At 39.3% G+C, this 576716-nt stretch overlaps 8 protein-coding genes across 19 annotated transcripts; 5 read left to right on the top strand and 3 right to left on the bottom strand.

The window, feature by feature from the left end:
* The first annotated feature begins 171902 nt into the window (after positions 1 to 171902).
* DCBLD2 (discoidin, CUB and LCCL domain containing 2) lies at positions 171903 to 215350 on the top strand. Its single transcript, XM_054076370.1, has 15 exons — positions 171903 to 172147; positions 190612 to 190839; positions 195123 to 195260; positions 197824 to 197875; positions 199213 to 199285; positions 202173 to 202306; positions 202718 to 202758; positions 204105 to 204320; positions 205956 to 206080; positions 209289 to 209436; positions 209800 to 209973; positions 210911 to 211004; positions 211375 to 211424; positions 213087 to 213224; positions 214264 to 215350. The coding sequence occupies exons 1-15, from the start codon at positions 172039 to 172041 to the stop codon at positions 214704 to 214706; spliced, it is 2163 nt and encodes a 720-aa protein (XP_053932345.1). The 5' UTR covers positions 171903 to 172038; the 3' UTR covers positions 214707 to 215350.
* Positions 215351 to 215494: 144 nt separating this feature from the next.
* LOC104055778 (cell cycle control protein 50C) lies at positions 215495 to 241401 on the bottom strand. 3 transcript variants are annotated; one of them, XR_008451705.1, is made up of 9 exons: positions 240486 to 241401; positions 239563 to 239673; positions 238192 to 238293; positions 236734 to 236824; positions 235839 to 235976; positions 234620 to 234829; positions 232051 to 233548; positions 223729 to 223806; positions 215495 to 219128 (listed from the first exon to the last, which is right to left on the bottom strand). XR_008451705.1 is itself a non-coding variant. In XM_009556953.2 (7 exons), exons 1-7 carry the CDS (start codon positions 240696 to 240698, stop codon positions 233361 to 233363), a joined length of 1053 nt encoding a protein of 350 aa, XP_009555248.1. In that variant the 5' UTR covers positions 240699 to 241401; the 3' UTR covers positions 228343 to 233360. The 3 variants fall into 3 exon arrangements, 1 of the variants encoding a protein (XP_009555248.1); XR_008451695.1 differs by having other exon boundaries at positions 215495 to 223806; XM_009556953.2 differs by lacking the exons at positions 215495 to 219128; positions 223729 to 223806 and having other exon boundaries at positions 228343 to 233548.
* A 130-nt stretch (positions 241402 to 241531) lies between these two features.
* On the bottom strand, positions 241532 to 481421 carry CMSS1 (cms1 ribosomal small subunit homolog). 5 transcript variants are annotated; one of them, XM_054077009.1, is made up of 10 exons: positions 481296 to 481414; positions 261178 to 261278; positions 256380 to 256451; positions 253321 to 253450; positions 250401 to 250460; positions 249606 to 249708; positions 248104 to 248164; positions 247147 to 247234; positions 245479 to 245567; positions 241532 to 242082 (listed from the first exon to the last, which is right to left on the bottom strand). In XM_054077009.1, exons 1-10 carry the CDS (start codon positions 481342 to 481344, stop codon positions 241999 to 242001), a joined length of 837 nt encoding a protein of 278 aa, XP_053932984.1. In that variant the 5' UTR covers positions 481345 to 481414; the 3' UTR covers positions 241532 to 241998. The 5 variants fall into 5 exon arrangements, with proteins under 5 accessions (XP_053932984.1, XP_009555247.1, XP_053932906.1 ...); XM_009556952.2 differs by lacking the exon at positions 481296 to 481414 and adding an exon at positions 273797 to 274026; XM_054076931.1 differs by having other exon boundaries at positions 241533 to 242082; positions 481284 to 481421.
* FILIP1L (filamin A interacting protein 1 like) lies at positions 395772 to 479174 on the top strand. 4 transcript variants are annotated; one of them, XM_054076085.1, is made up of 6 exons: positions 395772 to 396053; positions 398601 to 398774; positions 406167 to 406345; positions 459536 to 462287; positions 475667 to 475851; positions 477342 to 477360. In XM_054076085.1, exons 1-6 carry the CDS (start codon positions 395787 to 395789, stop codon positions 477343 to 477345), a joined length of 3561 nt encoding a protein of 1186 aa, XP_053932060.1. In that variant the 5' UTR covers positions 395772 to 395786; the 3' UTR covers positions 477346 to 477360. The 4 variants fall into 4 exon arrangements, with proteins under 4 accessions (XP_053932060.1, XP_053931988.1, XP_053932119.1 ...); XM_054076013.1 differs by lacking the exon at positions 477342 to 477360 and adding an exon at positions 477125 to 477230; XM_054076144.1 differs by lacking the exons at positions 395772 to 396053; positions 398601 to 398774; positions 406167 to 406345 and adding an exon at positions 442806 to 442980 and having other exon boundaries at positions 477125 to 479174.
* A 2453-nt stretch (positions 481422 to 483874) lies between the features above and the next one.
* TBC1D23 (TBC1 domain family member 23) lies at positions 483875 to 519674 on the top strand. Of its 2 annotated transcripts, XM_054076492.1 has the most exons (19): positions 483875 to 484018; positions 491036 to 491147; positions 491374 to 491479; positions 494447 to 494648; positions 497702 to 497825; positions 499994 to 500118; positions 500220 to 500263; positions 501127 to 501230; positions 501925 to 502047; positions 503104 to 503196; positions 505947 to 506117; positions 506333 to 506375; positions 507084 to 507193; positions 507861 to 508003; positions 509161 to 509205; positions 512574 to 512662; positions 515386 to 515521; positions 516687 to 516881; positions 517904 to 519674. In XM_054076492.1, the coding sequence occupies exons 1-19, from the start codon at positions 483981 to 483983 to the stop codon at positions 517983 to 517985; spliced, it is 2085 nt and encodes a 694-aa protein (XP_053932467.1). In that variant the 5' UTR covers positions 483875 to 483980; the 3' UTR covers positions 517986 to 519674. The 2 variants fall into 2 exon arrangements, with proteins under 2 accessions (XP_053932467.1, XP_053932550.1); XM_054076575.1 differs by lacking the exon at positions 509161 to 509205.
* Positions 519675 to 522562: 2888 nt separating this feature from the next.
* NIT2 (nitrilase family member 2) lies at positions 522563 to 535440 on the top strand. The gene is made up of 10 exons (XM_054063150.1): positions 522563 to 522599; positions 524770 to 524888; positions 527766 to 527886; positions 528005 to 528093; positions 529659 to 529752; positions 530701 to 530775; positions 531219 to 531297; positions 531949 to 532047; positions 533288 to 533343; positions 533727 to 535440. Exons 1-10 carry the CDS (start codon positions 522572 to 522574, stop codon positions 533813 to 533815), a joined length of 849 nt encoding a protein of 282 aa, XP_053919125.1. The 5' UTR covers positions 522563 to 522571; the 3' UTR covers positions 533816 to 535440.
* Positions 535441 to 535578: 138 nt separating this feature from the next.
* On the bottom strand, positions 535579 to 560091 carry TOMM70 (translocase of outer mitochondrial membrane 70). The gene is made up of 12 exons (XM_054063138.1): positions 559732 to 560091; positions 551180 to 551353; positions 549779 to 549905; positions 547881 to 547990; positions 545369 to 545517; positions 544020 to 544227; positions 543580 to 543714; positions 542321 to 542428; positions 541564 to 541680; positions 540587 to 540684; positions 539947 to 540069; positions 535579 to 538985 (listed from the first exon to the last, which is right to left on the bottom strand). The coding sequence occupies exons 1-12, from the start codon at positions 559993 to 559995 to the stop codon at positions 538832 to 538834; spliced, it is 1767 nt and encodes a 588-aa protein (XP_053919113.1). The 5' UTR covers positions 559996 to 560091; the 3' UTR covers positions 535579 to 538831.
* A 3460-nt stretch (positions 560092 to 563551) lies between these two features.
* On the top strand, positions 563552 to 575204 carry LNP1 (leukemia NUP98 fusion partner 1). 2 transcript variants are annotated; one of them, XM_054056872.1, is made up of 3 exons: positions 563552 to 563815; positions 570439 to 570684; positions 572744 to 575204. In XM_054056872.1, the coding sequence occupies exons 1-3, from the start codon at positions 563666 to 563668 to the stop codon at positions 572942 to 572944; spliced, it is 597 nt and encodes a 198-aa protein (XP_053912847.1). In that variant the 5' UTR covers positions 563552 to 563665; the 3' UTR covers positions 572945 to 575204. The 2 variants fall into 2 exon arrangements, with proteins under 2 accessions (XP_053912847.1, XP_009555244.2); XM_009556949.2 differs by having other exon boundaries at positions 563554 to 563815; positions 572741 to 575182.
* Positions 575205 to 576716: the final 1512 nt, after the last annotated feature.

The following is a 576716-nucleotide window of genomic DNA, read 5'->3' as shown; positions in this document are numbered from 1 at the left end:
TGGATTCTTGGATCAAATTCCAGGGAAGGTTCATGATCCTAGGAGAAAATTCTCTATCTGGCTTCTGTTTTCCTTCTTGAGTTTGTATGCAGCTTCTGTTTCAATTCCCTGAACTCCCTTCTCTTCAGTGTTTAATTTTCCTTGTGAAGATATATTTTCTTCTTGAAGAATGATTTAAATGCTAATAAATAATATATTTATAATTAAAATCCACATGTATGGAAATACTTTTATAGGCAGAATACATGTTGCCAAGATCTGAGTGCCCTTGTCGCTGAAATCAGTGGAAGTGGAGCATTCGGTGCTTTTCCTGTCCCTTGAACTAACATTAGACCTTTCATCAGCATGGGTCAGGTCTTTTGCCATGAAACTTTAAACACATACTTCTCATTGGATCAGTGGGTAAATGTTAACATAGCCTAAGTTTCCAATATCTGTTATAGTGGGATCCTCTCAAAACAAAGTTCTTGGTCAGGTAGCATCATAGACAATCACATGGATTTTTCATGCTCTTTAATGGGCTCCATAATGCTGTAATTTTTGAGACTGGATCCTTAGCTTGACACTTGTGATCAATTCAAAATACTCACTAATGTCTTTTCTTTAGACAGAATAATCTGTCCTTTTCTGTCTGTTGCTTCACCTATAAATTAGTGCTGCATGCTGAGGGCTGAACAGATTTTCAGGGGATATCTGGAGTCTCTGCTAGAAAGTTCTACCTGTAAATTAGCATGATTAAGATCTTTCCTCGAAATTAAAGATTGTGTTGGAAGTTCTTACTTGCTAGGATGACAGATGGGAATGGAATGATTCCCACTAATTTGAGATGGCTGGTAACAAAGCCTGACAACTTGAGTTATTGCTTTCAGTTGTTCAGTGATTCTTTAACGTGCTGTTTTCCCAGGGAAGTTCACCAATGACAATAACCCCAGCAGTTCTTACTGTTTACTGGCTGACTTTATGAAAGCCACAACCTCCAAAACTTCTGAAGCAATTCCAGGACTGTTTGCTCATACCAGCAGCTATACCAGGTTTGACTGCTCAGCACCCTTTGCCCACAAGGAAGTAGACGTGGCATCTCAGGACACAGTTTAGTAGGCATGGTGGTTTTGGGCTGACAGTTGGACTTTATGATCCTAGAGGTCTTTTGGAAACTTAAAGATTCTATGATTCTATATAGTACCAGGGGCTGAGTGGAATACGAGCCAGCATCAGATGCTGAATAAAGATGACTGAAATTTTCTTCCATCTCTGTCCTGAGAGGAAAGGATTGGGTTCTGGCATTTTCCCATGGCAGTATTTTATCTTTGATTTTGTACTGAAAATAGTGTATTTCTTCATACTCTAGACACCAGTTTTAAAAATTCATTATTGAAGCAAACCTCTGCCTTTGACATGGTTTGTGCCAGTGTTAAAAGTTTGTTAAATTCAATCCTGATTATTAAACCAATGAAAAATCCATACTAGCACTATTCCATTATGCGCTGCTGAAGGTAGCTGGGTATTTTATCTCTGGGTCTAAGGCACAATCTATGACAAATACAAACCAAGAACAAGCTTGCAAGAAAAACACTGCAGCTTTCATCAAGCACAGGCCAAAACGTTTCTTTGGCCACAGGTTTACAAACCTCTCTATTCAGAACCTTGTAGCCTGTGAATGGAAAACAAGGTGAGAAATTTTATCCAAAGTGAGCCAGACAGGAACTCCTGCTACTTTTAGCTGTAAAGTGGCAGCTGAAGCATCTTTCATTATCATGCAGCACCTGACATAGTGCTCTTCCACTTGACCTTCTTCTCAATATTTTTTGTATGGGTGACAACCTGCTGTTTCTCAGTATATTACAAGCAAAGGCAATAGCAAGTGACTTAAATTTAGGTGTTTTAGAAATGCAAATTGTCTTGATTTTCTAGTAAGTAGAAGAACAGGAGCATAAATATCAGATCATCTTTGTCTATGCAGAGAAAGAAGATGGACAAAGGCAAGACTCTCTACCTGTGAGAGCTATCAGGACAGCCTCCTTGCTTTAAGTTATAGATTCTAATGCTCTAGAATCTATACAGCTGTTTCTTTCTTTTCATGGGACCGTCAAGAGATTTAAGTAATTAATCTTTTTTAACAGCATAGGAAAATGGGAAATACAGTATATGCGTTAAATACTGTCATTCAGTCTGTTTGCCAGTGCAAGCAATTTTGAATTTCACCAAATAAATTTCTGCTTTCTTTCTTCACATTTAAGGTAGCATGTTTTGTGTTTGTGGGAGTCCTAGATTCCAAAATCCACTGGCTTTTTTTCTCTTCCTTTTGACTTGCAGGATATATTCATTGAAATGAAGTTTTAGAGGAATTAAAATCTGCCCATATAAGGAATTGTATGCAAACCCATAAGGGAAACATATAAAGCATAACCATTTGTCAAAGAAATCAAATCTGTTGTCTTGGAAGGCACTTTGAGTTTACTCCTTTTGGCCTTAGATTTTACTTCTCACAAAAGTCAAAAAGCTTTATCATTTGATGGAATTGGGTGATTTGGATTTGGACAATCTGAAATGAGCAGTTAAAATCATTAGCTGCACTTTCATGTCTTAGGTTGGCACCTTAAACAGCATCAGGTTGACGTCCCTAAGGGATGAAATTGCTACTCTGCTCCTTTTGCTTTCTCTATGTCATCTGGATTTTCATTGCATTGCTTGTAGGATGCTGAACCTATTTAAAACACTTCGAGGAGGTTAGTAACTTTGATTACAAAGTCCTCAGTAAGCAATCAGTCAATTTTACTGCAGCATCCTTACATTTTTACACAGGGGCTCAACATAATAAAGATTAAAATAGTATCAATGTAGAATGCATGTCTGAGTGCCTGAACAGATAGTCTGAATATACAACTATCTTGAGACTGAAGTTGAAGGTAAAGGAAGACAATCAGGGATCTTTTCTGCCTGTATGATTTTCTTTTTGGTAAAAAGCCTATTCTTTTAAACTGTGAGTATTCAAGAAGCTTGCAAACATATTAATAGTTCCTGATGATCTTTGATTGCTACTTTGTCTCTTGAGCTGAGGCTGAATTTATTTTTCAGTTACCATAAAATTTGATTTTATAAACTACCTCATGAACATTACAAAATAAAGAGTAGGGTATTTAAAATTATTTCCTATAATTTGTACAGGTAGCATAATATTCTGAGAATGTTACAAAATGCTGATTCCAATATAAGCTGGTAATATCACTAGGTAAAGATTGTTACTCATAATTCACTTGTATGGAAAGCTATACCAAAGAGGTTGTACCGCTTCCTCTTCAATCTGTTCAATTCCAAACTTTTCAGACTGATATTCAGAAGCACTGAAGAATGACATCTCCAGTTCAAGTTAGTATTGAGAGTGATGAACACTTTATTATTATCAGAATTATTTACATTCTGGCTATTCCTATGTTTGTGCCTCAAAGCAAGCCATTTTACATTGCCTTGTAATCCAAAGGGCTGACTGTCTATCCTTGGAGGATCCATGCTCCTCATCTTGGTTGTACTGAATGCAGGGACTAAGAAGTCTCAAAGTGAGACCCCCAAAATGAATGAACACAATATAAGAGAAGGAAAGACATTAAATGACTCACACCAGGGTTCACTGTAATTATGGTTAGAATCAAGACAGCTAACCAGGAAATTATCACTCTTTATATTGTGATTGCTGTAATTTCTCTCCCCACATGAAGCCAAATAGAATCTTTGTCAGCAAAGGCCTTTATAGGTACATACTTTGTATCTGAGGCTGATAGCATGTCTTTAAAGCATGCCAGAAATGTGCCATCTGATCTGCTTTCTCTGTATGATCTAGAACATCCAGAAATATTCTTCATGTTAGATATGTCAAAGCAAATGATGATGCTGAGCAAACTCAAAATTCTGTACACAGAATCAAATAAAAAGTAGCCAAAGATCCCATGTAAGAATAGACTTTCAGCCATTCATCTATTTTGCTTTGCAGCCCTTATACCATCCCTCCTGGGAGATAATGTAGGAAATGTACTATCAAGTAGTAGAATCAGAAAAAGTCAGAAAGCTGCACAAATACTTATAAGAAATACTGATAAAATGTTGCCTTACTTAGTATTTCTGTGGATGCATTCATAAGCAAGAAGTGTGGGATTGGAGTGATTGGATTCTGTAGGAAATGACAGGAGAAAGAATATTACTTTTTTAAGATCACTTGCTTTACATTGTTTTGGCGCAGGAGAGTGGTGGGTTTTTTTGTTTGGTTTTGTTTGTTTTTTGGTTTGTTGGTTGTGGTTTTTTTTTCTTTTTTTTGTTTTGTTTGAGAGGCAAAGAAAAGAATTATGGTAGACACAGCACCATTTTAGAAGGCTGTATGGATTTCAGACTGGCTTCTGTCCAGCCTGTTCAGAGAACAAGCAGAATGACATTGCATCAGTCTGCACCCACTGGGGTAGATATGTTCTGTATGGTGTTTTTAAGTGTGTGTGTGCATGTGTGTTATGTAAGGATGAAAGTCTTGGCCAATATTCTTGTATGCATCTTCCACTGCATAAATAATTTTGACAGCTTTGTTGAATAAATCAGGGTTGACTTTATATGTACAGTCCTTGAACACTTTTCAAATGCTTTCATATAAATCTCTTCTATTTCACAACCTGTTCCTGATTTCTTATGAAGCCATTTGGCTCTAGTGAAAGCTACACTCAGTGTCTGTAGATGCAAGGTATCTCTTCAGTATTAGGGAACGGCAGCAATACTTATCCGCAGCACTACTAGACCTTCTGCAAATGAGGTATCCTTTATATTATCACACTGTTACTAAGGATGAGGGTGCATCTTTTCTTCAAACCAGAGAAAAACTGCAGGAATTTGATTATATGGCTCTGTACAAAAGAAATCTGCAATGAGATATATCACTACATCAGGTATTTTACTATATGTGATTTTAAATTGAATGCCATTTTCCTATATGTGTGAGTTTGTTGCAGCTGTCATTTAAAATTCTTTTATAGACAGAAAACTGAGAGAATACAGAGAGCTGTATGTACCTTAGCTAAAGCATCTGTGCTGTAGTGTCATCTCACAGGGCCTCAGATTTTCCCAAACTTATGCTGGTTATGACAGATGCAAAACTTTCTTTTCTTTGCTCAGTTGTGAATCCATTTGATGAGGTTCAGCTCAAGAAACCAAATCACTTTTGAGAATGGAAAACAATAAATTTTCTATTATTAAAGAAAAATTTTGCAGTCTTCTTGAACATCTGTACTGGAGATGTGGGTGTGAGTAGAATTGGGCATCTAATAGGAAAGTTGTCAGAAAGGGCTTTGAATGGCTTTATGCCTTCGAATGTGCTTAGGAAAAAAGAGCTCTGATTTTCTGTTTGTATATTTTTTTGCCGGGGGGGGGGGGGGGGGGTGAGGGATGTGTGGTACATAAAGAGGAATATTCTGAAAAAGTTATTTTTCTCATAGGTTAAATGCTGTCACTTTGGCATGCTTCAGGTCTGTGAACAGTGCAAAGTTAACCTGCCTTTGAGGGAAAATGAGAGGTTGTTCTCTTTCTGCACACATGATGCCTTCAGGAGGAGCCTAACACATGAAGACTGCTCCACAGAAATTCTTCTTCACCTCATTGTTACACATGGGACTTACAAACAGTCCAAAAGCCTTTTCTCTGCCCCTTTTATGGTAGGGCAAGCCTCCATGAAAAGAATTAGGAAACTGTTGTACTCTCCTGAGTTTGGAGAGAAAAATGCTTTTGACCTTTTGGCTGAGGAGAGAGATGGTGGTTCTTACATTCTCCCCATCCTCATTCTGCAGAATGAGTAGGAATATAAAAAAAAAGGATTCATATTCCTTTCAAGATTCTCCTTAGGATGTTATGACAATCATGAAGGACTACAACATGTTATAACATTAAATTTCTGCCTCTGCACCTCTATAGCATAGTGTACCAGCTATAGAACTTCTAATACATCTTAATGTAGCCTTCACCTATTCTCTGTTGGCTTTCACTCCTGTCACCCATAGAGAGCGACATTCAGTCTTTCAGAGAAACATATACGCTGGTGCTTCTCTAAGCTTTCTAATAACTTGGGATAGCAAAGACACTCCAAAGCATGAGAGATGGCTGCTTAATACAAGAGTTACTTCTATTAAATTTCATACAACTTCCAATTTGACTTCCAATGCGTAAGCCACTGAATGAATGTGTTTCTGGGTTCTTCTAGGGTCAGTTTTTTGAAGCCATACACTTATGTTTGGAAGATTGATTCTCTTGGATTCCAGAACTTTAATCTCAAGAGACATCTGTATTAAAGTAATTTAATATAAGAATCATAGGGGTTATTTACATGGGGAAATTGACCAGCATTGCTGCAGCAGAATGGCTTTGCTTCAAGTGTAACTCCCCCATGTGGAAGTTGTGCTTTGGAAGAAAACTGACTTCATTTGGACATAATTACTCTTACTAATTGTTCCAGAATAGAGTGTCCACAGGAGGGAGTTATGCAGAAATAGCTATAACGGAGTAGTTACAGCTCAGCTGATTACATTCACTGAGTTGGAATGCCTTGTGCAAGCAAGACGTGAGATTTACAAGTGTAAATGAAGTAGTTATGGTCAGCTCTGCTCTCATCGAAAAACTGGGCTACTAGTGTTAGAGGTTTCTCCTGTCAAAAGATCTGAAGTTTCCACAGTTCTGGGAAACTGCATCAATTTTGCTTTGACAGTGTTCTCCAAATAACTCAATGAATTTAAGATAAAATACAAGTTTGTCTATCCCTCATTTCTTTTTACTTTCTAAATCAAATTTAGTTCTGAACATGTAATTTTTGGGTGAAAAATAAGCTATTTATTTTTTCTTACTGCTGGTATTTGTCAGCTCACTGACCCTTCATGTCTCTCGTTACTGCTGAGTTAAAGAATACCTTCTCTGGTAACCCTGGTCACAATATGGCCAGCATTTACCACTAAGAGGGTGGCAGGATATCTGGGTTTTTGGTTGCAGTTTTTTTCCCTTGCAAGGGCAAAGAGGTGTTTGCTGATACCACATTATCTCTGTTTTGTAAAATATATTTCAGACGTTGCTGATACCTGCCTGAATTTCAAATGCCTAAAAAAACCACAACAGAGATGCTAAATTAAAGGAAAATTGTAACTTCTTCCATAAAACCTACAGTTACAAAATAAGTCTTTTGACTCTTCAGAAATCTTAAGGACTTGAGATTTTTTGCAGTTTTGTGCAAGATGTAAAAGAGAGAGTTGTATGTTTTAGTGCTAGCTCTGCAAAAGAATCAGTATGTGGCCTTAGTAGAATCTTTTATGTGTCACCATTTGCTCTCTGTGTGCATGTAAACATGCTACAGACATGCTATAAGGTGTAACCTACAGCTGAAATCATCAGGTGCCATGCCCCTGCAAGTGCGAAATACTACTTTTTACTGCTAAACTTGCAAGTTCTTAAAACAATCATTAAGGGAAGTGGCTTAAGAGTGGGAGCAAAGATGCTGAAACTGTGATTAAGTTCCCTGTGCTGTTGTGGGCAGTAATTAAGCTTACTCCTTCAGTTCTTCAAGAAGGTTCAAATTTAGGTGGTTGCATTGCCATTGAGATGAGTCTGAGGTAATACGTTTCATTTTCCAGGATGTAGCACTGTCCAAACATAGTGATTTATGGTTCGCAGTAACCTGGCTACCTCCAGGACTGCTGGCACAGCAGGCTTGCAGCCATACAGTGTTGACAATAAATACAGAAGTTCCTGCATGAGGATTGCAAAGGATATTAAATAGTCACCCTCACTGAACCTTTCAATTGGGTTTCCAACTTAGAGAAAAGTACTCCTAGCCAGTATACTGGGAAGAAAGGGAGGAAGGAAGGAAGGGAGGAAGGAAGGGAGAAAGGAAGGAAGGAAGGAAGGAAGGAAGGAAGGAAGGAAGGAAGGAAGGAAGGAAGGAAGGAGCGAGCAGAGAAGAGATCTGAAAGTGAAGGAAGAATTTAACTACACTTGGAATAAATGCTAACCCAGTAAAATGAGGTCAGCTGGCTCATTCTTCTGAGTACAGCAACATGGGTATTTCAAAATAGTGACAACTGTTAGCATAGAAAAAAAGAATCATAGAATGGTTTGGGTTGGACTGGACCTTTAAAGGTCCTCTAGTCCACCCCCTGCAGAAAGCAGGGGCATCTTCAACTAGGTCAGGTTGCTCAGACCCCATCTTGAGAGTTTCCAGGGATGAGGCTTCTACTGCCTCTCTGGGCAATCTGTTTCAGTGTTTCACCACCGTCATTGTAAAAGTAGTCTAAATCTACCCTCTTTTATTTTAAAAATAAACCCCTTTGTCCTATCCCAACAAACCCTGCTAAAGAGATTGCCCCATTTTTCTTACAAGCCCCCTTTAAGTACTCAGAGGCCACAATAAAGTCACCTCCAAGCCTTCTTTTCTCCAGACTAAACAACTCAAACTTTCTCAGTCTTTTCTCATAGGAGTGTTTTTTTATCCCTCTGATCATTTTTGTGGTCCTCCTATGGGCCTGCTCTAACAGGTCCAAGTCTTTCTTGTGCTGGAGGCTCCAGAGTCAGACACAGTATTCCAGCTGGGGTCTCACCAGAGCAGAGGGTAGGATCACCTCCCTTGATCTGCCGGCCAGTGTTCTTTTGTTGCAGCCCAGGACAGGGTTGGCCGCCTAGGTTATGAGTGAACATTGCTGGTTCATGTCCAGCTTTTCATCCACCAAGAAGCTGCACTAAATCTAGTGAGAGAGATTCTGTAGTGAAAAGGACAGAACGTGCCAAGATTGAATGTAGCTCTGGAATCACAGAAAACCAGCTAAAACAGATAGTTCCTTTTCCTTCCCTCAACAAATAGACTTTCCTTTTACCTGAGATATTTCCAATGAACAGAAAAATCAGTGGAATCTTCTCCACTCTGCAACAGTTCTTTACATACTGAAATATTGCTATTCCTTCTCCCTTTGTTTTTCTCTTCACTAGAGAAAAATGTTTCAGTTTACTCAGCTGTGTAGATCTGCAGTTGTTTTTGTTGCTCTCTTCCAGACTGTTTTCAGCAAGTTCATACCTCATTCATGAACTACCTTTGAGGATTTACCTGTACCTCACCTAGAGGCTGAAGGGCTACTTCATGCAATCGAAGCACTTTACATATTCTGGTATGATTTTTATTTGCACTAATTTAATGTGAGGAAAGAGAAGTGAGTGCTTTTGCAAATAAACCAAACTTATTCATTCAAATTTGTTATAAGACTCAAAGTGAAAGGGGGGGAAATGGACTAGACCCGGGCTGCTACTGAGGTTAAGAGGAGCTGGGAATAAGGAGTGATTTCTTCCCACAGAAGCAAGGAGTAGAACCAGAAAAATGACAAGAGCAGCAAAGTAAAAGTGAGATTCTCTCGACTAAAGGCAACAGAAAGATCAAGCAACTTTAGATTAAAAATGTTTTGCCATGCCATTAGAGCTACAATTCATTTGTTCCTCTAGCATGAGACCCATAGTATCATAGAACTGTTAATTCAGACAGGACATAACTAACTTGGATTAGGAGATAATAGAGGCGTGCAATACCCATCTGTATCTACAGAGTGACTGTACTATGACTGCTTTTATTCAGATCAGGCTAACTGGAGACAATCTCTCCAAAGTATCCCTGCTTAACTGTGCAATGATTAACAAACTTGTTCTGTCTGGCTTCGTGTGGAAAGAAGCATAAAGTAAAGTGAGGATTTCAGAGGAATCTGAAGACAATCAGATTCCTCTGAACCAAGTGGTAAAAAGGACTTTTTTTCTTTTCTGTTATGGAAGGGATATTCACTTTGCCATCACTTATATGCTTGCATTTTAGCAGAAAAGAGGACACTGTATTATCCACTCTGTGACTTTAGCAAAGCTCTTCAAACGTTATGCTACAGGGTCACTGTGGGTACTTTTGTTCAGCTTACTCTTTCCAAGGGTTTACTGTGGCAGCACACTTTGCTGCCAAAACAGCGTCTCAAGAGATGTAAAGAAAGTATTAAAAATAAAATCTATAGAAGGAGCTCAGGTAGAGCAGAGAAATCTTTTAATATAGCCATGAAGTGCTGATCTGTAACAACTGAGGCTTTGAGCACTGAAAACTTTTAATGCCCTTACTTCTAATCTAGTGCAATTCCTCTGTGGGAAGTGAACTCTTAAATCTGCCTTTAATTCTGACAAGTCGTACTGAGGCATTGAACAGTTTTTTTGTAAAGAAGGACGTCAGACAGTTCTGTTTCTTCAGCCTAGTTATCCAGTTACCGAATTCTGGAATTAGTTGTCTATGTGCACAGTGATATGATACTTTTCAGGCACTGGATAATAACCTCTGCAGAAAGAGCAGAGAACATTATCCCTATGCTCCCTTGTCTCTCATTTCTAAGCATATTTGTAGGAGACTAAAGCCATTACCAAGAGTACAGTGAAGCCCACTAAAATAGGTCACCCATGGCATTCCTGACTGCCCTGTTTCCAACATGTGACATTATGACAGTGTGAAGTATTCTCTGAGGGAGTATTTACTTGAGACTAATTAGTTGGTAAACCAATATGCATTTAACATTTTTCTTCATTAAAATGAGAGACAGGATGTTCATTACAAAGAAAAATGTTTCTTCTAAATTAAAATGAATTGTAAATCAGACCAACTGCTCGACTGCTAGTCTGCTGCAGCTGCTGTGCTGGAAAAGGAGATTCAGTGGGAAGAGTTTTTGAACAGCACTCGGATAGTCAGAATAGTCTCCAAGGATAGGACCTGAAGTACTGCACTGCCCTTGTTTCAGCAGCTGCAACTCATGTTAAATGGTGTCTGTATATTAAGAAGAGAACAGTGGGCACACCATTCATCTGCTTTTCCTTGGACACGGATGCTGACTGACCCTCAGAGTATCCAATTTTCCCCCCGACTCCCTGAGCAACTCAAAAAGCAGTCAGCTCTGTGCTTCCTCAGGCCTCTCACCCCTGAGCTTGCTATCTTCTCTAAATATCCCAGTCCAACACAATAACCTGGGAAATCTGATTTAGTAGTTATAAATCTGCCCAATTAAAAGCTCCAATGTGAAGCTGTCCTCAGAGGGCTGCAAGATCTGATCAAGGGGGTAAAGATTGTTTTTTTCTATCCTCTTAGCTTGGCATGTGAAGCTGTTTCTTAAAGAATTTAAACTATGTAATTGAGGCTCTTTGTTTTGTTTTGTTTTTTTCTTGAAACAGGACTAATATGGAAATTTAAAGATCTAAGTGGTCCTTCTGAAAGTTCCTAGCATTGCTATCAGTATCATTCCTTTTTATAAACAGAACTGTTACAGTTCTAAGAAATAAAGTATTCAAAGAATGCACTCATAAAAGATTACGCATACAATGGAATTTTTTTGCCTCAATGGGAACAGAAGGCTTTGTGAAAAGTGTTTATGTGCAATGAACATAATGTTTAAATCAATTTTTAAGCTGTGGCTAATGAAACACTACCCTTTGAGTAAGGGGCTACAAGGCATGTGTCTTACAGGTGTACAACATATCAGTTCCTGCACAGCATATCAAGGTCCTAGGGGACTGGAGTGTGAAACAACTGTTCAAAAAGAACTATGATATAAGGGGAGGGGAGCAGGGAAACAAAGTGAAATGCAGCTTGGAGTGATGCGAGATTTGTTCCCTTAGCTTGTGTTTTCCGTAGTTTCATCATATGATTTGGCAGTTCTGCAGAGCTGGTGTTAAGTACATCACATGGGAGTGTGACAGAGGTACTTCTGAGCCTTGGATGAGTGGCAGACCTCATTGAAAGTAATTACATGACAGTCCCTATCTGTTCATATTTGTAGTCCAGCTTTTGTTTCTGTTGTGGCCATCAGTCAGTTTCTCCAACCATGTAACTGATCTAACCACACCTTTAAGGGTTTCCTTTAGGGGGCCATGGCTGGTGACACTGTCCCTACTCAGATTTTTCAGTTAATGGGGAGGCTGGGGGCATCCTTCAGCTACATCCTCCCTTCACATACATTATCTGGTGCTAGAAGTCCTCCAGTCTGATACCCTTCACAACTCAACGCCAGCATTGCTCAAACTCGGCAATACAGAAATACGGTCTAGGATGAACTGGTTATTCTGAAGGGTTCAGTGAGTGGTTCAAATTAGTACGTACCTACTAGACTTTGAGTTGCTTCTAAATAATTTCCTTAGAGAATGGTGAAAGTCTGTTTCTGGAGCCGGCTATAGGGTTAATTGCCAGACAATATGGGTTCTTGGTCTTGACTGGGTAACTCTCAAGCCTAGAATTAACTTTCAGCATATGTATGTTAATGTTTCCATTGCAGATAGACTATCCAAAAGATAACTACAAAACATTGTCATCACAAACGTTCTCTTGCACACATATTTGTTCCTATGAACTTTCATGTATTACAAGCAAAATGAGACACAAAAAAAGCCACTAAGTAAATTTACTAGTTCTTTATTCAAGGGAATGTTTAGATTGACTGTTGCACAATAGTTGCCTAGAACTACAGGGAGCTAAGTATCTCTGGTATGAATTTATCTCTGGAATTTCCACTGGTTAGCAGAGCTTGTTACATACTCATTTCAGCTAGGATAACCCACTAAAACATAAGCCACTGGGAAATACTGCATCTAGCTAGACTATTTAACTATCACTTCATCTAGTGAGTCCATTCAGACTGGTGAGACTTGAAAAAATAAAAACATAGAGAGCAAGTGAGAAGTTCCTGGAATGTTACAAGCTGCTGTGTCACTGGGAAAGGCAAAGCAGACAGGCAGACAGGCTTCTCTCCAAAGCTGACACTACAGTGACAAAATTTGATACTTAGTAGGTAGTGAATTGACTGAAGCCATAACTTTGAAGTAAACTTACATTTACAAACAAATGCTGAACATCCTGCTCTGCTTAATTAATTTCTCCTCCTCTTAATTCTTTTATTCTAAGCTTTTTAAGATACGCTTTCTGAACTGTATTCTGTATTTGAAATTTTATGGTCCAGGTGGCTTTATGTTTTGTAGACCTAAGGGCTATTGTACATTTTAAAACTACCTCAGCTGTTTTTATTTTAAAGTGATGGTCCCAATTAGACAATAAAACAGATTGTCTAATTACAGTTTAGAGATGCCACTTGGGATGAGGCAAAGGTTACTCTGTATGCATTAAAAAGAGAGAAATTATCTCATTCTTCTGTCAGCAACAAATCTAGACCTCTCCTGAATCCTCAGAGAAAGAAAATCCTGGTTCCCATGCTGTCCTGTGCACCATGATTCCCAAAGAATGCTGTCTTCTGGCACATACAGCTCCATTAGCCTGCAAATGTATAAGCTGCTGTCTAAAACAAGAAGACACATTTTCCTTAGGGAAAGCTGCCAAACTTGAACCGTCAGAACAGAAAACCTCTACCCTCATCCATCACACGTGGACTTTTGCCATTATCAGTTTTGCCATTATCAGGATTGCATAAGCAAAGTACCCCTTTCTCTTGTCTTCCTTTTCCTCTCCCTTAGAGAGAAAAAGGTCTCTCAGAGCTTTTCAAAAGAGGGGAAAAAAAATGAAACCAAAATGTTAGGGAGCTGTTGAGGAGGTCTAATTCATATTTCCTTACCCACCCTGAAAGGCCTGACCAGGGTGAGAATCAGCCTTAAAATTTACTCATTTCTGGCTGGATTAATGTTTTGGGGCCTGATTCACGCATACACTGAAGTAAACTGAAAAGTTTTCCTTAATTGATCCTGATAAATGAATTAATTAAAGAAGGTTACCTCTCCTGATAGTTTAGGTATTCTTAATATGACAATGTTGCGTGGTAAGCAATAATTTTTTCCTCTGGCAGGCAAAAGTATGTTACCAAAATTGAAACATTACTCATTCTGTTCAAAGCTGAACATGAGAAAAAGGAGATAAACAAAGAAGTAATCCATGCAAACATACCTGCACGTGTCTGTAAAATTAGAACTTAGGGAACGATCCTCTTGTTATAACTGCAAAGTGAATAGATCCAACGAAGTCAGTAAGGTTCTTATGGTGTAAACAAGTGTGGTAACTTTGTCAAGTGTTGTTCCTCATCCTCCCTTCACCCAAGTGCTAGTACTAGTAGCTGTTTCAGTGACCAAATGTTCTATTTTTTTAACCCAAATGTGCATTTTTTTTTTGCCTAATCTTTTAAAAACCACAACTGAGCTACATGGTTTTGGGATGTTATCCGCATAGTGATGGAAGCTCCACCCAAACTCCAAGCCACAGGGGCTGGTGACAGCTCACACATTTTGCTTCCTGGATGTGATCTGGTGGCTTGGGCACCAATCCGATGCTAGTGCTTTCAAGGAGCAGGTTCTAGAGCGGCACACATCCACATGTCTGGAAACACAGGCAGAGCCGTTTCACACTTACCTGCACCTGAGTGCATGAGCATCCTCTCTGATGCTTTAATAGACTCAAAACATTCTGGTTTCAGTGGAGCATAGCAGCTCATCAGGAATAGTTTGCAACTGCTTTTAGGGGAATCAAAATCATACTGTCTTAATTTTCACCGAACATCAGCTACAGGCAGGTTGGCCAGCTTATTAACGCAGTGGGCTGCAAAGGGCTTTAAAAAGGAAGCAGTGCTCTCTGCACTGTGGATACACAGGGCTGTGGAGTCAACTGTTGCCTTTGAAAAGAAACCTTTAATTTCTGGAGCTGCTGTAGTACATCTGTTACACAGCACCAAAGTAACAATTGGAAGGAGAGGTGTCCTGGAGGAAGGCGTGGCTGGTCTAGAAAACATTGACATGTCAGTGGTTCTCACGTCTCCAGTGCCACCCACTGCAGGCTGTGTCAACAATGGGGTTCAAGGAACCTTTCTGACAGAGCCTGCCTTGCACAGACATGAGGTGTGGACAGCATGGACCTATCGAAATGAGGCAGGTTTAATTATCCCAAACACAAGAAGGATATGTAACTGTTGGAATGGGTTCAGAGGAGGGCTACAAAGACGATGGGAGGGCTGGAGCACCTCTGCTATGAGGACGGGCTGAAAGGGTTGGGGTTGTTCAGTCTGGAGAAGAGAAGGCTCTAGTGAGATCTTGTAGTGACATTCCAGTTGCTGAAGGGGCTACAGGAAAGCTGCGCACGGACTTTTTACAAGGGTATGCAGTGATAGGATAAGAGGGAGTGGCTTTAAATTGGAAGGGGAAAGATTTAGATTAAACATTAGGAAGAAATTCTTCACTCTGAGGGTGGTGAGGCACTGGCACAGGTTGCCCAGGGAAGCTGTGGCTGCCCTATCCCTGGAGGTGTTCAAGGCCGGGTTGGATGGGGCTCTGAGCAGCCTGGTCTGGTGGGAGGTGTCCCTGCCCATGGCAGGGGGGTTGGAACTGGGTGATCTTTAAGGTCCCTCCCAACCCAAACCATCCTATGATTCTATGATTTTTTTCTTTCCTCTAGTCTTATACAAATATTTGTCCACGCAGGGAAAAGCTGCCTTTTGTACACGTGGGAGGCATTTTTACCTAAACAGCCCCGCCTGCTACTGACGCAGGGCGGCAGGGAACGACTCGCCGACAGGGCGGCGGGTGGAAGCACCGTCTCCCGCAGCAGGAGCTAAAGAACGCGCTGGGGAGCGGACGTGTCAGGATACTCCGAGAGCCGCCCCAGCAGGTGTCGCCCTCCCCCTCCTCGTCGAGGGCGGCGGGCAGAGGGCGGGGGCGTGCAGCCCCCCTCGCCCCGCAGCGGGGGCTGGGGCGGTGGCAGCGGCCCTTCCAGCAGCGTCCCCGTGTCGGGCCCTGCGGCCGAGGGGCGCGGCGAGTGGCGGGGCGGCCGCGGGCGCTGGGACCCGGCCCTGGCAGGAGAAAGGGCGAGAAGCATCGTCTGCCCTGGGGAGAATTGTTCCGTGTCTAGACAAATTCATAAGGAAGGGGGGTGGGGGGGCGGGGGGGGGAGATGGAGGAAAATAGTGAAGTAACTCTTCAGAATGAGGAGGGCTACAAGGATGCTCGGAGGGCTGGAGGACCTCTGCTATGAGGACAGGCTGAGAGTTGGGGCTGTTCAACCCGGAGAAGGCTCAGAGAACTTACAGCGACCTTCCTGTACCTGAAGGGGCTACAGGAAAGCTGGGGAGGGGCTGTCTGCAAAGGCTTGTGGTGATAAGGCGAGGAGGAACGAATATAAACTGAAGAGGGGCAGATTTAGATTAGACATTAGGAAGAATTTCTTCATGTTGTGGGTGGTGAGGCACAGGCACAGGTTGCCCAGGGAAGCTGTGGCTGCCCCATCCCTGGAGGTGTACAAGGCCAGGTTGGATGGGGACTTGGGCAGCCTGATCCGGTGGGAGGTGTCCCTGCCCATGGCAGGGGATTTGGAACTGGGTGATCGTTAAGGTCCCTTCCAACCCAAACTATTCTATGATTCTATGATTACCTCTAATCTCCTAACACCCTCACCAGTACCATGGGATGCTCAGAGTGGCTTGCGGAGCCACAGGAGCATGGATGGGGCCATGCGTATTCTGCTCCTGCAGTGCCACAGGAGCCAGTGGCTGGAGCTGGAGAAATTTTCAGCTAAACACAATGGTTCCCTGCCATTTAGGAGGTGCACCACAGAAATATGAATATTTCAAGCAAGCTTTTTTTTTTTCCTCCCTGGGGTAGCTTTGAACATGGGGGAAGAGTGGCTTTAGGTAAGGACCTGAGGGTGGAGACCAGGTGCAGATCCTTGTTCTATCTGAACTAAGTCTCTGCTCGGAAACAGAGCAGGAGCACCAAACTGAAATGCCAAAATTAAAAAAAGACAATAAAATTACAAATCCTATTGAGGTTTTACTAAGACTTTTTGATAACTTCTGGTTTTATGAAACATTGCTTGGCTAAAATTATATCTGATACAAATTTTATTATGGCATTCTAGAGGGCTGCCATGAAACGGAATCATTGTGCTGTTGGCTTTCATGGCAATTGATTGCATTTATTCCTAATCATGGTGAGAGGGCTTTGTTTTCTTATCAGGCTGCTATACTTATATATGATCTGTATCTCTTCTATTATTTGCAAGTTGTCATAAAAGCTGAAGTAAATACCGCTTGATTCCTCGACAGTTGGTTATATGCAGTTGGGATACGCTTCATTTCTAACAAATACTGTAATGTATGTATAAAACATTTAAGTTTCACTTTACTATTGGGATCCGAGGCCCGCAGATGTATAAGCATGGTTGAATGTTGCAGGCTCAGTGTGCACTGATTTTACAGTGGCTGATTAGCACCCTATTGGATTTGTTATAAATATCTGAACTTTGCAGAAATGTCTGAGGTATTAAAGTGTCAAAACAACTCAATTTTTCCGTCTTTTGATAATTTTGAACTTGATGGCAAACACAGGTGCAAATGTGTAATTCAACGTCTAATATAGGCCCTCAATTTAATTGAGTCCTCTGGTATGCTTTCGAAAAATGCTCTTCATTGATGGCTTTATCTTTCCTGTAACCATTCATAGATAGGAAATTTGTTAGCACTTTGCACTATTAATTACATGTTCTTATTAATTTCTTCCAAGACTAGAGGTTTTAACAAATTCTGGAGGACCCCTCACAATGAATTCCCATAGGATTAGGAGGAAGTTGCTTCTCTGTGCCTTATAGGGGGCTCAGCTGTAAAATGGGAATAATGATATTTATCTATGAAAGGGGTCAAGACTGGTGGGTGCAAAATGTGGCAAACTTCAAATGTTTAGGAACGGATGAATTGGCCTTGTGCTGTGTAGAGAAATAGAATTAAAACCCCACCCTTTTGTGGTGACTGATCCTGTTTCTCTGAAGCCTTTTGGAATAGAACTGAAGTATTTCACATGTACAGAGATCTACACAAAGGCTGTCCAATCTTGTAAAGTGTCAGATGGAGCAAGCTCAGTAAATACGTGCAAGATTCCAAAAGCACTTTGGAAAATTCTTATTTTCTTTCCACTGGTAACACTGAAATTTTCATATCCCTGCATAAAAATGCTTATAATGCATGAAGTTATTACTATAGGGCATTTCTAAAAAATATTTCCTTCCTCTCAGTACTCCAAAAAGAAAGATTAACTGTATCTATACACACTAATTTTTACCATTGAAGAATTCAGCTCGCATGTTACGAACATCCATTAATCAAAATACCACATAGGAGCATATGTGATCATGATAATAATATTTGGTATTTTCTACAGAGGTTGATTAAATAGATTCTTGCTGCTTCCACACAACTTTTATAGTAAGAACAAGGGAGGCAATGATGGTTTTCAGTTAAAATACAGTTATTTTTTTAATTTACCAAGCTGCCTCTTTCAGCTACTCATAATTTTCACAGATTTCAGACGCAATTACTATGTTCTTGCTTATAGATAAGCGAAAGAAATATCAGGAATTTTTCCACAGAATATATCCACCATTTTTAAGTCACGCAGGTGCTGTCTATTAGAAACTGCAGCCACAATGAAGAACATTTCCACTGCTTTTCCCAAAACATAAAAGTGTGCATCTATCCTAACAGAAGTTTAGCTGTGTATGCTGTAACTTGCCTTTTTTTTTTTTTTTGTGGCACTTACTGAGTCCCAGAACTTTGAAGATAGCTTTAAAACTTAAGACTGCTTGCCTAGATCTTTCAGTACCTTATTATTTGCAAGTAGTGTCAAGAACACAGGATGTCATACCCTTTAGTTGTGTATTTGTACTTATTTTACCTGGCCATGGTTGGCAATTTGCAAGCGAAGGAACAAATGTAGCTCTTTCAATATATATTGCCTACCTCTAATGAATTTTGGTGTTGGTCTTCCTTCTGTAATATTTAGCTCTCATTTTCAGAGTCCAGAGAAATGCTTCTTTGCAATTTAAAGGTTACAGGTTCTTTGAAACTCTTGACATGTTTTCACAAACACTTTAGGAAAGCTGAAAGTCTTGCTGCTGCTGTACTCAATTAGAAGGACAAGAATAAATGTTAGGATGAAAGCTCCCAAGTTCTGTTTCCCACTTGGTTATCATCCAGCCATACAAATATTTCCGCAACACAAAGTAAACAGGCATAACTTTGGGCTGGGTATTAAAACCATTTCACAGGTGGAAGAACTGAAGTTCAGGAAAGGATATGGGTTCACAGGGATATGGGTGAAGAAGGAATCAGCATCTGAAACAGGACGAAGCTCCACTATAAGCAAATATAGTTGTAACCCCAATATGTCAGCTGTTTCTTTACTTCCCAGCAAATTACTTTATCAGTCTCTGCTTTCTTACCCGAAAATGGAAAGAGAAAAAAGAAGTGATTGAAAGATAACACTCAGTTGTTTAATATAAAACTCTTCCTGTGCTTATTAGCTCTTTTATTTGTTGACTATATGAAGATACCTAAGGAAGACTCCGTGGTAAATTGTAAGTTAACGCATTATATAACACAAAATTTAAGTGCACTTAAGTTTCAGTACAGTCCATGTATTTTTCATATGTGGCTCTGTCCTCAAGTTTCAAAGAAATACATGTGTGAGCCAAATTTGAAGAAATTTTTTTTGGAGCCTTCATACTGAGAAACTTATTCAACCTTTCCAGTGTCTTAGAAAACCATGCTTTTGAAAGTTTTTATGTAGGTTCCACTTGTATTGACATTATTAATGTTGTTAATCATCACTTTTCCTTCTGGTCTGAATTAGAATACTGCCCTCTCAGACCCTGCAGATTGCTAACTGCTGAGCTAGAAAGTAACTCCCTTGAACATTTATCCTATTTCTTTGTTTTCCTTCTATTGTCTCTTCAGTGTCTCAAAAAATCTTTTCCAGTATACAATCTCTGCAGGTCCACCTAGTTTGTTCATGGCCAGCAAAAGATGAAGCAGGAACAGTGTACTGAGAAACTTGATTTTGGTCTGTCAGCCTGCTTCTTCTGAATTTTGCTATGTATTGAATATGTATGTGCCAGTTTAGTAGCTCCATGAAAGATTTGGTATCATACGTCTCCTAGGAGACCTGTCATAACCTGTCCCTGCTTCATTTTGGTTGTGCTGCATGTGTAATTTCATAAATAAACATTTATTCACAATGTAAATTTGGCTGAATCATTCTGCATATGTGAATCATTTATTCTTGAACAGAGTAACATTCAGTATTCAGTAACTTAAATATTATATAACCACTTCAAAACTCGCTATTTGAAGGAAAAAAGAAAACACAATTTTCTTCTGGCCTCTTTCCTTCATTTCCGTAGAAACCTTTTCAATTGTGATTCCGCTTTGAAACACAAAAACATTTGCTCCATTTTATTCAACAGAGCTTTAGCCTGTGTTTATCAAAGGCATAGTGGAAAAAAATAACCTTTTACTGCCTTTTGCTTCTGTTATCATTTAGAGCCAACACTGCTCGGAAAGAAGGACTGGAGTTATGTTGTGTCACATGCAGAACCAAAACTGTTTACTAACTTTTCAGCATTTACAACACAGGAGCAAACCCACTGCTAGAGAGTTAGCAAGTGTCACTGAGCCACACTAGGAATATTGGTTTGTATGCCCAGCCTCTCTGGTACTGTCAGCAATACATGAGAAAGTAAATACTTCACATTATTTGCATAGCACGGACTGTATTTGCACAGTCTGTGAATGCTTATGCTCAATCATTGTCACTGTCACTGAATGCAGTACGCATGGAGTTTCATGGAGACACTGGGGTCCATTTTGCAAAACCAACTGCAGTGGCTGCTGTTTGCAGATGTGCATAGTTGCAATTGCACGTTTGCACAGGTGGGGATTTATGTTATGAGAAGAACAATCAGACAAAGTGCTAGACTGTGGAGGGCCTGGTCTGATGTGAGACAGGAAAACTTTTTCAGACGCACAAGCATGTTTCACTCACATGAGCAACAGTGACCTCTGAAGACAGATTTTAGGGTAACAGCAGGAGGGTTTTAAGTATCTGAGTGTTTTAATATACCAGTCTCCATGATTTCTTCTGTTCCCTCCTAGATCTCTCCGAGTACCACCTCCCCACCCCCCCACCCCGGAATGTACAAGGCCTCATGCCTTCATCTTAATTTTGAGTTTTCTCACAGAGCAGCAACCTCTCAATCCATTGAGCATACCTAGCAGGCTCTCCCCTGCTTCTGGTCACTGTTGTTCTTCTCTTGGACTAGCAAATTTGTGACTGAGTGTGAATAAAGTGGGCAGTCTGTTTAAGCTAAACAGCTATTCAGTTCTAACAACAAAGGGACAAAGTGTCACTTTAGAGGAGCAGCATATTAAATTTACACCAGGTTTGTATATAGTTCACCTTTCTAAGGGTCTGATTTTCCTCTTCCCAGGGTTTCTAATAGGTCACCATTTCCCTAATTTCTCATTTAGAAGAGTCTGATTTTTCAGTCACAAGACATAATCCCTCTTATTTTCTTTCAAGGATGCTTCTTGAAAAATTCTTCAATCTCTGGATTCCTGCTCTCCCTACAAGGACTGCTTATCTCTTGGAGAAAAACTCCAATCTGTCTGTTACATGTTCTGTTAAAAAAGGAAAAAAGGCTCCTGCCTTATGTCTCATGTCTATGGTGAAGAGTGTTAATCTAGCCCCATTTTCCTTTTCCAGCCTGACTGTCCTGCTATTTCGTAGTTCAGTGTCTGTATACAGCAAAAAACACTGTAAGTTAGTACATAGGATGTACTAACTTAATCATGGGCAGCTCCAAATCTGTTACAGAGGAGAGGCTTATACTCTGCTTTGAGTCAACCCAAATAAATGAGGAAAGCAAAATGAGATGTTGTTGGTATTCACTCTCAAAAATAAATCAAAGTGAAGGAGGCATAAATACTTTGGTAGAAACATTTTGCAGTTGCTTGGTCTGTGATCTGCCTCTCTGATTCCTTTCAGGTTTTGCATGGGATTTGAAGTATCTAGGTGATTAAAGATCAAGCCTGTCTGAGACTTACAGTGGTTTTATGCATTTAAGTGCTCTCTGGCCACTTTGGGCTATCCTGTTGTGCTAATTTTTTCAGTTCCTACTGGTAGAAAACTGGAATGCGACATCTTCTATGAGTTAAATTGTATCTCTGCCATGGTACTGCTGGGCTCAGAAAAGCACAGTAGACCAGATGCATGTCTAATGTGGCTATGGTCAATGATCCTGAGAATAGGATGTGGTTTGATCCAAAGTGAGAAATATTAGCTTAATTTTCCATCTGCAAAAGAGTTCCACTGTTCTGTTTACATTACTTCTCTGAGCTTTCCTCAGCTTGAACACTTGGAAGACTTTGGAATGGGGTAATTCACCCTCTCCCTTCACAAGATATTTCTATGCAAACTCTCAGGTCTCGGAGAACCCTCTCTGTTCCCTCTTACTTTACCTTTGCAGACCTTGGCGCTCTGCTAACTATTCTTCCTGGCCAAAAAGTTCTGGACGTGGCTCCCACCAGGGCCACTCAACATTGCTGTTGAGTCAACATTGCTGTTGAGTCAGGCAAAAGGCTGAATACGAAACATGTGCTACTCCTGCTCCTTGTTATACAAACTATGCTGCCTGCCTTCCCACTGCCCAGCAGAGCTTTCAGTGCAGCTCCAATTTAATGAAAACATCTGACAAAAAAAATAAATAGTCTCTAACCAACTTTGGACTTCTAAGATGTTCTTTAAGCTGTTCAGTTAGTCCAGAGTCCAGTTTATTTGATCCTCTGCTGTTTCAGTAATATATCTTCTGCTTCTGGAGCCTGATCCAGTTTTGTGTGATCAACCTTGAGAGGCGCTTCATGTGCTTAGCCCAGTGAAGTGACAAAGCTGTCACAAGCAGCATTTGTGTAAGGAAGGGAGAACAAAGTTGTAGTGAAGCAACTTTGCAGGGAAAAGACAAAGTGAAAGTGCCAAGGCTAGAAGGGGCCATGTAGAGTCTGTAGTGAGGGATGGTGGTAGCGGAGTTAAAAAAACACCATAGCATTTTGAACGAAGCACATGAATGGTATAAATATGAACACTGCAGAGAAAGGGAGAGAGCTGTGTGCGAGACTCACAGCCATGAAATTGAGAACACCTTGACTTCTACTACTGTCTGTGTGACCATGGCATAATCTTCTCCTTGTGTCTGAACTATTCAACTATGATTTGGGAGCTTGTCTTATAGGGAGTATTCATATTATTTTGGTATTTGCTAGGTAAGATGTAAGAAAGAAATAGTGAAACCGTATCTTCAGCAAAAGCCTCAGTGAATTTGAGAACTATGCTGGCAAACACAAGAGGTGCTATCCTGTCATTTACAATGTATTTTTTTCATGCAAAAGCAATTGCTTGTACTTACTCTGTGGTGTTCTTTATCAACCTCAGTTATTTTAAAGGTACTATATACATTAATAGCTCAGATTCTGTTAAATAATTTCTGAACTTTGCAGCATTCTTTCTCTAAGCTCATAGGTAGAAAGAAAATCCTTAATATTTTCCATTGTGTCAGGTGGGGTAGACAATTTAAAATCAAAGCTTTCACTATGCCATTACTCCTGCCAACAACTCTGAATGCTGAATGAGCTAAATTTCATATTTAGGAATATTTAGGAGCCAAAATAAATATTTCTACCGCTTACTGCTCAGTGTTAGTCTGATTCCACTCTAAGCTACAGTAAAGATGTTCCTGGAAAAAGCAATCATTGGATGATGGTCATCTTTCAGAAAATATTAGAAAGCTGGATGTATTCTGATCAACAGGGATATAGGATTTAAGTGAAAATAGATAAAAAAGGTTTCTTTTTTTCAAAAGTGTGTGCATACAGATGCTGATGTTCTGGGGAGTATTTATTTCAGCTGATATGAGTTGTCTCACAGGACAGGCAATTAGTCTAGCCCCTTATATTGGCTTTTCATGTGGTCAGCAGAAGATCAACAGTTTCAGAAGGCAATTATTCTACTTAACTTTGGCATCTGTGCTGGGATCTGGTGAATTCCCTGAAGTGTGTGTCTCCCTTCACTGACTACAGAGGAAGCCTATACAATCAGCCAAGTCCAGGCACTTAAGTGACTTAAGTGACTACAGTTATCTATGATAAATCCACCTGGCACGCTAAGTATATACATATACTGCACAAAAAACTTGGAGAGCACAGAGAATGCAAAGGTCTGTGATGTGGTGTGGCACAGAGGATTTATTATTATACACAGCACATAGACAACTCCCTATCAATCGTGGCTTATCTAATAATTATCACATTTCTCAGCTTAGAAGCTTGCCTCCCAAAGCATAGGGATAACTCCTTAACCACATATGCACTCTCAGATGTCAGTAACATATTTTTCATGTACTGTGTGATGTAGAAAATTCATAAGTGTATGTGCTTATGCATTGCCAGTTATGCCCCAGACTCATGCTAAATTACTGTTGGATCTCAGTGCAGCTGTTTCAGAAAACCTGTGTTCAGAACTTCACAAAGTTCTCCACAAACTGCAGTCTGCTGACATGCTGGCTGCCTTTGCAGATACAAAGTCAGTTACACATAATTCTGAGCTAGAGAAAAACTTCCTTCTGAAATAAAATCAAACCAAACTCATGAAGAATTAACCTTATATCTATAAAAAGTCACAGTCTGAATTTCTTGCATCTCTGACTTTCTTACAACTAGAAAAATGTAGCTGGTTCACTCAAATGAGGTATGTGGCTCAGTTTTTCATACAACTGAGAGAAATGGCATTGAGTTATCTGGTGTTTTTCTTCTCACTAGAGATGAAACAATATGATGTGTTTAGTAATCCCAATTTCTTGCTTCAAAATGTCATCAGATCATGTTATCGTGTTTGAAATAATGTCAGGAGCAGCAAGAGGTGCCAGCCCAAAGGGGGTGAAACAGTGAAGATTTTGTAGTAGTTTTAATTTATGTAAAACACTTCCAAGGAAGGCCCAAGGGCAAGATTTAAAGATAAAGGAAAACCAGTAACATTGGCCTAAGAAATCCACAAGTAGTTAGAAAGTAAGACAGAGACAGGAGTTTGAAGAAATGCCTAAGATTCTTTCCACAGCACCCCAAGCAGAGAGCAAGGTGCTGGTTTGTTGGTGTATAGATAATACTCTTCTCAGTGGCTGATTGTGGGGGGTCTCTGGTGAATCTGTCCTCCAGGTATCACCTCAGGGACAGCAACCTATAGTAACTCATTTATATAAAAGATCCAAGAGTTTGCTAAACAGTGGAGATTCATTTAGAGCTCAGTAGAGCAATCCAGGGTGTGAGCTTGTTCTGACTTAGTGGCAGAGAGGAGAGATATGTGGATTCACACACAGTGAAAAGTTCTGAAACTGCAGAAAATTCCCTCGCCTTAGTCTTCAGGTTTTGGAGGGACAACGTATATGTGGTGATCTCCCCTCTGCTGCCCCCTACCCTCTGTCTCTTCCTCGCATTTTGTCCAGACAGTAACTGCACATTATAGGCTCGAAGTTTCGTGTTTTGTTGTTTAGCCATCCTTGAATAGGATTTCCAGTTGTCCTGGAAAAACTTTCTAACAATGGGCAAAATGTTCAGTATGTTTCTTTCTTACATGTATAACTCAGAAGAATCTCAGTAGTTTTCTTTTTTTTTTTCTTTTTTTTTTTTTTACAAAAGGTCTCAAAACCAGTGCCTTTGGTCAAATATCAACCGTGGAAGACTTTGGCCAAAAAGACTAACATTTTATGAAGTTAAGGGATTATCATGGAAATTTCTTCATAACCTATGCTAAGATAGATATTAATAATGTCAATTGTAACATGTCAGTATCACAGGTGTGGTTAGTAGCATTATCTATCTGTCCCTGCTCTTCCTATAATAAAGTCTTGCTTTTCCTTGCTTTCTTAACTTTGTCAAACTTAAATAGTTTGGGCTGAAAATTTCCATGTCAGGTGCTTGCCCAAGGCTGATTATTTTGGAAAACTCAGTTCAGCCATTTCCAAAAATAAGATTAGAGGAAAATATGTTAGTTTTGACCATGTCTAAAAAGCTGTGGCAAATTTTTCCTTCAAAAGCTCTAGAACTCCAGTGCCTTAAAGCATAGATGTAGCATTTTCTGGGGTGATGGGGCTGAAAGCAGAGGAAAACCTTTGTTAGTAATATAACTTTTGTTGTTCCACTCAGCAGTGAGCACTTATGGTCAAGTTGTAAATCTCTAAGAAAGCACATTTTGTATGTGCTCTGAAAAGACCTACTTGAATATAACAGTTTAATATTCCCCAAATCTGTCTCTGTACAGGCCATTTAGCACTTTGGGGTTTGGCAAGACCTTATTTGCAACTACAGAGGTGTGCTATGTTTGATCTAAGTAAGGGCAAGGAAAACAGTGTTGACCCTGTAGGGGGACAAGAGGAAAAGACTCAGAGCAAGACTTCAGGGAATGGACTAGTGAATAAAGAGAAACTGTGCAGCCCTTGCCCTAGATATAAGCAAAATATTTAGGAGAGAAAAGTATGTTTCCTTGCTGCTTATTTTGCCTATGCCAAAGCCCTGAAAGGTTGACAGGTTTCAGAGGATGGTGAAGGAGGAAATGGGATATGCAAGGCAGCATGTGCTTCTCCTGAATATCTTATCTCTCAGTTTCTGCAGGAGCAGGATGTCCTGCTCTTCAGCACTCAGTTGGGCAATTTGACATGAGTCACGCTTTTTTCTTCCCAGGCCAGCCCTGAACAAGCACCGGCATTATCCTTGGAGTGGCAACAGGCAGATTTTGTCAGGGCCCCAAGCATGTCTTCCTCTTTTCTGTGGGTTTGGCTGCTTGGCCTCATGATCTGTGGACACTGCTTTGCTAGTGCCATTTCCACAGGTGGCCTTAAGTGGAGCTCACTTTCCTCAGGAATTCTTTTTAAACTGAGTGTTTTGCCCTTGGTTCTTGCCTGAGCTGCGTTGCAGCTATACCCGTGCCTGACCATGTCACTTGCTCATCCACATCTGCAGACTTGACATCCTGGCTTGACCTCAGACCTGTGTCATCACTATGGACTTGTCTGGCCATCTGGGCTCTTGACAGAACCTGGCTACCATCACCAAATCTGTTCTTCTGTTTGGATGCTATGGGACTGCACCCTTTCTTGGTGAGGGCACTATGCCTGCTTGCCTGTCTATCACTGCAGCTCCTGACTCTTCTTCCTTTATGAAGCAGTACTGTTTTGAGAAATCTTCTGGTGGCTCTGAACATCATGGAGGAAGTTATGAGGAAATAGGACTTATGTAAACACATACAGGGAAAATAGGCAGAGGCTGTGCTACACATAGGCTCTTTGGGAGCCTGGGGTGGTACTAAGAATCTCAATATTCCTTTGCTGTCAACAATTTTCTGTGAAATGTGAAACTTTTATGATACTCCTTTACCATGAAATGGAAATCCTGGCTGAAATGCAAATGCGTCCTTTCCTGCAGAGAATTATTGTTTGTAATGTTCTGCAGATGTATGCTGATGCTGTTATTTTATTGTTGCATGTTGGTTATCCACAATAGGAAAGGTGCTATCAGATATCTATAGAACAATACCTCTGAACTAGGACTGTAAAAAACACATCAGCTTACACGGGGTAGGAAAGTGAACCTGTAGGTAAAGCCTTAATACAGTTTATGCCAATTCAACAGCTGATGCTCAAACACCAGGTTGGAGCTCAGTATGCTAAATACTGTGTGTTCTTGTTCTTGCCTGTGGAAATGCAATCTCAGTAAATAAAACAAAAGATAGGAGAGAAAAGTTGACCACGAGGTGCAAAGACGTGAAATCATCAACATCAAGCAAGCTAAAAAGACAAATTATAATCCAGGTTTTCTGCTTCACATATGGATCACACTGACATCAGTCGAAGATATGAAAAATATCATCATCTGAAATATCTGTGATTTCCAGATGGTCTTTGACCTTTACACTGTCAGTTAGTTATTTTTTGATAAGACAGACTGGCAGTCTGTCTGGGGAGGAGCCAAAAGGGAAGGGATTGGAGAGCGTCTTTACAAATGAAGTCAGGATGCAGACCATAAAAATACATGCTTTTCATTGCTGGGTAACCCCTTTGGCTTGATTTGTCACTTTATTACTGTAGTTTTACACCACTGTAGTCGTGGCAGTAACACTTGCAAAGAATTGGAATTAAGCCTTGGCAGATCAGGAAGGAGTGTTCTGAATGTGGCTAAAATTAACTGCATTTCTGAACACTTATCCTACTCTTTTATGGGTAAAATAGTGTATTTTCATTAAAAAAATTATCATGTTGGCACTTGTTTTACCATTGAAGTAGGTTTTTCAAGTCCTGAACAAGAATGTAAAATGTCACTACTGTATGTCAGCATTCATAAACTTTATTTCAATAGAAACACAATACAGTGTTTATCTCCAATAAATATGGGTGGAGTGCCCAAGGCGTTAGTGTCTGGAGTAAATTCTAATGTTGTACATTCATACTATAGTGCATGAAAGTAATTTCTTTCTGGCAGTATATTAGGTAATTATCTTATGCTGTAACCCTCATTTGATATAAAAAGGTGAAATCTTATTAATAAATCCAGAACACTGTTTGTGTCAACAAGTGCATAACTGATTTTAAAAAAACCCAGTACACTCTTGCTATATGCTATTGTCTTGATCAACCAGCTTTGACATTCAGATGGCCAATGCTTTTCTGAATACTGGCAAAATGGCTGCTTAGGCAGGTAAGTTGTATTTGACAATGTGTCTGTAACTAAAAGAAATAAAACTAGAGGACTGCAGCAGTCTACAGTGGGTGGTGACTTGTAATGTAGGAAGAAGAGAATATGAATTTGTGTAGTGTGACATACACCATTTATAACAGACGTGGAGCATCTTTTCTAATGAGAACACCAGGAAAGATCCATGGTACAGCAAATCACAAATATCTGCTAGTGATACTTTTTTCCAACTTACTGTTATGTATTTACTGTATGTATACTAGCAAAACTACTTCAGGGATTTGTTTTAAAATTGTATTTGCAATTTAAAATGAAAATATTAAGAAATAAATAGAATAGTAGTGAAATTAAAATTCAGAATTAGCTTGAAATTGATGCTTAACCAGATTTTGAATTAGGTAGATTTGGACCACTCAATTTGGAAACAAAACCCCACCAATCACGAAGCCCCTGCCCTCTAGGAAAATTCAAATTTAATTCCATAGCGTCTGGCTGAGGCCCAGACCTATAGTGCAGTTTTTGCCTGTAAGCATGAGGAGAGAAGACCAAAGCTGAGATCCTGTTTTGTTCTGGGGTAATTCAGGTGCAGTAAGAAGAACCACGTATGTACAGCTGCATAACTAAGTGAACAATATGGTTCATAGTCTCCAGAGTGTTAAAAAAAAAGAGGGCAGACTACTGAAAGTTCTCTGTGCTTTCATACTATTGGAATTATATAACATTTAATAATCCCTTCTTTATTCTCAGACTAATTTGTTAGGTCCAGGAATTATTATTTCTTCTTGGCAACAGCAAATCCATCATTCTCTGATTTCCCACCTTGGAAACTGCATTTTTTATTTTATAGTTGGCATCATCCTCAAAAGAAAACAAACAAGCTGCTAGTCAGTGAAAGAAAGGAAAAGAAACATTGAAGAAAGGAAAGGAAAAAAATCTTCAAATTATGTTTAGCCCCATCTGGCCCTAGAAAAATATGGAAATGGGTGATCGAGTACAGTTTCCAGGATGGGCTGCTTTTCAAGGGAAACAAAATCTGGATATTTCTATGTCTAGACCACAGAACAAAAATGCTTTGGTGCTAATTAACCCATCAAAGGCTTACAAGCCCAGAGTGGTGCTGGGGAACATATGTAGGGAAGTTGGCAGATCTAAGCTGCGAAAGGAAGTGTGGGAGGGTGCAGCCTGGGAGTCAGGAGAGCTGGGTTCTTCTACTGCTTATTCTACCCGTGGCTTACCCTTTGTTTTCAGGTGTGTCAGTAGCTCAGCTTGTCTCTGCCGCATTTTTTAAAGTGAGGTTGTGACATTACTCTCCCTCAATGAACTCTCTCATATCATAGAGTCATAGAGTGGTTTGGGTTCTGGAAGAAACTTTTCCTGTTCTAGGAACCCTTAAAGATCATCTAGTTCCACGCCCCTTCTGCCATGGGCAGGGACACCTCCCACTGGATCAGGTTGCTCAGAGTCTCATCTAACCTGTCCTTAAACACCTCTGGGCATGAGGCTGACATGACTTCTGTGGGCAACCTGTGCCAGTGCCTCACCACCCTCACAGGAAAAAAATTCTTCCTAATATCTAACTGAAATCTCCCCTTTTTCAGCTTAAACTCATTACCCCTTGTCCTGTCCCTGCACTCCCTAATAAAGAGCCTCTGACCATTTTTCCTTTAGGTCTCCTTTAAGTACTGGAAGGCTGTTATAAGGTCTCCCTGCAGCCTTCTCTTCTCCAGGCTGAACAACCCCAGCTCTCTCAGCCTGTCCTCATATGGGAGGTGCTCCTGCCCTCCGGTCATCTTTGTGGCCTTCCTGTGGACTTGCTTTAACAGATCCATGTCCTTCCTGTGCTAAGGACTCCAGAACTGCAGTAGTCCAGGTGAAGTCTTCGTAACAGGAGAGGAGATGGGGAGAATCACCTCCCTTGACCTGCTGGTCACATTTCTTTTGGTACAGCCCAGGATATGGTTGGCTTTCTGGGCAGCAAGTGCACGTTGCCAGCTCATATTGAGAAAAGAAAAATGCTATGAAGCAAATGCTAGGTCTCGCTCTTCTACGTGGTATGTAATTTATCTGGCCATTGTCTAAATAGAAATCACAGTCTGTAAGGTTGTATGCTATAGTCAGACGTTAAACAGTCAGTGAGTAAGCACTTCTTCAGGGCTGGTTTAGAGGGATGTATTGATATTAGCCCCTCAGAATTATACTAATTATACTAATTATGCTTTAGGCTGATTTTATGTATAAAGCATTTGTATCATAAGTATGTCCTTAAAAAATACATTCAATATGGATAGAAATGAAAAGGTGGAAACATTATCTCGCCCAGGCAAGTGCTGGCTTTGATTGCTCCCATGCTTCTCAGCCAGTCCCTGCAAGCACCTGCCATTATGTTCCTGCTGGTCGTGAACAGAGTAGAAATCGTTCCCATACAACTGCTTTTGAGTTAAACGAATACCTTCTAGAAGACAGAAAAATCCACATTAGCTGCATCAAAAAGAAATAAAATAAAAATCCAAGCCTGCCTGGGTCTGGGAAGTAAAGCGATCATCTAGCATGTGAGATTTTTACCTTCTGCTCCCTTGTCGGCTCTCTCTAATGCTTTGGCAACCCTCCCACTCCTCTGTTACCGCAGCTGCCAGCTCAGGCCTGGCTACATTAATTTTGCTGTCTGCATTACGCCCTTTCCTATTTGGAAACATATGTTCCTCATCTGTTTACGTGCCACCTTTTTCCTGGATTGCCCTGAGCTTTCACAGTCTGAGGGTTTCAAAAACTGCGAGGGAGGAAAGAGAAGTTGGTGAAGGCTTCTTTGGTGATTGCTAAAGGTAGCTCTGTGTTTGAGCTTCAAAACTTACATGTCCCTACAGGACAGCCTGAGGTGGCTGTGTCACCTGCCTGACAGAGTTGGAGAGGAAAGGAGTAAGGGATAGGGAAATATGAATTAGAGCATGTGGAAGCAAGAGCCAGAATATGTATGGTCTTTTTCAGGCCTCACACAGATCTCTGCTTTCTGGAATCTGACATTTCTACCATGTTTCTAGACATTTAACACCAATAAATAAGTTCAGTATGTTCTCTAGCATCTACCTAGCTGTTGTCTGGGTTGTCACTCAGTGACTGGTGGCTTGAAAAGTGTCCAAATACAACCTTAGCATCCTTCCAGGTTGAGATGACAGCTCAGTGAGAATGCTGGCTTAGATGTTTAAATAAGTATTGATACTTTGAAGTTCTAGATTTGCCTGATAGGATCTCCTGCCATGCTTCTCTCCACCTTTTTTTCTTTTATATTTCCTCTCTTAGTCTCTCCCTATCTTCCTAAAGTTTATTTTTATTCTTCATCCTGCGTCATTTATTGTTGTATTTTCATTCATTTTCATTCTGGATCTTCTCTCCCTTTCTTTGCACCTACATCCACTCTTACCTGTCTTTGTCATTGAATTGCAGAGCTGCACCAAGTAATTGAGGTTGAACAGGCATGGAGGTCTCTAGTCCAGTCTGTGAGTTCAAAGCAGGATCAGCTAGAACTGGCCATGTCCAGTTGGGTTTTGAGTATAACAAAGACCTGAGACTCTGCAGCCTCACTGGGTACCTGTTCCAATATCTGAACACTCTCAGAGTAGAAAAAAACAAACCAAAATTCTTACATTTAAATTGAACTTCCTGTGTTTCAGTTTGTGCCCGTTGCATCTTGTTCTGTCAGTGTGTGGCACGGAGAAGAGTGAGAAGAGTCTCGCTCTGTCTTTTTTGCTCCCTCCCCTCAGGTATTTACATGTATTGATAAGATCCTCCCTTTCTTTTGTTAAGCTCCTCCTCTTTTTTTATTCCATTTGTTGATTATCATACCAAACAGTAGATGGTGAGAGGGCTGCTGCAGTGCAGTGAAAAAGTCCTGAGATGTACTGGCTGACTACAGGAATCGACTGCCTGGAATCATTAGACTGCCTGGGAGAGAAGTGCCCTAATGCTGAGGAGTGTTGTCAGGGGAGGAAACAGGCTGAACATGGGCAGGAGCTCTCTCATGGACCTCTCTGACAGTGCTGACACAGTTGAGCTCAGTATTCAGCTCAGTATTGGCTTGAAGCTGGTGAAAGGCCAGAAGAATGTCTTCTCTGGAGAAAAGGACCTCAAGACAGAAAGGTGTATAGCTTAGAGGGCTTAAAGGGGAATAGGGTCAGGCATCTCAGTTGAGAGGAGAATGGGGCATGGGCTGTTGTTTACGTAGAGTAGGTTACTGCAGCCATCTGGATGGTGGCAGAAATCTAAAGTTCATTTCAGAGGCACAGGAAGAACAGTATCCAGATCCTAGAAAATATTCCTATGCTGACAAAAAACTCAAGGGAGCTTTGATAACAGAACTTTGATAAAGAAATGGCATTACAGGGCATAGGATTCATTGGTGCAACAAGGTTGTCAAACACCAAGCTGCAAAGTTCAGGTTTACCTTAACATCTATTGCTATAGCATATTTCAGTATTTGATTTTCTCTCTTCAAGCTCGTCTCCAGTCTTAAGATGTGAGTGTTATTTACCCTTTCCAAAGAATTTGTAAGTTCATAGGAGTGAAAACCTTTAAATCATACCCTGCTAACACTCATGCCAGGAGTGTGAACAAAGTGTGAACTCCAGGGAGACAGTAATCAGGGTAGTCAAGTCAGCTGACCTTTTAAATCTGGTAAGCAGATTTTTAAAAACATGCTAAGATTTGATAATGTGAAGGAAACTTGTTTGAATTTGGAGCTTTGTTGTAATTTATTTCAATTCCTAAGTCAAGTACAGCATGCCAGCATAGTAAACTAAACCTACATAATGCCAGACTGTCAAATCAATGATTTATAACCCGTGAGATTACAAAATTACAATTAAAGAAAATATGAACTTTGAACAGTCCAGCTGTGAGTTCAGCTTTAGACACTCAGGAAACTAATTTTTATCCTTATCATTTCAAAAGATTTTCTTGTCTAAATTAAAGTGTGTAACTTCATAGTTGAAATTGGAAATATTTTGTTATTCTTTGTAGATACTTTCCATTCTTCTCCGAATATAGTGTGTATGCATTGATAGTACATATATATTCCCAATGTAAACCCTCACAAAGGTAGATCTTCTGTCAAATGAAAATACTAACTTCAGCCTAGATTTCCTTCAGTGGGGATTGTGCTAAAACTGATTTTTAGTTCAATAGCTCAATATTTTAAAAGTCAAGTCTAACTTGAATTTTCTCTTCCTACATAATATGAACAAATGGCTTTTGTAGGTCATATTAACATTTTGGCATTTTAAAAGAGCAGATAAGTGGAGATGAATGACTAGACTTGAGGAATGTGCAAAAAAACAGAGAGGAGACTTTGGGGCTCTGAGATGAAAAATGGGTACCTCTCCCTTCCATTTGGCCTTGTCTTTACCTTTCATAAAAACATTGCATATTGTGGCATTCTGTTAAAGCTGAAATGAAAAGTTCTGTGTGCAGGAAAATATTTATTTTTTCCTGTTCTCCTCTGAAGTAGAGAAAGTAAACAAACAATCAAAACAGCAAAAAAGCCAAGGTTCAGCCTAAGATTTGAAATTTTCCTGTCAAATGAAAAGCAACTATTTAGTCATTCCCCCGACTAGCTTTTTATAATTTGAGTGGAAGTAAGATCCACCAAGCCACAGTAGTTAGTACTAATTTCCCAGTTATGTACAGAGAGCTAATACTTGATTTTGGGTTGATTTGAAGAAGCCCATCATTCCCATAAAATGCCCCATGTCCTGTTAACTTATTTCTTTTTTTCTCTGAAAAAATTCAGTATGCTATAGAATTGTACAGCATAATTCTTATTAATGTTTTGTGTCATTATTTTAAAATGTGGTGCTATATTTTGTAAGAATATATTTCTTCTTCTTCCCAAACACTTTAATATTAAGTAGTCACAGTGAAATTAAGCAGATTCTGTTAAAAAAGAAGTGAATTTGTTTCATATGATGTTGAATAATATCATCTTTTGCTTATGTAGGGTCATTCTGTTAACTAAGTAAAAAGGTGAATGTATTCTTTCACAGAGCAACTGCTTATAAATCTGCTTTAGGGACATATTTGTGTAGGTTTATAGTCACCTGAAAGATGAAAGCACATCACGGAAGAAATTGGAAAAGACAGATTAGAGAGTGCTTAAATAGTTTGGTAAGAGGAATTCTGATTTGGCGATTCCTATTAATTCCATTAGAAACAAATTTCAGTAGAAATAGAAACAGGTAGATTGCGTGGAAAATATATTTTATATATCTGTTTAAACAAAATACAGAATTTTACACGGAAGTCATCATGCTGCTGATTAGTTTTCCACCGTGATTTGTACAAACCAAGAAATTTAGTGGGGAGACTGCTGAACAACATCATCAACTTTGAACATGGACGTGTATCCAAATTCTCACCAAAAGTGTTCAGATCCCACTTTCACACATTTGTTTGGAAGGGTTATTTGTTCAAGCAGTAAGGTAAAACTGTGTGACTTGGGCAACCATCATATTAGGAGGAATGAAAATGTAAATCATCAGTTATTTCAAATATGATGTGATCAGGTTACAGGTCAACCTAATTCATGACATTGAAGGTCTCTACAACCTGTGAACAGACAAAAAGTGCTAACTTAGTTAAATTCGTAATCCATTGTGAATAGTTAAAACATCTGAATAAGACCGATATTTGGCCTCATCTGTGTAGGCTGATAAAATCCTGCTGGAAACCATTGCTGCTTACTCATTGTTTGTAAACATAGGTCATTTGCGAAGTTCTGATTTTCCTCTCTCACACACCTCTCTAATGAGGTGTTGTGGTTACTTTGTGAACTACTGAAACTGAGTAGCCAATTTCTTAGCATTCCAGACTATCTAGTGCTTATATTTCTACCATGTTTTTCTGAGTGCTAATTTCTATATTTTAGTTTTACTTGCAGCCCATCCGTGTACTCTAAGAGTCATTTAAGTCACATCTACATCACTAATGGGGACACATGAAATAGTCTGTAATTAACTTCTTGAGTATCAAAATGCTGTAAGAAGTGTGGTTTGTGTTTTTCAGTTTTTTTGGTTTATAATGTTATTAATTTCCTTTGTGGTGTCTGGCAGATGTTTAGAGGTTCATGCTTTCAGTAGTGTGGTCCAGCCGTTTTGCATCTCACCATATGATGTCCAGCTGTTTCTTTTCCTTACCCTACCATTCACATACCCCATTCATTATCCTTTTGTGATGTAATAAAGTGACACTTGCATTATATGAGCAAAAAATTCACCATGGCAGTGTAAAATCAACATGTTGGAGTTCATAGATAGCAGCCCTGCTGTAAAATGCTTTAAAAATGAGCAAATGTTACAGTGGGATTTCACTACACTGTACTGTTCAGGATCCTCGCTTTTCTGCATGAAAAGCAATCTCTGCCATTTTTTTTCTGGCTTTCTCGGGGTTAAGAGAGAAAGGCAGCATACAAAGGGACTCAAAAGACTAAAGTCAAAATTATGTTTCCAGTCCTGATGCACTCTTAGTCTGTGAGGACCCTCACTGATGTTGCTACCACAGTTCCTGAGACGTTCCTAGTGCAGTGTTGTGGAATCAGCTGTGTTAGGATAGTTCTCTAGTTGTAAAGGAAATTTTAAGCATCTGAATCTAGGTTTTAATTATAATATAAAAAAAGCAAAAATAAATGTTCACTTGTAGAGAAATAAACACTGCAGAGCAAATTCCCAGATAATTATTTATCACTCAGCTTGCTGAATTATACATCAGTGGTTTGCATGGGCATTTCTGCCCTCAAAACATTTGTTTTGGAAAATCTTGCCCCCTTGTGAAGCACAGAAAAACACAGGTCCCTATCCCTCATTATTGCATGTCCTTTGGCATTGCTATTCACATCGCTTGAGTGCCACAGTGTGGCTGGTGCCCTTCTATCATGAAGGAAAATAGTTCTGGCTTCAAATGCTGTAGCACATGTTTTCTCAGTGGTCAAACTACTCTTTCTCTCTCACTCTCTCTTTTGTAGTTGTAGTTTGGGCTTTCTTCATAGCATGTCAGTAACACTGGTATCCTCTGCAAAGCCAAGAATGAGGTCCTGGGTTGCTTGAAGCAGCTAGAAGTTTTGGTTAGATGTCAAAGGATGCATAAAAGGTTTTTTTCCCATAGGGAGGAGTCCTGATAAAGCGTAATTATTTTGTTCCTGTTATGACTGTAGGGCAAGATTCTTTCTGGTCTCCTGTGGGACTGGGATAATGCAATGGAAAAAGCGAAGAAGAATGATGATTTTTTTAAAAAATGTTCGTTCTGTTAATTTTGAAGAGGCAAAAATAGGTACGTGATCAAGCTGAGGAGGTTTGTGCTTGAATTATCAAGGCTTCTGAAGAAAGGACACTGAGGTCTGATAGACCCAGAGATTGTGGGTCTGACGAACACACATGTAACATTTTGCTACTCGTGTGATGCAATGCCATATCTCTGGTTGTCTGTGACCTACTATACCTGTTATATATACCTACTACCCTGCAGAATTTTTGGTAAGCTGAGTTATTAGAAATATCAAGTTGACTGGGTGTGAAGCTGACCTGAACCAGAGAGACATGGGTTTTGTTGAATTCTTTGTGGGGCATTACTGAACTCTTGTGTGTAAAATCTCCAGGTCACTATTTCTAGGTCTGCTAGAGCTCCCATGGAGTATTGTAACAAAATGGACACCAGACACAAAATATCTGTCACGGTTGGATTTTTTTAAAAATCTTAAAGACCTTTATGCAGGTTTTTTTTGTTTTAATTTGGGTTTTGTTTAGTTCTGGGCTTTATTAATCTTCAGATAGGATTTGTAGCTCTTATTTCCAAAATCCAAACTACGTCCTGTAATGATTATTTTTCAAGGTAAGAACCAATAAATTCATAATAAAAATAACAAGCCAAGTACTTTTAATACTCTTTGACTTATAAAAATATGTAAAAAACACATTCATCTTTATGTAACTATACTTAAATGTGGCAGATGTGCAGGGAGTGGTAATGGTATCTTGTCTGACTCTGACTAAACAGTTCATTTCATTTGGACATGGAATAAATGAAAACACTTTTGGCCCAAGATGAAAATGGGTAGAACACTGACTGATCTGTTGCCTCTCCTGCAACAGGATGTTACTAATAAAAAACAACAGTAAGAATTACTCAACATTGCAAATTCACAAATATGGGTTGGATAATCTTAGTTCCCATTAAAATGTGCCCTTGACATCATAACACATTCATTGGAATTCATTGGTAAATAACATACTTACATGTGATTAAAAAAGCCTACAGAAATGTCAGTCTACCTTTCATCATATTTTAGACTTTCCATAATAACATTTTGGCAAGTAAACTCGATTTTTGTCTCCATAATTAATGCACTTTGAGATGATTAAAGGCAGACCAAAATCTCTGATGGAAGTAGTCAAACTTCCCCTGTTTAACTGGCTGGCTCTGTAACACATCAAGGATAGCTCCCAGATCCAGGGTTTCTGTGTTCTGGTGCAGGCTCACAGCACAGGCCTTGACTATCATGGCTTATGCTCACTTCTAGAGTCTACTTGGATGGCCATTTTGATGATATCTGATATACTGAGCCTATAGAACTGTTTTTATTCGCCTTTTCAGCAGTTTGCCAATCATAGCAAAATAAATGTCTGAGTATTCAGAAAGGCCAGTAAATCTTCCTAGAGGTTGTAGGTGTATCACAGACACATATTCCTGCAAGGAGTGCTTCATTCAGACTCTTTAAGGTTGTCTGCTGTTGCAGCAGGACAAGGGAGAAGAATTGCAGAAAGGGTCTGTTACTTAAGAGGTCAACAGCAGGGAAGTTCTGGTGGGCAGACCAGCAACTGCCATTGACCACACAGAACCTGATGAACAAAAGCAACAGGCAATACACTAAGAGAGAAGGGTGCAGAGATGCTAAGAGGGAAGGATGCAGAGACACTTCATAAATCCATAATTCACAAAAACAGTTCAGCACACATTCTAGGCTGACATTCAGGCTAGCTTATTGTATTCAAAACTTTTCCTCTCTCTTCATCCATGCTTTTGTAGGGTTGCATTCAGAACCACCAGTACAAACAGATGGTTAAGGTAATAAAATATCTTGGAGTAAGCTCATCCTGTAAAGGAACTGCTGATGCTTAGTCTCTGAGAGTGTTGAGAGAACAGAAAATTGGTGGGATGATGGGTTAGAGGAAGACACAGGATGCCTGTTGAGTATAGTGCTTCCTATTCAAGTTCTCAGCTGGATGCCATATTAGGAATGTACTTTTTCATTTGGCCAAGAGAGTCAGTCCTTTTTAGTTCTGCAAGTGGTTGTTGGCATGTGAACCTGAAATTGAAAGAAATAAAATGGAAGAAGCCAAGTACTTCATGTAAGATTTGAAAAATAGTGTTAGAGACACGTACCACATTATAGAGTTACAATATTTTTGCAGTATTCTTACAATGCAATAGAGAAAAGTAACTGGCCCCCACAGTTACCAGGTCTGTATCTGTTGTTGGGATTTGGTGGAAGAAGTGCAGTTATACATCAACGACCTGATTCTGCTTCCATTGAAGTCATATGGAGTTTTGCCAATGGCTTTAGTAGGTGAACAACAGGATTTGGGAGCCTATAGGTGAGGAAAAGCCAACATTTGAAAAATTTCCTCAGCATCTTACTGGATAAGTGCCACTATATAAAGGGCAGTGGGTGGCCCAGAGAGGAGGAGTTTCAGAGGGAAGAGATAAAGTGGATTCAAATAATTCCAGGGAAAATGTATTATATAAGAGGAAAGACTAGGCTTTTGAGGGTGTTGCAGGTAGGAATTTACAAAATTTTGATTTATAAGCAATTCAGAATTTATTAAGGTAAGATTGCCAAATTTCTATTAACACTTAGTTATCAATTGATTAGCAAACTGATGAAAAATGATTCAATCTATGTGAGATAATCAAATTGATCAGCGACTTAATCAAATTTGAAAATAATGAGATTCACTCCTGTTTACTACAGGGTGTAGTAAGTACATATTCAAGCACAATGATATGGGGATATAAATGTACACAAAAATATATCAATATTTAGGCATAAGGGACACACCTCCATGGAAGGACATTGTATGTCTGATCTTTTTATTGACTAGTGAGAGTGGAAGGGCCCAATGTGTCAGAAAAAATTTCAATAACGGAGTCTAGGTTTGAGTTTTACATGTGTGGTTTCACAAAGTGTTGATATCAGAGAGACACGCCAAACAAATGAAAACATATTTGGATGGCCAATTGACATTCATGCTGAGGAAACTTTTCAGATGTTGGCTTTTCCTCACCTATAGTTTCCCAAATCCTGTTGTTTCACCTACTAAAGCCATTGGCAAAGCTCCATATGACTTCAATGGAAGAAGAATCAGGTCGTTGATGTATAACTGTACTTCTTCCACCAAGGAGCCAGACCTGAAGTGAGAGTGTAGAAAGAAAGGTGCCTTGGAGACAGGAAAAGCACATTTGTTTATATATCCTTGTTTTAAGAAAAATAACTTTCAGTCCTTGTAGACTAAGTTAGCTGACATTGCTCCTTGGTCTCTTATTAAATTCTTCCAAGAGGGCTGAACATTAGTGCTTTGCATAGCCCTGGCTTCTATCTCAGTATTGACAAATTGCCAAATCAATTTCCTTGTTGTCATTCCCAGGACCATGTGCAAGAGCTGTTGCAAGAATTTGGAAAACTGACATCTTATAATCCTCCTTGCACAGTGGAAAGCAATGCTGTGGTTATCATCCTGAGGAAGGGGCACAGTCAGGGAAGGGGGTATTTGAGAACAAGTAACACATAAACTAGGAACAAAATGGAATAATGAGCTTGACTATTCAGCCATTTCCTTTAATTTCCATTAGGTAGCTTGCTGAGAACATTAAGAATGGTGACATATCAATTTAGGATATATTTTTTTCTATTTGCAAATGAGAATTGCCAAAAAAGATAGATAGCTCAGGAATTTCTCAAGGCCACAATAAATTTTTCTTATCTGTGATCCATAAAGACATCAGGAAGATGCCTGCTGGATACACAAACTATGGTTTCACTAGTCTCCGCATAGTAGTCAGGACACTATAGATAAGGACAGAGAGAGTCTTGTCTTTACAGCACTGCTGTCACCATAAAAAAAAAAAAATCCACTAAATTAATTTCAGATCCTATAGAAGAAATCATGGTATGCATGTAGTTTGCATATCTTAACTGCTACTGCCTTCTTACCTTGATAAAAATGAGCAGTTGTCTACAAATATAGGCATCAACATACTTAAATCTACCCAATACCACCTTGATGGGCATGGCTATAGGTGTGTAGCACAACACGTGCTCTGAGAGTGACTGACTCTTGGAGTACTGGCATTAGGCATATGGAAAGAGACCTGGAAGTGCTGAGTATAACAGTGGCAGCCTTTGAGAAAGCAGAAATACAGAGATACTTGTATAGTGTAGAAGTGTTATATTTGCAGCCCGTAGTAAGGCAGATTTATAGTCAGTTCTGCCATTCTCCTCTCTGAATGCTTAGATGCACTATTCTACACTTACGTCTCATTTTGTAGAAAACATTAAAATATCTTTCATTTCTGCCACCTTTATAGTTCTGTTTTGGGAATCCTAAGAAGAGTGGGTACAAGTTAATATGCTTCATTTTGAGGTGGGTCTGGAACTGTTGTTTTAACAGTCAATGTGGTTAAAAAAACCAAAGCAACATCTTCAGACATGCGGTGAAGGCCGATATCATAGCTTGAATCCTTTATGGTTTCATCCAGGGTTCAGATGGAAAGACTGAGATATGAAATCTAACTCTCTATGGTTTCATTATTTCTTTTAATGCGTTTGATTGATTTCACATTATGTACATCCACTGGTAAGGATTCAAGAGAAGCTAGTCAAAAGACAGAACAGGTACTGGTTCTGCATTAGCTTTCCCAGATTAAACTACTTAGACATAGCAATATATATTACCACTTGCAACAGGAGAGCTCAGAGCACAGGTTATAAACTTTACACTCTTTACAGAAATACTATGTAAGGCCACAAAGCTATGCACTAACAGCAGGAACACCTAATTCACCTTTTATATCCGTTTTCAGCATTCACAGAGAGGGATACAGTGGAGATTTATGTACCAGATGAGCTAAATGAAGTGACAGTCTAATATGTCTGAATGACCTCATGCCTTTCTTTAAACTGGAGGATCATCAAAGACCTCTCTCTGTATCATCTCATTATATTTATCTGTCAAGAATCTTGTCTCATATATATTCATCTGTTTTGTAATGGAAAATCAGTTTGTATGTGGTAAAGAACTTGCATTTTCTTCTTACCAAATTTTTAATACTCAGAATGAAAAGGTATGCACCTCATCTACAAGCTAGGTCTCAACTTATGTTGGGTAGCTGAGCATAAGGAAAAAATTGGAAGGAAGAGAGACTTCTGTTCAACTGCTGTCTCCTTTTGGGATCATTCCAGCAAACACACATTTAAGTGTGTCTATAAACCTACTGTCTCAGAAGACATATCAACACCAATTGCGTTTCAGCCTTTTTTACAACCTGATAATTGTATGTGCATTTTTAGGGACTTATGAAACTATTTCAAGTTGTAGTTGCTGTTTTATATTGCTTAATGGCTTTTCCAATTTGCTCTGGTTAAATCTGATATTAGTGCTGTGTGTGAACTGCAAATGGGAATATACAGATTTCACACTCCGTATACAGCTTGTTAAAGAGCACCTGTTTGCAATACTTACTGCAGTGTCGGGAAAGTCCTATCTTACACCAAAAAATAAGGGAAAAGCTTCTGCTATGAAGTCTCTTAGCTGTCTAGGTTTCGATGCACAATGAGGCCACGCAGCTAAGACAGCGCTGAATATGAGAAGTGTTCTTTGTTCTTTACAAACATACCTCCTTCTGGAAAGCTATTTGCTCCAGGGAGGGTGATAGAGCTTTTGTGATTTTGCCCACAAGTCTACCATACTACTTAAGAACCACAATAGCTGCCTGAGGAGTATGTCCATGAAAGTTACTGATGTGCAGGTATAAAGCCTGGTCAGGAAGAGCTGCTGAGAGAGTGAAGGCCTCACCCTGCCACTCTTGATGATGTCCTGTGCTGAGCACATACTCAGTTCATCTGGCACAGAAGTGGCTGCACAGATACACAACAGATGTCATCAGACCAGAACTGTTCTGACTTCTGCAAGGAGACCAAGATTAGCATCCTAAACCTGGTGAGGTCGGATTGTACGAATGATTGTAGGCTTCTCTCAGTATAGTTCTCTTGCTTTCTGTGAAAGATTCAGCTGTATAAACAAGATTGACTCAGAAATAAACCACAATTCAGAGCCTGCATTTTTTAACACAAGCAAATTTAAATGCTTCTGAATTCTGCTGCTGCATCAGATGTTCTGCAAATGGTACAGAGGGCGATGCTAGACTGAGAATCATTGGCAACTGCTCTCTTGTTAATGGCTCTTTCTGTATATCTATATATGAGGAACTGTGCTATAAACAGCATTCCTTTTATAGAGTAATTGTCTTTACACCAGCAACACTGAACACACATTTATGTACGTGCAGTTTCACACACACAACTCAAGGTGGATTAAAAAAATGTTCAGCGTATAGCTTAAAAAATATATATTATTATTGTGCAAAATGCTAATGAAAGACATCCAGATTAATCAGATTGTCATCTATGGTAGAATAGGAGAATAATTCCAAAATTTTGAAACAAAAAGTTTAATATTCTTCTAACTCACAGTGGCAACATATTTGGAAATATAATTGAATTATTTTTAAAAAATAAAATCTTGGAAACAAAGCCGACAGTGCTTTCGGTCTTAAGGGATTTTTTCCCCCAGTTTGTTTTGCTTCCTGCAATCCATTAAAAAAAAAATGGATTTTGCAATTGTGATTAGTATTTCCAAAAATTAATGTTCTTCCAAAACTCTTTCGGGAACAATGGAAGCTGACAGCAGCATGCCCAGGATACAGCAGCTTGGCATGTTAAAATTAGTTAATATTGATAAGGTCTAATTGTCCACAAAACAGAAGGCAAATTACATTTCACCTAGTCTGGTTTGTACTTTTAAAAATAGTGGAACTAAGAGCATAAATTTTAGGATAGAAAGGCATGGTTTTATTTTAAAAATAAATGTTAGGATGCTTTATCTCAATAGGAGTGTAAACTGTTAATTTTGCCTTGTGTGAAGAGCCTTCTTGTAAAACACTGTGGTAAGGGTGGATGTCTAGCTTTTGTGATCTGCCACCATTTATTCATTTTGAGCAATTGCTTTCAGCACACTGATTTTTTTATCCTTTAGTATAGAGATTTTAATGTAGTTTACACTGTCTCTAAATTTCTTTACCCCCTTTGCAGACTCCAGAGAACCAGATCTGTGACCCTAAGTTTACAGTCTGAAAATAAAGAGATCTAAAGAGTAATTTTCATTACAGTACTCAATGGAACATGCCCGGTATTGAAACAAGAATTTATGTAGTCTTCCTGAAGACACTCTGATGAGATAGTAATGCAAGTACTGCAAATAACACAGTGGTGATCTAGACTGTAGTCTCTTGTACCCTGTTTTTTTATCTGACTCTCCCTTCTTGGTAAGGATTTTGGAGGCATGCATCCACTACATTTCCAGTGGACATCCACACAAATAGAGTATCCAACCACGTGTACGTTTTCTTTGTTTCACGCGTAAAGCATATGAAGTTGAACTCATTGTTTTTGTTGCCTAGGTAACTTCCACATGTATTTTGTTCTGTGGGGTCTGGGAGAAGGAGTTGCTGAGGGAAAAATAGAGGCGATATGGTGTAAATGTGTCTTACAAGGTCATATTGCAAAAAAAAAATTATATATGCCAAACAGCAAGTTCCTTGAAACCATGCTTGGCTTTAAAGCACATTAATATTTTTTTCCTGCAAACTGACTAATATCTGGTCTTACATGAGAGGGGAAAAAAACCCAAAACATGGACCCCAAATTAGTAGCTAAATTTTGCTTTTTAACCTAAAACACTTACTTAGATGCTAAGCCTTCTAACTGTACCCCACCTTCAGTATTTGGCGGAAAACACTGATGAACACTGTGAGTAGGAAGTTTCATGCCAAGCAAGGCAGCCACAGCTTAAGTAAAAAGGAACTTTAGAATGGGATAAGTGAAAACAGACACTAATAATGTTTCAGTCTCTGCTTCAGAGCTGTGTGGTTCTCCAGGAATTGTAAGAAAGATGCTATATATGACCTTACTGCAAATCAAGTACTCTGATTAAATGAGTAGTAACTTCAATAGATTTTTTTTTCCCGTGAGGATTAAAAAGAATCTCATAAAAAAGAAACTTCACACACTTGGTAAGGTGAGGGGAAAGCCTGTCACTTGACTAGAATTAAGAAGACCTTCTACTGGACTTCATAATGGCTTTGATTTTTGCTTTTGTAATGAATTAAGTAAGAGGAAACTTGATTTGGATTTTCCAAGTTGCACTGCCAGAGGCTTATGACAAAAACACACTTTCAGGAACCCATTTGAATGAAATATATTCCACTGGGTCTGTAGGACTTCCATGCTCTGACAGAGAGACTGGCATTTGTTGAATAAATTAGTCTTGATTCTTCCCTGGTCCAATGGAGAAATCTACTTGTAGATCCCATCCTGGGGGATTTAGTGCTTACCTGGATGCCAGCACAAATTAACAAAAGAGTACAGTTTACACTGGAAGATGAATTTACCCTTCTTATTTTAAATTAATTTCCTGCCAAATAGTGCATGGAAGCAGCAAGATTTAATCAATACTGAAGAATAGCAAGGAACACTGGCTAGCGGGTTCTAGGGTCTGTATTACCTATTTGTTGTGAGGCTTATGTTGGCAGAGGTATTTCCCTTGATATAGATTCTAAGTTTCCTTCATCCAGTCAGGAAGCAGACACATATGGCATTATTAGGCACATAGAGTAAGAACAGAAGTAATTTCATTGTCCTAAAGTGCAAACTTTTCTTTCCTTTACTTACTTAAGGTGACAATCCTTCAAATTTTAGGGAAGAGAGAGAGTTTCATTCTCTACTGCAAAATTCACATGACATATCTCATGCACTGGTACTACGCAGCAGATTAGTGCTGCAGTTTTTCAGGAACATCTCTCCACACTAGATGACCAGCATTTGAGAGTAGCCAAGAGCTGCTCAGGTAACTCACGTAAGAATTATTCCTTTGAACAACTTTAACTGAGACCAATAGTTTCTTACTGGATTTTTCTTACTGATCTGGTTTTTATACATCTGCTTTTGTATAGTGAGAGAAAGGATGGTGCCTTGGTTAATGTGGCTGTCCTGTGAGTTAGCCACTTTAATAGTTTTCAGGTGTAGGATTTAGGGATTCACAGTTTTCTTCAGTGGTTTGGGTCAGTGAAGTTTTGCCATTCCACGGGAGCCAGATGATGCACAGAGACTACTTCGGTTTTGTTCCTGCCGACTCCCTTTGTAAGCATGAAGTTCTGTGATAGCTTCAGAGGGAGAAATCAAGTCTCTGAGATGACCCACTCACCACGCCCAATGTGTAGGGAGTGTTACAGTCCTAAGAATGAAGAACATCTACCCAGTGGTTTAATTCCCCAATACCAGTTAGTTGGCTATGTGTCCCGCTGCTTAGGATATGTGCTGTGTCCCAGAACAGAGGCTGTGTTAGAAATAAGATAGATTTTTTTTCTGGAATAGTCCTTTAACACAGGGGTGTTCTTAAAGTGGGTCACCATTCTCTGTGAATGGACAGGACACTCAGTAGATTTCTTTAATGTCAGTAAGCCTCATCTGTTTTTCCTCTTCAGCTGCTGTGTGATGGAGTAATTCTTTGGGTTGGTCCCTTCTGGATGATCCTTCAGCTGTGTTCAGGTTCAGGTTTCCCATGGCACGTGTTCTGGGCTCATACTTCTGTCTGCTTTAAATATTTTTATCTTCTTTTTGCATCAACAAAAAGATAAGGAAACACCTAGGCCTGATAGATACTGGAATTTGTTGCAAATGCATTCCACTTAATACCTAATGCATTTCTAAGGGATTTGTCTGTGAAGATTTTTAGTCGTCTGTGTATCTGATAGCAATTTCCAGTTTCCACGCTCATCTGTTAAGATGGAAATCATTTCTGAGCTGGAGAGTCCTACTTGTAGGTTTTCAATGGCAAATAAGGTGCTTCTGAGCTGACAAACAGCTGGTGCGTTGCCAATTTGTGGTAGTATTTTCTTCCTGACTGAAATTTTCACTTGTGCAGATTACTGCCAGCAATTAAAACTGTCTCACTTATTGAATTCATTTGCTTTTTAAAGTAATGTTTGGCTTGGGATTTCTGAGGTTTTGATCAGACATGTCTTTACTTTGTCATTACTAATCTGTTTTTTTTCTAAGTCTGGACAATCCTTTTCTTACTTACATGTAAATAGAGCTTAGAAAGGCCATATCATCCACAAAAAAATGCATAAAGTGTAGCTGTGATGCTTGTTATGTAGAGTCATTATATATTTTTTATACAGTCTTTTATTGCATGCAAAGGTGTTAAATGCCTCCCTCTTAAATACAAGGTTTCCTAAGAGATCCCTTTACAAGGCTCTATTTTCATTTGAATTAACTTTGCCAAATTTGAATTGTTTATACTGATATTTTCCATGTCTGTCTTAGCCTGAATTTTTTTGTTTTAATGTTTCAGATTAAATGGTACAGATGTTTCCAAGAACAAGATTAAGGAAAATGGCATTGTTTTTCTGCGTTGTTGATTTTTTTCATAAATCCATCAGGAATCTCTAGAGTCTGTCATTCTCTGGAGCAAAGATTTGAAGCATTAGGAGAAGAGGAAGGCCATGAGGAGGAGATGCAGAAGAAATGAGATGGAAACAAGCCCTAAGGGATCAAATGGTCTGTCTAAACAATGCTCTCCTCCTGAATGTTATTTTGAACCCATGAATCCCAAGTGTTTCTTCTCCTTTGCTCTCTGCAATTAGTTTTGAGACATTTTGGAAAATTATTATTACCCTTTTTTAGGGACATACTGATGTCACTTGAGCAGTCTTCATTCTGGCATTTCCTGGTTTGGTTTTTTTTAATGCTTTTGATTATAACTAGTGTGGTTTTAACCTTTTTCCTTTTCTATGAGTATGCATGTAGTTTATATCATAGAATCATAGAATGATTTGGATTGGAAGGGACCATGAAGGTCACCTAGTGCAACCCCCCTGCAGTGAGCAGGGACATCTTCAACTAGATCAGGTTGCTCAGAGACCCACCTGACCTGTCCTCAAATATTTCCAGGGGTGGGGCATCCATCACCTCTGTGGGAACCTTTTTTCAGTGCTTCATCACCCTCAGCAAAAAAATATTTCTTCATAATATCTAGTCTAAACTTCTTTTTCAGTTTAAAACTATTAACCCTCATCCTATTGCTACAGACCCTGCTGAAAAATTTTTGCCTATCTTCCTTACAAGGCCCCTTTAAGTACTGAAAGGCCTGTCTCAGCTTCTCTTCATAAGGGAGGTGTTTCAAACCTTTGATCATTTTGGTGGCCCTCCTCTGGACCTGCTTCAATAGGTCTTTCCTGTGCTGAGAGCTCCAGAGCTGGATGCAGTATTCCAGGTGTGGTAACACCAGAGAAGAGTAGAGGGGGAGAAACACCTCCCTTGACCTGCTGGCAACACTTCTTTTTGATGAAGCCCAGAATATGGTTGGCCTATGAAAGTATTCCAAAAGCAGTTAATACAATGCAAAGTGGGAGAAAGAAATGTACTTCCACAGAGAACTTATATTTTAGTGCAAAGGCTAATGTAACATAAGAAAAACAGTAGTACAGAAAGTGGCAAGGACAATACATAATAAGCATATAAAGTAATTATTAGCTTTTTAATACGAAGCTATTACATAGCTATAGACTCTGCCTAGGGAAGACAGAAGACTGGAAGTAGGGCTTTTATGGGGACTTCTCAGATAGCTCTTACCAGCATAAGAGATTGTGAGGTCATGTTTAAAAACTTTCTAATTCTTGCATCCATCTCTGATAAAAAAAATTGATGTCTTTTTTTAAGCTTTCACTTATGCTGACTTATGCTAAGATAACAAATGTCAGTGCGTATTATTTTCATAGGGGACATTTCCACACACTGAATTTTCAGTCTTTAGAGAATGCACAAAGAGTCATTGTTTCTTTACAGAGAGACTCTGTATCTTGCAACATATTACATATTCTGATCAACAGAATACCGCTAGGTCTGCTGAGCTTGGTATTTTTCCCTGGCAACTCTGAGTGACACACATGGTTCAGTCTTTCACCCTTCCCTAATTAGAGTCTCCTTCCAAAATAAATGTCAAAGCACTAGCCAGGAAAAAAATAAGATGATACATATGGGGAAAACCACCGTGTTCTGCAGTTCGATTTTTAGGACAAATACTGTAATGTAAAAGAAATTTGTCAAAGAAAATTGTTTAACAGATCTGAACAAATCAATAATGCGAAGACAACTCAGGGTACTTTTTTTTCTTACTTTTTTTTTCTTTATTTATTGCTGTTGTATACATCTGCAAACACTTCCTACATCCTTGGCACACATAGTCCCGCATGACTGCAAGGAAGGAAACTGGTGTTTAGAAAACATCTCCTCTTCGTGTAGTCCAGTATATTTCTCAGATTTGCATTGCCACAAAGCATAGCTGAAGATCAGTAAATCTTATATTTTTTGTGGGGAAGATCACAGAAAGAGTCTGGAAGAGTCTGGAAAAGGTTCAGGAAGACATGGAGGCCAGAGTTCACATCCATTGAATACAATTTGTTGAGTCAGATACAGAGGCAGGATCTGCAGGGCTAACACATCACACTGCAACACAAAGTGGTAGTACTATTACTGCAGTGGCAGTAGAGCAGCTATTTTCAAAGTTGCACAGCCTAAGGATAGATTATTTAGATGCAATGAAAATGACAAGCCAGAAAAGAAGGAAGGAAAAAGGCTGGGAAGAAGGCTTGTTGGGAAAGATGAGTCAGAAGACAGGAAGATTGAGGAGATATGGCAATGATTCTGTAATTGTCACAAGAAAAAAAGAGAGCATCATGTAGCTAAGCATGCTGTCATCATCCACTTGCAGAGATAGACCAACTTAACCTTTCCTTTGACACTTCCCAATTTTTGTGTGTTTGACTCTGTTATTAGTTTTACATTATTTTTTAAAATTTTTTTAGATTTTTTAAAATAAACACACATCTAGAATTAATCAAACTTTCAACAGCGTGTGTGGAAGGGTGTATATTGCTTTGGGCTTACGTACTTGTACATGCAAGTCATATTTATAATATGCTTTTTCAAATGGAACATTTGAATGGGCATGAAGTGGCCGAGGTGGAAGATAATGTGATTTGCTGTGATTTCAGCTGGAATGTATCTTTTCTTGTACATCTACATGTTCTTCCCTCTGCTCTGCTAAAGAACAAAATAGGCTGAAGATATATATAAAAAAACCCCTCTAGCGTGGCAAGCAAGGAAAGTTTCTAAGCACAATGATTAGGCATAACTTACCATCTGAAAGAGAAGATAGCTGGGTAAAAAGTGCAATGGGGATATTTTGGAAGTGGAGAAGAAGACAAGCTACTAGCACCAGCCGCCTTGCGTAACCTGCTGTCACTCTCGTCTCACTCTAGTTGAGTAACTAAGTAAAGGCAGAGAGGTAAGAAGAGTTCCTGTTTATCTCCAGATCTGTTCTCTTGCCTGTTTTTCGATAGCTACATGGGCTAAGAATTTAACTCACAGAGTTCAAAATCATAGGGCAGTTTTTGCTTTTAAATCAAATTTACCAATTTGGCAGAGAATGCTGTAAGTCTGTTAAAAGGATCAAGACAAAATGCAAGCCCATTTTCTCCTCCCTTTTCCTTCTGTCTCTTTATTTCTCTTTGAAACTTGCTAAAATGAATACCAGACAGTATCCTTTGACAAACGGGTAGAGCTTCCTGCAGGTCTTTTCAGAAGCAATTTTCAAGTTCTCATGGGAAAATCAAATTGCAAATGAACAACAGACCACATTGAGTCTAGCATTTAAGTGAATTCTTGTCGTTTTGTCTTAACTGTAGCATCTATCAAATACAATAAGCTGTTAAAACAATGTGAAGTGTTTGAAACTGAAATAATTTGTTTACAGGGAATAATTTATGTCTGATTTGTCATAGTGTTCAGGTGCTAGTAATGAGTGAATGAAAACTGGAATTTGCAAAGGGAAATGGGTGCCAAACCCCCATTTTTGTGAGATTTCAATAACTTAAACTCAATTTTAAATTCCCAACCACAGTTCTTAAATATGTTGGTTTAGTCTATAAATGTTGAAAGATACCCCAAAATTTTTAAGAAAGACGTATTCATCCAAAGTGATAAAGAATCTGGGTGTAGGATAGTAACATGAGTTCTGTTCAGATGTTTTTCCCATACACATACACACGCAGGAGAAAGGGCTATCTAAGCCCCAGATTCTTCCCCCATCCAATCCAAGCAGTCCCTGCTCCCTTCTTCCAGATGAAATCACAAGACTTCACATCCAGGCCTTTTTGCCGTCCATCAACTCGTGACAGACAGTCTAGAAAACATTGCGCCCTGAATGTCATGTAAATGTTAGTCTTAATCAGGCAGCCAAATACAATATTGTGCTACAGCTAAAAATGAATTAAAGAACCTGCCACACACGCTTTTAAAATTTCCCTAGAAAGGAAAGTTTAGGGAAAGTTCAAATGCATAGAATAAGTAGCATATAGTCATAACAAGATATGCCTTTTTTTTTTTTTAACTGAAAAATGTGGAAGGGTTAACATCCGAAAGAAATTACACCTGTTTAAATTGTTATGGTAGCAAGGAATCCATTGACACTGGGTTAGAAGGTCTACCTGTCTGCTCTCGGGAACATGGAAACAGCATAAACAAAAAAATACCCCAAACCATCTCCATGGTACAGTATAGGAAACTAAGAAGGCTCGACATCTCAAGGCCCTGTGAAAAAAAGAAAAGGAGCATCAGAGAAAGCAGTTTCCATCATTTCGCTTCCACATTATCAATAACTCTGTTTCACAACAAATGGCCTCAACCACCTTTTCTTTATCCTCTACCATTTGGCACTGATGAATGGTTGGCCTCTTTTATAGTAGAGCTACTACAGTAGCAGCTAAAGCATTCTGCTTCTTCGTGGTCTCTACTGAACTTTGCAAATATCTAAAAGCTATCTTTTAAATAATTATACTATATTCTGAGCAACCCAATGATTACCTGAAGGGACAGGCTTTTTCTTGGTTAGCAATTCCAAGTTCCTGCTCTAAAAAGTGACAGCGAAAATTATGCTGAGGACTTTTATCGTGTCTCATTAATTTCCAAGTTGAAGTTCCAACTGACCAGTTACTTAGAATGGGTTTTCCTTTGTTTCCTATAGTCAGTTCTAAATGCTTGCTTTGTGTGGCATGTGTGACGCTTTACCTGTACTGTGAGTTGTTAGTCCTGTGGTGTGATGGCTTTCACTTGCATTCCTGTCAAATCTACTGGCTGATTTTGGTTTGTTATTATGTTTTCACTTCTTCCTAGTGCATTGACAGGTTGGTGATGTTCAGTATGTTTGTTAACAGCTTTTACTAGCTAGGTGCTAGTAAATTACTGTTCTTTGCAAACACTTTAAGGGGTGGGGATCGACAACTTCGCTCTGGTTGTAATCTGAGGGGTTTTGAGAAGGTTTGTCATTTTTTTCAATATTTAATACGGACTAATATCTTATCCTGTTAGCTGTCTGAATTCATACCCCTTTTTTTTAATGTAGGCATTTAACCAAATAGCTAACCATATCATCTTACAGAGTTTCTTGTAGAGAAAATGATAATCAAGATAGTGATTTCCTTTTGTAAGAAACGTTGGTATCCCTATTTAAACCCCAGCAATTAGGCAATACAGATTTCCTACATGTTATTTACATTTGGAGAAAGCAGCTTGATGATGGTAGGGTACACATTTGATGCAATCCTGCTTATCGATAAAGGGTGTACACAAATCATGTGCATCTGACCATGTTTGAATAAAAGCAGTTACTTGGCCTGTAGTGCCACACCTGTCTTTCTTGCAAGCTGCAATCTAAAAAGCTGGTGCTTTGCCATTCTGTTTATCTCCTTCTTTCTGTTTTTACCTTTGTTCTGTATAGTAGACACTTAAGGACAAACCTATCTCCAAATCCTGATGGTTTCCTTGGTTTTCTTGCTTAATAGAATTACACTGATTTCCTTGCTTTTGCTTGGCCTCTATTAGTTGACTGATTACAGAAAGTTTTGTGATTTCCTTTAAATCACAATTAAGTGAGTATGATATCACTTGATAGTGTATCACTATCAAGCAGTGTCTAATCAACCCCCGATATTCTGGGCAATTGTGAAAGTTTTTGCCTATCAATTTCTTTCTGAAGTTCTGACTGAAAAGTATTTTTAGATTTTCTAAATATTTGGGTTGACTTCCCATGCAATATAAAGAATTTTCCCACTTATACCATCTCTTCAGTATCATTAAATTCCAGGAGGAAAATCAGATTCCAAGCCAGGATCGTTCCAAATAGTTTGTTGCCTTTCAGTCAAAGATTTGTTTTGGGATTTCAGCAGTCAAAGTAGTTAATCATCCAGCTTGCTCAGCCTGGTAATAAACTCACCCTCACTTTTTCTCTGCCTGGTTGTAATGGTGTCAGAGGGACCGTGGCAAATGGTAGGTTTGTTTCCACATGCTTTTAACATGAACTGTTGATACAAAAGGCAATATCTCTGGCAACTAAGTTCAAAACACCTATTTTTTACTGAGAAGTACCTATTTTTTCCTGATGTTGACAATAAAAATACTTATTTTTCACTTGACTCAAGTTCCCTGATGTAAGTAATGTTGATCTTAGGTTGAGAATGTATTGCTGGTTTTAGAGGACAGGTGGTAAAGAGATAAGAAAGCCCACCAGGTATTTATTTGGCAACTCATATTTGAAGTCTCGATAGAGAAATTGACTCCCTGCCTTACTACCTGTGCTCCACCTCTGAATAAGAAATACACTTTTCTAGAGTTTTTAATGTGATGATACAATCATGTGCAGTCATAGCTTTCCTCTACGTATCTTTTGAGTATTTTTACTGTTTATAATTCAGACCTAAAACTCATCCTTCTTTCAGCTGATACATTCAGAGGTTTGCCTTGCATGAGTGATGTAGGAACAAAAGCCAGATTCATCCACCATCTTGGTGGGCACTGGGTGGATTATTCATTCTGTTTTATCATATAGTCCTGTTAGCAGCAATCATGAACCCTCCTTTCCCTCCTAAGATGATTACAAAAAACAGTACTCCAGCAGTGATTCAGAGCTACTATAAGCCTAATGTCTAGTTTATCTGGGCTCACTTATGTGTTCTGGTGTAGGAGCTGGACATTATCTGATTGGCAAAATAAGCTAACCACATTTCATTGCAGGATCCTCATCACCTAATACCTTGACTGTACACAGCAATTGTTAATACACAGTACAAATGAGATTTGTGAACCTCTCTCTTATAGAATCATCTTGGATGCAGTGATATTTTATGTGAGGTTCAGTGTAAAGGACTGTGAAAACTACAGTAGTGCTTTCTTTGGACTTTGAAGAGAACCCAGTTTGTTTGTGAACTTGATTTCCAGGTACAGCATTTATTATAGAGGCCTGTTTCTGATGGCACAAGCACATACTATGAGTCGCATTGAGTGGGCCAAAGATCATCTATAATAATCTCTTAGGAACTGATAGCGAGATGAAAATTGCAGTCTCCAAGACAGAAAAGTCTTGCTGTTACTTAATACGCTTTTAACATAGAAGGACTTTGTTACATGTGAGTCTTTGGCAGCGACTCCTTAACCACCTTTTCCTGAACCTCTCACAGTTGAGAGTTGCTTTCTCAGGCTAAATTACTTATGAACACACAAACATAGTTATTTTGTTAATGCTTTGGATATTAGCGTGAATGATACCATGCCCCTAAGCAAATTTCTCTTCAAATTTTAGACTTGTGAAGGAACAATAAGACCAATGATTTAAAAAGGAGTTATTTATGGTAATTCTTATGTTGTGTCTTTGCAGACCTTGCAGACCTTGCTATTTTTACCAACTAAAATGTGGGGAAATTCTCAAAAGCAGTTTAAAATAATAAACTTGTCTTAAGTCAAGAACAGATCCCATCAACCTATTGGCTCCCACTTCTGTTTTGAAAGGAGCACTGCTGTACCAGCAGCCATTCTTCTGATACAAGTTTCCCATGGGTTTTCACTGTGGGCAATCTGTAAGTTTTGACCAGATCTTAGATAGTAACATTATTGGAATTAACAGCTTCTGAAAGAGTCCTGTGGAACAACATTTATGTGCTTTACATCTTGTATGACAGATTAGCATAAAATCTTGACCTTCTAAGACTAGCTGTTTTCCTCATTTGAGCAGAAGTCACTGAGAAAGGGGAGAGAATGTTAAAAAAAAAAATAAACCCCCATTTCAGACTCCATTGGTTTTTTCAAGAAGTTGAAATATCTATAAGAATTTGGGTAACCATGCATGTACATGGTTTCTTGACTGCAAATCAAAATACCCAGCATCTGTGTGAAGAGTATATGCTTGTCGTGGGGGGCTTTGACACAGAAAGAACCTGCAACTGTGTGTAACATGGTACCTATAGTTTTGCCCCGCAGTGTGGGCTTCCCCATTCAGCTGCTGCGTTGCGCCTTGGACTCCGTCTTCTTGGACTGTAACAGTTTTACTACAAACAGGTCTGACACTGAAATATGCCATGTGGCTGTGTAGGTGCCCTATGCTTGAGGGCCACTAAACAGCTTAACCAAAATGCTTTGCTCACAGAATAATAAACAGATCCCGGAAATGTGAGCATAAAGGATGGTCTCTCCACTAGCTTTGTTATGAGTCCATGCAAGGAAATTCACGTGCATCTGAAGCACTGCAGCCATATTTCTGGATCTAACCCATCACTTATTACCTTGTTGCATCCCTGTTAGCAATAGGGATCAACACATGACCACTACAGGAACCTCAGCAAAATACTACTGAGAAAGTGGAATGTCATCTAGAAAGTGGGATGTCATCTACACTACCAAAACTCTGCCTCCACTTTCTTTCTACCTGGAACAAATGGCATCCTATCACAAGTGGCTCACTGTTCTACTCCAATACAGCTCTCTACAGGACGGCGTTCAAAGTGACTTGCAGATTTTTCTTCGTGTCTGTGGTGCTATATCAGACTTCATACAAAAAAATTGCTGCCCCTAACTGCTAGAGATGCAGACTTAGGACCAGATGGAATCCCTTCATTTCAGCCTGCATCATCAGTGGGGCTCCAGGCTGAACTCTGCCCTCATAGACAGGTACCAACTCTCTTTTCCTTCATCGGATTGAAAATAGGGTCAAGGTACCCAGCTTGTGTAATTACTCCCAGAATGATATACGAAAAAAAAAAAAAAACACAGAAAAATGTGCATGTGCACATGGCACATCTGCTTAGAAATAGGAGACCTATCAAAAGCAAAATCACAGAGTGACAACTTTTAAGCCATTTTCAGCATGGATCTACAATACCCACTCCCCTTGTTTGTTTGAGGATCAGGCCAGGTATGGTGACCAGAGCAGGCTGGGTAGGGGTTTGGATTCCTAAGCTCTTTTCTAGAACTCTAGTCAATCCTCTGGATTCATTTTAAGGCAACAGCAATAGAATCCATGTATTTAACAGAATATTTGGATTAGATCCTAAATGATCTCAGCCAAGTCAATTAGTGTCTTTGCTATGTCTCATCTGTATTTGGTTCAGTAATACTTTTTATAAATGGCATCTAGGAGCTGTGATTAATGATCAGAATGTGTTTTTGAAATTCTTGAATGAAAGCAGCTACATCAATACAATGTTTGTTTTAACGAGTTTATCTTTTTTCCCCCAGTGCCAGTATTTCGTTCATTATAAACTCTTCAGCACAGCATGAAACTTCAATTCCATTAAATTTTATTGAGCAACTTAATAAAAATGAATTATGTTCCAAAAAAGAAAAAAAAAAAAACAAAACCAAAACCAACAAAAATCCCTAAGTATGAGCAGAGAGAATAGTTTTGTAAGCCCTGTTGTTGGTCCATGTAAGGATGCCTGGGTGCGTATGGAGCCCTCCCTAGTTCATTGGTGCAGGGTACCTGTTCTTGATACATGTTAGTCACAAAGAAGAAACTACAGGATATCTTCTTATTTCTTGCACAGCTTGTATTATCACAACATTTTATGTTTGCACAGGCAAACCTGAATTAGAAAGCACTCCTTGTGCCTAAAGCCTGACTGCAGAGAGAGAAGTCAAAGGCAATGAATGTTAAGTGACTTTCTGGCTCAGCTGCGGAGTTCGCCAGAGGAATTGTCAGCATTCCCAGGACATTAATGGCTTTTGCCATGGGAATGTTTTGTGGCTGGGAATTGGCCTGAGGCTACTGAGTCCTCATTAAGCCATCTGGTAGTATGCTGATTAAATTCAAGAGATTTGGTGCCAATAACCTGCAGACAAATAGTAGTGCTCCCAAGTTCAAGCGCAATGCTTACCTTTAGGAAGACTCTATGTCTCCTTACATACTTCAAGAATAATTCTGAGCAAATAACAAAAAGGCGTTTCGTAGGTATGAGCCACTCCTAATTTGGTATAATCTATTTTCCGTATCTAAACAATCTTTCCTCATTGTTGCTTCTCCTAACCTGTAAGGTTGCAGAACTAGTGGGCTTATTTGCTCACAATGATATCCCATGATACTTACAGAGAGGCAGAAACAGCTAAAAATAGTGAGACTCTCTTCTACTTAGCCCCCTAGAAAAATATTTTTATAAGCCCAGGCAGCAAGCTGGAAGGCTTGAAAAGGAAAGCAAGACATACCTCTCTGAATCTGAACAAACCTTAGGAAAGCATGGCTTAAGAAATAGACTACATTTAAGCTTTTATTTTATGTGAATCAATTTGACTATCCAATGTAAAACACATGTCATAATCCATTCAGGTAATAGGAACAAGGAAAAATCCCTTTCTAGGATCTTGCTGCTTTCTCTGCACCCAGATGTGATCCTGGCAAATAATCAGAGACTTGCTTTACATTTTGTTGGTCAGCACTCTGCATCAGTAATGCTGCCAGGGAGCTGCTTTGTTTTCTTCTCATGTTTTCAGTCTGAGACAGAATTATCTGGACCACAAACAACAACAAAAATATCAATTTTATATGAAGTGTTCATAGGTGGCAAAAAAGCATACACAGTGTCTCAGATTATCACTTACTCATGATTTTTGGGTGCTGTGCCCTTATGATGAATGCTATGATTACACTAAGAAGGAAGTAGGAGTTAGAAAACAGGGAGCTAATTTTCTGGGAGTATGCACTGTTTCAAGTTATGTTTCAAGAGTATTAACACTGTCCGGTTAACACCATTGGGGCAATCCACAGTTTCAATAGAGGATAGGGGATGGTGTGATTGAGAGATGCCCTGCAGAGAAGGACCTGGGGTGCTGGTGGATGAGAAGCTCGACATGAGCCGGCAATGTGCGCTCCTAGCAGAGAAGTCCAAATGTACCTTGGGCTGCATCAAAAGAAGCGTGGCCAACAGGTTGATGGATGTGATTCTGCCCCTCTATTCCTCTCTTGTGAGACTTCATCTGGCATAGTGTGTCCAGTTCTGGAACCCTCAACATATGAAGGACATGGAGCTGCTGGAACAGGTCCAGAGGAAGGCTACAAAGATGATCAGAGGGCTGGAGCACCTCCCATACGAGGACAGGCTGAGAGTGTTGGGTTTGTTCAGCCTGGAGAAGAGAAGGCTCCAAGATCTTATAGTGACCTTCCAGTACCTGAAAGCGCTACAGGAAAGCTGGGGAGGGACTTTTTACAAAGGCTTGCAGTGATAGGATGAGGGGCAATGGCTATAAACTGGAGGGGGGCAGATTTAGACTAGACATAAGGAAGAATTTCTTCATGATGAGAGTGGTGAGGCACTGGCACAGGTTGCCCAGGGAAGTTGTGGATGCCCCACCCCTGGAGGTGCTCAAGGCCAGTTTGGATGGGGCCTTGGGCAGCCTGGTCTAGCAGGACCTGTCCAGTTGGAACTGGACAGTCTTTGAGGTCCCTTCCAACTCAAACTATTCTATGATTCTATGATCTAACTTCACTATCTAGCTTAAGTGCTGTACCCATTGGAAGTTTGGTGCCTACAATATGGTGAGAAAGGACCTTTGCTTTGCAGCCCTTTGTATGTGTGGTGACAAAAAAACAATAGGAATTTTTGTAATTTGTTTATTTTAGGTCTTGTTAATTTAGGATTTTCAGTGTTACAGATGGAAGTTACAGTGTTTACAAAATCATGCCTGACTACATGCATGTCAGTTCTGTGAATCCTAGGGTTTTTCTATGTTTTATACAGTGCTTATTGAAAAAACAACCAAACCCAAGCTGTCTCTCAGAATGATACACCATGAATACAGTGAGCAAGAGTACATACGCAGGTTAGAACCCTCATCTTTCAGCCTTCCTTGAGAAAACTTGCTTTTATATAGCTCAGGGAAAGCTGGATAATTGCTTTCCCACCAGGAAAACATAAAACATCATATGCTTCTGTGAAGTTTTGGAAAGCTCCTCTTTCCTATGTGCTTTGTGTTCTGGTCACTGAGGAGCTTATGTAACCAGGCAACATGCCATACTCTGGAATCTGACTGTACCAATGCAGCAAGCAAATGACTGACAGAGTGCAGGCACTGCATTCCGAACCTTATAACACAACCAAAAAATGCAAACCCAACCAAACAACAACCCAAACCCCTGCCTCTATCACAGCATTCTAAGGACATTTTTCGAGAGGACTGTTTTCCAGTAGAGAGAATCGGAACACATATAAAAAGTGCAAATCAGTATATTTTGGTGGAGGCTGAATACAACTTTTATATTTTCTCTTGACCCTGACACTAGTCCTTTCACTAACTCCAGTTGCATACTGGTTTCTTCACCTAGTTTCTTATCTTTTAAACATGAAGGATGCTTTCAGTGGGGTCACTGTAACACTTAGAGGTTTTTTAAGGATAAAATGTATGTGCTGAGTATTGCATATTTAACAGGAAATTAAACTACTAAGTGATCTTAAAATACTTTTGACTGCCTAGAAATAGCTGAGAGTTCCCACTAGGAGAGTATTCCTTAGGTCATGGTTCTTATTTTGATCATGGTACATGTGGAAAAGTCATCATCATGTATTCACAAATGCTGTAATTTGCTGAAGCCGTTGTACTAGTCTGGTATAGTCTGTATTTGGTCATTTAGGATTATTTTCTGCAGTATAGGTTGGTATGGAAGAAGCCTTTTTAACTGGCTGTTCAAAGTGAGGCACCCACATGAGATTGCTCAGAAAAAGCAGCATGTACTTCCTATCATGTTTGGGAAAAGCATAGACTAGAAAAAGCAGAGCTCTAGCCTACCTTTCCAAGAATACTTAACATCAAGTGAAACCTGGAGCTAGAAAAACATTTTAATACCAGCCAGCTTGTTATACACTTAAAGCTGGTATTTTACAGGGCATTAAATATTTTTGTCATATTTGTAGTCATTTTCTCTTGTTGGTGCCAATTCAAACACCTACTTCATTTTCTGATCTTTATTACTTACTTCTGACTAGCTCCCTGTTCATAGCTTTCCTTTCTGCAGCCTGCAGTTCTCAGGGGCATCTTATATTTTACTGATTTTGATTCTTGATATTTCACTGATTTGTTTTCTATAACATCTAGATCCCTTTCAAGTTATTGGTTTCATCTGTCCTTTCTTTCCCTTCTCTTTCTTTCTGGTTTGCAGTCACTTTTCATCACTTCCATTCATTTCTTATGGTTTTTTCTTATCAGCTTTTTGTTCTATTTTTGCCTTATGGAATCTGTATTTATGCCCTAACCTTTCTCATTTAGTATTTTTCAATTCTGTTTAAGGAAAATACAGTCACAAGACAAAGGGCACTTCTGTCTCATACATTCCTTTCCCAGGAGACCGTGATTGTTCCCATCAGTGCAGGACCTGATTTGATCATTGCTGAGGTAAATTATATACCATATTTTCAAGCCCAGTTTTCAGTCTCTGAAGTGGAAGGAACAAATCTCATCTCAAGTATGATTCCTTGTAATGATCTAAGAATTAGTTTGAGATGGTCGTCTTAGATAATTATTCAGTTAGATTAAGGTAGCTAAAAGAAAACAAGTGGAAACTAAGGAGTGATCTAGAGGAGTAAGAGCCAAGAAAGCTGTTGCCAAATAGCTGTTATTTCCCTGGTGTCCACATGAACACTCGCCTTCTAATTTCATTAAGTTTTGGATGGAAACTATTTCGCTACTGTAAAGATTTTGAAGCTGTGGTGCAATCAGATTTTTATTTTAGTCTACTGAAATGGAGAGCTTTGTGTCCCTAATCCTGCCTTCAGAAGGGCCAAAACTTCTAAATTTTTGCTAATTCAGCAAACTTCATCTCTGCTTGTATACTGAAACAGGTGTACTGGAACCCACTCAGTAGCTTCCCTTATTCATGTAAATTTAAGCACACAGACTTGAAAAATTCATCCCAAAGGCTCAATACTAACATTATGAAACCCCCTGGCTTTTCATTCTTTCTCTTAGCCAATGTGTTACAAATTCTTCTGTCTTATAGACAGAAGTGAATACTATAAGGACTCCCTCTTCAAAACCATGCAGAAAGCAGATGCAGCAGCACTCAGCATCACCAGTCTCAGGGACTTTAAACATCAACCGTCTCATTGCAGGATGTGGACAAGCACAGCACAGCCATCACCTTTTGTTGTGTAAGATTATAAGAGCAGAAAGCAAAGAACTCTTCCCTTGTTCTGTTCCTTGACAGAGTGGATAGGAGAAAGAACTCTGCAATACATGAACCCAGCAAGCCTGGCAGTACTGCCACTGTGGCAGTTGTTTTTCCTCAGTGTTGGAGTAATAACCAGAGGGCTAAGAGATGCATGGGAGAGTTAGCAAGAAATATAAAGTTCATCAAGCCCTTATACAATATCCTTGCCAAGACCTGCCTGACAACTTCCAGCCTACACACATACAGCAACGCCTTGTGACACAGGAGAAAAAATATATATGAAAATCCTGTTTCTCGCTTAAAAAAACTTGTTTTAAAAGGGAATATAGGGTATTTGAGAAGACCTGATCTAGGATTGCTGAGCAAAATGTGTCACAGGTGAGTTCCCCTTCTCTTCCTAACTCCTGACTGGGAGCCAGCACACGCTCCTCTGCTACTGCTACATGGCTGCTCCAGCAGAAGCTGCAGGCAGGCAGCCACCCTGTCCTTCTGTTGCACCAGCAAGGGCGTTCTGCATCTCCATATGTTTGGATGAATCTTGTTACAAGTAACTGGAAGTTGTAGTTTTAGCTATCTGAAATGATAACATGTCATGATAACATGTCGTTTTTGTTGCGTTTCCTCTTTCTGGTAAATGTTGTGGGTTTTTTTTAATTTGTTAGTTGAAAAATATACTGATAGCTCTATATAACCATGAGAACTGACTGTCATGATAAGTCCTTCTGCTGCATTTGAGTGTCAGTTACTCAGAGCCTAACACTGCACCAGAACAGCAATGTTTGCGTGTGCAAGCAAATAAGAGAAAATTCTTGTAGATTTATCTAAGAGAAACTGTCTTGTAATTCCTAGCAGAGTGAACGTTATGCTGATAACAAAACCCTCAACGATTAAAGAGTCCTTAGGATATATCTACATAAATAGCTATGTTGTCAGATGTGTCACTTCACCTTCTCTGTATAGCAGGCGTTATACTTCCAAAAATACAGAATCTGGGGTAAGGAAGCATTCAGGTTGGATGAGGAGTTGAAACAGACTCTGGAATTTGAATAATAAATAATACAATACAGGAATAACATCTAGCCCAAGTAAACTTAGTAGAAAGTTTTCACAAGGCTGTTGCAATTGCAGACTTGCTGAGAAGTGGTTTCTTTTCTGTGCCTTCAAACAATAAGAGGGTTTATTAATCGCTCACATATAAATTTATGATGATGGTATTTGCTGTCATTTTTAGGTGTAAGCATCTACACTTATTTCAGTGAGGTACATGTAGCCCGCATATTTAATGCCCAACATTGCCTTTGAAGTATGGAAAATATATTTTTTAAAGGAAATAATTAATTATTTATTTGAGGAAAAAATTGTGAAAAGCATAGTGCTTCTCTTTCTTATAGTATAAAAGTCCTATGATTGGCTTTTTAATGTTGTCATGGGGACAGTGAAATATAACAGCTGGGGTTTTGTTAAGAGCAGAACATAACCACCAAAGTCCAGTTCTTATAAATTTAGTATCAGCCAGACAACTTCAGTTCTTCCTCCCCTGATGATGTATATGCAATTTAGAACTGTTAATGAAATCCCCTGATCAGGCTCTGAAATTTATATGGTTGCCCAATGCAAAGAATGATGATGACTGAAGATATTCATATCTCCCTTTTGCGTGTGTCAGCATATTATTCAGCTGTCACAAGTTATCCAACTATATTTCTTGTAATTCTGCTTATCTGAAAATGTGAAATAATGTTCCAAGAATTCAGAACAACAGTGATTCCCCCTCCATTCCACATGGCCTCAAGACTGATTTACCATCACTAATGTTAAAAGGAGGAGGGAGGAAATGGAACTAAAAATATGTAAGGCAGAAAGTACATGAAAAGGAAAATGTTGCCTATGTTTAGAAAGAATAAAAAAGCTAATGTACATCTCTCTTTGGGCAGTTATTACTGCAGTCTCAGTAATACATGAAACATATTCAGAACTGCAAGGAGTGGAGTTTTATTGGCCGCACTGCAAATGCACATACAAGGACTCACTTATAAATGTCAGAGTCTTTTCTGGGAAATAGCCTACATCTGCAGATATTTTACAGAGAGCTGACAGAAGAAGATTGTTGCTTAAAACTTCATCTATAATATGGAAGCGCCAGATCCTGAAATAAGTGCAACAGTAGACAGAATGCTCTAATTCATGCTGCTCCTCTGTTGTTGAATTCAAGGAAAGATGAATGTACTCACAACTTTAAGATGAACCCTGGTACAGAGTTTATGGGGAGGAAAAAATGCAATTATCTCTGATTTATGTCAAACACTCTGACAAGACTAGGAAAGTGCTTAAGTATTAAGATATTAATGGACATAAAGGATCAAAATTCATAAGTAATTGTAAGAATACTGTTGCATCTGGTTCTGCTTTTAGGCACACAGAAGTTTTCTGTTAAAACATCCCTGGAATACGTGTTTTATAAAGTTTAACCTAAGGCCACGTTTGTATTGACAGAGATACTACACTTGAGACATGCTGAAAGCCCCGCTGACTTGAAGAATATCCTGAATTTCCACTGTCTTAAGTAAGAGAAGGAAATGCTTAGCACCAGGTAGGAAGTAAAAGAGAACAGATTTACTGTAGAAAAAAAAGTAGAAATCTTGAGATACAGAGGGGCTTGTATTCCAATGTCTTGCAAGTCCTTGTGAATTCAAAATGAGGTTTAATTTTTTGTTCCTTAGGTGAAAACTTTCAGGAATATGCCTGTTATCAGGCCCTAAATGAAATATATCTTATGATAATCTGTTTGTATCCGTATGAGATTACACTCTTGGCCTTACATGTCTTCATGATAGTGATGAGCAAAAACAGTGCCAATTATTCCTTTCAATCCGTCTTCATATTTTAATTGAATAGCCTTTGTTAGCAGAAGTGCAATCATTGGGATATAGAGACCTCAAATTATTGAATTTTACTCTTTCTTCCCTTTTCACCCCCTGTGTGTGATACAGGTAGTATCACTGCTGACAATTATAGTAGTTATGGTGTATTGCTCCAGATATTGGAATATCTCCAGGAGGGAAGTTTGCTGCATATCTGATCCTATTCCTAGTAAAGGACGTGGAATTGCACCAGCATAAATACTGATAAAAGTTCTTTCAAATAAGGGCATCTGACAGACGGCAAATATTTCTTTTGTTTATGGAAGGAAGTGAAACTCAAGAGCGAGTTAGGATTTCTGAATCTAGGTTTGGCTGTGTCTTCAAGAATCAGCTCTCACAAAGTATGAATTGTGAACCAGGATTAAAAAGTTGTGCTAGGCTTTAGGAGCCTGGAAGTAAGTAGCATGAAACATATTTATAGCACTGGCAATTAGTCAGCTAATGACAGAATGTGTTTGGGTGTTAATGAAAAACACTCTTTTGTGTGTCCTAGCTAGGATGCAGTTAATCCATCAATACTTCTAGAATTCATCATTCCCATGGAACCAAGTTGCTGAGATCCCAAAGCATAGATAGATTTTCAGAAAGGCAATTACATGGTTGAAACCATGGTGCAGTAAAGAGAGAGCTGCACAAAAAGCCCAGGAGTCTTATGTTAGTGAAAGAAATAAATACATAGTGTAACTACCTACTGAGTGGAAAATTGTTGTTTAAATTATTCAACTGTATGGGTCAGAGAGATGTGATAGTGTGGTAGCTCCTCAGTAGAGGATGGGAACTAGACACAAAGTCTTGACTGACCTTTAAGTTCTGCAAGCCAAGATGAAAGTTTATATATCATGTCAGTTCTTGCAATGAGGTGGGAGGGCAGAGCAGGACAAGAGGACACAGTAGAACTGAATGATGTATCAAAAGCTGAAGTCAGACACTGAGGGAGCACAGGAAGCAGCTGTCTGGCCCTGAGAACAATGTTGGTTTTCTTTTTTTTTTGCCTGCTTTCCTTCACACCAAATGTCAAAGACTGTGAATGTAAGTATTGTTATCTATGGCCATTCCCATGTTCCTGAATGTGCAAGTAAATACTAATTAAGGATAAATGCTTAAGAGCTGAAAATGAACTAGTAATCTTTTAGTTAGTAGTGAGTGCTAAGTAGCTGATACTTTGACTCTTCAAAGTAGAGACAGTGGTGGAAATGTTGCTATTTGTCCTGCAACCTGGCCTCTCACTATTCCTTCCAAACTATCTGTGAGGAAAAAGAACAGACCTATAAATAGACAGGCTGCTTGTGTGTGTCATCATTACTTGATGAAATTAAACAAAGCCTAATCTCACTTAATTCCTGCCACAAAAGGCTTATGGGCGTTTTCCATATGACAGAGTTTATAGTCATGTACATGAAAACTTCCCACCTGATTTTGGGAAGGCAGGTAGCAAGAAACAAGTTTGCTCATTTGTGACCATATGCCACAAAGACACTTCATAAGGAGTCTCCAGGGAGATGATTCACAGCAGCTTAACAGAAACCTTCCTTTGAGCTCCTCAGGCAACTCAAAACGGCGCTGACAGTAATGAATTGTATCACTTCCTATGGGTTGTCACTTCTTCCTGAGAAATCACTCTTTCTGGGTGTTTTTCTCCAGATTTTTCAGGCACACTCTCTTCCACACAATATGTGGTTACTGAAAGCTGTGCTCAGATGGTCTGCAGGGTTTCCCAGGCAGGCATTCCTGAAACTGAACTGGGACTACGCAATAGCTAACTTGAGAGCTCAGCTACAGTTGAAAATAAATTCAGTTCTGTCCTTGACGCTTCCAATTTTAACTTTTACAATCAAGTGGTATAAATTATTTTACCAGAGCCTACCAGCTGGGCCTGTTGTCGTACACCTTTCTAACACTTAAAAAGATAAAATAGAAAGGTAGTAAAGATCCATCAAAAAAGAGCAGGAAACTGTGTTTCTCAGAGCTCCACAGTGTGCAGGTGTGGGAGTGCAGCATACTCTGCCCTGCCCAGTCAGCAACAGATGATAGCTGATGAGGAGGAATGTGTCCTTGGCATTGGATCCAGGCTACTGTTTTAAGTATAACGGTAACTGGCCAGTAGCTGTGACCAGCACCAAAACTACAGCTCTTACCATTTTGGAAGTTACAGAGCAAAAGCAGTGAGTTAGTGGTCTGTGAACAAGATTAATCAAGTCAAGCTGTTCAGTTTAAAAAGAGACTACACTACAAAGTGTCTACACTACAAAGTGACTAACCTCTACATTGTCTGTATTAGGAGCAAACAATTTGTGTTTATCTATGTTTACAGCAGATTATACCACAGGGCAAAATGCAGGACAGACATCTTTCGCACCCTCTCCCCTTGCCCTTGCTTCTCAAATGCCAGATGTGTCCTGACTTTTGCTCCGTGAGGGATGTGTCTGGAGGGGAACCAAAGAGAGCTGGAGCTCTAGCGTTCTGCTGTTCTGGTTCTGCCGTGGGCCAGTGGGGTTGTAAACAAGGGTGGGGAAGGGGAGAGCTTCCTCCAGCCGCCAGTCTACTCTCAGGAAGGTGGGAAGCTGAAGAGCTGAAAACATTACAGCACTGTCTTTTGGAATTGACTGAACATGTGCAAAATCACTGTCCTAATGATAAACACTGTAATAAATACTGGCAGGACATGAATCCAGCCTCTGCAAAGGCTTCTTTTTTTTTTTTTTAATAATTACAAAGGCAGTTCAAATCACATTTTTCTTTATCACATCTTTGAAGTTTGTTTTCATGCACCCCTTTCTAGATTGCCGTATAGTGAAAGAAATGGCTTTTAGAACTGTTTTCTGTAGAACTGTAGTAGACATGAATACCAAACAACTTCACAAAACCACTAAATATTTGGCAACCTTCTAGTCTACTGTAATTTTTAAAAAATGCTCAAGACAAATGTTTATAATGAAGGGGGGGAGAATCCCCAGAATAGAGCTGACAACTAATGGATAATTTCAGCTTTCCTATATAACCCTATTCTATAAGCCATACTTCATAAAGAGTAAATATTCTTCTAATTAAACTTTTCTAAAACCTGACAAAGCTTATGAATTGTGTGTGGATGCTGTTCTGGCTTTTCTGGCATGTTACATACAGGACGTCTGGCCAATTCTCCAGTCTTCTCTAAGATATGCTAGCGATCCAAAATATTTTCACCGGACACCCTGAAGTGGAATCACAAATTTGCCAATTTCCATTGCATGTATCCTCCTTAGAAAACTGAAAATTACAGCCCATAAGCACTGGTGATTTGATTGCTCAATGTCTAAGCTTAACTCACTGGAACAAAATAACAACAAAGACACAGAAGATGATGCCTGCCTGGCTCCTATAAGACAAAATTGTTTAGCACCTCCCCCCCCCCAAAAAAATACCAAAAAAAAGACCAAAAAAAAGAAGTTATGTTATTTGCAGCTTAGAAGTTAGGCCAGAGGGGATTGTTGCTCTTAAATCACTGATGAAGTACAGATCAACAAGTACCAGTAGGCCTTCATCAGTAAAGTTATTGTGTTATTACACTGACATTTCCCTGAACCTGCCCAGGTCTCAAAAGCAAGCAAAAAAGCAGTTCTCAGTGTCTTAACACTGTGTAATTTTCAATTTTCTCGATTCTCTGAGCTCCAAGTCAGCATTTTTTTGAGAAACATATATGGTGGAGGAAAACTTCTCAACAAAGGTCTCATATTTTGATTTCCTTGGACTTTACAGCAAGATGACAAATGCTGTTAAAACTGCCAAATAAAGAAAAAGGTGTGTTATAATCTTACAGATGATAACATAGTTCAGTCTGGGTTTTTATCTTTTATCAAGAACTGTGAGAGCTTAAGCAATGTTATTTCACTAGGCCAGGAAGTCTAGGAAGAACTTCATTAAAATACAGCTGAATGACCTGTTACTTGAACCGGGCTTTGCAAGGAATATTTGGAAGTTCGGCAAGGTAATGATCCTGCAAGTCAGTTCGTTGTTCATTAAATCTGTAGCCTGTAGCTTGAACATGTCTTGTCCTCCAGAAAGGGATAATCTTACCTAGATGCCAAAGAAGGTATATAGTCCTCGTATCATGTGCTCTGGGTCAAGTAAAAGGCATAAACTCCACCCCAACCTATGCTTCCTAAGGAGTTTGTCCTTGCTCGTTCCAAGTTGGGCTATGTGTTCAGGCCACTTCTTCTCACTCCAGAAAATGTTCTGGATGGAAGGAATATGGTAAATGGGAATATGGTTGTGGCTTTAGTAGTGAAACGCATGGGATATATGATGATATGATGCTATGGTAATCTGACTCTGGAGGATAAAGATACAGTCAATATTGCTAGAAACATTCCAGAAAGCTAGTAAACATTAGAGCTAGGCCAGGTCCAGTACTCCGATATAATTGCTGAGAAATAAAAGATACATATTGCTGAAGCACTAGGAGGGACTGTTTTAGGAATGGGTTCAGATTTGTAACTGGGGAGTGAAGCAATAGCTGTTTATGAGAATAACACAATGTAATCAAAGCCCAAAATTGCCCTAAATTCAGACTTGGGCTGAGATATTTTCTCTAAAGTCATGCTTTTACTTTGAAGGTGCTGCAAATCCCTCAGTCAGTGAGAGTTTCAGGAGCTGGATGCTCTAGAGAAATCCCTGCTAGGCAGACCAGCCACAACTTGCAGGAAGTCCTACAAGATGAAATACCTATAGAGCCTAAAGGTTCACCAAGTCAGGAGTGCACTCTCTGGGTTTATGTATGGTAGCAGCCCATATGCCTCTGACATTCTTGAGCTCTTGCACCAACCCAGTTCTTGAAGCCTGAATACTTTTTGTCAGTCCTTCCTCAGTGTAATGTAACCACTCATCAAGAAGCCCTGGCAGGAACTGATAGGGGTGTATGGGTGATTTCCAGTGAATAATATCCAAACATGTTCTGAATAGTAAGCTTTATATATTGACTATTGTGCTTGAAGAGGAATAACATGATGTCTAGCGAGGGAGTGACTGTAAGCCCACGGGCAATCATCCAGAGTTCTAAAGGAAGGCTACCTTTTATAGTACTGTATATCAGTTTATAAATATCATCAGAGGGTTAAGTAACTGCTTACTGACAGGTCATAAAAATAAGGGATCCCTGAAGGGTTCCAGGAGGAGCCTTAGTGATGGGAACATATTATTTTTATTCGTAATTGTGTACAGTCTGCTATAGTACAGCAGCCTCTCCATTTTGTGCAGTATAAAATGGGAGTAGACAGTGTCACTTCCGGCTGTGTCAGCCCAGCAAACACTCTGTGTTCAATAAAGGGCTTCAGTCCTAAAGACTACCAGCTCAGCATGTTTCACTGACAAAAAAATAAGACATCACTTTATCATTGCAAAAGCAATTACTGCCAAAACATGTTCTAGATAACACTAACATGATCTGTGTTCAGGGCAAAAGCAGATGGGTATCCTATGTCCAGCTCAAATTATGGAAGTAAGCATGGACAAATTTTTTATCTAGTCCAGGTGGCCTAGCTCTTTTCCAGCCAGTGAACTGGTGCTCCTTCAGTCTGAGTCTTTGGCCCTGCTACTCTAAGCTAACAGCCTGCAGCTCTCTCTGCACAGCTATCGATGCCTACACAGCAGTGGAGGGTCTTGCCATGCTCCCATTCATAGAATCATAGAATCATAGAATCACCAGGTTGGAAGGGACCCACTGGGTCATCAAGTCCAACCATTCCTAATACTCCCTAAACCATGCCCCTCAGCACCTCATCCACCCATCCCTTAAACACCTCCAGGGAATGTGACTCGACCACCTCCCTGGGCAGCCTATTCCAGTGCCCAATGACCCTTTCTGTGAAAAATTTTTTCCTCATGTCCAGCCTGAACCTCCCCTGGCACATCTTCAGGCCATTCCCCCTTGTCCTGTCCCCTGTCATTTGGGAGAAGAGGCCAGCTCCCTCCTCTCCACAATCTCCTTTCAGGTAGTTGTAGAGAGCAATAAGGTCTCCCCTCAGCCTCCTCTTCTCCAGGCTAAACAACCCCAGCTCTCTCAGCCGCTCCTCGTAAGACATGTTCTCCAGCCCCTTCACCAGCTGCGTTGCTCTTCTCTGGACACGCTCCAGAGCCTCAACATCCTTCTTGTGGTGAGGGGCCCAGAACTGAACACAGTATTTGAGGTGCGGTCTCACCAGTGCTGAGTACAGAGGGAGAATAACCTCCCTGGACCTGCTGGTCACATCGTTTCTGATACAAGCCAAGATGCCATTGGCCTTCCTGGCCACCTGGGCACACTGCTGGCTCATGTTCAGTCAGCTGTCAACCAGCACCCCCAGATCCTTCTCCTCCAGGCAGCTTTCTAGCCAGCCTCTGGGGCTGAGCCTCCTTCTCCTCACTTGACTGCTGCATGCAAGCAGGATCTGTCCACCCAATAAAAACCAAATTATACAGGGGGTCATTACAGACTGCCAGGCTGGAGGTTTGCAGCTGCTATTAAGCATTTCTGTGTCATGGGGAGCTCATGATGCATTTATGAAGGTATTACATAAACAAAAGTAACAGGGATTATTTAATCCAAATTGGATTATTTCTCCCCCAAACTGAAGAACAGGCAGATTGTCCTTTATCTCTTGTGGGTTGTTTCTGTCACCACAGAGCCGCCTGCAGGTCTGTGCCGCAGGTGAGTGCCAGCAGAGCACTGGGCACAGGCAAGGGTGGTGGGTGACAGGCCCTGATGTTGCCTTGGGCGCTGCCATCACCCTGGGTCCCTCCATTGCTCTGGTCTCTGCAGCCACCCCTGAGCCCCACTACAAGCTTTCCCCACTGCTTCCTGGGCTGCCTCCACTTTGGCTGTCACCGTACTCTGCTCAATAGCCATCAAGGGGGAAATTACATATTATGGGAAATCCAGATGAGAGCTGGTGACCCCAAACCACCAAGCGCAGGATTTTAAAGGAGTTTTCAAAAGCCAGAGCTGAAGTTCAACATTTAAATCCGTGTTGAGGCATAAAAATAAACAGGTGTCTGATTTTTAAGAGGTGTGGAACAATTTATGTTTTCCATCCAATTCCCCAGAGGCCGTAAATTCGTTCATTTCCTCTAAAAGTCTGGCAGCCTTTTTATATCTTTAGGAGTGGAGCTACAGTCCCAACAATCCAGGGTAGCCTGAGAGCATCCTTCAAATCTTTGCTGATGAAGGAACTGAGGGCTGAAATCCAGAAAAAAACTGATGTCCCTAGTCTGAAACACAGCAGGAATCTGGGTGCCTGTGTTCAGGAGCAAGACAAAAGGGAGCAACACAAAAAGAAGCAAGCAAAACAATTAAAACAAAAAGTGGGTCCTTTGTATTTGCTTACTTTTCTGGCCTTTCCAGTCTTGTATGGCTTTCCTCATCTTTCCTTCTTGAAGTTTCCACATCACACCTAGATCCTTGAGGGTGAGAGTGCTACTTTGGGAGAAGACAGAAGTGGGCTCAAACCCCCTGAACTGGTGGGGCTTCTCCTTTCTGACCTTGCGTTCCACTCCTTCTGCTGCGAGAGGAAATGAAGCTCTTTTCTCACCTTTGTACCTCTTCTTTTTTTTCTAAAGAAAACAATAGCAGTAACCCCAATTGCCAACAGGAAGTGATCACATGGCTAAAACCATAAGATTTCTGCTGTTCTCACCTTAAGTGGCGAAAATGTAGCTGCTCCTCTCTTTTGATCACTTCTTTAAGTGGTAAGAATTATCATCTCTCCAAAAGAAGACTTGTAGCCACTACTTATATTACTTGTATTCCTGTGTGTTTGACTTTTCACCATTCACTGAGTGAAAAACTCACTTGGGGCCATGAATTCCTGCCCTGAAAACTTGGTGCCTAAAAGTCACATAAGAAACTACACTCCACTGTAGAAGAGATCCTGTGGCTGGGAGTCCTAGCACCTAAATTGTCGCCATCTGAAAGGCAGATGCATAGCCTAAAATGCTTCCCTAGATCCTTTCTGATATCATTTGAGAGAGGCAGAGGCCCCTACTAAGGGCAATTCTGGCCAGTTATCTCAGATACCTTTCTATTGGGAGGATAAATTGACCCCAGTTCATCACTCCTACCACTGACACTATGGAAAATCTAGATGACTAAGTTCGATTAGACACCTAATTTTTGGATGGTTTAAAGTCAACTGCTATAATTCCATTCCCAGTGCCTGGCAGGAACTTCTACTATAATCAAGAAGCCCAAGAAGAACATCTAAAGAAGGCAGACCCACCAGCCTGAAGATGACTGTCAATTGTCACAGTGACAACCATTAAAAAAGCGATGTGCAGATGGAGCTAGGACAATAACTTCCAATCAATACAGCATCTTTCCTTTCATGCCATAGTTCAAGGCAGTAGTGAGGAGTTGAAGTCATCTGCACTTCAAGAAGACACTTGGAAGTCATGTAAATAAAATGGGAAGTGAGGAACCTGTTTTAGGAGGGAAGATTGGAAGAGTTTGGTTGGTTTGGCTGAGCTTAATTTTGACAGTGGAATTCGATTTTTTTCACATACAGAACATTATGGAAGGGGAAGAGTTATCTAAGTTCAATTAGAACATTGGAAGAATGACAAATTGGCATGAAGAGATCAAAAATAAATGCAATATGTTTCTAAACCTTGTTTCGTCCCACAAAATTTAGCATATCTTTTGATGGCATTTGTGCTGCAAACTGGGGAAAGATACCTCTTCCTAAGATACATTACAACTCCTCCCCTATCTGAGTTCCTCTTCCTCCTTCTATCTCTCCTCAACATGCAAATCAATTAAAAGCATTGTATAGTGTAAGAAGCCTGAAAAAAAACCTTCCAAATATATTTGCTACAAGTCTTCTTTTGAACAGATGATTATTCTTACTACTAAAAGAAAGCATTCATGATAGCCTTTGGAGTCATGGGTATAGACCCTAGTGACTGACATACCTGGCATTAGCAATCTTGGTCCAGCAGGAATGTGTACTTATTTTCTTATTGTATATCCAAGGCAAAGGTGATATTTTATTGATAAAATTGCCCCAGCCCAAAGCCAGCTTTAGGATCAGAACTCCTGGGAGGGAGCCTTTCTAGGAGAAGCTGCGATGTTACCTCCTTTGCTAACTAGACTGATCAAGTTGATTTTTGATATTCCCATGGAATCACTGATATTCCCTTTGATATTTTTGTGTTAGACCAAATGTTATCATTAGCCAAGGAAAGCTAGGTCACTTCTTAAATCCTCAGAGCATACTACAGAGCTGTTGGACATTTGGGTTTTTTTTCTTATCAGTAATACTCTTAAACATCTCAGTAGATGAGACTGTTCTCAAAACTAATTGGCAACCTTTTACAGATGATGCCTCTATTTGTTCTTTATTGATTTGGCATTATAGCTGGTGTTTCATTTCTCCTTGTAATCATTAGTAATCTGGAAAGGCAGCTGTTACACATAGTTTATCTGTCCATGCCCCGTGTCAGAGCCAAACTGAGAGATGCTGAGGAATGCTGGTACAATCCCCTTGCTTGTTACGAAGGAGATAGAAGGGAATCAAGGTTGATACAGTTTGCCCAATCAAGGCAACAGAAAAGGAAGTAAGGTGAAAGGGCTTTATCCATTCCTATTAGCTATATATATATTCCTTTCATGATATGTTTCACTAGTTGTGTTTATGTCGAATGGGTTATACTCGAAAGATGTGTGCAGATGAGAAGAGCTGAACAAAGAATAATGTTTACAAGACTTCAAGAAATAAAATTAGAATTAGATTTTTGGAAGGTGAGCAGATTAGGAAAACACATAAATCACATTGACCTTAATTCTGCTTTCGGTGGAGGTGAGGAATAAAATTGAAAATATGCCTTTCTTTGATTTTCCTAAGATGAAAGTTGCTTAGGGCTACACTGCTGAGGAACATTCTCCTGTCTGCTGCCCCCATGTTAATCTAGAGGAACTACAGTTAAATCGTGGAGTTATTCTGACCTCCTGCCAAGAGGATAGTTTGGCCCCAGTAATCATAAATTCTGTAGAGTAGTCAAGGAAGCACAACATGAAGGCACGTGGTAAAAAGTTTGCTAATTAAACACACCAAGGTTTTTATTCTTAAGGGTATGGCTTCAAGGTGGAAGTTGGTGCTGCAGATTATGCAAATGATGGGTCTAGAATCCAGGAACTGCTCCACATGGTGATAACGGCTGAAGCCCACAGGTGTGCCAGATCTGGTTTCCTGCAGGCACTGAGAAATCTGCCCACTGCCTGAGAAGAAAAAGTGTGAGAGCTAGACTGCCAGGTCTCCAGCGAAACCAAGGCAGAGAAAGACCTTAAATGCTGCTGACAGCAGCACCAAAGCTGCTAAACCTTGATTTATTTGAATCAGTGCAGAAGATAAAGAGGTTATATAGCATTCCTCTAGTTTTGTAGCATTTTGAGTTTGGGATCCACTTGCTCTGTTCAGACACAGGTGAAACTCCAAGCTGTGGGATCGTCATTGAGATGGGCCTTTACACCACAGAAGATTTACGAGACTTGCATGATGAATGTGGAAAGATTATGGGTATTATCCACATGCAAAAAAAAAAAAATCAGCCATGGGTATCTCTTGCAAAACTTATTAGTTTGAGTAACAGGTGGCAAATAGTGAAAGTATATTAATTCAGTATTTACATACTTCCATCTCTTAAAAAAAATCAGTTGTACTTTAATAATCCTTCTGCAAGAATGTAATGAATAAAGGGGATGTTACAGGCTATTTTACATTTAGGTTATCTGTCCAGAATATCCTACCATTATGTTGTGTCCAGTGTAGCATTAAGAGTATGATTAATACAAATCCCCTTATACCATAGTGTGGCAGACATAAAATGTGCCAACTTCATTCATGTACGTAACACAGCATTTTGGTGTTAAGTTGAACTTCCCCACAAGACAAGAGAAGGTCTTAGAGCCATCCCAGATATCACTGATGGATTTAACCACTATTCTTGTCTTAAGCCATTTCATGAGGGGCCCAACGGGGCCCCAGTATTTGAACCTCCCACAGCTGCTCTTCCAGCCACCCCATTCATTTCAGGTCTCTCTCAGGCAGGCAATAAGGGAGGATGCTGATACAATGAGCATAGATACAGAGATACTGCATCCTCATGGCCCCTGCTATGTAGAAGGCCTCCTGGATACTGTTCCCAGTCGAGACAGAGAACATTAATCCTTGCTAGGCTTAGCACTGAAGTAGCTGTAGTTTCTAGACACTGTAACTGTTAGCTTGATGTGCTTCCATTCACTGCTTCCCATTTTGCATCATCTGTATCCGGGGATATTGGGTGCTGCGCTAAGTGTAGCATGGCTTTAACTGTTCCCCAAAACTGCAATAAAAATGAAATAATACAACCAATACTTTGATGTTTCTTTCTTACTAAATCCATGAAAACGTGGCTCTTACTAGCACTGGAAATTTTCCCAACAGCCTTCCTCATAAAATGCGATATTTAGTTGACTAACAATGTCTGTATTTAAAAATGCTTTTCAGAAAAATGTGAGAAAGTGGAATGTATTTTCTCATCAGTGCAATTAATTCTCAGATGTCCAGAGGTTACCTCTGTATGCATGAAGCAAGATCATGAGTGGACACCTAAGGAAGCAGGGAATTTGTGCATTTATTGATCAGAATTAAAAAAAAAAAAAAACAACAAACAAACCACTTTTTCTGGTAGGGAAAAAAAGGCTTGAGAGGCAGACAAAGCAAATAATTCCACTCATTCCTTCAGGACAAAATATAGATCAGTGCAGACATTTTGCTGAACGGAAAGTTCTCTAGAAATAATTCAGGTTAATAATTTTGCAGCATTCTCTGCTGTAGAGTCTTCCCAATGCTTGTTGAACTGATTTTTTAGATTGATACTATGAATTATTGATCTTTACAAATTTTATTCTCCATAAGATGCTGCACTGAATTTCTAGGATATTCCACAGCCCAGAGTTTGGCCAGGTATTTTTTCAGCATTGAAAGAGAAAGGATGACAGCTCTGAGAATCTGTACTCCTAACAGGCACAACATACACATGCACAAAGATTTTTGATGTGGCAGCTGGCCACAACAAACTGTGCTGTATCCATCCATTTGTAGAATCTATCCCAAGATACGGAGACAGCAGAGACAGCTCAAGAAATGGGTGGTACACATTGAGGACAAGCCATAATAGACAAGGGTGATAAGTTGATTCAGCAGATGTCTGACACCTCCCTCCCCTTCCTCTGCAGGTAGGATTCCTTTTTAATGCACCATGTTTAAATCAGAAAGGCTTGTTTTGTCAGAGCTTCTTGAATGTGGAGTGATTCTGGTCTCTTACTTTGTCAAGGTACTGTTGGTTTTCTGTTGATATTACTCCCTGCTTAATGACAGTCTGTATGAAATCTTAACCCATGCCATGTGACTTCAGGATTGGGCGAAATGCTTTTGATCTCATTCAGTAGAAACTCACTTCAGAAATAATTTGCACACCTGTATTCTGCAAGATCACACTATCTGTTAGATCCATTTTTACATCTAATGAATGGTTGACAATGTTCCACAGGAGAAAAAATACAACAAATCTGGTTGTATGTCGAAAATAGTACAAGAATCAGTCATGATGTGAAATACAGTTAATATTGGTATGACTTTTACATTACAACTGATAAGAGGATGTCAAGGATAATATCCATGAAAAGGATAAAAATTAAATAATTTTTGTTAACTGTGCTGCTGAAACTTCCACTTAGGAATGCTACTTGTTATAGAGCTCCTAAAGAACTATGAAACCATCTTGTGCCATAACAAAGATATCTATGTTGCGGAAGGAGAAGAAGGTTATTTTACAGGGAGATGTAAGCCCTAGCCCTTCAAAGACTTTCATCTGGAGGAAATCTTGACAAAGTCATCCTGAAAGGCCATCCCAAAATGAAGAGCAAAATCCAGATCTCGCAGTCTCTGTGCCGACACTGTACCTCCCATGTTGCACTTCGTCTGTGCATTTTGAGTAAGTAACTTCTGCCTATTGCCTTGCTGATAACTGGGGACATGAAAACTTGGTAGAGAGAAATTGGTCAAGCAATCACTGCTCCAAACATATTAGAAAAGTGTCTGTACTAAGAGCAGAAGAGCTTGTTAGGACATCTGAAAGAGGTGATGAAGTTGATGTCTTATTCAAGTCAATTCTGGAAGAAAGAATCCTCCCCTGGCAATCACTTTCTTCTTGCTTCCTTCAGGCACAGCAGTTCTCAATTGGTCTCTGGAAGCACTCCACAAAAAGTTTTCCTGTGGTTTAACTGCCACTTCAATTGTCACTTTTGCAAGAGTACAAGAATGAGTGTCTTCTGAATATGACAAAGTGTACTTACATGATGTTAAAATTATAGCTATCATCTCCAGAACTACAGTTTCTATTGCTACTGCTAAGAATGAGTGTAGAAATCCATTGATCAAAAAAGCCACATCTGCTTCTAGCCGATGCTATAAAGGCCACCTATCAAAAATCACTGTCTTTGAAATTCAGCTTCTCTGAAGGGGAGGCAGACAGCAATGCAGTTTCCAGAGGAAGTCCTGTTATCTGTGTAGGCCCTTTTGCCCCCCTTGATTGCTTTAATAAAGCTGGCATTCTTCATGTGACTTTCATGTGACAAATGTCAAATAGCACAATAATACATCTTAATTGTTTTGTATCAGCTAAGCACAAGGGTTTGGGGCAGAACTTGCAGCTTGGTTCGAATATAGCTAAAATTCTGTATTTTCATGCACTAGCTTTAGCTGCTTGTATCAGTCATTAATGGGTTCTCTGTAATATCTTTCTGATTGTTTCCTCTGTCATCTAGCTTTATCGTATTAGCAATACCTAACTTGCGTAGAGCGCTTTAATAAGCAGGCCTTGTGGTCCTTTTCTGAGAGATGAATGTCATTTGCTCTGAGAAATGGACGTATTCTAAGAGTGAGGCAGTTTCACATCAGACGATGAAGATAACAATTCAGTATTCTATTTTAATAAAGTTGGTACCATCCTCTCTGTCCATTGGAAGGAGACAGACTTTCTGTGTGGAAAACACAATAGATGACCTATAACTGAAGATTGCAGTAGAACATATGCATGTGGGACTGTCATGTTAATGTTGATCAAGCAGTACTTGATTCTGTAAGGACATTTCCTTACATTTTAGTGCTTGATTTTTTTGTCCTAAGAGTGTTCTTCCGGGATATTTTTTTAAATCGAAACTTCTATATACTTACTTCATCATGTTTTTCTAGTTTAAATCCAACTCAAGTTAATTATAACAACAATGGGCCTAGACTGTATAAACAAATCTTTGTTCTGATATTAGTGAGTGATAAACCAGCATTCAAAGTAAGATTTAAAACATTGTTTGGCTTTTAGTGCAAAGTACCACTGACAACTAACTACAGACTTCTGAACATTTTCATAGTATGAAGCATCTCTCAATAGAAACTCCAATTCAGGAAAGTATTACAGCATATTCTTAAGTCCCACAGAAGACAAAGCACATACTTTTCTGAAACAGGGCCAGAAAGACTGTCTCATTCCCTCTTGCCCTACCATTCACAATCACATCATGTCTCTGTACCAACTCAAAACACTGCATACATGGAAAAAATTGTGTGTTCCATTACAGGCAGTTATGGGTAAGCAGTTCTGTCCATTCTGAAATAAATTAATCATCCTGTCTACAGTAGTTCTTCATTTCATCTGTTTCTCCCATCTGTTCTCTTCCTTTCTGTCTTCCAGCTCCCTCTGTTTTAACAGAGTTTCTCAGTTCAACTGACATCAGAAGTTGGCTCAGTGTGTGTTTGTAAATTTTATTGTATGTGTCTTAACATGGTTTTCCTCAGGGGGTTGTTTTTTCCTTTTTAAAATCTCTTCCTCTATAAATGAATGCAAGTCTGAGGCCTTATCGTCTCCCTTTTGTGGGAAGTCATAACATTTTCCCTTAAGGGTGGTCAAGTGAGGAAGGCAGTGTTAACAGAAGCCTAACTGATGGAGCCTCTTCGAACTCAATAATCCATTCAGCACCCAGTTTTGTGGGCAAGACCTTCTCAATAGCCAGCCATTCCTATGGAGTAGGATGTGGGGTCTTTGGGAGTCAGGGCTTGGAGGCCTTATGCCCCTCACAACTCCTACTCCAGCACTCCACCCCAGAATGAACTTTGCACAACATCAGGTGCTTTTTATATACTCTTGAGGGTATGGCCAGATGTGGCAGTTTTATTTGTTTTACTTAGATATATATACCCTATTCATGTAGCTCTGAATACAAACACTCATCAAAGTAGATTAAATAGACCAATGCCATCCATAATGAAACAAAGCTTCTAAGTCAGTGTTTTCATGACATTTCTAATTCAAACATTTCTGTATGGCTTAACCCTTAAAATAAGTAACTGGTTTGCTTCTTTTTTTCATCTGCTATGAGGGCATCCTCAATAGAAAGAAAAATGTAGCAAATCAAATATGTCATGATTCTCTTGGAACATGATTTCAAGTTTCTGAAGGTTCACACATTTCTGCTTTGCTTGACTGTTCTTGCTAAAATCCTCCTAGTTTGCTGCACATGCAGAACATTTGAGAATGTTCTATGTTTGTCAAACAACTTTATGTATTCCAGAACCAAGCACACTCTTAGCAGTCGTACGCAAAGTCGTAACTCTTACTGGAGTAGAGTAAGGCTGTTTTCCAGTGCAACTGGAGGATCCATTTCTGTTCTCCATACTGCTGCTGAACAGGGAGAGTAACTCTACTTGAAATCAAGACATTGTTACACAGGAATAATATAAAAATCAGACCTCACTTTCTAGATATAATATTTTTCAGTTTTAACACTAAAATTGTGAAAAAAAATCCTTGAAGGCTGCAATGCTTTCTTTCTTGCCTGATGCCACTGACCTTCTTTTCAGTCAGTCGTCTCTCAATTTGTCCAGTCTCTTGCAGGCACCCGGTACTTTTTTTATTCTGTCATTGGATTCATTACTCTCAACTATTCAGTTTTCTTCCATACTGCTCAGCACATATCCCTTCTGAATTTTCTTCAGTGGGTTTCCTCTCCCATGCTTTTTGTTACTGGCAGTCATGTTATCAACAGAGAGAGAAACAGGCTCATGGCTTGAAGTTCCTATACATAGTGTAGAATAATTTTGAGTTGCCATTACTATCCTGACCCTACTAACCCTGGTTTGACTTGGCAGCGCAGCCCAGCTAGTAATCACTAGGAGTTGGGAGCAATCTAAACATGCACTGTGGGGCAAGAACCCTCAGAGATCATGGCTACTAGAAAATCAAGGGGTTTACTAAGTTTGTGTGAAATGCATCTTTAAAAAAAGCTTTCACAAATACAGCAGGAACTTCTCCTGGCAGGAGCACCCCTTCCCCTGACCAATTTTATATAAATGCTTTAAAGCATTAAACTTTCGCATACAAGAAATGCTATCAATTTTTTATATGTAGACAAACTTATTTTTTCATAACTTTCTTCTCAGAAACACCTGAACTATGACTCTTGAAATCTGCAAACATATGAACAAGAACATCCCAGAGCAAACAGCAGACATGGAAAATTTCTGCTGAACTTGTAAAAGTTTAACTCAGCTATAACAGAATCTTATAACATGAAATGTCACAAACTCTCTTACTAACAACAGAATAATGGTGAAGCAAATCCACTGTTTCTGTGGAGGGTTGATTAGGGAATGAATAATATGACAGGAAAAATGAATGGAAATAAATCAGAGTATTGGAAATAAATTGGTAGGTACCAATAGGTAGCATACACAAGCTATAGGAGTTGTCTAAATGTTTAGAAAGCACCTCAGAGTCTGCTTTTCTTAATATATTCTTTCCAAATCATAAGAAATGTCAGTGTCAGACTTAACCTTTAACCTCATCTTTTCTACAGTAAGAAAAATATAAAGAACACTGGAATGTTGCAAAGTGATGATAAAGTGAGGAATGCTTTCAAACACCCCACTCTTTTCACGGGTAAGGAATAGTATCTTGGGTGATCTTTTGACTTTGTCATTGCAGTCTGATATTTTTGTAAACCAGGCTAATATATGGCAGTTAACTCTGTGGCAGCCACTCCAAATACAGTGGAATAAGATCGCATTCCTCCCATCCATGGCAAAGTAAGCTCTCTATTTGAGGAAAAAATCCCTACCTGCAATTTCTGATGCATTGTAATGTATGGTTTCTTAGTTAAGGGTGATATTACCAGCGTACATCTGCTCCATTACACTGATGAAGTTTTCCGAAACCCTCTCTTGCACTCAGTTTTCTGCATGTATTTCACCTACAGTGGATGCATCGTCTTTTATATTGCTGAAACATGAAGAACATGAAATATGGAGGTTATCCATCCCTGGGGCTGTCAGTCCAGAACCTGCCAAGCCCACTGAATTACCCTGTTTTCTGGGATGTGCTCTTGTCTAGGACTTCACACAGATTCTTGGTTCTTTTTGTTATCTGTCTTCAGTGCAGATAATTAATATAGATGTACATCTGTACAAATGAGATGCTTCAACCTTCTCATTAGACAGTTCATGGGGTAGAATAAAATAACCTGGGACAGCTGTACACCTTCTTTCTCACTTATTCTTGGTAGAGCTATTTGTGTCTTTGGGGAGTGTCAGCTCAGGCTGGTCCCTTCCAACTATTCTGTTCCATCAGCAAAATATGCTCTCTTATCCTATTCTATGTGTTTTACCCCAGATCTTAGAGATTTATTTTAATAGACAAAATAAAGCAGTAACCCAAGACTCTGTGCAAGCAACTATAAATCCAGCTGGACCTCAGGATACACACAGGTGCAACTTTCAGCACTTTCAGCAGTAATGAGTTAGAACAAAAAACAATAGAAAAAAAATATATTTTCTTCTGCTGAAATAGAAAGGAGTAAGTCCCTGTCCACTCAGGGTACAGTCCTTTAGGCAACATTGCCTGTCTGAAAGTTTTTATGAAAGCTGGAGCTTTGCGGTATGCTAAACGCAGAACATTCTGGCAAAAGAGTAGAAAAGCATCTTCCAAAGAAAAGAATGTAGTTATATTTATTTCCCTGAGAATATTTCTCTATGTTTGGGCTTAATTTGTCCTCCAATATACTGTTCCCCAAAAGGCTTAATTTAATTTCATACTGTCTCTTTAACATGAAACAGTGCAGTGCATCATAATGTTTTCCCACTTGCCAAGATTGGCTTTTTCAAATATGCACATTTATTGAACAAGGTAAAAGCAGATTGTTTTCTAGTTGGCAAGCAGACATAGCAGATATGTCTCCAGAAACTCCCTGGTAAATGGCTTGGGCCCTCTGAATCCTGCATGGTCTAGCATCCAAGATGTTGAGGGGAAAGAGAATGACACTCAAAGGAGTATATATCTATGGAAAGAACTTAAAAAAAATGGGTTATTTTTCACTAGATTGATGTGCTACTGACCTAGCCAGACATGACACAATATATTTCAACCCATCTTCAAGCCAAGGCATGCTAATCATCTGCTGATTTATTTATAATATTATTATTTTTTTACATTAGAACATGTTCTCACAAAAGACTGTATGTACTGCATGTAAGTCAGTGTTGGTTTTTTTCCACCATCAACTGGAAAGCTGTTTTTTTTTTGTTAAATATTTTAGTGTCATTTTCAAACTGATCTAATTTTGATGGTAGAGGGATAAGCCTTTTTATTGTGTTTTTTGTTTATAACAAAAAATAAGAAAAGGAGCATCAGGTGGCCTACATAGTAGTGGTTACATACAGTCATTATTAGTGATCGCTATGATTTCAGGAGCTGTTCTTCTTAAGGACTATAGTCTATTTTACCCAAGGAAAAAATGGTCAGGGGAAAGGGCTGTGACCATCACTTTTCTTTAAAACAAAACAAAACAAAAACTAAAACAACCAACCAGAACAAAATAACAACCGACAGTAAATTCAGCATAAGCAAAAATTATCATATTTTTTTCTAGCATTGGTTGGAATTGTTGTTCTTTGTTCTTGTTTCTGCCTGAGGAAGAAATGGCTTCTTGGCAGACAAGCTTTTGGCAGGAGAGTTTTTGTGTATACACTCCTTCTCTTTCACATCCTAAAAGGCCTTGCTTTTAGTTTCATTTACGTTTGAGTTTTACCCTAGCAGGCTAATTTAAAGAAATATATATCTGCTGTTAATGTCACATTTGCATCTATACACCAGGAACAGCGAGCAGCCATTAGTGCAGAATAACTTCTTATTTAAACCAGATTTGCAGCTGCATATTGTCAGTGGACTTCCCTTCTCAGCTTGGTTGTGCTGCAGCGGTGTTTTTCAAAGTGAAGGTCGTAGTCCCCTTGAGGGCTGTGGAAAGGATCAAAGAGTGAGTTGGAAGTTGCAGGAGAAGTGGTGTTAATCACTAGCAGCCCCAGCTGCGGTTCCACTGCTGTTGCTTTGACTGAGGCACTGGTGCAAGCTGTTCTCTCCTCTCCTGCACACCAGCCTCTCTCTGCATAGCTCCACTATGTGCCTGTGGAGCCATACAACCATGAACCAGATCAAGGGGTCGACCTGGCTGATGAAATGCTCTGCCAAGCCAACATGCACTCTGTCACAGTCAGATCTGTTTCCAAGCCCAGTTCACCATACAGACACAAAATACAAAAGTGTATGTTGGCTTTATGCAGGCTGCAGCACAGGTGAAGAACAAGCAGCTCAGCCGAGAGGAGCGCACAAACTGAGAAGAGCAGTTTAAGCAACAGGACCACCAACTGGGAGCATGTAGTGTCTGATTATTCATGGCTGGGGAAAGAGGAGGCTGAAAATACTTGCTGCAGTTTTTAGACTAGCCAGGAAACTACAGGTTGACTTCAATTGCAGACAGTTTTACTGCATGGAAGATGTAAGCATTTAACTTGTTAGTGTGTATTAGCATATATTAACACATACAAGCAGCCATTCTGGGTCATACCTATATTCTTATTAGCACTGTATGCTACCTCCAACATGAATCAAAAAATGTATGAAGAAAGCAGGCATACATAGTACTTTCCCCACATACCTGCCCTGCTGCCAGCCTCTTAGAGCACAGAGGTTTTCTGAGATATATGTGTTTGAATTTAGCAATCTTCACTGGATTTCTCTTCTATGAATTTCTATTTCCCCTTGAACCTATGTAAAATTTTAGTATGTGCAATGCCCAAAGACAGTTTATGCCTTCATGTAGTAATTGCAGAAAATCCTTACTTCTCTTCCCTTGAGGAAATGAGCTGCAGCATACTCATGGAGTCACACCTAGACAGATGAGCCAAAAGAATGGATGGGATTGCCATGGTTCAAAAAGATTAAGGATTAAAGAAAAGTCTTTTTATTCAAAAGAGGTGATATGATCAACGTGCACATTAGTAGTCTCTTCAAGAGACTGTATCCTTTAGCTGGTGGGCATGTGTTTATCTTTACAGACTTCAACAACAGCAAATTGCAGTTGAGCTGAGCCTTGTAAGTGGTCATCTGCTGGCTTGTAACAGTGTCTGCTTTTGCTGCTGGGGGAGGGAACTGAACAGCAAAGAATAATAATTCGTTCCGTGCATAATCATCACAAAAGAAGAAAGCAGGTAACTGATTGGCATACAATGAGTCATTTGTCAGCTAAAGAGTGGCAGAGAGCTCTGGTCATTAATCAAATATTTCAATATCCAGATTTCAGTGTTTGATTTTTGCTCATTGGATCAAAGCCCTGCCACCTTAATTTCTGCCAAAGATCCATCAGACTTTTGTGCTAACCACATGTTGCAAACAAGCTGTACAAATTCTTCATGCTGATGCATTTGTTTCTTTTTAGCAATGACTATTAACTGAGTAGGTACAAGCAGAAAAACTGTCCCATTTACTTTACAGTTCCTATAGGTTATTGATCTGGTTTACCAGACACCGGTTGAGGAGCGTCTTCAGCAGAATGTGTATGAGTTTTCCTTTTGGTAAATTCACATCACAGCCTCCATTCCTAGCAAAAATGTGCCCTTCAGAGTCTCATTTATTTTCTCTTACAGTGTGTATCTAACACTGTCAAAACTAGCAGATCATCCTTGAGGACAGAAGCTGGGAAGGCTCAGAAATAACAGGCTGATGATTTCCAATTGCATCTGAGCTGTGACATGATAGATGTGTATGTACAGTGAGTATCAGAAAAGAAACATGTACCATAACGTGCACATTAAAAGGCTGTGTGGGTTAGCCCTGGCAGGTGGCTCAACCCCACCTGGGCACTCAATAAGTCCCTCTCCCAGTGGGATAGGGAAGAGAATTGGGAAGGCAAAAGTGAGAAAACTTGTGAGTTAGGAGACAGACAATTTAGTAATAAAGACGGTTTGTGTGCAAGCAAAGCAAAACAAGAAATTCATTCACTGCTTCCCATGGTAAGCAGATGCTCAGCCATTTCCAGGAAAGCAGGGTTCCATCGCACGTAACAGTGACTTGGGAAAACAAACGCCATAACTCCTAATGTCCTTCCTTTCTCCTTATTCCCCCAGCTTTATATGCTGAGCTCGACATCATGAAATATATAATATCCCTTTAGTCTTTTGGGATCAGCTGTCCCAACTGTGTCTCCTCTCAACCTCTTGTGTGTCCCCAGCCTACTTGCTGTCGAGGCAGGGTGGGAAACAGAAAGGGCTTCAATGCTGCATAAGGACTGTTCATCAGTAGCTAAAACATGCCTATGTTCTTGATACTGTTTTCATCACAAATCCAAAACACTGTGCCATAGGATGTGCTATGAAGAAAATTAATCCTATCCCAGCCAAAACCTATACAAAAAGCCTATATTTTATCTCTATACTGGGCTGCGAATGTACTGATTTGCACATCATCACTTAGCAGACGTGCAAACTGGGAGGTCAGTACATATCCTAAACATTAAAGAGAAAATAAAACAAAGAAGTGAGTAGCTAGTGTTGGATAAAACCCACAGAAGTATTAAGATATCATCTTCACCACTCTACATTTTATTATCTAAATTAACTAACTGCTTCCTCAGTTTCACCAGTACTTCCTGTCAATATTCAAAGAAAGGCTCCTGGAGGGACTAATCCTGTGCATCAGTGCTCTGAATTGCTCTTGGAAGAGCTGCTCCGTCTGCTCTCATCAGAAGGAGAGCCTGGGAAGGCCTTTGACCTGCTATTTTAGGTGCATAGAATCGGGTGAGATTTTCCCACATTTTCAGGGAGTATACATGACTGAAAATCAGGGAGATTCAGTCTCCATATTAATTTAAGCATCTTCAAAGTTGTATGTGTTTCAAATATCATATATTTGAATTTAATCTGTGTTGTGCTTCTGTACTTAAGAGCTTTCCTGACTCTTCATGTAATTAATATACCAGTTACCTCTGAGTCTTCTTTAGCTAATGATAAGGTGACAGCAGACTAGGGCACTGGATTAGAGCTAAAAAGATACAACTTCTCTCTCCTGCTCTAATTAGGTTAGCTCCTGGCTAACCTAATGGTGGAATATTTGTGTAGGCTATCTGTCATCAATCAAATCTAGAATAACTTAGCTCTATGCCCCACATACCTACTCTGGCTGCATCCTGACTCCCAAAGGTACATGCTGTCAGTCTTCCTTGTAAGAAATGCAAGGAACCGTGGGTGCAAGGAGGTCAGAGCCAGGTCACGAGGCTGAGCAGTCAAGGTACCAGGACTGTGAAGAGTCCCATGAAATGTACCTGATCAGGTATTGACTGCTGCAAGCAGACATGCTATCTATATGCTCACAAACACATTGAGAGCATACACATATTAACACCTTGCTTTTCTTAGCGAGTTGTAATTTCCCCACTGCCTTTATTAGGGTATGAAAAGAAGGTATGCGATTAAACTTGTCTTTTTCATTGGCAACTGTAGTGGCATTTTGTTACTGCTGTGCTCTGTGCCTAGCACAGAGAATGTGTTCAGGAAATATCTGACATACTGGTTTTAGGACTTTCAGCAGCCCTTTGCCTGCTGGATTGCACAGAGAAAATGCCAGCATCCCCTGCTATAGCAAACAGCTGTCTTTTTGGTAAGGACCACATAAGAAAAATGAGGTTTTGTAACATCTGGGACCTTATTCATTAGATTGTGGACTCTGGAGATCAGTGCACTTGAAAGGACACAAATGTAACAAACCTTTTGGATGCTGAAAAATAAAGTCTATGTACTTAAGGTAGATGTAATTTTGTATTTTTACTGCCCTTGGTCATCTCAGTCCTCAAAGACCATATCTAACTTATAAAATTTGAAGAACTTTGAAATTTTTTTCTAATCATACACTTTTGCTTTCAGTCATACAAACCCACATATTTCCCATGTGTTCCATTGCTCTAAACTGCATTTACCTGATGTGTAAGACAGGCTGTAAGCAGGTCTGAACTAATTGCAGATTTCAGAGCTAGATATGAAAGCTTCCCAGCAATCCGTGAGATATTTGATGGCACTCTGAAATCTATGAGAACTTAAAAAAAGAGTTTATGGAAAATGAAATGCTTTCTTGAACTTTTGTAGAAGTTTCTAAACTGTGTTAACTGCTCTGGATCTCTGTTTGAGGTCCATAGTAGCTATAGGTAGGAGAATAAGAAAAAAACTCAGCAAACTTCCAGTATATGTTCCTTTAAAATGCATAACAATCTTAGTTTGAACATGCAGAATACTTGATGGTTGTCCTGATAAGTTGTAGACTTTACCTGTACCTGTTTAAGATCATTTCTATAACTCACAGAAGTCTTGACAACTACTAAATACAGCTGGGAAAATAATGGGCTTTTTTATCCAGTGCCTGTGTGGAGAAAGTTGAAGAGTTTTTATTTAGATAGAGTTTGGAGGGCTTGGGAAAATAGAAACTACATGTGGTTTTGGATCACACCAAATGTTTCATTTACTCTGAAATAAAACATTTGAATTCATTTGTTGTCATTGTTCTTGTTTTTTGACAATTTTTTTGTCCTTCCTTACTTTATAAGGTAGGTCTTTCAAAACGAAAAAGGATATTTTAAAATCAGAAATAAAATGTCAAAGTGGACCACTCTGACTCTCCATAGACAAATATTTCATACAAGGAGAACGGGGAAAATAACTTTTTTGTCTTCATAATTCTTTCAGTTAGTCTTGGCACAAATTTGGGGCTGTTTCACTGCCTCCAAGAGCTCCATTTCTTTTGCCGCGTGTAATGTTTACTGACAAAAAGAAAAGCCCAACTATGTTCAAAATAAACCTGTCCAAATTCATGCCAGGAAAATACTTTTGCCTTAGCACTATGTTCTGAAAACCTGCTCATACAGGTACTATATGCTGTAATGGCATTGACATAGATTCTTTACAGCGGTTGTTTAAATTGCTTCATCTTGATGTACACACGTGTCTCCCTTTGAGCAAATCTGTAGCACTTCTGCACACACAGGTGACCTGCTCCATGCGATGAACCGAAGAGTCTAACCACCTTCTTTGAAAATACAGAAATGGTTGTGCGGGAGAAGACAGCTGCTGTCTTGCACACAGGGTCCACGACGGAGCTTAGCATCATGGCTGATAGTATCAGCTAGCCTGATCCGATACCTACCTATCCACTGAAGTCAATGACTTTGAATTAAATATAGTGAAGGGAAGCAGAGTAGGACAATGCCCCAAAAGAAGCCAGGCTTGGATTAAGGGCAACGGTGAATGTTTTGCATGAGGAATATGGCAGCACTTCTGGGAAGATCCATTCCACAGGAAAATTCTTGGGTGACTGGCACCAGCTTGTTAGGATCACAGTGTCTGCCTATGAGAGGAGAGACCATAGCCCATACAATTAGCTCTTACTGCTGAAACAAACCAGTTCATTTTTATCACTAAATACTGTATCACAAATATTTTTGAAGTCCTGTTCCTATGGTTCAGTTCTTTAAACCACGTCTTAGCTACTTTTTGTGGGCAGTAGGATGAGTCCGCTAAACTCACCATATCCATGCTCTCCCATTTGAAGAGGTTGCTCCATGTGTGGAAGGGAGGGAGTGCGTAGGAAAGACAGGGATTTCTAGAATGCTTATTAGTTTATTAAGCCCTTTTTAAGCATGTGCACACAGGACACCTCTTTCGTCTCTTGTCCCAAGATGTGTTTTTTATGCTTCATTTACAAAGCATTAAAAACTCCCCAGAGAACCAAAAAAGCAGACATCCTTTTTGACTGAAAAAAAAATGGGAAACAATAATACTTTTTCTCAAGTCTGATTATCTTTATTTTACTCACATAATGAAAGGAAAAAACATGTTTTCAAAGGCAATTATTTGGAATTAGACTACATACTGGATGTGTCACTGGTCTGAGATGTAGAAACTTCTGGAGTTATTTGGGAAAACATTACTTTAAAGGGAGTTCCTCAGAAGAAAGCAATTAAATGTCATTTAGAAAAAAAATGCATCTTGTGGCATAGATGATGAAATGCAATTGCAAAATGTATAGCTTTCTCTCCTGGATTTATTTTTTCTGGTTGGACTTTCTCCACAGATCTGGATGTATCCTGGACAGTAACAGCTAATCTTACTGAAATGTGGGAGAGCTTTTAGTGGTTTTGGGTGTGGGAAAACACCTACCAAAAGGACAACTTCTTGCTGCTCAATTCAGAGTTACAAAGTTCTGATCTGACTCAAATTCTCAAAGATGAAAAACAAGTGTATTGAAAGCCCATAAAAATCAATCGTAGCCTTTCTTTTAGTTCATTGACCTTTAGAAATGACTCTGAGGTTGAAATCCTGCCTTCAGTAACTTCAGAGGTTCCTGGATGAGGTCCACTTAGAAGTGTTTACTACCCCTGGAGCATTTCTTCAAAAAGTGGGGAGCTTCCCTATGTTTGCCACATACCAGCCCTATTGGCAAAGTAGAACCAGAACTCAGACAATTTTACATTGGATCAAACGTATTTATTGATGAAAGTACTTTGAGCAATCTTGGTGAACACCTGCATCCATCCTATCAAATTCTTGCAGTTGCTGAGGGTTTTTTTCCCTATGCTTTATTCAGCCTAAGAAATTTCTGCCCTCCTCCCCCATGGGGCTCTCTGCAGGCACAGAAGTCCACACGGCTCCCTGATTCTCACAGGGTCAGCACTCCCAGCTGCCAGCTGGAAAAGTATCATATTTTAAAGGCATTACGCTACTCTGTGACCTGTTTTGTCTCTGTTAGGAGTCGGGGTAAAAACCTGAATACTTTTCATAACAGTCAATTATCTTATAAAATGAGACTGAAACTACATTTTCTTCCTTAGGTTTAAGTAAGATATTGTCTACCATAAACAACTACAGTGGCATGTGTACATTTTTGTGAGGTTCACTCCTTACCACTTCTGTGGTTACTACAGAAACTGTCATTTCTCTGGTTTCAATATTGAAGCTGTACTTCAAAAATGCGTTATGGTACTAAATATGAAAGTAGAAATGTGTCTGCCTCAGCCTTCCATTCACTTCATTGCCACTAGCTGGGACAACAGTTCATATGCTTCAAGTAGTTGTGGTTAAAAATGCCTTTATTTCTATCTAAAGTTACCACCAATAACACAGGGCCCTGTACCAGCACTGTCACAGGGTACAAGTTCGTGGAAGCCATAATAGTAGGATTGTTTCTCTTCCTGCTTGCATGATCATTTTAACCTTAATTATAGCTATTCATTTATTAAAATAAATAACTCAGGAATATAATAAGTTTTAAATTCCAGCTGTTCAAACAGTCTTCTTATTTTCTTTGTGTGCACAGTTTGGTGGGCAATTTATTGTATCCATTTTCCTTTTTTTTTTTTTTTTTTTTTTTCTTACTAAGAAATGAGCAATATATTTTCCAGAGATGCTTGGGAACTATGTATGGAACCACATCTAGTTCAACACAAGGCCATAACAAAAAATTAACTTTACCCTTTTTTTTTTAAGAGCACAAGTGACCTATGACATTTATTGATTTCTGATTGTGACAATGATTTAAAAGTATGCTTGAGACTGCTGCTGTCCCTTCACTTTTCCCCTTGTGAATTACCTGCTTGCCCCTTTCCCTGAACTTGACCTAAACACTTATTAGTGTCCTCTGCGCCTTCTTCCAAAGGGATACTGCTATTTGTCCATGGGATGAACACCGAACTCTGTTTAACAACTTCCTTTGAGTAAAGAAACCCTTTCCTATATGAAGAAGCTGGGTGAGTGTAGATTCAAGGCCAATCTCTCCCCATCCTCCTCCAGTGAAGCCAAACAAGGTCTTCCTAGTTTCCCTTATCTAGAGGAAGAGGCAAGAATGTGTCTCTCCTCCCAAGCTCTGTCAGTCCTGAGAGAACACAGGGAAGGGGAGGCATCTTGCAGCAGCAGAGAGATTCAGCAGTGTTGGTTGGCATCCAGGGATGATTCAGAGTTATGAAACCGTTCTCAGGAGCTGTTTATGATTTTAAACCTTTTTTATACATTATTAACTCACACTGGAAGGACAATAGGATCACTGAATCCAAACGGTGTCTTTAAAAAGGAATTGTCTTTCTTTTGTAGTTGTGTGTTCTTCCTTGTTCTCTTACACATCAAACCAAGCTAATGGCTTTCTTGTGGTGAGTGCTGCAAAAAAATGTAAAGAAGCACAATCCCAGTTGTAAGACGATAAGAGACAAAGGGAACAGTATTTTGCATCTGCTAGGGAAATGGCACGTGGAAATATGAATGTCTTGATTTTCATTAGCAATTAAAGTTGGCAGTACATTTGTCTGGTCTTAAAGTGGATATAGATCACTTTAAAAATCCCACTTTTTTACTGGAATAGCATAAAATGTCCTTGTAAATCCAACCAAGGACAGGGTCTTCTGAGCATTTGTCTTCTGACCACACACACTGCAGAACTACTGTAGTCAAGAAAGTCTGCAACTTCCCTGCATGTTGATAGGTATACATAATCAGGCAGAGTTCATATAAGGACTGCTTCAGCTAGCTTATACACATGAATCTGACTACCTAATTATGACATATAAAATCTTCCCATACCTTAACAGTGTCAAAGCCTATGTAATTCACCTCAAATCACCCTGGAATTCTGAGTCCAATTTGAGAAAGGAGCCAATGAGGTCTGCTTGAGGATTTTGAAAATCAGATGTGTTTCCTTTCAAAAGTAAAAAGAAAATTTTTGTGGAGGTGTGGTTGCTCACAGGACTGCCTTCTCAATCTCTGACACTTTCAATATCCTCTGCATGATGTTCCCTTCACACAGACTGTGTGTCAATTCCAAGTGTGCCATCCAGCTCCAGCATGCTATAAGATGCTCACAGAGGAAAACATACTTATAATAATAAAACATTATTAAGAAAGACAGTGTTCTGTCCCATGAGGGGTACTTGGTGGAAGGAAATAAATTCAGTCTGAAACTATGGCTGAACATTTGCAGACTCCATTACAGAGTCTGTGAAATAGGAGAAATCCCAGCATATTCCTGTTATATTTGTTTTCCTATGTTATGCATCCTGTGATCTAGACAGATCTGAGCCACAGTTCGTGAGGAGTCATACTGGGAGAGAATAGAATAAAGACAAAGAAGAAAAAGAGGCAAAGGGAAGACAAGAAGCTTTCCTAGCTTTTGATGAGGAATGTCTAATGTGAATCGTAAAAGCTGGCCTGTTTTCAGAAATGTTTGCTTGAAGTTCCAAATCCTGATGATGCCTCACAAAAAATCATAGGATCAAAAATATTTTAAGTCTTCTATTTAGAGGCAATTTTGTGCGTGTGTTATGGGGACTGCATTTTAGTTTTTCACCTTGGAATAGAAGTTCCTTTTTCTGCTTATGAAGAACTACTCATACGGAAATGATGTTGGTGCTATAAGCATTGTACTGAAATGCTTGTAACCTAAAACAGAAGCTAAAGTGTCCAGATACCAAGAAGGGCAGAGGGCTTGTCTGTAAAAACTTAGAAAGTTGCTCTAAATAATGTCTAACAAAAGATCTCTTTTCCACTTAGTAAATAAACTAGAATGAAAATAACTGCTGTCCACAGGTATGGCAAGAAAACTGATTCCTGTGACAATGAAGAACAGATGCATGAGAAAACTTTCCTCCCAGGGTTTGCAAACCACTGCTTTAGGGCATCAAAAAGCTTTGCAGCCCAGACTGGTTACTGATGTTCTGCTGAATACCACACACATGCTACCAACCACCAGGGAAGTCGGAGATAAAATGATTTTATCTGAATACCTTCCCCTCACTGCTTTGCACACACCAACACGCATTTCCAGTCCCATGCAGGACTTTTCCAAATTGCAATCACACATTGTGCTTCCCCTGAAATGTGCAAGCCATCTGCCACAACTCTGTCTGGTTTTGAGCCATTTCTTTGTGCACAGGTGGTTATCAGTTTCTCTTGTTATTATTTGCACTTCGAGGTAGGTGATGGGGAGTCCAAGACCACCAACGCCGTCTTTGTCTGACCAGATGCATGCAATTTTTTTCTATAAATAATGGAAGAAGTTTCTGAAAAGCATATTCCTATTTGTATTTCTATTGGATTTTTCATTATTTCTGGCTTTTTTGTTTATTTTTAATGTGTCAATAAATAAGAACACTAAAGTATTCTAAGTATATTATGACAAATGTGCTAATAGCTTCAAAGGAAAAAATCTGGTTTGTAAAAAGGTGTGAAGACAGGGTTTATGAGTCTTTACAAATGTATGCTAATGTTTGTGAATGTTTTTAGAAAATGTTTTCAATTGTGTGGAGTACTACTAAGCAGTACTGTTTTTCCCCTGTGGATAGCTGAAATGGCCTTCATTGATATACGGGAGGTGAAAGGACAGGGTTTTGATTTTTTTTTTTATTTTGGTTTGATTTTGAAGAAAACCCTGCTGAAGAAGTGGCCTTTGTACTCCTTTGACCTACATGAGCTTAGGTCTTGGTCTGCTCTCCCATAAAGAATTCCATAACCAGTAATTCTAATCTCCAAACACTCTTTCTGAACACTGCCTAAAAGCCAAAATATGTCCTTTTGTTTCACATTTGTCTCAGTAGAGCACAGCTGCTCTGTGGGTTGTGAACAGAAAGGTGATCTGGTGCACACTTCCTCTGTGCATGCACATGAATATATGCATCTTCACTACTTTTTTCCTGCAGGATTTATCTGGAACATATTAGAAAAATAGACATGCTATTCTCTCACAAAATGGAAAATACATCAATAATCCAATAACCTGAAGTATTAGTTTGATAGAAGCATCTCTTACTTCCCTTTGAAGGTTACAGGTTTATGTATGTGTGTGAAAATAAGACGTAAAATCAAAGAATCGTAAAACAATTTGGGTTAGAAGGGACCTGTAGAGCAGCACTGATTTAAAAGTTATTTCAGGTTTCTTCTGGACTCATCTGGTCCAGTTTTAAATTCCTTTGAAGACAGAGAACCCACAGGTTCTTTGTGCATGAAATAAAATTTCTTCTCCTGTATTTTAAATGGGAATGTCTATGGCCAGCTTAGCGTTTGCAGTGAATCTAACCTTTTGTATCTATTACTGGAAAAGTACAGATTAGCTCCTCATAGAGTTAATTCAGATTTTTTTTTTTTTTCAGAAGACTTCAGAGCAAGGGAAAGTCAGGCATATCAGTGTTTAATAAATAGTCACACAGGTAGGAAGTCTCTAGACAAAACCTGTAAGCTTATGTACTGCTAGTCAGACAGTCTGATTCTAAAAAATAGCTTTCCAAAAGTCTCTGGAATTTTTAAAGCAAATTGTAATTTGCTTTTCACAAAAAAAATTTAAAGTCCTAAATCCACTTGGGGCCCACTTGCCAGGAATATTTTAGTAAATGAACTTTTTTTGAAAAGAGAAGAAAATTATTCACAGGAAATTAATTTATAAATTTTAGCCAGAAACCTGAATGTGAGTTTTAAGTTTATCCCATGACCATAATGCTCTATCCAAAGGAATAAAATGTTCAATGCTTGCAACAGACAGCAGTGCAAACAAATGACAAACTGAGACTAAGTAACTGGTCAATTCAGGAAGATGGCATCCTTTCTGCAAATACCTTTCAAGCTGGAAAAGCAGCAATGTGTGCCAGGCTCACTACTTCTAACAGTTTCTCACACACCTCTTACATCGATGCCGTCTGGAGAACATGTTGTTTTAGAAAATTGCAAAATCAGGTTGCCTGCTTGGTAGAAGTATCATCCAGTTTCTTAGTGTTTCTTTCTCAGCCTACACTGCACCACTTCTAACAATAATCACTAGGAAAATCTCCACTATGTAAACAAAATTTGCCTCCTGAATGGAAACAATTCCTGTAATGATGTCCAGAAAATAAGTGGATTTTACTCAGTGACCAGTCCCAAATCCAGAATGAATCAAACCACTGTTGTTCACTTTCTTCCAAATGGTTTACAGTGAGAAAAAAAAATGCTTCAAAATATTTGGCAACACTTTCAAATCACAAACGTCAATTCTTTTAAAGTATATGTCTACCAATAAAGCCAAATGCCTTAGGATCATGAATGCAATTTATGGTTGTCTGAGAGACAAGAGGGAAGTGTAACTCATGATTTTGTCCCCTGTCTCATTTGAATTTTTTTTATTTGTCTGCATAAATTTTGAGGAGATAATTTTAAAGTATGAAATCATTTAAGGAAGAGCAGGAAGCACCTCTGCTACTGTGGCAAGACAGAATGTCACCCGCTCCATTGGACAGTTCTGTGAATGAGCATAAAGTAGAATAATACAGTCATAGAATAGTTTGGGTTGGAAGGGACCTTAAAGATCATCTAGTTCCAAACGCCTGCCATGTGCAGGGACACCTCCCACCAGACCAGGCTGCCCAAGGCCCCATCCAACCTGACCTTTAACACTTCCAGGGATGGGGCAGCCACAACTTCCCTGGGCAACCTATGCCAGTGCCTCAGCACTCTTCATGGTGAAGAAATTCTTCCTAATGTCTAGTCTAAATCATGTCCCCTCCAATTTAAAGCTATTCCACTTCATCCTATCACTGTATTTCCTTGTAAAAAGTCCCTTCCCAGCTTTCCTGTAGCCTCTTCAGGTACTAGAAAGCCTCTATGAGATTTCCCCAGAGCCTTCTCTTCTCCATGCTGAGCAACCCCAACTCTCTCAGCCTGTCCTCATTGCAAAGGTGCTTCAGCCCTCTGATCATCTTTGCAGCCCTCTTCTGGACCTATTCCAACAGTTCCATATGCTTCTATGTTGGGTATTCCAGAACTGGACACACTACTCCAGATGAGGTCTCACAAGAGAGGAACAGAGGGGCAGAATCCCCTCCCTCGCTCTGCTGGCCACGCTTCTTTTGAGGCAGCCCAGGATACGGTTGGCCTTCTGGGCTGGGAGTGCACATTGCCAGCTTATGTTGAGCTTCTCATCCACCAGCACCCCCAAGTCCTTCTCTGCAGGGCTGCTCTCAATCCCATCATTCACCATCCTGTATTGATTTTTAACTTATCAGACCTATGATAGTAAATGTTATTCACTTTGTCCTTGGACAAGTGTATTTCTTTCCCATGATGACATAAGAGGAGAAAGAGGAAGCAAAGTTTTCAATCAGGTTACATTTAAGTTGGTTTTTAATTGAGATCTCGAAGACTGTGAATGTTTAAAATACTGAGCGGAGTACAGACATGGGCCTAACAAAGTTACATTAATGCAGATCTAAATGTGTCACACAGTATCATGACTGGGATGTGGCTATGTTTTCTTTCCTGACAGAACTGATAGTACATGGAGGACTTGGCACCCAAGCGTGTAGCAGTGTAGTATCATACACAACTTTGTAAGTGAGGAGTAAACTTCAGCTGAGAGAAAGCGTACAGTGGCATGACGGCATTACCCACACTGGCATCCATCCAGCACATGGATGCTGTAAAATCCATTATAGTATGATGTATCTTGTTTCATTGAACTGATACAGGACTTTGTTATATCGTGCGTGAGTATATAGTATATGAGGATTTGGGGCTTTATGTCTTGTCCATAAACATGCAAGTGTATTTGCAAAAAATAGTGATATTTAAGTAATACCAAAACCTTACTGCTCTTTTTTCTTTCACAAGCAGACAGTTATACTAAAACCATCAAGAGAAGCAACAAAAACAAGAGAAATTTTTGCAGGCGTTTTGCCAGTGGTATTTGTCAATTACAACTCCAACCGTGTTTCTCTGGTCAGAAACAATATGATGTCCTCCTTAATCCAAAATTCAACCCAGAGTAGCTGGCAAAGGGGAACATCATCAGGAGAAAAATAACCTGGGCCACATTTAGGTGCTGACCTTAGATCTGTGAACTACTTATTTAATGAGGATTTAATAAATGATAATGTTTCATTAACAGCATTTCTATGCATTTACATTCTTTATCTCATTAAATTCCCCATAATAACCTCAGCTCTGCCCATGTTATCTCTTGGAAAGCGACAGCATTGCTGTGACCAGTCTGAGGCTATGTATGTTCTCAGTGAGCATATATGTACTCTTTGGCAAGGTTGCTACAGTTGAACTGTATTTATAAGGGAGCATTCTGTTTGACACCAGTTGGAGGAACTTCATTACCTACCTCTCTTTGAAACTTACTTGAAATCAATCACAAAACTCAATTGAGTTTTGTGGGCAGGCAGAGTCATAGAATACACTTTCATATAAGTTTCATTTCCTCACATAACCAGGCAAAACTCCCAAATTTTGTCAGTTTCTGGGCTTTTAAGAAGGAGACTGAATTAAGTTCTAAACATGTCCAGCTGAAGGCATGGCTCAGCATCAGCATATGTACGAAAAGTGCTCTTATTTACAATGGTCTCCAGAGTTATAATGCTAACCCTATAAATGTCCTTTCACATGATCGTGACTCTTCTCTTTTAATTTGAAATTTCCCTGCCTGTGAAATTACAGCAATATAGAGGAGTAGCAGCTCAAGGGCTGATAAGAACAGCTAAGAGGTGAAAAATTCATGGGTTTTCTTACTAAAATGATGAGGAGGTGTATGAGTGGGTGAATGAATTCTTAATGAAAAGATTACCTTTCCTGTTCAGGAAACGTTTAGTATAATGAAATATGGTTCAGGTAGGAGGAACTTTGAGGCTTTTTCATCAATATAATTTTAACAGACTCTAAAAAAATCTAGCCCAGACTAGAAAAATCAGTGTCCTCACATACCCTGAACTGGATGTCTGCATCCAGAACTGCTGAGCTTGGAGTGTGTTGGAAACGTCAGGCATCTTCCACTTTTTCCCCAGACCAAAAAGTTCAAACAGGTTCAGAAAGGCATCAGATCTTCAAAAGTCAGTATCTTTAAGCTGTAAGTTTGCACGTGGCTTGTTTTAAAACCTACTGCTACATCCTACAAAACATAATACGATTGCTGTTACTTCATTGGGTTGTAAAACTTTATCATCTTTCCCAAATCCACATAAGCACTGTTTACTAAGCTACCAGTTCCTACTTCCCAAGACACCAGACACTTGTAAGGAAAATCTACCCTAGATACCAAAGTTTGTAGCTTATTCAGAAGTTTGGGGTTGAAAGATGATGACAAAGGTGCTGTTAGCATAAAAATTACAACGGTTTAACTGTACATTAAGAAGACAGTGGCATCTGTTCAAGGACCACCTCCATTCACGCTACTGTCATTTGCTGTTACTGCACACCCATATGTGCTGAAACTGTCTGTATGTTTGCACTGAGATGATCAATATAAGTTTGGTTACCTGAGGGCTGCCAGGATTGTTTCTGATGATTTGGATGCATAAAGGAGGTCAAGATTGATGTTGACACAGGCTTACCTAATCATGAGTAGGAATAAATCCAGGCCAGCTAACTTCACAAGTGTTCCCTAGGTTTAGCTAGCAAAGTGAAAGTTTTCAGAGTGTTAAAAGTACTCATATGACTACTGCCAGACTCACACTAGTGGTAGAGAACGCACTGCTGGAAAACAGCAGCAGGAAATTCCCTGGCCAAGGAGGTGATATAGCTGACCCCTCTCAAGGAACAGTCTGTAGGACAGGCTGAAAAGGGATGTATCACCTGGATAGCTAACATAGACCATGGGTTGATCCTGAAAACGTCATTGCTTTTAACACCCGATATGATCCAAATCAGGTAGGAGTTTAAGCTAGTTGGTGCCGCAAAGGGGATTACTATTCCTGTTGTTGAGAGGTCAGCTGTCCAATGGCAGTAGTTTTGGATTCATCAACAAATTCGCTAAGTTGTTAGCATCAAAACATTCTACATGTACCTCCTTCTAGGACTGTATTGTCAATCCTTCCAAAATGGTCTTTGCCGCAGTCTGGAGGAAGCTGTAGGAAGCAGAATACAGGCTGAGCATTTTAGCAATAGAAAGATATAGAAAGTGTTGCTTCTTTTGCCAAACTTTCTTGTTTTTCTGTGCTGAATTTAGCTCACTTTTCTTTTGTTTTGACCTCTTTGACATTTTTCTTTAAGGGTTCTGTATTGCATTTCTCTAAGTTGCTGATGCAACGGAAGACTCAAGCAGTCACAGCAAAAATCTAAGGGCTTATTCATCAGGGATGCCAGGTTTTCAAGTTCCAACTTATTCTTCAGTAGTCAACATCTTCGTTAGCTGCAGTTGTGCATCTCTTGGGCTGATGTAGAGAGGCAGCAAACATTCTCATAAAATGAATGTTTCCATTATTTTCAATGCCTACAGAAACTGTGAATGGATGTCATTAAACTTCCAAATCTCCCTGTCTTTTTATAGAGTGATTCTCATCAAAATCTCATGAAAGTTCTATTCACCAAAAATAATAATAGCAATTTTTATTCCTTTTAACACCTCTGTTTCCATACTGCTTCAGAGACTGATAAACTAGATATAATGAGTAACTACAACTGAATTGCAGCCAATTCTGGGATGAAATATAGCAGCTATAAAATGGCAAAAAAATGTTTCAAAATAGGTTAGGTGAGAAAAGAAGGAGTAATAGCATATGTAAGTGAAAATTCAGGGGGAATGTAAGACTACAAAACAGGAATTTGGTCAGTACATACCGTATTTAAAGCCTACACTAAAAATAAAAATTGCAGGAGGAGGGTTAGTGGCTGAATGTTCTTTTGATCCTACAATCAGCTTATTGCCAAGCACGTTCAGTGTGTGATAAAAGTGACTGAAATGTTTGACAAAAATGTGAAACGTTAGGATTTTGTTTCACGTTACCCCTATTATTAGGAAATTATAATTATTTTTACCAGTAAACACTATTCTATGCAAAACAAATAGCTGCCCAGAAAGAGAAGTAGACACAAGTACGATCCATTAAACTCAAGCCAAGAAACACTCTATGGCAGTCAGCACTCTTATTCCCTGTCACATCTCATCCGCAGAGAGGGGGATGTGACACTCACTTATTGACACTAGGGCACCCGGTGTCTTGATGATTTTCTTTATTTTCCCTCAATTTTCTGTAAGGAAGATGAGGTATCCAATCACCCGCAGTTTAATTTGCAACTATTATTGTAAGACAATCCCTCAGTAAACTCTGCCTTGTCTGTATTCTCTTCTATCCGCTCTCATGTTTTCCCTGTAGTATGTTTCAAGCAACATAAACAGCTCTCTATTCAGCCCATAAAAAACTCCCATTTGCGCTGCCACCTCATGGAAGTGCATTGGTTTTAATTCTTTTCAGCACAGTAATATTAATTAATTGGTTAATTAGTTAATTAGTTTGGATAATGTTGACACAACCAGCCCTCAGGCCATGTTGGTCAGGAGGTCTGTTCCAATGGACACAATAAACTTTCCACACCGGTGAAGGAAGCTGGTAATGACAGCTAAATGATGCAAAATCTTGACTTCAAGTTGATATAAGACACGCCGGGGCTGTACATCCACCTCAGTCTACATCTGGTTCAGCAACAGAAGCAGATCTGTACCCCATGCATTTTTCTGAAGTGATCAGGGCACTAAACCCGAGCGAAAGCACAGCCCCAGAGAATGGGGGACTAGGGCTGGGCAGAGCTGCCTGACTCCCACATCCACTCCCCACATGCTTCTGCTGTCTGGGCGAGCCCAGTAGGCAGCCTGTTGGGGAGAATATCAGCAATTCCTATGTTAATGCTCTCTCCTTCTCCTATTCCCTGGGCTGGCATTGTTTCTGGAACCTGGAGAAACCTCCTCAGAGCTGGCTGGGGAGGGAGGGTGAAGAGGAGAACTGCTCTTCTGCTGATGCAGAGTTGAATTTTGCTGCATCTGGGCTGGAAACAGAAAACGAGTCTTTGGCTTTGTTCCTCCCCACCATCAATAAAATCTGATTTTGCATACGTTGCTAGGAAGTCTGGAACTAGCCTTCAGTAGGCAGTCAAGCTTTATGTCTTTTTAAGTCCCTGATGTTGTTTAGCTTTCCTGAAAAAGAGCTGGCTTAGTGTATAGCCTGAAATTCAGATGGATATTCCACGTCATTAAAATTATTTGCTGTTAGTGCAGCTAAAATGCGAGGAAGCTATCTAGCCATTTGACACATATTAGACCTTTCTAATAACCGCTATAACCTCCAAAGCCAGATGTCTCAGACTAAATTATTTAGCAGATGAACATGCATTTCACAGGAAAAGCATGTTATTCAGTCTGTGTTGTAGGTGTGATGGGAAATATGCTGCATTGGTGTCCAGCTAGCACAAAGGCCAACCTCGTTCTCTTTGCGGTGCTGACATTCTTCAGCTTCTTTTCTACTTTTTTTCTGTTTGTTCAGACAATCAGAAGCTTGAAATGATGGAATGATGCCTGTAGCCTCCTGGGTAAACTGGTGCTGTTGGCAGTTGAGTCAAACGTTTCGCTATAGCTTAAGACTCCACCAGAAATCCAAAGAACTCAAATGTCCGTACACTCCAACCCAAGCAGACAGTGAGTAAATGTTTAGTCTGAGGTATTTTATTATCTTGTTTCTCTTCTATTTGAAAACCAACATCTAAGCTGTCATGAATTTCTACTGGAATTTTTTCTGCAGGAGTTGAAAAATATAATGAAGTTATTTTGCTGAAACTGTGTCCTCCTACTCTCAGTGAAAAAATAAAAATTTAAAAATTCGTTAGGTTGAGGAATTGGTAAATTATTGCTATGGACTCTGCTTCTGTGAAATACATGATTTGTGTAAAAAAAAATCCCTCAAGCAGAATATTTTCAGAAAAAGTGGGTTTTTTTTAAATATCATTGAGAATTTTATTCAATATGGACAAGAGAAAACATTCTTCCATGAAATGCTGGAGAGGTTTCAATGTAGTGGGCAGCTGGAATATATTATAGATCAAATTAAAACCTTCTGAATTGGATTTTTCATGGTGGTTGGTGATTATTACTTATTACATTACATGTTAAATTGCCTTTGCACACTCCTGATGATTTAGCTTAAATATTCACTCTTGAGTAGCTGAAAGGTTTAAGCAGTGGAATTGATTCCACTTGGAAAGAGGCTCCCAGACTTCAGCATAAGATACATCTTTCTGGTCAGGTATTTCCTGCCTTTCCTGGCTGGAAGTTTTTCTTACAATGAAATGGCTTGAAAGGAAGATCTCATTGTTATTCATTACAGAGAGATGTGTGGGTGCTATTTTTTAGTTTTACTAGGTGACATAATGATGTCTACCTTAAAATAAATGCTCTTTGAAAACTTCATCTTCACAGACATTTCAGATCAAATCCAGCTGAATCACTGGGCCAGCAGCCACCCCAAATAATTGAGACAATTAATTTCAGGAGAATGACATCAATGTTCATTTTGCCCAGGAAGCAAAAGATTCAAGATTAGTCACCTAAGTTAGGACGTTGAGTTGCTCTTTAGGTTATTTGATTCACTTAAGGTGAATTAATTCAATGCCAGTATAATCTGAGTACTCAGCCACATACCAGTGATGCAGTGGACCAAACATCATATGTTCATCTTCATCTACAGTGCATCTTTGCATTTTAGTCTGAGCTTTCAGATTTGTTTGAATGTATGTATTATCAAGAGATCCAAAAGAGAGAACACTCCTCATTTAGTAGACTGCTGTGACATAGATGCTAGTGAAAATAAAAGACCTTCAGCAGCATATATTGCTGTTGTTACGCTACGTTGTCATTTATCCTATAGTGACTTCAGGACTAGAGATACAGAATTTAAATCACTCATAGCCTTTCGCCTGCTCTTCATCCATCCAAGTTCACTTTGCTGTGAGGCAAGATCTGACAAATGCTTCAGCAGTATTTTTGTTAAGTTTAACTTGTATTTAACAAGTTGGGCAGAACTGCAACAATTTACAATAATGAAGTCTTAAAACAAGCCTGAAAGAATTTTAAAGCTTCTACTAAGGCAGATGATGTCTCTGTCCACCAAAACTTCCCTACGGTATAAGAATAGGCCAGATTAAGAGTATCAGCTTTTTACTTTTATGTTTACAAATAAGATGGTACTTCCTTGTTGCTCAAAGCCTTTAACCCTTTAAATCTTATACCTCTTGTCATTGTACAAAGCTATCTCTATTACTTAACTTAGCAGAAACACGGAGGCTTTGCGACACAGGAGAGTTTTACAGGCAGGGTAGGAAAATTCCCAGGAAAAGTGCTACTCTGATGGTTTGAAAGAGAAAGCTATTTACCTCTTGCCATGTCACATGATGGAGGAGCACATCAATACATTTAAAGAGGGTGCTAAAGCCTTTGTTGTTCCCCTCACAAAGTAAATTTATGCTGCCAGGTTCTGCTGTCAAGATGGATTACATTTCTTTACTGTGCTTCTTTAGGTATTGACCCAAAGGTCTATCAAAACCAGTGGGTCCTCCCATGTGGCCTCCAGGAGAAAGAAAACTTAAAAAAATAATAAGAATTTCTAAGAATTAAAAAACCCCATTGAGAATTTTCTCTTCTTTCCGTACAAACCTGGGCGAATAGTACAAAATCTGTTCTGTGAATCTGCATTCAGAATTGTAATTGATTGTTCAGTACAAAAGCAATCAGGATAGCTGTCTGCCTTCTTCTACCCGGCATATGGACAAGATTTCCAATAAAGCAAGACTTTGTTAGTTCTTCCACTATAATCACACAGGAACTCCAGAAATCTTAATTTCCCCAAACAAACTAGTTGTAATGATTTTCCTTATGATCTTAGAGTTAGAATATATGGCTGTGCATCTGGAAACTTTTTCAACTTATCTCCAAGATCTTAGTACAAATGATGCTAACAGGCGACCAACCAAGGAAATTATGATGCTTGGACTGCGCCTTTGAAAAGGATGTTTTGAGTGATGCATGGCTATAATTTTCCGGATTGCATTCAGATGTCAGAACTGGCAGTTGCTTCCCCAAACAGCAGGTGTTCAAGCTGACAGACAAGATGGTAATAATAAGTAACAGAAAATTTTATGAGGAATTCTATACAGCACAATATCCATGTTTGACTACACGCAGAGTCATTAGGCAGTGAAAGTTTTATTAAATCCACAGACTGAAAATAGCAGTGACTGAATTTGGGAAAACGAGTGAGTGGTATGCATGAATGCTCCATTATTTCGTATTAAAATGACAAAGACTTTCCCAGTGCAATCTCCATTTACTTATCCCAGGGCTGTTCCACGTGAGTACCTTTGTAAGCACCCCTGAGACATCGTCTGTCCTGGCTCCTGGGATTGTCTCACTGCAAACTAAAGTGAAGAAACAGATAACAATAAAGTATGAACTGTGTCCCTAAAATGTTCCAAGGCATAGACATAGGTACTGGAAGCAAATTTACAATTTGATGTATTTTTAACAAGAGCAAGGTTACATGAAGGTGTTTGAAACCTTTTATATTACAGCTCACATAGAAATGCCATGAAATAGTTTAGAAAGACCCATCAGAGTATTTCAATACAAACTTGGCACAACAAACACAAAAGTAGCATTTAAAAGAAAAAAAAATAGTCTGTTTTTAGGATGTCTCTTTTCAGACTGTAGAAAGGATGCAGGACTTGTCCTAAACTGCTGGATGAGCCTTCCAACAAACCTGTGCTCCTATCCTGACACGTACATATTCACTTAAAATATACATTGCTGAAATTTATTCCAGGACAATATTAAGCTAAAAATGTGGGTGATCCAAAGAAAATGTCCTTGCTGTCCAAAACGCCTGTTTTTCCCTCACTTCAAATATTGACATTTGTCTGGGTGCTTCTAGTTGTTTAGGTTGTCCACCGACCAATTTGACTGAGACCAACTTGCCAAGAAATAGGACTTGTCTCAGTAGGAAATTTCATAATCATTACCACTCTGTAGTGTGTTTTCTGTCTCATTTCATTTTTTTATTTTAGTCAATCAATGCAATTTACAAATTAATGAAGCTTGCTGCTTGACCGTGATGCCACACTGTTCTGCTTTCACAGTAATGCTAAGTGCACCATTTTTTCTACATTTGTTTTCCTTTATGTTTAGGTGTGCGTTATTAGACCAATATTGCTCAAAGGTCTGTTCACTGGTATGTTACTTGTGGGTTTTATTTCACTGCTATGTGCTTGGTGACATTAGAAGAAAAGTGTAAAACATCATTACAGATCTATAGTCAAACAGAAAGTAGTTTTTGTTCTAGAAAAACATTTCTTTCAGTCTAGTTTTCACTCTTACAACAGCTGAAAGGTCTTGGCAGAAGGAAAATTCTCATAAAGACTTGCTAATCTTAAAATGTGCCTTTATTTGTCCTTATTGTGTTGTAATTTTTGCCTTATAATTACTTTATAAGTTGCTTTATAATTTCTATAGTTACGTTGTCATTTCAAGGGGCAACTTAATGGCACAGGAGAATAGAGACAGCAAGGGAAAATCTGATTTGATGCCAGAAAAAGGAATTCACAGTGAAGGAGATCAAACACTGGAACAAGATGCCCAAAGAAATAATAAAATCTTCATCCTTGGAAATATTCTAGATTTGGCTGGATATGATCCCAAGCAACCTGGTCTAACTTCAAAGATGGATCTGCTTTTAGCAGGAACTTGGACTATATGACCTCCAGAGGTCCCTTCCAACCTAAATCATACTCAGATTCTGAGAATATTATACTCTTTTGTCAGTAGTTTGTGAAGCAAGTGCTAGTGCACAAAAGCTTATAAAATCTGAAATCTTTAAGTCTAGCAATAAAATTGTAATAGTAAAATTTTCCCTCTGAATAACACAGTGACACAGTGATACAAAATATTTCACTGTGTCACCACAGAATGCATTCATCATGATTTGTACCAGGGACGTCACTGAAGTGTCTCCTTGGTTAAAGAGATCCTTTTTGTTTTTTATGAAAATAAAGGATCAGCTTCCAGCTTCCACTGACTTTGCTGGCACTTTGCCAATTAAAATACCGTGGATGAACATCCTAATGAATGGTTCATCTCACCTCCCAGCAGTGGAAGAATCTTCCCTATTGCTGGTAGTGCTTCTCCTTATCTCATTTTAAATCTCTCAAATGACAGGTTTTCCACTACTGCATTTGCCAATCTAACTGTCAAACAACAGAGAGATCTCAATCTCATGAAGTTTTTCCTAATCACAACCTGTTTTCTCCTCTCATTTCCTGTTAATCTTAATTCTTAATTCTGTCTAACATATTTTGTTAATATGCCTGTCTCACTCCTTTTGTTTAAACATTTCAGCTACATGTAAGTTTTATAATGAACTATGGTTCATCTCATTCTTTTAGCAGCTTATATTTTATCGCCTTCATTTTCCCCGCGTATTGCTCTTCCCGACCGTTTTTTGCTTCTCTGAAGTCTTGCCGTCTTTTTGATTGTTGGACATGTGGAACTGAGCAGCGCCTTCAGAGCCCACATGCACGTAGCCAAGAAGAATTTATTTTTCCCTTGCTCTGTGATGAGGTACCTCTGCAAAAACAGGATAGAAGTGTATTTTGCTTTCCTTTCCTTTCCTGAATTTATATTACATCGTGACTGTAGAAATTTATCATTCACTGTCCCCGTCAGGGTTCCTTCGGCACTGCTGCTTCCCCATGGGAGGCAGTCCCACTGTGTAGGTGTACTCTGGGATGTCAGACATGATCCTGTAAGACAAGTTGTTAAAATTTCTGGGTTCATATTTTTCATTGGAAAAACAGAAATGGAGAATGAATGTAGTGAAATGCTCTATGTGTGCTGAAACCAGCCAAGCCATGAGATCTGGCTCTGGCATAGCCTTCCTTTCAACATGTTTAAAATATTAATAGATGCTACCTACATGCCATGCGAGTGTATGAAAGCACAGACTATGCATACATATCATGTGTTGTGAAAAGGTCATCTGATGCACAAGGGATGAAATGAGAAATAGTTCAAGCATGTGAAGCAAATAAGTGGAGAAAGGCAGAAGGGAGAGGAGGGAGCAGGCCAAGGAAATGATAATTCTGCAATGTAAATACCCTATATAGCTCTCCCACTCAAAGTTCACATGATAAACTAAAAGCTATCCAAATTCTCATTTCCTTTCCTCCTGCCAGGCTCCACTCCATTTGACTCCAACCCTGAGGAGGCCTGCTGAGTGTGTGTCTCTAAGTGTGTGTGCACAAAAAGACCGCTTGTACCTGCTTATCTTTTGGGTATGCTCTTTGTTCAATACTACCGGGAATGTGTTTCTGTTTAGCCAGAAAAATAACATGTTCTATTTCACATCGAACCTCCCTTGAGGGGAAAGCGAACAAATGTGTTTAAATTGCAAGTAGAAAAAGTTCACCAATTCAAAATATTCTGATGGATGTCTAAACTCAAAACAGAATCACGGGAGGTTTGCCCACCAGTATGAAGATGTGGGTCTGAATTACCGGAGGAGGGAGGGCAGTGTGCCAGCAAAGCTCTCCCTTCACTATATCAGGAAAAATCAGGGGCCCTGTGTTGACTGACAATTCTTCAGCCTCTAACAGTAATCTACCCACAGGCAAAAGCACTGTGCATCTACATTTCTACATCACCTGCAGGCAGACTTGCAAACAGGTAAATATTTAGCCCACTCCTTACTGGATGTTACCACTTGAAGTCTGACCTGAGAGACATTCAACCCAATCTCCATCATTTACAGCTCCATCTTTATCTGCTTCTGCGTATCATGAAACTTGACTGTAGAAACTATTAAACAAAACAGCCTTTATTAAGCCTCTAAATAAAAGCTGTGCTGCAATAATAAGCCAGTCATGTCTGTCAAAAGCCTGGGAAAAGATGTACTCTGTTGAAAACAGTACTTTTATTTCCAACTTTTTAACAGAGAACGGCCTCTAAATATTATAACTTATTGCTAGTGTTCCTGGAAATTAACCTTTCTGACTGTTTTTCTTTGGCATCTATTATTCCAGCAAAGAATGATCTTAGTAATTTTATATTATTTCACATTTATTAAAAAAGCAATGTTTATGAATTGGTCAGTGTTTCCAATATATCCCAGTTTGCATCTCCAAAGTTAAAGCAGTATTTTTTTTTTTGGGCACATCTTACGAGCAACACAAATTTTCATTTTATCCTGCCATGTGTTTTCCAGCAAGGTTTGCGCTGAATCCTCTGCTTGTCCTTTGTGCTGAGTGATAGCAAAATGGCTTCTACTCAGTGAGCAAAAGAGTTATGGCCTTTTTGCTCTGTTTGCTCCACATTAAAAGCCCACAAAATGAAGGGACGGATATCACAGAGATGCACTAGTGCTCTAAATCAGGCTACTGGACTCTGCAACAGAAAATATACCAAGCAAGACTTGTAGAAAAACTTGTGCTGATGCTACATCTCTCAGTTTGGGAGTAGAGGAGGGCACCATTAAATACTCTAAATGAACCTGCCTTTCAGCACATACAGATTCTAAAAATGGCCCTCTTTGAAATTATATCAAAGGAGGATTTTCCATTCAAACTTTTTTTTGAACAGCCATTTTTTTCTAAGGCTCTCCTTTGTCTTTACCTGTTCAATATTACTAGTTTGTTCTAATAACCCTTTTCTTCAGCTGTGTAATTTCAACACGTAATATGTAAACATTAAGAGAAAAGATGTCAATGTCTTAATAGGATCTTAAAAAAGATGCTTCCCTCTTTACATCTAAAATGTCTTTGATGCACAAGTAGGCATCGTAGCTATTGACATAGATATGAATAGGCATATATTTTATTTGTGAAACTATAATCTGAAAATACTCATTAGATTTTATTAAGGAGTTATTTTTATCTTCTTGAGAACTTTTTTGGCAAAAGAAGATAATTACGTAGAGTTAAAATCCTATTAGAGCAGGATTTTCTCATACAACGTATACACTATTATCTTTTTCACTAATCTTTTTCTTTTTGCCAAAGGAAGGTGAAGTATCTACAGTTCATTTCAGGGAGTAACAAAGATCAGCTTGTCCCTAAGGTCTGGGATGCTCAGAGTGGCAGAGGCTCCTCAGGGCAGCAGGACAGAGCCTAGTCAGGCCTTGGTCCGTCCCACCATCCCTGGCCAGGAAATAGCCCAGGATTGGGGGCAGGTGGAGGTAGCCCCAGCCCTGGGCATCAGCCACCTCTGTGAGACCTCAGGTCCAAGGTCAAGCTGGAAACCTAAGCCAGTGAGTCGGGGTCAGGATCAGATCTGACGAAGGCAACCAGGACCAGACAGCCCAGTATCACCAGACACATCAATTGTGATGGACAAGCACGAGGACAGGCTATGGGTTAGAGTCTGTGACTGGATCAGTGGTGTCCATGGGCAGGCGCAGGCTGTGATGTGGCTGAGGCCAAGCAGAACTTCAACTTGGAGCAGCTCCCATGGGGAGAGGGATCAGCCATGGCTGAGTCCTCCTCACGATCACCAAAGGAAGGGGTCAGGTCTCGGCTGGGCTACCTGGAAGTCCACTCTGGGTCCCAACAGCCAAATCTACAGGAAAAAGGATGTTGTTATGTTTCTTACATTTCTTTTTAAAAATACTTGTTTTAAAGAAAAGGTACCTGAGGGGTGAGAGGAAGAGGATGAGAGTGGCTGAGTGATGTGGTCAAGCTATAAGTATAGACATTTTTCAAAACTGACAATAAGTAAGATACTAAGATTCTACTTTACTATAGCATAACAAGCTCCATGTAACTTGTTGGATATAGCAGACCCTTTCTCCCCTCTCAGTGTCTGCACTGAATTTCCAATTAGAGCTTTCTTGGATAAACCCAGTAAGATCAATATTAGGGATTTGACTTCCTACCAATGTTTGTAAGGGACATAAATTGTTATTCAGCTGGACTTTTTGTAGCTGAGAAGGCCCATCTTGTTCTTCATAATTTCTTTAGTGCAATATAAAGGATAACCATCAATCCATATAGCTATGAAATGGGGATTTCACACACTGATAGTGAATTTGAAAGGATATTGATAATTTATGACATTAGCAACTTAGTGCTTGTTGTAGCACTTGGCTCTTTGCTGTGCTGAACACCTAACATTACGACTGCCTAAAATACTTAAAGAAAGATCAGGCCCTAAAATAAAACAGAACCCCAGCTGTGCTGTCCCCATCAGCCTCTGTTCTGTCCTTAGAAACAATCTGGCTCGGTCATTCTCAAATTATGTTTTCTCACTTCTCTCTGTTAAAAAATTTTCCATTGTGAACTCAGACAATTTGTTTCAAATTGTCTCTTCTGCCCAGCAATGACCTGTTATACACAGTCTGGCTATTTCATGGGGAGGGAAATTTCTTCTGGAACAGCAAATGTGATCTTCTTTTCACACTCAGTCCCATGTATTTTTTAGCAAATTGGTAGGGGGGGAATAGAAAGAAAACTATTTATTCAGGCTTTTATATTGTGTTACCGATATAGCAAGGGGCCTGGAAAACATAACTCCTGAGAGGTTTGCCAAAAGTATCCTTAAAGAAAACAGTGAAAGCACTAATTATGTTGTATCTTTTTGGAAATAGTGAGGCTTTGTGTTACAGTAATATGGAATCCCTATAGACCTGGAGACCATAATATTATTTATAGTAATAAAATGTAGTTCTCATTTGGCATTTTTTCTGACTTAGTCTCTAAGTGTTTCACAAACCAAATCTCTCATTTCCATTTTGCAGATGGAATAACTGAGACGCTGACTGTAAACTGCCTGCAAAAGATTACACCAAACAATAGCGGTAAAGACTGGGTAAGGATCTGAGACTTGTGGGCACTATCTTTTGCTCAGAGCAGGAAACCACTCTGTCCCTGCAAGGGCACTGACATCACCTTGTGAGAGTACCGAATGGCAGGGGAGATTTTTTTGAGATGGATTTTGGAGAACCAATCTACCGTTCCTCCAGTCAGCCATGTTCTGGAATCAGAACTGGAATCAGAGGGAGATGAATTTTTAATTGTGAGGTTTTTTTAAGAAGCTCTTGTCTTTAGTACACCTTATTTATAGCAGCACCTATTATCAGAGTACTCCTTTGCCTTATCCACATGATTACATCTCTGCTGCTAAAGCCCCTTCTAAACTCTTCTTTGGGATGAAGCAGTGGCTCGGCAGGCTGTTACTGTCTTCACACTTAGAGACAATGCACCAAACCCACTATACTCGCAACTTCTGGCTCACTTACAGAGCCATAATTTTCTAACGTTAAACAGTCAAGATTTGGTCTGTCTAGTTATTGTCTTGCTTCCAGAAGGGCAGATGGTTAACCTCAGAATGCCTTGCTTTTTTCTTCTGGCTGCAAAGTAGACTGAATCTTCACTAAAATGAGAAGCCCAGAGCCCCAGTGGAGTACCAGCTCAGGTTTCGAAATGCTACAGAGAGGAAGATCTTTGAAGCTCTTAAACATCTTGCCTTGTACAGGCAATGCGCAATACATCCCTCCCTCTCTGCTAAAAATAAGTTGTCCCCACTGCATTTTTTTTAAAAAAGGATAATAAAAATGTTCAATGCAAAATAATTGTTACTAATAAAAAACTGCCTCCCTTTTGCTCACTATACTTTGAAAAGTTGCATCCTCCTTTTCAATCTTAAAAGGGGTCATTTTTAAATTACCTCCATGCTAACATATTGCATTTTGGTGTTAATTATATATGGTAAGGTGAATGTTTGTATCAGACTGAGTTGAGTTAAACTCAAGTTTGTCCAGGGTCCTGCAACTAAAAAGTGACTAAAACCAGATGCACAAAGAAAAGCGTTGGAATGGAGCAACTTTACACTAATACACTGTCAGCTTAATCTTGTTTTCCAGCAATCTGCAATTCAGAAAGTATCTGAAGTGAGGATGATACTGTGTTTATGCTCCATCAGAAAAAAAACGGAGCACCAGTTGAGGAGACATTGGGTCTAGGGATAGTGCAGTCACAGGACTAGTACATCCTTTTTCTTTATGCCATGTAGTTTTCTATTTAGCTCACATATTTTTTTTCTGCAGCTCACATAACTCTGTGAATTATTTTTCAAATAAGCCCATTCTTGCTACTTGGCCCTGAGTAGAGAATTTTTATTACAGTGTGAAGAATTTTTCTGATCTCATGTCATCTAACTCAGAAGTATTTTCCCTTTTGTCATATGTCTGCCCATTAGCACTGTTTCCAAAAGATGCCAAAATCAAATTCTGTATGTATCATGTTTAAATCATCATCAAACATCTATTGAAAAAGACAAATCCTAAAGGAAAACAAACATCTTCATTTATTATAAGTTCTTATTAGAATATTCAGGTTTTTTTTCAGAGGGACACTTGCATGTTTTGCCAGTTATGTACTATAATCTGGAATGCTATAGGGGCTCCTTCTTTATTTTCTTCGTAACAATGTCTGCAAGTTGCTGAACTACTAATCTACTGAAATTGAGACAGTATTTTAATTATGTGTTATATTGTTAGCTTCCAGACTCACCTGACCAAAACCAGAATTTAGTGGTAGTGTGTCCTCTATCTAAACAATCTCATTTGACTCATGGTATTCCTTGAAGAAAAATCTCTGTTTGGCTTACATCTGTACGAGTGCCATGTATTACTAGCTTAGAGTTAAGAAGTAAGTGGAACTATGCTTACAGGATAGAAGTTACAATTGTTATTCTCCAGGAGTTAATTTATTGTCATTTTCAGTGATAAATTATGCTTATACACCATTACGGTTAAGTTTTCTCTTGCATGCTCCAACAAGCTAGTATATTAGTATGCATCATTACTTATCCAGTACCAACAACTAAATTTCCACTAAAGCTAAAATGAACATCTATAAGTCTTGAATGATGAAAATCTAAAGGAGACAAACATGTCACAAGACACTGGATTAAAGACTTGGCATCAGAATTACATGGGGAGTTACTCTAGAATTTGAATGAAGAAAGAATATCCTTGACATAGATTTTTGAGATCCTGAAAAAAGTATATTTTGCAGAGCCTCAGAAAGCAATTATTGCTGGGAATAATACAAAATATTTTGATTTCTCTAAGAGAGCTTGCATTGCAGCACACCTAAACGAGAAAATGTTGTTTTCATTGTTGCTAAACACTTGTTGTTCTAATGCATATACAGAAAGGCTGTATCCCATTTGTACTATGGCTGTCCTAATTAACTGAACCAGTGAGGGACTAAGGTGCTCAATGAGTTCATTCTGTCTACTCAAATGGAAACCTCACTGTTCCCCTGCCACTAAAGATCTTATCTCGGCCTTTAGTCCATACGGAAAAAACACATGTATCTTTCTTGTGTCTACTCAGTGAAAGCTGTTTAGAGTGCAACTTGATTTCTCAAATCTTTCATCGTTGCACCTCCCGAGACACATGGCACAGGAGGTAAGAAACAAAAATGTCTGTGCTATATGGTTTATAACCTTGAGGCAGTTACGGGTGCGAAAACATCCTCTCGTATTAATAAGAGACTTTGGTATGGTGTGGTGCTTACAGACATGCTGCTGCTTAGCAGCACAGTGAAACTAAATATATCAGGACTATCATATATAAACAAGACAAATGTCATGCTGCTGGTATAAGACTGAGACACTTGTCCCTGTCTCCCACTCCCCAGCCTCAGATTCTGCAGCTCCTTCTTTTGCCACAGAATATGCCTCCTGTCTTGGCTGTACATGGGATGATGAGCTCTGAACCCAGAGAGAAATGCTGACATACTGTGCTGAGCTTGAGCTGTGCATCCTAGCCAGGCCCCTTGCCTTTTCTTCTGTAAGCCCTATTACATGGTCTAGCACATGCAGCGGCACTGCAGTATACAGGTGCACAGCTCTGGCATGCTGAATGACTTGAGAGAAACAGTCAGAGGCTGCAGCAAGGCCACTCTGGTCCTTTTATTTTGACAATGACTTTGCAATTCTCCTGTTTTCCTTGTGGATTAGCCACCATCCTAGGAAGAATAAAGTTCCTTCCCAGGACAGTCAGATTCTTCTCTAAGGTTCATTCATTTGTCTGGTTTAAAAGATGTTATTGTCCCTGCCACGGGGATACTTTAAGGCTGCCTGGCCATTTGACTCCATAAGAAGGACTTGGGGATTTCCTGCTGCTACAGCTCAGGAAGACTAATGTCTTCCCGACAGATGAAAACGTTAAAAAAACACAAATACAATTATTCTTTCAGTCTTCATTTGGATGCTTTGATTTCAGAAATATTATTTTCATAGCTATTTTATAATATTACTCGTTACCTTCCTGGCTGATTTACACATTGTTCTCCTTTTCACTTATGATGTATTGCTTGCACACAGAGAATTTGTGTGGCCCATGCTTGGAGAACAAGGTCAGATAGCAGGAGTTCCCACATCCAACATCAAGTTTGCCACTGCTATTTATGTGTGGCCTTGGGCAAATTGTTTAGTAGCACTGCATATCAAGCCCCCTATGCAGCTGTAAAAGGAGTAAAACCAGTAAGGTCTACTGTATAGTAGTATTCTGGCTGTGTCTCTAGGACTGCACTGAGCATGCAGTGCCCAGTGCTTTGCAGGAGGTAAGTGGTTTTGACAGTGGCAGTAACAGGAAAAGGGACCCCTACCTCCTGCAACATTGCCACTGTACTGTGAAAGTTGCATTTGCACACTCCAGCAGACACATCCCCCACTGTGTGGTCAGTTGATTTAATCTGAAAATGTAGCAAGGAAATGAGGGTGTAAGATGAAAGTAGAGTAAGTAGGGGTAAGGAGAATGCTGGCCCTCTTCTCACCAGCATCATTCTCCCTAGATGAAATTGAAGAAATGAAGAAAAATGAAGAAAACAAGTTTTGCAGACACTAGCCTCTTAATTTAAATGCCTTCTGTGGTAAGCTTGCTTATAGCTGTTGTTGGATACCTGTGCTCAGGCTTCGCATAATTTTTTCCAGTGGAATAATTCTGTAAGCATAAAATTAGAAATGTTTGTTATTTTTCTTGGAAGATTTTTTTTCATAATAAAACTAAGAAGTTTTCTAACTGCAACATAACCAGAAAACAGATTGGTCTATACAGCCCTGCTGATTTTGTTCACCAGAGTTGCCTTCAAACGAGAGGAGCGTGGTGGAGAGCTGGTCAGTGTTTGGCAAGTTCTCTCAAGCAAGCATCTTCTACTTGAACACAGCAGGTCTTTAACCTTAAGCACAATGGTTTCCATTGTGTATCATCCCAAAGCTCAAATGACTCATGGAAACGAGGAGGTCATTTTATGCATAGAGCATGCAAAGACTATTAAGTAAGCGACTTTCTTTTTTATCCTCAATTTTGAAAGTGTGTTCTTCCTTTTGGTTGTAAATTGTTCTACAGCACTCGGATGTGTATAGCTACTAACCAAAAGTCACTGAGGAATTTCAGTTTTCTCAGCACAAAGATGGCTATAAAATTAGGTTTACAGCTGAATTATTTTCCAAATGAATCAGTCAGCCATTCCCCAGTGCAGTCCATGAAGTCTTACTAAAAAATGTCACCTGTTTGAAAGTGGTAACTTGCTATTTTACCTTGAAACTAAAGAAGAAAGTAAGTATGAATATCTATAGGTGATTTTCTTTTTAAGGAGTTTCCTTCTAACATGATTATCAGAAGAATAGTTTAAGGAAACATTTTCTGTTTTTACATGTTATTCATGCAAAGCAATGTGTTATGATTGGTTTTATTTAATGTCGATCAGAAGGATAAGCCAAGAAGCCAGAGAATGCTCTGTGATGGCTTTCCTACAGGCTGTTTTCTCAGGTGTGGGAAAGACAGTGCTGATGTTTCAAAACCACAATTCCCTGTTTCAGAAAGAACAAAAAAACCAATAGTTACATCAGGTCCCTCTGCTCACATTGCTTATTATCCTGTGGAAGCACCTGTATTTCAAATCTACTCTGTGTGTTATCCCTGAGGTGAAGCCAGGAGAATTATTACTGGCAACATTTTCAAGCCTTAGATGCCTAGATTTAAGCATCTAAATATGTGGCTTGATTTTTGAAGCACTGAACACACATGCACACAGACATACACACATATTTTATTGAAGTCAGATGGAGAAGCTGAGTCAAAAGCATTTTTGAAAATCAGGCCACTTATTTAACTGTCTAAATATGGATTTATGAGCTTAACTTCAGACCCACCCAAGCCCAGTTGTGGGCTCTCACAGATACTCGTATGTTGTCCCAGCACTGTGCCGTATGCACACTTCAGACTGAATAATTTTTAATTCCCATTCCAGAGGCACTCTTCTTCAAACTAGACTGGATGAAAAGATAATTGTTCAGGAGGATGATTTCCATCAATTAAAACAAAGGATTGTTATTATTTTAATTCCATGAAGGAAAGGATATTATCCTTCCTCAGCAGTAACTAGAACCTAAATATTGAAGTCTGACTGTTAGCTTGTGAGAATTAGAAAATCAAACTGATTTGTGGCCCAATTATCTATTTCGCTTCTTATAAATATCACAGTGCTTACTGAAATCAGTGGGGCAGCTTGTAATTATTGCTTATAAAGTGCCAGGGGATCCACAGACAGGCTTTATAGTGCCACTGCAACACTGTAATTACACACTGCTTTCTACTCCAGCCTAGGGATGCAAATGCAAGCTTACACCAGAGGTATGCCAATTGACCACAAAAATCCATTTTACTTAATTTTTCTTAAGTGAAAATAGATGTCAACGAGGTGCAATTCTGAGCAAGCGTTTGTCTAGAGTCCAGGTTCATGCAAAGCTTGGGAGGAGAGAGTTTTCACAATGCCACAGAGTTTTTCTTTCAGACCTTCTTTTGTGTCATAAAAACTTGTGTTGCAGAATCTGTATCAGGAAAATGTAGAAAACTATTTCAATTGCTGCACATCTCTCATACAGTTCATGAACGTTCAGTGAACTGTTTGTATTGCAGCTGACAGCACAAAAATGACAAAATTCACCTGAAGAAAGAATTCCTGGAGTCTTTTTTCCTTCCTCTAGTATCACACTGGCTGCTAATTCTGATCACCAAGCATTACTGTGAAGCATGTCCTTTACTGATGACTTGATTTTGTCCCCTAAGCCTTCCCAGTGCAGAACAAATTATTTTTCTACTTCTCTGTCAGTGGAAAAAATTGTGTGCTTTCAAAAATTAGCATAGTTCATAGTCAAAGGTAGTCCAGAAAACATACATGCACAAGTAGATTTGTCTGTTTTGATTTAGCAAGGTATTTCATGGTTTAGTTTACTCGCTCTGACCATCTTACCTATTATACTTTTCTCCATAGTAGAGTGCTGCCAGCAAGGCTGGAGTAAAAACATAACAAGTCATTGGGAGGTAAAAGCACTCAATCATGTCAAACCTAACATTATTTTGATTCCTAACATTATCTTTTAGAAAGCCATTTCTAAAACATTTGCCTCTGAGCTGGAAAAGACACAAAGACTCTTTTAATAAGCATCTGATAGCAAAGTCAGTTGAAAGATACAAATTCATTGTGGACAAGCATAACTATCTCTCTTCCTTCATGTTATAAAGGTCATAAATGTAAGATTAATTCAGCCCTCTTGAATCTTTACAGAGTACAAAACTGTTATTTGGGATAATATTAGTTAGGTTTGTGCTAGTTAATGGAACAGAATCATGCATGTTCTGTTTCACTAAACAAAGCACAAATTCAGCTGTCATGACTAATTCAGCTGAAGTTTGTTCTCTCCTTTTTTTCCTCTTTCCCTTTACCATGGAGAAGCTGCTCAATACAGAGGGTACCACAGGTCTGAAGCCAGCTGGACTAGAAGTGTTGATCAGATCTGAAATGATTCTTCCTCCCTTCTCAAAGCAACTTTATTTCCTCTGCCTTTTCAGCACCTCATTTACAAAGCGTGGTCTAAAATTACTTGAGTGCTGGAAAAATAAGGGCTAAAATGCAAGAAAGTTTTCCAATGGCTGAGTCCACACAGAAGAGCATCTAAATGAATGTCAACAGCGTTTCATGGACAACTTCCTCAAAATGTCCTAATCTGATTTATAAAAGAGTTCAGGCACTGTCAATTCCATTTTTGTTTCTAAAAATTTCCAGAAACATGCATTTAATATAGGAGTTCCATTGAAACTTAATTTGCTCCACTGCAGGATTGGTTTCCCTGCTATTATTTCCATTGTCTAGTTTATCTTCCTCTTCTGCAGTACTTTGCTTCTTAGATGCTCCTTACCAACTCCACAAACAATAAGGGACAGACTGTGTGGAAAGAGATTATGAGCCACTCTAGTCTCAGAAAAGAAATAGCAGGAGGAACTAATTTTAGCTCTGAGGGTAATAGAAGTAGACAAGCAAGAGAGGAATAGTTCCAAATGAAGAGTGAAACGTTTATGCCAAGACCACAGAGGAAAACTGGGATTTTGTATTTTCCAGACACCTGGTAACAAATGCTTCAGTCAACGGCAGTAGGACATTCCCAGCTCACTTAAATAGCAACAGTGCCAGGGCCAATCTTGTTGGACAAAATATCACAACAGTGTAAAAAGATGCTTTTGACAAATAGAGGAATTGTTCCTCTCCCACATATCTTAGGAGTCTTGAAAACAAAGGGGGAGAAAGAGCAAGTTGTGATATCAAATAATTGGACTAGGGCACAGACAGGTACAAGGTGTTCGGCTGGCTGACTAATAATGACTTTTTGCTTCCAGATATATAAATGCCCTATCCTTTAGCTCCCTACCACAACCCAGTTCCCTCTTTTTTTGCCCAGCTCACTCTCCTTTCAATATCATCACCCTGCTATTTCCACACAGTTGTTCTATCTTTTCCACAAGAATATAGAGATAATAAATATGCTTACCTCCTTGTTTATTAGAAAGCCAGAGATCTTCAAGGAAGTGAGGGAGCATACTTCACACTGAAGGGTTTAGGGGAAGAAGTGGACTTGACAGGATGATTCTGTTGGCACCAGAAACCAAGGGTGACACAATCAGACAGAAACATGGGTACGTGCAGAGCATCAAAGTCAAATTCCTTTGATATTTTTTCAGTCATGCAAACAATTAACATACTGGTGTAAGGTTACCTCTGGTACTTACCATCACATAAACAGGCTGTCTCACAGTCTGGGAATGATCTGGGAATCATCTGAAAAGTAGATCATTTGAAGTAATTGTGCCAATCCTGGGCAGTGAAGCAATAAGAAAACTTAGAAAGGAGGAGTTTGAGCTAGTTACACTATAAAAAAGATATTAAACAATGACCAAAGAATGCATAGGAATTGGAGATCATGTCAGAAGATGACATGCAAGAAAGGCCATTTGGGGTCAGAAACAAATCAACAAGTTTCTAAAATCTGGAAGAGTATAGTAAGCAAAGTATGTTGCTATCTTAACCATAGCAAGATTTTCGGTCCGTGGGTGCTTTCATCCATAAGTATCCCATTAAAATGAAAGAAAATATTACATCACATGTTTTTGGCAGCGGGACATTCAGTCATACAAACCTATGGGCTACATAGGGTACAAAGTCATTTATAACATCAGCAGGACAGGGATTTTTTATGGTGGCTTTCTTATTGATTTTTCTCAAAATATTACAGAATGGAGCATAACTTTTATGTAGAAATTAATACATGCATGCACACAGGCCAGACCATATGAAAAGGTGTTGAACTGATGTAGTGTAACTCAGGATCTGGAGGACAAGGTTGATTACATGTTTCTATGCTCACTATTAGAAGTAGAATTGGTGCCAAATGCCCCACTTACAGGCAGACTAGGACTGCTACAAACACAAAGTAAAAAAAAGCATTACAGGCTTACCAGCTTGAGTTTTCCAAAGGTGCCTTGGACAGAGTGTTAAATTAAATTTTACCCTGCTTCGTTGCCCCCTTATGTCGTGACCGAGTAGAAAGATGCTTCTCACCATTGTTAAAAACTAGGTACTATATGTTCTGTATACAAAACAATGCGCTCTGACTTCTCATCCAATCTCCCCGAATTCCTAGCAGCACACTTAAGGTCTGTCATTTTTTTCTCTGATATTTTCTAACCAATATATTTATAAAAGTCTGGTGCTAAGCAGTATAGTATTGATTATAATCCTGAAAGCAAATATAGGTGAATTGAACTGATTTTTCTTTCACATGTAAAGAAAACTAGAAATCTTGAAATTAAACTATCTATATCAGTAGACCAAGAAAGCCTGTGTTATTTTACTGAATCACCTCACGTAGATTATGCTAGAATTTCTGTATCCATTCGCATATGAATTTCATTTTCCGAAGAAGAGCTCTTATTGAGAAAGAAGAGCTCTTATTGAAAGGCTTCAATTCATACAGGACTTGATCCTTTTCAGAAGTCATTAAGAAGCATATGAATCTGAAATTTCCTTAGTTTCCATAATAGTAGCAACCAAAAACCTCACAAATTGCAAACAGCACCAGTTTCTCTCTATCTTTACCAAATTCAGAGAGGGTTTGCCACTGTTCCCGTACTCTTTTCAGCATCTCTGGGCTGATATCATTGTATGAACCGGTAGCAAGGAAAAGATTTTCTCTATCCTGTAATGCAGCCCAGCATGGTAATGTTGAGGTAAAATATATTTAACTCCCTTTTAACACCAGAGCTTCATCTGCCCTTGGAAATAATTTAGTAAAGGAATTTGATTGATCTGGTTCCATTTAACAGGGTGCTTTGAGGATCACATCCTTTTGAGGGGAAGAGAGATACCAATGTTCAGCATAGACATTGCAGCAGATTGCATGCAGAATTCAGATATATGGCAAATGGAAGTTGTGCAAACGAGCCTAAAATATATCTGCTTGTCAGAAGAAAAGAGACCTTACTCTTTCCAAGTGTGCTTTGTCAATGAAAGAATAGTCAATATTGTTGGTGCTATATGAAAATTTGAAGTTGCTGCCTGTAAAATGTCAAAGTCAATGCCTGTTTGAGAGGACACCAGAAAATCCATATGTTTCACTCTCAGGCTGCATATAAATTTGTTGCCATATTTGTAAAACACATTGCTGATGGTATTTTGTCATCTGTGAACCCTGTAAATACAGGATTACATCCTGGCCCCACCAAAGCTGGAGTTCGGGAGCTTTTGTCATTTACTTAAAGACAGAGCCAGCGCATCAGCAAATCATGACTTACATGTGGTTTTGAGATAGCACAAAACCAGTGCTCACAACAGGAATACAACTGTGTCTCACAATTGCTCCTTATTCAGCTTCTCACGTGGTGAGACCTTATACCATCCCCACTGGTACATCTTCCTGTACTTCCTCCTGCAGAAATTTTTGCGTGCTTTAAAGGTGTCAGGCAAAGGGCTCTGAAACACATTCTCCTCTGACATGGCATTGTTTTAGAAAAGTATAACTGTGTAAGCATGAACAGAATTTGTCCTTATTGACAGGTGATCAGGCCTAGTAGGTAAACTACACTTGAGTTACACTGCACTCCAGTAGAGCCAATGGAGTTACATCAGTGCAGCTGAGAAATTGATAGTCTTTTATCATAGTCATTGTTTTCATCTACTGCTGCCTGCAAGCCACTAGCTATTTCTGCCTGAGAAATGTTCTTTGTTTTCCTCACTGCCTAAACTGTATCCAATGGGCAACACATTTTCCCTCAGATATTTAATATTGATTAGGTAACTGAATTTAAATTTTAGAGGCATGAAAGTTTGGGAACTTCTACAGACATTGAATAAAGTATGTTGTCTCTTCCACAGTCTGCAAACAGCTGGAATCCTCAGCCTGAAAACCTTCTTTGTTTCCTAGCTTTCCATTACACAATTTTGTATCACACATGCAAACTATCCAGGCCTGTGAGGGAGGGACAATCCTTATTTTTGTGAAAGATGTTTGCCATTTTCCATTCTGCACTCTTCAGATCTCCTCTTGTCCAATAAATGCTAAGTCGTTAAAAACATTCCTACTTTTCCCTCTACAGCTATATTTTTAGTACAGTCACTGGGCCAAATTTTGGGTTTGCACCAAATTTAATCCTGTCATGCACAATTAACTTCAGTGAGGTTTCTCTGGGTTTGTACTGGGGCATGACACAAATTTACTTGTTGTTGATCTCTCCCATGGAAGCTGTAGAACAGATAGAGCATGTATTAACCATAGTGCCTGCTAATAACTTTATCAATAGCATTGGTGAACAGCTGTATGTTCCTTTTTTTTTTTTTTTCCTCATATTTGTAAACATAAAGTATGTTAGGTGAAGATTTATAGGGCTTACTTCGCAATCTTTTATTGAGAGTAATTCTTGTCTTGGTATATGACTTCACTGATGGTCCTCTAGTTTTCCACAACTGTACCTATCCAAAACTGGTTTTCAATAGCATGCTGGGCATGTTGTTTATATATGAAATTCTTATGTAATTAAAATGTTGCATAGATAACATTTCCTTCTGAGTATTCATCAGTAGCCTGATCCTAAATCCTTGGAATAATAACAGTGCCTGGTCAACATCTGTCTTATTTTGTCCAAGGTAACAAGGTTCTTTACAACATGTTGGGTTCAGTTAAGGAGTTATTGAATATAGATAGAAATATCTAGGAAACTGAGTGATCCCCACTTCCTAGAGTTATAGGACAATGCTTTCAAACCTGGTAGTAGAATCAAAAGATGAAGTTACAATATGTAGATATTCTTTGTTCTTGCAATTCTACAGTTATAGGATAAGAGAGGGACTGTTTGAAGGTTGCTTTGTCTACCCTTTACCAAGGGCAGGATGAACTACACTGTGCTGTACTGTTTTCTACTGTATTGTACTAGACCAGACTAGACTAGACTATGCTTTCAGCTATTCCTGACAGAAAAAAAATACAGCTTGATACTAAAAACATTCCATGTAACTCTGTTGCTTTCCCATGCCATGTATTCCACTATGAGATAACTTGATGCTTTGAAAAGTTTTCCTGTGTCTCCTCTGAATCTCCTTTTTTTCTGTCCACAGTGCACTGTGGAGAACAGCATATATACCTCCTTTTTTGCAACAACTTCTCACTTTTGGATAGTGTGACTTCAAAACATTTTTTTAATAGAGAGACAAAAACATTGTCATAATCAAGGCATCTTGACTGAAGTGCAGAGCAACCTGAATTCGAAGAACTGCCTTTTGATGACTGTGTCTAATTACACTTAAAAATACCTTGAATAAAAGCATTTATCTGTGCCATGGTTTTTGTCAGCCTTCTGCATGATCTGGAGATTTTACCAACTCTAGATTGACTGGAAGGATTTTTTTTTTTAAGGATAGGCAAATCAGGATCACATGGGCAGTAATGTGCAAAACTGGTATTGAAAACTGCCTTAAAATCATGCATCTGATTAACACAGAGGGAGATAAAAGTACTCCTACAACTAGGGATACTGATTAACTAAAGTATGGCAAATGTTTTTGAATGACACCACCAGAAGGAAATAAGAATAGCATACTCTAATGGTCAGGCTAGTTAAAAGACAAATATCCTAGATCTTAAATCTATTTCCACTGAGGACCCAGGTTGGAGAAAGGGCCCTGAAGTTTTTTTAACATGTGGAAGTAATTTTTCAGAAACACGTTTCCACTAAACCCTTCCCTTTCAGTCTGTGTACACAATCCCTTAATGGAATTGACTGCTCATAGAATAAGTTCAAGCACAGATTTTAAAAGCAAAGGTACTTTGTTATTATTAAGTGGATATGTAGTATTAACACCACATCTGTCTTGCCCTTTCAAGAGTATGAGATGCCTCATTTCAAAGTGACATTTTCAAAAAGACTCTTGCGTTACCTGCTTACATAAGTTTAATTTCTTAAAATTTCCTCCTCTTATATCTAGGTATTCTGTCCTCTCTACCTCTTTACATAGACAGCATTTTTCTTTGTGGAAAGCAGAAATGGGACATCTCTGGATTTTATTTTACTCCAGTGAAGACATGAAGAGCACAGGAGCTCAAATAAATTATAACTTTGAATAATACTAGTTATAAAAGGATGCCAGAGCTTCTTGGCAACTACATTTGTGAGCCAGAGCCAGAGAACCAGAAACTAATGTCTACTAAAAGATGTCAGATTCAATTCTTGCTGCCAATGTCTGGCGAGAAAAATCTGCTCAATAGATAGTTTACCTCATATGACCCAGTTGGCATTCAGAGCAAGGATGCCTAATCATCAGAAAGACAGTGCAGGTAAATTATAAGGAAAGCATGTAGTACTTCCCATATATACTGCTTCTAGCATATTATTGTTCTCTGGATTTTAACACTAGACATTTGCCTATAACAGTACTCTCAGGGCCTTACAAGAACCCCAGTCTGCCCAAAATAGTGAAATATTTGGGATTTGAATCATTGCTGGCAGCGGATGTTAGCCCAGTGGATTACAGAGAGCTTCTGCTCTTCTTCACTGACACTATATCTCTGACTTCATTTTCACAAGGGAGTGGAACTGTAATGTCCTTGTATTTCTGTGAAAAAAAAGTAAATTTTCTCTCTCTTTGGCTTCCGACTTCCAAATGAGACACCTATTTCCTGGTTTACTGTCTCGTGAAAGTGATTTAGATTTCAAAGACTCTTGAAGGGAATTCTTTCTGTCTCCCCAAAGCCACAAGTACCCGGGCAAGAAAGTTGTTTTATTTGCTGCTCTGGTTGAGTCACGTACGTGTAACAATGTTCCTCTAAGGGAAAAGGGCCAGGGAAGGATGTTATCCCACCTTTCATAAATACAGACAAGGCTGATTGTTCTTGTGATACCCAGCCAATGCACAAGTGACACTGTTGCATTTTAATTGATGTCTGCAAAGGTGATGTAGTCTCTGCCTGGTAACTGTGCGCCCTGCTTCCAGAGGCAATGCTGAGTATTGCCACCCAAGGACCAGAGAGTGGGACCCGCCTGGGGCTGGCAGTTTCTGGGTGTGGAGAAGGTCAAGAAAAGAGGGAGCTGGAACCACCTTCCTGTTACGCCACTTTTGCCACAGAAGAAGGTTGGACAGAGATGGCAGTTTAGCCATGCATGAGCCTCAAAGCACAGCACAAGCTGCAAGTGTGCGTCTTTCATTTACCAAAGCACACTGAGCAGAAGGCCTATGGCTGCTTTGTCTTCTCCCAACACTTCATTGACCCAGGCAACTGCCTGTGTGGCCACTGTCACAGCCACTTCTGAAGCTGAACAATCTAAGCCATATATTGAATTGTACAGTGTTATCTTAAAGGTCAGAACACATTATCTCTGTCTAATACATGAAGCAGAGCTAGCCATAATTCAGCTCTTGCTCAAGAAAGATTGCGTGCAAGATTTTGGTGGCCTGTTTAAGCTATTATTGCTTAGCCTAGAAGCAGTTTTGAGTAGATCCTCACCTGTACTGACTGTAATGGAATGGCATGAAAGCAAAAATGGTCAGCAAGTTTATCTGTTTAGTGACTAACTGGCAGTATCAGGAGTTGTATCCCAGAACTGTGGCACAAGCACCAAAGTGACATCTCGGAAAGAATGTCTTAGATAGCCCAATAAATTAGAGATGGTATTTTAAAAATGTAATTTCCCTCAAGCTATATCGAAGTTATTCCCTGTTCAATAGGCTCAGTGTGCACAAATTGTCACAGTTTGGCAAACACATGATACCCACAAAAAGTCTGAAAACAAACTAAGTCCGATCTTCACAACTTACTCCTGAATGGACCTCTATCAGACACTGTTACATTGACAGCTTGATCCTAGAAAGGCAAATCAGATGCAGTTGGATATTTTTAAGAAGTAGATACCTGCACATCTCTCTTGTCCTCCTTGACAAAAGGAGGAAAATAAAGTGCAAAGAAAAATTCCTCGACCCTTGGTAAAGGAACAAGACAAGCAGGCTAAAATTTATGCCTACTTACAATAAAAAGGCCAAATAATGGGAATACCACCTGAATTCCCCGAATAGCATTTCATTAACATTCCAAGACAGATAGACAAAGCCGACAGATAAGATAAGATAAGATAAGATACAATCAAAGCAAGAAAATCATGGCCAAAATGAAGCAGAACTCAAGTTTGACCAGTTAATACTGACTGGCAAAACGTTAATCAAGACCGAATTGCCCAGCACTTGCATTGGTCAGTAAGGTACCTACTCAGGAGATCATTTCTCTATGATGCCCAAAATGTGCTCTTTTTTGGTATCAGCAGCTTCTGTGGTCATCAAGGATGCCAGTCCACATTAGGGCTGCCCAGAACATTTAATCCAGCTGGCTGGAGACACACCATTTAAAAAAACGATAATATTTTCAGTGCTGCTTGCAGTGTTCACTCCTGACAAGATATCTGACTGACTATGCAACTCTCAGATCACAAAGACACAATTTTCGGTTTATAAAATCTGATGAACAAGCTGTCCCCTGGGGTTTGGCGGGACTTACTAACTGCCTAAGATCTGCTGTAACTTTCTCTGCTTGGCCTAAACTCTCTGATATGGGATGGCTGAAAGTTACACAACTAAAAGCCATCTTTAACCACTCAAAAGAGCAGACTTATTTTAGAGACTCTGAAAACTACAGTTCCAGCAGAAGCATATGGGAACAGTTGCCGTGAAAATCAGGCCATTGTCATAAATGAGTGCTTTAGGCACACAGGTCTGGAAAAAAAAGACCAATAAACTGAACGGCGTCATTGGCGTATGACCCACCAGTGGCATTCAGTCAAAAGCTTGGAGATAGCAGTTGGATTTCATTCATTAAGGTTTGCATGCAACTGTTTTTCCCATCTGCTGTTTAAAGAACATTATTGAACAACAGCGAGAACTTTTTTTTTACTTTGGGTTCTGTGCTTTCAGTGCATTTTTCATGAAGCATGTGTTTGGCTAATAGTTGAAATTTCATCTTAGCGGCCTCTTTGATGACATACTTTCTTGAAACAGATGCTTGTGCTGATGGAGTGACATGTTCTGAGGTTAAGTGGGCCCTCCAAGCAATAGCTCTGACTGCCTGCTGCTGGGGTCACTGAACTACTTCAGTGGCTTTATTTTAGCTCCCTGAATGACACCCGTTCTGATGGGTTTAGCCTTCAGCCACATTCTTTTGCTTCCTAAGAGACTTTTCCTGACTTTACCATGCATGCGGAGGACAATGTTCTAATAATGAAGTCCTGACTACTTTCTTTTTATCAGAAACATTGTAATTAACCAAAGCCATGGGTTACATGTAGGTCCGCCTGCCAAAAAAAACAATACACAGCAGCAAGTGAATATTATTAGTCAAATTTTTATAAACCAGAGTGATTTCTTAGTTTGCAGCCATCTCACATGAAGAGATGCATGTATCTCCATTCAGCACTCAAGAAAGCTTGCAGGCAAAGAGTAGTCCAGCTGCCCTGCTCAAAGTCTCCAGTTACTGGTATTCAACTCACTGTTTATCAAGGCCGTACTCTTATATTTTGTGTTTTGTCATTTGATCTCTCAGTGCTTCAGATCCCTCACTGTATAACTTTTTGAGGACTGGGAGGCACCCTAATAATATGTTAGGAAGTACTGTAATTTTACTGCTGTCTCCAAACCCATCTGTCTATGCTTTCGTATCTCCCACTTCTAAGCAAACTTGCTGCTAAGGAATCAAAAGTGTAATTCAGAATCAGCAGTTCTGTCCCTTCAGGGCTTCAAGGAAACGTCACTATTTGCCCTCCAGTTATTTGTCTATTCCTCTTCAAGTTCACCTTTCAGGTTGTGTTGTATGAGAACAAAATGAGAGCAGGTCCATGTAAGTCTCAGGTCCTTGTCATTGTCCCCTTTGTCATAGTGTACAAGTACTTCATAGTCCCTAGAAAATAGTCCCTCCCTTACTTCACTGCTGTAAAGTAGGTAAGACCTAGTACCTCTTCCACAGATTACACTCCCTACCTCTTACGAAGGGTTTTTTGGCAGTAGCTTTAGAGGAGCACTGAAAAAGTTTCCCTGTTTTTCAAAAGAAACAAAAAAAAGAGTACCAGATGAAGTGCATAATCCCCCTTTAAGCTCTGAAGTGAGATTTTAACGGAGTTTAGGTGCCAAGCCCAGGTGCGAAATGTGAATTTGTTAAGCATTCACATCCTCTAGGTTTGCCAAGGAAGGGTCTTTCAGGCTCTAAACCTTTGTTTCTGCATATGCTCAAGACAGGTTCTGATTTGACAAGGCTCATTCACCCCTAGATCTGCTATTCAAGAGTTTAATCTGATGTCTGTGGTAATTCCTACCCCAACTTTCTGCTACAGTCCAATTTAGGTATCATTTGTAAACTAGTTTTGGTAGAATTTACGTATTGCATGTCAAGCCAATTTGTAGTATTAATAATGCTACTGTAGGAGCATTAATGGATCTCCAGGGTTTATTCCTGAACAGTTCATCTGGTTTACCTGAAATTTTTGAAAAAAAAGTGTATTTCTTCTACTCATTGTTGATGTCCAAACACCATTTTGGCTAAAGCAAAACATCTGGATCTCCTGAAGATGTTTACAATAGCTTCTCACCAGAAAAGCATTACTTCTCATAGGGAAAAAACCCAACTGATTAACAGGTATTTACTGGGAACCAGAAACCACCCCATCTGCACCGTAAGAGACATAGTTAGAATACATTTGGAAGACAATGAGCATACAGTTGTAGAAATGGCACGGTTTGAGATCTAGGAGGCATCGGGATTTACATCAATGCTTCAGGAAACTGAAATGAGGGGTTAGAAAAGAAATGGAGACATTATACTCCAGTTGCCTATGTTAAGCAATAAATAAATAATATCTGATATTCAGGTTACCCTATATTTGTTAAGTATGGTGATCAATAAACTACAACTATAGATTAAAGACTCTAGCACTTTGAAATTCACTCCATTAATTTAAAGAATGAGTGGAAAATATTCTTAGTCCCAGCACCTGCTGTTGAATTTTCTTGCTTTTCTGTGGTTTTACTCTTACATTTCCCAATTTTAAAAGAAGTAAAGCATACTAGACACAAGATATTGCCAAATGCCCAAGGTAAATTAACTGGGAAAATATTAAGAAAATTATATGTAAGTTTCCGTAATAGCAAAGAGAATATTCAGTAAACAATATTAAATTAAGAAAGGATTCTGACAAGAAAGATAAAAAGTTCAATGATGTCCCTTTAAAAGAAATGTCAAAAATGTCCACTGACTCCTAACGGGTGGAATCTTTCTGTGTTACTTCAACACAGAATATGGAATATGAATCAATCTTAAATTATGCAGTAGATTAATTACACATTTTTAATGTGAATCAGATCTCTCAGGTTCTAAACTTATAAAAATCACCTTTATTGGCCCCATATGAGAGCTCAGTTCCAAGACCACCCAGTGACATGGCTCTACTTTGAAGGACGGAGGAAACATTTTAGTCTTAAATTCTCATGCAAATGCTGATTCTCAAATTCCTAACTCACAGAATAGGAAGATGGAAACTTACAGTACATTATAATAAAAACTTGTAAGGTTCCCATCTGGGTTTCTGTTTGCTTCTGTGGGATGTGCCCAAAAGGGAACAAAACAGTTCTTATCTTAAAGGGAGTTATCACATATCCACTACTTCCAGATTATGTTGGTGCTTGAGAAGTTGCACTATTGAATCCATTCTGCTATTCTGGAAGGGAAAGACCTAAAATGCGAAAGAAGGCCAGTACCATGTCAAACTACTTAAGAAGTCAAGCAAAATCTGACTGCAGCCAGCAATGTTTGGATTTTTCCTTTGGCTCAGAGAACAAGCTGTAAATCATCCGGCAAATGTGTACTGCACAAGGGGTCAGAGGAAAAACCATCCACCATACTGGGCAGCCACTTCAGTCTCCTTGTGTTGCCGGGTTCCTAAAAAGTGCCCAGAAGCATCTGGTCTGATGTACCAGGTCTCCCTCCTCCTTCTGGACTGGTGGGTTTATGCCCACCTTAGACCCTTGCACATTAAATGTGACATGGAATACTCAGAAAGAACAAGGCTGCACCTCTTATATTGTGGTTTTTATCTGACCTTGAAGGAGATTTTAGAAAACTTGAGAAGGAGAGAGAGCTCCTCACTTCTTTGCTGGTTTAAGTCCAGCCCACAGGCTTAAAAATTAAGTATGTTCCAGCCTTACCCTGATGACAATTTGTCTACTTGCAAGAAGGGAGATAAGATTCTTAGTTCAGTGGAGAGCATAAACTCAGCCCACTTCCACCGCATTCAGCCTCAGTAGAGAAGCCAGCAAAGCAGGAGGTGGTGAGACCTCCCTTGAAAGCACGGCAGCATAGGAAAATTACAGGGCACAGGGAGGGGGGGCTGCCTTTACATTACCCGACCCGTATTTGTGCTGTGAATATGTATTAAAATATACACATGATTTGTGTTGGTGTATTTATCAGTGTCCAAAGCTACAAAAAGTACAGAATTTGTCAGTAACAAAAGGGATGGAGTTTTAACAAATTCAGCCATTCCAAGACACACCATAAAGGGTAGTTTAATGGATGTAGGGAAAATTTTTTTCACTTTCATGTAGCTGTAGCTCTACTGTGTCTGGGGCTGATTTATTACAGGGTAAAGCAAACAAATATAAGGAGAATTCTATGGTGTGCTAACCATGCTGAACTTCACAGCTACCTGCACTCATGACATTTTTAGTGTTTCAATATGGTCTGAGATAGTAGTCATCTGCAAAAAGGATGGAACAGATTTCTCATTTTCCTCTGAATGTGGTATCTACCAACCTAACTATACTGAGAAGAATTTAGATTGCAGCTGGCCCGAATATCTGGCTAATACACCGGCTTCTTGTCCTCACCTTGAGCTTTTTTCTCTCCCGTCAGGCACAGAAAAGCTCAGCAGTCTGCTTAAAAATGAATAAGTCGTGACACCTAGTGGTGAGTACAACCCCGAGAGCTTCCCACAGGCACATTGTTCTCGGTCAGCTTGGAACAGCGTGGGCATGACCCTCCTGATTCTAGGCATCCAGGCAGTCCATCATTTGTTTAACAACTCCATGCAATTTGCGTGTGTCTTGTTGCATCAGACTCCTGTGCCTATCCACAGAAGACCTCACTCTTTAAGGACCAGTGTGCTGCTCCTAGTCATGCTCCTTATTAATTGTGACATTTTGAATAACCATTTATACTGAGATCAGGTTAAGTGCTTTGACTTTGGAGTGAAATGGAGCATGGCAGAATCCTGGAGTGAGACCAAGTGGGAATTTCAGACTCTTTTTCTTGTTGAGTACTTTTTCATCAAGGCTGTTTTTAGAAGGTAACTAAAAAATGTACTGTATGGCATGCAGCAAATTCCTGGCAGGCAGTTTGAACTGACTCAGTTGATGGCAAATTCTTCTGCTTTTGAAGACTACTCGGAGTCTGCCTTGGTCAGCAGCAGTCAAAAAGTACATACTGGCTGTGATACCATGACAAGAAGTCGCACTGAAAAGCAGTAAACCAGTCTAGACATGTGCAAAAAAAAAAAAAGTTATAGGTCCTTTCCAAACAGCGGCAAGCTTTGGAGATGTTGGATTTTTTCATTGTTTTGGGGGGCTTTTAGGGAAGCAGAACATTGTTGAGTTTTGCTAGTGGTAACTAGGCTGCGGTCACCGAGTGGCAAGATTTCTTGACTTGTTGAGCTAGCTGGTTGGGGACCTGCCATTTTTTATCACAAGAATGAGCTTCAGTGCAAGAAATTTCAAGTCAAAACATCACTATGTGTTGTTTGGGAATTTGGGTGCATGCTTCTTGGCATCTGTAAGAGCTGTCAGCAGCGCAGCCTCCCAGTTTCATGTCCATATTTGTGCATGCTATATCAAGCATACTTTCCATTGCCCTCAATGAGACAAATTCCTTTCTCCTCCTCTGTCTTTCAGAAGAGATGCAGGATAAAATTGCAAGTTATAACCTAGACATGGAAACTAAATTACTTGAATATATGTTTTCTTCATCTAAACATTTATTTCACCACGTCTTCGTGTATTATTAACTGTAACTTCCCCAGTTTGCTGTCTTGGGTATAATTAACACTTCTACCACCAGAGCATCTGCATACAAGGCAAATTGACGTGCAAGCATCAGTTCTCTCTAAAATGTTCCAGTTTCCATCCCTTGAATCATTAACATGTGACCTACTCTGTGCCAGTATTAATAACCATTGTTCATGGCTTTCAAACAACTCAAACTATTTAAAAACTAATTCTGTTTACAGTACCTTCCAGAGGAAGTATTTTGTAAAAGTAAACAACTCAAACTGCCTAGTGGCTACCCACAAAATATGCTTATCCAGTAACAAAATTAATAATTTAGAACTAGTTGGCAAGGAATGGACTTACTCTTGGACAAAACATAAAGTGGTGATCAGATCCAGCAACAGGGAGCCCTGGGTTCTCTTTCCACCATACGTTTCCCATGCTGCTCTGACATAGGCAGGCCTAACTGCAGTGGTGTAGACTGCTACAAGCCCCAGTCATCCCAAATTGTGCTGTTTATTACACTAGGATGTAACCTGTGGGGCTGAACTTAAACGACCTGTTCAGCTGTAACTCCTAGAAACACCTGCAGTCATGAGTTGGAGCCCACAGGTGTGCTAGTTTATGCTTTGCTTTTAATTTTCCCCTCTGTAAAATGGAGATGGCCATGAACCGATGCATGCCAAGCTTGTCTAAAGTCCCTGGTGTGGGCCAAGGGCTAATATTACTTCAGTCTTCACTGGCAGTGGTGCCACTGCCATTGCTGAAGAGAAACAACACAAAAAGGAAAAGCAATACTAATGCTGGCAGCCCTATAACCTGAAATATGTAATGGAGTCCTGGACAGAACAAGTGCAACATCTGGCAGAGCAAAAAGTCAGGTTCTGCTAAATCCTTGGATGCCACTTTTTCCATTTTTTATTTGCTGTTGTTGCTTCACACTCCACGCAGCCCCAGAAGAGTCATAAACAGAAGTAAATCTTCCTTCTCCTAGCCTCTTTCTAGGAGAAATAGCTTGACGGGTTTATAAGGGAAGGGAAGTTACACAACACTTCATATGGCTGTGCTAGCCTGTGAGGCAAAGTGTTTTGGAGTGCCAAATAAAAGACATGACTTTGGGCACTAGATCCCCTAACAACGTGTGTGATCATTCTCATGCCAGGCAGGACTGTTTGCTGCAGTTCGTGTTAGACGGACGCACCAGAACCTCCGCTCTCTCTTGTTCTTCCATTTTCATGATTCCCCCACTGACAGATGGGATGCAACTAGAGCTGTGAGGTATAACGTAGCAGTTGAAGACAGCATTGAGGATTAAATATGTGATATTCACTCAAAGAACTTTAAATACTCGGCTAGGATGTGTTTTTTAAGCTTGTCTCTGTACTGAATGCAGATGTGATATGGACAGTGAATCCTCAGTTTATCAGACTCATTCTCATGGCTAAGCTTGCAGTTACAGAATCGCACAATGATTAGGGTGAGAAGGAACCTCTGGAGATCATCTAGTCCAAACCCCTGTTCAAAGCAGGCTAAATTGAAACAGATTGCTCAGGACCATACTTGGCTGGGTCTGAACACCTCCCGGGCAACCTGCCCCAGTCCTGAATCGCCCTTGCAGTAAAAAATTTTTCTGATGTTTAAATGGAATTTCTTGCGTTTCAATTTGCACCCATTGCCTCTTTTCCTTCCACTGGATACAACTGAGAAGAGTCTAGTTCTATTTTCTCTACACCTGCTGTATCAGACATTCATATGTGTTATTAAGAATTCCCTCTGATCCTTCTGTTCCCATGGGTAAACGATCCCAGCCCTCAGCCTCTCCTACCATGTCAGGTGCTCCAATCCTTTTGTAACAATTTGCTGGACTGGCTCTAGTATGCTCACATCCCTCTTGCACTGAGGATCCAAACACTGGACCCAGCACTCCAGAGGTGACCTCGCCAAGGCTAGGTGGAGGGGAAAAATCACCTCCTCCGACCTACTGGCCACTGTCTTCCTTATGCAGCGACAGACACCATTGGTCATCTTTACTGCAAAAGCACATTGCTGGCTTATGTTCAACTTGTTGTCTGCCAGGACACCCAGGTCTGATATCTGACTCCTAGTGGGACCTAAGTGGTTAGTACCAGCTGTAGCTTTCTTCAGCTTCCTAGATTTAATGGCTTGAATGTCTCTCTGACACACAGATGAACACGCCTGGTCTGTTGAACAGCGTGGACTATTTCTGCATCATTGCTATTTAATTATCCAGTAGCACGGAGAGGTCTAAAAAGGCCTCCAGGCTGTTGACAAGTTTAGCAGACTGCATGCAGACTTAACTGCCTAAAGCAAACACAAGCAGCAGCAAGCTGCTGTGTCTTCTGTTGAACCAGGTTAATACCAAACCTCTTGCTATGCCTTAAGATTAAATGGCATTCTAACAATTGCAGAATAGCTTGAACTGAGGGAAGAGCTGCATATCCTACTAATCTGGTTGTTGTCCTTCTTGCGGACCAGACAATGACATGGTCTCTGTATATAGATGGGGTCACTTCTCAGGTCTACATTTCTTACCCCTACAACAGAAAGGAAAATTCGCTTTCCTTAGTAGTGGAGTGAAATCCGTCTATAAAAATACAACAGCCTTCTCTAAACAGCAAGAAAAGTGGACACAGTAGGTTAACACTCAAAAAACAGGAAATACCCGTAACCAACACTCTGTGTCATCACATAACCTAGATTTCAGTTGAGAATTTGGGTGTTGTTTTAGATAACAAAATGCAACATGTGTTCGTCATTAATCTTCTTGAACATTTGTTTGGCCAGAAACTGTCTCTGATCAACCACTATGTAAACAGGTCCATGCTTCAAACAGAAGTGGTAAGATGTTATTCCAAGTACTTACATTATAGGGAATCTCTCCTTAATTCTAACAAGATACATGTAATGACAGCTTCAATACTGCTGGCTGTACTCGGAAGACTTTTATGTTAGTTTAAATTTTAAAATTAAATAAAAATTTATCTTGCATCAAAGGGAAAAAATATTACCTAAAAAATCTACCATTTGTCCCTACTCTGTCTGACGTTTCAATATCAAACATTTTTGTATCTGGCTTGTTAAGAATTGAAAGGCTTCTTCCCTTACCAAATGGCAGATTCTGCATTCATTGCAGCTTGTAGAAGTTTCCATGCACCATCTAATTTTTTACAGGCATAGGATCATATAAAAAAAAAAATTAAAGAAAAGAAACAAGAAAAATAAACTTGTTTTATTTAAGGAAAATAAATGCTACATTGTATTTATCTCAGCTACTTCCAGGCACAAATGGTGTATTTCATTTATGTTTGAAATCATAGTCGCATGAACTATCAAAAATTTTACTTGCAGATTATTGATGGAATAAATTAAAACATGCAATTTCCTGCAAGGTCTTGCTCCCCATAGTTGGTCTCTTCATTCCTTTTTGTTTCAGAACAAAACAAGAACTAGCAAACAGCTTCAGTCATGTCAGTCCAAGGGCAGTGCATGAGCGGGGAGCAAGGCTCTCCCGGAATTGTGATCACCACAGCAACTTATTGGCTGTGAATCTTATCTAAAATTTCTTTGCTTCCATTTCCTCATTTGTAAAATGTAAAATATGTCTAAGAACCCGTCAAAAGCTGTATACTTAATGCTGGGGAAGTTACTTCTTCACAATCAAAAAGAGTTAATGCTCTGATTGCTTGAAGGTTAATCCAAGGCTTTAAACTGTCTGATAGTAATCATGTCCAGATCCCAGGAGCCTCAAGTTTGCAATAAACACAGCCATTAGAAATATTTATCATGGAGTTAGAGCACTGAAGAGGATTAGTCTCAACTATGCCAATTCCAGAACACAGAATCTTAATTGCATTACGTATTTTGGACATTGTCCTGAAATGTTTCCAAAGATTGTAGAGATATAGAACCCTTGAGGTATGGTTTTGTTTTTCTTTTAAATCTGGAATTCAGTTTACTGATGATAATTGTTTTAAAAATTTCTTATAAAGTCTTGCATTCGGTAGCTGGGAAAATGTTACAGAAAAGACTGTGGTCTATCTATTTATATTACATATAGAGTAATAAGGAAAGCACAAAAGCTAGAAGGAACAGAGTAAGGGAAAACAGACAACTGCACTGACTCTTGAAATTTCAAATACCTGGAGGGTTGAGAAGAAAATAGATACATTTTTGTAGGTGGAAAAAGAATTTAGTAGCTTTAGAAAGTTGATAGCTGCTATAAATGACATGGCAGACGATGATGCTTCTTCTCCCTCCCTTTGGTAGAAATGTTCCTCTCAGCAAACATGCTGCAATGCAGCTGCATTTTAATGGTGGCACTGCCAAAGCCAGATCTGCAGATCTGCAGAACTTGCAGCCAGAGAATCAGAAATGCTGACAAACAAAATGAGTTGAAGTCAGAAATCCCTTTCCAATTCCAGAAGTATTGACGCCAGCCCATTTCCATTTGGACTTCTCCCCTGGTATACAGAGGTGAGGTGAGCAGTTATAAGTCTTCAATATAATGATTTTTTTCTGCCAAGTATTGCTTTGCAGGCCCTTCATTTATGCAGTCTGGCCTGCCACAATGCTGTCATGAGAAAGTTTTCATTATAGAGATAATATCCCGTTAGTATCCACAAGTGATTGAGATCCATAGAAGTCTAAATTTATTGTCTGGAGTTGTCAGAAACCACAAAAATCCATCTTAGCCTGTTACATAAACATGTTTTGAAAGCAAAAAGAAATTAGAAGCAGATAGGTTGGCTGGTATATGACAGATAGGTTCTAACAATTGTGATAGTGAGTATTTACAGCTATGGAAGTCATGCAATGATTACAACAGTGAGAAAAATGGGAAGAAATATTTGTAGCTGAAGTTACCAAAATGTGTCTTAAGTAATGTTCATGGAATGTGGTTGGTCATCTTTCATGTTATTTATCTGAGGGTCACTGAACAGAGGCAGAGAAAGACTGACTGGGAAGAGCTAATGTCATCATGGTTGTCATCCTAGTGTATCTCAGAGGGATCCATCATTACAATAACATGCTTCCAATAGAAGGCCCCTCTCGTGCTACAATTTGGATTTTGCTTGGATTTACTCAGTAAGAAAATCTCACCTGGGAGCCCTCATTTATGGAGTCACTTCTTCGGTGCACATTCACTAGCTGAATACCTTTGGGGACAAGGATGTTAAAGGTGCCTGCAAGCAAGGTCTTGAGCAATCTTTTCGTAAAATAGAGCTCAGAATACACACAGCTTCCAGGATGCCTCTTAGGATTTGAAAACAATCTTCCAGTGTTCAATATTCCTAGATTTCAAATATATGTAGAAGTTTAAGAGAGCAAACAGAGACAAACACCTCGAAGTCTGTAGTCAAGATAATTTTGTTTTCATACAGCCAAAATGTAACATCTATATTGTGGGGAGGTTAATGTTTTCTTTACCAAAACCAACTTCAGATTTCCTGTTTTTCCTTACAAGGTGGTATTATTCCCTTCCTCCTCTCAAATCCCGTTTGACCAACTTAGTGGCTTTCTATGATGGGATAACCACAGCAGTGGGCACAGGTAAACCGATGGATGTGATCTATCTGGACTTCTGTAAAGCCTTTGACACAGTCCCCCACAACATCCTTCTCTCTAAATTGGAGAAAGATGGATTTGATGGGTGGACTGTACAGTGGATAAGAAACTGGTTGGATGGACATATTCAAAGAGTAGTGGTCAATGGCTCAAAGTCCAGATGGAGATCCGTGATGAGTGGTGTCCCTCAGGGGTCCATACTGGCACCAGGGCTGTTTAATATCTTCATCAATTATATTGACAGTGAGATTGAGTGCACCCTCAGCAAGTTTGCAGATGACACCAAGCTCAGTGGTGTGGTTGCCACAAACTTCTCTATAATGGAAGGAGAATGACCAGTTACTTTAAATATTCTTGGTTTTCTCTTAAGTGTGATAAATTTTCTTCATATTCTGCTCTATCATGGATAAAATTTCTTAATAAATTACCATGATCTTCATACCAAGCCTACATTTGGAGAATTGTGGAAGTCTGCCAGTTGTTCTAGATGCTACTGTTTCAATAGGTGAGGTCTACAGCACATTTATTAAATTTCTATTAATTTCTCTCTGATTTGTGAAGAAACAAAAAAGAGTTATATAATTTTAGAAGGGGGCTGGATGGAGTATTTACATAAAGTAGTACTGACTGTCCTCCAAAATGTGATGTCAAATGCAGACTGAGCAGACTGGACCTGAAACTGTTCGCAAATGATTGTAACTCAGGTGGAAGTTTGAAATGGTTAGTGCTCAAAGTGGTCTTGGTATGAGAGACACAGTGTGAGAAAAGAATAGGTTTTCTCTTTCATGATGGGAGTTATCTGGGTTTATTTCACTTTTATTTTGTGCACAGTCCTGGCTGTAAAAAAATAAAAACAGTTGATGCTGTCTTACTAAGGAGCTACATCACTGCCCACTTCAGAATATCTTTTGAGTGTTGCAGTTGCCTGAAAGCTGACTATGCATCCAGCTTTTGCAAGTGGGCCTGTCTCTCCAATGGGCCTCTCTCTTAGTGATCCAAATCAAAATCTTGACTCCAGCTGTCCCTGTTTTGGGGACATTTCCATGTTAATATCTGAATTTTACTGTATGATCTTGTCCACAGAGGCAGACAGCCATGTCTGTCTACTGCTCATGCTAGGCACTTTTTTTCAGTTTCCAGGAGCTGTGCCTGTGCTTACAGGGAGCAGCCAGACTGTTCTCAAACTATGTTCAGGGTCACGCTGAGGAAACACCCTCTTGGAAGCTGCCTGGCTTTTTTTCCCTCCATTAGTCTAAAATAAATGTCATTGAAAGTGTCTCATTCCTCTTTGTGTACGCAAAGACCATGGGAACACTTACAAGTCAATCTCTTTTAGATACCACATACAAAATCAGAGGAAATAACAATGTTTGGGTCTTTCAAGAAAATCCAAAGCGTCCAGATTTCTTTGGCAGACATTCCCAATTTGTTTTTCCAGGCTGAGAAGAATGGAAGTACCATTTCCACCTCTTTCCACCTCCCTATCACTCACAAGTACAAGGCTGATGATGCTTGGACACAGAGACCAAATTTAGAAGTTAATGGAAAAACACATCCAGCTGACCCAAAGGGGAACTGCATCTTCTACCTGCTACTGTCTTCCTCTACTTGTTTTATCTGCTTTTTGCAGGTTAAGTGACTCACTACATTCTTCTGCCATTTACTTATCTTCTGTTTTCACTGTGTGCACAGCAAATCTCTGATGCTCGTGGGACTGTTCCAAGTTCAATAAAATTTCATTTTCCAAAGGTTATAAGATTCCTTAAACTTCAGCTGAGATCTGGAGCCAAAGGGGGATCTGGTTTGCTTAAAATCAAAGCTCTACCACAGGCAAGTAACACATACAGTTCATTAATAAAGTTCTCTATCTGAAAGTGTTATTTTCTATGTAGGAAAAGTCCTCTTAACTGACTATAAACTGTTGCTGAAATTTTAGCTGAAATTACACACACAGTCCTGGCTGGCGTAATCAGAAAATATTTGCACAGACATCCATTGTCTTGACCCAGAGACAGAGTTCAAACAAACACTGATGGGAAAATTAAATTAGAAGTACAGGATATTGTCCTTCATTCTCTGCATTCAGGCTACTCAGATGGCAGAATCTGAAATTTATAAGGCATTTTAATTAGTCATAAACAAACTCAGAATGATTCCAAGGTTAGATCTAAAGAGATTTCATACATGAATGTTTAATATTCATAACATTTGCCAGAAGAACAATGTTGAAACTTTGCCTTCATATGCAAAACAAGGAAAGCGGCAGAGGTGTACAGCAGAAGCTTACACAGAGTACCCTATTAACAAGCTTCATGTGCTCTCCTGTGCGGCACTACGGTAATGCAGAAAACAGTTGAAGTGTTTTTCACCAACACTACGGATGATTCTTTTTTTCTCTTTATTTTTTGTATCTCTAGCAGCCTCCATGCATGAAGTTAAATCCAGTATGGCAAAGGAATTTAGCACTACTAAAACCATTTTAGCCCAGTTGGCTGAATGGTAGAGTTGGGGAGAAAAAATTATTTTGGAAAACACGACTCAGGAAATAAATGCTTACATTAACCCTATTTTTTTATTTTGTTTCATCCTAGCTATCAGTATTTCATTTAGTGTTTGGTTTAAATACTTCTTATGACATTTTAATATATACATGCATTTCAAATTAAAAAAAAAGAAAGAACATAAATATTTCTTCTTAAATGTTCAAATGAAACATGCATTAATAGGATGAAATGCTACTTACCAGCCTCACACAGCTCAAAACTGATGTCTTGCTTGCTTTCTTTTCTTTACAGAAAATGATTCTATGCAGTCTCAAAAAGAATCTATAAGTGGATTACAAATTATTATCTTATCCTTCATCAGACCACTGTTAACACCTGCCTCTCTCCAAAATTAACCAGAAGACATAAATCTAATATCCACCCCAAGTCCAGTGCCTATCCTACCCAAAAAGAACTGGCAGCATCACGTTTCTCCAGATCCAGCCATACTGAAATGAACCTTTCTTGGTGTCAGTCTTCACCTCAGTTTTACAAAAACCCATGTTGAGCCTTTGTTTTGTGGCTTACTAGAGAAAGGAAAAAAAAATGTGAAGGCTTCTTCAAATATAAGGAATGCTATGCAAGGACAAGCACACAATCTCTAATGAATGTGCAAATGCTTTTCTAGATATAAGCTGTATAAAGCTTTGTTGGATGGGATTTTTATCTTTAACTTTCTTTACACTTTTACGTGTTGGAAGATACTTTACTTTATCCCCAAAAGCATTGAACAAATTAATAAAATCTTATTCTTTTTTTTTAATCTGTAAAATTCTGCTAAAAGCACTCCCTTTTCTAATCCAGTGCTGACTAAAAACATGTGATTCCAATTAATTTTAATAGGCACTGGAAGAAATTGCAAAGCCATAGCCTATAAAACTAACAGCATGACAAAATAATGTCTCAGACTTAACATAAACGCTCCTCTCTACAGATATATTTCTTCAAGAGCAATTCACTGGAGAAAATATATTCCACAGGTTTTCCTAATCATTTTTCTTTTTTGGTAATGCAAGAAATCATTCCCCAAGGGCAATGCTTTGTTCCCATTCAAGTCAAAGATAAAAATTCTCTTGAGTTTCATGGGAACAAGAATATTCTAAAAATAAAATTGTTCCTCTGATAACCTCTAGTGGGCTTTTTTTTCTGAGAAAGCCAACACAACAAAGATGGCATTTTCGTCAGTTCCATTTCTGTCTTGAGGGTGTAATGTTATTCAGTGCAAACACAGTTTAGGGGTACATGAAAACACTTTGAGTCACCTCATGCATCCTCTGGGTTGCCCTGAGGCTAAATTGTCCCTTTCTGGTGGTACTTTCCAGCTGCTTTTGTGCAGCAGTATAGCTTACAACACCTCCATACAAGTAAGGGAAAAAATGTTTGATAGTCTTACACTGCATCACAGTGGGGCAACTCCTTCTTGGAGTCTTGCAGTTTCTCATAAGTCCTGGTGTGCTGTCATGATTGCTACAGAAGGGGCTGCAAGTCTGTTCATAATCACTGTGAATTCTTCCTGAGCATGGCAAGAAATAGGGCTGCCACGGAGAAAGGTAGAACAAAGTACTAAACTTGTATCCCAGCCACGTATCAAAACTAAAAAAAGAATAAAAAATCATTACATAGATTCAGCAATAGGACCACCAAGGCCACTGTGTCTGAGACTCTAGCTGTAAATTCTTTGGCTCTACACAGAGTCCCACATCAGACTTTGTGACCCAGTACTTCCAGGAGAGACGGTGAAGTTTAAACTTTCCAGATCTCACATTAGGTAAAACAGTGAGCAATCTGTTTGTGATGAATGCTCCCTATGTGCTGTGCCCTTCTGTCTCATCTGCAAGTTTACTCTTGCGGTTAAACAAGGCACTGCAGGATATTTCCTAATGGCTTTTCGAGACTTGTTTGTTGTTCTCCATGAATATATAGTGCTACTGTTACCTTACTCCAGGGAATCACTTAGCTGAATGACCCGCTGGGCTCAGCAAACACCATTTGAATTGGTGTTCCACTGTTCTCTTAGTTATGCAAGTGGAGTGAGGGAGAGGACCACACAAACACAACCCATACCTATCAAAAAGCATTGTTACCCTTTGGAAGCATCTCTGCTTAAATAAATGCTGACCGTTGGGTTGCCTGCTGAGGCAGAATCTGAAAGAGAAGAGTGTTTGCACTATAGTGCTTCATTTTTTCTGTTTTACTTAGGGTGGATTGTGTTTCATAGCTGGATTTTTAAATTAAAGTAGTGAATATGCGGACATCCAGATTACAGCACATATAATTGTGAGAAAAGGCTGTAAAGAAAGATGACAAATACACTTGGGAGAACCACCATAATAATATCACGTGGGTGCGGTAAGGCAAGTAAGGTGCTGCATTAGGTTTCTGAGCACATATGAGGTGAATCATACAATAAAACCTTGAGCAACTCCAGCCCAAACTGGATCCTACTGCAGGAAAAGAGTGCTGGACTCTCTTGGCAATCAGACACCATCCTGAATTCTCATTATTGTCTATATGGAGAAGTACATGGGGAAACTCCAGAAAGAGAGGGACCAGAAGAGTGTGCAACATGGGGAAATGCAGCACTTTGAGAAGAAGGAACTTGACGTGGGCGCTGGCAAGTGAGCAGGAGCCCAGGACAGGGGTCTAGCCAGTGTGAATTGGATGGCGAGTGAGATGAGTGTTTGCAGCTACATGCTAGCTGCAAACAAAGCAGTGAGGGACAGAAAGCTGTCACTCAGGAGGCAGAGGCTAGAGCTTGGGGATCTGTGACACTCAAAGCGGAGTAGCTTCATAGGTGGCAAACAGGGCTGTGATAGACTAAAGGAAGAAGTGGAAGTCTTAAAGTACTTTTATGCAAGGGAAGAAGGGGCATGTGCCACTTCCCCTACTTCTTGTTGAAGCCTCACCCCTACCAGCTGGGCAAATTATTGGAAGAACAAATGCCTCCAGAACTCATAACAACAAGCACCCTATTTTCTGCTCACCAATTTGAGCTCACAGGGCCTAGGGCATCCCTACGTAGTAGCCCACATCCTCCTATCCTCCCAGAAGCCCCTGTTCTTGGAAAAAGAGCTTGGTGAGAGAGCCCCAGTGCTGACCACATACTCTCGTAACCTTCTTATGTCTTGTGGGCACAGTGGAAGGGCAGAAGCCAACAAACATGGTGAGGACTTGGATCCTCAAGGAGGTTATTCTTGGCAAGAATTTCTCCCTGTCTTTTAGGCATCAGAAGCTAAACAACCTTGTGCAAAAAAGCCTGTTGCTGCAAGAGAGACATGAGCCAGCAGTATGTCCAGGTAGCCAAGAAGGCCAATGGCATCTTGGCTTGTATCAGAAACGGTGTGACCAGTAGGTCCAGGGAGGTTATTCTCCCTCTGTACTCGGCACTGGTGAGACCGCACCTTGAGTACTGTGTTCAGTTCTGGGCCCCTCACCACAAGAAGGATATTGAGGCCCTGGAGCGTGTCCAGAGAAGAGCAACGCAGATGGTGAGGGGGCTGGAGAACAAGTCTTATGAGGAGCAGCTGAGAGAGCTGGGGTTGTTTAGCCTGGAGAAGAGGAGGCTGAGGGGAGATTCTGCCTGCACTGTTTCTACGAGGCTGTGGTCCTGCCAGAAACAGCTGTGATGAAGAAGGAAGAGTTGGGCACAGTTAGGAAATGCCGAGTGCTTCCACAATTTTGAATGAGACTACCACAAAGATTGTAGAATCTGTAGTCTCTGGGGACTGTCCCCATGTCCTCTTCCCAGTCCCTTCTTTCCTGTGTACTTTCCGCCCAAGAGGACACAGGGCAGTGGGTAGGCGGAAACCAACATGAGAGTTTCCAGACATTTGACATTTTTTGAGATTTACAGGAAAAGATAGTATGAAATTATTGGCTGCTTTGCTACACAAATCAAAAAGCTAATGCCTGCCACTTAGTTCAGCAATGGTTCTGTGAGACATAATCTCAGTTATTATTTTACCCTAGATTAAATTCTGAACTATATTTATATTCTTTTCCTTACCTTAAGTAAGACTGAATCTCTAGGATCTGAAATTATCATAGTATCGTAGTATCATAGTATCATAGTATAGTTAGGGTTGGAAGGGACCTTAAAGATCATCCAGTTCCAACCTCCCTGCCATGGGCAGGGACATCCTACTAGATCAGGGTGCCCAAGGCCCCATCCAGCCTGGCCTTGAACACCTCCAGGAACAGGGCTTCCACAACTTCCCTGGGCAACCTGTTCCAGTGCCTCACCACTGTCATGCTAAAGAAATTCTTCATGTTTAGTCTAAATCTGCCGCTCTCCAGTTTGTACCCATTCCTCCTGCTCCTGTCCCCACAAATCTTTACGAATAGCCCCTCTCCAGCTTTCCTAAAAAGGGTAGATTTAGACTAGGTATAGGGAAGACTTTTTTTTAAGATGAGGGTGTTGAAACAGTGGAACAGGTTGCCCAGAGATGTGGTAGGAGTCTCGTCCCTGGAAACATTCAGGGTCAGGTTGGATTGGGCTCTGAGCAACCTGATCAAGTCGAAGATGCCCCTGCTTACTGCAGAGGGGGTTGAATTATATGACCTGCAAAGGTCCCTTCCAACCCAAATCATTCTATGATTCTAAAACTGTCTGTCTTTAAGTAGATGAAAGTACCTGTGACATACGATAATAGAGCAGCACTTTTTTGTTGTTAATTTTAGTCATTCTTAAAGTAAACCTCTGGGAGCCCATTTTCAAATGCTCTTTAATATGGCCTCTTGTAAAATTGCAGCTACAATTCAGGCCATTCAAATTCCCATTTAAGTGAAAAACCATGGAATTTTCATTAAAAAGGAAAGGAGAATAAGAATTATTACCAGCGGGAAACATTTTCCTGCATATACAGTAACAGCAGAATACTTCCATTGAGCTGCTGGATTTACTTGAAGCAACTGAAGTCTGAAGAAAAAATCAAGTTTTTAGACACACACAAAAGTTAAATGATAACTATTTTATTTCAATACTGATAATATATTAGTTTGTATAGCTATTACAGCTTTCGTTAAATTTAAAGTTTATTAAAATAGCTCGCATACCATTCAAGCATAGCTTACACATTCTAGAGCAATGTGTGTTCCTCACCAGCAGAGAGCAGCACAAGTCAAACTACTGTCTCAATGCACTGTTGCTCTACATTTTCCTGCCTTTCTTCACTCAACAACTGAAGTCAATGGAAGTTTGCTCCTTATCTTTTTCAAGTGAAATATCTCCTCTCATTACTAAATGTTTTGCAGTGAAGTAAAATTTAAGCACAGGTTTTATCACTGGCAGAAATCTCTAATGATCACTCTACTCACAAAGCTGCTCTTGTACCAGTTTTCTTCCTTACAGCGTATCTCTTAACTGGGAGACCCTTTAACATTTGTCACAGACACAGACAATACAGAAGTTAAATGTGAACCTGGCAGGCAGACGAACATGCTGTGTTGCCTGCAGTTTGCTTTTGTTTAATGTTGCTTTTCTATGGAGTGACCAAGATGGGAATCACAGAACTGCACCAGCCTTAGAAAGCACACAGGAAAACAGGGTCCTGGTCCTAAAACATGTTTTATCTTACCATAAACAAATATGACCCATGTAGGCAGAGAGAGATAATTCTGACAAAGAGATAAGCTGCAGATTCTGCATTGCAGTTCAGAGAGGATAATCATAGGAGGTGGCTGGTCCTTCCTCTCTAGGCAGGGTTTGACCAGCAGAGCTTATTTACCACCTAATTGGTAAGATGCAGTGAATTGTTCTAAACCTCTTATTATTTCAGCTTTTGCAATCATTCAGAGTTGTGTTTTGCAGACTAACCTCACTGCAACATATGATCTGGACTCTGGACTGTCCTTGGCTGCCTTGCCCAGCCTGGCCCTTCTTGCCTCACTTGGGTAGCATTAGGCTAATGAGGCCCCAGCCCTGCTGTTCTTGTCATCATGCTTTGCTCTCAGCTTCCCAGCCTTTACAGAACACCTGGTCTTGGCAGTATCATGACACTCCCCCACCTCACACTAGCTCAGAATCTGCAGAAAAATAATACACAGAAACAGTTAAGTTTTCCTTTGGACATCACCTGGGCAAGTACTCTGTCTCCCTGCTTGCATAAGTCCTATTTGTTTCAGCTTGGGGTTTCTTTAAAAAGTGAATGACAAAGGTTTTTCCAAGTCGGGTTGCTTTAATGAAAAGATAGCTTTTAAAATCATTCTTTTGGTCACATGGACTGTTCTGTGATCCAGAAAATGTCTACTCACATTCTTCAGTATCCAGGAACTCAAAACTACAGTCAACATCTTCTAGGTAAGAAGTAGTTATAGATAAGATGGCTTTCCTAGCTTCAAGTTGTAGTACCACCGCTTTCGCAACTAGGCAGAGCTTTGTTAAGCCTTACAGGAAGTCCAGGTCTGGCCAACAGAATGTGATGTTGCAAATAAAGATTATAAACCATTTTTTTTTCCTGCCAGATAGATCTGTGACTCTGGAGGTAACATCATTCCTCCTTTGTTGTACTTCTCTCCTGAACCACAAGTTAGTTTACTCATGACCTTTTAAAACTGAGTTTTCTGCTCAAAGAGCCTTCAGTTTCCTGAGACATAGGAATGGATTTCCTGTCCCAAGATTTTAAGGACTTTTCAAGGCTTTCCAAGGTTAAGCCTTTTTCCATTCTTACCTGGTAAAAGAATGCATCTGGCTAGTTAGTGTTTCACCTTTACAGCTGCCTTTTGTGTTCCTTGTTAATGCTGGGCCATATCATTCTGTCACTTTGGACTTTTCATATTATTTTCAATTAGTGAGGCATATGAAGACTTCTTAAACCTGCTGCATGTAACATCTACTCCATGGACACTGAGTATTAGGCCTGCCATCTCATAGTGACATCAATCCTTCATTGATGGCTCTGTGGATTCCAGGTTGTTGCTTTTTCATTTGTAGGGGTGTCAGCTATTCCTTAAGAAAATAAGACACAAGTATAACAAATCAAAAAATCCTACTAGTAATTCATTTGCTTAGAAATATATCATCTTAACTTTCATGTTCCAGCCAACATTATCATGTCTCCAGACATTTTTGGCTAGCTTTTCTCCTCTTCAGCCTATGTGCCTCTTTTCTTCTATAATCAGGAAAGAGCAAAAATAATTCATGGCAGGTGGGGTTTACAGACACGACTAAGCATTAAGTTAGAACAAAGCTAAGCATTTTTTTTAAACCATACCAAATTGAATGTGTATATACATGCCAGCTATTTTTCTTTTAAAAAGTACCAGATGGAAAATTAAGAACTACCCAGAATCAAAAATCATAATTAGTTACCATAGAATAGTTTAGGGAATCAGTTACCTTAAGTAAAATAAGGTTTCAGTTCCAGGCTGATCAGAATACTTTTGGAGAATGTTTATGTTAATGACCAACTTCACACAAACCAATGCGCTTTGTGAAAGTGCCATGTGGTGAGTTGCAGGTATTCAGACCAATTCAACACATACAATAGCATAAGTCAAACTATATACCTACTATATACCACAGCAGTTGAATGTACATATTTAGCGCATGCAAACATATTCCAGCAGGACATCGTAGCATTTTGTGGCATGACCAGTCAGTATAATTTTAAAAGACAGTGCACACTATGCATTTGTACATGGAGATGAAGTTTGATACATGCATTTAGTGCAGCCTTTCTGATCACTGGCAAACCTTAGTTTCTCTGGTTGGTCTTTCAGGTGTTTCCAATGACTACTAGTTCTCAGAGCTACCGGTATCTCCTCCTCACATTTTGAGCTGTGTGTCAAGTGTAAGCCCACTTTGCACTTTCTGTAGCCTCTTAAAAGTAATCCTAACAAATCATGATAGATGGCTCACTGTAAGTTATATATCTTCTCAGACCCACTTAGTCCAGTTATCTCTCTTTAGAGAAATAATAAAGAGCTGGGAAGAGCTATAAATGGCTTCAGGGAAGTTTTTGAAACTGTCAGCAGCTAATACACATTCTAAGGTTTGTTTGGGTTTTGCGAAGATAAAGCAATACCTACTCAGCAATTTCCAATGCACTGATTATCCTGCAATGCTAGCAATTCCTCTTGGTCTGTTAAAATAACAGGACACTTTATTTTTAAGATCTGTTGTCTGTGTACAAAAAGAATTTGACTCACTATGAAAATTTACTGGCAATGTTTATTGCATTCAGACTCTGTAGGTTGGGTGGAATAGTTCTGAAGAGATTCCTCTCTCAGCTTTATGTAAATACTGCCTACTCAGAGAGATGGGAGATAGGTTCTTAAAACTGTGAGGGATGATATTACATTTTTATTACAACACATATTCCTGCCCAGTGATGGAATCTAGCCGAGAGGAACATCTGGAAATTGCATAGCCTCCCCATGGCTTTGGTTGTCTCAAGCAAACTCTGGCATATATTGTAATCCTTATCTGATGTTCCTTAGGATATCTGAATTCTTTTGTTTGCAACAGTACTTCATCTCCTCTTTCATGACAGTTAAGCAAAATATAATGGGCCTTTTTTTTCTAGAAAGGAAGAGAAGAATGCCACAAATGAAATGTTAGGCAATATAATGAGCGAGGATAGATACTCAGCAAGTATTTTCCCCTTTATTCCTCTGATGAATGCTTCTGTTCTTCCTTGAGGCCACCAGGCATGGCAGATTTTAGAAGTCTATGATGTTTCTTGGAAATAGCATTCTTGCACAAAAAGGCAAATCTTTTCTATTACAGACAGCTTGATCAAATGCCCAGTAAAGCTAATATTTCTGTGGACTACTTGATCAGACCTGATAATAACATTTTTAGCTTAAAGGAATAAATGCTAATAACTCTTTTTTTTTTATTCAAAGCCATGTACTTTCCTATATAATAAATAAGAATAAAAATCCAGTCTGAGTACAGTCTCGTGTGTTTACCCCAACTGCCAAGCTACAATTTTTGTTACTAAAACAGTCATCTTTTCTTTTTTTCCTTTAATATTAATAGTGTGTTTATTCCTTTACCCTCTTTAAACTCTGCTTGCTCACAGAGTCTTTCCAATAAAGTAAATTACAGGCTGCAGGGAAATCTAGAGAAATATCTGTGTTTTAATACTAGCTGTATGTCATCCAGGATCCCACCGGAGATGACATTATTGCTTTTCAATGGCGAGAGTGGGTCACATGGGAGGTGATGTTTTTATTATAATCAGCTGCAGAGAACTGGTGAGGGTGAGCTCATCTGCAGCTGAGTATGTTTGAACTTTTGTACCTTTCAATACCTTTCTGTGAGCAGTAGAAACTCTCTCCAACTGGGATGTGTTAGAGAGTTAGGTTTCCTGTAAATGTTGAGATCTTAGAAAATGGCCACAGGAAATGAACTTTTCAAAAGGAAAGAAAATTGAACTGGAGAATTACGATATTAATCATTAATGCAAAGTAGCCTCATCTGGGATCAGTATGAAAGGTTTATTAGGGTTTAAACATCTGATTTGATCTTAGTCTTGCATTCATAGAATTACTCAAGAGACTGTTTGAATCTATGTCGTATTACACAAAGCAGATTCCACTTACACTGTGGCCTACCATCATGCTCGGTGTCTCCTGGGAAATGCTAAGGATCCTTAACTCCTATCTGGAGTTTCAAGGATTGGTCTTTACTCACTGCCTCGATAAACACATCACATCTGCTTCCCCGGGATGATTTCCAGACGACATGCATTTCATTGACTTTCTGTGAGAAATAAACGGAAATCTAGTGGCACATCTGGTGGTGCCTTCAAATCAATTTACAGTAGTCAGATAGATTTGAATTGGCACTCCCATGAAGAACCTGTCATGCAGCTCTTTTTGTTCATTTCACTCCACTAACTTGGCTATTAAACAATTGTATTTACCTTAATGCAGGTTTTGTTGGAAAAAAGGATGACGTTTTGCACATGGCTGAGCTTTAAGGCAGCTAATGAAATTAAAGCAAAGAACTCCCAGCACAGTAGGAAACCCAGATAACAGGAACAATCATTTAGTCAGCACATTTCTATTCCCACAGGAGCCAAGGCTAATTATCGGGGCCAGGCTGCATCCAGAGGGGTGAGGAGATGACAGCACAACAGTATTTCTCTGCACAGCTGCTCTAGTCAAATTTATTTACATGTTCTAGAAAAACAATGCTTTTAAAACAGGTTTCTTCCCAGTGCAGGCTGGGAAGTGTAGATAATGGGGCCATGTAGTTGCCCTATCAAGTTTTCACAACAATTTGCAATGTTTGAAAAGCATCTTATGCAGTTTATCCAGTACCATCCATACTGGTCAACTCTGAGTAATTTTGGAAAAGATGTATCAAAGAAGAAAAGAGTTTACAGAAGGAAAAGAGGAAAGCAGATCCAAGTCTGGAAACTGTCTCTTTTTCCTGATTGGTTTTTTTTGCTTGATTTTAAGTAAAAGGAAAATGACATTCCACAGTCATCAAAGCATGTTCTTTTATCACAGCATAGGCTTCGGGTTAATAGCATACTTCTTGATCTTTCTCTATGCTCTTTACGAAACCAGATTATAAAAGGTGAGAAACAGCAGTTTTGTCTAGAGCAGTTCTGAGTTAAAAGCATTATTTTGTGCGTAAGGCACTGGGCCAGATCTTCGAACATCTGGCTCAGTTCCTGCCTTTTCCATAAACTTCCTGTGTGACAAAATATATTTGCACTTCAATTCCCTATCTGCTAGGCAGGGATCATGTTGTTTTATTGCTTTACAGAGGTGGTCAGTTCATGGAGCCTATCTGAGTGCCTGCATGGCCCAGTAGCTTTAACCTGTGGGCAAGGGTTACTTGGTGTTCTGAGTATCCAGTCCCAGCTCTGTCACTGTTTTCTGTGGCTCGAATGCATCTCTCTCAATACTGCCATCAGTAATATGAGAATAATGCTGCTTTCCTACTTCCAATGGCAGTTGTGTGAATAAATTGTTTGCAGTGCTTCCTAGTGCCTAGACAAAGAAATGTGCTGTAAAATCAGAAATTATTTTGATCATAATGCTCATGCACTAAGGTATCTTATGCATAAGAGAGTCCTTTCCCCATCAGTTCTACTGCTTCTCCTCAGAGCTTCTTCCCTCGTTTCCAAAACAAAAAAAAGTTCATTCAGACCTCACACATTATTATCTCTCAGCTGTCACACGTACAAATCCAGCCGCAACATCATGAAAGACCAAGAATGAGTAAATTATGGTTGCAGTCTGATCTTGGCCAGAATGCAGTCAAGATTTTATCTTAACAGTGCCTTTAGTGCCCAGGGAAAGGCACTGACCTGCAGGCTGTCTTCCAGCTTATGCCTAATTGGAATGCTGGCCCTTGGCCAACAGCCCAGAAGAAAATCAATCTGTAACACAGGAGAAATACTTGAGGCAAGTCCTGAAATAGGTGGAGCAGTCACAGGGAAATAACTCTCCTTACCATCCAGTCTGGGCTACATCTTTCCTTCCAAAGATTTTATCATTTCTGTGGCTTCCTGATAATTTTTTTTGGCAAGTTTTACAATCACAGCCTACAAAGCACCAGGAAGATCAGCCCTAGCTGAAAATAATCTGATATGAATTGACAAGTTTCTAAGTTTACTTTTCTGTAAGGAAGCCAATTCTTTGGAACAAATGTTGCAGACATCTCCTTTAGGCTGATAATTCCTGCTGTGGTCTGGTTGAGGAAAATGTTTCAAATTGCTACACAGGACCATTTATTTCCTGAATGTAAATACACTAATTATCTGGTCTTGTCCTTATAGTCCTACGAATCTTTTCTTTCAATCATCCACGGAAGGGCAAGAAAATACATTCTCAAAATTACAGATTCAAATGTTGTAACATGATTTCTTTAAACCGTGTGTTTGTCCTGTAACTGCCTCATTCTAACTGAAGGGATGTGTTTTTCTGTAATGAAGGAATTTTTTTTACACAGTAATGCAGGGCTCAGCAATTCTGCGGAGCACCGAGCAAATGGTGTCAATATCTTCCTTGAGCCAAAAAAACAAAAGGAAAGCAAGCAAGCAAGCAGGCTTTTGAGGAAGGATTCAGCTTTTCATTCCAGGGCTCTTACTCACAGCAATATGCATTCCACAAATCAGCCTGTTCTGATAAAGCAGAGCACGCTCTGCTTGCTCAGGAACTAATATTTTCTAGTAATTTAAATGTGAATACTTGGATTGATGAAATTATAAGCTAGGTGTCTTCAAAGAACACATGAAACATTGGGAAATTGTATGCAGATCCAGTCATACTTTCGCTAGAAGCACACGACATGTTGTGGGGTTTCTCAGGATCTCACCCACTGGATATTCCAAAGTACTTTCAGAGACAAGAAACTCTGAAGGCTTATTTCAGATTTTCCCTCAGCCCTGGGAAAATAACCATTAATATTTTTATTCTTGTGAGCTCTGAGAAGAGGATAATCAGATAATAAAACACAGAACCTGCTTCTGAAAACCAGCACGTGAAGAAAAAAGCAATAAAGAGGGAGTTCCAGAAGCTGGGAATGTTTGAACAAGCAGAGTGTGTATTCAGTGGGAGACAAGAATCCCTTCACACCAGTCTAGAAATGCTTAGTAAACAAGTAAAGGAAAAGTGTTGGCTAGTTCTAGAGTCAACCACTGACTAGGAGCTACCCTCAAGTACCAGGCATAATTTTTAGAAAGCCATGCCTTTCATTAGACTATGCGTTATAGAAAAGGGTTATAATATGCAAACAAGTCTGGGTTTTGCTAGCTATATCAGCTGGTCTAGAAAGAGATTACCTCCTTGTCTCACTCATAGCCACAGGATATTGTAGCTACAGTAGTGCTGTTATGCTTTAATGCTGTTACGGACTCTCTAGACAAAAAGGGTCCAAAGGAACAACTTGTGAAAATCTATGAATTTCCAACAACTTCAGTAGAGTTTTTTAGGTTTATGTGAAGTGAGAATCAGGCCTGTGTTACATATCAAGTCCTTCTTCACGGCTACTGACAAGTCTGGTGTAAGAAAAGGAGAGAGTTTCAGAATTTGTTTTGGAATGATGATCCAAATAGCTTAATAGATTGGAATAAGCAAGGGTGGAGATCACAGTGATGTGAAAATGTGTAAAATGAAAAACTAAAGTAGCATCATGAAAGATCATAAAAAGTGGATCAAATAATAAAGTCTGGTGACAAATATTGTAAACAAACAGGACTTGTACACCTGAAATTCAGTGCAGAGAGCTTCTCCTCAAATACAGGCCAAATTTCCAGATGCTTCCTGATAACATGGGAGGCACTCTGTGCTTGCATGCAATTCATCACTCAGATAGTACATATAGGAAAAAAAAATGATCTAAAGTCCCAAGGCGCTTGACCCTGTATGCAGTTGTCTAGGACCAAAATTATGTACAAAATACTCAGATATTATCAGGGCCTTGTGTATTATCATCATTCCATAGCAATGGAATTTGCTAAAGAATTGTGGTCTTGACTCTTGCTTATTATTAGATACTATATGAAAGGGAATGAGAAGGATTTGGGAAGTTCTCAGGGAAGAGAACTGTGGTGGGCATTTTGAAGACATCTAGTAAATAAGTCCCCTCCCTAAATGAACACAGACTACAGAATGGGAAGATGCACCCATTCTGTGCAGAAGAAGGTGTAAATCACAGTAGTAATTACAATAGCTGTGGTTACAAGGAAAAAAAAGTGGGGGGAGAGCAAAGTGGAGCATAAAGATTGGATAGGTTTCTAGTCTGAGATTTAAAATACCTTTCACGATGCCAGCCATATGTAACCAGTATTGCACTATGCTTTTAATGTTAGCTGTGAGAAGGATGAACTCCTCATTATCTGCAAGGGATGGAAGGTAAATTTGGAAAGGCAAAAATTTCATTTAGAAACAGCACAATAAACCGCATCACTGCAGAATAATTATCTAACTCTGTCTTCTAGCCATATTCATCCCACAAGCCCAGGCTGCCTTCCCTACCACTACAGCTCTGAAAAGTCCCTTCTACTCTAAATCACTAGAATTTCCAGGTTTTGCCATGCAAATGTTGTGACTGCCAATAGCTGAACATGAAAAAGTATGGAGAAGGCATAAAATTAATTTCTAATGAGCAAGAAACTGAAGAGCTTCTTTGGTCTGAGTTATGTTAAATATTTTTTTAGAAACTCTTATTTTTTATAATATAAACAAAACAGCTGTGAGATTTCTAATATGTTATTCCAGAATGTTTCAGACTCGAATTCTTAGCTACACATCAAATATTAATAAGATTATTTTTAACTGAACATGGATATCAATACTAGTAACATAACTGAAATTTGATGACCTATGTCACATTCCAGAATTCTGGAAATAGGCCAGCTTATGCTCTGATGACATTTTACCTGGGGAAAAAAAAGAGGTGCTTTTTAAATTTTTTTCCAAAAGTAATAGCCAAAATACAAATTATACATGTATTGTTTTATAGTCCTAGGTGCATCTCCATAGACTGAAGAGTTCTTTAACAGAGCTGTGAACCCATTTAAGTTGCACTACACAGTTCCCATAGGAAAGTATTGTGAGACCACAACTAAGACTCAAAACTTAGTAAGCTTACATTACTTCTGAGTTGGTATATTTACAATTAAAGGTATCATTTTTCATCTTGTGTCTAACCTGTCAAACAATTACTTTCAATTTAAGCACTGTATCAGATCTTGGGCCCTGAAGTGCCTTTTAATTGCCCTCAGATTTCTTGTTGGGTTTTCGTTACCGCCTACTTGGAAAATCAGTAGTGGATAATAATCCATGGGCCTGACCAGAATTCAAACTTTTCACATCTGTAACCAAGGCCCCAGGTAGGCAGCAGACTCCCTAAGTAATCGGTCCGGTCTGCATATTGGGTCTTCTGTTCCCTTCAGAAGGGAGTCTCCTATGACAATGACCCATCTTTTCTTCTTTACGGAAGTTGTTTTGATTGATGGCTTAAGGTGTCTTAACCTAGAGAAAGTTTCTAGGCTGTGATACCCATTGTCATCATTAAGGTTCAGTTCCACTTGCAGAACTTCATATCTATTTCTTCACTATGAGAGTGGTAAGAACTCGAAGGTTGCCCAGGGAAGCTGTGGATGCCCCATCCTTGGAGGTGTTCAAGGCCAGGTTGGATGGGGCCTTAGGCAGCCTGATCTAGTAGGACATGTCCCTGCCCATGACGGGGTTGAAACTAGATGATCTTTAAGGTCCCTTCCAACCCAAACTGTTCTATGATTCTGTTGTGCAAGGGAACCTGACAGGCTGAGGTTGACACAGGGGAGACACCTGCTGTGCTGGGCAGGAACTTGCTGCCTTTCCCCTCCATCTCCTGAATTTCTCTCTTCAGCTGAATGGAGAGAGGATGGGGAGTCCTCCATTGCATGAGGCATGCCTGCCTGTTGTGTCTGAGACAGGGAGCAGAAGGTGGTGTTTCAGTAGCCAGTCTGCCTCTCACACTCCCTGATGGTCCTCAGCCTGCTCACCTCATCCCTGAGCTCCATCACCAAGCAGATGAGTTCCTCCACCCGAGAACATCTCCCACAGGTGAATTCCCCACTGGTGTCCGATACCAGTGCAAGAGAGGGGCATGCCCTGCAGCATGGCAGCATGCACCCACTGGGGCTCTTTCGGGGAGGCTGCATCAGTCACAGCTGGTGCAGAGCTCGGAGAAACCTTAATTTTCTGCTGAGTGGATACTAGGGTTTCCTTGGTATTTCTGGCCAAGGTCCAGTGCCCTGCCCACACCCTTGCCTGCTCACCCTGCCTGCGTGAACTGCCTCACAAACTGCCTCACTTCACCCTCCTAACACACCTTACACTTTTTTGCCTGCTCCTGTCACCATGATCCTGTTGCTGGTGTTCCTTAGGGGCAATTTAAATCTTGCAGTGATGCCCCGGGGAACTCCCCCTCTGCATCAGCTACCCATGTAGGAGCTGCTGCTGCCAGGATTGAGAAGTCACCTGCCCCTATCTCCCTCCCAGGCTTCCCCTGCTCCAGGGACCGCCTGTCTGCCTTGATCTACCATCCAGCTGCAGAACTTACCATCCCTGCGGCTGATTCTTGCCAATTATGATGGTGACTAGGACATGACATTCCAAGAAATGTTTTATTATTTCATATAAAACTAACTTAATACTTCCTTCTCTCTGTTAGAATTTCTTGCCTCTCAGATGAGAATCACATTTGTCATTCATGTCTTCATCACTCACTTCTCATAGTTGGGCCATCAGCCTAACACACAGGTCATTGTCCCTGGACACTTCCCATTGACAAACTGCCAATTTAAATGAGAAATTCTTATTAGTCTTTGCGTTTTATTGTTGTTCATCACACTTCGATTACTCCTGACTTAAAAATCAATCTTTCTTGTATGATAATCTGTTCCCTTTCCTTATACATTATTTTGCCACTGCACTGAAAATGCTTCCAACTGTGTCATCAACAGATATTATTAACACGTTCCTAATCTTTGTGTCAAGGCCATTCATGAGAATATTGTATAACACTGAGTTCTATGAACAGTCCTAGAGTATGTCTCTCTGTAAGCTTGTTCTCCCTCTCCCTTACTCTCCTTGCCAAACACTCTTGTTATTATTATATTTTGTATTTACTTATTCAGGTGATTCCTATACTATTTGATATCTTCTCCATTTTAATTGATGAAATGTATGAGAATGCTTTACAGAAATCACTGTATTTTCTTTCCCTTAAAAAATCTGATTGTTGTTGAAAAGAATGCCAGATGAATCTATTGTCTTTCACAAACCCAGACTGCATTTTGTCCATTTTTCATTACCTTTAAGCCTTGTACAATATTTTCCTTTACAACATGTTCTAAAGTCTTATATACTATCAAAGTTTACAAGTGCATTGCATTCTTTCTGTATTGTTAAACACAGAAGTAGTGTTTGCTCTATGAGATGGAAAAAGTAACTCCCTTTTTCTTTTGGTGTCTTCAGTATATAATCATTAATTTCTGTTTTTTTAGGATTGCACAGTGATCCACTTTTTTAAAGATTCAAAACTCATGTTTTTCCCTTTTTTTTTTTTTATTTGGTCTTTTTGGCAATTCACAGATTATTACTATTTTTTATGATCCCCAAGGCAAAAAAAAGATTAATTTCCTTTTCCATCTTATCTAAGCTTTTGCTTACTTATAATGCGGTTTTTTCAGCTAAGTACATTCTAATACATTTTTTTCCAACTACTCATACAGTTACAGTCAGACTCCTCATCTAAAAGTGATTTTATTGTCTTGAGATTCAAGTTAAAGAGGGTTTTTGCATCTCCCACTTACAAATTCTCCCAAATTTTCTCAACATTCAGGACTTTGAGTTCTTCAGACCAGCCTAATTCACCAAATGGTTCTTTGTTTTATAAAATTTCTTCTTTTCTCCAACACAGCTTTTTGTTTATTTAAAATAATTTCATTTATATTGATCTGATCCAACTGATCCATCTGATCATCAGATGCAGTTGTTCTTTAGCCAGTTGGAGCAAAGACCACAGTCTTCACTCAGCAGCACTTCACAGTAAATTCTCAGGCTTTTTCCTTCCTCAAGGTGAATGAAAGACACCACAACAGAGAAATCATGCATGTCTTCTATTAGAGCAGCACATCTACCAGTTCCCGTGATGGCAACTCGCTTTACCAAGTCTCTGATTTATAGTGATGAAGAGGCTGATTCATTCAATGCAGACATTTCTTCCCAATGAAAAAATGTTTTTCTCATTTTCTCAAGACACATTGTACCTATTCTAGTGATGCCCACTTTATTCTTTAAGGCTAGAGCCCTATCTCTTGAACAATCCTGATAATTTCCAGTGGAGCAAATTTAGGGCGTGATATTCTGAAAACATAACAGAATCTGACTGTGAATGAAAGACAGTGAAGACTACTGCAGGAAGTGAATTTTTATTGTGTTATGAAGGCATGTGCTAGTAATTGTGGGAAGACATTCAGGTTAAAAAAAAAAAGAGGATATCAGGAAAAAATATACCGAGTCCAAAATACAATACAGTTCAGAGACATATTCCAAAGGGAATCTTGGAAGCAGAATTTGACGAAGAAGTAGAATAGGTTCTGCTGGCAAGTGGAGATTTTTTCCATCTCTGTCTTCCATGTGTCTGTGTTCCCTGCCTCCTCTTTCCCTGACAGATGTTCTACTCCTCATTAAATAAGGAAGTAACAGCACCCTTTACTGACTGTTCCTCAGTTTGCACTCTTAATTTAATCCAGATTTTAGGTACTGCTGCATTGTTTTTCTCCTCTTCCACTGAAATAAATTCCAGCTAATTTATGTCTTTTAGGTACTGTTTTGTCTGTGGCTCAGCAAAGGAGGGGAAGGAGGAAGAAATGCTACCTATCTTTTAGCAGTTCTGTGAATGGAAAATCTTACTTTTAAGGCACAGCTTGTAACCTGTGGGTACGACTCAAAACAAAACTTTTTTTATTCATTGTATGTAATATCACATACTGAAGTTTGAGGCACCAATGGTAGGTCATTTTTGTACAGCTTGTTCCCATATCTCTAATTTCTTTACAGTCTTTCTATGTATTTTATTAGATTTACATGCATCCCCTTTCAAACATTAGGCTGGAGTCATTCTTCAGCTTCCAGGGTTAACTAATCCATCATTAGATGGACCCATACAGATCCATATGAAATGTTTGCATTTAAAGCCAAACCTTCTTACATCAGCTTTTGACATTTTATTCACTTGGACAAGCCGATTAATGGTGTCAGCATTGTACATTTGCTTTGCAATGAATACTAAGCAGATGTTATACTGGCTTGTTGTTGCACAGAGCATAAAGAGGTAAATCCTGCGGGACCTTGCTTTTGTTAGACCGTCAGTTACCAAAAGGTCAAATAGTGTCCCTTAGTCTGTTTCATACATAAATATGGTATTGATTAATCTTAGATATTTTGATTCAGGTCTTCTAGGAGGGGCTTTATATTAGAAGTACAGAGTCAAAACCAGATATGTCAGACTAGGTAAAACATCTGCTGACTGTAAGGGTAATTTTTTCTGTGAGGGCTTTCAGGTTGAACCAGTTGTGAGTTGCTCTCATTATACCTCGCATTTTTTCTCTCAGCAGGCATGCAGGAAAGTTCTCTAAGAAGATGTAACATCTTTTCTGCAAGCTAATGGGACACAACAAAAGAATGTTTCAGGCCCTTTAAGTTTGAAATGGGAACCACTAACTTCAAGCTCCAGACAGAATGAGAAGGGAACAGTTCTTCAAAAATCTGGGTAAGCACCCCTAGGATAAAAAGGAAATGTTAGCAAGAGAAGAGAAGGCTTACATGAGGATTTTCCTTCCACATGGGCTAAACTTCAGAAATAAACTCATTGAAGTAGAACTACACCTGTTCGACAATGTCAGAAGAGAATCAAGAGCACTGATACAGGTTTCAGAAATGAGCCTGTGCCACAAAATATGACTCAACTGAAATCTCCCAAAGTTCAGAAAATCTTCAGGACAAGGGTTCTTGGTCCCTTCTCACATAATTTACAAAAAGGAAACTGTAAACCTACATTATCTGTTGTCTTGGGACAAAGACACTGAACATACTACCCTCCCTGACAGAAACAGAATTATTATCTCCTTATCTTCTGAAAAGCCACTGCAATAATTAATTATATTTATTATACTAATGTAATACTCCTGTGTGTGTGCAATTATTAATATATTAATTTGTTCATTCCCATGTGGGGTGTTCTTCTTTTCCAAAACAATTATTTCTCTATTCTAGCCGGAAAGAGGAAAGAAAATAAAAAGTCTACACATTAATCCTATACAGGTGACTTAACCTAGTTTAGCGAATGAAAGAGATACATATTCACAATGCTGTCAGGTCTTACAGCCAACTCCAGGCTCAGGAACTAGTTCCCAAATGAATCTCTATTAACAACCAGAGTATTCACCCTTCAAATGAGAATATATAAAATAATCTTGATCATTTATGATATTTAAATATTAGTAGCATGATAATGTCATTTTTATGGCTCAAAATGTTGGAATGTAAGCTACTTCAGCCAGAACGGCATGGTTATATTGACACAATTCTGCTAGTCAGAAAAACCTCTTGCTTTTTAGCTGTTCTTGTCCAACAAATTCCTGGGAGCCTGGTTATTTAGCTTAAGCAGAATAGAATGGGTTTAGCTCTGGAGGTACATGGCTCATCCTGTGCTTTTGAAGGGTATGAGTAAGATTTAGTTCAGTATTTCATTCACCTCTCTAAAAAGATAAACAGAAAGACAAAGACTTATAAGTATAACTAGACCATATTCTATATTAAGTATATTTTCCTGACAATTACATGTAGGTTGTTTATATTTCTTTCCCTAAGCACAGATATCTCAGTTACTTGCTTTTTGTTAAAATAATTCCTTCTCTGTTTAACAACCAATGCATTTTAAGCCCGTTCATTTAAACTACTGAGAGTTTACATGCACTAAAAGCATAAGAGTAATAAGGTTTTTCCTTACTGAACACCTTTTATATGGCCACTCTGCTGCTCCTTGTGTAAGCTGGGTCTCAATTCTGACATAAAGTGGTTTCTGACAGAATTCATCTTCTTCCAGATGACTTTATCATTTCCTTTGAATACAAATTTGCAAGCAAGAAAGGTACTGAAAGGTCAAGGGATAGAGAAAAGCACTCTAAACAGAATGGCAGTTGTTCCTTCTGCACTCCAAGTTACTGACTTCCTTGCTGTCATTTGCATAATAGAGGTGATCATCTGGCCTTTATTATGGCATATTGAATGTAAATCAGTTACCGAAACATAAAATACATCCTAGGGGACTCTCTGCACACTGGCATACAAATGAAAGCCCTAGTGCTGCCGAGGGATACCAGAGGTGACAAAAGAAAAATATTAGTGTTGCTGATTGACTCTCCTTGTTGCAACTTGTATGAGAAGCTACAAGAGGATTTCATAGTCTTAGTGAAAGAAATGTTTCTTTTAGTTCATATCCCTTCTGCCATTGCTGTAAAGTTGTTAAAGAGACAGGACTTTATTGAGTACATAACTTGCTGCTAAAACCATCCCCATTTTTAACACTCTCTGGGACTGAATTGGACTCCAACCTGGGAGATTTCTGCTTTCATAGAGATATAACAATGTACCTTGGTCTTATTTTGAGCACCAAACCTGATGAAAAGGCCCTTTTGATCTGCAACATTTTACTGAGCCATTCTGCTTAGAATGTATTTCTGTTTTGACTGGTAAGACACTATTTTCCTTCTGAACACATAAACAGCAGCAGGCTTTTATCCCTAACATTTAGAAAGAAACAGAATAGTATCAACTACCCTCCTACTCAACCTTTTTGACCAGAATTCTCTACTCTTAATTTTTGCTAGAGCAGGCTAGGATGCTATGGCTCCTTTATCAGTTAGCAGAACTACCGCACGTACACACTCAGCCTGGGACTTCCCAGAAAAAAAAGCACACACGTGTGCTGTGCCTCCTTTCAGGAAGTCTTTCCGTTTCTGCTCTAACCTGCTGATGTTCAATACAGTAATCTCATTCCCTTTAAGTCTGGCCATAAAATATCATTTAGTGGACCTTTTTCTTCCCATCTGACTCAACTGGCTGTCCAAGTTCTTCATGACTCTCCACATAAATTTTCACTAACATTTGTATAAGTCACATCTCATTCACAGAAGGAGAGACTGACACTACTAGGTTGCAATCTCATCCAGAAACCAACACCTTTCTCATGAAGTCTTGATTGAAGCACATTGGGGCATGTGTCAACAGAGGAGCTGTGTCATTGCACTTTAAGAGGAGAGTGTGTCATATTTGCTTCGTATATCTGAAAATGGAAGGAGGCTAGGGACCTGTTTATTGCCAGTTATACATTTGAAAAAACACTACGGCCAAAAACACAACACTATTTTAAGAAGATGCAGGGCCATGGAGTGTGAGTCTTTCTTCTACCTTTTGGGTTTACCAAACTTTCTGGTTGATTTGGGCCACCTTTTAAAATCAGTACAACAATCATAGTGCCCAGAAACTTACTCATTTGTAAAAACTTTTATGTGTCTCTTTGTTTTAAATTTGGATTTTGATTCTTTAAACTCTCACAAAGTCATTGCTTGCCAGCACCCAAGTTCTGGCAATGACACAAATCAACACAAATTTCCTGGGTTTTATATTGACTGGCAATGATGTTTTCCTGGGAGAAGCATTAGTCCTATGTATAAAGCTTGGATTTTGTATAAAAAAGCCCCATTTCTTCTTTAAATCTGATTATATGCTCTCATTTTCATATCTGTCTTTATTAGTATAGTACAATATTTCTTTTAAACCTTTTAATATTTTCAGGCTTTCTCCCATTTAAAATTATAATTCTCTGCTATTACAGTTAAATGCTTCAGCTATTTTCTTGAAGCTATTTTTACCTGCAGCTCTAGCACCATTTAGGGCTGTCCATCAACAGCATAGTACTTAAATCTGTACAGATATATAATTGGCTTTTTATCATTGATTGTGTGTTTCTAGAATATATTTTCACACTTCGATTCTCCTCTTTTCATTGCAAATCCATTTTACTCATCACAGTACTGAAGTGATTGCAGCTCAGATCAAATCAGTCTGCTTTGGTGGGACTATAAGCAGTCATACAAAAAAAAAATTAAGCTGCTGTCCAAATAATTTACGTGGAAGAGAGAGAGCTGATACCAATACATTAACGTTCTCACTCACAATTTTAAGAACAAGTCAAGTACAGGCTCTTGAAAAAAATGAATTTATTTGCTACAGAGATCACTAATCTCATCTGGAAAAATAGAGGAGTGACTCTGCTTCTGAAATGGAAACTTTTGTATGAAGTTCTCCCTTTTGAATCTTAGCTTCCAGACATTGTCTTCACAGGTCGCAGACGGTAGACTTATACTCTACGTCGAGTTTACCCCTGAGGCTCCCCTGTAGACAGCATATTATAGTTACAAGCTTAAGTGAGCTCTTCATTGCCACAGAAACTAAATTCATTATTAATATCCTATCCTTGCTTATGTGCTGAATTAATCCTATAGTAATCATGGTCTCCTCCTTAAGTTTTCACTGAGCCCTAAGATTCACTGCATCTAGGGAATTTATACTGCTCAGTACTTCAAAACACTGCTTTTGTTTCAGAGTACCAAACCCATAGTTACAAGACTCAATTCGTATCTAATGTTTTTCTAACTGTTTTTACTTGAGGGATCTTAGTAGTACTGGGCGTTGATCCAATAAACATGAACTTGTTCAAGGGTAAAAGACAGTATGAAATCCTCCCTAGTATTTTCCTTCTCTCTGTTACCATGTTTAAATAAGCAAAAAAATAGCTTATTTTTTTCCCCTAGCACTTATTGTTTCACATATACACTGCAGTTAAAATGTAATAGAAAATTGTTCAGAATTTATGCTACCATTTTTCCCTGATAATGACTTTAGGCACAGTAGAATTAACAGATGTTTCTTACCAAAATAGCCCAGAACTAAATGTTAAGTCTTTATTCTCTTTCAAAACCACAAAATAATCAGCAACCAGATGACTCTGGGTTGTCAAATAAATGTACTTTATGTACAGCCATGAGGCTCCTATTTGACATGAATTAAGAATTAATCTTAGGCAAATATAAAATGATGGTTTTATAAATGTATTTCTGAGGATGAGATTAATTGCATCCGTTGATGTGAATAATGTCCAATAAATATACATTTTACTCTCAAAAGGGGTGAAATCAAATCCATTCTGCAACCGGGACTTCGTTGTTATTCTTAAAAAAATCAGCATAATGAGCAATTAAAATGGGAACAGAGGAACAAATGAAAACAAAGAGAGGACTAGAAGGATTTTTACAATGTAAATAGCTATAACAAAAACTAGAAATCCTGAATGAGATGAAAATTAGTAGCCAAGAGTAGCAAAAGCTAGATCCTAAGGCCTAGATCCTTTAGTACCACACATTTAGCTAATGTCACAGACCATAGTGCAGGATTCTGTAAGTGTTTGCGAGATCATGCACCAATCATTAAGCTTGGCTGGAGGTTAGTAGTAGAAACAGTTAACAAAATAACACTTCAAATATCATGCAAGCTTCTGAAGCTCCAGAGATGTTTCTGTAGAATTCATGATAGCTTAAATTACTCACAAATTTTAATGGGTTTTCTTTGGTTATTTAATTTAAAATAGTACGGAACCATTTATCAAAACGTATTTTCCAAAAAGCAGAATTATAACAAAGGAGAACAAAAACTTTTTCAATTTCTGTTTTAATTCAAATAATTTAACAATTGAAAATAATAAGAAAAGCGTGGAGGGTTGTTCCAGTGTTGTTGTAGTAATTAAATTATAAACCTGTTTTTCAATGAATAATCCCTTCACATACTACGAAGCCTGGACAGTTTCAGAAGTGGAATGTTTTGCCCGTGGAATATGTCAAACCTTTCTGTTGAACTGGGACCATTTATTCATGGGCAGGACACTGTACCTATCCACTCTTAGGTAAAAGGGCTGCTTTCCAAATAAACATAGACATAATAAAGACTTCCCTTAACATTAAAGGATGTTTTTAGAGACATTCTTGTATTGTGGTAAAGAAGTTCGCATTTTCAACATATCTGCTGGATGGTTCATTGTGTCCAGGAATGTTTAATCCAAGACAGCTTCACAAGAATACAGGAAGAACTAAAACAGATCTTCACAAGAATACAGAAGGAACTAAAACAGGTCCCACACACTGGAGTGAACTTTACTCTTGTTAAACTCTTGTAAATGCTGGAAAACATTTTACCTAAAGAAAATTCTGCAATTTAGTTTATATTTGAGTATTATGTGCTTAAACTTACTTGCATACTTAGGTATCATGTCTCTGCAGATTGCATGATGTACCCCATGTACATTTTAGAAAGCAGTTCCACAATTAGAACATCACATATCAGAACTCTCCTACATAGCGTGTTTTCTGGTGCCTTGGAATCAGGGGTTTTCTAGACCAACTCCCTGCTCAAAACAGGTCTAATCAGATCAGGTTGATCAGGGCTGTGTCCAGTGGAATCTCCAGTGGAATAAATGTCCAAAGACAGAGATTCAATAACTTCTCTAGGCAACTTGTTCCAGTATTTGACCACACTCATGGTATTTTTTTTTTCCCTTTTAACTGATGGAATTTACCATGTTGCACATTGTGTCAGTTGTGTCTTGTGCTATCATTGTGCATCTCTGAGAAGAGGCTAGTTCCATCTTCCAATCCTGTCCTGCAGTCAGCTATTTGTAGGCAGCCACAAAGTTTCCCTTTAGCATTCTCTTCTCCGAGCTGAAGATGTCCAGCTCTCTCAGCTTCTTCATGTGCATTGTGTTCTCCAGCCCCTGACTGTTTTGGTGGTCTTCTGACTGAAAGTCTCGCACACATCAATGTTGTTCTTGTAGCGGACGGAGTTCAAAACTGTACACAGTACTCAGATGAAATCTTACAAAAGATCACTTCCCTGGCCTTCTTATTAACACAGCTAAAGATGCTGTTGGCCACCTTTGCTGTGTGGACACAGAGCTGACTCATATTCAAACTGCCCACTAGGATGTCCAAGTCCTTTTCTGCAGAGTTGCTTCCAAACAGTCCCCAGCCTGTACTGTTGCACAGGGCTATTCCATCCCAGATGCAAGACTTTGTATCTTGTTGGATGCAATTGCTCTTGATAGACCCCAGGAAGTTTGCATCAGCCTGTTTCTTCAGGCTATGGAGCTTCTTATGAACAACAGTCCTGCCCTCCAGCTGAATTCAGCTTTTGAAATGCAATAAAAGAATGTAAAAATTAGAGAGCCACAGTGGGAAGGAAGCCCTGTTCATCAGAAGCTTCTCATGGGAAATGAGAGAACCAGATGGAGATGGCAATTCCATTTACCTCTAGAAGTTACCCACAATGGGAAGCAAACATTACAGCAATGCTTAGTTGGCTAAACATTCTCCTATAAGCAGCAAGAAGTTGGTTTCATCTTCAGTCTTACTATTTTGAAAAAATATTTATGCTGATTTCTTAAGACGTGTTGGCAACTTGTCTTATGATACTGGTATCACATAATATTATATTTGTATTTGCTTCCTAAAACATTTTAATTCTCTGTTTTGATTTGATTACAGGGACAGTTCTAAGTCACAAACTAAAATGGAGCCTTTATTATACAGTTCTGTTTCCCCTAGAGGAGATGTCTAGGAACTCTCACGGACTGAAATGTGCAGTACTCCACAGCTGATTTGTTTAAAGTCATTTTGTGCTGAAATATTCTTAGAAGTAGGAATATTCTGAAAGCTAGGGAGACCATCTAGATTTATTTAATTCTTGAGATTTATTTTTTCTTTTGGCATAAACAGTGTGTGTTAAGACAATCATCCAAACATTTGTATTGCTAACGGAACCATCTACCTAATGCTTTTTCTCTGCAGATTCCATAATTTTTTAAGGCTTTTAGGGCATATAAGCTTTCCTAGTTTGTCACCATTTCCATCAGGATGGTATTCCCTTTGCAAAATATGTAACTTAGGGTTCACATAAACCATTTGTGGCCAGGGAATGTGGCTTCAGGACAAACTTCCAAGATAGATTAACCAAATTCAGCCTCTGACTGCTTTTATGAAATCCGCAAATTTTCACAACCCTTTTATAAATCAGCCCTCTCACAGATCCAGATATCCTTTTTACATGAATAAATTAAAACCTTTAGAACAGTTAAATCAAGCTAACAAAACACCTCACACAGCCTTGGCAACAGAAAACACCACAGGAGGAAACCTCTATCAGGTCCACCAGAGACTGTTATTGATTTGTGTGTGCAGGATGTTCAGATGCTCCTGTTAATGCATGGCACTACTAAGCCACAAATTATTCAAGGAGTGATTTTCCAGTACACAACAAATACCACTAATGATTAGTGATCTTAGGAATGTGCTCTCTGTAGTACAGAAAGGATGTTATTGTAGTGATATAACTGCCTCACGTGACCTGTGTCATGAACTTCTGCATCTGGTGAATGGAAGACAAAGGAACGCACATAAATTACTTTTGATTCATCTTCCATTACATGTTGCAGGATGTCTTGGTGACTACTACATCTTACAAGCTGACTTAAAACAGCCTCATGTGAGATATTCTTCCATTGACCTTGCTTGCATTGGAGTTTCTTTGTGTATTGCTAAAAAGGTTTCAAAAGGGGAAAAATATGAAATAGACTAAAATACTCATGTTTAACAGTCCTTAAATATAGGAGAAGCCACCTCCTGGAACCTGTGGCACAACTGTGGGCCAAACAAGTAGAAAATGTGCATCAAAGTTTTTCTCTCTTTAGCCTTGAGCACCCAGATCTAGTCTGGGTTTTTCCATTATTTGGCACATACAGTATGGTTGATATGCTCAAGGAAGGAGAGAGAATGCGCTGCATGTTGCTTTACGAAAGAAAGCCTTAAGAAGCCCTGAGCAGAGATTTGGATGTAGTTCAGTTTTCAGCATCTTAACAAGGAACAGCAAATAGTAAACATCATCTAAATAGTTCTTCACGCAGTTCTGTGGAGTGGGTGAGAATAACTCCTGAGATGATCTTCCTGCCATTTTGGTGTGGTCAGGTCTGGACACCACATGCCAGGAAAGTAGTATCTGTTTCACAGGGCTGTTTGAGAGAGTAAGAGGAGAACAATTTCTTCCTTAAGATACTTTTTACAGTGGAACCACTGGAGCTGGACACCACCAGCACACGGGGTTGACATGCAACAGCCCTTCCACAGCAGAAAGGATGAAGCACTGGCAGAAAGGCCAATCTTTGAAAGCCGTGGAGACCCAAATTGCCTCTGCCTGCAGTGAGAGCACATGTGGCTAGTGGAGGGCTGAGAAAGTTTCAATTCTGAAGCTGAAATATGAAATTATGTCCTTGTGGGTGCCACTCTCACTCTTACCCTCATCCCTCTAACCCTGCTGGGAAGATGCAAAGCTGAGACTGCAGCTGTGGAAGTGTGGACAGGGCAATGTTTCATCAGCATCTGAAAAATACATTAATTTCCTTTACCACTGAAAGACATGTAACAAGGTCCTCCCCTTCATGATGATGAAGATGGCATTACAAAGGTAATTATTTGATCCTACCAGTGCTTAGGGTGATTCCCCCACAAAAAAAAATATGCTTTCTTGACTCAGGACTAATTTGGTACAGTTAACAGCTACCGTAAGTCACAGTATCATAGCATCACAAAATGCTTTGTGTTGGAAGGGACTTTTACAGGTCATCCAGTCCACCCTCACTGCAGGGGCAGGGACACCTTCCACTACATCAGGTTGTTTAGAGCCCCATCCAACAAGACCTTGAATGTTTCGAGGGATGGGGCCTCTGGTACTGCCCTGGGCAACGTATTCCAGTGTTTCACTGCCCTCATTGTAAATAATTCCTTATATCCAGTCTAAATCTACCCTCCCTTAGTTTAAAACCATTACACCTTGTCCAGTCACAGCAAACCCTGCTAAAAAGTCTGTCCCCATCTTCCCTGTAGGTCCCCTTTAAGTATTGGAAGGCTGCTCTAAGATCTCCTTGGGACCCTCTGTTCCCTAGGCTAAACAAGCCCAACTCTCTCAGCCTCACAGATGAGGTGCTCCAGACCTCTGATCATTTTTGTGGCACTCTTCTGGACATGCTCCAACAGCTCCATGTTCTTCTCGTGCTGAGGACTCCAGAGCTGGATGCAGTACTCAGGAGAGTGGTATAGAGGTGCAGAATCATCTCTCACACCCTGCCGGTCAGAGGTCTTTTGATGCATCCCAGGATATGGTTGGCTTTCCGGGCTGCATGCGCGTGTTGCTGGCTCATGTTGATCTTCTCATCAATGAGCATCCTCAAGTCCTTCTCTTGAGGGCTACTCTCAATCCATTCTCTGCCTAGCCTGTAGTTGTGCTTGGGATTGCCCTGACCCAGGTGCGGGACCTTGTATTTGGCCTTGTTGAACTTTGTGGGGTTAGCACAAGCCCATCTTTCTCTCAAGCCCATCCAGGTCCCTCTGGATGGCATCCCTTCTCTTCAGCGTGCTGACTGCACTACACAGCTTGGTGTCATTGGTTTCACTGCATTACCACATTCTTGGCTCCCGCCCAGCTTTTCATTGATTGGTACCCTCAACTTCTTCCTAGTTTATGCAGCTCTATGACAGCAGTTTACCCTTGTTTATTAACAACAGCCATACTTGCATTTCCAAGGAGTTTTGTGGAGTTTTTTTCCAGGCAATTTTGCCTCACTTAAACATTCAACACTCCCCGACTACACTGATATCCAAGAAAAAAATGAAAAGAAGAGAGAATGAATACAAAAAAAGCCCTTGTTAACTGCAATTACTACAGTAAGATATGTGCTACAAGGTTCAGTGCTAAAAGGGGAGCTCCCACCCCTGTACCTTGTGCAATTCTCTCTTTCAAGTGACCTCTTTGTCTGGAAACACTCTTGAAATTAAATATACCTACCTACAGAATAAATACACCTATTCTGCTTCTTGGACAATTATTTGCTTCCCCAACTCTAAGAACCTGAGAGAAAACTATTAATCAAAAAAAGAATAATCAAAATATATCTTTCTATACTATTTTGAAAGAAAAAATTATAGTTTTCTCTTTCAGAGTTCTACATCCTCTCAAAATTAATTCTCCCTATAATGAGAATTCTCATGAGGTTCAACAAAGCCAAGTGCAAGGTCCTACACCTGAGGCGGGGCAATCTGCAGTTTCAGTACACGATGGGGGATGACGTGATTGAGAACTACCCTGTGGAGAAGGACTTGGGGGGTGCTGGTGGATGATCTCAACATGATCTGGCAACGTGCGCTCGCAGCCCTGAAGGCCAACTGTATCCTGTATCAAAAGAAGTGTGGCCAGCAGTTCAAGGGAGGTGATTCTGCCCCTCTATTCTGCTCTTATGAGACCTCATCTGGAGTATTGTGTCCAGTTCTGAAACCTTCAACATAAGAAGGATATGGAGCTGTTGGAACAGGTCCAGAGGAGGGCTACAAAGATGATCAGAGGGCTGCAGAGCCTCCCATACAAGGACAGACTTTGAGAGTTGGGGTTGTTCAGCCTGGAGAAGAGAAGGCTCCAGGGAGACCTTATAGCAACCTTCCAGTACCTGAAAGGGGCTACAGGAAAGGCTATAGGCTTTGAGCAACCTGGTCGGGTGGGACGTGTAGGACATGGCAGGGGGTTTGGAACTTAATGATCTTTAAGGTTCCTTCCAACTCAAGCTACTCTATGATTCTACTTTATGCTCATTCACAGAATTGTCCAACGGAGTGGGTGGCATTCTGGTTTGCCACAGTAGCAGAGATGCTCTTACTTAAATGATTTCATACTTTAAAAGCATGGAATCATAGAATCATGGAATCACCTCCTGAAAAGCTTTCCTGTAAACGTTAAAAGTGGAACAAAGCCTTTATCAGCCTTTATCTTTACTTTGACTTTATTAACATACCATCTCTACTTCAGAAAAAAAACCCCAAACCCTACAATGGTGTTGATGAGATCGAATTTCGAATCCTGTCTTCAGTTCTGGCCTCTCACTACAAGAAGGATGTTGAGGCTCTGGAGTCTGTCCAGAGAAGGGCAACAAAGCTGATGAAGGGGCTGGAGAACAAGTCTTAGGAGGAGCGGCTGAAGGAACTGGGGTTGTTTAGCCTGGAGAAGAGGAGGCTGAGGGGAGACCTCATTGCTCTCTACAACTGCCTGAAAAGAGGTTTAAGAGAGGGGGGAGCTGCCCTTTTCTCCCAAGTGACAGGGGACAGGACAAGGGGGAATGGCCTCAAGTTGTGCCAGGGGAGGTTCAGACTGGACATCACGAAAAGATTTTTCATAGAAAGTCATGAGTCACTGGCAGAGGCTGCCCAGCGAGGGGGTTTAGTCACCAGCCCTGAAGGTGTTTAAAAGACGGGTAGAAGAGGTGCTCAGGGACATGGTTTAGTGGCAGATAGGAATGGTTGGGCTTGATGATCCAAGAGCTCTTTTTCAACCTGGTGATTCTGTGATTCTATGACAACACCCTACTGAAGGAGAGCGAGGGCGGGACGGCGAGGAGGCGAAGCAGACCCTGCCTCCCGCAGGGACCCCGTTCGCCCTGAGCAGGAAGGGGGGTAGGGGGGTGGGGGGGTGGGAGGGGAGGGGGCAGCGCGCAGCCCTCGGGGAGGGGTTGGGCTGGGGGCGGGGAGGGGGTGCAGGAAGCGCGCGGCCCCAGGCGCGGCGCCGCGCCCCCGGAAGCGGTTGGGGCGGCCGCGGGGGCGGGGGGAGCGGCTGGAGGCGCGCGCGGCCCCGAGTGACGGAGCAGGCGCGGCCCCGGCCGCCCCGCAGCCCGCAATGCCCTCGCGCTGCCCGCCACGCCGCGGGGCATGGTGAGCACGGGGCGGCCGCGCCCCGCGGGGACACGGCAGCCGGCCTCGCCGCTCCGCCTCCTCCTCTTCCTCCTGCTGCTCCCGAGGGGCACTGGGGCGCAGAAAGGTGGGTGCGGGAGCGGGCGGGCAGGGAGGGAGAGCAGCCCTCTATTCCTCTCTTGTGAGACCTCATCTGGAGTACTGTGTCCAGTTCTGGAGTCCTCAACATAAGAAGGATATGGAACTGTTGGAACGGGTCCAGAGGAGGGCTACAGAAATGATCAGAGGGCTGGAGCACCTCCCATACAAGACAGGCTGAGAGGGTTGAGGTTGTTCAGCCTGGAGAAGAGAAGGCTCTGGGGACATCGTACCGCGACCTTCCAGTACCTGAAGGGGCTACAGGAAAGCTGGGGAGGGACTGTTCATAAAGGCTTGTGGTGATAGGACGAGGGACAGTGGGGAGAGGGGCAGAGTTGCACTAGACAGAAGGAAGAAATACTTCACGATGAAGAGTGGGAGGCACTGGCACAGGTTGCCCAGGGAAGGTGTGGCTCCCCCATCCCTTGAGGTATTCAAGGCCAGGTTGGATGATTCTATGACACTGCTGCTCGGAACGGGAGCCCCCACCTCCACTCTGCACTCCAGCATGTGACCCAGAGCCTGCCTCCTCCCTGGCCAACAAAGAATGAAAGAAGAGCCCTGATCTGTGAAACTCTGCTTCTGCCCCATGGAATCGTAGGATGGTTTGTGTTGGAAGGGACCTTAAAGCCCATCCAGCTCCAACTATCCTGTCATGGGCACCTCCCACCAGCCCAGGCTGCCCAAGGCCCCATCCAACCTGACCTTGAGCACCTCAGGGATGGAGCATCCACAGCTTCCTTGTGCAACCTATGCCACTGCTTCACCACCCTCAGTGTGAAGAATTTCTTCCTAATGTCTAGTTTAAATCGTCCCCCTTCCAATGTAAAGCCATTCCCCCTCGTCCTATCACTCCATGCCCTTGTAACTGTGGGGTGCTTGCCCTGAGGGGCAGAGTGGGGGTTCCTGCAGGCAGCCCGCACCCCCTCAAGAGTTAGGAGGTTTGCCCAGCATGGTGGCACATTGGGATGGGCATGACCGAGTGGAGACAGGGACTTGGGGGCATAAGCGTGGTCCGAAGTGTGTAGGCGTGTTTGCTGTCTTGGAACAACACCCCATTTATGGGAGTGGCTGCCCGGGCCTCAGGGGACCTCTGGGGTTTCCCTCTGCAGGCTCTGTGTGGAGTGGTGTGAGCCAGGAGGCAGATAAAGAGGGATTCTTGCTGTGCAAATAAATGTAGAGCATGTAGAAACGTAGATAGGGTGTATATGGAGAGTCTGGAATCTGTGATAAGCAGGGTTTGGGTTTTTTTTGTTTGTTTAGAGAAGTCAGCGAGATTTATCCTCTTTGGGTGGAATTACAGATTGGGCTTTAGGACTTTGACAATGACGTGGCACAAGTTGGTCACTTCATGGCAGAAGATCAGAGGATGCCACAGCAGCTGTCACTTTGATCATACCCTTGGGAGAAAGTGGTGGGAGTGAATGTTTTGACAGTATCTTGAAACTTTCAGTTCTGTGATCACAGGGGTTGAGAACAGAAATTTTATGGTTTCCAATTCCACTTGCGTCTTGTGCTGGTCTTGCTTCGTTTTGGAAGCTCAACTCTGTTTTTGCATAGCATTCCCTTTCTGCACATCTAAGAGAGAGATGAAAATATATTTGAATGTCACAAATGCAGTATTTAAACGTACAAAGGAAATTGAAAATATATGCACTGTGCTGTTAAGCATACAATTTATTTTTCAAACGGAAAAACATCAGAGATGTGTCTATAGAGCTAGCTAGTCACGTTGAACTTAACCTTTTGAACTTATTTCCAGCTAATTGCGTTTAATGTTTTTTTAGTATGTTCCTATACACATACAAAATGAATGCTAAAAAGCATTTGGCATACCTGGTTTTGTTTTGTTTTAATTTATAAAGGAGGAGGAGAAGACCCATTTGCTTTTGAGAGGAAATTGGGCAATTTTAGCATTTAGTCTTTTGAAGGTTGTTGCTGGGTGAGTCAGGCAGCAGCGAGGTGTTAGTTCATGCTGTAGGAGCATCACACTCCAAATACTTGTGCTGATTTGACACTTGTCTGACCTTTTGGTGAGCAATCCGAGTTTGTTATTCTAGGAGCAAACTGAAATAGCTGTGGCAGGATGGTGGTGAGAGTAATAATTTTCCTCCAGATTGTTGCATTGGATTGGATCGGTGACTAGGCAGAGGTTTGCTAGAGGGAGTGGGACCACGCTGTAAGAAGTGGGACTACGTGAACAGCAGGGTTTTCAGTATGCTGTTCATTTTACCTTTCTGTACTCTGAGAAACCACTGAAGAGCTCCTACCCAGAATTTCAGTTTGCTGTGTCCCTATAGTTAATGCTTGAAGTTTGTACAGAAGTCTCATTTTTGAGTAGGAGGGGCACCTCTTTATTGACAAGCTTCATTTTATTGGGTAACAAAAAGCAGGGCTTATTTTAGGGTTAGGGTCTCTGGTGGTGTTGAATGTTGTGTTCTTCAGTATGAGAAACTGTTGGAGCTTCTGAGAAAAGTTCTGCTTGCGAGGGTCTGTTTCCTTGCCAAAATACTTTCATTTATCTTATTCCAGAAAAGGTTTGGGAGCCCATATCCTGTATCTTTAAATGCTGGCATAGTTCTAATTTGGATAAGGAGTCCCATACAGAAATGAAACTGCTGTCTTCTTCATGAAGGGTCTGCACAAAACTGTTACTGACTTGTTGTATTAAATATATGCACAGGCTTCTAAGAGAATATGTTGATTGCCAGTGAAAGTAGGCAAGGCTTAGGAAATTCGGCAGTTAAAGTTGCTTCTAAGCTCTTTTATAAATATAAAGTAAGTGATACTATGTCAGAACCTAGCCTCATTCATTACATTAGGGAGACTGATACTCTGTTAATAAGCAGCTATTCATTTTCTTTTTTGCTGTTCAACAGCTCTAAGCCTCACGTACTATGTGGTATTTAAATCTTGTTTTGAAGATAGAGTGTTTTCATTTCTCAGATGCTTTTCTGTAGAGCACCTCCCTAGTATCAACTCATTTAAAAATAACAGTATGGTTTTGGTTAATGTTAAACTTGCTTTGAATATTGGGTGAAACGTTTTGCTCCTGCTCCTCCCCTTCCAGACAGCTGCAAACTGAGGAATGAAAAAGTGCAGGTACTGCTGTGGTGAATGCGCTTTTCACTTAGTAGCCTGCTGTATTATCTTGTAGGATTTGAATGAGATTTTTTTCAGTCTACCCTACTGAAAACTGTTCAGTGTATGTAATTCAGCAATTTTTTGATCAAGGTCTTGAACTTGAGTGTCTTCCTGCCTTGGAAAATATGAACATTTTGTAGAAGGTTGAACGCCTTCAGAAACACTGGAAAAGATTCAACAGAAAAGTACCCTAAGCTGTGTTTTATACGATCTTATGCATAAGGGACTGTCCAGCTCTTGTTATTTTGGAAACAATTCTGTGGTGATTCTAGCTTCTGGTTACAAGGAAATTGATATTTGAAAAATACTTAAAGTGTTTTATTTGTTTTTCATGCATTTAAGGAGGTGTGAATGAAAGCAAGCCAGCACCATGTAAGCTTCCTGCTCTTTGTGGATTTAATTTTGAGAAACAGTGCTCTTAACACATGTTCAGCTATTGACATAAGTTTGGTATGGCCTGTTGGTTAGTTAAGCTTAATTGTTTTTTGAATTTAGAAAAACACAGAGATGGTTGCTTAGCTTTCCTCAAAGCAGAAGCTGAGTAATGTCTCAGTTATTCTGAAGGTTGTAGGGTCTGTGGAACAAGAGCTTTGTTATCATGCATGTGTTTTGGTAGCCATCTGTTGGGATTTGTAGTGGATACTGATTTGTATATAAAACTGGAATAAAGTCTTAATTTAAAAATAAACTTTAGATTCTGAAGTTGATTCCCAAGTGGTTTCAAGCACATTTGTTTGCAACCTTTTCTGTTAAAAAAATAGCTCTAGATGCTTGTTTTTGAATGTGCTTCCCACATTGTGTTCCAAACAAATAGCAGTCCATAAGGCTGTTGTTATATCTCACACCTCATTGAATGAAGTACAAGAAAGTGATTCAACACTGTAACTTAAAAAATGTTTGCTTCACTGTAGTGGAGAAAAATAGTTGTTGAATGTATAGTGTGAGTTACCATGATCTGAAAAGCTCAGTGAAAGAACTGATCATTCCATGTACATTGAACCTAATGAAATGGCTTTCCATGAACTTGTGTTTTGTGACTGATCTGCAATATTGATGGATCCATTGTGTGTTTCCTGTTCCTCTTCAACACATCTGTGTGCTTTCCCCTTCGCCTTGCAGTGTTTCTAGTCTCACCTTTGCTTGTATATCTGGCAAGGCAGTACCTAATGGTTTCTTTAACTGTGGCCAGTCTGGCATTAGGCACGTGCTGATCTGTCAGCCTAACTTCTGCCTTTCTGTAGGACCTGAAATAGCTCGTGGTCATTCAGATGCTGGTGGCTGAAACAAACAACTGCAGCAACTGTTGGGATTTCCTAGCCACTTACTTTATAGGGCTATCTCGGTGGCTTTGTTACTTGTCAAGTGCTGCTGAGTTCAGAAGTACCTGGGACGGGACTAGAACTAGCTGTGTGGTTTTTGTGAACTTTGTTTCCTGAAACTGGTTTCAGACTTAGAAGTAACTGTCCCTTTTGGTCACTAAAATAACCTTCCAGTAACCTCCGAACTTTGAGCCTGAAAGGATCTAACACTGTCCTCCAACTCTAAATTATAAAGAAAAGTGTCTTGATTTGTGGAAAAGGAAACAGACATGGAGAAGGTGGCTCTAGCTACATATCATCTGGGCAAGAGGGAAGGAGAGAGGCTGTAGCTTCTCTCTAGATGTGCAGGAAGAGATTGTTTGCTTCTGGAATAGAGGGCTGACAAGGGTTTCAGCTGCCAAGTTAGCCCATTGCAGATGTGTTTTTCCGGATACAGAAAGCTCCTGGACGTGAATATAAAGCCCTGCCACAAAACCATCTGTATATGAGCAATTGTCCTGTGTTGCCCTTCATACAAGTGTCATTTTCTGCTCTTGCTAAATTAGATTGGGTGGTGTCTGAATGCCCTTTGTATCCATTGTCCTTGTCTGGGCTCAGCTGGGAAGAAAAGAGTCACAGCCAAACCCACAAGGAATTATTTTTATTAAAAAGACTCCTGGATCTTTGGATGAGAGATTTATTATCCCTCAAATTAGCATTAGAATAAGTCTTTTATGACAAGGAGAGCAGTGCTCTGTTGAACTATTTGGTTTTGCTAATAGGACAGTTTTACTTAGAAGTACAGAGTGCTTTGAAGATGCAGTTGTGCAGAATGCGGCTCTTGAGTTCAGGATTACTGCATGTAGACAGGAGTGCTATGGAAAATCTCCTTTATCCTTGTGTTGAGAAGCACAGAATAACTTTTCAAGAATGGCTAGAAGTTCTGTCAGACTTAGCTGACGTGTCTGCTGTTTCAGGTTTTCTGATGCTCTTTTTTAATTCCCAGCATTACACCTTGAGGATGGCTGTGCTCAGGAGGAACAGTGCTTTAGAGAATTGTGTGGAGGAATGCTCTTCCTGGGGAAGAGTGAACTGGTATTGAAAGTAAAAATTTGACCTAATAATAGTGAAAATTCTTTGCTTTTGAAAAAAGGAATCTCAGCGAAGTTATTTTTCCTCCTTCAGTTACCGAGCCTTATTTGAAGTGCTTAAGTGAGTCTGGCGGGCAGAAGGTACGTACGTGTGTTCTGCAGAGCCATTCTGTCTGGGAGGTTGCCTCACAGTACTTCAGCCTTGCTCGTGTTTGGAAGCCTGTTGAGGTTGTGCTAGCCTAGTCTGCTCCTCTAAAGGAAGCAGGAATCACCATTTTGTGTAAACAGTCTTAGAGATCTCATACTTGATCCCAGAATGTATTGCATTTTGCTTTGGATTTAAGCACTACAATGCGTGTTGGTTTTATATATATGTGTGGATGTGTGTGTGTTTATACATGGCTATAAAAATCAAGTATCTGTGCTAGGGTTAAAAAGGTAGCATAAATGTTCTTCCAGAAGCTTGTATGCTGTTACTGTATGCATCTCAACCCAGTGACCTTCTAGCATGTCAGTGCAGTCTTTAGCAAAATTATTTTCTTGCTACTAAGTGGAGATGTTTGGCTTTCAAAATTTGGAGGAATGTTCTCTTATGTTATTCACATAAGAGAAGAATAATCCACCTCCTTTTCTGCAATTCCACCACCTGCTTTATACTCTGGCAAATGATGCATTAGATTTTTAATGTAATCACTGCTGTTCTGTACAGTTTCAGTCATCAGCTAGTTAAGTGCTGCCTTGAATGCATCAGCTTTGATAGCTCAGATAATCATCAGTACAAATGCAGTCCTTGTTGGAATTGTTGCTCCATGTTTTGACAAATGTTTCTACGTTGGTTATTTTATCCGTATTTTGAAAGGTTTTAAAATAAGTTATTGCGTGTCACCCCCACTTTTGTAGCTGCACTCTGTACCTTGGGGAAACAGTTAGGATAACCTAGAATTTGCTTTGTAGTCGAAGGATTTCCCTCTCTGCCTGCGTTTTCTGATTAAGAGTTGCTTTTAGAAAAATTTCTTCAATCAAATGCTGTGCAACATCCATGATCCTTTTTTTAAAGCAAGTAATATAGTTGAAACCATTGTCCAAGAATAGACTGTGGATTTGTTACTAAACTGAGGTTACAAGGGGTGGGGAGTGGAAGCAGTAGTAATGTTAACATAAAGGCCATGTAGCAACTTGTGTTAAAATAGGATCTATAAATTTTTCATTGCTGTTTTTTATACAGAGTGGTGGTTTATTGTCTGTGAAGCCTGTTCGTTAATGTGATAAGACTATGAAATACCGTATTTTGCTGATCTTCATACTTTGCCTTCCATAATTTGAGGCAAACAACTTGAGCTAAGCTATTCATATTCTGTTTGAGCTTGTTACTTTGTACTTGACCACTTTTATGTTATTTGAATTAAAAATTATACTTGAAAATGTGGTATTTATTTGACATTTGGACAGCAGAACAGCATTGATTTTGCAAATGGCTTTTGTATGAAGAATTCTATATCTAGTATTTGAAAAAGAAAATCCCCAGCCCCTGGATGACTAAGAAACCTAACCTGTTTCTTTCTTATCTGCTCTTTCATAAAATCATAGAATGGGTTGAGTTGGAAGGGGCCTTAGAGATCATCCAGTTTCAACCTCCCTGCCATGGACAGGGATGCCTTCCACTGGATCAGGTTACTCAAAGCCGTTCCAGTGCCTCGCCACACTCATAGCAAAAGTTTCTTCCTAATTTTTAATCGAAGTCTCCCCTCTTTCAGCTTAAAATCGTTCTCCCTCATCCTATCTGTGCACTGCCAGATAAAGAGACCCTCCCTAGCTTTCCTGTAGGCCTCCTTTAAGTACTGGAAGGCTGCTATAAGGTATCCCCTGGAGTCTTCTCTTCTCTAGGCTGAACAACCCCAACAGCCTGTCCTCATAAGGGAGGTGCTCCAGCCCTCTGATCATCTTTGTGGTCCTCCTCTGACTTGCTGTAACATCTCCATGTCCTTTCTGTGCTGAGGACTCCAGAACTGAGTGTATTAACTCTAGGTGAGGTCTCATGAGAGTGGAGTACAGGGGCAGAATCACCTACCTCGCCCTGCTGGTCACACTTCTTTTGATGCAGCCCAGGATAGGATTGGCTTTCTGAGCTGCATGTGCATGTTGCTGGCTCATGCTGAGCTTCTCATCAATCAGCACCCTCAAGTCCTTCTCTTCAGGGCTACTCTTGATCCATTCTCTGTCCAGACTGCAATTGTGCTTTGGATTGCCCTGACCCAGGTGCGGGACCTTGCACTTGGCCTTGTTGAACTTCATGAGGTTAGCACAAGCCCACCTCTCAAGCCTGTCCAGGTCCCTCTGGATGGCAATCCTTCTCTCCAGTGTGTCGACCATGCCACACAGCTTGGTGTCATTGGTTTCACTGCATGACCGCTTAGTTTCCCTTGGTGAAGAGCTATAAAAGGATAATTCATTTTCTTGTGGTTGCTAAACTCTTAAAAAATTAATTTAAGGCATATAGTTCATACTTGTTCAGCTACTGTCGTCACAGTTGTTTCAGTCAGCTGCATCCTCGGATGCAAGTGAGCTCATCAGCGACATCAAGATGGGAGGCAGCTTGGGCTGCAGTGATCACACAGTGGTGGAGTTCAAGGTCTTGAGGGATATGGGACAGGCAAGGAGTATAGTCAGGACCCTGTATTTCAGGAAAGCAAACTTCCAGCTCTTCAAGGAGCTGGTCAGTATAACCCCGTGGGATGTAGTCCTCAGGGACATGGGAGCAGAACAGAGCTGGCAAATATTTAAGGGTGCTTTACACAAAGTGCAAGAGTGCTCAATCCCTTGTTGTAGGAAATCAGGCAGAGAAAGGAAAAGACCAGTGTGGCTGAGTCGAAACCTGCTGGTCAAACTGAAGAGCAAGAGGGAACTGCACAAGCGGTGTAAGCAAGGACATGGAACCTTGGAAGAGTTGTGTATGAATCTGGTCAGGAAGGCCAAGACACAGCTAGAGCTGAACTTGGCAAGTGAAGACTAACAAGAAGGTACTACTGGTAAGTCAACCAGAAAAGAATGGTTAAAGAAAGCATACCCCAACTGATGAATGGAAGTGGTGACCTCGTATCAACAGATGAGAAGGCTGAGGTACTCAACAACTTTTTTGCCTGCCTTCACTGACAGCTGCTCTCGTCACCCCTCCTGGATCAATGGACAACAAGAAGGGGACCAGGGGAGCATAGCCCATCCCACTGTATGGAAGGATGAGGCTTGTGATCACCTGAGGAACCTGATCATATATGAACCTCCAGGACCTGATAATATGCATACCAGAGTCCCGAGGGAATTGGCTGTTGTGCTGGCCAATCCACTCTCTATGATATTTGAAAAGTCATGGCAGTCAGGAGAAGCCCCTGGTGACTTGGAAGAAGGGTAACATTGTGTTCATTATTAAAAAAGTTCTGCACCATTGTTACCATAGCATACATAGCTGTTGCATTAGTAAATGTTTTTGTGTAAGCTGAATAAAGTTTGTGAACTTAATTGTGTCATTCTTGGCAACAGTCATATTGAATAATAAGGAGTTCACCCCCATGCTGTAAATAGAGTAAGTGTAAATTTAAAGAATTAAGTTAGAAACAGTTGGTTTGGTGGGTGGTTTTTTGTTATTGTTTTTGGTTTTTTTCTCTCTAAGTGTTTAAAGCATGCTGGCTGTTAGTTAAATTCTCTCTCAATGCACCTTTAAATAAAGTCTGAAAACTTTACGGAAAGTTGAATTTAATGCAGCATCCTAAATTTCCTTTAGTTAGAATCATGACTATCCAATTGTAAGCAGTTGTGGTGTACAAGAAATTATACTTATAGGACCCTTCTTGTCTTCAATAGTGTGGAAACTATCCTTTTGTAAAATGACCTATGAGTTAGGAATAGAGAGGTTCTAACTTGACACTGTTTTTGAGAGGTAAAGTCTGAAGGGGTTTTTGTTTGTTTCTGTGTTGTTTGTTTGGGTTTTTTTTAGAAATATTTGTCCACTGCTTTCTTTATACCAAACTTTTATTTTTCATTGGTAAGACTGCATTGCATTGGTTTTGGTCGTTGTGGTACTTAAAAAAAAAAAAGCAGGAAAATGGGATATGTTCCAGTTTGGTATTTTTTGTTTTGTTCTGTGTGATTATCTCTGGGTTTGTTAACATTTTTCGTTGTTCAGTAAAAGTTTAAATAAGTGTATTACTCTTTATGATGCAAAAATTCAATTCAACTCCAGAAAAATCACTGGAGACAACTTTATTAACCCTATTCTAGAGATTATGCATCATTTACAAACTGAAAAATGAAAATAAAATCAATAGTCAGGTAATCTATATGCTTTATTAAACATCCTCTCCACACTTCATGTCAATTCCCGCTCTAAACCTTCCTCTCAGATTTTCAAGGTTCTTTCCAAATTTACTTGTAATTCAAGGAAGAGGTTTTGTCATCCAAGACTGCAATAGCATCCATCAGAATGAAAATCCTACCAGCTGCTGGTCTTTGAGTCATCAGCCTTGCTGAAATTCGGTGTTTTGTACGTGAACTGCATGGATTCCCTCTTCTAACTTTTCTCCCCCACAGTGGTTCTGATAGAAATACACTGATTTTCTAGGTTCTTTACTTGAAGTGCCGTAGGAGATAACCATGTGATACATCCTTGAGAAATATTCTTAGTGGTGGAAAAGCGACCTTGAAAGGCTTGATACGCTTCTATAAACAGTTGTGAGCAGGTAGCTTTTCTGTTCCAGTTTCCAAAAAGATGATGGTGTAATAGCTTCCCAGAGTGATACTGCCAGTCATATTACACTGATACAGTTGGTCTTGGTCTGGCGTTTAAACAGAGCTTGTAAATGTTTTGTAAAATTATTCCAGATTTGCAAAAGGTTAATTATTTTTCATTCCTCCTCATTTTCTCCTCATATTCATTGCTCCATTTGTGGTTTTCTTAGTCTTAGATTGGGCAGTCCTAAAACATCAAATATTGATTAACTGTAAAGAGAAAATCTTTTCAGGTCTCTCAAGTGCGGTTTCTTGAAGTAGTAGTAGTAATTGTTTTAGCGCCTCGTTGCAGTTTCAGACATTGTCATAGTGGGGATAGAACACTGGACTGCTTTAGCAATTTTGCCACAGTTCTCTTTATACGTCCTATTTTTGCACTTCTAGTTTTATATTAAGGTGAAACTAAAGTGGCATATTAATTAGACTTGGCAAGACAAGCAACTTACATAGCTGACTGGGTGTAAATGTTTTTTATCTAGAGAAACACCACAGAAATGAGGCTGATGAAAGATCCTCAGTATCTTGAGGGGAAAGATGAATTAGGAAAATGAAAGAAACAGAAGGTGAATTACGGTGGTGCAGTTTTTCTTAGATACTTCTCAGCACTAGGAATTTTGACTCTGAAAGGACAGTTAATGCAGTGGTCCAGTGTATCTGTAGAGTTGTGCACTTCTGTTTACCAACAAGTTCACAAAGGTTTTCATAGTTGCCAGCTCTTGTATCTTTAGCAGGACTGTAGCCAGTTAAATCCGTATCTGGCCATTTTAACTTTGCTCTGAAATTTGCACTGTGGTAGAAAGAAGCCACTGGCGTTTAATTTTTCTTTAACAAAGCCATGAGTTTTGTGAAACCAGCAAGCTATGAACCATACTATCAGTTAATTTCTATTATTATGTTATTGTATATAGATGTCAAAACATGTCTGATTATCACAAGGGTGGAAAGAGAGATGCATTAAATTTAATGCTCTTGAACGCTTACATACAAAGTCCAGTGGTGATCATTTTTTATCTTTTTCTCAAGTGCATTTCAAAACATGAAATAAAGCACTTTCATTACTTTATCTCATCTTTTTTAAAGAGCTTTTTTCAAGGTCTTCAGTTCTATAACACAAGGCATACTTTCCTTCTTGCTGTGAAGAAGTTGCAGCAAAGCTGATGGGCAAGTTTAAAGTTCACAGGTAGTTTTTACTGGAGCTTCACATACTACTGACTCCCTACATGCTCTTGCTATTGTTTTGTGATAATTTCGGCACTGATTTATGAACTGGTAACGGGGAAGAGAAAAAGATGACCATAGTGTTAATTTAGTGTGTGAGTTACTGGGATGATTGGAGAATTTTTAGCTTCTTTGTTGACGTGCGTAAGACTTGTGAAATTTCATTCTGTTCTCGTGTGGTGAAGAGTTTGAAGACCTTACCAGAGAGTTGAAGCTTATTCTGACCATGATTGCTGCTTATTCTTGTGGAGTTTTGTGTGACCATCTGTGTGTTATTTTTCATTTCCTTCATCAGCTGTGTTTCTGATGCGTAGCGCTTAGAGCACTGAAGCACAACAGTGTTTATTTTCTTGAAGGTGTTGGTACAGATTGCTAAGTAAATGATATGTCTTGGGAAGCAAGCAAGCTGTGTGTGCCAGACAAAAGGCAACATACAGCATGAGCTGTCACTATAATTCAGCATGGGCAGCAGATCAGGAGGGCTTCTGCATTATGTACCATTGAACGCAGAGCCATCTTACAGAGTCCTCATGTAAAACACTTTTTACCATGGCTAGCCTGTGTTTGTAGGCTGCTTTCGCCTGCATAATATTTAAGTAAGTCATTGCTGCCTTCAGGGACTTACTCACATCATTTCCCTGACAGTGCAAAAGCTCTGCAATGGTCTTACACAACTGATCTTTCGTTTTTCTTCTTTTGAAGTAGTCAGTTTGGCTGGTATGTGATAGTGGAGAAAGCAGATGTCTTACCTGCTCTAATGATGTAATAATTTGAAATAACTTGTTTGAAAATCTTATTGTATTTTGGATGCTAAATTCAGCAAGGCACGTTACTCTCTCGTGCAAAATTCAGTGGCTGAATGTTAAGACTGTTTCCAGAGATGGTGATTGAAAAGCTATGCTTACAGATGAAAATAATAAAGTGCTAATTATTACTAGCCCAGCATGTGGCTAGTCTTGTAAATGAAAACAGTAAAATTTCATTGTAATGACATCTTAAATATTGTACTTTTGCTACAGGAGCAAGAATAAGCCTTTGTCTCCTCACCTCCCCTCCACCTGGCCACGGATGCCATTTTGGAACATTTTGGAAGGGAAATTGCTTATTGTACTTCACCTTTTGTCCTGTTCCTATCTTTGTTAAACCTAAGCCTGTACTTTCATTGCCCTTCTAAGGGTACCCCACAGCAAGTAAATCAATCTGAGCTGAGACAGCCGTAATCCCACCTCCACTCCTTTCCTTGCCCTGCTGCTGGCAGTTGCACAATGAGCTCCCTCAGAGAGGTGAGTTGGTTGAAATCTAACACTGCTGAGGGAAGGCTTAGGGGCACTGGTTTGTCTTTAGACAGCTCAGTTCCTGAAGCCAGTGCTCCTGTGCAGCTGGTCTTCCGAGGGGAGGGATGGTTTCTGCATTTCTGTTTGGGATTCAAAGTAGTTTGAAATGCACACACAGACTGGCAGTGTTGGTGAAGGAAGCAGTTGCTGGTGTTCCCCTACACTCACTCTGTCCTATCCTTCTGTCAGGGAAGGCACTGCTGCATCTGCACACTAAAGTAAATTAGGAGATTGCTCTAGGCTAAAACTAACAGCTATTTTTACCTCAAGTCTCTGGTCTGGTTTACCATGTGGCTGCAGAAGTGTTTACTTCTGGTACCAGGAAGGGTGTGAGAACAAGTGGCCAAAAGCAAGAAGCAGACAAGGCTTGCTTTTGTCTGTGGCTGCACTAATTTAAAGAGCCTTCAAGTGTTTATCGAGCTGTGGCCTCACTTACGTGTGGGGTATGTTATGTTGTGAAACTTCCTTAATGGGATGGAATGCTGAAACCAGTGTGCTGAGGCAAATAGATGGCATAAAGAAGAAGGTGGACTGTGTGTTTGTTAGCTTCAGAAAATGAATTCAGACAGAGAGCAGATTCCTTCCTGAAGAACACAGTTCTGTGGATTTGGGTGGAAGCAGCAATGAGTTTGGAGAACACAAATAAAGGCATTTGAAAATACCTGAAAAAGCTATTCAGAATTTGTCTCTGTTGCCTTAATTCTTCAGTGTTTCTTATGCATGGAATTTTATTGTTGGTTCTGTAAACTCTTATGCCCACACCGAGAAAGGCAAAAAGCAAATGCAGTGTCTTTTAGTGGCAGAGTGATAAAGACGACGGAAATGCAGAGTGCAAGAACTCTGTGTATTTGGAGTTAAAATGAATGCATTAAAATATCTTTTTGCTTACATAACTAAAACACATTCTAAAAGATCTACCTTTGCTTAGTTGAGGAAGATTGAATTGCATTCTGTATGTAGTCACAAACTTACAGAAAATCGTAGCTTACATATGTAAAATCTTCTCAGGAAACCCACTGGTTAAATTGAGTCTGTTCAAAAGGCGGTGCCACATGTTAAAATTGAGATCAGTGTTTTGATGTGCATCAGTTGTGCCTTATAGACTGTAATCTTAAACTGTCTGATGTCTTTATTTTATTATTCTCTATTCTCCAGGTAAGGAATGGGAAAGCATTCTCTAGTCTTAAAGATTAATTTTTAACGTGTTTTGGTAGTGAGAACAAGATCAGCAGTCGCTAACAGCAGCCAGTCTTAGGGGGAAAAATTTTTGATTAATTGACTTCAACAGCTAGAAAGAATAATTAATCTTTTTGTGGTTATTAATAGAGTACTTAGCACCCACTCCTGCATGTGCAGTACCATCTCATTTTATTAAATTTTACATTTTCTTCTCATCCAATACATTTTAGTATGTTTGTGTTGGTTCAAGTTCTGTATTCTGTTGATGTAAAGACCTTAGGTTTGAGAAATTGTTTTAAATCATCTGTATGATTGCATCAGACATCAGTGTGCCATAGCCCACAGTTCATATGTAATCCGTCAGGGTAATTCATCCAGACTGCATTCAAAGTCGCCTGCAGAAGAGATGAATGATTCTCCTGATGACATCATTTTTTTTTCTCTACCAGCTTTTTAAGAGGTGCCTAACTCATGTTTTGGTGAAGAGCCAGGCTTATTAACGTTTGCTGTGAAAATGGACCTCAGGACACATGAAATCCGATGTATATCTGCAGACTTCTCAGCAAATGTCAGGTGCAATACATGTGTGCAAGTGATTATGGTGCTTCTGCAAAGAGCTTGATCTGTTGCATGGATGCCCCCTTCCTGGACGTATTCAAGGCCAGGTTAGATTGGGCTTTAAACAACCTGATCTAGTGAAAGATGTTTGGAACCAGATGATCTCTAAGATCCCTTCCAACCCAAGCCATTCTATGATTCTATTCTGCAAGTGCAGTAGGTCTTTTGTGTGATGGAGAAGGCTGAAAGAAACCAAGAGACCCATTCAGCTGTGTACTGAAAACAGAAGTTGTGGGCCCATTCAGTAATAATTGACTTGGAATTTGACAGTTACCTCTTCTATACCTTCTCAGATATTCCACTCTCATGCACAGAGATTACCAGAAGCAAAAGATTCTGTGGATTTATTTAATGACTTCCAAACGAAGTAGCTAATGCTCTTACGTATGCGCCTGTGGTGCAAACAGTTGTACTTTTCTCTTTTTCTTGGAGAAATTGCTGAGTGTTGCAGATTGCTCCCCTGATACCGGACGTATGTATGTGTGGCTGGGGTTGATTTGTGGTCTTTCTACAACTTTGATAGAAATGGAGCTTACACACAGAGAGTCAAGAGCTATCCTTTTATATCACCAAAAAAATGAAACGAGATTTCATGCAAGTTTCACTCAAAGTGTGGTTTTTAGAAATTTCCAAACAGCTCTTGAATGATGCTGCTGCCCTTGACAGACTATATATTGCATAACAGGCATGCAATGGTAATCTTCAAATTCTTTAGGCATGAAGTGTCTGGCACTTCTGCTATCGCTAAGCTAAGTGAAACACACAACAAAATGAGGGTTGTCGTTCTAAAACAACATCTAAAACATCCAGTCAGAATGAGCTACTTTTGAAAGCTGGCTTCATGGTAAGATGAAACAGCACAACTGTTTTTCCTTTCCATTCCTTTCTAGTATGATTTGACAGCAAGTTCTTTAACGTGGATATATTAGAGGAGTATTTTTCCTTGCATGTTTTCAAGAAAGCCTACAATAAAAGGGAGATTTGAGATTTGCATTTCCATTAAATTGTGAGACAGATTAGAAAGTTCTTCTGTCTAGCTACTGGGAACAAGAGTTACTGTTCCAAGCTACAAGGGGAAATTTGACATTTCTTAGTGACATGTCTTTAAAAAAAAGTTTCTTTTTGATGGTTACTGCATTACAATAACGGGCCCATTAAAATGATAAATTTTAATTAAACTCTCAAATATTCTAGGTCGTGTAAGCAATTTTATATTCCTTAAAGTGCACTGAGAGCAATGTATCTGCTTGTACAGGGGAAAGCTATTATGATTTCGTGGTCAAAGGCCACTATATGAGTGTATGTGCATATTTTCTGTCTGTTAAAGAGTAAACAGTTGCTTACTCCTCGCAGGATAGGAAAAACACGGAAGTGGTTAACTTTCTCATTGTTTTTATTTATCATGTAATGTAAAACTGACTGCTGCCTATGTTGAAAATTAATTATTTATTTCTGCAGTATAAGGAGTTTTGAAGTACTAGCCACAAACTTCACCATGAATAAAGACTTAGTATGTATTTTTTTATTGTTGTTAATATGATAAATTCCATGTATTTTGTTTTGTGTGTGAGTACTTGCTTGTAAAAAGCCAGTTCACTAGCAAAGGATTCAGTATTTTTCTTGACTGTTAAGTGTATTGTGACTAATAAAGAATCTGATGTTTAATAAGCATGCTAACTAATAAACCAAGGCCATGCAGGTTTTGCATGATGAATCTTTCCCTTACTCTTAGGTTTATAAAATGCCTTTGGAAAGAAACTAGGATTAGAATGATACACAAAACATACTGTTTAAGTTACATCTTAAGTGTAACACTGGGCAATTCTGTCTCATGTACTAGAGCAACAGTACTTCAGGAAAGTGATTTATCAGCTGTCACCCGAATGGAAGTAATATTTGTCATGAAATTGAACAAAGTATTTTAAAGCAAATTGCTAAAACTGAATGAGGGAAAAGATGACTAAGCAGTGGCTTTGCAAATAGAACTTTTGATTTTATGTAGGAAAGTATTCCAATCACCTTTTACGAAAGAAGATGCTTTTTTTTTTTTTTTTGCGACTGTTAGCAAGAAAAAAAAGCTGCTGTTTGCATCTGTTTGTGATTCTGTATATAGCGGTAGCTATATACATAGTTTTATAATATAATACTTTAGCTATTGAAACATGCAGCTACCTTTCAGTGCGTTCAGATTATAAATAGAATAGATTTTGTTAGTAGAAACCAGGTGCTTTTGTAAGCAGATTTATCAGACTGAGTTAAGTAGCAGAGTTTGTTTTTCCCACATCAATGCATTAGACTTACTTTTCTGTTCAGTCTTGCATGAAGTACTTAAGAATTCTGAAATTTAGTTAAAATTCTTAAATCTGTGTATGATTTTTGTCCCTAAAGCTTAGCTTACCTTTTCCTGTTTAGCAAAGGAACTACACACAGTAGTGTGCAATATGAAACACTTTCAGACCATCACATCTGTCAATACAAATTACTTTGATTATTGTGAATTTCTGGAGTATGAATCTTGACATAATGTTAACTCTGTTGAAATCACTTGGTAGGAATTTTATACACAGGCATGATTTGAAGGGTAGACATTTCAAAGACATTTCTTAGCAGCAAATCAAATCTCATTTTTGGCTTTGCTATTTTTGCTTACATTACTTTGTTCAAGGTCCTGATTGCACTTTTTAATCTCAGAAGTTCTCTGAACTATCTAGTGTCAAATCCTGAAAATTATAATGTTTTTCCTGGTCTACTCGTTTCATAGGACTAAAATCAATATAGGCTTTTTAGCCTCCAGTGCTATCAAAAACAAATCCGTGATGTTATGAAGCTTATTTTGTGGGGCTTGTGTTATTGCAGGTGTTAATTTTGTTGCCCTTGTGCTAGGAATAGTCTCTTTTGTCTTTATACAGTGATTTAGAAAGAGCCAGCGGTGGTGAATGTTACTTAAAGAGCATTCTTATTTCCAAAACAACACACGAATTCTTACACATCTTGTACTAAATACTGGGGGAAATTCAGGTCTAGCGTTAATTAAATAGATTTTTCAGTTTGGTCTTTATAATTTGGTTTTGGGAATATACAATTTGTGCTATTTTTTTCCTGAGTTAACAAATTTTTAGTATTGTTACTGCTGTTTAAAATTAATACTCAAATGTTGAATAGAGGCCCCCAGGTTGGAGTTACAGTTTAATTTGTTGCAGAAATCCAGAAAAATTAAGCATATGCTCTAAAGAGCTGGAAGGATTAATTATAGCATTAAAAGTGTGATACAGTAGAAAATAATGCACTAGCAGTTTGATCGTGGTCCAGACCTGGCAGTTATTTTCAGCAGAGTATTTGCTCTCCATTGTCTGTCCACTTCTTTCTTATTGTGTTGTGGATACAGCAACAACAGTAAAACTGATGTGCTCTTGTATTATTGACAGGTTTCTCGTTTGAGAACCTGTTTGCTTTTGTGCATTGGTGCTTAGGGAGCATGAAGTAACAGGGACATTTTATGTATTGCTTGTGAAATTTTTTAAGTCATTATGGATGAATTTTTATCTTGTTGAGGAAGTTGCACAAGCTCTCTGGTCACTTATGATGAGAAGTTAAACATTAGGCAAAATTAGTTGAGTGGTATTTTCTCACAATTACCATTTCATCTGCATGCCACTTACCTTGGAGCTTTCTTGCAATGTTATTAAAAATCCAACAGAACTCATACCACTGCTAAAAAACAGGATGACCAAAATCACCAGTGAAGCTTTGAAGATGAACGCACATATCTGACTTATTTTTGTTCTTTTGTAGGTGATGGATGTGGACACACTGTTCTGGGCCCTGAAAGTGGAACTCTTGCTTCGATAAACTACCCACAAACCTCTCCCAATAGCACAGTCTGTGAATGGGAAATTCGAGTAAAGCCTGGGCAGCGAGTTCAGCTCAAATTTGGTGATTTTGATATTGATGACTCAGATTCCTGTCATTCCAGTTACTTAAGAGTTCACAATGGGATTGGCCCCACCAGGACAGAGATAGGTAGGAGCTTCTATAATTGGCATTTGGAAGCTTTTGTTGTCATTATTTGTTGTCTTATATAGATTTGTTGTCTTATATAGAACTTGGAAGATACTGTAGGTACTTTTGTTATTTTTTAAATTTCCCCTTCTTTACCTGCTTTAAGCAGAGTAGCTACTAGGTATATGATGTTAGTTAAGTTCTTTTTTTATAGCCCTAGAAAACTGTTAAAATTCAGTTGGATATTGGGCAGGGTAAGACCTTGCCCAAATACATCATACTGTGCTTTGTACAGTGCAGATTTTGAGGCTTATGAGAAGTGATGAAAAGAAAGAAGTGGTTATTACTTACACGAATCTCAAGTAAAGTAAAGAAAGGAATATTAGTAATTCTGTGATTGGAGTTCTGTGTTTCCTGAGCTTCATATCAAGGAAAACCTGCAAATCTTTGCGAAGTGCTATGTACGCCTCTCAACAGTAGAAAAATGGCCACTGGGGACCAGTTCTAGTAACTTTACTACTGATAATACTGCCAGAAAGCACAGCTAAGGAAAGATTCTCCTGTATGCTGTATGAGTCTTCAGGACAGGGGTTAAGGACAGGTGCAACAGAAACTATATAAAAATAAAAGTGGTAAAGAAAACAGTAATCTAATCTTTTCTCTGGTCACATGCTTGTTTTAAGTATGCTTACCATTGTGTAGATGAATGCCTGCTGTCTTGACAGAATTCCTATATGAATAAGATATATCATGGAAAAACATGATAAATAATTATGATAGCAGAACGTTCTACATTTTGTTCATACATACAGTGATTAGATGCAACACAGATCCTATGATAATCTTTGATCCTTCAGATTCTCAAAGGAAAGAACTCCACTGTAGTATAGGGGGTTTTTTCCCCTCAGATGTTTCCCAGTAGCTAGCAAAGTTCTTATAAGCAGTGAAGGAGGAGTTGCAAAACTCTGAGGATCTTCATTTAAAAAAAAAAAAAAAGAAAAGAAAAAGTAATATACGCATCTTACGTGTAATACCTTCCGGTTTATATGGAATAGCTCTGATCTGAGCTGTTCATCTCAGTGGTATTAAAGGATGCCAGGCTTCATTAGTTAATAGTTATGTAGTCCAAATATTCCCTCTTTTGTGACAATGTCCACAGTTTAATTTTTGTCGTCTTTAAGAGGACAAATTAAACATTCTAACTATAAAGCAGGGTTTTTTTTCAAATAGCTGGGTGCAATCATCTGTTTAAATGTAGGGTTTTAAGACCCTTGTGGTTACTTTGCACAAAACTCAGAATAATTGTTCCTCCTTCACTGAAATCAGTTATTATTGTGCAGATTAATTTTATTTCATTTTCTAAAGCTTTAATCGGGAGAGAGAGAGAGAGAAAGATAGAGATTTACTTCAACAAGATTGTTTTTGTGCAACTCAAATGCCAATCCCACTAGCCAAGTATTTTTATGAAGAGGCTAGTGGGATGTTAGCTACTCTTTTCCAACTGTTGCCTAGGTAAGTGTGTGTGAAAATAAGTATGTGCTTAGAGCCATTGAGCCAGACTTGATCTAAAATAGGAAATGCTGAAGTCCTTATATGGCTAGGAACGTCCAGTTCTGATAAGTCTATTATTCACTTTTACAAGTGGCTTAATGGGTTCGATTAAATTTTCTGCTTCATTTGTTTCTCTGGGCTTTCGGCTGTGCCCAGCTGGTGTAGTAGCACAGTATGTTGAACAAATGTATGTGTTGTTCTGCTCTTACTAAATTAAATCACAGAACAAAGCAGTGGTATTAACAGTGGCAGACACAGATAATGCAGATTATTCAGTGCTCATGTCTGAAGCAACAAACACTGGAGAAATTAAACAGTGACCTGAATTTATTTGGAAGAAATCTGTATTTATCCTGAGTTTTTCCATTCAAGACTGCTGACATGGTCTAACTTTAAAATACTTGTGTTACATAAAATCTGAAGTTCAGCGATACCTACTTAAACCCCAGATGACTTAAAAATTGTCTGATTAGATTAAAAAATGAATTGTTAGTGGGTTAGTTCATTAATAAGCTGAGAAGGTTTCTAGTGAAGCTTTTAAGGTTTAGTTATCATTCCAAGACTTTTGAATAACTAGCAATAAATCTAAAGAAAATTTAAATCTTCAGTGTGAAGTTTGTCTCTAGTTGAAGTAAGATCTATAGGTGTTCTGAATTAGATCCCATCACAGTCCAATCACTATGTATCTACAGTCAGACGTATTTGTTTAGTACGTAGAATGTAAACCCAGATCTATAGGAGCAGAGCAGGTAAGCTGCCCTGGGAATTCCCTCTCCTGCTGTAAAGTTGCTGTACAAAAGCACTTGAGATCCTTCAGTGCATATAGTACAGATACAAGTACAGATAAAATGGTAATTTTACATTGACAGAGGCATCGCAGCACTCAGGTTTTGTCCATTTCTAGTGCCTGATTTTAGAAGGATTGCTAAAAACCTGGCAAGAGGCCAAGGAAGAGTTAGAAAAATGATTTGTAGCCTCAAAAGCGTGTCTTGCCATGAATCATAGTGTACATCAGTCTACAGTTTGTCAAAGGCTGTATCTCCATGGTGCAAGCAGGACTAGATAGTTTATCCAAGCAGGATTTAAATGTCTTGCCCTGTGTATTTGCCTCAAAGAGAGGATAAATGGTGTCTTGAGGACAGTCTGATGTACCCTGAGAGGAGTCTTATGCTGGTCAGTTGTGTAACAAGATCCAGTGCCTGAAAATAAAACTTTTTTAAAAAAAAAAAGAAAGGAAAAGTAGTAGTTGGAATAATTATGCAGTTCATCATAATAAATGCAATTAATCATTGAAACATGACTTGGAGCAAAACATGGGATCAATATGGAGCCTTGGTAAAAGGGAATCTACTCCTTTGTAACTCTTGCTGATAACCAGTTTCAGTAGTGAACTGAGGTAAGGTTATATCTGTATAGTAGTATAAATTTAGTTGAAGTATTATGAAATCTATTTTCTGGGTTTTTTTCATAAGAAAACACCCTGCTTTGTTAAAAAAAAATTTGAATTAGCAACATTTAAAAGGCTCTGAATAATGATGGGAATGTATATATCTAATTTTTTAAAATTTTATTAGTATTTGAGAGTACAGTCCACTTTTTAAAGGAATTTTAAATACACATTGTTTGTTATATTTCTATCTGTTTTGTGTTATATTTGTTAAGAACTGTTCCTGTAGGGCACTGTTATTTCACTCCATTTACTTGAGTATTGTAATTTGCCTTTAGCTGACGGGGAGTCTGGCTTCTTCTATTTTTTTTTTTTGCTGTTTTAAGATATGATAACATATTTGTTATCAAGAAAGCAAGTAAATGAATGGTAAACTAAAACCTGTGCAATGTCATTTGCTGCTGGTGATTATCCGCTTTGATTATCCTCTACAGAATCTTAAATGGGGTTATAGATGCTTTACAACATAGAATGATCAAGGCAGCCTATAGAACAGAAGATAATTTTTTTTTCTTGACATGTTAATAAGCTGATCAGAATTTAATTAAAGTTTCTAGTTAGTAAGACTGGAGAAGCCCATATTGATATGGGTCTGTTTAACAGCCTTTCATCCAGGTCGTGTGACTTGTTAGTAGTTGTACGACTTTGTAGGGTAAATGTTGTCAGTATCTGCAGAATCCAGTATATCAGTTTAAAATGTATTATTTTTGGTCATTTTGGACAGCAGGAGAAGTATTCAGATTCAGAACCTCTGTTAGGTTTTATAGGTGCCACAAAACAGAAAGTGAGACAACTGGCAGTTTATGTTAATAGTACTCGCATATGCTTATACGTCAAGTGCATCAAATCCAAAATTAATAAAAGTAATTGACAAGAAACCATGAAATAGTTGGCAAGGAAGAAGTTGCCCAGCAGGTGAGGGAAGAGAAAGGGTTTTCTTTTCATTTGCTTCTGTAGATGATTCTTGTTGCCTTAACTTGATCCTTTTCCTTAACAGATTTCTGATGGTCTTTGAAGAACTGACTCTAAGGGTTGTTTGTGACTACAGGCGAATGGGATAAAGTCACATTTATTTACAAGTGTTAAGGATATAAGAGAGACTCATCTTTTGACGGTGACAAAAAAATGTGGTACCCATAATGTGCCATTTGTTTTGAATGGGCACTGGCTACATTATTTAGTGTCATGCGGATGTATTTGCTTTTGAATCTACACCAGTAGTAATGTGAGCTTACACTGCAAGTGAAAAAATGTTTATTTACGCGTAATGGTTTTGGTCCATGTCTTCTTCACCTTCTCTCCACAGGGAAATACTGTGGCTTGGGCTTTCAAATGGATGGTTTAATTACTTCAAAAAGTAATGAAGTCACAGTACAGTTTATGAGTGGAATACACACTTCTGGACGTGGATTTCTTGCAGCTTATTCAACCACTGACAAATCAGGTATTTATAATTACTCAGTATTTTTTCTCTGCTGGTAAAATTAGAGCTGTCTAGTAAAAACACAGAACTAACTTATTTATTCCTGTGTTCTCACAAATTAAGTTCTAAAAACGAAGGCTTTTAATACGGTCTTTCTAATACTGCTGCATAGGAGATTGGGACTATTCAGTTACTGTTTTGAATGAGCAAACTGCTTCAGATAAAGGACAAAATGATTCTTTTCAGGTAGTAATCCAGGTCGCAGATAACCTTCATTTGAAAAGTCATAGCAATCAGGAGAAGTCACTGGTGACTGGAAAAAGAGCAGTGTTGTGCCCATTTTTAAAAAGGGTAAAAAGGATGACCCTGGGAACTACAGACCTGTCAGCCTCACCTCTGTGCCTGGGAAGATCATGGAACAGATCCTCCCAAAAGCTATGCTAAAGCACATGGAGGACAAGGAAGTAACTCAAGACAGCCAGCATGGCTTCACCAAGGGCAAGTCCTGCCTGACCAACCTAGTAACTTTCTGTGGTGGGATGGCTACATCAGTGGACACAAGAAAAGCAATGGATCTGATATATCTGGATTTCTGTAAAGCCTTTGCCACAGTGCCCCACAACATCCTTCTCGCTTGATTGGAGAGGTATGGATTTGATGGGTGCACTGTTCGGTGGATAAGGAATTGGTTGGGTGGTCACATTCAAAGAGTAGTGCTCAATGGCTCGTTGTCCACATGGAGATCCGTGACAAGTGGTGTCCCTCAGGGATCTGTACTGGGACCAGTGCTGTTTAATATCTTCATCAGTGATATAGACAGTGAGATCAAGTGCACCCTCAGCAAGTTTGCAAATGACACCAAGCTGAGTGGTGTGGTTGTTACACCAGAAGAATGGGATATCATCCAGAGGGACCTCGACAAGCTGGAGAAGGGGGCCTGTGTGAACCTCATGAGGTTCAACAAAGCCAAGTGCGAGGTCCTACACTTGGGTTGGGGCACTCTGCAGTTTCAGTATGGGCTGGGGGACGATGTGATTGAGAGGAGCCCTGCAGAGAAGGACTTAGAGGTACTGATTGATGAGAAGCTTGACATGAGCTGGCAGTGTGCGCTCAAAGCCCAGAAGGCCAACCATATACTGGACTGCATCAAAAGAAGTACTTGTGGCCAGCAGGGCGAGAAGTGATTCTGCCCATCTACTGTGAGACCTCATCTGGAGTATTGTGTCCAGTTCTGGAGTCCACAGCATAAGAAGGATGTGAAACTGTTGGAATGGGTCCAGAGGAGGGCTATGAGGGTGATCAGAAGGCTGGAGCATCTCTGCAATGACAGGCTGAGAGAGTTAGGATCACTCAGCCTGAAGAAGACCTCTAAGGCTCTGGGGAGGTTCTTTTTACAAGGGCATGTGGTGATAGGATGAGGTGGGATGACTTTAAATTGGAAGAGGGAAGATTTAGATTAGACATTAGGAAGAAACTCTTCACTCTGAGAGTGGCGAGAGAGTGGTGAGACTGGCACAGGGTGCCCAGCGAAATTGTGGCGGCCCCACCCCTGACAGGGTTCAAGGCCAGGCTGAGTGGGCCCTTGACCAGCCTGGTCTGGTGGTAGGTGTCCCTGCTCGTGGCAGGGGAGTTGGAGCTGGATGATCTTTTAAGGTCTCTTCCAACCCAAACCATTCTACAATTCTATGAACTAAAAAATATTCCTGTCAAACTGTATATATTTTATACAGACCAACCTTGTGGAAAATTTTAGTTCAGTAACAGTGTTCTATACTTGGTCAACTCTTTAATTAAATAACTGCCAACTACTTTTTAGGATTTTTTTTCCATTTTTTGTATTTTCCCATTTTTAGTTTTTCTAGTCTCTAAAAGAGGCAGCTGTATTTGTTATGCACCTCCTTCCAGTCATTGTAATGGTGAGTGATACATTTGTTCCACAAGGAAATTGAGGATTGCCCGCAACTGCTTCACAAGGTGAAAGGCTTGAGAAACCCCTTTCTAGAAATAATTCTAAAAAGAGCAGATGAAGAGCTTTCATTTTTATTTTGTGAATCTTTTGATGCTTTTCTCTCTGTATTTTAGACTGTATGTGCTGATACACAGCAGACTGAACATAAAACTTGAGATCTCGGTCATGGATGCCAGTAACATAGCACTGTAATGTTTGTTCCCTGTGTTGCTGGGTTAGAGTACTGTAGGACTTTAAATGCTGAGAACACAGGCCTGTTTAGCTAGCTTATTAATTTAATTTTGTGAAAAGAGCATATGTTTGTGCCTCTGAGTTATGTCAGGTTCTCTGAAGAACAGCTATAAATTTAAATGAAGCTGCACAAAAAAAAGTGTTTCTGTTGTTTCTTTTCTTGTCTGTGTCACACTCTCAGTGGATTTCCCAGTTATTCAGGCAAATTATCAAGGTTCTACTGTAATACAAAATCTGTTGTAAGAAAATTTAGTAGTACCATGTTTTTTTCATTCTGAGACTTTTGGTTAAGCTAGAGAGGCTCAAATGTGTATTTTTTGTGCACTTTAAAAGCATACTTAAACATGTTGTCTTTATCATCCTCTTAACATTTTTTCTTTCCAGACCTAATTACCTGTTTAGACAATGCAAGTCACTTTACCGAACCAGAATTCAAGTAAGACTGATTTTACCCATTTCCTCCGCAGTCTCTTTAATGAAGTCATTTTAATGTTTCTACTTCACTCTGTTACTCATACCAGATGTGGCTTGAAAATTGCTGTCCAGAGAACTTAAGAAACAAACTAATTAGGGTTAAAACTGAAGAATTTCTACGTTTGTGCTCCTCTTCCTTTTCTCTCTCTTATCTCCTTCCCTCCCTGCTCACATTTTTGTTATTTATGTGCTGTATACAGTAGAACCTCGTTAATTTGCACTAATACATTAGGTCGTATTATCTCAATCCCATAGAAAGAGTGTTGCTTTTTAAACACATATTACAGCATGTATGTACCTTAAATACTGAAATTCATGTTACAGTTATTGGCAGAACACTAAACCATGAGATCTGTTAAAACTTACAAATCCGTTTCATGGTTTGGTGTGAATTAATGAGGTTCTGCGTTGACGTAAAGGGCTGTACCTTCTGATGGAGGAAACATGTAATTTCCATGTTTTTTCCTTCTTCATTTCTAGCTAAAGCAAGGATAGTCTTTAAAGCTGCAGGCTATTGTGATGTACTTGAATTTACTTCTTGGAGAACTTCAGCCCTGCTGTCAGGAAACATTTCGAAGTGCAGCCTTTGCCTTTCTCGCTCATTTTCCCAAGTTCTAAAAAATAAAGGTTCTGACCTTACAACATGTGCTGAGTCTCTGAATCCCACTATTTTCGTGCTGCAAAGCTGCTTCAACTGTAGTTGAAATGCAGTGAAAATGTTGAGTTTACTCTAGTCCACTGTTAGATCTTGAAGATTGAATAGGTTTTTTATGTGCAGTATGGCACTTAGAATGTGAACACTAGCTTGTATCAGAGGTGCAGGTGTCTTGCCTTTTGGTTTTAATGAGCTAGTGGTACTATCTGAATTTGGCCGTGTTTTTATGATTAAAGCATTGCCAGGAGCTATTATAAAATGGCATTACTTTTCAGATGCATTATTTAAAGGTGCGAACCAAATAGATATGTAGCTCTCTAGTTTATAAAATAAAACTCATTAATATTGTACTTATAAGACTTTCAGTTTACAGAAACCGTGCAGTATTTATGTTACAAAATGATGTAGTATAGTCAAACTGGAACTGTAGTTTCAGACTTTTTCAAATGTCTCTTAACTTGTGTACTTCTCTTCATGAGTGCTTTTTGTCTAGTTTGATAATTCTTCAGTTAGGATATATCCTTAAATAGTGATATATATGAATGATTACAAGGTATTATAAATAAAAAAATACTGAATATTTTATAACATCATAAAAGTTGTAGTTGCATGCATATTTCACTTGATACTTTGTTCTCTTCCAGTAAGTATTGTCCTGCTGGATGTGTGATTCCTTTTGCTGATGTTTCAGGCACTATTCCCCATGGATACAGAGATGTAAGTAAAAATACAGTAGGCTCATGTGAATTTTTATAAAATGTGCACTGTATAATTAAAAGTCTGTTATAGTTGTTCACAGTAGTTCTGTTGCCTGGGTTTTGGAATTTGTACCTCCTAAAGTGAATAAGATAGTGCTTATTTTTTTGCATGGCTGCTAAATGGCTGGTGCTTCAGATGTTGCCATGTTCAAGAAGTGAAGTAGCGTAATAGAGACTCCAACATTTTTGTAAGGCCCGCTGAGAAGGGTGAATCAATCAAAATATTGTTTTATACTTCCTGTTTTGTTTTTGTTGGTTTTCTCAGGTTGGGAGATTCAGCTTTATAAAGCAAACCAGTTCTTTTAATGGTGTCTTCTTGGTTTTGACACCATAATCCATATCTTGACAGTGGATATCTTATTTTTTTTATTACAAAGTGAGAGATGAAATACTGTTTATGCTCAGCAGTTATAAAACCATTGGCAACGCAGGGTTAATACTACAGCCTTAGTAATTCTATAAACTGGTAATTAAAATCTTTAATAAAGTACTATTTACTTAGAACACTATAAAAACCTGTACACTTTTTTCAGAGGTAAGCTTTTGTAACTGAATTGGCACACCTGCCGTAGGACTGCAGGGTGTTTGCTCTGTTTATTTTAAGTGATTATAATTTTTCTATTGGTCTAGTCAAGAATTACATTAAATCTTTTTGTTTGTCTTAAAATGCTTTTTTAAATAAGCCATTAGCTCTAGCACAGATGAAAGACATTTTTAAAATGTTAGCAAGCAAAGATTTTCAGATTAAATATGAGCCTGAAGTGTGCCTCTGATTTTCTTTCCTCAAATATCTGCCTGCCTAAATAATATTCGATATGTAAAAAAATACGTAACTAATCATCTATATGTAAAAATGTCACCACAGTGTAATTGTGCTCTATGTTCTGTTCCACAGTGAGTCCTCACTAAGTGTCTGCAAGATAATTTTTGTAGCTAGTAAAAACATTAATTTTTTTCTCTGCCTACCGTATTTGCGACATCTGTAAGAATTCTGCTTGTTGGGAGTTGTTTTGCCAAGATCTGGGAAGACTGTTTTACACGGAGGAAAAAGGAAACTTTGGGCTTTATTTTTGTCTTCAGAGCAGTCGAGTTGTGTGTAAAGAAATCAAATTGTCTGGCACTTTAGACAAACTTTTAGGTAGACATTTCTCATCCAAATGATCAGCAGCTGCTTGCTGCTTTAAAAAAGTACCCTAAATCCTGATCCTTCTGCTTTAAAAAAGTACCCTAAATCTTGATCCTTCTGTGTGTGACCCCAGTGTCGACATTCTTTGAGGCGTTGGAGTGCTCACTGCTGACATCTTCTGGTGAGCAGGGAGGTGGGAGCTGTGTCTACTGCAGTATTCCATCCCTTCCTTTCAAGGGAAAGTAGGAAGGGAAAGGGGAGCTGCATGCAGAAGTGAAACATAATTACATTAGCTTAGAAAGCTTTTGGTGTATTTGGGAGGTAGGGAATAGGGTTAGTGTTCTTATATGTGAATATATTGAGGCAAGTTATGTTTGGAAAAGTCTTGATGACCAGGTTTGTTTTGCCAATGAGTTTGAGATTTAGGGGCATTCTGTCCTGCTGCATCATGCAATTATTTCTAAAGAGGCCACAATGGAGAAAGTTGAAAATGTAAGAAAGGAGATCATCCATGAAGCTTTTGTTCTCTGGAAAGGACCTGCTGATTCCTTCTTAAAGAATTGTGGTGAGGCTCTATAGCACCCAGTGGACTAGTTGGCAGAGTAGTGCAGTAAATATGTTTCATAGCAACAGCTAGCAACAGATGTCATTTGGAGAAGTAACTGCTAATAGTAAATGAAAACCTGCAATCATCATCTGTTGTTTATTGACTTGGGCAAGTCCATGCCAGGATACCACAATAGTAATAACAAGCTTAATAGGATTTCTGGAAGGTCTACTGGTAGATATCCAAGTGGTCCTTCACAGACAGCTTGGGCCCACTTGATTTTCATTTTAGAATGTTGATCCCAGTCTGATTGGATATGAGTGAAGAGCTGCAGTATTACAGTGTGTCTGTGTGTAGCTCAGTACTGCGTATTGCAGCTATTACTGTGAATAGCTCTGTCTATGCCTGTTGCACGTTGCGTAGTCTGTAATCCTCCAGGAACCTTGATGCACATCGTGGATGGGTACACAGCTAGCCTGCAAGCCAGGGAAATCAAAGTATCACTGTGACATTTGTTAGCAGTTCTAGGCTAGCGGTCTCACAGAGAGAGAAGAACAGGATGTCCTGCAACAAGAATTTGTGTTAACTGATCTCCATTGACCTGTACAACCTCGGTAATAGTTTGTTAGAGTAAATTGTATTTATGTATTACTGCAGATTTATATGGGTTCAGCCATTTATGTATTAAAAAAACAACTAAACCCCATTGGCTAAAAGTTACTATATCTGCGGTTCATTGCTCCTTAATTGTGAGAAAATGAATAAACGTACTTTCAATGTGCTTTCTATTAAAAGGTTTCCTATGTATTTATCTATTCAACTTCCTTTGTCTAATGTAAAAGATTTACTGTAGGCTGAATTCTGTGTGTCTGGCTTTTTCAGGCTGGTTCACCTCGCTGTTTGTTTGAGATTATTTGTTTACAAGAGTTAAATTCCAAATACATCTGGGCGAGAATGTAGTGAAATGCAGGAGCTTCTTTTTGTGTTTTTATAAACTCAGTAATAAAACAAGGTGAATGGTTTCTAAATAACACAGGTAACAGTTGTATTAAAACGGTTTCTTAATGTAATAGTAGCAAAGACTGTAACTGGGCAATGTTGCATTTACAATATACAGCGTAATATTTAATTTATTTACTACGTAGTATTAAATTTTTCTTTTTCCCCTTCAAGTCATCATCGCTTTGTATGGCTGGTGTTCACGCAGGAGTTGTGTCAAATACTCTGGGTGGCCAAATTAATGTTGTAATCAGCAAGGGCATCACGCACTATGAAGGCTCTCTGGCTAACAATGTCACCTCAAAAGTGTAAGTGTACTTCCTGTGTTCTCATTATCTTTAGCACCTTAGATCTTGTTAGTGTCTCATTGCAGGATTAATTTCGGGTAGTGAAGCTATGTGTTGCATGGACAGGTTCTGTTCTGCAAGGTTCTCACAATGCTCTTTTGCTATGATGTGATGTTTTTTACCAGAAATTCCTAATGTTCTGTGGAAAAAGAATAATGGAACTGCAGCTTTTCAGTTGTGGGGAAAGGAGATTTGTACCGGAAGCACTGCTTCCTGATGACAGAAAGGGTTACTTGATTGTGGAGTCCTTGTTTAGGTATATGTGCATACGTTTCAATGGCAAGCAGTCAGATAAGAAAGTAGATTGAAGACATTTTGTTTCAATTTTCCTCACTGACTAGCATAAAAAGCGTTTTCTTATGTTCTCTGCAGGGGACCATTATCTACAAGTCTCTTCACATTTAAGACAAGCGGTAAGCTTCATCATATGTATTATTACATGTTGATACTTTCATATGAATTTTGTGAGTAGAAATAAGTGTTCAAGTGTCTTATATCTTAATTTTTGTTCTGGTTATAGTTTTTACTTAATTCCTCAGTAATGTATATTTTTGAATTGTTTTACTATATTATTTTGATGATCACTAATCATCATTACATTCATACATGCAGTGACATGTATAAATAAGGATGCAATGTTTAATTCTTATGTCTCATCATGTTATTCAGTTGCTCATAACCATATACGTGTTTGTTGTACTTAATTAAAGCTCTCCCTACATATGTTAAGACATTCTAAACCCTGCTTTCTTAGTCCTACAGGGTGCTTGTCCTGCCAGTTTATACTCATTTGTCTTTCAATATATTTTCCTACTTTTAGTATATAGTAGGCTTTGCTTATCTGCAGAAAGAGATTCTTTCATGTTAGGTTCCTCTTCTGCAATCTGGTTTGAAGTGACTTGACTCCTGTACTTTAAACACACTGCTAAAGCAGAGTTGGGCATTTATGAGTCGCTCTTTGATTATAACAACTGTGCTTTCTAGGTTGTTTTCAGGTTTACTCCTTATACTTTCTTTGTTGCTTGCTGAGAAAGCTAGCAGAAATCCCCAAATTATTCCCAAAATTCTGTCCCCTTTTAGTATTATTTTTCCACATTCTTGCAACTTGATGCTATGTGATAAGTTACTTGTCTCTCTTGCAGAGGAAGGACATCTCTTCTGCTTTGATTTGTAAGTTGTAGGAAATTTAGCGAGAAATTTAGGAGAAGTTTTTTAGCCATCAGCAAAATGTGACATGGGATGAAACTTGTAAGAATAGTAACAAAAAAAATACAACTAATTTCAAAGATGCATTTGAGCTCAAGGCCAGGATCATGATATGGCTTCCTACATTCTTTGCTGCGTTGTTCAAATTAAGGTTGTGATACTGAGGTTGGTTTAAAAAACCAATAAATTACATAGACACACAAAAAAAGAAATGAATGATCAAGTAGTCTGTTTCCCATTCCTGCATCAACCATACATACCGTTAAGCCATTACAGCTTCCCCAGAGCTTCTTTTCTAGTGCTCTCTGTCACTGCTGATTGAGAGGATTTCCACATTGCTCTTGAGCAGGCATAAGTCACATAATACTCAAGACCCCAAGTTTGGTTCAGACATTGCTTTTAGAAAGCAAAAGACAGTGTGTTGGTTGTGTTGTTACAGAGTAAATTCAGATGACAGTTTAATACTTTCACGTCAAGTCTTAAGCACCAAGAAAGTAGAATCATTGTGTAACTTGAATTTTCATTTTGAATCCTCTACTTTTCTGTTGCTCAGGTTGCTATGGGACATTGGGGATGGAATCTGGGGCAATTCCTGATTCCCAGATTACAGCATCATCTGTTCTGGAGAGGTCTAACGAAACAGGACAGGTGAATGTTTGGAAACCTGAAAATGCCAGATTGAAAAGGGTTAGTCCTCCTTGGGCTGCATCTATTAGTGATGAGCATCAGTGGCTGCAGATAGATTTGAATAAAGAAAAGAGAATTACAGGTAAGTGAATCTGATATGGCTTCTAAGCAGCATCATTGAAAAAGTTGGTTACTGACAACTTTTTCTACAGTACTTGGTCTTAGATAAAGTCCATGTGACCTTTAATTACTACTACAGCAATCGGTGGTTCCGTGTCCTAGCTAATATACTGAGAAGCCTGGAATTGAACAGGTGAAGTTTCATTTGTTGGGAAGCATCATCAGAATTTGTTGAAGTGTTTCATATGGTTTTATTGGATCCTTGATGCTTCCATTTTCCTGCTTATTGTCTCACTGGAGATGCAAATCCATACTGAGTCAGTCAGTCCATTGTTACTCCTCATGCAGGTGTACTGACTTATGTTTCTAGGTTTACCCTACTGCCTGCTGTGGCTGTAGTGAATCCAGTAGTGGATATTGGAGCAGTTGCAGTGCAATATGAGATAAGCAGCAGAAGAGTAAATCAGCTGGCAGCCTCCCCTTCACCTCCTTGCTTGAAGTGAAACTTGGATTGAGAGTTAGGGATGGTGGGCCCCTCAGTCTGTTGCTGTTCCCCTCAGCAAATGGACCAAACAGTGCAGACTGATGCAGCAGGAGCCTGGGTTGGGCTCTGCTCCTTCACAGAGATTGTGATGGACCATCCATCATGATCTTAGTCACCATGTTTATTTGGAGAGACAGTTGGAAGTGTTGTTTCCCTGATCCACTCTGGATGGTGTGCTTTGCATTTTGGGAGTTAGGCAAGCTCATTGTTAACTATTACTGTTGATTGCAGTGTAGCTCATGCTGAGCTGATTAATGAAGGTCTGAGGCATTTGCATTTTGGATTTAACCTCAGGGGCATCGTACGTAGTGGCAGTGCAGCTGTTGTATCTTCTGTGCTGATGTTAGTGTTTTTCTAGTTTGACCGAATTGTTCAGAGGTGATTTGCTGTTGTTAATGAGCATGTTTGCAATCTCACTTGAATCAAAACTAAAGTGGCTTTAGGTCTAGGAGAGTTTCAAATAAAAACTAAAATGGCTTAAGGTAGAGTGTTTCGTAGAGCCCCTGGCTTTAACACTATGTTGGAACTTCCTCCTTTGATCAGTTTGAGTGTGTCTGTTTGTTTCAAATCCATGAATTGGTCTCTGTAAACTCAGCTGCACACCCTGCTATCAGCAACTTGGCTTCCTGTCATCAAGCAACTTGAGTTTACCAGCCTTTGTTATTACCTCCCTGGGGGACTATTTGGATTTCACATTACTCCTCTAATTCCTGTGCTGTTAAGCTTTTACGAAACAGCTTTCCTATGTTAGTCGGTCTGCAACGCTGAATTGTCAACTTTAGGTGCTTTTAGGTTGGCAGTACAAAAGCAGGGAAGGATGATGCTGTCTCGGCAGCTGGAGACAAAACTGGGTCATAGTCAAATGAACAGGCTGTTTCCATCAAGAAATGGGGAGAAAGTGCTTAGCAAGGTTATAGTGTTAGAATTAAACTATAAAAGTTAGTAAAATAATTATTAAGTTTCAGTTGCTGTATATGTTTTGGATAAACTTTTCAAAATGTAACTGGATCAGTGGAGACTCCGACTATGTAACTCAGGACTGAAAAGCTGATCTGTTAATTGTAACAAACTGATACCAGTTTTTTGTCTAACTGGGCACCTTTATTTTCACAGGTATTATAACTACTGGATCAAACTTAGCAGAGTACGACTACTATGTCTCAGCCTACAGAATTTTATACAGTGATGATGCACAGAAGTGGACAGTGTACAGAGAACCTGGCATGGATAGAGATAAGGTAAAAGTACGACACGCCTTCTAGATATGTTCTGTGGAGATTTCACAATTGGAAATATGACTAATTTTGGTACGGTGAGGAAACATTAAATAACTTTCCTTTTCATTGTAATTCTGAATCATAAACAGCATCTGTGCAGATGAAAACATGAAAAATTGTGAATATGTAAGGATTTGAACAGTTCTGAAGTTCAGAGATTATTACTATTTGGAGATGGGAATATTCTATACAAGAAACAGCTGTTGCCAGTGGTAGGCTGTCTGGTACTGTGTCCCTTTAAGAACATTCAGATTTCTTTCAAAATAGGTTGTATGTTTCAGAATGGAGGTTTGCATTCTTGTACTGTTGTTGTTACAGAATAAATGTTAGGGGTTGTATAATTTTCCATCTTTTATAATGCTTCTGTCAATATTACTTTTTGACAAAATACTGCTAAGTTTCTTTTATAATAGAGCAGCTCTTGGAGAGGTGTTTTCTTGAAAAACTAAATGGTCTGTTCAGATTTGGAGTGCTTTGCCACACAGAAAAAATACCTACTGTTAGCGGCATGATAAACTTTTCCCTGTGTTACAGTTTTGCAGTATTTAATAGACAGCAAAGCTGCGATTTTTGTCTTATGTGACCTTCCCAGTGGTTCAGATCAGCTTTTCCTAAACAAATGAAAGCATCCTTAGTAACCTGACTTGGAACTAGGATTTCCTTCTTTTTCTTAAAATTCTTTGATGTATTTTACCTTATTTCCATAGGCCCATGGTAGTACATATGTGTAATAGTTAATAGTAACCTAGTAGCTTTCTAGAAATGGGTCTTCAGAATGGTAGCTCATTAGCAGTACTGGTGTTTCTTCTGTTTACTGTGTGCTAAGAATGTTTCAAGGTAGGAGTGTAGTATCCTGTTGATTAAAAGAAAGGCTAGAGTATCTTGTTTATTAAATTAAGGGGGCGTTGAACATTGAACATATTGATTGTAGGAAACTTTACTGAAAGGCGGGGGACTTTACTGGAATGGTCCATCTCCTTGATCCTACATATGAACTAACAAGGCCGTTGGTATGAAGCATTCAAACGGGAGGAGGTGGAGGAGTGGGTGTGGAAACCAAACCCAGCAGCATTTTTTGATGGTTTTTCAGTGCCCTCTTTTGGCCATCAAATAAAATCTCAGCTATCGAGCTGCCTAGAATTAGGTTTTGTATTGAGTTTGGTTATTGTTTTTGAAAACCTTTGCAGCTGAGGCCTTTTAATGTTGAGCTATTGTTTTCTGCAAGTTCATGAAACGAAACAAATTTTGGAGCTTGAAAGTACAGGCAACAGATCTTTTGTTTGCACTTTCTGTATCATTAGGTACAGTGCATGAAGAACCATACATATCCAGGCTGTGCCAGCTGTACTGTAGTGACAGAAAAAAGGATTCAGTGTGGGTGATCTCTGAGGCTTCAAAATAGCAGGTTTTTTCTTATGTTTGACATCATCTCACTTGATACAGTTTTGCTTTTGGATGCATATGCGTGCAGGCTTTTCCCTTTGAGCCTTATGTAATTCCACACGAGACCTACCAGGAGGTGCTATTCCCCATTTTTTTGAAAGACGTTTGAAATTCCTCACATTGTTCAGGAGACTCAAAGCTTTTCCAAGGCTTTCCCGTAGTCCTTTTTGCAGATAGTTTCTAGAGATCTGCAGTACTGAATAATGTTTTTCTTACAGTTTTTACATATGAAAAAGAGAATAAAATGCTTGAATTGGGGAAAAATGACAAATCAAAGTTGCAGTGTTGGAAAGGTTTTGTTTGACAGCACAGAGGCCAGTGGAGACAGTTTGATAGTAAATCTAATATGAAAGCCATTTCTCATCAAAAAACTTGCACAGTACTGAACTTGGACGCAATTTTTTTTGTGCAAAAAATATATATAAAAAAGAATTGCGCTGCAGGTAAAGTTTAGTTACTATCATAATACTTGACATCAAAAGTTTGACTAATAAAAGCCTGGAGTAAAGAACTACTTTAATGTTAAATCTCTCTTGAAGATAATTGTCATTGTTAATGATTTTATTGCCTTTGCTGTTATATGCTCTGCCTCAGAAACCTGAAGCAAGATTAACTTTCAGTGTTGGGCATCTGCTTTTCTTATCTGTAACTTCTGCTTTTGTTGCTTGGGTAGCCAGATGCAGTTTGCAGCTTCTTTTAGTGGTGGTCTGACATGATGGAGCGTAAACAAGGACACAGTACAGCAATTTGGGCTGGGAATATCACCTTAGAGTCACCTCTGTATTTGCTTCTAATTTGCAGCTTTACCAGAACAAATAATTCTCTGGTGAGATCTGTAGCCACAGGCCTGTCAGCTTAAAAAAAAAAAAAATGAGTGAAAAATAAATTTGCCCTAGTTTAGGGGAAAAGTGTCTGTAAATTGGAACCCGTTCATCTGTGTTCTTGCCATGTCTCATTAGATTTTCAACCAGATGAACCAGTTCTGTGTGGTCAAATTTTGAGTTCTTTGTGTGCAAGGACCAGCAGCGAAGGACAAGCTTTAGCTTATTTCTATGAAAGTCTGCACCCTTCACTTCCAGAACTGTGTGGTTCCATATGAGACTCTGAAGAGAGCACACTCACATTCTGAATCTTAATCCTTTTATTTCACATGTGGTTCAGCCCTTGCAGACAGCAACCAGCAGAGGACGGTGTGATTACATACTTGACTGTGTTTCTTAAGGCTTTCTAATAAATGACTACCCAGCAATAGGACAGACTACACTTTTAACTCTTAGGCTGTGTGAAGGCACCACTTAATTCCTGCATTCAGACTGTCACAACTGCTTGCTGTAGATAGTTGAAGAGGAAGTGCAAAATACCAAAAAATGAGTTAGAATTACTCAGTGCCATAAACATGGGAGACATCTTTAACAGCAGGCATTGCCTGCGGACCATCACTAGAATATTACATGGTACCTTTATTCTGATGTAAGTAGTTGTCTGCATATATGTACACACACACACACACCACCCCCCACCACCTCTTTCCTTTATTTTATTTAGTTATTTATTTCATAGGACCGAGTGACTGGAGATATGCAGGTAGCAGCACCATTCTGGGGGGAACTTTTAGGATTCTGCATTGCTTATTTTTCCTAAATGAAACATCAAAATTTATTGTAATTACTTAGTTGTTGTTGCATTTGTATAATGTTTGTCTCCTTCCCCCCCCTTTCTTTTCTAGATATTTCAAGGCAACACTGAATCATACAAGGAAGTTCGCAATAATTTCATTCCACCTATTATTGCACGTTTTATTAGGATTAACCCCTTAAAATGGCACCAGAAAATTGCGATGAAAGTAGAATTGCTAGGATGTCAGTTTAGTATCGGTAAGGCAACTGAAAAACTTTCAACTGTACAAAGACAAGCAGTGAAATCACCTGGTAAAAATTACATTGTGGATATATTTTCAATGAGGAAAAAGAAGTACTTCCTAGCTGCATAAACCTTCTGTAACTGGTACTCCTGAATTTTCTTCAGAGTTGTTACACTTAACCTGGAAAATACATAGTTTAAGTGTAAACAAGGTAATTTGGAAAATAACTGTTTCAATAGACATTATTTATTCTTAGTTATTCTTTTCCTCATTATATAACATGAACAAAAGCTGTAGAGTAAACTGTTCCATCTGTCTCCTGAAAAGGAAACCTGGAAAACTAGCACTTCAGAAAATAAGTTCTTTTCTTCTACAGGCCGTTCTCCTAAAATCACCATGCGGCCGCCACCACCTCAGAACAAGAATGATGCTAAGAATGATGACTTCATTGAAGATTTTGTTCATTCAGTGAAGACTTCGTTGCAGACAGATAAAACAACTTTCACACCTGAAATCAAAAACACAACAGTGACTCCAAGTGTAACCAAAGGTATCAGCAATTAAGCAGTAGAAGTGTTTGAGAACTCCTTACAGTGCTTTCGTAGATATTAAATGTGCTTTCTGAATTTAAATTTTCTCAACACTTTAATGTATTATAGATAATTATCTTTGCTATTTAATGTTTACTAGTTATCATCTACATGATAAAAACCGTACCATTGCACACTGCATGCAGAAACAAAACCAGTCTTCCAAAGTTCCATCTTTCAAAATTTGTTCCAACCAAGTTCAACTTTTAATGACTGAATAAATTTTGTCAGAAGGAGAAGCTGCAGCTTGAGCTTCCCTTCAGAATTCAACAGATGTAACTGCTTTATTATTTAATTTGATAATTTCTTAGGACAAAACACTTGACATAGCCAAACTTTTATGGAGCAGTCACATTGGCATGAAATTCAAAAAACATCACCTGGCATCATGGTTTTGTTTATCAAAGAAAAGTGTCAGAAAGGGGAGCAAGATCAGCAAGAGCTGATGTAGGCATTGGTGAAGTGTCCTTTGGGATGGTCTCATGTCACAGGCAGAGCCAGCGCAGGCTGGTTGTGGTGAACTGTTAAGGTACTGTGGTATTTACTTCTTATAGGAAGTTCCAACTGAAGAGGTTGAATATTCCTGGTCTCTTGTGATTTTCCTTGTTAATTGTAAGATCCATTGTTCTAACAGAAAAATCTTACTTCTATTAAAACATATGTTGATTTTGATGAAAAACCTTGCAAAAAATACCAGCTGTGCATACATGTACAAGAGCTGGGTGTTAATTGCTGTCTGCACTGCGGGAGCATCCAGCGGGGTAGCTTAGCTGGGGGATGAATCTGTGATGGATGCTGTACGTAAAAACTATGTGCTTTACCCGAGTAATTTGCAAACTAAAAACTGATCTATGAGAAGCTCTTCTGTCTGACACCACTTAATTTAATGGCTTTCAGATGTGGCATTGGCAGCAGTTCTGGTTCCAGTGCTGGTGATGGTCTTCACGACTCTGATTCTTATCTTAGTTTGTGCGTGGCATTGGAGAAACCGGTAAATGAATAGATTAATGGAAGTGCTTTAACTGAATGTGAGCCTGGTGTGTGGGAATGAAATGCTGCATGTATCGCTGTGAGCACTTGCACGTCCACACTTGTGGACAGATTTGTTTTCAGAATTGTATTCTCTGTGAGAAAATGTTCACTTGACTAGTGAAGCCAGTGAACACGGCTTTTGGTAACTGTTTTCATTAGAAGTGCTTTTACTGAGAGCTGCTTGCTCCAGGAGCAGCAGACTGACGATGGCAAGTCAGGATACTGGTGCTTATGCTTTAAATTTGAGGAGCAGTTATAGCCAAGGTGATAGTTGCTGAGCATTAATTAATGCATCTTCCAACGATAAAATAACTCCTTTTTTTTCACAGCAAGAAAAAAATGGAGGGAACTTACGACCTGCCTTACTGGGATCGTGCAGGTAACAGAATGGTTTTATAAATTCCTTTACTTTGCTTTTTTTGTTTGATGCGTATTTCAGATAGCAGTAACATAAACAATTTCCACTAGCAGAAAAGCTTTGCTAATGCTAATTGATGCAGGTGTAGCAAGCACTGAATTTCTTTTCTGGATAGACTTAACTTTAACTGCTTCATTCTGGAAATTTTTTTCAGGGATAGAAAATACCTTGTCTGCTCTTAGAGCTTACAGCTTCAGGGTTTTTTTTTAAGTAAGCAAATGATAGAACCTCTTAACAGTACAACGCAAGGGGAAAAATAATTCGAGGAGCATCTTTTTACATTTGATAATAAATGTATTTGGTTCTTTTTTTCTTTTTATCCTGGAAACAAAACTTTTATCTTCGTATACAGGGTCTGTCAAGTTCTTCATTGCCTTAGTAGGCATGTGGGGTTGTTTGCAGCCCATTTTAGGGATATTTTACATCCCATTGTCTTGCTTGAGAGCTGACAATTCCACCAAACAGCACTCAGCGGGTGTCCTGAAAATGCTTGTTCTACAGCATGAATTGCTGCTGCAGCTGCTGGGTTTGTGCTGTCTGTATGATCGTGCTTCACTTCTCTGCCTCTGTGTTGGAAATGTCCACATCTCTGTGTGTGCTTACAGGTAGCTTTAAGTATGCTTTGGCCTTTGAACAAGATACCTTTTAATGACCATACTGTTATTTATCACATGTCCCTTTCTGATAGGTCCCAGCATTCCTGTCTTAGGATATTAGATTCAAAATTTCCTGTGTTTAAATATCAATGATGGATTTGCCAGATTTTTTTCCTGTTTGCTTACATTTAAATGTTTGGTATGTGAGTCTGTTTTAAATGGAAATTTGGCAAAATGCAATATCAAAAGAATGTTGCTACGCTTCTCTCTGGAACCTCTGTCTGTCCCCTTCTAGGGGATACCTCAAATTTTGTCAGTGTTCTCCAGATCGGAAACTCCTGTTTCTTTGGCTTTACCTACAGGATGGTCTGGAATGAAATATGTTAATGGACAGCAAAATTAGAATGGTTCTGGCTGCTGGGGGAAGGGATAGGAGAGAACCTAACAAAACCAACCTTCCTTCTCTCATGAAAACATTCATGACCACAATAATTCCTTTTCTTTTCCACTGAAGTTAAAATCCTCCATATTCAGGTTTTTGCAAAAATTTACTGATCAACCTTTTTCAGCTATGTGAATTAGAAACATGACACTATCAGCCAGAAACCACATTAATGAAACGTATTAGGTTATGGCTGAGATGTCTAAAATTTTATGTAAATATTTGATTTGCAAATTGGAATGTCTGATATTTTAGTATTTTGTGTTGTATTTTATGAGTTTATTAAACCCCAGCACTACTGCTAGTGGACATTCAGGGACAGATCTGGTAGACTGCAGCAGTTCTGCAGGTGTTTGAAGGAGGAGCATTCAGGCAAGTTGATTTGGGTGACAGTAATGTTGTCACTTCTGAATCTTCAGTCTGCCAGAAAATGTTTAAATATCTTGTAACCTTAGTGCCAGGCAAATACTGATAATTAAGGTGTTTATCTGCCACTACAAAATATACAATATGAGGTAAATATATTTTAATAGCTTAAAACACAAATGCAGTCTTGGGTGTCGTTTTTTTAAAATCTCTATGAAGGATGGTGGAAAGGAATGAAGCAGTTTCTCCCGACCAAATCAGCAGAGCATGAAGAAACTCCTGTACGCTACAGCAGCAGTGAAATTAGTCACCTAAGGCCAAGAGAAGTCCCAACAATGCTGCAAACAGAGTCTGCAGGTACATCTTACTGGTTTTGTGGGCCATGGCAAAAAAGTGTCAGGAATTGGTCTACATTTAATTATTTCCTATTTTTTGGGAGGGAACAGAGGAGAAATTTATAGTTCTTTGGGTAAGTGGATTTTTTAAAATGCAGGCTTTTTCAAATCTATTCAAAGAGTATCATAAAAGCCTGTATTAATTGACTTGATATGCTGTGGATGTAAACTTCCCCAAGTTAATGCAGTAAGTAACCGAAAGGTTCTTTACTTGTACTTGTGCTCTTAAATCCCATAAAGGGTTGAAGGATTTTTTTAGGCTATGTTTTCATGCACTGGAAATAATTTCACCCCATTATTTTTATGTACAAATCTGTAATGTGGCACTTGGTTCCCTACATTGACTCTATAGATTAAACCATTCTTTGGTCTAGAAGAGGAGGAGTTACTGGTAACAGCATATGCCCTTTCCTTGTTGAACCAGTCATTAGAGGATGATGACTGACTGTGCCTTTGGTTCTGTGCTTCCATGCTGATGGCAGAAATACGCAGGCATACAGGAATTATACCTCCACAGCAGGCAGAATTACTTGGCTCTTTTTTTGCTGCTTGTCTGTTTTTACCCAGCTAGCCAGGATTCTCACTTCCAGCTTTTGTAACTGTTGAACTAAAACATCTCAGCGTTCATGTGCAGGCTCCCCCCTTACAGAGCAAAGCCTTAGCCCCAAGGACCATGTTGTCTCCAAAGCCACACAGAGCAATTAATTTCATTTAATTCTCATTTTGCAGAAAAGAACATTTAAGAAAAACTTTGTTTTGAGGCAGGTGTACAGGAAAATGGCAGCTCACAAGAGAAGTATAAACATGAGAAACTGGGATGCTGTGGCTATCCCAGTGGCTTTAAATGTTGGCACTGGCGGACAGAGACAGACCACTGGTTTGATCTAGGATAATAATTTCTGTGACACTTGAAACAGGTTGTATTTAATAGGATGCCACTGTAAAAAAAAAAAATCCATTAAGTGTGGTTTTATTTTGTTTTCTTGGGGCTTGCAACACAGAATATGCTCAGCCACTGGTAGGGGGAATTGTCGGCACGCTCCATCAGAGATCAACGTTTAAACCAGAGGAAGGAAAAGAAGCAAGTTACGCTGATTTGGACCCTTACAATTCACCCATGCAAGAAGTTTACCATGCTTACGCTGAACCACTACCTATAACTGGACCAGAATATGCAACTCCAATAATCATGGACATGTCCAGCCATCCCAGCACACCTCTTGGCGTTCCTTCCATTTCCACCTTCAAAGCTGCAGGGAATCAAGCTCCTCCACTGGTTGGAACGTACAATAAACTCTTGTCTAGGACAGACAGCACATCATCAGCACGGGCACTGTACGATACACCAAAGGGGCAACCAGGGCCAGGTGCCACTGAGGAATTGGTGTACCAGGTACCACAGAGTGTGGCCCATTCCACTGGCAGTAAGGATGAACTAAGTTAGCTCACGAGTGAGACAGAATGATGGCTTATTTTTAAAAGCCAGTTCCATAGAGCTGACTGTTTCATTTTTTAACTGCATTGTTTTGATACTGTTAGTCTTAAATAATACAATGTTGAACCAAAATATTTTGTACCGGGGGTCTGGGAAACTAGTAATTCTGCCTTTCCTTAGGCTGTGTCTGTAGGTACAGCTTGTCTCCTGCAAAACCATGGACTTTTATTACTACTGTACAATTGTCTTTCAGACATGAGAGAAGAACTTGTCAAGATTAGCTTCAGTAATTCATAGATGTGAAGGATAAATTGGGAGAAACAGTTTAAAGTATAAAAAGCTAATAACTTCTTGCTAATGGTACTACTTCTGTGGGGAAAAAAACTCCAAAACCTAAAGCTCCTAACTTTCTAAGACCTATTTGTAAGCACTATAGCTTCTAAAATTCATTGTACCCTATAAAATACCTGCACAACATTGGACTTTAAAAACTACTGTCAGGACTGATGGCAAAAAAAAAATTCCCATTAACTTCATGCTATAAAATAGTTTTGAATCTAAATTGTGTTACTTCAGCTTTTGTTCACAGGATTAGGAATCATCAGCTGTATGTTCCTCAGAAGGTTCCTAACATTTTTGTTAGCCTTCCAAAACTAGAATCTGCTGTCAGTGTCCTCAGGCCACTCAGTCTTGTTCCTTCCTAGGGATCCAAGAGGCACAGACTAAGTCATACAAGCAAACTATATGACAACTGCTTTTATCTTTTTCCCTACTAAGTAGTGAAGGCTACTCTGAATAAATGTCTGCCTCGAATTCAGACTTCCCTGATGGTCATTGTGCAAGAAGCACCCAGGTGTTTGAGGTGACTGAATTGCGAAAGGTTCTCCCTGTCCCCTCTGGAGTATCTGTTGTTGTGTGTTAAGATGTGAGCATATACAAAGATAGATATGTATATACTTTTGTGAGTGCTTAAGAAAGCACACATATTCTAATGGTGCACAGTTTGTGTTATACACGCATTTAGCACATATGGTACGTTTTAGCACAACTGAAAAACTTTAGCCTTAGGGCTTTTCTTAGGATTGTTCATATTAGAAGTATAAAAGATTTCAAAACCTTTGCAAGAGAACCAGTACTGTTCCAAAGAGATTAATGGAATTTGTGTCCTTCAAATGTTCCTATGTTCTCTAGTGCAGTCAGTCGTCTATTTGAGATAACATAGACTAGTTGTAGCTAAGGTATTCACGCAATGAAAACAATTTGGCTGTCATTTTTGCCATTTTTTTGTCTTGTTGGCAACAAAGCACAGCGTTTTAACTGAAGTAGTAGAAAATGCTTTATTTTTATTGCAACAGCACTCTTGGGAGGATGCTGAATTAATTTATACACGTGAAGTCCCTTACCTACACATTAGCCCAGTTTTATGGACTTCAGTGATTGTTTGTTTCTATGATGTAAATCACATCAGCCTTGTTTATTGCCCAGGGTCCTTAAACTAGGTGGAGAACATCCAAATTGAAACTAAAATACGGTTCAAGAGGGTTGCCATGTCTTTATACCAGTTCAGTATCCTAACTTATCACTTGAAAATTTGTTTGCACAAAGGCTTTATTTAAACTCAATAATCTAGACTTACTTGTGGCCTGTTCAACACCTAGAATACGTTATTACATACTCTGCACTACCTTAGAGCCCAATTCTACAATTTTTTGACCACTGATTCTCATTCATCGAGAACTAGTATTTTTTGGTTTAGAATTGGGTGTCTAAGCCTAAATGTGAATGTACGTAAGGATGGTATAATAAGACCCATTCATTACAAAGAAATTCCTGCCTATAGTTGTACTTCTGACGTTATTGCAACTTTTTCTGCTTGATCAAGCTAGTCTGCAGTCTTTGTAGTTTTTCTTGAACTGGTGTCTTCTTACCCACTGTAAGCCTTTGTAATTATGACTTCGAAATTATCATTCTGACTGATTTTATTTTAAAGGGGTGGAAGGTTGGTTATTTGTTGGCATCAAGATGTGACACATATTCCAGCTAAGTTGAGAAACCTCTGCATTCTCAATCTGTACAAGTTTAGTATAAGAAAAATTAATCTACCATAAAAATAAATGAATGTATTCAAATCAGTAAAATTAACATGCCTGGATTTAATTTTTACTGTAGGCCAGACATGATAGAACTGTGGATATACTATAGGCTAGGATGGTGTAAGAATTAAACAGTTTCGCTATAGTGGATTATTTTTTTAAGCAACCATAATGCAGTTTCGTTAGCCGAGCAGCATGAGCTGTTGACTAGAATGGAGGGTTTTAAGAATTTAAGTCCCTTTTTGAAAGAAATTGGTCCCAAGCTTTGCTCCCTCCTTTCAACTTTGATCGTGTTATTTGCTAGGGCGAGGAAGATCAGTTTGAACATGCAACACTTGGGTTTAAAGTGTATGCTACAAAAAAACACTGATTCCCAAATGTAAGTTGCATGACACACTTAAGATTAGAATTTTCCCATATACAGTACAAGCAGAGGTACATTTTAATGAGTCTTACGTGTGAAGACATATAGATATAAAATGTATTTCAATCTGTTTTGGCTTGAGTATTCTCCCAGAATGTATGTTCTTACCTCAGCATGTATTGTAGTTGCTCAGTATTTGTATATGTTGCTAGAACTTAGACTGTATAAATAGTGAGGGGGTTTTTATATGTATGTTAAAAAGTGTTTTAAATAAATTGTACATACGTATTACTCAAATGTGTTTGCATTTAACACCTACCTTACGTCTAATTAATTTCTAGTTTAGAAATGCAGGCGTTATTCGTGAGTTACCATACTACAATGAGGGTTATGCCCTGCCTCCTAGAGTGACACCCTACCATTTTCTGGCAGTAGGTGGATGTAGCAACCACCCACAGCGTACCTTTAAGGTCATCGTGTCCAACCATCAATCCAGCCCTGCTAGGTCTACCAGTAGACCATGTCCCCAGGTATGGCACCTACTCATCCTCTAAACACCTCCAGGAATGGTGACTCAACCACCTCCCTGGGCAGCCTGTTCCAATGCTTTACAACCCTTTCAGTAAAGAAATTCCTCCTAATATCCAACCTAAATCTCCCCAAGCGCATCTTGAGACTACTTCCCCTTAGCCTGCCACTGGCTACCAGGGAGAAGAATCTTTTCATAAAAAAGGATTTGTAAAAGCTCCATAATTAGTCAAGGATTTCAGTCAGTGTGAGCAAAACACAGAAGTGCCGCCTCTGTCAAGGCTTCTTTCGACTCTGCTCAGGAAAGGAAAGCAGGTGGAGGCAAATAGGAAAAAAAGTGCGGCAGAACAACTGTGACAACACATGTGTATATTAATAATTTTTAAAAGCTGGTCACACTCCTTGACCTGTCCGTGACTGCGAAACTGTAAAGTTCTGTGTTCAGCAGAGGCTTGTAATATCAACACAGGTGGAACAGTTTAAAAGGTAACCCTTGTTTCAACACTTAAATGACATTTCTTAGCTGCCAAAGTAATGAAAAGCTATCTGTTTTGCATTTTGTGAATTAAAGAGACAAGGAAAAGCTTTTCATAGCCATTATTAGGAACAAATGAGGAATGGCTACAAAGAAAATGGAAGAGAGGGAAATTTAAGTGATGAGGACCTTTAACATAGTTCTTTTTGTAGTTTAGGCTCAAAGGGCAGACAAGTTTCACACATACATACCTATAAGAGGCAATAAAGGAAGTAATTAAGAGCCTGATGCAAATAAACCAGAAAGGCTAGTGATATTTTATGCTCCTTCATACCTCAAAGGTAGAGAAAACAGAGCCTTTTAACGGTCATGTTTGCTCTACCAGGGTAAATGAATTTAAAGGAACGATGAAAATAGGACAACCTACTGGAAAAACTCCTTAGTACAAGTAAAAACTTTAAAACAGGCATATACTGTCATAGGAAATACACTATAAACTGACCAGAAAAAAAATGAACATAGGTCGTTCTTTTCTGATCATCTACATTTCAAATTCTACCATCCAAGCTAAGAAAGGGTGTTGTAAAGATGACAGACTCGGTGGAGAGCAGCAGACAGTTATCACCAGCATGAAAGGCCTACATCACAGGAACACAGGAGGTTTATGATGTCTGTATTTGTTTTGCCTTAACTGACTCTCTCCTTTTGCTCCAGTTCTTTTGAAAATTGATAAGTCTTTCTGCGCTTTAGGGAGCTCAGTGTAATTTACATGGGAACTGAAACAGGAATGTATAATTTACATTCACTGCAGTCCAGCAGGTAACAGTGCCTTAAACAGGAGTGCATACAGACGTGAAAACAGTACCTGTCTTGAACTGGTATTTGATGTATTGTTCCCTCTGTGACAGAGCACTGAAAATTTCTTATTCTCAGGAATCTTGCTGAGATTCAAGATTTGTTCTTAGCTCCTGCTGTGAATGCAAAGTAGTCGTCTATATAAGAACAGCATCATAAAACACACAAAAATGTTAACTTATTTATGCATTTAAAACAGCTATGATAGAATATATTCTGGATTGCATTTGCAGAACAAAAATTAGACTATTCCCCAGACACTCAGGAAAAATACTGCAAACAAGACTGCTATTTTCTTCAGGTTTTATGATGACAATTTTGGAAAAAAAATTATATGGAGAAAAAAATTGCATCCCAAAGGAAGTCCCCAAGCCATCTATATTATAAGGTAGCTTACTCCAATGTCTCTTCCTGCCCAAGACGACTGATTCATTTGGAGCAAAAACTTGCATTTTTCAGTAAAGCTCAAATAAATATTTCCTAACTTTAAGAGATTTCCCAGCCATGGTTTCATGCAACAAGAAAGCATCACACTGGTCCAAAACCTCATTAATGTAAAGGTAGCCAGAACCGAGTTCATAGTTCTCAGCCCACATAAGAGCATTTTAGCTAGAATCCTGGAAAATCATCTTCCTTCAGACAAGTGGGCAAGAAGACCTCATGCTACTTTCCTCAAAGAATTGCTCAGCATCCTGTCTTGAGTCATATCTGGCACAATACACACCATATAACTAAGCATGCACCACATCCTTACAGTAAATAGCATTTGATCCTACTAGATAAATTTCACGATGGTAAATTATTCAAGACAGAATTATTTCAGACATTCAAACACTATTAACAGTTCATTAATCACTAGTGAAGAGCAGCTTTCCCTGACAAACCCTTCAGGTATAGCCCACACAAAAAAGCGAGCTCACCCCTCCCCTGCTCTTGCATCCATTAATTTTCTAAGGGTTCAAGTAAGTGACGCTTTTGTTGAGGACATCCCCTCTCCCAACAGCAGCTACATCCCCAACATAGAGTTAGGTCGATGTAGGGAAGCTCCCATACTGACTTTGGTGGGGTAGGGTCCAACACACCACTGGATTAATTAGATCTCAGAATGCACCCAAAGCAGTTGTATGGCAGGGCTGAAAATAAAACAGGCTCCAAGGAAGCTTGTAACTTAAACCTCTAGAAGTTTGGTTGTTTTGGTGGACGTTGTGTGTGTACGCGCTTGCTAAGTCCCAGTTGGTTTTTATTGTCACTCTTTCTTTCGTGCCTACCTAATATCAGTCCTTCCATTCCTAGTCTAGATGGTCAGCTGCCTAATTATTTTACATTCCTGAAGGTATTTATAAGCAGGTATTGCATGGGGCAGTTGGTTAACATCAAACACTGAAACCAATCTTCCAGCACCGTGGATTTCCAGAATTCTCAGAGTTGTCTTCCAGCCCAGCTTTTTAGTAATCACAGCAAACCACGACGCAGTGTTATTTTGACAGATACCTTCATTTCCCCAAATTAAATGGGATCAAAATCCAGTACTTTGATGTAAAGGAGAAAACCTTAACAAAATTCCAGTTCCAATCAGACGATTATAACCAATGATGTTTCAGTTATATTTTCACAGCAAAATAAAAACAATTGATGCTTCTATGTATATTTTATAGCCTTTTATCAATACAGTAGAAGATGAATCCATGTACACAAAGAACTGGTCTCCTACACAAAGCAAACAAAACCACGCTGATTATTAAACCAAACTTCTCTCATAAAACTAGACCTCCACTGGCAGCATTTCCACTCCAGGCAGTGGCAGATACTAAATTTGTCAGTATCAAGAGACTAAAGTCATTATTTATTATTCCAAAAGTTTTAACGTTTTTTGCATCTGCACCAGATTTTAAACTCATGCAATAATGAAACAAACAGCCACACAATCCAGTATGAATAAAGCTGCCTACAATGAGTTCCCACACAGTTAACCTCAAAGATAACTGGTGATGAATTACTTTGCTGGTAAAAACAAAGAGGGCTACGAGAAAGCTGTTTTCCTGCGGGAACAACACTATTATACTTTAGGTTTTTTTCCTAGGGAAAATTAACTCTTTATGAAACCTCAGATTTCTGCAGGATCTTGGATGCAGCAGATCAACACAGAAGAGTTCCGAGGAGCTGTCTATCGAATTTTATACTATTTTAAGGAGTTTTTGTCTCTTACTTTTTGCATTGTGAGACAAATATGCTGGAAAAGTAGCACTGCAAGCTGTAGGCAATCCAGGAGACTCCTAGAGTGCATTGAGGATAATTTCTTAGTCCAGCTGATAAAGACTCCTACCCAAGGAGATACAACTGGACCTGATGGTCACCAATACAAGCGAACTCATCAGTGACGTTAGGATCGGAGACAACCTGGGCTGCAGTGATCATGCACTGGTGGAGTCCAAGGTCCAGAGGGATATGAGACAGGTGAGGACTATAGCCAGGACACTAAATTTCAGGAAAGCACACTTCCAGCTATTCAAGGAATTACTCGGTAGGACCACCCAGGACATGGTCTTCAGAGGGAGCAGAAGAGAGCTGGAAAATATTTAAGGACGCTTTCCACAAGGCACAAAAGCACTCAGTCCCTGTTTGCAGAAAATCAGGCAGGAAAGGGAAGAGACTGGCATGGCTGAGTTGAGACCTGCTGGTTAAACTAAGAAAGAAGGAACTGCACAGGCAGTGCAAACACAGACAGGGAACCTGGGACATGTATAGAGATGCTGCCTGGTTGTGTAGGGATGAAGTCAGGAAGGCCAAGGTGCAGCTGGAGCTGAACTTGGCAAGGGAAGTGAAGACCAACAAGAAGGGCTTCTACAGGTACGTCAATCAAAAGAGGAAGCTCAAAGAGAACGTATCCCCACTGATGACTGGAAACGGGGATCATGTATCAACTGACGAGGAGAAGTCTGAGGTACTTAACAAATTTTGCCTTAGTCTTCACCAACAACCACTCTCCTCACCCCTCTTGGGTTGTGGGACAGCAAGATAGTGACCAGCGGGGTAGACACCCTCCCTCAGTAGAGGAGGATCAGGTTTGCAAACACCCAAGGAACGTGAACATATATAAGTATGGGAACTGATGAGATGCATCCCACAATCCTGAGGGAATTGGCAGATGTGGTTGCCAAACCACTCTCCATGATATTTGAGAAGTCATGGCAGTCAGGAGAAGTCCCTGGTGACTGGAAGAAGGGTAACGTCATGTCCATTTTTTAAAAGGGTAGAAAAGACAACCCTGAGAACTACAGACCTGTCAGCCTCACCTCTGTGCCTGGGAAGAGCATGGAACAGATCCTCCTAGAAGCTATACAAAAGCACATGGAGGACAGAGAGGTGATTAATGGCAGCCAGCATGGCTTCACCAGGGGCAAGTCCTGTATGACCAACTTGGTGGCTTCCTATGATGGGGTAACCGCAGCAGTGGACATGGGTAAACTGACGGATGTGATTTATCTGGACTTCTGTAAAGCCTTTGACACAGTCTCGCATGACATCCTTCTCTCTAAATTGGAGAGATATGGATTTGATGAGTGGATGGTCCGATGGATAAGAAACTAGCTGGATGGTCGTATTCAAAGAGTAGTGCTCAATGGCTCCAAGTACAGGTGGAGATCCATGACGAGTGGTGTCCCTCAAGGGTCCATACTGGGACCGGTGCTGTTCAATATCTTTATCAATGATATTGACAGTGAGATTGAGTGCACTCTCAGCAAGTTTGTGGATGACATCAAGCTGAGTGTTGCCACATCGGAAGGATGGGATGTCATCCAGAGGGAGCTGGACAGACTGGAGAAGTGGGCCTATGAGAACCTCATGAGGTTCAACAAGGCCAAGTGTTTAAGTCCTGCACCTGGGTTGGGGCAATCCCTGTTTTGTCTGCACAGTGAGGGATGATGTGGTTGAGAGCAGCCCTGCAGAGAAGGACTTGGGGGTGCTGGTGGATGAGAAGCTCAGCATGAGCCCGCAATGTGCACTCGCAGCGCAGAACGCCAACTGTATCCTGGGCTGCATCAAAAGAAGCGTGGCCAGCAGGGTGATTCTGCTCCTCTATTCCTCTCTTATAAGACCTCATCTGGAATACTGTGTCCACTTCTGGAATCCTCAATGCAAGAAGGATATGGAGGTGTTGGAACAGGTCCAGAGGAGGGCTACAAGGATGATCAGAGGGCTGGAGCACCTTCCATACAAGGACAGGCTGAGAGAGCTGAGATTGTTCAGCGTGGAGAAGAGAAGGCTCCGAGGAGACCTTACAGCAACCTTCCTGTACCTGAAAGGGGCTACCAGAAAGCAGGGGAGAGACTGTTCACAAAGGCTTATGGTGATAGGACCAGGGGCAACAGGTATAAACTGGAGAGGGGCAGATTTAGACTATACGTTAAGAAGAACTTCTTCACCATGAGAGTGGTGAGACACTGGCACGGGTTGCCTAGTGAAGCTGTGACTGCCCCATCCCTGGAGGTGTTCAAGGCCAGGTTGGATGGGGCCTTGGGCAGCCTGGTCCGGTGGGATGTCCCTGCTCATGAAAGGGGAGTTGAAACTAGATGATCTTTAAGGTCCCTTCCAATCCTAACTATTCCATGATTCTATGATTCTAAATATTTGACAAAATCACTATTTTCAGGTTCTGCAGTTCAAATACAAATATTTTCAGAAGATCTTCATTCATGTAGTTAAAAAAATGCTCACCTGGCACTCCTTCTTGCCTGTGTTGAGCCTTTGCTTGAGTATAGCCTTAGATGGTTCGCATCTCTTCTAAGCATGAAGCTTCGTATAAAACCAAAGAGAAATTTAATAGTAAAAAAAAAGTTGATTTTCTTGATCTGACCTTTTATCTATAAACACATGCATGGAGAATGTATTTACAACACTTGTTTATATAGTTATGTAGTTCTATTTCAAGATAGTGTTACAAAGTTTTACAAAATAAAACCAAGCTCTTTCTCTCAGATAATTTCTGGTAAAACAGCATCTGAAACCACATTTTTTCTGTACAAATCAATTATGTAAAAATACCACTGTCTTAATCAGGTTTTCTCCAGTGTACTCACAAGCCATGAACCAAAGTTTATTTCTTCATAGCATTGACCAATCCCTGGCAACAAAAGAAGTGGATTCTATTACTAGCCACTGGGCGGTTGATTAGCAAACTAAGATCTTGATCATATAATCTAAATATGCAATGGTAAATACTTAAAAAACACAACCTACTGAGTCAAATTCAAAAGTACCTGAATACCAAATATCAGTTATTTAATATCGATTCAAGAAAAGTAAGATTTTTGCTTTCATATCAAGTAAGTGAGGGATTATTCAGCTCAGAATATTATTTACAGGAAAAAAGAATTTAATACTTCTATTATTACTACAAGACATTACTGTGCATCTTTTTATTAATCTATTTTCAGATGAAAACTGTATTCAAAAGCCCTTAAAATATTTGAACCACAGACCTCCTATTGTTTCTGCTAGAGAGGAAAGTGCAAATGCAAGGATCAAGGCAGCATTTTCCTCTCAAGCGCTTTATTGATCAGTGAGGATCATACATGGTATGCGTGAAGTGAGCTGGAGGGAAGCACACAGTGTTTCAGGCTTGCAAAACATTTCCCCTGATTCTGTTCTATTAAAGAATAGATTGTGCCCAAATGTGCTTCTTTCATAGAAAGGCATCTGGAACACGGATGCAGACATGTTGATTTAGTGAGGTAAACCTCAGCCTAGAAGATACCAGATTAGACATGGTGTATTGGCTGGGAAGCAGCAGTCACATCGTAATATCTTGCATTTGCCTTGGCCTTACTGCCTTGCGTTTAATATTTTTCTAGCTCACGGCTGGCATTGGAAGCTGGGACTAAGCTAGATGAAACCAGTCGAGGTTGTTCTTATGTGACCCATTTTGCCCAGTGCTACATGGGTTTGCTTTCACAGTGGCTCTTTATAACGAGAGGGTCTAAAAAAGCCACCAATAAATGCACAAACAAGCAAAAGAAAGGAATTGTACTCCATTCATACAGACACAGTGCTGAAACAGGTTTGATCACAGAATCACAGAATCATTTGGTTGGAAAAGACCTTTGAGATCATCGAGTCCAACCATACCTGTCCATGACTAAACCATATCTCTGAACACCTTGTCCACCCATCTTTTAAATATCTCTAGGGATCGTGACTCATCCGCTTCCAGTGCTTGACAACCCTTTTGTTGAAGAAATTTTTCCTAATATCTAATCTGAACCTTCCCTGGCACAACCTGAGGTCATTCCCTCTTGTTACTTGGGAGAAGAGACCAGCACCCACCTCGCTAAAACCTCCTTTCAGGTAGTTGTAGAGAGCAATAAGGTCTCCTTTCTTCCTTTTCTCCTGACTAAACAACCCCAGTTCCCTCAGCCGCTCCTCACAAAACTTTTTCTCCAGCCCCTTCACCAGCTTCATTGCCCTTCTCTGGCCACGCTCCAGGATCCCAATGTCTTTCTTATAGTGAGGGGCGCAAAACACCCAGGGTTTGAGGTGCAACCTCATCAATGCTGAGTACAGGGGAAGGATGACTTCCCTGGTCCTGTTGGCCACACCATTTCTGATAAAAGTGAGGATGCCATTGGCTTTCTTGGGTACCTGGTACACTGCTGTTCAGCAGTGTCTCATGTTCAGCTGCTGTCAACCAATACCCCCAGGTCCTTCTCCTCCAGGCAGCTTTCCAGGCACTCTTTCCCAGGCCATAGCGCTGAACAGGGTTGTAGTGTCCCAAGTGCAGGACCCAGCACTTGGCCTTGTAGAACCTCACACCACTGGTTATAGCCCATAGATCCACCCTGTAACACTGATCCAACACTGATCTCTTCTAAGACTATGAGTACCACTGATTCCCATATGGAATACTTATGAGTCTTGGTACACAAGCATTAAGTGTCTGGCACACAACAAGTGCCCCACTGCAGCTTCAAGTGAGACTAATAATTAGACTCATAGAATGCCCTCCACAGGACAGCCCAAACATCCACACTGTGTGCCCAAGGATGTTGGCCAAATGCTTCTGCAATATTGCCAGGTTTGGTGCTGTGACTGTTTCCCTAGGGAGTTGTTCCAGTGCTTCACCGTCCTCTGGGTGAAGAACATTTTCCTAATGTCCAACCTAAACCTCCCCTGGCACATATTCCTGCCATTCCCTTGGGTTCTGTCAGGGAATGGAGCTCAGAAGCACGGCTCCCACCTCTACTCACCTGCCTCCAAGACAATGGCTGAGAAATCCAGTGGCCAGAGCCACAAGTAGGCATCCTCTGAACCTGTGGCACAGAACATTGAGAAGACGCTAATACTGTTTATAGTGATCCCAGGGCCAGTGCCACCGCTTACCCCAGACCAACAGCCGCTCACAGCTGCCAGGCGCGCTGGCAAAGGACACAGGGAGAAAGCAGCAGCTCCAAAGAGCCCTTTCTGGGTCCAGAGGGATGAGGCAATGCTTTCACAAAACTATTCCCTGGGAAATCCCACAGGAAGCATGTCCCTTGGGCCCAGCACCTGCAAGCACCCAGCTTTCCTCAGCCCTGCTGCAACCACAGCCCATCCCTTCACCTCAGTGGAAGGCCAATGGAGCCCTCACGCTCCCCCACCTCCTCGGAGCCCCATTGGCTGCAACGAGCAAAGCTCCTCCCACCTGCTGCTCCCCAATTGGCTCAGCACCAAACCCCACCTGGGTGCTCACCTGGCCATGGCAGCTGGGTGGGTTAGAAATAGCTAATTAACCAAAACACATATACAGTGGCCAAACTGGCGGGATGCAGGAGGATGGGCAAGGGATCTTACTGCCAGAAACACTCACGGGTTGTGCCAGATACACCAGGAGCAGATAAGCTGCAGCTCAGCTCTGAACGGTGGCACCTACAGGACACCTCGTTCCCGGCTTGCAGTATCAGTCAGTCGCACCTCAGGGGAATGAACACATGCCCACAGCACCAGAATTTCTTCAGCCTTTCATCTGATAAAACTGAGCTTGCAGGGAGGGACTAAGAAGATCCCAGTTTCTTTCCCACTGTTACATCCACCCTGTTTAAAAGGTGTAAGTTGGATAAGGCCAACATCCACCAACCACCTTTTCCTAGTCCATAAGAAGTGTTCTTACTCTTAGCGCAGTGAAGTCTAAAGAGCAAATGTGCGAAAGACTTGAATAGAAAATATTTGCCTTTTATGTCAAATCTTAAGGAAATCATGCTCTGCTCGCCTGTACCCCCCTCCCAATAACTTTTGAGTAAGATTTGGCTGAGGAATCCAGCCAATACGTCCATGATGTTACAGTTGTTACAAGTTTTATGAAATCAGAAGTAAACAATACAGTGCAGACAATGCCACAAACACACAACCGGCTATCTCTACATGAGACTGCTTCCTTAAGAGCTACTCGTTTCTCTCTTACAAAAAAGTAAAGCCCACGAGTCAAACAGGAGACAACTCAATTCACTTCAGTATACTCACTGTAAAATTATAACCTCTTCTCCCACGCTCCCCCATGGGAAAGGAACGTGTTTTTCCCCCTAGAACTCAGCATTACTGAATTGAGGTCATTATGGGAAATAACCTTTCAACATCTGAGAACAATTTAAGTTTCACCTGGCACATTCATACTTCATTTCTTTCTAGGGCACGATCCCTATCACTTGTTAAGTAGACACAAGAATTCCTAACCAAACAGGTAAGTTTCAGGACAAATCCCAAATAAAAAAAAAAAAAGTCAGCATATTTGCTTACACCATGTAAGACATTCCATTTCAATTAAAACCCCCCAAAAGCCAAAAATTATGAACATGCCCAAAAGGCTTGTGCTCCGTCTTCTAATTTTCTTATCTCCCTTTGAAAAGCAACTCTTGACCTTTCCAGTTAAGACTTGGCTTTCTACTGGTTGCCTGAGGTGAAGTTACAAACTTGGAAATCTTGAACGATAAATTCCTCAATCTACAGCCTAAACCCCATTGGCAGAATTACAGTTTCTACATCTGTTAAGCAATTCTTGTATTTAATTCACTTTATCAGTAACAAAAATATGCAAAGATAAAATCTTATCCATAGCTCTACTTCTTAGCTCATCAACTTTGTTGAGAATCAATGTATTTTTTTTATTATTAACTGCAAAGCCAGAAATGACAGTGCATGGAGAAAGCTTGTTCGAAGACTTTCTGTGATCACTGCTGGATCTCACATGAGATAGGGCAACAACAAGCTTAAAACATGCAAATTTGACTAATAAGAAGTAGATTTTTTTCCTTTACCAAACTTGGTAAATAAAATCTATGCTTTGTTTTGCTCAGTCAGAACAGGAACAGCTGACACCAAAATTGCATGTGTACACCACTGATGTTTGTCAGTCCCAGGTTCTGATGGCTGATCTCCAGCCATTGCTCATTAGTCATCAGAAGATACTATGAAACACCTTATATGCAGAAACCTATCTGCTTCATGGGCCTTCTAATTCTTGTAAGATGTAGCAGATGACTCACTGATTATTCTTTTATTATTTTGACTTTTAGTGACCTTAATTTACATTAACAATGCTGCAATCAAAGCAACACACTGAGCGCAGAACTGAGGTAAAAAACAAAGCAAGGCCTCTCTCACACAAACCCGATAGTACTTCAAAAGTCATTTACTGTCTAAATTCTGTTTTACACAGAATTCCCAGGATCTGAACCAATACAGATCAGGAAAAGCACTCAAGCCACCGCTTGGTTTGCCCATACGCTGTTTTTCTTATGACTTTATCTAATTTCATCAGCCTCCAAAACAAACTGGACACAGCATTATCTTGATGCTTTGCCTGCTCCTTTACCTCTTCTACGTTTGCATACTTTAACTCTGCAGGCAACTCGGACCACTACAGAGGTCAGAAGCACAGCATCCCATACAGCCAGCCTGGCAGCACACACTGCTTTCAGAAAACACCTGGAAGGGGTCTCAAACTCTTTCTGGATGTCCACAGCTGGATGGCCCAAATGCAGGCTAGCAAAAGCCAGCCCATGCGGGAACTGTAACCTAATTACACAACTTTTAGACACACTCTGCCACCCACCAGGATGAAGCCCCGCCGGCGTGTTTCCTTGGTGTCCAGTGTTCAATCACTGCTTCTGCCCAGCGCTGGGGGACATGGTCCCGTTGTCCTCTGTCACTATGACAGCTGTCTCAGCACACCCACTGTGGGGAGGCGTTATTAACTGCAGATGTTATTATTGTCATAAGCTGTTGTGAAGCCTCTCTCTGCACTGTCAATTAACCGACACATCTCACCTCAGAGGCAGTGACAGTGGCTCAGCACACGTCCCCAAAATGTTAACTCATGACAGCTGGGGCTATGGGCTGATGCTACTTCCTTCCTTTTGTGTTTTAACAGTTGTGGGTTTTTTTACAAAACATCTTCTGGTGTTTTCAGGTTCACAGTCAATAATAATAACATAGTCCACAGAAAGCCCAGGGATTTATATAAGTTATTTGAGAAACTTCAAGATTTTTAACCTAATCTTCATTCCTGAATCCTCCAGTACTATAATAACTGCGTTAACAGACCTGTAAATGGAACAGTTTCTCATTACTCACAGGTGCCATCAAGGGGAAAAAGGAAAATAACTTGGGGTAGCTGGGACTGGCACTAGAAAATCTCATTTTTTCACAAGTTTGTTTTAGTTGTTTCAGTTCAAAAGGGTTCATTTTAGGGGCTTTAATGCAAAGCATGCTCAGTTGCAAATGGTGGTTGAGTGGGAGCATAACTAAATGGATTTCTATCTTATTTGATGCTGCATGTTTGTTAACAGAGTGCACAGTACACACTCATTATATACACAAGTATTTTGATCAGAATATAAGCTTTCCAGGATATAAGCTATTTTGATTTCTTTACCTACAGCAACTACCATTAGATATCATTTAAATATTGCCTTGACTTGCACTAGACCAGAGTCAGCCCTATCATTCTTTTCCTCCCTGTTGGCTATATAGGGAAAGGGAGAAAACTTTTTTCAGGCACTCATGAATGTAAGCAAAAGCCAAACAAGCCCCACTCTTCCTCTGCATCACTTCCAATAGCGTGGGGAGAAAGCAGGACACAGAGCAAACAAAAACTGCTCAACAATCTCTTTCTCGCAAACAGGAGGCCACCAAAGCAAAGGCAGTTGCCCAAGGCACCCTCAGCTCATAACAAAATTGTTCTTGGAATTGAAGGGAATAATGCAATTTGAGAGAACTGAGTCAAAACACCTTAGTTCAAAAAGTACGCACTGCAGTTCAGAGTATGCACTTTCCATTGAAAACCAAGAATTTTTACTTGGTTGCTCCCTAAAATCATACTGGCTTTCCAGATCACGTGTCATGATATACTATCAGCTTAAGCAGCTCAGCCAAATTTCTTTGCCTCCACATCCAAGAGCAGAAAAAATACTTTGCCCCTTCCACCATTCTCACCCCTTAGATGATTAGGTTGGTTTTTTTTCTCAAATCACCTCTGTGTCTCATACTATACTGCTCCCAGATGACGAAGATAACACCTTCTTATAACGTGGCAAACAACCACTTTCTCCTTTTTCAGATCTAAACTTAAATCCAAATTGGTATGCAATCTTTAAATTATGAAAACTTCCCGAGCCCTCCCTTCCCTGAACTGCTGCCTTTGATTTTACTCTGGTATTAGTTTGATTTGTCAGAGGAAGGAGAGGAAGGTTTTTACACTGTAATGGATCATTAAAATGCACAGCACCCCATCCAAAGACAATTATTAATAATCTCTATGCAACACAGCTGTTTATATAAAATAGATGCAGCATGTAACTCATTTTTTTCAGATTCCATACATCTGTGGTCATGTTAATCTGTTTCACATGAAGGACTTATCCTTTTATTTTTAGATGAGATGAGTTAAGCAAATGTCTATGTTTAGAACACAGAAAAAACAACCAAGGCAGACAGATACCGGATGTACATGCATGAAACTGTAAAGCCTGAAAAAGACATGGAAAAATTCTGTAACAGAAGTGCTACTGAAATATCCTGTAACTCCTGTTTCATTTTTCTGTCCCTCTATCTAGATATATGTATATACACCACTAATGAATTTCAGTCTTAAAGGGAGCTGGCAACCAGAAGTAGTACAACAGTTTTTGACATGAAAATAAAGCCCTCTCTTCTACCTCCCTGTAATTCAGAAATGAGATTTAAATTGCATATGTTTTACATAATAATGGGATCTTTTCACCTCCAGATATTTTTGCAGCTGTTAAAACTGAACTACAGAACTCCAGAAGACAAAAATGCTCTCATGTCTAATTGTCATCTTCAAAAATTACAAACGAAAACATACATTAAAAAAAGCCCAGGTCCCAGAAACTTAGATCCCGCCTTGCTCACCTGTATTAGTCCATGTTTACCATACAAACTTAGATTACTAACAGGAAAGTTTCCCATTTATTAAATATCTATTCCCCCAAGTCAGCTTCTTGAAGGACTGGGAATAAAAAAAAAAAAAAAACAAAAAAACCATGGACAAAAAAAAGAGGCTCCTGTGCTCCATTTGGAGCCAGAAATCCTAAGTTCACTTTTGGCAGCAACTCCCATCAAGGCTTTCCAAAGGGCTGCATGAGATTACATTTTCAAAAGGACTTAAAAAGATTTAGGAACATGTCTCATTGTTAAAAGTGATTCATAGTAATGAGCTTAAGCATCACTGAATGTACTGCTTCATGCTCTGTCTTGTCCAGTCCAGTAAGGGCTAGGGTTCTCCCTCAGCTCCTGATGCATCTCAGTGCAAAGGTTTGAAATATTGGAACTCTGTTTCTACAGCTTTGTGATGGAAGTGACTGGCCCCAACCAAGAAAAGCAGATGGGGACAGGCACCTGCAGGTCCCATAAACCACCAATGGAGTTACATTACACTAAGAAGCCAAACTGTGAATCGGAGCAGCACTCCTTCTGCAGCTCAATTAGGCACAATTATGTAGCAGAGATAAAATGGGATAGTACTTCTGTGGCTGCAAACAGACTCACCAGAGGCTCATAAGTGCCTGAGACACTTCTAAAAGCAGATGTGGGTGCTCTTGACAGTGGCACGCAGCCTCCCTGTCCCACATTCCTTTCTCTTCCTTTACAGTGTGATTTCCTTGTATTAGTGCAGAGTGCTTTTTGAGCTGTGGGGAGGTTAGGCACACAGAATATTTATCAAAAGAATTAATTTAAAATGTTTTATTCCATTTGCACTTTTCCAACAGAAAAATGATTTAAGAATGTTTGGATGTACCACAATCTACCTCATCTACATTCGTCAGTGCTGTTCCTACATTTTGTGAGATACTGGAAATAACTTCTAAACGTGTAAAATTGACAAGCTTATTTCTGAGCTGCAGTGTTTACTTTATTAAAATTGACAGATTTTCTGCTGCTTTGTTTCCTACTAACAACAAGTCACCACACCACAAAAATGGGGGCTTGACAAGGCAAGAGACATTACATAACACTGAAACAGTAACAGTGTCAAATTTTGCATGGAAGGGTGAAGTCCACAGGAGTGCAATTGCGGCCTAAGAGCTGCATTAGGAAGATGTTTCTGCCAAAATGTTTAGTATTAAAGGAGTTTTTAATGTAAGTCTTCTTTTAAGTCATTATTTCAAAAATGTCAATCAGTGTTTTGTTGCCCTCCAACTTTGTAGGTTAGACTCAGTACCTAGATAAAAACAATAAATTTGGTTTAATCAAACTCCTAAAAAATGCACTGTGTTCACTCATATATCAAGTATCAAACTGTGATGAATATGCTACACTAAATTTGTTGCTTTTTCAGGACAGCTGAAAAAGATGTGTAAAACGTAAGCCAAGCTATTCAGCCTATGCATGTGACCCACAAACAGATTTTAGCACCAATTTCTACCTGATCAAGCTTTTTGTTGCATCAAGACCTCACCTTTTACGCACCCAAAGCCCCACTTAAGTCAAGAGAAACACTGTCTGAATTAAGGGATGAGTAAGAAATGAATGAGATCCTTGCTTTTGGCCAGACATCAGTATAATATAATTTCTTTGCATTGTAATTCCAACCAACTATGCTATCTGTTGTTTGAAGTTCATCTCACTATAAGCTTCCTAGGAAACAAATTTAGGAGCACACATAAATTAGTAAGAATGAAATGTCGGTTAAGTTTGGTTTTGGATGATGAAAGAGCACTGCCCCTCTGTTTGCTTACTTTCACCAAACCTGTTACTGATAAAGATCCAGAGCTCAGGGGAAAGAATGAGAGGTCTGTGCTGCATATTCTTTGTTCACAGCACACCTCTGCCTTTGTTCAGAAAGCCAGGAAACTTTATTACTTCTGAAAATATGTTTTCTTTTTTCTGAGTTTTAAGTGGATGGCAGCTATGACAAAACCCGTCAGGGTTGCTGCTGTGCCAGAAACCACGTAGGCAATTCCCAGGAATGGGTTGCTTCCTCCACTCCATACCACAGTTGAAAGAATCACATGTTTCCTTCCCTTGAATTTGGTAACAGGGAAATCTGATAGAAAGATGTTAAGGTTTCACTAACAAAGTTTACATTATTTCCAGGAGGAGAAAAAGTAGTGGTAAATGCTCAAAAATCTTTCCAACGGATACTCTGGAGAGCTGTGTTTGCTGCAAAAATCCCTTTCACTTATCCGTGATGTCTCTGCTATGCTGAATCAAAAAATTCAGTAGCAGCTGGTGATAAGAAATCCAGTTATTTAAGATACAGTCTCTATGTGAACATGATTTTCCTTTTTCACATTATAAATTTTAGACTCATAATTTATGTTAACTGCATAAATTTGCTATGAAAACTCAGCTGAAAATGAGGCCTTTGGACAGCTTATGATGATACTCCACATAGAGGGGAAGTGCTCACCTCTACCTGATAATGTTTTTTACTCGGAACGATATAATATACGATTTCAACTTTCATATCTCCATGTGGAAGCTTACAGAGCAGAACTGTGCTACAACATTTAGAACCATAGTTCTACTAGCTGAGGGAGAAGAGAAATTTATAGTCATCTTGACATAACTCCTGCTGACAAAACAAGTGCTTTAGTCAGTGAAGTTCATGCTGTTCAGCGTGAGGGTGTGTTTTCACCAGCACAAAAGTCCCTGTCAGCACACAGCTCAAATGGGCCAAAGGGCTCTGCTGGCACAGGCATCTTGCACAGCTTTCAATGGCAGGGATATCTCTGGCACAATATGCATCACCGTAAGGGTGTCCACACAACTGATTAAGCCACTACTAAACATTTCAGCTAAAACAACAACTTCATCTCTTCAAGTTCCCACTCTTCAGTTTTACTCTTTGCTTAAAGCTCCAGCCAAAAGTATCCTCCTCAGAAGTTGAATCCAAATTCACTCAAATTACTATTTGAGTAACGTGTCTTAACTCCATCTGTATGGGATAAAGAAAATCCACATGTAGTGTTTCATCACTATCAAAACTCTATCTTTTTATGGTGAAGTAGTTTGGGGTGTTTTGCTGTGTTTCTTTGACATTTTACTTCACAAATCCCATCCACGTCCATCTCATTGTAACTACCTAATAGCCTTGCATAATATGAAAGGATACTGTAGGAAATACGAAAAGTGTAATTTCCTGCTGGGAGGCCATCCGCAAACCGCCCTACCCGTTTGACACGACGGTAAAGATTTCTGAATGTAGCAAAGGCTGACACTCGCATCCAGATAATGAAGTCGTCATTTAAATAACCGTTGTTCCTTTCATCTTCTTTGTCTAACATATATACTGGTTTCTGCCAGTAAGGAGGTCTTGCTGTCCCTGAAAGTAAGAAACCAGGAAAGACATACTGTCAGTTAGAACAGTGGTTGGTGACTAACTTCTGGGCCAACTCACAACCAACATGGAATCTGAGATACGAGAGAGAGACACAAGACTCTGTCCAGTAGTGAAAAATTATATACGCTAAATAACACTTTCCACCCAAGCGTCTCCACTCACCTCAAACATGAATGAACAGAATTTAACAGTACTCAGGGGCTGCTACAAATCAGAAACCTGAAGCACAGGAAAAACAAAGTGACTTGCACAAATGAAAATACTGTTTATTCTGGATTCTTGCCTCTTCAGCAAGCAACATGAGGAACTCGCCTTCATATTCACACATTAATTTATTTCCGTATGACCAGAAAGGCACCTTTTTGCAGTCTAATGGCACAGCATGTGATATTTAGAATCTGTCATATGAAAACTACTTAAATAATTAACTCTTGCGTATTGCATTCAGCATAGCACTGCTCTGATCCAGAACAAGGAGCTTTTATCCCTCTTCAATACAAATCAACCATAACAAGGAAACAGCTCTAGGAAACAGCTGTTTGAAAGAATTGGTGATGCTGACAGCCTCATTTGTCTCACAATTGCTTAAGAATCCCGGGAGGCATGAAGAGGGAAAGATGTGACATGCAATTCTCCTTCATTAATGTTTTCAATAGGAAAAAAAAAAAGTGACTGCGTCCTTACTTTCTCAGGACAGATTAAGCATTACAAGCAACTATATAGCTGGATGTTGATGTGGGCTAGCTTCAGCCTTCCAAACTCACTTTCTCCCAATTTCTATGGTCAGTTATAAAAAGAAAAAAAAAAAAAGTGGTATATTGGCTAAATCTGTCTTCTGCTCTCAGTCACCCTTGAAAGTTGCTTCTCCAGCCTGCTTTGGGGAGGTATTTCTCCCAAAGACAATTCATTTCAGAGGGGGAGACCCTCACACACAGGGAAAGAGGTAGGGAAGCCATTGAAAAATTAGGAATATGAGTGGAACCATTCTTACCTGCAAATGCAGAAGAGAGATTGTATGAATTTGGATTGCGAAACTTCACATTTTTATCTGTCCACCAACTGTTTCCAGTCTCCAGCAGTGGTACTTGAATAGCATATGACTTAAGATTGTAAAAAAGATCAATAGTATCTGTAGGGAATACAAGAAACAATATATATTAATAAAAGACAGTCATTCCAATTGCCAGCATGACTTAGAAAAGCCGTCACATTGAAACACCTTTCAAGTGAGTTAAAAAAAAAAAATTGGGAAAGATTGCATCATGACTGTGTATGGAGCACTGTACGCTCCACAAGGAGAATTAAGGTTCCAGAGCCTCAGAACTTCTGAAGATTTTTTAAACACGGAACATTCTCCTACAAATAATGAATCCCCGTGTAAAAATATATGCAACATCTCATGCCCACAAACTCCTACGTGACTTCTTTGCAAATCACTTTTGGAGCTCTCTAGCTAGTTACCAAAGTTATTCTCCTAGCTAGTTTTCCCTACCATTTCTGCCCCTCTATTCCACTCCTGTGAGACATCATCTGGAGTATTGTGTCCAGTTCTGGAATCCTCAACATAAGAACTGCCACTGGCAGGGGTGTTGGAACTAGATGATCTTTAAGGTCCCTTCTAACCCAAGCTATTCTATGATTCCATGATACATTTTTTATATCTTGCTACAAAACATATATTCACACAGCTCCTTAAAACTCAGACACACTCTTTTGTGTAAGTGATCATTCCATGCACAGAATTCCGTGCATGACAGCACTGCCAAACAAAATCTTTCGTGGCAGAAAGACAGAGATCTTGCAATATACAGGACTCAGCTGGATTGGGGTAATGGAATAATTCCAAGTGGAAATTAGTAAGGCAGACATGGAAGATAGCTACTTACCATTGAACATACTGTTGGCAATAGCACCGCAGGGAGCCATGGGCGTCCCATTTCGGTATGTGGCAAAGGGTGCACAGTAGCTCTTCTGAATCTGTATTCAAGGTTACAGAACAGTCAGGCACAGAACCTGGCGGATTTGGATTAGTTTGCTGGTGTTAATAGTCTCTCATTTCATCTTCTGAAAAGTCACTGAATAATTAAGTCTCCAGTACCCTTTGGTCACATTAGAGATATATCCAAATGAATGTATTTGTAGCTGAGGAACACCTTCCATATAGTAGTAAGTAAACTTAAGGTCTTCACCAAATTCTGCTGCAGACTTGCACACTACAGACTACAAAAACTCATTCGGGGATCTGCCATTGTAATGCCGCTACAATTTAAAATGTTCTAGTGAAACCCTAGAACACCTTATTTTTCCTTCTTTTTAATTTTGACCTGGACTGTTTCAGCAGTGGAGAAGAGCAGATGCACTTAGAACTGCAGTTCTGTGCAGGGAAATCTTTATGTATGATAACAGAATATGAAAAACAAAAGCCCATCTCAAATTTATCACATCTCTCCCACCCCAGTTCATGAAAAACTATAAATCTTTAGGTTTAAAAACTAAAACATTTTCAAATAACTCTAATAAGCTGTGTATTTGATCGGCACAAAAGCCAAAAGCAGTTGCACCTGGATGCAAACAAACAAGCTGACTGGAGACCTGGAGAAGCATATGTATGGGCAACATGTCTTGAGAGTTAAAAAAGCAACAGATAATGATAATTATGGCACAATCCTCATATATACCGACAGGACAGCGTGTGGACTCTGTATATTAAGAAATGCTCCTTTTAAGCCAAAGAAAACATGTTCTAAATTTGCAAGTAAAAAAACCTGAATACAATGATTGCATTGTCCAGTTTCTTTAAGCAGGCATGCTGCAGGTGATGCTGTCTATCCTATTTACACTTATAAGTTGTATACTTCAGAATGCCGTGTGATCACTTATTTCACCAAAAAAAGCTTTTCCTGCTCCTTGTCTGCTTCCAAAGCCAGACGGCAAAATGAAAGACTTAGAATAACTTAATTCCCTATCCCTATAATAAAAGCACAGCTTAAAATATTTCTGGGTAATAAGACTGTAAATACTAGAAGGAAAAACTTTCAGTAAATTTATTCAAAAATGACAATATATTTTTACTCATCATCCCTACAAGATGAAGGTTTGAGAATTGCAACACTGACTGACATATTTTATTTAGCCCCTCAATCTTCCTTGCTTATTAACTCATTAGACTTAATGGCCCTAACACTCATAAAAGCAGAGACCAAACCCTGAAATTCTGTGCCTTCTTATTATTCCCTAGAGCCATCTTAAAACACTTACAGTTATGCCTAGTTAGCTCTCCATATGGTCAAAGGTGCACCTGATGGAAATACTGTTAATCTCATAATATGGAGAAGAAAACTTACATTTACATTTCGACCCAACAATTGTGCATCACTTCTTGATATCACATATCGACGGTGGTTTTGATAGAAGTTTTGCAGGCCATAGTACATAAAAACATCATCCTAAAATTCAAGGATAAATCCCTTCAGTAAGGTGAGTTCAAGTAGACAAAGAGAAATCCTATTACTCGCTAAAAAAGAGAGGGGAAGAGAGTACTCAATTCATACTTAAGGGCTGGTAACTACACCCTAAGCAATTACCTCAGCGGACACTGTCTAGAATTTAGTCTTTACTCCAACTTAAAGTTTTAGTATTTTAGCACAAAATTAAATATACTTTAAATCAACAAATGAAACATAAAATAAAAATGCTTCATTATTATTTCAGTCAAGATAGCACAGCTGGCTATGAACCTGCAATGACTAGGAATGATTTCATGGAGTTAGAAACACATTTTCCAAAAAAGAATGTGCACAAAAACCATCATAAAGTACCTGGTAGTTCTTAATTCCTTCAGATTTTTTGAAACAAAAGGCTGCCTCTCCTAATTTATTTGAACCCTCTTGAAAGTTTAGTCCTGTAATTAAAAGGACAATGCCAGGCAGGCAAAGATAAGCAAGAAAGAGGATTATTATAAAAACATTATTCGGCTAAATAAACTTCTCATCTCAAACATCACTGTAATCTGAAGAATTACAGAGTATTTTAACATTCCCTTCAATACTGAATAACCCTAAAGTGACTTTATAATTTAATCGCACTGTAATTTTAACGTATCATTTATGCAGCACTAAGTATAAAACCTCTTTGGCGGCACATGAAGCACTTGAATAGTCTCAGCAACATGACCCAGTAGTTTAGGGCAGGAAATGAAGAATACTTTTCCCAAATGAAACTGCAGAATGACATCGCTAGACTTGAATTATTTCAAGGACCTTGGAGATTAACAGCATAACTCTCATAAAAAAAAGACTACAAAGGCTCACTTATGACAAGCGGTCAGAGCTTCAGATTTCCTTCTCATTTGAGAGCTTCACACTGCAGTAACAACTAACCCTGGGTCAAGGGCAAGGGTTTGCTAGTAACTTAAAGAGAGAAAGCCAGAGAAAAAGTCACCTCCACAATCAAACGCCACTTCCTCCATCCTTATCTTCTCTTTGGACATCTCTCAACCAAAGATAGAGGTAGCTTGATCATGATTATTTTTAACATGTACCAAAATGAATAGGGAAGGCAAAAGTGTAAAATTTTGAGTATTTCATGTTTTTAAAAAGTACAAAGAAAATTGAGTAAGGAGCTCTAGAGAACAGAATTAGTGTTATTGTATCACTGAGGGACATAAGTAACAGGAGGTACTAAGTCACCTGACTTGATTTCTCACATCCACTTACCAATACATCTTCCTTTAGCGTGAAATTAACAGAACAGTGGCATTCCTTACTCCAATTAGAGGAATTTTCACGGAGTTTTGAACAATCTGAGCATTTATCTGAATAATCAATCTGTCAGGGAAGTGAACAAGCAGAGGTATTGTAATAAAGGACACACATAGAGGAAAAGGTTAGTGTTTCAGTCTTCTCAGAGCAGTTTTCTTCTAAGTGACTCTAGACTGCCAAAAACATTGTTAAAATTCAGCAGAGACAGAGAATCAGGACTTGGCCTCACTGAACATTCACAAATTTAATCCCTAGTTTAAAGCTGGTTTAGAGCCTTTTGATGACTCTTGCAGAACCTACACATGTGCTCCTCGGCAAAGGAGTGCTGAGTGAAGAACAATTCTGTACTTTGGTCTGGCTGACCAAGTAATGCTTGACAAATCCCCACATGCATTATAGCCCACCCTTCTTCAATTGCCTGGTTGTAGTGCTGAGTGCTGGCTCCAACCATGGGTCTATTAACACCACCACCGGTCTAATCGACCTTGCCTCCAGCAGGTATTTAAATATAGGGGCTCCATGCACTATACGATTTTGCCCCCGCAAACATGTATGTTCTTCTAATACTAAACACTATCAAAGGGATTATCTTATTTCCCTTCAGAAATACAGAAAACGATGACATTTCGGATATTAGCAGCCAGTGACAGTAATTACCACTCATGTTTCAGACACTACCACCCAGTGCTTGGCTTTTATTGAGGACCAGCTATCTCTGAGGATTTTCATAGGAACACTGGCTACCGGACACATGTCCAAGGCACGAGACCATCGCTATCATCTCTATCCAGAAGCAATAAAAATCAAAGCCTTTTCCCTCCAAATATAGCCCAGCCTCTTCTTCATAGAATATCTAAGAACACCATTCCCAAACAAACCTGGATTTCTCTGACGCTGTTTGCAGACAGTATGAGGCAGACTCCCACAGCAAGGCAGAACGCGCCTATGAGAAAGAAGCTGGAGAGCACACTTGCAATGGTAAGCTGAGGCTTCCAAGCTGGTAGCTTTTGTTGTTTGAATGCAGTGTTATCTGGACATCTGGAAGGATGTGCCTCTCCTTCTTGTGGAAGAAAGCTTGTCTTGTTTTTCATTTTCTTCTTGGTGGGAAGAAGTAAGATACTTGCACTGGAGAGAGTTTAAGCTGAGATACTGTCCTTACTGTTGAGAGACTGTATTGTTTGTTCAAACCTGCATTACGGCCATGAATTACTCATTAACTAGATCTCTCTCTTCCTCCTTTTCTACATTTGTACCTGGATCCTCATGATCAGCTTGTACCAATCAAACAATTGTGTACTTTGGTTAGGGTGCCCAGCTCATGCCTCCTGGAAAAGCTTAAATATATGCTTTTTCCTGCCCTGCAATTCACTAGGATTTGTTGTGTCTTATTCATTTGCAGGGGTACTGCCAGCTATACTGGAATTCGTGTACTTTCAGATGCATTGTTTCTTCTTCCTTTACTGCCCAGCTAGCAGACATGGCACACAATGAAAGCAGCTCTGCTCAAATTGCACTGGATACCACTGGGGAGAACTGCAGGTGCTGAGACAGCATCGGGCAGAAAACATTGCTTTGGAACCAAATCAGTCTTCCTAACCTACTACATCCATTGCTATTGATTCAGGATCAATTAAAGCTGTAAAAACATTACGTGTTCTTCAGCACAAAAAGGCAACTCATTCTCAAAACATCTGATTTACACCAATGCCACTCCAAGAGGCTGATGAATTGTTCACCTCCATCTCTATCCCATCTTGCCCTCTGAAAAAAATGCATCCATTCCCTACCATCCACAATGACAAAAGAATCACACAGAGATCGTTGCCTTTTAATTTAAAAGGAAAAAGAGAAGAATATTCCTTTTTGCACACTTTAATACACTTTAACAGACTTTTTTTTTTTTTTTTTTTTTAGAAAAAAATAATTGCATTTGGCCAGCTCTAGAACAGATGGGTGACAAATACCTTTCTGACAAATTACTGAAATTCATGCAACACTTTCAAGGATCCTGTAAAGCAAGAACTAGATTATCACCCATGAGAGAAATAAAGGTCTCCTTTGGGACAGCAGACAGAAATATCAGAGAATTGGGTTGTACAAAGGCTTTCACACCCAAGTTTGCCCATCTTCAAAGTCTTAGAAGGGATACAGTATTAAATCTGGCAGGTTAATGCAATGTACCTCTAATTTCAGTATCACATTGCTCCTAAATAAAAATCTGTTTTATTATTACAACTCAGAAAAAGTTGCAATATGCTTTCTTTCTGTATTAATAGACATCTAAAAAGTCAACATTCTGAATTCCATCACCCATTAATCTTAATCACTTGCAAATTGCAGACAGGATAGCAGTAAAATGCAGCTGCGAACAACTTCCTTGTTCGTAGAACATTAAAAGAGTCCCAGCTTCACAGATCCCTCTCTGCAGAGCTTTATAATACACATCTCCAGTAGGTCAATTGTTTCTTTCTTTATCTGAAGAAAACAAACAGAAAAAAAGGTATCAAAAGTTACTGATAATGCATTGGCTAAACACCATTATTTATTTACACAGGCACCTCACTACTGGAATAGAAATTAAGGTACAGGTTCCCATACAAGACCCTGAGCTCTACTATATTTCCACTTTGTAATATCTAACACCTGCCCCGCAATCCCAAAGTATAACTACAGATTGCGCAGCCCCATCTAACACGGCTAGAAGCTGTCATCAATAGAGATGATAAAGCATGGCACAGCCAGAGATCCACCCTGGAATGCAAAATCCCTGCGAGACTTTCCAGAGTATCAACAGATACCAAGCAGCCCAAGGGCAGTACTGTGCTGCAACAGTCACAACGTTGTCTATGTCTGAGACACCTGGATGAAAGCAAGCATAAAGGTCAAGTCTACATGTGCTGTATGCAAAGTACTTTGGTTTATTAACACAGATATCGCTGCAGCTTATTGCTTATCTAAATATGAGACAAATGTACTTGAGAGTAAATATTGACTGCATTCTTCAGCATGAATGTAAGTCTCCTTATAGCTTCCTCTTCCCACTTACAAATAACCGATTTGCAAATTTTCTCTCAGGATTATATCCTTCTGTGCCTCCACTCTGCGCAGGGACAAATGATGTGAGAAAGTCTCACCAGTCTCTGTTCAACACTGAATGTGCTATATCAGGGTGAAAACAGTCGTCTTTCTACAGTAAGTCCATTTCTTACAAACCTTTCTACTTTCATGAAACCTGCAACTTAAAACTTTCTCTATTTTCAAACTTACTCAAGGCTTACTCTTTGTATTCTTTACAGACAATACAATATTGGTTTTGGTTGAAAATACTCCATATGAATCTCACAAACAAGTAATGTGAGGTGCTGAGATAGCTCTGTATTGCCATCAACCTCTATATAGAAAGATTTCAAAGCAGGAAATTTGTCCTTTGGTCAGATCATAAAGTATACAATCAAAACCTTTCATGCTTCAGTATAAATCAAGCATGCCAAGGCAGAGTCTGATAAACTCATTTACTCCACAGCTGGTTTCTTTGTGAACCTTCTTTTTATTTCCTTCTCTCCATTGTCTGGGAGGAATGGAGTGAGACAGAAACAGATAAAAATCCAAGAGCATTGACTAATGAGATGTTTAGGCATCTGAGAGTGCATTACATCAGGGCACCATCCATTATGTGGAGGGGATGGGGTACAGGACTGTCATATGGGAGAGTTCATGTGTTTGTAAATTTATATATTTATCAGAATACATCACTATGTAGATAATCCTCTACTGAATATTAGGTGAGCACAAAAACATTGAGTACTGCACACCTTTATTAGAAAATGAAGCTACAGATTTTCCACGACTGGACAAAAAAGTACATGTGCTCACAGCTGTTCTTGCTTTCTGGTGTAATTACAATGAAAAGTGGCAAAAGAGTACCTTAAATGTGCAAAGAAATTATTGATAAGGTGAGGTTTGGATCAGGGCGAGTATGCCTCATTTCCGATGTTAAAGTCACAATTTTGCCTCCACAACTAACGTGGAATGTAAAAAATTAGTATACCTAACTGCCAGTTCTCTAAATTGTGTTATTGGAACTATACCCCCTCTCTTCTTTGAGCAAACTTATTACTAATCTTAGCATGAATTTGACAATTTTTATACAAGCAGGGGAATAAGATCCTCGGGTTACTAACGCTGTATTCCATATGTCAAGCCTCCAAGCTGCCAGATAATCCAATTGATTTCTACTCTGTTAAAATGCCTTATCTCAAAAATATTATTTGGGTATCTTCTGTTACTGACATTCTTCTGTTACTCAGGAATTTGCCTGATACTTGCAGCAGGACAAATAGCTGCAAGATGCTCCACTTATACAGCCCAAGACGTCAAAAACCTCTCTGTATGTTGTGTTACCCGAGTCATGTGTACATTAAGATTTCTCTTTGCATATTTACTGTTCTGTAATCACACATAAATGTCTATTCCTTATGCTAACATTATATATGAAAGTGTAACATGCTCACATGAAGGTGTAGCATGCTTCCTTGGTTTTAACTTGAACTAAAGCCTTAACATTTTGACGTTAAGACAGCCTTGAGATTTTCCCTTAATAAAATATAGCCAGTGTTGCAACTTTTGGCTTATCTTCCTAAACAGACATGCAGAAATGATGTAATGCTACCTTAACAAGGTAGTTCAGGTTTGCAATAGCCCAAAATCAAATATTAGCAACACAATTTTCATTTTAGTCAGGTGGATCACCTACAGTCTAGTGTACGTAGACTTCAAAAATCCACCCCAACACAACCAGTACCTTTTAGAATATTATCCTTGTGCTAATATAGCTGTGAATTACGTTCTCCATTCTTTAAAAATCTTACAGATAACTGCAAGCACCATATAAAAAAGCCACAAGTATTTACCACAAGAGGGAGACTCCTTGCCTCAAAAAGTAGAGTTGGCTCCTTTGCTACTTCATTTCTGCTATGTATTTTTTTCCTTGATGCTTAATTCAAGATTATCGGGAACACACACCTTTGTGTATGTGGGACTGTAAAACACAGCACACTCAAATACACAGATAAGTGCAGAGAAGGATTAAATGAACGATAACTTTTTTCACTTGTGAAGCACCATAGTGTCTATAATGCAAAACAAGACCTTCTTCCTCTGGAGATTCTTCATATTGGCCTGCTTTAAATGTGCAAAAGAATGGAAACACTGTGCAGGAAACTGATCCTACTAAAAATGTCTGGTGGAGGCACCTGTCTTTTCCACTCTCTGCTGGCTAAATACCAGCTGATGCCCCACAGCGTATGGTAAATATTCTTTGTCACAGCAATAAACGTGAAAGCTGAATTACAGAATTGAAAAGAATGGAAAATGATTTTAAGAGGAGTCTACAAATGATCAATAGTTCTACATGGTTTGTACCCTACCTCTTAGCAAAAAAAACCCAAAAAACCAATGCAAACTATCTGTAGATGCACTCACAAGAAGTTACCTTACTCTCAGATGGAGACAAATAAATGCTTCTCCAAAGCTGTATTTCATTTTTGAGGAAACTTTTGCACAAAGTCGTCTTACTAAGAGAACTTCCTGGGAACAGACAGAACAACCATCGAGCACAAACAGGAGAAATTCACAGCACAGCCATAGAAGTCACAGCTGTGAGTTGCAACAAAAAAGGAAAAAAAATCTCCCTCAGGAAATAATTTTGAGACCTGAGAGTATAGACCTACCAGTCAAATATCAACTTCTTTGTGCACCTAGACCCCTGAAGTCAGCCTTGCAGAAAGAAAACCTTACTGACCAAGATCTGGGCACTAGAATCAGAGGCAATGAATACACAGAATATAATATATACAGGTGCTTATACAGTACCTCAGGAATATCCATCATTCTCCTTAGTTTCTGATCTCTCCAGTTCCAATCCAGAATCATATATCTTGTGGAGTTCAAACACAGGCCATCTAAAAAGACAACATATATTTTACTACCAACATAATATGACATGTACTTATCAAAATGATTTTTGGGTTTTACATCCTTTGCTGTCTGTTTCCACGGAAATTAATCTCTGAACACTTAAGTATGACATTTGCTGGTTGGAAAACTAATGCACTGACACTGCAAACTCCCTTAACCACGTAATCCCATGGCTTTTTGGAAGATAAACACAAAAGCAGAACAACTACTGTTGCCAGGTTTGTCAAGAGCTAACATCCTGCCAGAAAATAATTCCTAAAGCTTCCTCTCGATGAAACCACAGGAGCTGAAATTTCCACAGCTGATGAAGAGCTGGTAAGTTACAAGGACTCTAGCCTGAACACTCCTATTAATGGGAACTGACAGTGTTTAGCAATTTACAGGACTGGGTGCTGTGTGAATGTGAGTCAGGTCAGTGGTGCTGCCAAAGACTTCCTTTATCCTCCAAATAAATGGTGGTGAAAGAAGAAAAAGGTCCTTTCTGAACTGGCCCTCCAGCTGTTCCTGTTTTTCCCTGGCCTTCTTCATGATGCCTACAATTTTTCCTGTGAGTTTTGACTCCTTTCCATTCTGTAGTGGCCTGCCACTGCTACGCTAGGTGTCAAAAAAGGACCAGATCTAAAGACAAGAGAATACACCTTGTGTCCCTACATAAGCTGCCTCCACCTAACATGGCAATGTTTTGACATGCTGAGCAGTAATGACTTAATGTCAGTGGAGGGCACAGGAGGTGACAAAATTATGCTATTCCTGTACCCTTTTGGAAGGAGCAGCAGATTCCAACCCACAGCCAGTCCCTGAGCAAGAAATCACAGTCAGAGCAAGGCAGTGTTTAGAAAGAATCACCATATCATCTTGTTCTTTGTTTTTCTTTTCTGTATGTAATGTTTACTGAGTAAGTAAGACTACTAAAAAAATCAGCAAAATAAACGGAGATTTATACAGAATACTTAATTTCATTACAGGCAAATCAGAAATAAAATCAGATCAGCAAGCAGATCTTTCATCCAGCCCTCACAAAAGGTTACACGGACTTTTGCCATTATTTCCTTTTGATTTACTTTCAGTGTTTAGTTTCCTAGAGCTTTAAATCTTACACCATGGTTTTGCAATCTCTTTCAAGTCAGCATAAATCAGTATTTCTGACAAAAGAGGAAATCCCCCATCTCTGTCTACTCATTACCTGATTTTGTGCACATACTGGTTTTGTTTTAATTGGGATCAGTTCTAACAGGGATCAGTTCACTGAGCTGCCAAACAGACTCTTGGGCTAGCAAAAGAAGCAGGAAGGGGAATAAATAGGCAGTGACTGGGGAGGAGGAAGTATCACCTTTCTCTGGTAATATTGATTTATGCCAGCTTAAAGTGATCATAAAATCAACTACTAGAATCTTGACCTCATTTTGACTGATGTAGTAGAAATGGAGAAAAGGAATTGTACAGTTTAGTACCCAGATCCTCAGATTCATGTCAACCTAAGCACTTCAATAACTGAAGTCTCGTTTCTCATGAGACCAAGCATAAGATACCTATGAAGAAAACAAACAGTCCTTGTTCTCCTACCTTGCTCCACTAGCGCTTTTACTCTCCCAGGAGTTCCAACCCCGATGTGGAATACACCTTTCTCCAACATATCAATCTGTTCTTTTATCTGATTTGGACAGAGAAAGAAAATCACAGTAAAGCCACGATTTTTTTAAAATTTCTTCTCAAAGAGATGGACATAAATTCAAGATTGTATAGTATCTCTTTCCAGAACACTACTGAGTAACAAATGCTATTCATCTTTCAAACTCTCAAACTGATATGCTTAGGAGAAAGTTTAAGAAATGTAACAGCCAGCTGGGCATCACACTTCTCTTCAAGTTCAGTCATTTTCAACTTTGAAAATCTGCTACTGCAGCAACTATTTTTGGACGTGAGAACAGTATGCCTCTTTCAGCATTTAAATAATTTGTCTGGAAATATCTGGAAAATTGACAAAATTGAATTAGCTATAAAATCCTTCAAGTTGACGATACTGGAAAAGGGTGAAATAGAGCAAGTGACATTGTGTGTCTGACAGTATTTATATCAAAGGTCAAATGTCCATCCATTACTTCCAACGTCCCCATAATTTGTGCTCTCCAACAGGTATGGATATTGGGTATGCAGGCATCCAACCGCCAGTACGCAAATGTGGGTGCTAGTACAGTTTGCTTCAACAAACCTATGTCTGTGAGCCTTCTATTTAAACAGGCAAAAGCCATATGAATGAACACCTTACAGCAACGTGGAACTTCTTTAAAGTATAGCACAAGCATTAGAATCTACATTCTACGTAGGACTGCACTAGAGCTGCTGGAGATGGTGTTAGGCTAGATTGCCCAAACTCAAACAAAGGGTTACCAAAGTAAGCATTACCTAGAGAAAGGAACATTGTATGAACACCATATGAAAGGTAAATGCTTTAAAAGAAAATGCTATGACTCTAGTTAGTCGTTTAGTTGTTCTATCAAATTTCCCTAGCTGCTGTCTTACCTTTATGTGCTTTGCAAACAACTTGAGAACTCTGCAGTCTCCTTTAAATGCTGTCATTGACCTAGCAATAAAAAAAATTGGAAAAGGAAATGCAAGCATCAGGGCTGGGAGTAAGACCACACAGGAGGAAAGCAAAAGTAACTGGCATTTCTCAGTATGCTTGAGATACACAGTCCCCCAGTGACCCCTGCTTGTACTTTGAACACTATGTACATTCTTGTTTGCTACTTGATCAACAGCGCTCAACAACTGTGCAAACACAATAGCAGATATCAGTAGGGGGCAATATTGTTTAGATAGCTTTTCAGACAATATTTAATAATTGTGGCCTGTGCTTTCACAGCTTAGTTCAAAGGTGACAAATCACCAAATTCTAATACAAAACTATCTCAGTAACTGAGATATAGGCATGAACAAATGTGTGTACAAGCACAGAAGGAAAGAACTGTGTATGGACCAGTTTACATTTTACAGTCTTGCTGCATCATGGCTGCTAGGAAAACCTAAGCTGCCATAGTCTTTACTGCAGAGAATGCCCAAATTTCAGTTTACCGAAACTCATTTGTTGGAAAACCTGACTTGTTTTTCTGACATCCCATTTTGGCACACAGTAATAACTCTATGTTCTGCATTAGTCAGGCAGGAGACGACATATTCAATATTTACTGAATGTCCTTCAAGATAGCTTTCTCTGCATGTGTTTTGCAGTGTGACAAATTTTCAACTTTCTTTTGCACAAAGCTTTTGTGCAAAGGTCTACAAACAAGTATACATATAAACCACCTAAGGGTCAGATAGTAACATCTGCATGCTGGAGCTGCAGGCACATCTGACATATTTATGCTTCTTTCTGTGGCACTTAGTCAAACTTCCCATCTCTTCACCTCATGTTGCACTGACAGATAATCACAGCAAATGGAGTCAGGACTCAAGAGACAACCATGGAATTTGTGAAGTACTCATTAATCCACCAAAGTCATCAAGACTTCTGGAATGAGAATGGGGAGGAGAGGGGATTAGAAAAAAAAGGGACACTGAAAATCATCATCTCCTGCCAGTCTGAGCCAGCTAAGAACATGGATACAGACTTTGAGGCACTCATGCCAGACACACGTGTTGGTACTTGAGGGCCTGGAATGTCATGTCCTTGTTGCCTCTGGTGCAAAGTCCCAATTTCTAGTGGTGGATCATAAAGCTTTATGGGTTTACTCCATTCTAAGGTATAACAGGATGCATGTTTCCTCAAAACTAGTTACACCTTATTTTTGGTTTTGAACAAAAATAACACTTCCATGCAACTGAAGTACTAAGCGTTACTTCAGTGTAAAACCAAACACCACACTCCCACAGTTTAAAGAAGCAAGGGATATTGCATCAGTTTGAGTCAGTGAATTTGTTGGCTTGCAGAGAACAGTGTCCCAGTTTTGCCTTTATGCCTGTGGTTCCAAGACAAAACCTCTGACTGACTGCCAACTTCAGCATAACATTTGCTATCGACATACTTGATGAGTTCCAAGGAACGAAGGGCAGAACTGCAGATAACCAGCATCACCACTGACTTCTTCTCCTTGTGGTTTTTACGGAGTTTGGCCCACTTAGGACAGACTGCAATGAAAAAGCCCACATATACACACAGAGAAAGTACTGCATGCCACAATTTTAAATTATAAGAGTATGGGATGAATGGTAGCCAGCAGCGAGAACACACATGCTGACTCCTATGAGGTCTGGATCTTTGGCAACACTTTTACATTTAGTCCTGACTGAGAAATAGGAAAATGAAATGCCCAAAATAAATAAAATACAGAAATATCACATAACTGAACAAATTAGATAAGCATTAAAAATCAACAGTTTGTAAGGTGACATTGTCTTCATTTGCCACATACGGCAATTTGTATCAGAGAAAAACAATTGAAGAGATACATTTACCAGACCAGAAGTTCTATATAAATTCACATAAGGGAATAAAAATTCTTTTGGTTCATGTCAGCAGAGAGCTGCAGGATTTCTACTGTGAGATAATACATACAACTACTTATGAAGCCACAATAAATTACTGACAAATAATCCCTAGCAATTCAAAGAAAGTCTAAAACATTTTGATACAAAAGAAGTGAGATAATAAAAAAGATCCAGAAAAGCAAGAATTGTCATGAAGGAAAAAAACCAAACCCCTTAAAGTTTTAATATTTCATTAATTAAAAAAAAATTGGAAGTGCAGGCAAAAATGGCAATAATGTTGCATTAACAATGTTTTGCATATAACTTTCATCTCATCCAACATTTTGACTTACTTTCCTTCAGGTATGAAGAAAAACTGTGGGTGAGATCATTGGCTGGCAAAAAACAGGAATCTGAAAACATGAAAGGAAAAAATATTTTTATTGATGTATTTTTAACAGCAAAAGGATGATATGCATTTGCAGCATAACAATTAGTTATACTGACAAAATCAGAACTGTGTTAAAATCCATCATAAATTACCATTTGTGAAACACAGATTAACGTATGCCTGATGTACAAGAAGTTTTATATTGTATAAATCAATGAAGGTAACACCTCTCAACTCAATTGCAGTTCCCTTCTTTTCCCCCTCCATGATAAGCCCTCTTTAAAGAGCTGCATAGGTGTGATTGTATACTTTAAAAAAAGTTTTCATGTGTCTTTGCTACAATCAATCAAAGGTCTTAGCCAAAAGCTCACAGTCAACCTGCTAGAGGGTTCCAACAATCAACCTACCATGGAATACATTTGTAGATCACCCGAACAATTCATACTATGTAAATTCGAAGAACCTACCAATAATTTACCTGTCAATACATTTGTTCCTCTTCATGGCCTTTTATATTGCAGTAATCTACCTAATTTTATCAACCCCAACAGTAACACCCACACTGCATTTCAATGCCTTTCTCTTCCTCCATTTCCCGCTGACTGCTTATCTTTTAACTGATCAGTGCTTTCACCGTAAAGTCTTAAAAGCGTTCTGTGGCAGATATGCAATTTAAGCTTCATATAGAAGCAATGAAGAAAGGCAAAGTTCTAACAGGTTCTTTGGAAGATCTTTTCTTTCTCCAGTTTCTATACAGAAAGTCTAAATTCTCAAAATAGAGATTAAAATTAGATGGTGTGAGAACTTTATTGTTGAGGGTCCTTTGCCTGATGGAACAATAAGCTCCTGCAGAGCTGACTCCAGAGACCATGTATTTGTTATCATTCTGCATGAAGCACAGCACCTCAGTGTGCCTGTTTATGGAAAGAGATGTTTGCTGATATATTTTAGCTAAATTAAGGAGGTTTCCATACAGATGTTCTTCATGGTCACACGGATGGCAGGTTGTGCTAACGCTGGTAGCACCAACCCATGATTTCCATTAGAACAGACAGTGTGACAAACTTGGTTTGTAGCTGATAGTTGGTTGATGTCCTGTCAGTATAGTTTCTTGAGCAAAGCCACTCAATTTAATGGGTGTTGTCTTGCTAAAAACTCTTATTTTGCACTGATCCCTCTTATGAAATCCAGAGATTGACATTTATTGTGACTTGAGCTTCAAAGGGAAGGAATGTGCACAACTGAAGGATCAGCAGCTGACTTACTTTTCATATCATGTTTAAAAGATGCACTTGATGCTAGTGGGAAAGGGCAGGGGCTGCCCTACCATAAGTATTTGGTGGTAATAGGAGAGCTCTTCACACCACCACGGTCCTTTCCTCCCACTGGCAAAATATCTTTGTTGTTGTTTTGCTCTTCTGAATATGTTAAGTTTCATTAATGACTGAACAATTAAAAAGATGGTTTCTAAAGGATATGAGCTTCAGTCGTCGACATTTCACCAATGCTCCAGCAACACTGGAGTATTAACAATAATTTTAAATGAAAGTTTCAGAAAGGGCAGAAAAACACACAGCTCCAGACTGCAGCAAGAGACTCAAATCTGACCTTCTGCACCACGTTAGTTAATAAAAACACACAACTCCAATTTTTGTTATTTGCTTGTTGTTTGCTCAGTGCTTTGACTTGTAAACTCCTTGGCACTCTAAGTCTTCAATTCCCAGCATAAAAAGAAAGAAAAAATATCTCCATCCAACTCAAGAGTAAATCCATATGGAAACTGGTCACTGCAGTAGCCCAAAGGGCTCTTTCGATAAGAAAAAAATCAAAGCAATTTGTAATTTGCTAAAACCCCTAAACATCTAAAAATACTTAACACAAGCTTTTCAAAGCAACCTATATGGGACTTCTTCATGTCATGTTTTCTTGATTCAACAAGAAAGCTGAACTTGCCCCACCGAAACAAAGAAGGATCAACCTAGACTCATGGATATTAAGGAGGAGTATATTTATCTTGAAAGATAGGCTTCAACGTCAAAAAAGAGAAACCAGTGCTGGGCTAAAAGATACTTATATTGGGCACAAGTCACTAAGAGTTCAAGAAGTATCAAAGGTGTACGTAGCTAGTTACCAGGTCATTTACCCTTCAAAAGCACTACCAACAAATAACGGACAGTGCCTGTAAAATAACAGTGCCTCTTTATCTGCAGAGTAAGATGCAGAGAAGTTAAATGTTGCCTTCATCTCTAATGCAACCTACAGTTGATAGAAGCTAACCCTGCTCTGTCCTGTTTTGCTGTTTCTATCACTGGCTTTCAACTGGAGACAGAATATAGGAAACCAAGAGGGTCCTTGCTATGGTTAACACTTGGTCACTTTACACTTGGATCAAAGCTACTACCTCATTTCATGCCACCCTCTGAAAAACATTGCTTTCAACATCTCGTAACAACACCAGAATGGGATCTCATTATTTCTTTGTCTACTCCTATCAGCCCTCCTATTATGCACCTGGATCAACTCAGATAATCCCAGAAACAAAATAGATTCCACTTTCTCAGTCAGCACCTTGGAAGCTATTATTACAAACTGTATCATTTCTACTAGAAAAGTGAGCTCCTGAAATGAACACTTTACAGTTAAAGGACACATTTAAATGATGTTTCTGTTCATTTCTGTAACTCCAAGAAACTTCACATTTATTCCAAAGAAACTAACATCTCTACTTAAACATTAAAAACTAGTGTATGGTATCATAAGGAAAATATTTCCATAAAAAATATAATTGAAGACCTGACTCCCACATCTTTCTTCTGCAGAAAAAGGACTCAACAGTATCATGAAAAAAACATTATTTATCTATTAAATACAGGATAAGTTACCTGACAGCTTCAGTTCCTCTAATTCAATCACTGAACGGTTTTCACCAAAATGTTGTCTGAGCAGATTTTGTAGATCCGCAGGAACACCAGGTTTTGGAGCAGATTTTTCCAGAATATCAGAAATTTTCTTCTAAAAGCCCAAATAAAATGGTTAAGTATGGCATTTCTGTAATTTCTGATTCGCTAACAGCACTGTAAAGCTTTATACAGTTACATTGACTTAATGACAATTTAATCAGAAGAACACCTTAGAAAAGGACAAGATTCCCATTGTCTGTAGTGGAATGCAGAATTCAGACACAAGTTTGGGTACCTTGATGAGCTGGTCCGTGAGCTCAAAGACAAAAAGTCTTGTACACTCACCTGAAATGCTGCTATAGCAAAACCATAACTGAAAGCTGGGTTTGTGAGATTTGCTGTTGTAAAATTGAAAATTCAGCATTTAGTCATAATTTCGTTTATTTTATTATTCTTAGAGCACAAGAGGAATGAAGTGGTTATATAAGTCTTTGTTATATTTTGATTAAAACAGGGTACCTACCTATCTGTTTTGCAAGGAAAGCTATATCCACAGAATACCACAAAGTGTGTTGAAAATGAGTTAAAAGCTCACAAACCCAGAAGTCGAGCAGAAAGAGTTCAGTAGCTGCTTTGTTATTGCAAAATGTATAATATTTTAAACAAAACTACTAATTTTTAGAGCCTGGACATGAGTTCATAATGATTATGTTTCACACTTTAGGAACATTAGCAAATACCAGGTCTGAATTTTCACTGAAGTGCTGCTCATTTTTTTCCCATAAGCAATCACGATAGAATAGCTCAGAGTTCCCATTATCGGAATGATCTGCCAGCATGTAAGAAAACAGCATATTTTCAAGGAGAGAGGCAGCATGGAGAGAATAGCAAGAGTTTGAAGCCTCTCTTCCCACTTGTTCCCACTGAGAAGCGATTACCTTGTGAAAGGCCAGCTCAAGGTTTCTCAGCTGCATAACCTAAACTGAACTTGCCGTCATGAGGATGCACGGCAGCACGAGCCCAGAAGTGAAAACGAGACGTGAGAGAGAGAGAGATGAGGTGGGCCTGGAAGTGTTTTTAGCAGCTTTAGAGGGGTAGTGGCTACTTTCAGTGCAAGTTCAGCAAGCCAAGGTCTAGGACAGTAAAGATCAATGGAAATTTTGAAGAGAGCTATAGCATGGATTTTAATGTAGGGGACATATCTTTCCCCTACTCCATCCCAACACCTACTTCCTCCTTTTCCATTCCCCATCCCTCCTTCTCTCCCTCTTGCCCAGTACACCCCAAAAACTCCTACAGTGGCATCACAAGGGACAGAAGACTGAACAGGGAAGAGCCATTTGGAGGCTGCTGAAGTCGTGAGCAGCCTAGAGCAAAGGCAAAGTAGGCAGCTGCCTCTCTCTGCTGTCTGCCACTTTGGCCACTGCCTGTTCTACCTCTGCTAAAATCCAGCTGTGCGTTTGCAAGACTCCAACTGAATCTTTGACCATGGTATAGCTGGAGATAAAGTGCTTATGCCCTCCTCTCAGTCTACCTTCGGCCTGGTGCAAAGCCCTCTCCAGTCCCTGGAAGACTTTCCAGTGGATGCCTGTCTTTTGGCAGGTTTTTGCACTGCCTGGATCTGTAGCATTCCTTTTCCCAAGATTCACCCCCATTTGGCACTGTTGCATTTTTCTGCTATTATAACAACTGTCTTCCCAAAGAATGATCAGAGGCCATCTGCAGCACACACAGCCTTTGCATGAGGCTCACAACTGGACCTCTTTGTTATTATTCCTATCAACTACAAATGCTCTTCTCCAGCAACCTGTCTTTTAGGTGACCTACATTTGGGAACCTCTGATTTAGCAGACGGAAAGACAGAACTATCCGGCTCATTTTATGTGGTAATTCAGCATAAGGCACTGTTTCACAGGACCATTACGTCATTCACTGGGCCACTTGGTTCCTCCAGGAAAATTATGGCACTCTGGAGAGGAGAAGCCTGATACTAATGAGAAATTCCGCAAGAGCAAAAGTAAGGACACCTGAGCAAACTCTCTTCCTTCAAGGAGGGCTGTGAGGAAATGTTCCTCATACAGGAAGTTTTATTATTTTTCTGCCAATTCATTCCAGATGCTTAAAAACAATGGGGTCTTTCCCTCTCCTTTTTCTTAGTTTTGGAGAGAGCACTTTGGAATTCATAGATCAACCTGATAAATATTTCCTGATGGATTTTTTGACAGGCTGTGTATGTCAACTTAGTGGCCTAGCCCCACTGAAACCAAAGGTGTTAACTTAGCTCCTATTGTTTGCTGGAGAACTGAGGTCTTTTTGTTAGGTCTGGTTCACCAGTCTCTTCTCATGGGATGCTTTTGCTCTGTCAGTAGTGGAACAAGTACCCCAGTCACTTCTGCCAGAGCTGCGTTTAAAGCTAAATCCCACTCTTCCCTCTTCCCATACCCTAGATGATTAAGAGGCCTGACATAATATAAAAAGGCCACCTCTCAGCCTTGTGAAGGAGCCAACTATTTACAGTCTGTCCTGGAAGACAATTAATTTGCCTGGTGCCATATAATTTCCATCTAGGCTGCAGAGTGCATTTGTTGTTGAGGGTATGAAGCATGGCCAGAGGGACAATAAAGAGTATTTATTTATATACTTATGCTAAGAGGAGAAGAGTGAACAAGGGCAACTCTTGGCTCAAAAGAAATTACAGCAGCTGGAGCCTTACCACACTGCTGGAATGGGGCAGATTCTGCAGCAACTGAAATTACTCCTTTCTTTGATGCAGTTCTATCTTCCTGAAGTGCAACGCTTGCAAGTGGGCTGTAGACATGTACAGCCCTCGAGCAGAGTATAGACACAATGCCACAGTTCAGGTTGGGAATGGGTATTTTGAGTGAAGTCAAGAAAGTAGGAATTTCTATTCTTCTCTAAAAGAGGCTGCAACATTATGACCATATTATTTCTCATCATCACAGAGCTGTCCCAATTTTGAATCTTATAATAGCAAGTACAACCATTGCCCAGTCTGCAAACACACTCTAAAACATTCATACCTTCTTTCTCTTCTTTGCCTTTACAGTGGTCTCTTGTTTTTCTTCAGGCTGACTTAAAAAGCACTCCGTAGGCTGCAAAGCACACATTACCAAAAGAGTAAGGAAAAAGATTCAGTATCATATCTGTAATCACCTGGGAGGAAAAAAAAGAGTTAACACAGGCAGGGAAGAGGGTATATAGAAATTGTAATGCTGGGTTAGGGGGAAACCCTCTAACACAAGCATCCTCTTGTGTAGAACTACATATATCTGGAGTAATTTGGAACTGAGATCTCTGTGGTTGTAATCAAGAGGGAAATAAAAGAAAAGGAAGTTGAAATAAATAGGTTGTAGTCACACTTCCATGAAAGGGTGGAAAGCGGGTTTTAAAAAATTAAAAGGATATCATGGAAATTACCGTGCATGATTGTTTTTCTAAACTTTGCCAACGGTGCTCTAAAATAATTGGGGCTAAGGTGAGCATCCAGACGGTGAAAGATGCCATGGAAGTGGGCGAGAATAATTGGAAACAATCATACTCTGGATTTCCTTTGACATTTGTAATGCAAAATTTAGGAAAACTGTTTCAAATTTGTTCTGCCCCATTCTTGCTTTGTCTCCTCATAGCAGACAGGGTCAAATACACACAAGAAAAACACATGGTGCATTTCAGAATAATCTTCATCCAACACGTGTTGCTATTATTAACCCTCTTCTGTGCCTGAGTGAGCAGACTGAATCGGCCCATTTGTAACAGAGTCCCTGTTCACATAAGCTAGGCTTAGGATTTATCCTTAGACACCTAAAATTGCTCAAAACAGAGAAAGCGAGGCACAGGTTTCCCTTGTTTTGAGCACAGCAATTCTCTTTTCTCTTGCCTTCTTAGAGACTTTCACTTCATAGAAATGCAAATTAATCTACGCAGATGGGTTTTAGAGCTTAGTAAGTGACTTAATGAAGAGCAATGGGAAAACAGGCTGAGCTGCAGGAGCTCCTTGATAGCAGGATGCATTTGGCTAGGAAAATAGGCTCCTATGAGAAAATATGGAGAAGTCTCATCACATGGAACATTAAAAGCTCAGGAACAGCAAACCCAGCACTGCTCCCTGGGGAAAGCCTGGAAGAAAAGTATCAGCAGGAAACAGAGACCAGCTGAAAGCCGGAGAAGATGCTCTTTCATTCCCTTGTGAAGGTGGCCTCAGCAGGACCAAGAGGGCCAAAGAAAAGCTAACAGAAACTTAGCATATCTGAGCCTTTCTGAGCCCTCCTTGCACTGTCTCACCCTTAACAGGAGGACACTTCATGGCAACTGGTACTTTATGACCCTGCTCAGCACATTTGTGCCTTTCCAAGCCCGCTCTCCCTATCAGAAGCATTTTGTGGAATCAAATCGTTCATATTGTTTGAGTTAAACTGTTCATATTATGCCTGAATTTCCCTTTTTCTCTTCACTGCCCTAAGTAATTTAGCTATGAAAAGCATCATAACACCACGTTCAACACAAACATATGACCTACTGCTCGCTGCTGCTTTCTGTGTTGTGATGAGACCACAGCCACTACACTTAAGTGCCCCTGAACCCGGTTAAGGTTTGAACTGATACTTATGAACTACCAGAGAAGATCTGCCTGGAAGCCGGCAATAGGGTAGCAAACTGCTCTACAGCCAGGACTGGAATATAATGCAGCCTGGATCAATACCCACTCATGAGAAGTTGTGGTAGGGATTGTACCTTGCCTTAACAGAGATTTGTCCCTGTGATTTTCTCAGGTATAAACAGATATTATCTTCAGTAGAAATCAAGGGAATGACTGTAAATAGAAATGCACTGCAGCTAACAAAATCATTCCAGGGTTAGCATGAACTTTTTGGTTTTATTGTTTGGTTTGTGTCTTTTTAAAAAATCTCTGTCTTGACTCCAGTTCAAATACTTTCAAAGCACCACCATACATTTCTCCATTCCTATCCCTACCACTAGCATTCCCAGATACTGAGACTGAAACAGAGCTATTCTCTGCCTTCAGTTCCTCCTCTACCCTTATGCAATCACACCTCTCCATACATACTCAAAGCCCACTTTCCAGGTGTTTTAATCATAAATTCCAACTTCAGGATCATATTTTATGCAGAAAAGAAGCCTTTGGATTGATTCAGTCAATGGATACTGTCAAGCAATCCAAATGCCAGAAATTCAGGCCAACCTGAATACATTTCCTGCAGTAGAATATGATGGTTCTCTATCACAGAAAGCATTACTGCTCTTTCATCATATTGAAATATGCCACTGATTCACTTCAGGTCCACTTCTCTCTTCATATATATTGTGAACTGGTTTACATAAATCTGCGAAACACTCCCAACTGGTATCTGCATGAGAAAGGAATAAAACCATACCACAGAGCTCAAAAATTTTCTATAACAGAAACAAAATCTTGTCAGTAACAACACTTCATTCAGATGTTTCAAAATACAACCAAATGCCATGGCTTCTTTTTTGAAGGCAGTATGTAATCCTTTCCCTCAACAGCAACAGAAGTACACAGCAGGCTTGTTGTCAAAGCCTTACTTCCTCAGAGAAGCATGTTAAGATTCAAAATTATCTCCTTCACAACAGCATATGTATATTTACGCACAGAATACTATTAGCCCAGCAATAATAAAGTCCACCTTATTTAGACATTAAAAATAATTCCACAAGAAAATGCAAAACTTCATGGCGGTGAATGGCTGTGAACTTACAGGTCTTTGATGATCTGCAGTCTAAAATATCTAGGCATCTATGAAACTGAACTTCTTGACCCTTGTCCAAATGTTATTTGCCTACCTATTCATGGCTCTTTACATGCCACCCTTCAGAATAGGTCATTTGCATGGTTTTCGTCTGCAAGACACATAGCAGACAGCCCACTGGCTTTTGACATGGTGCTCGTGTACTCCCTGTTTTTAAGCTATTTTCACATGGAAGTTCTTAAAAAGCAAAACCCAGGAAATCTGTGCTGAGATGACTGATTTATGAACTTTTAAAATTTATGAACTTACGAATTTTAAAATGTCAATTCCTTGTTTGTTAATCACAGACAGAACATAAAATATTTCCTATATTATATATCCAACAATTTTTTTTTCTTCACATGTTGACAAGTTACTGGAAATTCAAATATAGAGTGAAAACATTCTTTTGCGTGTGTGAAAGTTTCCATTCTAGGTCAGTCATATATTCTGGCTTTCAGAGTTTGTGGCAAAGTAAACACATCAATGTGCCACTCAGATTGGAGGCAAATGATTCATTTACTTGTAAGCCTGAGGACAACCTGTAGACTAGAAACATAAATGTTCATAATTCTGTTTGGTTGTCTCTTGACTGGTTTCAAGGTGTCAAGTCCACTACAGAATAGTTTCCAACCTGTGAATAAGGTAGGGGTGAGTAAAATGGGTTATGGTATGTGTACCAGAACTACAAAACTACTAGCTTTCTGTAAATACATCTGATTTTGCAAATGGTTTGCTCTAGAAGACACGCAATAACACATTGATGACTCTGAGCTCCCATAAAGCATTGCCTTCTGGAGTTTTGTGGATAAACATCAAATTACCCTGATTCCAAAATGCAGACTGATATTCTTTATATGACAGGAAGAGCTGTGGCATATATTCTGCTACAGTAGAGCAGTCCCAGTCCACCTCGGCAGGATAACCTGCATTAGTTAAAATTTCTAAAGTTCTTATGGAAAGGGCAAAGCCAATCCTCCAAAACAAACTGTCTTTAGTTCTAAATGGTTAAGTGAATATAACTGTGATAAAAAGTCGCTCCATAAACATCCTCACCAAGCTGAAGTCCTCAGCATTTGACATACTTGTAAAGCATGTACAAACGCAATACAGGTTTCTCCTGTATTGATCGTCTCTCTCTTTCCCAATCAAAATGCGGAACCCGGTCAGATATTTGGCTCTCTTCATCTTTCATCTCCTTGGAAAGACACCCAAAAGTGTAGTAATTCTTGCTGTGTTGTTTATACTTTTCTGTTACAAAAAAGAACATCCCTGCAAATGGATTTCACTTGGGCAACTGCCCAGGCATCACACAGTGACTTTACTATTGACCAAGGGGTAAAAATCAATATCCATACCCTCAAGGAAAGATAGCTTCCAATGTCATTTTAGTCCTTTGACAGCAATTCAGCCAATTCTCCTATATATTATCAGGAAGTCAGAAGAAATTTACCTTCAAACAAGAGACTTCTTGAAATCAACTGACCTTTAGAGGACTCTTCTTTGCTCGAGCTGAGGTGGTGCTGTCAAAGATGTTGCTGCCTTTTCCTTGCCATACTCTATGTAATGCTGAACACCACACTTCCTAATGGTTTTAAAGGAACCTCTTAGCCATGAAAGGCTATGAAAACATAAATCCATGTACAGCTAAGTTCTTCTTCGCTTGAACCTTATAGTGCGGAAATGCTCACATAGAGGCAATGTACATTTAAATACAGGTTTCAAGACCTTGTGTGGGAAAGGCAAAAAATTCTAGGGGAGGACGCTTGGTAGAATCATCTGGGCTTTTATCATTAGACAGTCACTTTGTAGGAGACCAGCCTGGCAGTCTCAACTCACATAAAACAAGAGTAAAGCTATTATTGAAATGTACTGGAATGCAATCACTTCTAAATAAGGCAAAATAATTTAACAAAACAATCTTATTACATGAACAGATCAGATAAAGAATAAATAAAACTGTCCCTTTACTGAATGAAAACGGACAACGATTCCCTAAGTATTATCCTCTGCCCTGTCTCTGCCCTAGACAACTGCTAAATTTACAAACCTGCTTTCTTTTCTTTGCCGCAGGAGGTTTGGAATCTGAATCTTGACGTGCTGCTGTCCTGTTATCACTTGCTTTCTCAATAGCTTCATCATCTGAAGGATCTAATGAGAAAAAAGCAGAGGTTTTGTTACTGTTTTTCAAATCCATCTCCAATCTCTGCATTCAAAAGCAGGTATAATATCTTCAGCTGAAAAGTTGCCATGATAATACAAACTCGAGATTTGCTACAAATACAGCTGTAACAGAATTTTTCATCATTTTAGAACACCGGTATTTGAAATTTATTCTAAGAAAAGCCCCAGGTTTCCCCTCCTCTACACAGTATTACATCTGGCAGGCAATGTATTTCTTCTTTCTGGAATGCTGCACAGTGGGTGCCAAGTACAGCATCACAGGCAGAAATACCTAATCTTTCCAAAACCTCCCTATAATTAAGCTAAGCAGTGAAAAATGAAAGATGATTTTGATAAACTACACCTCAAGTTGCATGACATCTCTTTGTTACTTCAGAGCAAATAAAACACAATCTCAGATCTGTAACAGTGCATTCACCAAATATAATTACAGATCTGTCTCATTATACCTCAAAACAAGCAATAGCACTGGAACTGAAGACTTATGGCACTATGGTCCACAGGATCACTATAAAAATAGATGTTTCTCCTAAGTTTGCTGATACTTCTTCACAATAAATCACCCTCCTCACTCAAACAAATCTTGCAGATGAAGGAAGGAAGGAAAAAAATATATCAAACCAAACACACAGAAAAATGCACATAAAACCCAGTCCAGTCTCCATGTAAAAGTCCCAAATGCCTTACTAACACCTATTACCTAGAAAAGGAAAAATTACAAGATTGCTGTAATATCATACTGTAGAAGAATATATGCAAATTTTGCTGCACGTACATTTTAATTGCGTGCTTATTACTGGAGTATTTATTAGGCAAAAGCACCATTCCCAGAGTTTAAGCAGAAAATACACAAGACTAGAAAAGGCTTATGTTTTGAAAGAAATGTTTCTACTTATTCTTGTCTTCATCTCTTTTATCTACACAGACACCTTAAGGAAAAAAAATATCCACAGCAACCATTCCCTCTAATAGCGCTATATTAGTGCTATGGTGTTGTATTTGAATACAGAATCTTCTTCTAGGGACTGAATTACTTTTCCCTGATCCTTGCCAAAAGCATTATCATTCATCAAACTGAAAAATTATATTTTTGAATACGGAATATTTCTGCCCAACAGATACTTAGTCATTGTTACAATATCCTGTATTCTGAAGCTGTAAATTGACAGCTTCAAGATTAAGTTCTTTATTTTGAATAAAGAGGAACAGTATGATTTCTTAAGCTTCCCATCCCCAAGTATGGATGATAAAATTACATGTATGCAGTCACTAGTTGTGAGCCAGAGAACATAAGAAAGAGAGAAAATCAACTATGGCTGCTATTTACTAATTCCATGTTGAAATAGGTACTTACCGGAAAAAAGTAAATGAAAGGATATGTGGAAGATATGGCAAAGAATTAAAGAGAAATATAAGTAAAATGATATGAACTGGAAAAAGTAATCTTATTCATCCATAGATGCAACATTATACGTTGTATGAGGACAAGGCTGTGGCTTTTAAAATCCTAATGTGACTGAATGGGTAACAAAAGGGGTACATATTTATGACTGGCTTATTTCATCTTGTAACTCCCACTCCTCTTCCGACCTGGAAAAACTTGTGTAACAGTCAGCAACCTGAAATTGGGTTGTGACAGCTGTTAAGAAAGCTCGAAAAGGAAGAAAATCAGCAAATGTTTTAGCACGTTGGATGTCATTTGTCATGAAATCTTGCTTGATATAGATTAGATTCTTGGCAAAATGCAAAAGCTTTAGAAACAGCAGCAACTGAGAAGAGAATTTGTTTTCTGCCTAGGACAACTAAGAGAATCTTAAGTGAGAGGATTTGATAAACACGTTAATGAAATGAATTCATACCAAAACACACACCAAAAAGAAACGGTGGCACTTGTTCGCATCTCAGTGCAGGATGAAGACATATTCTGAAATCGTAAATGGAAAAGCTCCCACTTTCCAGGTCTAGAGCAAATGCACAAACCTGTGCACCAAATGAACACTGCAGCACAGCTGGCCTATTTGCTTCCTTCTTTTTACAGGCACAGCCACCAAAGCATCAGCTGAACAGACTGTGACCACAAGAGTGCTAGATCCCACATGGGGCGAGGGGCTGGTGGCAGGGGAAGAGCAGGGATGTCACTGCTGGCAGCCCTTCACCACAGGCTAGCTCTAACATTCAGTGAATGTTAGAACCCCTTAAGCTGGTGCTAAGACAGCCTCAGAGGACTTTAAGTAGCCAGCCATTCTGGGATCATTTCTCAAAGGACATGAGCAAAGGAAGTGACAAGTCTAACTCTCAGGCTTACTTGTACACTAGGAAATACATGGCGCTGATCTCCATGAGCTGCCTCCATAGCTATTTTCCCCTCTGTTCTAATGGACAAAATAAGGTAGATTAACTCTTCTTTTGAGCTGCCATATGGATCACAAACGAGAAGAATGAGGAGCCACAGTATAACAGTCACTTCTGCTAGAACATCACTGTTACTGTTTCAGGAGTGTTCATAAATATTGGCTGAAGGTGAAAAGTTTTCTGGGAGTTTATTGGCCACAGAAATAAGAAGGAGAGAGTATTTGTAAGTCCATGGGGCTTTTGTTTGTTGTTTGCTTTTTTAAAAAATTTAATAGAACAATGGTGATATGAGTTTACTTTATTACAAATTTATAATTAATGCACAAAAAAATATATGTCTAGTTCTGTACCGCCTAACAAATGACAGCAGGTTAAACAGGGGAGAGAGAAAGCTAAAGGTCTGGGAGACTAACAAATCTCTTCCTTATCTTACAGTTCAGACATCTGTGTCAACGCACTGAGCTCTTCCTTTCTGTTCTCCTAAGGATGTCCAAGTGCTCCTGCACCATATGCTTACCACTGGACGCCAATCCCTCCTTCCTTGGCCTATTCCACTCCAAAGACACAGAACATTTACGTCCTCCAGCCACTCTGGAATCTCAGATATGGTACGTCATTAGAAGAAGCTGAAAAATTACATCATCTAGCATATTTGTGAAAGCTTAAAAGGTGACTTGGTAACTTAGTGATACCACTACGCATTACCATGGGCTTATTTCCCTCTCTTATCACCCTTTCTCTGGTAGATTTCTCGTGCTGCTTTTTGGAAGAGAAATTTCTGTGTTTGAGAACGCAGCATTGACTTTTGTCTCTTCTGCCCCTATTGCAGAGATACTGAAGGAGTGACAGCTTTTACACATGCCAGCTCTGCAGACATAGGGTCCTAGCTGCAGTCCTGGAGCAATTATATGAATGAAGTACAAAGAAATCAGAACTAACCACCTCTTTGTCCTTCTTGCTCGTCATGCTTGAGCTCTAAGCACCCATTCCAGAGTATATCTGTGCATACCTCACTGAATTGAATTGCTGAGCCACCTCTTTCTTAGCATATTTATTTCATACTGGAAATAAATGAGAACAGCGTAAAGAGATTCAAGGGAAGCTGCCTCTGATCTTTAAGCATTCCTTCTTAAACCCTACTTGGCATGCTCTGAAAGGCCAGCAGCAGTCGTCTAAGTTTTAAATAACCTCTTCTCTTTCTCATAACTAAAAGACACACTACTAGCAATAGCAATCTAAAACTGGACGAATGGTTTCCATGATCTGAAATAGCTGGACAATGCAGCACCTGTTTGCTGCCCATCTGAGTTTTGGAGTGCACTTTGGGATGCAACGACCTTCTCTACTTTTAGTAAGAGAAGGGGGAACCAATGCCCAGCTCTGCACTCAAACATCTATGAAAACAGTTCAAATTTGGGCATCTTTCTGCAGTACCTGACTATCTTTATTTGATACAACAGACAAACTTTTCATCTGTTCCAGAAACAGACACTCATATCTCAGTTGAGACAGCAGCTAGTTTTGAGCTGTTATTGTTTGTGACACTATGTCAACTCCTGTGACGATGAGAGCACTTTGTTGTCCACATGAACATACCACAGTCCAGACTCTGCCAACTATGCTCACACTAAACTTTATACCTTTGTCCGTAAATAGTTACCTTGATGTCAGCGAAGTTATTCACAAAATAAATGATAACTCGATGCGATTAAATGCAGAAGAACTCAGCTCCCAGATCCTGAATGCATCTGTATCACAGCAGCACTGTTTGCCCTGCTTTGAGGTGTCAACCTTCCCAGAAGACTCCTCTCTCCCAGAACAGGGGAGAGCACAAATCCTTTGTTACTATAATAATAAGTTGGCACAAATGCAGAACCTAATTGATTAATACAACATTGACTTTCACCGCCCTTGTGGTACAAATGAGCAGGCAGGCAGGTGCTGACAGAATATGCTGCTGAACGGGTGATGTTGTTCCGTATAGTGATCTTCTGCATCTGCTTTCCTGTGATGCATGGACCTTACGCAACCACAAGGTCAACAAAGACATCTGAATGATCACATAATGTTCTCGATACAGAAACATAAATATGACTTCCACAGCTCTTCATGCTTTTTCCTTTGGTATTACATCAGCACCGTGGCACATACTGATAGGCTTCCCAGTCATTAATTATTTATATTTGATTTTATTTTGAACCACGCCGAAATAGAAAAAGCCACTTATGCTTAATTCACGCACACAAACATATATATGAATAACATTTTCTCATCTGTGATATTGATTACTATTTAAAATCATGCAGCGCAATGGTTTCTACCTTCATTCCAATTTAATATTGATATATAAACGTGTCTGAGTACATCAATATGTATACCAAATATATGCAGTCCTATATTAATGCATAGACATGTCTGAATGTTTATACACATGCATGTAAAAAAAAAGCACATTAATATTTAGATAATTTAACAGGTTCCCTTTCATCATCATGTTTATTAACTGCTATGTTCATAAAGAATGCACATTTGCTTATTTATACTAGTATTTTTGAAGTCAGAGAAGAAGTTAATAATAAAGGAGGTAATGACATGTGCTTTGATGTGAAAGCAATTTTGTTCATATAAAACAGCTAGTACATACAAATTCGTGTTTGCTAAGCTGATTCACCACTACTGAGACTTCTGACCCTCACACGCAATCAATGAAGATTTATAGTGACCACAACATGAATAATTAATTCTTATGAGGACTACAGGTGACAGAAAAAGTGCCACTCTTTTTGGCAGCACATCTCCAAATGCCTCAAACTAAAGAAAAACTACAACTGAAAAGGAACAGAAAATAATCTTAAAATTCCTTGGAAAATGCGACTTGTGGTTTGAGACAGCTTACAACTGAAGTAAAGACAAAGGAAGCTCACAGAAATTATAGCAGGTATGGGAAGTTCATTACAGGAAAAAAACGAAAACAACAGAAGGGAAGTTTTTTTTTTGAGAAAGAAAAGAGGCATAGTGCTTCTTACTCTTCATAACATAGGAACAAGAAATGTGAAATTAAAGAGGAAACTTGTAATAGAAAAATCATTCTATTGCATACATGCCCAAAGGTAACAGAGGCAGTAATTACCACCAGGGTTAGGTTTTAATTTTTTGATCTGGAAGCTAGGTGAGATCAGACACCTGCTTGGTATCCAGAAGACCCTCAGTGACACAGGCCAGTACAGGATAAGTTCATTTCTTCCCACTAAACTAATCTCTGTGATGGAACATGAAGAGAACCTGGCTTATGTGTCCACCAGTGAGATTCCTTGAAATTTTATTTGACATATCTGGCACTGCCCACAGTCAGAGAGAGACACACTGTAGGTCAGAAGAGTCTCTAGGTCTAAAAAGAAAACCCTGCTTTCTTCCTTATGCTCCTATCAAGGCTACATACCAGTACTAAACTAAATTACTTACATGAAAACAAACTTGGTACCTAATTCATTACTACCCTCCAGTCCTCACTTCCCCCCAACCCCCTTACTTCCATCCTCCTCTGACTATTCTAAAATTGCCTGATATTGGGAAAAAGACTGTAAGTAAGTATTTTTAAGTATTTCTGATTTTTAACAAAAACCCTTGTACACTGTGGAAATAGGTTTTATATTTGTTATGTTCTCTTTCTAGTTTTAGATGTGTTACAAGAAAGCATGTGCTTGTCATTACTCTGTAGGTGGGCATACTTCATTCAATTTGGGCATGCTATGATGGATTAAATTCAGGCTGCCTTGCAGCTGTCTTTATTGATCGCTTGATTAAGCAGTACTGATTTGTGTTCATTAATCTGGGGCAAAAATAATTCCCAGGCCTCCCAGCTTTAAATTCAGTAGATTGAAAAATATTTGATACTGAGTAAAGTGCCAAGTGTGTTGGGCACATCGAGATTTTTTTTTTAATTGACATTTTAGATTCCTTTTCTTTGTGAAGAAGGGAAGAGAGAGGAGTCAGGGAAAAGAATAAAACTGAAGTCAGACTTCCTTATTATTCTCATAGTTTTGCCATTAAAAACTGCCCTAATTCTTCAGTGAATCAGATTCAGTAATCTTAATATCAACGTGCTACTTTGAATGTCTCCCATTGCATCTCCCTTGAATGTCCCATCAAGTTCACACAGTACAAGGTCAATTAATTTTCTGTACAATTTAACAGCAGTCAGCAAAATTGGCTCCCAGGTTGCTGTTTAACCTTGCTCAGCTCAGAAGCCTCCCCTTGCCGCCACGGTTGTGTTCATCACAGTAAGTGGGCTAAAAGTAGTGATGACAGAATTTTAACATACCACTATGGTACTGCTCATCAAGGCACCTCAGGCGGGTCCTGCTGTGCTGTCCACCAGTATTCCAAGGAACAGATGATGTGTTTCAAAAGAAACAGGCCTGGCTTGGGGGGCTGATTAACTAAGAAAAAAAGGATTAACCTTTTAAGTGTTTTGGTGCGTTCCAAGCCCAACCTGCTTCCCTAAAAAAAGGGAAAGGTTCTGTGCAGCCGTGGGAGAAGCAGGCATGGAAGCCAGTTGTGCACAGTGGCAACAGGCAAGCAGCAGTTCAATCCAGGTCCTGGACAGATCCCAAACCACTCAGCTGTGTGTCAGCAGCACTGCTAATCCTGAAAGAAGGATCCCTTTGATGTCTACCAGGACAATCCTCTAAATTCCCTCTCTGTAGGTAATGGACAGCTTTGAATTTTCCCATTGAGAAGCCTAACTCAGATAAGCTCAGACACCCTGGAGCCTATGGTGTAAAGCCAACTGGCCAAGCAATAGCTATGAAGATCATTTGAGGATCTCCAGACCAGCCACATGGAATGGCTAAGAATGCAAATTTTATTATTAATGTGCTTCTTCAAACCAGTTGTTGGCTATTTACCATGATAATACTTTAGAAATTGCTCGTAAACAAGATAAAATGTTAGTTACAGAAGTGATCTGTCCTTGGAGAAGGTCACCACATAACCATTGCATCAAAAATAGCAACAACAGTGTCAGTACCCTCTTCATTTCTCAAATTGCTCTGACTAAATTCTGATTCTAAATTAGAATGGGTCCGCTGCCACCCCTAGAAAGATAAATAATTCTCCTCTTCACAAGCATACATCATCTGCAGTTGCATGACTGAGAAATCCAGATGACAGATTACAGAAAAAAATAAATCATGCCCTTACCTCCTTGAATATGGATTAGCTAAATCATTTTAAACAGTACAGTAACTCAAGATTCAGTCTTAAAAATCAGTAAGACAACATACATACTGACAGGAAATTAAAACAAATTTTTAATTGCACCAAAGGACATTACAGCTCTGTGGAACTCTTTGATGCAAGGGAGAATAAGATCATGGCTCAGCACAGTGCTGTTTCAAAACATCGATGAAGTTTTTCACCAGGGTCAGGACTCAAATGAAAGCCTTAAAATATTTGGGTATTTTGATCATTTGTAACTAAAGAGGAAAAACTATCAATGAAGTGGTACCTGTTATTGTCACTAAGAGGTAAGAAGTTGCAAGTGAAGCTCTGCTGCAGATGACTACTAGTTAGTTACTGTCCCTTTCTCCTGGGGAGAAAGCCTGGTGCATTGGAGAACAGAGCTGCCTTCCTGCCTGGGCTGAGATATTTCCATGGTAATTATGTGTGGTGCGGGTGCTTCATCATCCAAAACCAGCCACGGTACCCCAACATCTGGGCACTCTTTTCCCTTCCCATCTCTTATGAACTAAGGACTCTTCCAAAACAGGCCTATTACAGCATAGCATTAGGTTTTCTTATCTGTGAGGATGCCTTGAACTACAGACCTTATCTGTCAAGGTACTTCAAAAAAGGTATTTTAAACTGTACTTGTGAAGCATACCTGAAAGGCATACAAAAGGTAGTTGAGCAAGAACAGACACAATCTTATCAATGAATCAAAAGTGTTTCAATTTTGTCCCTTCCCAGTCCATCCAGCCTAAACCTGTGCCAAGCCAGAGTTTCTTGCAAACAATTTCATATGAATTGCCTGTAATAGTTTTCTAAGTATTGGCAATAGATTGTACTGCAAAGACAATATTCTTAAAATATTTTCATATGATAAATCTGCTGACAGAATATTAAGTTTAGGTTCCTCTTTCTTACACTGAATGACAATTTAAATGAAAATCAGTGCTCACTCAAGCAAAAAAGAACAGGTCTGAATGGAGTGATATTGCATCAATTTTCACTATGCTCTGATACAACAGAAAATTTTTCAGCACACAGACATAACTATCTACCATGCAAAAGATCTCCCACAGAATACTTCTATCAATTACCCTTCCTTGCTCCCTTATTTTTAATACTTAAATATTCAAAATAGGTACTTCCAAACTCATTTTTGACACATCTTTACTTGCTGACTGGGAGTGAACCAAAAAACAAAATAAAGGTCATATCAGAGAGTAAAAAAAGAGGATTTCCTCTGTTCTACATAAGTAAACATAGATGAATAAACTTTACATGACAAAGGTTAGGCACAGCTTGTAGTACAGCTACAACCCAGGACTATTCATAATTTGACTTTTTCATTTTTATATAATGCATTATAATATGGAAACATGTTACAAAAATCACAGAAACTGACTGATCAGGTGTAAAAGTAGTTGGCGACTCTCCTTCTAATGATAAAAACCTTTATTTTCTGCAAGTCAAGGGTTGACCTTGACATTCTATCACTGCCTCAAACAAGGAATAACAGCATCACCAAGATAAGAAGGGAGAACTCAGTATTCATTTAGTTGCTGCAGTTTAAAACCCATGGTACACAAAGGGAAAACACAAAGACCTGACACGTTCTGAATAAGACATGTGCTCTTAATGCTTGCCATGCAACTTAATTTCTTCATGATGGGCCTGCCAAACAAGAGCAACCGAGTGTGAAAATATGATAATACATCAGCAGAGTGGCAAGCCAGTTTTGTTGTTTGCTCTAGCACCTTTCACCAATGACACCAGGAGCAAAGGCTCAGAGAACGTCCACAAATCACTGCAGTCTTCTCATTATTCTTTCTTTTGTCCTCTCAAAAACTATCCTATTTAAAAGACAGGTAGACAAGGTGCTCAGAGACATGGTTTAGTGGTATATAGGAATGGTTGGATTCAATGATCCAAGAGGTCTTCTCCAACCTGGTGATTCTATGATAATTCCAATGCTCTCTTTAAATCTCCGAATTCAAATTAAAAGCATATTCCTAGGAAGACGGGGAAGTGGTAGATCATTTTCTTTCTAAGTAGCCTTAGTTTGGGTTGTTTACAAATCTACTGCATGAACATTACAAAATTAACTACTGAAACTTGTAAAAAGGGCTTCCCCTCTTGACAGATGCCAGGCATTATATACCCTACAGTCACTTTAGAAACCACTGTAAAGGACGTCAGAAATACTGTGCAACAGTTTACAATAGCAAAAGGACAATCTCCAACTCTGAAAAGTAGGGGAATGGGGTAAGCCAGAATACAACTGACTAACTCGGAAATTGGCTGTGACGTTATGGTTCACATATGTCACCTTATAAAATACCCTATGGAATCTTTAAACAACTAGAAGTGCCTAGGATTTAGGGCAAAAATCAGTTTCACAAATACTGATTATAGAATGACCATATGAGGGGGAACCTCACAAAGCTGTCTTGAAACAGCTATCAATCGCAACAGAGACATCTGAGAGAGGATACAGCCTGGGCCCTGGAAACCCAAATCATTCCATAAAACATAAGTTACGAGCCCAGGAAAAGCTAGGATCTAACCAGGGCCATACTCCCTACTACATTTCCAATTCGGTGGTGTGGAAACTTCATGCAAAAGCCATCCTAAAGAAAGCTGCAAAACAAAATACAGTTCTATCCATTTTGAGGAACTAATGCAATCACTCTTAAAGCCTTCTCCCCTCCACTCAGGAAGTTCATAATACCGGGCTTGGCTAAGCAACATTTACTGCCCTTTACACAGAAACAGCATCACTGTATAAAAGTCTCCCCCAAAACGAATATTTCCTCTTCTGTCTCATTTTGTGTCAGAGCAAGGGATCATAGGTCAATTTTACCAGCCTGCCTGGAGCATGATGACAGTTATGCATGGACAAAGTACTATGATTTGTCCAGCCTGCCAGGCCCGTATAGACAGCATACTGACCACTCTGCCTGGACAATACCAGCAATATCACATAGATGAATTAATCTGTCCAGCCTGCTAGGTCAGTATAGGCAGTGTCATTAGCAAACAAGGCGGCTTTTAGAGAAACTTGGGTTCCTCATTCCCCTGTATTTCATTATTCTTCCACACTTTTCAAAGTCATACAGCATATTACTTGTATAAGTAAGAAATCACCTGTTCTCCAAAATCTTCATACAGGAGAAGTTCTCCTGGCAAAATCTGACTATTCCCGTGCTTTAGGACAGATTAAGCACTTCAATTCCTTCTTTTTCTAAGAGCTACTAATCTATTGTGTACGGAAACTGCTCCAGCTGTTTGCTGCATAGGGTAAAGAGTTGGGCTGAGTTGGAACTAGTTGGGTTGGTCTGGGTTGCATCAAGATACCACCCTGGAGCGAAGATAACACAAAGCAATTGGGGTTTAATGATGTTGGTATCACATACATTTAGAATTTCATTACTTACACAGTGCTAGTACATCACTCAACACTAGTCTTTCTGGAGGCAGACTGCTTCCTTTTTCAGGTCCTCTCTTCAGAGTCACACATCAGCATAATTAATTTGTTATAATATTCACTCCTAATAAATATTTATTCTTGTTAATGGGGAAGAAACAGCTAAACTGGGAGTAAAGTGGAACTTGAATTAAACCATAAAACTACTTAATGGGTGGGCTTTAGCCTGCGTCTGACTATTAGGACACTTTGCCCAGGAATGTAGTATGGTCCCAGATGTGATGTCTCCCTTAATACTGTAGGAGATTCATATTTTCCTACTGCTCTCTCACAGTTTTGGGAACCAGCTGTACCTCACAGCTGCAGTTCTTGTTGCAAAGGTAACATAAAGAGTCTGGCTGACCCTGTGGATCAGGTCAATAGATCATAATAAAAATACAAAGTGGAACTTGCCAAAAATAGTACGCTTCAATTAGAAAAAATATATAGCACACTTTGCAAAAACTTGGCAGCCCAAATTATTGTTCACACATACACAGTCTTACTCTACTGACCATTGATATCATTCTCGCCTTTTTGGCTCAAGCATATTTTGCAGACATACACATCTACAGCATAAGGTTATCACACTCCTGATGTTTTCTCAGGCCTTCTCTGAATACTGATAATTGCATGCATGCACATAATATAGCATAGACTTAGATATGTGTCCCCAACAACAAATATTCCCATTGAAGAACAACACCGCAAACAAGCTTTTATCCCAACTCTCCTACATGTCTTCACACAGAACATGAGAGAAGACCCTTTGAGTCACTCGGACTTCTGCAGGTTTTTTTTATTCACGAGTCTTCATATGACACAGTATCAGGTTCCTGTTTGACAGAGTATTAGGTTGACTGTATCAAGTTAAACTCTCCTTCAGGTTAAGAACAAGATACCCTGACATGTTGCCACATAGAGTTAGAGCAGCAAATTCCCCGAATTATAAAACATCTGTTGAAAACCAGTTCCCTATCTAAAGTCCAAGGGTTCTGTTTCTATGCCTCTTATTCTGTTGCTTCCTCCTCTGCATATACTATACATTTCTCTGCAGTTTAGACTCTGATATTGCAGGTTGCCCTTTCAAGCTACTCTAGCATCTCAAATTTACATGGTACCAGAAAATACATTTGTGGATTTAACTCAACTTTGCCAAAAAGCCTTACTATAAGAGTAGTGAAAGGAAGAATAATTCCTTACAAACAGAAGCTTTTAAGACAATACTACACACTCTGCTGCATTAAGGTTTTTTGAGAGAAGGAAAAGTGACAGGCTTTACATCAATGTCAGTGCTCTCTATTTAAGACTAGCAATTACAATTCGATCTTTCATCTGTACAGCTCTTTTGTGAACTGGCATGCAGCTCATTTGTCTAAACGATCAAGTAGAGCACATTACGATTTGATCAGTTGCAACCATATAAAAATAGAGCTCATACCTACACTCACTTGCTGCAAGCAGATGGTTGATTGCTTTTCTGTCCTTTTATGTTGCAGTCCTGTTCCCTTAGATCCTCTCTTTGTAGAGAGTGACATGCTGGGAGGTCAGTTTTCTGACAAGGTCATCTGCCTTCAGAGTATGAAGAGAACTGCACGGAAAGTGGGTTGGGCTATATTTAGAGTTTGGTCCAACTCCGTGCCAAGGTCTCCCCACTGTCTCTCTCTTGCAGCACCATCTCAGGTCTGTTCTTGCAGATTCTCAGCCCACAGAACACACAGGGAGAGAAAAGTCGCTCTGAGCTACTACTGGATCAAGGTTTTTGCAATTTGCTAAAACAAGTGGATCAGGAGCTCAGATGAGAACTCTTTAAATCCCTTACTCTTCTAGTATTTATTTTTCTTTATTCAAGTGGATTTTCCTTTTTCAAGTGAATAAGGAGAGGACACTGCCTGGAATACAGCAAAAAAATAATCTCCCGAGCTAAGGTAAGCTTGCTTTGCTTTTGTATTGTCATCATAATTAGAGAGCAAATGATGATGACTTAGATCAGACATCCTTTTTTCTGCTAGACCAGTTCTGCATGTCAGCATTAATGGGTTTTTTTGATTATGAAATTCTCAATTTCAACCCATCAATTTTCATTATCACTATCTAAAGGAAATGGGAATATAAAAGGATATTAGCCTGTGCAATAGAATATACATTGTCTGATTTTACCCGTTTAAATTAATGTGAAAAACACAGAGCTACATCAATAGACTGATCACTCTGAAAGTAAGAAAAAAAACCAGATGTGTGACTATATACATAATGGTTACATGTACAGATGGGCATTTAGATATGCTGAGTGATGTTTTATTCACATTATTTTATATAATATGTGAAAGTATGGCTTCGGGGTTGCAATATAGGGTTTGCTGCAAATAGCACACATATAAAAAAATAAAAATTAATAGATGAACACATGCTCAAATCCCTTTACAGTTCCAAAGAAGTTGCTGAGCTTCAGTCAGAGTACAGGCAGCATTAAGGATCATAAAGAATTTGGTCTCCTTCACACTGAATGCTTTACACTGGTCCTGCATTGCTTCTCCTTTTAAAACCACATATGGCTGAGCAGTTTTCCTCAGCACCATTTTAAACTGTTGGGCTTCTTAAGGGGGAAAAAGCCTGGACAGAGTACAGCACGGCATGCCCATCTGTAAGGAGATCCTAATACACCTCAGGCCACATGGACATACAATACTGTGTGGACTCCAACATGAGGAGATTGTTGTCACGTAAAGACACTCTGGAGCCATGGATTTAGCACTGGGACACAGACACATGGCTTCCAGCAAGGCAAACACACAGGAATGGTAACCTGAAGAAACAGGGTAAAAAGGACCACTTGACCCAAAGGTCCAAACATCGATGTGACAGGATCAAAATATTCTTCAGAACAGGAACAGCATGGAAAGTCTCAGCAGAAACATCTGAAGAAAGGAAGATGGGTCCTAGATGAACAGTAAGCAAAGGGCAAAAGAGGTCATTAAGTCACTGGGAGTTCATCTAAGCCATGACAACTGGCTGAATTCCTGCACTTAGTTCAGGTCTTCTTAATATATCTGCTAGTTAAACAATGCCATACATCTGGCTGAAAAAGTATGAGATCACAGGTGGCCAAAGTCTTACCTGCTGAAGATAATTTTCATTATGGTTACTCTCAACTCTATATAAGATGATCTTCCTTTCTTTCTGATTTTTGTTTGGTAATTTATGCTCAAGTCATGAGTGTCAAGTTTATTTGGAGGATGTAAAACAATCCATTTCACAGACAATAACTGCACAGCAGTCCTAAGACTCTTTAAAAAATAATAATAAAAACAACATGCCGTGGTGCCACCTTGAGCTGTGACATATGATAATTCAGATTAATCCAGAAGGTTTCTGTTGCAAGAAGTTGAAGAAGAAGCTGTTATAGGCAACAACCTTTTATAAACAGTTGCTATACACAGATAGAAAAAAGAATAAACAAATGGTCAGGTTATGTGGTCAGGTTACGCCTAAATTTATTGCTGAATGAATCAACATAGGTTTTGTGACACTGTGGCACCTATTCTCCACTTTTGTGTGTGAAATTGTTATTTCCACACCAACATTAAAGACACTAGGGAGGTGGGAGGTGACTTAAAGCAAAGCAGTATGAGTGTGACTGTAGCCTTCAAATACAGCATTTACAAAGACCCTCTGGCAAGGAGGCAGGAGCACTGCTGCATCCTAGTGGCAGACTTAGACTGGTGTGTTTTGAAGGAAGGGTCATCACATCTTTCCCAGGGAGGCTGAAGGGAGACCTTATTACTCTCTACAACTACCTGAAAGGAGGTTGTGGAGAGGAGGGAGCTGGCCTCTTCTCCCAAGTGACAGGGGACAGGACAAGGGGGAATAGCCTCAAGCTCCACCAGGGAAGGTTCAGGCTGACATCAGGAAAAAATTTTTCATGGAAAGGGTCATTGGGCACTGGAACAGGCTGCCCAGGGAGGGGGTTGAGTCACTTTCCCTGGAGGTGTTTAAAGGACAGATGGATGAGGTGCTGAGGGGCATGGTTTAGGGATTGATAGGAATGGTTGGACTCGATGATCCGGGAGGTCCTTTCCAACCTAGTGATTCTATGATTCTATGATCCTCCTATTCTCTCCTCTTCATTATAAAGTTCCATTACTAGCATAAGCTGACTTCATCCTGCTAAGGTGCGACCTTCAACGGTCATGATACGCCTATCTTAGTGGGGACTACCACAGAAGGTAAAAAAAGGAGGTTTGGGGGGAAAATTAAAAGGAGGAAAGGATCTTTATTTCCTCCCCTAGTGCAGAAAAGAAGGACTGAAACCCTTTGTTTCTATCAGGAGGGGCTCAAATGGGGTTGAAATCCACACAGGCATGGCAAAATGCATTGACTAACTTCCCGCCACAGGCTGTGGATGAGGAGGAAGATGAGGTTTGGCTGATGATATGGGCTGCCAGTTGGCTAAGTGAAGCTCCAAGAGGACACTCACGAACTCCTCCCATTGGCACTGTCACACTCAGCTGACAGGTGTAAGCAAGGCCAGAGACAGGGGGCTAAATCCAAACAGTGCCAGGGGGATGAATAAGTCCCACGAGCAGTCAGATCCCTACTGCTGCTCACTGTGTTTATGTTCCTGCCCGGGGAATTTCTCCAAACAACAAATGGTGCTGGGATTTTCCTCCCTCCCTGCTATCCCTCAGATAAACTGGACTGATGGAAACAAGCTGGGGAGTTATGGGGAGTCAGAGTCTGCCTCAACTTATCCCAAAACAAGGACCTTTAGCAAGAGACTCTGTTAGATGCTACAGCATCATTGGCACATGGTTCTGTAGCCAGCCAGTGGGACCTCAGACTCAACACCACCTACAGCCATTATCATTGCATAGCTGGTGCTACAGCCATCACCTAGGCAGAGACACCCAAAAGAGGATGGAAGAGACTGTGAGCAGGGCATGTAGTACAGTCAGTCTAAGAGTACTTGGGTACAGTTCTCCCTGTGTATGCCTGCATGAGAGGGCATTTGATGTGAAAATATCATAGAGATTTCTGCATGGAAATTCTCTATCAAAACCTTTCATGATTATTGCCATTAATATACTTTCCAGGAACGAAGTGACAGAGGACGATGTCCCAATATGTGCAGGAAAAATAGATACTCACGGGCACAGAAAAATCACCAAGCTACAGTTAGCAAACAGATAATTAAATAATTGTAGTCATTCTGCTAAAGATTATTTTCCCTTGGGACTTACTGGTAACAGGGAAAGGGAAGGAAATCAAAGTTCATACTCGCAACAAGACACATAGCCCCAAGCTTTGTCTGACCTGCTTTCACAAATCCATCTCCCAAAAATAGGAAGGAAAAAACCCAACAACAACTTTTCCATAGGATGCCCTGCTGCTTTTTGCTCTCTGTGCACCAGAGGTACAGTGGTATCTTGCTACAGAAATCAGTCTGCTCTGGGGTGAGGCATATCCTCAGCAGTCAGCATTTTCTTTCAGTCCGATACAGTTTTGGGACTAATGGAAAGATGTCCTACACTGGTTTTCACATTTTGCATTAGAAAATATCGCTTTCAACTGTGGCAAACTCATTCTTGTCTATCCAAAATGCAATAAAGCTTCATGCTCACATCTAAGTAGAATAAGGCACAGAAAAAAAAGATCTACTTGAAGATCTATGTACTCTACAGGCCTGTGGTACCACACCGCCTCACAGCTGCAATTGCCAGCTCCAAACTGGTGAAAACTGCAGGAACATAGCTTATTTCCGTGATTACTCAGGATTAGTAGAGAACCCACTCACATGAGATAAAGTCCGCTGTGCACAGCCTCTGCATAAAAACAGGAACCTGAGGTCTTCCCAGAGCCCAGAATGGGGAAGCAGAAGGAGCGACCACACCCGACCTCAGACATCGACCACCAGCGCAACTGAGGACATAGCAGATGCAGCCTGCTCTCCCTCGGTCACATCTGCATCTCCCTCTTGCAGTCACACAAATGTACACACACATACACAGTTGCATACCGACAAATTACAAAGTTGCAAGGGGTAGAGATCTACTCTATCCATTAAGAGCAAAACATAGTATTTTAGGCTAAGATCATAGAATCATAGACTCACAGAATCACCACATTGGAAAGGACTCACTGGATCATCGAGTCCAACCGTTCCTATCACTCCATTAAACCACGTCCCTAAGCACTTCATCCACCCGTCCTTTAAACACCTCTAGGGATGGTGACTCAACCACCTCCCTGGGCAGCCTGTTCCAGTGCCCGATGACTTTTTCCATGAAGAATTTTTTTCTGATATCCAGCCTGAACCTCGCCTGGCACAGCTTGAGGCCATTCCCCCTTGTCCTGTCCTCTGTCGCTTGGGAGAAGAGGCCAGCTCCCTCCTCTCCACAACCTCCTTTCAGGGAGTTGTAGACAGTAATAAGGTCTCCCCTCAGCCTCCTCTTCTCCAGGCTAAACAACCCCAGCTCTCTCAGCCGCTCCTCAATAAGACTTGTTCTCCAGCCCCCTCACCCACCATCTTCATTGCTCTTCTCTGGACACGCTCCAGAGCCTCAACGTCCTTCTTGTGGTGAGGGGCCCACAATTGAACACAATACTCAAGGTGTGGTCTCACCAGTGCCGAGTACAGAGGGAGAATAACCTCCCTGGACCTGCTGGTCACACCGTTTCTGATACAAGCCAAGATGCCATTGGCCCTCTTGGCCACCTGGGCACACTGCTGGCTCATGTTCAGTCGGCTGTCAACCAACACCCCCAGGTCCCTCTCCTCCGTGCAGCTCTCCAGCCACTCTTCCCCCAGTCTGTAGCACTGCATAGGGTTGTTGTGCCCCAAGTGCAGGACCCGGCATTTGGCCTTGTTGAACCTCATCCCATTGGTCTCAGCCCAGCGGTCCAGCCTGTTCAGATCCCTTTGCAGAGCCTCCCTACCCTCCAGCAGATCCACACTTCCACCCAGGTGTGGAAGCATCTCCTTTGAAAAATGCATTTATTTTACATGGACTTTCAGTTTCGGGGGATGAAATAGAGAGCAACTATGACAGCTTTGCCTAAAAATGGTGAAGAGTATGAAATAAAAAAATTGGAAGTAGTTTACCTGGAATGTTACAAAACAGTGCACAGGGGTATGAGACAGCATGCATATACCTAGAGCAGCGGTGATTATCTATAACTCGAAATTATGCTTTCAAAAGTGTTAAAAAATTAGAAGACATAAAGCTGCCCACCTGTACAGATTTTTTTTTTCATTTTCAGGAAGCTGTTCCCAACTCCATATTTAGTAGCAGCTACAGATATAAGCTAAAATAGAGTGCTTCAGCCAGGCACGCATTTCTTATGGTAACAGAGATACATGACATGCTCACAGAATCATAGAATAGTTTGTGATGGAAGGGACCTTAAAGATCATCTAGTTCCAATCCCCTGCCATGGGCAGGGACACCTCCCACCAGACCAGGCTGCTCAGAGCCCCACCCAACCTGTCCTTGAACACCTTCAGGGATGGGGCAGCCACAACCTCCCTAGGCAACCTGTGCCAGTGCCTCACCACTCTCATGGTGAAGAAATTCTTCCTTATGTCTAGTCTAAATCTGCCCCTCTCCAGTTTATACCCATTGCCCCTCGTCCTATCACCACAAGCCTCTGTAAACAGTCCCTCCTCAGCTTTCCTGTAGCCCCCTTCACGTACACGCTCCTCAGAGCCTTCTCTACTCCAGGCTGAACAACCCCAACTCTCTCAGCCTGTCCTCATATGGGAGGTGCTCCAGCCCTCTGATCATCTTTGTAGCCCTCCTCTAGACCTGTTCCAACAGTTCCATACTCTTCTTATGTTGAGGATTCCAGAACTGGACACAATACTCCAGATCAGGTCTCACAAGAGAGGAATAAAGACCTTTGCATTCTCAAGGGAGCTCAGCAGGAGCTCGGACCCTGGGAAAGCAATAGCACAGCAATTATAGTATTTTGCTAAAGCAGCTACTCTATGAATGCTGTATGCATGACTTTCTGCTGCTCTGTGACATCTGCCAAGGAAAGGGATTATATGCAAGGATAGATTGTATGAGTATACTTCTTTGAAGATGAAGGCAGTTAACTTTAAAACAATTCCTAATGAAAATCCCACCTATACAACGTGACATAGTCATGCAGAGAGAAATAGTTCAAGCTGGGGTTATACAAAACTCTAACACAAATTTCTTGCCTTCCATTACGTAAGCCTGAATTCTTTCAATCACAGCAAATTCACAGTGGTGACTACTGGGGCCAAAACGCCACAGAAAGTCATCCAGCAACACTGAACTCTTTTGTCTCAAACGTCAGAGAGTGAAAGTGCATACGCACAGCTGCAAAACTGTAAATTAGAATTTTACATAAAATGAACCTTGGGCTAAACACAGTCATGTTAAAATAAATCCTTGGAAGTGAACTCTTCCATTTTTCACTCATAATCAATTTTTTAGTATACTAAACTGTTCCTCAGACATTCACTTGAATGGGACAACAGTGTCCAATCTCTAGCATGCAAATAACATTTAAAAAAAAACCCAGCATTTATAACACTTTATAACACAGTACTCACACAGTTTTCATAATCACTAATAATATCACAGAAAAATAGAAGAGAAAAGGATGAAAAGAATGTAAAATGATCCCCAAATTAATACGAAATGTTTTAGCTACTCTCCCTAAGGAGACAATTTAAAAATCATGTACAAATACAATGCAGAACAGTCAATTCAAATTGAAAATGAGTGGCAGCCATTCTTCCTGTTGCTATGTTTTATTTATTAATGGCTAGAGATGTCATCCAATGCAACTTGATGTGTATCATCCTATGTTCACTCACACAATATCTGACTAAGACAAGGAAATCCCACTTGGGAAGGAAGTGAGGTGGTACAGGACAAGCATGTCAGTATACAAGAAAAAGGAAGGATTGACATGGCGCATCAGGACTTGCATGCTTGAGCACATACTATTGTTATGCTGTTTGTCTCAAGCAGCCGTGACAATTGGCTGCAAGTTCCCTGCTCTTTCACCCACCGACCAGCACTGGCCCACTGAGAAGCCAAAACAGCTCTAAGCTTCTAAATATGGATAAGCAGACAGAGTTTCAAACAATATGACTTCTCAATTCTTTTGCAATGGCAAACTTGAGTCTTGAAGGGGGGAAAATCGAGTGTTTGCTACCTCACCACCAAATTTCAGCTGACCTCCAGCTGTCTGAGGCGGACAATGTAGTCTATGTCAGAGATTTCTTAAGTCTTCCTAGAGAGTGGGTCCTTAACGTGGGCAAAGAATCTCACAAATCTCTTTTGGAGCACTGATCGGCCTTCATTTTAGATACTTCTTCTGCCCTATCACAAATATGCAAGCCAGGTTTCCCATCAAGTTTGCTCCTCACCAGTGAAACAAAAGGAAGAAATGCCAGTTTTCACCAATTAATGCAGGGTATGGAGTGACCAACGGAGAAGGCATGGCTAGCTTCTCTACTCTCCTTTCCTGTGACACGTCACTTAAAAAGAGCTGTTAGCACTGAGGACCTTTTTATTATTAAAAGTGCAAAGCTACAGTATGTAGTGAGCAGTTTCACACCTTACAACTGTCGAGGACATACCACCTATGAGTTGATACGCTGTGTTTTCTTTGCACTTTGTGTACCTACCTACTACACATGGTCAGAGGAGTGAATCCTACAATATTTATTTAGATGGAAAGCAGGTGCATGTATGTGCTTTGTTACATTAGTTTGGGAGTATGCAGTTCTACACCTGGTAGACTGCTTAGCCTTTAGCAAATCACAAGCACTTCCTTCATCTCAGTCTGTCTTACTGCCCAAAACAAGATGCAGAAATACCCCTTAACGGTGCCTACATAACACATGCAAAGTGCTATGGGATTCTTGAATAAAGCGTTGTAGTAGAACAAAATAATAGTTGTTTATTATACTTCAGACAGAAAAGACACGGAAGTCATGCTCTTTAATCCCTTAAAAAGCATCAGTGTCTTTAAAAATTTCTTCTAGAATTCAAATCAGTTGCATTCAGATCATTAAGACAAAAAACAAACTTGGGACTCATTCTATCAGAAAGACAAAGCTCAGTGGGATCCCTTTTAATTTGGAGTTACAGTTCTCCAGTTTCAGTATCAACAGCCACATTCAAAGGCTTCTTCATCATAGCTTTGCTGTTCAGTAGCTTCTGGGAGAGTGTCACTAGAGAATGATAAGAGTTAGCCCTATCGAAAGAGTTTCACTACTGCATCCAGCTCAAGGACAAACCGATGACAGACTATACAAAGCTGGAGTCACAATATAAATGGGATAGAGGAGACAGAAGCAGTGCTTTATCTAGGCCCTGAAGTCTCAACTCTGGAGACAGTCTCATCAGACAGATGTCTTCCGGTATCTCGTACGATTTCACATACTGTGAATACTTCATTTGAGACCCTGTTGGGAAACATAAGTCTCCTCCTGCTTGATTTACTGCAGAATTGCTGATAAGGAAATCCCGCTGTAGCAGAACACTACCCACAGTACAACAGGGGTGAGATAGGCAGCACATCTGCAAAGGGGAGATCAGTGTCTCAGCCAAAGTTATAGAAAACAGCAATTGTAAAATAATCCAAGTCTTAACAGTATGGAAAACAACACATCCTTCAAATCAGAGATACTTTGTCTCTCACTATTTGTCTTTGGCAGCAGGAAAAATGGCCAGATGCAATTAATACTATCAAACAGAGCCTGGGACAGCAAGAAAAAAGAATAAATCCTGGGTACTCTCATGGTAATTTTATCCTTTTGTTTATTTTTTCAAACTGAACTAATTACTTACCTCAGCAGTGGTCAGGACTGGGAGGCTGCACTAGGACTGTAATGAAGGTAAACCCCTGGGGACCAATTTTGATTATAGTGGAGGTTTCAGCTGACTACATTTTAATTAATCGTAGTAGTACAGCACTCCAAATTCCCAGGTATCCCATTTCAACCTGCAGACTAATATGCCTTTTTTAAGAGCATATTTTAACATTGTTCTAATAAATTCTTCAACAGTTCTTTAAAGTCTCAGAGGTAATCTAATTTCTTTTTTTTTATTTTTATTATGGAGGTTTTCAATAGGCATTTCCACTATAAATCACTAAAGTCGTGTGGCTGAGGAATGCCAAAAATAGACTCAGAAACCAAATGCCTCTTCAATACTTGAATTAATTAAAAGCTTAGTGAATTTTCTAATTATAAAGGAAGGTTTTTCATATCGATAAAGCATTTTCATCTAAAATAGATCTCTATTATAATAAAGACAAGACACAGTAGCATTTGGTTAAAAGTTCAGCAGTGTACTAGCATAAGAAAATTAGATATCAGCTGCTATAGAAGAAATACAGAAGTTGTCAATGACAAGAGAAAAGCAGGATGTTCAGAGTTCAACACATGATATAGTGTCTACATTATCTATATCATCCAGGCTTAAGTGAGCCATACTTAGGGACTGACAAAACATGCGTAGTCTGAGAAATATGCAGCAAATAAAGAACCAGACCCCCAAACACGCAAGGTTAGAGCTAACGCATCATAAGACCCAGCAGAGACGGTGTAATTTATATCTTTAAATACACAAAGTACATAAATTTTACTTAGCATTCTTTGCTGCACCTCAAATTCACCAGTGTTTTGTTACTATACGAAAAAGAGAACGTTAAACAGCCCAGGATCCTCCTGATTTCAACCAGGATGCTACAGTCCCCAATACCAGTTAAGTGTAACCTGCAGAGGTGGCTGTACACAGTGGCCCCTACCCAGCAGCAGTAGTAAACACCAAATCTTCCTCCAAGAGAGATATAAAAACCAGAAAAGGACCCAGACATGAAAGGACCAGGGGAAAATCCCGAAGACATCAAGCAGCGAGGGCTAGACTCAAGAGAAGGGCAGAGCACACCACTGAAGCTGGTGGCAGTGGTAGCATGAAAGGGGATGAGGACAACAGCCACGGAACTCTAGCTCTGCACTAGTACACATTTCCATGTCGACCAAGTTGAAAATGCTCTGTTTTCTACCAAAACCAACTCACTTCCCTTCTCAAGAGGGTGAACCACTGCACCAACTGCTCGGTGTGCACGGGACCATGGAGCTGTTCCTTGCATAAGGGAATGGTAGAGGAGGTGACTCCTACTGTTACGGGACACTAAGCCCCTAATTGCTACACCACTAGCAGAGATGCAGCCCATCACTGCCAGCTGCCCACTTTTGTTGCCTACGTCTTTTGAGAACTATGACTTTTTCCCTACAAATGAAAAGGCTGAGGGCAAGAAAAATTAAATTACTTCACATGGTCCTTTACTCCAGTGTATCTGTAAAGCTGTCAAAACCCAAGCCAAAATAAAATAAAATACCGATTCGATTAGCTTTCCAGGGTGAAACTGTTCTGTGTAGGGAGACAAGGACAGCTCACTTCTATGTGAGGTATCTACAGTTCAGTCATCACTACTTCCCTTTAGTTTCTGCGAACAGTACTACAGATCTTCTATTTTACAGTCGCAATTTCTACAAATCTTACAGGAACAATTTTCTACAGTAAATAATCACAGAATTGGGTAAAGGAAATGGCTTTACCTCAGGGGGACGTAAAATTATTCCAGGCTGGAACCCAACTGTTCATGTCTAGTTCTGTACGTGAAACCAACACTTAGAGACTTGGGATTGAAAACCTCAAAGAGGAAAAAGTACCAATTTATTGCCACAAAGACACACAACCTGACTTTTTGATTTCGAGAGGTAGTTTGCAAGCCTGAAGCACTTTTAAATTCAATTCTTTTAATGTTGAATTGCTAACAGAGCACTTAGTTCAGGTTTCAGAAGAGCTCCAGTGATGTATTTAACACCTGCTGGGTACACAGCCACTTACATGGTGTTCAATCCAGAGGGAAAGGAATAGCTGCTATCACTCTCCCTGCCTCAGGTTAAGCACCACGAATGGGAACCCCCCACCAGAAGCATGTGAAAGCACCAGCACTCACACACTGCAGCCTCCAGTGATCTAGAATTCCCCTACTAATTTTCTATTCTTCACTCATAGCTTGTCTTTTAACTGCATCCAAGGATGAACAAAAGTAAATAACACAGCATGCTTTACCTGGAGCTGACCCCAAAAGCCACTTCAAAACAGCAAGCTTGGGCAGATCCTAGCCAGGATCTCTGAACGGAGTCCAAAAGAGCTTGAGCTTACAAAGCCTTATCAGTCCACGACTCTGAACAATACTCTGGTTACTAAGCAAGCTCTTCTGCAATTTCAAGAGTCATTAGTATTCCAAGATGTTTCTGAAGAGCAGTCATTAAGCAAGTAAAGATAAATTAAAGGAGGGTGAGAAGCTGAAGCATGCTGCCCTCTGGCCTATGTGATCTTTACAGAAGTCAGGTTTTCTCAGCTCCCTTTAAGCTTAGAGCCCCAGGAAACATACCCTGGCAGGAGGCCTGCCCTAAAAAAACGTGTTGCAGATAAACCCACAGATGTGCTAAAAATTACCCACCTGTAGCTACTAGCCCTGTGCTGGTGAACATAGGGAGGAAGGCAGCACTATTTCTGAAACTAGGGAAGAAGGGCTTATTCTAGGCAGAGAATTGTTCTCTCTCTCTTCTTGCACCAGTAAGTACCAGCACACCAGTACCCTGCCAGTACGCAGCACCAGTGCTTTATGAACACGTGTAATGGCAACAAAGATGCTCATGACTCCGAACTGTATCTACCACCTGTTTAGTGGTGGAATTGACAGTGTTAGGTTTACAGCTGGACTCCACGATATTAAAGGTCTTTTCTAACCTAAATTGTTCTATGATTAAATGATCAAGAGAATTTGTCCCAAAAAGGAAAGGGACAGATAAAATGCTGCCTTAGTACAGGCATTGGTTTTACTGAGTTTTTTGTTTGTTTTTTTTTTTTTTTAAGTCTAGAGAATCTGCAATCTCCTTTTCCTTAAACTGCTCATGTGCTGTTGGGAGTATAGACTATGCATTTGAAACGACCAAACCACAAGCATGCCTACCAAGTAAACCCTGCAGGGATGAGGGGGAAGCTACATGCACGAGAGTCTTCAAGCTGCCTACACACAGAGCAGCTGCCTGCCACAGGGTCACTGGAAAAATCTGTTCAGCCATTCCGATAGCTTTTAAAAGCAAGGAAAACACAGACAAAAATACAGGGCAATGAGGGGCGGAACACATCTCAGACAAAGCATTTTTGGGTAGCCTCAGGAAATTTCTGGCGTATTTTAACACCATGTAAGATTGGCAGAAATCTTGTGGAGAACAATTTTCATCTCCATCATTTGAGGAAGATTAAGATCACAAATAACTTAATTGCACAGACTAGCCTCAGTAGGAGAGTAATACACAGGGTGCAAGAGAGGTAGGTCAAAAGTCTGCCACCTGTGCTCAACACAGAAAGTGCTTAAGAGATCAAACAATTCTCTTTCTAACCTCCAAATTAAAAATGGGAAGCAGGAGTGACTGCAGAGGATTCTCATTAAAAAAACAGTGTCACTGTCTGGTTCATTAGTCAAGACTTCTGCTAGCATGTACTTCAGGAAGCTCAAAGTACTCTTGTACTCTACTAAACAAGTAGGAAACAAAGTTCCTTCTGCTGTATTCCTGTGTTGAATAAAGGGGTCATTTTTCAAAGACAGTTTTGAAGGGTACAGAGCTACGAGCTGGACGTGATCAGAAGTCCATAGATCTTTCTGCTGCTTTCAACAGTCAACTACAAAGTGCGAGCAACTTGCCTGCAGAACCAAACAGGAGTCAATCTGAATCTGTCTCAGATGGTTCATCTCATTCCTCTCAGGAGGCCCAAAAGATGCAGCTGCTCCTCCTCACTAGCAGTGCTTGCCATGGCATCCCAACAGATTAGGCTCCATTCCCCACGAAGCTATACATTATTAAACTTATCTAAAGCAGACGGTGCTGACGCTCAGCTTCATCAGTGTCTGGAAGAACACCAGCTGTTTCCAGCTCAGCCCAAGTAAAGGGAGAGAATATGTGCATGTATCTAGAGAAAATATTTTTAGAATTCTGTAGGACTCAGAATCCTTCCTCTCTTCTTTTCCCTATGCACTATCACAGAAGTTGCCTAGGATTCATACCCTACTCTATCTCTCTGCATGCCCAGGTGCAACAGACTCCTTTCCACATCTTCTGCTTACAAGACAACTATACCACCTCATCTCAGTCAAAGACCTTGCTCCAACAGTCCATCCACTTGGGTTTTTTTTTGAATGGATTGTTGCAAGACTGTCTTTATCAGACCAACACACAGAGATGCCCAGATTATGTAGCCAATGGAAGATATGGCTGCACAACTCCCAAAGCACAGGAATGGACGCTGTAAAGAAAATTACTGTACTCAGCAATTCCTTAGCTTTTACCTCTTGGAAGTCCTTCATGGGCTTGGTTCTTAGACTCAATAATCTCTATGGTCCTTTTTCTTCATCAGCCTTGGAGCATTACAACCAATACATACCATATAGTTGCTTGTGTTGTAGATTAAAAAGTTCATTTCTACTGAAAGGCAACGAAGTTGAGGAAGAACTTTTTACCTTGAACTAAAGAACTGGTCTGTAAGGGGTACTGGATAAGATTCATATTCATCAGTCCTACTTAGAAGTGGTCACAACCAAATGGAATGGCAAATTACACAAAAACAGGAAGAAATGGATCTTCAGTGACTTACAGACCTTTCAAAGCCTCCAATAATCTCAATGATGCATTAATGGTTGCGTAGACATGGCACAGACTGGTGCAATACAAATACATGGCTCAAAAGGTATATCAAGCTCTTAAAAACCACAGAACATTAAGCACTGTAGCTAATTTTACACCAGAAACTTGTTTCTTGGGGTAGTTTTGAATTTCAGGATGCAGTCCAGCAGTGAGTTAGTTTATGAACAGTCACATCAAGATACATGACACACACATCTTGCATAACCCATACTCTCAAGAAAAATAGGGGTCTCTACTGTGGCAACACTACATGCAAGGAAGTGCTAGTTTCAAATAAAAGCCTTTCACTCCAGGGTAAAAGAGTTTCCAAACAGGTTTTGATCCCCTAAATCATGGACTACAGCTTTGCTACCAGTTAGGAAAGTGTTCAACAATTTGAGATGTTACAGCCAAACTGCTGTATGATCATTCAAGCAACATGAAAGTCTCACATGCAGTCATTTTTACCATAGAAATCGCATACTGTGTTCAGGTCTAATAAACCCACACATGGAAAACACACTAATTCTATCACTATTTCCCACATGTTTACAGCATTAATAAATCCATTAATCTCTAGAATTAATGACTAACAGTGAGAACACGGTAGGTGGTGATTAAAGCAATAGAAATGCCTCATAATACAGAAGTTATTGCCTTTGTGTAGGGAGGCACCGTGTGGTAAGTGAATATTAACTTCAAAGACACAGCTCATTTTACACCGTTGGGCTTTCTGATGAAAGCTGAATTTGGAGCATGTTAGCATGCTCTCCCAAGGTTTTTTTTTTTTAAATCAGTAATTATAATGAAACACTGTGGCTGAATAGTATCACCCTCACCCACCTACATCATCAAAACAAGGTGACATTATTTTTAGTTTATAAAGCTTGTTTTTGGCACAGCAAGTCACCTGTTCTCTCAGGTACTGTTCAGAAAGCACGATTAGTAGAATGAACCATTTATCTCCTCAAGTACTGCACTTTTTATATTGCCTCATTTCCCATGTAGCTCCAGGCGTGGCAAATAACAACTGTCTTAAAGCTGTGATTTTTTCAGGGCTGTTGACAAGGCTCTTTATACATCTTGGAGTAAGCTGACAATTTTGTAGCATGAAGTCCCAGACTTAATCTTGAGTATGAAGTACTTGCAAAAATAAAGATTTCTAAGTAGAAGGCTGAAGCACGTTACATACTCATACGCAAATTCCACAAGGCAAACCTACTCATATATATTTACCTGGCAATTATGTACAAGAGTATCTGACTAGATCCGAAGTCATCCTGTTTATCATTATCACAAAGCAAGACTCCATAAGCGTGTGTATGTCATTAAATTAGCTATAGCCTGTAGGCTTCGCCACACTCGTATCTGGGTTTGATCCTTAGAGTCATCTGTGTATTTCGATTAAGACACATTCAATAGACCTTCATTACAAGGCAATGACAATTTGTTTCCTCCATTACCTGATTTCCAGTTAATCAGTGGTCTTAAGAGTCTAATGTCTCACATACTAATGTAGACTGCTGGAGCCAAGATCTGTCTCTTTACATGGGACAGAAAGCAATTTAAATACACACTAATAGAGTCTGATTTTAATTACATTAGACACAGTATTTGTCCAAGCAAAGGCACAAGGGGAATACATTATAAAACAAACCAAAACAAAACCCCAAAACTTGGCTGTTGAAAGGAAACTATAGTCACATCTCTCATGTAAGAAATGTTGATAACAGTTCAGAGTTGCTGCCAAGGTTATTGTCATCCTGAATATATACTGGCTGTTCAGACACCAGTCACATGATTTAAAGAATAAAAACACTTATTTTTATATAGATCTGTTACTTCATGTAGAAGTAAACAAGTTGTTTGCTTTTTTTGTTGTTTTGTTTTGCTAAAAACAACCACCATTCAGCATGTGTTTAGAAGACTACATATGTTCCAGGAGCCTTTTAATCAATCATAGTAATTTGTAAACCCATTTCAAAAATAAATATTTAGAGGTCATGTAAGCAATGAACTCAAAGAATGGCTTAGATCCAGGCATTGTGTAGACTGAATGATGTGATCCTCCAGACATTTTTCTGCCCATGTGGTGCCATCAAAGAACTTTGGAGCTTTTTTATTTAAACAATGTGCGAAAGGAAGCAAAAAGACATATGAGGAACTGAGAATTTTGAAATGAGACAGGGGTAATGCAAGAGAGGTCATACACCACCACTCAAACATGAGCTAGCAGAAGAGAAGGAATGAGATAAGAAGAAAAGTCAGAGCAGCAGTGGTAGCCAGGTCTTTTCTTGGAAAGAGCTTAAGAATGAAATTGAAATAAAAAACAACCCTCATACTTCTCACACACCAGCTACTCTTTGAATTCTCTTCTTTTTACTAGTTTGGATAAGACTTTTACTAGACAACCTTTTTCAACTGACTACTTAGACCCAGAGGTGCTTGAGGAAAGCACTGAGGGCTCAGCTGTCAGCCCAGCACCAAGTGTGGTTGTTGAAATACACTGTTCAGCTATAATTATCTTTCTTTGACCAAAGAACTTCCTGGGGGTGAAGGAAAAGGAGAAGCAGAAACAACACCTCTCTGTTGAGAAATGACCTCTCACCTCGAACTAGTAGAAAAGTGCTGCCTTTGCTTCAGTTTAGCAAGAGCACAAGAGGCTGAAATACCTCCCTTCCAATTTTGACAGCCAAAGACCTTCTTCCCTAGCCTTGCCACCAACCATGCCAGGTCTCTGTACCAGTTTGTAGCAATATACTTCATTGGGCTACTCTGCTAAATGAGTTGCAGATGCTTCTGTAGTAAATCTTTCCTTAGTCGCGTGCTTCAGAAAAAATGAACTGGAAAAGTCCACTTTGTAGGCTCTGTATCAGCCACAAAAAGCCTGCACAGGACCATGAACTCAATCATCAAGGCCCTCGGGAGAATTCTGCACACTGCTGTCACATCTTGATTTTCCAACTTCATCCACTCAGCTGAAAGGATGTTTAAACCAAACATTTCTGGAGACAAAGAAAATCTCTTTTCATTCTTCTCTCATTATTGAAGTGTCTGAAACCTCCTATTCTCAGAACAACCAAAATAAAAATAAATGCTGGTAGATATGGGGAAATTTTAGCCTCAGAAATGGAATTTCTCACAAGAACTTTTGAAGATGTGGGAAGGGAGATGATTACTGGCTCTCAACTAGAGCAGATGCTAATATGATTCGTCCCCCTTTAATGCTCAATTCCACAAAAGGAGGTGAATCTGTTAGTGAATAGCAGAGTAATTTATCACCACACCCATAAACCTCTCTTCCTACAATTGCCGTACACCTGAATATCTCCTATGAAAGCAACCCCCTGCTCAAGGTGAATGCCATCTAAGGCCCTCCTGTAAACTTGAGCCTTGTTTCAGACCCCAACACGCAGCTTGTGGTTACACAAGCTATCATGCTGGAAGACAGGGTTTATGGGAAATGTCATTGCACTTCCACTCCTGACACAGAATAGTAAGATGGTCCCTCAGCATCCCCAGAGACCCTGAAGGCGCTTTGCATCCCCATCTGAGGCCTGGTGGGGGGATACAGCATCAGGAAGATTAGAGGCTCCCAAAACCCCCACAGCACCCCCAGAGCCACCCAGGACCCCCTCAAATCACAGTCCAACTTAACGGCAAAGCCAGAAACAGTACACAAACCCCACTGATGTGGTAAAACACCAAAAAGCCCACATGTAGCTTTTCTGCTTATTTACTGTACATGTCTCTCCACTTACTTATTTTTCACATGCTGATTATGCAAACATGAACTATGCTCTTCTAACACTTAGGAAGTTTTACACGTAACTGCTTGATACCATCACCAAGTGAACTACCACCAGAGTGGGAATCATACCTTTGAACAGTCTTAGTTCAATTAAAATCCCAACCTTTTATTAAAATATTTCTCTTACATTTACTAGAAATACTACTGTATTTCTCTTCCTTCTGAAAACCCCTTGTGATTAAATAGGACAAATCCCTCCCTACCCTTACTGTTCATAAGGTTGCCTCTCTGAGTACCCACTGCACTGAACTCCCCAAGGTTAAGTTCAAAGCTGGTGGAGGGTCCGGAGCACAAGTTTTATGAGGAACAGCTGAGGGAACTAGGATTGTTTAGCCTGGAAAAAAAGAGCCTGAGGGGAGACCTTATCACACTTTATGACTACTTGAAAGGAGGCTGTAGCGAGGTGGGCGCCGGTGTGTTCTCCCAAGTGAGAATTGACAGGACAAGAGGAAATGGCATCAGGGGAGGTTTAGATTGGATGTTAGGAAAAAATTCTTTACTGAAAGAGTGGTGAAGCATTGGAACAGGCTAGCCAGGCAAGCAGTTGAGTCTCCATCCCTGGAGGTGTTAAAAAAACACGTAGACATGGCACTTTGGGACATGGTTTAGAAGGCATGGTGGTGTTGGGCTGATAGTTGGACTGGATGATCTTTTCCAACCTCAATGATTCAATGATTCTAATTGACCAGTCAGACTCATACAGAAAGAAAGAGAAAGCCATTGATCATCTGCCATAGTGTTAGTGGCACACAGGTAGGGAAGGTCAAACAGGCCAAGAAATAGAACGGCTGTACTCATACACACTGCCTTGCAAGATCCCTGCTTCTCAGGACATCATTAGTGACTCTCTTGTCCCACACAGAGCCCACAGTGTGGTTCCTACTGCTTTATTCCCTTTGCTTTACTTCCTAGAGAAATGCGGCTTATACATGACCACGGTATCTGTGTATATGTGTTTATGTCTCTGTCCTGATCCCAGAGTTTTTGTATCGGCCCACAGTCATTACACCAAGGTTTGACAAAGGGCCGAAGAAAGCAAATTCTTTCAAGTTCTGACAAGTCTTCAGAAAACAGGCAGGGAGGCGATTCTATAATTATCCTCACAGAAAGAGAGTCTGGCATCTGTGATCCCAGAGAGAGGGGAGAATCCCAGCAAATTCCTCAACCATGGGAAAAATTTCAGTTGAAACTCACAGTCAACCACTGGACATAAATTTATAGGAAAGTAGGCATGTTCAACCCCAGTGCTCAGAAAACTACTTGTCTGGCTAGGCAGGCACTGTAAAACAGTAATTTGAATGATTTATTCCATTCTTTCTTCCAACAAATCTCACCCAGCACTGGAACAGGAGGGAGCAAACTGGTGGGTGACACATTTGCTAGCACAGAAAGGATCTTTATAAAAGTAGATTTTGTGTTTTCCAAATTAGGAAGAAAAAAAAAAAAGCTAGTGACAGAGTGTGGCAAGGGACCCCGTTTGTTTCTAAACCTGTCTTTTCAAACACTTTGCAGCATGCTCATACTTTCAATACAGAAAAAGCATCCGTTCTGAAATAAACACCGGGATAGAGCCAACATCCGTGTTTTGGTATAGCGGAGTTTATTTTCTCAAGATCTGTGTATCAGAGCAGAGATATGTATTATGAGTATCTTGATCCCCACCCAGCGCTGGCTGTGGCTGCTTAGGCAAGGAGGGAAAGGGGAAGACTCACTCTTCTTATCACCCCTACTTGTGACCTGAGCTTTAGTTTCTCATGCCTAGTTCAGCATAACAAACCAACCTGGCAATGACCCAATACTCACGCTGTTTACCACTAACCATGCTCATGATGATCCACGGCAGTCACAGAGCAAACACAAGCCACTCACCTGGCAGATCTGCAGGCAGTTGTGGGAAGCACCAAGTGACCTTTTCAGCCAGCAAAAGCTACAGCAGGAAGACAGTGCTTGAACAAACTTTATCACATGATAGAATGCTTCCCCACTGGCACAGTAACGCAAGGGGGAGACTATTTCCCACCAGCAGTTTACTAAATGAGAGTATAGCCTCAGTACAAAAGGAAGCACGAACTTTCAGCCTAAACGAGTTGTGACAGATGACAGTATGCACTCTCTTTTGTCCCTCAAGGAGGAGTTCAGACTGGGCCAGGCACATAGGACATTGCCTGCCACAGCAGCACTCCTCCAAGAACAAGGTTTTTAACAACATAGACATTCCTTGGGATACAGGCAACACGCTACAGAGGACAGCAGACACGTGGCTGCACTGCCCAGCGGTCAGTGAGAACTGAGCTCTGTCACACCTTCTCTTGAACCTTATTCCTGACAGAAACCAAATAGACAGTAGAGCAGGAGAGCTGTGGACTCCCTACAGATATGTCCACCTACCTCACCTGCATCATGTCTCAACACTTAATGCCATCACCCTCACTCCAACCTGCAGATAGCTTCCTTTCTTCTAGAACTGTGAAATGCTATTTTTCACAACTAAAAATTATGTATCTATTCTAGCCCTTCAGGACTTAGTATCTATCTAGAAATATTAAAATGGGATTAATTAAATTTATTTTCTAGTTTCCCAGGTGATGATATGCCAGGGAGAGGGAGTTCAGACCCTCGATGTTAATATACTAACACAAATGCATACTTCCCCCCTCAATGACTCCAGCATAAGAAAAAGCTTTAGGAGCAGATTCTTCACACTATAATCTCCCACAGTGTTTTCATTTGGTTCCTTAAGCACAGTATGAACTGCTTGAATTCATCTGCAGCTAACCTGCAACAAGAACAACAATCTGATATCTGAAGTCTAGGGAAAAGATCAAAATACAACACTTCCTACAACTCTGTGAAACCTGTATTAACTAATCAGGCAAAGACCTCAGTTTAATCTTTTTACCCTGGTTTTCTGTTGCCATAACACTTCCTCAGTTGACAGCCACTTCTTATTTTAGGAGTTTGGGATAAGCGTGTATTTCCTATTGTGCCAGGCTTCAGGCATGCCTGCTGATCTCAAAACAGGCACCACACACCTCTTGCATGGCATGCCTGAGCAAACTGTTGCAGAGAAGCTTTCCTGCCAGGGCTGGGTCATGATACTGGCAGTGAAAGTGGGCTACAGGGGAGTCTGGAGCAAGCCAGATCCCTGATGTAAGAAGTAGTGGACCAGAAAGACACTTGTGAGGTAAGAAGATGGAAGAATGATTCTCCCCAGTAATACTGAGAAATTGAAAAGATTGGAGTTTGGCACAAGGAAATGCACGTGCTTCAAGATTTTATTTTTTCTAAAGAATCCTTGGCTGTTCATGCACTCCTGCATAGCAACGTGAGACTCCCAAGTGGGAAGAAGCTCAACACCACACTTCTTTTTGTCCAGAAGAGCTTGGTTAGCTCACCAGAACAAAGGAATCTATGTAGAAATAAAAACATGTTAAAACATCAATTTAAACTCAGATCAGTTCTCTCTTTTCTGTAAGGCCCTGTGTGGCTGCTCCTGTTAGCGAGGCACTGGAAGGGGTGATATTTCAGGCATATTCTTCAGCAATGCTCTATAATTCCTGACTAAGCAGCAGGCCTGCCAATCACCCACCTTGCTCTGCTTGCGCACAAACCCAAGTTGAGTAACCTGAGGAGACATTAGCAACTCAACACTCACCGCAATTTCACGTACTGGTCTGACCAAGTGGCACAAGCACTTAACCACAGATTTTAACAACACCACACTGTGTATGCTAATTCCTCCTTGATATTCCATGGCAGCTGCCACTGTGAATCGGCACAGACAGCAATGGATTTGGGCTTAACAAGCTGGCTCAATTGCACTTACACTTTTTGGAATGAGGAAGATTATCACTCCTACCTAAATTATACCATGATCCTGACTGCAGTCCGCCAACCTCCTCTGAACCATGAATTACCAGAGTTAATATTCAGCCAGGAATATTGCAGCTGGGACTGCTTGAAAGGCTTGGCTGTTCCCTTCAGGGGAAAACACCAAAGAAGTTATCATTTATACACTACCTGAGAGCCAAACACAACACGAGAGTGACATTTAAAAGAAGTGCTCAGGACATATTTTTCATCATCACTGTCAATCCAAATGCCCCATTACTGCCTCCACCTTATCCCACTCTGCAACAGGTATTAACAGGCTGAAGCGACAGAAACAAGTGGATGATGAAAACGTTCCACGAGCAGACTGGACTATGCTGAACACTGTGTGGGAACGTCAAGTTGGATATTTTCTATACCTTCCAGTTGTTTTCACATGGCACATTAGACTTTCTGATCTTTTTTTTTTAATTAACTATTGTGCTCAAGCTCCCTGGGGCTTCTCTTTTTGCAACAAGGAAGTACTTCACAAGTATTAAAATCAGTTCAAATAAAGTAAAAAAAACAAAGGAAGAAAAAAAGAAAAAAGCCAACAGCCCATCTGATATTTTTTCCTCACAAAAGTATGTATTTTTTCCCCTATATCTTCTGACTCCCTCTGTATCTTCTTTGCTTTAAAAATGTAACAGTAGGAATGGATAGTCCAACAGACCAGAACTTTGGCAACACACCACAAAGTACAAACTTACAGCATTAGGCATCGATATTGTAGGTCGAAAACACTAGCTCTGCTCAGAACTGCTCTTTTCTTGCCTGGTCAAAACCTAAGGGCATCAAATTTCTCATATTTTCAGTGAGTGAGAGGCATGAAAGCCGTCCAAAGCCCAGGTCCAGAGTGATGTGATGTCCTGAGGCAGTGCGGCACAGCAACTGTACAGCAAACAGGTCACAGGAAAATAATTAATTAGATTTCATCCAGAAAGGCCAGGCACTTTGAGAGGCACCCATGGCATTTACAGCTGGCTGGACAAAGGGAGCTGTGGATGACATTTGTTCAGAGCAAGGATTCTACCTACTCATCTAGATTAGGAGCAAGTCTTTTAAACCATCCCATTTAAGAGCAAAGCTTTTGGAGTGATAACTAGCTTTGATGGGTATGCAAATGAAATAATAGGTCTGCCAGCACTGAAGGAACCTGCTAAACCTTAAGACAAGATGCAGAGCAATGCACAGCATTACTTCTAAAACAAAGTCAGTTATTTCTTTCAATTAGTATCTGAAAGTTGCCAATATCAATAACAAAAGTATTCAAGAGAAAAAATAAAGAAGCACAAATATGGGGATTAGTTGGAACATCAGACAGTGTTTTTCTATTATTGTTACTATTTTTAACAGCAAATGGAGTCAGAACATGTTCTCCTAGTGATAATGTAATTTAAGCAATCTATTACTCACTATCATGCTGAATCAACGTTCTGCAAAACCTTAACCTCCATCTCAGGTTCGTCCCCTTATCCAACCCCCAATATGCTCATTCCAAAAATCCACTACATTTAATCCCTGAGTTTATAAAGCAGATAACATAAACACTATTGCATTCAACTCTAGGAAATTACTAGCACAGTACTCTTGAAATCTCCAAGGAAACTCCTGCTGGGATACTATTTAAAACTTCAGTCCCCAAAGCAACATTTCTTAAATGACCTTGAGCCTACAGTTACCTAAGTCGCACCAAAGCTGCTCAGACTTGTTGTTGCTGGCATCAGCTCAAATTCTTTTAAAATACAGTTAAGATGTGCAATAAATAGAGAACGATGAAGTCAGCGCATGAGAAAGATTTTTTAAAGTTACCCATCAGAAAAAGCAAGGCAGACCTTGCATATAAACATGAGCAATCATTTAAAGGGTGCCCTCTTCACTTGCAGCTTACTCAGCCATCATGCTCTTCAAAGTCCTGCATGTCTTAGCTTTCAGCTGTGTTAAGATGCTGTTGACGAAGGACCAAGATGCATGTTAATATGCAATCTGCCAGAGGTGTATGAAAATCAATCCAATTCTCAGATGACAAAATTCCCTACCCTTATTACAGAGTGTAAAAAGTTACCAAATGCCTTCAAGTGGGACATAGTTGCCTGTAACGCCTGCCCCACACTGCAACACCATCAGCTCCAGGTGAACCATACGGGTTCTCCACGCTATCTCCATCTTTCAATAGTGGCTTGGAACCAAGAATGTTAGTATTGAAGAACAAGAGCGGAAGGGCTGAATCCCAAGATAAGTAAACGGCAGGGCTGACCTCATAAGCTGTTCCCTAGAGCATACCACTGGGATCGCATGACGTTCCTGGAAACAGTATATGAAAAACAGACATTGAGGTTTTACCATTCATAGGCAGGAAGTAAACAACATTTAGCAGGAATTAAACACATTTATTATTAAAAGAAATTGAAAACACAAACCCTACATACAAATCATGCTGAGGTTAAAGCAGCACTTAGATCCAGTACGGAAACACAGCAGAAACAGGTCACGGCAAAATCCACACTTGCAGTGCATGCACATGTGCACACTTGTGAAGGTATAGAGAGAATTTCCAGTGCTCTTCAAGAAACATGGCCACTACATTAGAAAAATGAGAACTACAGAAACTCTGAGTTTGGTTCAGATCCACTCCCAGAGAAGTTCATAGAAAAAACAACAACAAAGATCTCCAAACCAAACAACCCACTTCAGTGGGAAGAAAATCAAGCTACTGATGAGTACCTCTGAAAATCTTCCCCATTTTACTAACGTGCTTTGCTGAAAGGAAGCTGTGTGAGGCGTCAAGCATTTCAGGTCTTGCCAACTTGGAGGTCCACCCCATGCAGATAAGCCTCACTCCTGAGCTTCTCTCTTTACACAGGGAAGAAACTGACTTTATATATTAAAGTATAGACTTCAAACATTCTTTAATACTGATGAATATCATTCTGTTCTCACATGCCACAGACTTCCAAGGTAAATTCTTGGAAAATACAAGTTTTGTGAAACATCAACAATACAGAAAAATAGGAGAAGAGACATATGACAGGCCTGGAATTTGATGCTTATCACTGTAGGAAGCCACGATCCTATTAAAATTTCTTCATTTTTTTCTGCTGTGATGATATCAAGGACAAGTATCTGTAGACCTTATTACACAGGCACCTCAGCCGCCTAAGCTGCAGCATTAAGACCGAAAGATGGAGACATCTGGAGTCATTCTCATTTTGTATATTCCACATCAAACTTATGTGGACCACACTGACAATTCATAATAGGAAAAATACAAGTCCTGTACTGGTCCCCTGTCACATCAATTGCTGGGAAACCGATCAAGTTCACCCCAACTAGCACTTAAATAACAGCCCATCGCTCGTTTAGATCAAGTAAAATCAGAACAATGATACTGAACTAGAAGAACATCACAGAGTGATCATTTCAGAGAGAATACTTTAGTAGGCTGTTAAATTTTGCTTAGGTTAAACAGGTTTAGAGAGGCATTCCCCCCTATTCTTTTTTTTTTTTTTTTTTCCCAGTAAGTTGCTCTGAGCAGCTGAGGAAAACTGAAATTGAGGTCAACATTTTCATGTTTTCTCCTTTTAGAGGTAAATTAACTACTAAGGAAGAAATAATTTTAAAAGTACAATACTCTGTGCTTATATAGTGCCTTTTATCAGCAGAACTCAAAGAGCAGCATATACTTTTTAATGCACTCAATCAACTCCAAATCAAGAAACACGGACTAACAAAAGATATGAGCTTTTGGAAAAAAAAAAAAATTTGGTTTTTCAGCACTAAAAAGTCATACTTTTTAGGACCAGAGGAAGATAAACAGCTTTTGATCAGTCTCATCTCATGCAGGTAAAGTCTCATGCCCAAACAAGAAGAAAACTTTTCTTGATGTAGAAAAGCTGCACCACACTGAGATCTGGGCACTGTCCAGATGCCTGGATCCCTTAATTCATAAAAATTTGGAATTATATGAAAAAGCTGATAGGACACAAAATCTCAAGCGGCAAGTACACTACCAGGGCACTGAGAACCACTCAGTCCCAAGTCCACAGATTACAAAACATAAGCATCCACATTAGGTTCTACAAGAGAACAGACACAAAGCCTAGTGCATCCCAAGGCCAATCCACTGCTCTCTTCCCCAGCTTTATAATTCTACATAGAACCAATATAAACACAGCTTAAAGCAGTGTTCTGAAAAATCTGTGTACTTAAACTGATCCATGTCCTAAGAGACAGGCATAAAACATAACAAAAATATTAGCAATTAGTTTTTAGGGACTGTGATCTCACAGATGAGAACGGCACAAATTCAACTTAAGTCAATGGAATTATACCCACTGATATGAGACCACAACACAGCACTCAAAAATACCTTAAATCTTAAAATTCCTAGATGCAATGTCTATGGCCAATGTCTGCATTAAAATAGCTACACGTGCATTACCCTGAAAGGAGGTTTCAATTATTTTTATAGTGAGATAATGTTCCCTTGACTATCTTAAAGTCTTAGTAGCATATAACAATTAAATTTCATTCTTGAGAAGACAATAGATAACATCTGCAACTTTGAATCTACACAAGAATTAGTAATTCTATTTTCTTCACAAGAACTCTGACTATCCCACAATACCATAAGGCTACTGACAAGCTACATATAGGAATTCAAGGGGAAAGCAGAGGGAAGTATTCTCCGAAGCCAAACGCAAACTGGAAGTTTTACACTTTGCCAGTTGCAGGAAAAATGGGAAACAAAACACTTCATTTTGTAATAAAGTATCAGCTAACATACTTAGCAGAAGGAAACCCATTCTTTACCAGCCAAATCTGACTTTCATCCAGTGAACTAAAAATATATCTGCAGAGGTTTGTTAATACGGTTGACCTCAAAATTTGGAACCTCTTCCTTCCAGATGCAAAATAGCTCAAAATTATGCATTTTCAGGGAAGGATCCAAAGGCCCCTCCACCGTCTGTTCCCCACAGAAGTTAATCACCAAGCCTTAGTGAACACAGCCAATCCTAGAGCCTGAGGAAACACTGTTATTCTCACTTTTGGATGGCAAATCGAGCAATTAGTCTCTTCTACGTTTTCTACAATACACTTTACAGCATTGCTATGCAAGGTTTAGTACACTGCATGATGCCACCACTGACCTTTCCCAGTGCTGCTCGCCTATGTTTGGCTTTTAAACTAATCAGAGAAAAGAAAATAGCATGGTCACCAGGGCTGTGCTCAAATGTAGGTTTTTCTTTTCTCCTCCCTTTCCCACTTTTCTTAAGATGAGGTAAAACCAAAACCAACCAAACAAATAAAAAACAACCAAAAAAAAGAGACTACACATACTTAGGTGAAGCACAGAAAAGCTAACTTGTAGGCGGTTATATGAAAAGGTTACTTAAAGCCTGTTTGCCAGAGGAAAACAGAGAGCTGACATATCTTAACCAGCAACATCACTACAGGTGAAGTCAACTGTTCACCTCAGCCATTTAATCCAAACTACAATTTGATTTGTCTGTGTTAGGAGTCGAAGAAAAGACAGTTCACTCTTTTTTTCTAAGTTAAAAAAAGAATTGTTACTGTCCTGTAACTAAGGAGTCTTTGTAATATATCACATTAACGCTTCTCATGCCGTGGCTGTGCATGGGAATCATCAGCCAGGCCCAGTTTCCATCAAGACTGGCAATGCCAGCACCTTCAGGCCTTCTTTTGTACTGTGGGCATGTGACTAAAAGAACTAGTGGATCACAATTGTTTCTCTGAAATGTACAGTCCCACAATTTTCCTAGCATGATCCTGGGGCAAAAAGACAGGAAGTTTAGCTGTTTCTTGACCAAAGAAAGCAAATTTCAGTTACTGGAGAATAGTTTCTTTCTTCTCTAAATGGTCATTCACTTGCATAGTAATTCGGTGAGGATCCACATCAGTATTTCCCTCCCCTGCCCAGCTCACCTTAAATACGCTATCCCATTCTCCAGTAACACAGTGGCCAGCCAGAATCAAATAGCACCTGGCATCCTTTTCAACAGTGTTTAGCAGAGATGTGGATCAGAAATATTGGGACCAGAAATATTCATTTAGAGATGCAACTGGAGGTTATTTGCACTCATGAAAGAGATGAACCCTAACCCCCACCAGCAGCTCAACCCTAGCACACTAATAAGGATGTATGAATGACAATCTGTGATCCAATGCGATCTAAGCTAAGCCAGCAGTATTTAAGCCCCATTTTATGCAGAGTATAGCATTCTCCTACAGTTTAAACCCCTTGGGAGTGGGTGGAGTCAAAAAACATTATACCAGCAATGTGGAAGTTCTTCAGGCAAGGATGGAAAGACCTGAGAACAGAGGAAGAGAGCAAAAGACAGCAGCTTCACTTCCTGATAAATGGAATTTGACATATGCATAAAGGAAGTTAATTCAGGAGAAATGCTGCACCTGGGAAAATGTCTGTGTATCAGGGACATGGCACAGAGTGTGCTGGTCCATAATTACAGTCTCAGTCTCTTCAGCAGTAAGGATAGCCTATCAAAAACATAATCCTTAGGAGCAGACAGCCTTGAACTCTTTTTTTTTTTTTCTTTCGTGAGAACTTTCAAGACCCCATAAAGGTGACAGAGTTATCCTGTGCCTCTCAGAAAGCATCTCCAGATTATTCAGAAACATAACCCATAGTTCTAGATGCAGAGATCAGTTTATGATGCATTTCTGCATGTATATTAGCACAAAAACACACAGTGTAACACAGATTCAGAAAAACAAAATACTCTTACAGATGTGGGGCTGAAGTGACCTCAAAATGAACCTCTCCCAGACGAAATATGCACCCTTCTGAAGTTCCAGATATGAAACTAAGATCCCTGGGTGACTTGGATCTACTTCTGAGATTCACAGAAAACAAATAAGCTTGGCTCTATAACCATGCCTTATGTGGGCTCCAGGCACAAATTTACGCCAATCTCATAAGCTGTCTGACATCCCATGAGGACACCAAATGAGACTGGGCAAGAACAGGAACTTCAAACAAGCTGCAGGACAGTGGTTTACCAAGAATAAGGTGTCTTTGGGACCACAGGCTGCCCAGCCTATGAGCAGGGCACAGGCACTCTGGCCAGAGGAGTCACAGAGAAAGGGGCAGATCTGAATGGGCTCCCACCTGCAGTAAGGCAAGGCTCCAAGTATTGACACAACCCTCATCAAAGACTTCAAAATGGTCACAGTGAACACAAGCCCTTCCTGACTTATACCAACCAAGCATAAGATGGACCTTAAAAAGATTAAGCTACAAGGGACTAGGAATGCAGGCAGATGCAGGTATGTGGGATGGTCTATGGGGAACACAACGTCTGCCAAAAAGAACCAGCCCAGTCATTTCCAGTTAAGTTGCTAAGGTGGAAAAAAACAGCTTTTGCTTTGCTTCTTCTGAGGAGGGAGCCATTGCAAGGCTCTAATTGGCCTCAGTGGGGATCCCCTCATTAGTCATCATGGTTCACTACAAACCAGAGATACTTTCTTTAAATGGCCAAACCACAGTGATGAAACAGATTTCTTTGTGTGAAGCAATCCCTTGCCACAACACAGATACCATCAGCTAGTGTCATCATCCTGCATTTTCTTTTGTGAGCGAAGATGCTCAATCTGACCACTGGCGTGACAAACAGACGGAAAAGGCCTGCTGAGAAGGAAGCTTTGGATAGCTTCTTGGCAATGCACTTTGGCCCTGGGCTCTAAACCCTGACATACCACACGTACGTTGCTTATGCTTTTCACCCAGCAAACAAGGAGGTGCATCTCCTCAGCAACGAATGGAGCTCTTATAGCTTACATCTGGCTTTAACTCTGCCGAGTGACAAACATAAGGCTGGAAACAAGGCTGTCCCACAATAACAGGAACTAAAAACTCCAAAGATGATACAAAAAAAGTTAAAAATCACAAAAAGAAGTGATGCAAATTAGAAAGGCACAAGTAACCTCAAGCAAAGATCAACAAGTCCCAGAGGAGTTTTGGCTTGCCAAGACAAGAGGAGAAGCTGAGCACCATCCACTCCAGGTGCTTGCATACAGAACAGAGGGAGGAAGGCAGTGGTGCACAAGACCCCTCTCTTTGTAGGCACCAGTAGGTCTAAAGCTTCTTCAGTTCCAATAGCAGCTCCAACACACACCAAGGTGGAACGTACAGCCAGCCAGCCATACCAGAGAGTACATTTTTCCCTACAAGATGTAGTTTAGAATTGCAGCTGTCTCATTCTTACCAAATTTAAAAGACTAGTCAGCCTACTAGGACTAATTTCTGTGATGAACTGATAATATATTATCAATGATGTCATCACCTTATACTGTCAAAGATCAATAGCATCAGCAGGATTCTCCATGCACAGGGACACTAAAGCATAGAACTCCTGCAGCTTTTCTTCTGAGATGACCCTTCACAGTAATCCAACATGTGTTTATAGTTACAAAACTCTGTATAATAAACTGGCAGATTATACTCTGTTCTGTAAGAATTTACAGATTTGGGTATTTTTTAATAATTTCAGCATAGCTAGTGAACAGTTCAATGGCCCTCCACCCCTTAGTTATGGGCTACGTTTGTACAGCCCAGTAGAAAAAGCTGCTGTAAAGTGGGCACACACTTTTAAATTTCAAGTAAGTTCATGAGGTCCTGCACTTGATTCTCTAAAGAACCCCTCCAGCCGTTTTGATAATTGGGGATTAGGATGCAGCAGTTTCATCCTCAACCAGAAAAGACACTTTTATTGGTGTGGGGGTGAGGAATGGGGAATGACAAATCATGCAGTCATGAGGAATACGAGACATCTCAAAGACAAAATTAAAATAGATGGACTGCCACCAACAAAGGAAGTGAGTATGGTTACGTAGAAATGAAGCATCAACACAGCTATTACTCAGTGCATTAGCACTGAGCGACTCAGTTTTGTTACGTTATACTTAATTCAGAGGAGTAAGGCAGCTTCTCCATCTGAAAAATTTAATCCAATACAAATCAAAATCCAAAGCAAGTAAATGTAGCAAGCAGTTAAAGATGTCTAAAAAAATCACCAGAAAAAAATGGATGTTTTTCTTATGTGAGCCAAAAATGGAAAGTTTAATGTGTTTTAATTCTGAGGCCGAGCCTTGTTTGCTGATCTGTTTCATTCAAACTACAAATGACAAGTGTATTCAGGCTACAGCAATGTTGGTTATAGCTAACTTTTATTTGTTACAAGGTTGTCTCGCTCTACTTTTAACTTGCATTTGAACTCAGGTGCCTTTGCAGTAAAAAAAAGAGATTGTAAAGTTTGTAGATTGACTTGACTTCCACCTTACACGTAAACAGGAGCTCTTCACAGGTGGCTTACAATAACACCTTCTGATCACTCCTCAGCAACAGCTGTAGAGATCTACCACCAGCTTAGCCACTAAGAAGCAAGAGTTGGTGGGGGGACCCTAGAGTCTAACTGGGGTTTTTGTATCCTGGCTTCAGAGCTGACAGAGACATAGGTCATTATGCAAATGACAGTACACAGCTCTGACCTGCTTTGTTGCAGCTGAAATTCAAATTGCATTACAGTGACATGGCTACGGAAAAGTAAGCACAAAAGCAATAAATCACATTCCTAAGGAAGTAGCAGCCACCTATAGAAATGAACTAGCAGGCTGGCAACATCTTGCATCACCATGCCAGGGGTTTTATGCCATGAAGGCAGGCAAGTGGGTACAGAGCCGAGTAAGCAAACATCTTGTTTATAGTTCAAAAGCTTGAATTATGTGATAGTTCACAAACTTCTTCCTAGTGTGATATTTTAATTTGTTCACCCAGTTAAATGGCTCAGGATGAACCAGTGATACTGTGAAGGAACTACATTGCCATCTGTAAGGAAGGACGGTAATGGCATGGGAGGAACACCCACAAAAGCAGAAAAGAAAGGCCTGTCTTCACAAGCCTATAATTGTACTGCCCTGCATCACTATGTAATCTCTTTTAAAAATGATTGGGTTATTGTTTTCTCCTGAGTCTCTCACCTTGGATCTGCCAACTTTTCCCATCCTTCAGCTGATCCTGATCATTCACACCTCTACCCTATTAGCTCTGCTAAGTCTATGGGGGTCTTTACTGTGCTTTGACTTGTACAGGATTTTTTCTATCAGTGCAAAGAAATCCTAACCAAAGTCTTCAAATAAGGCCAATACATATGCTTAAAGCTAAATACAAAAAATCTGAAAACTGAACAACAGAGCAGTTAGATCAATTACATTTTCTTACAGTGATTAATAATTTTGTGTTTTAAAAGGAAGGACTTAGAGTAAACTGAAGCGTGGGTAAATACTTTGTGATTTTCCAAAGTACAGCATTTCTGAAGCTCTGCCAGTCATGTAAGAGATTGAACACAGCATTATAAAGTGTTCTCACATGTAACCACCGTGACTCTACATTATAGGTTATTTAAAATCTTGTGAGATTCACTTATAATTCCAGGTAAAGTACATTTCTTCAGGTATTTTACTGGTAACTGTCCAAAGCTGTGTTCCAAAAACTGAAGTGCAAAATTCACAGCCTCTAGCTCTGGCAATTTGAATCCTATAAAATAATCAGAAACTTTAATCTTTTACAGAATAGCTGCAATCCCATGTTCTTGCAAACAGCTTTTATATTTTGTTCCCTAAACAATAAAAATATCACAAGAGATGCTAGCAGGTTGGAAGGAGGTCAACAAAACTAGTGTCTGGGGCTTTTTATTTCCTTTCTTTTAAACTCCTTGGGGAGTCTAGCAATCAAAACTTAGCAAAGTGCTTAAGTATGTTGTGTAACAGGATTGTCAGATTCGCTGGCTTCAAACTAAAAAGACTATAAACCAAAATTCCTATTATGGATATTTCTTGATGTTTGGTGGTCTGTCATGCATTCTCACTACAGATAGTCATTTTCATCCTCCTGCTATTAAGATCTCTGATTAAAGAGCATTATCGCAATACTTCCACGAAATTACTGTAATTTGGGAATTTTACTTTTGGAAAAAATGTAGCAGAATAATGAACATGTCCATCAAGTCTAGTCTCTTAATTAATGCCAAAAGTGGAAGGGCTGAATTATTAACCACTTGCTTGCTTTGGCTATTACACTGATAGAATGCCTGCTCCACTTCCTAGTATTTCATCTATGCCAGAAGCCAGAATCTTCCTCTAATTTTGCCCACAAATACCTTTTCAAATGGGCAATGCAGATTCACAAGAAACATCAAAGATAAAGATGTATCCTTTGTAGAAACATCTGAATTAATACTTCACTGCTGATCCAAACAAAGCAAAAGCAGACAAATTTGAAGTGTATTCAGTATTTACTCTTGAGCAATTCTTGGGTGAAGCTTAATAAGCTGGTTTTGATATACAAAGTTCTCTACACCTCTGTCTTAACTACATTAGGAATGCCTCACGGTTTTTTTATACGGTGTCTTGAGATTTCCCATCAGTAGAGACAATCTTTCCAAACCTTTCTTTATCAAACGTTAAATATCTTTTGGAGAACTTTTATGCACACAGTAACCCACCACTGTGGATTATAGCCAGTGGCCAGCAGACAGTTTTGAAACTTTACTGGTATGACAGAGAAGGATCCAGCCCGAGCATCATAAACATCATAAGCCAAACCTTAGTCACATGGAATTCAATGGCAAACTTACTATTGATTATTCAAAAGCCAAAATTTAGTTTCTACTTACAGAACTTATCCATTAAAAAAACACAAAAGGGATCTCGCATTAGACTTCCTCAATATAAGTACTAAGGTTAAGCATTTTACAACATTTTCACAAGCACCTAATGCTGAAAATATGCTTCCAAAATTAAAATTTCACATCCTTCAGTAATCCTTACAAAGTATCCCATCTTCCCACTCTCCTGGTATTTTACAAGCAGGTTATAACATCATAAAACATTACACATGTATATAATTCATCACATGCAGCAGACATAGAATCATAGAATCCTGAGGTTGGAAAAGACCTTTGAGATCATCAAGTCCAACCATACCTGTCCACTAGCTACATCATAACCCTAAGTACTTCCTCTACCCATCTTTTAAATACCTCCAGGGATGGTGACTCAACCACTTCCCTGGGCAGCCTCTGCCAGTGCTTGATAACCCTTTTGGTGAAGAATTTTTTCCCGATGACTAATCTTAACCTCCCCTGACACAGCTTGAGACTTTTTCTTTCCTCCTATCACTTGTCACTTGGGGGAAGAGACCAACAGCCACCTCGCTACAACCTCCTTTCAGACAGTTGTAGAGAGTGAGAAGATCTCCCCTCAGCCTCCTCCTCTCCAGGCTAAACAACCCCAGTTCCCTCAGCTACTTCTCATAAGGGTTGTTCCCAGCCTCTTCATCAGCTTTGTTGCCCTTCTCTGGACACGCTTCAGCACCTCAACATCCTTCTTGTAGTGAGGGGCCTAAAACTGAACACAGGATTTGAGGTGTGGCCTCACCAGTGCTGAGTACAGGGGAAGGATGACTTCCCTGGTCCTGTTGCCGCACTGTTTCTGATACAAGCCAGGACGCCATTTGCCTTCTTGGCCACCTGGGCACAATGCTGGCTCATGCTCAGTTGGTTGTCAATCAACACACCCCCCCCCCCCCCCCGCTCCCTCTCTGCCAGGCAGCTTTCCAGCCACTCTTCCCCAAACCTTCTGCTTCTTGCAAAGAGGGTGAAATCACAAATTCTGTGGCCAGTTTAGTAGTTTTTCCTCTAAATAACTAAGTCAGTCTTGTCCTCCCCAAAATGTAAAGCAGTACTTATATACCTATATATATATATAGTATATACATACCTATATATTACACATCTACATATATAATTTAAACATTATTTCTTAACTCCTCAGAGAAAAGAGTGATATCTAACAAGCTTTATTAAAAAAACAGACAAAATCAAACAAAAAACAACCCCAAAACCCCAAACCAACAAAAGAACTGCATTTGCTTTAGCATGGAAAAAGAGGGGGAAGTAGTCTCAAAAAGTTACAACTGAAGGAAAAAGAAATCTTAAGTGCTTACACATCTGCTGGCATTATAAGCATCTTACTATGAAACTATGCAGTCTCCAGCTTACCTGACATGGCTCCATGAATGCATCTCTCTGCCCTCAGGAGGTACAGTTAGAGATTTTAAAAGCCTCTGAGGACAGTTTAAAATGAATAAAAAAAGTAGAACCATAAAGAAAAAAAAGCCTCAAATAAAATCCCTGATACACAGGGAAAGATGCGAGTTTAATCTCACCAAAGACTGATTTTTAAGCACAGACTGTAATATATTAACTATGAAAATGTTTGATTGGTCTAGAAATTACCAAGGACTTCTTCATTCCTGAATAAAGTGTCTCAGAGTAGGCTAGAAGATGGTCAACTGATGCTCACGTGCCTTCTGCTAAAACCAGCTGGCTCTGCTATGTTTTCATTTGACAAAGGTAAACAGGGAAGGCAAAAGCCGTAAGACATGGAAAGGAATAAACCAGACACTCTCAAATTACCACGTAAAACACTGGCTGACAGGAGAGGGAGTAGGACTTCCATAATGTAGTGAAAATGCCATGTCAGTTAGGAATCTCACGAACATATATCGCCTGTGACTGTTTGTGAAATGTGCTCAGTCTCCACATCAGGTACGAACTTGAAGGAATTAAAACAAACACATTTCACGACTGGTTTTTTCTCATCACTTCCACAATCCTATAAGCACAGAAACATGAGAGATGCACCTGACATCCAAATGTCACCCTTCTTAACTAACACCTCTCATATTGCACCAATTGGTTCAGCAAGGCCTTCTCAGACAAACCTTGCAGGGTTGGTGGAAATAAAAAGCAAGTGGTCAACAAATTGAGAAAAGTAATAAAATGTAGCAATATCAAGTAAAATGCTACTGGGTTTCAGGCTTCTTTTCAGACTACAACCAGACCCCGATTTCTTTAAGTTTTCAAGGACTACGCGTTCTTCTTTAGAGAAAATCTAACCTCACCACTTCCTACGCAGCACTCAAAATCAAAATGAGTGGTTAGTTCCCCTGACTTTGGCTAAGGTAAAGTGCGTTTGATAACAATGCCTATGGACTATAAATCTGTTTGCAGCCACCAACTGGTGGCCATCTTCCTGAACAGGTAACTTTCTTCTATTGAAAGACTCAAAGCTCACATATGAAACTAAATGAATTCCTAAATTCCTGCATGTGGCTGTAATTGCCTCAAAGGGCCTCATATGCATCCATAAAATATATACAATATTTAAATAATCCTATAGTTATAATATATAGGATTTATGATATTTTATTACAGATTCTGAATAGTTATTTGCTTCCAAATGAGGCAAATATTTAATTTGATGTTTCTTTCCATGGCTTTTCCAACAAAAAATTCCAACACTTGATTATTGGCCCTGAAAACTGAGTTTTTCTAGTTCAGCACTGACTTGTCTCTCTTTTATTGAGAGACAACTAACATCAAATATACACTAAAAAAAAAATCAAACAACTAATGAGTGCATAGTTTCACAGGTTTTAACACACCAAAGGCAGAAGAGTTCAGGTGGAATATGAAGAAAAGTTCAGGAATTCCCCAATCAGATGTGCTGCACGGTTTAATTTTGATACTAGTCCATGTTCACAAAAGCCCAGAACTGTCTCAAGTCAACTCCAAACTATGTAGGCAAATTGGGAAAAAATGACCAAAAAAGATTATAACATTAATCAAACTAAGTATATGTAAAAATAAGCTGAAGCACACACATGCCATATTATTCTTTAAAAAACCCCTAGTGGTTGGATTTCTACAAAAGCAGATGCAAGGTTATGGAGCAGCATACTACAATTAAATCAGCTGTTACTCTGCACTCATATTTTTCACAACCGTTTGATGCACCAGAAGGTGTTGGGAGAAGCTGAGGTCTTGCTAGGCCAAAACCCAGATAGCCATCATAGTTAAATGAGAGCTGATAAAATAAACAAGAAGTTAACCCCTTAAATAAGCTGTTGCATGCTCCCTCTCCAGGGATTTCTCAATTCCTATGAAAACAATGTTCCAAATCCAGCTTCCATTGCTAGAATGAAAACAAATGCTACAAAGAGTGTGATGAGACAGAGGTCTTCACACAGCCAACGTGTCAAATGATGGCATCTTACATACTTCTTTTTATGAGGTGTAATAGTTTTAGTACGCCCATAAAGACAGGCTTCAAACTGACACTATTCCAGAGATCACAGGTCACAGACTCCAGGCAATCCATCATCAACATCCTTCAAAAATAGCAGCCAAATTTAACAGTAGCACCCGATGTTATGTTACCAAACACACAGACCTACACTAAAGGTTTCTCACATAGGATACTACACAAAGCCCTAAAAAATGTATGTTATCATAAAATATACTTAGTCACCTCATCTGACCTCACCAAGCAAACACTGGTGAATTTACCTGGCAAGGCATTAAAACCAACGCTGCAGACTCACTGCTTTACAAGCAATGCTTCTTTCTCCTAAAGTAAGATGAAAGCCCTCCTGCTTCCATATTCCCTCCTCCATACAGTTCTTGAAGGTGTTGACTTCTGCTAAAGAAATAAAACTTAAGACTTGGCCACTTATGCTCACTAGAAGATATGAACTTGTCCATCTTCCGCTGCTCCTAGCTTGTCCAAATCCTAATATAAATTGTTTCTGCATCTCCAGATTTCCCCTTTGGTGACACCCAAATAAGTGCCTATTTTCTCCACGCAACTCTGGTTTTCCTGTCTTTTTTATAATTTAACTACAAGAAGTTTTTCAAATGGAGGAAAAGTCAAGTGAGAAACTTGTTTTAGGGTAAGAGAGCTGCTTTTTGGTTTTAACTTTTAAAAAATGTGTGGCACGTGGGTCATGCAAATTAGAAACATTTTAAAATTCAAAGGGAAGTAACCATGACTAACAGATGTTTTTACAAGAGCAGTGGTGAGTAAAAACTAGCCACCAGGCAAATTCTAACAAGCCAAATTGGCTAACAATCAAGGAAAGGACAGGTTGCATCCAGCTGCAAAATAAGCACCATTTTTTTAAAGATTTTTTGGGAATTCATAGACAGATTTTATTTGCATCTTCGGCAATTAATTATTCTAATCATGTCCATCAAGAGGAGGAAGTTGTGTTCTAATATTACTAATCCTCTTATCAAAGTATTTTAGACATTGATTACAGCATTATGAAGAACAGCTAAAATGTGAGGGCATGGGGAAATTAAAAGGATGCCAAAGGCCATCCTTCCATAGGCGGAATGAAAAGGTTAAAAGGATGCACAATAGGATGTAACCACTTAACTGTCAATGCTTAGAAAAGTCAGTTTGCTCATATCACTTTCTTCACCGCCTTTTTATCAATACTACTAGCTCAAGTTCCAGCTGCTCACCAGGTACCATTACAAAATGAAAGAACATACATGGTTACCAGTCTCTAACACCCTTCTATTTGTATGTTCATGATTTATATGATTTCAGGTGGATCTTGTTAGGTGAATTAGGAGAACAGGCCCAATCTGACAGCCCCAAAGAGGCAAGGCTGCTGCAGTTCCACGCTCCAAGGTGCAACCAGTGGCCAGACTGAAGATGTATCTTCAGTGAGCAGAAACACTCTCAGAGCACCTGCTCACACTGCACATATTGCAGCTACATAGTCAGCCACACAGGTATCACATGGCCATTCTCCAGCTGAACAGGATGAGGTCCGCTAGTGAGAATATATATATTTTTATATGTATACACACATACTTATTACATGTGTCTGTGTTCATATATACACACACACACATGCACATGTCCACACACACACGGACAATACAGTGGATGCACAGCTCTCTGGCCTCTAGTCCCACCCCAGTGTCTGGCACTTAGTTTCACTCACTTGAGTGTCCCCAGGCACTGGCAGCCCACAGTCCCAGCCAGCTGCTGGCAGCCACATCCTTGCTTGCTCCAGCTGTCGCACTACAGTTGTTGTATTCAGACCCCCAATTAGACACACAGAATAGAGAGTCACTCACCCAGGAAAGACGTAGAAAGGAACATAGTAAGACAACAACTCCGTCTGTTCTGTCCGGCACAGGACATAGCCAGGCAAGCATACCAGCAGTATTTAGGCACAACTTGCCTGTTTAACATCCATTCCCTCCCAAATCACCTAAATGTCTCCCTTTGCCTGCCTTTGGTTCTTCCCTTAACATCCCATTACAAGTCCTATGCAGTCCCAAAATGCTCTTCCCCCGCATCCCATCATGCGTGCTGTACACCTCAGGAGCGCAACACCCCTCAGTCCAAAAGGACTGATGCTGTCTGGGAAGGGTCCAGACCGGGCATCCCTTCCTCCCAGCCCTTAATTTGGTTTCCTACCTGCCATTGTGCCCCTATACTCCTCTGGGATTGCAGAGGTAGGCCTTTGATGGGCTGATGGCCCCTGAGATGAACCTGGGATGAAACTAGGGCACGGTACTAGCTGGGACCCCATCTGCCACTTTTTGTGCTCACATAACCTAGCAGATCTTCCCATGCAAGAGTGAAAAGGCAACTGAAATGCTCTGCCCCACCAGCAGAACATCTTCCTATTCCTTGATACAATTTAGAGGAAGAATGAAAGGCATCTGTATTAGAAACACAAACAAAACTGCTCAGATCAGAACAAAGAATCCTCACAGAAAGCATGACAAAAATTCCAGCAAAGGTGAATTTCCCAAATTCCAGTATCCCTCTTTTGAGAAGACAATGCATTAAGCATTTGTCTGTGGTAATTTTAAACGTTTAATTTATTACCAGGTAAAGAAATCCATAACTTTCATTTAACATTCCCCCTGACCGAGGGTACCTTCAAGCTGGCCCAACTCAGAGCTTACGAGCTGGGTTTGACACACGGGATCCTTCCAACTGGTCTACAACATAACTTTGGGAGGTGAGAAGGAGTGGCAGCCAGGGCAGCAGACAGGCCTCCTTGGCCAACACAGGCATCCAGAGCCAGGATGGCTAATTCCACTCCTGCCAAAAGTTATTTTTGCTTTCTGACCAAGGACTACATGCAGCTGCCCAGTCACTTGTGCAGAATAGTAAGGCGTTTTGGCCAATTCTTTCCAAGTGTGGTGCTTATGTAAATGTGCCTTTTGCCAAACGTGAATCTGGGAGCTCAGCTGAGTTGACATTAGTGCTTCTTTGAAGTTGTAGAGCAAAACCATCTTTCAGTCTAATGCTTTTCTGGTTTCCACCATTGATTACAGATGCTGCTAAAAATTTACATCACGCATTTACTAAACGCCATCTATACCACTAGCAAGGTGTTCTGCTTAACATACAGTTCAGAAGGCAAGATTTGGAAATACGGGGACACAGAGTTGTACATAAGCAAACAAGCAGCAGCAGCACTATACTGCATTAGCCACACAGGTCCCACGTACTATGGGATACCTGGCTTACCTGTATGACTGTGGGCTACCTTGCTGACCCACAGGGTCCTAGAAAGAGGCAGCCGCAAGTGTCTTCAGATAGTTTACAACCTTCATAACACATCCCTTGAAGTCAATTGAGTTATTGGTTTTCTATACCACTTAATATAATTGTGTATTACTTAAAAAAAAAAACACACCAGAAGATATACAAGCCAAGGAAAGACAACAGAGGCAGATACGAAGGATCCCTCTCTTAACAAAAACAACACAGTGATCAGTTGAAAGTCCCTTTCGTAAATTGTCAGGAAATGGCTGTGATGCATATAATTTTCAAACTAATAAGCATTAAATACACAAAAAAAAAACCAGTTGAAGGAAGGCTGCTATGAAAAGTATTTTACATCAACAATAAACCCCAAATCATGAAAGACTTAAAATGGTCTAGACTACGTGTTCTTACCAAGTACAAGACCTGACTTATGAACTGCAGGTAAATTAAGAACAAAACAATGGCAAGTCTTCAGATTACATGTGCAATGAAAAGTGAGTCATCCAATAAAAGGACACCAGCCCATCTGCGTCCGCTGTGACTGAGTTTAGGTCAATTCTTACTCTCAGTCATGTCAAGTTTCTACTAACTTGAATGGCAGTCGATGATATTGATGATCAGAAAACCAACATCTCAAGTTCAGAAACTTAGCTGTTGAAAACGTATCTAGGGAAAAGTAGCCTCTTCTGCTCATCTCATTATACCTTAAGAGAAAACAACCCACGAGGGCATACCAACGTGAACAGGCATGACAGAAAACACTAGCTCCCTCTTCCTTAAATAGCTTTTGGTTGGCAAAGCGTAAAGGGGTTATTGCAGACTTCTCTGCCCAAATGACTGAGGGATGACTTCAGGTTAGCCAGGTTAAGGAAACAATTGAAAGCAGCAGTTCTATTTTTAGCTATTTTTTAATTTAGAGGTCCCTAAACACTGTCCATCAAGGAGCAAACAAACTAAACAAAGGGGTGGGAGTTTCGGGACCCTCTCTCCCCTGATTAAATTTCAGTGACAGTGTGAGAAAGACAGTCAATTGATGCCACCTCCAATTCAGCCTATGGGTCTGTCACTGCTGTAACTAAGAGGGCAACTGAGATTTTGCTGTTCTCAAAACCAGCATTCTGCAGCAGCAGACAATGCTTCTGCATTTTTCTTACATTCACTGCTAATAAACTGATGAACCAGTCTACTACCCGCTGTTGACTCAGCATCAGCCAAACCCATTTCAGTAATTGCGGGTTTCTTTGCTTTTCACAGGGTTCTCCAAATCTGATCCATATTTCCAGTGTTCCCAGTGACTTTCATGAAAGCCACCAGCAACTCTTAGTGATGCTACTTTAACAACAAAAAAAAAAAAACCCAAAAAGCAAAACAAGGAGTTGCAGGGACAATTTAGTTTGCTTTACTTGGTCTGGCTAAGCATAAAAAAGCAACATAAAAATCCTACTTTAAAAAAGCTATAACATTCTTGCTTCCTTCAAAACCATATTCCACCTGAATTCTGCATGTAGAGGTAATAGTAAGAGAGCCTTTAGACTTAAGACATTTCCAGCATCTCACTACAATTTGTTCTGTAGTAAGCAGACTAAACTCAGTCAGCAGAACTGTCTGATTCGATCCAATGGGTCCTTTCCAACCTTGTGATTCTGTGATTCTGTGAATCAACTAAAGGTTTCATTAAAATAATGTGAACATGTAGCACAGGAAAGGTGGGGCTCAACATTGGTGTCAGTGTGCCTTGGGCTGCTCTACAATTGACTCATTTCCAGATATTCCAACATACTTCAAATTGGGAAACCTTTCAGACTTCTCTAAAGTTATTTCTGTCATAACAAAAAGTAAATGCTGAAGCACTGACATGTTTGATTTCTACCAGCATGATGAAAATCTCCCTATAGGGAGATGAGAGAAAAAAAATAAAAGAGAAATAATTGATTTTGGCTATGGTTGCTGGTGTTTTGCTGCACTTTGCTTTAAGTGAAGCTATATTTTTTTAACAGTGACAGAGCTCAGTAACAACTAATTAGGTATGACTTGAATAGTCAATCTTTGTTAGATTCTCCATCACCTGAAGCCTTTAAATCAATATTGGGCACCTCCTTAGAAGATAAGCTGTAGCTCAGCCAAGTTTATTGAGCTGTATAAAAACCTGCTAGATTAGGCTCTATGGTTTATGTTTGTGTAAGATTGCAACCATGACCTAATGTCTCTAACCTATCCACTAATCTATAAAATACCGAAACCACAAAGGCCCTAGGAGCTACTAACTCTAACGGACACAATGATGGGCATGTAAAACAGACTGCAATAAGAAAGACGAGAAATAATTGAGTGCAGTAACTCCGACCGGGGCAACTTTGGTGAGGTATGGAAAAACACTGCAAGCCCTATTATGCTGCAATTACATTGCTGAAATAAAAATTCACATATTGTAAGAGGACAAACACAACTACAGAATATGTCTGTCTTACCAGTGCCATGGCAACTGTAAGAGAAAACACACACAATGATCTGAAATAGTAGCAACTCTGTCCAATTAAGAACACTGCATATATGGGAACAAGCAAAAGCCCGCTGACCACGTAGCTGGGAATGTTTTGTGTTTCCAGACAGTGTTTCAATGCCTTTACTATTTTTACAAAAAAAAAAAAAAGAAAAAGAAAAAAAGAAAGCATTGGGTTTGTCCCTGATTTTTCAGCCCCTGAGTGCATGAAGTTAACAAACTGAACAGATGCACACTTTAGGGACTTCTCGTAATCCAAACAGTCATGTTTCCATCCACCTTGGAATCTCCCGATAAGTACAAGGTCCCTTAACTAGACCCTGATCCCACAGGGTGACCTAACCCTTACACAAGCACTCCACTCCCTTCCCTCACCGATGAGAGGATGACCTGCTCACGCAAATCAGCTGACAAATTCAAAATTAAACAGCTGAATCTGCTCAGTCAGGGATTAACTGACATTTCAGCCCTGTCTGTCCACAGAGCAGACTTCATAATATTCCCACGCTAATGCCATCAACCACAGTGAATTTTTATGAAATGCTATGCACAATTGGATAGACCTGTAAGAATGGTTTTACAATATTGATTTGAGACTCCTTCCTAAAGAACATCTTGCATGCTATGCTTTCCAACTGTCTATCAGACGTTGCCCCTTATCACTGCTGGCCAATTTCAAAAGAGAGAAAAAGAGTGCTGAAGATACTAAAAATCTGATGAGAAATCAATGCAAAGGGAGGAGATTATAATAGGAGCATATATGGAAAAAAAGTAAACAGATGAACTCTGTGAATATATCTTATTTGGTGGTAACAGCACTACCATTGTTTCTGACTGGACACAGCAGATCCTGGCTGCTGCCTAGTGGAGGTTTCAGTGGGGAGCTGAAACAGTATGAAGCTGAGGTTACTGCAGAGTTGGAGATACCCAAGCAGAAAAGTACACACATTCAGCTAGTAGTACATCTTCAGGAGACAAATTGTTTAGATTTGCTTGCTTAACCATATGTTTTTCTATTAGCAAATGACGACATATGTATGTTCACAAGTTCTCCACATCTGAGAAAAAACCCAAACCAGAAAAACCAGCCTAGTATGACGTATTATTTACCATCTCCTACAATAAATCTAACTGTAACACAAGTACACTTAATCACATACTGCATTAGACATTTAAATGTTGGTTAGCAAGCAAAAATAAGAGCTAATTTATTTTTTTTTCCTTTTAAGAGAGTCATACAAGTGTGAAACTTTGAAAAGCTGACACACGCATATACCCTTCACGTCCTTACCATGATTAAGACAATCAACAGTCTGATTTACAAGTAGGTCAGGATTTTGTGAAAACACAATTAACGTGGAAACCGTTCTGCAGCTCAGTGACCTGCTGGAACCAACTCAATGCAACTTCTATGCACATATATCTTCCCAGTAACGCAAGCCTGTAAGCCACCAAAGAGGAAGGATAAAAAGTAAAAACAACGGGGTTTTTTGCATTTAATAACTAGTAATAGTTGGAATAGCTATTCTCTACCCTGCCCATTTACTTTTAAAAAGCTGTCATTTAAATGTAGCTTCATGCTGTTCTCATGACTACTTGATCCACTTCTGCAATCTGAAAGCATTATCAACTGCTGCTGTTTGAAGCACAAAGAATATTACTTGCACATAATTTATAAAAATGGCTTTTGCTAGTAGAGCAAAGTTTTTAAAGTTTGGGGGAAGAAGCCTTGAGGGTTGTCCCCTTCTGAGAGCTTAAAGTTCTATGAGAGAACCTCAAGGACTGTCAGACTTCTAAAGTGACAACACATTACGAAAAATTTCCTATGTGTTCTGCACATTTGAAGTCAGCCACATTTCACAACTGACATCAGGGTTTTTAATATCAGCTCTAATGAAATATAATTCTCCAATGACATAGCTGTGAAGTACAACACTTTCATTTCACTAGCTGGCAGAAAGGTTTTGGCCTTATTATTATTTCTCACGTAGAGCCAAAAGTGTTCTAGGTCCTGCATGGACATGTCTGCAGACGAGCTCTTTCCCTTGTTTCTGCTGTAGATATCGAGGCCACAGGGTATTCAGCCTAACAGAACAGGTCAGATGCATTTTTACACCACTGCTATGTTAGGATATAAGAATATGAATACAGTATAAGGAATAACTTGCCTTCATGTTACCTACAGTTTCAATTTCACTAAGTCTCTTTGGCTGGGATTGTTTAGTTACTGTTCAGGAGAGTTCCACTGTTTAATAAAAAGCCTGCAGTCAATGAAGAGATTCCAGCTGTCATCAAAACCCTAAGGAGAACAGGGGGCAAGCTGAGGATTAAAAATGATCGTGTTGTTTCTAAATCTGGTTCTTGTTGAGGTCACATTTCTTCTTCTTCTGAGAGAGTGGGCTATTTATCTCAAAGCACAGGTACACGCACAGCTCATAACAGTTTAAGCACACATCAATAAAAATCAGAAAGCTCCCATTTGCAAATGACTGAACTAAGCACGTAAGCTCTTCCTTCCCTAAGCCCCGACAATCCAAGAAGCAGGGATGAGAGAAAGTTAAAGTTGTCCTTCGCTAAGGCCTACATCCCCTTGGATGAGAAGAAATCAGAGCATGGCAGAGAGCAGTCAGAAGGGGAGCTCTGCCTACTCAGAAGCCCCAGAGTGGTGGCAGGAGCACTTGAAATGGGTGCTTTTTTCTGAATTTGTTTTGGGAATGAGCAACACCAACAGCCATGCCCTACTCACCCCCTCACCTATGCATCCTGCCCACTGCACATGCTTCTTTGGGACTCTGATGGTGTTACTTTGGGAAAGAAAGTGCCTCAACTTAGCTGTTCTCAACACACTTACAAGAGTGGAGACCACACATTGTGGTCTGGGACTGAGCAAACAACCCTTATGTCACCCAGTGCTCAAGGATCCTGACACCCACGGGACAACTCTACACACAGATCCAGCTCAAGAAAGAATTTGAAAGGGGTATCTCATGGCACAGTATGCAATGACAAATCTAAGCCTGACCTGACAAATGAAGAAAAGTATCTTATCCTGACAAGTACAAAGGGCCTGATTTGCCTGTTGCTAATCCAAATGCAACATCTCCAAGTGGTCATCATGAGCAGAAAGCAGCAGAGCACAACATCGACATCATGGGGCTGACGCAAACACATTCAACTTGGGTGGGAGAAAGAACAGGAATCAGCATTTGGTACTTTAAACAGAAGTGGAGAGAAAAGCCTCCAAAACCCACAAGGGACAGATGTCTGGCAAGAGTTAACATCAAGGTTCACATGTGGAGTGTTGGCCTCCTATGTAGCTCTTGTGGTAACATCTTGTTGGATCCACAAAATGTGAAAGCAGTAGATCAGTAACAGCTTCCCCTTTGGGCTGGACTCTGATCAAGGTAACTCAGAACCCTTTTTGCATCTTTCTGAAATGCCTAAGGATTTCTTTTTTAATGGTGGTTTGCAGCACCTGAACTGCAACCTAAACACAGTTTGAATTCTTTGTGAATGACAGCCACATATCAGCTTTGTTAGAGGCTTCAGCAGAAGGTAGAAATAAACCACGTTTATTTTTTCTGTTTAGGGGAGCAGGTAAGGAGGGGAAGAGTCTGCCTAATATATTATGGCAAGGCTCGCAGTGGTGGTGGTGGTGGTTGTCTCTTTCTGTACCGCAGTTCACTTCCAAATAGAGATATGTGCAGGATGAAGTAAGTGTTATCCTTCAGTTTCTCTATACCGCTGACAAATATTAGACTGGTCTCCAGCACTGATGGAATACAGAAGAGAAAATACAGTGCTTGACCTTCAAAAAACAGGCAAAATATTTGGTTGTCTCTGAAGGATGCTCTGGGAAAAGGTGGAAGATAAATGGGAGTCTGGTAGTCTTTTCCAGTTCTACGCAAGCAAGCGTAAGTTAGCAACAACACAGATATCCTCACCTCTGAGGGGCTGTTTGAAGTTTGCAGGAGGAGACAGCACAGTACGGGAAAAACTGCCATGCATGTCTGCTCTCTGCAGACCCAAGAGATAATAGTCAGAACACACTAATGCACTTGTTGGAGGCTTTGGCTCAGAAAGGAAAGAATCAAAACCACCTAAGGCTGGCAGTGTGGCCCATCATAAACAGCGCTTGTAATGGAGAACAGTTCGTCACTGGATGCCTGTTACAGACACTGATGGTTTGCTTTTTGCAATGTCATGTAACGATGCTCTGTACTGAGATCTCATACAGCAGCTCCTTAATTTAAGTAGTAATTGCATTTGCTACTAGTGGGAAATGGTCTTCATTGACTATACCAAATAAGCTGTTGTCCCATCAATCATATTTCCATAATCATTCACCAATATTTGTTTTAACGCATTGCCCTTCTTAAGAGCTCTCTTGCCTCCATTAGAGGACAACGTTAAGCCTGAAATCAACAAGTTACTCTTCTCCAAAGACAACATCTCTTTCATCAGGCACTGAAGCAATAAATGGCTTAGGAAGTGGAAAAATTAGCTATCTAGTTGCTAAAACTATCTAGAGCTCCTGTCTGGGAACTCAGAAAATACTATTTCTCACACAGTTCTATAGTCTTAATATGCAAAGTTATACTGAAAGGGTATTAAAACTTCTACATCTTCCAACCACACAAATGGAGCAGTCCCCCCCTACCCTTCCACAGCTTCCTGCCTCAAATATCCTGGCATAAAATGATCAGACAAAATAGATGACTTATGTTTTTATTGGTTCCTCCAGACCATGACGACATTTCCTAAAACACTGAGCCAGGAAACTATTAATGTCTCTGAAAAAGTGGAAAGGGTCAGGCTATTCGAAAGGGCATGTGTTTGCTAAGAAGCCTTTGTTATAGATGTATAGGCCACTCAAGATTAGATTAATAACAACAAAAGTATTTAACTTTCACATAATATTTCTAGCTTTAAGGTATATTACAAATGTATTTGTAACACCTCTATGTTAAGGAACTATTACCCCTCTTCACCTTTTGGAGAATTAAAATAAGGTTAATCAGCTTACCTAACATATTGTAAAATAGTATATCCATTCCAAGATCAGAATTCCCTACAGATCTGTATGTGCTCCCAATCTCAGACTGCTACTGGAGGAAGAAATGGAAGCAGTCTCAACTTATCAACATGAAAAAAAGGAAGACTCGGCAGACCTTCTAGATTTCTCTCAACTGCACTGGCCTGCACTTGGCAGCACAAATCAGGTCAGGCATTTGCAGGTGGGCTCAGAGATTCCTTTTTAAAGCTCTGTGTTTTATACATAAGGACTAAACCAAGACAATGGGTACTCCAAGAAGAGTAGAGCACACTGTTTGCAGGACAGAAAGAGGTATCCTACAGAGGCTCCACAAAATCTTCCAGTTTTCTAGTACATACTACATAAGCGTATACCTCTGTTTTGAGTCCTTTGTCAGTAGGTTTGGGAATTATCAAGGGGAACACAAAAGATTTGCACAAAAGCCTTGGAAATAAGGGTACACCAAAGGCATCACTACTTCATTAACTTGACCCACAAACCCAGTTCTGATCCTAACTGCAGGAGTAGAGTATGAACAAAGGTTCCTAACACAGGAGTGCAAAGCAGATGGAAACCCAACCTGCCTACAGTATATACAAGATGATTACACAGAGAGAGTGCTAAGGCATCCTAAAAGATACACAAGTTACTTTCCTCTTACTGACTCAAGAACTTCACTTATCTGTCATACAGATAAGTGTATTGTATCAAACAATTACAATCCAGCCACCCCACAAACACCACAGGTCCCTCTATTGCATAGTGCCATCTCCTGGGCAAGCAGGACTGGAAAAAACCTCCTCAAACCTCTCTTCTTTCTTGCAACATCCAAGATTCTAGTGTTGTCTGTCTACTGCACTGGCAGGCCATGCATCACCTCTGTTCTCAGGAGGCAGGCTATGAATTCATGGAAAGAAGAGCAGATCATTTACAATACAACGTGAGACTCAGCAGCCCGCTCTTAAGAGAGGCAGCATCAGCACAGGCAAGCACCACACAAATGCACAGGATTAAGTTCACTCTGGGTTGCTGGCTAAACACAAATTAGCAATCAGGGCTTCCTTTCAACATCCAAACAGGAAATGGGAGTGGAGGAAGTGAAAGCTTAATAATTTCTTGCATGTTAACAAGGTACATGAGCCACTCCAATAAAAAGATTTTGCAAAGTGAACTTAAACCTAGCACATTGTTTGCCCCGACGGCAAGCACTTATCTATAAAGCAAAGCTGCGCATCTTGGAAAGAAAACACTGATGCAAATACTTTATTTGGCACAGCTTCATTTTCAGGATAAAAGGACATCAAGCTATGTAACAAACGTGAGGATTCTACCTTACTGTAATCACAAATCTTGAGATTACAATCCCCAAACTAACCAGAGATGGCAAATCTGGTTACAAGATTAGAACGGTAACTTTTTACTTAGAAAAAACTTCTAAATCCATAACAGCCCCTGACAAAGGAGTAAGAAAATCAGACGTAATGTCTTAGCTACATTTCATTCTGCCATCTTTTAGGCTTATTGTCCACATTGGCTCTGTATATCGCACAATATCTGCAACGCCACACAGTACAGGGTCAGGAAAGCTGGGAAAGAAAAGCCCCTGTGGGACAATGACAATTCTAAAAGGCTGCAACTAGCAATGGACTCTCAGGTGTCCATACCAAACGCAGCAAGGAACATCTCCATCTTCAGGCCACCACATCACAGTACCTGGCAAAAGTAAAAAGCCTGGCCCATTATACACTCCTAACTTGGTGTTATCTTTACCACAGGATGAAGAAAAAAAGCTTTATGCAGCTGTTGAGTAACTCTAAATAGAATTCAAGACAGATCAAAGGCCAGTCTCCTGGTTGCCTGGAGATATTAAGACAAATTAGGAATGAAAGTAAGATGACTTACATGGGTAGATGCAGACTGATATTTTGAGGGAACAAAATTGCCCCAGGATTACAAGGTAGAACTCCTTGTTTTTTATAGATACGCCCCAAAAGGAAAAATCTCTTAAAGAAATTCTAACACTCAACAGGACAGAAAGAAATTATATAAATGGACTGCATGGAGACCAGAACAAAGGCAAAGGAATTTGGAAAAAAAACTTAACCCTGCTGTCGATATATCCACTGCACAATCTCCTTATTTCCCAGGCATGCAAACAAGAACAGACATATAACATAGATAGTTACTATGGCCTACAATAAACTGGCTGGAATAAATAAGGAGCTAAAACCATGTGCGTGCAGGCTCTGCATTATGGAGTTTGAAAGTACTTTCCCCCCCGAGTTTTATCAGTTGAGACACATCCAATCGTAGTTCCAATGCAGCATTTACCATGAAGTGCCATCTGCCACAAGCCACCTCAATGTACTTGTCACACTATGCATATGGCTGGAAATGCAGACCTTACTGTGGACTCTGATATTATTGCTCTGAGCAACAAAAAAAAAAAAAAGGGGGGGAGAAAGTCTGTTTTAGACATGAACTGGAAATACTAAAACTCTTTCCAAGACTTATATTGCTCCCTTGCACCCCAAGACTCAGAGTATTGAGTGAGTCCAAACATTTACTCCTGTGGTGTCATTGACCATCTCATCCATTTCTCTCTTAGGATGTTTGTATCCAGGGCAGCAATGCCACTTCCTACAACGTGAGAAAGACTATGACGACTCTGCAGGACTGCCACCTGCTCCGTTCCCAAAATGACAGCATCTGCCAGAACATTCAGGTCTCCTGCCTGTGATGCTCCACCAGGTGAGTTGATCTTCAGTTAACCTCTGTAGTACTAAATGTTTTCCCTAAGCCAGAGGTTTCAAATTTTCCTCCTCTCTCCTCCCAATAAGCAAAGTGAGAGTTTCCAGACAAGGTTACTTTGGTAAGCAGTGCTAAAGAGCTTGTAGCTCTTCAGCAGCTATGAGTGTATCAACAATCCACTGCCAAAAACTGGAGGAGGAATTTGCCTGACAATTGTTAGTGAGAGACAAACTATCATCCATGTCCTCCTTGCCCTAAAGTCATACAGCATCTAAGCTCACATGTTCCATGTAATTAAGTGTCTAAAGGAAGATGCAGTTGTGAACAATTTCTCTGGACCAGACACGAGGTAGCTCTGTAATAATATTAGGAATGATTTTGCCATGAGATGCTCATATTGGATCTCGCCCAAAACCTTTTTATATATTGCATATATTGCTGTTTTGCTGCAATTGCTGTCCCAAAGCAAAGCAAGAACTTTGACAAATATATGCATGAGATCATCCAGACAAGGAGACTATATATTTGCAGAGGTGTGGTAATACTTGACAAAATAGATTCTCTTTCTCAGTCTATCTTCCAAAATAAAGATTTTCTTGGATGATGAACTCAGGGGTTCCCAGAGTTCCATGGAGGGCAACTTAATGGGTGGGAAATCTGGCTAGAGGCTGCGTAACAAAAATCAATCTGCATGACAGCGCAGAACAGCCACTCTTTGAAAATCCCACTGAAGATCATACATAGCAGCTTTCCAAGGCAGTATCTGGGAACCCTTGACTCAGATGCTGAATTCTTGTGAAGAATATAGAGGATCCTCATGGGCTTTAGTCCTCCTCAAAGACACATTTCTGAAGGTACTGGGCTCTGTGTTACACAAGCAGAAGACTAACAAGACATGCAGACATGTAAACATTCCACTTTATAATGTACTTGTAAACACTAGTTAGCTTAAAACAAGTGATAGCCTTTATAGAGAAGTCCTTCAGCTCTAGAAGCAGCTCATGTTATAATCGGGTGGTGGTGGAGTGGAAGGTGCTCTTACTGTTTTAATCTTCAGTAGACTTTTAAACTTCATAGTCCGAAGGCTTGGGAAGGTAATGATAACTTTTAGTATTCTCTAGAACACCACTCTCATTGTGGTTTTGTTAAGTTATTGGCATGATGTAGTTTCTCTGTGCCACAAACATACACACTTCTGCCTTGCACTGTCTCTGCAAGCAAGAGGTAGCCAGAAGGAAAAGTAATAGCTGTAGACACAATGCCCTAAAGGATATCAGCCCCCATTCACATCTCTTCAAGTGGAGGTGGCACCTATAAACTGTACTAAGATTTGAACACACAACTGTGCCAGTCAGATGACAATTCAACCACAGAAAAGTAAGATAATGAATGTTTTAGGATTGCAGGCATTCTCCTGTGCTTACACTCTCTGTGCATATTTTCAATGGCCCTTCATTCCCAGTTGCACATGGATTCACAAAATAAAAGATGCTAGCAACTTGTTCTCCAGTTTGCAGGGGTGGCAGGAAGGCTCACTCAGCTGATATGCCTGCATCTGCTATCAACAAGGCTGCAGCTTACTTAACTTCAGTCAAATTAATGGACAACATCTACCTTAGTCCTTATGTACCAGTAGTTTTAACACTGAATTCCCTTCCACCAACAGAAACTACCTGAAGAACAAATTTTAAGTCTAATATGTCTTTTGTCTCTCTTAGTCTGGCAGGCCTGCCGGTGAACATCTCAAGTTTTGGGCAGGAAAGTACACATTAGGTCATACACTCTTGTCACAATAGATTACAAGGTAGTGCCTGTGGCTGGGAGACTGTGTGACTACAAGAACAGTGCTCTCTTACAGTTGGAGCACCCTTGTTGAAAGGTCTCCTGTCAGTAGCAGGCATGACTGGCTGGCAGAGATCTGGCTTAAATGGAGCAATGTCTATTTTGCTGACCATCCCACATGACAGGTTTGGCCATTTCAGAAATCAAGGCTCATGCCACTTCCAATACCTGCCCAGTCTCCTTACTGAAGAGGAGAAAAGCAGCTGCCTTGTTCTGAAAAACAGGTGCGATCCAGGTAAAGCAGTGGGGGAAAGTAAAGTCAAAGCCTCACGTGATGTTCTCACATTCGCTGCATGGACTCTACCAGCTCTGGTCACCAAGTCAAACAGCTCTCAGAACAATGCTTGGTCACATGAAATAGAAAAGCCCAAGAAATATCACTTGCTTTTAGCTGAAGATCAGAGTGAGGACCTATCACACAGTTGCACAGTTACAGCAAAAGGTGTGCCATGCAACAGGTTTTCTACTGGCACGCTGCATCTGACATGGGGTCTGTTTAAGAAATAGAGTCCTCACTGTTTTCCGTGTTTTATCTTGTTCTGATCACGAGTTAAACAAGCCAGTCAGCCTATTGTTCTTACCACATGGTAAGTAACTAGCTACATGTAAACAAAACAATTAAGCTCCACAAGGAACCTTTTGCCAGTGGAAGTTGAACTAAATGTTGCATTTCGTTTCGGGAATCCAAATATGGTAAATTACTGACAGTTAACTAGGACGACGGGATTATTTGCTACACAGAAAGGGTATGTAGAACAGGCAACACAAACTGGAAAAATACCTTCCTTCCTCTTTACCCTGCCATTAACCATCTCGAGACCTTTCTGGCCTCACTCTAGCTGCCTCTTTCCGAGTATCACCTTAGCATAACAAATTCATGATAATGGCAGAGCAGAGAGATAAACACCATATGTTGGCACAGCTGGCTTGAAGCCCCTTGCTCTTCAGTTGCAAAACCACCAGGCTCCATCGATACTTCTCCAGGAGAACACCTCCTAGCTGTTAACCTCTTAACGTACAGACAATTTATTAGGGGACAGCCCTGCACACAAATACACACCAACTCATTACTTCCTTATTAGCTGTATTTCTGTTGCATCGTAATAATCAAAATTAGTCTGTCAACTTGTTGGACAGAATACACATGGAGGAAGAATTCCTTCTCAAATGCCTAGAGGATCAGAAGCCTGGATACTGTGAAATCAACACACACTCCCAACTCAAAAAAACCCCAACTCTCCCACTGTGAATTTGTACATTTAGCTTTGGAGGCTGAATATTTATATTTTAAATATCCACAAAACACAAGAGTCTTGAATAGGGAAAAAAAAACAAACCCACAAACCAGAAGGATAATTTTTTAAATTTTGCCTTTATTAGCCCCCCAGTGGATTTAATAATGTCTTCTGTTATAGTACCCACTGGAATGTCCACTTTTATATTTTCAAACTGCATGCTTTGCTACTTTGCTATTCCCAGTTACAGATGCGCACCTCAGTTCGCTACTGTGTCTGCCACTGAGCTGAAGCAGGCACAATGACTCAGGGAGGAAACCCAGGAGTACAGCTGGGACAGGACACAGAAGGTTAGGTGCTGAGCCCTGAAACAGATGGGCCCTGAGAAACAGCCTGTATGGTGATGACAGCTTCCAGGGTAAGCTCCTAAGTTTCACATTGAAAATCTAGGAGTTAAAACTACAGTCATGGTGGATCTTCCCATTCCTATTAGTCAGTCTCTCCCAACCAACTCTGTGACATGGCAACTATGCTTGTTCTGCCTAGAAATATCCCAACCTCCTGATGAAGTTAGCAGATAAACTGTAAGTTCGGAAATACAGCTAGACAAGGGTTAAGAAAACAAACTATGGTCTATTTATTGTAGTACTGCAGAACTTGTCTCAATCTCTGATGCAGGGTGAAAGATGCAATTTTGTGCAACAGGCTGGCAAGGACAGCCACTGGGAGGCTGAAATGGCCTGTTATGGTGGTATTCTCCAAATGAAATACAGCCATGGGAGAGTGAGATATAGGCTGTGCAGACCCTCTCTCCAATATATTAACAGAAGCAGCACAACATGCACAAAAAGCCAGAATCCAAAACAATCTTGTTTGGTTCATCCTCTAAAACCTGGGTGTCAAAATGAGAGGGGAAGGAGGGACCAGGACAAAACAGATGGAAATAGTCTTAAATTTCTTCCTGAGCTTCACCCACCATTAGAAATATTGCTGGCCATCAGATTATTGCCGCTTACCTTCTATATTCCTTGCAAATACTTATGGGGGCACGTTCAAAGCTGCCCACATACAATGGAGGATCAGAGCCGTGAACACACAGAAAAACAGTCAACTGGTTTTGAATCTGGAGAAGTTCACATCAAGTGCTGCTTCTCTATCCCTCATCTTCTCACTCTTTGCCCACTGAATACTTCTTCATCTAGCAGAGACACAAAGATCTAGAGCCTTTTCTCAGGACCTATCTCAGGGTGGAACAGAGTGGGAAGTAATTCAGGCCTGGATTCCTTGGAGGCACCTAGGTACGCGGTGAGTTTGGGACTCATCCTATGGGAAGATCAAGGTAACCCAGAGGAGTCAGAAAGCTATGAAGGGCTGGGCTCCGAAGACAAACGTGAAGGGGACAGACCTGAGACAGACTGTAAAGAGTCCGGTTCCTAGCCTCAGCGAGACTGGTGTCGCATCCTTCTCGCAGCCAATACAGGAACGTGGTCTGCAGCTTTCTTCTAACAGTGTGAACGCAATATTAGGAATTCCGATTACGAAGCATTTGAGACCAGAAAGGAAAATTAAAGCTGCTTCCAGACCTATGCAAACACTAGAGAGATATCAAAGCTCAAACTTTCATCAAACAGGCACAACTTCTTACAGTTGATTCTGCTTGTCTTTTGCACGGTTTAGCATCACTCCTTCCCAACACTACATTTCAGAGAAATCTATTGTAGGAGTGCAGGTGTATGGTATTCAGGATGCACTCTCCAAAATGTGCAAATTTAGCAGAAGTGTTCGGTTTACCCTTTAGAACTTACTTAAATATTATATTTCTCTGCCTCTGTACCCTCTTTCAGCATCTCAATCTTAGTACCATTAACCATATGCTCTGTCCTTCTCTGCTTCACCTTCACTCTCTCTGGTTTTCCTCCTGTTCACCAAAACAACTTCTTGCATGTTATTTCCCTATTAAAGCAACAACAATCATAACACTAATCTGATTACACAGGTGTAGCACAGTCAGTATTACTTCTACATTCCTTGTACTTTTCCCTGCATTGACAGCCCACAAGCCCTTTGGGACAAGGCTTGTTCAAATCTGAGCTATGCTTAGCAAAACAGCACTCAGAAGACTTTGTTTGGCTGCTCAGCATGTCCCAGACAACTGCACTTTATCAACACTAGTTGGATAACTTGCCTCTTATACAGTTGCTACCATATTTCTCCTTAGGATTTGAAATTCTAGTTCAACCCATTAATACTGCATCTTCCTCCAGTACAACAGCTGATGAAATTTTTGTCAAGGTCACTTTGCCATCAACTTTAAAGGCACTTGAGCCATTCCACTTTAGCCTCCAAGCAAGAGGCAAAACAGCTGTATCAGGAAAAATTCTTCCAAGGTACATGGCAAAAGGCTCCCAAATCCCATCCTTAAAAAAAAGAAATGAAGCTGAGCGCCTACCAGCCCTTCCCTTTGCACTCAAAGGGCTCAGTAAGCACTTGCATACCATAGTGTTGAGCATGGCAATAAAACCTAGACAGATTTTTTTAAACAAGCAGGACCTGGGCATCCTGTTTCTCACGCACCATCCTCATAACATATGACTGCTGCCAAACATTACAGTATAAATTTCCCACTGAACCTAAGATGCAGTTGACAAATATCCAAAAAAAGAATAAAAATATTTATATCCTAAAACATGTTGACTGGGTAAACAAGATTGTAGCTGTGTCTCTGTTACGTCCTGCTTACCAATGTGCAGGCTGAAGCAGACATAAATGTTTATAGCATCACTGTTGTGCATGCATACATGCTCCGTAGGCTGTCCAACCCACCACTCTGCACAGCAGGACCTAAGCAAGTCCTGGACAGGATGATGGGTGCCCACTTATGCTCAGAATAATATGATGATCCAAGTGCACTCAGCAGATGCTTGTTTCAGCTGGCTGAGAAGCTCAACCATTCTAACACTGTATGCAAATACCACGCACAGCTACAGGTACAACTTTCAACTTTGCTTCACATCCTAAATGCCAGATGGACCTTAATTTTGGCTATAGTATAATGCTTTTCACCAGCCTTCCTAACTGATTTTAGGGAGCCAGTTTACTCTCTCAGATAATTATCTAAAATTTAAATAAAATAACCATGACCAAAAATGGTTGGTTAGTGGTCAGATTTGTGGCTTTTAAGTAATCAGCCTCAATTCTACTCTTCTTCAGCCCTTACTGGAAGCATTTAGAAATCCATCTGTCCATTGCACTGTTGCCAGCCATCTTCCTCTTTACAATACCTGTGTGCTACAATTCGCTGTGGCATTAATGTTAAAAAATAATCACCCATCATATTAGTACCCTGTGTCACATTTGGCCAAAACTGGTATTTATATTTAAAGGCCTTAAATAACTCAACATTTTAGGAACATATTAGGCTTTTTAAGTGTACTTTTAAAACTGACGATCTATGACTAAAGAACTCAAAGCCTACGTATATCCCACCTACCTGTATCTGGAACGATATTCTTCAAAACAATTCAGAATGACAAGTGAAAATCTGTAACCTGTAGAAAGCTCACAATATTTAAATCCCACGCAGAAAGTAACTTCTATGCTTTAACTTTGGCATGCAAACACAGGAAAGAACTATCCAAATAGAGACACCTCCTAAGAGACATTTTTTTCACTTAGCACCTTAAAGAATGCGATGTTCTAACTTTAGGGGAACTCAAATACTTAAAGAGCTATTTTATGACAAGTTGAGCACAAGAGCCCTGTTTCAGGTAAGCAGCTCAGTCCACGACTTGTCCTAGACTGAAGGTCTGACACATCAAGGTAGCAAGATCTCCAAGACCGCCTTGTATTTCCAGCCCAACTATATACTGATATATCATTTTACAGTAAGGGAGAAGACCTGTTTGAAAGCTCGTAACATGTGAAACCTTTTCTGAAATAAGCATTTGCCATTCTAGTGGAAGTACCTCAGATGCATTTATTCTGCAAATTTCTTCTTATAAAATAGCACTATTAATAGGAGACAATTTGCTACCTATTGAACTGTTATAAAGAGACCCAGTAACAAAACTCGGCTAGATGCTACTAAATGTCTACCTAGTTCTAGTTAATTCTTGTGGTTTATTTTGAAAATTGCTGAGTTTTCCTTTTTCTTTTAATTGGTTTGCTCCCTTTTCCTTACTGCCCAAGAGATACAAACACACACACAGGATTTTCCTATCTAGCCATGTGAACAGAGGAATGGCAGAGGATATACTTGAAGAATGCCTGAACTACCACTAAAAGAGAAAAAAAAAATTATTCTTTTTCCCTGGAGGAGTCAAATCCATTACTTGTAACAGGGATATGCAACAAGCATTAAAGCAGATGTATGAACTTTACATTGATGATATGCCGTAGTCCATCACATCTGAGGACATATTGTTACAGGGAATGCTAGTGAGAGCACTTTGATATGGGCCACAGGACTGGCTAACACCAGGTTCATTGCTTGATGTGGCATATTTTTCCTGTTATGTAATGCTTACTGTAGGTATTGTAATGCTACATAGCTGAAAGTCATCAGTAAAGGCTCTCACAAGACCGCACAAAGAAAGCTGATACAATGATAAAGAGACAGTACTTGATTGTTTTTCCTTATGCTCTCTTGAACCTTTTGGTGGCTATTAAATTGGCATGTTCTGATCCAATCTCCTAACCTCACCTGCCACCTTTATGATACCATTTGTCCAATGAATTTAGAAACCAGCTGCTGAGAGCAGGGCTGCAGTCTCATCACCGGTGGAAGGCCATTAAATAAGGAGGGGGGTGCCTCTGCCAGGTCGCTTCACATCATTACATGCTGTACAAGCACCATCTTTTAGAAGATGATTTATTTCAGCACATGCAAATTCCAAAATGGTTAGAAATTAAGACTAAATAGCCAGGGTAACTTCAGGGAAACCTCTCAAAATATGAAACCATATTAGGTGGCCTTTTAGTTACTATGCCGGTTTTAAAGTTTATATGTCATCAGAGCAGACTTGCAAAAATCCGCATGAATGCATTGAATCAAGCTTTTATTAAAACTAGTCAGACATTTTTTACCACCAAAGCCAAGATTTCATTAGGAACCTTTCTCTGGTTACTCTGTTTAACTTTCTAAATTTACAGAACTCTGTCAAAATTACCTCTTAAAGATTTGAGACTGAATTAACTGATACCTTCCCAGGGGCTATTTGTCACCAAGAAAAAGTGCACTAATTTGGATAGTTTAGGCTATTCAGATCTCTTTCCTTTTCTTTTGAGAAACTTCAACTATGCTGACGATGAGAAACAGATGAAAAAGAACTGGTTCCATTCCCAACCTCAGATATTGTAATTGTATTAAATGATTCTTTAATTATTACAAGGAGTACAGTGCAATGCAAATGACAGTTCAGAAAGTAAATAGTTCAATGTCTAAAAATTCGTTCTGTAACTGAAAGACCGCAGAGGTCTAAGAATCCACATAAAGTGGAAAACAAGTTTGATTTATTATTAAAAATTAGTGTGAAATTAAATGACTAAGCACTATTTCAAAGCAGCTGGCTATACAGTTACACCACTAGTTTATTCATAAACTTATTTTCTGGCCAAATACTCCAAATGCAATACAATATCATTATCAACTGCTGAATTTCATGTAGAAGTTTGCCTATCACTTCTTTAAAATAGCACAATGAAGCGATGTTTATCCAGCTTTGCTGGGCAAAATATTATTTTGGAGCCATTTATAATTGCATAATGAAATCATCACGATGGGCCTAAAATTGTAGTATTTTAACAATTGAATACCTAATACTTTGTGAAATAAAATATTTGCATCCTGCAAAGGGAGAGAAAGGAGGCTCAAGTCTGTCCTTAAAACCAAGTTTGTTGCATAATGGAAAAAAAGAATTAATAAATCCACCAGCTGCTCATACCAAACTAAATATTTGTCCATTTTTAACCTGGTCACTCGTGACAGTGCAGAAGCATACACAGCGTGCAAGTTGCAGGCTCAAGACACAAGAAGTTGCACTTTGTCCCATATGGTGGAGAAGGGGCAAGACCTACAAGCAAAACTATTTTGTCAAAGCATGCCCATGCACTCATTGGTTTCAGATGACTCCTCTCCTTGGTTTGCCTCTTGAGGCGCCCTCTGGGCCACTACAAAGGCAAGTTACTTCAAGTAGAGATTTCAGTAAGGTCAACCCAAACATCAAAGGCAGCAACAAAGATGACACACATACAAATATGAAAGAAGGACATAAAAGAAGAGTCTGAAGCAGCTGTCAGAATAGAAGAAGCAAGACTGAGGCTGGGCAGACAGTAAGAAATTAGAGGAAAAAGTACTGGCAGGTTAGTATCAAGCTGAGCAGTGAAAGCAGAAAAGGAAAATTCACTACTGCCCTCCCCTAGAACAGAAAAGCGGTCAAGCTAAGAGGAAGAACTTGGTGAAAGAATGTAACTGTCATTATAGTATTAGTCTTGCCAACGCTCTAAGTCCCTTAAAACAGGCAAAGTCAGTGTCTAAGACAAGAAATGAACAGGAAACATACGCTATTTATCTGGCAGCTGATATTGAGAGTGCACACAGGAAAAAATGACAGAATTCTGTCTCGTATGAATGTAATCAGAGAAGTTGGAAAGCAGTAAAAAGCTGAAGATGTTGCAAGCATATGGGAGAAGAATGCAGAGCTCCCATTGCATGTAGGCAATTAACACAGGTCCAAGGACAAGTTTAAACTAGAGACACTGCAATAGCTTTGTCAAGGTCAAGTATGGGAGCAGTCCAGCTGTGACTACAACAACATGGTACAGTTTATTAACTCAGAAACCATCAACCTTGTTAGTAATCCTCATCTGGCAACAGTGACCATCACTGTACCAAAACATGCAGAACTTTATGCTGTGGGGAATGACCAAAACACCTCCAACCCTGTGAGAATTTTTTTGAACAAAGAAACAGCTCCCAGTTGGGCAGAACTGGAAAATTGCATCTCTTTGTTTCAGCCCAAGAAGTCTGACAACAAACATCAAGAATAAGCCTTAAACAGGGATTTACAAATGTGAACTCTACATATTCAAGGACAAAAAAAAGTTTTGGTTGCAAATGATTCTGAAGTTACTGAAAACAAAGGATACAGCAGCCCTGAGCTACAAAACAAATCAGTGATTTTCTCATTTGTCAGTCAAAAACAAATTAGACTTCAGGTCTGTGACCTAAAATCCTTGTCATAGTTTCTACAACTTCTGTTTTTTCTAGAGTGAAAAATATATCCACCTTGGCATTAAAAGAGGATTGCAATTTAAAGTTAGTACCATAAATTCTGGATCAATGTACTTCAGTCCCAAAGTCCTTTGTTCTTTCTGTTCACTCAGTCCTTCCCCAAGCAATTGTGTGGTGCCTTAACACAGTGGGCTTGTTGGCATGGGAAGCCATTTAGCAGGAGCTTTTCTCAAACCAACCAGCTTCAGTTAAAGAACAAGATCAAATCTTTACACAACAGTGAACACTTCAACAAATTCAGGATGGCAGTCAACTCCAACAATGGCATGAAATATCCATATTTATATATGAAGCCTCCGATCAACGTTTTACCATGTCCAAGTGCTTTAATAAAATCAGTAAACTAGTATATGGAACTTCGTGTCTGGGTAAACGATGCCTGTGTGTAAAATGCAGTAAGCATCTGATCTATGCTACAAACTAAAATAACATCATCAGTCAGTACTGACTTTTGCTGTGCTTGTAGTTCAGGTAAATCCAATCTCTGTTTATCTACCTCATGACTGAGAAGAGATCAAACCCAGCTGAAAATTTAAAGATCAAACAGTATCAGACATAAACAGGAAAGCTAAAGACCTCCATGTGATACTAATATAATTTGTGCCATGGAAGCTAAGAGAGGATTGATTGGTCAAGGCTTGTCTGTGGCTCTGCACAGGCTTTTGTGCATGAGCAACATTTTAATGAACACTGTGCCAATGCCTTAAGCGATTACACAGACATCCTCAGAGCCAGTGCAAGACAAAATTGATATAAAGATGGATCGTGACACCAAATGGGCAGTGTCACAGAGCTAGCAGAAGGCCGAACCATGACCTCAGTTTCAACCCTAACTGGACAGTGTAATACAACTCTATGCATCTTAACACAAAAAAGCAAAAACTATACCAGAATGTAAGCAATGCTTCAACAGATGCTGTATTAAAATAGACCATGGTCTGAGATACATGTGTTCTGCCAGGGAGATAGGGAATGAAATAATCAGCCTGAGGGTACATTCTAGTATTTCTTCAGTAACTTTTGTATGTGAAGTCTAGCATCTTTTCATTGTCTCAACACTCCAGGCAGTTTCCATCATCTATAAAAGGAAAAAAAAACAGCAGTCCCCAAAAAGCATTATTTGAGCCTGTAGCTCTGTTTAACATATAATTAACATGTTGAACTGAAATGAATTAAAAAAAACCCCAAGTAATTTACACTGTGGATGATGTGATACATGCTCAAATATGAAGCATATTGGTAAGCCCTATTTTCTGACGTAAAAGCTTGGTCTGCATAGGAATTCGGACTCCAAGCCTAAATATTTCAGAGATCTATTTAATTACAGAAGAAAGACTTCCTACACCTTCCTGTTATGGGGGCTGAAAAAGTCCCAGTGAACTTCTGCGCTGTTCTGCCTTGGGAGGATTACACATTGCAACCATGTCAGAAATGTGGCAACTGCATTTAGGAGCAGTCCTTGCACCTGAACTCCCTAAAGAATTAAACAGAAAGCATGTTTTCAGCTCCAGTGCAGCCATTCACAGTAGCTTTAAATGGGATGAAAACATCTTGATAGCTTGTTCCTGAGCTGCTATGATGTACCTCAAGCATAAAGTCATTAAAACTTGGTGTTGAGAAATGGACTTCTTGTAATTTTAATTGTTTCTTAATTAGAGAAGAGACTACAATGGATGCGTGGCTTGTAATACTAAGTAACACAAATAGTGTTCATTTCAACAATTGTCTAAATGCATATTTAAACAGTTAGCCAATATATTGCCTCAAATAGCATGTCCAATAAAAAAAAATTCTTTCAAAAGCACTCAAATGCAGTTATAGTAGGAAAGCCATAAAAACCAATTTAAGTGATGCAAGAAGTCTAATCTGAACCAGGTGGATGGATATCAACCGCAGAATGTCTTGATTCTGTGAGTTTATATTGAAAATTGGTGGAGGGATTAAAAAAAAAAAAAAAAAAGAGATGGGACCAAATACTCATCTAATGTCAACTACACCTGTTTTTAGAGTAACACAAGGGCAGAATTCATGACAGTGCAGAAGATGAGGACAGGCCAACAAGTAGAGAGAGTCTCAATGTATTGCTCTAAATTAAGCTTTTGGGAACAATGTCCACCAAAGACACTGCCCTCTTTCTCTCTTCTCCTTCTAACCAAACACTGATGGTGTGAGCGGCAGGACAGGGAGAGATGAGAGACAGCCTAGTGAAGGGAGCTTCCAGTCATTTCCTATTCTCTACTACTGCATAGCAGACATTAATTTTATAAATTGTATTTGATGTACACCACATGATCAAATATATATAAAACATGCATTATTAGTATGCATTTTATCATCACACAAGTTTCCTCTGCTTGTCTCAAAAACTCTCAGTCAACGTAAGCTCCCTCATGCATTCTGTGCTTCCATGCCCAGTTCCAATGATTTGTGTAATGTAAGCTAGAAATTTTCTTTCTCTCATGACCAAGGACTCTATTTCTCCTCTGTTTTCATGCACCTATTCCTATTTTTCCTTAAAAATAAAACAATTGCAACAGACTTTTCCCCCTCCTCACTTTTATCCACATACTAAAGAGGTACCTTCACCTATTACAAGCCAGAGCAAATGATATAGAATTAAAAGACTAAGTGTTCTCCTTTTGGCGTAAATGACAGCTCAACTATTGTAACCTTTGCTGAATAAAGTTGCAGATGCCTCTGTCCATATTTACTTTTTGTTTTGAGAGAGGGATATTTCACCAGCAGTGTCAGGGAAGTCAGCTTTCTTCTAACTTAGAGAGTGAGAAGAACCACAGGACAAACAACAGCTACTAGTGACAACCCATCATGAAGTAATGAAAGTACAAATAAGAGTAAAGACTGGCAAAACCTGGAGTTTGGAGTAGTGAGGAAAGCAAAGCAGGAAAAGAAACAAACTTCAGGACAAAGCACCACAGCTGAAGGGAGACAGAGACACATGGCAATACAGAGCTCTACGGCCCATGGGAGATCAACTCTTGGATTAAATCCCAAAGAAGCTTTCAGAACACATTCAGGTTTGTTCTGAAAACTTGACAGATATATCAGAATTATGAATATTAACAAATATGTTATTGAAGCAGCTGCTTACTTAAGTAAGAGATCGGAAAGGACAGGAGTCAAACCTCTGCTAAGAAAAATAGGATTCTGCAGCAGAGAGAATACTGCAACCTTAAAAAAAATCCCTAGGGATGAAGTGTACAATTTTGTTCTAAATATCTGAAGGGGACCGAAAAAAAAGAAAAGATATGAAGACAAGGCTGTTGCAGCATTTGGAACTGGACAGCAAGCAGAGCCATGATAGTTTTATTCTAGTTTTAGATATGCAGAATTGACTGTAAATAGCGAGGCAATGATGTCCGTTTCATTCTGGAGATTATGATCAGTCAAAGGCTTTATGCTGACTGCCAGCATTTGAATAGTTTTGAGACATTTCAAAAGATTGTGATTCCAGCAGACCTTTCTTTAAAAAAAACCAAAACCAACCAAAAATACAAGCCCCAGAAAAGAACATTCTAGTGGGTGCTTTTAATAGGTGTTGATTACAGTCAGGCTTTGTTTGACAAAGCACTGTTTATTCTGAAAGAAGGAGGACCCAGACAAAATGCTTCATCAATTCACTGCCTCCTGAAAAGATCTTTACTCAGGTTCTTCTTACTTCTTTTTCAAGCTGGATTTACTCAAAACGTTGGGCAGTAAGAGCCTAGAGCTCCTAACTACAATCAAAAGTTGCTAGCTAAATAGGCAAGGCATGGGTGATGCTAAATGGAGACTTGAGAGTCACTCCAGGACAAAGCAATGTCTCAAAAGCTTGTACCTGGATTCTGAGCTGCGAATGGCATTTGTCCTCAGTGTGCCTGGAGACTCATCCAAACTGATGAGGGAACAAACTACTGTGCTCACCTGAGCAGGACCCTCACCATGTACAAGAGGACAGTCACAAGCACTAAGGGAGGTTGTGCTCATGTTTTTGGCCAAGAGGAAGTTATATGAACAAGAGAGGTGTGATTAAGAAAACTTGCACTACCCCAGCATTCTCTCCATGAGCAGTGACAACTGGATGGCTTCAGGATTCTGACCCAAGCCAGACAAAATCATCTGGAAAACTGATGAGACATCACAGCACTTACTTCAGACATGCAGTAGTTAGTTACCAGCTACAGAAATCACAGATTGTTCCTCTTTCCTTTTGTTTTTTTTTTTTTTGGTAGAAAACTGGAAATAGTGACTCACTAGCTCTATATCCTACAAATCCTACCCCCTGCAAGGAAGTTTAATCATTCACAGCCACTCCCATCACATTGCAGTCAGTGGAAAAGGCTTCAGTTTTTAAAGGGAACTTGTGATTTTCATAAAATTTTCTTCTCATACTGAAAAAAACCATGTAAATCTCTCTAGTTTATTATATGCTCCAGCACACCAAGAAGTCTAAGCACAGGGAAATGGATTAAATAAATAGAAATTTTTCTGTTATGACCTAATTTAAGGATCTTAAAAATAATATGACTACTTCAAAAACTGCAAGGCATCAAAAGGCTTAAAAATATTGCAGAGACATGAGAGTGCAAGATATCTGGCAAGTACCGATAGAGTAATGTTTAGCTAGAATGAGAAACAGGAGGCATTCAGACACATGGTTACCATTCACATAAATTTATGACCAGAGCATTCCTGTTACTGTAATACTTTTTGTACCAGGAGCCATATGCAATGACTCGTTCTTTTATGCGTGATGTCCGCTTATGTCATATTGGCAAAAATTAAAGAAAGTTTGAATCTGGAATTTGCTGGCTGCCAGTGTAACGTAAGAGATGAAGGTAGTACAGCTTCTGCTCTTTGTAAAACAACAGCCCTAGAAGAAGGAATGATGCAACTTCTACAAACTTCACAGTATGTGACAAAGGAGATGGCTAGGATACAAAAGTATACCTACTCCATCCTACATGCATTTAACATCAGTCTGGTACATACAGTTCAAACTACACCTTTAAGAAAGCTGCTTAAACTAATGAATGCATTGCTTCCTTGATAACCTTGAAAACTCATTTCTGCATTTGCACTAGCACTGAAACTTCATTAGCATTTTGGTCTATTCCAGAGGACACCTTCAATATGACAATTCCTACCATGCAGTTGATGGTTTTCTCATTCTTTAAACAGAAATTTAAAATGAACAGTTCAAAATAGAGTCTTCAAAGCAGATGCACAATGCCATCTGTATTGCAATTCCCTCATTAGTTTTACAGTTTATATTATCTTCCAAACTACATTCCAGCTAACAGAAGCACTTAGACATCACAGCAGCCTGAGTAATAAAACCCCGAATTATAAATAGTAACAACTTCTCCTTATCAGGCAATAAGTGTCCAGGATCCCAAATACGGTGAAGCAATTCATAAGAGCGAGAAATAATGAGTTGTACAAAAAAAAAATTCCAACTCTTATCACTAACTGGTTTTCCAGAGGGTGTCTGCCTCTACCTGTACACCAAACTCATATCGTTAAAATGTCATGAGAAAAACTCCTCAGTCACACGATGTTCAGCTCAGGCTTTTGATTCCTGGTTCCAATGCCTGACCTCCTCAAATCATTCTTTACTCCTTGGGTTGTAAAGATTCATGGCTCCTCCTAAAAGCATGTACTTCACGGGAGGAAAACTCCTATCTCTAAATCCGTAGGAGATGCCACCGCCATTACTCTAACCCAGGCTTGTTTTAACTCTTGCTGCTCCTTTAAATTCTACTGCACACATCTGCATCTTTCCACCATTTCTTGTATTCCATTGTCCTCTCAGAGGGAATTTGGACAGCCCAATTCAGCGCTGTAAAACCCTAAACTGGGCATCAGCTAGTAGCACATCCAGACAAATGCAACATGCAAGTGCAATATACAGCACTACCACACTTCGGTTTCCCGTGCCCAGGTATGCTCACTCAAAGCTAGGTGAGGTATTTCTGCACATCTTTGCAGTGCAGTATGGAATCAGGGTTTCTAAACAGGAAATAACCTTTCTGTTGTTTGCATAAAGCATCTTGTTTAACATCAAGGCTGCACAAATAAAAAATAATAAACAATAGCATCAAAGACTCTTGTATATTCCTAAAAAAACCACAAGTACACTTAGTTGGCTGTGGAGAGAAATGTTTCCCCTTTGCCTGTGATGAAACAACATGTCAGTGTGGCTCTCTAGAACAAAACACAGGCAGAGGAGTCACAACACATCCCTGGATGAAGCCATGCACAGATTACACAGCCCAGCCCAACACCTATGAAAATTCCAACCTGAAATAGAGACAAGAACACTCCATGTTTTAATAGCTCATTCCTATTTCTTTACTGCACTGTAGCCAGATCCAAAAGCAGCCAGGCCACAGCTGAGGTTAAACCTGGATTGAAGTTTTCTCATAGGTAAGGGTTCTTCAAAGGGAGATGGCTTAAGCAGTCAGAAACATTCTATGCTGTAAGTTAGCGAAAACTTAGAAGTGTTAAGAGCATCACTGTTACAAAGGAAAACAAAACATTTTCACGCAATATACTTCTTCCTCCAGCTACCCCAACCATTGCTTCATCAAGAATGTCTTTCTTCCTAACTCTTTCTACTCAAAACGATACTTTAGAGAATAAAAGTGCATTTTCCAGATAGGACATTTTAGGTTTTTGCTTCTTTGTTTTGTTTGTTTAAAAAAAAAAAAGAAGAATAAAACCTAAATAAAGCCAACAACCACCCCAGAATGACAAAAGCATTCTTGGCAGGAAAGAAAAATTAAGTACCTCACGCATGCAGCAGAAAGATTGTTAGTTGCTTCACTCTGCTGGAATGCTTTACAAAATCACTTACATCCATATGGAACAGAATGTCACAGCAGTTCTTGACACTTCGCCTATATTTTGCAAATATCTCAGTTAAAAGGTCATGTAAATTTTGCTCTCAGTTCTTCAGTGTGCTTTGATCTTTCCATAGTATTTTTGAGGCAATTTTCATACTACAGAGAAAACGGATTTCATTTAAGGGACATGGATTATCATACCAGAAAGAAAAAATGAAAGGAAAGAAATAAGGTTATGTAGCATGGATAATGCTTTCAGAGTTTCCCATGAGGTACACATTTAATTCCACAACATTTTTTACTGTGAGGGTGGTGAGGCACTGGAACAGGTTGTCCAGAGAAGCCCCATCAACGGAGGTATTCAAGGTCATTTGGATGGGTTCTGGAGCAACCTGGTCCAGTCATCCAGTGGGAGGAGTCTCTGCCTGTGTCAGGGGAGGTGGAACTGGATCATCTTTAAGGTCTCTTCCAACCTAAACCATCCTATGATTCCGAACGTCGATGGGATTGAGAAGCCAAATATAACCTAGAGGCTGTTCCGATACTACTTAGGCAGCATGAGAACCTGGAATCCTGCTCATGACATTAGTTACAGACTTCCAAGCAGGGCTCTACGTTACTCAAAGAAAACCTCGGCCACAGACAATCTCCCTGACAATGTGTGTAAAGAATAAGGGGATGCAGTGTTATCTATGTCACTGGATGTTATTGACACCACAAATACACATCATGGTTTGTATTATCTGTATACTTGGGGATTTTCATAACCACAGTTCAATTCTGCTGAAGGCTACAAAATGGGGAACAAATTTTTTAGAGATGAAGGCATTGGGAGACTTTTAAGAGCCTGTACCCTCAATAACTACAATAATCTGAAATTAGTAAGTGAAATAATAAAAATGAATTTTCTGTCCATCTTTCAACATTTGTGGAGATGTGTGCTTATTTTCCATCAGCACCTGAGCAGCTGATCAATGAGAATTTTAGGAGGCTTGTAATGTTGCTGTGTAAGTCATTACCGCACCAAACCTTTAACAGTAGCTCAAGCACACTGTAAACTGACTACAGCACACCAAAAGTCGACTAGAGAGTCAGTATGCATCATTTGGGTAGGACAATATAACACACCATTTGTAACCAATCTCTTGCTGCTTGTGTTATGCAATTAATGCCATTCACATTTAGAAAACAAAAACAAAAGTGAAAAGAAAGGCTTCGCTACCTTTCCTAAATGTGACTACCTCTTTGCTCTGTTTTTATAAAAAGACATTCCTTTTGGTATGGATGACTGATATAGCATTTACAAATTAATAATTCCTAAAAGCTGCTTTGAAGCTACATTTCATGGGGGTTTTTAATTCAATTTCCATATTAGAAGAAAGGATTAGTGTCACTGTTACAGAAATTACTACACATTATTAAAAAGACTTACAGAATTTTGAGTCTGTGCCATTAAAGCACAGAACACTGTTCTGTATGGGAAACACTGTTACTGTACTTATAATAGCTCATAATATGTTCTGAAAAGAAACAAATCAGAAAAAAATCTCAGATCTAATTCATTATGTTCATCTATTTAAAATAATGCATGAAGTACGTTATAATTATTTGCTTTTCCATAAACATGACAGTATTTTGACATCTAAGCGAAAAGTCTGCTCTGATTTATTTGCAGATTAAGTTGTATTTTTGTGCTAAATGCTCAGCCACTTTGCTCCACAGACCAAATCATGACATTTGCTCATATATGGTTATTCTCGGATGCATGGAAAGAAAAAACAACCCCAAACCAAGAAGTTATTCAAGTTAAAAGCTCTCTCCATCTGCCTGGAGTTTTATTAATAACTCATCACCATGGTATCACAGCATCTTAAGGAAAATAAAACAGACAGATAGTTGCTAGGCTCTGCAACCTCTAAGGATAAAAGGGAATATTTCTTGAGGAAGAGTGGGAGAAACTGTTTTGGTCTTGTTTCCTTATCACCCTTGAGGGCGAAGCTAAGGCAAGAGATGGGGTCTCACTGTGTTCTGAAACCTCCAACTATTATGGCCGTCATTCAAATCTGTCATCCATGACCCCGTTCTCTGCACTAGCACTTACATTAAAAAAAAAACACAAGTCCAAACTGTGAAGGGATAAAACCTAAGCAAAACGGAATAAAATGAAGGAATACATTGCATTCGTCGGCACTCCCGTTTAAGTCTGAAAAGGACTCTTCAACCACATCACTGTTGCCCCCATCCATAGTAACCTAAAATGAGCTGTTTGCTGACATGCACTGAACTCTGCCCTACAAAAGGGGCTCCAGCATCAGCACATGGCACAGACTTGCCCTCACCGAGCGCCACAATGTCGTGCTATAAATGTATTTGACATCAGTGGTGGGAATCAGGGAACAGTTCTATGACAGGTCCACCACTGGACCTGTCAATTGCTTCTCACAAGTATTTTCAAAATTACTGACATTAAGAAGTGCAGCCCTTTACGTGTGGCACTCTCCCCATTAATGCTGAGAGGGAGGATGTCCCCACACCTCTGCCAGGTTTAGGCTTCAGGAGGAACAGACAGCCTGTACACATTATTTGCTTCGGTAAGTGAAGTGAGCTCAAACTATGCCATAACAGCTTCAGAATTCTGATACAGAGAAGAATCAAGTTTAAATGCAGTAAAACACATATGGCTGTGGGTTTGTTTGCAGTCCCCGTCACCTGTCAAACAGTATGTACTGCGAGGTTCCTCGTGTCCCACGGCTGTCAAACTTAGCCCAGGAAAGAAATGGACAGCAAAGACAAACCCATAAAAACAACATACAGTCTGGAGATCACAAGAACATGCTTCCTACATAGAAATAATTACAGTATCAACTAAATTCACTCTAAGGTCAAAGAGAAATGCAGTTAGAAGTCACACTTGTACTTGGTATGCTATTCTGCTGAAGTGTCTCCTGAGTAGAAAAACTTCACGCAACCATTATGTTTAGTGCCAGGGAGAGACATCCAGATGTGCAGACTATCCAGTCTACTATCAGTGAGAGGTACAGTGAGTGATTACACCATTTCCTTCCTCCTGTTAAGAGGACAAAGCAAACAGTGTTTAAAAAAAAAAAAAAAAAAAGGATGTAATATAATGTTAACATAGCAAAAGGACTGGGCAGCTCAAGGGGGAAGAGGACAGAAGAAGCACCAGAGAAGTGACCTCTCCATTGATGGGCTAGCATGACACAAAATACCACAAGGTAGCAGCCCTTCACCAGTCTCCCAGAAATGCTGCCATAGCTCAGACTTGCCTCTCAGAAGGACCTTCACTCCTTGCTGTTCATTCTGGTTTTTAAAAGGAAGGAAACTTTCCTTTATCAACTCTTCTTTGCACGTGTTTCACTGCATACTAAAGCAGAAGTCTGTCACCTCCATCAAGTATAAAATGTGGTACTTTGGTCTCTCATGTGGCCTCATGTTAATTTTATTACAGTCACAAGAGATGTTACGCATAGCAGGAGATTGTTCCCCTTGTCCTTCAGTTGCTCGGCTAATTAGCGCAAGCCATAAGAAGCCAGAAAATCTTTACTTTTTGCTGGATAGCTGTAGCTCTGAGAAGGCAATGATGCCTGCAACCTGAAGCAGTGTGCTACTTGAGAGTCTTCCTTTTAGGGTGATAGAGCAGCCGAGGTCAAGGTAAAAAACTCTGGAAACAAACAAGCAATAACCCTGACCAACTCCTGCCTGTCAGGACGGGTGCATTTTGTCTCTGTCTGTACCCAGAACATATACAACTAATTCTATTTTCTAGAACTGCGACTGTTGATTGATGAGTCATCTTTCCTGTAAATTTATTTTTTCAAGTGATTTTGGCATTGTTCCTTGAAATTCCTCTCTGAATATGTAATGGAAATTCTGACCTCACACTCTGGTTTCTTTAACATCACAGATACTGAGATTATTGAGTTTAGGAAGACCCAACACTTGAAAAAAAGATGCAATGAAGAAACCTGTAGCTTAAAGAAAGCAAGCAGTACTAAAACTCTCAAGTAAATATTTAGCTGTATGGCCATTAGGTTATGTTCTTAATAATACAGCAACTCATTTTTTTATAATTCAGAACTCGTGGAGGGGGGAGGTTGCTTTCCTCTTTCCTCTCCCAAAACTGGTCATGTGGCCAAAGTTGATGGCAAGTGAAGTTTGGCATACATGAAAGTTCATTTTTTTCCTTTTACTTAGTGACTCCCCATGTTATGCTTTCAAAATCATACAGCAATTAGTAGTCAGAAAACAAAAAGAAGAAAACTGTAAACTATGAGAGTAGAGAGAAACCAAAACCACCAAATAATTCCTGCACGAGAAAGAACTATTAAATAGTAGCATAACACTTTTCAGACTGTAACCAGCAAATGAAGCACTTCTGAGCTGCCTGTCCTTCCTTCATCTAGGACAAGGTGGAAAGTAGCCCAAATTTCTCAGATATGCTAAGTTCAGAACGTGTGATGAAGAGCTGGCAAATTTTGTGCTGCCTTAGTCCCAAAAGAAAAATTAGATGGATCTTTATAGAAAGAATCAAAGCTGAACACACACGTGAACTACTCTATTTTATCTAAAACACCACTTAATAAATAGCAGATAAACTCCTTGATCCACACACTCAATCTACTATACTCAGTTGGCAGGAAAACCCCTCAGCACTCAGAAAAAGTTGGATGCTGCTAGCACCTGCTGGAGCCTCTAACCAGTAATTACAATCAGCCAATTACAATCATCATGATAAGCTAAATCTAAGAAGTTCCACATTCATGGCTCACAATGGCTAACACTATTTTAAATTAATTGACATTCATACCTATCTTCCAAATATTAAGTGGGATAGCCAAGGGAAATGACAACATGAGCTTCAAATTATGCATTCTTGGAAAAAACTCCAAATGAGATTGCTTAAAAGAGAACACCATTACTGGCTCTGTTAATTCTTCACAGTCATACCAGTGGGCAGCCTATCCAACCCATGTTCAGTTTGTACCACCAACCAGCTTTCAGTTAGTCTGACTTGTACCAGTGTGATGACTGACTGATAAGGTTTAAAAAAAACCAACCTGCGATAAGATGCTACTGAAAAAAAAATATCAATGTGCAATCACATTCCCAGCCCTTGTCGTAACTTTAATCTCCTCCATTTCCTCTCAGTCAGGGGAAAAATCAGCAAAGGAAAAACAAGAACAAGCTCTTTCTACATACTAGTAGTATTTTCCAATTGATTGCGAGAGGCAAGATTTTAAATACTTCCATCCTCATAAATAATATCGCATGTCTAGGGGAATACTCTGTTATCAACACAATCAGTAAAATATCAGAGGTTTGTTATTAGACAGGAAGGAGAAAAGTAGCTGGGCCAAACAATTCTGACACTGAAAATGAGAAGGGCTTGGACACAAGGAAGAGGGGAGATTGTTAACGCGTTTGTCTTCCCAGTGATAGGATTATGTTACGTCTAGAAATGTACCTGGTCTAACTGGGGTAACAATCACTTAAAACATGACAGCTGAAACTATCAGAAACCAAAAACTGAAACACGTCAGAAAGCACTCTAATTTCTGTGAAATATATTCATGTTGACTTCATTTTCATTCTTATTGACTCTCACCCACATGAAAGCCACTAGCAACAGACGTTTGTGGACTGGTGGGAGAGGAACGATATCTCTCCCCCTGTGAGGAAAGGGGAACACAGCCTTGAGACCCTGAGCGTGACCAGAAGAGGCCTTCCTTAAATATACTTAGTACTGAAATGTTCTTCTATTGTTCAGTTACTGAAAATTCCCTTTGCCTTGCACCATTGTTGTATGCAGGATTTGGTCACACTTCGCAACAGGGAAAGCATTGCACTTGTATCCATAAGAAAAAAAAGAGAAAGCACACAAATCAAAACTTCTTACCCTCAAGTTTTCTTTTCTTGAATTTCAGAAGTGATCCTAACCTTAAGTTTACAAATATGAAATATATGGGGTGTGTGTGATCTAAAGAAGTCCAAAAAGAAGTTATCTTTGTAAGACTGCTAGTACAGTTCAGTTAATCTATTATTCTCAATGGTAATTATTTTTTAAAATGTATAAGGATGTAATAATGAATTATTCCAAGCTTGAGAAGTCATTCTCCTGAATTTTTATTCTAAGCCCAAAGATTTTTTTCTAGGTATGTTGCACTACACTATTCTATGTAATGCAGAGGAAAACACAATTAAGACATCAAAAAAGCAAAAGATGTACAGATCCATGTTACCACTATGCTCTGGCTGATACACTGGGTGACTAAGAAAACTGCTTAGCCACATTCCCACCAAAAACTGAAAAGGCTCCAGACTTTGAAAAATTACTATCAGACCAAAAAATGTCTACAGAGCAGTTTGCAATCATCAAAAACAGGGTCCTACAAATGAAAAGTATTACAGCATCTGCTATGTTCTAGCATGACTTTAAAATAAAGAAAAACAGAAAAGAATAACCTTTGCAGTCATGACTAGGCACATATGTTCCAAACAGAAATGAAACTCCTGTTTCTTGGGTATAGCTCTTTGATTTTTTTCATTACTTATACTTGATAAAGACTAGGTCTAGAAACAAGAAGACTAAATCAGAAGTTGGTACATACAGGATCATACAAAAGCTGTTGGCATACTTCACAAACTGCCTGCACAACAGTATTCTTGGAAAGAGGCAGTATCTATTACTGGATTTAATTCCTATAGCTGGAAGTCAAATTTCAAGGTATCAAAACCACTCTTCAAGATTTAATCATCTTTCTAAAGTAAGAGATACAAAGAAAGAAGCACTTTTCATAAAAGGGCGAGATGCACATGGGAAAAAAAACCCGTGCCAGCTCAGGATGCAACAAAGCACACACAAACCCTTAATTTGACAGATGGAATGAGAAGCCCCCTTGCTTTTAATCTGCACACGAAAAATCAAGATATGTTGTATTTATTTGCAGAAAGAGTGGGTGTCACCATCTGAAAGGAACCGAGCAGATATTTTTTTATTCTCCTGCTCAGGCTTGTTGGTAGGATTTGGATCAACGCACAAAGAAACCAAATGCCACCGTTTCCTAGCAAAATGCTTGTTCCATCCAAACGACTGATCCTCGTGATGAAGGCAGTGGCAGAGTTTGTATTAGCTTCTTCCGCAATGTATCAGTTCCAAGTGCGAAGATTCAGCAGTAGGAACAACAAGAACTTTAATGCAGATGGAGGCTCAAGCTGTAAGTGTATAACAACTTATCGATAAAAGCAAATCCTGTTTTATAGCAGACACTGGCCAGTGCTACTGCCAGCAATTAATTATAGTTATGAACAATGTTAGCTAAAACAAGCATATGGTGGACAAAAACGACAATATGATTAGTCATGTGCAGGAACCTAAGAGACAAAGACACAAATCATAGTTTTGTCTTTAATATCTACATCAGGTAGAGGTACTCTGGTTTCCAAGAGCCTAACTAAAGGAACCAACTGACATTATTCATAGTTTTACAGGATCGCTTCTCCTTTTGATACTTATGCTTTAAACCAAGCAAACATACCAGTAAAAATTAAGAAAATGGGATTATGAAGTGTAAAATAAGGGTATATATAGTACATTTTCCTTGTTTATGCTCCTCATCTGCTTCTGAGCTAAAGAATCACATAAAACAAAGGAACAAACACAGTCATTGATTACTGAAGTACCTCCTCAAACCAACCTAAAGTCAAAACCAATCTAACATTGTTTCCAAATGTGTAGCATAACCAAAGCAAAATCCTACTGTATTTCCCAATTAAAAATAATGAAAAAAAAACAAACTATACCCTTCAATTAAATCTGTAAATCTAAATGGACAGACAATGCGAATAGCAAATCTCCCGCCACATGTGAAATTCATGATTGGTGTAAACAATGAAAAGCATCAGAATGCCTAGCACCCATTGACTTCTCCAAGCATTCATCCATACTGCATGTCTGGCAGCAGTTTCAAAGAAAATCTGGATTAAATAACATGATTCAGATGTGAAAAGACTGACAATAAACAGCATTTTAGTACCGCTCAGTCATAAAACAGCAAGCTTTAGTACTGCATGTCCACATTAGGAAAAATGAAACTATTTCTTCCGAGGACAACACGCTGGGTTTTTGACCCATGAGCCCTGCAATAAAAAACAAGGGAAATTTGTTTTTCTGATTTGCCTTGTTCAACCAACATTTAAAAGCAGACATAGATAATCAAATATAGCTTTAAAAAAATCCTAACTTCTATTTTAAAATCTTACAAGAATAATATTTTTGAATTAATTACCTACTTTTGTGCTTTTTAATAAAGCTGCTTTATGATTTTTTTTCTTAAAGAATAACACTCACAGAAGAACTTCAAACAAAGATATAAAAGGCTTATCTCGAAGACAACAAAGTGGATGTGATGATCTCTGATCAATGCAAAAGCCATTCACTGCAAGCATGTCATAATGCCAACAAAAATGATTGGCCTACCCATGGCAAATGGCAGCTACAGGGTTCTGGGAAGAAAGCAAGAGACACAATAATCTCTTCCACATAAGGGCCTTCCTTATCTCCCTGCAGGAAAGAGTCTTTTGCTAGCTTCCATAACCACCAATTCTTCTAGAGAATGAATAAAAGAACAAACACTGTAATTGGACTCATCACATTTCTGGAGATTTCTAGGCTATGGAGGACAGATGAACTTCTCCTGCTGTAAAAGAAACTTCTCAAAAGCGAGCATACATCACAACATGCCACTAGCAGATGGTGATTATAAAATGTGTCTGAGGGTGGCTTGAGTGTGCTTAGTCATACTGCTCACAAGAAAAGACAGATTACTGTGGATATATTGACATAGTTATGCATAATTTCCAAAACTCAAAGCTGGAAATAGATTTCAGTATAGAAAAATCTATATGGCAGAACTACCAAAGCCAGCAAGAAATGGCCAAAAAAAAAAAAAAAGTGTTACTGTATGCTTGCCTTGCTCCTCTAATCTTTCTGTGGCTAACAGCTATAGCCAGAGATGAGATACAGAGCTAGATGGACACTAGTGAGGTACATTACGTCTGTTCGTCCGTGCTCAGAAGTCAGATATAAAAAAGCGATAGCCTTTCTTAGACAGTTTACTCATGTTACTGATGGTGTGATCTTTTCATTACTTACTTATCTAATGGCAGTTTCTTTACTGTTAATGGATGTGGTTTACTTAAATGTTTTCCACTACAGATACAGATTTATAAATTACTCTAAATTACAGTGCTGTAACGGACAGCATTGACATGAAACTTGAGTAGTTAAGGAATTTCCAGAGGCACGATGCCCGAAGCCAAAGTTTAATTTCAGCTCCGAAGCAGATTTCTTCTGCACCTTTACGCTAACTCTTCTCCATTTCCTCCTTTCTAAACTTGCCTCCCAAATGGTGCTAGAGGTTTAATTAATGAACGTGAATCATCTTAGCGTTGCCTTCTGAATTGCACATATAACTGGTAATGAGCCAAAGTTTTACCTAAGCAAAACTGTATTTGCATTTGAGGAGAAGCATACCTTCCACTATGTCAGTCACAAGTGGTCTTAGAAAACACCAAAATCAAAGCAGCATTATTTTTAGTCTCTTCCAATAAGTGCATGATCTGCCTTTAAATGTGATGCCGCTCAACCTGTTTAAGCTTTCATACAGCCTGCACTCTGACCCGTGGCTTTGGGGCTTCTCTGCTAATCATGCTCAAGTTAGGAAACTAAGATACAGCAGTCAGATGATAATCTATGCGTACCTGCCTTCTCATCTCCCAGATGCAGAGCAGACACCATCACTGATTGTGAGCATGCATACTCTACCAGGAGTAACCTCTCTCCTGAGAGGATACATTTCCCTTTCCCACCCACCACCACAGGGCAGGTCAACACTCCTCAAGCTAGCTGACCTGCTTGCATGATCGCTCTATAATTGTTTCCACTCAAGATAGGTTTAGCCCAGGTAAGCATCTTCAGCTTTTTTGGTTGAGCCTGCTCATTCTGCCTGAAACAGGACACAGAACAATTGCAGCTAAGAAAGTGAGAATGAGGGAGTAGAGGAATATCACAAGAGATGTGTGGTGAGTTCTTGTATGTGACCACCACATAATTTGAACAAGTCCCTTGGCACTGATTAATGAAGTGGCTGCCAGATGTGTTTCTCCCTACGCCTCCATGTTCATTTACATGACTTCACATTCATGAGACTCCCTGTGCACCAGGTTTGGTCACTTCTATCTCTCTGTTCAAGTACTTCTGTACACTGTGATCTTAGGGGTTTTTTTGGCATCAGTAACAAGAAAATAATTTCAGGCACATGTTATTGAAAAGATTTGGGGTTTTTTATGTGACACTGAACAGCTTTACATTGTAAAGCAAAAGGAAAAGGAAGCTACTGGAAGTACTGTAAATGGAAAGTGCCACTACTTTCCATCTGGTGACCTCCTGGCAATTCCAGAGGTATCACAGCAGGCATGCTCGTGACCCACCTCCCCGTTTAGTTTCTCATGACATTTATCGTTGTCCTGTTATTTTATCTGGCCATTAGGACCATTTCATCACACACTGCAGGCTAAAGATCTTCAGTAAGTAGTTTCAAACCTATACTTAGGGTTGGATGTCCAGTTTTACTGACAAGATGCAAAGTGATGGAGAAGCTGTTATGGCCCTCAGAGGCCAACTGTTCCTCTAAGTTCCAACACCAGTTTCAGCAAGTAAATATCAAGAAAAGAGCTGACAAAAAAAAAAAAAGAAAAAAGAAAACCTGTATTAGTCATTTATTACACAGAAAAGAATGAAACTGCTGCTGGTCACCAGTTCATTAAAGTCTGACTGCTTCTGTTTCAGTACCCAGTATACTGCCAGATTCGTTCAAAAAAAATGAGGACAAAAGAAATACATGCGCATCCATGTGTCCACACACAGAGTAGATGATCCATAGAGTGGGTCTCAGGGCAAGATCCATTCCAATTATCTGCTAATTATTTTTTACCATGTTAAAACAAGAAAATGGAGAACTATTTTTAAACTAAACTCAGACATCAAATCTTTCCACTACACATAACCATTTGTTAGCAAACACACACACACTTTCCATACATTTGCATTCACTGGCACCAAAACACAAAGAGAGCATGAACTTCTTTCCCCAGAAGTAGCATTCTCTCCAACCTTCATTAGCTAAATTGAAATTAGTTATAAAACAACTAGAAGGAGCTACATGTCTAAAGACAATATGTTAGTCAACAACTGGTATTAAAAATGTGATACTCATTTGAGAATACCCTTGTAGAACCCCCTAAGAAATCCCATGGCTTTTTATGAGTCTTTTAAGCTGTAATGTAGTTTATATACACAATTTATAGCACAGAAAATGAGGCAGATGCAATGTAATCAAGACTCCTAATGAGAAGTCTAGCTTTGCAATGACTCAATGTGCATTGTTCTCAATCTACAAGAGCCTGACACACTGCAATCATTACCAAGGGCAGGTCACAAAGTCTTCTCCCTAAAATCCACAGGAAGATATTTTCACATTCTGCTCCCACTCAAAAATTCTACTTGTTGTTCTGTTAGAAGATGGAGTCTGCCTTTCTGTGCCACAGCCACTGCCTCCCAAACAAAACTCTCATCTTTTGATACCTATGAGTAACTAAGTGCCTCCAGTATAAGTGCAAGACTTCCATGCCTTTATTCTTGTTCCCTTCCCAGTATGCTGTCAGGCCCAGTTCTAGCTTAAAGTAGTCTTGACACCTCCACAGAAAGATTCCTCCTGCCCTGAAATTCCTGGCCTCTTTTAAACATGCTAAAAAAGGTTGGCAGAAGAGACTATACTGGGACTATCAGTCTTCCCTTTCTCCACACCCTGCTGTGTATCGTCCCTTTGCCCATAAGTCCAGATCAGGGATGCTGTTAAGAAGGGAAGCTGCTCATTTCTGCAGAAGTAAGACCTCCTCCGTACGGAAACGCAGAAACCTTCCTGTGAAAAGCCTTCCCTTTGCATTTGGAACAGGCCTGAGTTTAACTAAAGGCAAACTTTCCTATTGAAATGCGAAACATGCAGAAAATACAACACATATGAGAAAAACTCATGTGTCTGAGAGTTCCTGTTCCTAGTAAATAATTATTATCTGCAATAACAGGCAGGGCAGAACCTGCCTCCCTCCCTCTCTCGTTTTCTCTCCTTTTTCTTTTTCCCTTTATTCTTTTGTCTTCAATTATAGCATCAAAAGAAAACTAAAACCTTTTAGAGACTTAAATGAAGCACTCCTGCTCTGGAATGGCACTAGCATCTAAACAACTGGCAAAACAGAGTTCAATACCTACTGTACCTATTTCTCAACCTCCTCAACAGCAAGCATGAATATTCTTGTCTTTCTTCCTATTTACCAACAACATCTAAAGCCAACAGAGCTCAGAAGTCCATTTCAATGTGTTTTGTTCTGGTTACGTTACAGCAAATTGCTTTGATCTGGGGGAGGGAGGAGGAGGGAAGTAGAGAACATCTTAAGTTCACAAAGCCAAAATCCAAGATGCACAAAACTGAAACATTCCTAAGTTAAAAATAATCGCCTTTAAACTGCAAGAGCAGAGCTGTAATTTTGAGCAATACAGCATGACATCATGGTTTATATGGGGCCAACTCAATAAATCAAACCTTGCCTAATTAGAGATCCTACTGCAAATCTACATTATTTGGACAAATAATTAAAACAGGACAGTCTGTAACACAAGCCAGATATGTTTGCTAAAATATGTTCTTTTCAAACTTTTAGGTTCACTACTGCTTACAAAGCTTTCAGATTTAGTAAATTATAGACCCCTGCGCTTTTATTTTAGGCTGACTTCACTTTCAAGGAATTCTTCAATTAACTTTACATTGCTTTAAGCTCTTCATCCAACGAGAAAACAATCTGTGGTTTCTTAATTCTTCCAGTGCCAATGACTGCCCTCCACGTTTGACTTGCAGACTTACTGTCTTTTTAGAGCCAGGGTCTGTTTGTCTAAACCAGCCCAGTCGTCATAGCATTTTGACAAGTTCTCTGTAAAAGGAGAACAAAACTTTATTGTGGGTAAACTGCTAAGAATAATGAAGGTTGTTCTCACAATCTCAACAGATGAGCGCCAGATTTAAGAAACAGTCAGCAACAAGCACAAAGCTGAAATCCCTGGCCACCTGAGTTGCCCTTCTTTCCTACCTTCTTCAATTTTTAATTTTCCAAGTCCTGCTTTTCTCCTCTCAACTGTTTTTCTAAAAAGTGTGCTTTTTCTCAAATGTAAAAGCTATGACATGCTCAAACATTTAAAGCCTAAAAAACCCCAGTGCTATCAAACATTACTATCTGCAGATAGTCAGGATGCCTCTGGAATTGTTAACACTGTGAAGACTAACTATCAGTTACTGTGTAGATAACGTTAAATGAAGAGCCAAAGAGTTTAATAAAAAGCATGAACTGTACAAAAGGGACAGGATTCATTCCTAAACTGTATGTTTTTCCTCCTGGAGTTTGAGATGTCTAAGTAATTTTTTAAGCTCAGATTAAAAAATTGGGAGAGACTGGGCAGCTCTCCTTCCTTTTCCCTTCTGATATTTAATTTGCTAAATGGACCAACACATGGATGATAAGAAAAACTGTAAAGACAATGACCACGGACCAAGATGTTTAACACTGTTAACAAAAAAGTACTAGACAAAAATGAGATATGCTCCATGCTTATTTTTTTCCAGATTATAAACAATGTGATAACGAAACCTCCAGAAAAGACAGATTGTTTGTTTGGCTCTTTTCAGTCACGGGACAGAACTGAGATGAAAGAAAGTAGTTATTCTACCTGTACTGAGGATGTTGGACTATAAACTGCTTTCTTAACTGAATGATATAAAATTACTCCATAAAAAAGGTCAAAACCTGATCTCAACCAAGTGAAATCTACAGATATTTTTCCACAGTGAGTTCTTCTTTCCTCCCTGCCCCCAAGCTAAAATCTATTTGGAAAAAATAAAAGAAAATTGCACTACAGTGAGGTGATTCACATGGCCCTGGCTTGTGCTGTGTGTACATGTACTTGCACTACATGATGATGCAACATTCCATCACTGCTCCTGTTCTGGGCCACAGCAGGTGCCACAACATCCAGGTTTCCTTTGTGGAGAATATAACATTGCATGTCACTTTGGACAGAAGCAGGAAGAGCCCATGGTGGAGGGTAGCTGACAGGGAAACTAATGCAATGCTCTTGACTGGTAATCGAAGCTTTGCTTGGCCTCAAACTCTGAAATGTGGTAAGTCTTTAACCAACAAAAGAGACTGCCAAGAAAGTACTACAGTAAGAAAGGGCACACAAGCAAGAGCACAAGCTTCTCCTTTCCTCCTCTCAGGTTTCTTCCATCAACTGAGAACCACTACCTAAGGGCTTGAATCGCTTTGAAGTTTGGTTGCCCTAAAAATAAGAACACGATCAAGGTAAATATGTAGATAACAACTGGAAGAATCCTACCCTTTAAATCCTAGGTCAATGCTTTCTTACTCTTCTGAAGCAGAGATTCAGCGATGCTAGCTTTTCCATACCTTTTCTTTTAGTCTTCTTCAAGCCACCAGGGATGACCCTCTACCCTCCCCTCCTTGACACATTGTCTCCCACCTCTTCCTCATTGCCATCTGGGAAGCAGTAGTGTTGATAGTGGTCAAGATGAGGATATACACCATGCAACCACCACTTCTGGGCAACTAAAAGCTTTGTCTCTTGGAATAAAGCATCTTGAACTCCAGATTTCACTTGAGAACATCACTAATTGCCTTGGAATGGCAAGGAAGAAACATATTTAAGATTTGAGAAAATAAAAATTCACACAACTTGCACTGATTTTATTACAGGCTAAAACCCACATAAAATCTGTTTGAATAAGCAAGAGATTTTTGCATTACATTACACAAGGGACCTGACTAGATGGCTACACAGAGGGTCCTTCTGACTAAGCTGCGACAACACAGATGCCAGAGAATTTTAAAGTTCAGGATTAATTCTCAGTATGAATTACACTATTTCTTGTTTTAGTTTTGGTCTTCTAAAAACAGATAAACCCCAAAGGAATATTATGCACACAGCAGCCTAGAGTCTGCCTTTAAATACTGTCCAAATGACATACTTCTTTGACCAAAGAGATAGCAATACTTCTGTTTCCATTAGTTCTCTATTAAGAATCACAGGATTCAGATTGTTGATTTCCAGCATTACCTCATGCCTGGGCCTCTCACTGATTAATTAAAAATGTGTACGCATAGGAAAAACAACAAAAAAGCAGAACTGCAATACTACAAACCAACAGTGTCCCTGATAAAAGAAATGGACTGCTGTTCTCAACTCCTTTCCATAGGTTGATTGTGAATTGTAACCAGACAAGATCCCCTTTTTCAAGCTTCCAGCAACTGGCAAACGTGTCTAATGCACAGGAAGTCATATTTATAGTTGCATTACTCTCCACAATATACCAATTCTCTTGCAATCAGAAGTTGTCTCTAGGCCTGCTAAATGAAAGATCTTTTTCCCTGCTAAATGAAAGATCTTTTTCCGTGGGATTGCAGCCTTTTAACAGGAAGCTTCCAAATCTACAGTTAGCAATGGGTGTAGAGGGCCAAAACAGCACAGCCCCCACATCGTTATTAGACAATAAACCCCCTAAAGAGTTCTGAAATCCTGATATTGTAACTCGTATTAATTACTCTGTTGAATCATCATTTAAGTTACATTATGTGCTTAACTTATCTATTTTTTGCTATCTAGCTTTTTTGGGGGCTATACTGCCCAGGGAAGTTGTGGATGCCTCCACCTTGGAAGTGTTCAGGGCCAGGTTGGATGGTGCCTTAAGCAGCCTGGTCTACTGGAAAGTCTCCTCGTCCATGGCAGGAAGGTTGGAACTGTATAAGCTTTAAGGTCCCTTCCAATCCAAACCACTCTATTATATCTATGATATGAGGTCTGACCAAAAAAATCTCAAAAAAAAAAAACCCAAATCAAAAAAACCAAACATGAGACTGTACCTATAACTCTCTTTATTTAACAAATTAACAAAATCAACCTCAAATCACCATTGAAACAGTTCCCTTATGAGCTGACAAACAGCTGCATACAAAGCTGCCAACATTCAAAGTAATTCCAAAGATCATTTTCTGAAAGGTTGTGGAGGATCTCTGTCATTTTTGCTTTCACATCTTCTACTGACAAAATATGGATTTGTTTGAGCATTGACTTGATCTTTGGGAAGAGGCAGTTTTTAGCTAAAGACTACTTCACAGAAAGTGGTGTGGGCTGGCACATTGTCATGTTAACTCGCTGTTCACTCTTGCACACTGACATTTTCCAAAAGTCAGTCTTTTTCCAAAGAAAGTATCTATATTTGAACACATGTCCACTAAATACTGAGTGAAGTGGTCAAGCTGAGCCTTGTTTCACTGTGACAGGTTAGAACATGTTCCATAACCATCCCTGTCTGCCCTCCCACTCTTTGTTCCCAAGCTATAGGGTTAGTCTTGTGGATTTATTCTGTGCCAAACCTCACAGAAAGATAAATAAATTACTACCTACATATGCTTCAGTATATACTTGAGCAAGGTCTTCGAGTATGCAGATATTCCACAGGAAATCTGAAGCAGTGATTCTGCTTCATTAAAGGAAAATCTCTTTCAAACTTCTTCAAACCACTGCAGGTGATAGTCAATAATTTGCTTGTGCGTTTGTACCATCACCCTGTATATAGAAAATTACTAAGAAAAAAACCAACATCTACTTGAAATTTTCAAATTCTCTTCCAGCAACCACGCTGGAGTATTTAAAAGGGCAGAGCACTTTTCCTCACATATTCCTCCCCTCCCTTAATTACAGAGAAAAAGAGTAATTTTTTTTTTTTTTAAGGAAGACAGGAAAATATAATAATACTTTACCAAAGAAGAAATTCTTCAAAAGCACAAATCACTGCAAAAGTCATTCTTACCTAAAATTGAAAGAAGAGAGACAGGAAAAAAAAAAAAAATCAGTAAGACTAAGAATCATCCCTTGGAGCACTGCACCTTCAAAAACAAAGAATTCCCAAACAATATTTTGCAGATATCATAACAGCATGGAAGAAATTTAAAGAAAACAAGCTACACTAGAACAGGAAATTGCAATTTCTTTGAAACAATAATTAACCTTAAGAAGGAAACCACTACTAATATAAACAAACAAGTAATAAAGGAAACCATTTTACCACTGGGAAACCTGTCTTAAAGCACCAGAACACAGAAATATAAAAGGAGTTTGCCAGAAGTGATGGGTCCATAAAGAAAATCGGAGCAGTTCTGTACTAAGCAGCATATATACACAGACCTCAAACAGGTCATCTGCTAGGTTTCAAAGAGGAGGCTGGACCACCAGAAAATCAGTAACTTTTAAGTAGAGGACTCAAATTTAACCTGAATGCAATCTCATATTGCTGGCACTTGCACAGAAGTTTGAAGACTATCTAGCAGACTAAATTGCTTTCAAAATGATTTCATAATCATATGCCCAATCCTTGTAATTTATAAATAACCACAGCGCTAGTAAGCATCTTGGTGATTATTCCATTATCTTAAATGAGAATAAGAAATGGGAAAAGAAGAAAAACCAGAAACTTGTAGATTTTTCACCAGAAAAATCACAATTTCAAATTTTTCCCTGAGAAACATGCATACAAATTCAAGACAGTCCTAATTTTCAGAATTCAAAATCATTACTTTTTTATATAAAAGTAATTCTCATATCTGAAGTATTAGCTTTTGCTTCCTTTTACAGCTTGCAACTCTTAAATAGTTGCAAGTCTGCGATAGTTCCCTTGTATTTACTAATATTCCAGTGGGAGAAAAGAATTTCATAGGGGTGTAAGAAAGCTGTAACTAAAATAAATACTAAAAACAGAAACAATTTTCATTTCTGATGTTAAGTCAACTATCTGCAAGTAACAGCATTTTAGACTGTCCTTATTTGTTCTTGTTTATTACACTGGTGCCCTTTGTGGTTTCTAGTATTTTGGCAACTGAAACATACACAGTAAAGCTAGCAACACAAAAGTTCAGCAAAGACAACCATAATTTGATTTAAAAAAAAAAACAAAAAAAACCCAAAACAAAACCCAACACAGTTTCTTCCCTAGAAGAACAAGCCAATGGGGGAACAACCAGATCCAGTACTTTTACATAGATAATTCTATTTTTAATAAGTGGCATTTAACTAAGGTAAAGAGCTTTCCTGTTCTCCAAACCACCTTTTTAACACTATAGCAGTGCTAAGTTCTGTGACTCCTTGTCCTCTTTCATGTGCATTTAGGAGGATCGCTACAAGAGAAAAAACTTTATGTGATGTTAAAGCAGATCCACTGTCAGCAAATTCTAATACTTACCTACAAGGAGATTTTAGTAAACTCAGAAATGGAAAATATTTGTTATGGAGAACTGAAATATGAATACACCACCTGTGCCTCATCACCCTCACAAAAAGTGAGGTTGTTTCCTATCTCTCCTAAAGGGATTTGGGAAATTTCCGAAGCTAGACGAATGGCAAAAAATAACGTGTACAAATTAAGAATGTCACAGAGTTACACTCAGGAAGCTCAAGAGATTATCTCTGGAAACACCTTCTCAAATGGAAAAATGGCAGCAGCAGCAATCTTTCATGGGAGAGGAGGGAAAGTCAGGCTTATCTAAAATCAAGACAAATCCCCCCAGTTCCCAGGATGAAACTTCCAGAAGAAGGACGGAAGATAGCTGATGGTTAAATTATGCATTTTTCTCATGCTGTGAAGCCAAAGAGCAACAGGGCATTCAGAAACCCTCTGCAATACCCTGTAGCCATCTACCTACTTGAGCTCACCAAGGGCTCCCAGGTAGCTAAGCAGCCAGCTAGAGAGCTCAAACGGTCATCAACAGCCCAGCAACGGAAGGTGTGCTGTGGTCTGGTGTGTGTTAAGATGCAGGCAGACCACCAATGAACCAGGAGCAAAGGCTTTTCTTCTGCAAAAGACTTGACAGAAGTACAGTCTTGAAAGAATAGCAAGAAATCCCAAAGCAGACACAGTGCCTGGACCCTTCTCAAAAGCCAGAGGGAGCTGAAAGAAAGGCTCCAGGAACAGGCCACTACACCACTGTCCCACTGCATCACAAGCATGAACCATATCTCTTTGACACATGAGCCTTCATGGCAAAACCTTTGAGCATCATGCCCAGCCACAAGATCATAACTTTCCTCAATTCCACTTGTGCTAGGGAGATTTCCCATACCCATCCAGTATTTTGTAACGAGAGAGTTCAACTGATGAATGGATACCAAGAAGGTGCAAAATATGAAAGCAGATTCAGAGAAGCATTTCTGTGCACCCTCCCTGGAAGATAAGGCGCCAAGACTCAATTTAAAGAGTTTGCTCTAAGCTTCCTATGGTCCTGTTATGATTAATGCACCCAGGTATCTCTTTTTAATACTAGCAAAGGTCACAGGAAGAACGCATACACAGGAAAAAAAATAAAATACTAATTCTTCACTATTTTGGAGACTTCATAGGGCTTTTTTTTGAATATGTACAACTCTAATGTTGGTCTTTTGTACTTCCCTGTGCATGTTAATCTTTGGCCAAATGCAAGATAAAAACTACTGAAGTACCAAAAAGACCACACAAAGCATTTGGAGAAAGCTACCTAGCTGCACACAGAAACAAAGTTCAACCTGCAGTGCTATCAGACGAGCCATCCAAATCTGAACAACACACCACAAATGTGAGCCAAAGAAAAGTATGTGCAAAAGTGACATTAACCTTTCGGCAAATTTAGATTGGAGTAGTCCAATAAATAAGTCCATGCACGACAGTTCTGGTCATTTCATACACTTAGTTACTTTGGCTTGGTACACTTGTTCGGGGCCACCTGAGCCAGGACACTGCTGCTAACATCTGTTTCCTGTCTTTCGGCTCTTTCTCAATCAGAGCTTCCACTGGACTTGGGGGTCTGAGCCAAGGAGCCAGACAGAGTGCTCTCTCTCCACAGACTGTTGGCTGCTTGGAGCAGCCAGGGGCAAGTACAACTTGACATGAACTGAAGGGTGGGCAACGTCCTGCCTCATAAACCTGCAGGAGAACTGTAGGCACAGGTTTTACAGAAGTTGTTTACAGGCCATTTCTTTTTTCACTTCTGCTTAATTCTGTGCCTTTGGATTTTGAAAAAGGAACTTTTAAGCTTTGTTTCATTAACTTTCTAGTTGAAAGTGCAAAAGAAGGGTTTGGACAAAAAGCAAAAATTCAGTTCTATAGCCAAGGCAGTGGCTAATTAGCCAGAAGAAAACAAAAGCCAGAAATACCATTTCACTGCTCAAGCTGAAAGACAAGATTCTAGATACACAGCTTACATAAAGGCACGTGTCAAACAACATGCTTGATTTTTGCTTAAGCACTGACTCACTGAATGAAGTCCATGTTACACTTTTATGTAAACAGTTTCTTTAAAAAGCAGCAAAATGAAATACAGACATTAAGCTGGACATGAACTTTTGCCACTCCCATTCAGGCACCTGTGTAATTACAATCACTAAATCCATTAGCATATACTGTGACATACATAAAAGGTATTGCACATTGCAGTAGAGAACTTTTTTTTTTAAAAAAACATCTTTTTAATGATACTTTTCCATTAAGAACCTACTCATCTGTCTGCCTTTTGAGATTAGCAGATGACAGGATGAGTTTGTTTTCCTTTAAGATGTGTTTGCAAAATGTAATCAGGAAGCACGTATAACATTTTATCTCAGACATCAGTATGGCCTTTATTAGAATTAGTCAAGAGATATGCCTTACAGAAGTAAGTCGGGTTGGTTTTTTTCTGGCTAATTATTCACTTTGACCATACTTTCCTCCTAAGGGAATGTTATTTCCAAGAAATGTCACTTATCTAAGTATTGAGGTTGTTTACATTCTACACAAATGTTATGGTTTCAAGCTTTAATTTTTGAAAATGTCAGAAAGTAAAAGGGGATGATGCTGCGCTTGTAAAAACATTCTTTATTAATAGAACAAGTCTCACAGCATTTTAGGTTTCCCATAAGACATTTTTCTGTCTATCATTTTAGAACTCTTTCCCACACATGGTGTTCCTGATACAGGCTTTGGCAGGTTGTGAGATATTAGCTGGCTGGAAAACGATAGCTTGTTTTCAGCATAACCTTCTACTGTTAAACATTAAGCACTTTTTGCACAAGATAATTCAAATTGAGCTGCACACACAGAGAAAAGGAGACTTTTAGTTGAGGAAAGCTGAAGTCCTGAAAGGATGCTAAAGATTTCCTGACAGTTTTACAGAGAAAACAAAGGAATCTTGAAAAATTAATCTGCGTTTCCTGCAAATTCTATGTTGTCTTCATTCTGGTCTCCTAAGAAAGACCTAAGGACATTTGACAGCCCATGACCTAGAAAGTTTAGTGGAACATCAATACACTGTATAAGGAACCTGTACTTAAAGAACACATACAGAAAGAGCAGAATGCTGACCTTCAAGTACAAAAGAGGTCCAGCCAGCCAGCCCTCAGTAAGGAAATGACCAAGACTTCCAAGTGTTTCAGAGAACGTGCTCATGGTTTCCTTGATCAGCAAGATCAATTTCCTGGCTACTCCATAAAGGAATCAATAGGTGGACCGCATGTGGCCATAACAATTGTCCGTGCAGCCCAAGAAAGTTTCAACAAGTTGGAAAGAGAGATAAACTCATCATTTGTATTTTGTAAGCTATGCAAATACACAAGGAAAACCAGGAGCCCTTACTGACAGACAGCTACTGACTCATGGTCCTGTTGCAAAGCTTACTAATGTCATAACACTACCATTGCTAAACCCATGAATGTGAAAAAGACTTTATATGATAAAAATCAGAATGCACGTAGGGACAGAGAAAGCTCCTAAAGCTGCCTGGACCACAGACATCTAAAGGTGCTTTTCATTTAGCATTATGGTCAGCTATCTGTAAAAAGCGTATTTAGCGTTTCATAAACATAAGAGTTTAAAACAAAAGCGCTTCTAATCAGATCTGGCAGGAAAGGGAGAAATGCATACACAGAATGAGGTAAGTGTGATCTTGCCCAGCTGAAGAACAGGGAATGGCAGGGCTTCAGGCCATGACTCACACAGACACTAAACAGTAGAGAACTACAGATAATTCTCAGGTAAACTTTGCATGAGCCACTACGTCATCCATCTCTACCCTTCCTGCATTAATCATGTCATTAGTAACCTGACGCAGCCCAAGAAGAATGTCTGATTTACAGGGAGCAGAGCAATGCTAACAGAACAAACACTTTGGCAAGTCAAAAAAGGAAAAGCCAACCTAAATTTCATTTTACTTTGAACCGCACCCTAGAAGAACAAGAAAACTGGGAAAAAGAAAAACTAAAACCAAAAAAGATATCTTCCCACCATGAGATTGCATACTCTGTTAAAAGTTCCTGATGAACCAGTTACTGAGAGTACAAGTACAAAGGATATGCAAGAGCACACGGATAAAGAACCAGCCCAAACACGTACCTAAACAAAGCGAAGAGGAAAACTTTCTTTTGAAGTTCTCACAGTTACGTAATTTCCACATTAGTCTAGCTGTTTTTTAACATATTTTATAGCATACGGTTGTGAATCAATTACACAAGTACAAAGTGTACTGTTAGGAAAGATTCATGTCCCAGCCAGGTATCTTGATCACTAAATTAAGAAGGATCAGGGGAAATACTGGGGGCAACAGAAAAATGAAAATGTCACAATTTACTTTTAAAATTATTTCTTACTCTGGGTTGACAACAGTCACTTGAATGAATGTGGCTACTGTTTAAAATACTTGATACAGCTATTTCACTTTAAACATCTCAAAAATATTTGGTCATTTGAAGGTAGGGCACATCACTTCCATTCATTCTGAAGCAAATAAAATACTGCTGACTACTTTAAAAGCAGAATGAAATTATCCTTAAATTTCATGAAAAAAAAAAAACTATCACCCAAAACACACAAACGGTACAGGTAGCAGCAGAGGCTGCATTAAAAAAAAAAAAGTCCATGAGCCATTTCACAATAGCAATTGTCAGAAGAGTATCCACAGCAAACGTGTGCTGAAGCCTAAGCATATGGAAACCCCACTGCTTATGAGGTGTTGTTCAGGTTCTTACGGTCATCTGCTTCCAAGTTTCCCCAAGTAGGTTGCCCATTCTGCTAATGCTTCCTTCCCATAGAACACTCTCTTTTCCCTCACTTTCCTCTCATTTTATCTTAGTATCAATCCTATGAACTGTCAAATCGATTTCTCAGTTTCATGACTTTAAACCACAGGGTTGCAGGTCTACTTTCCAAAGCACTAGAAATGAAAACAGTTTCTTCTGACTTTGCTTTTCATCTCCTCATTTTCTCCTCTTCTCCAACTGCAATGGCTGCACGAAAACTACAGCTCCTTAGATACATCAGCTCAATCAAAACCAGCTAATCGTTTTGTTCTTACTGATTATTCATGGTATTCCTTTCTCAATATTAAAAGTAACGTATATTACCAATTTTATAGCTGAAATGTTAAGACGATAACTCAAAATACTATTGGAATGCAAAATAAAGAAAATACAACAGCTGCTCCATCATGCCATGATAGTAGGTCTAAATCTCTCAATAAAATCTAAATCCAGATGTTTTCAAGGTTTTCTCAGCTTATGTAAATGGCTCTTTCCTGGCTTTCCGCTTTAAAGACAACATTGAGAGAAGCAAAACCTGATTGGTCCAGGATGGTTATTCAATGTCATATACAGAAAAACACCAGTAATCTCAAACCTGAAAGAGGCAGTAATCTGCCTTACCACTATTCCCTTTCCCACCAGCTTTTCAAAAGTCAGCTAAAGACTATGTGGGCAACAGTGAAAAAGCTCTCATAAGAGTCCCTGCATAGCTAAATAAGGTTTGCCAGAAAATGGTAGGTTGGCAAGTGATCAGTTTGTGCTTCATTCAGCAAAGGTGTAAAGGACAGTTTCACAACTTTGGTTTATTTTGGGAGGGGCAGGGGTGGCTGGTTTGTTCTTTTTTAGTTTAAGGCCTTCTGAAAACAAGAAAAGATATACAGATATAATGCCAACAGCTTAATGTATGTCCTATAGCATATATGAGCACCTTGGGGAAAATGTGCACTGTGATAAATGACAAATTCCATCTTCCCTTGCCCTGAGGAGCATAAACCATGCTCACAGTTTATGCCTAACCTAACGGCGGCTTTCAAAACAAACACATTTCAGACATATCCAGCAATTTTCAAGGATATCTTCCAAATCTGCCAATAGCTTGCATTACATAGTACACCTAAGAATTTTCAACTGACCTTGGTCCCCTGCAAGAAAGCTGTCGGTCTGTTCCAAACGACCCACGCACACTCAGCAGAAAGCCAAAGCTCCCAGAATCTCTTTTAAATACATACTAGATCTGTCCCATGGGGTGAGACTGTGTGTGCCTCTTTGCACACACAAACAGGTCAAATGAGCTTTCCAGAGTCTTGAATATCCCACAGCACACATCTGGTCCTTAGAGACCTTTCCCCATTCCTTGCTCTGCTGCGCTGTTTCCTCTCCCATATCCACATCTAAAAAGGGTCTTGAAAATTCAGTGACAACTTGGAAGTAACACGCATGTACACTCTGCCAGCACAGGCTGTAGAAAGGCAAACAGAAGGAGCATCCACAAGCCACTTAATGCTGCACACCCTACTGCAACAAGTCTCCTGGAATGGGAGCACGCAGCATGAATACCTCTCCCAGGAAGCTGTGCTCTCCCCAAGGAAGCGTGCAGTGGAGCTTGACCGGCTGTTACATGCCCCGTGCAAATGCACAGTTTTCTGGTGGTGGGAACCAAATTTGATACCTTCTGCCAACTTAAAAATCTATCCCTAGTGAGGAAAAACAAACAAACAAAACAGACAATGGCTATAGAGACTCCAAAGGTTATAATGACTCCATAGTTATAATGACTATAACAAAAGGATATAGCAATAGTGTGACACGGGTTCAAAAACAGGCTGAAATGACTCAGTCACAGAATCAAATTCCAGCAGAACTGTCTAAAGTCTCCTTCAGAGATTTTAGGCCTTCACACAGTTTGCATTCAAGTTATCTTGGGACCATAAAAAAGAAGGCTCTACCTGCTCTTTCACCTCACAATCAGAAGGGCACCCTACCAAAACAAGGCAGCACCACTAACCCCTTCTAGCAGAGCAGAAACAGGCTCAGAAGCACCAAGCTGTACCCTCCAAATGAAGGGTAGTGAGTCAGAGCAGAGTATAAACACTTCCAACCAAACAGCCACTGGTAAAATGCAAATGGCTTTCTTAAAGTGATGGTAGAACCATAGTAAGAAAATGGTGGTCAACAGAAGTTTGTACAACTACTACCAACAAAACCACATAAACAGACTATAAATGTGGTGGAAAGAGGCAACAACATTAGAGACACTCGGGTATTTTATCCCATTCGTTCAAGGGAAAGCATGTCAAACCATGTTAAATACAGTTCTGCTCCTTCAAAACGTGGCCCACGTTCGTCTCTACTAGGAAGCAGGATGTTCACATACTGTACATACTTCTGATATTGCAACTTGCATCTACAGGTGTCATTCAAAGTATGCAAGAGACAGGAGCATCTTGTGACTATAAGCATTTCTACAGTCACATGTAACTGCTCACAAAATTGACACCAACCCATCCAATCCAGGGCTTCACTCAATTATCAACCTTAAATAGATCAGTAGTACAAAAGTTAAAAAATGAGTATAACAAAACCCTCAATTCCTTAGTTGCGATCAAGAAAAAATAAATCAATTAAGAAGCTCTTTTCATTAACAAATCCACAGATTATCAAACAGAGCTTTCTAAGCAGTAAAATACAGTTTTCCTTGATAGTCCATGTGCGCCACGGAACAGCCTTTGAAGGGGTCAGTCACAACACGTGTTTTAGTTCCTTTCAGATTAGGTGTCAAATTCTCCTACATACATGTTGAAGAGGTAAATGCCTACATGAGTGCTTCAGCTGGATGCCTAAAGATGAAGGAGAAAGACTAGAATATACTGAGACAAAAAAACGGAGTCACAGAGCTGGCAGGAATTATAAACTGAACAGAAAAGAAACCCACCACATTTTGGACAGGGATGAGACATGGAACAGACCTCTCTACAGTTGCCAGCGAAGCAACAGAAAGCCAAAAATTAAACTCACTGCAAACCATTTCTCAAAGAGTGACTCAAAATAGCAAAGAGCTATTTGGTTCTTAAATAGAATACTATGACGATGTGTCAAGAAGCATTATCATAGTACGACTTAAGGATTTGTAAAAACTATGTAAAAAGTTTGCTTTCTCCCTGCTTGGAGGGCTGAATTCTAGCAAGAAATCCCTATGATCCTACCATCACTTCCTTGTCTGATACGCTAAAATCTCCAAGTTGTTGGTCTTAACAAGCGCACCAGTTCAGATCTATTATTGCTTTAACATCCCTGACTCTGATTAAAGACAAAAAAGAACAAAGTATCTACACTGAAAAATCAAGAAAAGATTTTCCCCCCCTCTTCTTTGAAGCAGAAGCACAGAATCTCCTTACATACAACTTTTTGTTAGTGTCGAATCTAATCCAATATACTTCGAAGAAAAACAAACCAAAAAACTTAAATAACACATTTAACTTCATTGTTACAAGAAAACAAGTTAATTAAATGCTTTGCGATAAATCAGAAGTGAAGGAGAGAGACTGATAGATCAATATCCTTTTCCATATCTTACATCGCTAGATGATTTTGTAAGTTGCTTACTTACACAGCACTTGACAGAAACTTTCCTAATAGAGTCAAATCGTTTTAACCAACAATTGGTAAAACAGAATTCTGATTTAATCTCTCTTCCCCTGACTTCATTAGTACCTCTTCAGTAGGTACAGAAAGCTTCTCAAAAGGTTAGCCCTTTTTGACTTCAGAGACCAAATGCCATGCTCCACCATCAAAAATTAGGGGCTTAAATCAGAAAGCCACTATGAATCCAAAATCTAGCACCTGTTATGTCGAAAAGCAAAACTACATAAAATCTAAGTGAGAACACAGGACATCTGTCATTTTAAAAACTCAAAAATGCTGCTTTTTTTTTTTGTTAAGAGCTGTTATTGTAGGCATTATGGTATTCATTACCTTATAATATCGAAAAGTGATCAAGTAACAAAGTGATCAAATGACACATTACTTGAAAAAGTATGAGGAAGACTATTATAGCAGTACTTGAGATTACTTGACATCAACATGGGAAAGCCAACAACTCATCATGCCCAAAAGCAGTGGTAAATCAACATAGCCTTGTAGAAGTTTAGAAATCTAAGGAGTTCAAGAAAGAGTTATCCAGAAGACATGAGCTAACCCAGACTAATTGGTGCCTTCTCCCTCTACTCTATCATTACCTATCAGTAATAGATGGTTTAATATTAGAAATACATTATGTGGGTTTCACTCCTGGCAATAACTCCCCAAAACAGCAGGCAAATAGAAAATACAACTCACGCTGAACCAACTGTGTGTGCACTAAATGAGTTGCTACTAGCAGACAACAAAAAATGCCTTCCATGTGTCCAAATAATCCAATTTTTTCCCCCCTTAGTCTTCTATTACATCTTTGGATCATCTTCTGAAGTCACAGACCATTCTCATTTTACTCCTTAGCATATGGGAAGGCTGAGTTCAGCTTCATTCAGGTCTTCCTCCCAGAAGCCTGCCCTCATTTTCTATTGCACTTCACCTGAGCTCCTTGGTCACATCTCCATAAAAAACAAAAACTTGCCAGTACACCATTCAACATCGATACAATGTTATTCTTTCCCTTCCATAGCTGCCTAGCTGTGGGCTACACTTTTCAAAGGGTCCTTCGAGATTAGTGACTTGGCTTCATGAGCCAGTGAATTCCCAATAATTAAAATTCCTATATAAGTTTTATCAGCTAGAATTTACTCACTGTTTACCAATGCCCAGGAATATTTTTGGAAATATAGGAGAATATAGGAAAAAAAAGTACAGAGGAAACAAGTCTTTAAATGAAATAAATACCAGAGATGAAATAGCTGTGCTTCATTTTAATATTCTTACAGGCATCTGCTAGACTTTATCGCGGTTAATCAGAAGAACATAATATTTACATGCAACCTTTTGAACTGTATAATCTTTACTGTATCTAATCTTTAATAACTTATTTGATATTAATTCATCAAGTTAACGCTGAAATAAGCACTTCTGAAGTAACAAGAAATCTCTCAAGCTATATTCACTTAAACTTGTTAAAACCATGAAAATCATAATTGACTTTTGAATTTTATTGCAGATTTGTACTACAAAAGAGAGAATTCGGGACACAACTAAGAAGAAATTCAGCGAAAATATCCCTAACTATCAGCAGAAAAGCTCTGAACTGGTAGGAATTATTTTTATTTGTATGTTTTTACTTGGGTGCTACTGAAAAATAAACTAAAAACTCATTCCTCTCATATGAGCTTTTCAATAAGATGAAAATAATAGGAACCTGTACATATATAACACTTATTGCAGATAACTTGAAAGCCTGACTAGTGAAAGCATTAAATCTTTAAAAAAAAAAAAAAACAAACCATTCCTATTTTCTTGGCAAAAAATTCTTACAGGTCCTACACATAGTGGGCATTGCTTTATTTATCCAATTCTTTTAAATTTTAAGTCACAGAATGCATAGGGGAAAAGGGGGGACCATTGTTCTGGTTACTAAGGAACTTTCTTAGTTGATTAAGATAATTAAAAGCTTATTAGATAGGAAATCAGTCTTTGAATGTAAAGTAAATGCAAAAATCTACAGTAAATAAATTCGTGTTTCTCCTGTACCACCTTCACATCTCAATGGTCCCCCTTAAAAACAGTAAACAAAAGTTGCAACAAAGTATGTCAATCCTCCAGATGTTTAAAAAGTAGGTTCATATTGCCAACAATGTCGTCATATTAAGTACATACAGTGGTTAACTCATCTGCTTTTGTCATTTGCACACTACAACAAGCAATGGCCTTTTTTTGGACGGAAATACTGTTTCTGTAAACACATTCCGGAATTTCACCGTTCCATTTAAATTAATGTCGATCTTATGATAAATGGCCCAAGGAGAGAGCACATTTCTGATGTCTTTGCATGAAACACATACTTTCCTGAAACACTTCCTGTCTTGCACCCGGTTTTGGATATTATCACTGTTGTCTGACAAGAGTGAGGTCAGCTAGGATTGCAGAGGTACTTTGCAGCAGCTGTTGGGCATTTCTTTGAAACTGCACAAGCTTTTAACTCCTTAACCACCTCACCAAAAACAAACACTGCAGTCTTGCAGGAACACTGGAAGAACAGCGACTTTTCAGGAAGCACAGGGTGCCATCCACTGAGCAAATTCAAAGTGCTTAACTGAGGGAAATAAAAAATTTAGGCTTTTCAGGTGAGCAAAACCAAGAATGATCGTGAACAGGCCATGTGATGTGAAACTGAGAAGCTTTACCACCTTTGCAGCAGCCTGGCCCAAACAGAGCATGGGAAGCAAAACAACATCATTTCTGCAGAAGAGAGACATTGTCCTTGAAAAATACCAGATAGACTGTCAGGTTTAAAATATTAAGGTTTATCAGCAGTCTCCCACAGAGACACGCTTGGCTGACTCTCAGCTAATAAAATTGTCCAGTTGCTCAGTAGGACCAATAAAATTGAATTCAACCTGCACAGAGAGCAAAAAGCATTTTGAATATGCATGCTTTAAAACAAGATGTCTCAGGTCAGGTAGACTGTCAGAAACACGAATTCATTTATGAAGCTGTATTTGCAGAATCACTAGCATGAGCTATGTGTATGAATGAATCTTTCAGTAGCAAAAACTTGATCTGTGTCTATCATGCACATATTTCCATCAAATGAGCCAAAATCTGCACCAATGTTATATTGGCTTTGAGAGGACAGACAGAGCCATAGTGATGCAGAGTGATTATATCCGGCACACAAGTTTTACTTTAATACAAGTTCATGTGTTAATTTTTTTTCAATAGAGTAGAAAGTTCTCCTCATGGTGTAAATTTACTCCTGATCAGTTCACTGGACTGCATGGCTACACTTCCCATTTGAGAAGCTTTAAGGTGATACAGACTTACTGCACCTCCACACCAAACTCTGTTGCTTTTTGACGCACTGTGTAAGAGCTGTTGAGGAGACAAGGACCACAGCTCTGTGCCACACCACAGTCTCTCCAACTCAGGCACCAGAAGAGGCTGTGAGAGAACAGCAACAGGGAGTGCAAAGGCTCAGTTATGACAGTGATGAGAGACAAAGAGACTATGATCACGCAACACGAATGTCTTGATCAGTTACATGATTGCCACAGCTTCTCACCTCCCTTTTTCACTACGCATTCACAGGTGTCATGCACACTCTCCCCCTTTTTGTACAGTGAACCTAGTTTACATCTTGTTTCAAGGATATTGTGATGATTTTGTAATTTAAACCGTGACTTAGTTACAATATTAAGACTGGCACAGTTTTAAAAGAGCAGCGTTCCTCCTCGGACTGTGCACTGGTCACACTTTCCAGGACTGCAGCAGCAACCAACTTAGCTCATCTGTTATTGCCCTATAACACTTCAAAGCACATACCAGATCAACGAAAGAATTTACAAACTCAACATGAAAAAAAAAAAAGAAATTTAAACAAACAAACAAACAAACAAACCTTTCACAAAACTGACTGTGTATTGCAAAACAAAATTGCTGTATACCTTAGCTGCTTTGGTTCCCACCTGAGGTAGGGCGCACCCACATGTAATATGTTATACATGTGCGTGCAGGTCTGCAGGGCAACCCTCTGTGCTTTCTTCCAAATGGCAATTTGACAAAAAGAAGTTGACACTGCGTACCTTACCGTGTACAATAACTCAAGCTAAAGGCTAAGAAGCAAATCGACACAGAAGAAATTAGCTCCAGTTTGCCTACTGTGAAGACCAAACAAAATACAAACACAAAAGCAAGTGATTTCTAACCACTTCACCTGGCTTAAGAATCAAGTTAGAGCCTCCTAACACTATACTGAGATGTGCTGCAATAATATGCTGCTCTAAACTAAACAAATTGTTAATGCAAATCTGGCACCATCATTGTCAGTAGAAGGCCTTTTCCTGTCCCCTTTCTTTCAAACTAGCCAGATCTCAGTGTCGAACTACAGGTTGCCTCAGAGTCCCATATGTACCTGGCAAAGGACGGTCTGGCTTTTTAGATGACTTAAAGACTGATAATGAGCAATACGAAACAAGCAGCACCTTTACAAAATTCCCCGATTCTGTAGTTACAGACAACTAACGGGACAGACCCGAAAGCTGAACTTGGTGTAACAGAGGCGAGATGAAACAAGTTGTTTTTCTCCCCAAGCCATAAACAAAAACATTAGATGCATGCAGCATGTTAGGATGCTTTATTTGAAGGTCTACAAGTCCACAAGTAAGTAGCAAGATGGCAGGGCATGCTTCCTTTAAGCAGATATAATTATGTAGCATCTCATTAATTGGACTGGGGTTTTATTTTGTTTATTTTTTGCTAGATTTTTTAAATACATTATTTAGTGTAGGGAAGAGACACGCAGACTTGGGCAAAGAAAAACTGCTGTTCCCAACAAAGAATTCTCAAATGAACTCATCATTGCATACGTTTTAGGGCCATATTTTAATGGATAGAAATATTTTGTGTCAAAACTCAGGTAAGCTTTATGAAAAGCAAAAGTAAGGAGTAACCTGTATTCAGCTATTTCTGTCATCTGAAATGCACAAGCAGTAGCTCTGCCTCAAGAAGGTACACAAGTTGACAAAGCTCTGCTAAGAACTAGGCAAAAGTCTTATCTCTAGCTAACTGGGGGAAATAGTCCATTTTCATAGACATTTCCCCTCCCTTCTCTTCTAAGCCACAAATAATATATTTCTGCCAATGAGATGACAAAGGAACAAGATCTACAGGCAAGCTGGCAGAGAACATGGGTAACAGGGGGTGGACAGCATAAGATTTCCAGAGCTTCTACTCAGCATTTATAAGTTGTCAGGTGCCTTCTTCCAACGGAATTTCTGAACAGGTGCTGAGAATTCAATTAGGAAGAAATATCCACAGAAACCTTAAGCAATGGTCAAACCTTCCTGCCTTTCCAGCTCCAGAAACCTGAAAGGACCAACTTCTGAGTGTTATATATTTACCAGTAATTCTGTCATTGTTGTTTTAGCACAAGGGTGCACCCAGAAAATCAATACCTTGCAGTTTCTATTAGCTTACATTCCTACTTCAGAGGGCAAATACTTACTAAATCTTAGGAATCAGGAAACTATTTCCCAAAACCAAAAATTAAAATATGTATACTGTTGTTTACATGTGCCCTCAATTTCCTTCTTTTTCCCATAACTATAATGATTACTGTAAATATATATTTCATTTTATATATATAAAATTAAAAAGAGAGGGAATTAATAAATTATAATAGACTGGAAATATTTTGGATTTTGAAACAATTCCAAAAGCTACCGCGTTCCTCCAGGCTCAAACAACAACTCATTTGAGTTTATCTTGTGTTTTGTACACATTGGCACCTAACTGTTGAAATACAAGCAACATGTTCTTTCAGTACAAACTATCTTTGACAAAGTGGGGAAAACAGTCCAGTGTTACAAGCAGTTTAAAAGATTAATTTTAGCTTTTACTTACTTATCTTTGGCTTCGTCTTAATCTACCTTTAAGTGCCTATAATCAGCCTTTTCATAAGCCTTAGAACAAGTACATGCAGAAATACTTGACTGTTAAAGGAGGAAGGGGTCTTGGAGAGGAGAATAAGGGAAAGTGGTTACGAAGATCTAGGAGACACCAACTTTGTATAGAAAATCCAGCCTGAGAGAAACAAAAGAAAATACAAAAAAAGAAACTAACAACTTCACCTGATACATGCAGGCTGATTTAAAACGTTCACAGCACCATTCAGCAGGGAGTATCACAATACCTATCCTAAAACACTTGTAGTTTGAGGCATACAAACATTTGCTGGTTCACTCAGTTGAACACAAGCAGAGAGCAGCAACAAGGAAGCCTAAATCATTTTGCCAAAGCTAACAGTACAGCAAACCCTGACAGTTTAGGTGCGAGTTCTGCTCTGGAAATCTAAAGACCAGGAAATAGAAATGATGGAAAAGCTTCACAAAGTCTTATGAGGACAGCAAAATAATTTCCAAAGGAATGCAGAGGAAGTCTCATCCCTTGTGATACCTCAAAGTAGATGGAACAAAGTAGTGGAAAGCAACCCAAGGAAAAAGTTAGTACTGGCAAGTTGACAGAGTATATGGAATACATTTTTCTCTTGTATCTCTGACTTCTATTAACATTTTTGTGGTTCTTGAGGCAGCAAGGTAGGGATTTTGGTTTATACTCCACAAACGTAAGCCAAAAGCCTCCCACGGATCCATTTGGTAATGTCAGCTTAACATGCTCAAATACACACAGACTTCTGACAATGAGTCAAGTTCCCACTCAAACATAAATTATGCCAAAAACCGCCCAAGATTATTTCAACTAATAAACACTTGGTTAAAAAACATGTCAAATCAACTTGGTCTTTACATCAATTTAATTGCCTCTTACCACAACCATTCCTTAAGACATAGTGTGCTGCAGGAAGCACCAAAAGATAAACGTGATTGAAAACATTCTCACAGCACTTCTCTGACCATCATCACTTCCATAGTAAGGACTCTGCACTAGGAAAAGAGGTTGTTCAGCATCTAGGTTTATGTTGTGAAAAATCATTTAAGGATGTCAATGTCCTGACTCTTGCAGACTAGAATTTGGAACAAACACTGCGTCAAAAATAAGTTCTTAAAGGAAAGGTCAAAGCACTGTATCCTGTCACAGCACACAGTTTCAAAGCACTCACAAAATCTTGTCCTTTGATTCAACCTTCATAGTGTCATTATCATAAAAGACATTTCTTCATGAGAAATACAATACTTGAAAATACGCACAATGTTACCCTAAGTTTATACAGATGCTGTTCATTAGCATATTTATTCTCTTTATAAAACTGACATTTGGACTTCAGATTTCTCCAAATTCCATTCAGACTTCCCTACTGAGTTTGTATACCAAGCATTAATTAACACGACAATCACAGTGAAAAATTCAATTAAAAAAAAAAAAAAAAAATCAACCATGGATACAACCAAACTGCAAAGTAACTTGTGACATATTTGATTTATAGATCCTGAAATAGTCTTCTCCAAATGACTGTTCTTTCCAGAATTTCATATGTAGTTACAGTAATGCAGAAGGCAGAGATGGTGCATTTAGCTCTTGCCCCAGATGTTTTTCCCATGTAAGCAGCATCTCCAACAGACTACTCTGACAAGTGATTAGAGAAAAGCAAGGCGAATTTCTACTAGACCAATCAAAAGACCACATCAGAAATGTACTGTCAGTTAAAATTTGACTGGGATGGTATCACTAGCAGCAGTTACAACATGGAGAAAAAACACCTGAAATCTCCTAGCCACCCTTCTATCACACTAAAAGCTGGTTTTCCTGATCAGGACGGAGCCACATTTGAGAGGCTAAGCTGAAGCGCACACCTTACTCCACAACTAGCACACTGAGGCCAGCCATGGAAAAATAAACACTGAATTTGCTCAAAACACTTCAGAGACAAAAGTTCTTAAAGACAACCCAGTTCAACTGAAAACACATGTATCCAAACATAATGTCCTGTCTCCATATGTCTCCTTTTACAGAATGGTGACATGAGCTAAAATTTCATTCCCACTGTGAGATCTCTTGACGACTCATGGAAAGATGAATCACTCTTCTCAATGGAAATAATGACTTGTGACAGCTGTAACTTATGATATATAAAGTATCACATGGGCAAAGCTAGCCTGACTCCCTGCTGTAAATAATTAGTAGAGTGAAATACGTTTTCTTGCAATACCTAGCTTTAAAAGGTACTGAAGAATTAATAGTCTAGAGTCTCACCCATGCTACAGGATAAATGTATAAGGAAAGCCAGAAGATGAATTAGTTCCAAAAGCTTTTTCACGGGGGTCAAAAAGCAGACACTTGAACAAAGAGAACAACAGGAACATCAACAGAATGATCCTTCTCCTAGTATGCCCTCAGCTGCCACGTATGGATTAGAGTGCCTCCAGAACATCCCGCTAAACTACCACAACCAAGCTGGTCCTCCATGAATCTCCTTACTGAATGCACTAATACCCTTGGACTCCATAATATCCTGTAGCACTGACCTCTACAGTTTGACCATGTGCTGCACAAGGAAGTACTTTACTTTGTTCAGTATTCTGGCAAATTGATTCACTGAGCATCCCTTGATTATCGTGCTATGAGAAAATAATTATTTCCATTTACTTCGTGTGCGCTGCTCAGGATATCTGAGTCCTAAATCAGATGCCTCTGACACATTTTGTTTGCCCTTTGAACAGCCATGGTCTAGTAGTTCTATGAGATGCAGCATGGGTAATCTGGTGCTACCTTACATTTTACAGAGATTTGGAATCAACTGCATCTAATACCCAAAATACGTTTACACAAAGGCATAATGATGCTTTCTGGTTTGGCTTACGTGCTTTGTAGAGCTCAATAATTTCTAATCAGTGCTAGAGACTGAGCTGAAGTATTCCCAGACTAATGAAGAAGGATCCCCTATGAGTGTTCTTTGCTAAGTAACAGTTGCTAATAACAACCTCAGAACTTTTTTTCAGAGTTATCATCAGAAGCACCTAACCAAATATGCTGACAAGCCATCTATTTTAACAATTTTCCTTTACTGCTGAATTCTACAAAGCTTCATCAAAACAAAACCTAGTATGTTGTATGTTGCGCTGAACAAGCAATTCAATATCTTTAAGTGGCAACACTGATTCCTTTGGGAAGGAAGAGTGCAGAACAGGGAAAGAAGGGGTTTCATATCCCAGTCTTAGCTACTCAGCCAACCAGACTCTTCAGAAGCAGGGCTTCTCCTGAGCAAGAATCCAGTCTTGGATTTCTGGAAGTGGTCTCCAATAGCCCCATTCCTCTTCACTACCTGCAGCCAACTAGGATAAGCAGGTACGCACAGCTAGTGTGTAAACCTTCCTACACACTCCTCTGTCTATGTAAAAGTAAACATTTATCTTAAGACATCTGATTATGGACAAGGAATCATCCTTTTTTTACTAAGTGTCACAGTCTCAACCTTTAAAATTTTGCCCTTACACTGGAGTTTGGATATTTATATATTTATACATTTTGAAATACATATACATATTTTATATACAACAATACACAGGAGCCTTTGTTATGTCCCACAATAGGGCGCAGTGCTATTCACAGCCTTTCATATGGTCTGTCTAGCTTAACCTTCATGCATAGCTTCCATTAAACAAAGATTAAACATGAACACTGGCAGCCACTTCCCCAAACTGTCATACACGTGCTTTGCCAAGGGGTTCTTTCCTCCCATCCTCCCTCCTGACAGATTCTCCTGTCCCTTCACCCTCCCAGGCCACCCCCTCTGTCCCTGTTAGCAGGGCACCTGTTAGCAGGTGCAGAGGCGCAGGGCAGCAACCTCGAAGCCAAGCAGGGCTGCCTGCTCTGGGGTGCGGAGCATGGCAAGGACCTGAGGTACCCTAGAAGCAAACTCCAGCAGTTAGAAAATGGCCAAAATTGCTGCCTTTGTTGTACCTGCCAAGCTGGGGAGCAGATCACCAGGATTCATGCTTAACAGCTGCAAACTGGACAAAGCTATTTCTTACAAGCATTGCACAAGTCCTTTGGGAAGACGGCCTTAAACCTCTGAAGGGTTACGTCTTGCACAGGTGGCCTGTATAACTTCATAGGATTCTGTTCTTGATTTTTTTTTTTCCAAAGCTTGCTCACTACATTTATTACTGTAGTTCTGATTAAGCCTCCAAACTATTTTTACGGGCCCTGAACAATAGTAATCATTTAGGATCGAGTTCAACTTGCTAGACTGAATTATATCTAATCCAAATCCTTAGACCTCCACACATCTCTGACAAAACCTGTTCATCACAGAACATAAAGAATATCAATCAGGATAAAGTTGCTTTGAGAGATGTATGAACACCACCAAGTACCAGAATTTGCCATGAGGCTTTGTTATCATTCAGGCTCTGAAGAAATGCAGCGCACCGTAACACCCTCTTATACAACAACTTCATTTTGAAATGAACAATGTAGATGCAGCAAGGTAGAGCTGATCAGGTTTCTGAATGATCACTCCTATTTTTTCAGTGGCAATTAAGAAACCAGTCTGGGATCTAACAGGACATGCAGAAGTTGTAAATATCACTGTTCAAATAAAGCAACACTAAAACTAATACATATATTAGCAAAAGGCTGTTTTCAAAGATTTTACTTAACTTTACTATTCTTTCAGCTTATTGGTGGAAATAAATACTAAAATTATTCCAATTTGATTCAGTTCCCTGAAACAATTCCTGATGCTTAAGTACTATTTACTGTTGAAGCATTTGCTCGGAACCATATATATTCAAAATAAAACACTAACTAACCTTAAAGACATGGGCAAGTTTGAGCTCTGCAGCTTAACTTGCCTGAAGCTGAAACTACAACAAAACCAATTTCATTATGCAAATGGTCTGAGTATAAACCTACATAGTATGTCTCAGACCCATGCAACGTAAGGAAACAATGATGAACATGCATGATAAAATGGTATTGCTGTTGTCATTACCATTGTTATGAGCCACCATCTACTTCACTGTTACCAGGCACATGCATTTCTTCCTTATTTTCCCTTTAGTTCTAACTCTAAGAGCCAAACAGGAGAGTCAGTTTTACTTCTCAAGTATTACAAAAATAACTTCCCTTCTTCTATCCCAGTGAATTAATTTGTTTTGGCTTCCCATTCCCAAGAAGACCCAATTGTCTTCTTTTTTAAGGCTATATGGCAAGAAAATATCTAAATTTTAAAGTAAGGAGAAAACAACTTACTGTCTCTATATTGTTTCCTTAATTAATGAATATGCTTGTGTTAATAATAAATCTTTAAAAATGCTATAATTTGAGCCTGGCAAGACTATACTTAAAGGCAAATACCTGTACTCAAGAGTTTTACTAGCAGTGAGTCACAAAATACAGTCCCCAACCCCGTAATGTTACACATGCAGCCCCACAGAGTTTTGCAGACCTGCCTGCACCAGGAAAGCTTGAAGAGTCCCACCATATGCACTCTGATATTTACTATGTATTTGGTATTAAATGATGCAGGATAGATTCTCTAGTCTTTCACTTAAAAGCCTTTCCTTTATCTCAAAAACTTTATTTTAGCAGAAAATTTAACATTTTGGTGACAGAAAATTGTTGGGTTCTGTGATCATTCCTCAAATAGGATTGCTTGCACATAGAGGAACAACTAGCTATTCAGAGCTGTGTATCATACTAATCAAGGTAAACCCACTCCACTGTTAATGCTTCTTAAATATTTATTCAATCACTCAAAACAGAATTGATCGGAACAGAGAGATAAGAAAAATTATCCTCTTGGAAAAATAACGTATATATTATTAATGCATGTGAACATATGATCACTACACACACACCTGCTGATTGTTAAAATGACTCCTTTACAACCACAGAAATCAAATGGCTCTACTATGGAATTTTTTAATTTTTTTATTATTTTTTTTTTTAATGATAAGCAAATGTTCACAAGCCAACTTATCCATCAGAAGTTTCACCAGGCAGTGCCTTTTTCACTTATGACTAGGAGAGACGTCTGTACCCATATAACCCAGAATTAGGAGAATATGTTCAGGTGATGTGGTGCACAGGTATTTTCAGAAGCGGCATTTATCTGCTAACTTCATGTATAATAAATTATCATTATTTATGTTTAGAAAAGGTATGGGAACCTTCAGATAAAATAACTTCAGTGAATTCTTACTAAGCAGCAGCTCTAAGGAGGCCCTCTGTGCCTGCAGGCCACGACTCATTGCTTTGCTAGGAAAGACTTGCATATTATATGCAAACGTTCATAGTCACCTGTCCATGCTCTCCTTAATACACCTAAAACAACTGCAGATCTGTCCCGAGCTGGCAGGAAAACACCAGTAGAAACATACCGTAATTGCCACTGAGACCAAAAAAGCAACTCCAACCTGGCAGATCAACGCATTTATGATACCTGCTGCTCAGGGAGCAATTCTTTCCCAGATCTTCCCACAGCAACTGAAGGGTGAAACACAGGCAACAGAAGGGTCTCTATTGCATCCCTTGGGTCCCACCTTGCCTCTGCCTCGTTCCACACTGTTTGTCACTAGCCATCATAAAGACAGATGGACAAGCTCTCTCCAGCACCAACACACACATAATAGAGCTCCAGCAAAACACAGGACAATTGGCACCAAGCAACTAAACTAGGGAATACCAAGATTTTGCTTTGTTATTATTTACCATTCTTCCAAAGGAAGAACAGGAGTTTTAAAACTGGGCCTTTCAGAGAGGCCTTTAGAAAGGTACAGATAGGAAAGAAGGCATCCAGACTTCAGTGTTTCCTGACGACTTCTATGAATATCAGAACCTCAAAAAAATTTGTATAGATGTATCTGTTAATGTCTGCAAAATCCCTTTCCTCAACTCACACTAGCCATTGGGCTAACACCTGGGAAAACCCATATTTTATTTGAACAAGGAGAAAAACAAAGAGAGGAACAAACAACAGAATGTGCTCCCAGCCACCTCTTGAACATGCATTGCCCCCCGCCCTCTGCCGAAGGCTCAGCTACAGTATAATCAAAACCAGGGTGAAGTCACAGCTGCAACCACAACTCAACAACATTTGCCTTTATGTATGAACCTCACGTAGCAAAATTGTGGGGTCCTTATGTAGCAATGAAAGGAATAAACAAATTTCCCCAATTTGCCCGATGTCAAAGCACAGATGATGGCCTCGAGACCAAATTTCAAACACGAGGGAAAAAACAAAAAGCAGACTAAAGCATAGCCAGGGACTCAGAGGAGGTACACCTATCTGGCTCACTGATCTCCATTCTACTTCCTTTCTTTTGTGAGGAGGCAATTTAAATTTTAAGAAACTTCCTATTAGAAAATTGTGGTTTCCAGTCCATTTTTATTGCATTTTCCAAAGTTGCGTCATCAGAACAGGGCATATTCCTGTGGGATACGAAGGTTCGAAACTGTAAGCTGTTATAATAAATAATAACGAAAGTCATGACTAATAAAACCTATAATCTGAATGCACACAAAAATTAATTTCACTGTGTACAGTTACTTTTCAAACTCTGCTTGTCACATTTTCCTGGCAGACACAGTCACCAATTAAAATGAACAATATAAAAAACTATGAGCCACCACTCAAAGTCATAATTTTTCTTTGGCTTATTTAAGGCAAAAATCAATCTTAACAAAAAAAAAACCCAACTTCAAAATCTCAAAATTAACTACAAAGCTGACTTGGAAATTTACCTGGAAGCTCACGTTTCCTTTGTGTTCATTTGTGTGGAGGTGAACGTGCACCAGATAATTAAAAACATCCCACTGCCACAAAATCTTAACAGGTAGAATCAAGTTAAGTAGAAAAAAAAAAAATAATAAAAGCCAGAGTAAACTAAAGAAAATGTCTCCAAAACAACAAAAAGCAGAAATTCACATTCCCGTCGCAAAAAGAGATTTTGATTCAAAACCGCAATGCAACTCTGACTTCCACTTCCAACAAAGCCTAGAAATAAAAGTTTTCAAAAATTTTTAGGAGGACTTTGTGGCACTAGAGCAGTCTTCCCAAATCATGTTACTTGTCATCATGAATCATGGTGAGACTGCTCAAGCAGCATTTGTAGGGTTGGATGAGGGGGATACAGGGCACCGTCACTCAGTATTTCTGGCTCAGAGCTGAGGAGGGAATTCATGCCATTTGCCCCTTCCCTTCACTAAACCCCAAAACCTAAAATCTCTTTTCAATAGGAAATAAGGTCTGATCTGCTTAGAAAAGTTGCAGTGAGAGGACTGGAAACCCAAGACAGATTGTGTTCTCATTGAACTCCCTTGAAAACTGATTTTGGATATTTATCTAATTTATCCATTTTTTCCTTTTGGGTATTCAATATAGAAAACGTGGGCATGGGGTGTGGTGTGATGAATATTCCATGGCCATCCACAGGTCACACTTGGATAAGTAAAATGCCAGAACAGATTTCTTGCACAACTACAGATTATCACAATGAGAAAAAAAAATCTTAGCTTGCTGATACATACTTGGGTATCATCATTAACGAGAAAAGAAAGCAAAGACAAAATAACATTAAATCACACTGTTTCCTGTATTACAGAACACAAAGAAAAATTCAGTATTTCTCCAATTTAAGAACACAAAGTGCCAAATCACAGAAAGTAATAAAGATCCAACCTTCAGCATATATAAAGAAAATCTAGTCCACAGCTAGAAGAAACCCCTGAAATCTAGCAAACAAACCTGAGTGATTTCATTTCTCATCAGATAAACGCAAAAAAGTAACTGTCTGATTTCGAGATAGCACCACAAGTCATTGATGGAGATGTTATGAGATAGTTTGTTTTAAAACAACAACAAAAAAACCCAAACAAACAAAAAACAGCCACAAAACAAGAAACACCAAGAAAACAGAGCAGAAAGGAAAAAAAAACCAAATGATAAGCCTAAAGTCCTACCTAGCATTGTTCATAGATGATTCCTGCCAGCACTGCAAAAACAGTAAAATCCTCCTAAAGAGAAATGCTATTCTTAACAGCTTCTATAAGTTAAGTACTCTCCACTACCAGATAGGACACAAAGAGTTGGTCTGAAGTATAAAAGATGCAGTTCATGAAGGGAAACAGACATGAAGAAGAACATAAGAAAGAAAATCCAGGGCTTAGGAAGAACAAAAGCTAATCAGTTTTCCTGAAAGCTGTCTAAAACGTGGGGAATTCCAGATTAGGGAGAAGTTCACAAACTTCCAAAGCTTGGCCACTATGTTTTCCATGTTGCTTAGATGCAAAATCAGATGAAAAAAGATTTTTGGACAAATCTAAACAAAACCAATCTAGCAAATAAACAAACAAACAAAAAAAGCAGATCTACAGTTTCTGTGAAGCCCCAAAGCTGTATTTGGACATTTCACATAACTTCTATAGCCACAAAAGCAGATAAAATCGCATATTTAAAAATGTCAATCAAGTCACTCTTACACAGAACTCTTGAACTCGCTCTGCTAAAAACAACTGTTTGAAGTAGGGCATCCCACACAATTTAGTGGGAAAAATAATAAGAGTTCATTCTACAAAGTTTTTATTCACGTCTGTCTTGTTAAAAATTAGGGGACATCTCTATATTCCTCCACCTTCTTCTCCAAACAAGGCATCTCCAGAGTAGGCTGCAAATGATCAAATCAATGGAATAATGATCTTGATTGTCTTAGCCAGCTTTCCATAGACATGAGTTCACAAGACAGGCAGCTATACAGCTTCCTCAGACGTTAATAAAGACTTTTGATCTTTCTTTGAAGAAACTTTTCTCAGGATATTTAAAAGCCTGTGGTTTATTTTCATGTGTGGGGAAAAGCAACACTGAGGCGAACACTCCCACACAAAGAAATGTCTCAACAAAGCTATGCTTGTCAAAAATACCCTTGAAAAAAAATTAATATATGCTCACTTTGAAGGTACATTTTTATTCTGTAGTCCTCACTGTGGTGTCTGCTGCCTATTCCATGACTCATGTATGTATGGCACTCCATGCAAACATCAAGCAGACAAAGAAAGTGAGTAAAATAGAAATGAAGTTGGCTGAAAACATTAAGAAATTTGAGTCTTGCATATCCAGACCAAATACTGCAGGGTTAACAAATTAACTTATACTAGAGAACATATAGCACATAAACCTTGATTACTAACCACACATTTTTCAATGAAAACATAAGCAAGGTACTTCAACTCTGTGTACTACTGCTCTTTTGCTGAAAGCTTATAAAGGACCACTTATTTTGTATTTGCTATATGTGCCAAGCCCAAAATAATTACACAGACACATATTTAGTACACAAATACTTCCTTTAAAATGTGTTGTGAGCACACACACACACAGAGAAATACAAGAAACGTCATTGGTTTCTTCCTTTTCTTTCGCCCACAGCTATTACAGCAAATAATATCATAACATGGTATTTCTTCAATTAGATTCTCTTTAGAGACTTATGATTATAGGCTGCTTTTCAAAATGACCACATTACCAGGATGTTTACGGGCACACAAGACTGTTTGTCACAAGCACTTCTTTGCTGAAGTCAATCTACCCTCCATAAGAAAGCAAAGTCCATATTACAGCGGACACACTGGCCAGTGAAGCAGTGTTTGTATGTACATATACATATGTGCAGGGAAAATGTATCACCAAGTCAGAGATGTAAAAATTGCACCAGACTGTGTGAATTACTCCTATCTTTTATTCTCATAGACTTCTTAATTATACTTGTATTTTGCTACTTATCACTTCGAAAAATAGTTTTAAAATTAAGAGATCTGTCATGCCACTAAGAACACTGGAAGAAAAATATTGCAATGGCAGTATTTAGATCTGCTTAGATGAATAAAACAGAACAATTAAATGTTTTTGTTTTGGGGGTGACAGGGAATTATGGAAAGTGGGATGGAATGCTAGAAAAATGGGATTGTTTTAAAAATTTGATATCACAAAACTCATCTTGAAATATTTGTAAGACTACCGTACAATGATAGCATTTTGGCTACATCAGGTCTGCTGAGGACAGAAAAAGAAGTGTGACAATAACTTATACTGTCAGGAGAAATAACTCTTCTTGCAAGTAACCCATTTACCAAAAAGCACATTCCACTTGAGGAAGGAAGAGCACATATCTGCCAGCTGGGATACAAGCAAATGTACAGAGCATTTAGAGAGCCCTGTACACTGAGAAACTCCCTCTGGACTTCAAACTCTGCCTGAACTGTCATGTACTTCCACAAAATTAATTCCATTGCTGAGACAATATCATCAGGTATCTTTGCACTGTGATTGGTACAAGGAGACACTAAACTTGACCAGGGCCTCTATAAGACTTCATTTAGTCAGTCTTTAATAGGAAAGGGGAAAGCAAAAGCCAGAAACACAGGTATCGACCCAAGAAGTGCACAATCCTCATAAGAAAGAGTTAGAAATGAGATACGACTACATAGATCAGATCAATAACTTGCAAAACATAAAATAAAAGCCTGTAAAAACCTTCAATAAAGTTGCAAATAAATCCCAACCCACCCTTCAGTAAACAGCAGGTGTGCAATTTACCATACAGAAAAAATCTGGCCTAGCTTGACACCTAAAACCTAAAAACTGAAAGAAATTTGGTGTGTGGGTTTTTCTTTGTTTTCAGTCTTGCACCTGGTTGTATTACTAATAGCCAGCTAGCTCCTTCTCAAGTCCTCAAATACCCTACTTTAGCCACTACCTGCGAGCTTTACAGAAACATATTATACAATGTGTAGAAACTATTTGTTTCACAAAACGCCATCCTTCAGCTCTGTGAATAACCCATGGCAGATGATCCTGGGACAAGGCTAACCAAACCTCCCAGTGTATTCTTCCTAAAGACAGCTGAGGTTGTTCCTCTGCAGCAATGAAACTGCACACTTCGTCTATCCGGGGGTTCCTTCCTGAACCACCTCCAATTTCAAACAAGCCAGAGAGAGGCCAAGATAATGATATTTCCACACACTTCAGAGAAACTGCTGCCTGCAGAAAGCATTAAGAGATGGCCACAACGAGCAAAAACCCCAATGTGGGATTCAAACTCAGCCACAGTAGCTGCTGCCTTTGCCTTTCTATATGGATAGATCTACAGAAAATCAGGTGCCATAAGTACTTCTGTCTACGCAGTTTCTTTCTTCACCCCTCTCACGTCTTGTGAGAACAGGCAAACACATTCCACTGCCAACTCGGGAAACGAGACTGACGAAGGAACCCTCTTCGAATACTCTGGAGGGAACCACAAACCCTCTTCAACTACTCTGGAGGGAACATGCCACCCAGGGCAACCACACAGGAGCCCAGAGGACTCCAAACAACAGCAGCTTTATTAACACTTTACAAGGCACCACCAGCAACCAAATGCCCAACAAACCCTGATAACAATCATCCGCAAAGGACTCAAAGAGGCAACTTAATTGGTTTGAACCACAGGAAATGTGGTTTCACACGTTGGAGACCAGCAGAGAAAGGGGAGAGTAGGAAAAGGACAGGAAAAGTAAGATTTTTTTAATTTTTTTTTTTCCACCTCCCTTGGAGCCTGCAATGTCTTCATCTGTAGACACACACACCCAAGGTCAGTGGGTTGATGATGTGCTGTATGCCAGTCTGCCTTTTATAGCTTCCCAGGTCCCCACATCTGACGCACCCTGGGACAGTGATTGACACAGGACCCTGCGCATGAGCTGCGAGTTGCTCTGGAAAGTTCCTTTTGGCATATGCTCTCTTGTTGCTCTGGGCAGGGGCATCTGGAATGGGTCAGTGGCCCGGTGCATGTTCAGTCTCCACTTTGTGATGCCTGGTGCTTCAACCTTCCAGGGTTGCAGAAGCCCCTTTGGTCTCTCAGACCCACTGCTGCTCACTGGGTCACTGCAGAGGGACAGTACGTGCATTTTGGAGTTGCCACCCCAGGCACCTGGTGCCCTCAGGCACAGTTTCTCACCACTCCACTCAGCAACCAACAACTGTCATCATTGCAACTGTCTGAGTTAGAGTCCCAGCTAGAGCAGGCTCTGACACCTCACCATCCCCACTCCCCTTTTATTGTTGATTGCGAACTATATCCTTGGTTGTATATACTACAATAGTTAACCTAACTCGGAGCTGAATTACCCTGCTATGTAAATGTCTACAGTCTAGCTAATGTCAAGATACTCAAGAAAAACAATTAGTTTAGACACACAGCTTCGAAGACGAGAACATTTTACTTTCATGTAGTGCTATTTCCCATTTTGATTTCAATAATGCTGTAATTACAGAGTAATTATACGCAAGCAAAAATTACAGCAGCTGCATAGTAAGTATTAAACCACAAGTACCGTATTAAGTAACTTTAACTGTTTCTTATGCTCATAAAAAGAGAAAACTTTATACTTGGAAAGCAAATTCATATCCTTGAAATTGGAGCAGCTGAATTTTATTTCAATGTGCTTCAACAATAAAAATCTGCCATACAGACAATGCAAGATTCACAATCTTTTTTCTTGTGTTTGTAGAATCATGGTATTGTTTGGTTGGAAAAGACCTTTGATATGATCAAGTCCAATCATACCTGCCCACCACTAAACCATATCCCTGAATACCTCGTCCACTCTTCTTTTAAATACCTCCTGTAATGGTGACTCAACCACCCCCCTGGGCAGCCTCTACCAGTGCCTGATAACTCTTTCAAGTGAAGAAATTTTTCCTGATCTCTAATCCGAACCTGCCCTCGCACAAATTGAGGCCATTCATCAAGAGAAACAGATAATATGGCATTGCAAAGTTTACCTTTTCAAATACTTAGATGCACCTGATGTTGTAATAACATTTTTTTCACATGCACCAAAAATCCCTCTTGTTAACCCTTATAAGTAATTGACTCTTAGTGCTTAATTACAAAATGAGCGTGAAACATTTTACTTATGAAGGGAAAAAAAACCAAAAAAAAACCCAAAACTCTAAACCCAAGGAAAAAGACAAACTTCCCCATATTAGTCTCTCAGAAGCAATTCAGTGTAATTGCATAAAACTCCCCACAACCCTCAGTTCCCAGAAGTAGAAAGTTAAAGAAATTCTAGCTATTTTAATTTTGATTCCTTCTCAACCGTCTGAACCCACGAAAACATGGGATTACATTAGTGTTTTTGCCCTGCAGCAGCACATTGAAGCTGCAGTACACATACAACTTCAAGGTCATTCCTCCACTAAAACTAAAATCTCAGCTGCAGATTGTGGCCTTGCAGAATGTGTAGTACCTCACTGAAAACAAATCACTCCAAACAAATCTACTGTGTCTAACCTACTTGCTAAATGAACTCTATACATATCCTATAATAAATATACTGTAATTTTCTAAGACTACCATCAACTTAGCAAAATGCTACCACAAACTAGCAGAACTGAATTCCTTTGGAGGAGAGAGAAGAAGGGTTTAGCAGGAAGAAAATAAATGATGAGAGTGCCTTGGAGTGCTAGGTACAGTCAGAAATAGCTCCAAGGTATTACCAATGACATGGGAAAATCAGTCCATGTCAGAAATCTCCCAAAGTACTGATTTCTGAGGTGGAACCTCTGTGAAATCCAGGTATTCATTTCAGATTTCAGAATAGCTACTAAGTTTTGCCAAAGAAACGTTATAGATACAACAGGGAGCCAAACCCCTTGATTTTCTCATGGATCACCACAAAAAGGTCTATTACTCAGCCAACTTTATCTTACGGACCATCTCAAGACCCCCATATCAAACAAGGTTTGACATCTCTGAATAGGGGTATACATTCCTAACATTTTCCATATATGAAAATCTCAAGTACGTTCCAAGTTAACAGCTTCTGCTTTCACGCAGAGTTCTGTGAATAGGCGAGCTTTGAACTCAAACACCTTCTGAGCCTCAGTAGCTGGGCTGAGATCAGTTAATCTAACATAACTTCAGCTCAGAGCCACAAAACCAGCAACTGCCCACATGGTACAGGCTCTTTTCTCTATTTCCAGGCACAAGATCTAGTGCTATGTTTAGTTATATGTAGTTAGAGATATTACAAAAGTGAAGGACACACCAATACTGAAATGACAGACAACTGACAAAGAATTTTCAAAAGGACCTGGTGAAAACCTCCCACAGAAATGCAGTCTTCTAAAGACAACTGTGAGCCTGTACAGACTTATATGCAAAATGGACTGAGGAAGATCTTACCTAACCACAACCACTGCCTACGTGCAAAACTCATATGTAAAATGGACTTGGGAAGATCTTACCTAACAACAATCACTGTATATGCGCAAAACGCTACAGGATTGGAAGGGGGAGGAGGAAACAACAGATGGTGGAAATTTCACAGTACCTTTACTGTCAGCTGAGTAAAATGACAACTCTCAAACACAGTCCAAAAGGCATCTTACTGTCTCATAAGAGGCTCCCTGTCTCCAGGGGATGAGAAATCTGACTTGTGGTCAGATGAGCATAAACCACAACCAGCATAAAAATGACATCCAATTCTCAACCATGCACTTTTCCTGTCTGGAAGCATTTACATCCTATGTTGAATCCACATTTTCTTCCCAAGGGAGTAATTGCTCTTCTGAACAGCAACAGAGCTGCTCTTGCAGGATTCCCAAAGGCTTTTAAGATCAAAATTTGACAAGATCTTGCAAGAAAGGAAATAAACTGCCAATTTATTTCTTTGTCCTGCTTGACTCCCTGCAACTCCGCAAGCCAACAGACACATCAGACTACACAGGTAAGCACTCCTGCATCAGTTTTCCCAGACAGCATAATCTTGCAGTTTCTATGCCAGGATGATAACACTTACCCCAGAGTCCCTTGGTGAAGTACTCATTAAAGGGAACAAGTCTCTTCTCACTTACTGCCCAGCCTACACACCAAAACAACACAAGAATCTACTGTGAATAAAAGCACACACTGAAAGAGATAATCAACTATGGCACAACAGAACATCCCGCTGAAGAGAAGCCCCTGCAAACAGTTTTAAGGAAAATGCTAAAGGAGTCTACTCAAAGGACTGTATCTTTGGCAGCGCTGCAAATGTACCACAAAGCAATGTATTCCCACTCAAGGGAAGGATGAAAGTCCTAAACATGTTCTATCAGAAGGTATCAGTTCTGGAAAAGGCTCAGTGATGCTGTGAAATGGTGAGATCCTGGGATTCCGATTAATAAGACTTTTTCATCTTCTCCCATGGTTCACCATGGCTCGGTTGCTGGCCTGTAGGCCAAATCAGGACTACAGAAGGAGAACAAGACAAATCCGTTGCTTTCTCTGGTGGAGAACATGATATGACCTAGACAAAAGCCTCTTCCGATACCTGGTCACTACCTTGCATACAGTCATATAAAGCTGAAGAACAGGGACAGGAGATTAATTTCTCCTGCAAAATGGAAGCTAAATGTGATACTTGAAGTAGCTTTTGCTACACAGGAAAGGAAGAAATGCCCTGTAACAACAAAGGTGAGATCACCTTTTTATTTTTTTTTTGTCCCAAATCACAATCATAGACGGGCAAAGGGTTGCAGACCTCTTTAAAAGACATCATGTGCTTCTCACTCTCCCATTACATTAGCACACTAAGCAATGGTATCTCAACTCCTCTTTAAAGTCAGGGTGCTGGCAGGAGTCCTATCAATTTCAGCAAATCCAAAGTACTACCATATCCCTTTAAGGGATGTTAAAAACCAGAAAGACATAATTCCTTGCTTAGTCATGGATTTTTGGAAGAAACAGCAAGTTCTCAACTATTCAGGATGCTTACCCTGGGATTAAGGGAAGATTTGGTCCTGTGAGGGATTTTGTTAGCTCATAAGTCAATAACTGAATAAAGAGAAAACACTAAAGGGAAATATAGACAAGGAAAAAGAAAAAAGGAAGATGTCTCTTAAATCTCTACAGCGTTTGTGGTGAAGTCATCTCTGAAAGATACTTTAGTCTTTCCCACAAAAGCGTGGAGATTTCTGAACCACCTGCTTGTTATCTGCTGCCAAAGAGACAAATGCAGTTTCTTCTCCTTCAGAATAAGATTGAGAGGGTGGAGACCAAGTTAATATCATAGAAACGTTTAGTCATTTATTCAACTGAGTCTTCAGGAAAGTATATTTTGATCCCCCAGATTACTTGCTTATCACCAAGGATGGGAAAATTACCCGTTCATATGCAGAAGGACCGCATACGTGTTCAGATGAGCAAGCTTATGAAAAAAAAAGAACAGAATACAAACTATTAAAAGAACACAAACTCTGAGAATAGATTCCGTCTTGGCTAAGTATGTTACTTACAGTAAGTCACTTTACCAGAATGTTTCAGTACTCATACTCCATTTTGAATGTGGAACCAGTCTACCAAGCTGAACCAAATCCGATGAGCATGGGAACCATCACTTTGTGACTTCAACCAAGACACCACTGCAAAGTCTTCAGTAGAACAGACACCTCATAACATATGGGAGAGCACAACAGTGCAGAACACACAGGCCTTGTGCTCTTCAATTAGAGCACTTACAGTAAACAAATCTCTATTAAGTCTCCACTGTATGGTGATCTGTGATTTCAGGAGATAAGACTTCATGGTTTGGATGGTCCCTTTCAATCTTTATTTTTGATGCAAGTAGATATTGCATCGTATGAGACTGCTGACAAGTACCTTTGTTTCTTCTGTTCATGTAGCTACAGTAATTGATCCAAAATAGACAAAAGATCACAAGTGCAAGGCACACAGGCTTCTCACCTGCTTCCTTCTTTCTTAGCAGTTGTTGTTTACTGTTTTCTAAGTTATTTTATATTGTTATCCTTCTGGGTGGTACAGAGGAATAGGTCTTAAACTGCCTCCTATACAGAAGTTTGCAACAAGATGCAAGAGTCAGTCCTCCAGAAGAAACTGTCACAGAGACACTGTGAACAACAATCCCTGCTACAATAAGAAATACTTCTTTCTTAACTCTTTTTTGCATGCAGACTGCTTTCTTGTATGCAGACTGCCTCAATATCTAACTTAAAGTGAAAACTAGCCGAGAGCTATATGTGCACTAGTCTAATATTAACCTTCAAGAACATGGAAAGAGTTGTTCAAAGAAGAAAATAAAATAACCCAAAATACCAGAGCAGACAGCTGGGAAACTTCAAAATGACACTGCTTCTGTCTTGAATGTTACACTAGAACCATTCAAGGGCTTAATGACATCGCAGAAAACCTGCACCCTCTGGTCTAGAACAGATCATCTTTCTGCATGGTGCAAGGATATGACATAGCAGTTGATATCCTGTCCAAAGTGTCAGGTGCACTTCCAAGGTTAGTCATTTAGACAGTGCCACATCGGTGGGGTCTGACAACTTAAAAGTGGTGAGGAGTTTCAAGGTAGGTGGATGGGATGTCTATTTTTTTTGTCCATTTCTGAGGTCCCGCTTTGCTTGCTGCACCAGCAGCTACACTGTCTGCAGTAATTTGAAGGTTTGAAAGGCCCTTCTGTTACTCATACCTACATCCTTTAACAACTACATTACCACTTACATCTGTGGGTAAACACACAACATTACAAATAATGTCTGTCAATGTATAGGCAATAAGGTGGCTTAAATAAATCAACAGAGAAAAAATGTTAACAAGGTAGCATACTAATAACAGAGTGATTGTGCCTCTCATCAAGTACATTCAACTACCTATAAAAAAACACTCAAAACATATATTTTGTAAGCCATCTCAATCTCAAATGTTAATTGCTAAATCTGATAAATATTTGCATGAGCAGATTCAATAGACGGCACTAGCATTTAGGAATGCTAGGAAAGAATGCAAGTAAAGCGTACATAACTGTGCTCAGCAAGGAAAGTAGAAAAATCCACTCTGAGACACTGGAAAGGCACCATCTCCATTGGAGGATAACCTACCTACTTGACAGGTCAGCTGGCTTTCTCAGGGACCGAGTGCCTTTTGCTAGGACAATAAGGACTGATCTACCTCCTTCTGTCCTTTCAAGGTCAGGGTCCTACTTCCAGGTGCAAACAACTCAAAAAACTTGAAAAGCTACAAACCTCTTCCTTCTGCACTGGTTCCTCTTCCCTCCTGCAAGGATAGCCATATTGACACTTTTTGCCAACAAGTTTGGCATAGCTTGATGAGAGTGCTGCTGCAGCAGCATGTGTGAGAGTAAACATGCAAAGACTTATTGTACTATTACACATTTCATAGCGTCCTGTGTTCAGATCAGCACAAGCTCAGAGTGTGTTCAGATTACCCTTATTTACCTTAACTTTTGCCTTTAATGTTACAAGCACCAGCCATTAACCATATGCAAACGCCAAGCAGGCATTCAGCGCTTTATGCTCAAAGGAAACCAAGTTTTCTTCCAAAGTAATGCTCTGTAAGCAAGATACCAAAGGTGACTAAACCGAATAAGCAGACCAGAGTGAACAAAGAGAGACTACACTGAACTGTAAGGACAGTATAAGCACCAGTTTAAACTAATCATCATCAGGAAACATCACCATCGGCCCGCTATAAACAACTATCTGTTTCCTACCTTTGCTGTAGCAAACTCACACCTAACCTGGCACTGCTAATGCACAGCTTCACAAAACAGGTTTCAGTGCACAATGCCACACAAATCTGACACACCTTGTTTTTTGGACACCCCGAGAAACAAGTTTTTCTTATGAAACACAAGCAATTATGAGAGCTTTAAATTAGACTAGAAGAGACTTGAGCATTACAGAAAGTGTCATTTCCTTTTGTGATGTTTTTTGGGAAGAAATATATCTTCCCAATCTCAGCCATCATCCATTACAAACCAACAGACCATTCCACCTCCTCTGTCCTTGCAGAAAAACAATAAAAGGAAGTATTTGTAGCATTCAGTGGAAAATTACCACAGTTAAGGCATGCGCTCACAGAGTTTAAGATTTAGAGTCAGAACCTTGTGGAAGTGGGAGCTCTGAAAAAACTCAGTCAGCTACAATTTGTGAGGCCAAAAAGCAGCAATGCAATCATGTCCTGCCTACCACAGGCCACACTTTTCTGGATAAAATCACTGCTTCAAGTCAAGCAGCTGCCATTGAGCTAGAGCCTCTCTTTTTTTCCAAAGCAATGCCCAGTACACTTACTTTGGGCCTTTCAGCAACTAGTTTTAAGGTTTCTTGTTATAAAAAAACCTGTCCTTATTTTTATTTGGAATAGGGTTAATTTCACCTTAGAATCATGATCAGGCTTTTGTCTGCTAGACAGTATCCACGACCACAATTTTCCTGCAGAGACGGACTATAACCTGTTCATACCTTAACCTTCTGGTGACAAGCAAAACAGAGTTCCTAAGGTTAATCAATATTTATACAGTGCTAGCGACTTATCTGCAAAGGCATTAGAGCATATTTACTTAACAGTGGCACCAAAAGGGCCTCATTAGGACAGATCGCTCTTTGGCCAGGTATTAACACCTCTCCAATGACAGAGTCTAGCACTGAAGTATTCAAGTTTCATACTACATAGATATCAGGGGGCATCATGATTAGTGTGATGAGGGTGGGCGTGTTTATGACAACGCTCACCCCTTGCAGTCTGGATGCGTTAAACCCTACATTTTGCCAAACACAGGAAATGCAACTGCACAACTTGCAGCAGTGGAGGACTGCTCTTGTATTCTCCCTTGTAAAGATAAAGAAAAACAAAACACAGCTATACAGTAAGGGCTGGGGCATTATCACAGAGAAACAGGAAGAACTTCCCAGTGAAAAACTTCTAAACCTAAATTTTCTTCATCACATAAGTACCTACCTGAGAGGTGAGGTAGGCACCGTCTCTCAAATAGGAAACGTGGTCTGTGGTGACGTGCACAGCACTGCTACTAAAGCTGCTGCCTTTGCAAATATTGAAGAAGGAATTGGTCCAACTACCTAAGATCTGTTGAGACTCACTTCACTACAGACATACAGCAAGGACCACCACCCAGTCCTGCTGGCTAACCAGAGGTTGTCAGCTTTTGTCAAATGACAAACAGACTTGTGTGGGAGGGAAACTACCAGTTTGGAGGGAATAATACCCACCATAAATTATGGTAATAGTTTTACAATCTCTGTTTGTTAAACAATTAGCTTTTTCCCCATCTTCCTTCAGCTTCAGAGATATAAACCATGCGTTCCAGAAGCAACAGTACAGAAAGCCCAACGAGACCAAAGCTGAACCAGCAAAGGCCAAAAGACCACGGTAAGGAAGAGGCTGGTTACAGTGGGAGCGGAAATGTGCAAAGAAGGCAGAAGAAGGATGATGCAGCCCGAGCCAGCACCATCCTAAGAAGCCCTAAGGCAGAGAAAAAACAAAGAAGTTATTTCAAGAAAAGAGAGGATCTCTCTCGGGATGATTTGCTATTTCTTCTCAGTGTCCTCGAAGGTGAACTACAGGTGATTTACCATCTTATTTTATATTACAGATCAAACCACATCTTTCCCTATCCCCTCCACACCTGCCACTTTACTACAAACACACGCTTCTTTCATGTTGAGAAACACTACTTATTTGTTACAGGAGGACAAATATAAGCTTCAAAGTACATAAAGACACAAAAGTATAGCTATTCTAATAGCTACGAGCCAAAAAATCAATGGTTGGACTCGATATAAGAAGTCTTTTCCAACCTAGTGATTTTATGAAAAGATTACTTTTACATTGCCCCTAAATAAAACTTATTTACAATGTACCTGTCTGACACTAAAACCACTCATGGTCCACTGTGAATGATGACAAAACCCTCAAAGCAAAGAGTGCACAAAAAACTCTCCTGTTTTGCTGCCCAGCTCTCTGTACTTTGAATAGAAAGCATTTGTCACTGTAAACCTATATGGAGAACCTTAGAGAACTTTAAGATCTGTTACTTAATTTCTTACATCCCCTCTTCTACGAGGTTATGAGCATTATTCCCTATGAAGCAGTATGTGCCACATCACCAGAATTAATTCACTCAATAGTATTCCAACATATTTTGGTAGGAAAAAAAAAATAATGAATTTTATTTCCCATTATGTGAAGCATACGTAGCCCACAGGATACTGGATTTTGAAGAACAAGAACTTTTCTGCCTGGAAAAGGAGCCAGCTGCCAAGTGGTAGATCACGTCTAACTTGGTCAAACAATTTCAGGAAGTGGGACATGGATTTCCAGTGAAAAGGAATAATATTTCTGTGGCAGGCTAATTGCACAGAAATAGTGACAGCCACTTAAAACTGCTTACAGGCAAAGGGAGGAACAAACTGGTCAAAGTGGCATAAACAGATGTATTACATGGTTTCAGAGTTACTGCCCATACAGCACCTGTGTAATTCCTTTCTTAACACGTTTATGTATTTACAAAATAATACAGTCATGCTTAACAGAACACACATGCAATATGAACATTGGACAGATGTATCAATCTCTGAGGATAGATTCAAGGTAAGCTTCTACAGAGCATTTTATTATGCAATCAGAACAATTTCCAGTTTTTGCAAAACATTTCTCTCCTGCTGACTTACCCCCTCTTGATTTAGATTAAAATTGTGTCATATACTCCTCCAAAACAGCTTTGTTCCTCTCAAGAGAGATGTGTGCATATATATTTATATATATTTATATTACATACACTTCATTACACTTCCATAATATAAATAAAAATATATAAACACAGACGTCAAGTCTTAAGATTTAAAACTTGGCAAAATGAGAAAACGGAAAACAATGAGTCTTCGTGTCAGAAGACATGAAGATTTTAAATAGTCTTACATTCCAAAGGAAGCCTTATAAACGAAAGATGTAAGAAGTCATTTTTTTATTCCTAATTTTACACCTCCTGCAATGCCAAGTTAAATCTCTGAAGACTGGCTGTCAATTCTACCATTATTAACTTTCAGAGTTAGATTCCATTACTCTCAGATTCCAGAACATTTAAGATGCACAAAGATTATTATTCTACAATTTTTCCATAATCATAAGGATTAGTTCTATTGTCGTATCTATTGTCAGGTAACAGGATGTCATCAGATACTTTATAAGATTATGAAAACAAATGCAGTGACATTAAAAAAGGAGGAGTATGATAGGCAGTTTTAGACTATAATTTTTGAAACTACATGATTTTTGGAAACCAGGTAACACCACCTTCTCTTAATCATTATCCTTTAAAATGTTTTTTTCTTAGCATGCACTCACCAACTGAGAATAGCCTTACATCAGTTACTTCCAAAAAGTCTTGATGCTGCAAAGTAGGTTATTACCTGAGAGCATGTACACAAACATGTGTGCATCAACATGTCTATAAATACAAAAGGCATTGTCTCAGAAATGCATGCAAACACACATATATACACACACAGGTCCTCACTGCCAGCTTTGAAGGCAATTAATCTTGTTTTAAACAATTGCCATTACTGCATGGCTCTGGAATTTTGAAAGGTCACATCCCCTGCACTGCACACCTCACTACATTCACTGCTCAACCGTGCTCAGTGGTAAACGACAGCAGCAGATGACCCTAAACAGGTTTAAACTACAGAAGCCACCTTTGCACCAACAAAATATAGAGTGTGCTACACTTCTATAAATACCCTAAAATCTTGCACCAGCAATTTCAAAACAGGTTCCAACACCACAAGTAACACTTAGACCTGAAATTTTGTATTATGAATGCTATAAGCTGGTCCAGAAACAGCAATATGATCTCATCACTAAGAAAGTACTCAAGCATTGATGAGGGTTCTGAAAATGTTTGAGTTTATGCAGAAACAACAAAATACAAAGAACAGTACTTGCCTCAAGCTTTTTAACTCTCTTCACCTTACTGTCTATTTTGGAACACTTTACATGCACAGCATTCTTCAGGAAGTTTTTTAGTTTTCTTAAAATCAGAAGTAGACAGCTAACCTGTAAATATACGTACACAATTTAACAAAATAAAACCTTACTCTGTGCTTCCGCAGGCTCAAGACGAAGTTATAAACGTACTTAAGGCTGAAAAAATTGACTTGGCTTTGCTTGAAGCACAATACGGCTTTGTAACTCCCAAGAAGGTGTTAGAGGCTCTCCAGCGCGATGCTATTCAAACAAAGGCTGAGCAATGGCAAGAAGATATCTACGAAAAGCCTATGGGAGAGGTATGAATGAACAATTGATATTTAACCATAGCTCCCCACCAAATTCAACAGAAATATCTCACTGACTTCAGGGGAAGAAAGTAAATAAGCTCCAGATCTAGAATCTAAAATGAGTGTAAGAGATGGCAGAACAAAGTCCAACATCTCCTGAGGTCCGGTCCCTATAAAAAGAGGTACCTAATGATCTTCATTTATACAGTGTACTGGGGGCTTTAAACTTCGAGAGACACGTTTGAATGTCTAACACAAACTTTGACAATCAGCCTTCTATTTTTAATATCATCATTTTTTTCTTCCCTTCTGATATCAAATTCAGAACCCATACAAACAGATGCCTCCCCATTCATCTCACTGAGGATATTTTAGCAATGGCTGGTAAGGGCCCGTTCAGCAGTAACAGCAAAGCTGTCTACCTTCACACATCCCAGCTCCCACTAACTCTGGGGGAGTCACCGGTATGCCTGCTTGGCCCAAGCACTAACTGTAATAGGCTGTCATTAGAAACTTCATCCATGCAGAAATCTAATAATTTCACATTATACCCAAGTAATCTCTACTTTAATTACACTGCAGCAGCATCCATGGTACCTGAACAATGTTATAGGAATTTCATTTCTGCCCTGCAATGCAAATATTAAAATCTCTTCATATCAAAATATGTTTCATTCCCAAATGAGAATTCCCACAGTGTCTCCTCTTGAATTTACATAGATTTTTTTTTATATTGTATTCAGTATAGATAAATATTATAAATATAAACTCAGAAGTTATGAATAAAATTCTCCCACCGAGTGTTTCCAAGCTTTCTGAACGGAAATATACCTATGGATACAGAGCTCATTTTAGAGAAAATTATGTCAGGCAAAAGATCAACACTCATTTCAGCGGCTCAAAGGTTAAAATCTCTGGCTATAATCTCAAAAAGACTAAGTTCAACTGCAGAGGTTAATTTATTTTAGAACATTGTGGCACTATGTCACAGAAACTTTGAGCACAAAAGAAATTACTTGAAGAGAAGTCAAAAAAACTTTGGAAACATACGTTCAGTCTGTTCCTCTACATAAGTTCATACAGGCTTTCTAACACACTAGATATGGCAATTCCAAAAGGCAAAAGCAAACATCCTGAGAGCAACTGAAAGGCTAGAAGGGCCACTAGCCCTTTGTACATCTTGGTAACCCAAAGGATGCTATAATTGGCAGGCATTTCACATTTTCAGTTTCAAAATCCCCCGCTTAAGAATGTAGTGGGAAAATCTGATGACTAGACAGTTTAACTCACTAGGAACAGGACTCACAGGTAGTAATATACCTTCCTTTGCAAAAGCTACGAGGAGTGTGACAGGCCAAGCTCATGTCTTCCTTAAGTATGAAATTCTTTTTTTAAAAAAAAAAAAACAACAGTTTTTTTCAGCCAAATTTGCTCTACAGCTATTTCTTCATGCAACCTAATGAATCACAGATAAGCTTACTCTTATTCCTCACACTTGAGGATACATTTTTTTTGAATTGAAAGAGGCATAAAAGAAAGGAAAATAGACCTTTACTTTAATTTTGCTTCTGTCTGAACAAAGGCCTGAAAAAAATTTCCATCCTTCCATGGTTTATAAATTTTGATCATCAATTCAGTTATTCATTAAAAACTCTGGCTTCAGAACAATTGCACTTCTCTTGAATAGAAAAGAGTGGTGTTCAAATTTCTAGTAAATGCAGTATAACAGCATTAAAAAAAAAAATTCCCCAGATGTAAAAATATATAAAATTTATTATTATTTTTAAAATAATCAAAAAACTATCAGAGAAGGTGATGTAGGAAAACAAAGGAAGAAGTTAAAGAGAATGATACTGCAGAATTTATGGTGTCTTTTCCTCATGTTTCAAATCATCATGGAATTGCAAAGCCAATTCTGGCTTCTAACTCCCCAGCTTTCAACAACACAGTCAACGATAAACAAAATCTGGTGCCTCACTGTTTGAAATGTGATGAACAATACCTCTTACTACTTTGAGAACTCCTCTAAAACCAGGGAAACTACAGGAAAGCCTACGTATCTCTACATCCAAAGATGTAGATTTTTTTATTAAGATTTACTTTTTAAAATCTCAGTGCAAGTCAGCTTGGGGAAAGATGCATCCTCATCAACCTTTTAACTAAGCATATCTCATTGTATCCTCATAACACCTTAAAAGTGTTGGTCACAACTTTCCAGTGACGACAGTTGTAAGGCACCAATAAATTACAATCACGGGAAGAGACTATAAGAATAAATGTTGACAAAACAGCATTCCAGTAAAGCAGTTCAACATATATGCATGGAAATTTGGCTTAGCTAGTGTTAAAAAAGACAAGGGATGAACTGCTCCCACAATCTCCTGTAATCCTACACTCAGGATTATACATTTATTAACTATGAGCATAAGAATATTATTAATGGGAATAATATTTCACTCAGTGTTGGATAGAAAATCATAACTAGCTTGGATTTTATTCTGGCAGAGCACCAAACACAAAACAGTCTAAAAAAAGTAAGACAAAAAGTTCAGTTCCAATGTAATGGATACAAGACACACCATCCTATTTTGACTTCACACACGAGCTCGTAGCAAGATGATGTTGAACTATTAAATTCCTGTGAATTTTCAGCTTCTTGAACTACTCACATTTATGTAAGACCATGCCTCTTATTTTTCATTGTATTTTTCATTGTATTGTACATTGTATTGTACATTATGTTCAAGTATTAATTCTAGCGAACAGCCCATATGGTTAGCAAGAACAAAACAACAAATCACTTAATTAAGATTTTATCACTTTAATTTTCAACAGAAGACATTTATATGGCTGCTTATTAGTCCTCTCCAGTTGTTAGCCAAGAACTGTATAAGCTGAATAAAAGTGTGTGCGCACATATAAATGGTTATTTCTGCTTGGGCAGATTTAGCATTTGGACAGAGTAATTTGAGGAACCAGAGGCTGCTGGAGACTGCTCCTGTGAGAGGATCTCACACTAGCAGGGGTTCACATGACTTCTCTGTCTCTTCTCTGCTGGATACGTGGGAGTCAGCCACAAGATCTCACTGCAAAAATGCAAGAATCAAATTTACTCCCCAGTGAAATGTCTTTATCTCATGGAGGGACACAAAAGAGCTCCCAGACAAACCACAAAGAAATGCAGCAACCCAGTACCAGACTCGGCTCTGCTTGATCCCGCAGTGAGGGACAGGCACACTGCACAATAACGCACACAAGCCAAGTGCCAATACCCATTATAGATGTGGATCCCAAGGGTCTGCAATAATTGTGCTGCCTTTCCAATTCTCTTCTATCACCCACCTGTACCACGAGACAGGTGCAGCACCTATTCTCTCCCAAATGGAATTCCAAGCTCTCAGTTTTCACCTCCTCCCCAGAAACGACAGCCACACACCTGCTGTGACTGCTCATAGCAGAACTGATTTGACAGCATTCTCAAAAAGAAAACCTAAAGGCATCTTCTAACAGGAGAACACTGCAACATGAAAATAGTTTTGATGCAGCAGCTAATTTATTTGTTTCTCTCACTCTTTCATGTAAGCAGTTCTCCCCAAGACACTACTGTTTTTACCCACTGCCAAATTCTTTGTTGCACAGCCCTCCCTTGAATATACAGCTCATCCATCTCAAGTATCAGTTAGTAATCCAAACTGCTAATCTCAACACTGACAAAAGCATAATGGCAAAGTGAAAGGCACTGGCATTGCTCACCGAGAATCACAGAACCATAGAATCACCAGGTTGGAAAGGACCCACTGGGTCATCGAGTCCAACCATTCCTATCAATCCCTAAACCATGCCCCTCAGCACCTCATCCACCCATCCCTTAGACACCTCCAGGGAAGGTGACTCAACCCCCTCCCTGGGCAGCCTGTTCCAGTGCCCAATGACCCTTTCTGTGAAAAATTTTTTTCTGATGCCCAGCCTGAACCTCCCCTGGCACAGCTTGAGACCATTCTCCCTTGTCCTGTCCCCTGTCACTTGGGAAAAAAGGCCAGCACCCTCCTCTCTACAACCTCCTTTCAGGGAGTTGTAGAGAGCAATGAGGTCTCTTCTCCACTCTAAACAACCCCAGTTCCCTCAGCTGCTCCTCATAAGACTTGTTCTCCAGCCCCTTCACCAGCTTCGTTGCTCTTCTCTGGACACGCTCCAGAGCCTCAACGTCCTTCTTGTGGTGAGGGGCCCAGAACTGAACACAGGATTCAAGGTGCGGTCTCACCAGTGCCGAGTACAGAGGGAGAATAACCTCCCTTTAAATTGGTGAGGATCAGAAATTCAGGTGGTGGTGCTTCATGTATCTGTGCAATAGCTGTTCCAAAGAAACCCACTAAAATCTTGGAGGAGAAGGAAGGTTGATAAAACACACTAAAAAGTCTCCCATTCCAGAGACTAAAAGAACCAAAAGATTTCAGATTTTGAAATTTCCACTCCTGGTAGAAGAAGGGAGAGTGTGGAGAAATTAAAACTGGCCAGGTTTTTGCAATCTGACCTTTTAAGGCAATTTGGTTTTCAACCTCTGTAAAAGACACAGAAACACAGCCAAGAGATTACTGCATAAGGCGGCAATTGCTTACTGAGAAAGCTTACATATGCAAGGATTTAAGTAAGAAATGTTTTCTGAAAAGAGATCCTGCTTCAGGATCATGATTCCATAAAACATTGACCTCACTGGTGTAGAAGTGTGCAAATTATGAGTGAAAAAAGATTAAAAAAATCCTTAACAAGGTGCTGTAAGAGCACCACAAAACTGCCAAAAAGAACAGTCATAAGTTTCTTTAAGTTTCTTGATCATGGATGAAATGAGCTCAGCTATAGCACAAGAGAAAAGATGCTCTCTAACATCATATGCAGAAAAAATAGGCAATTTTCAAAATGGTCCACATTTCTGTTGGAATGTTTCAGACCCTAACCATTTTCAAAGTCTTGTCAATTTTTCCTTATTCATAGCAGTGTAGCATTCTGGCTCTTCCCATCATTGCTTCTATCAGTCAAACAGTGAATAAACATAAGGAAAATAAAATTAATCATACTCCTTGAAATTGAATTCTCCAAAATCAGCAGTGGCCCTAAGAATTTGAAGCCCCAGTGTTTCTTACAATCATAGAATCCCTAGACTGGAAGAGACCTTTGAGATGATTATTGAGTCCAACCGTACCTGTCCACTACTAAATCATATGCCCAAGCACTTCCTCTACCCATCTTTTAAACATGTCCCTGGGCAGCCTGTGCCAGTGCTGATAACTATTTCAGTGAAGAAGTTTTTCCTAATGTCCAGTCTGAACCTCCCCTGGCACAGCTTAAGGCCATTCCCTCTCATCCTAATCACCCACCTCTCTGCAACCTCCTTTCAGGTGGTTTTAAGGGAGTAATAAGGTCTCCCCTCAGCCTCTTCTTCTCCAGGCTAAACAACCCCAGTTCCCTCAGCCGCTCCTCATAAGACTTGTTCTCCAGCCCCCTCACCAGCTTTGTTGCTCTTCTCTGGACACGCTCCAGAGCCTCAACATCCTTCTTATAGCAAGGGGCCCAGAACTGAACACAGAATTCGAGGTGCAGCCTCACCAATGCTGAGTACAGGGGCACAATCACTTCCCTGGACCTGCTGGCCACGCTATTTCTGATCCGAGTCAAGATACCATTGGCCTTCTTGACCACCTGGGCCACTGTTGGCTCTTGTTCAGTAGCTGTCGACTGACACCCCTACATCCTCCTCTGCGGGCAGCTTTCCAGCCACTCTTCCCCAGCCCCATAGCGTTGCACGGGGTTGTTGTGCCCAAAGTGCAGGACTCGACACTTGGTCCTGTTGAACCTCATCCCACTGGCCTCAGCAAATCGCTCCAGCCTGTTCAGATCCCTCTGTGGAGCGTCTCTACTCTCAAGAAGATCGACGTTCCCTCCCAACTTAGTGTCATCTGTGCACTCACTAAAGGTACATTGAATCCCATCACCCAGGTCATTAATAAAGATTTTGAACAGAAGTGAACCCAGCACTGAACCTGATTGGGACACGGCACATGGTACTCCTTTCTTGTGGCACATAAGATTACTTGTGAGGGAAACACTGGAGAAATAGAACTAGCCTTTTTTCCCCACACAGCCCATTTGTGAGTTCTTTCCTATTAAGAGAGTGAAGCACTGCAAAGTAGTATGACCTACTAAAATAGACTGTGGTTAAAAGGAGGCACTGGGTTTTGAGCTCAAAATTTCTCTTTTCCAAAAAGGATACAAGGATTCCTGTTTTGATCTGATGAGGGAGGTGATCTTCACAGGTGAAGGAGAAGCAGCAGGAAGAAAGGTTCCCACCAATACATACTCTTTCCAGGTCTTTCAATGGCCTTCACTAAGCGCTCCTCCAACTTCAGCTGCATCAGTAACGCCTAAGGAGGAAAACCCCTTCTGGTTTCATACACAAACACTTGCATGACTTGGTCACATACTGAATTTAAAAGTATAGGAAAATCTTCAGAATGATAGGATTTCATCACTCAGTTTGTGGAAATAATTTTGTTTGACAGTGTAACTCTAGTGAACAGTTATGCCAATACCTCTATGGTTTAGAAAAAACTAAGAATTATTACCCTAAAAGAGATTATTTAAATTAAAATACCACTACATAATAATATTTAGAAACTCAGCAGAAATTCATGGGGAAAGGGAAAGAATTTGATGTTCAAAGTGTGCTATAAAAGGTGTCATCTACAAGGCAAACCCCTTTAAACGTGTGAAGTTTGATGAACAAAACTGGAAATGCCAGCATTAAATAAAAATACTTCCAACCATTTCAAAATTTAGCTCCTACTTCTTCCAGAAACCCAGAGCCATGCTCAGAGTAAGCACAAGAGCCAGGATTGTTTGCTACTCTTGGTTCTATCATGCGTTTACTGTAAAACCAGAGAAAAACTGTTTTGATCTACCTGTCTAGCTTACAAAGACAATTCAATGCTCTCATTTCCTACACAGCTACAAATGAGGTGGCTATTTCTATCCAACCAAAGTCAGTCTACTTCTGTGTGAAGCAAAAGCTTCTTCTGCCAAGACATCTGGTTCTCTACCACAATGATCAATGAGAAAAGTACAGCCCTGGGAACACTAACTGTTAATTAGTAGCTGTTGAGGATCAGTCATGGCAGGAGGGGGAACAGAAGGTGACTGACAGTCCTGTAAAACAGTACCTTAACTTATTTTCCTAATTGGTTAGAATTTGACAGAACTAAGTAACCCTTTTAAATAGACACCAAACGATCTGGTCATTAGGCTATTAAATGCATTTTATATTAATAAGCATCTCAAAATCTTTCATTAATGAAAGCCTGAGCAATTAAGAGTTTCAAAAGACTTGAGGAGTTTTTGCTTTTTTTATAGCTTGATAAAGTTGTAGAGAAACAGAAAGAAACTCACAGACGAATGCTGGAGCAACTTCTAATGGTAGAAAAATCACACAGACAGACATTGTGTGAACTAGAGGAAGAGAAGAGGAAGCACAGCAAATACATGGAAAAAAGTGATGAGTTTACAAACTTACTGGAGCAAGAACGTGAAAGGTAAGGTTACCTCTTGCTATAGTACTAAGAAATAACTACAACTAACATATGTCTAAGGATCTATCCGCCTTCTTATTCTGCATCCACTGAAAATCAGAAATATTTGCAGGGTTGTATTTTGAGAGTTCAGCTGTGAAAACATGACTAATTGCTTCTAATTAACAGCACTGTCTACATCTCCATCAGCAGGTGAGATAGATCAAACAGTTGGCAGATTCTTCATCACTGTTTCAGGATGACAAGGTATGTTACAATACAGGGAAATGTATGTGTGAAGTTACAACCAACATGAAGAAGGTGAACCTTTCAAGGTGTTCAAGATGCTCAGTGCGCTAGAGTACGGAAGTAACAGAATATGAAGTAAGACATGCAACCTTTGATGGCAGGAAAAGACATGAGGAAAAGGAGGTGTTTGGACAGACAATAGAAATACAGACAGAGGACGCAAAGGCAGATGATAATTTACAGAAAGCTTTGAAAATAAGAATGACATAAAGTTCTCATATTGGGATTGGCATAAAAAAACCCCAACTTCAAGTCTAACCTAAAAGTGCAACACCTTGTTTAAGCATAGTGTGAAGGTGTCAATACCAATTCTCATAAGAAGGATTAAGAAGAATTTAATGTACTTTACTGTCTTTAAAAAAGCCACTTTAAACCATGGCTTCTCTGAATCTGCAGTAAAGCTGAGCGTATGTTAGGAGAAAAAAAAGTTATCAAAGAACATTTCCCATTCCCTGGATAGCTGCTGTAGAAGATAGGAGAATATTGTCTCCATTTCCTTTTGCTTAGGCACAGCTTCCAGATGGAAATGTTTGGGTGTGAGAACGTCAAGCCTATTCTAAACTCACATTATGCATAGATAATTCTTCCTCTGCTTCGCCTGTGTAACATCATGTTCCATGTATTTTGGCAGTGTTCACCCTTCACACTACACTTCTCTCTTGCAGGTCTATCAAAGATAGCACACATGCTTCCCACCATGTACACAGCCACATTTAGGGACTGCAGTAAAAGAGGATGGGGGGAAAAAAAACCCCTTTGCTTCTCTGAAAAATGTATACAGAGGCAGGCAAGGAAAGGCACACACAGAAAGGCACATAAAAAGTCCCCAAGTCACAGAACAGACTTATTTCTGCAAGAACTTGTTTTGTGTAACCTCATCATTTTGGGAACCAAAGCCTGAGGTCAATGGAAGTTTTCATTTATAATGTCTTTTTCTCAAAAGCTATGACACACTTTTCTTCTCTTAGAGACAGAACTAAACTCCAGTTGCTAAAAGTGGCAAAAGGTTACATCAGATACATGTGCTCACACAACGTGAAAAGCTGCACAGAAGGGAAAACTAAGCACCAGTCCTTGCAGTTTTTTCTCTTGTGAAAACAGGGTAGACATGGGATTAAAACTCTCTCTCTGCCCCTCCTCCATATTCCCCCAAGAAGATTGTAAAACATTTACTGCTTTTATCGGCAACATTTAGTCTATCTGCCTAGAAAGCGGGGTGGGGGGAGAGGGCAGGAATACTGTGGTGCCTAATGAGACCTTAGAGGATGTAATAATAGATTTCAGATTAAGTCTCAATTTTTGTATTTTCTTTGGAGGATGTATTTTATGTGGAAAACCTTAAGGGGGTGTGATGTCACAACTTGAGCTGATTCCAAAACATTTGCCAAGAAATGTCGCCATCAAGATCTCCATGTAATTGCCAGCCACAACAAAAAAATAATTTAAAAAACCCAGCAAAACCTCTCACAACCCACCAAATGCTCAGCAAGTTAAGGCACAATTCTTTCTGTATTAGCCTACGTGACCTGACATTCAGCACACTTATCTATATGCAGAAAGGTGACCTTTTCTTCCATTTCAAAAAACTTTAGTCCAATTTAAATTTTATGAGTATATGAATTTTGCATCAGGATTAAGAACAAACAGAACTCCACAAAAAGTTTCATAGAGAAAGCAACAAAATGAATTTTTGCTTCCCATCATTTCCATTTTAAAAAAAACCCCAAAACTCATTCAGAAAAGCAGTAAGTATACATCAAACCACACCCTTTCTTCAGCCAGAGACTGTATTCTCTTCTAAGTGTGGAAGGGTATATAATATTCCTAACAGTATTTCAGTTTCAAAGCAAAATCCCAAATTTACACTCAATTAGTCAAAAATGTCTTGCTGTTAAAAAGCAAGGCTACAGTATATGCTAAAGATATCTTTGAAGAGTATAGAATGCATGCAAGTCAAACAAGTTACATAACGTATGATTCTGTGTTCAAAATGAAAAAACCTTTTATGTTGTGGGACAGTGATGCTGAAGCACTGAAAACTACTCTAGATAGCAAAAATAAAGAAACTACAAGTCAGATCCAGCTCTTAAATACAAATAAATATATTTTCAAATAAGGTGGAGAGAAAGTATTTCCTTTTTCTTATTTATGTGCTCAGGAGAAACAGAAGAAATCTTAAATTAAAAGTTCTAGTGATGAACTAACTGATTATAATGTTCTACAAAAACTAGGCAAACTTCCACCTCTATGGTCTTTCTGCTGGTTTAATCACGCCACACATTGTATTGCTCATTAAATGAGTTTAAAAAAAAACTTGTTTCTATCGTGCAAAATATTAGCATTCTGCCCTGACTCAGTACATGCCCTTATCCTTTATCATTTGAGAATCCCTTTGACTTCATAGCAAGACAACAAGACTAAGTTTGGCCTCCACAATTGTCCACTGTCAGATTTGGGAGTTTAAGCTCAGGACAGGACTAGTGACAGCTTTGTAGATACAAAGCCTGGGTTAGTATTTAATGTTAACCCTTTCAGCATTTTAAGCATTTTTCTTGTTGGCAGTCAAAACCAATCCTCCATAGTCTTACTGTAGTCAAGAGACAAAGATTGGTCTTCCAAACTGAAGAGAGATTAACTATTTAGCAACAGAACATTTGTCAGTAGAAGAATAACAAAAATCATACTACTGTCATTACATTTATTCTTTTTTGGTCACATGTACTTTTAAAGCATTGAACCACTGAGAAATTCCTATCAGATAAGGAACAGTTCTGTGGAGTAAAGGCAGCCAGTGAGCAATGACTGGATAAGCCTTTCCTGAACTTCAACATGAATTGTACTCTTTGCACACTCAGAACAGACAGGAAATACAAACAATATATGCACAGTAGTGTACTTTATCAGGTCTAATAGAAGGGAAAATCTTATTGTACTGCTGTAGCCTAAAGAAACAGCAGCACCAAAACTCAAAGGAGCATAAAAAAACCTCTGCAAGCTAGACACAGAAACTACTAGGTGCATCTGCAGAACCATGGCATAAAAGCCATTGAGCTTGTTTAGAAGCTTTTTCTTTTCACACAGTTGCGGGATGGAGGGCAGGATTAGAGACTAGGAAGAATACTTACTTTAGATTCAGATGCACATTCCACTGTATCTTCCCTGCAGATGTACCTACTTGTCCAAATGTATTTATTCACATTGCATATTTTTGTATTACAGTTAAATAACAAAAGCTAGTATTTCAGAAAACATTTTACACAACTAAAATATGAAACCCGAAGGATTTCCAGATATGCACGTTCTCAGTTTGAAAACACACCATATGCATGCAGGTATGCGCGCATCTACATATTATTCTCCACCCTACATAAAAAATTAAAAAACAAAGTGGCAAAATGATTAGTGCTTACACAGCCCTCTGCAAATCTCAAGGACTATAAAATTACATAAGCACAGCTATTCCAATTTTCTGAATAGTGAATGGAAGTGAAGATATGAGTAGAAGGAAACAGTCACAAGTAGCTGAGGATTAAATTGAGGGAAAGCAAGAAATCTTCCAGTGTATAGGTGCGTCCCATCATCAAACATTCTATATACTCTCAATTATACAAAGGGTAAAGCCTTATTATGGACATACACTGGTTAAAATAATTTTATGTTGTACAACAGGTCAGGAAAAAACAGCAGTTCACTAATAAGCAATGTAAATAGATTTTTAAAGCCAATTATTATACATGTTGCTCGAAGGAATTCAAATATTAGCACAGAACTTTGCATGTTCCTATAGCAGCAGTAAGATTTTTAGCTGAAGGGTCAGCTACTAAGGCAGTTCAGGTCTTCTTCTACAGGCAGGAAAGCCATTGTAAGGTTTTGTTTTAGCTTTGAATTTACACTCACTAAGGTCATTTAGAGAACATATTCCAATGAAGAAGAAAACATAATTGTTTATATATAAGATAATCCTAACATTTCCTAAAAGGAAACTTAATCCTTATGCTCTAAGCAAATGAAAAAAATAAGGCAGCCAACCAAACTCCATTCCACTGTATCAGACATCTCTTCTTAAAACACCAAGCAAAGGACATTTTCAGTGTTAAGATAAAAGCTATTATTATATCCATCTGCGGAGTTAGCGTTCACTATGCATAAAAAAACCGGACCCCAACACACAAAGTCTCCCAACTGTATTCTTTCTCATCATCTAACAGAACACCACCAAACACTGTGGCTGTTGCTGCAACTGCTGCCTCCCTCCAGATCAGTCAGGTAATATGACAACCTGTTGAGTGATACAGGTTAGAAGAGATCTTTGGAGGTCTCCAAGCACAACCTGCTGAGTACAGGACTAACTCCACAGTCAGATCAAGTTGCTTGGACCTCTGTCCAGCTGACTGTTGAAGACCACCAAGGGACAGCAATTCTGATAGCTGTCTGGGCTCCTGATGCAATCTTTGCTGTCCTCACCAGGAGACCCTTTCCCTCAGTTTCATTGTAGGCATCATTTTGGTCTGGCTTCTGCCCCATTTTTAACTGAAACTGCTCTCTGAATCTTCACTGTCTCTGATCTTCTAGCTGCCTTGGACACAAAGGAGCTTTCAGCACTTTGTTGCCATCTTACCCACAGAGAGTTTCTGCAAATCCAGTGAATTCATTTCTCTAGGTGTTTCCACAGTGTAATTCCACAGTATACTTCCACAGTTGTTCACCTCTACTCTGTCCACAGGATCTTACAGGTCTTATTCTTTACCCATTCACTCTGTGCTTCTCCCTCACAGAAACTCAAAGCCAGGCACCATCTTATGGTGACAGCTCAAGTCTACTACACCAACCACCACCACCACAATAGATTTCACCATTTGTGAGCAATCTGTCATCATCCCCAACTCCATAAGACCAGAAAGGAACTCAGTCTTTTACTCCCCTGCCCTTGGCTCCATCCTTAGGTTGGATTCTCAAATACATGAGTTTTTAAAACTAAGATAAAGTCATACTGTTGTCACTCAGTCTGTCATACTGAAGTGTAGAAAAGCTCAGTTAGAAAGTGTGCCGAAGTCTCACAAATCCTTCTTCATACCACCTCCAAGAAGAGAGAAAATAAAATTAAAACCAAACAAAATATAATAAACAAAACAAATAAACCAAACATATCTTTCTGTCCATCCAACTGACTAAAGGATTTTCCAGGTCCTCATTTCAAAAACGTTATTTCCACATTATTCCAGTTCTGGAATCCTCAACATAAGAAGGATATGGAGCTGTTGGAATGGGTCCAGAGAAGGGCTACAAAGATGATCAGAGGGCTGGAGCACCTCCCATATGAGGACAGGCTGAGAGAGTTGCGGGCATTCAGCCTGGAGAAGAGAAGGCTTTGAGGAGACCTTATAGCCACCTTCTAGTACCGGAAGGGGCTACAGGAAAGCTGGGGAGGGGCTGTTCGCAAAGGCTTGTAGTGATAGGATAAGGGGCAATGGGTATAAACTGGAGAGGGGCAGAGTTAGACTGGACATAAGGAGGAATTCCTTCACCATGAGGGTGGCGAGGCACCAGCACAGGCTGCCCAGGGAAGCTGTGGCTGCCCCACCCCTGGAAGTGTTCAAGGCCAGGTTGGATGGGGCCTTGGGCAACCTGATCTAGTGGGATGTCCCTGCCCATGGCAGGGGGATTGGAACTGGATGATCTTTAAGGTCCCTTCCAATCCTAACTATTCTATGATTTAATTTTGCTGTGGGTTTAGTGTTATGTTATACTACTAGTCAGGTATTGACTAGGTCAGAAATGTGATTTCATAAAACTAAGCACTCTGAAGAAAAAAACCAAACCACTTCACCGTGTCAGACGCAATTAATTGCTTCACAACAGGTCAAGTGGGGAACACTTGAAAACAGGGACAGGGCATCAAGGAGAAAGGGAACTGCCTCAGCTAAAGGTGAAGTGTATTAGTATGTTGTCAGCGTAACATCACTGTACTTCAATTCTGACACATTCACACATTGGAATAACAATACAGCAAATACCCACGTCTGGAAAAATCAATATTCTTTAACAGTGGGTATAATTAATATTTGCTAGTTTTCTTAATGAAGCAAATTAAATATCATAAGAAGCAGGATCTTATCGCTGTAGAAAACTACAGTAAAAATAAACACTGTCAACTTATTTATTCTACACGTTACCAGCAGTTTTTAATTTCATGCACACTGAACTATTGTAGTAGATCGCATTGTACTCAAATGCAATCATTTCCTCCAGCTTTCTGGCAATGACTTATATATATTACATATGCCTGAGACTATGTCTTGCAAGTTGTGAAATGGATGCCAGATCTCTGTACGTTTGACCTTTTTCATGGGTATCTAGTGTTCTATAGGTGAATAAAGAGAAACCTACCACAAGCAAAACCTTAACATAGTTATTCTACATTACAGTCCAATGGGACAGTCCTACTAATAACACCACTGAGGCACGAAGACAGGCTCAAGGAAGTAATGTACACAGATTAATTACCTCATGCTTCTACATGAACAACCATGTACCATTGCACTACATAACTTTCAACAGATGTTGTGAAATCAAACCCTTGTCAAAATTCAAGGATTCAAAGATTTCTACAACAGTTTCTGTGCATGACAGAAGGCTAAAATACTTAATCTTAAAGCAAATAAATTAATACAAACCAGGTAAACAAAAGGGATCGACCCCCCCAAACTATTAAATGAGGTCACATTACGTTTAAGACTAAGAATAAATACAGGTAGAAACAGGGCTTTCAACTCAGTATTAACACAACTAAGAAATTCTCTATATCCATGGTGCAGTTCTAGATTTTTCAACCTGCTGTAATCAGCAAGCAGATGCACAGTCTTGGTGCTAACCATCTCTCACACAACTCCACTGACATGGGTGGAATGACAGAAGGAAGCTCATATTTAATTCTTCTACATTCTGAGCACATAAGACGTCTGCTCACTGCTTCAGGCACACAGTCATGACTACCAACTGGTACTATCTTTCTATACTTTGAGGCCAGGGAGGACACAATGAAAAGCTTTAGTCAAATTACATTCTCCTACACTACATCCCTTTCTCCTGGCATGAGTGGAGAAAGTGATCGTCTTTGCCATATGCCCTCCTCATAAAAGGGAGTCAAACCTCCTGAAAGAGATGATTATGGAAAACCATCTTGGTGGTAGCTCTGGTCAGCACTTCTAACTACAGTGTCAGAGCTCAAAGGGAAAGATGATCTTTCTGTGCTGGCAAGTCTCAGAATACTTCTAGCTCTTGTAAATCAACACCAGCTCCATATACTGTTTGGAACCTAACCAGTGACCAGCACAGAAGATGAAGCACTGGCCAAATATGATCATGGTGAGGTGCTGCTCTCAGTAACAGGGCATTCACTCTAGTCACCAATTTACATTTCCAAATAAGACCGAGTGCACCGCTCCCTGTGTGGTGCAGCATAAGCAACAATAGAAGTGGATGACTGCACCAAGACCTGTGACCCAAAAAAAGACAGGGTGCACTTCTGAATCATTGCAGGGTGGGGCTGTGAGAGGGGGAGAAATTGGCACAGGATTTTGTAACTGGAGTTTGAAAAGAAAACACACAACATAAGACTAAGAGAAAAACCTATAAATTGTTCCCCGAGATAGAAAGTTTGACACTATCATAATTTCCCAGAACAAACCACTGCTATGGGAAAAGTTATACTCCTGTTTGAGTGTAGAGGAGGAGAAATGTCCATGAAGTTAAGATCTCTCTTGTGGCAGAAAAATTTAAATTACTTAGATGTGCTATAATTAGTTTCATATCTTAAGAACAGGCAAGAGAAAAATGGCCATGGGAACAGAGAATTTAGGTCACACATCGGTTACCAAGACCTGTGGCCTACACTCATAACCAAGTTTCCCATGGCACACTATGAACTTCAATGCATTTTATGCCCAGCTACAAGACCTCTGAGCAACATATACACATATGAAAGAAGCACGCATGGGAGACCGAAGCAGTTTTAAGAAAAACACCAGTCTCAGTCTCTGTGCTGAGACTAATTTTAAACAGAGAATAAACAAGAAAATCAGTAGCACTAAATCCGTTGAGAACAAAAGATTACTGAAAAAAAAAAGTGAAAAATAAACACCAAAGTTCTCTTATGTAAAAATAAAAATTATCATTTAAGTGCCTTACTTTTTGTTTCTGGAGACTAAAATGCACACCTTTCAGGAAAACAACTCACACCTGGACATGACTACACATAACCTATACAGTGTCTGAAGACCAAAAGTGTGAGTGCATTGAAAAAGTATGTTTGACATATGAACCCTTCTGCTAAGAAGAATGGCAAAAAGCCACAGAATATGTACAAATTCAGAAATAAATTAAAAGATCAGGAGGGACATAATGAACTTGCACTTTTCCAATTTCTGAATCCTATGAGGGGGCAGGAGGGGTAGGAAACGGGAGTAAGAGGAAGTAGATACAAGAAATATCATTAGATCATCCAGTCTCATCCCCGACAACAGAGGGTTGTTCTCCAAACATACTGTCGACAACTCTGTTTCTCATACCAAATGTCCAGAATACAGAAAGGTCTCAATCTCTGTAGAACTGTTCTATTTATCACTATGCAACTTCTATAAAGTTATACCATGCATGCAATAATTCCTCTCTTTAGCAACTGAACACAGTCCCCTCCGTAGGATTTTTACTCTATTGGAAGAGACTTGGCTAAGACTATGGCACCCATTTTAGTCACAGACACGGAGTCAACTGAGATCCATAGCAGATAAAACCCTAAGATGAGTACTTGAGAGGTCTGCAGGGAGGTCTGCTGCTTAAGGACGACTCTGAATGGAGAACCACCTACTCTGCTTCAGCAGTAGGTCTCCGTGTGCACCCTTTGCGATAAAAAGCCAACACAACAGCCCCTGCAAGGCACCGTGAGCATGAGCTCCACAGACTGAGCACGTAGAGAGACTTAACCAGTCCCTTCATCCTCTCACTGAAAGATCTGTCCTGGGAAACACAACTGTTAAAAGCTAGTTACAGACATACTGATAATAAAAGGCTCCAGCACTAAAGGCTCTTGAACTCCCACTCAATCATCACCAATGTCAATTTTCAAGCAGAAAACACTTGAATTCAACACCTGCAAGGGGGTCATTGTGATCAAGTTACTGGTACAGGTGAGGGAAGTATTTTGCCATAAAAAAACTTTTATTTATTTAAAATAGACAATTAAAAGCATCAAAGGGACAACAGCACTGAAAATACCCAGAGAGCTAACTGGTTTATGTCTGCCAAATTTGGTGTAGCCTCAGTTAGCATCTCCTAGATGCCACTTTTGCCAACAGCATTGGAGAAGAAGGGAAGCTCACTGAATCCAGAAACATGGTTCTTTTCAAATGTGCATATGAGCTCGACAAGGTACACCTTGCACAGCTCAACTCTCCTTGCAGCTTCAATAGAGACAGCATTAGGTTACGCTACTGCAAAAGTAAAACCAGTAAAACTACCCTTTGGAAAAATGCCTTATTTACTTCCTTGCCAATACCTTCCAAGTTACACATTTTGCTTGAAATTATGAAAAGTGATTAAAACCCTGCAACTTGAACAGAGCTCTTCACTTTTAAAACCAGTCAGTTTTGCCTCTTATGCACTACTGGTAAATTCCGTAGCCTCAGCCCTTTGTTTCACAGTACCTTGAAGCCTTTGGGGGAAGACACGTGCCTCACAGTCATTAACAGAGTATAGGTGACAAAACAGCAGTTTTCTTGAAATATCCTTCCATTTCAAACGCTGTTAACCATTTCATTTGCACTTCCTTACATGCAAGGCTAGTCTCCTTCCTCCTCATAACCTGGGAAAAAAAACTGAACAAAACCAGACAATCCTGCGGATAAAGAAATAAAACCTAGCAGAAATTAAGACCATGAACCCTAGTCTCCCTTCAATTTGATTTGAACGTTAAGAATTTCAGTATTACCAGAAAATTCTTAGCACTCTAGACCTTATTCTGATGTACAAATTCATGACTACTAGGATGATTTTTAGGAATGCTCAGATCCTACAATTTAGATTTAAGTCATCAGGAAATTGGGACATAGTTTATTCAGATGTTTAAACAAGATTTCACATGTTTCTCATTCAAAAATTTTATCTTGCATCCAACCGGGGAAGCGAGAAGCAAGACACACTCTCTGAAATTCTAAAATTCTCCCTTTTTTCAATAGTCTTGCCAGCTAAACCCTGGATGTCTTTGCGTTCTGTCAGGCAGGAGAATGAGTCAGTCTGTCCCTAGCTGGCCTTCTAAAAAGGAAATTGAGAAGGTTGATGACATATTTGGATAAACACACTCACTGGATAAAATTACTTAACTTTTTATATCTGTTTAAGTTTGCTATAAACCTTCAATATCCTTATAGACTAAATTCAAGTATAGCCAATAAAAACTATAGATTATAAATATACTTAATGAAAACCACTATATTAAAACTCAAAGGCTCTTGTAAACACACTCATCAAAGCTTCACCATTGTAATACAGTACCATATTTGTAAACCCACATTATTAATTGCTAGTCATCTACAACTCCTATTGAAATATCAGTCCTATATAGATCATCTTTGGTTCAGAAACCAGTTTTCTGATGGTCTCTGAACACAATATTACAGCCAACACTGTAGGAGTAACACTGAAGGAGCAACAAATAAACCCTAAGTTTACACAGTTCAACTCTCCTGAAAAGACAGTGAAGACTATTCTTAACATCTGTGTTTGTTTTAGGTCTTCCTAAGTGTAGTATTTGGCCTTGAAAGAAAAGATGGTTGAAATATACAATACTGAATCTATAAAAGGGCACAAATAGGGAGCTGACTGAGCTTCCTAAGCCCTCGTTTTACCAAAGGGTAAGGAGATTTAAAATATCATTTTGGAAAGCATCATTTCTTGCAATAGTGAACATCCAACAGCGCAGTGTGTAACTCTATTAAGTTTTATTACAGGAATGTACCTTACAGATTCAAGATCCTGACCCCTGTGCATTCCCCTCTTCTCTAGCTCTGTATTAACTTCAGATGCAAAGAAACAAAAGAAGGCATTCTAAGCAAGAGAGCTTTCACTAGTTTCATAAAATAAAATATTTTACTTTAGTTATATGGCTGCTTTCCATATAAGCTCATAAGGATTATTAAATTTTAAGATTAGTCTGGTCTAAATTTCTTGTTGGTAACCAATCTTAAAATTAAGCTAATTTCATATCACTTCAGATTTCACTGCCAGTATTTCATTAAAGCGTGTAGTTTAACACTTATGCACGCAAAGATCTGAGTTTCAAACCAGTAAGGGTATTCTGATTATTAAATGCGAAGACAGTTCGTTTCATGATGCCCAGGAGGCATCCAGAGCATTTATTAGAGAAAATTGAGAAGGAGCTGTTTACGATAAAAATAACAACATCTAAAGGATTTTGCAAAGTGCTTACAGACAAAATTAGCTTTTTAGCCACCTGAATACAAGCCTATCTCCATGGTTACGTCTTTGAAACAGTCCTATTACCTAAGCACAGGTTCAGGCAGTAAAGTAGCATGTCAGCAAGTAGTTGAGAAAATGATACAGGAAGAAAGGGTTCATTTTTATTAGACTGTGGAAAGACATTTGGAATAGGATGCACAAACTACCCAAAATAAAACAAAAATAGGCTTCTGGTATGTAAGTTTAAAATGAGAATGAAAACTGTTTAAAGTTAGCAGAAAGTTGGCAGGTGCACAGGCATGCACAGTTCAGGATGACACATCAGTCAGGGATGAAATCATTAAAACTCTGTATTCTTGGAAATAAAGCATTAAAGTAGTTAATAAAGTTTGACAGGAAATAGCAAAGCTCTGGTAACCAAACAACATTTTAAGCAAGCAGAGTACACCCTATACAAAAGCAAGTCCAAGAATCCAACATAAAAACTAGATAGCCTAGTTTTAAATGTGGACATGGACATAACATGCTTCTGAAAGTGTGTAAGAAGAAAACATTCAGAGGAATGATTATACCATTGACGAAGTATTTAAATCTGAATGAGAGAACTAATTATGTTGATGTAGGAACTCTGCAGCTATAACAAAAAAGGAAAGTAGAAAAGTGGAAAGAGTGAAGTAAGATAAATATATTTAACTCTTAACAGCATATCCAGACTTTCTGTGAGTTGAAGCTCATATATAAAGACATAACAGAAATCGTAGACTACTGACTATCAATCCAAAATAATGACATCACACAGAGATGAGAAGCAGAAAGGGCAGAAATAAGAGGAATGTGCAGTTATTTCTACATGCTGAATAGAAGCCATATTACAGTATAACAGAGAACAGATATCTAAATACTCAGAACTTTCTGTAAAGCATCTAACAATACATGTCAATAGTAGGAGCAAACCACGGGTTTTTTTCCTACTGGACCCATGAAGTAGTCCACACTGTAAATACGTAAAGCCCAGATATTAATAAGTTCTCAAATTAAACCTGTTTAAGAGGAAGAAAATAAAAACCAACTATCCTATCCAGCTTTAAGTAGGATAAACCCATAACACTAATAGCAACTAATTAAACAGAGCATCTAGGACTAAATCCCTTGAAGGCACCACAGAAACAATTTAACAACACGGACAAAGCAGATCCCCAGTAAATGTGTATCAGCAAATCCAAAGCAACTAAAATCCTAGTATCATAGTACAGTTAGGGTTGGAAGGGATCTTAGAGATCACATAGTTCCAACCCCCCTACCATGGGCAGGGACATCCCACTGGATCAGGCTGCCCAAGGCCCCATCCAACCTGGCCTTGAACACCTCCAGGGATGGGGCAGCCACAACCTCCCTGGGCAACCTGTGCCAGTGCCTCACCACTCTCATGGTGAAGAAATTCTTTCTAATGTCCAGTCTAACTCTGCCCCTCTCCAGTTTATACCCATTCCTCCTCGTCCTATCCTCACAAGCCTTTATGAATAGAACAGAACAGAACATCGCTCCCCAAAGCCAACCAAGCAATTTAACAACAGATAAAATTAAATTAATTAGAAAGACACCTTAAAAGGGATCATATGTGCAAACAAAGATAACATACAAGAAACAGAAATGCTAGTATGTTAAAATTCATCATAAGTGGGAAGTCTGCATCCTCCTCAAAGCAGAGAACATGGAATTGCTCTGTAAATCCTTCTCCTGTGAACACTGAGGCATGAAATTTATTTGGTTAATTTGCCACAACCTTAATTCTTTTTAATTTGTATTTTTTCCCTAACTGACAGCGTTGGTTTCCCCTGTGTAGGAAGTCAAGGAGGTTTTCACATTACATCCTCTTTATCGAGGAAGATTCTGTGAAGCCACCTGAAATTAAACCAATAACAGAAAAAGCTTTAGATCAAATTTGTACAGCACAAAGCAACAAGTCTAAATACCGTTTAGTCCTGGTAAGGTGCTAGTAAGGGTTCTGAAAGAACTTGCAGGAGAAACTGATGAACAATCAGCCAGTTGTAATTCCTCCCTTTAAAAAGCCAGAGAAATGGAAGGTAGCACTAGTTTTTAACAAGAAACTCTAGAATAACTGAAGACCAATTCACCGGATTCAATAACCAATTATAAGAAATTATAGTAAAGAACTGACAGGTATCAGACAAACATGAAATATTCCAGCCAGCTGAGAGGAAAGCAGAATCATGTGATGAATCTGCTCTCTTTCGCCATCTGTACTTAAACTGAGTAATGCTTTGCCTTTCTCTCCTCCTGTTAATCCTGGTATCTGCACTGAAGCAAGACCAAGCTCACAGCAGTTCATTTACCCCTTTCCCAGCATGAGTATGTTTTTCATGCACTCTGACATGCATAATAACAAAACTCAAGAGTCTGACTAATTACTTACAATTGTTTGAAATAGATGTTTACAAAGGCCATTTTTTAATGGAGTTTTCTTATGGCTGCGTGCCTATCCATCATCATCTCATATTCTCATCCCTCAGCTAATTTCAAAAGAAATGCAAGAAAAAAGCAAAGACCCCTGAATTATGAGATGCCTACAGGGTTCTTAAAAAGGGGGATCTTTTAGTGTCCAGGATATTAAGCAAGACTCCAGTTTGACCCTGCTAAAAATGCACAGCAGAAAAACTTGGTGTTCGTCCTAACAGGAGGGGAAGGCTAGTAGCTTGCATATTACTGGACATTAAAATAATTCCAGCCACAAACAAACTTCCGTAACTCACTTCATTTCACTATACAAACAGGGTTTTTTTTCCCACAGCAAATAACACTGTTTTTAAAAAACTTATGGAAACAGCTGCCTACCCTTACTACACTCAAATGAAGAAGTAAAATCAGAACCTTGATTTGCTATTGCAAAACCTGAATATTTGGAGAGTTGTAGAACATCACAGTCTTCACTTTTTCCTTCTTTTCCTTCCAAAATCTAAAGAATGAGGTTACAGCAACTTATGCGTAAGTTTCCTGAAAATATCTATAATGAAATACTTTGCCAAATTTTCAAGAAGTAAGTACTAACATGTGGGGTCACAGTTTCAAAAGAGACCTGGCATGCAGCCTTCACCCTCTTAAAGAATTGCAGCCAGACTTCGCAATGCATTCAGGCATGCAGCAGTTCATACCAATAATGGGAAGAAGAATGAAGATGTTGAGCTTACTGGAACAGTGAGGCTTTTATAAAACATACCAAATAAAGTAGAGCTCTCCAACCTCCAAGAAGAGAGGGAGGGGCTGCTTGCGCTTAAAAGAAAAATATTAAAGTGTCTTCAATTGCTTTTATCTTACAAAAAACTGGAAAGAACATATCACAAGCCTTCTTCAGTTGAAACCACAAAAAAAAAAGTGATAAGGCCAAATGTGTACGATGAATGCTGAAGATACTGAAATATCTTCATTAGGATGTAGGAGTACTTGGATCCCATAATAAAACAACACTGAGACTATGAATGGAGAAAACATCCTGAACCATTTGAACACCATTCCCCTTTCTCATAGCATCTAGAACCCTACCTTATTCTTTAAAAAACAACTTATTATCTTGTTTCTTCAGCTTTTCTACTTACAGTAAGAAAGGGGAAAAACTCACTATTTGGTCTGAAACACTGAAGAAGTCATTATACTTCCTTATTTAACACAAACACCTCACTATTCTCAAGCGTAAAATAGAACAACTGTCATTGCATTCAGGACAAAGGAACAAGACGAGTACATGCAAATATGCTAAGGTTCATAATACATATACTAAACAGACATTCCTATGAAAGCACTTCACATTAGTTTGGGGTTTGTTATGGTCTTTATTAATAAGTTTCTATTTGATCCATCTGTCCTCAGATACTTCAGTCCTTAGTATGAAAACAATCCAATTCCATTTCCTTTTTGGTTCTTGTCATCAGCCCTGTAAAGAGTACTTATTTTTATAGTCAATATGGCAAAACACCTATTTTTGATTGTAACCCTAAAAGAATCCTAACCTTCACTTAGTCTTCAGATAATGTTTTTGCTTCTCCGTTCTCATACAAGGTATCCAGACTACCTTATAACGGGAATATTACCTTACCTTTTAGCAAGCTTACTTAACATGGAGCAAATTTTGCCCTCCTAGCATTTATAGATGACATTTAAAGTAAGTGACCTTGTTCGGATGCCTCTATTGCGAGGCAGGCACCTAAGATCCCAGGCACTGACCACAGAAATGTACTCATGACAGCTCCACTTGGCTGACTGAAAATATGTGTCTTCACACAGACTAAAATCCCACTCCAAAAGTGGTAACTTGCACATGACTCAGCTAGGGTCACTTCTCCTTTCCTTAACCTCTTTTTTGAATAGGTAAATTGAAAGGTAAATCTTTACTGGGCTGTTTACTACATTTATTAGACAATCATTTGCAGCACATTTTCTTGTACCTTTCCCTTATCTGCCTATATTCACCACTGAATCCGACCCGGCTTAATTGTTTCACATCTATTCTGTCCATTCAGATTTCGCATCCTTCTACTTCTACTTACACAAGTTTTCACAGTTTAGTTGTCACGGAATAACAAAAGTCCTTTTGGAAGAAAACTAATTCAGCAAATAGAAAAAAAATAATAAAATACCCTGTTAAAAATATTAAAAAATAATAATAAGGACAATTTAAAAAACTCTGAACAACCAACCCCAAACAGCAAAATCCCAGAAATACCTGGAAATTACAGATTTTACACAAGCCCACTAACTTCCATTCTGCACTCCAAGTTTGGAACAAGTGGAACACGACGAACAGATGCACAATGTATGGCTGAAGTTGTGTCAACTCCCACAAGGATACACTTGGCAGTAAAAGATAAAGTGGCTAGGAAATTGCTGTTTAACCCACGCAGTTTAAAAAGAAAAAAAAAAAAAAAAAAGAAATGCGAGAAGGAAAAAAGATTACATAGCTTACTGCTGTCTTTTCTCATTATTCAAATTGGGATATCCCTATTTATCAGCAAAGGAAAGGAAAAATATATAATGACATTTTCATGGGAAGGAAAAAAAAAAAGCAATGACTATTTGATTTCTAACTGTTTGGCTCAGTTTAGAGTTACAAAATGTGTTTACGTTAAGAACCTGAGCTTTGTTTGAATGTTTACTTTACAAAAACTGAGTTGAGAAGCTAACAGAATAAACTGTGTATTATCATTGTCAGTGTAAATTACAGGTTTTGTTTGTCACAGCCCTGTGCAATGAGAAGCTGGCCATGAGCCAAACGACTGTGAATAATTTAAAACACTCAATCAGTTACATTCTGAGACATTTTGTTTAGTGTTTAATAAGACCTCCAGGGATGGAGAAATTACTAAAGCATATTGTCTTGGCATGAGCTAAAACGGTCCTCTCTCGTCACCACATTTTTGGTAATTTGACATTAATGCATTACATGAACACAGGTCCATATATATACATACACATGCATATAATCATGCTTATATTTTTACACATGTATATTGAGATACATTTTATTCGACAGCTTTGCACATCTGATGTTCTATATTGCATTCTGTCTTTGAACTGCAATGTCCATATTCAGTAAAATTTCTATACAGATTTATACATTCACTGTTCCATCTACTCTCTCTGAAGGATTTCTCGTTTTATGTATTAAGAGGACACAATCAAATGCATCACACTCAATGCATCATGCATGGAGAGTGAAGGCTGTTCAGGAACTGTTCCTTAGTTTATCTCACATTATGGAGAAAATGAAACTCTATTAAGAAAAAAACACGGTAATGCCAAACCTGAAAGTATATCAAAAAGTCTGTGTTTTTTTCATTGATCACTAGGTTATGACACCTACTTTTACTAGAAGTCACTGAGCCCAAAACTTTAGGAAGTTCAGTGGCAAGCAGGAGAAAGAAAGGAAGATTATTATTTTGAGATCAAATGTACACCTTCTTAGAGCTCAAATTGAGATGTTATCATAGAACGAATTATTCTGCCCATGCTTACCCTACAGTTTGGCTGCTACGCTTTTGTTAGGCATCCTCTGTCATTCACCATCAAGAGTTCTGATATAATGCTAGACTAAGTGTCCCAACATAGCAGTACAACACGTATCACTATTTTTAAGTTTTATTTAGGATTAAGAGACATCGGACCACTTCATATAAATTCCTTTCAGAGTGTACTGTGGCCATTCACTGACCGATTTCTTTAATTGTGCACCTTAAGGAATTCAAGACACTGCACGAGCTCTAAGGAGTGGATAATACTGATGCTTCTCAAAACACATAATTTCATTGGTTGTGCAGAGGATAGGTGCACAGGCAGGGTATTTCACCAGAAGGCATGATTTCCTACTGCACAACTGTCCTCATCCTTTGAAATGCATCATTCATGCTTATCCCCCTCTAGAGGTGCATGTACATATGTCACACAGGCAATATCCAATTCTTCAAAACAGCATCAGCTCAGCTGCAGCTCCAACCATACCTCAGCTGTCAGGTCAACATTGGGCATGACAGGTCTCATTACCACCAACTGCAACTTCTGTTGATGGCCTGGAATAGGACCCACCAAAGCTATGTAGCCTCTAGCCAACCTTTTCACAAACATTATCAATACTGTCTCTTTCCTGGGAAGGAAAGGTTTACTTAATGCCTTACCAAAAGTTTGTATCTTATCTACAAGTCTGCATCAGGGCTAAAGGGAGACCGTATCTGTATACATAGACACACACACAAACAATTCCATGCAGCCAGCATCTCTACTCTAGTCATGCTGCAACCTCCTCTTACAATATTTATAAACTTAAAATTATCATTTGCAATAATGCCCTCAAAGCATTAGATTTGTTGTCTCCTTGGTTTACCCAGTGAACCCTATCATTCACAATTCTTAATCATCTCCAAGCAAAATTTCAACAAAGAAAAGAATCTATAGCAGCAATCAGGACAAGATGGGGAAGTAAAAAAGAAAACTGATCTCCAAGACCCAGAAGAGAAAGTCATCCCAGTAGAGCAAACAAACACAGCCTACACTAAATCCTGAAAAAACAACTCCAGTCACACTGGGTAAAAGGATTTAAAGAATTCTAAATTTTGAAGGTAATCAAATCTACCCCTCTTAGAAGTCTCAGCTGAGAGATCATTCCACCTCCTCAGCATTAGAAAAGCCAGGCTGAACCCCAACACGAGTAAGGTTTCCAAACTAAATTTATGACTCTCCTCAAAACAGCTCATGGTTCATACCCACTACTGTATAACAGCACAAGTATGACACACAGCAGGCAGGTCAGCACTGATTAATCATGCTACCATTTTCATAATCGAATAAATTGTTGCTGGTCATCCTTACAATACGTTGGCTCTTTAGGCATCTTCCCATGTCCTGCAGAAAGGAATGACCCAAGAACAAGATTTTGTTAAAGAAGATCGGGAGAGATGCATGATGATATGGCTTCATTTCATGTTCTGGATGGCAAATTTAATGAGACTTCAGATCAGCAGGTCTGTAACTGAAGAAGACAGCTACACTTCTGATGAACACCCCACAATTCTAGTGCTGAGAAGTCAAAGGTAGACCAGGATCAAAAAGAAACCAGTTTCTCCCAATGTCCTGATCGTAAACCGAACAAATAGAAATTAAATACAGGGAGAAGATACTAATTTTGTCAGCACTACTCTCTGAGTTTACAGATAAAGCAGTCTGCTGAAAACTGAGCATCAGATGGATCTTAATTCAGAGCACTGAAAACAAAACCCTTCCTCTCATCCAATTCTTCAAACAAATACCCAGACCACCTTCTGAGTTAGTTCCAAGGAGCCCACTTGGCCAAAATTTTCTTAAAATTGATGTAATCACAAACTTGAACATAAGCATCACTCCTCCACTGATACTCAAACAGATTATCATCTGAATTCTCCACAAAGCGTGCAGATACTGGGCACATTTTCAGAAGTCAAGCCTACACATCTTCAGGAAGCTCTTTTCAAAGATCCAAAGACATGTTTTAAGCAGCCAACAGGTCATGAAAAAGAAACTGTTCATAGGGCAAATAATTGCCAGGTCTCCCAGAAAGAACAAGTTCCTAAAGCTCATCTTTTCTAGATAAGGATATATCACTTTATTAGGAAAGGGCAAGACTCCTGGTGGCATAAACAGAGATTTCAGCCTTCAGTTAGGAGAATGGCAGCAGCAGCTGGCTCTCATCTGCATTTGCTATATGGGGGACTGAAGTAACATGGAACAGCAGAGTTACTATCTGACACAAGGAAAGGGAAGGGAAGAAAAGGATGAGCTCACTTGTGCTGAAAAGTGTGTTAGCATTACACAAGAAAAAACTAATGCACGGGCACTCATGCCCAGCAGGCAGCCTGCACATGGCTGTTAAAAATTCACTGTTCTGCAGGATGGTTGCCAGTCAACGTATATAGACATGCTGCAACCCTGCTGCTAGAAAAGACTGTACAAGTCATTTGGAGTTTCTCACACCATAAAATAACACATGTTGTGCCTACAGTTTCATGGTGGAATACAACTACATAAGAACTATGCACTGACTGTCTCCTGCCACCTGACAGTGGATAGATATAGTTGATGTTTTGACCAATACACTGAAGCAAAAAGCTCTACCTCAAACAGGACAAGTCCTCGCAGCATTTTATGTTGCTATAATGGCCAATTCAAGGAAACACTCAAATCAGCTGAAGAGTTTGATACAAAATGTAGTTATTTCCTTAGCAGTTACTCACTCAGAAACCAAAACTCAAACAGAACATAAGGACCAAACTCTTCCAAACATACTCTACAAAACTGATCCATAATTAGGAGGCAGGGCCTGACAGTAAGGATACCAGTCCTCACTCCTTCTCACCTGCAGCACTCTACTTCACACAATTAGTTGTAGGATTCTGTGTGCATGGAAGTGATTCTACCAAACCCAGCCTACTATGGAAAATAACACCTACAGGTCAACTAAATGTATTTACACTTAAGTAAAATAAGACATACAGAAGCTACCAAATAGAGTATATTCAATAAATTTTCTGGAAACTTCTTTAGAAGTATCTTCCCTTTTCCCCAAAAGAAGCAGAGCATTATTAATTGTTGTTTAAAAACAAATAGGGGAAAAAAAAAATCAACTTATCCAGACTTTCATAAAAAGGAAGAAAGAAAACCACCAAACCCTAACCAACTCCACAGATTTCTGGATTCCAGATGCATTTTCCTGGCTTTTTACTAACATGGGTGACAACCAAAATAACACAAATAGGTTTCCTTTCAAAATATTTGTTTACATTCCTTTTGCTGACATTATTTGTGATGCCATTTACACTAGTAGAGAAACTAGTTCAGGCTTCTCAAGTCTTCAGGGTGTTGGTTGTTACCACAGAGTACAAATTATGGGGTTGTTTTTCTATTAAAAAAGGTCCAGAGTTGGCTTGCTATTTATTTTTAGAAGTTGAACATTACATTTAAATTAAAGTAAGATTGGTAAAGTATCTGTCATTATTCCTCCCAAAATAAGCTACATTTGTTGGCATAATGCAACCAACTTCTAAATGAACATTCCTTTATAATCTCACATAGGACTTACCATCTCAAAATTAAATCATTAGACCACAAAATCCCAGAGCCAAAAGAGGTCAGACAGAACACTTAACAAAAATAAAGTGCCATTTAGTCAATTTTCCTTTCCCGTGCAAGGATTAAGATCTCCTCAGAGTACAGGCTATAACATGACCAATCAGTTGCTGAGTTACAGTTCTCCAAGGGCTGCACCACTCTGCAGAAAAAAGGCCATACTTCTGAAGTCAAACATGGTGGGAAACGTTCCCCCAGGTTTTGATCAATCATTTTTCAACAGAAAGGAAACAGACTGCTTTCCTCCTAAGCATTTTTGAGAGCATATTCTCTGGATTGAAGAGTTTTCAGCTGTAGGTCAAAGTTAGTTCCTAAACACACATTTAGCTTGCCAACAGAAGCACTATAGAAGCAGGTTTGATGCTGACCTTCCCAACACCAGCCTCACTTGAAACAGATTCTTTAAATCAAGGCACAAAATTAACTGAGGAAACAAAGAACTACCCATGTTTTCTTGACATCACATACAGTTCGAGAGACTATTTTGCTTACAGCTGCACAGAGATGTGTGCACAGGGCAGAAATGTTTCTTTGACTAAAGTTAGCAGGTTACCTCAACATGGACTACACACTGGAAACATCATTTGAACGATGCCTGTTTCCAGGACAGCTCTTTTCACTAAGCAGTAAATCTTAATGTAACTTAAGTTAGCAAGAATGTTTATGGCTTAACACGGTAAAAAAGATCCCCAACCTGAATATTAAAACACAGGAGGTTTTCAATTTTTCCTCTTTTAAAATGAGAATATGGAGGAAGGCAGGTTTGTAGTTTTGCATCCAGATTTTTCCTTGTATCCCTTGGCAGAGAGGCTCTGAACCTCACACATCACCTTCCACTCTCTCAGAGAGCTCTTTGGACAGACATTATGAAGAACTACAAGACAGGGACTACATATAGAAAACCTGAATAAACAGAGCATGCATTTTGTCTTTAAATAAATCAGTCCCTCAGAAGTTAAGTGTACCAATTGCACAGCTAACATTAGGGCAACAAATTTTCCCTTGCCTTCCTATTGCCATATGCCTGTCATTTTTTCCCTACAGTTTCCACTCACTGTTTCAAACATATGTTGCCACTTATGTGCCAAGAAAGGAATCTCTGAATTACCCCCTTCATGTATGATGAAATAGCAGACTGAACGGAGCCAGAGAGAGCACCATTAGCAGTTATTCACACTTCTGTTTTCTCTTAACTTCCTCTTGTCTAAAGTTTATTCCTTCTATGCAAGGGGATGTAGAACTACAAAGCCATCCATGACTCATGCTGCAAAATATATAGAATACATAGCTGCAATTTAATTTTTTCTTTTTAAGGGCCACCTTGAATAAACTTTTTCTCCTTTGAGTTTCCAGATGGAGGATTCTTTTGTGAATCGCTTACCCAAGCCTCAACACTGGTGATCCAACATTCTTTTCTTGTAAACTCACTGCTCAGTTTACCAGTGGCTTGCAGCCTCTCTCTCTGCAACTCCTGCTTCTTGGGGTCAGCTTGGGTGTATGCTTCACAGTTTCAGAGCACAGGACTTCAAAAAAACATCTACAGCATTACCGGTGCTCTTCTTTTTCTCCTCCAGAGAAGACCATGAAAAACAAAAACTATGCACATGAACAAAATGAATGGAGGGAAAAAACAGGATGCACAAACAACCAAAAAGCAAGTTAGTTTGAAAACTTCAATTACCACAATGCCAAGGCTCGCATGGGCCCTAACAGTAGTTCTTCCAGCACCCCGAAAAAATAGAGTACCAGTGCATGAGGACACAACACTTTCAGCACCCTAAAAACTCAGTAGAAAGAAAGCTCTAGACTTAAATGGATGCCAGCAGCCACCTTTCAACCTTGCTAACATGAAACAGGGACAACATGATGTTAGTCTATCAAGAAATATTTTTTTTTAAACAGGTTAAAAAATTTCCACAAGAAGTCACTCAATGACTAACAGAGCAAAAGGAGATGTGTTGAATAGGCTCAAGAGAAGTTACCCTCAAAACCAAAATATCTTTCTTCAGTTACTAAACTAAAATGAATCATATAAAACTAATTCTTTCACTACTTTCTTTTGATGCTCTTACATTGATTATCAGAATCAAAATCGCCATGAAGTAATTCTAGATATTTTTTTCCCCTCCCTTATTTTGGTTTGGTATTTTGTTGTGGTTTTCATTGCTTTGTTTGTTTTCTTCAGTTTGGGTGTTGTTTTTTTTTAAATCTGAGGAGATGCTGGTAGAAGCTTTCAAAGGAAAAATAAAAAAGAACCATATTCTCAATGCCTGAAAATGACTTATATTACATTGCATAATCAGAGGCCAAAGAACTACCTTTCACTTCCATTTAAAGACATGAGCTCATGCTAAGAAATGAAACTATCCAATACATCTTATTTTTACACTGTGTTTTGTCATTGAGTGATTCTTCCTGGACATGCTTGGTTATTTTTACCTGTTTTCTTAAACATAATTGTCATCCTAGGGTTTTATGTCTCTTATTTCCAAGGTGTCCTATGAATCCGCCTGCAATTCATGCAGAATACTGCTTCTCCTTAATTCTAAGAGTGGCCCCAAAGTGAAACGATGTTACTTTCTTCTTATTCCTCTTCAGTGACATGAATTTCTGTCAGTACTTCTATCAACCTCATTTTTTTTCTGGAAGTTAAAAGACAATTGTCATATTTCTTGACAAACAGAAACATCATAGAACATAGCTCAAGCCTTCACATTAATGCTAATTCAACAGTGAAACCTTTAAGAAATGCTCCACTGCTTGCTTCCATCACTAAAATGGACACAAAGGGCTTCACAATATACTTCAAGTGGTTTTTCAATTCTAACTCTCTTCAAAAAGCATATAAAGAAAAGGAAAAATCAAGCAGGGTAAAGCAGCAAATACTGGGTCCCATGAAGTTTCAAATGACCCACTGCTAGTAAGGGGATGCAAAAGGTCTTTGGTTCTTTTGCAGAAAAAGGAATATCCAGTCTTAAGTCAGAGAGGTGGAAGGCAGGAAAGCTCCTCTGCCAAGACAGAAATGTTCCAGTTTGATGTATTCCTACCGAAATCCCAGGGTAGGGGCACAGACTCAATCTTGTTTTCTTAAAGACACATCAGTAACGTGTATTGCATATTTAGCTCTCCAAATTAACTAAATGATCCTTTGTTCCAATGTCTGCTCCCAACTGCTATAAAGACCACCAGGGATTGAAACAGAAAGATGCCTACACAAATAACTATCAGGAAGAAAATGTCACACGTGCATAGCCCAAACATTTCTAAACAAAACTGATGATAAGTAAAGCAAGATTGTAGGATGCTAAACACCACCTCCTGCCCATCCAATGGATAACAAGTGGAATTTGCATTCATTTTATTTCACCAAAAATTTGAATATTAACTATATTAAGCCTACTAAGACTCATCTATGCTCTGTCCCATGGATGAATGACAGAAAAAAATAGTTTAAGAACTACACTGTCTGCTGTGAACAGAAAAAACGGCCAAGTCTTGGCAGTGCATGATATTTACAGTGCATTACATACATACACTTATGTTCCAGTTGTCCTTGAAATATCAATATGAATATTTTGAGGCCAACACCTTCAAAATCTGTACGTTGCTTCAAGATTATATGGGAGCACTGAGCATCTGAAATTGAGCTGGAGAAGAAGAACTGGGGGATTCTCTGAAATGACTAAATAACATTTATCATTTCTGAGGATATGTTTAGACAGGGATATTAACAAAAATGTTGCCAACAAGTTCTCACTCTTCAGCAAATATTTCTCAAAACCAAAGTCAGTATTAGATGGATGACTCATAGCAGTACCTAATTTAGTTTGGGAGCAAGGCAAGAGAGAAGAGAGGAGGAAAAACCATGGCCTTGGGTTCAGTCAGTCTTTTCAGGGAAAGACACCTTCCAGTCTAAAAGATACACATAACCCAAGTCTGACAAGCAGTTTTGATTTGAAACTTTGGTGCAATTTTACCCCAAAGCCATGCATAAAAACTACATTTTTTCTACCACAACACATGAGATCCTCTGTAGGTCTTCCTAACAAAGCTTAGACTTTTAAATCTTTGGGTGGTGTTTTGGATTTTGGTTTGGTTTTGGTTTTTTGGTTGTTTTTTTTTAAAAAAAAGTGGCCTCACCTACTTATTTTATTCAAGATGAGGTTTACAAAGTCCAGGATCACTAAAACTAAACCGAGATCACACAAAATACCAGGACAATCAATAAAAGACCAACCTTTGGTATCGCTTTCATATAGCCTGGTAACTACAAACTCCACATCATGCATTTCACAAAAAAAGATCTTACTAAAAACTGGATTAGTTATGAACTGGGCCCATTAAAGTTGCCAGAAACATAACAATAATTTTACACACTAACCAGTGAGTAACCAGTGAGTAACTGTAAAGAGTGCTTAAGTTAGTTTAGAATGACAAATTGAATATTCCATAACCAAAAAAGTTTCTTTCATTTTCTAATAAATTAAACCACAGACGGAACGGAGATTGGTCTGTCTCTTTTGACTTCATTAACAGGAATTACACCATAGGAAATTTCAGCAAATCAGCCTATAAACATATCTGTAAAAGTCTTCCGATAATTCTTGTTTATTTCAGTACATGTAAGTGCATTTATGGAAAGGTGACCTCTTAAAATAAAAATCTGATTTTCTTCAGCTACACCCTTCCCAAGTGAATCTTCTTGTCAGTTTATTATATCACTTCATAGTTCTTAATAGGATGGTTAGGAAGTGGTTAAACCTGCAAGATTATGTCATCCACATGCAACTACCATTCAGCATCCTACCCTAAGGGTATGATCAACCAATAAAGGCTTTGTTCTGATTATGTAATGCTTATATTTGATATCCCACTTGAGAGTAAAACAACTAAAGCATAGTGACCTTGCAAATAAGATGATGTAATGTTACTTTGGAAGTAACAAAATATCTGAGCATGCCCACTATGAACTACACAACTCAAAAGCCCAAGCACATTTCAGTCCAAAATATTCAGTTGCAGGAGAGCTGTCTCTCCCTTTCTGGTGTTTTTGTTCCGTAGGTCTTACAAACTTCCAGATCCCCAAAACCAGAATCACCATGTTCTTCAAAGCTAATCACACAAAACCTCACCCAGAACAACACATCTTTGCTGGAAGTTAAAAGGTTCTCAAAAAAATGCAATAGTAATCCTCTCCCAACTTGTATCTATGAATAACAACATTAAAAACGTCTTCCAGGTAACTTTAAGCAATGCATATGCCCAAAAGACATGCAGGATTTCCATAGCTCTCAAAAAAGTAGTTAGATGTGGAAATCAAACTTTTATCAACTCACCTGTAGCTTAAAAATTATCAAGATGTCTAACTTGGGATTTACATTCAAATCATAGCACAGTTTGCGTTGGAAGGGATCGCAATGATCGTCCAGTTCCAACTCCCCTGCCATGGGCAGGGACACCTCCCACTAGATCAGGCTGCCCAAGGCCCCATCCAACCTGGCCCTGAAGACCTTCATAGATGGGGCTTCCATGGCGTCTCTGGCAACCTGTGCTACTGCTTCACCACCCTCAAAGGAAAAAAATTTTTCCTGATGTCTAATCCAAATCTTCCCCCTTTCAGCCTACCGCCATTCCCCCTCCTCCTATTTCTGCACTCCCTGATAAAGAGCCCCTCCACAGCTTTCCTGTAGGCCCCCTTTAAGTACTGGAAGGGCTTAATGTTGCAAGTGAATACATACCCAGAACATCCATTTTTTATCAACATAGACAGTAATGGCCCATGAACTTCATAAAAATATGTACGCACACATAAAGATTTAAAAGGACTGTCACCTCTTGGGGCTTTATATATAAGAGCCTTCTTATTTCAGGTCAATGAAGAAGAGAGGGGGAAAAGAAGCTTACCCAAAGTAAAACGTTTAGATATTCACCAGAATAATCACAAAACAGAGAAATAAAACTATATTATCAACATGGTAAAATTGCACTCACTGAAGAGGTTACTAAAAATAGGGAGCAAGAACGATTCCAGGGCCAGAAGAATGAAGACAAATCATGCCCAAAGCTCTACTGAAAAACAAAGTGAACATTTTTCTTCATTGTGAAAGAGATGACCATTTTTACTATCCTCAATGCCATGCAATTGACAACAATAAATTGGCCCTATTTGAAATAAAAGATTCCTAAGATAATTCCATGCAGAAATGGAAGATAGACATTTTCCTTCCCAAACTCTGATTAATGTCAAAGAGAAAAGTATGCATTTGAGACCCAGTTTTGGACCTCTTCCCTTTCCCATTGACCTTCCTTAGGGAACAAAAGGGCAGTCGTAAGCCTCCCTGCATTCCAGTACAAATGCTGAAAACGCCTCTTAATCTTTCCTTCCAAGTCACTAAATTGGATATTGGCACCTCCACAGGGTCCTTCTACCTTTCAATAATCCACTCATGGATTTTCTTCTTTCAACATGATAAAGGCAAACTGGAACTTCACCTGACAAATGTTATCCTGGTTTTTTTTTGCTGTTGAATGCTGAATGCACTTAAAATTCAGAGATGAGCACAGAGTAGAACAAGAAGAGAAAAGAAAAGATTTGCTAATATCTGATGAAGTAGTTAAGAAAAAAAAGAAAACCACAAACCCACAACAACTTCACAGGGTGATTTAGTCTACCTGCTCCCCTGCAGTTCTGAAAGCAAATAAGTTACTTTACTTCAAAAGGATTTACAGACATGATTTCTTGTCTTCTTTGGTATTACCTAAGATACTAATGCTATTCCCTGAAGCCTCTGAGAATTCACCATCAAAAATGGGCATCTTTCCTGCTTTTGAAAGATACCTAAAACAAAGAACATGCTTCCAAGAAAGCATTTTCTACAGTACTAAAGCAAAAGTAATGAGTCAAAGTTTGGTTCAACACAAATTCTGTAACATCAATACATATGGAACACCCACTGCTACAGCATTTAAAGCTAAGGTATCACAAACAGTCCTCTAATGCTTCTTCTAAAGAATAACTTGCTGGAAGAAATCAACATCCTTTGGAACTACCACCCATAGAATCTCCAGAAGTGTCCACAACTCCTCCGTGTACATTTACATATGCAAAATTTTCAAAGCAATTCCCAAAAGGTTTGGAGGTATTACAGAATTCTGTCCCACCCAGACTCTGCTCTCCTCATGCAAAGCCATCGATAAGAGTTTCCACAAGCCTCTGAGGTATGAGTGTTTCTGAACCAGGGATATCTATCCCCATCAGAAGTGCTCCAAGAACTCTAACCACCTACCACAGACCACGGAGCTAACTATACATAGCAACATCTTCCACGCATGACTTGCATTGATTTAGATATACATGGATAGTTACAAGTTAAGGCTCCACTTACATTCCCAAGCCCCAAGGTCAAAGGCCTTTTATAACTCTAAAATAAAGTGTTTATTCTTGTCAAGCTCTGTATAACTTTATGTCACTATGGACACACCTAGCAAAATAATTCCTATTTCAGCAGAGTTGGATCCATGTATGCTCCACTTTACTCAGCAGAAACATCAAGGAGGACTGGTTTCTTTTATGCAAGCATCGGTTTTGCCCACCTACTAGGGGTATTCTGAAATAAAAACAAATAACACTAGGAAAAAAAAAAAAAAAGGGTAAAACAAAATGGATCAAAGAACAAATAGACTTCATGTGTCCCAAATCACAGACATCTTAGAGTAGGAAGAGTCAACTTCAATCAATTTTTAAGAGGTCGGGCACAACCGAGTCTCATTTAACCAATACAACATTCTTCAGGAATTCAGAAAATACTTATTCATTTGCAGCTTCTAGTTCTAGGCCTTCGTTTATTATATATAAAGAAGTGTCTGGATACCATGTATCACTTTAAAAATCAAAGTAAATAATAAGTGCTGTTATTTTCCACAAAAAGGCTGTACTCTGTATCATAAGAGACGCATTACAATAACTAGAATTGCTTTTCTCCCCCTGCCCTTGCTACTGGCTAGAATTATGCACAAATATTTACTTCTACATACATTTATGTACTGGTATGGATGATGACACAACAGGACAGGGAGTATACACATGGGGAACAACCCAAAGATGAATAAACTTACCATGCTGGAAGATTTGTTCTGTAGAGTCACTTAAGAGTACCAAGGCCTATGGTATTCCAGTGTACTAACCTTGCTAGGAAAGCATAGCTATGTTAAGAAGGTATGCAAGAACAACTTGAAATTATATGTCCAATTAAGAAATCAGCTTGTTTAATTTCCTCTTTAGTAATAACACAAGCTAAGATCGATTATCAAAGGTACCACACCACTTCAGACATCTCTCGTATGAAATTGTATCACTATAAGAAAGAATTCAATACATCTCTACATTTAATCAGTTCTACAGGTTTCATCACGATCACAGCACTCAATTTACACACAACTGTTTATGGACTGTAACTACCTAATTAATATTAACCTTTGTATTATCAGCTTCTGACTTCAATGGCCAGAGCAAACAGAAGCCACAGATTACGCTGTGTCCAAAGGCTTTCAACTAAGTTACCAAGGAGAAAAACAATGTTAAAAGGAACAAAAACTTCATCTTTACAACTAAAAATAGGTAATTGAACCAAACAGATTAAAAATAAAGTACTTGACAACTAAAAACAAACCCCACAAAATAAAGTGGATCACAGAGCACCAAGGAAGGCTTCAGGGAAAACTGTTTAAGGAGCATAGGATTTTAGGGACTAAAAAGGAATTTTTGTCTTTCTTTCAGGTGCTGGAAGAGAATTTCCTTAAATCACTTCTTTGTGCTCGAGTACAATTTTCAAGCATGAAGCAATCTGTAGGTTATTCAAGCATTTAGTTCATCTCCTGAAAGACTTTCTTAGTAATAGTCCCTCCTGTTGACAGAGCATCCAAGAGACATGAGATTAATAAAATCATTCCCAGATAGCGGCACAACTTTAGTGTTGCTGAGTTTAAGGTAACAGTTCTTAATGCTGACATGTCTCATGCAGGCTGCCATAAAAAAGCCAAATTAATACCCTTTTGTATTTATTCCCCTTCTTGACTCAAGGGTTTTGTGAAATTTTTGTTGCAGACTCTGCAGTTATGGAGTGTCTGAGTCTGCTAAATACATTTCCCCAAGCCCAAGAGACTCCTTGAACGGTACCTGCTGTGGGCAACACTAACACAAAGAACTACATGGGACTACACACTAGGAGATCAAGAAATTCTGTAAATACTTTTCCAGACTAGAGTATTGCATGACACAACTAAGTGACATTTCTGAACTATGAATTTATCAGATAGCTCAGCAATTTTGAATCCCAAAGGAATCAACGTTTTACAAGTTACATTACCTCCCTAGAAATCCAGCCTAAAATGGTATGTATGGGATACATTTGCATCTGCATTATTTCAGTATAGATTCCTTAAGCACTTATTGAAATCACCAATAACTTAAAGTACTGTGCTTTAAACAGACTAGTGTATAGCTACTGAAATTGCAGATAATAAGGAAAGACCCAAAGAGGGGGGGAAGGAGAAGGAATTATTGAGGCAGAAAAAATGTATCTTATTACATAGGTTTCATAAAAAATTCCAGATTTTGGAGATCCAAAGAAGGGCCTATTTTCTCTCCCTGCAAAGTTGGCTGTCCATAGTCATTCTTTTACAGCCTTCCTACCTTTCATACAAGCTCTCTAGAACCAGCTACATTTTAAACTGGGTTAATCTGCAGAAGGCAAAATAATCCTACTCAAGAGAATTATAGCAATGTAATGGAAGACTCATGAAAGAATCCAGAATCCAAATGTCTCTACTTAACCACTAAAAAGTATGACAATTCTGTACTCCTATATGGATAACACCAGCGGCTCCAACAAGCCTTCTTACAGTTCCTAAACCTCATTCCAAGTCTGCATTCACCTAAACACGTACCTCACAAGGCTGTGCCCTCAAAGCAGACCATGGCCTCCGGCAATGCCTGGAAAACCTGCAACCTATAAGGAACACACTGAATGCCAAAAAACTCTTCTACTCATGTGCTGGGCTTTTCACTCCGAGGCATTGGAGGAAGAGCATCACACAGAAACAAGTGAACAATTGATGTAAAGGGAAAAGTAGAAGCAAAGAGATGGTCGGTGGAACTTACCATAACATGATTTACTTCTTCACCTGACTGGCATTCAAAGTTTTCAAAGAAGTATCCTTCACTGACATGTTCAATTCACGCCTATGTAAAAAGTTTAGTCAACTTCACTCAAACCTGTTTATTACTCAAACAAGAATTAAACTGCTTAGAAAGAGGTCTGATCACTTTGAACAAAATGACTTAATGGACAGATTGGGTTAACACATACAAAAGATCCAAGACAGGGATTCATGTGGAGTCAGATTTAAAGCTCAAAACAATTCAGGCACAACATTTCCCTGAAGTTCTACAAGAAGAATCTTGCTTTGACTGATTTTCAAAAGGAGGTGGATGAAGAAAAGTAGGTAGCTAATTACATGGTGTCACATATTTTTTTTCTGAGATCTAATGACTAAAGACAGACATTTAAAATATGTACTACTTCCAAGTATGTTCACAGACATGGAACACAGTACCCTTCCAAGATACTTGAACAAAACAGTCTTCACATGATTAAAACTCGCTTGTGCTGTTGCATTAATACTGAAATGGCTGTCATACTTCCAGAAATAGCCCAACTGGGCAAGCATACTTTCAGGGGGAGGGGAAGAATAATAAAAACACTCAGTGCAGAACATCACAAACAAAACAAACCTCCAAGCGCAAACTGTTTCTTAAAATACACTGTTCTCCAGAGTTTTCATTAACTCAAGAATGTTATCTCATTTCATTATAGACAAAAGGTTACTTGGCTATATATGGTTTATGCAGACTAGGGGAAGGCATACAAATTAAATTCTATTAATCTTTGTTCATCATAAGCTCTGCCACACAAAAAGAAGTCTTTTTCATAGAAAATTGTCTTGGTCCTATATACAAAAGAAAACCATCTCACAAGTAGATACAGAGCACTTGCCAGTTCTCCTTAGGAGAGAAGTCATTAGGAGTTAAGAGATGCAGTCATCAACTTTTCAAGGCGGCGCCCAACAAAAAGGGATCTAATTATCCCTAATATTTGGCTAGGAATTTTATTTGCATCTGCCAAAAAAAGGAGAATAATTGAATCTTCAAACAATAGGAGAGTTTGGGAAAGTATTTCTTTCGGCTGCCAAAAAAAATTAAAAACACACAGTAATGAAGATATGAATCTCTTTCCATCCATGGTCCATAGTAAAAGACACATGAATCTAAAGAATGTTATCTTTAGAACTTTCCCCTACTTCTCCCTCTTGCCTTCCACGTGCATTTTACCAGTTGTCAGTGCATTTCAGACTGTCACTTAGCCATAATAGCCTCCACATATCTTTGTAATATTCAAAAATTAATCTCTGCATTAGGATATAAACCACTAACATACTCTTTACTGATGAAATCTAAAACGGCATCAATCACAATGCTAGGAGAAATAATAAAGACAAATTGGATGGAGAAATGTTTCAAGGATCTATCAATCCAAGAAACGAATTAGAGCGAGTGCCTTCTTCCACTGAATTAAAGCCAAAACTCCCACAGACTTCAGAACAAGGCTAAACATACATTGGAGAAAAAAAAAAATCCTTGAAATCACACTAGTTATTAAAACCTTAAACATCAGATCCCATTTATGCAAGTCATTAAAATTCAACTTGTCAATCTTGCACGTTTCAATTCTACAGTATCATTCACAAAACTTAAGCAGACACCTCCAAAAAAGCAAATGGTTAAGTAATAAAAAATGCTAATAAAAGCTTTGACAATATATGTGCTTCTGTAAAATGTCTGTTTTTAGAATACGACACTAATCTGAATATTTAGACCCCATGGAGAATTTCAAAAGCCTGAGCTTCAAAATTTTTTACATTAAGTAAATGTGACCAAGAGCCTGATTCAGCCAAGCAACTCAATATATCAGTAAAATCAGGCATACGCTGAAGTCTTTCCCTTTTTCAACAAACGGGACCATGCTTTAAGTGCTTTGTTGAACTGAGGCCCAAGTTCCAATTTCCTTTATTTATCTTAGATACAAAATGGCCAAAGGAAGGGGTCAAATGCTGCAATGGATAGGTTAGTGGTTTAAGGACACTAGAACTGCTGCTATGAATTGCCATGGGAAGAAAAAGGAAAGAGAAGTAGTTAAACGATGGAAGTAATGGGAGGAATTCAGATAGGTTCAGATAAAGTCTAAATAGCAGCCTCAAGGTCTTTTAGCTTGTTCTTCCTGCCTGTTACAGTCTTCCATCTTTCCAGCCACTATTATTTTCAAATAATAACGATACAAAACAATAAGCAGAGAGACTGGAAGAAAGTCACTGCAATCGGGCTGCAGGAACCAGCCTCAAATTGTTAGGGGATGCATCAAGTGACCTAATACACTTTTCCTTTGATCTTTCATTTCTACAAATTCACAGTTTCTTTTGTTGTCACAATACCTGCAAATGCACCAGTTCTGAACAACTACATATATTAACTAAGGAAACTGAATTCATTTCAGGGAGCAGTGTAGAAAGAGACAAGCATATCTGTCTGCCCACATTTTTCCCCCTTTAATGAAGTTCACCAGCACCCAGATTCCACCTACAGGTGCTGGAAGACACCGTAAAAAAAGAACACAAAACAGTAAAGTAAAGCTTCTTAGCAACTCTGTTCATTCTCTTAGATATAAATAAGCTTTTCATGTTATAGTTATCCAAAACTTGGAATGTTTAATGACATAGTTCCTTAGCAAGCCTTGGAGAAGTACTGTATTCTGTCCTTTATTAAGTTATGACAATACAAGAGAAGGATGTCAGGTCATTACACACTCAGCAGATGCTCCTTGATAAAGCCGTTTAAGGTCACAGATGTGCAGTTTTGTATCACAGAAAATTAATTAAGTAACTAGAAGTTCATACTTTTGCCATCCACGCACCTAAACATCGACTCACAAACAGCAGGATTTGCATTCCCTATTTCCTGCTCTAGCCTGCCCCCAGACTGCCAATAAACTTATCACCAGCACTATCTGAGCTGTGCTCCTAGCAACTACAGAACAGAACTAGGCTGTATGGATGGATTTTTGCTTAACAGCTTTTGAGAAAGTCCTCTTTTTCAAAGCTGTGTTTGATTTACAACAACTTTTTCATGTGGAAAGACAGAAAAAATAAAACCAGGCTATTTTCATACGGAGCTAGAATAAAGAAAACAGGGAGATGCAGGCGGAGTGCAAGATGCAGACAAACAAAAACCCACCCCAGCTGCAAAGGAAAGAAAAAATTTAACCAAGTAAAATACAAAACCAACAGTTTTCACTAGAAGCATTTGTATGCTGTGCACACACAGATGTACAGGTAAAAAAGAATGCATGAACACGTAACTCCTAATATGTTCCCAAAACCCTTAATGAAGCCACTGAACAGTTTAATTTTAGCTTAAGGATAGGTTATTTTTTGTTTGGATTTAGTAATTAGATCTCGCTAAAACAGGAAATAAAATAGTATCCTGGTCTGTCCATTGGTATATTCAAATAAGACATTTCATTATCTCCAAAACAATTTTGGAAGGGTAACTATACAAGTATTGCACTACCAAATAGATTTGGAAGCTTTCTGATCAAGCACCAAAATCTGAACTTCCTCAGGAACTTCGGAGGGACACAGCAGGACTATCCACACAGACAAGCAGCATGATCCTGACTAAGTCTGTACCCAGTCACAATGGTGCAAAGAGCTGCCTGAAGTTTTCCAACAAAAGAATAAGTATCTTTTTCAGACTACATTCAGGGTAAATATTTACAAGGTAGCTAACAGACAGCTGTCTTTTTAATGAAATGCAAACATTTTAATCACCATTTGCCTCCATACCTACAAACAACAGCCCCAAATAAGTAAAATGTCCTACGTTAGCATTATGTTCAAGTATGATAGAACACACAAAAATCGTGCAGTAGGACAGCATAAGCAGTACTAAAGTTTATCTGAGGAATAAAATTCAAATGCTGCAAATAAATGAATTGTGCATGAACCTACTTTGACAGAGCTGCACAGAATAGTGTAGAACAGATTTCAATGGTCTAATTAACTCATCAACATAAAAGGAGTTTATTTCATTAACTGCCATTAACCCTTAGTGGTATTGCAATGAGTTTTGTGCCTATTTCAAGTATTACTTCCTTGTGTCCTCAATGTTTATTCAGGGTGTACACTGAAGGACAGGGAATACAAGAGATACATTTTAAGCTTTTCCATCTACATCTTATTATTTCGCTTCCTGCGTCTTCCCTAAATATTAAAACAAACAACTCATTTTTTAAGACCTTCTTACTAAAAATAGTTGGTTGGACTGCTTAATTGTGTTAGCTGACACACAAACACACGAAAAGGAAAGGCTTTTGTAGGAAAAACATTGGAGAGAGAAAAAAAAAAAAATCAGATTTCATCTGGCCTTCCCATCATCACTTAGAGAATTGTTCTGTAGTTACATCATCAGGAAATAAAATACTATCCTCTGAGGACCCCAACTCTTCACAGAAGGAGGAAAAAAAAAAAAAAAAACAAGGCTCGAAGTTCATATCACCCTCTGAGGAGTTCAGCTAAATTCACATTTTTTGTCATATTAAAAAAAGTAAGGAAAAAAGAAGCAGCTCCTTTAGAACAACTAATTAAAGAAGATTTAATTTTTCCCTTCTCAAATTCTAGGCTGTGAGACTAAGTGGAAAACATTATAATTAATTAGCTGATAACTTCTAACAACTTTATTATCAATAACAGAAAGGAACTGCCCTAACCCAAACCTTCCGCACATTCTTCTTGGCCATGAACTAGTAGACAAATGAAATATTTCACACAGTCCTAAGCGTCAGCTGGAGCCAGAACACATTAATAAGCTTTCTAAGTTCTGGCTATCACTGAAGTACACCAGTCAGACAGGACGAGTCTGCACAACACGGAGTGCCTTATATGGCAAGGCAATGACGTAATGCTCCATAGGCTTGGGGCATGCAAAGAGCCTATCTCTCATTGTTTAGTGGGACTGGTGGAATGCTCACATCTCTGATGCTACAGCTGAATGCCTCACACCATGGAGCAATAGCTGACCCAGGATTTCTATAGTCCGGGAGCGCAAGGTAAGGGAGAGGGTGGGAAGCAAACTACTTCTGGCAAGCACTGGCACTTCTCGCTTTTTCCTATTAAGATACTTACTTTATAAACTTGCTTCCAAAAAACGGGTGAGGACTGAGAAACAATGAAATACCCCAAAACAGCACCACGAGAACTAGAAGATGTCTGGTTACTTAGAAGTAGGATGACTATTTTAAGCGTTAAAAACCTTATTTTAAACAATTCCTATGAAGCCAACAGACGAAGAATCAATTTAATGTTAAAAAAGGAGGTAGTTATGAATTACACACTCTTTCCAAATAGTCGGATAAAATCACGACTGCATTTAAAGCCATGGAAAGAGTCCAACTGTATTGTAATATATTAGGTAGAGCTACTGCCTCTCTTTATGCTGCATTTATATGCATAATCTATACATTAGTAGACATGTATGCACATACATCTCTAAGCATTTACTATACTTTTGAACAACTTTTACTGTAGTTTACGGAGGGATGTATAAATTGCCACAAACATTACTTTAAAATAAGATTAAGCTCTGTCTGAAAGAAACAACTAGCTTAATTACTAAAAAACTTTTCAACTCTTACACACTGCTTCCCTCTTCTGTGTCTTGTGTGCAAGTGTCAAATCACAAGAAGACAGAACTGTCAGATTATGAAGAAAAAACTTTAATTCAAACAAATGATGAGGCTTTCAAAATAGGAAAACCCACTGGTCTCTAAGCTTATTGTGCAAGATGCTAAAAAGTATTGCAGTTATTAACGCCAGAAAAAAAAAAAAAAAAAGAGAATCAAAAGGAGTTCTGACGAGGCACTAAGCACCTTGAATGATTAGACCTTGGTGTGTTTATAATGCATAGATGCATAGCATACAAAACTGCACTGTCCTCTCCCTTGATTAAAGGAGAAGACCTATTAAATCCTTGTTTATAAGAACAACTGAAATTAAGTCAATTGTACTGCCCTACTTGCAAATTCAGACTGCTAAGCACTACTCTCCAGTCTTATGTGTAATTTGAAGTGTTAGAAAGGTTAGACTCCTTAAGACCTTTACACTCAAACTCTTCTAAATGTAAAACATGTCCTTATTGCATGTTTTCCCTTTAAATGTTAGGGCAGCAGAAAGGATTTTTTTCCCCTCCAGTTGATGGTTTAAACCTTGCAAAATCTTTGTTCAAGTATATATTTAAAAAAAAAAATTAAAATCAAAGCTGATACAATCAGATACATTGCTGTACTGTCAAGTATACTTGGATTTAGAGACCAAGTAAAAATCACATGGGTGAACATTTTTGTGACTTTTTTTTTTTGCTTTAAACAATTAAAAATTATTTAAGTACTTATTTTCCACATGCTTCTAAACCCATGAATATATAGAAATATAGTTCATTTCAAAGATAAGTCAGGTATTTGTGTATTATTAACTTCGGCATTCGGATAAAGGTCACATCCATGTTTCCAAGATAATCTTTCTGGTAACAAGCAAAGTTTACACTTGTTGATGCCCTCCTGAGTCTGCCGTGCTATAGAATCAGGGAAGAGGGTTCTGTATAGCATATATAGAATGAAAAAAAATCCTAGCAACCAGAACAAACCTAAGTTTACAGTAGAAAACTGATACCCTGGATCAGTATCCTAAGCCTCTTACAATGTCTTCTGCTCACTATTCTGTCATATCTACAGACTTGCAACCTATGCCCCAGTATTTTTAGATCCCTTTGCTGATAAATTATTACTTGGTTTCCTACATATCCTATATCCAGCAGATTGAACAGTAGACTAATTGTCAAGCTATAAAGTGGAAAAGATAGCTAAGTTCTGAAAAGATAAGTAAGGAACCAAAAGTTAAGCAACAGACCTCAAAAAAATGTGAGAGTAAAAAGGATAAACTAAAGTCAAAGGACTAAAATATGATGAAGAAAAAAATATTCATAGAAATGCTACACATGGAATAAACATAGGTATTTGACAAAGGCACTAAACATAACAAGAAAAACCTACCCATAGTTAAGACACTATTTTATCTTCTCCAAATCCAACACAAGAGGGTAACATTTATCATTAATTACTGCTTTATCAATATCCAAAGTACCATCCGTATAGTACTGTGAATGCTGCTAGCCTAACATGAATTGCAACCTATGCCCCAGTATTTTTAGATCCCTTTGCTGATAAATTATTAACATCATAAGATTATCAAAAGCCAGAAGAACTCTATTTCCCATAGTCTGTCTTCATTAGATCGAAAGGGTAAACATTCTTCACTTAATACTTACAGGACCAATTTTGCTCATTTATACAGGTAAAAGTCCAAAAGTAATTAAACTGTGGTATAATGATTAAAATGCTTCACTTGTTTCCCCCTCTACACTACGGCACTACAATCCTTTGTTTTATCAGATTTCTTAATATGTATAGACACTATCTAATTTTAAGCAATTAAAATGTTAGCTTGCATCACTTCATAGTAAAAGGAGACAGTAAAAGAATTATCACATAATTCAGTCTTCAACAACTGTACTTCTTCACTTAAAGTTCTCTTTATAGTATGTTTTTACAGCCTCCAATGTAAAAAGAAAGTATTTTAAGAACAAGCATATCCTCCAGAAATGAAAGTCAGCTTCCTATCAAACTGCATTGATGCTTTGTTCCTTCCCTGTCACTCTCCTTCCCCCCACTGACCAATGGCATAAAACTGCTTACCAGAGCAGTTTTAGACAACTGACCCAGAAAATCAAAGGATATAGCTTATACCTATTTTACTTCCCCCATCAGTACTGTGAAATTAATTTAACACTTGTTTTTGCCAAATAACAGCACTTCCCTATTATTTACCTAATACTGTGACGAAAAATCACATTTGACACTGCCATAGGATAAAAAAAAAAAAACAGCGTAGTTTTACTCCCAGTTTCTCCTTTACGGTAGTCCTTAAAAGGCTGGTACTTTTCTTTAGGAAAAATTCTTCACCAGGTGTGTTTTGGCATGGGCAAATGAGCAGCCACTGCTTCCCTAGACCTCTCCTGCAAAGAGCTTCTCCCAAATCCTGGGTGTGGTTATTACTTGAATACTGTTCATTAAAGAAGCAATTAAAATATCTCAGTCAGAGAAGCAATTAAAATATTTTAGTCACAGAATCCTAAGGAGTTTACAATGTAGGAAAACGTACCTTTCAAAATCATCCCATCATCCTCAAACTTAATCTTTTCGGGCCTCACTGCTTAACAGCTCCCCTTATTGCTTTATCCTGTCATCAAGTTGATTTGAGCTTAGAAACTATGCCTTGCCAATAAAAATGAATTATTTTTCATTGCTTAGGTTTGTTTTTCTCTTATTGAATGGATTCTGCTACAGCATCCTTGAGGTTCTTGTTGAGCTTTTTTGAAGTAGTTGGAAGCTTGATTAGTTCAACCATTCACTAAACTGCATTACTCAGCTCCAAAAGGGTAAGAGGCATTGCTGAAAAATCCTAAATATAGTGCCCAATCTAGTGATTTAAGTGAAGTAATGGACATTTTGAGTGTTAACACCTCTCAGTATGTTATGCTGATTTTGAAGTTTGCTGTGTTTTCTGTCATCGAGACAAAAATCACTTTGACTGCATGTGCAGGGCGCAGTGTTGTTTCTGGAAGGGCACTAACAGCACTCATGCTGATAGACCAGTGGAGCACACTCAGGCATTCACAGCTCACTCTCACACATTCATAAATTCAAGAAAAATATACATGAAGATTTTCTGTCTCAGACCGTAGTCTCCAGTTAAAAACAGCAGAAAACCAACACCTCCCAAAGCACTGTCTCCTCACCAGAAGAGCAGAACTGAGGTGATGATGAACAGGTGAATGTTCATGCAATAAATGAGGGATAGCTGAGGAAACACCCAGCAACCTCATTTTATAACACTGTATATTTAAAAACAAAATGGAAAGCTTGGGGGTGAAAGTTCAAACCAACCTTGCTAGACAACATTTTACACAACTCAAAGTCCTATAGCCTTGGTCATTCAACTCGATAAACACACGCAGTTTTTGCCTGTTGCAGAAGTCACTCTTTCTGCTACAGCTCATGATGCATATTACAGTGATGTAACACAACTGCTTGACTTCATCCTCAAGCTGGACAAGGGACCTAGAAAGGGCCAGCAGTGCGTAGCTGCCAAGGTAAATAAGCAGACCTTGAGCCATCATGCTTCACACTGCATGCTCATAGAACCTATGCAACCAGAGCTCACAACCACCTGACCGCTCGTGCTCAGCTACAACAAACCTTTGCAGACGTAGAGTACATAAGCATTCAGGGAACATAACTGAAAACGTAGGTGGAAAAAACAAAATGCTTCTGAGAAGAAAAACATTATTCATGCATATATGTCAGGAAGATGAAACAACGCATCAACCAGATTTCTACATTGTATTTTATAGGCTTCCTAAGGCCTGGGAAGGAACAAAAAAATTACTCTGAAAAGAAAGGATACTTTAGAGTTCTTCAAGATCTGCCTTAAACCTAATATTCAAAGCAATTTCTTTCAAATTCATTGCAGAAAATGATTTAAAATTTTGTCTCTATTTTACTGGAAACACACAGCTTATCTGGTGCTGACATAGCAACTACAGCAATGACAGCATAAGAAGAAAAACCTTAATAACTGAGATGACGCAGCACATTGCCACTACCATGAGAAAAACCACACAAAATTGGCTGCTTAAAAATGGAAAGTAATGCACTCATAAAACTCACATTTTAATTACATATTGGATTTCAGCACACGGACAAAACCATCTTAGAGAAAGTATAAGCTGACTGAATTCCATTAACTTTTTATGGATTTAATCAATATTCTGACAAAATTTTCATAGCTTTCAGTCATTAAGTCAAATTATGAAGAAAATTAGGAAATTTTATTACCATTAAGCTTGGCTTACCCATAGTGTTACCCACCACATTCCCAAGCATGATTCTATTCTATTTAGTTACACAGAGGTTTCCCAGAAACCACCTAGTAAATGCCACAGTTGTTTTCATTTTCAACTTCAAAATGCTCCCCTCGGTCAAGCACATTCCCAGCCTCAGCAGAGCCATTCTGTTTCAAATCCCTACCTGTCAAAACGGGAAAGTGAATTATATGAACCTAATTTATCTTTTTAAATTTGGTCACTTGAACCTGAGGGTACAACAGCTCCACATCTGGAGCAGACCTCAGTATCTGAAATCCAGTGCTGAACATCCTCACTTCAATGTAGAAAGGCGGAAAAAAAGTGCAATTTGTTAATGCTCATGCTGAAACATTTTCTTGACTTGCAAAATAGTACCACATTCTCTTTCATGTGAGGAGAAAAGTCTTTTCAATAGCAGCTCATGTCATTCCCAAATTAAATACTGAATTGGCTCCAGTGAAAAGGCCACCACGAACCTTGGCAGGCTTAAAACTTCTCCCAAAATATGTGTTTCTAAAAACATATCTAATGTAGAAATGGGTACATGTGTTCGCTCACATATGTGTAAGCCGAGCAAGCGGATAAAAAACGCCTGAAGCAAAGTATGCAAGTAGAGCTTCAATATCGGTCAGGTCAATACGGATGAAATAGACTGCCTATGGGGATGCCGCAGTGGAGAATGCTTAAGCTTGCGCTAGGAGGTGTGCACATTGATCCTCTTTTGGGAAAGCAGCAGAGAACAGCTGACAAGGATCTTGAAGCTTACATATCTTGCTAAAGCCTATAAGAGGGCAGGGAAGAAAACATAACATGGTACACAAAGGAGCAGCTACTGGAAAGTGTCTGCTTGCCCTTTCTTTGGTCCCATCCTCTCCTTAAAGCTCTAGATGATTACTGCCATCTTTGTAAATAGCCAAATTCTCCTATTTCAATAAGGATTAACCAGGATGGGGGAATCGGAACTTATCAAGTGAACATTTTATAACCTGCAAATGACCCTCATATTCTAGGCAAATGCAGCAAACCAAACAACTAGCAAGTTCTGTCTAGATATAATTAGGTCTTTTTATTTTCAGTGTTTAAAACCGTATTATAAGTTAATGATAAAACCTAAAATATATTACATCAGAAACACCGTACATGAAAGCGTGCTACAGCTCCCTCATTTTCACAGTGACATCTGAAAATAGGAAAACACAACCTAAACATCATCGGCCAAGAGGCAAGAAGAGAGATTAAATACAGCATGTAGCCAAATGCCCTTCAGTCACATGATGATGCCGAGTTACAAATCAATTTGGGGTACGATAACGAGGCAGAGAATGTTTGACTGAATTGACAGTTGTGTGAAGACCTGGGAACACTGAGTCTGAAAGCCTTCATATGAAGGGGCAAGGGAAGTATATATACACACGACCCCTCTCCCTTCCTAAAAAAAACCCACTTCTTTTCAATGACAGTTTTTGAAAGGCAGAGAAAGAAAACTGGAAAACAACTAAAAATACTAAAAAAAACCCCACAAAACCAGTCTCTCTTGGCTTTAGGAAAACCATACAGACCAATTCTGGAAGAGTTTGAGAAACCATTGGTCACAGGTTTTCATCCTAACTATTTAAAAGTTTTTTTCCTAAGAAACAGAAAAAATTTTCCAAAGCAAGTGAGCAGTGTCTCCAACTGCTGAACAAACATCTATAAAGAAAACCTCCAAGCTGATGTTAGATACAAATTATTATAGATGTTAATTGGCATTTTGAGTGGACATATGACTAAAGGATGCTATTTTCTTTATGCCTAAGCAGTGTATTTGGCCTTTAACAGACCAAACTACCAAGGCTGTAGAATAATGGAAAACACACCATAATCAACACACCATAATCAACAGATCTGAGAGTAAAAGATGTTAAACAATTCAGAGGTGAACAGGGTACTTAAATCATTATTTGTTATTTAAATTTTTATTTAAATATGTATTAATTCTATCAAGTAAACCTTGTTTAGAACTACAACCATTAAAAATATTCTCAGACTATCATCTTTAACTCTACGCTGTAGCTTTCTATCCTGTAGTCTAAAACAATGTGTTAGTCCTCTCTGAAGAGGATCAGTTTGGAGAAACCATGTAAACCAAACTCCTAAACAGGAGCATATTAAGGACTAACATGCTTTAAATAAATATGCATTGACTTTGCACCTTTAGATGATCCACCAAGCATTCCCAGGCATAAGTGGCCCAAGGTCCTACCCAGACAAGAGAAACCACAACTTGGAAACACCCCACACTTCAAGTCCCAACACACAGAGATACAGGAAGCACAGAGCAATACATTGAGCAGGTTTATGACAGATAGCAAGAAAATAAATTATCTCCCAGCTATCGCAGACCTTCAGTACCTAGAACTGTACCCAGAAGTAATTTGTAATCCAGGGGAAATACTTTTAATACCATTTCTGAAGTTCATTTACTGCAAAACAGGAAACTAGCAGCATACTTCATCCCTTGTAGCTTCAAAGCCATCTTTTAACTAGTTATCCATGCTGCAATGCCTTGCTACAACCTCTCTTTCTCCTCTGTCCTCCAAGATGGAGCACTGGCTAAGTCAGTATTAGAGAAAATGGACACGCTAACATTATCACATCTACAGGAGAAGTATGATATTTAGCTTCAAAGTGAAATGTGTTCGACACTAGTGTTACTATTGCTTATTACTTCTAATCTTGGGTACTAAAAGAAGTCACAATTGTATCGGCAAACCTGATTAAAGCTTATACACATACACTGAGCTACTACAGGAAGAAGGCACAGCAGAAAAAGGGCTTACTTTTGTCTTAGGATATATGTATATAATAAAGATTTTATAGGCACAAATAGGACCTTCAAGAAGCCATGGAATTTCATCCTCCTGCACAAGAGTGACATCACCTACCTCATTCCTGAGGAATATTTATCTAATTGTTTTTAACTAGCTCCATTCCTCCAAATGATGGCAAACTCAGTCTTCCCAGACAGTCTTAGAAATAAAGTACCTTAATTTAATTTGTAATGTTTAATCTATGCGGTTCTAATCACAATTTCAGTATGTAAATTCTTGTCATGTGCACTGGGCATGTGGAGAACAAAGTCTGCAGCCAACTTCCGCCTGTCTAAAAGCAAGTGGTCACTGTATGACCAAGCAGCTTATCCAGGACTGGCAGCAATGAGGATGCCTTCAGGAAGCGTGCATGGCAGTACGTAAAAAGTTCTAAATTTTACCACTGCTGATGACTGATAATATACAAATAAGGCCATGGTTAGCATGAGATAGGCACAGTGCCTAATCTTCTCATGGATATAAATATGTGTTAAAATTGTTTTATAGAACATCCAGTTCCTGTAAACGTTATGGGAAAATGCCATTTACAACTAACCAGTCTCCTCTGAGTAACACGATGTGTTATTATTGGCTGAATGCCACTTTCTGTCATACCAAAAATATTAACTAATTGAAGTTAAAAAAGTTTGTATGAACTGGATCTTTACATAATTATGCCCAGTTCTGGTCAAGCCAGCAGCACCAGCACTGCCTCATGTTATTCAGAATCTAGAGGAACACCTATTTTCCCAACTGCCCCTCCCTCAAGCATTCATAAAACAGAGGTCCACCTTGAACCTACACACTATGATGCTATATACAGAATTAAAACACCACAGTGAAATTAGAGACAGGATTTATTTATTGAAATTGCTTAAAGAAAAAAACAAACAAACAAACCACGACCTTAGATTGTTCTCTTTGTCTAAAAGAAGTATCATCGCTAAACTGAAAAGAGTAAAAAAATGACTTGACGGTTACAAACACGACTCATTGAGGGAATGGGAACTTCTGTGAACTCCTCAGTCGCTTAAAGGAAGCGGATTAAATAGCCAAGACAAAAACTCAGCCCTAAAACTATTACACTTCCATCAACAGTAAACACACCATGGTAGTGGTAACTACGTAGGATTTGTCTCATACAAACTAAACAAACATGGCTGGGTAATCGGTGCTGGTAGTAGCCTGACCAGAAATTTCCAGAACTTCGGCAAGCTGCACTTCTCCGTCCATGCCTAATCTTCCAACAGGGAAGGGGGGGACAGAAGGCAGGGCTCTCTCAAAGACAGTTTTCAGGAGCTCAATTAACTCCCGCTACAATTTTTCACTTGCTAAATCCTAGCAGTAAGCTGCAATGGTAACAATTACTGGTAGTGACCCTGGGAAGAGACAATGCAAACACATCCACTTGTCCATGGAGGGGAAAAAAAAATACCAGAAAAACATTGTCCTGTTTATCTCTGTAGCACTCAGTGTTTTATATAACTGGTGATTTTAAAGACAGCTCAGTAACTGTGATCAAGCAGTAATGTTCTAGCAGTAATGTTTAAAGTATACATTTAAAACAATATCCCATATTTAAAACAATATCTCCCATCAATTTAACTTGTTATCATGCAGTATGAAACGTCAAATCCTCAAATGAAGTCATTTCAATGACCCTGTCATTTAAAAACCACAAATTAGAAAAAGCACTAGTCTCTTTTTTCATTTTGCATAGTTTCCATACCATTAAAAGCTCTTTGGGTTAATACTAATTCTCAAAATTATCTGTTATAGTAAGTGAATATTGCTTTTCCACCTTAATAAATCAGAAGTTCAGGCACAAGGCTTTACTTGTTAAAAATTAAGAAAAGACAAAAGCAGGACCTGGTTTAGTAACTAAAGTTCTGCCTCACTCTTGTTGCTCTGACCCCTATACAACATTTCTTGTGGTTCATCTTTCCATTTCCTTCTGAAAGCTTTCCATCTGCAAAACTATAATTTCCTGGCTGACGTAAATTTGAAGAGTTCCAAATTCTGGTGTTGCATCTGAAATTACTTGCTTTATTTCTGACTTTACAGGCATTGTGAAGACAGGGTGAGAGAGACAGGGAGTGAGGAGATGGTACAGGATGTGGGTGTGAATATGCACTACGGTATGATTTTTACAGAAAAAAAAATCCCAAACTACTGACAAACAAAACCTAAGTTGTATTCCTCTGAGCTTAAGTTATTGATGCATTTAGATTCAGAACAGAAGAGGATTAACAGTCATGCTAGATGCACAATTACACACTATTGAAATGCCAACAGTAATAGATACTGACTTCAAAGAATAACCGAAATAGCTGTTAGATCTACAAAAAGGGAAGAAGAAAGAAGAATGCATCTCAAAAATGGTGACACAGAGTCCAGCTGACAACTCTGTGTCATGTCTTCTAGTAGCTGAACTCTGGGACCCAGAGTATTTAAGGCTAACTTCAAGTAAAGCTCAAACTGCGGTCATGTCAGGTCAGCACTCATTTATAACTTTTTCAGGATATGCAGTCAAGAAAAACAATGAAAACAAAACAAAAACTGCCAAAAATTTAACAAGATAGCAGCTTCCTCACTCCCACCTAAAAGTCCTGATCCTTCCTATCATCATTTCAGATACTGTAGCTGACTACCACTACAAGATTAGAAATAAATGGGCAGAATAATTGTCATCTTGCACATTCAAACACTTACTGCCACAGAAAGCATCCATACTTTTGACACAAGATTGAAGTTTTGATAGGTGATTTCCAATAACATCTGAATACATAAAGAAAGTGATCCAAGACAGAAAACGATCTTCTTAAACTGAGGTTTCATGATAAAACAATACTGAATTTTAGAGCTGAATGAAAACTACTCCAACTACAAGTGAATGGTAATCCAGTCTTAAATTAACCAACACAAATCTGTTAGAAATTTCTCATGCCATTTACCATCACCAAATTTACATAGGATTTCGTAACATTTATGAGCACCAATATCCCTGTATCACCAGGAAGAATTTTTATAGCAGCTTAGTAGTTGTGAAATCACAGTCACAAAAAAAGTTAGTTTCAAATTAATTAATTTTTAAAAGAATGTATTATCTGTGTATGTTGACTCAGCATCACAGCTGAGTTATACACTTGGTTATATGTTTGAAATTATGCCCAAGTTAACCCAGAACTGGCAACAACATTCATCATATGACTTCTATTAAGAGCTGTAAAGCAAATTAGCATTTTAAGCATCAGATAAAATAATGATTACACTGTGGTAGTTTGTGGAGTAATAAGCAGAACTTGCATCCCTCTCATTACTAGCCCTCATTTTCTAAAATTAATCTCCTTATCAGGAAATTTGCCTTACACACAGTCTCTTGCAGTCGAGACACACACTGTGGAGGTTTACATACTAGTATAAACTGATTATTTAAAATATATAGGTACATTACATATAGGAAAATAAACTTTAAAATAAGTATTTGCATTCTGTTGGGAAGTGCTGACTGATTACACAACAGCTACGGTATGTTGTTGCTGCTGTAATTTCAAAGACTTTGAATTTCTTTACAACAGGGGAAAAAGAGAAGCATCAATAAAGATAAGAGAGCCATAAAAGTAGCTATAAGCATATGTCTTCATAAAAATTGCACATCAGTAAGTAGAACTGTAGGCAAGGAAAAAAAAAAAAACATATAGTCACCCCAAGACCAGAAACTCATTTTAATGAGCCCAAATTTTGTTGCCATAAACTGTGGAAGACAGACAAATTGGCTTTCTTCCAAAAACAAATATTTAACTGCATTGGTGTCAAAAAGTACAATAACTTACCAGAAATGACAAAGCCCGTTTCTTCTGTTATTAAAGGCCAGGCCATGGCTTATAGCTGACTGGGAAGAACGTCTCAGGCGAATGACTTCATCTACATTTAAAAGCCTTCAGCTTAGTGTTTTTATTTGCATTGTACAGGGAGAATTTCAAACACAAGTCCACAAAACTTAAGAAGCAACTCTCCCTCCTGTTATAAGCTGTAGGATCTCCAGTGAGTCACGTCATTTACACAGAGAAGGGTGAAGACCATGAGCTAGACAAAAATATGTATCTTTATGATTTACAAAATAAAAAAAAAAAAAAATCAGAGGCACTCAAAAACTCAGGAATTTCTGCAAAACGATCTGATAAAAATCAATATATCTATAAGGTGTACACTAAAATCTCCTCAATACTTTGGTGGAAGGAATGATAGAAGGGCAGCCTTATAAACTAACACCTATTACAGTCGCATCCTTAAAGCACGCAGCCTTGTCTGAAGTTATGATCACAAGATTACTTAAAAGAAAAATAATAATTGTTTTTATTCTTATTATTCTAAGAATAATGATTCATTCTAGAACTCAAAAAAAATAAGGGTCTTGCAATCTCAGTCTCCCACGCTTTCTTTAGTTTCCCTGAAACTCCAAGAAAAGAAACCCCCTTAGAATCCTGTAAAAATATAAATCAAACAAAACTGAGGTAATAGAGGTCCCTCCATGACAACATGAAACACCACTTAAAGACAAAATGGTAACACATGGCAATAAGAAGACAATAAATTGTTTTGGGAGTTCCCACACCTCCTGGAGAACAAACATTGTGCTGCTGAATATAACGCAGCGTAGCCAAAGCTATATGTACTGAAAAAAAATAAGGAAAACAAGATTGAATGCACACCAAGAAGGTACAATATGTATACAGAGGAAAGCGATTACAAAGAACAGAGGAGAGCTGACAAGCAAATTCTTTAGGGGAAAAAAAAAAGAAGGCAGACAACTGGTATTACAAACAAGTCCAATAGTAAGCCACAATAAAGGGGTCATCTATAAAAGAAGCTCTGAAGAAAAAGTAATTTGATGCTGCCCTGACTGTATTTAACTACCTAACATTCATGTTCATAAAAACAGTCTCCAATGCCTGTTTTTGCTGGCCTGGATTCAGAAAGGTTTCTTGTAGTCCTATGAAGTCAACAGCTTGGAATTATCTGTGAAACCTTTGCCTAAATGATGTACCTACCTTTGCCTTGTATGAAATTACATGATCATGAAATTCAACTGGAAATTAAAACGATAAAAATGTTTTATTGGATAGGGTAGTGCCTGGGGTTTTTTTTAATTATTACTTTTAAAGCCAACTTTTCTTGGCCTTTGCATATTTTGGATAAAATTGCTCTTTCAAATGCTCTAGATACTCTTCTTCAGTAAGAGTATTTTGGATGAAGTTAACACAAAGTATTTTTACTCCCTCACAAAACTACACAATATATCACAAAGTGCTATTATCAGTTGCAGCACCTCCTCAATTAAACATGTGATTTACCTTAATTCAATGATATACATAATCAAGCCCTGACCTGCATAAGTCTGGCTTCCCAAAAAAGCTGACCAAAACCAAGAGATGTATTAAAACAAACAAGCAAGAAAGCAAACAAACATTACAAGAACAAACAAACCCCACCAAAACACTGAAACATTTTGAGGTCTTCTTCCATTCCTAAGTGTACGTGTGCATACACAGTTGCTGTGACCTACTGAACCATGACGCAGGAATTCAGCAGCCAAGGAAAAAAAATTTCTGCAAAAATTAATAGACTCCCAGTTGACTTCTTACATTATCAATCTCAACTCTGACTAAGAAATCTTTATCTATTTAGCACCATTGAGGGCATTTTCTGCACAGTAATTTATGACTATTTCTGTATAGGAATACATGAATAAGCACAGTTACCAAAAACAAGTGCAAAAATTTACCTACATAATGTAAATATACACACCATAACACATCCCTCATTTTCTTTTCAGAAAGACTTTAAAACTGTTTAACTTGCAGCTTCTGCACTAAGCTCCAGAACTTCAAAGTGGTTTTATACAACTATGTTTTCAAGAAGAACTAGATCTCAGGGTTAGAAATATTTGCTTGTATTTTTATTGGAATCTTAAGATTGCGTTTTACCTTTTGAATGAAAGAAACGTTTTAAATATCTTCAATTCTTCTGGCATGACCAAAGAAGCAGAATCTCTTGAAGATCCTTCACAGTTTACACAATGATCCAGGCCAGATATCAATAATTTCATCATTTTCGTTCAAATAATCCTTTCAATACAGACTTGATCACAGATTGGGTTAGACTACCTCCCTGAAGCACTCTGTATGGGCTTAAAGTTCAAGTGTTTTGCTGAAGCAAGTCTCAAACATTACAGATACCTTGAAAAATGACATTGTATAACAATACACAAATTGTACACAGATTGATGCTCACTGGAAAGACTGCTCGGATTACTCAAATGTTTGTCATCAACTGATTTTATTTATTATTTATGTACAATTATCTTATTTGCATCATAAAAACCCTATACAGTCTCCCTATGAAAATTACAATTATAGGGTTACTATTCAGTCTAGGAGTTCTCTTTCTTTAGGGGGCATCAGTCACTGGAGCATTACAGTTTCATTTGGAAATATCAACTAGTTAATAATTAAAACAGAAGTGTTGGGTAAAACACCAATTAATTTCCATATTTATCACCTTTGATAAGTTTGCCTTACAAAAATAAATTATAGTGCAGCAAGCTAAAACAGATTCAATGCTAATAAGCCCAAGTCTATTTTAACAGTATTAATATAAGATGTCTTAACTTCATACACACACACAAAAACTGACCTCATTCCAAATGAAATTGTTAGTTATGCTTCTGTTATGGCTCTATATCTATGGCAACGGTAAATCATCAATTGAACTTCACTACTAAAGCATTTAGAGAGAAGGGTGGGGAGGGAAGAAAGATTTTTACATTGAAAAACTCACACTGAAAGCGCACTGAAAAGTGGACAAAAGTTCATACACCAACACCACAATAAAAAACTGCCTTTGAAGATAAATGAGAAGGACTGCACTATTTGTCCTGTCAACCAGCAGCACTCCTTCAAGCTCAGTTCATCTCTCCCTCTCCATTTACACATTTTCATGTTTCCTTTCCCCATTACATTAAATCAACTGCTGTAAAGAATTCAGGGCTGCTTTACATCTTCATTATCACCTCTGTTTATTGCAATTTTCCTATTCCGTCAATTTTTTAACACAGTGCAACTTATGTAGTAGAATAAAAAAACAGTGAGGACAGAGAAGGTGTTTTAAGAAATTTCATAGTCAGCCTTCTATACAACATCACCATTAAATCAGACAAGTCTGACAGACAGTTGTAGAATGGTAGAGACCTTCTTTCCTGTGCGGGAAAGCTACAATGCTGCCAAAGGGGATATCACTGAGGCAGCCTATTAAATGCCCCAAAATATATGCCTTCAGTCAGTCAACAGCTAATAAAGAGCTGTGCAAAAGAAGCCATTATCTGAGCAATTCCTGAACTACAAGGATAGCTGTAAGGGGAACTTGTCAGTGGGAAGCTGGAAGGACTCACCCCTTCAACAAGGGCGTCACAATAGTGATCAGCAACAAATGTGGCACAGGAATCTTATGTTTCAGTGACAACTTCTAGAGAGTCGTAATCATATTTTAGAGGAGGAAAAAAATACCTCAGCTAATAAGTGCTGAAGCAGTGATTCTGTGCAAGTCCTGATACATAACTCATTTCCCTTACACGTTCTACAAAGCTAGGTATGTACCATACATACAAACAGTGAAACATACAAATTCCAATACTTCATTCCTTCAATCTAAGCTTCTTACACTTCTCGTTAATACCAGAACATAGTTAGAGGTTGGCTGTGGGGGAAAAAAAACCCACAAACCTACTTGAAATGAGGCAAATGTGCAGGCCAAACCTAATCATCTCTTAGTCCCATTCCATAAATATCTCTTTGACAAAGAAAAGTCTACAAAAGAATCCGATTATTTGAGGTATTCGGAGGTTTCTTAGGATTCTTAAGTATGCAGCATCATGGTAAAGAAAGACTAAGCACTAATATCAACTTGCAAAACTAATTTTAGATAAACATAAAAATCTTCAAAAATCATGTAAAAGCAGGGTCTCGCTTCATTTTGGATACAAGACTGAACCCAAGGCTAACAGACAGCAAGACATTTAGCCTTTCCCAAGTTCGAATAGGTATTCAGCTTATGCCTTTAAACCGCTGACTGCAGTTTCTGGGGGTATGTATGATACAAGGTCACAAGACCCGCATTTTCACTGAGTATTGACTTGCCCACAATGTTTAGTTTTGCTCTGATGTGTTGCTTAGAAAATGACATTAGGCAGCCTGACTAACTGCCTGGTGTCGCTGTGTCTCCCTCACATACTCTACCATATGTAAGGTTTAATCATAAAACATCAGGATGGTTTATAAGTAACTTAAAGGTATTAGGAGGTTTATGATGCTGTAAATTATATCTGCCCTCGAGGACTGCACTGATTTAACTTCTTAACCACCATGATAATCGCATTTCTTAAGAAAACCTGCATGCACATGGTTAGCCTCAGCAAACAGTCAAGATCAGTACTGTTGCAGTACAGAAGAGCAAGAAGTTTCGTTGCACTGATATGTGCCAAAAGCTGAAAATGTAATTGGAGATCCATAATTACTGAAGTTGTTAGGTCTAAACAATCACATAGAAGTGTCCATTACAAAATAACTTGCAGTAGTAAGGCCTGTGAGCCCCATGACATTAGGAAGAGAGGTCTGCTTACTGTTACAAGTAATCTGGCAGAGATGTCATAATATTTCAGGTGTGTTTTTAAATGCTCATTAAAATGGCTACAACATACATTATTATTTCCTCCTACAGATTGAAAAAGCTTCTTGAACAAGAAACAGCCTATCAGGCTAAAAAGGAGAAAGAAAACAACAAGAAAATAGCTAAACTGAAAGAAGACTTAACTAAACTCAAATCCTTTGCTTTAATGGTGGTGGATGAACAGCAAAGACTCACTGAGCAGTTGAATCAACAAAGTCAAAAAATTCGAGAATTAACTACTTCTGCAGAACAAGCACACGAGAAGCTCGCTTTTGCTGAAGCAAAAGTACAAGAGGAGGAACAGAGAGCCAGCAGGCTGGAAGCTGAACTTCAAGCCCAAAGCAGTAAGAATTCCCAAGACCAAGAAGCAATGATGGCCAAACTAACCAATGAAGACAGTCAGAATCGTCAGCTCCGGTTAAAATTAACTGCCCTCAGCCGACAAATTGATGAGCTGGAAGAGACAAATAAATCTTTACGAAAAGCGGAAGAAGAACTGCAGGACCTAAGGGATAAGATAAATAAAGGAGAATGTGGGAACTCCACGCTTATGAGCGAAGTGGAAGAACTACGGAAACGATTGCTGGAGATGGAAGGAAAAGATGAAGAGCTCATAAAAATGGAAGATCAGTGCCGAGAACTTAATAGAAAGTTAGAAAAAGAAGCATCACAGAGCAAGAACCTTAAAGGGGAAGTTGACAAACTCAACAAAAGAATTATGGAGCTGGAGAAATTAGAAGATGCTTTCAACAAGAGCAAACAGGAATGCTACTCCTTGAAATGCAACCTAGAAAGAGAAAAAATGTTAACAAAACAGTTGTCCCATGAGCTGGATGGCTTAAAAGCTCGAATTGGTGAGCTTGAAGCAATTGAAAGTAAGTTAGAAAAGACTGAGTTTACGCTTAAAGAAGATTTAACAAAGCTGAAGAGTTTAACAGTGATGCTTGTAGATGAAAGAAAAACTATGGGTGAAAAAATAAAGCAAACAGAAGAAAAGCTGCAGGCTGCAACTTCTCAACTTCAGGTGGAACAAAAGAAAGTGATGTCTGTTACAGAAAAACTAATTGAGGAAAGTAAAAAGGCACTGAAAACAAAGTCTGATGCAGAGGAAAAAGTGTCCAGTGTTACAAAAGAGAGAGATGAACTCAAAACCAAACTCAAAGCAGAAGAGGAGAAAGGAAGTGATCTTGTTTCCAAAGTGAATATTCTAAGAAAGAGACTTCAGTCACTGGAAGCTGTTGAAAAAGAGCTTCTTAAAAATAAACTTAAGGAGAGTACTAAATCCAGCACCTCCTTGCAGCAGGAGAACAACAAAATTAAAGAGCTTTCTCAAGAAGTTGAGAGGCTTAAGCAGAAGCTGAAAGAAATGAAGGCCATAGAAGATGATCTTATGAAAACTGAAGATGAATTTGAGTCTCTAGAACGAAGATATGTCAGTGAACGGGACAGAGCCAAGCTCCTATCAGAGGAGCTGGAGGCTCTGAAAATGGAAGTGGCTAGGTATAAATTAACAGAAAAGGCAGAGTCTAATCAAGAGCAGCGTCTTTTTAAGAAGCTCAAAGAAGAAGAAGCTAAATCAAGTCATCTTTCCAGAGAAGTAGATGCACTGAAAGAGAAAATTCATGAATACATAGCAACAGAAGACCTAATCTGTCACCTCCGAAGTGATCATACAGTCTTACAGAAGAAACTCCTGCAGCAGGAAAACAAGAACAGGGAGCTAGCAAGAGAAATGGAAAGCCTCACAAAAGAACTGGAGAGGTACAGACGCTTCAGCAAGAACTTCAGGCCCAGTCTCAACGGAAGGAGAATTTCTGATTTGCAAGTTTTTTCCAAAGAAGTCCAGACAGATCCATCAGACAATGAACCACCCGACTACAAAACCCTCATACCTTTAGAGCGAACAGTCATAAATGGGCAGCTGTATGAAGACAGTGATAATGAGGACAAAGACAACAATGAGGAACAAACAGTGTCTTTCAAAAGCAACTCATCCATTACAAATGCTGTGAACAAAAAATTATGGATCCCTTGGATGAAGTCCAAAGAGAGCCATCCTCAAAATGGAAAGATTCACACAAAGCAAAATGGAAACTGTGCACAGACTGGAGACCTAGTGCTAAGCCATACGCCCGGCCAACCTCTTCACATAAAAGTAACTCCAGATCATGGACAGAACACAGCAACGCTTGAAATAACTAGTCCTACCACTGAAAGTCCTCACTCCTACACAAGCACAGCAGTTATACCCAACTGTGGCACTCCAAAGCAAAGAATAACCATTATTCAAAATGCCTCCTTAACACCTGTAAAAGCAAAAGCTGCAGAAAGTTACACGAGCCCAGAGCAAGTAATTTCTCCTATTACTATGGCTACTTTTACAAGATCTCAAACTCCCGAATCATGTGGTTCTTTAACTCCTGAAAGAACAATGTCTCCTTTGGCTTTACCAGGCTCAAGTTCTCAGGAACAAATACTCTGCTCAGAGCCTTTGGAAAAGGGAGCCAAGCACACGATTTTTAGAGTATCCCCAGACAGGCAGTCATCATGGCAGTTTCAGAGATCGAACAGTACGGGATCAAGTGTAATAACTACTGAGGATAACAAAATCCACATCCATTTAGGAAGTCCTTATGTCCAAGCTCTCACCAACTCCAAGCCCATCACCCCCTGTAAGCCAGTGCAAGACAACAGAACTCCAGGACTAGCTAATGGCCTACCCATTAAGCCCACCAATAAAATCACCAGCAGTATTACTATCACACCAACAGCCACTCCTCTCCCACGGCAATCACAAATTACAGTAAGTAATGTCTATAACTGACCCCCATCCATGCTGACACCCTTACCAGCCACCCATCCTGGTTTTCATCCCAGCAAGAATTATTTGGAGCAGCCCCTTTACTTTGGGAGAGATCTGTGCATGAACTATACAACAGCATATGGAACTAACGTTAAGTTTTGCCTGCTTAGTGTTATCAAGTGTGCACTTACTGTATATCTTCTCATTGAAATACAGTTATGTAAAATATTTAGTCTTGCACTTGTATAAATGCATCTTTATGTATTTCCATTTTCAAAATAACTCACATGACTTTTGACTTCAACTCGCCTGGTAAAATATTTTAACATTACAAAACCAGTAAATAATTGATTATTTTTATCATTGCTTGCAGAATATTTTTGTTCATTATGTGTGGTTTGTATTTTTTTTTTTTGCATGTATGGTAGAATTTGAATTGAGCCATAATATTGCCTGCTAATTTCATCTAAGACTGATTAATTATCTTCCCTACTATTTCCAAACTCCTCCTAGCCCTCCCATTTCAGATAAGTACCAGTACACCACAAACAAACACTCAAAACAGTATGTATTATATCTCATTGCAAATTTATGATACATACATGGTATGTTTCATGTTTCAGAGCACAAGGACCACTTTTCCTCCCCTGCCCCCCCCCGACTGTTTGGTTAACTCTTTTTAAACCTTTTTGTAAGCCTTTCTTGTAAGTGAACCGAGTTTAGAAGATTATTTCACAAAAGGATACTCCCTTCAAAAGGCAAGCAGTTTTTTCTAATATAACAGAAACTTCCTGATATAACAGAAACTAAAGGTACACTAAAACAATAAACAGCAACACTAACATTGCGTAAAGGATAACTCAGAAGAACAGACTCACAGATAATCAAATTTCATCTAAGCTCCTAGCCATCAGTTTAGCATACAATATATACCACACAGGTAATAAAAAACAAGATTACCAAACTATGGCACATCTTCATGTTTTTCACACAACAGACAGAGAAAGCTTAACAGAAGTATTAAGAAGCAGACCAACTCTCCAAATGCATACACCTCTAAAACTATGGCAAATAGGAAAACCATACAGAATGGACAAAACAGGTTAAGGTATTTCAATGATGGATATAGTATTAGTGCCTAAGATGATGACAGAAACATCAGCAATTCTGCCCTTCACGCATGTGCCAAGCAGTCAAACTTAACATCCTAGAAAGTATTCCTAGTAGCAGACCAATTTCATGCAGTAAATGCAGTAAATGCAAAAAACCTGAAATACACTTTCAAAAGCATCATTTTCAAAATCTGTAAACTGCAAATGTAAATTGGAACTGCTGTTGCTTATTTTAAAAAGCTAAATGTCCATACATCGTATGCTCTTGAGGGCGGGGTGACTTAAAAAAATTCAAACTCCTAATCAACAAGTTCACAAGTAAGCAGAAAGTCCCTATTCACTAAACTCACGTCTTTATTCTGTTCAAATTATCTAAAGAAAAAAAAATTTCCACAGTATAACATAGCAACTGATTCAGCAAAGGACATAGGCACAAGTTTTCACATTGCAAGGGGACTTAATTATAAGTCCTTTTGATGGAGGTGATTCTAATTACAAATGTCGGTAATAAGTGATTTTAGAAGGAACAGTTTCTATTGAAAAGTAAAGCCCACCACCCATACACGCTTCTCTCTAAAACCAACAATGGGAAGAAAAAATATTGACTTAAGACACACGACAGAAACCAATATAACAAACAAATATAACAAATGTATTCCAGCTGAGCAGTGGTAATTTTAAAAGGCACAATGTGGACCTGTACAAGCCTAGCTTAACTGCATGCTGCTACAACACCTCCTTAAGTTACTGCCCTTCATAAGAGGTCCTTCCCACTTTGTTTTGGCTCAACTTTATCTCCAATAACTTAAAAAGTAAGATGTGACTAAGATCTGAGTCAGAACAAGTACACTATCTTATCCTGCAAAGTAAACTTCCACTCCCACTAACTCCAGCGAAAGTTACTGATCAAGACAGCAGCCAGCACTCAGGCAAGTCAAGATTATAATAGAATGTGCTAATTACACGAACAAGTTACTTAACTACATGGAGGTTACACATTCTTAATGTCAGGGCTTATTCCTTATTCAAGTTATAAAGCAGTCCATTCAAAACCCATTTCTGTGAACTTCTACAGCATACCCTGCCAATCCATACCCAAGACTTCTGCAGGGACACATTGCAAACACGGTACTGAGTAACTGTGTGTGAAGTACACACGCGCCAGTATCCTAACACACACTAGAGTCTCTAAAAATTAAAGGATTAACAATTGTCCTCCAAAAGCACTAATATTTTCTTCATTTGAACTTAAAAATCTTCTAGAAAAAAACATTTAATTTCATATCTGTTTTCCAAAATACACAGAAGTGTGTTGATCATTAACCTCCTGGCCATCTATTACAACAACTAGTAAAGAAAAGCAAAAATCAGGACATAGCAATAAGCACACAGTGTCCTTTGGACAATTCCCAAGCCGTTAAGAATACAATACCTAGGTGAGAGTTCAAGTCACTTTTAAGTTAAATTATTAAACAGGGCAGTACTTATGTTCCCATCTGAATCCTTACAATATTTAGTTAGACAGTAATTGTCTAATTAACGAAAGACAAAGGAAGCAGACACTTATGACATTAACTCCTAAATAAAAAGCATCACCATTGCCTGTAAGTGAACTCGCTGTGTTTTCTAAAAATAGACATTAATGGATGCTTATATTCCCCTGCTTATGAAACAATTTATGTGCACGTCTTAACTGACTTCACAGTGGAATTTCTGTCAGTCATTTCAACAGATGAAAAAAATCAAATAGTTATTTTGACTAAAGAGAAGACTTGCAGATTAAAAACTCCTCATCAATTTCCCAAGGTCTATTTCAAAGTACACAGCAGAGAAAATGAACACCTGGATATACTTGTAGAGAGCTGAAACTTAAATATTTAATTGTTTGAACAGAACTAAGTTAGCTGTAATTTTATCATAAAATAACAAATCGGGAAGCAGAGCTTAATAATAATAAGCAAATCGCCTATTTACAGATAACCTTTAAGTTGTTCAGATCATCACTCTATATTTCAGATTATTTTCCTTTTGCTGAATAGGAATAATCACATACTTCCTTGGCAGACAAAGGAAAAAAAGCAGAGCAAGAAGGAAGTTAAACAAGTTGTCTCCAAATTGATTTATATACTCTGAACAAAAACATCAAGCGTAATCATATTAAAATTCAACCAAGTAAGGCAGCTTTTCCAGTAATTTCAAGTATTCCATAAATGGTAAGTATTGCTGTTAATTTGGAGGCTGAGACACTTCTCTTCAGCATTTGCCTAAAAGCCTAAAATCTGTCAGGTATGCAATGATTTAATTGAATGTTAAGGGGAAATATGTTTGCAAAGTAAGTAGCATATATCAGACAGAATAAACTGTGAAAAAGAGCATAAACGCACTTTTCTGTAGATAATATCAATCCTTCTCTTTTTTAAAACTCTTAGCAAGCATCTCTTCTGAAGTCTAAAAATCTACTCTTTCTCCTTGATGCTGGGACCCCAGGAAAAGAAAAGGGGAATTAACAGATTAAAAAGAATAGCAGAAGTTATCAGCATATTTTCCTTCATCTTTTCAGTGAGTGAGCAAAGAAACACAAGCAAAAGTAGCACAAACGGTTTGGGGCTCAGCTATTTTGAGTCATTCTTTTTATGCAAATAAATATTTCAGGATAAATATTTGCAGTTTTTGTCCTTACAGGGAGGATGGGCAAGGGGAGGGAGGGAAAAGGAGGAAACAAAAAAGATAATAAGTAATAGTATTCTGAAAGCAAAGTGCCTATCCATCAATGGAGAGGTACTATAGCAACTTATTTCAAAACCTCCCTCATGTAGCTAATTAAGAAATAGAATTTACAAACATTACTGGAACAGCCAGCTACTCTTCCTGATGCAAACCATATGAGATAATATGGTGTCTGGGGACAGAATGTAAGGCAAAAGAATGTAAGATGATCTGTATGTAAATATCTCATGCAAAGCTTAAGAAGGCATGCTTGCCATACTAGGGAAAAAATAATCAGAAAGAGAGTTGTACACCACTACTTGCTGATTAAGATTGAATGGATGCTGTAGAGTTAGGTGATGGAAATGGAGTAATCATCTGCTGGATGACTTTGTCCCTAGGAAACAGATACTGAGACAGGCAAAACAAAAAACTGACAACTGCCTCATCTCCAGGCTTATGCAAAGACTACCAAAACATTATGTTACCAAGAAACAGAAGAGAAAAAAGTTCTTATGGTTCAAGTACAGCACAAGTGGGTGTATGAGGATATTTTAAAATTAACACCAAACACTGTAAAAGGGAAACGGCTCAGGGGAAAAAAAAAAAAGCAACCCTTAAAAGTTTAAGGGGCATGAAGGGTTTTCACAAACCTGCAGTCAGTGGCCCCAAGATACAGTTGAATTCTCTCTGCTAGCACATCACCCAATGACCTATCATACTGTGGGCTCCCTCAAATATCAGAGCTGCCAACTCAACAAGATTTTACTCTGACCACCAAGCAAAGTACTCTGTGAAACAGACTTGGAGTACACAAGGAAAGAACTGTTTCAGTCAGTGACTCTCCACTTGGCCAAACAGTGGCCTGACATCGCAGAGTCTTCATACAGGGATGAACGAAAGAAGCTCCCACCCGTCTCTTACCTCTATCAGTTATGTTTTCATCACCGTTCTGGAAGGCAGCACTATAAACCAGGTCAAGAAACTAACCTGGATTTTAATTAAAACAAACCACCCAAAGCAGAAAACCCCACACCTCACAATCTTTATTGAAAACAAAAACAAACAAACAGAATCCATTTCACAGAATGCCTCTACATCAGCATAACTGAAGGGGCAAGCAAAACGGATGAATACTTTATACTGGAATCACTGCCAAAGCCCTGGTCCCATCACCTTAGACACTGCCACTGTGTGAAAAGATACAGTCTCGCATGCAAATCCATCACAAGGTACTCCAAAAACGCAACAAACATTGAGTTCCATTAATATCCTTATGGATAGTAAGAAGAAATTACTCCTCTTTCAGGAAAGGAGTTAATTGACTTGTGCAGAACCACAGCGCAGCAGCCTCAAAGGTGATTAAGACTCTAGAATTTATTATCCTTGGCTGTCTTGTACTCAAGCCATTATAGGTCATGTTTTATCTCTTAGAAACACCAAGCTTGGCTGGACAAAAGGTAGCGGTTATTTTTAAACATGATCTACATATGTATTCAAATCAGGATTTTGATCATCACATCTTTAAGTGTGGACTCACAGAGTAAACCAGCCTGCTAATAGACAGATAAAAAGCTGTGATGGTTAAAAGCAGAAGGTTCTTTTTCCTTCGCCATGCATAACACATCTGGGCCCAGCCTAGTTACCCCTGCATGCTTTTTCAACATATATTAACTAATGCAGGAAAGATGCATTAAAAGCTTTTGAACAGACAATATTGATACTGAAGACATTTTCATGTTAAAAGGTGTGTGTGACCATGAGTGCAGTTGCACACATCTTTAAAAACTGCACACTGAGAAATACTCAAAACACATACATCCCTGTTTGCCCAAACACTTGTATAGAGTAAGACCCACTGTCAAAAATCTTACCCAACAAATGAGAGTGCAGTTTTAAACCAAATGAACTGATGATTAGCACAGACTTGTAAAACAATGTATGCTAACCGTTAAGCCTCTGTAGAAACATTTAAATGCCGACATTACCCTCTTCTGGACAGAATTAATACTGCAGTGTGTTTAGTATTTATAAAAGCCATACCACAACTACTCTTAGGTACTCTAAGTGACCTAAGAGGGTGCCTGAGAACCACCCCTTGTCTCAAGAGGCAAAAGGAAGAGACTAACAACAAGCAACTCTTCATTCCAGAGAACAGCCAGCTGCGTGTCAATGTCAACCAACCAGTTCCAAGAAAATCCTTGTCCTAGAGGAGCAGACCCACAACATAACATAACCTTTTTCAGCACCTTTTCAATTATTTATTAAAAATGAGTCTTCAAACTATTTTATGCTTAAAAGATTATCACATGTCCCAGAGAAGACAAGTCCCAACAAAAGCAAGACACATAACAGAACTTTAGTAACTAGGAATACAACCTCTGCCTCCAGCTCTGTCTACTATGCTGCTTTCCACTACCAGAAAAATCGCTTTAAGCTTGATGTTCAGGAAATAAGACCACAGTGACACGTTTGGGTACATGAGTGCAAATTGTGTCATGTATAAAGAAATTATTTCTAGTATTAATATAGATTTCTCTGTCAAATCGGTCATATTATTGCAAATAAGAGTGCTACAACAGGCTAAATATCAGCAGAAGAGAAGAAATTGCAAAAACAGAGCTTAGAAGGGACCTCAGGACATTTTCCATCCTTTTCCCTTACTACAACTGGACTTAAACCCTTCCAAATAAATGCCTTGTTCATCCTGTTCTAAAAAAAAAAAACCTTCTGCAATGACAATTTCAGTTACCTCAGGAATTTAAAACAAGGCTGTAATATCCTTGCCATTAAGATTCTTGAAAGTTTCTAAAGTAAGTTTCCTTTGCTAAAACTGTAAACCAGTATTCACTTTCCTATTCCTCCACTGGACTTTAAAAACTATTTTCTCTGCAGCAGACTTCCACGTATTAGGAGACAATTATCATATCTGTCCTCAGTTCTGTTTTCTCCAGATTAAACAAATGCAGTTACTCACCCACTTACTCGCTCAAGCACTACAACTGTATAGATTACTAAATCATTTTCCCTCTGGAGAGCTGTTTATAATGCTGTGACAATGCAGTGCCCAAAGCCCAACAACAGTCTGGCTAAGGTCTTAGCAACGTTAATAGGTATAAAGATTATTTATAGTGCTCCTGCTTAAACATCTCAAAACACTGACACACACAAGTAGACTGCACAAAAGGAAATGCAGAGCATCTGAGAATTTTCCCTCTGGATTCCTAGAAGACAGATGTCAGGACCTAGTGAAAGAAAAGGGAAGATTGATATGACCTGTGCAGTTGAGAATTTTCAGCCAAAGCTGTCTCGTTTGGAGACCAACAGGAATATTCAGGTTTATCGCTTAAGATTAAGTCATTCTCGCTTGCAGACCTGGCTTACATTCTGACTGCATTGAATCACCCAGGAACAAACTTAAGTCTGGCCACGTTTGTGCACATACAGATATGCGGTCTTCTCCGTAGAGGATCTTCAGCACCATACCCAAGCCACTTTCGCTAAAGTTGAAAATTATGCTCTCTGATGCTCAGATTTCTTAAACTAAAAATGTAAGCAGTAAGAAACAGCCTTATATAAAGTTATTTCTCCTCGATGGAGTTTTACAATGACTGTAGAAAGTTAAACAAGGAAACTTAAAGCAGAAGTACTACATGCTCCCCCCTATTTAAATGGATACCATTCAAATAGGAAGCAAAGCATACATGATATTTCCAGAGTGTAAAAAAAAAAAAAAAAAAAAAAAAATATTACAACCAAAGGCAGGAGAACTACTTTAACAGAGCAGAAATAGACATATTTTCTCTCCTTGATGACCCACACACTTCTTTAAGCCTACTCCCCAGGAAGCTGGCATTGAATTGTGGTAAAATACCCGATGGCTCATATAAAGTAACAGATAAGTCACCTCTGCGTCAGTGGGGGAAAAAAACCCACAAACCTGTCTTTGGAATATATATCCTGATGTTTGAGCATGATTTCACCATTGAAATTTTCTAAAATTAAGGCAGCCCGTTTTCAGTCACCTGCAAAAATTCCACAATTGTTGCCTGTGCAGTGTTTGTTCCCATCCCTGCTGTAATTCACTATGAAATAATAAGCACAGCCACTGGGTACAAGTTCTCACTCTAACACCCATTTTCCTGACAATTCTTATTACAGGTGATTGACCCTTACTTTAGAAGTTAATTTAAAACTTAAAAAGTTAAAAAGATCCTTATGAAACTGCAGCTTTCTTGATTCTTAGATCATTGCTTGCCTTGAAAGTGAGCTTTAACTGCTTCTTTCTACAACTGTAAGCACTACTGACAAACTTGGTTATTTTTTGAGCTCAACACAAACTAATATAATGCTGTTACGTTTACAGACAGATATATTAGAATCTTCTTATTTCAGAAATGTGCCTATTTAATGTCTTTGAGGTTGGTTGTCTTTGATGCTGCAGTAATTAGTTGCTGATATTTGCCGAACTGTGCTTCAACACATTAAGTAAAGGAAAACAATACAACTACTCAGTAGGTAGCTGCTGGGTAACTTGGTTTCTAGGGGTGTTCTGAGAGCACTAGGGAGAATTCACAAGGGCTCTTCACAATATGAAAGGCAGCTCAGCTTCATTTGTGAACGATAAATGTATCTTGCTACTTCTCCCATCACTTGGAAAGATAACAAATATAAAGAGTGACCTACAGATGGGAACTCTAGGAGCCAAAACTAAAAGAAAGTGGAGACTTAATATCATTCATCTTGAAGGAGAAAGTGAATTGGTAGAAAGGATACACACTTTTGAAGAGATTCTTAGTGCGCACAGACTTCCCATACATAGGTAAGAGGTAAAAATCAAATTGATATAGCCCACTAAATTCTATATATAGCAGTTTTGTTGTTAGCCTATTTTTTTATGTTTGATTTTTGGTTTGGTTTGGTTTTAAGTCATTCAAGTCTGCCCAAAAGCCAAAATGCATATCCCAACACACAGGCACGCCATAGCCAATGTGTCTGCTTACTTGACTCTACACTAAGTAGCAGAGAAGGAACTAAGAGGACTGCACAAGAATTTTCAGTATACATACAACTAAACCAATGCAGAACTTGATACACAGTTACTTCCAAGTGCTTCCCAGACAATTCCCACATGATGCCACTTCCTTTTTACGGGTACAACCTACAGCAGCTTAAGCACTGATCAAGTCAACTGGCCCAAAATGTTTTTTACAACTTCGATCCGAGATTCACTGTTTGTCAAGTACTGTTTTAAAAATAAACAGTCTAGTCCTTGATCTACCTACAAACGTAACTTAACCAGAAAAGTTATATTTAAGGAAAACACTTGACAGTTAAGTTATTCAGCCTTTCCTCTCTAGAATTTATATCAGGAATAATGAAAAAGGAACTGAATTTTTAAGTGCTGAATGAAGAGGAAGACAACTAGACAGACAGTTTGTTAAATCCCTGCCTACAACAGAAGTTACAGCTACATAGTTAAATTGGTCCAGTTACTGAAGTGCAAGTTTAGTTGTCCTGGCACAGAAACTTAACACTGGTACCATTTGCTTGCATAGGGAAAAAAAAAACCAATAACACAGCTGTAGCCTCAAGTTTGAGCCTATGCCGAGAGCTGCATCAATTCAGTTACTGTGGCTCTAAGTAAATGTAACACAGAAGAGAGGAATACAGATATGGTAAGCAGACCAAACCCTGACAAAGTCATCAGGCACTAAGTGATAATAATTTAGATGTATTCAATAGTGTCACTCAGAAGTGCAAACAGAAGAGCGTTTTGAAACACAAAAAAAATTTTGCTTTAAAAATCTGACTGCTCATTAGGTCATAATGTAAATGGCAATGTCAGTGAGCTGGAAGCTGGTGCAAACTACAGGCCAGAGCACAGGGCTATTGTCACACCTCACTTTCCACTGATTTAATAAGACCTTAGGGCCTGAATACCAGTTAGATGCTCAAAACCTGTAAAAATCTGGGCCTACAAATACCTTCAAGTATTAATAAGACTGTTATTCAATCAACTACAGACAGACTCTTCCAACCACTTTGTACCCTATAGAATCTCTGAACTGAAACGGTTCTCAAAGAACTCTTAGGGATGCAATCACACTTTAGTATGCGAGACTTCACGTAAGTATTTTTAACTATTCATCTCAATGCTTCGCAAATGATAGCTAACCTAATCCCCTGTACAGTTATGACACCTAAATATGTTTCGTATCATCTCTACACCTCCATGAGACAGTAGCACTGCTAGTAACAGCCCACAAAAACATTTTATTCTCAATGTTGTACCTTATCTACCAGATGATACCACATAGTCAGGAAGGCAAACTGTTTAAACTCAGTACTCAAGAGAAGTCATATAGCAGTAACAAAACTATCCCCTCCAACATCAACCCCATCTTTCTTGACACAATGCCTTTGGTTACTGAAGTAAAACACTTTCCATTTTTTGTTTGTTTGTTGTTTTTTTCCCCCCTTGTATACTAACAATATGAATGCTAAAAATACGAAAATGCATGTTAATTTTTTTTTATTATTATTCAGCATTTAACAGCAAGTTTGTGTGGTTTTAGTGGAAAAAAAATGGGATGCAGTATTAAAAAAAATAAGACTTTGCTGCCATCAAGAGGTAAAAACTTCAAGGAACACAGAGCAAAGAAAAACACATCTTTTTCCTTACTTTCAAAGCCAAACTCTTTCCTTTCTCAATGTATTTAACTAAATAATAATTTAAAAAGCTAAAAATTGAAACTTTCCAATTTTGAAAATACAAATATGAAACGAGCTATACGCATTCAGAGCCAAGTTCTATGCATTCATCTTTGGTAGTGACAAGTGCTTATGAAAAAAATTAGTTTCAGGCAAACAGAGTAATAAACCCAGCGTCTAGCAGTTTACAACTTATGGCTACCCATAGCAGAAATCTATGTCACATCTATGATTTGGAGAGAGTTTGGCCTGATTCAATGGCATCCATAAACTGCTAAGCACAACTCATACCATCATCTCAAGAACTACCTATCCCAACAATTTCCATAACTCATTGACAAGGGAAAATACTTATTACTTTTCTTCAACCCACATTCTGATGTGTTCAATGGATGCCCTCTCAAGCATGTTACTAGAAAGTTATTTTCTGTTGTTGTTTTCTCTCCATAATCTATTTTCCAAACTCAAAAAAGTTTAGTACATGTTGCTAAATTTCAAGAAAAAGCCATTCTGTAACTAATTGTCTTTGTCATCTTTTTCTGCCTTTTGCCATACCCTTTTCTGAGCTGTTTGGGCAAAATGCAACAAAACATTCACAATGTAGACGTGGTGTGGATTTACACGCACACACACAAAAAAATGATGGGGTTCGCTTTCTTCTGGGTTTTTTTTTGTTTTCCTAGCAGCTCCTAACAGGACCATTTACAGTGATTCCAGGATCTGTGTTCTAAGTGACAATGGATATCATACTACTGCACAAACTAGTTTTCTCTATGTATATTATTTTTTCATTTGTCAACGCTGAACTGATACACACTTTTATCACCCCCTTACTCAATACCTTGAATTACTGTTAGTTCGTTTCTAATTCTCTCCATTTTACACCATATGCATTGTCATGAGTCCCAACTTTTTCCCGTGCAATTTATGAATGCACTGAATATCACAGGTGTCAGTGATGCTGAGATGGTATCTCCACTAAACTATAACAACTGGCTGTGTGCTCTGCTTCCTGTTCACTTGCCACATTTTAACCACAAGATTTTCCTTCTGTTTCCACAGAAACTTGGCTCTCCCAAAACTCTTTTGTTAGAGACCACCATCACGTATTTTTTTAAAAGTCATAATATCACATGGTCACATCTATAATAGCAAGTTTAAAGGCACCTACATCTGTCCCCCAGACATGGGTCAATCCAAACTACAACAAGCTTCCTGAGCCACCAAAACAGCCTAGTTAGATACAAACTACCAACTTAAAATGAAACCTCCTCTGGCCTAACTCCCAAGCTATGCCTCAGAATTGCTCCAAAGTTATATCCAGTTCACAGACCATTCAAACAATTCAACAGTATTGACAATTTAATAACTCCATTGCCTGAGAACATTCCTAGGCACTGCCCAATTCATTATTGGACAATTTGATACAATAAACTTATATAACAATATCTGACTAAAAAATTCTTGAATATTATCCTCAACAAGAAGTGTGGATGTTTTCCCATGGCAAAATTCAGAACCATGTGTGCGAACATGCTATTCCTTATTGGCATTTCTGCAGTTTGATCAGTTCAGCAGTTGTACTTATGAACCTTTTGCGAAGCTTTATCCTAAAAGTGGCATCACATCCCTCTGATATCACCAGCAGACTGCACAATACTAACAAGGATTCATCAACTTTAAAAATTGTCTCCTTCAGAACTCTTGGAAAAATATCACATTGGTCTTGGAGATTATTACTTCTCTGCCTCATTGTTCTCAAACTTCCATTAGCCCAGGTTGTTCATTTCCTTACTCATGACCCAATAAGCATGTCCAAGATGTGCAAGCTTTCACCAAATCCCTCCATACCAAACACATGCAAGATTTGATGTTGGCTCAGCTTTATCTTTTTGAGAACTCCTGTCACAGTTAACTCAGCCAAACAACAGGCTTTTGAATTCTTCTATTTTTTCAAAAAAAATTAATACTGAACCCAGGCAGGCTTTTATGGACACTAGGAACTTGTTTCTCAAAACTTGTTTTGATCAAACTCATTCTCATCCATACTTAATTCACCAGAGTCTCTATACTGTTTTCTATTGTCCTCATTTGAGCACCACTCCCATTTTATGTTTGATTTTAAAAAAAAAAAAAAAAAAAAAAGAAAAACAAAATACAAAACAAACAAACCATCAGTGAACTTCTTTTATCATGCTTCTCAAAGGCTTGTGATATAAAAAGCCTTTCTGATGCGTAATGTATGTTTAACTCTAGTTTCTGATATGGTATAATATGTTATCTCCGACAATCCCCCTGCCTTTACAGATGTTCACCCCTTTTCAGTGCTCATTTCAACACTTAGTTTTTGCCTATTTATTTCTGTGCAACTAAACATTACTACGATGGATTCCAGAGTTCTCTCTCACAAATACATTCATTCTGTGTACACTGTGGTCACTTTCAAAGAATTAATCTCTCACAGTAAAGTATGAGCTAGGTATTGTCTGCTACTCAGGACTGAATCAAGACTTGCTTCTGCACGTGGAAGTTATCCAATTATTCACTCAGAGAAGTCACACAATTCACAGCCTTTGCATTGCATCACTCAGCCCCCACAGTTGCTGCCCTAGTTAAAGGGCTGACAGAAGAACACTCTTATTTATAACTCCAGATTTCAATCCATCCCAATTCTTTAACGGTCACCAATCAAGTAGGTAAGCTAAATACGAAGCTACACTCTCATTACCAAGGAGGAAAAGAAAGTTTACACAGAGTTTTAAGATCAATTTGTTTAGTTTTATGAATGGATGATATACAATCCATCTCTCCTCCCTAATGTATGACATTTTCTTGGTTTATTTCAAGATTACTGATGCGTTCCATCGTTCAATTCCAACTCGGATACCCAAACCAAAGCCTACAAGCACAACCAAAGTACCCGTCAAAATTCCTGCTGGACATCTCAACAAACCACTCCAAGACAGCAGTTCTGGAAAGCTACGCATTATAAGGACTGTGACTAAAACCTGTCTTCAAAGCGGAGGGAGAAGGTAAATAATGTTCTATGATCTATGACATTAAAACGGATATAAGCAATCTGAATCTCAAGAGTAGTTGCTTCCGTTGCGGAAGAGTGTGGAACCATCCACATCGTCAGTACATCAGTGGTCACCAACCACAGGACAAACATCAGTCAAACTCTTAGTAGCCAAAGGTAACTGCATGTCTGCACGGACCAAGCTTTGCCCCCATTTCTGTGGTGTAATTCAAGAATTGGCTATAAAAGCAGAGAGGCACATGAAAGGCAACTAAGCTTCTAACTACAAATTTCATTTTCACATTTTCTACAAATAACAATACTAATATTGTCTCAGTAGACTTATAAAAAGGTATGGTCAAACAAATGAAGAGGAGTCGAAGGAGGTGCTGTTTTGGTTTTGAAGCTGATCTAGTCAAGTTTCAATACGGATATCTTATATTCAACAGTAAGACAGAACGAAGCGAGATATTGAGAAATTTGATCTTTTACGATTCATAGAATTTAAAGTAATGCAGAGTTTCTTATGTAAGCACCACGTTAAAAGCAGTATCTGAAGATAAACAATTCTCTCTTTAATGAGTTTACTAGCATGATTATCCTCACTCCAATTCATGCAGCCTTTATCTAAGGAAAATAGATGAAATAATTGAGATGGATATTGTTTTTATTAGCTGTATAAACTTCATCATTTTATTTGGACTACAGTATTTATATTTCAGTTCACTTACACAGTATTTTGTAACTCACCAAGATCTGTGTCAAGCTTAATAGTAACTTGTGACTTACACAGAAGTGCAGTTTTGTTCTTGCACTGCCCCACGACTTTGCCCTTCCTTTCAGCTGTTCACATGCTATTTAAATAGGTAACTGCATTCAAAACTAAGTGAAGTTTTTTTAACCAAACTAACTCTTTGAACAAGTATCCATCACAGAACTTGCCTTTTTGCTTTCCTTAAAGCATAACTTCTTTAAAAACAAACAAACAAACAAAAACTTCTTAAAATTCACTCAAAGTTTCTTTTCAGCTAATGTACAAAAAATATCAAAACATCAGAATGGACTCCAGGTTCATTGTTTACAATTTTCTGAAAAAACAGCAGTTTCTGATAAGAAAATTTCTCACTGTCCCACTTCAGAAAGGTAGAACTAACAAGAAAATATCACTGCAAGGAACCCCCCCAGGGATCCTGTAATACTAACTAACATGAGGTACTGTTTCAGAATATAAAAATTAATTTATTTACCTTGTATTAATGTCTCCCTCATTCTTCTTCTCCTCACAGTGTGTATTCCAACAGTCTAAATGGCTCAACTGATAATTTGCGGGAAAACTCCTTTCACATAGGTCTTTCTTTAAGAACTGCCAAATCCTAATCCCTAAATAAAGCAAAGCCTGGTGGTGATCACAGTGCCATAGCCAGAACTGCAATCATTTTGCTGAATCAAGGAGAGATTTTGATGCATTCAGTTACCCATTTTTTTCCCCCTTTTATTTCACAGCTAAAAGTTTAGGTTAACCACTGAGATAATACAACACATTAGCACTACTACGTGACTATTTTTGCAAACCCACAACAGAAACCTATGCCTCCCCCAACAGCTCAAGAAATTTTACAGGAATACTATAAAGAGGAAAAGTTTAAAAAGATCAGTATACTGAAAAATTATTTCAGCTTGTGTCCTACAAGACACACCAGTGGCAAAATGACTCTTCCATATGAAAAAGAAAAGGCTTCAAATTTCATTCACCAAATCTCCAGGTAACTACAAAGTTCCAAGTTTCCATCTGATGTGTTCTCAGATCTAAATCTAGATCAAAGCAGCACATTATATGTTTTGCAACTTGCAGAATGACTGTATGTAAACACAAAGAAAAAAAACAGATTTCAAAAAGAAGTTGTGGATTTGGCCTGCTCATCTGAGAGATCTCCAGTAGAGAAGCTTCATCAGAAGGGACAGCAACTCATGGATGAGCCAAAAGAGATATAAACAGATCTCAGATCTGATCAAGCAACAAAACTCCCACTGACTGTACTACAAACAGTTCGCTTCTCAGAAGCTGCAAATCACATATTAAGAATCGATGCTATTTGGCACCCTTCATTTCCACAGTCTACAGAAAGAAAAGAAAACTTCTGGAAAAAGAAAATAACTACCACAATAACACCCTTTGCTTCAGAGCACAAAAAAAGACCCCACAAGTATTGTCAAATCACCATCCATGGTACCATATTATACTTCTCACCTATCTGTACTGCTGACATAGAAGAGTTTCCCTATCTTTGCTCACATCTTGGAACCACACAATTCATTTCTACCTATGAGGGACATGCCCCACATAGACTGTTACTTAAGGATCTAAACAAACTGACAAAAGGGGATACTATGCTCCTGTGGGATTAAGGGAGACAAAGAAAGCACAGAATGAAAGACAAAGAGTGGTAACATAAAAGGAGGAAACTGGAAGAATTTCTGGAAATAGAAGTCCATTCTTCTCCTGTCAAACTTCTTGAGAGGTATGGCATGCTGGCTACAGGCAAGATACAGACATTTATAGCGCTGCGAGATGTGCTCTTTCTGTTCATGGAGAGAAGAGAAGTTGATGTCTTTCACCAGTACTAAACAAACTCCTGAAGTATTCCTTATCCTTCCCCTTATGGTTCTGAATGCAATATAAAAATCAGATTCAAGACCAGACATAGTTGTGACATGAACCAGAAAAAGGGCGGGAAGGAAGCCCTGCAGTTAAATGACTTGGCACATGTGTAAACTAAACAACACTGAAAGCACATAACCCCCAACCACTCTCTCCACAAACCTCCTCTCAATGTTAAAGGTTTGCTAAGGAAGTTATTGGGCAAGATTCTTTAATGTGTGTCATGCAACAGGGTAAACAGACGGCTAATCCCTTCAGGGGGGGTGTTGTAGTTTTTGTTTCTTTCCATCTATAAACTACCTGCAGCAGGGTAAACATTTATGTCTCGAAGTGAGAGTAACCACCTTTAATCTTGAATATTGATTCTAAAATAAATTCCCAAACATGAAGCCAAAAGCAAATTAAGAACTAATATATCCATATACAAGGATATAGATTTTCACACACTTAAGTGAGCCTGAACATCTCCTATGCTCCATCTTAAAAGGAGACTCTTAACTGCAAGTTGCTAAAATCTAAGACATTTTAGAGGGCAGAATTATTAGGAAGAAGATTCCATTGTATAGGACTTATTCTAGGGCTAATCTTAAAGGACTTGGCAAAAGATCATTATTTTAGAAGTACATTCTGAGTTCTTATGCTTTGCACCTACAGTTGTGACAGAAATTTTTTTTTTAACTAGGTCAACATTAAACATTTTTTAACTCAACTTGATGTTTCACAAAAATAAACATGATCAAGTCTGTCAAAAGTGCTTGTTAATGGGAAATTATTTTCCTGTATTGCTGCTTAACATTGTAAACCCTGATTTCCTATTTCATATCAACTGTTTCCAAAGCATTTTACAGTACGCATAAGATGCAATACAATCAACATCTGTTGTACATAAAAATAGCCATACAAAATAGAAGTAATAGAAGTTCTTCTTACTTTACTGACAGCTTGTGTTAACTTAATACAACAGGATCCTCCCAACAAGTTTACAAGACTGGGATGTGGACAGCGGAGTACACGATTTGCAAAACACTCGCCTATAACCATTACTCGTAACACACTCAGAGAATATTCTTGGAGTAAAGTGCATATAGTGCTTTTAAGCACAGGCTGGATTAGACAACTCCACAGGTTTCTTCCTGTCTAAATTATTTTAGTAGCTCAACAATGCAATTGCAAAAACTCCAAGGAGTTTTACACAATCAGAAGAGTTGAGATGCACAGTCTCATCTCAAAGTCAGACGGTTTATCCACCATGTCAGAAGTTTATCAACCAAGTCCTGCTTTGCATCCACTTCGTAAAGGAAAGCTGCCAACATAAAAATCAGCTTATCACCCACCCTAAACGAAACTTCTGGTTGGCAGAACAGATTGGCAGGTAGGCTCTTAAGATATGTAGAGCTCCCAAATAAAAAATTCCTAACAAAAACCATTTACTACGGGAACTGGAACCGCTTAAGGAACCTATATGAGACTGAAAATAAAACCAGAATGCTCAGGAGCCCTATTAGGGCTCGTGACTCCCTCTTTATTACATACCTAGAATTTTTACATTGCTCTCTCTCAAATTCTCCAAAAACCTTTTCCACAGGAAATAAGCAACTATTGTCAAGACACTGGAAAACATGAAGTCTCCCTACACAGGTAACTCCGAACGCTCACTAATATTATATATGTATACATACACACACAAAAAAATAAAATAGGGCACTATAAAGTCTTAAAATCATTTTAGTTGCCCAGATCTACCTAAATTATCACATTAAATCTCAACATTACATTTGCAACCACAGGCTGTAAAGTGTTTTAAAACACATTGATAGAAGCCAAGTATAGGAGTCAGATATTATTATCACCAGGAAAAGAGGCAAATGGCTGGATAAAAATTCCTTAACTTCTGCTGGTTTACAATAATACATGGCAAGGCAATGTGAGACATCTCAGTAAGCACATGGGTGACGCTTTTCAAGTACCACTGACATTTTTCCTTCCATAGGCTCTACTACAGACTGACCATTTCCAAGGCCTTTTGAAACTGTAAGAACTTCATGACAATAACAACAATCAACACGCATTATACTACGTACTTTAATCAAAGCAGCAGTTACGGGAGAAAACACCACTTAGAATCATAGAATGGTTTGGGTTGGAAGAGACACCTTAAAGACTACCCAGTTCCACCCCCCCACACCTTGCATAAGAACAACTTCCACTAGATCAGGTTGCTGAAACCCTCATCCAACCTGGCTATCCAGGCATGGGGCATCCATTCTCTGCACAATCTGTTCCAGTGCTTCACCACCCTCAAAAGAAAGAAAGAAAAAAAAAAAAAAAAAAGTATTTTTAACATCTCATATAAACCTACAAATGCAGGCGACAGCTGTGCTCTAAACTCAAAGTAAGCAGGTTTCTTCCTCTTTACCCTCTCATCCCCTGCTTTTTAAAACTCTCTTGAATGTATTTCTATCGAGTCGGGTCCTGGTGTTACTCAAGTCCCGATATTTTCGCTCTTCATCCTCTAAACCATCCCGGGTGCGATGCGTCAGCGGCGAGACCTCACGCGGCTGCAGAGCATTCGCTTTCAAGCAAAACAACCATGGGCAGCGAGCAGGAGAAAGCGGGCACAGGAAGGGAAAAACGCGTGGGAGAGGAAAACCAAGAGAAGGCAATCAAAAACGGAGAAGGGACAGGCGAGGGGGAGGGGAAAGGAAAAGGAAAGAAAAGAGCTGGGGAGGAGGGAGCTGCAGGAAGACTGCTTAAACCCCAGCCTAAGAGCTCCAGCAGACGAGTACCTGGGCTGCTACCTGTCCCAGCTGGAGTCTCCCACCACGGCTCCTCCAACGTGTCCCCCATGCTGCTGCTGCTGCTGCTAAAGATGATGATGCTGCCGCCACGCTTTTGGCTCCGCCCCGGGGCCGCGCCTGCGCCCCGGCACACGAGGTACCCTTTCCTCTCCCTCCTTCCGAGGGATCCGTCCTCATCCCGTTCCACTTACCCCTCACCCCGCTTTTAGCGTTTCAGGCGGCCGAGGGGAAAGTGATGCCTCGGGAACATTGATACAAGAAGTAGTCGCTATTACAAGAACTGGAATATTTGTGATTGAAGTTAGAGTTCAGTTCGTCTAAAGAATTTTGTTTTTCTGAAGGTTAGGTAGAATATCCGTCTGATAGCATGGCTTCTTTCAGTATTTTTCCAGGCACAGTTCATTCTTCAGAGCTAATAACGCTGTGTGTTCAGTGTGATCTGTGCTGAGCAGCTGTGTGTGCTGCAATCCCCTCTGTTTGCAGCCTTGCCCTGTCTCAAAGGCAAGGTCAGGCTGAGCTGGCTCCAAAGATCCAAATCACCGAGAGATTTGACTGTTATGAAGTTCATAATCACATAAAAGTTAGACCTTGGAAAGTAATAGACTATGCCTAAGATTCCTGGGAAAAATTATCCATATGCATGTCAGTGGGAAATCTGTCGCAGCTCTTGTCTCACTGTACACAATTGATGGAGATCGCTCCCCCATGTTGCCCAGGCCCGATAAAGGACGCTTACTTTCTAAAACTCCAAAATGAGTTTTACAGAGTTTACTTGCCAGCATTTTCAGTATCAACATGTTATGGAATTTCTTCCTAAGTAATAAAAGTGGGTGTTTTAAATGCATGGGAGCGGGGATAGGGGAGTGGCATATTTTTAGTGAAAAAATATAAATGAAGCAGGAAAGAAAGAGGAAAGGAATTTGAGATATTAGTCTCCTTCACAATATCCATATTTTTAAATTGCCCAAATCTGGTTTGATGCTGTGAAATACTTTATTGGTTCAGACTAGTCATATGACCTTTCCCGAGGAACAAACTATGCAGGATAACACTGTGGTCCCTTCCCGGCTGTCTGGGCTCACTACACGTCTGTATCTCCTCCCAGGAGCAGCTCCCACTTGAAATCTGGACATTTACCTCCTGGAGTGCACCTCAAAGCAAGCTGTGGAAGTGAACCAAGCAAGTGTAAGGGCATGGATTTATCATAAGGTGGCACTGTTATTCCATGTGTAAGTTACTTGAATCACTTTTCTTAACTTAATTAGAATCATACTATTTTTTTTTCTTACTGTGAGAATGTGAGTGGATGAGGAACATGTGTGATAGTGAGCATTAGTGGTGTTCTGCCCAGGGTTGCTAATGAGCACTGCCAGGTGGTCTTTAGCCCTTGGAAAGAGGGTTCTGTGTTAAACTTGTGTATTTTATCTCTAACCTGTGGAGTTCGGCCTAGCACAATACAGGCTGTAGGGGATTTAATGGCTGTAAACCAGAAAGGGGCGGATTTGGGCTAGTCGTAAGGAGGAATTTCTTCACTATGAGAGTGGTGAGGCACTGGCACAGGTTGCCCAGGGAAGCTGTGGATGCCCCATCCCTGGAGGTGTTCAAGGCCAGGTTGGATGGTGCCTTGGGCAGCCTGGTCTGGTGGGAGATGTCCTTGCCCATGATAGGGGAGTTGGAACTGGATGACTTTTAAGGTCCCTTCCAACCCAAACCCTTCTATGATTCTATGATTATGCCCAGGTGGCCAAAGCCATCAGCTTCCTGGCTTGTATCAGAAATGGTGTGGCCAGCAGGACCAGGGAAGTGATTCTGCCCCTGTCTTAGGCGCTGATGAGGCCACACCTGGAATGCTGCATTCGGTTTCAGGCCCCTCACTACAAGAAGGACATTGAGGCACTGGAGCATGTCCAGAGAAGAGCAATGAAGCTGGTGAAGGGAACGAATGTTATGAGGAGTGGCTGAGGGAACTGGGGCTGTTCAGCCTGGAGAAGACGAGGCTGAGGGGAGACCTTATCCATGTCTACAACTGCCTGAAAGGAGGTTGTAGAGAGGTGGGTGTTGGGCTCTTCTCTCAAGTGATAGGACGAGAGGAAATGGCCTCAGGCTGCACCAGGGGAGGTTTAGATTGGATATTGGGAAAAAATTCTTCACTGCAAGGGTTCTTAGGCACTGGCACAGGCTGTTCAGGGAGGCGATGGAGTCACCATCCTTGGGGGGGGGTTGAAAACACGTGTAGATGCGGCACTTAAGGACGAGGTTTAGCACTAAACTTCGCAATGTTAGAGTTACGCTTGGACTCCATGACCTTAAAGCTCTTCTCCAACCTAAGCGATTCTGTCATTTAAACCCCGGAGCCGCACCCTCTCCGCTCCGCTCGCCCCGCCTCCCGCGGGCTCAGGTGAACGAACACCGCCCGGGAGCGGCGGCAGCGACAACCCCCGCTACTTGCATAAACCACGCCCCCTTAATTGACCACGCCCCCTTCCCCTCGGCCCCGCCTCCTCCCTGCCTCTCGTCATGCAGGGCACCGCCCTACCCCCGTGCCAGGCTTTCGCGGTTTACGGCTGACGCTCTCGCTTCGCGACAGTACGGGAAGGGCAAGATACAGTCGGGAGGTAAGGGGTGGGAAGAACGACACCACCTGTCCGCGCTTTACGGCCGAGCTGAGGCGGCACGTCAACAGCTATGGCGGAAGGGGAAGATTCGCCGCCGCCGCGCAGATGGTGAGTTATGAGGGTGTCGGTGTCTTTCCTCCCGCTCATTTCCCCTCTCAACACCGCACCGGGGAGGCAACAGGGACCGAAATCCTCCCGCCCGTCGCTGTTTCTTCTCCTCGCCGTCCTACGGGGACCCCTGCGCTTGGGGTGTGGGGCTGGGGGCGCCCTTCGCCCGTCAGGAGTCGGGGGGCGGCCCCACGTACCGGCTGGCCCCGGCGGCCCCCGGTGTCCTCCCGGCCTGGCGAGTCCCGGGGGCCACCGGCAGCTCCCTATAGAGGAAAGGCCGCCGTCGGAACGAGAGCGAAACGGGGCGGCCTCTGGAGCGGGGCGGCTGCTCCAGTTTAAAGTGACAGCTTTAATGGGTGCCTGCCTGCCCTGAGTGAATCTGCTTTGTTCAGCTCGGCTTCCCTCTTCTCTGTGTACCAGCTCAAGCAGAGGTGACAACAATAGGTCTTGGATTAATTTCTGAATGACTTTGCTTGCCGCTCCCGTCTAGCACAATATTACTTCTAATGGATTTTACATAGATCATCTAGGACAAGAATAGAGATTATTTCTGGAGCGTGTAAAGGATCATTTTGATGGTAACTGTGGTGTGATTTTAGTGTTTCTTGCATGTGTATTCACTTAAGATTGCTGAGGCTTAAATAAACATTGTGTTTAAGCACTGAAGCTTTTCTTACTGCATCACACATCTCCATTCCTGTGCGTTTTCACTTTGTTTTTCTTCTGGCGCTTCTGCATTGCATGTGATTTCTTCCTGTTCTGTGTCACAGCATTGCTCTTTGTCCTTTCCACGTATGCGCTTTTCATACACTTACTTTTTACGATCTGCTTTTTAAGTAATCATAAACCTGCTTTTTATGATTACTTCCAATCTGATGGTTTAACTTCTAGGCTTTACTTTCTGTGATGCATTCAAAGTTTCTTGCTAGCTAAGTTCTCCTTTCTTCGCACTCAGTTATCTCACTATAAAGAAGCCAGAATTGACAGACAGGCAGGTGTAGCTGGTATCTGTTCTTTGTTTAGGTAGGTTCAACAGATACAACTCTTGGATAAAACAACAATGTATCATTCACTAACAAATTAAAATGAATTGGTGTAGTTTTTTAGCCTGTTTTTTGCCTTTAATTAAAGCTTCAAAATTGAACAAGCATTTTTCTGTAGGTACAGTGTTGCCTAAGCATTACTTCCAAATATAGGCCTGACTGTGGGACGTAGAATTACAAAGTTAAGTACAGACTCGTTGACAGCACGGTGTTGACACTTGAAGATATAAACCCTGGACATTTGTAAGAACCATGTTGCAATATCCCTGAAAAAAATACTTCAAACCTCTTTCATTACTAATGTTGAAAGAATATTACAGTCACCCAGATCACAACAAATTGCTAAAATTCCTGGTTAAGAATGACGCACAAGTGCGGCTTCTAGACAATTTGAGGCTCAGCCTGCATTGTTGTCATTCTGACTGGCAGCTTCAAAGTGTAACCATAGTAAGTTTGATATGCTGGTACTACTAGAAAAGATGAACTTGGAAGCATTTGTTAGAAGAGACTTTATAAATCCTTATGGCAACAGTTCAAGGGATTCATGCTTAAATGCTACATTACTATACCTGAATGCATACCATTACTAGAACTGTATGCTGTGTGTAACATGAAGTTCTGTTCCTTATTGCTTGTTTAGAAGTTTCACATGGCTTTTTTTGTTGTTGTTTTTTTTTTTAAAGTGAGTTTCCATGGGATGTTTTTCATTTATTTATTTAAACTGCTATTTTGTGTATATATTTATATGAATGCTGTTGAACAGTTGTTGACTTTGCTAACTATAATATGTATCTTCTGAATAAGCTTTTTGGTGTAAATTACTGCACTAGCATAGCTTTGAAGTATATAGGATTGTGCAATAACATTTCATGTTTAAAAATATAGGCAAAACATAAAATTATACCTGTGTATGCCTGAATTGATTTGGGAACAAAACTTGCAGTGCTGATTCCTCATTCTCTATTCAGTTCCTTAGAGGAGTTAAAAGGCAGATGTAATTTTATGTTCAGAGACTGTGATAGCATCTTAAGTATGTAGAATGTAGATATGCTTCTTAACGTAAAATGCCCTTTTTATTCTTTTTTCTGTCAACCTGACATGCAGTGCTGGTGTGATCTGGAGAGGGCTGGCACGAACTAATGATGAGTTCAAACTCTTGACATCCACACTGACTCATTGGTGTTCAGTTTAGCAAAAAGCAGGGAAATCTGCCGTTGTACAATACGATTTAAAAAGCCCAACCACCCCACACCCCTGAAAACTTATTGTATAGAGTTACTGAAAGATGAAATTCTGTTGGAAAAGAACATTCGGTGATGTTCGGAATACAATGGATATTTTGAAGTAAATGTGAGGGATTTATTTTTGTTTGTTTGTTTTCTGTAGAGCACAAATGTTACTCATTGCTTTTGATTTAATATAGCTCTTATTGAGGCTTTTTACTGGTAGTCAGGAGAATCTGAATTAAAAGCAAGAACCAGAATAACTAGATTATATCTGGGGTGGGGAAAGCGTACATCTTTCCTCTGGAAAGGTAGAAAGATGATTATAAAAATAAATTGCTATTAGCAATTGACATTGGAAATGTTTGTCAGCACTATTCACTTGCCTAGTTTTCTTTTAAGTAAAACTTGTTTGTGATTACGTGTCGTAAACCAGTATTGTGAGATTCATGTAAAGTGCTTTGCTTAAAATGCAGTTTAGTTCTACTTCCGTAGTAACAAAAATAATTGAAATATATTTGAACAAAGTAATCCTATGTGGCACTAACATGAATATGTACAGGTGTCCCTCATAGTTTCGATGGCAGCATTGCGATATATGTCTTTCTCTGCGTATGCTGCAATTGTCAGAAATATATGAAAACTTGCAGACTGGATGTGTTTTACACCCTAGCAGACAATGACTTTGTAGAAAATAAAACGGATGATACTCTTGGCAAGGGTTCAGCCTTGCTTCTGTTTTAGGAATGATGTGTGAAGATGTTCGAGAAATACTGGTTCTTACACTGGAAGTGATGGTGGCCTTCTAGAGCACATCATGAGCAGCTACGATGAATGTGTCACTTGAGCAGTGGGGGAGAAAATAACAAGGAGGCTTCTCAAATACTGCACCAACATCAGCTCAGTGGTCAGAATATGGGAAGCATTTTGGTAAGCAGTATAGTCTAAGTGAGACTATGTGTTTTAAATCTCTTATAGGCCACTGAATAATATCTTTTAACAGGCAGGTTTGCAGTAGTGGATTCAAGTGTACATGGAAAAAGAGTGATCATCTTGTTCTGCACTGATATGTGCATTTTAGGTGATGAATTTGGTACATGTGTAAGGTGCCCATTGGGCTGTGAAAATAATGAATTAGTATTAGAAGTGTGCCCATCACTAATTTAATCTTTAAACATTTAAAGCATTTTTTTCAAAAACACACTTTGACTTGGAAGAAGCAGTTCAGAGGGATCTGTCTTTCCTAATAACAAATGAGCTGACATAAGGGCTTTAGCAGATACATTCCAGGCATTGTAATCTGTTGATTGATTACATTTTCTTAGTACTATATATCTTTTTCCTATGTATTTGTAGTTTATCAAAATACTTCCTACTATCTTTTCCCTGCTGTTCATATCCCCACAACTTTTTGATCTATTCATTAGTATGTGTTAGTGATTATTACCAAATACTTAAAAAAAAAAAAGTGAAGTTCAAGTCCCAACAGTTGATCAACTCTTTTTCTGCCTCCAGCTTGCTCACATATCTCAATTGTTTTTTGCTTAAAAATACCCACAACTCGTTGAGTATCAGTATTATGGTATATTGTTGGACTGGTGTGAAATTCAGAGATCCTTCTGTAAATGTGGAAATTTACTCCAGATAGACTAGTAACAATATTATGTGTTATGACATTCAGAACAGTGTGTCTTGTGGGAATTAGCCTTTTGGGCCATGGCTTGGGTATAGGCTGGAATTGTACCCATCTAGCCAAAAGTTAGAATAGCACCTAGAATTAGGCAGTGAGCTGTAGTAGAGCTGAAAGGAGGCTGTTAGGTCTAGAAGAGTTAGCCTAAAAAGAGAAGTACTGCATTCTTTCCAAAGTAATTGTAATAGCTGTCCATATGAACAGAAATCTTCCTAGCTGATCTTCACTCTTGAAACACAAGGACCCAGGATGCTAGCAGGTTGCTGGGACATTTATAGTGCAGGCTGAAATACGGTAAAACACAGCCGGTGCTAGAGTATCAAAATTCCTTTTGTAGTATGTTGCAAGTTAGTGTGAACAGAATATTTATAAGAAAATAATTTTTCTTAATCTTTGAGGAGTTTTCACTTTTAGCCTGTGAACAGTCTTGGGAGTTGACTGGAAAGGAAGAGAATAGCAACTTAAATCATAAAAAGAATAATGCAATTTCCGCCGACTGGTTATTTAATTTAACTCAATGTGGTGCGAGATGGGCATATCAGATTCTTAGTTCTAAAGTGCTGTAGTAAGGCTGGCTTTTGCCTGTCATTATCACCGTGTACAAAGTGCTAATGACTGTACTTAGGAAGAAGCTTTAGCAAATAACAGTATATTCTCAAACAAAGGGAAGAAGCCCACATTTACAGGTAACATGTTGAAGTTGATCTTTATGTTAATCCAAACACAAGCTGTGAATATTAGGTACACGTGATTGGTGGAATTAGTACTCATGGATCTGTGAAACATTCTTTGCCAGATGTGCTTTTGTAATTTACGTAGATGTCTTCTTAAGTGTTGTTTCATGTATGTTAAATTACCTCTTTCCGCTACTCAAATTAATTTCTCTGGAGAACACAGAAACAAAACTTAAGTATTTCACTTCAGGACCTTTTCACCTGAAATAAAGCATGCATGCAGCTGTTGCATTAGTTTCTACATACCTGTGTAATACTCGGATAATATTTGTAGAGGCTGATTGTATTTTGTGTACTATAATGCAAGGCCTAACTGCTGCTCTCTAGACAGTTTGTCTTACATAGTGTGCACAGAAAGCTGCAATACATCTGAAAGCATCTAGCTCTGTTCAGCTGATTTTTGATATTGCCTCTTATTGAAGCTAGATCATCCCAGAGTTTCTGCAGTTCTGCTGAGTGCTAGATCTCTTTGTGGTAATGTCCTGGAAATATATTAGTTTTATTCAGGGGAACTGATGTGGTGTTTTAATTTTCCCGGCATTGATTGTTATGTACACAGTCAGACAGCAGAATGGGTGACTGATGTGCAAATGTGCTTGTGTATGTTTTCCATCCGTGTTCCTGCCTCGGGATTGGAATATTCACCCGTGCAAGCTGTAGTTTTATATTAAGTGGGCTTTGGGGTTTTTGTTTTAATACTAAAAATACAAGGAAATGAGGCAAGTCAGTCTCTTTGTAAACTGTTCTTTCTTTCATCCAAATTTGCAAAATTAGTTGAAGAAAACAGACTGTTAGTTGTGCCCCGGTGTTTATTAGAAACAGGATTTAAAGTGCTACCAGAAAGTACTGGCAAAGAAACTGGCTGATACAATGCAAGGAAAAGTGCTAACTCTGCAAACTTGGAAATACTTTGAGAAGTCATAATTAAGGCTAACTCATTGGTTATTGTTAAGGATATGCATACTTTCTTACAGGATTGAAGCTGTTTATCAAGAAGGGTGTTGAGAAAATCTGAAATTTTTGTTTTCAGCTTTCAGAAGACCAAACTTGAGGAGCTTTAAATGATGGAGTTAGTTGTAGATGTATACAAATTAAAGAAACAGACAGAGCTCAACAGCTGACATTCTTTTCCATGGATGTTTGGAATTGACTACATATTATGTGATGTGGGTTGAGAATTGTTCTGATAATGCTTTGACATCTGTTGTTACACATGTATAAATAGATGTGGCGTTCACAAGGAACGCATCTTCATACTTGAATATCCCTCCTGAATAAACAGTCACATTTTGTGTTTTGTTGTGGCTGTAAACCTCCCAGCTGTGTGTTTAACTCCTGAGTTCTGTGAAGCAAAGTCTTTTTCAGAGCTAGCAGAGAACAGTTAAGAGGGATACAGTAAGGGAGATGTTTTGCCTACAGGACCTATGTCTCACTGCCATTGCTATTCTTCCAGTGAATCTGGTCTTTTGTCACTGCTGTGCTATGCAATATTGAAATTCCCGAAATCATCTAATGTGATTTTTTTCTGTCGTTGTTGATGGTGTGAAATGGTTGCAACAGGCTGCAGAAGTCATCAGAGAGATTGTAAAGTAATTATTCCTGAATACATACCTTATTACCTATAAGGCTTGTGAAATTTTATTGTCTTACAGTGGCAACTTAAAGCATAGTTAATGTTTGACTGTCTTGTGAATTTTCGTATTTTGCTACTTTCTACTTTGTTGCTAACTTTTTTGTATGTTTTAATTAAGTCTTGTGGCCATGTCTGCACTTACAATACTAGAACTTTATAGTTTAGTAAAACTTGGGTTTACTTAAAAGTTATTCCCCGTTTCTGGGAAAGATGGCATTAAAAATCACCTGTTCTAAATCTTTGGAATAAGCATCATGTTTTCTAGGTCATGTAGTATTTTATTTAAAATAACTCTGCCATCTAATTTAGGTGTAGTGTTTGCTTTGAATGTAAAGTTTGTGTGTGTGAAAATTTGCTCTGTATTTCACGTTGTAAATGGCAAGTAAATTTGCACTTTTATGGTACATTTTGCAATATTGCCACTTCATGAAAGTAAACAAAAATCCTCTTTTTCCTCATATGTAAATTGGATGGAATTACAAGTTTCACAAGCAGCCTTAAAAATAAAGGAATAAATAAAATCTTGCAAATACTTGTTTTCAGTAATTGGTAAATGCTCTTATAATATATTCTTACATATGTATGGGATTTGCCTGGTGGCAGCCTCTAGTCTACATCTATTTAGTAGGTAAACACTGAAAAATATTATCTAGTTAATTTTTGATAAACACATTCCTTATCATTATTATTATAGGGAAAAAGATCTTGCAGATGCTCTAGAAGAAGGAGGCTGTGATCTTGAAACTGTGAGAAACATAATACAAGGAAGGCAATTGCCTGCTGATCTGAGAGCCAAAGTCTGGAAGGTAAATGGGAGCTTAAGTCAAGAAACAGGAAATATTTGAAGTTGTGTTTGATTTGAGGTAGATGATGTAATTACCAGACATCTATACAGAAGAGATGTAGTACCGTAATTTTAATATGTATGTATGTTGATTCAGCTTTCTTGTTTTCCTTTTCATTGAGTTCAATGCTTGGGTAAATGCAAAAGGGTACTAAAATGTTCAGAGGGTTTTCTATTTTTGTTTTCAGATTGCACTTAATGTTGTAGGAAAGGGAGACAGCCTGGCATCCTGGGATGGCTCTTTAGACCTACCAGAACAGAGTATAATTCATAAAGATTGCCAAGAGTTAATTGGTAAGTTCAGTTACGTTTAGATTACTGATATGAAAACTACTGTACTTTCAATTGTCTTAGGGCTTTGTTATTTGAATTAAATAACCTGAATGATGTTTATGTTTTGGAGAAAGATTTGAGGAGGAAGATGAGAGGCTGAGAAAACAGGAAAACGGTAGTATCTTATTTGTACTCTGAAATGGAAGCGTGGAGTATTAGCTTGTAAGTAATCGTTCACATGGTCAGAACCACATGCCAGGAAAGTTCCAGGAGTTGAGAAAAGTTTCTTTTTTTTTCCAAGCTCCATCTTTTGAACCAGACAGTCTTTCTATAGTGTCACTCAAGTTTTGTACTGAGAAATGCCAAAATGCATATAACCGCTAAGGGGAGAAATATATTAAACATTTTGGACTTGAAAGACTATGTTTTGAAAGGTTTTCTTTTAATAGTGTTTTTGGCAAAAATGAAAGGTTGTGTTTGTGAAAGCAAGATGCTGCTAGGACATAGGAAATAATGTTCCAGTATGTCTGTGTGGAGCTGCCACAAGATGTGGTTGACAACTCCTCACAAAAATGGCCAAATCCCTGACACCGTGCAGCAGTGTTAATATCAATGATCAGATAATGGAGTCAGTGCCAACTCATAAATTAGGATACTACTTCTTATAGCATCAATAAGAGAATCTTCTATTTTATTACCTGTCATGCGTTAATTTATTCTTGCACAATTGAAAATTGAGGCAGAGGACAGAGTTATTGCATGCGTGTATGCGTACACACATACCTACTATTTTTAAAATGCAGTTCTGTGTTTTTTGGCTCTAGAATCTAGTAGGGCTCGTTTCCCTTAGCTCTCCGCCCTGTGAAGGAAAGGGGTGGAAAAAATTCTACTGTGTTATTTAACCACAATGTGTTTTCTGGAAGATGGTAAAACATCCCACTTGTATTCATAGCATCCGAAATTAAGCACTTTTAATGTCTATTAGTTCTCCTTTTGTCTTTATTTGAAATATTTTGTAATATGTCACAATATTCAACTGATTAAAGTAATAAATGTGAAGTGAGTTCAGAATGAAGGTCATGTAGAGATTTCAGTTCTGGATTGGATTAAATATCTCTATTTCAATGTTTTCGCAAAGTAAGTAGTCCTCAAATTTAAAGTAAATTTTCAGATAGCATTTGAGTTTTGTGTACTATTTTGTTTTCCTGAGATGTGGAGGAAAGGAAATGCCAAATATTGTCTGGCTTTGGTGTGAAAATATTAAAAGACTCCAGTAATGAAAGCTTTCATTAACAGTAATGAGACTAATGGGCTTCTTGTAATTGAGAGGGGGGGAAACGTTTGCTAGAAATTTAGTGCTTCTGCATTAATGTAGTGTGTAGGCATCTCTTCCCCTTGTCCAGGACATAACATGGTTATTCCTTCTTTTACTGTAAGTCAGTTTAACTGTAGTAAATTGGACATAATATAAGTGGAGTAAAACAAATTTATTTCTGAAATATATAATTTCTAAGTGTATTTAATATTAGATTATTCATTAAAGCTATACAGAGGTGTTTAATATCAAATTGAGAATTGCGTGAACTTACACAAAAGTCTGGTTTCACTACAGTCTGTGTAATAAATACTGGTATGTTTAGCATTAAGATGAGAGGAAAATGGCCTCAAGTTGTGCTGGGGAGATTTAGGATGTTAGGAATAATTACTTCACCAAAAGGGTTGTGAAAGATTGGAGCAGACCGTCCAGGGAAGTGGTTGAGTCACCATGCATGGAGGTATTTAAAGGACTTGTAGATCTGGCATTTAAGTACATGGTTTAGTGGTGAACTATAGTGACATTTGTAGGTTTACAGTAGGACCTGATAATCTTAAAGGTCTTTTCCCACCTAAAAGTTTCTGTGTTTCCATGATTCTGTATTTAAGTGTGTGTAAGCTAAGTGATTATTTCATCACATGGAGGAAGTCAGAATTTGGGGTGTGGTGTTGGTGTATTTCAGTATGTCTTAGGTTCACTGCCTCAAGTGAGGTGGATGCCAGTACTTTTTCTGAAGTGTTGTCAGCCTTTTAGGTAAGTGTCTAAGAATAAAAATGCTTTGAAATAATGAAAACCTAAGCTTTGTCTGTTTATCAAACTCAATAATGACAGTATTTAAGAAATATTTAGCTTGCTACCTTAATTACAGAATTGCTTTTGTACCAGATTTCTGGGCCAGTTTCCTTCTAAATGCAAGGTTATAAGTTATGGATTCAGAATTAGTCTATTTTTAAATAGGGAACATCTTTGAAACAATGTACTACATTATCAAGAGATTCTGTGTTCATGGTTAGTGTGTTTTCTGATTAGGGACAGTACCAAATCAAATTTAAAAGCCAAGTGTAGTTGCAAGTGTTTAAATAGTTTCTCTTTTTATACCCACCCCAACAACCACAAAGTTAAATTATTGCTAGGACAATAAGAATGTGATTTATATGTTAATGTTGAAATGTAAGTCTGTAATTCTTTCTGATTTCTAATACTGATTTCTGTAAAGTTGCATGTCAGTGGGCTTTTGAGGAATTAGAGGTATGCATTGTGGGTTGGTCTGTGTTGAAATTGAAATGGATTTGTTATCAAGATAAGCATAAGTTATGTGCTGAATGCACAACACATACAATAGAAGAGGGGTATTCTGTGCGATGGAAGAATCTGCCTCTGTTTCATATGGATACTGGAAAAAACAAACTGCTTGAATCCTGTTGTGATATTTGCATGGTATTTAAATGCCTTATGCTGTTGGAGTTTTAAAATCAGTTGTATTTTCATGCCTTTTTTGCTTGCCTTTCTCTAAGCTGTTAATTCAAGCTGCTAGATTTTTTTTGTGTGGTTTTCTTCCCCTTTTTTTTTTTATTTCCCAGTGGTCCCTATTGGTGCAATTGTGTTGTGAAATAATCTCATTCAATTTCTTTGAAAGGCTATTAATAGAGTTTATATTGCTGTGCCTATTTCAGAGCAGTTGGTGCCAGAAGAGGAGAAGTCAGTATTACTTCTGGATATTGAGTCTGTTATTACTTTTTACTGTAAGTCACGCAATGTTAAATACAGTTCTTGCCTTGGCTGGATACATCTACTCAAACCTCTGGTGCACCTTCGTTTGCCACGCAGTGATTTGTACAACTGCTTTTATGCTATCATGAATAAGTTCATTCCAAGGTAAAACTCTTTCTTTTGCCTATGTATTATTTTAATTGGCTTTAAAAGTATTTTCTGAAACGACATGCATGTTTCTTTCAGCTCGAGTAGCACTGGTTGTAGCAAAGCAGTCAGATTCCTTCATTCAGCTGTCTCTTAATACCTCTTGGTTTGAAGGCCAAGAGGTGATTGAGTTAGTTTAAGATGTAAAGAGTTAGCATGTGACTGATGTATACTCAATAGACCTTTAAGAAAAACTCTCAATTTGTGCAATATCAAAAAGCTTGTTTAGGAACTGATTCACATATGAAGGCATTTTTCTTTCCTCTCCTGCAATTTTTTTTATATCCCTGTCGCTTCAGAGTACTTCGTAAGCACTAATTACGTCTCAAAATCTCTTTAGAAGTAGTAATGACTTTCCCTGCATTCTACTGAGTTGGGACTCAAATAGTTTTTATAAGTTATATTTTTTTTTTTATTTAAAAAAGTCTGAAATTGGAGCTTTTCATGCTCTTGTATAGGTGGTCTAGCTAAAATAAATTTTTACTTATGTTGGAGTAGGGCCATGGTACTCCAGCATGGCTACAGGATCTTCTTAGTAAGACCTTGTGAACTAATATATGTATTGTATGTAAAGATCTTAATGTGATTCCCTGGAGAGGAGGCTCTGGGCCAGCTATTGGGTGTGCTCATAACATGAGAAGTGCACGTTTGGTTGTGTGGCAAGAAGCATTTTTCAGTCCTGTCACTTGACTCAGCATGTGCCCATTTCTGATTTAAAATACTGTTGGGTTGTATGAACTGTTTGAGGATAGTGGCTTTACGGTCACATAACTCGTGTACTTTCAGCCATAGAAGGCTTTCAGACTGTCTGCTGTTCAAATTTCTCCGTAAGAACTTAGGTGGTATTTCAATGAGATATAGACTGTTTTCTCTCTTTCTTATTTTTTTTGTTTTGTTTCCTCAATGGGATAATAAAAGGCATAGAAAGGTAATTTATAGTAGACTTGCAAATCTCTGCTTAGTTCAAGTTTGGTCTCTCGATATTCAACTGTTGGACCATCATTAGTATTTGATAAAAGTTTAATTTTTAACTTCTTGCTATTTTTGTTTTATGAATAATATACTTTTTTATTCACTTTTTCTCATGTTTTGTAACTCATGAAATATTTATTGGGTATTTATTCTAACTACATGTTGGCAACAGGTGAGGGAAATGTTCAGCATAATCTGTTGGACCATGTTATACCTTGGATTATTTTTTTTTTTTTGAAGAGCATCTCTAGCAAGCCAGAGGGAGAATGAGGAAAACGAAACGCATAGTAGTCTGTTTTAGATGAAGGAGGATTTGCCCTTTTCCTTAGAAACGCTTACTCTGAGGGCTTTTGGTATAAAGTATCATGTGGATACCTATCTTTCTTTTTGGTCTTGCCTTTCGACCCAAATGGCTAGCTTTCTGAATATACAAAATTAACATTAGTTAATATGGAAGTGCTAGGACATTAGTAGTCTGTTTAGGCCATAAGTAGAAGAAAATACTGTCTCAGGTATGCAGTTGAGTAGGCAGTGATTTACATGAAAGCTTGTAAGGTAATAAATAGACTCATTAAAACACTGCAAGTGGATGTGTCTCTCATCCCAGGGACCGTGTAAGGAAAGTGCATTACATCTACCTACAATACATCAATATTGCCTCTAACAGAGGATAGAAAGCAGCTTTCATTTTTTGGTAGAAAAAACCCCAAAGAAACAACAAAAGAAAGCAACACGCGAAAACAAAAAATAATGAACAACTCCCCCTCCCAAATCCACAACAACAAACTAGCCTCTTCTGAAGTAAAATGTAGTTTAGTTTCTAGACAAATTTATTTGTGCTTAGCTAAACCTTTTTTCATTTGTCTTTGGTTTGCTTTTGTTTTTTACTGGTCCTTCCAGTGGCTGAGCCTGCTGCCTCCACGAGGCTTGAGGCTTTTAGCTTAGGAAGTGATGGATAGGTATATTAATTCACGATTCTTGTTGAGGGGAAGGAGATTGTTAATTTCTTGGAGGGTTGGATTTTTTTTTTTCACTGGTTGGGATTTGTATGTTGCTTTGTTTTTCCTAAATGGGGTATTTATTAAGGGTTGATTACTACAATAGATGCCAGAAATAAAAAAATTGCTGAGCAAAAAAGTTAAGAAAAATATCTAAACAAGGTTCTTCCACTATTGGTAGAAGTGTGGAAAAATTATTTTTAAGGGTATTTTGGGGCATTGGATCCATTGTCATTGTTACAAGGTGGTAAAGAATGGCTGACTGACTGGAATAATTAACTATATTAAAAATTCAAACAAAAAGTAATTTACAAGTCTAAATGTTTATACTGAATTCCTTAGTGGAATATTTTTTTCTTTTCACAGTTTTTTTCCTATTAACTTAATGGGAAGTTAGAGTTCTTGTGATAATTTCAAAAAAGAAGCCCCATGTATAATTTGCTCTGACTGTTCCCATTTCAGCACCATACCCTTGCTTAAGAAAGTCTCATAGTTGTGTTTGGAGATGTGTGTCAAGTTTCAAGTTGTTCGAAATAAGTTTATTTACGTTTTTAAACACTGGGGATTTGTTCCTAATGTCTTTAAGCAGCTATGTCTTCATTTTAAATATTTCTTTATTTCCTGCTTGATGAATTCACATTTAATTGTTACTAATTTATGAAATAAGCATCTTCTAAATTTCCTTTGGCTGCCATATTAGAATATTTTTTTTTTTAATTCTGTTTTTAGTTAACAACATTGATACCATGCTAGCCTTATTTTGATACTTAAATCTGTTTAAAATACTACTCTATCGAGTGTTTGACAGTGTTTTGTTCTTTCTCCTGCTTTATTAAGGTAGTGGGCTTTTCAGTGTTTCTGGGTTTTCTTCTTGTTTTGATTTTAACATTTGAGGCAAGTTGACTTCATGATCGGTCCCTGAGAATTAAAAGAACAATACAGGAAATTACACTATCACAGCTAATAAAGAATTGCCACTGTAAGTCTGGCAACTGGAATATTATGGGAAGGTTTACGATTATTTTCACTGCTGCTTTTTAGGGACTGTTTTATGAAGGGGAGGCCATTTCATCTGTTTAGACTACTTCTTCAGTACCACGAGCCTGAACTCTGCTCCTTTCTTGACACTAAGAAGATGACTCCAGACTCGTATGCACTCAACTGGGTAATAAAGTGAAAGTAGGGAAACATAATGAAAAATAAATTTCTCTTAAAATTTCAGTACATGTGGACAGTTGATGGATGAGTAGTACAAGGGAATAGAACTGCATGTATTTAAATAAATTGCATGTTTAGTATAGTGTGAGCTTTTTGTGTTCGGTTATTTAGCATAAGTTATTGGATCTTGTTAATGTCACATTTCTGTTGTACTGGATGTTAATTGAGCCACTGATGTTAGGAAGTACTTAGAATAAGTAAGAATGAGAGCAACAGATGTACTCAAAAAGTAAGCAATTTTGTCAGTTTTTACAGTGGGCAACTGTAAAAACTGTAAATATGGATAAACATCAGCCTGATTTGAAGTCAAATTATTAATCATTTTAAAAACCTCCGTGCTACTAGATAAACTTGACTGCCTCATACAGCGCTATGCCTTTTAGAATTTAGACCCATCTATTTTACAACTGTTCAAGAATCAGTCATTTCCTACTCACCTTAACATCAAAACTGCCTTGAGTTGGGGGTTGTTATAAAGACACTTTTCTCAGTCATAGTTTTTGTATCAAATTTCTGTAGCAGGGCTGCAACACAAAGCAGAAAAATTCTCATGTTTCAATGCTAATTAGTATATGTAATACAAAATCATGGCACAGTGCTTGCAGAGGTGAAGTCTGTAAGCTAATAAAGATTTTATGACCCATGAACTCTTCTAGGCTCTTCTTTTGTACCTATTGGCTTGGTAAAGTTTTGTTTGTAACTCCAAGTACTTTGAGTTAAATAAGACTGAAACAAATTATTAAACTGCAAGGTCTGTATAGTGGGTTTTCTTTTTTTTTAAAATATGATCTTCTTTTTAAGCTACTACCAATTTTAATATTAAAATACATCCAAGAGGAACTTCCATATTCTCAATATCTGTGCTTTGCTAGTTGTTAGCCTTTAAAAAAGGAATCACACCTTTTTTTGTTTTGCTGTTGAGTCTCCCTTTTTTTTGAAGTATAGCTTTCCATAGTAAATACTCTTAGAAGTTCTTTTTAAAAGTTTAGTGATTCATTAGGAAAAAAAATCTTCCATTTGAAAGGGGGTAGGGAAATGAGCTAGTGTAGATGCCAGTCTTTCTGGTGTACAATCTTAGGAAATAAAGCTTGAGCCTCATTTTGTATTATGACATTGCATTAAAATTCATTGTTTCATCTGTCAGAAAACTTACTGAAGTGTAGAAGTAGTTCCAATGTGTAGAAATACATAAGTAACATTCAGAGACCTGTCACTGCCTTGTTTTTTAGGAATGTTTTGTCTTCGGTTGTGCTTGGCTCAGAATTGAATAGAACTTCTTATCTTTTGTTCTAAAAGTATACTAGGAAGTGTTGAAATATTCAGTGGTAGGGTTTAAAAATGATAGTGAGCTTTGGAAAGCTGTAGCTCTGTTGATACAGAATTTGTATGTATCAGGAAGTTCAGTAAGGCCCCAGTGGAGCCAGCTGTATGCATTTGTGTTAGGTGTGATTGCAAATGTTATCTGGCATGTATGATTCCAAGTTCCTTACCTTTTCTTTTATCCACTTTAAACTTTGCATATTGGAGAGGATGTATTTTTAAAAAGGAACATGGAAACAGACAGTTTGTTAAATGCTAATGAAAATTCTGTTGCTTGCAAATGTTGAATTACTCAGCCATGAACCATCATAATGTGCAAGTAAGTGATGTTGTCAAACTAATGTGCAACCACGTTCAGTTAGCTTGGTTCTACTGTGAAAAAGAAATGTTGTTTACGGGATCCTTTCAAAGTTCTATTTGCAAAGCTAGTTGAGTAAATATGTTCTCTTATTATTGTCTTGTTTGTATAATTGGTATTTAGCAGTGGCTATGAGCTAAACAGTATTCCAATCTGATTGTGCTATCTCCGGTTGAATTTGCAAGGCTGACAATGTACTTCTGAGTACAATAAGCCTTCACGCTAGGCCTGTTTATTCATGGATCATGTGTAGCATTACTGCACTGTTTCCATACAAATTGTTCTTGAGGGTGCAGTGGTGCAAATGTATGGGTTTTTTTAACATAGTTGTTGGGTTTATTTTCTTTTAGGTATCTTATATCTCTTTAAAAGTGTTACCCTGATAAGATTGTTCCTGGTTATTGCTTTTTTTTTTACACTGTTTTCCAAATCTTTAGCTTGGAAGCCTCTTCTCGTATTACTGTTCAGCTGATGTCACTCAGGCGATATGGGATGGATATCTACAACAAGCAGATCCATTTTTTATTTATTTCTTAATGTTAATCATCCTTGTTAATGCAAAGTAAGTGTATAGTTCGTGTATAGCTGACACAGTTTTAATCCAGTTTTGTTTCATTTTAGCTATACTGACTTAATCTATCTCTGTGACTTTACTGTTTTCAGAGACGTTATCTTAGCACAAGAATTAGATAAAGAAGAAATGATAAGTAAGTACTTCTCTTATAGAGTGGCTAGTGAAATATTTACCATATGGTATAATCCACAATTTACCACATAGTATAAACCACTGATTATTATTTTTAATTACTCACTGTGATTTTCTCATTAATGAATCCCCTCACTTACGAATTCCTTTCTTACTATTCCTTTGCTGCATCGTATTTGCCCTATCCTTAACATTCTTCTCTTGTGTTTCCTGTTACCACTCCCACACCTAGTTTTCTACTTCAATTTGGAGTACTTGAAACAATCACCGTGTTTCTAAACCTGAAGAAGCACCTTTCAAGTGCTTCTTCAGATCTACTGCACTTTTTGCATTTTGCAGGTTATTAGTTTGTATGCACTTGATTTGAGCCTCATTCATCATTCTTGTTTTACCCCCTTCTGTTTTTATAGAAATTACATTAAATTTCTTGTGAGCCTATTTCAGCTGCCTTTATACGTGTACTTCAGTAATACCTTTGCACCGCGGAACTACATTCTTATACCATCCTGGGCATGTAATAGTAGTACCGATTAAGTACTCTGTTTTATAGGATACTCTTGATCATCCCTCTTTAGAAAAGGCAGCTGACTTAGTATTACAACTGAAAGCTAAAATTATAGAGTGTGGTAAAAAACAATTTGCGTCAAAGGTTTGAACTTCTAGCAAATAGCATAAGTTTCCTATGAATAAAGGAGTAATTCCTGTATCTTTTCTTTCCACCTGGAGAGTGGATCAACATTCATGTTTAATCAATGAAGTCTATTGTCTTATGCTTTATTAAAAATAAATTATTTTATGATGCGAAAAGATGTATGGTGCTTCTTTTCTATGTCTGAAATAATGGTGTGCTTTTGTATACCTTAGAGTTTTTAGAAACTTCACCAGCCAATCTTGATTTAGAGGATATAGAAGATCTGTTTTCTTTGGCACAATATTACTGTAGCAAAACTCCAGCTTCTTTCAGGAAGGTAATAACAAAGTATTTTTGAAATTCTCTTAGTTTTGGTGACTGTTTAAGCTCCTGCTGACAGTAACTTTGAATATTTATTTGTGATGTTTTTCATGTTGTTACTCTAGAGGTATTTACTGTTAAGATCTTTGAAAGATTAGAAGGTTAACTGAAATATATTTGAGAGAAGCTTCCCTGCAGTATTCTCACTTCATGACAGATGACCTTGTTTTGCAAACCAAGTTCTTGTAAGAACTGATGAAGCAAAAATGCCATACTGACACAGTTGCATTGTTGTGGAGTACATATCAGTTGTAGCTGTACTTGCAACAGAAACTGGAAAAAGTTACTTAGTAGCCACGAAACTGGTATCGGTGGGCTGTTTTTGCAGTTCTTCCTTGTTCAAGATACCTAACTTCAGTGAATTCATGAAATAAAACTGATTGATAGTCATTGCCTTTGGCTTGCATGTATTTTCTCTGGTTTGTGTAGACGGGTATGTGTGTAGACCATGTCTGTACTAGGACTTCAGGCCTTGCCATGATTTTCAGAAAGAATTTCAATTGATTGAAAATTTGATGGTTGTGTGGGCAAGATATGAGCGTATTGGAATTGCTGTTTATGACGTGGTGGATATAATTTGTCTTTAGATGTGAAGGTTTAAAGTGAATGGCTTTGGTTAATTTTTTTCTTTTCCTCTCTTGCTCTATTAGGACAACCACAGCCTTTTTGGCAGCAGCTTGCTGGGCCTCAAGGATGATGAAACAGACTTGAGCCAAGCTCTCTGTCTAGCAGTTTCTGTGTCTGAGATTCTTCAAGCAAATCAGCAACAAGGAGTAAGTGTACTGAATTACTCCCCCTCCCACACATCCCTAATTTTATAGAAAAGGATAAGAATCACTTACTACTCTCTGTATCACGCTAACGCTACAGATGAATATTTGCTATTTCAGGAAAAAGTCTTCTTGTCTTGAAATTGTCTCCTTTGTAGGTGATCTGCTGACTGCAGTGCATTTGTGCCATAGCTACTAGAGCTACAGCACAGAGGAACTTTAATACAGCTGATTTTAATCTGAGGACTCGGAACCTAAAGTAGTATCTTGCAAATTTGCGTTTCTTTCCGAATGTAGTTATTGTAGAGGAAAGTCTAAAACCCTACTACTCAGTACCTTTGAGAAGAATATCATTATCAAGTATCTGTCTTTTGTCAATGAAAGTTTCAAACAAACAAAAAGCTAATTGATTCATGCTATGTCTGTAGTACTTAATTACAAACGTACTTAGCTGCAGGGACTCTGCTTAGGATATATAAGACCGATGTGTGGATAATAGCTGGATTACAGTATTTGTTATTGACTACTGGCTTTTAATAGCAGTTTCCAGGCCCCTGTTCTGTCACGCGTGCTTCCCTGACCTCCCCCACCCCTTTAAGCCAAGTAAAGTTGAGGATCTGCTTACATCCTGTTTTCAAGTTGGTGGGTTATAAAACTATCCTCATGTGATGTGCTAAGTAGTAGTGCACTTTGTTGGGTTGGGACTTCAAAGTTGTCTCTTCTGATGTCATGTTGTTGTCTCCCCTCATACACACTAGATTTTCTCTTAGCAGAGGTGAAGTATTTCCACTGTGTATATTATATTGTACTTGGTAGATCCTTCCCGATGTGCAAGCCGGTGTATGAATGGTAAATCACTATTAGAGTACCGTCAGTGGTCTGGTAACTGTAGAAGTTCCGATTAATCAAATGAAATAAGATTTTCCAATCGCTGTTAGCTCCTTTGAGAGGTTCAGGTAGAATTTGAATTAGCATTAAAATGTAATTGAATTATGTACTTTCCCATTGATAACTACATGACTTTAAAATTCTGTAACAGGCAAAATCCTTCTCTTTCAGGAAGGAGTAAGATTCTTTGTAGTGGATTGTCGTCCTGCAGAACAATACAATGCTGGGCATTTATCAACAGCATTTCATTTAGACTCGGATTTGGTTCGTATGCTTTTTGTTTCTTTACTGACTTTTTGAATCCTAAATTAAACAGGAGAGAGAAATGTCTGTCTTTAAGTATAAATTATCCTTAGAGTAGACTCTCTGTAATGTCTAGCTATGTGATGAGTTTTCAACAGTTGGCTTCTCTTAAAAAAGTAAGGTAGAACCATCATTTTACTGAGAAGTTTAGTCCTTCATGACTTGAGAATTTGGGTTTCCAGACTTCCCGTTATTTGCTTAGAAACCCATACAGGCTAAAGACTAGACATTGCTAGGAGGAGAAATCTCTTTTTAGCACCATAATTTCTACTGAAAGGTGTCATTAATTTATTAATTTTAACAAGTAGGCTGTTTAGATTGTTTTGGGTTTTTTTTCCCCAACCAGTCTTATTATAGCCTGCTTGTAAGGAACATATGTCTTGAACAGGATTTGGATGCTCATTTAAAGTTTTTGCAGTGTAATATGAGGGAGAAACTACATTTATTTTGAGGCTATGCACTAATTATTTCATTAACGTTTTTTCTGTAGTTTCCATTTTTTTAATTAATTTCTAACTGAAGATTCAATCATATTTTCCTCTGTCCTTTTATTCCCCAAATCACTTACGCTTTAGCTGGATTCACTTCCAGATTAATCCTCTGCTATTTCACTTCAAGAAATCTATGAATGCTGCATGGAATGATTTCTACATATATGTCTCATAAAAGGCTTTTTTACCATGCTTAACTAAGAAGCTCAGTCCTTCATCTCATCTTTTACTGCTTTAATTAGAAGAATATATTATTCAGTATTATTTGCACAAGTCTGCTCATACAGGAGAGAAAAGGAGGCTGAGGGGAGACCTTATTGCTCTCTACAACTACCTTAAAGGGGGTTGTGTTGAAGTTGGTGTTGATCTCTTCTCCCAAATAGCAAATGATAGGAGGAGAGGAAATGGCCTGAAGTCATGCCAGAGGAGGTTTAGATTAGAAAAATATCTTCACCGAAAGGATTATCAAGCATATCCCTGGAATAGGCTGCCCAGGGAAGTGGTTGAATCACTAACATAGAATCATAGAATGGTTTGGGTTGGAAGAGGCCTTGAAGTTCATCCAGTTCCACGCCCCTGCCATGGGCAGGGACATCTCCCACTAGATCAGGTTGCTCAAGGCCCCATCGAACCTGGCTTTGAACACCTCCAGGGATGGGGCTTCCACAGCTTCCCTGAGCAACTTGTGGGAGTGCCTCACCACCCTCAGTGTGAAGAATTTCTTCCTTACGTCTAGTCTAACCAATTTAAGGCCATTTCCCCTCATCCTGTCACTCCATGCCCTTGTAAACAGTCCCTCCCCAGCTTTCCTGTAGCCCCTTCAGGTACTGGAAGGTTGCTATAAGGCCTCCTCAGAGCTTCCACCAGGCTGAACAATGCCAACTCTCTCAGCCTGTCCTCATATGGGAGGTGCTCCAGCCCTCTGATCATCTTTGTAGCCCTCCTTTGGACCCGTTCCAACAGCTCCATATCCCTCTTATGTTGAGGATTGCAGAACTGGATACAATACTCCAGGTGGGGTCTCACAAGAGAGGAATAGAGGAACAGAATCGCCTCCCTCAACCTACTGGCCACGCTTCTTTTGACGCAGCTCAGGATATGTCTGGCCTTCTGGGTTGTGAGCGCACATTGCTGGTTCATGTCAGGCTTCTCATAGTCAGCACCCCTAAGTCCTCCTCTGCAGGGCTCCTCTCAATCACATCATCCTCCAGCCTGTACACGATCCCTGGAGGTATTTACAATACTTGTAGACATGGCATTTGGGGACATAGTTTAGTGGTGGAGATTTGGCAGTATTAGGTTTACCTTGGAGTGTGGTGATCTTGAGGGTCTTTTCCACTCTTAATGATTGTGATTCTATGATACAGTATTCTGGGTTTTAACCTAGGTGTAAGAGTTAAAATTCAGGTTGACTTACTGATGACCAGGTTGTGTATTTGTTACGTTACGCTTTGTCATCTAATGCAGTGTAAAGGCTAGATAGTGGGAATTCTTCACTCCCCCCTCCCAAATCCAGTTACAGGTCATTATTTCCTTATTAATTTAAGTAAGTTCTTTACCCTCAAGAGCAGGTTAAAATTTCAGTTGTGTTTAAAAGGTCTTTGTTTCTCCATCTCTTACATGTAGCAGCTCATTGTCTTTGCATGCGTAATAGGCCTTCAGGAGACCACAGCCTTAACTTTTTGAGAGTAGTAAGAGTCCCAGATACTTCTTTGTACTCCTTATTGTTTGTTTGGGGTTTTTTTTCCAACTCTTGGTAAGTAAATTAGAAAAAACTTAGCAGGGAGACAATGAGGAGGACCTTGCTGGCACCTTGAATTTCTAGTTTTTCTGAAAGGTTTCAAAACTGCCAAGTTTGAACATGTTGTGTTCTAGCATATATAAATAAGGAAATCAGTCCCTCTGCCATATTGCCAACTTAATGCAACATGAAAGTTGCAAAGACTTTTTCCGCTATTATTTGATGTCTGCAAAAATAAATTAACAAATATTAGCTGCCTTTCTTTGCTGGGGAGCACAAGGCAGAGTGAGGAAGAAAAGGACCATTTTCACTGCTCTTCACATAACATGAGGTCTAGGTTGGGCTGTCTTCGTGTGTGTGCTAATATTGCCTTGTTTGCACCCAGCAAATCATAATAGTTTTCAAAATTTGTACCTTTTCATAAGTTGTGTTACAGTATGTTGGTGTCAGCCAGCACCTCTTGTTTGTTCATTCCACAGATGCTTCAAAACCCATCAGAATTTGCACAGTCTGTAAAGTCTCTACTAGAAGCACAAAAACAATCTATTGAGTCTGGCTCTATAGCTGGTGGGGAACATCTCTGCTTCATGGGAAGTGGCAGGGAAGAAGAGGATATGTATATGAACATGGTGCTAGCACACTTCTTACAGGTACAGCTAAGTTACTGTTGATTTTAATAGCTGAGATAACATCTCTTCACACATCATTGATGCTGAATGGCAAAATATTTGCCTCTTAATCTTAACTGTTTCTTACATTACTCAGGTTTACGGTTTTTATTCAATTAACCCGTGTTTCATTACCATGCTTGCAAAAATCATTCCACAGATTTTTGCTTCAATGTGAAATGTCTTTTCTATTGCAGAAAAATAAGGAGTATGTAAGCATTGCAAAAGGAGGATTTATGGGTAAGCTTATTAATAATGAGCTTTGGCTTGAGAAAAATTGGTATCTTAACGCTGTTAATATTTTTATTAGGCCTTGGCTAGAAATCAGCTAAATTAGAAGCAAATAGGTCTAATTTGTCAGATTTTTGTTTTGTGTAAGTGAACACTGCACTTGCATGTTTGTGGTTAACTGTCATGGCTTACCTATATTTCTGAACATTTTAAAAATCAGTACAGGAAATGGGGAAATTGCCTCTTTATTCTAATTTACCATTCTTGATACTTAGTCTCTGTAGATTGCAGATCCTGATGCTACTTTGTGATTAACTGCTAATTGTTGTTGTGTTTTCTTAGATTGTTCATAATTCTGCAGTTTGTTGCTGGAATCTATTGAGCTCTAAAGCAAAGGAGACATCTGTGCTGCAGTATGAGTACAGAAGCATTATTAGTCAAGATGTGAAGTGTCATAACAGCTATCTTTATGATCAAAGCAGTGATTTATTTTTAGTTGCTGCTGTATTTTAATTATTTTCTAAAATAAAGATTATCCTAATGCCTTTGTACTACAAAAAGAAAAGCTAGGGATGGTTATAGCAGTATTTGAATTTATCTGTTATATTAAATTATGTGGAACAAAAATTGTTACTGATTAGTCTTGCTCATACAGTATTTTCATCAACAGACTAATGCCAGTGCAGTTCTGAATGTTTTCTAATGGCCTTTTAACAGCCCTCCAGCAGCACTTAGCAGATATCAATGTAGAAGGACCAGAGAATGGATATGGACACTGGATTGCTAGTACCTCAGGCTCAAGAAATAGCATAATCTCTTCTGTTGATGTAAGTGAATTTTGTGGTCAAGTAGTAGAGTATGGTGAGAGCCCCAGGTGTGCTGAGTCTTTTCCTCATATTCCTCATTCTGTTCTGTAGAATGCGTTACTGCAAGTCATGATTGTTTTCAATTATGTGTTTAATTTCAAACTGTATTCACTCTACAGTTGGAGGCAAACTAAATATTTTATCCTCTGTGGGAGGAAGAGCTAGTAGAGAAGAGTTTGCTGTAGTCATTCTCCAGCAGAATATATGTAATGGACCATTCTTTTCCTGGGTTTTCTTCACTCTGAAAATAAATTACTGTAAAACTGGCATATGGTTTCATGGGGAAGCTCTAAATTTTGTCTTTTCTACAGCTGATATGTTGCTCTTACAATTTGGCTTTTAATTTCGATACGATTTATCATTAATACAATTCCTTCCTCTATAGATTTTAATAGCAGAGCACTCAGTAATAAGCTTGCTTTTTTTGGATCATCTTTACCTCAGACACATATCACTGCTGTCATTTGACAGAACTCTAGAGGAATACTTAATGCTGTAATTTATGTTCTACTTAGTACCAAAAAGTAAGCTACTATTTTGTAGTCTGTTTGTTTTCCCTTCTTAACAAACTAGAGATGCGACAACATTATTTTTATATGATTGATCCTGATAGGAGTTACTTTTACAGGGCGATTCTCCTAATGGTTCAAGTGATGGAAAAGGAGTAAAGTCCCTAGTGAATAAAATGACGGTTGCTTTGAAGACTAAATCTGTGAATGTGAAAGAAAAAGTTATTAGTTTTATCGAAAATACATCTACTCCAGTGGACAGGTGCGTCACTTATATCTCACTGTGAATTGGCTGTGAGGAATGGCTTCCCATTTAGGGTGGCTGTCTTGTAAATGTAAAGACTCTGCTCATTAGGAAGAAAAGTTATCTTCCAGTTTCAGCTTTTAGATTTCTTATCCCTACCCTTCTCACAATTTTATCATGACATAGAAAGGCTACTGTGCTGCCTTACTATTGCTGCATGGTTAGTTTGATTTCTTATAATGTGTTTGTTCTGTATTGGTCTAAAAGTCAAGAGTGATTTCACTCTTATTTCACTTCCTTTGCATTCTGACTCTAATGAAATGGGTGAATGACAGAAGAATTCTGGAGGAGATTTTCTGTTTAGTTGGTTTGGTTCTGTTTTGGTTGGTTTTTTACTCCATCTTGTCAAGCTGAGGTTAACTTTTTGGAAGATGTCATTTTTTTTCAAATCCCGATGTAAAGCTACGTTTCAAATCCAGAGTCCATTTTATTTATTTAATTTTTTTTTAATCTTATATTAGAGCTGGAAATAACAATGTGCAAACATGTTAAAAGGCACTTTCAGAGTTGGAAGCTGTCATTCCACATACTTAATGAGATAGAAGTATAACAGCTTTCATCTGTCAAAGCTTTAATTGAATAGCCTGAGTTCTTTAAAATGCAGCGTTTGGAGTTGTATGTTTATAAGTATCTTGCATTTGAGTATGTATTCAAGAATCTTGCAGAGCTAGTGTTTGGTTGATAGCAGGATTTAAAGTTACGTGCCAAATGAACAGTAGCTTTTAGTAGTCTTGTATCTAATCAAAAGGTACAGATTGTTGCTTCTTTTTGTGTTGGAAAACGATTTTTTTAAGTTGTTATTTCACAATTCAAGGCAAAAAAGATTTTAAATAGCTTTTGTTGTGTGAATAATTCAGACGAGGTTTCTGTGTAAGCCAATACATAGCATGAAAATGCATCTTTTAGTAGGATTTTTACCAAATATTCTACCTCGTGGATAGCTGTCATGAAGCATTGCTTTTATTTATAAGTATCATCCTTGAAGAAGATTCATTGCCAATATAGAGCGTTCAATTATTTATCTAGATTTTTAATTTGAACTCTGTGTTTTGTTTTTTTGTTTGGTTTTTTTTCTTTAATTCTCTTGTTCTGTCCTCTACCCTAATGTACTATAGAATTCCTTTCAATATTCCCTGGCCAGACAGAGCAAGCCTGGAGCGGTAAGCTTGATAATTAAGCAGTCTGACTAAAACCACTTCTGTCGTATTTAGCATGGCATCGCAATACTTGTAAGCATTGGTTACACTGACAAAATTTTGTGCATATTTTTACATTAATTCAGGTTTTTTTAATATATTAAAGCTATTGGGTTTTACAAGTCCTGGTCAGGGAAATAGAGGAAGAAAAAGAATGTATTGGCATTGCATTCTTCTCTTAGTTTCTGCTTTTGTTATTTCTGTTCTCTTCCTTACTATTGCTTTTTAATTTTTCAACTTGTCATTTCCTATATACATTTTATTAGTGACTTATAGCAGTGAAATACACCAAGAGCAATTACTAAACAAATTATGGCTTGAGGTTTTAACAAGAGAGACTGCAACTATGAAAAGTATTTATTGTAAACTGTTCATAAGGAATCATCAGAGCTTAGATATAACAGGGGACCCATATGGAAAATCTGACTGGAAATCTGGAATTTTTCTGCTTCTCACCACATGGTGATAGAACATTCTAATAGAAACAGGGGCTCATTACTAGGAAAAGAAAATGCTGAGTTAATAAGTACGTATGCCTTGCAACTCTCCCTCATCTTGTTCGTAGAACTAATTCGTTTCACACAACTGTGGAGTCCTTTCACATTTGCCTCATTTATTGCCTAATAGTTTCAGAAATGAGAAATGAATTGTGGTTATATAAAATTACTTTGACAAATGAAGGACAGCTCATGTGTAATAGCTTTGGAAATTTGGTTGTACTTCAGGAACTCTATATAGAGCTTTTGACCCTCAGACTGAAAAGCATAGAGATTGGTGCTGGAAGAACTAATGAAGATTTAAAGTACTCTTTGGATTTTCAAGGATTTTGGACCAATTATTCTTTCAACTTGTTTGCACAAAATTTGAGATAGGATTTACTTGTAACCATTACAGAATGGTGTATGAGCAAAACTAGAAGTAGTGTTAACCAGTATTTTATTTTTTTTAAAAAGGTGGGGATATCACAATAGCAGATAATATATTTTTTTTAATTTAGAAGTCTTCAAAATTGTGGGGATTTCTTCCCATGATTCTTCCCCAAAAAATTGATCAGTTTTTTAGAACATGGTAAGAAACTTTAACATTTGGTGACGATGTTTAATAACTGAAAAACACTTGTCTGTGTTTGTAACCCAGAAGTTTTGATGTATTGACACTATACTTCAGTTATTTTACTTGCTCTTTTCAGTTATATTGCCTGTCTTCTTTCATTGGGAAGATGCAGTAATAAATTCACATACACTATGGACTCAACTATTCTCTTAAATATGCAGCACTTAAAAACGTGGAATGGCATTCTTTTCCCATCCTTTCAGTTAGGTCCATTTTGTGTTTAGCGCCAATAGATTTAGTTTTGCAGGTTTGCCACTAAAGGGTGTTGCATTCAATTTGTATCAATGTAGTGATGGCCTTCCATGCAAGCAGGCTAAAGGAAATTCCATTCTGGCTTGAAATGTTACCAGATTTTTATAAAGTAGCTTTATACTTTCTCTTGTCTTGACTGACTTTGATCTATGAACATCAGATGTCTATGAAATCCTCTCTGTGTAATTCAATTTGACAGTATTTAAATGTGCTTCTTACTAAATTGATTGTGTATTGCTAAAGCATATTTACAAAAGACTCTATAAGTAGCACTGCCCTCTTGAATTGTCAGTGTCATTGATGCTTATTGTCGTAAACACTAATGAGCATGTTTTTGTATGTTTCTTTTTTTGACTCATTGTAGAATGCATTTGTTTTTTTTTTTTGTTTGTTTTTCCCTTATTAAACACATCTTGTCTACATTAGTAAATTTCAGCCATAGAAAACGTAGTTTTCTTTAACTTTCAGATATGCTTTCAGGTATACTTAAGTACTAGCATTCGATTTTATACTACTAAAGAGGTTGTCCCTTCTCCTTGGTTCCACAGCAGCATATAAAGTGGATTATGTAAATATACTTTACACAGGAACCAGAGCTTATGGTGTATAGGAAATATGACTACACGTTATAGGGAGGGAGGTTATAGAAAATGAAATTGAGGGAAGGGACTGGCATGGTTTTCTTGTTTGTTTTGTTTTGTGGGTTTTTTTTTTTTAAACTACTACTACCGCTACCTGAAAGGAGGTTGTGGAGAGGAGGGAGCTGGCCTTTTCTCCCAAGTGACAGGGGACAGGACAAAGGGGAATGGCCTCAACCTCCGCCAGGGGAGCTTAAGGCTTGACATCAGGAAAAAAAATTTCATGGAAAGGGTCATTGGGTGCTGGAATAGGCTGCCCAGGGAGGTGGTCGAGTCGCCTTCCCTGGAGGTGTTTAAGGGATGGGTGGATGAGGTGCTGAGGGGCACCTTTAGTGAGTGTTAGGAATGGTTGGACTCAGTGACCCAGTGGGTCCCTTCCAACCTAGTGATTCTGTGATTCTATGTTGCGAGTTCTGTAGGCTGAAATAATGAACTGTTTATTTTTGTTAGCAATTACCCATTTTATGGCTTTCTGAGCCTTCAGGTTTTCTCGTATTTTTTCAAGTATTCCCAGCAGTTGAGGGCCGGAACTTTTAACATGACAGCTGTGACCATGTAATCACAGCATTCTGAGCTGAGCTTTAAAATATCTCAGGATTTGTCAATGTCAAAGTTTGTTTCATTTTATATGACCTGTAGAAGTAAATTTAAGTGTGATTTTTGAGGTCAATATCTATGCAGAAGTTGCAGTGATGCTGTGATTTTAGCAGTAGGAATTACTTGACCAGAGTTTTTAGGACTTGGCTAGTGCTGGAGAAACAAGTGGGCAGGAAGAGTCCACACTGGGCAGGAAGAGTCCACACTGCAGATAGGTGGTTTATGGTAACCTTACTTTGAAGTGATTAAGGTATTTTGTTATCTTTTGAGGAATTAACCATAAAAATGAGCTTCCAGACGTTAGTTAGTCTTCACTTCTTCCTCCACCCCGATTTGGCCTCCTTGTAAAGCCAGTTTGACTGTCCAGAATTATTTCAGTTTTGTGCTAGAAACCTCATGGCATGTTGTCAGTTTTTAGATCTCCAGTGTATTTTGTCATTTGAGAAGGAAACCAGCAGTTCATTTTAATACAAAGTAGTCTTTCTTTTAACTTTGTTTGTTACAAGTCAGCCTTGCCATGTAACAGAAACACATGCTTTCACTAACCAGATTGCTTAGTGGGGCCAGTGGCAGCTTACTTGCAGGCAGCTTTGTGAAGTTTCTTGTGCTTCCCAGTCGCACAAACCTGTTTACATTTTGCTAATATGTTATTATAGGAGTCATACCATCAGTTTCAAAGTTACTTTTCTTCTCCCATCCCATGTCCTCTCCTGCTCTTTTCATTGCCAACAGACATGTCAGCAGCAGTGACAGAGTAGGAAAGCCCTACCGTGGTGTGAAACCAGTGTTCAGCATCGGAGATGAAGAAGAATACGATACTGGTATAGTAGATTTTCCTCTTACCTATATTAGCTTATTTGGACAAAATTATTAAGTTTGGCTAAATGATAAGAGCGTGTTTTACATCTTTGTCTTAAAATGTGACATACTTCTGACTGTCATAATTGATCATGTTTGTTATGGTGATGCCTGGAGCCAGCCAAGAAGGAAACACCTTTTTTGAATACATAGTAGCAGACTAAAGGAGAACAATTTTGTATCGGGCACCCAGCAGCTAACAGGAAGAAATTGATATAGATGAGTTTAGTGTATTGTTCATGTTTACTTGTTTGTAGTAAAGATCTGTTTTTCTACACTGCTCTTGTACGTGTAAACCTGCAGTTTGTACCTCTGTTGCTTACGATAGTAAGCAAAATGTAGAGGACCTGGTGTGGCTCATAGATCTCAGGTTGAATCCATAGTATTGGCAGTTAATAGAATGATCTAAATTTCTGAAAATGTTGTTGGAGCTAAACTTAAGATGGCTAATATGCACACCTCTGCAGTGTTTTGTACTTTGCTTTTTACCATTGAATGTATTAATAATTGATTAATCTCTTGATGTGCGTGTACAAAAAACATGCAATTTTTTGTTTATTTTTTTTTAGCTAGTTGGAAAATTACAGGCAAATCTGGAACGCCACACTTTTCACAAAGGTGGGGGTTTTTGAGACCAGTGCTAACATTACAGTGATGTTCACCTACTGCTGTCTTGGTTCTGTTCTGGTACCTTTAGCTCACTCCCAACCATCATCATCTCACACGTAGCTATTCTGTGACCAAAAGGCATACTCAACTTCCACGTGACAAGCAAATAATTAGACTAAGAATCTTTGACTTGCAAAAGATATAACTTAGGAAGCTTAACGAAAGAGATTGATAGGATCTGGAGTTCTTTAAATAAGATTGATGACAAGCAGTTGATCATTGCTCGTGTGCTGTAAGAATTATGAAGGAGCAAAATGAAACTATCAGGCAGAAGCTTTAACACTAACAAGATACTTCTCCAAATGCCACGTAATTAAGTTTGCACGGTTCTTTAAGCATCCATAACAGCGCTTGGCAGAGTCTGTGTGGTTGCAGGAAACCAGGTCCTCAAAGATAAATTGTCTAGAACATAATTTCAGTAATGATTGTTTTCTAATTTCTATTTACACTTGCTTTTAAAAGCATTGTGAAACTTACTAAGCTAGCAGAATCAATGCAATGACTTGAATGAGCAAAGCCAACACATATGAAGTGAAAATCCTGTTTTTTTGTTAAAGAATGCAAAAAGTGAACCTGTTTCTGTATGATTTTTTTTAATTATCTTTTAGTGGTTTTTTTGTAGTATGTAATTGCAGTCAGCTGTAATAATTGCAGCCTCGTCTAGGTGGTCCTGCTTGAGTAGGAGGATTGGACCAGGTGACCTTGAGAGGTTCCTTATAACCCCAGTCATTCTGTGAAATGAGGATGGATTTTGTTCCATTAGTTTCAATTTCATGATGTATTTTTTTCCCCATTAAAACCTTTTCAGAAGTGTGGCTGTAGTTCTGAATTGCCTTGAAAAAGATGCTTTAAAGAGATGTCCTTCAAAGTTGTTTCTGGGACTAATTTCTGTGGATTTAATATAGTTAATTGTTTTGGACAACTAGATTGCTTAAATTCTTCTAATGTAGCATCAAAATTACTATGTAAATATAATCACAATATTTACACATAAACACAATATTCTACACTTAAGTGATAACAAAAGAGTTTTGGGTGTTTCACCAAAGTCTGTACTTAAATTTTTGGTTTTAAGTATGTCCTTAGAAAGAATGTGAGCTCGGACAATATTTGCTAATGATCCAAGGTTATTCAAGGTAAAAAGGACAAACCGAAGAACCGAAGGAGCCTTTTTCTAGTCTAAGTGACTGAGCAATAAAATGGCACATGAAATTCAGTGTGAATTAATATGAGATGAGAAAGATGTGAAAAAAACCCAAACAGTTCGAGTTTCAGATACAAAATGAAAGACTGATTTGGCTGCGTCCAGTTAAGTGCTAGGCATTCTAAGGAAAGGAACAGAGAATAAAACAGAAGTTGTCATGTCACTGTATAAACCTAGGTTCACCCACACATTGAGTATTGTGTGTCTTGATCCTCTATCTCAGAAACAATATATTTGAACAGGAGATGCTTCAGGGAAGCGTAAGAAGGGTGAGAAAACATATGAAGTGGCTTTCATAACAGATATAACAGAATATTAGAACTTCTGTTATGTGAAACAGGCAATTTAAGGGAGGAAGAATGGCCCACAAAAGTAATTCCTGGCCTGGGATCAACAGTTGTTGATTCCTTCTTGTACAGGAAGCTAGAAGCTGCAAGAGGAGGCTTTCCTGGAATGTAGTTGACATGTTTTTGTTACTCCTTGCCTGAAGATATTGATATTATAGATGCAAAAAGTTTACATGTCTTCAGGGAATGTCTGGACAAGTCCAAGTAAGAGATCTGTTAAACTTTACTGAGCAGACAAATCAGACTGGACTAATAAATCCCTGGGCTGGAAATAATTGTCTGATGAGAGAGGATTAAAAGAAATATTAGATATGCATGCGTTTTTCGTTCTTTCTCTGAACAATTGTTCATAGCTATGTGAACCTTGGTTTGAACCAGTATAGCTGCTGTGGGCTTAAGTGAATTGAGAAGTTGTATGAAGTTGTGTGAAAATCTTTTTCTTTTATTCTTTTTTCGTTCAAAATAGATGAAATTGATAGTTCCTCAATGTCAGATGATGATCGAAAAGAGATCGTCAACATCCAAACATGGATAAATAAACCTGATGTGAAGTATAACTTCCCCTGTAATGAAGTAAAAGAAAATGGACATATGTTTCCCAGGTACTGGAATTAGTCCTAAACTAAATGAAAATGTCTGTCTTGGTACACATTTTAGAAAAAAACTTGGGCAATTAAGCTATTCTTTATATTAAACTATGAAATGAAGGCGTGAAACAACCTGTAACAAAATTTTACTTTTATATTTGCAATCTTATATTTGCAGTGGTATAAAGTAGTAGTTATGTGCAAAACCTGCTATGAAGTTCTGTTTTGTGAAACAAGATAGTAAGAAAAATATTCTTGGTATATGTAGGCTTGTTTTTTCAAGACCCAAGTACCTGCAGTTCCTGTTTTTCTTGCCTACTTGTCTGTGCCTTGTACTATGCACCACTCTTGCCCCTAAGATTCAATGACTTTGTTAAGCCTGCAAGAGCAGACCATGATGCTTGCTGTATTTTGGCTTCCCCAAAGAGTGCAAATCCTGTTGAGTCTGGATGAGTGAAAGTTGTGATGAGCTTTTTCTTGCGTCATGGTCTGTTCTTGTCTTTTGTTATTAATTTGTTTTCCGATTAGATTTATTCTAAATGGTGTATATTTAGTAATCTGTTATAGTGTGATTTCTCCAACTGAGTTAGAACTCAGCTAGTGTGTTCCCACCACTAGCCGAACATGCATTCCTTCCATGAAAAAGACAAAAGTGAGTCTTGAGCTGATTGGGCGGGTCAGCATCTCATTGTTGGTGTTTGTACAGTGATCGACAGCCACAGTCATCAAGTCCTTTTAACTTGGGTCTGATGCTCCATGTGTAGATCTGCCACTCTATAGATGGAAGAATAGGGTTGGGTATGACTGAAGGATGAGAGGCTGGAGGCATTTTCTCTTCTCTGTGTGTGATTTAACACATTATGCGTGGTTATGATCTTTCTTGATAGCACTCATGGCTGTTGCTTTGAGGTGATAATATTAAATGTTCACTCTAGCTTTTTATGCAGTTGATACCACACTTGTTTTCAAAAATGGCTGTGATACAGTCAACAAGGAAAATCTGAAGTATTTTGTAGTCCTTTTGAAATTACAGATTTTAAAAGTAGCAAGACTGTTTCTTAGGTTTGGAAACTGTTTTATCTAGCTCTCTTAATGTAGCTTCTTTGTAGAGTTTAGCTTTCCAAAAAGCTGATACTAAATTCATTAGCAAATTTAATTTGTATTTTTCTTTTTCTTAAAGTCATCTCCTAGTAACAGCAACCCATATGTACTGTTTGAGAGAGATTCCATCACGGAAGGGACTGGCTTACATACAGTCTCGGCAGGCACTCAACTCTGTAGTCAAAATCACATCCAAGAAGAAACACCCCGAACTGATCACCTTTAAATATGGAAATAGCAATACTTCAGGCATAGAAATTTTGGCAGTTGAAAGGTAAGCCATCTCAGTAGCAGAGATGTAAGTAGTAATGATATACAGGGGCAGGCCGTAATTCCTAGAATTGAGTTCAGAAGTAATAGTTTGTATTTGGAATAGATAATTTGGATGTGAACTAGAAAAAAAAATCTGTCAGCAGAATGAGAAGCGTTTACAAGACCCAGCAAAGAGTAATTACATGGTCTTCAGTGACAGTTGTTGGGAGTGGGGTGTCTGTCTGCAGCCTTAACTATGGAATTCTGAAGAGTGGGATTTAAGAGAGTTGCCTTTCTTCTGTGGTATCTTTTTTGAGACATCTAACTCTTCCTATGCATTGTATGAGGAGTACAGAAGCCTAACATCAAAACTGTAAACTCTGAAAACTGGTTCTGGAAAGTTAGGTATTGCCATGCTCAACATTTGCATGCTTAAGATTGGAGGGAAGTCAGAGGAATGTGTATTGAGCTTTTATCCCACTGGCATAGCCTGTTGTTTCTTGGTGAAGTTTTAACAAAGTTGCTGACACTAGCTGGACATTTTCTCGTCTTCTTCCTGGGGGACAACTGTGTGCTGTGGTTTCTCTGCTTTTACAAGAAGCGGGAGTTGAGTTCCCTAGCTAACTAGGGAAATTGTTCTCTGCCTGATGGCTGCTTCGAATGAAATTAGTTCAGTAGTAGGTCAGACTGGAGCAAATCCAGAAGAGAAAGGACTCCTATGCTTCAGTCAGACAGTGCTATCTGTAGAGATCTTGAACTGCCGAATCTATCCCACTGTCAATTTATAAAGAACTCTTCCTTTCCAGATGGCCTGTGAAGTACTCCTTAACAGTTCCAAGTTCACAAATGGGAAGTGTTTCATAGTATAAACAGGAAATAAATGTTATTTTCTCAGTAGTTTTTCATTTTAATGTATTTTCCTCCTCCTTGCTTATAGTTTGTGTAAGACATAAAATCTTACTTCATTGAAAACAAGGATTATGAAGTCAATACTCAGAACTTTTATAGTGAATTAATAATGGCTTTTTCTAATCTTTTTTTAAGGTATTTGATTCCAAATGCAGGTGATGCTACCAAAGCCATAAAACAACAGATCATGAAAGTATTGGATGCCTTGGAGAGTTAATAACTAAAGACTTTGTAGAGAACAGTTTCTGAAGAAGAAGCAACCAAGATATTGTATGTGGACGCAAGCTGACTGTTTCCCAACTGAATACTAACTTCAGAGTGTTTTTCTGTTTGCTGATGGGAGTGCCTGAGTAGCAGGCTTAAGATAGGGTAAATTATTATCAATTTCTGAACAGGATTTTAATTTTTTTATTATATATTTTTTTTGTTTTGAAAAAATGTTTATTATAAAGGTCAGCTTGTTTCAGTTTTAGTGCAGCTTTAATGTTAGTGGTTTGCAAGAGATCTTTGCAAGATAAGGTGCAGCTGAATTCACTTTAACCATGTTAAAGGCTGAAGAACTGCCAGATACGGAGAAGCCGTTGAAATCAGAATGTTTTTAAATTACTGTCCCTCGGAAGTAAAATGTCTCTATTGCCTACAGTCTATAAATTTGACTTTGCCTACTGGGTAGTATTGAAGACTGATTAAAAACTTAGGTTTATGAGCAGAGCAGTTGAAAATCTTAGAAATGTTGATTCATTATCATTAAAAATTATTAAATCCAGCATGGGCTGCAGATAAATGAAAAAAATGCAAGCAAATATAAAACCAACTTTTTGAAAAAGTCTTATCCACTACTAGGTTAAATAATTGGAATTGGTGATAAGGGTATTTTTAAATACCAAAATGAACTATGCACAATAAGCTTTTACTAGAGGGTTGTGATTTATTGTTTTTTTCTATTATGCAAAATTTTGCATTTCATAAGCTAGGGCTGTTTTTCTTGATGAATGTGTGCATTGAAATTGAAATTAATGCTTCATGACAGAAAATGGCAATTGAAAACAGGTTGCCTTGCTTCTCAGAGACAAAATGTGTAAGGTAATTAGACCTTCAAAAACTTCCAGTTCAGCACAGAAGTATGTGCAGATTGAAGACATGTTCAGTGAGAAAATTAACACACAAATAAAGAGATTCAAGGGCTGTATACCTGTGATAAACATATTCATTACCTGTTGCCTTCATTAATTCACGCATTTGTTTATATTCTTGTAACTAACATCTTCTAAATTAGTTAATGTTTGAGAAATGGTAACAATGTGTTTGTTTATTAGCAGCTTTCCATTTGTTCCAAAAACGGTTCTCTTGTTAAAAAGCTTGCTACAGGAATGTCCTTATGGCTGAGGCATAGCATTTTTGTAGACCGATGTAGAAATTACCAAAAACTGTGAAATGAAGATAATAGGGATTAGCTTTGCTGTGTGAAATCATCTGAGTATTTGAGTCCAAACATACATACAATTCATACAGCACCAGAAGGTAAAGTAAAATAAATTAAACTGACCTTTATAAAAAACAGTTCTAAGTTATTTTACTAGGAATCAAGCTAGGGCACCTTAATCTGGGACTAATTCTTTTTTTATTTTATTTTATTTTATTCCTTCTTAGTATCTAAGTAAACACCAATAGAACTTGAACTGTTGAAGATATTTGCATGAAATTGCACCTGGGCCAACCCTCATGTATTTATAGTTTTGCCCAGCAGCTGTTGTATTACTTTTTCCTCTTCCTACTCCCTTCTAAAAATATCCTGAAGAGTCTCTGACTCTGTGCCTACTTCAGCAATGAGATCTTTTTCATGTAAAAATGTTTGTGTTACTGTTTATAAACTACAGTTGTAAATAAACCAGTACAATTTGAACATAACTTGTTCTGTCAGAACGTGTTTAGTTGCATGCGGTGTGAATTCCCTGAAGCAATTAATAGTTTTTCATGAAGTTTTTTTGTAAATGGAAGTGAATTTGATCTTTGGAGTGGACAAATCTGGTTGTGGGTCATATGAAGCTACTGTCATTGACATCTTAATGTAAGTATTTTGGAGTTTAGACTCATTTCATCAAATACTTCTGAATGAGCCATAGTAAGCATCCATAGAAAGGTCGTAAAGAGTTAACAAATGGTCAGATTACAGGAGGGGACTCTGCAGAAATTCCAGATTTCTCAGCATTGTATTTTTATATTATGAAAATGCTGATAAAATGATACAACATGTTTCTCCTAGCCATTGGGGGGTGGGAATTGTGGAAAGTTGTTAGTGTATTTGGATATTAAGTATGGAAAGTGGGTAATATGTATGTCTCCATGAAGACAACAAATATAGACCTTTTAGAGAGAAAGTTAATCTGTACTAAGTCAGTTCTTAAATATCTTCTGTGTAGAAATGTATTATCCAAGCCATTAAGAGGCTAATTATTTGTAATTTTTAAGGCAGTGTACATGTCATCAACAGACTCCCTTGTCTTACAAAGTCCAAACTATGAATAATTTCTGTGGTGGTTTATGCATCTCTACCCCCAGTGTACAGGCTGCTTTGCCTTGTGGTGTACATATCTGTAGTGAGTATGTCTGTTATAAAACTTGTATTGCTAACCAGAAAATCCAGTTATAGTGCTGGAGTGACAGTTTTTGAAAAAGAAGAATCAGAGTAGTTACTGTGCTACTTTCCATCCCTTTCATCTTCAAGAATTTTCTTTTTTCATTATTTGCCACTGCACTGCTGTCTGTATTCTTGAGTTAAAAATGACAGCAGATGTGTTGCTGAGGGGGTTAATTTTAATTTTTATTAATTTTGGTGATAGATGTGAGGTCTGTAACAGGAAACACTCTCCTCTGAGTAAGCTTTCCTGCCAAATAGAAGCTCTTACCTTTGTGTTTCATAGCACAGAAGCACTGACCCTGGCTCACTGATGGCTCCTCAGTTGTCTCACAAATTCTTTTATATCCTGATCTGTATGAGAAATTTTGCAGAACTGTATGTGTATTTCCCACCAAAAATACTCTGACACCAAAAACTCTGTGGAGTTGCGATTTTATTTACATTGTCTTCTCCAGATGTAAGTGAAGATGACTTTCTGTTCTTTCGGTTTAGTTCCTGTTAGGAAGCCATACATGTGAGTCTCAGCAGTATTTGTAGCTTTTCCTTCAAGCAGCGTTTTGGCTGTAGTATCAAAACTTTTTATACTGTCAAATAACCTTTTTCTGATAGGCATAGTTTACTGAATGGCTGAAAAGTTTCCCGTTTGGGAAGAAGGAGAGTGATAGTGTGTAACTTGTCCTTTTGGGTTTATTTAGTGCTTTCAGATATTTTTGTTTTGAAACTTGAAAGATACACTATCTCTCTGAACCATGAGAAACAGTGGAGTTTTACCCTGTGTTTTTCATCTTGAAGGGATGATACTACTTCATTGCTTGTTCTCTTTCTTATTCTGTGCTCTGCCCCAAACCTTGTGTGAACTGTGGAGGCAGCCATTCTTTGCACCTGGAGCCCTGCAAGGTGTGCTGGTCAAAAAAAGAAAAGGAAAGGTCTGCTGAAGAGCTGCTGCATCACCTACATGTGTGCAATTGTCTGCTGTTGGTAATTCTACCATGCTTTGGGTTGGTCAGTTTGCATTACTGCTCCGGGAGGCAGACTGAGCAGCTTTTCTTTTGAGTGAAGGTGGGTAACTGCTGTAAGCAGTGGTAGTTGTGTATCTCAAGTGGATTATGCACTTCCCATCCTTTATCTGTCTGCACACGTTTCCTGACAGTGAACACATGTAAGAGATTCACCCTGGGTTACCCATTTTGTTTTTTCCTTGCCCATATTCTGTCATGTGCTTTCTATTTGTGGAGATACTCTTGCATGAGAAATACTGCCTTGACACAACATGAATCTACAAACACGCCTTTTAAAAGCCCGAGAGAGTAAATTATATACATGAGGCAGCAGTGTTCAGTGTTGAGGAAAGGGGAGCACTCGGTGCTTAAAGTTAGTGATAGAAACCGTATAGCAGATTAGCATATTGGTTTGTACCTTAGGAGATGTTGTTATAGTAAGAGAGGATGTGGATGTCCCAGGTGACCGAATTGCCTTTACACTGGTGCAGATCTCTTAGGATGAGCTCTTAACCAATACAAGGCTGCTAGGGCTTGCACAGGGCTGGGAAAATAGAGTGTCAACACATCGACTCTGTGAACCACTGAGAGATTCAGATGCACCTCTGTGGTTTTACCAGGTGCTGAGTGGTGGGCCCTGAAGGAGCTTTCCCGGCTCCCTGACACTGGCTGGGGTTCCATGGGGTGGGGAAGGCTCAGCGGTGGTTTGGACTTGGGGCAATTGATCCCTGCTCAGTCCTGTGCTGAACTTGTGCTGGTGCTCCCTCAGCCTGTGTCAGCAAAACTGCTTGGGGAAGAGCCTTGAAACCGGATCGAGGAACTAGAAAGGCTTTTTAACAGTGGTGTAAGAGTGGGTTTTAAACAGATCCCGCTACAGGGGGGCGTTCCCCTTTAATTCCCTTCTTCATTATGAGAGTAGTGAGGCTCTGGCATAGGCTGCCCTATCCCTGAAGTGTTCAAGGCCAGGTTGGATGGAGTTTTGAGCAGCCAGATCTGGTGGGAGGTGTCCCTGCCCATGGCAGAAGGGCTGGAACTGGGTGCTCTTTCAGGTCCCTTCCAACTCAAACTATCCTATCGGTTTTGAAAGCTGGGGCGCGGGGGATGGGACTACATTTCCCAGCGTCCCCCGCGCGCGTCCGGCGCTCTATAAAAGCGGAGGTGTGTGGGATGCGGGCGGCGCGGGGAGCCATGGCCAGTGAGTGGCGGCGGGCGCGGGCCCTTCCCCCCGGCACCCCCGAGCCCCCTCTCGGGCCGCGGGGGGTGTGGGAGCTTGGGGGGGAAACTGGGGGTTTGCAGCCTGGAGAAGCGGAGGCTGAGGGAAGACCTTATCGCCTTCTACAACTGCCTGAAAGGAGGGTGTAGCGAGGTGGGGCTGGGCTCCTGTCACAAGTGACAAGCGATAGGTGAGAGAGGGTGGCCTCAAGCTGCGCCAGAGGAGGTTTAGACTGGATATCAGGAAGAAATTCTTTACAGAAAGATCCAAGAGGTCTTTTCCAGCCTGGTGGTTCTATGATTCTGTAATACAGGTACTAGAGGGAGCTGCCATGGGCACTCTTGCTTTGCTACAGACGGGTAGAAACTGCTTGTGCATCTCTTGGTGCTGTTGCAATGGCCACTTGTCTAGCTAGACATTTGATAAGAACAAACCAGATGTGCTTAGCCTCTGATGTTTTCCAGAAAAACATACTTCATAGCAATATGAATACGAACTATTATTTCACTCTGATATGGTTTTACCTGGTAGTGGTTTGCAATGCTATAGCCTTATCCGAAGAATTGCTTTTGAAGAAGTTTTTGTGGTAGCTTAGCAAGGTTGGAAGAAGAGATCTCAAGTGTCTGCAGCACTGTTGGGCATTTCTCTGTGTTTCTGTTACATCTCACTATTTTAAAACAAAACTGTGGGCACGAGTACATGTATTCTGTTGCGACTGAGCTTTGGTTTTGACCTTTAACAAACTCCAGGCCTGAGGCACAGAGAAAATTAATTAAAATAATAATTAATTAATTAATTAATAAAATTAATGTTTTCCTTGTGTTTAAAACATTATGGAAAGAAAGTTAGTTAAAATTTTCCTAGTAGGTGCTCTTTTGTGGTTTGTTTGTTTGTTTAAATAAGTGAATTTATGCTGAAAAGTAAATCTTTAAGTGTCCAGTTTCTTTAAGCTAAAACACATTGCACTAATATGGGAAATTTTTAGACAGATTCCTAATATGGTTATTTAGTTTAGGCGGGAAGCTAACTGGTTACATCTGTTTAAAATCTCAGTGAAGCTTTATTTACTCACTAAACCAAATATGAAGAGTGTCTCACGTGAAGAGCAGTGAAGCGAGCAGTTAGTCATTTACTTAACCTCTAGAAACTAGCTGCATGGCGACTGAAGTGAGAACTAAAGCAGGAAGATAAATCTTTTGCCTGACTTCCTGACCCAAGCTTGTCTTCACTTGTGTCAGTACTTCCTGTTTCCCTGACTGCTGAGGCTGTGTTGCTTGCTTTATCCCGTAGTGATTTTTTACTGTGTTGCAGAGGAGTTTTCCAGACAAGACAGTTGCTTTGGAACTGGGGTGCTTTTCTTTATGAGGCCAGAGCAGGTTTTTATTTATAAAAAAGGAGAAAGTTTTACCTGATGAGGATGTGTTTTACTACAATCCAAGGAACTAGGAGATTCATAGAAGGAAGTCCAAGGAGTGTGCACAGAACTTGGTTTGATCTCTTCCACTTGGGTACTTCAAGAGCCAGCAAATGTAAATCCTGCTTTGCTGCTGTAGAGAAAGTGTTGATAACACAGTTTGCAACTGTCTTTTGGTTAGAAACCGAATTGCAAAGAAATGATCAGGAAAAATGTTGTCTTTATTGTGTTTTTATAGCCATTTCCTATGCGAGGTGTGTTTTGAGGAGTAAAAGCAAAACTTTCCCATATTTGGTGCTTTGGAGATTATCCAGACCTTTACTTTGGTAGTGGCATTTTAGGACATCCAGTGCTCCTCAGGTGATGGGCACAACCAAAAGATAGGCCCACAAAACATGTAGCAAACTGAGAAGGAAAAAGCAGATCTATGTGTCTAGTGGTCTCCCTTTCTGTCACACGGTATCCTTACGTTAGAACTGGGGCTTGAGTGCTGCCTAGACGTTACTCACTTGAGTAGAGCGAAGGAAGTGTATGGTTCCATTAGCAAGGTTTGAATGCTCTTCCTGTTTTAAGAGACGATTTCCAGAGTCATAGAGTGTAAAAAGGGTTGGAAGCGGTTTGTGTATATGTTACTGTATAAGCAAATGTATTTTGTTAAATGCTCATTAGTGAATTCAAATTTTGAAGAGTTTTTCGGGGGGGAATTCTGCTGACTAATTTTTTCTTTTCTACCGTTAGACTTCCGTCTGGCTCTTATTCAGCTTCATGTATCTACTGTTAAATCAGATAACCTTCAACGAGCCTGTGGACTGGTGAGAGAAGCTTCAGCTAAAGGAGCAAAAGTTGTGGCTCTACCTGTGAGTAAGGATGATGGTGGGCTTAGCGGTTATACCTCAAGCCCTTGAAAACTTCTTTCTAGCATTACTAATGCATTATATATTCCTATTTCTCGTTGGAGAGCTTGGACACTGGATGAGGCTCCAAAGTAGGTGAAAAAACAGGGTTCTGTCTAACAGCATCCTTAAGAGGGGAGAAAGCAAGAAGAAAAAAAAAAAAGGAAGCAGATTTTGTTTTTTGTGGTGTAAGTTTTTTTATGGTTAAGTTTTTGTTGGTTTAAATCCTGTGGAATTCCATCACGTGCATTCTGAATTCACAGAATTGTCACTATGGTTTGAATCTTTGCAGAAAGTTTCCATGCTAGAAATGTAGGAAAAGGTGATTTTTAAGTAAAGAATGTTGATACAAAAATGAAAGAAAACAGGTATATGCTGACTGTCTTCACCATAATCATTTCAGATGAGATAGTACATGAGAAATAAAACAGACCTAAGACGTTTCCAATGGGTCATTTGTGGCTGAATTATAATTAAGACATATTTCTCTTGTGACTTCCTTGTATGGAGACATAAAGGGCCACTTAAAATTGCTGCTAATTTCTGATTTATTTTTTGACTCCAGCCATGATTACCCTGCTGAATTTTCACACAGATGAGTGTGCGGGCAACAAGGTGACGTTCACAGTGCAGCTTTAAGTTTTTTCCCCTCTTCCTGGTGGCCCATGTGTTACCCCTGTGCCTTGCAGCATCTAACACAGGAGTGCAAAGTTCTTCTCTGGGTGAACTTTTGGTCTGAGTGTTTTACACGTAGAATGTTTTCCTTCCTGCTGTCACAGTCAAAGTATTAGGCAACCTTCCCAGCTCCTCTGTGCTAACACAGCTCTTGTGTTGTGGACGTGACCTTTGATTATTCTGGCTGAGCCTCCTACATTGTGATCATCTATTATTTGCCAGTTTCAGCATGTGTACAAACATTGAGTTTTCCAGACTGGTTTAGTTGAGATACTTACTTTGCCACTGGTAACTTATGCTTTTAGAGTAAAACTTGTCAAACAAGGTTTTTCACAAGCTTTTGGGAGGGAAATTTTATACTGGCATTAGAATGTGAGTATGAAATACTCTCTTCCCTCCATTTTTTTTTTTTTGAAGTCACTCTACATAAAGAACAGGAATAATTTACACTGACTGTATAATTTACACCTTTGCAGACACATGTGACAGTTTTCCTGTGACCTGTTAGGCTTGATGTGTTAATTATTTTTTTTTTTTTCATTACTGAACCAGGAAAAAAAATGAGAGAAAAACAGTTTGTAGTGTTCATGGATAAAGAAGTAAAACCAGATTCAATTTGAATCTACAAATTGATAGAAAGCAATTCAGAGATCTGTACCTTTATTCTTACCGCTTTGGAGAGCACAGGATGAGGTGATCTATGCAGGCACTCTGCAGTCTCTTGAGTCTCTGGTTTCAGTACCCACATTGACACTGCAAGTGGCAAGAGGAAGGTGGAGGCAACTAGCATTGCTTGCATTTCCTTGAAGTTCAGGCAAGCTTTCAAAAGCCTGGGAAGCTCATTTAACAGCCTGCAGAGGCTTTCCTTTCTGCCTCTTCCATCTACAAATTCTGTTCTGGGTTAGCTGACACCTGCTGACTCAGTGTCTGTATAGAGGCCAAACCATCCATCAAGTTTTGGTTCAGTTTTTCCAGTTCAGTAGAATCTGCTACAGTTGTCTGTTTGCTTAAGCAATTAAGACACAAATGTTCATTGTGCTATTCACAGCTTAATTTATTTATTTATTTTTTTTTTTGGTTGAGGGGCCAGTCTTGTTACAACTTCCAGGTAACAGTTGAGGCATATGCTTGGGCTGGGAGTTACTTGCTGAAGAATAAATGCTGGCACTGTTTGATAGCCTATCTGTGGCCTTCAGCTGTACTCCTTTCGGGACAAGAAAATGTTGGAAGGGGCTCGTATTGCACCCTCGCAGAGCTGGCAAATACACTACAGAGCAGAAGTTCTGGATATCTTGGGCATCTCAAATACCACTAGTCACCTGGTTTAGGAATCTAAACTGCTCTATTCATCTTACTGTCTAAAGATTGCATGCCTGGTTCTGAGATTCAGCAAATCTTTAACTAGAGCCAGAGTTCAGTTGTGAGGAAAAGGATTTTAAAGCATTTTAAAGGATTGTTTTAGCAACAGAATATGTAACATTGAGTAATGTATGCTTTTGCAGAGGTCCTTTTCAAAATGAAGAAATCGTGGGCTGTGGATGCACACGAGCATTTCACAGGTTTTAAAGGATCCGTTTGGCTTGTAACTTGTCAAATGAGGTAGGGGGAGCTTGGCTCATTGTTCTGATGAGAATATCCCTTGTGATCTTCCTGAGTCTAGCACTAGCCTTGTTACTTGCAGCCTGCATGTAACAAGGAAAGAATATGTACTTGCAGCTTATGTTCTGTTTGGCACACCTTCACACCAACACACTCACTGCATTTTCTCTAATTGCTAAGGCTTCTCTGGCCTCCTGATATTTTCTGATTTGCATATTGAGCTCCTGTAAACTAAACTCTTGTAACTAAATAGGCTGCCCATGGAGGTCGTTGAGTCACCATCCCTGAAGGTGTTTAAAAGATGCGTAGATGTCATACTTGGGGACATGGTCTAGTGGTGGAATTAGGAGGGCTGGATTGATGGTTGGACTCAATGATCTTAAAGGTCTTTCCCAGCCAAGACCATTATTTGATTCCCTGTGATTCTGTGAAGTTGTATGAGAACATTGATAGACAGGAGCTTGGAAGGTCATCTACAGGGTGTTACATCTACATCTTGCAGTGGTGTTACTGGTTTTAATGTGTGTGGTTTGGTTTTTTATTATTTTTTTTTTTTAATAAATTCAGGAATGCTTTAATTCCCCATACGGAACCCAATACTTTAAGGAGTATGCGGAGAAGATCCCTGGTGAGACAACCCAAAAGCTCTCAGAAACTGCAAAGGAGTGCAGCATATATCTCGTTGGAGGTAGTTTTCTCCTAGTGACCATCTTCTTGAAGGGAAAAATGGGCAATGTCTATTAGTGCCATTGGATCAAAATTCCATGTAATACATGGGGGAAATCTTTGTTCTCACCTTTACAAAGGATCCATTCCAGAAGAGGATGGTGGAAAGCTGTACAATACGTGTACTGTCTTTGGGCCTGATGGTGCTATGCTGGCAAAGCATAGGAAGGTAAGAATATCGTTATTAAAAAGTATCTCAGCACCGTTGCACAAATCGTTTCATCTGTGCCTAAAGGTGATTAGAATTAGTAGAATCTTGCATTAATAATAAGTTGTGTATTGTCAGTAAAATGCCATGTAGTTTTTATTTGGGACGTGTAAATGTCCCTTGTAAAGGTGGTCATCAATTTGTTCTGGGTAAGGATGACACAATGCAGAAGGTATAATTGCTTTTGCCCAGATGCTGGGAAAACTGTGCTGAGGAGTAAATCCTGATCCAACTTATCTGTGTACCTTGGTCTAGGTCTAAAACATAGTGTCACTTAAGCGGGCTCAGGATTTCCCTTCAGGTTCACAATGGATTTAGTCCTTCCGTTATCATAAATACCGTTCTTTACATACTCTGTGTGTGTGTGTGTATGATTAGCGCAGACAACCAAAGTCCAAGTTTCATGATTAAACTGTGTCTGCTGCTTGTGGGAGAAGCTTGCTTACTGTTGTCTTCCACCTGGACGTTGCTTTCTGCCTTCTGAGAAACTACATCCTATTCCTAACTGTAGAGTAGTTTCTGTTAATCTGACTGTACATACAGGTATCGTTCCTGAGGTGAACAACAGCTTATTTCTTTCAAGAAAAACAAGCAAATGAACGAATGCAAGGTTACTTGGAACAAATGAGGTGGTGCAAAACACCTCTAGGGTGCAGATATTGATTTATTCTGTTAACTGATTCTACACTTACCCTATTGGGTCACTTTCTGAAGTATTGTGTTGCCTTCCACTTATCACACCATACCAGTCTGCAAGTGCGGTAGTTGTTTGTGTTATAGAATGAGTGCAGGGTTGTACTGTGTAAATACAAACGAATAATAATATGAAGCCAGTTGTATTATTAGGAAGCTCTGGTCAGGAACAGAATGTTCCATTGCAAGGGAGGGGTGTAAAGGCTGTCTGCAGGAGATAAGAGGCATCTGCATAATTGAAGTCTTGGAAGCTTTATGACTTGGTTGAAGGTGTTTTTTCTGAGTCATCTTGCAGGAATGGGGCTCAAATCTTAGAGAGGAAAATATCAACTGCTTTAACGTGCTTTAAAATAAGCCTGACAAATTCAAGAGATTTTGCAGGTATCCCTTATTTTGCAAAATTACTTACTAGCTCAAGATATTCAGCTATTTTGCAGGGATTCTTTCCATGACGAAGATATAGAATCGTACTACAAATTAATTGTTATATTTTTAGCTGCTTTTAACTACTTGTTATTACTGCAGGTGAGAAGGACAGGGCATTCTGTTTGGTAAGCAATATAATCATTGGATGTGTGCATCACTTTGGTCACAGGAATTATATGTTGTTTAAAATGGCCAGTCTCTTCCCCCCCCCCCCCCAAATAGCTTTAGAAACATACATTTCTGTAAAGAAGAAAACTACTTTAGGAGATCTCACAATCTTGTGCAGTGTTTAGATGGGATTCTGACAAAAGATTAGTCTAAGCAATGACCACTAGAAAACATATGCCTAGTAGAAAGAGGCTCAAGTACCACCAGAGAAATTGTTACTAATGATACTATAATTACAGGTTCATTTGTTTGACATTAATATTCCTGGGAAGATACAGTTCAAAGAGTCTGAAACACTGAGTCCAGGGAATAGTTTGTCCATGTTTGATACTCGTGAGTATAAAACAAACCCTCACTTTAAGGAGCTGTGCCATAATAACACTGCAGTCATTCTGGAGTTCTCTTCCCCCTCCTCAGCAATGCATTTTTAGACTATCAGATCTATATTAGGCATTTGACAACCATGGCAAATACAAAATTTGTTTGAAGTGCATGTGTTACTTCTGAACCTTGTGAAAAGACAATGTGGTGGCTAAAGGAGAGAGGAGTGGAAAGGGATGAAGCGTATATCATGGTATTTCCCTAAACAAATAGTGGTCTAATTGATTTATTAAAGGGAATTTACTCCTTTTCTAGTAGGAGTACAACTTTAAAACAACTCTTATATTCTTTTCCAAGCCATGTTTTATATGTAGCAAACATCTATACTGACGTTGTTTTGTGTGAGGATGATATAATAATGGAGACAACTGTAAATTCTCCTCCAACATTCAATCACATCAGATTAAAAAAGCAAGATACCTACTCACCCCGTACTGTTAAAAAATTAAGACATCCTGTTTACTGAGCTCTCTGAAGAATCTCGTCTCCCATCATCACTTTTTCCTCATTGCAAGAAAGTGCGTGACCATAGTTTCTTTAGTCCATGAAGAGCAACAAGCACTCTATTTTCATGGAAAGAAAATAATGGACAAACCTACAGCTAAATCAGAGAGGAATACATTACAGAAAGACGTCATACAACATGTTTTTGTGGAAATAGCTGTTTTTAAAGGGTAGGTAAGACTGTTGCTCCCAGTCTTCCTCCCATCATGAAGCATGAATTTCCCCCCACAATTAGCCAATGCTTGTTACAGATAAGGATACGCATTTAAATGTAGCCCCTCTTGTTACTGTGTGATGTACAAAAATAGCTGCTGACAGGGTGACTACAGGGAGCCCTGTGATTGGTTCCGTGTACTCGTGATGGTGATATGACTGTCTCTTGTGTTTTGAGAACAGCATACTGTAAAATGGGCCTGGGCATCTGCTATGATATCCGATTTGCTGAGATGGCTCAAATCTATGGACAGAAAGGTGAGACTGGGTCACCTAATGGAGCGTGGTTAGCCCTAAGGCCTGAGCTTATGCAGGGCTGTTTGCAAGTGGCACATACTGGGCAGTCTGTGTGATCAGGCACTCTGATCCTCACCCACTAACACAAAATGCATCTTGTGGCCAAGACTTTATTTAAATGAGTGTCTGTTCTCCTGGAGTAAAGTAACAATCAGTTCCTGATACATATTTGCTGATGGAGTGATGGAGATGGGTATACCCCCACACTGGCTAATGTATCACGGGGCTTTGCTGACATGAGGGATCACCTGTGTCATGCGTGGGCAGGTTCTGTTTGGTTCCATTTTGGCAGAGGTCAGGAAGTACTGAAAGAAACCTCGCCTTGAGTCTCAATATGAAGAGCCACTCTAGGGTAAACCATCTTCCCTTTAATGATTGTTGGGTTCTAATTTGCATTTACAAAGGTTGCCAGATGCTGATATATCCAGGGGCTTTCAATTTGACAACAGGACCAGCTCATTGGGAACTGCTACAGAGGGGAAGGTAAGAACAAAGTAACACCTTATCCTCCTGTTCCAGAGGGAGATTTAGTAAGTGGAGCTGAACCATTCTTGTGTTCCAAACGACACTGTGCATCAGAAGTGGTGCTGCAGGGCCACTCTCCTACTGGAGCTGCATCGTTCTTAAAGCCTTGCGCGGAACACCAAAATGGTTTTGCTGCCAAGGAGAAAGGCAGGAAATGCTTACCCTTCAGCTCCTGTCAGCCCCTGCACAGTTAGGCCCTTTAAAGGACCTGTTCCCCATGGCTCTGTAAGCACCCTTCACACACAAACTTCTAGACAGAAGGGCTAATAACCATTTGAGAACTGCTCATACTACAGATAGAAACAGACCTTGAGATTCCTGAATGCAGCATTATTTATTAGTCTGGTCCACTCCAATCAACTGTGTTACATCCTGAATGAACATGTAACTCATTCTACCCACTAACTCTGGAGCAGGTGATAGTGACTGCTCTTTCCAGGCTCTGCTTTCTCTGACCTTCATATCACTTACAATTTTGGCTAGTCCTTGGGAGGATATATACCTTGCCCTTCAAAGTGAATCCTTTCTCTTCTGCTTAGTTGACTGGTGGTATAAAAAAAAAATCTGCTCACTTTTTACCCCCTTCCCCTCATTTTTCTGTGAATGCAGAGCTGTCGATAATCAAGTGTATGTAGCTACCGTATCTCCTGCTCGAGACGAAAAAGCATCCTATGTTGCCTGGGGACACAGCACTGTAGTAAATCCATGGTGAGTTCAGAAAAAACAAACAAACCCACATTTTTTGATTAAAAAGAATGTTTTACTGGACAGTCACGTTTCAGTCCCACACTTCCATTTACTCTTAAAAGTGTCATAAGTTCTTGGTAAAAAGCACCTGTTACAGAATCACAGAATCACTAGGTTGGAAAAGATCTCCTGGATAATCGAGTCCAACCATTCCTATCAATCACTAAACTATGCCCCTGAATATCTCATCCACCTGCCCTTTTAAATACCTCCAGGGATGGTGACTCAACCCCCTCCCTGGGCAGCCTCTGCCAGTGCCCAATGACCCTTTCTGTGAAAATTTTTTTTCTGATGTCCAGCCTGAACCTCCCCTGGCAGAGCTTGAGGCCATTGTCCCAGTATTTAAGCAGACGTTCTCAAAATCATCCTTTAAAACTGCCTGAAAACCAAGAAAGAAACTAAAACTAGTTTAACAATATGTATTCTTTTTGGTAGCAAGGCAGCTACTTTGTACTAGTATTTAGCATTAGTTAAACTGTTGAACCTTTTGAGGTTCAGGCCATTTATGTACTATGCTTTATGGTAATTCTCTGTAGAACTGAAAACGCTTAAGCAGATTACACAAAACTCTTACCTTTCCTCAAAGAACAACACTGCTTTGACATAAAGAAGAAGAATGCCTTCAGCTAAGTAAGAGACATATTCTGACTTTAGACTTTTGAATAATTCCACTTTTAGTTCTCTTTCAAATGATCGCAAAGTAGAAAAAGCTTTATCTAGGTCTAGAACTTTTAACTTTAAACAATGAAAGCACTGACAGAACAGCTAGTGGGCAACATTCAGTAGCTCATGCAGAGTAAAAGTATAGTCCTATTAAGAGCCAGTAGGCTCTGGAAAGAGAAAGTGTTAGTTTTTGCCATGTATGAAGTTTTGCTCTGGTGAAGTCTTTTCTTTCCCACCGAGATGTATTGCATGCTGGCTTGCACTGGTTCTCCCAGTTGCTCTTACCAGGATTCTTGATGTTCAAAACCATACTTAAATATGTGTCTGTCACATATAAAATGTGCCACATACAAAATGTAGAAGCAATTTCTATCATGCCAGAGTTATGAATTATGATGCTATTTTTAGGATAGCCCCATCTTTACAGCTGCTGTAGACATCAAGGGTAGCGAGTCCCTTTTGAACAAACAGCAACAACTGGATAGATGCCTTGAGACCTCTCTGTTAATGCTGTGAACAAATGTGCTTAATTTTGCAGGGGTGAAGTCATAGCCAAAGCTGGGGCTGAGGAAACGGTTGTATACACAGAGATAGGTAAGGGTGAAGGCTTTTATTTTTCCTGCTTTCTTTCTTGAGTACAGGTTATGAGATGAGGGAGAGACAAGTCTGTGGGCTTGTACGTGCAATTACAGATGATGCAGCATTTCCATTCCTTCTCCACCTTTGCTAGATTAAAGCCAAAGCAAGCAGCACTTGACTGTACTCTTCCAGCTTCTCTGCTTAGGAGGAAGCTGCCACCTTCAGAAAGAGCAAAACTGAGGCTTCCTTCAGCCCCGGCAGCTGCCCATTTGCAATGTCCTACAGACCCATTCTCTGTGAAAGCTGCTCCTCTTCCTGCCTTACCTCAGAGCAAGTCAGGAGCTTTCTCTTTTGATGTCTTTTCTAATAGCTTTCTCTTCCTCCCCCCAACTTACCAGATCTGAAGAAACTTGCAGAAATACGTCAACAAATTCCTATTTTAAGCCAGAAGCGTTGTGATGTCTACGGCATAGAGATGAAAAAGTGAAGCTGACTGAATAGAGAAGGTTCAGTGGGCACAACGGCTGCTGCTTTCACCTTCGGAAGGATTTCATTACTAGTTGCTCCACAATCTACTGCTAAATGTTCCAGTTAAAAAGCCTTGGTTTTGTAATTCTAAAATTGATTCTAATAGAACTGCCATATCTCCTGTCATATTTTAGTATTTTATAGTGTTTTACAGCTGGGATGAAGATGAAGGTGAAATCAGTTCGACACAGTAGAAGTTAACATTACTTTTTGTGCATCATTTTGCAGTAGTTACTTTTGGGGCTTTTTTTTTTTGTGAAACATAGAAGTGGGAACCCTGTTCTCTCTGGATCGTCTGAGGCCAACTTTGCTATTATGATTTTTTCAGTGAATTATCAGATAATCTAGAAGTGTGATTCTTCCACCTCTGTCCTCCTTCACTATATGTGCCTTAAGGTTCTTGGAATGCACAGCATCTAACTTGTAAAACTTCAGTTTTAACACACTACGCAAAAAGGCCAAATCCTGCTCTGTACTACATAGAGCTAATGCAAGAACTTGCCAGAAGGAACTCCTCTAGAAGAATCTGTAACAGGTTTTGGCTCATGTGTCTTGCCTGGAATATATGTATTAAATCCTCATTGCAATTCCTGCTTAGTGCTAAAGTGATGCTGGTTAGTGTTTTGTTAAAGGAATTCCTGTGTCGCTGCTCCTTTGCTCTACATACTGCTTCCTTAAATAGAATGTCAGAATGCGCTTTATTTCTACTGGCCCTGAAAAGGGTGAGGGGTGTCAATCATGGCGATTAGAAAACTCATTGTGCTGATGAAGTCTTTCTGCCCACAGTCTTCTAGAAGACAGGTGCTGGAATTGCTCAACATTTAAATATGTTATTGCTCCCAAAGGCTGCCTCCCATCAGTTGCATGGGCAGCCCTTACTTGCCTGAGCTTGCTCAGGAGCCTGGCAGACTGATCGTCAGAGCTGGCGACACAATGCTAGCCTGGTTTTAAGTTTTTTTAAGTTTTGAATTGTGTGATTTCTTTTTGGTTTTTTTCTTTGAGGGAAAACACGTTGGTAATTCTGATATAAAAAGAGAAGAATTTGCAGAAGGCATCTATTTTTTTTTTCCTCTGTGGGATGAGGGAAAAAAACCCAGCAACTTTAACTGTCCAGCCTTTACCATTCGGCTTTACTTTTCCAGCAGCAAAAATGATAAAGCAATAAGGCTTAAGGAGATTTCCAAATACCAGACCAGGAGGAGGAAGAAAAGTTTTTGTCTTGCTGTGGTGACCCACCAGTTTCCTACACAACCACCTTACCATTTTGTTTGTGTTCAGCCCTCCTCTTTCCACAGCTGCTCTCTGGACTTATTTTTCCCCCCAAAAAATGTTCTTTTGGCTTCTCTGGAATGAGCAAGGTGTGTTTTATAGAGGAGAATCACTGGTTCAACTAAGCCAAACCCCCTCAAAAGACATGTGACTCCATGCCACTCCATGGCACCATCTATTCCAGCAGGCATTCTTTCACTGCAGTTTGTTGTGCATACAGTACTAGAACCCTTAAGAAAGAAGCCACAGAACATAAGGTGAAATGAAGATTTATTCTTTGTTGAAAAATAAATATAAAAAAATGTAACAATTTACCATCAGAGTCAAGTTTCCTGCATTAGATTAGCACCGCCCACATACTTGACAGTTGGCATCTGTGATGGCTGTCACTGTGCTCCAACTTCTACATCACTGCAACTATTATACATTCATTTCCCTAAACTACTCCGTCTGTCTGTCCCTCCCCTTGCTACACTCATTTAACATGCAGCAGAGCAGGAAGTAAGTACCACTGTGGGAGAATTAAAGCAGTGCAGGATTCTCGTGGGCTGACCACTTCACTTTAAAAATGCAAAGTGCAGTCCCCAAGAGGCAACAGACTTGGGCCTGGAGCCCCAAAGGGCAAGAATGGATGAAAATCTGTAGCGAGCTGTGCTGGTGAACTTGGCTGAAGAGGTGACGGGGGCTCAGTCCTCTTCAGTCTGCTAGGATAACTCCTAAGCTGCTAGGAGTACGTCCAGTGTGATCCACCCAGAAGTGACGCAAATGGAAGTGTGACGTTTTGGGAGCTCAAATGAAAATGATAACACAACCGGTTCTCAGTTCTTAGACAATACCTAAAGCAGTCAATAGTTGGTCTGCGTTGGTAGAAAACAGGCACTTTAGGTATCCATATTATGTATATGCACCACTATTCTCTAAGTATAGAAAACCCAGCCAGTAACAGCCCTGAAACAGCTGTAGAATTTCAGCCTAAAGAGTTTAAAGTCTTTTTAAAGAAATGGCAGAAGACACAGTGATGCCTATTTTATCAGGCAGTGTTATTGCCACGGCAGCTGGGAAGCATTAGAGCTGCAGCTAAGCTGCTCTTAGAAGTCCCAGAATAAGCTACAGTACAGTTGCTTTGCAGATATTAGTTCCTCTTTCACTTTCAATCTGCAATTAGATCCTAGTCATTCAAGTGACAACTTCTAATCTCCATTTTGGCAAACTTGTCTACCATAAATGAATTCTATGCGATCAAAATCAAGTTGCAAGACAACTCTGTGTGTAGAAGCAACATCTCAGAGTCTCGAAAATACACCTGCTTTACCCAAGTCTTCAGTAGTAGCTTCCTACATTATTTCAACAGGTTTATTTTTTGAAGTAGCAGTAATGCTTGTTTCACTGCAGCTCCTGATCCCAACTAAAATCAGCTTTTACTCAAACTTCACATGCACACCTGGCTAAAGGGATCCACTTGCATACATACATTAACAGGGTGTCAGCTAATCCGATTCCCAGCTTCCCTGGGTGGATTTCCTCTTGCCAGTGATCAGCAGCTCTCAAGATCAAGCCTCTCTGAGTGATGGAAGCAATCGCAGCTAAGACATGTTAATTCCCTTTTTCCTCATTTTTTTTCTTAGAGGTTGAAGTGAGAAGATGGCCAGAGTCTATCACTATTAGTTCTTCCACCCTCAAACACAGAGAGAACCACTGCAGAGAACACTTTCACCAAACCCTGTTCTTATTCATGTCAGAGAGAGAGACTTGAAGGGAATATTTATTTTTTCAGTTTACAGGTTATACGTCATTTACAAAAAAAATTACAGACAATGCATCCTTTCAGTGCAGTTTCAAACTAGTTTGAGAACAGGCAAAAGTCCGTGATGATTTGGAATGCTAGTATTCAACAGCACATGCTTTTTTCCCTTAATTGATTGGGTGGGGTAAGGAATGGAGTACAGGTAGGATGAAGAGGAGAAAATGCCGATGTAAATAAGGCCATGCGAATAAAAACTCCTCAGGAGAACAGGATGTATCAGTCAGTCTGGCAGTTTTCTGTTCTCAGGTAACAGATGCAGAGATGGGAAATTCCAGAAGAAATGTGACAGGTGTTAAGTGCAGTGCCCTTAGAAGTCGCCGGGACCTTCCAATACCTTCAATTTTATGCCAAAACTCTGATTTCAGATCACCTACCGAGCTACCTAAAATAGAATGATTGATTACGTCTTTATGTCTACTCTCCACCATTTGAATTCTCAACTGTAGTTGCTGGGAGAAAGGAAGGTCAAGCTGAAAATATAGGCTGCTGCTACATGGTGGCACAAGCAGAGAATGAGACAGTCTGACCACAGCATGGTTTGTTTCTTTAAAATATGAGCTATGCTAGACAATTCAGCATAAGCAAATCTATGATTTCAGGATGGAAAGGAACCCAAATTAGTGTATTATAAATCAAACTACATCAGTTAAATATTTATATGAGATTTATCCAGCCACACCAATCCAGGGGAGAAGCAAAGATGGAGAGACCGACCGAATCCCAGACCAGAAAGATCAACCTAAGGCCAGAGAGCCCTCTGGGAAGTTCCTAGCTGGAGGAAGATTGTTTATACTTGTATTTAATAATTTGCCAGTCTGCTGTTTGCTGACAGTTGCTTCCTTTCTACAGTATTTGTAATCTTGGACGAGACAGGGTGTAAAGGAGGAGGAAAACAGTACAGGTTCTAAATCTGTTATTTGAAGTTTTAGCCTGTGCTTTGTTCCTTACCTCACTTATTCCTGCAAAGGGGCTATTACAAGGAGCAGAACACAGCAGCCTCTAAGGACTGAAGAGAATTTACACGGTCTGTCAGATGCTACATTTAAGCAAAAGCATCAGAGATTACAAAGATTATACGCAAGCATGACCTTACCTTGGCAGCTTTACTCCCAGCAGTACTTCCTGTTCTCAGAAGTTCCCCTGGACACTCCAGAACACTTGGAGCGGCATTACCTGACCTCTCTCCCCAACCAACCTTTTTACCAGTTCTCCTTCCTATACAGTGCACGAGGGCTTCTTGGGGTGAGGATAAGGACTACCAAAGTAATTCCCTAATAGCTGCCACAGGACTATTTCCAAGTAAGTTATGCAGAGGGTGGGAAGGCCTTTAAGGGAAGATTGTGCATGCTTGCATATATTTACAAGGATTCTCTCCACATCTACTGGCTTAAAAAAACCCTCTATAATTAAACAGTGTGAAAATTAATTTTTTTCTTTTTTTTGCAAAATTAAGATCAACTCTCAAGGATTAATTGCATATAAAAAAGAAACCTATTTTACAGCACTGGCTAGTTTTACCTTTAAAATCGACAGGAAAAAAAACCCACATGCTGTAACATTGTTTGATAAAGCAAAAAATCGCCCACAACATAATCACCCAAAATGAACCAGTGTGAAGTTTTTATTTGCATGGCCAAAAGATCTTCCTTTTGTTCCCCTGTAACTTGATTTCCCTTAACGCACTTTAAGGTTTTTGTTGCAGAAGGAACAAGATGCCACACCGCGTACTTCCTTGAACAACCACTCCCACAACACCGAAACATTGAACAGATGTAGCAAATGACAACACCACGAGGGGGAAAAAAAACTAAGTTCCACCATTCAGCATGGTCTGCAACAGCGTCTTTAGGGCTGGCTGAAGTGGGCAACTTCACTTTAGAAGGTCATTTCCTCCTCGTTTCTTTACAGTGTTGGTGGTTTCAATCCATACTTCTTTGCAACTTCTGTCTGGGCATAGGCAGCATCACAGAGTGAGTAGAGGTGGGCCATCTCCATTTCAGATTTGGCCAGGTTGATAGCTTTGTTGAACATTTCAATGGCTTTGTCCAGGTTACCTCTGAAATAAACCAAAATGCAGTCCAGTTAAGACTTGCAAAGCAATCTTTTCATCTCTACAGCATCGTTTTTCCTTCAGGGCTTACACCTAGCAGCTTAAGAAGACTTTGGGAGGAACGAGCAGGAGAACTAGCGATGATGATGTGCAAACTGAGAGAAGTCTTACTGAGCCTAAACAAATATGACAGCAGTTAAACAACCTTCCTCTTAAGAGCCCACATGCATAGTTGTAGGGGATAAAATGTTCTCCACAGGAGACCAAGTTTACTACAAAAATAATGCTGAGACAACTAAATGAAGTCTCATCTCCCTTGAAAAGAGTTCGTGCACTTAAAGAGGAAAACTAGCACAGACAAGAGCTCACGTTATTTAAATAGGAAATGCTTGCAAAATTTCTCATGGCAGCAGTTAAATTGTCTGTCATTTTCATGACTAGACATGTAAAAAAAAAGACTCAGCTACACCAGAAACTTTTGCACAATTGTAATACAATGCACTGTTAAAGAACAGTGCATTAATCTTTCCTTTTTACCCTGGGAACTTGCAAACTGCAGTCCTGTTGGAATTAAACCCAAATCATCAAGCCTGAGAGTACAGCTCAGGATCCTCAGTACAAATGGTCCACTAAGATGTTTAAGGACTACTTTAGATACACAGGAGGCCTAGGGATTTATTTAAATTTACCCAGACTCATCTGCATGTTGTCCAGTAAGTAAGAAATTGGTGAACCCAGGAACTTATCAGATCATAAAACAGAGTTACGTCATAGAGAAAAGAAGGTTTTACCTAAGAGTTACAGAGCTGAAATCGGGACTTTGGGTAAGACCTGGCCTTGCACAGCACTCGGGAAAAGAGCTTAAGACTTAAGATCCATAAGGACATCTAAAGGACTACTGTAATTTCAAAAGCAACTAAGAACTCTTAATGCCACAACTTGACAGCATTAAGCAACTCCACATTACCTTTGCACTTCAATCGTTCCCATGGTTTCATATGCAAAATCACATTTGTTATCAATTTCAATGGCCTTGCTTATGAGTTCTAACCCTCTGTCTAAATCTTGCTTCCACTGGAGCTGAAGTAAACTAGGAGAGAAAGAAAATTTAGAATAAACTTGACATACTCCTCCCAGAACACTGATCACATGCACAAAAAAACCCAAGATCCCAAATGTACTTAACTCCTAATGCAGCTAGACAGTAGCTTCATGGCCTTTAAAACCATGTATGTGAAAGACACTTTCAACAAGCCATATTACCAGTCTCTAAAAAAAAGTAAATTCCTCACAAGAAGACTTGTTTAGAGTTGTTTTGTGAAAGAGAAAACTTCAGCACAAAGCTACAATTACGGTAGGGCTAAAGTAAAAGTCAGATATACTTCAAGTAGATACTCAGTTAGGAGTGAACACTAATCAAACTTTCCTGAAACTTTATTTAGAGTTTAGTCAAGAGAAACTGTAGAAGTACATTCAACAGCACTAAACTGTTTTCACAAAGTTATTTCTCCTGGCTAAACTTCTAAACGCAAACATTCAATTCAGGTTGATTCATCTAAGTATGCCAAGTTCCCCTGAAGAAATGGGTCATAAAACTCAATACATACCCTTTATGAACATATGTAGTGGCATTGTCTGGCTCAAGGTCAATGCATTTATCATACATTTCATCTGCTTTGCCAAACTGCTGTTGATCAGTTAGTGCCTGTATCAAAAGAGAAACCTATATGTCAATACGCAAGCAAAAAACGTACTCTGTGCTAGGCTAATTCTAATTAAAACCATATTGACAATGAGAGATTGGATATTACCCTCTTATCACACAGCAGGCCAGGCAGTTACCAGAGTTCAGTTTCAAATAGAGGCTTTTTAAAAGAAAGCTGCTAGCCTTTAAGAGAACAAATTACTGATCACAGTACCATCCATGATGGGAGAACCACAAGCAAAACGCCAAGCGTACTGCAAATAAAAGCCTTTCTAGAAGTCTCTACTTGTCTCAACCGCTTCCTTTTTTAAACATGCTTTTCACAAAGGAAGATGCATCCGTATTGCCCAGCCTGCTTAAAATCAGAATATCTCATGCTTTGTACTAGAATGAGCGGTATGTTTTGTTACAGAAGAAATGACAGTCTCTCTTTCACACTTGTAAAAGCGTCCTCCAAACGCCTATACTGAACTGCTTGACTGGTACATGTCATTTGTAGCAGAATGAAACTGTTACCCTAGTTCCATGCATTTAACTACCAAAGTACTTGGAGAATCCCAGACATCCATCAAGTGATATGCCACACATACAAGAGTTCAAGGGGAAGTGCATGCCAGCCCTCTGTCTCCTAATAACCACCCTTGACTCTTATCACTTATGTTCTGCTCCACCAATTCTCCCTTTGCTTCCTCTACCCCAGTACACCCCTACCCATAAATTCAGGTAGCTCATGAAAGACGGCACGTATCTCAGAATTTAATTCTCAAAACTCTTCACATATTATTTGAAGAAACATATAAGAAGATAATGAAGAAATGTTACTGAAGATAAAAGGTGCAAAGGAATGCAGCATTTTCTTTAAGTGAGAGAAAAATGTACCTGAGCATAGAGTGCATAGCCTTCAGCACACTTTGGAAATTTTTTAATGACATCTTCAAAGCCTTTCATGGCTGCTTGCACAGACAAAGGACTATTTCCTGTATAAGCTTGGCGATACTGTTCAAGGAAGAAAAAACACAAAAGAAAAAAGGAAAAAAATGAAACACCACCATATACAAAAGAAAGGCTCATCAGACCTCTATCCAATTCCCCATCAGATGCATGCACCATAACAATTACATGTTCCAGCAGGTGACGTGCCTGTGTATCCTACGAAATCTGTTTCTAGGAACATACAATGTATCCAAGTTTTTGATAAGAGTGGACTTGGAGAGAAGAAAGGGTGAAAGAAAAAAGCCATAAGGCCTTATAGTTGCCTCCCTCTATTCCAAGAGCCTAGAAATTCCAAGCCTAGAATTCCTCCTTATTCAGGCCATGCAAAGCTGTCCTCAGAAGTTTCCTACATGCAGGGGCATTGTACTACCTTGAAATAGTTTGTTTCCAATTTTTTGAAGGTGACCATTTTCCACAACATTAAAGCTTTATTTAAATATGATACAAGCAGAGTGAAGACTACCACAAGCAGAAGTTCCTCTACCACAAAAAAAGAAGAGGTGACCTACTGTTTGAACGAACATTTCAAAATAAAAGCAGCAAACCCTTACTCTAACTAAAAAACTGGTACATTATTTCTCTACCTTATTATTAACATATATTGAGCTGTTGTCATCGAGATGAACACCAGCATGTTACCTACCAGAGCGAAACACTTCTGTGCTTGAGCCAAGGCAGAATCGGGTCGCAGCCTGATACATTCATCAAAGTCTTCCACAGCCTCTTCGATTTGGTCAAGCAGGATTTTTAGCTAGCCAGAATGAAAGAAAATCCTATTTCTGCATTCAATCTGTGCTTCAGAGACTTCAGTGATAATTCAATTAGCGTTAGTTATTCATATCACCTCCATTTGAGTTTTGGAACTGCCTAAAAACCTACAAAACCCATGACTAAAAATCACTGCTGTAATAGAACAAAGCCAGCACAAAAAGGCAAAGTCCATGTGTATGGAATGAGAATGCTTGCATTTGAGACCGTTGCCATTAATACTAAAGCCGTATGTCCGGTCTCCAAAACTACGGCATATTTTCTCAAGTCGCTTTGCCCTGCTGTAGTTAATGCCTGTGGACTGCTTGGAGACTGAAACATTTTTGCTTTCTCAGCTTGCATTCAACTTTTTTTTCTTTTTTTTTGACATTCTCATTTCTCCACAAGAGTGGACCTCACTTCACCATTCTCTTTACTGTGAAGCTACTGAGAAACACTCATTTCCAATCTGCAGAAAACTTCCATTCTCTTCAATAAACACAGAACACCATTCTTGTTTCTAATCACTAAAGAGATCTAATGAATTCATGGAGAAAGAGACTTGGTCTGTGGAAGTCTTCCTTATGGATATGACTTAACATATCTGCATATGGTAGTCTTTTTTTTCTTTCCAGGACCTTTTATATTACAGTTCTGTAGAAGCAGGCCTCTCTAGGTCTCAAAATTAGTCAAGAATACAGCAGCGTCACAAGCCAGAGAGGCATCAGCTGAACAGATGCAAGTCTAGGCTGTAGCACTACAGATGCCAAGTTACCAGGAACACGTTACATCTGCTGTAACAAGCTTCCTTCTATGCAGATGTTGCTCTGTGATACCAGGCCCCTTCACAGAGCAGCCTATATCTGCTGTAAATATATATAAACTCTAGTACTTTTAAGCCAGAGTCCATACTGATAGAGGGCTGAACCTCTGTCGCTCTGCCTTCTTTCCTACAGCTACAGAAATAAACTGCTTCTGCCTGCCTTGAACCTGCAAATTAGATTCTGTGTTTATTCTGCAACGGTTCCACATTAGAAGTTCATGTTTTTCTGCAGCAAAGCATACAGTGTCTCCAATGATGTACTGACCTTTATTTTTCTTTTAGTATAAACTGAAATATTCAAGTACTGGGATAAAATCTCTAATGTTTCTTACTTGTCCTCGATGGTGGTAAACATCTGCATTCTGAGGATCAATATCAGCAGCCATGTTAAAGTCTTGAGTGGATAGCACAGGCTGCTGCTGCTGCATATACATACTTCCTCGTTTGATCAAAGCATTAGCTCTGAGCTGTAAAAAAAAGAGTTCAAAGATGCATTAGCCAATCCAACATTCCTTCAGAGTTTGTTACAATTACAGTACGTTTTTCATTTGACTAGGTTCTTCCACTGACAGAATTAATTCATTCTAAGCAGGAGTAACTTTCATATTGACTCTAATTGAATCAACTCAAGTTGAATCATGAATTAATCATTTCAAGTATGTCAGCCTATGCTTCCATCTCAGTGGATTTCTTGAACTTATATTGCAAGTTTATCATCTAACTTCTATGTTTTCTCAACCCAAAGTACAATCCAGCTGTGACAGATGCTTACCTTCACGTTTGCATCTTCCATGCTGATGACCTGATCTAGGTCTGGTTTGGCAGCATTTGCATTGCCAATAAGTAAATAGAAAGTAGCTCGCAGAAGCAAAGCTTCTGCCATGTATTTTCCCTTTGCTTCAATTTCTTTTGTGCTTTCACTGATAATTTTGTCGTAGTTCTCTTCTTCCATATATTGTTTTGCTTTCAAATAGCCAGAGCTGTAAATGATGCAAGAACAGTTGTATATATACATGCAATCACTGAACACTGCAATTGCAATTCAGATTTTTCATTAAATCATAACAAATACTCAACTACTAACTTTTCCTATACTCAATTACAACACCAGCGTTAAGTCAAGTTACAAATATTCCTGTATGGAGCCACCACAAACTGAAAACGATTTAGACAAAAAATGGCCAAACTACATTGGAAATTAAGAAGAAAAATGTTTATTTAAAAGCTCTTGAGCTTGACCTTCATTTTTTTTTTCGTGTTAAAGACAGCAATAATCTCTGCCTTAAAACAAGAGGGCTGGGACAGAATTTCATGTTCTAGTATTAGACCTAACAATGTGCAGTTTATACTTTGAAGAAAGCTTACTGTAATTTCTGTTGTGAAATTCTAAGAGTCATGGATTCAGCGAACCTGCCTCTACGTCAGGACATTCTATCTTTGTTTTTAATAAATAAATACATAAAAATGGTGTTTGCAGTGGTTTCCACACTGACCACAATGGTATCTTCCAAAAATAAACTGGAAAGCAGCATAGCGAGTTAAAGCACCATTCATGTGGTGCTTAAGCCCCATTCAAAAAAAGAAAAACCTCAAGTTTTTCTTTGTCAGAACAAACCTCTCATTTATGTGCAATTTGATTCCAAAAAATTAAAACACCCTTTCAGCCTCAGTTGCTGTAAAGTCAAACTTTTCATTAACAAAGACCCTACTCCTAGCTTGTCTTCTCCTTTCCAATCCAAAGACCAACTTGCTTTCTCCCTTGAAAACTCTCCTTCGGTATAAAACATTCTTTCCTCCAGAAACATCATTCAGTACTCTCTAGTCCTCCCTTCTCCTAAGGTTTACTATGATATTTTAGTAAATATTCAGCATATCTTCCCAATCTCATTGTCCTTCCTCTGTTTAGCAGATCGAAGCCACCTACAGTTTGGAACTAGCCAGTCAGCCTTCCTAAAAACTTGTATTTTAATACTGATCTACTTTAACAGGATCACTTTATTACCACAGGATTTAAAATGAAAAGAACTATAAAAGAACAGCAAGTTACACTGAGCAGAATGTCAAAATCACTGAAAACTTAATTCCAATACCAAACAATTCCAAACTGTACTGTACACTCACTTTTCTTTTACTTCAGAAGCCTCTCCCTCCTTATCCTTATCTTCATCTGATTTCTCACCCTTAAGCAAAGGTTGGGAGATTATATCATCTGTGAAAGAACTGAAGTAGGATTTAATGAACTGCGGTGAGGGCATCAGAGGCTCACGATTCTGAAACAGAGAAATGTAATTTCATGTCATTAGGTGGTAAAATCAGATGGTAAATATAGAAATGGATAATCAATGTGATAGTAACAAAATTCATTCATGAAAGAACCAATGTATGACTTTCCACTATCTCACTAAGCTGGGAGGAAGTGTGGATCTGCTGGAGGATAGGGAGGCTCTGCAAAGGGATCTGAACAGGTTGGACTGCTGGGCTGAGACCAGTGCCATGAGGTTTAACAAGGCCAAATACCGGCTCCTGCACTTGGGGCACAACAACCCTATGCAGTGCTACAGACTGGGGGAAGAGTGGCCAGAAAGCTGCACGGAGGAGAAAGACCTGAGGGTGTTGGTTGACAGTCGACTGAACATGAGCCAGCAGTGTGCCCAGGTGGCCAAGAAGGCCAATGGCATCTTGACTTGTATCAGAAACGGTGTGACCAGCAGGTCCAGGGAAGTTATTCTCCCTCTATACTCAGCACTGGTGAGACTTCACCTCGAATTCTGTGTCCAGTTCTGGGCCCCTCACCACAAGAAGGATGTTGAGGCTCTGGAGAGTGTCCAGAGTAGAGCAACGTAGATGGTGAAGAGGCTGGAGAACAAGTCTTATGAGGAGCGGCTGTAGGAACTGGGGTTGTTTAGCTTGGAGAAGAGGAGGCTGAGGGAGACCTTATTGCTCTATACAACTACCTGAAAGGAGGTTGTGGAGAGGAGTGTGCTGGCCTTTTCTCCCAAGTGACAGGGGACAGGACAAGGGGGAATGGCCTCAAGCTGTACCAGGGGAGGTTCCGGCTGGACATCAGGAAAAAGTTTTTCATGGAACGGGTCATGGGCACTGGAACAGGCTGCCCAGGGAGGTGGTTGAGTCACCATCCCTAGAGGTGTTTAAAGGACGGGTGGATGAGGTGCTGAGGGGCATGGTTTAGGGATTGTTAGGAATGGTTGGACTCGATGATCCAGTGGGTCCATTCCAACCTGGTGATTCTATGATTTTATAGTCTGCTATTTTTGGTTTGACAGTTTGATGTTTAGGGATCATTTATGCTTCAGATCACAACACAATACCCATCACCAGTAGGAATAAAGTGAAGATACTCAAGAGAGGAAGGAAATAGTACCTTTCTGCATATATGGCTAGCAGTGAGGACTCTTAAAGCATCATAAGACATCGGGTAGGTGTATTAGAGCAGTATGTGTGCACATAAATTGGGTGAAAAATGCAAACTGTCAATTAAAGCATGAACCTAAACTCAAGTAAATTCTGAATGGCAATTTGGCCTTTTCTCCAACTTGTCCAAGAGAAGCTGCTGCTATTTCAATGAAGTCTAATGAGGCAATATCCTAATTCCACGAGGAGCTTGGCCCAGATACTACGCATTTTTCTTGAAGTCCTAGAAATAATGCTTCCCTGGTACAAAATTTCTTTCTGCAGCTGAAAAATATTTCTTGCTCAAAATAAACTCTGCACACAAGAATTACAGTTCCATCTTTCCTGCAAAAAATTTTGAATGCACTCTTCTAAACTTCCTTATTAAGTCCAATCATAATACTGCCTTTTTGAAGCACGCCTAATTTGTGATGCTACCACCCCCCCCCAATAACCCAATTCATTTTGTGTTACCTCAACACCACACACTTATGTGAGTTTCTATAGGAAAGAAATGCAGCATCTCGAAACCAACTTGAATTTCTGTACTTCAATCATGGCCACAAACAACAAGCTAGAACATTTTAATAACAAGTGAAAGTGTTTTAATACCTGTTCCAACTTCTTTGTAAATGAACAGCCACTTAAAATGCCTGCTCCTGGCTACTCCTATACTTCCATACTTTTCTTTTCTGCAGTTTCCAAACATTAACACAAAGAGTTCTGAGTGCCAAAATAGAAAAGTTCAAGTGTGAGCACCTATTTACAGAGCGAGAACAGAAACAGCCTGTGACTGAACATCATAAGGAATCTGTGGTAGGTAGGAGAGGAAGGCATATTTTTTAAGACAGAATCAGGAAGTCTGACCACTAATAAAAAGATGTAACAGTATTATTTTCGATTATGCTGCAAGTCCAGAAAAGCTCCAGGCAGGGGCAGCACTCCAGCATAGGGTGTGTGTCTCCTGAATGTCAAAATAAATTTGATTATTAAAGAGAAATAAGTGCTAGAAACAGACACATCTTCCCTACTGAAGTTTCAATGACTTTAGATAGGTCACAATGGAAAACAACACTGGTACAATAGTAGCTTTGTACAAAACCATTCTTGTTCAATCTTACTCTTCAGCAGATGAAGACAGTGACTTGCTTACATCAAGTGACAGAATTTCAACAACCAGTTGGGTAAAATCAGAATTTGTCAGCAATATCACAAGTCCTACCTTGTATTTCTCTTTGGCCTTTTCTTTTCCAAGGAGTTTAAGAACTTTATCAGCTAATAGCATACTTTGCTGGTTTTGGAAGGCTTCTAAAATGCAGACTGCAGTGACATCTAGGAAACAACATACAAAAGTGAGATTAAAGGCAAATTCTGATAGTCACTGCAGTACACTAAAATGTGCCCCTTTTACAATGAGTCACTGCCAAACTCATACACATCTTGTTCAAGGGTAAAAGCCTCTGTTTCCAGTTTGCTGTATCTATCATGTTTTCCAAGACACAGATTTGTATCCAGAATGACCTCCTTGTGATAAAAGGACTTCATGACAGAGAATTAAAGAAATTGTATTTAATTATATCTTCGTGTTTTTATCTAGAGACAAATACACTTAGGTGAACAGTGAAAATGTATACCTCTAGTAAGGACTTTCACCATTTTGAAACTTTGAAGATAGTAATTATATTCATATTATGTTCACATTAAAAGTGCTAACACAGCTTCTCTTCTGGGACCGATCCTAATTTTCTACTTTTAGAATTCACATTCAGTCTCATCACATCTCACTTTTTCCTAAGTTTAAGCTATCTTCCCATATTATATCTCAAATTTTTCTGCTCATCTCTTTGGAATGGAGGAAGTTCCTAGAAAGAACAGTTTGCGTTGGAAGGGACCTTAAAGCCTACCCAGTTCCAACCCCCTGCCATGGGCAGGGACACCTCCGACCAGACCAGGCTGCTCAGAGCCCCATCCAACCTGGCCTTGAACGCCTCCAGGGATGGGGCAGCCACAACTTCACTGGGCAACCTGTGCCAGTGCCTCACCACACTCATTGTGAAGAAATTCCTCCTTATGTCTAGCCTAAATCTTTCCCTCTCCAATTTAAAGCCACTCTCCCTCGTCCCATCATCCTTGTAAAAAGCCCCTCCCCAGCTTTCCTGTAGCATCTTCAGGGACTGGAAGGTCGCTATAAGGTCTCCTCAGAGCTTTCTCTTCTCCAGGCTGAACAACCCCAACTCTATCAGCCTGTCCTTGTATGGGAGTTTAAGAGGAATATCTTGCTGGTCTATTTGAAGTGCTAGCTGGTATCACATCACATTCATTTCACAGGTAGAACCCTCTGAAAATGTGAAGTCATTGCTGCCCAGATCATGTTTTGCAGTGCGAAATGCATTCTTATGGGTCTGTTAAAAACATGTCCCTTAGTTCAAAAGTGTCCTAAGACAACACACCTGATCTGCAGTACTTCTTAATTTTCACATGTTCCTCACAGTTCAAAATGTATTGTGTTACAAACACTATTTGGAAGGATATGATACAGTAGCTTCTGCCAAATACATAGTGTTGATATTAAAATGTTATTTTTAAAACCTGTTCCAATTTTCATAACAGTTATACATCAGAACTGAATGCTTCTGAAGCTGTCTTCCCTTTTATACTGGCAAAATGCATTTAAATGACTGCAATACTCTTGTTTCTGACAAAATATCTCCACCTGCAAAACCACCCTGGCTTCTGTAGTAGCACTGATTCTCTAAAACAAACAAGCAAGAAAGCTTGTTACTGTATGGAAGTAGAATGACTGTTGTCTGGGTTATCCACACAGCATGTTACATAAATTTTAAAATAAAATGTAGGGATTTTTTTGGAAAAAGAATACCTTGAGTGGCTTTAGTAACATCAATTTCTCAGCAACTATTTCAGATCTAAGTGGATGGCAGCTTCAAAAACAGGAAAAGGTTTCTTCTTACAAGAAAATGTATTTTCAGTAAATATGAATGGTTTAAAATAAATAATTTTGTATTACTGTAGTTACAGAAGTAAAAACAATCCCAGAAGTTATCCTTCTCCAAATACCGGAGTTAATTCCAGTTTTAAGTATACATATCAAGAGACACTCACCTTCTAAACATTCCTTCTTATTGTCTAGCTTCTCATGAGCTTTCGCACGTCTGAAGAGAGCTTTTACATATTTAGGGTTAAGCTCAACAGCCTTTGTGCAGTCTTGTGCCACTTCTGTCCATTTTTGCTGTGGGCAGAAAACAAAATGACAGAGGCCCTACTCAGCTGCGTTATATTAGCTTTCCACTACCAACTCTGGGGTCATGCCCATCTAACGGCAGCTGCTGTTCCCCGGGACTCTGGTTCTACCTGCTTGCTTCTATTTCTGCAAGTTTCTCAGTAAGAAACTGCCAGGCACCACTGGCAGCCACCTGCACCAGAAGAGCCACAAAACAGAAAACGAATTCCTACAGAAAAATTAAACCAGACAGTTGTGCAAAGCATACGGGAGAAGACAATGAGTTGATGTGAAGATGCCTGCACGAGGTAACATTGGGACTGAAAGACTGGTACAAAACAAATAGGAAAAAAAAAAAAAAAGGATATATAACCAATGAAAACCAACAAACAAGTTTAACACAGTGGTAAGAAATTATTATTAAAAAAAAACTTGTTACTTCAATTTACTACGCTATGTTATCACAAAGGGATGATAAATGAATATGTAGGAGCGGAGCTGGTCAAGGGTACTAAAATCTAAATACCCTTGTATCCACTTATCTGCAAAATGTATGTATCAAAACAGGCTTTTTGCTAAGAACTGAAAAAAGAGGAACCACATATATTTGGGATTCATTATGGCATGAATTTGTGTTATAAGTAGTATCTGATTAGACAATAACTGTTTTATTTCCCCTCTAATTTTCAAGACTAGATTTGTCTAATCATAGTCTCACGCTTCATACTTCAGACTGTACAAATCCAATTTTCCCACTCCGTTACACAGCTCACCAATTTGACCTAATAAGCGAATCCATTGATACAACACTGTTTGACTTCTAACATCATATACTCAGCTATCAAGTTAATGTTACTTCCATGTGTGCAAAATTTAGATACTGAGCTTTACAGGGGTTTTGAGATTTCTTATTTAATTTTTGAAGTAACAATCTTCCAAAATACCTGGCCTTTCACCTAATAGTTAAAAGAAATACTCTAGTAGAGAGAAGCAAAATTAACTCACATAGAAAAAAATTGTTCCAGAGGATAAAAAAATTAAAATCTTGTCTTACAAGAAAGGTACACACAAGAATTACATTAGATAGACTGAGAACAGTTAACAGAAAATCATTTTATTTGTGGAAAAGTGTGATGAGCTAATAAAAAATAGCTGCAAGCTACAGCATCTTTTTGTGAAGGCAGCAGATATCATTACCTGGGATCATTCAGTGGGTATCACAAAATACACAAGTTACAATGCAACTTTTTAGAATAAACACATAATTATTTATAACTTCTTACCAGCTGTTCATAGGCAGCAGCTCTATTTTGATAGAAGGTAGAAAGATCAAGGTTCTTCTCAGGAGGGCACAGGCTGATAGCCTCAGTATAACACTGAATAGCTTGCTCATACTTTCCCGCTTTAAAATATTTGTTTCCTTTGTTCTTGGCTGCTTGGGCTTTATCAAGAGGGCTCTGAAAAAGAAAGCAATAGGCCATTTCAAATAAGAAAAGCATCACCATACACAAACTATGTACTTATCAGCTGGTCTTCAAAGATATAAAATGAAACTGAGTAGGAAACTCTAGTCTAGACTTCTGAAAATATCCCTCCTTCCATTTCCTGGAAAAACACAAGAGATTTTCTTTTGTGAGTATATCACATAGGAGACAAACTTTTCAGATGATTTGCCATGATGGCATTAAAACAATACAGTAATTTCTCTTTGGAAAGCTAAGATTAAATCCTGTTTGTGTGATGGGTCGTCAGAAGAATCAATGAGATGAGCTACTTCTCCAAAGACTAAATATGTGAAGACAACAAAGCCCTCAAAGTAATTCATACAGGAAAAGTTTCCTACTGAAACACATATAGTCTATAAGACCAGGGCTGACTCAGCAGACTATGAACTAAATATGGAAAATGCTTTGTGGAAAGACCTACTGAGCAAGACGAATAAAACTTGTAGGGAAAACAAAGCTGTTTTGCCTTCCTGAAAACCTGAAGGGAATCCAGGAGTTGCTGTACAGACCCTCTATTAAGGGCTGGTTTCCAGTCATAGCAAGAGAGAACCAGATGAGGGTCAGCCTTAGTTCCTACGTAAAAATAAGGCATCTAAATAGAACAGAAGTACTATACAGGCACTGTCCTGAGCAGAGACTTACCACTGGAACCACATAAAGGAGAGAATTTCTTAAATATCCCTATTGCCAAAAAAGCCCTTCTCTCACCAGTCACCAATCACTAGGATTATAGGAAATCAATCTGTACCATATCTATTGCTCAAAGAACAAGATAATCTGCTTTGCTTTTACATTTTTGGGTTTTAATGATTTCAATTAAAATTGATAAAAGATTAACTTCACCCCTTTTCATACACTGCATTTGAGAAGTCTTTCTTTAAAACTCAACACAGTTTTGAAAAGGTTACACTTCAAGTATGCCCTAAATTTAGCTTCCAATATAACAATGCTTCTCTTTTAGGTAAGGAAATAGTTATATATATGCCGCAAACAAACCCAATGCATGAAAGTCAGCTTGAATTTTTCCTTCTGCATTTCTGTAGCAAATGACATTAGAAATATCTTTGTGAAATGATCTACAAAATTCAGCACTCTTCTAATTTATTTCATACTGATAAGAAAAAATGCAAGATGTGGGCTACGTTAACATTCAGACCTGTGTTTCCAGTATGAAAATTGTTTAAAACTGCAGAAATTAATCCTACACTACAATTAGATTACAACTTTATGATCACTGCCAATTCCCTTAACCCAGTGATCTGCACCTCAGGCTGACCTGTGCATCTGCTCTATCCTATGCACTCTGACAGCCTTGCACTGCAGTTCCTGCATAAAGACAGATGCTACTGGATAATATGCAAATACAATGGCTGCCCCAGTGTCAAGTATGAGAAACGAATTCTAAATGGAAGCAAGAAATCTGTTGGTTTGGGGCTGTCATTGTCTCTCTTCTGATTCTTGGGAAGCATGAAGTCTTCAGAGAAGCCTATGAGCACACAATAGGGACTAAAACCTTCTGAGATCAGGGGCCGCTGCCACGGTAACTTCAATAACAGAGTAAGCTCTGAATAACAGTAGCAGGACCACAGACCACACAATCAACTATACAGAAATGAATCACTGAATAGATGCTAACTCCATGATTGCTCTCTGCCCCACACACTGCATGAGGCATGAAATCTGGGAGCAAGGAGTCAGGAGTTAGAGCATAATATGCTACCATGTAATAAAGTCAGCAATAAAGCCCATGGCAAGAAAAAAACCAACCTTTTTCTTTGTTTATGCTGCTTTAAGCTTTCTCTGCAACCTTAGTCATGCTATTATGCTATAGTCACAGAACAGTTTTGGTTGGAAAGGACCTTAAAGATAACCCAGTTCCAACCCCTCGCACCAGACCAGGCTGCTCAGAGCCCCATCCAACCTGGCCTCGAACACCTCCAGGGATGGGGCAGCCACAACTTCCCTGGGCAACCTGTGCCAGTGCCTCACCACTCTCATCAGGAAGAAATTCCTCCTTATGCTTAGTTTAAATCTGCCCCTCTCCAGTTTATACCCATTGCCTCTAGTCCTATCACTACAAGCCTTTGTAAACAGTCCCTCCCCAGCTTTCACATAGTCGCCTTCAGGTACTAGAAGGTCGCTATAAGGTCTCAGTCCTCAGTATGCATGCAATACACCATTGAATGAAATGGCTGCCTTCTAAATGTAAAGGCTAAAACAGCTCTGTATCATTAATAAACCCACTCTGATAAGGACTTAAGATGAAAAAACAGAGTCACTTAGTATCCCACATCCATGAGGAATATATCTCACACAGACTGAATGGAAATTGTGCATTAGAAGTAACAAAATGTTGTAGCTAAGTCTTGAGGCGCAAATGGTGATAAAACACAATACTAGATTCTAAATACAACTTTTTAAAAATTAATGATCCTGATGAGATTAATTTTCTTAACAATCATGAAACTCTGTTATCATACATAACATAGCAGAAAACAGTGGATTCATTTACAGCTTTGCTATACAACTGATCAACTTATAGAACAAAACAAACAAAACCAAAAATATAGCTTTTCCTTTAATTTTTTTAGATTTAAAAATATTCATAACCATTTTTTCCTCAAAAAAAGCGCTTAATGATTTGTTTAAAGTTACATATTCAACTTGCCCAACTGCACTATAAACTGAAGAAGCCAAAAGCACTAAAAAACCTTAATTTCATGAGTCTCTTTTGCTTTGGTATGTTTCTGTTGCTTGTTGTTCAGGTTTATTTTGCTGTTGTTTGGTTTAGATTTTTTTAAGATAGTAAAAAAAAAAATCACATCACATTATATTGCAATACCTTTTCATAATAGTATAAATGAGAATACAAAAATTAATTCTTAGCATCAGATCAGTTTTTTAAATAGTTTGTCAAGCCTTAGATTTAACCCTGATAAAATTTCTAGGCTGCTGTTTCTCAGCCCTCCAGCCCTTCTCATTTGCTACACTGAAGTTGTACACAAATAAGAAACTGATTATGGAAGCAAACTTTATGTACCTTATGTAAAAGTTACCAAAAAACCTCACACCTTCTTCTTCCATTTTCTTGCAATTTTCTAGACATTATTTTCCACTTTCATCACTTCTCCTCACCTGACCTGCTGTATTTCTATGTGATGTCCTGGACATTCGTAGTCCCTAAGGTGAGGGTCCATACAGAGCAAGAAAAGCTCTCACAGTTTGTCACCTTCTGGTCAAAGAATCTGTGCAATAAGCAAGCCAGACCAATAAAATGAATGGAAGTTCATAATCAGTTAGATGCCAAGGCAGTAAAAACAGATAGTACAGAAGTTATCTGCAGTTGCATAAAAAAAAACCCCAAAACATCTCAGTACTTAGGGACTGCCTTCAGCCACTGTTCACTAACAAGTCTTAAAATAGAGTTCAAGCCAAAGGACATGTGTGTACTTGAGAAGCACTCAGTTATCTAGGCAACTCAACAAGCAGATTGCTAACTGCCTAAAGACCAGGCAACACTGACAAAAATTTCTTAACTGTTACTTCAAGCTCAGCAAATGTGCCTTCCTCACAAAAGAAACTGCATGCAAACAACAGCAACTCATCTGCAACAGACTGCCAGCTGTGAGAATTAAGCTTATTAAGCCCCAGTAATGTCAATATAGTTAAACTAGCAGTTCAGAACTTCATATATTTGAGGGAGCATATTTTTCTAAAGCAGAACAAGAAATTTGCTGCCAGACAATGACAACAGTGATTCACAACAGAAACATGACCAGCAAGTTTCAGCATTTTCTTTTGGTTGAAAAGGATTTGCGTGAGCCCTTGTCTGACAGATGACATGGATGGGGACTAGGTTTTCAGCCACCATAATTCATCAAATTGTGAAAAAAAAAAAAAAAAAGCAAAAAAAAAAACCCAAACAAGCCCTGGTCTAGACCTCTATTTTTCTCTCCAAGTGAGAGGACGCTCTTGGTGAGATCAGGTATCAAAAAAAACGTGGCGTTTTCTGAATACCTGCTGTTACTGCATACCTATCTTTCCTTTTTTTTTTGACTAATGTTCATCTTAAGTCTTATCTCAGACCTATACTGAAAGGCATTAACCAAGTATAAACAGCTTTAAGATTCTCCTTAGCACTAAACTCACTAAGAGAAAAGTTATGTCCACGTGAGCTTAAGATTCAGAGCACAAACAAGGTCATATTCTAGTTAGAAATAATTAAGCAAATTTACAGTATAATTTGTCAGCATTCTCCATCAGTCACCTCCCTTTTAAATGAGTTTGCCACTCACACCTACCATGAATAGGCAAGCTGCACGTGAGTGAGCTGCCAAGAGTCTAACAATTGTTCTACTGCTATTATATGTTTATGTTTTCTACACCTGTCCACTACAGCTGGCATGAACCACAGAAGCCTGACAGTAGGTCAATAGTGAGATTTATCAGGCAACAGGTGCACAGTACAACAGAAGTGACTTTTTACATTGCTGAGATCAGTTCAGAATAAGTATCAAGTATCAATAAGTATATCTAGACAAAGGGGCTTAATTCGTTCATACACCGATCTAATGTCACAGCAGTGAGACAGGAATATTCCACAATTGCTATCAAAATAGATACTGGAAAGAAGCCATACTAGTTGGCTGTTGATCCCACTATGTGGCACCACAGAAGCCAAGGAGTTTGGCTGCATTCACCCACCATTGCATTCAAGGGCTATCTTCATCTCAGAGGAAAATGTGCAAGGACGGTGAACTGCTGCAGACCTAGAAAAAAAATACTGAAGTAGCCAACACATTACCTCAACTGCTTGCTCCTGTCAAACAAGTAGGGAATAAACTTACTAAGAAGTTATTATGGAATAAGTTAAAAAAAAAAAAAATCACCTGAGCATCAATTAATGCAATAAATGCAAAGCAGTTTACTTCTCCAGTATGTTTAAGTTATGCAACATAGACGACAAACAAAGTGAGCACGTAAAAAGCACCTGCTGTTAGCAACTAAAACACATTCCATCCAAACTGTAAGAAACACCAACAACTTCCGCAATTAACAGATGTCATTTGACTTCCTGACCTTTGAGTCATCCACAGATGCAGTTTTATCATCAGCACATAACTTGTTCAATAAGACCAGTTTACCGTACTGTTGGGGAGCTGTGCTTACAAGAGAAGCAATCTCCAAAGTAGTTCAGCTTCTCCCGATATAGCACCTACGCTAAGGGCTTCTGCCAACACAATGTCAGTTGCGGATTGCACAGTTGGCCAGTGCACCTATGCCAGGACACTACTCTAGTGCAGATGCAGCCTGGGGAAAGCATTTCACTCTGCAGCAGGTGAAAGAAAAGGCTGACCTGTGTGCAGAATAGTAAGTAGTCTCACTAAAAAACAATGAAGATTTTAGACCCCACACATTTTCAAAGACCAAACAAAAAAATTCTAGGTTGTCTCTTCAGAAACAGTGAACTGAGCAACAAATTGATACAAAAGCCAATTTAATTAAATGAACAAAAAATCTTGAGTACTTTGAGTACTAAATTACATTTATGAGTAAAAGAATAGTTACCCGACATGCACATAAACCCTGCTGTTGGTAGCGCATTCATTATTGACCTATGTGATTTCTAAAAGACTTCTCTCCTGTGTTTAGACTCTAAAATGAATTACTAGTTCTTATTCAGTGTACAGACTTGTATCTGAAATCTGACTGAGTTTAAGAAAATATCCCACTACATTAGAAAGGCAGACTGATAACAATGCAGGTAGTTGACACGTAAAGCACCTGCAATGGCTGTATTTTCAGTCAAGAGCCTTATCAATAATATCCATAACTAATAAACTATGCGTGGAAACACAAAATCTACATGGCATCACCACTTTGGATATCAGGAACAGGAAAGCAATCCTCAACACACACACAAAGCAGACAAGGGAACCTCCAGCCACATTAATTTTTCTGCTGCAGCCATATTTTGACCAGCTGAAGAATTCTCTTATGTAATCAGGCAAATCCGATACATTCTTCTACAGCTTTCCTAAGTAACATCTCTCATTTCTTTACAGTATAAGCAATGACACTGTTCAAGAAACTCCAGGTCATACCACTCACCCACATACTGATTCTTAGATGCATAGAGTCTTCCAGTAATTTAATTTGTGGAGCAATCTGAAAGTGCTAGACACGCAATATTTTAAATCAAGTGCTATATAAGTGTTTAAAGTTTCTAAGCACTTGTTTCAAGTACAACTACAGAATGACTACAAACCACTTCATAGTACATACTACAATTCAGAAATACAACAAAGAAACCCAGAGTTAAGTAGCAAAGTCACTGCAGCTACACAAAGGCTACAAGGAGCCTGCCCACCAGAGCTCACATGTAACAACAACACTGCCATTAATATGCCAGTTGCCGTTTGCAGCCATAAGCCAAAGCTATCACAGTAAGCAAAGTCTGAATTTGTCCTCCTAACACTACTTGCTCAGTACTGCTGCCCAAGAAGGAACAAATCACTACATTCACATAACAGCCTCCAGATCCAGCATAGGTTTTGCAGCTCACTACACTTCCAGGAACGCCTAAGGGTATCTATGATTCACTAGCTATGAAGCTGACCTCCTCCTTCACCACTCACGTAACACTAAGCTTCATCACTGAAACGACCAACGTTAAAACCAACCTTTTCCAATCTCCTGAAGGTGGCTTCTCTCCTGATTATTTCAGTCAGGAAGTTTAAGCTTGTGGTCTGACAGTTGAGAGTGTTTCAGGTGATACACAGGAATGGGAGAAGAATATTTTAATGGTATTTTCTTATCAAAGCTGATCAGTTTGTCAACTCCACCTCTTTAAACATGCTTGTCAGTTGAAACCTCACCTCAGTAATACAATGTGACCATCATGATACATCTGTGACTGTAGATGTGCAGAAAGTGTACTTGAGACACATTTTTCCACTTATGGGCATACAAGAGATCATAGATCTAATCTAATAGATCTAATAGATCTAATCAGTTTTTGTATAGGTAGTTTGATCTGAAAATTCTCAGAAAGGTAATTTACAATGGAATAAAGGTAAGTTTTGAAAACACACCTATTTAAGCAAATTCTACCCTGAAGTGTCTATTGATTGAACTGTACGGCTTTTGTATTTTCACAGAAAATATTTCTTTCTAAAAAGATTTTGATTCTGTTTTCTCTCCAATGTGCTGTATCCAGCATCTCAGACTAATACAAAACAGATCACAGAATTCCTTTTCAAAGTACTAACCCTGGAAGAAACTTACTAGTAACTACTTGACACCTCAGAAGTAGAAGCACATTCACCCAACAAGCAGCAGGCTGCCAGATCCACACTAACCTGGTCAATGCATACTTTGCGACAAGAGGCATTCAGTAACACTTTTCCAAGCACCAGGACTGGAACAAAAGCACACCCTCTAGCCAAAGTGCTGCCAACAACAGCGAAACGAGAAACAAGCCCAGTAATGAGCATCCTGTGCTCACAGGAGCCACTCTCCCAGTTTTATGCAGCAAGCACGACGAGGACACCACCTGAGCACATCTGCTGCAAGTGTGCCGCCATCCGTCCTCTCACATGCGTCCTCTGTGGCTGACATAGAGACTAATTGGAATCATACACTGTCTTGAGTTGGAAGGGACCCACACGGATCACTGAGTCCAACTCCTGTCCCTGCACAGAACAGCCCCAAACTTCATCCCATGTGCCTGAGTGTATTGTCCAAAGGCTTCTTCTCCCCCTTCCAGAGACACCACGCGATGATGAGGGCACCAATGGAATGCACCCGCTTCAGCATGCCTTCATCCATCTCCTCACGTGCATCCTCCATGGCCGGCATAGACTTTGTGGAATCATGGAATGACCTGAGTTGGAAGGGACTCACAAGGATCATAGAATCCATGTCCTGTCCCTGCACAGGGCAACCTCAAACTTCACTCCATGTGTCTGAGCGCATTGTCCAACGGCTTCTTGAATATTGCCAGGCTCGGTGCAGCGACTGCTTCCCTGGGGAGTTGTTCCAGGGCTCCACTACCCTCTGGGCGAAGAGCTTTTTCCTGATATCCAACGTAACCCTCCCGCGGCATATCTTCCTGCTATTCCCGCTTCTCCAGGCCGGCGGGCATGCCTCCTGCAGGCCGAGCAGCCCCCCTCCGCTCCCCTTGCTCCCGAACCCCCGCCACTCCCCAGCCCCCCGGCACCCCAGGCGAAGGGGCCCCCGTTCTATGTTAGCTTCCTCCCTCTTTTCCCTTCCGCGGCGGGGACGTTAACGGCCACCGCGCGCGCCCGGGGCGGCGTCCGCGCGCTCACCGTGTCCTCGTGGCCGGGCCCGTCGGGCTGCCCGCCGCCGCCGCCCCCCCCGCAGGAGGAGGGCCCGGGGCTTGCGCGCCCCTCGGGGGTCTTGCGCTCGCTCGCGCCCTTGCGCCGGGCCGCGCGACGTCCCCACAGATACAGCGCGCCGGCGCCCAGCAGGATCGGCGCCCCCAGCACCAGCGCCAGCTGCCAGCGAGACAACCCCGTGCCGCCGCCACCGCCGCCGCCGCCCGTCGCTTCCACGGGCTTCGAGGCGGCCATGACGAGCTCGCCCGGCGTGGGAAGGGGTCACCGGACACCCGGGGCACACCGGGAGGGCGCGGAATGGGCAAGCACTTCCGCCCGCCGCACAACGCGACGCGGCCACGCCCACTGCCCTCCAGTCCAAGGCCCCCGTCGCATCGGCCCCGCCCTACTGCTGCATAGGCCACGCCTCCATTGCATCGACCACGCCCCCGCCGCAGTCTCTCCTCTCACCTCCTAGGCCGCGCTCCCGCCGCTCAGGCCACGCCCCATGCCACCTCAGTCGTGCCCTCGCCGGAGAGGCCACTCCTCCTGCTGCATTATCCACGCGCCCTGCTGCCTCGGCCACGCCTTCTCCTGCCAAGACCATGCCCCCGCTAGAAACGACCACGCCCCGTCCCGCATAGTTTCCCCCTCGCCGCCTCGACACCACCCCCCACAGCCTCGGCCACGCACCCTGACGGATAGGCCACGCCCCTTGCTGCACTGGCCACGCCCTCTCCTGCAAAGGCCACGCCTCTCACATTGACCACGCTCCCTTATAGCCTCGGTGTCGCCCCCTCATGGCGCGGCGGTGCGAGGTCCCACGTCGCGTTGTGTTGAGCTATAGTGATTAGCCCAGGCTTCAAAGCTCCCAGTGTGGCTCTAGGTCCGGATTGATTCTGTACAGATGGAGTTCCTGGACATCTAACATGTAGGAGTGACGGGAAGTTTGTGTGACTTGGTACTGGAAGCGAGTCCAGAGGAGGGATGCAAAGATGATCCGAGGGCTGGACCAGCTCCTGTACAAGGACAGGCTGGGAGAGGTGGGGTTGTTCAGCCTAAAGAAGAGAAGGCTCCGAGGAGACCTTATAGCGACCTTCCAGTACTTAGAGGGGCCCTGCAGGAAAGCTGGTGAGGGACTCTTTATCGAGGAGTGCACGGATAGGATGAGTGGGAATGATTTTGAGATGAAAGAGGGCAGATTTAGGTTAGATATTAGGAAGACATTTTTTCCTGTGAGGGTGGTGAGGCACAGGCACAGGTTGCCCAGGGAAGTTGTGGCTGCCCCATCCCTGGAGGTGTTCAAGGCCAGGTTGGATGGGGCTCTGAGCAGCCTGGCCTGGCAGGAGATGTCCCTGCCCATGGCAGGGGGTTTGGAACTGGATGGTCTTTTAAGGTCACTTCCAACTCAAACTATTCTATGATTCTATGATTCCATGAACGTTTTGAAGCAAAATTATCTTTGTTGTAAATAACTTTTTTCTTCTTTTTTAGTTATTAATGGAATAGAAATAATTTAATATGCAATACTAGAATTTCATATATGTGTACATACATATGCATTATATATGTGTGTGTCTGTGCCTGCTTAGCACCTTTACCTGTATGCAGAAGAAGCTTGTGTTTCTGTCTCCAATTTTTTCCCTGGAGCACTCGACTGAGGAAGAAGAGGAGTCACCTTTGATAATTTTTTATATTTAGATAACTCTAATCATCTCACACCTAGAAGTTTCATTTTAGGTGGGAGGGAGGTGGAAGGAATGTGTGTGAAGATACATATTGCACTGAAGGAAAAAATGACTGAAAGTAAAAACAACAGTAAGATTTCAAAGCAAACATCTCAGGGGGTCAACTAAAATTTACCCTGCTGGACAATATATCCTGGTCCCTAGTAGTAAACAGCATGAGCTGTGTCTCCCTTTATAAATGGATTATTACTATTTGTGTAAGCATATTTTGCCAAGGCTGTGGGACAGCCTCTCTCCTGCTTTTCTCTGTTACCTGTCTCAAGATGTCGGAAGCATTTCCTACTCCACATGACAGGCTGCAGTTCTGTCTCACATGTGAGAAAAGAAAAAACTTGAACCAAACCATAGAAAATATGTATAAGCAGGCCAATAGCTTCCTACTGGGACAGCCTAAGTTTCTCCCACATGATGCTTCTTCCTATGAGCATCACGTACCTTGCTTGTACAGGCTGGTAGCCTCAAGGATGTAAGTAAGTCAAATTCAGACCATCAGAATATGACCAGGAATGTTCTTCCCCATGTGGAGAATCAGCCCACACATCCTTTTTATTGCTTCAGATGTCTTCACTGTACTGTTTTGCAGGTATTCCTCTCACTCCTGTCCATCTGTACCTCTGCCAAGAAAGCAGCCTGCTTGGATGTGCAACATCTTATGATATGCTGTTGCACACCCATATACTCCGGGTCCTTGGGCTAATTGTGGTCTCATCTGTCCCAGACAAAGCAAAACAAGGGCACATATATATTCGTAACCAATTGGCCCCTTCACCCCTGTTATTCAGAATGGAGAGTCCTACATCAAAGTATTGCATTTAAACCTTGCACCTACACTCACATGAATGAAACTGGAGTTGTTACTACATCTGTATTGCTAAACAGATCGAAAACAAGAAGCAAGGTTTCATGCTGGACAACTGATTTTCCATAATGTTAAACTGCCAGCAAGCTTTTGGCATATTTCTGGCCAAGGCTACTAGCATCTCCACAGCAATGCCTGGGCACTAGAAGAACCTTTAGCTACCTAGCACACAACAAGGACTGCTTCCAATAGGTGGTTAGATCTGGGTCTCTTCTCCTGTTCCAACATTATCCCAACAGGCTTTATAGCCTCAATGCACTCCTCCATGTCCTTCTGCCATGTCTCAAGGCATGTTATACGTCTTCCAGTTTCATACTATACAAACAACAGTTTTATGAGCCACAGCAGAGTTTTCCTGTTATGTCAGATATTTTGACATAAAAAACCCACAGAAGTTACAACAAAGTACTACAGTCACAGTACAGTACAGTACGTATAGCCTTGAGCAGGCTGCACAAGCAGCATGGAGGGTAGATGTGACCAGAGTCACCACTTAGTCTCAGGGCCAGAAAACAGTTTCCAGCCCTCTTCTGTTTTGTTGCATAAGCACTACACTCAGGGATGGTGAGGAGGTATCGGACCCATTTTTACCCTGGTTGCCTTGAAGCAAGTCAGGGTCTCCATAACCCTGATATGACAGATGGTGAAAAGCAGGTGATGCAAGTTCATGCTGGCTATCGTAACCCCAAAATTAACAAGCAGTTTCTTAAGGGCAGGCTGTCTTCTACCTAGACAGACCATGTTTCCTGAATGCCAAAGGAAGAGCTGAGGCAATAGAAGTCAGGAGCGAGGGCAGCACAGGAAGAGTGGACCATTTGTCCTCCCTTCCACTGAGCCAGTTAAGCCTCTGCAAGCAGCTGTGCCAGCTTCTGACCACCATCAATATGTCAATTTGGCTTCTCAAAAATCACAAGCCTACTTTGGGTTTGTGTTTGCACCTCCCAGGCATGTAACTGTGGGCAATCTCCATCAGTATTGACAGTTGGTGCTCTCAACAGTAACACATAGGGAGTAGCCAACACATGTCCCTTCCTACCAGCTCCCTGCGGCAGTGTCATATTTGACATCACTGTAATGGAAAGGTTAAAAGAAACTTTGTTGAAAAGAGATGAAAAAGGATTGACTTTCTGATTAAACAGTGCCTAGGGCTGCAGTGGGATGGGTTTCGGTGGATGGAGAGAAGGAAGAGGGGTTGAAACTGCATCTCCTCTTCCTCTTATTGGCAGAACAGTGTGAGGCTATTGGCTTGGTGGTGGCATTTGACCTTGCTTTTCCTTTTTCTGGTTGGGAGACCCCCACAAGTTTGGAGCATCTGTACATGGAATATGAAGAGGATGATGATATTTTCTTTGCAAAATGGATGAGCAGCTTCTGGGGCCACAATTTGATTGAAGAGGATGAGAAAGAGGGTAGAGGCCACAAAAAACGTCAGACACGACTTTTTAGTGAGAGGAGAGCCTCCCTTCCGGTAAGAATTGTGTGTAGTTTTCTCTGTGTGTGTGGGTGTTCTGTGCATAAATACAAGTGCCATCCCCAGGGGCACGGCCCTAGAGATCTTTGAGGATGAGTATGGTACACCTTACTGTGTAAGATCAGTTCTGATTCACATCAGCTAGTTGCTTTTTGAACTTAGCTTCCTGCCAGAGTCAGCCCCCTGGTGCCTTTGGCATACAAGAAAAGTGTGGACTCCAAGATAAGTGACAACAGGATGAGAAATGTAAGGAAAACGGTGTAATATAATAACTGCCTAACTATGTGTTACACTGTCATTTTGTCTAGTAAGGGTGACCTGGCAGAGATCAAAACATTTTGGAAACTGGCACGCGAGCACTGGCTTCAATGAATCTGTTCTCAAGTCTGAAGCTGCATAAGCCTGTACGTATTTGCAGGATTTGGACCCAATTCTGCACCTATTCCATCTTCAGGAAGCTGAATGCTTTACTCCCTGGGATTTAGCTGTCTGCATGGGTAAATTCTAATTTACTCCAAAGGACGTGGTCCCTGCTTGTTTGAAACATATGACTCTGAAAATAAGGATGCAACATAAAACATTATACTCTGAAGTAAGATTTTAAGGGAGAAGCACATTCTTTATTCTTAAACCAACAAGATAGTTGGGAAAGGGGCAAGGTTCACATGCTGAGGCAGTTTTTTAAGGCAGCTCACAAATGACTACCCGATTATCAAAATGAAGTTAAAGCGAATGCAGCTGTTCCCAGTCTGATCTTTACTTGAAGGCTGATGCTTTTATTTTGGCCCTAAAAAAACATTTAGGTGGTCCAAACCTGTCTCTTTTCTTCCCCCAGCTACATTGGTTGGCTTATCAAAGGTACTAGGTTTCCTTACAAACCATTTTTCACTTATATCTGTAGATCATTACTGCAGCAACAAGGTAAATACTATTCTATTGGGGAGGAACTGCTAATCTTTTTTAAACTTTTTTTTTTTTTTTTTCCTATATATTCACATTGCGAGTTCTCCTCCACGGAAGCTGCCATGTTCTAAGATGTGGGATTTATCATTTTCAAAAAAATTGGCTAAGACAAACAAACCAGACCTGAACTACCTCTCTCCTCTCTGAATTCATGGACAGCTTGGACAGGTAGCCCTCATTCATTGGTTTTGAACTGATGACCCATATTTATTATTTATAGTTATATTTCATCTTGTTACAGATTGCAAGAAAGACTCTAAACTAGAGCTGTGCTGATGGATTCCATCAGAATGACTATTCATTTATTTAAGAAAATAATTTTGCTGTGTTTTAATTTTGTCCTTCAGAGATCTATGCATATGTGATTTCTGTAGTGCCCAATACAGACTGAACTGTAAGAATGTGCTTTATATCATAGTCTGTTTAGTGAGATGCTGTACACATCATTGTGTATATTTGTGTGTGTACACATACATTTAATTCAAAGCATGTTCTTATATTCAGTTTGTTCAGAAGATATTTAAATATTTAGCTAATAGTTATTCAAATAATTTGCTATAGTTGCCACCCTGAATCAATACCTAGAACTTGGATTAAGTTAGCAGACAGAAAAAGAAGACTGTGACTTTTGACATTACTGTTCAACCAGCTAAAGTTTTCCCATATACTTACTTATGCCTGGCCTTTACTTTAATGATCCACATTAATTTGTCTTGATCCAATTGTATTATACAAGAGATATAAATTTCAACTGCTTTATTTCTCAGTGCCAGAAATTATCTGGAGGAATGAGAAGGGTAGATTTGTTTGGACATTTTATGATTTGAGGATAATTATTCTTTTTAATTGGAAATCACTGACTAGTTTTTAGTGAAGAACACTAAAACATGTTGTCTTAAGGTGAATCTAGAAGTTAAACACGTGAGCACTAATAATTCTTTAGAAATACTTTCAGAAAGAACATCTCCTTGTTGAGAGCAAGAACTTACTGTTGGTCCTGGATGTGTGTTTTTTAAACAGTGACTATAAATGGTAACTACCGTAAGATTAATTATTACAAATTTTAACTACTGTAAGTTTCAAAACACTTATTTATACAGTTAATTATTGTCTTCATTTTATCAGAACAGTGCTATTCGTAATAAGGATTAATCACTGTGATCAGACAGCATTACTTCTGTAAGTTAATACCTCCACAGTGTACCTTTTCTTCTGTGTCAGCATCTTAAATGGAGATCACACTGCTGTCGTGGTGAAAATCCAAGTCAGCAGGTTCCGATTGACACAGCTGCTGGCAAAACTTCGTTCTGCAGATACAATGGTACTGCCAAAACAACTCTGCCAGCATACATACCCGGGGCTGGTATACAGTGCACCAGCAACAGTGCAGTCTTGCTAACATAAACTGCTTGTGCACCAGGAGTGTTTTGGTATTACATAGCAAAATACTAGCAGTATAGCATAAAAGGTGGTTTTGCATAACACTGGAAATTGCTTTCAGCTCCCTAAAGGTGTTTGTCATTATACATGTGCTGTAGATATTCAAGCCACTGTTCTTACCTCAAACATAATAGTGGATTCCTGTGGCATCCATGGTAGAGCTCCTCAAAATACGGAAAAAGCTTTGTCAAACAATTCCCAAACTAACAACAATTTTCATTTGTTTTCCCCCATACCTTAATATACCTCACAAACATTACTGAGATGAGTTTCACAAAAACGCTTTTGCAATTCTCATTCTCATTTTGGAGAGGGAGCACAAAATTATATTAATCCCTCACTGGGTTCCTGGCAAGACAGGCTAAATCTTGGAACTCCTCTCCCCTGAAAAGAATCAGAGCTGTATGTGTTGCTCTGGACCAACACTGAATGCGAAAACTGTCTGGGGAGAACCAAGTCATCTGTTTTCATCTCCTTTAGTTAGCTTGTTTTCCTGGCAAACTTTAGACATGTTAACTCTGATACCCTTTTGGAACCTCCAGCCATGACTTCCCTTGACACATTCTAGTTATTCTCTGTCCTTTTGGTTCAGGACAGTTTCTTGCCTCCCGGATATTTTGTTGTGGGAAAATGATAGGAGGCAAAGAAGCACTGATAGGAGTTTTACAACCCTATGAATTTATCCACCTTCAAGTAGACATCGCTGCTCACAGCGCAAAAATTTGATAAGAAACAGCTGAGAGTGGAAACAGAGCAACTGACCACTGTTGAAATTGCTAACAATTAATCTGAACTAAAGTCAGACTGAACGTCCACCAGAATATTGTTACTACAGCTGGAGCCTGGGCTCAAACATTTTTGAGGAACATAATACTTGTCTATAAGCTTCTCAGAAGGAATGCAAGCTGTGGGACAGTATCTGAATGTCAGATATTCCAAAATATCCCTGAAGTACAGGGGTCATTGCGTAAACTTCCTGAGCTCTTGTGCTGACACACTGAAGAATAATTTTCTTACTGACAGCTGTGCAAGCCCTCAGATCAAGTCCAAAGATGGAAGCAATTGTCTTGTCTTCATCAAAAGCTGGGAAAGAGAATAGGCAAATTATACTGATGTCTATATCTCGAGGTATTTTTGTTTGTATACTTTTTGTGTGTTTTAGCCGGGCAGTTAGCAGAAGATTAGCTGCTGTGTAAATAGATACACTAAGAATGACTGGCCTTTAAGCTCAAGCAGAAAAAAAGGAGTAGTAAGGGGAGGACAAAAGGGAGGAAGAAACAACCCCTGAGAATATGTGTATTGCTTCTGGCTTTCCCAGCATTAGCAAAAATCACCTATTTTGATAAAGAGGAGCTTTTATCATTCTTCCTTGTTCCACCTTCTCTCCACTTCTCCAGTATAAGAACTACTCCAGGTCAGATCCTAGGAGCCAGAGACCAAGGGGAATCCGCTATAGAGGCACCAGATGTAGGCAGGAGGCAGCTGCTGGGGAAAGGGCAGGAGCAGGTACTGGGGCTGTGCTCAGAGGCCTTTGGCAAAGAATGACAGCAGCAGTGGATGGACACCAAAGTGTGCAGATATACAGGCAATCTCTGTTGCCAGAAGCTGCTGAGACTTCAGAAGGGGAAGCATAAATTAAAGCAATCTTCAGCCGTTCTTATTTACAGTGTTACCAAGCAATGGATTTGGCACCAAATGCATGTATTAAATGCATGTTTTATATCTAAGAAACAGAAAGAAAGCCACATGGATTTTATCTAAAGCCAATGCCAGTTCTGCTTCATTGCTGAGCTTCATTTTATGACTCTGAGTTCTCCACAGAGTTAATCTTAAATAAAAGCCTAAGGTACAGTGCTAATGATAAGCTAGGAAATGTTCATGCTTGAGCAGTGGTGTTAAGGCTCTTGTACTCTGTATGGTCATGTCCATAAGACAGCAACATGCTGACATGCACAAGCATGCTGTCCTCCTAGCTACAGTGGAATGCATCATGCAAAGGCACTGTGAGAGAAGGCAGAGTCACAGTAATATAATTCCATAGATATGTATGTGTCGCTTTACCTTTAGTCCACTGAAGAAGATGCGCAGAGGACCTTCAGAGGAAGGTCTGTCGTTTTTCTGAACCATTGCTGCCATGTCACTATGCGGACTGTAGTCTTTTTGTTAAGGGCTTAACTATAATTCTGTCTGTGAAGGAAATAAAAAAGTAATGTGTTAGTAAAATGAAACCTTTACAAACATTGCAAACCAGAATTGACAGAATACCATCCCCTGTTTCAGCTGTCCTAAGCCCTCTAAGAACAAATAACAGTGAGACAATTTTTATTTCCAGAAAACAATATATGTTGGTGCCATTAAAATCACGCAGAAGCTTGTTGAACTTAACATAGCATGTGTCCCTCAAGCACAATGTGATTGCTTTGATGCTTTTTAAAATAACAATTCGATATGACCTTATAGAAATCACAGCTGTATTGATTGGTTTGTAACCAAAGTAAAAATAGTATGGCAGAAATCATTACCACTACTCTCAGAGGCAGTCCATAGTACTGTATGTCTGGAAAAGAAATTGAACCAGTACCATATGATCTGAAAAGCCTTCAGTGTTAGATGCTTCTGTCAGGTCTAAGAGTTATTACTTTTAGCACCTCTCATCAAGCCTGTCTAACGTGATGTAGTCACAACCATATGGATGCACAGCCTCACTATTCAGAGAAAGACTGCACGGGTCTCTGTTGTGCTGATACATTTATAATAGCATCTGAGCCAGAGTAAATGGATATGTATACAGGAGATGTTTCAGGACCCTTGCAGTCCAAGGTTTTTAGATTCATGTGGTCACTAGACCAAGTTGGTTTAGCTTTCAACTGTCATTTCTTAAAAGAAAGCAAACCAAAGACCACCACCTCCCACCACCCTCCAACAAACCCTACACTGAGTGTAAGGTTTTATCTTGGATTGTCTTAAAAAGCATTTCAGGATCTGTGAGATAGACCTTCAGTTGTTAGAAACAACTATTGAAGCTCCCTTGAAGGCAGCAGAACTTCTCAGGGTTACTCAGGAGCTGAAGACTTAGCACCAGGCTTATACAAATCATATACGCATTCAAACACGTATGGAGCAGCTGAGTGCCAGGAGTGCCATAACCTAACACCTTCGAGGGTCTCATTTTTAGTAACTATCATCTCTTTCTCAGAATTTTCACTACCTGTATCTCACCAGTGTTCAGCTTGTCATACTGAAAAAGCACCAGCAGCTGGCAGGGCTTGGGGCATGCCTGGCTTTATGTGGTGGTCTTCTCATCCATCTCTTCTATAGGTCTGTCTGTTTGTAAAACCAGCAATACATGGCTCTACAGGACACAGCAATTCTGTATCAGTTTAATCTCCTTTACAGATATTCAATTAAACATAGCTGATGCAGATCAGTAGCTTTTATCTGCCTGTCAGGCCTGGGAAAATTGAACTGCACAGAAAATCAACAATGGTTTACTCCCTCTCCACTTTATCCCCACAAATGTACTTGAGGGAAGCCTTTTTCCTACCATTTCTCCGGTAGAGATATGTCCCTCAGTGCCCTGAAAGTGCTTTTTTTATTAATTCAGGACAAACATGCCCAAGAAACCAGCAGAAAATTCAGACTTGGACAGAAGTCTGCAAGTAGGCCATGCTGAAAATTTAACACAACTGGGCTAGAAATGGTCACTGTCAGACTCACATAAACTTAAACATCTGATAAGACCTGAAGGCTGTGGGTCAGCCTCCATATCTGTCTCATCTACCTGCAAAACGTTGTGTCTGCTTTTTGAGAGTTCTGCCTAGGACCTGCCGCCAGATGTGAGGTCTGAGTTTTTGAGATTATGAAGGGTCCCAGTTCCTTTTAGTGTCGGTGGGAACTAAGAAGACACAGCACACATCTGAAATTTGAAAATTTGACATCTGAAAAATATTGAAAAAATTCAAATTATATTTGAAATCCTCATTTAGGTGTCAAAACTTAGATACCCCAAAATAGAAAGGAAAGCAAATTCTGCTGCACATCTGGAAAGCAAACTCTTGACATTGGGATTCTCCTGCACGTAGAAGGAAAGATACAGGAATCTGAGAAAGGTCCTTCAATCGGCACCATTGTTCAGAGAGCACTGTGTGACAGATAAAAGCTAACCTATGTGCTCATCTTTAATATTCAATACTCAGCAAAGACCTCTTGTTTTTCAGGCCACGCTTTCCTCCCTGCATACAACACGATTTCATGCTTCTGCCAAAGGCTCGTCTTCAGGCCATCTCAGGGGCTCCAAGGAATTTCAAGAAGACCAAGATGCCAAATGCCACTGCCACAGGAAGGCAAGCAGAACACCTTCAGCAGACAGCTCAGGACCAGAGACAAGATCAAACTCCATCCAGGAATTTGCAGAGTCCTTTGAAAAGCAATTGCACCTCAAAAGCAAACGCTCAGTTTCTTTGGTAGGTAACAACCAACTTAAGATTACTTCAAAAGAAGAAATAACAACCAACCAACAAGCAGGATGACTTTATCCCTGATGTAATTCCTGTGGCTTTGCGGGGGGAAGAGCAGAAGTAAACTTGAATTAGAATTTCTCAAATTATGTAGTTCTTACTGGAGTGCAAACAAGGTTAAAGTGATAGCATTGTTAGTATGAGAATTCTTGATGTAATGTTAACATCTAGACTTATTCTAAAATGTGCATCTTCATAATGAGACACTACACTGGCTGTGGCAATATTGTCAGATATTTCTATGGCTATGCCAACAAAACATGACAATATAAAAACAGATTTGGTGCATTTTTGCTGTAAGACCCAGCTCTCTTTCTCACTGCTGCTGACCTTTTTTAACGATATACAGGGTTATCTGTAAGACTGCCAGACACCGTGGTGTTTAAGAGGTTTCTCTTTTACCCCTTGGGACTCTCTCCATCTGCTTTCTTCAGTGTCACCGCACAGCTGCTGAATGTATTTTAACTGTACGAGCATGCAGCTAGCAGGGGATTCTCCATTCTTTTCATCCTCTTCTCCCCATCAATTTTTCCTGAGGCACGAGCATTTTCTGTATGGTTTGTGATGATGAAGTAGCCAATAACAACATTTTGTCTGTGACACATTAACACAATTTTATTACGTTATTTATGTTATTGTTTATTATTTTTATAATAGCTGGTGTATTATACAGTAGAAGGAAGGGTAGTAAACCCTAACTTGCTTTTAAGTGTCAGAACACTGTAAAATTCACTCTGTTGAAAAAGCTGCACTTGAATGACACTTGACATTAGCACCAAATAACAACAGAGGGAACTATCTTTTGTTTTCAGTTTGTTGACACTGACAGTTTGTATGGAGGAGTAATTTTCAGCTCTCCTTGCAGATATTTCGTGCAGCAACAAGAGAGAAAAAAAATAATCTCTTTTCAATGAGCAGCATCATTACATGATAAGTCCCACAATTATAGTCTTGCATTCCCAGTCTTCTAAGAATATGCAGAATTATGGTGATGACAACTTTGTTATGCCATTGTTAAGATTTTGAGTACATTCTCTAATCTTCCTTTACCTCTCTAGGAGCTACTCTGAATTTATTCATTTTAGAACTTCACATTGCCTCATGTGTCAGCCTTCACCAGTGGTTGTCTGGTTTATCATTTATCATTTCTCAAAAGTGCCTAGAAAGGCTAGAAAGTCTGTGAGTGAGTAATAATTGTACGAAAGGTATAGTGAGCATCATGCACTAAATACAGCTTTAACAACAGTTGAAAACATGGATTCTGGTACACTTCTATAATCCACGCTGAGGCGTGCTGGGAGGTAGTTTTATCTCCCTTTCAAGTAGACCAAATTGGTGTCATTCCCTCAGTCACTGTTGAATTCTGGAAGATGTGAAGGACTTGATATTCTTGAAGAACTGAGCGATAGGTATTACAGATCTGAAAGGAAATTTGGGAGTGTGCTTAAAACTTCTGTCTCCAAATGGAGTGGAGTGTTTTGCATTCAGTGCTCTGTGGGTGTAATTCAAACTGCTGTGACCCCACAGGTTAAAAGAAAATGGAGGAAAGGTAATCCTATTTCATCTTCTCCACATGTTGCTTTTCTCTTATAAATGTGGATTTGAGGATGCTTCATGACTTTCAGCACTTGTTTTCAGTGACGCCTTTGCAGCTATAACTGAACAGCCTTCAGGCACATAAAGATGGATCATGTGAAAGGACAGAAACATTGAGTCTGGGCTGAAATCTCAGAGACATCCCTTTCCCCTTCCTGTCTGCTCTCCCCCTGGCCAGGTGACCCTGCTACCATACATAGCGTATAATCAAAAGCATGCTGCCTCTTGCTGAGTTTTAGGGTGACTGGCTGAAGCCTTGAATTTGAGCCCATCGTGTTAAAGCTGATTTTGCTGAGGTAGGTGACTGCAATATTTTACCATACATTATTAGAGAAATAAAATAATGAGACTTTTGTTCATGTGAGAGTAGCTTTTAATTCCCCACTATTTTTTTCCTGCCTTTTAGCAGCCTGAAGGCATGAAGGAGAGAAGAGAAAGAGAAAGATTGCATTTGAGAAAAAGCAAGTCTCACAAGAGAACGGGAGAGAAATCAGAGCCAAGGAGAGAGCAAGGAGAAGATGAAGGTTCAGAAATTGTACCTGCAAAACACAATGGACAGTTTCCACCACAAACAAGCATTGAAAAAGGATATTTATGCACAGGCAGCTAGAATGCATTAAGATAATGAATTTTAACACTCCCTCTGAAGAGCAGAGGGAGCATTCTTGTTTTGTTTTGCCTAGAAGAAGCCTGTTAGCTAGAAGAAGCCCTAACCTGTAGAATAAAAGTAAAATTCAGCTTCATCATTGACACCATGTTAATACCTTCCTGTCTTTTGCCATTAAGAATGCATTTTTGTCATAGGAAGAATGTATCTGTAATAAGATACAATTTAGCAATTAACCACTGTAAGAGGATTTCAGACATATTTAGCATTGTGGCAGGACAGTGGTGAATGTGTTCATTTAAGAGGAGAGCATGTATGTTTTACAAAACCATGCAAAGTCATCCAAAGCCTTATGTTTCTGTTTTAATTGAAAACGGGCTTATTAGGAGGTTTGGGAAAGGAAAAGTATGCATAAATGGCCACCTGCTGACTGGCCCTGACATCCACTTAGATTTGTTTGGAAACAGGGATCTTTGCTTTGTCAACCTCCTGACTCCAAATTTATGGAATTAGTAGAAGAGAAGCCCATATGTTATCTTCTACACCTCCACAATGTCTCACTTCTCTCTCTGCTTTCCCTGTTACTGAGCAGTAAGACCCTCATCTCCCTGTCCTCTCCTGTGTTCTCAGTCCTGTTTCCCAAGTCACACAACTAGTTATTTCTTCCAACTTTAACTTTATTATCTTACTTCCTTTGTGGCCTTCCCCCTTTCTATTACTTTACAGCCCTGCCTTATAGCTGCCAAACTCTTTTGCTACATCTCTAGTTTTGCCTCATGAAAATTTGAGCCTTGCTAAAAGCTCTCCAGTAAAACCAGAAATGTTCTACCTCTCATACATCTATGTAATCTCTTCAAGGGGTTGCCATATATTTGAGGTAAGGCATCACAACCCTTTTGCATATTTCCCTTTCCTAGAACTAGGACCAAACCAAGGGGATGGGAACTGTCTTGTCTATGGTAAGGACTTGAGAAAACTCTGTTTCCTCTGGGCGAAGGTCTCCTGAATTCAGGTGTAAATTCCAACAACTATAAGAAAGATTTCCTCCTATGTGGAGGAAATCCACCCTCCCCCAGCTTCCCCATGTCCCACTCCTTCAACACACAATTTTTCTCTGCAGAGAAGAACCCTGCCCTCTTTGAGGATAATTTCCCCAGGCCTAATACAACAAAAGCTGCTTTGGATATGCAGTTAGAGAAGAGTGAAGACTAATGGAGCCATGAGCAAAAGTCAAAGGCTGCTGAGTATTCTTCCTGTGATTTTCTGTAATTAATGAAGATCTTATTATATTACTTTAGAGCCTTAATTTTGAATGTTCAACCTTTCAAAAGCTTAGGACATCCTTAAAGCAGCGTAACACTTATCTCAATTAAAGGATTGTTTTTCTTTTTAAGCAGGGCTTTGGAGGATACATAAGAAAGCAATCAAACTCTTGCTGATGCCTGTAAAATAGAAACTAATAAATCTGACTGAGAAATGTTGTTCCTATGCATAGTTTCTGTCCTCCCCAATCCAGATTGAATTTTCATGAAGCTCTTCTGTCAGCCAAAACTTCCATACAGATGGCTTTCCTTTTATAGCCTTAATTTGAAGACAGCACTACAAATAGACCTGGATAGAAAGGTACATGGCCAGCTATGACTGAGTTCCTCAGGTAAAAACCCCTCACATACATGCATTCATGTAGCAGCCTGCCTTCACATCTTGTGAGAGCTGAATGGCGCAGCTGCCCCAGTTTTGCCTGGATTTCAGAGCATCAGCCTCCTTGTCCTCAGCCAGTTTAACACAACAGGTCCAGCTCTATCCCAGCAGAATTTGAAAAAACTAGTGTTCATGAGGCTAATGTGCTGGTAGTACACCACCCCTGATGAAAAGAAAACATCAAAAAGGGCTAAACCAGAAAACCCATGTGTGCTTAGCTCTGTCTTGCTGTTTACCATCTCCATCAAAGCACAGGGAAGCCTCACTGCCACAAAGGCAGCCCTGCAGGTCTGCCTGCAAACAGCTCCTGGGTTTATCAGTGAACAACATCTCTCAAATTTGAGACTCTATGTTTATGTCCTTTCTGGGCTGGCCCATCTACCCTGCGGTGTGATTCTGGAAACAGAAGCTTTCAAATAATGTGTTCAACAATGTTATCCCTAAATCACTGAAAATGTATACTCAAAAGTGTTTTCTCTTGCTTCGTATCATGGCTGATTGAACCAACAACCCTTTCCAGTTTATTTCCATGTGGTCTGAAACAGTAGTATTACATAGAAAAATTGAAACTTGCATGACAGAATGAAATCATTCTCCACATAAATTAATATTTATTTTGTAAATAACTGGGAATTTGGGAAGGAAGATAATAATCTGAAGAGGAATCTGACTTGCAATGGTATTGCAGATATTTCCATTTCCACAGAAAGTGGTCATGACTGGCATGAAAAATAGTCACTGTCTGGATTCCCATCCCCAAATCCCAGAGCATCTGGGCTAGCTGCGGGCGTTTTCTTCACACTCCCCCATTCCTAGGCAAACACTATTTGCTTTTTTTGCACTTTGCAAGAGTAGGATGGCTGCAATTTTCATCAGAGTCCAGACTTTGGACATGAAGAATATCGGTTAGTTAACAGGAAGCAGAGACAAAGGGACGGAAAAAATATCAAAAGTGCTCGCTAACAGATAATGTTGAAAAACTGAAATAGTTTTACAACAGAGGGGAACCAGCAAGCGGCAGAAGTAGGCTGGTACTCCCACTGGCAAAAGCTGAAATGACTCAGAGGCCCATGAAAGACATTTTAATCTTGCTGGGTCTCACAGGTGCAAGACCATGCTCTGGTAAAATGGTCATCTCTATGGATCCTTCCCAGAGCTTCAGTCTAACTAGAAAGTGCTACTGTGGGAAGTTAGGCCATGGGTGCATACAAGCACGCACACAGCTGCTGAGTGGAGACAACCAGGGAAGGTGCCCTAATGAACCTGTTGTTCACTAATGGAGGACTTGTGGGTAATGTGCTGGTTGGAGGCCATCTTGGGCATAGTGATCACAAAATGACAAAGATTTAGATTCTTGGACAAGTAAGGGGTGGGGTTGGCAGAACTGTCACTTTGAACTCCCATAGGAAAGACTTTGGTCTATTCAGAACACTGATAAACAGACTCCTTTGGGAAGCAGTTCTGAAGGGTAAAAGGCTCCAGGAAGGTTGGACATTCTTCAAGAAGGAAGTCTTAAAGTTGCAGAAGCAGGCTGTCCCCATGTTCTGAAAGACGAGCTGGTGTGGAAGAAGACCAGCCTGGATGAACACAGAGTTTTGGCTGAAACTCAGGAAAAAAAAAAAAAGGAGAGTTTATGAGCTTTGGAAGAAGGGGCAGGCAACTCCGGAGGATGGCAACTCAGGAGAACTGCAAGGATGTCATGAAGTTATGTGGGGAGAAAATTAGACAGGCCAAAGCCCATCTAGAACTTAATCAGGCTACTAAGGTAAAGGACAATAAAAAATGTCTTTATAAATATATTAGCAGCAAAAGGAGGTCTAAGGAAATCTCCAGCTTTTATTAGATGTGGGATGAAATAGAGTGACAAAGGGTGAGAAATATGCTGAGTTACTTAATGCCTTCTTTGCCTCAGTCTGTAATAGTAAGACCAGTTGATCTCTGGGTACTCAGTCCCTTGAGTTGGAAGACAAAGATGGGGAGAAGAATGGAGCCCCCATAATCCAAGAGGAAATGGTTAGCAACTTGCTACCACCACCTAGGCACACACAAGTCTGGATGAGATCCACCTGAGAGT

The sequence above is a fragment of the Cuculus canorus genome, chromosome 1 (genome assembly GCF_017976375.1).
Source record: "Cuculus canorus isolate bCucCan1 chromosome 1, bCucCan1.pri, whole genome shotgun sequence".
NCBI classification, from domain to species: domain Eukaryota; kingdom Metazoa; phylum Chordata; class Aves; order Cuculiformes; family Cuculidae; genus Cuculus; species Cuculus canorus.
The sequence above is the reverse complement of the archived record's forward strand: the minus strand, read 5'-3'. Positions and strand labels throughout refer to the sequence as shown.

Coding starts and splice junctions, on each gene's coding strand:
- FILIP1L (XM_054076013.1), top strand. CDS start 395,787: ATGCGTTCCAGAAGCAACAGTACAGAAAGCCCAACGAGACCAAAGCTG. Junction 398,775..406,166: donor ACGAAAAGCCTATGGGAGAG/GTATGAATGAAC, acceptor CTTTTTTTATAG/CTTGATAAAGTTGTAGAGAA. Junction 462,288..475,666: donor CACGGCAATCACAAATTACA/GTAAGTAATGTC, acceptor GTTTATTTCAAG/ATTACTGATGCGTTCCATCG.
- DCBLD2 (XM_054076370.1), top strand. CDS start 172,039: ATGGTGAGCACGGGGCGGCCGCGCCCCGCGGGGACACGGCAGCCGGCC. Junction 199,286..202,172: donor TTCCCCATGGATACAGAGAT/GTAAGTAAAAAT, acceptor TTCCCCTTCAAG/TCATCATCGCTTTGTATGGC. Junction 211,005..211,374: donor GCGTGGCATTGGAGAAACCG/GTAAATGAATAG, acceptor TTTTTTTCACAG/CAAGAAAAAAATGGAGGGAA.
- NIT2 (XM_054063150.1), top strand. CDS start 522,572: ATGCGGGCGGCGCGGGGAGCCATGGCCA. Junction 522,600..524,769: donor GGCGCGGGGAGCCATGGCCA/GTGAGTGGCGGC, acceptor TTCTACCGTTAG/ACTTCCGTCTGGCTCTTATT. Junction 527,887..528,004: donor CAGCATATATCTCGTTGGAG/GTAGTTTTCTCC, acceptor ACCTTTACAAAG/GATCCATTCCAGAAGAGGAT.
- LOC104055778 (XM_009556953.2), bottom strand. CDS start 240,698: ATGAAAAACAAGACAAGCTTTCTTCCACAAGAAGGAGAGGCACATCCT. Junction 235,977..236,733: donor TGCCAACAGTATGTTCAATG/GTAAGTAGCTAT, acceptor TATTCCCTACAG/ATACTATTGATCTTTTTTAC. Junction 233,549..234,619: donor CACTTTTCGTATTTCCTACA/GTATCCTTTCAT, acceptor TCTTTCTATCAG/ATTTCCCTGTTACCAAATTC.
- CMSS1 (XM_009556952.2), bottom strand. CDS start 273,893: ATGTCACTCTCTACAAAGAGAGGATCTAAGGGAACAGGACTGCAACAT. Junction 253,451..256,379: donor AGGCAAAGAAGAGAAAGAAG/GTATGAATGTTT, acceptor TTGGGCTTTTAG/AAGAAAATTTCTGATATTCT. Junction 248,165..249,605: donor CGTTCCTTGGAACTCATCAA/GTATGTCGATAG, acceptor TTTTATTGCTAG/GTCAATGACAGCATTTAAAG.
- LNP1 (XM_009556949.2), top strand. CDS start 563,666: ATGGAATATGAAGAGGATGATGATATTTTCTTTGCAAAATGGATGAGC. Junction 563,816..570,438: donor AGAGGAGAGCCTCCCTTCCG/GTAAGAATTGTG, acceptor CTTGTTTTTCAG/GCCACGCTTTCCTCCCTGCA. Junction 570,685..572,740: donor GCAAACGCTCAGTTTCTTTG/GTAGGTAACAAC, acceptor CCTGCCTTTTAG/CAGCCTGAAGGCATGAAGGA.
- TBC1D23 (XM_054076492.1), top strand. CDS start 483,981: ATGGCGGAAGGGGAAGATTCGCCGCCGCCGCGCAGATG. Junction 491,480..494,446: donor AGATTGCCAAGAGTTAATTG/GTAAGTTCAGTT, acceptor TGCCTATTTCAG/AGCAGTTGGTGCCAGAAGAG. Junction 506,376..507,083: donor TGCAAAAGGAGGATTTATGG/GTAAGCTTATTA, acceptor GCCTTTTAACAG/CCCTCCAGCAGCACTTAGCA.
- TOMM70 (XM_054063138.1), bottom strand. CDS start 559,995: ATGGCCGCCTCGAAGCCCGTGGAAGCGACGGGCGGCGGCGGCGGTGGC. Junction 549,906..551,179: donor CTGCTGCCTATGAACAGCTG/GTAAGAAGTTAT, acceptor TTCTGCCCACAG/CAAAAATGGACAGAAGTGGC. Junction 543,715..544,019: donor TGGAAGATGCAAACGTGAAG/GTAAGCATCTGT, acceptor TTTTTTTTACAG/CTCAGAGCTAATGCTTTGAT.